The sequence below is a fragment of the Eumetopias jubatus genome, unplaced genomic scaffold, assembly GCF_037043125.1.
Source record: "Eumetopias jubatus isolate StellerSeaLion01/CBP00866 unplaced genomic scaffold, mEumJub1_p1.0 scaffold_2, whole genome shotgun sequence".
Lineage (NCBI taxonomy): Eukaryota > Metazoa > Chordata > Mammalia > Carnivora > Otariidae > Eumetopias > Eumetopias jubatus.
Window position 1 is genome coordinate 140,256,638 of NW_028274808.1, and position 576,716 is coordinate 140,833,353.

Genomic DNA, 576,716 nt, shown 5'->3' on the forward strand with positions numbered 1-576,716 from the left:
CAGTTTGGGAGCTGCCAAAATACTCTTTGTACAAAGTGGGTGTTACTAAAACCCACCAACAAATTTATCAACGCTCTTATTTCATGAAAGAAGCAGCTTTTGAACACCTACTAAAAGAAAAAAAAAATGTAGTCTCTGAGTAAAGGAAATCATTCCAAAGAAAGGACAGTGGGTAACTGCAAGCCAAAATCATCCTTATGCTTTCCATTTTGTCACCTATCAGTAAATACTTAAAGAACAACAACAGTTTGCAAACTGACACTTGATGAAAGACTTTCAACTTCCTAGCCTGATTCTTCTCCATTAAATGAAGTTTTTCTATTTACATCCTCGGATGTTCATTCAACAAACACTAACCAAACCTATTACTTGCTATTAAGCAAAGGAATTCAAGCTCAAATGAGGTTAAGTATATGAAAACACGATACACTGTATGTATATTGCAAAGCACCATTAAGTTATATAGTATTGTTATTACCAAAAAACACAAATATTGTAAATTAATTCCTAAAAGGGAAAAAGATTTCCCACCCACATGTTTTAATGTCTTAGTCATTTTCTATATTCATGCTGTCACAAAGGACATTTACAATTTTTAGAATGAACACTTGCCACACTTTTTCTTTAGAAAATAGTCATATTTGTGATATGGCTCATGACTCTGCCATTCTGTCTTATGAAAATTGAGAATATTACTTTTCCCTCAGATGATATCGCTCTCAAGGGAAAGTTACTAAGCTAGAAATTGCTGCTATAATTACCAGCATGCAGAATCTGAATTTTAAGGAAGACAATTTAATAGGATTTAAAATATAGGTTCAGACACAGAAAACTTTATTATTTTCGAAAGTGTTGTTGTGGAGTGCCTGGTGGCTCAATTAGTTAAGTGTCTGCCTTTGGCTCAGGTCATGATCCTGGAGTCCCAGCATGGAGTCCCGCATCAGGCTCCTTGCTCAGCAGGGAACCTGCTTCTCCCTCTGACCCTCACCCTGCTCGTGCTCTCTCTCTCTCAAATAAATAAATCTTTAAAAAAAAAAAAGTGTTGTTGTAAGATTTTCCAAGTGTTAAAATTCACTGTCAAGTATGATGATTGAGAAATAACAAGACACCAAATGTAGAAATTATATACAGTTTTATAATTTTCTTTGTTGCTTCTTAATCCACTGAAAATAATTTCAAAATATAACATTGTTAGGCATCTTCTTTGTTACCCTCTTCGGTTTCTACTTCTTTAGGCAACAATGGCTTGATCTTTAGTAACAAACCTTCACTTGTTGAAGTACGAAGGAAAGCTCGTACCACAAAAGGTCCTGGAAACAAAGACAAGAATCAACTTTTATTTTATTCCATAAACGTATGAGCAAATAGAAACAGATGACAAACCTTATAAAACTCATGTTATATTTTCCCCTTGAAAAGTACTGATATTACTGAACTAATATTTTGAATTATAAGGAATATCCTCTCATGTCTAGAGTAGAAGACAAACTAACTGTACTCTACCATATTAGAGATTTATCCTTGAAACTACATATTCTGTAATAATTCATTTCCTTCTTCCAGAAGATGACTACATAGAATTTATTTTACTGCAAAGCTGAAAGTGAAGGGAGCAGGTGATGGTATTTACATTTGATGGCAATATTCTAAATATTTATTTGAAACAGCACTGATGCTATTTCTGTGTTACCATTCAGTCAAAGTCCCTAAAAATTAAAAATCATAAGAACAATTGAGGGACATCATTTAAAATAGCAAAAAAAAAAGATGGATAGTTCAAGACGGCAGCATAAGAAGATCCTTAACTCACCTCCCACAGACACAGCAAATCTACAACTACATATGGAATAAAATCCTCAAAAAAGTCCTGAAGACTAGATAAGCAACACATCCATAAGAAAGGATAAAAGGGCTGCACTGAGACAGGCAGGAAAGTCAGACACAACACTCTCTGCAAAAACCCCATCCCAGGCAAAGTGACTGACAATCAGGAAGGATTTCAAAAATACAGAACTTTTCCCTAAGGACCAAGGGTTTTGTCTCCCACACCAGGCACCCCAACCACTGTGTCCTGTACCAGAGAGATGAGCTCCCAAAATATATGGCTTTGAAAATCAACAGAGTGCATCCAGGAGAACCACAGAACTGGAAAGAACAGAGAATTTCTTAAAGGGCTCACACACAAACTCACTCACTCCACAACCTGGTGCAAAAGAAGCAGTTTGAAAAGCCTCTAGACCGTATGTGAAGGAAACCCCCTTATTAATCTTAAAGAAACTGCTGGAAAGTAGGAACCTGCTGAGACTCTCTCTGGGGATGAAAGTGCAGGTGGATGCCATTTTTGCAATTTCATTCAACCTTGCTAATGCCAGTGCTGGCAACAGCCATGTTGGCAATCCCACTCTAACCTGCTAATGCCACTGGGCATGCTCTGCACCCCCATGCCACAGCCAAAGCACAGCTGGTGGGCAAGAGCCCCATGCACGACTACCTTGCTGTGCTGCAGCCAAACCACAACCAGCCAGGTGAGCAGCCCCACCCAAAAACGCAACCTGTTGCACAGCCAGCCAGGTGAGACCCCACCCCTGCTACCTCATTCCTACTGTGCCACAGACAGACAAGCACCCCACACCCATCCCACCAAACCCCCCACACAGCTGGCAGGTGTGTGAAGCCCACACAGGGGATTCCCCTTGAGCGTGCGGCTCCCTCCTACTTCTAAACCCCACAGAAAATCTTGTACACAGGGCCACTCTCTCAAGACTGGGAGAGGGAGCTATTTCAATACATAGAAACACACAGAATCAGGCCAAATTAGGAGATAGAGGAATATGTTCCAAATGAAAGAACACAGCAAAACCTGAGAAAAAGACCTTAATGAAATGGAGATACATAATCTACCTGATAAGTAGATCAAAGTACTAACTGTCATAAAGATGCTTACTCAGGAGAAGAATGAACGAACACAAGGAGAACTTCAACAAAAAGAGAGAAAAATATATGAACGTACCAAACAAAAAAAAAAAAAAAGAAGAAGAAAGTACCAAACAAAAATCACTGAAGAATAGAGCTGAAGAATAAAATTACTGAACTGACAACTACACGGGAGGGGGCAACAGCAGACTGGATGAAGAACAGATCAATAACCTCGAAGACACAGCAATGGACTCACCCAGACAGGGAAACAAAAAGAAAAATGAATTTTAAATAGTGAAAATAGTTTAAGGAACACATAGGACAACAACAAGCAGAATAACATTCTCATTATAGGGGTCCTGGAAGGAAAAGAAAGGGACAGAAAACTTATACAAAGAAATAATAACTGAAAACCCTAACTTGAGGAAGGAAATCGACATCCAGATCCAAGAAGGTCAGAAAGTTCCAAATAAGATGAAACCAAAGAGATTTACACCAAGACATGTTATAGTTAAAATGTCAAAAGTTAAAGAGAAAATCTTAGGGCGTCTGGGTGGCTCAGTCGTTAAGCATCTGCCTTTGGCTCAGGTCATGATCCCAGGGTCCTGGGATCAAGCCCCGCATTGGGGTCCCTGCTCAGTGGGAAGCCTGCTTCTCCCTCTCCCACTCCCCCTGTTTGTGTTCCCTCTATCACTGTGTCTCTTTCTGTAAAATAAATAAATAAAATCTTTAAAAAAAAAGAGAGAGAGAGAGAGAGAGAATCCTAAAAGCAGTAGGAAAAAAACAACTTAACACATACAAAGGAAACCCCATAAAGCTAATAGCAAATTTTTCAGAAGAAACTATGAAGGCCAAAAGTGACTGACGGGACATATTCAAGGTGTTTAAAGGAAAAAAACTTACAACCAAGAATACTCTACAAAGAAAGTTATCATTCAAAATAGAAGGAGAGATAGAGTTTTCCAGATAAGTAAAACCTAAGGGGGTTCATGATCACTAAACCAACCTTACAAGAAATGTCAAAGGAACTTCTTTAAGCTGAAAGGAAATAGTACTAATAATGACAGGAAAACATACTGAGGTAAAAATCTCACTGGAAAATATGTTGTAAAGGTAGTACATTTATTCACTTATAAAGCTAGCATGAAAGTCAAAAGACAAAAGTGGCAAAACTAAAACTATAATAATTAGTTAAGGGATACATAAAATGAAAAAAGTGTAAAATGTGACATAAAAACCACAAAATACAGAGGGTGCAATTAAAATGTAGAGTTCTGGAATAAATTTCAATTAAGTTGCTACCAATTGAAAACAGACTGCTATATACATAGAATGGTATATGTGAACCTCATGGTAACCACAAAGAGAAAAACTTATCACAAATATAAAAAGAAAATGAGAAAGGAACCTAAACATAACGCTAAAGGAAATTATCAAACCAGAAGAGAGAAAGAGAAGAAACGAAGAGGAACAGCAAGAACACTCAGAAAACAATTAACAAAATGGCAATAACTACACACCTATCAATAATTACTTTAAATGTAAATGGACTAAATCCTCAATCAAAAGACAGAGTGGCTGAATGGATTTAAAAACAAAAACAAGGGACGCCTGGGTGGCTCAGCTGGTTAAGCATTTGCCTTCAGCTCAGGTCATGATCTCAGGGTTCTGGAATCGAGTTCCGCATTAGACTCCTTGCTCAGCGGGGAGCCTGCTTCTCTCTGCCCGCCGCTCCCCCTGCTTGCACGCTCTCTCTCTCTCTCTCTCTCTCTCTGACAAATAAGTAAAATCTTTAAAACAAACAAACAAAAACAAGACTCATCTATACTCATCTTTACCCTGCCTACAAGAGACTCAGTTCAGAAGTAGGGACTGAGGGGTGACTGGGTGGCTCAGTCCGTTAAGCATCTGCCTTCGGCTCAGGTCATGATCCCGGGGTCCTGGGAGATACCAGAGACTATGGACTCTGAGAAACAAACTGAGGGTTCTAGAGGGGAGGGGGGGTGGGGGGATACGTTAGCCCGGTGAAGGGTATGAAGGAGGGCACGTATTGCATGGAGCACTGGGTGTTTTACACAAACAATGAATCATGGAACACTACATCAAAAACTAATGATGTAATGTACGGTGACTAACATAACATAATAAAAAATAAAAATAAAAAAACCAACTCTCAGTAAATTTAAGACTGAAATCATATCAAGAATCTTTTCTGACCACAATGGTATGAAACTAGAAATCAATTACAAGAAGAAGACTGGAAAAACCACAGTAACATGCTACAACAATGGGTCATCAAAGAAATAAAAGGAAAAACTTAAAAATACCTAGAGACATAAGAAAACAGAAATACAACATACAAAAATCTATGAGATGCATCAGAAGCAGTTGTAAGAGAGAATTTCATAGCAACACAGGTCTACCTCAAAAACACAAGAAAAATCTCAAACAATTTAACTTTAAAACCTAAAGGAACTACAAAACGAAGAACAAATGAAACAAAGTTAGCAGAAGGAAAGAAATAATAAAGATCTGAGTGGAAATAAATGGAAAAAAAGGAAAGAAATGAAATAGACCTAAAAGGGCAAGAGAAAAGATGGATGAAAATAAGAGCTGGTTCATTGAAAAGATAAACAAAATTGACTTACCATTAATTAGACTAAGAAAAAAAAGGGTGGCTCAAATAAATAAAATCAGAAATGAAAGAGAATTATAACTGATACCACAGAAATACAAAGAATCGCAAGAGACTACTATGAACAATTATATGCCAACAAACTGGACAAGCTAGCAAAAATCATCAAATACCTAGAAACAAACAAACTTCCAAGACTGAATCAGGAAGAACAAAAAATCTGAACAGACTGATAACAGCAAACAGACTGAATGAATCAATAATCAAAAACTTCCCAACAAACAAAAATCCAAGACCAGATGGCTTGACTGGTGAATTCTAACATTCAAGGAAGATTTAGTACCTAGCCTTCTTAAACTCTCCCAAAAAACTGAAGAGGACAGAATTCTTCCAAACTCATTTTATGAGGACAGTATCATTACCTTGATACCAAAATTAGACAACACCACCACAAAAAAAGAAGAAAATTACACGTCAATAACCCTGATGAACACATATGCAAAAATCCTCAACAAAATATTAGCAAACCAAATTCAAATATACATTAAAAGAATCATACACCATGACTAAGTGGGATTTATTCCAGGGATGAAAGGATGGTTCAACATGGGTACATCAATCAGTGTGATACAGATTAACAAAATGAAAAATAAAAATCATATGATCACCTCAATAGATGCAGAAAAAGCATCTGACAAAAGTCACATCCATTTACAACAAAGCAGTTAAAGAGAGAATATACACACCTTAACATAATAAAGGTCATATACAAACCCACAATTAATATCATACTAAATGATGAAAAGCTGGAAGCTTTTCCTCTAAGATCAGGAACAAGACAAGGATGCCCACTCTCCCCACTATTACTCAACACAGCATTGGAATACCTAGTCACAGAACTTAGACGAGAAAGAAAAAAAAAGCACCCTAATAGGAAAGGAAGATGTAAAATTGTCCCTGTTTGCAGAAGACATGATACTATATATAAAAGATAAAGACTACCCCAAAAAACTGTTAGAACCAATAAAAAAAATTCAGTAAAGTGGCAGGATACAAAATCAATATACAAAAATCAATTGTTCCTATACACTAACAACAAATTACCAGAAAGAGAAATTAAGAAAACAATCCCATTTACAATTGCATTGAAAAGAATAAAATACCTAGGAATAAATCTAATAAAGAAGGTGAAAGATTAGTATATTGGACACTGTAAGACAGTGATGAAAGAAACTGAAGATAATACAAAGAAATAGATATTCCATGCTCATGGATTAGAAGAATTAATATTAGGATGTACACATTACCCAAAGTGATCTATAAATTCAAAGCAATCCCTATCAAAATTCCAATAGTATTGCTCACAGAAATAGAACAAATAATTCCAAAATTTGTATGGAACCACAAAAGACCCTGAATAGCCAAAGCAATCTTGAGAAAGAACAAAGAAAGAGATATCAAGCTTCCTGATTTTAAACTATACTACAAAGCTACAGTAATTAAAACAGTATGGTATTGACGTAAAAAGACATATGGATTGATGGAAGAGAAGAGAGAGCCGAGAAATAAAACCATACATATATAGTCAATTAATCCACAACAAAGGAGGCAAGGATATACAATGGAGGAAGGACAGTCTCTTTAATAAATGGTGTTGGGAAAACTGAACAGTTACATGCAAAAGAGGGAAACTGAACCAATACCCCACACCACATACAAAAATTAACTCAAATAGATTAAAGACTTGAAAGTAAGACCTGAAACCATTTCTTCTAGGAAGCAGAAAACACATTTGGTAAGCTCCTCAACATTGGTCTTAGCAGGGTTTTTTTTTTTTTTTTTTGATGACTACAAAGGGCAACAATAACCAAATAAACGAATGGGCCTACATCAAACTAAAAAGCTCTGAACAGTAAACCAACAATAAAATCAAAAGGCAACCTGGTGAATAGAAGAAGGTATTTGCAAATCATATATCCAATAAGGGATTAATATCTAAAATTTGTAAAGAACTCACACAACTCAATAACCAAAAAAAAAAATCCAATTTAAAATTGGGCACAGAATCTAAATAGACATTTTCTCAAAGACGTACAAGTGGATAACAGGCACATGAAAAGAAGCTCAACATCATTAATCACAGGGAAATGCAAATCAAAACCACAATGAGTTATCACCTCACACTTGTCAGAGTGGCTATTATTAAAAATAATGGTTGGCAAGGATGTGGAGAAAAAAAGAACCCTCATGCACTGTTAGTGGGAATGTAAATTAGGGCAGACACTGGAAAAGAGAATGAGGATTCCTCAAAAAATCACCAAGAGAATGACAATATGACCCAACAATTCCACTTTTGGGTATATATCGGAAGAAAATGAACATGCTAGTTTGAAAAGATACATGCACCCCTGTGTTCCTTGCAGCATATTTACAATAGTCAAGATATGGAAACAACCTAAGTGTCCATCCATACATGAATGAATAAAGAAGATGTGGTGTATACACACGCACACATGCACACGCACACATGCACACACACACACACACACACACAATGGAATACTACTCAGGCATCTTAAAAAATGAAATCTTAGTATTTGTGACAGTAATGGACTTTGAGGATACTATACTAAGTGAAATGAGTAAGAGAGAGAAAGACAAATATCAGTGATTTCATTTTAAGTGAAATCTAAAATACAAAACAAACTAACAAAACCAAACCAAACCCAGTCTCATAGACACAGAGAACAGGGTGGTGGGTGCTAGGGGGAAGGAAGTTGGGGGAGGGGACAAAATGGGTGAAGGGAATCAAGAGGTACAAACATTCAGTTATGAAATAAATAAGCCAAGGGGATATAATGTACAGCACAGGGAATAAAGTCAGTGTTATTGTATTAACTTTGTATGGTGACAGATGGTAATTAGACTTATGGTGGTGATCAATTTGCAATGTATACAAATGTTGAATTATTACATTGTACACTTGAAACTAAAAGAATATTGTATGTTAACTACACTGCAATTTAAAAAATGGCAAAAAGAGGACACACTGCTTTTAGAGATTTGCTGTCCATCATTTCATTCCTGCCATAGTCTCAGAAGATCCTATACTGAAATCGAAGTGCTCCATGGAATATAAGAATGCATACACATACAATTACTAAGTACCATGACCATATCTATGGCACCAGAATTAACAAGTGAGCTATTTATTCACCATTGTGCTAACTGCCAAAGAAGGTAAAAAATAGCTTAGGATTATGTTTTAATTACACACTTGGTTATAAAACTAAACCAGACAGAGTCCTATCATGTTAAGTCTATAAATGAAGAGTCTACTGAGTATAATGAACCCTTTTTGGGCGGCAACCGGCCAGGAGTGAAATTCGTCTGAGGAGAGAACATGCTTGGTACATAATGCAACAGTAAGGGTCTGGCTATGTGTTCCCAGCCTATGAAACAGCTCCCACATCTCAATCAAGTTTCACTGCTCTCCATGAACCACCCTGTTTATAAGAAGCGACTCTAATGACATGATTAAAAACTTTGTTCTTTTTTAAAAATAAGTAAGATTAAAAAAGACAATTGCTAGTTGCAGTGATAAAGTGAATGGTCTAGCCAAAAAATAATTCATAAATGATTTTAGTGGTTTTTTTTTAAGTTTTTTATTTATTTATTTGACAGAGAGAGACAGCGAGAGAGGGAACACAAGCAGGGGGAGTGGGAGAGGGAGAAGCAGGCTTCCCGCGGAGCAGGGAGCCCAATGCGGGGCTCGATCCCAGAACCCTGGGATCATGACCTGAGCCGAAGGCAGACGCTGAACAACTGAGCCACCCAGGCGCCCCTGATTTTAGTTTCTATTTAACACCATTGCAAGTTTAAGGCAATCAGTTACAGCTTTCTTTCAAAGTTTATTACATTTAATGGTAGAAATAATGGAATTTACAAAGATTTCAGGATGTATTCCTTATTCATGTTAAAGAGGTCTCCTCTCCAAACAACTATAACTTGTTAATAAGGGGATCAGGAATCCTTTGGATAAATTTTATTTATTTAATCCCTGAAAATATTGCTGCTATTGGATACTGTACTTGCTATTAACTTGATTGTTTTAATATTTTACATTTTTAAAGAATCCCAGAGCTCTAGGGAAGTGTACCCCAGCAAATCACTTACCCAAACTGAGTGGTCTGTGCTTACAAACTTCACTGATGACTGCTTGCAGATTCGCAGCTATCTGGTTACTTAGCATATCCAGCTGAAATGAAAGGATATGTAACAATAATGTGAAAGTGAGAAGATAATACAACTTCTGGTAACTGTACAAGTATTTATTTTAGTGTTTTTCAAATATTCAACTAATGCAAACTATTAGGAGACGTTACTGTGAAAGACAAAAACTTCTGTAACTCTTCTTTCAGAATGCTACATTCACATGTCTTTACACGTCAAGACTTAATTACCTTATGGAACATGTCATAGCAAAGTATTTTGAAGTTGCTCTACTTGAGATTCCTTGATTTCCCAGTATTTTCCCCAGAGCACATTCTGAGGCAGAATACACCATCCCCTGATCCCTACACCCAAGGTTTTAGGGATATTTTCTTGAAGTTTTTTGCTGATTTACTTTTATTTTTTATTATTCTTTTTTTAAGATTTTATTTATTTGAGAGAGAGAGAGCACGAGCAAGGGGAGTTGGGTGAGAGGGACAAGCAGACTCCATGCTGAGAGCAGAGCCCGACGTGGTGCCCAGAGATCATGACCTGAGTTGAAGTTAGACACTTAACCAAATGAGCCACTCAGGCACCCCTGTTATTGATTTACTTTTACAGGAAACTAAGAAAATGCTTAGAAACTCATGCTTTCAGGAGTACAAAATAAGACTACTTAACCACACACATTCACATAACACATATCTGATATAGAGACATTTTCAGAATGCTATGGTAACACTCTATGCAATAACAAATATCCTGCTATTCAGTGAAAATTATAGTAAGTAAATATATAGTGAACAAGTCCTATTCAAAACCTAGCTCACAACTTTGGAAAGTCCTTATGTTTATCATTCAAATTCAATGCATGTTACTCTTCTAAAATATACCAGTTAAAATCAGTTATATTACATCCCAATGTTTAAAGGATTTTACACTTTGCCAAATGAATGAATTTTTAAAAAATTCATGTAAAACTCGTAATAGCGTAACTGGCAAAAAAAAAAAAATCACATGGTAATAGTTCAAGTTTAAGCAAGGTTTCTATTTTCCAGGGACGCTGAGACCCCTGTGAGAAATGTGCTGTGTAAGCATTAAGAGAATTCCCCATGAAAAAAAAATATTCTCATCACCACCAGACAACATTTGACACTCACTTGGACATGATGCAGTATCAAACCCTAAATGAGAAGGTTTGGACAGTATTGGAGGAATTTTCACTTAAGCTAATCCATAAGGGGGAGTTCTGAGAGGAAAAAAAAAAAATCAAGCAATGCTTAATTCACCTTCTTAAGTCCAGAGAACTTACAGCTTTAATCAAGTAGTTCACTGGCAGGAAAGGCACCTGCTATGTTAAAAAACAAAACAAAAAGTAAAACAAAAACTAATGCTATCAACATGTGTCTCCATTCATTCCTCTCTTAATTCTCCACATTAATCAAATCGTCCTTCTTTCCATTATCAACTGAAGTACCACCACAGCCCTAGGAAGTTCCTTCACCCTTTGTTAAAGACCTATAGCTACCTTAAATTTGGGAAAGTAATAGATACAAGAAAAAGCAAGATGTCCAACATATGCCTTCCCTATTTACAATTAAGTTATGCTCTACACTGTTATAATATACTGAACTAATATATCAAACAATACTTTTGTGGACTTATACTGCCTACAGTTAGCTAAAATAAGATGCTAAACACATGCACCATATACTTCCTCTGTGACTTTCATTATTAGGATGACTTCAAGGATTTCATTAAGTTCTAAAATATATAAAAATGTCTTCGAACACAGTTTACATTTTTGTCCAAATTTTAGCACCTCTAATCCTTAGTACTGTCCTCTGTTGAATTTTAAAATATTTATAACCATAGTACTTCATTTTACTTTTTAGATATTATATAAAATTATGAAAAATCTATATATTTTATGGTTTATCTAAACCATAAAATGTGATTACTTAATTGGCTACTGATGTTAATTATGGTCAAAAAAAGTATGCATGCATGAATTTTATGAAAATTTGCATAGGAAATGTATTTGGGCTGACAATAACCTAGAGATAACTCAGGAAAGCAACATTTGCAAGCTTCTGCACTTCATGGTGCTCTCATGCAATAACAATCTGTAATCTTACAAAGGTAAGGATGGACCATTTTGAGATGATCTATTATCTGTTAGATTCTCAATATCAAAGCATAAGACTTGGTACACCAAAGGAAAAAAAAAAAACTGGGATTGGTGGACCCTGAACTACGGTAAGCATCATATTTGCACATGTGCATACGTGTGCATTTGAGTATCTAATTACAGTACAAGTACATCTAATTGAGGACCTAGTTACAATACTATTTATGTTTAGCTAAAGTGACTGCCCACTACAGGACAAGATAGTTATTCCTCATTCTGTAGCAGATACGGTTTCAAGAAAAGACTACCTTACTGAATCCTACCTTCTGCTTAACATCTTTTATTATGTCAGAAATAATTCCCTAAAATGAATACCTACCATTTACGTCGATGTGGACGGAACTGGAAGGTATTATGCTAAATGAAATAAGTCAATCAGAGAAAGACAATTATCATATGGTTTCACTCAGATATGGAATATAAGAAATAGTGCAGAGGATCATAGGGGAAGGAGGGAAAACTGAATGAGAAGAAATCAGAGAGGGAGACAAATCATGAAGGACTCCTGACTCTCGGAAACAAATTGTGGGTTGTGAAAGGGGAGGTGGAAGGGGGGATGAGGCAACTGGGTGATGAGCACTAAGGAGGGCACGTGATGTGATGAGCACTGGGTGTTATACGCAACTGATGAATTACTGAACACTACTTGTGAAACTAATGATGTACTATATGTTGGCTAACTGAATTTAAATTAAAAAAAAAAAAAGAAAAAAGAAACAATTCCCTAAACAGACTAGATGGAAGACTTACCAAAGATGTTTGGGTGGAGGCTCAGTGAATACAGATGAACTCTGTCTCTCTTCACTTTAACTCTCAGATTTTCCTCTTTCCATGCAATTCCTAACCTTTGTCTTCAGTTTTTACAATTATGAGAAAACTAAAAGTTAGTGGTTCCTGACCATTTTTTCATCCCCTTGAAATGCTGATGTATGCAAAGAAAATTGTAGTCATGAGTGTCTAACACAAGTATTCTTTTTTTTCCCCAAGTTTTTATTTAAATTTCATTTAGTTAATATACAGTATAATACTAGTTTCAGGTGTAGAATTTAGTGATTCATCACTTATATACAATACCCACTGCTCATCTCAACAGGTGCCCTCCTTGATCCCCATCACCCATTTAACCCATCCCCCCACCCACCCCCTCTCCAGCAATCCTCAATTTGTTCTCTATAGTTAAGAGTCTGTAGGGGCATCTGGGTGGCAGTTTGCTAAGTATCCAACTCTTGGTTTCAGCTCAGGTGTGATCATGGGGTTGTGAGACTGAGCCCTGCATTGGACTCCAAGTTCAGCATGGAGTCTGCTTGAGATTTTTCTCTCTCTCTCTCTTTGCCCCTCCTGCTGTGCTCTCTCTCTCTAAAATAAATAAATCTTTTTTTTAAAGAGTCTGTTTTCTGGTTTGCCTCTTTTTTTACTCCTATGTTCATCTGTTTGTTTCTTAAATTCCACATGAGTGAAATCATGTTATTTGTCTTTCTCTGATTTATTTCACTTAACATAATACTATTCTCTAGCTCCATCTACATCACTGCAAATGGCAAGATTTCATTCTTTTTTATGGCTGAGTAATATTCCACTGTATATATTTACCATACCTTCTTTATCCATTCATCAGTCAATGGACATTTGGCCTCTTTCCATAATTTGGCTGTTGTTGATAATGCTCCTATAAACATTAGGATGCATATACCCTTTTGAATCAGTATCTCTGTACCCTTTGAGTAAATACCTAGTAGTGTAATGCTGGATGGTAGAGTAGTTTATTTTCAACTTTCTGAGGAACCACCATACTGTTTTCCAGAGTAGCTGCACCAGTTTGCATTTCCACCAACAGTGTAAGAGGGTTCCCCTTTCTCCACATCCTTGCAACATCTGTTGTTTCCTGCCATTAATTTTAGCCATTCTGATAGCTGTGAGGTGATATTGTGGTTTTGATTTGTATATCCCTAATGATGAGTGATGCTTAGCATCTTCTCATGTGTCTGTTAGCCATCTGTATGTTGTCTTTGGAGAAATGTCTATTCGTGTCTTCTGCCCATTTTTTAACTGGAGTATTTGTTTTTTGGGTGTTGCGTTTTATAAGTTCTTTATATATTTTGGATATTAACCCATTATCAGATATGTCACTTGCAAATATCTTCTCCCATTCTGAAGGTTGCCTTTTAGTTTTGTCTTTTCCTTCACTGCACAGAAGCTTTTTATCTTGAAAAAGGCCCAAGAGTTTATTTTTGCTTTTGTTTCCCTTGCCTCAGGAGATGTATTAGATCCCTGGCCATGACCTTTTCTTGTTCTTTCTTTTGAGATGAATTCCTCTGTCTTGGCATCTTGTCTAGGTTTCTGTCTTCTGGGTGTTAGGACAGCCTGTTAATGTTTCCTGAACCTGAGAGTAATACTGTCCAGGGCCTGGCACTTCGGGAAGTGTCTCTGGTGTGTGCTGCGTGCACCCTGCTGCTGTGTTTTGGCTGCTCTATCCCTCAGGTCAGGCCTCTGCAGAATTTCTCCTTGCCTGCAGTGGGGAGTGTTTGGACCTTGACCAGAGTGTGGTGAGTTTTAATGAGGTATGCTCTGGTCAACTTGCTAAAAGAGGCCTGATGCTATTTCCACTAGAACTGAAGCTTTGCAGAACTCTGGTCAGCAGACATGGTGTATGTGGGGGTTTGTGCTGGTCTTTTGGGGTAAGGGCCCGCTGCCCTGGTCCTTAGGCACACTTGCCCTAAAACAGTACCAGTGGAGCATGGAGATGGAGGCGGGGGCGGGGGGGGGGGGAACGACACTTGGTGTAGGCAGGTTATGCAGCCAGTGTTGGCACTGTGCTGTTTACTGAAGTTGGTTTATGCCAAGGGGCAGAGGAAGGAAATGGCACCAGCCTGCTCCTCTGTCCCTGGAGAGAGGAGTCTGTACTTGCTACTCTCAGGGAAGCATTTTCGGAGGAGCGAATAATTCCCCTCGTGTGTCACAGGCATTTTTCAGATTACTGATTTCACATTGCCTGTCTCTGGACTGCTGGCCTGCCTGGAGCAGCACAGCACATCTTGGGCTCTAATCTTACCAGGCCTGCTGACTTTTAAAATTCCAAACTTCAGAGACTGGTGTGACAGGGACCTGTGCTGGTCTTCTGGGAAAGGGTCTCACTGCGCTGGGACTGATGCAGGTTTGTCCAGAAGAGCAGTGGCACCAGACTGCAGGGGCATGGGATTTGGAGCAAGCAGGCTAAACAGGGGTGTCCCAGTTAGCCGCCCTCAGCAGGTGTCTCTACACCTCTGCTGAGGGGCAGGGGAGGGAAATGGCACCCACCAGTTCTTTTGTCCATAGAGAGGCCATGCCACCTCTCACGGATGTGCCTCAAAAAGTACAAAGTCCCTCCCCACACCGCTCAGGCGATTCTCAGATAGCCTAATTCTCAGATAGTCTGCACCAGAGCTGTTGGCGGGCCGCCACTCCAGAAGTAGGACAGTATCCTCAGGTCTCTATCACAGCCCAGCCGGGGAGCCTCTGAAACTCCGGTCTTTGAGCCCCGCCAGTTGCGAAAACTCACAAAATTCAGCCCCTCTCCTTTTCCCAGACAATGGCTTTGGGGAAGTGGTCTCCCTGTGCTTATCCCTGTGTGCTCCACTCTCTTGCCTTTCTCTGCCACCACGGCTCCGTTCCCTCCCCTGTACCTGCAATCCATGTCTCCCCCAAGGCACATCTCAGCACTTCCTACCTTCCTTGAAGGGGCCTCCTCTCTCCCTCTAGCTGTGCGGTCTGTTCTCTCAGTCCGCACACTGATTTCCTGAGTACTCAGAATGATTTGATAGTTATCTAGCTGTGTTCGAGGGACAAGGCAAGCCTAGGGTCCTCCTACTACACCACCATTTTAGCTCACCCCCTCTAAGGCAATGATTCTTAAACTTCCTTTCAGTTATCAAACCTCACTCCAGAAAACTGCACACAGGCACATAAAAAAATTAGCCTATGCTTTCAGGGTCTTCATGGATTCTCTGATTAAAAGAAAGGGGAAAAGAGAAGAAAGGCTTCTGAGGAAAGTGTGTCAGTTAAAAGGAATCTCTAGTCACACTTGGAGAACTGCTAGACAAAAGGTTAAGTCTTAAAATATTTTGGAGGACTAAGGACTACAGTGTAGAAAAAGGATCTGACTTAATTTTTCACCTTTTACAGGGGAATAAAACTAAGAAAGAAACAAACAACGACAACAAGCAATGTTCACATGATTTTTTAACAATCACATGATCCTCCCCAAAGTGGTCAGCTGCTGTCACTGAAATGTTCTGATAGCCCATAGATGAATGAGCATCTCTAACTGGAGACTGCTCCTTTGGCAAGCACTTGTTAGAACATCTGATCTCCAAAATCTCTTCAAATGCAATGTTCTAAGATTAAATAAAGGATGGCCTGGCATATAGTTTCTGCAGATGGGCCAATGGTCTTAATCACCATGACTCCTAACAGTCACAACCAAGAAAAGGGAAGATAATCTGCGTGCCTCCTATACAACATTAAGGAAAGTAATAATAAGAATAATTGATTGAATGAGCAGCTCTATTTATTGAGTAAATACTCTGTGCCAAGCTCTATTCTAAGCATTATGTAAATATTCTCGTTAATTTCTCCCAAGAATCCTTTGAGATAGGAACTACTGCAATTCTTTTTTTACCATTAGAAACTGAGACTTGGAAAACTTTGTAACTTATCCAAGGGCACACACCCCTGGTAAGGAGCAGCTCAGCAGCTGTGTGCATGAGCTCTAACTAAAGGCAGAGACTCTAAGCCTGGACAGTTTTAACCCTTATGGAAAATGAAGTATCAGTTGCCTGGAAAACACAAATGAGTTTGTTATAAACATAGGGTAGAAAAAGAGGAAACTAAGTGAAATGCTTAATGGAAAAGAAGATACATTTAGGTGGGAAAAATATGAATTTTTCTCTCTACCAAATGAATCCTTTACTACCTTCCAAGCTTTTAGGTGGTACCACATAATTCAGCAACCCTTTTTTGGCTCCCATTCTATCCATCATCATGCTGGGACCTAGGAACAAACGATGAATAAGATACAAACCTTGCCCTCAAGAAACTTACAAACTGGTAACTAAAATACAACATCACAGGTGCCACTCTAACTATATGAACAACGTAGCAGCAAGGCACAGAGGAAGAAGTGATTGACTTTGACAGAGAAGGCTACGCTAAGAAGGGGACATGTGAGTCTTAAAGATTAACTGAGTCTTAAAGGATGAAGAATTTTCGGGGACAATGAGGATCTTCCAGGCAGAAGGTGCAGCACGAGATAATGTGATAACAAGGTAGAACAGGTGACCATAACGTGGCTCGCTATATCTAGGCCCAGCATTGCAAACTCAAATGCCTACAGCGGCCAGAGCATGTGATGTGTAGGATTGAGGAGGACTAGGTTTGGGTGCAATATGGCTACAACACCTGTGTGACGCAGGCTGTGCAGAAGTGGACAGCACCACTCCATATGGGGGAGGCAGGAAGCTGCTCAGCACTAATAGACTGTTACACTGGGAGCTGTGGGGCCAGGGTTAACAGAATTCCTGACTTGTCAAGAACTAGAAATCTGAATTTCTTTGTGATATCATCTAGTTGTTTTTTTTTTTTAAGTTTTTATTTATTTATTCGACAGAGAGAGTGAGAGAGTACATGCAGGCAGAAGGAGTAGAGGGAGAGAGAGAAGCAGGCCTCCCGCCGAGCAGGGAGCCCAACGTGGGGCTCGATCCCAGGACCCTGAGACCATGACCCGAGCCGAAGGCAGACACCCAACCATCTGAGGCACCCAGGCGCCCCGATATCATCTAGTTTTTAAATGCTGATTCAAGAAAACAAAACAAAACCACTATAGGGACCCAATAAGTATGGGGACCAAATTCAGCCTGTAAGCTGCCAAGCTTCAGCCTGAATCACTGAAAATAGCAAGAAATACTGAATTTGAACTTGACATAGTGATTGGCGACTACAGAAAGATTTGAATGTAAAGCTAAAGATTTTATTTAGAACTGCAAGCAGTGAGAAACTAATGTTTCTCGGCAGACAAATGGTATATCTGATCTAGGTTTTAGGAAGAATTCCACAGGAAGGGGGTAAAACAGGAACTGGCAAACTTTCTCTATAAATGGTCAGACAGCAAGTATTTTGGGCTTTGCAGGCCAAACAGTCTGTGTTGCAACTACTCAACTCTGCCCTTTTAGCACAAAAGGACAATACATGAAAGAATGAATGCAACTGCGTTCCAATGAAACTTGCCTTACAAAAACAGGTAAAGAGCTAGAAATGGTTCCCAGGCCAGCTTGCTGGAAGACAGACTGAAGGATGTTTGAGGAAATGAATGGGCAAAAACAGCCATTAACTTTTGCCAGATCAAAAAAGATTGTTTTGTTAACAGAAAGCTTTGTTAGGTGCTGAGAGACTTTTGCTATGTATCTACCTACTATGCAGATGAAGCAAAAAAAAAAAAAAAAAAATGTTTTGTCAGGCTAAGTATTGCATTGCCATTTAAAATAACAGGAGGAAAAATGCTTAGCAACTGTTTTAACAGCTGTCCTAAGCTTAGATATGTGTTTGGAAGAAGATGTTGTATGGGACTTTTCTGGAAGCTTCTTCAGGACTGATGATTAAGTCCTAAATCTGAAAGCAAAAAAAGGCATGTAGTACCCTATACTCTAAAGAAAGATGCCAACAATTAAAGGAGCCAAAAAGGTCCTATTATAATCAACATCCACCTGAGTAGAAGCAGGCCAAGTGAGGAGGCAAGGCTTCAAGCAGCTACTCTGCAGAGATAGGGGGCACCTGTCAGGAGGGGAGACTAGCTGGCTGAACATGTGCTATGAAGGACATCAAGCCAATAAAGGGCTAGCCAGAGAAGTAGCAATAATCAATGTGGGGACAAGAAATATAGGTAAGCAGAGGCATGTGCCTCTTCTCCCTTATTTCCTCCATCAGGCCTCTACCCCAGAGGAGTCAAGCCTGGGAAGGCGACTGGGGCAAGGTATTTTAGAACTGAATCAAGTCACTTCATGTCTACAGTGGGAGGAGGTGTGAGTGAAAACTTAATAAAGCCCTCCTCACTTCAGATCACATGGGCCATAAAAGCCTGGTTCCAAACTGGGCAAGGGAAATCTTTGCCTAGGAGATTAGGGTCCTGAACTGGATCAGACTGCACTTTTAATTACTGGCAGTTACTGGAATTGTGAGATCTATCTCACATGCCAGAGAAGGGAACAGAGAAAGGAAAAAGTACACGTGGCACAGCTAGAATCAGAGAGCGGAGAAAACCATTCCATGTTTGGATCCCACTAAATTCAGACTTTTCAAAAAAGAGTTACACATTTATACACAGAACTGTATTTCTGTACATATAAAAGACATGCACTTATGTTCACAGCAATGATATATATGATGAGAGATACCAGAAACAGTCTAAATGCCCAAGAAAAGGAATAAGGTTGAATATATTATGAGATATCTACATGACATTACAATATAGCTATTAAAGTTATATCTTGCAAGAATTTTAGTAATTTGGAAAAGTATTCAAGAAACAGTATTTAAGGAAAAAGAGAATACAAAAGTTAACATATAGTATGATAGCAACGTTACCAAACACAATCTCTGAATGAATTTTATTTTCTTATGCTATTTAATATTTTTCAAATATTTTCTTATGTACTTGTTAATAAAAAAATTAGTTTCAGTTTAGCATTTAAAATTACAAAGCCAGGCCTTTATGATGCTACAAATTACAAGGCATACTTTACTTCTTCATGTTTTTTTGAAATGAGACTCATTCATAGTGATAGTGGAGGAAAGAGCGAAACCCCCACCCTCACCACCACCACAGCTGCAACAGGCTAATTATGTTGTTACAGCTTAGATAATTTTTAATTATATTTTCAATATTAAAAGGCAGTTACATTGGCCTTTTTTAGGTGTACAGTTCCATGAATTTTAACTCACACATACATTTGAGGAACCACCACAATATATGATAAACAACCAAAATAACTTCATTTGATCTCTCTTAGCCACTCCTAAGCCTTGCAACCTTTGGTGTCACTATAGTGTTGTCTTCCCAAAAATGTCATACAAATGGAGTAACAGTATGTAACCTTTTTTTCTTTCCTTTGTAATTTTTTTAAAAATGTGGTAGGTAAAATATACACAGCACAAAATTTACCATTTTAACTGTTTTGAAGTATGCGGTTCAGTGGCATTAAGTACATTCTCATTGTTGTGCTATTCTCAACACCATCCATCCATCTCCAGAACTTCTTCCATCTTCCTCGTCTAAAACCGTACCCGTTGAACGATAATTCTCCATTCTCCCCTTCCCCCAGGCCCTGGCAACCACCATTCTACTGTCTGTCTCTATGAAAACGACTGCTCTAGGTACCCCAAACAAGTGGAATCATAGAGTATTTATCCTTTGTCAACTGGTTTACTTCATTTAGCATGTCGTCATGGTTCATACATGTTATATATAGCATGTGTCAGAATCTCCTTCCTTTTTAAGACTGAATAATATTCCATTGTACAGACAGGCATACCTCGTTTTCTTGAGCTTCACTTTACCGTACTTCACAGATACTGTGTTTTTCACAAATTGAAGGTTTGTGGCAACCTTCTATTGAACAAGTCTACTGGCACCATTTTCCCAACAGCATTTGCTCAATTCATCTCTCTGTCATATTTTGGTAATTCTCACAATATTTCAAACTTTTTCACTATTTTTTTTGTTATTTCAAACTTTTTTACTATTATATTTGTTATAGAGTCAATCGATACAGCAAACTTCACTGCTGCCTGATTTTAAGAAATTTCCACAGCCACCTCACCTTTAGCAACCACTGCCCTGATCAGTCAGCAGCCGTCAACATCAAGGCAAGACCCTCTATCAGCAAAAAGATTACAACTCACTGAAAGCTCAGATGATGGCTAGGCTTTCTTAGCAATAAAGTAATTTTTAATTAAGGTATGTACATTGTTCTCTTAGACATAATACTATTTCACACTTTAAAGGACTACAGTATAGTATAAACATAACTCTCATATGCAGTAGGAAATCAAAAAATTCATTTGACTCACTTGACTGCAGTATTTACTTTATTGCAGTGGTCTAGAACTGAACCTGCAGTATCGCCAAAGTACGCCTGAATATATGTTTTGTTTATCCATTCATCTGTCATGGACAATTGGGGTACTTCCACTTTTTGGCTATTTGAATAATGCTGCTATGAACATGGCTGTACATACACCTGTTTGAGTTCCTGCTTTCAATTCTTTGGGGTATATTATCTATAACTAGAATCTATGGATCTATGATAATTCTCTATTTAATTTTTTGAGGAACTGTCATGTCATTTCCCACAGCAACTGCACCATTTTATATCCCCACCACCAATGCACAAGGGTCCCAATTTCTCTGTATCCTCGCCAACACTTATTTCTGTTTGTTTTTTTTTATAATAGCCATCCCAGTAAGTATGAAGCAGCATCTCATTTTGGTTTTAATTTGCATTTTCCTGTTGGCTAATGATGCTCAGCCTCTTTTCATGTCTTTATTGGCCATTTGTATATCTTATTTGAGAAATGTGTATTGAGACCCTTTGCTCATTTTTGAATTATTTATCATTTTATTATTGAGTTACAGGGGTCCCCCCACTAATGTTCCAAGACCCCCAGTGGATGCCTGAAACTACAGATAGTATCAAACCTCTATACTATGTTTTCTCCTATACATACATGTCTATGATAAAGTTTAACTTATAAATTAGGCACAGTAAAAAATGAAAAATAATAAAATAGAATAATTATAATAATATACTGCAATAAAAGTTACATGAATGTGGTCTCTCAAAATATCTTACTATACTATGCTCACCCTTCTTGTGATGATGTGATATGATAAAATGCCTAATGGTAGGGCACTTGGGTGGCTCAGTCAGCTAAGTGTCTGACTCTTGATTTTGGCTCAGGTCATGATCTCAGGGTTGTGAGATCAAACCCTGCGCCAAGCTCCACGCTCAGCGGAGAGTTTGCTTGAGAGTCTCTCTCTCTCCCTCTCCCTCTGCTTCTCCCCACGGCCTGCTGTCTCTCTCTGAAATAAATAAATCTTTTTTAAAAATGTCTACATGGTGAGATGAAGTGAGGTGAGTGACACGGACATTGTGACATAGTGTTAGACTGTTACTGACCTCCTGACAAGGCATCAGGAGGACCATCTACTTCCAGACCACAGTTGACTGTGGGGAACTGAAACTGTGGAAAGTGACACCACAGATAAGGGGGGACTACTGTATAAGAGTTCTTCATATATTCTAGATACAAGTCTCTTACCATATATATATGATTTGCAGATATTTTCTGCCATTCAGTTGGTTGCCTTTTTACTCTGCTGATAGTGATCTTAGATGCACAAAAGTTTTGAATTTTGATGAAGTCCCATTTATTTCTTCTGTTGCCTGTGCTTTTGGTGTCAGTGTGTAACCTTTTGAGACTACTTTCACTTGGGTTATAGAATGTAACCTTTTTGAGATTCACTTAAGTTGTTCTATCAACAGTTCATACCCTTTTTGTCACTGAGTAGTATTCCATTGTATGATATACCAGATGGGGTTTTTTAATCCATTCATATATAGAAGGACAACTGAGTTTTTTCCAGCTTTTGATGCTTTTCAATACAGTTCCTATAAACATGTGTTGAGATATTTGTGTGAATGTAAGTTCTGATTTCACTTTAAATGTTTCAACTCTAAGGGCAGCTGGGTGGCTCAGTCAGTTAAGCATCTGACTCTTTAGGGTCATGAGTCCAAGCCCCGCATTGGGCTTCCTCTCCTTCTGGGACATCAATAATAGGAAAGTTACATCTTTGTTATTGGCCCATAGGACCCTAAGGCTTTCTCTTTTTTTTCCAGTCTTTTGCCTTTGCTTTTCAGATTGGATAATTCCTATGATCTTTCTTTCTTTCCTCTGTCATCTCCATTAATTTCATCTCCAGTAGTTCATAAATAATTTTTATGAGGTCCCTTTCCCAGGTTCCCTCCTCTCCTTGATCTTCCCAGTGTTTCTGGTTCCCTAAGGCCCTCCTTTTGGAACCCTGGCCAGAAAGCTGGGGCTTTATTTACCCCATTTTGCCACTTACTCTCTGTAACTGTTCCTGCATTGGGGGCCAACTGACAGGACAGAGAAAAGAAGCAAAGACAGTATGCCCCCACTCTTGTGACCACAGATCCTCCAGTCAGAAATAAGGTTCCCCCTTCTCAAATTTTAGATAACCTGTACCCTTTCCTGCTCCAATTGTCCCCACTAGGATCCATGATCTCTACTTCTCAAACCTGAAGTAAAGGGCTTCTCCTGAAGCTCTCTCTGCCTGTGCCAATGTCCACGTCCCAGTTTCAGACTATGGTGAGACCAGCTCATGTGACAACACAAGGAGAAAAATGGCAAACTCACCACCAGTGGTGGTACTTCAAATTCTGGTCTTCTGTAATTTACCTGTTACTATTTACTTTTCAGAGTCTTCATTTTTTTTTTAAGATTTTATTTATTCATTTGAGAAAGAGAGAGCATGAGCAGGGGGAGAGGCAGAAGCAGGCTCCCTGCTAAGCCAGGAGCCCTATGGGGGACTCACTCCCAGGACCCCGGGACCATGACCCGAGCCGAAGGCAGACGTTTAACCATCTGAGCCACCCAGGCTCCCCTTTTCAGAGTCTTCAAATAGCTACTCCAGGCATTCTGTCCAGGTTTTATAATAGCTGCATTCAGTGCGAGAGACAGGTTGTCATGTGATTACACCATATCACCTGGAACCAGATCTTCAGTCTTATGTGTTATGTATTTATATTTCAGGATTGGCAAACTTTTTCTGCAAAGACCCAGATGATAAATATTATAGGCTTTTAAGGCCACATACGATTTTTGCTGCATATTCCTTTTTTTCACAACCCTTCAAAAGATCATTCTAAGCTCACAAGTGGTACAAAAACAGACTCGCAGAGACACTGTTTGCCAACTGCTGTATCAGAATACATTATTTGTCTCCAAATATATAAAAATTCATGCAAAAGACAAGTTGTGGTATGAGTTATGCTTTACATCACTTTAACAAGTTCCTAACTTTCAGGGCCCCTGGGTGGCTCAGTCAGTTAAGCATCTGCCTTCAGTTCAGGTCATGATCTCAGGGTCCTGGGGTCGAGCCCCATGTCGGGCTCCCTGCTCAGTGAGGAGTCTGCTTGTCCCTCTCTCTCTGCCCCAGACTGCCTCACTTGTGCTCTCTCTCTGTCTCAAATAAATTAAAATTAAAAAGAAAAATTCCTATGTTTACCAAAATCTAAATGGGGGGAAGGAGGGAAGGAGGGTGCTCTCAGGCAACAGCACCTTTCATCATTGCTTATGCTAAAGCTTTTTGGAAAATACTTAATTTTGTGTTTCTATTTAATATATTTAATTCATAATAGGGTCTTACTGGTGTTTTATGATTTACTATATATACTGTATTAGTGAATGTTATTTGTTTGAAAGTAACACTGATGACACTCAAAAGGAATCATCTTTCAGATCCATTCAATGTCCTCTCCCAGCATTTGGATAAAAACAGATTGCAGTAAAAGCTACCAAACTTATCACTGGTCTTCGAAGTAAAGTTAACAAAATAAAGCTGTGTGTGCAGTATACTGACAACTACTTATTAACACATGGATTAACAAAGGAAAGCAAGTCAGTGTACTCCCCTTTTACATGTTATGACACACTCATATTTTTCATCATGTTATTCTATTAATCAATCATCACTACATTACTGAGTTAATGCAATGAATTAAAAAGAAAAGTTAGCAGTTTTTTTCAAATGAGATGGGTTTTTTTATGCTATTATTTATATCCGATAGAAGAGGAAAGTCACACCTTCAATTCCCAAAAGTTCTGGGAAATTATCCTCTAATTTCATGACAATATAGGTAAGAAAATTGGAAATAATAATAAATGATTCTTGACCTAATACTCCTACTGGTAATAACACTGATGACTATCCACCCAAAGGATGTAACATAACATACTGCAAGGATTATTCAACCCAGTTAAATATACATCTCTCACAATAAAGCATCAAGCAGAATGCTGGCACATATTGGGTTCTGGATAAATATTTGTTTCTCTCTCCTCTTTCTTAGCACCATACTCTTGAAGATCTAAGATCTATCTCCAATCTACTTCCTTCTTTTTTAATGAGAACTAACAAGTACAGAATTTTACTTTTACATTCCACAGTTTATTTTCTTCTCTTTATAATTCCCTTACCTATGAGACAGCACACAGTTGTATACCAGAAATTATACAACAAATGAAAAGTTAATTATCAAGCTGAAGGAATGCAAGAAAAGGAGGAGGGGAAGTGGTAGTGAGCTATGAGCCAATGGGCTAACCACTTTTTATCCGACTATGGCTTCTATCTAACTGATTTAAGCAATAATCTTCACTTGCCACTTTCACAGTTTATGGGCCTCATTGCTATAAAATAAGCCTTCAATTTCCACGTACTATATTATCCACATCTTGTTTAACTGAACTTCAACACATTGACTTTTCCTGTTGTAACATGTTCACTAAAACTGGAGGCTCTGATTTCAACACAAGATTTTACTATGTTTATATTCCCTTACCCTGAACTTGTTTATTTTTGTTACAATATACTTCAGCTTTTATCAGCTGCCAAGTTAACAATATTTCTTGCCACAAAACAATTCACTATTACATAAGCAAAGCATAGTGATACAAGCCTATGAATGAACCATGTCTACAACTTTAAAAAGAAGAAAAAGCACATCAAAGACACTGCATTTATATTAAGTGTGTCAAAGATCCAAGTATTTTTGAAACCTGAACTAGAAACACTAGTTAAATCAGGTCTTGGCATGATTTGGTATAAATGTAAATCTGAGCTGTCTTGCCCTGTTTTTTTTCCTTTTAGAAAATGAGCATAGGTTTTATTTGCTATCTTTATCATTTAAAAGTCTTCAAAATCTGGTTATTTATATGACTGTAAAAGGGCTACACCTGTTTTTCTTTAATGCTATGGTAACTGTTCAGGTCAAAGCCAGTCTATTACATAATGCATACTGGGTGGCTCAGTTGGTTAAGCGACTGCCTTCAGCTCAGGTCATGATCCTGGAGTCCTGGGATTGAGTCTCGCATCGGGCTCCCAGCTCGGCGGGGAGCCTGCTTCTCCCTCTGACCCTCTCCCCTCTCATGCTGTTTCTCTCTCTCAAATAAAAAAATATAAAAAAAAAAAAACAATTAAAAAAAAGATATTCCTCAAAATTTCAATACTATTTAGTGAAGTTTTTACAAGTGTTCCTCATTCCAAATCATTCAAGATTTTATGTTCTAATTATCCAAAGGGTACAAATATAGTGATCTGAAGGGGTACATATTAATAAATTAAAAGAATAGAAATAGTTTCTAAACTGAAACAGAACAAATGACACACATATTTTTAAAGTATATAGTTGCTTTAGAACACTCTCTTTTATTTACTTGTTTTTATAATATACTAGTGGGATCTTGTTCTGTAATATAAGAAAATAAATAGGAAGAGTAAGACTCCATTCACTCACAGGAGGAATCAATGATTCCTAATAAATTTACTGATGCCACTAATTTGGAATTAATAATTCACAGACCATCAAATGTTTTTAAAAAGTTTATAACGTAACAAATGAATACTATGATTACAGGAAAACATTTAAACATCTTTAGAGAACAAACTTTCGTATTAAAAACATTTTTAAATAGGCGTTTGTGATTTGTTAATGATATAGCATTATTAACTCAGGCAGCATCTACCAGGCAACATTTTGTGATTAGATAACCTGTCTCATCAAAGTTAATTAACTTGAATGCCACTGAAAAACTATTCTGTGGTATTCACTTCCCACTAATTCATACTCATTTTCCCATAAATTTAATTATATTTTTGTCTTTCCATTATGTAGGTGGACAGCCAAAGAGGGAGGGATGAGTAGAAAAGAAGTAAAAAAAAGAAAAGCAAAAAGAAGGAGAGGGGGGAAGAAAATAGAAAAGAAAAACTTCAGAGAGCTATTAAAAGAAAAAAAAAGGAAAGAGAAGGAGGGGAAGGAAGAAAGAAGGGAAAGGGGAACCTGAAAACAAACCTTACTACAACTGCTGCTTATTATTATTATTATTATTATTATTATTATTATTATTATTGAACCAAGCCTCATCTAATCCCCTCCTGCCAGAGTTCTGAAAGCCAAGTCAGGGGAGGCGGAAGGGGACAGGGGATAGCAGAAGGATTTCTCAGCATCAGTATACATAGATTTACTTAATCTCCATTTCAATTTTCTCAACTCCCAACCTCCCCCAGTTTAGAAACTTGTTTTAATCTTTCCATCCATCTGCTAATGGGAAAGGGCAGTTACCCAGTGTTGTGAAGTATGTAAGAATCTTCAATAGTTTTAACTAATGCTCCCTATTTCAGAGGGTTTTTGTCCCATCCCCAGACATACCACTAACCAGTTCCAGAGGTACCTAGAGGGAGATCCCGAGCCTTTTGCAAGATCCTGAAATGTAGACTATACTAGTTCATTTGGCTTTCTCCATTGCTGACTTAGATTTGGCATTTTCTAATCAGTTATCACTGTGATGTTGAATACACTTGTCTTTACCTGGAAGCCTCACAATACATGTTATTTTCAAGTGTCACTGGTATACTTGAAAAAAGAATACCAATCTTACACCACAGGCCATAATGAAAGACTCCAGAAATTTTTTAAAAAGTAGAAAACTACAAACAATGCATTCTTCAACAATAAGGCAAACTAGAATATAACTAAAATGTAAACAAGTCAAAAAAGGTTCCTAATATCTTTTAAAAAGGTTCCAAATTTTAATACTCTGCCAAGTAAGATTAAAAAGTACCATGACACATTATTTAAAAAAATAATGACAAGAAAGCGAAATATCAAGACATATAATCAGAGGCAAAATCACAGATTTAAACTCTTTGGAATTTAAGAAACAAAGGGCAAGGGGGACAAAAGAGAGAGGGAGGCAAACCATAAGACACTCTTATAGTAGAGAACAAACTGAGGGCTGCTGAAGGTGGTGGGTGGGGGGATGGGCTAAACGAGTGATGGGTACTAAGGAGGGCACTTGTTGGGATGAGCACTGGGTGTTATATGTAAGTGATAAATAACTAAATTTTATTCCTGAAACCAATACAACTCTATATGTTAACTAACTAGAATTTAAATAAAAAGCTGAAACAAACAAACAAAAAGAAAACTTACAAATCTGATGTAAAACTTAGAAAATTAGAAAACCAACAACAGCAAAAATCTCAGGGTAACAGGATAAAGAAAAAGAGCAAATAAATAAATTATAAATAAATTATAAATAGAAAAAGGTACCAACAAACAAATTCTAAAGGCCATACTAAAAAATAAAACTACTTTGAAAAGCACGTATAGGAGAATGTTCTGTACTTAGGCTCCGTGTGAGAAAATATGTAAGGGTGAAATGTTATGAAGTCTGCAACTTAATTTTCTGTGTTTTAGAAAATAAAAAAGATATTTATTATTTTCTCTAAGCAAACTACTTTTACTAGATTTTCTAAGCAAATGTGGAAAATTAGTGAATCTACGTGATGAGAATATAGTATATAGGTGTTCACTGTACTAGTCTTTCAACTTTCCATCCTTAAAATTTTTCAAAAGAAAAAACTGAAGAAAAATATGCAGACATTGACATTTACAAATAGGAGCTTAACTAGAGGTAAAAAATTATAAAGCAATAAATTCCAAGAAAATGTGTGGTATTTAATTTCTTTACTTTCTTACCAGAAACAATGAATATTGTTTAATTGCCCTTCAGATTTTCTTTTCTAAAGTGCTATGAACCCTGGACCCCCATTGTTCTAAGATAAAATGAAGATAAAACATCAAGATTCCTGATTTTATGGTTTTTTAGAAAATATTATAATGGAAAGTCATTTAAAAAATCCTCACTTTATGTACGTGTATACTTGAAAAGAATTCCTTCGAAGTGAAAAATTAAAACAAAAAGTTGACTGGAAATGAAGCAGGTCTGCAGTAACCATTCTTTCAAAGACCAAACACTTTTTATAAAGTGTGGAAAATTCTGACAAGTTGCTGTGCTGACAGCAAAACACTTAATAAAGGAAACAAGACTACAAAAAAAAAAATCTGAAATTAAGTAGATTCATAGTACATTGCACCCTTTAAAAGGTCCAGTGTGCATTACAATGCAAATCTATGTCTTTATCCTCAAACTTTATCCAACTTTGTTAATCACAAAAGACTTTTCAATTTGAAAACCAAAGCCTAAAACCCATGGAAACTACAATGAGTACTTCTACATATGTGAGATTCTAATAAAAGCTGGATTCAGACGTAAAAGTTAGCTTAGTTGAGGGGGCCAGGTTAAAAAAAAAAAGTTAGCTTAGTTGCTAGTTGAAAACATATATACAGAAACATGGCGCTGATTTTATAGGCTCTTTTAGGAGTATATGTAACAGGCCATGAGAGTCATATAATTTATTATGGTATTAAATACTACGATAGGCTAAATACACCAAGTAAGCACACTGCAAATTTTCTTTTAAACTACAGTGCATGTCCTCTATTCCAGATAAATGCTTCCTACTACAAGTCTTAATGTGCCATATTTTACAGCTCTAGTAGTTTTTTCCTAATGAAAAGTTCTGTCCCTTAATCTCCACCATTCTCAGCAACTACAACATTACCACACCTGTTTTGGAAATATGTGAGGCAGTCAACATTAACAAAAGTGAAAGGAGACAAAGAGAGAACATTTTAGTATTTGACAAATATAAAAGTATTATGTGTGTCTCTGTAAAATGGGAAATCCCATATTAATTAAAATTAGAAAGAACTTTTACCTTATAATAAAGGAAAATAAGAAATAAAGGGAAATAAGAAAGCCAATCAACAATGCAGCTGTCCTGTAATTACACTTAGAAGTCCAAAAAAAAGTAGGCTGGAGGCCAAGTATCTTAAATCACACAAGAAATCTATCAAAGAGAAAAAACTACAAGGCATGTTCTGAAAGCCTCACGGCTAACATAAAATGTATTTGTGATATGTTATAAAATACTAATAGGCACCCTTTGAAAATTACTTCAAAGTCTTTATCCTGGCAGGTTTATGCTATAATATCTGGATACAGTTTAATTTTCTTGTGTAATGTCAAAATATATACCTGGCTAAGCATTTCTATAATTCTCTCATTCTGAGAAATTCTGGGAATTAAAATTTTCACTTTTAATATTACTCCATTAGGACTGTTTGAAAAGTTGGGTATAAATCAAATTTTTATAAAACAAGACATTGATTCACTATATATACATTTAAAATGTCTTTATTTCTAACTGATCTTCAATTGGCAGTAGCTTTTGTTATTCATGTATTTGTATATTCATTCATTCAACAATTACTTATTGAGCACCTACTATTTGTCAGGTACTATTCTAAGAATTGGGGATACAGCAATAAACAAAATGAACAAAAATTCCTTTTATTTTCTTATCCTTTTAGGTTTCTTGGCTCCTCCTCAGCTGTGCCAAAGCCTTAATTGTCTCTCAAATCCAGCCAATCTTCTTTTAAATAAAGTTTTTCTGGGCACATGGCCACTCAGCTAGCACAGATTTTCAGCTAAGTCATGTGCATAAGCTCTGAACCATGGTATGGGGGCAGAAATGATGAGGTCAATGGTTTACATGCTTGAAAGAAAGTTGCTTGCTCTCCACCTCCTTCTTGCCTCCTTCACACAGGCTACAAATCAGACATGGTTTCAGCAAGATTCAACCACACAGAATAAAAGACCCTAGGAGATGGGGAAAAAAAGGGTGGGGGGGAAGAACCTTGACCCCTGGATGACTCTGGAGCAGAACAGTCCCAAACTGCCCACCAACTCAAACTTGGGAGAAAAATAACTTTCTATTGTGGTTAAGTCACTGTTATTTGGTCCCTTTAAAACAGCTGACCAGGGGTGCCCGGGTGGCTCAGATAGTTAAGCGTCTGCCTTCAGCTCAGGTCATGATTTCAGGGTCCTGCGATCGAGCCCCGCATCAGGCTCCCTGAAGGGAGCCTGCTTCTCCTTCTCCCTCTCCCTCTACTGTTCCCCCTACTTGTGCTCTCTCGCTGTCAAATAAGTAAAATCTTTAAAAACAAAACAAAACAAAAACCAACTAAACCAATATAGATGTGTAGGAGTCCACTCATCATTTTGTGTATTATTTTAAAATATGAATAACGACCCTGAATTTACCTGGTATATATTTTCAGACTCCTCACAGAAGCCATCCTTGATCTACTCCATGCCATGATTACATCAATCCCTGCTTCTTTTGTGCAACTTCTTTATATTTTATATGTATCTCTAAGATTACACTTATCACACTTTACTATAGTTTATTTCCATATTTATCTATTAGATGTGTCTTTCTTAACAAAAATGTCTTCTTTTTTGTATCACACTATGGCAAAGAGTCGGTACTTAATATTTATTAAATAAAACACATTAGTTTTTGTTTTGTTTTTTTCTTTTTTGGTTAGGTTATAAATGAACTAGTAATTTTTCCTATTCAAAGAATAAAGTTTAAGAAAAATCAATAAATGAAGATATTTTTAATATAGGATGCAGTGAAAATCTCTAATACATTATGGGTCAGAAAAATCAGTCCCAAACACTGGGCAGAAAAGGCCTTATTTTTAGTAATTAGCATATGCCAGGCAATCTCAGTGTTTGTAAACACTTCAATTTTACAAGCACCTTCAATGACCATAGCTCTTGTCAATTTCATTTAGTAGGCACTAGTAAACAGAGCAAGTCATGGTAGAGGTGAGTCAGACAGGGTCCACAGTAAAGGGAGTCACAGGAGCCCACACAGAAAAAAAAAGAGAGTGGGGGAGAATCAGAACAGGCCTAGAAATGTGAGAAAAAAGGAGTAAGAATGGGGGGAACAGATGAGGAAACTCAGAATCTTAAGAAGAACAGAAGACTGTAACTAAAGAAGAAAACAATGGTAATGCTTACCTTGGAATTTTTAAGCTATTAAAAGTACACACACACACACACACACACACCAGTAATACATGACCTAACAAACTGATAAAATGATTACATTTGATAATATCTAATTCTGGTGAGTATGTGAGGCACCATAACATGCTACTGGATGAATTATAAGTTAATATGAGCATTTTAGAAAGCAATTTAGTGATACTTACAATAACATTTTCAATATGCATTCTATTTCTGGAAATTTGCCTTCTGGGTATACTTGGAAAAAACTGGCAATATGTATTTGTAAGAATGTCATTAAAATATTATTGTTAATAGAAAAAAACTGGACATGATCTAAATGTCCATCAACAGGAAATGATTATTGTACATGCACACAAGGGAATACAACTCTATGCAACCATTAAAAAGAACAGAGCAGATCTCTTTGCATCTTTGAAGACATCCATGCCATTTTAAGTGAAAAAGAAAGGTATGGAACAGTGTGTGTGGCATATCCTGTATGTGAGTGAATTTTTATAAGGGTGTTTGTTACGCCTTAACATTTCTAGGACAAAGAACTATTTTTTTTTAGTGTATTTATTTTAGGGTCGCCTGGGTGGCTCAGTCAGTTGGGCTTCCAGCTCTTGATTCCAGCTCAGGTCATGATCTCACTGAGATGGAGCCCCATGTTGGTCTCCACACTCAGTAGGGAGTCTACTAGAGATTATCTCTCCCTCTCCCTCTGCCCCTCCCCCTGCTCATGCTCTCTAAAATAATAAATTAACTTTAAAACATCCATTTTAAAATGTATTTATTTTTAGTTATCTCTACACCCAACATGGGGCTTGAACTTATGACCCTGGGATCAAGAATCAGGTGCTCTTCTGACTGAGCCAGCCAGGCACCCAAACAAAAAACTATTAATAAAAGTTCTAGGAGGAGGCGGAGCAAGATGGCGGAGGAGTAGGAGACCTAGATTTCGTCTGGTCTCAGGAATTCAGCTGAATAGGGATCAAACCATTCTGAACACCTACGAACTCAACAGGAGATCGAACAGGAGAGTAGCAACAACTCTCTGAACAGAGAAGCGACCACTTACTGGAAGGTAGGGCGTGCAGAGAAGTGAATCCGAGGCGATATTCGGGAGGATAGACGGCGGGGGAGGGGCCTCCGCCGGCCGCTTCTGGCAAGTGATAGAGCCGCGGAGCACAAAATTGGACCTTTTAGAAGTTGGCTCGGTGGAGGGACGTCGCTGCAGTGGCTAAGCGGGGGGTGGAATCCTCCCGGGACAGTGTGGTCTCAGGACCCTTGGGGTCACAGAGAGACCGGGGGTGCCTGAGTGCGCCAGAGCTCCCAGGTATCAGAGCAGGGAAGCCGGCTGCAGATACGGAGCAGAGTCGCGGGCTCTCAGCTCGGGGTTGCCATAAACTGTGATCCGCGGCCCAGTCGGGGCACGGCTCCCCCAGCAGGGACCCAACAAGCAGCAGATCCGGGGAGACTCCCCTTCCTTCCCGGGGAGGAGCGGTGCGGGAACGCACTGCAGGGATCTGCTGGGTTTGGAGACTCCGCGCGGGGTCGGGTGCCAGAGATAGCAACGCTCGATCACAGGCCGGGTGAGCACGGAGTGCGGCCGGAGACCGGGGACACGGAAGTGACTGCTTTTCTCTGGGGGCACACTGAGGAGCAGGGCCCCGAGTTCTCAGCTCCTCCGAGTGGAGATTGGGAGGCCACCATTTCTGCCCTGGTCCTCCAAAGCTGTACCGAGAGCTTGCAGGGAACAAAAGCTCCTGAGAGCAAACCGGAGCAGCTTCCTTAGCCCGGACCCACAAGGGCGGGGCAATTCCGCCTCCGGCAAAGACATTTGGAAACCACAGCAACAGGCCCCTCCCCCAGAAGATCAACACAAACAGCCAGCAAGCCAAGACCAAGTTGATCGATCAAGGAGAATAGGAGAACTCCAGCGCTAGGGGAATGCTGCACATAGATTCATGGCTTTTTTTTTTTTTTTTTACCATGATTCATTATTTCATCAAAGTTAATTTTTGTTGACTGTTTTTTTTTTATTTTTCTTTTTCCCTTTTTCAACGAACATCTTATAAATCCCTTTTTTAAAAAAAAAAAACATTTTTTATTTTTCATTTTTAGAGTCATATTTTATCCCTTCATAGTAGTTACCCTTATTTTTGGCATATATATATAAGTTGTTCTCTCTTTAAAATTTTGAGGTACAGTTTCTTCTAACAGATCAAAATATACTCTAAATCACTAGTGTATGGCTTTGTTCTAGTCTCCTGCCTGATCACATTCTCTCCCTTTTTCCTTTTTTTTTTTTCTTAAATCTTCTTTCTTTTTTCAAACAACTTATTTTACCAAGTCCTTTTATAAAATCTTTTATAATTTTCATCTTTACAGTCATCTTCCATCCCTTCATTGTATCAACCCTTATTTTGTACATATATGTCTTTCTTCCTTTAAAATTTTAGGAGGCACTTTTTTCTAACAGACCAAAATACGCCCAAAATCTAGTGTGTGGCACTGATCTATGCACTAGCCTGATCATATTTGATCATATTCTGCCTTTTTTGTATTGTTTTGTTTTTGTTTTTATCTTTTTTTTTTCTTTTTCTCTTTCTTTTTTCTTTCTTTCCCTTTCTTTTCCCCTGGTTTCAGGTCTGATTTGTATACACTATATTTGCTGGGGACGTTGTAAACCTGTTAGCATTTTGTTCTCTCATTCATCTATTCTCCTCTGGACAAAATGACAAGACGAAAGAAATCACCTCAGCAAAAAGAACAAGAGGTAGTACCGTCAGCCAGGGACCTACTCAATACGGACATTAGTACAATGTCGGACTTAGAGTTCAGAATCATGACTTTAAAGATACTAGCTGGGCTTGAAAAAAGCGTGGAAGTTATTAGAGAAACCCTTTCTGGAGAAATAAAAGAACTAAAATCTAACCAAATCGAAATCAAAAAGGCTATTGATGAGGTGCAATCAAAAATGGGGGCACTAAATGCTAGGATAAATGAGGCAGAAGAGAGAATCAGCGATATAGAAGACCAAATGATGGAAAATAAAGAGGCTGAGAAAAAGAGAGATAAACAACTACAGGATCACGAGGGCAGAATTCGAGAGATAAGTGATATGATAAGACGAAACAACATTAGAATAATTGGGATCCCAGAAGAAGAAGAGAGAGAGAGAGGGGCAGAAGGTATATTGAAGCAAATTATAGCAGAGAACTTCCCTAATGTGAGGAAGGAAACAGCCATCAAAATCCAGGAGGCACAGAGAACCCCTCTCAAAATCAATAATAATAGGTCAACACCCCAACATCTAATAGTAAAACTTACGAGTCTCAGAGACAAAGAGAAAATCCTGAAAGCAGCTCGGGAGAAGAGATATGTAACCTACAATGGTAGAAACATTAGATTGGCAACAGACCTATCCACAGAGACCTGGCAGGCCAGAAAGGACTGGCAAGATATCTTCAGAGCACTAAACGAGAAAAATATGCAGCCAAGAATACTATATCCAGCTAGGCTATCATTGAAAATAGAAGGAGAGATAAAAAGCTTCCAGAACAAACAAAAACTAAAGGAATTTGCAAACACGAAACCAGCCCTCCAAGAAATATTGAGAGGGGTCCTCTAAGCAAAGAGAGAACCTAAAAGCAGCAAAGAGCAGAAACGAACACAGACAACAGACAGTTAACAGTCACCTTACAGGTAATACAATGGCACTAAATTCATACCTTTCAATAGTTACCCTGAATGTAAATGGGCTAAATGCCCCAATCAAAAGACACAGGCTATCAGACTGGATTAAAAAACAAGACCCATCCATATGCTGTCTGCAAGAGACTCATTTTAGACCCAAAGACACCCCCAGATTGAAAGTGAGGGGGTGGAAAACCATTTACCATGCTAATGGACACCAAAAGAAAGCTGGGGTGGCAATCCTTATATCAGACAAACTAGATTTTAAAACAAAGACTGTAATAAGAGATGAGGAAGGACACTATATCCTACTTAAAGGATCTATCCAACAAGAAGATCTAACAATTGTAAATATCTATGCCCCGAACATGGGAGCAGCCAATTATATAAGGCAATTAATAACAAAAGCAAAGAAACACATTGACAACAATACAATAATAGTGGGGGACTTTAACACCCCTCTGACTGAAATGGACAGATCATCTAAGCAAAAGATCAACAAGGAAATAAAGACTTTAAATGACACACTGGACGAAATGGACTTCACAGACATATTCAGAACATTCCATCCCAAAGCAAAGGAATACACATTCTTCTCTAGTGCCCATGGAACATTCTCCAGAATTGATCACATCCTAGGTCACAAATCAGGTCTCAATCGGTACCAAAAGATTGGGATCATTCCCTGCATATTTTCAGACCACAAGGCTTTGAAACTAGAACTCAACCACAAGAGGAAAGTCGGAAAGAACTCAAATACATGGAGGCTAAAGAGCATCCTACTAAAGAATGAATGGGTCAACCAAGAAATTAAAGAAGAATTAAAAAAATTCATGGAAACCAATGAAAATGAAAACACAACTGTTCAAAATCTTTGGGATACAGCAAAGGCAGTCCTGAGAGGAAAGTATATAGCAATACAAGCCTTTCTCAAGAAACAAGAAAGGTCTCAAATACACAACCTAACCCTACACCTAAAGGAGCTGGAGAAAGAACAGCAAATAAAGCCTAAACCCAGCAGGAGAAGAGAAATCATAAAGATCAGAGCAGAAATCAATGAACTAGAAACCAAAAGAACAGTAGAACAGATCAACGAAACTAGGAGCTGGTTCTTTGAAAGAATTAACAAGATTGATAAACCCCTGGCCAGACTTATCAAAAAGAAAAGAGAAATGACCCAAATCAACAAAATCATGAATGAAAGAGGAGAGATCACCACCAACACCAAAGAAATACAAACAATTATAAGAACATATTATGAGCAACTCTATGCCAGCAAATTAGATAACCTGGAAGAAATGGGTGCATTCCTAGAGATGTATCAACTACCAAAATTGAACCAGGAAGAAATAGAAAACCTGAACAGACCTATAACCGCTAAGGAAATTGAAACAGTCATCAAAAATCTCCCAAGAAACAAAAGCCCAGGGCCAGATGGCTTCCCAGGGGAATTCTATCAGACATTTCAAGAAGAATTAATACCTATTCTCCTGAAACTGTTTCAAAAAATAGAAATGGAAGGGAAACTTCCAAACTCATTTTATGAGGCCAGCATTACCTTGATCCCAAAACCAGACAAAGACCCCATCAAAAAAGAGAATTACAGACCAATATCCTTGATGAACATGGATGCAAAAATTCTCACCAAAATACTAGCCAATAGGATCCAACAGTACATTAAAAGGATTATTCACCACGACCAAGTGGGATTTATCCCTGGGCTGCAAGGCTGGTTCAACATCCACAAATCAATCAACGTGATACAATACATTAACAAAAGAAAGAACAAGAATCATATGATCCTCTCAATAGATGCAGAAAAAGCATTTGACAAAGTACAGCATCCTTTCTTGATCAAAACTCTTCAGAGTATAGGGATAGAGGGTACATACCTCAATATCATAAAAGCCATCTATGAAACACCTACAGCGAATATCATTCTAAATGGGGAAAGGCTGAGAGCTTTTCCCCTAAGGTCAGGAACGCGGCAGGGATGTCCACTCTCACCACTGCTATTCAACATAGTATTAGAAGTCCTAGCCACAGCAATCAGACAACAAAAAGAAATCAAAGGCATCCAAATCGGCAAAGAGGAAGTCAAACTCTCACTCTTTGCAGATGATATGATACTGTATGTGGAAAACCCAAAAGACTCCACCCCAAAACTGCTAGAACTCATACAGGAATTCAGTAAAGTAGCAGGATATAAAATCAATGCACAGAAATCAGTGGCATTCCTATACACCAACAACAAGACAGAAGAGAGACAAATCAAGGAGTCGATCCCATTTACAATTGCACCCAAAACCATTAGATACCTAGGAATAAATCTAACCAAAGAGGCAAAGGATCTGTACTCAGAAAACTATAAAATACTCATGAAAGAAATTGAAGAAGACACAAAGAAATGGAAAAACGTTCCATGCTCATGGATTGGGAGAATCAACATTGTGAAGATGTCAATGCTACCTAGAGCAATCTACACATTCAATGCAATCCCCATCAAAATACCATCCACTTTTTTCAAAGAAATGGAACAAATAATCCTAAAATTTGTATGGAACCAGAAGAGACCCAGAATAGCCAGAGGAATACTGAAAAAGAAAAGCAAAGCTGGTGGCATCACAATTCCGGACTTCCAGCTCTATTACAAAGCTGTCATCATCAAGACAGTATGGTACTGGCACAAAAACAGACACATCGATCAATGGAACAGAATCAAGAGCCCAGAAATGGACCCTCAACTCTATGGTCAACTTATCTTTGACAAAGCAGGAAAGAATGTCCAATGGAAAAGAGACAGTCTCTTCAACAAATGGTGTTGGGAAAATTGGACAGCCACATGCAGAAGAATGAAACTGGACCATTTCCTTACACCACACACAAAAATAGACTCCAAATGGTTGAAAGACCTAAATGTGAGACAGGAGTCCATCAAAATCCTAAAGGAGAACACAGGTAGCAACCTTTTCAACCTTAGCTGCAGCAACTTCTTCCTAGAAACATCGCCAAAGGCACGGGAAGCCAGGGCAAAAATGAACTATTGGGATTTCATCAAGATAAAAAGCTTTTGCACAGCGAAAGAAACAGTCCACAAAACCAAAAGACAACCGACAGAATGGGAGAAAATATTTGCAAATGACATATCAGATAAAGGGCTAGTATCCAAAATCTATAAAGAACTTATCAAACTCAACACCCAAAGAACAAATAATCCAATCAAGAAATGGGCAGAAGACATGAACAGACATTTCTCCAAAGAAGACATCCAAATGGCCAACAGGCACATGAAAAAGTGCTCAACATCGCTCGGCATCAGGGAAATCCAAATCAAAACCTCAATGAGATACCACCTCACACCCGTCAGAATGGCTAAAATTAACAAGTCAGGGAACGACAGATGTTGGCGGGGATGTGGAGAAAGGAGAACCCTCCTACACTGTTGGTGGGAATGCAAGCTGGTGCAACCCCTCTGGAAAACAGTATGGAGGTTCCTGAAACAGTTGAAATTAGAGCTACCGTTCGATCCAGCAATTGCACTACTGGGTATTTACCACAAAGATACAAATGTAGGGACCCGAAGGGGTACGTGTACCCCAATGTTTATAGCAGCAATGTCCACCATATCCAAACTGTGGAAAGAGCCAAGATGTCCATCGACAGATGAATGGATAAAGAAGATGTGGTATATATACACAATGGAATATTATGCAGCCATCAAAAGGAATGAGATCTTGCCATTTGCAACGACGTGGATGGAACTGGAGGGTGTTATGCTGAGTGAAATAAGTCAATCAGAGAAAGACATGTATCACATGACCTCACTGATATGAGGAATTCTTAATCTCAGGAAAGAAACTGAGTGTTACTGGAGTGGTTGGGGGTGGGAGGGATGGGGTGGCTGGGTGATAGACATTGGGGAGGGTATGTGCTACGGTGAGCGCTGTGAATTGTGCAAGACTGTTGAATCACAGTTCTGTACTTCTGAAACAAATAACGCAACATATTTTAAGAAAAAAGAAAAAGAAGATAACAGGAGAGGAAGAAAAGGGGAGTATGTCAGAGGGGGAGACGAACCATGAGAGATGATGGACTCTGAAAAACAAACTGAGGGTTCTAGAGGGGAGGGGGGTAGGGGGATGGGTTAGCCTGGTGATGGGTATTGAGGAGGGCACGTTCTGCATGGAGCACTGGGTGTTATGAACAAACAATGAATCATGGAACACTGCACCAAAAACTAATGATGTAATATATGGTGATTAACATAACAATAAAAAAAAAGTTCTAGGAGAAAACATTGCAGGGAGAGGGACTTTAGTGTATCCTTTTTGTAAACTGCTTGAATTTAACCAAGTGCATATATTAATTTGAAAATTTAAAAGTGTCAACAGAGTTATGTGAACATTATATATTGTTTTCTATATTATAAACTCAGAAAAATCATTTTAAAATTATCAAATTACTATCTGAAATTGAACTGCTATTTAGAATATATATACTAGCCAGGCTAGCCAGGTACATAATTAATGTCTCAAAGTTTTTAGAGGATCTACCTTAGTTTCATCTCTTTTTCATGGAAAGAACCATAATTTTTAAAGTAAGTTAGGGTCCAGTTAAATGTGTTTTTCTCCCCTGTGAATTTTTATTTTTAGTTTAAAATCTTTCCCTTAAATTTGGTCACTTAGCAATTTACTTTTATCCCAACCAACATATCCTTCATGCTGAGAAAAAATAAATGGTGACTACTTGACAGTCAGCTGACTGAAAAATAAAATATAGCAATGATAATCTATTGTGTTTGCATGATGTTCAACATATCACTTAAAAGGCATTTTCATAAATAAAAACTTGAAAATAATAAAAAATAAAGAATATTTAGCCACAAATGAAAGAAATAAATATATAAAAACATATTTTCTCTCAAAAAAAAATAAATGGCATTTTCACTGATATGAGCATTTGATCTGAGAGCATGCAGTCATAGCCAATCTCATGAATATGTAAATTATAGACATAAATGGTAGGAAAGATCAGCAACAAAACTAATTTACCTGTAAGTAACACTGCTGCCAAATGTTAGATACTGGTTGGCTATAAGAGCATTTGTACAGGTTTGATATACAAGGGCATTAGTGGTTGAGTTCTAATACCCAAGATACTAATCTTCAAGTCAGATAACTAAGAAAGATCATTCAACTGATTGTACTCATCCCTTTGATACAGAAGGAAAGCCAGATTAAACTAATCAAGATCAATTTTATATTACATCGATACTAGAACTGGATCTTGAAGCCATGTGGCAGTACAGACCCTTTGAGAATCGTAACAAGGGATACCAAAACAATTTAACTGAAGTACGACAGTCTCTCTTCTACAGGCAGATAGAAACACAAAATTAATACATTTCACTCTTCCAAAAAAAAACTTTTTAGATCAGGGGTCAGCAAACCTTTCTCTAAAGAGCCAGAGAGTAAATATTTCGGTTTTTCAGGCTACATATAATCTCTGTAGCAAATTCTTTGTTTTGTTTTATTTTTTACAGCCCTTTAAAGTTGTAAAGAGTATTCTTAGCTCATGGGCTGTACAAAAACTGTCAGCAATTGGATTTGGCCCACGAACTATAGTTTTTTGACCCCTGATCTAGATACCTTCCTACCTTCTATGTACCAAACTAAGAACCCCTAATAGGTATGTAATACTGTCAGTGCTCCTTCATCTGCATACTCCTTCTAAATCCAGTCCTCATATCACACAGGTGGCAAAAACAAATGAACAAAAAACCCAACATCTTCAATATTTCCAACTGTATAGTAAGAATAATATCACTCAGGGCGCCTAAGTTGCTCAGTCAGTTGGGCAAACAACTCTTGGTTTTGGCTCAGGTCATGATCTCAGGGTCCTGGAATCAAGCCCCATGTGGGGCTCCACACTTAGTGGGGAGTCTGCTTGGGGATTCTCTTTCCCTCTGCAACCCCCTGCTTGTGTTCTCTCTCTCAAATAAATAAATCTTTAAAAAAAAGAAGAACATCACTCATAGAAATCTCAAACTTTTGAGAAAGATATATTACTTTGTTTTAAAATCTTTGTTATCTCTGATAATTATAAATAAAATTCATGTAATACATTAGATACAACTGTAAACACATTTTTATTCCTTTTTAAATAACTATATTGGGGTATACTTGACACACTGAACATTTTTAACTTGATTGAGGTATATTTTGCATATCATATTATTTACCATTTTCTAATTTATGTTTCTTGATTTTGTAGTAAGCTTACCAGATTGTGCAACCATCACCATAATTCAGTTTTAAAATATCTTCATCACCCCAGTATGATCTCTCATGCATTTACTGTTAGTGCCTACACTTCCTGCTCCAACCCCTGCCCAAGGCAGCCACTCACCTAGTTTTTGTCTTTATAGTTTTACCTTTTCATATAAATGATATCACATATATGTGGTTTCTATGTCTGATTTTTCACTAAGCATTATGATTTGTGAATCATCCACATCAGAGCAGGCATCCATAGTACTCATTGCTGAATGGTATTCCACAGGATATGTTGCACATTCCTAAAGTGTCAATTTATTAAGTTTTGACATATTCATATACTCGTGAAAACCTCATCAGTCAAAATAACAAACATGTCAATCACCCCCAAAATTCCATGTGCTCCTTTGTAATCCCTCCTTCCCACCCCTCCCTATCCACTTATGCCCAAAGCAATAACCAGTCTGCTTTCTTTCACTATACATTAATGATACTATATAAGTTTGTATTTGCCAGAATTTATATAAATAGAATCATACAGTATGTACTCCTCTGGCTTTCACTCAGTATAATCATTTTTAAATTCATCCATGTTAAAGCATGTATCAATTATTTTTTTATTACTAAAAAATATTCTATTACACAGATATAACAAAGATTGTTTATACATTCACCTGTCAATGGACATGTGGAATGTTTCCAGTTTTTAGCTATTACAAATAAATCTGTTATAAGCATTTGTTCATAAGTTTTTGTATGGACGTATGTCTTCATTTCTCCTAGATAAATATCTAAAAGTGGAATAATGGATCATCTAGCAGGTGGATGTTAAATTGCTTTTTTTTCTAAAGATGTATTTATTTATTTTAGAGACAGAGAATGAGCAAGCAAGTGGGAGGAGGGGCAGAGGGAGAAAGAGAATCCTGAAGCAGACTCCCCGCTGAGTGTGGAGCCCAATGTGGGGCTCAATCCCAGGACCCTGAGATTATGACCTGAACCAAAATCAAGAGTTGGCCACCCAACTGACTGAGCCACCCAGGCACTCCTGGATGTTAAATTTCTTAAACTGCCAAATTGTTTGCCAAAGAGGTTGTATCATTTTACACTGCCAGAGTAGTGTAAATGTTCCAGTCTCTCCACATCCTTACCAATACTTGCTATGGATCAGTCTTTTTTAATTTTAATCATTCCAATAGATGTGTAGTGATATCTCACTGTGATTTTAATTTGTATTTCTGTAACAACTAATAATGTTGAGCATCTTTCAAAGTATTTGTCCTCTGTTTGCCATGTGTTTGTCACACCTTGGTGAGGTATGTTCAAATCTTTTGCTGATTTTTAAAACTGGGTTTTTTTATTACTGAGCTTTAAGAGCTCTTTATATATTATGGATTTATCAGTTACATGACTTGTAAATATTTTATCCCAGTCTGTGACTTATCTTAACAATGTCTTTTAAAGAGTAAATGCTTTAAATTTTTATACAGTGCAATTTATCAATTTCTCTTGTGGATCATGCTATGCTTTTCATTTCATATCTAAAAAAAAAAAGAATCACTCCCTAACTCAACTTTTTCTTCCACAAATTTTATAATTTTAGGCTTTATGTTTAGGTCTTTGATACACTTTGAGCTAATTATATGTGGTATGAAGTTATGGGTCAAAGTTTATTTTACTATATATAGATATTCAATTGTTCTGGTACCATTTCTCGAAATGACTTAATGTTTATCCATTAAAAATGACTTTGCAACATGTTTTAAATCAGTTGTCCACATACATTTTGTTTTGATTTTTGGGACTCTATTCTACTCCATTATCATTTTGTCTTTTTTGATGTCAATACCACAGTGTCTTAAATACTGTAACTTTATAAATCTTGAAATCAGGTAGACCTCTAACTTTGCTATTTGTTGAAGTTGTTTTAGTTATTCTAGAACATTTGTATTTCCATATGAATTTCAGAATCAGCTTGCTAGTTTCTACAAAAAAAAAAGGCTAAATGGGATTTTGATCAAGAATGTACTAAATCTATACATTACTTTGGGGACAAGTGACATCTTAACAATACTGGATTTACTGACCTATAAATATGGTACACCTCATCAATTATTAGATCTTCTTTAATTTCCCTCAACTGTGTCTTGAAATTTTCAGTGTACGGATCTTTCACATCTTTTGTCAGATTTATCTCTAAGTATTTCTTATTTTTGATATTACTATAAATTATTATTTTTAAATTTTAACTTTTTAAAAAATTTAATTTCTAATTGTTGCTGTTATATAGAAGCAAAAATGATTTTTGTATATTTGTATCCTGCAACCTTAACTTACTTCTTTGTTTTAGTAGTTAGATTATATCGTCTGTGAATAATCACTATCTTACTTTTTTCTTTCTAATCAGGATGCCTTGTTTTTTTGCCTGATTTCACTGCCTAGAATCCCTAGATCAATGCTGAACAGAAGTGGTTAAAGTGGATATCCTTAACTTGCTCCTGGTCTTAGAAAGAAAGTATTCAGTCTTTACCTCTAAGTATGACGTTAACTGTTGGTTTTTCTTAGATGCCTTTTATCAGGTTAAGGACATTAACTTCTATTCCTACTTTGCTGAGACTTTTTAATCAGGAATGAATGTTGGATTCTGTCAATTGCTTTCTCTGTATCTACTGAGATAATCAGACAGCTTTTGATTTATAGTTTGTTAATATGGTGAAATTTAACAATTGATCATTGAATGTTAAACTAATTTAGTATTCCTAGGATAAACCCTACTTGGTGATGACATGTTATCCTTTTTTCATATATACTGCTGGATTCCATTGGCTAAAATTTAGTTTATAATTTTAACATCTATTTTTCGTAAATGATACTGGACTGTATCTTTCTTTGCCTGATTTTGGTATCAAGGTAATGCTGATTATCTTAGGTGAAAGAGTAAATCAGGTCCCTATTACTCCATGTTAGCCAGAAGTAGAAGTCGGCTTTATAGTCATTATTTCAACTACTCCTTCCTAGCCTAGAAAATATGCATCATTATTAACTTCATTTTGCATTTAGGGGAAATGGGGAATGGGGGAAAACTGAGGCTCAGAGAGCAAGGGAACACAATTCCAATCCGGAACTAGGGTATGAATCCAGAGAGTATAAATCTAAAATCCACTCTCTTAATCTGCTATACTATATAATACTATAATATTTAAGTAGTATTCAACAAGATTCTCTTAAACACAGAAATTAATTTATTTTTCATTAAGAAAAAACATTCTACCTCTAAATGATACAAGTAGTCTGACCTGGAGCTCATGTAATCACTTAAGAACTATGGTATTTGTTGAGAAGAATAAATGAGATGCCACAGTTTCTTATACAGAGTCAGGATCCATATAAACTATTAACTCCTGAATATACGGAAAATATTACTTAACCAAAAGAAAAGATCCAGCTGAAAAGAAATAGTCTTACAAAGATGTCCTGTAGTCCCCAAAAGTCCAACCAAAACAGTAACAATGGGGCACCTGGGTGGTTCAGTCAGTTGAGCATCCGACTTGGTTTTGGCTCAGGTCATGATCTCATGGGCTGTGGGATCAAGCCCTGTGTTGGGCTCCCCACTCAGTGGGGAATCTTCTTGAAGAGTCTCTCCCTCTGCCCCTCCCCCTCTCTCTAAAATAAAATAAAATGAATCTCTAAAAACAAAAAACACTAACAACTGCTGCTACCATTTCAAATTTTTATTTAATCTTCAAAACCACATTGTGAAATAAATATTACTACGTAAATGCGATAACTCAGGAATTGGAGACACAACATTAAGAAACTTGTTTAAAGTCTGCCATCCCATAAGCAGCAGAACAGGTATTCAAACCTAAGACTCTTATAGCTTTATAATATTTTCTTAAAATTTCCTTTTTTTTTTGTTTTTTTACATTTCATCCCTAACAAACAAGAAGCACTGTCAAGGGCCTTTTGGAAATAAGGAAAGTACAACATCAGATTTTAGCAGAACACAATGCCACACAATTGGTGCCAAGCTCTGATGTAATGACAGCAATGAGGGCTTTCCCAATCCCTGACTAGATTACATTGTTTTGCCCTCTTTCTAAAGCAAGTTTTCCTTCCATAAAACTAGCTAAGTACCTTTTCTCTACTTCTGATGATCTATAGTAGGCATAGCTCAATTAGCCTGGACTACTAGCTGGGGGCTGTAATGCAGAAATCCTCTAAGAGCAGGATGGGAAGAGGAATTACAGCTATTCAAGTAATTCCAGGCCTGAGGCAAGATGGTTTTGGGCAAAGAGCCTGGACTCCTGAAAAGACTGCCAACGTTCAAATACCTATTCTGCCTCATAGTTGCTGTGAGACTTTGGAAAGATTATTTAACCTCTTTGGCCTTCATCCATAAAATGGGGATGATAATTTGTCCTCTCATAGTGTTGAAGATTAAGAGAGAGAATATATGAAATGAAGAATGTTTAGAATAGTGCCTGGCACTTGCTAGGCACTGTTTAAATTTTATTATATATATCACTATTATTCCTATGGTTACTGAACAGTAAAAAGTATTTTAGAGATTCCTCAGCATAAAGAAGATATTAGCAAATAACTATATATCTAAAAACATAGTCCTATAAACCTGACATATCTATATCAGAGTCCAAAAAATAGCTTTGAGAGTTGATTTCCAGCATCTTCTATAAGGAGGCAGTTTTTAAAAACCCAAGCAGGGATAATCAAAACAATTCATAAAAACAAAGCAAATTACTCAATTCCAGTATAGTAGCATTAAATACCTACTATGCACTCAGCATTATGCAATGTTCCACAGGGGATGTACAAGATCTATCCCTACTCTCAATAAACTTAGAATATTAGAGAGCAAAAAATACATACATAGAACAATCAAATAAGACAAAATACAGTATCACTGAGTGGCACATGAAGGAATTCTCAAATACCATTAAAATTTATGAGTTCAATCTACAGAATAAAAAGAAATTATCTCTCTGTATATTTAGTGCTACTCCTGATGTTAGTTAGTGCCAAGAACAAGTTCAAAGGACTGGCATATTATAAATTGTCAGTCACTCAAGCAAAAAAAAAAAAAAAAAAAGATGGTTATTTAATAACAATTTCCATTGTAACTTACTGTTGCTATTTTGGTCTGGAGAAAGTTCTCCCTTTCTTCATCTACCTTAATTTCATGTCCAGTTTTAAATAATTCAAGCATTTTGGGGATGTCACGGCCAATGGAATCTGGTTAGAAAAATTAAAAATCCAGTTATCACTACAAATAAATAAGTAACAAAAATTACTGAATAAGAGAAACATTCATCCTGTATTAAGATATAGCAAACAAGTTGTAGCAGACAGACTTTCTAGAGTGGCCTCTGTGATGCTCATTTCCTGCTTTCATGCCCTTTTGTGACCCCCTCCTCTTGAATGTGGATGGGAGTTGCAAGTTACTTCTAACCAAGAGACAGGATGTTTACATGCACGTGATTACATTACATAAAACTGTAATGCCCATCTTGGAGGAGACTCTCTTCTTTACTGGTTTTGAAGAAGCAGCTGCAATGTTTTAAGTTGACATAGGAAAAGGGCCCCAAGATAAGAAACTGATGCCCTCAACCTAGCAGCCTATAAGGAACTGAATCCTGCCCCAAAGCCACATGAGTCCAGAAGTGGATCTTTCCCCAGTCAAGTCTCAGATGAAACCACAGCCCTGACTGATGCCTTGATTGAAGCTTTATGAGACAATGAAGCAGAGGACCCAGCTTAGGTGTACACACATTCCTAATATACAGAAACTATGAGATAGTAAATGTGTGTTGTTTTAAGCCACTAAATTTGTGGTAATATTGTTGCACACTAATAGAAAACCAGTAAGTAAGTTTATGCAAGGATGATGCTTATCACCCTTTAGAAACTTACGGACAAATTAAATCTATAATATTTTCTGTGATAAAAGCAAACAGTACAGTCTTGAAATCTTTTAGGAAGTTTTTACCTACTTTCATGTGAAACTCACCTGACCTGCCTTACCATAAAAAAGGGAAAGGAACTAGAAGTCACAAGATTTAGCAGTAGAAATAATAATCACAGTGACTGATAGTATAGAGGCAGTTCATTACTGCATAAATGGCTACAGAAGCTGGCATGAAAAAAGAGTTAAGAATTGAAACTCAATTTTTTGGTCCACAATAGCCAAACTGTGGAAAGAGCCAAGATGTCCATCGACAGATGAATGGATAAAGAAGATGTGGTATATATACACAATGGAATATTATGCAGCCATCAAAAGGAATGAGATCTTACCATTTGCAATGACATGGATGGAACTGGAGGGTGTTATGCTGAGTGAAATAAGTCAATCAGAGAAAGACATGTGTCATATGACCTCACTGATATGAGGAATTCTTAATCTCAGGAAACAAACTGAGGGTTGCTGGAGTGGTGGGGGGTGGGAGGGATGGAGTGGCTGGGTCATAGACATTGGGGAGGGTATGTGCTATGGTGAGCACTGTGGATTGTGCAAGACTGTTGAATCACAGATCTGTACCTCTGAAACAAATAATGCAATATATGTTAAGAAAAAAAAAAGAAGAAGAAGATAGCAGGAGGGGAAGAATGAAGGGGGGTAAATCGGAGGGGGAGACGAACCATGAGAGACGATGGACTCTGAAAAACAAACTGAGGGTTCTAGAGGGGAGGGGTGTGGGGGGATGGGTCAGCCTGGTGATGGGTATTAAAGAGGGCACGTTCTGCATAGAGCACTGGGTGTTATGCACAAACAATGAATCATGGAACACTACATCAAAAACTAATGATGTAATGCATGGTGATTAACATAACAATAAAAATTTAAAGAAAAAAAAGAAACTCAATTTTTTGGATTCTAATGTCACTTTGTCCTCCATTATGGTAGCAAAAGAAGTATAACTGAATATAGAAAGGAGAAAAATGAAGTCAAGGTAAAAATTAAGAATTTTCAACAGATCACACAGAAGACTTCAAAAATAAACTGTACCTTCCAAATTTTTAGTCATTAACATTTAACTCAAATTTAATACACAAAAATACAAGTTTTTAATATTTCATGACAACATACCTTAACTTGAAAATTTTTCAATTTTGTACATAGAAAATATTATTTGAAGAGTAAAATAGACAATAAAGAATGTGCTACTAAAGACACACCACTCTTAATATGTCTCCAATAATTCTTCCCATGATAAGTCAACATGAAGATCTCATTATATAGAGAGTACAGTATATCTTCAGCATATATTACTGTCAAGGATCATCTCGGGAGTTGTTCAGTATGGCTCAGGAGCACGTCACTGTAAATGAAAGCAATTATCCACAAGAAGCTTACAATCTAATTGTAATTGATGGGGAGAAAAGGGACTTGCAGATGGAACTACCACTAAAAAAATGCTACCTTTTTTTAGTATCAAATTCTGATGTAACTAGTATTAAACAGTATGAAAACAGTATAATAAAACAGTAAATGCTAAAAGTGATATACAAAAAAACGGGAACCTGGTTAAATCATTTATGTCTCTATTTAAGCTTGTTTCTCATGAATAGTGCCTTCTACATAGTGAGAGCTCAAGAATTATGTTAACCACAATGCCTTCCTTCCTGTCATGGTGAATCAAGAGTCTATGCTCTCAGCAAAGGCCAACCCTCTTCATTTGCGCACTGGATCCCACCCCTCCCTTCTCTCTACTACACCGTCGATTTTCTTAGACATGCTTTTCTAAATCATCATCATCAGCTTACAAACTTGCTATAAAATCTCCCATCTTATTTTAAAATAAGTCTACAACTTCATATTGTCTTCCAGTGACCAATACTTCCCTTAAGAGTTTAAGTTCTCAAAACAGCTGTCTATCCTTTCTCTACTTCTCCATTTTCTCTTAAATCTACTTGAAACAGATTATCATCCACTGAAAATAATATTGTCAAGGTCACCAATGACCTTCACAATGACAAATCTATTAATCATTTCTCAATGTTCCTCTGACTTGACCTATCAAGAGCAGTTCAGTGTATATCTCTCCTTTTCCCTAAAATATCCTGACTTGTCCTCTGAAACATTGCTCTCACTGGCTGTTCCACTCAATTTGTTGGCTGAGCCACCTCACCCTCAGCTCACCTAGGTGACTTACAAAGATTAAACTACCGCAGGGCTCAGTCTTTGACTTCTCTTTCTACTCAATCACACCTTAAGCAATCTCATCCAGATACATGGCTTTAAAAACAATTCATCCACCAAGAACTGCCAAATTTACATCTCTAGCCACAACCTCTCTCATGATCTCCAATCACCTACTTGATATCTCTGTCTAGATGCAGGTAGGTAATTAGCAGGAGTACCAAAGGACAAATGTTTGCTGAAAGAATGAATAAATGACTTCATAATTTTGCGTCTGATCTCATAGTGACATTGTAATAATGAGTGTGAAAGACTAGGGCTTAGGAAGAAAACAGAAATAGTTTTTCATTAAAACATACTGAAGAGAAGGTTCTGAAGGAGGATTGAAAAAAAATATATAGTGTGTATACAGTTAGAATAAGAAACAAGAAAAAAAGTGATAGATTGGGGGTAATGATGCACATTTGAGTTTTCAGGCCAATTCCATCCCAAAACAAATAAAATCTTTCTTTGACTTTACATATTCCTTTTCCTACCTCTTTGTCTTATAAGCAAAGTTTGTCGATGTTAATTTGCATTTACCTAATGACCAAGATGTTGAGCATCATTTCTAGTCCTTAATGGCCAATTGTATATCTTATTTTGTAAGCTGCCTGTTCAGTTCTTTTGCCCCTTTTTTAAATAGTCTTTTTACTGAGTTGTAAGAGTTCTTTGTAATTCTAGAAATAAGTCCTTTGTCAGATAAATATGTAGCAAATATTTTACCCCAAACTGTGGCTTGTCTTTTTCATTTTCTTAGTGGTGTCTTCCCATAAGCCAAGTTTTTAATATTGATACTCCATTTTAGCAAGTTCTTCTATGGCTCATGCTTTTTGTGTCCTAAGAAATCTGTGCTTAATCTAGAGCCATAAAGATTTTCTTCCAGAAAATTTTCTTCTAGAATTTAATGGCTTTAGCCCTTACAATTAGATCTGTGATCCACTTTTAATTAATTTTTGTATTTGATGGGAGGAAAGGGATATCCAGTTATTTTAGAAACATTCACTGAAAACTGTTCTTTCCCCCACATAATCTTGGTACCTTTGTCAAAAATCAATTGTCCCTTAGACTTGGGTCTATTTTTTACCTCTCAAGGTTTGATCTATACACATCCATCCTTATGCTGTACCACACTGTCTTGATTACTATAGACTAAAGTCTTAAATCAGCTAATGCAGGTCCTCCAATTCTGTTCTTCCTTTTTAAAAACATTTTTTATTCTAGGTCCTTTGTATTTCTACTTATATACTAGAATAAGCTTGTCAATTTCCAAAAAAAAAATTTTTTTTAAGCTTTCTGGGAGCTTGATTGGGACTGTACTAAATCTGTACAAAATGTAGGAAAAATCCCTCTTAACAATATTATCCTTCAAATCCACAGCAATGCCATGTACCTTTATTTACTTAGGTATTTCTGATACTTTTAGCAACAGTTAGCAGTTTTCTCTAAGTAGGTCCTGCATCTTTTGTTAAATTTATTCCTTATTTTGATTTATTTTTCCTTTATTTGACTTTTTATGCTCTTATTAATGGAACTGTTTTATAAATTTCATTTTGATTGGCTATTGCTGATATAGAAATACAGTTGATTTTGTGTATTGATCTTAAATACTTTAACCTCACTAAATTCACTTATTAGAATTCACTACCTAGGGCGCCTGGGTGGCTCAGATGGTTAAGCATCTACCTTCGGCTCAGGTCATGATCCCGGGGTCCTGGGATGGAGCCCCACATCGGGCTCCTGGCTCAGCAGGAAGCCTGCTTCTCCCTCTCCCTCTGCCTCTCTCCCTGCTCATGCTCTCTCTATCTCTGTGTCTCAAGTGAATAAATAAAAAATCTTTAAAAAAAAAGAATTCACTTAGAATCCTACTTCTGGGCATGAAGAGTTTTATTTCTTCCTTTCCCATATGTATGCCCTTTATTTCACTGACTTTTAATACAATGCTGAACATAAGTGGTGAGAACACAAATCTTCACCTTGTTCCTGACTTTAGGCAGAAAGCATTCAGTCTTTTTTTTTTTAAAGATTTTATTTATTTATTTGAGAGAGAGAGAATGAGAGATAGAGAGCACGAGAGGGAAGAGGGTCAGAGGCAGAAGCAGACTCCCTGCTGAGCAGGGAGCCCGATGTGGGACTCGATCCTGGGACTCCAAGATCATGACCTGAGCCGAAGGCAGTCGTTTAACCAACTGAGCCACCCAGGCGCCCAGAAAGCATTCAGTCTTAATGGTCTCATCATTAAGAATGATATGAGCTATTGATTTTTCATAGATGTGCTTTGTCAGGCTGAGGAAGTTCACTTCTATTTCTAGTATTCTGAGTTCTTAGCATGAATGGCTATTAGATTTTGTCAAATGTTTTCCCTGCATCTACTGAGATGATCTTAAGGTCTATTTCCTTTATTCTATTAACATGATATATTATACTGACGTTCAGATGTCAAACTAACTTTGTAATCCTAGAATAAATCTTCTTGGCTAATGTTTACTAACCTTTAATACATACATACATATATACATAAAAACATACTTCCAGATTCAATTTGCTAATATTTTGTCAATCATTTGTGCTTCTATGTTCATGTGTTTTGTTTGCTTGTGATATCCTTGTCTACCTCTGATACCAGGGTACTGCTGAGCTCATAAAATAAGTTGGTAAGTGTTCCTTCCCCATTATTTTCTAAAAGAGGTTTAATGGATTGGTATTATTTTTGCCTTAAATGTTGGATAGAATTCACCTGTAAGAAGTCATGTGGTCCTGAACTTTTCACTGTGGGAAGCTGTAAATTACTAATTCAATTTCTTCAGCTGATATAGATCCATGTAGATTTTCTATTATTTCTAGACACTTTGGTGACCTGTGTCTTACAAGAAATTTGCCCATTTCATTGGCATAAAGTTGTTCCTAACAGTCCTTGTCTCAAAAGTCTATTTTGTCTGGTATTAATATAGTCGATCCAGGTCACTAATGCTTACTATTTTCATGGTATATCTTTTTTTTTTTTTAAGATTTTATTTATTTATTTGATAGACAGAAAGAGTTCAAGTAGGGAGAGTGGCAGGCAGAGGGAGAAAGAGAAACAGGCTCCCTGAAGAGCAGGGAGGCCAATGTGGGGCTCCAACCCAGGACCCTGAGATCATGACCTGAGCTGAAGGCAAACGCTTAACTGACTGAGCCACCCAGGTGCCCTTCATGGTATATCTTTATCTATCATTTTGCTTTCAGTTTATTTGTGTGTTTGAATATAAAGTGTGTCTCCTGTAAACACCATATAATTGGATTGTTTTTTCTTTGTTTTATAATCTCTGCCTTTTGGGTGGAATGTTTATTCATTCCATTTCCAATTAACAAAACTAAAGATATGGCTAGATTTAGGTCTTTATTTTGATGTGTTTTCTGTTTGTCTCATCTCATATGTTCCTCTATTCTTCCTTTACTGCCTTCTTTTCTTTTAAACAAAAATATTTTAGTATATCTTTTTTATTTTTTATTCCTCTACTGAGTTTTAACCTGCATCTCTTTGTATATGTTTTTTACTTACTCTAGAGATTACAATGTGCATATTTGTTTATCACAACCTACTTTATCTTAATACTGACTTCCAGGAAAACAGAATAAATTTGTGCCAGCCTAACTCCATCTTCCCTCCATCACCTGATATTATGATCATGCCCAAACCTGTTTTACCTCCTCTATGTTTCATAGTTTATACTGGGTTACTCACAACAGAAATCAGGGAATCATTCTAGATTCCTCCCTCTCCCTTACCTCCCACATCTAATCAGTAACTCCTGTTCATTCTGCCTTCTCAATATCCCACAACAGCTTTCCTCCTCTCTGTCTTCATTGCCACTGCTCAAATTCTGTCCTTATTCATCTTTTAGACTACTGCATTCGCCTCCTACTGGTCTGTTTGAGTTTCATCATTTCCCTATTACCACGCTGTCACTTAAACAGCTCCCACATATAGTCATTCTAATATGCAAATCTTACATCATTATTCTGAGCAACATTTTTCAATGGCTCCTAACTGCATAAAGGATAAAATCTAATCTCCACAGTACGTCACGCAAAGCCCTTGGTGATCTGGCCCACTGCCTATTGCTGTCTAACCCCACTGACCACCACTATCTGATAAAATATTATGTGCCAAATGATAGAAAGGTATTTATAATTTCCTGAACACAGAACTGAGTTTCTCATACTTTTGTGCATTAGTATAGGCCATTTCCTCTACCTGGAATGTTCTCCCCATGCATGTCAGAAAAGAAAATACTTATTCATGCTTAACCTCTCAACTTAACTGCTATCTTCTTTATATAATCTGATTCTACAAAGTAGTCCCTCACTTCTCTCAGCACTTTGTATACTGTACACTCGTACACTTTCTGCATTTTAGTGCAGCAGTTTGTTCTTGTCTCTCTCGCCTCTCAATTTTTATCTCCTTAAAGATGGGAACTATCTTTTTATCTTTCAACCCTCAGTACTAAGTGTACTGCCTGGCACATAGTAGGTACTCAACTGTTATGTGCTTATTCAATAAATGAACTATGAAAGTAGAAATGATATACGAAGGCATGAAAAAGAATGAATACTCCTAAATTAATTGCAAAGAATAAGTAGCTACCTTAGGTATTTGTACCTAAATTGTAGGGAGTCAATAATAATTGCAGTTCATTTATATTATGTACTTATCACCCAGCCTGTGCTAAGCTCTTACATACACTATAACAAAAACACTATAGAGACATGTTATTATGAAACCCATTTTGTAGATGAATAAACAGAGGCACAAAAATGTTAAAAAACGGGTTCAAGGTCAATGTAAGTGATAAAACCAAGACCGAGAGGTTTATATTAACTACTATTCTATTCTGCTTTTCAATATAGCCCAATGTTAAATCTTCACTGCTATTTCTAAGCCTCTGCTAGCCCCTTACTGCTTTGTAATTGCTCTCTTCTTCACGTTCTCTTTTCTCTGTACCTTTATGTTCTTCTACTTCTCTCCTCGTTCTTCCTTTCCCTTTCTCTTCCTCTAATTCTATCAATTTCCATAATGAACATAATCAGTACTAAACTATATGATCAGGTATTTCACTCTAATACTCTCTTTTCTTCTTTACCCAAGAATATCATAGGGAAGAAGTAGAATAAAACAAGACAGCCAAAGTTTGTTTTCCAAACCAAGTAGGACCAGTTAGTAAGAAAGGAGGTAAAGATCATACAGTGTAAAATAAAGTCTCAAGAAACAAAAAAAAAAAACTTCTAAGAAGAGATCTTTGAATGTGGTAAAAGAAAGACTGATGATTATTACTGAGAGCAACATTTTAGTTGAATTACAAGAAAGGAGGATGTAAGAAAGAATAACACTTGGTAAGGAAATGGAGACACCCAACCAGTGAAGACTACTTGTTTAGAAAACTTTGTATAAAACAACAGAAAAGATAAGATCGTAGCTAGAAAGGATAGCTAAATCAAATAAAAGTTTTGGGGGTATGTGTTTTGTTTTTTGTTCTTTTGTTTGACTAGAGAATCTGAGCATGATTAAATATTAAATTAAACCAGTTTGCCTGCTGCAAAAAACAAAAACTGATAGTTCTGTGACAGTAAGGACCTCATCTGTCTTGTTCATACTCACCACACTCAAGACTTGAGACGTAGATACTCAATAACTGTACATACAATTATTCTAATCCAAAAAAATCTGTAAGTTGTAGATAATTCATTCCTCAGTTGATTAATTTATTTTTTTTTAAAGATTTTATTTATTTATTTAATTGACAGAGAGAGAGAGAGAGTGAGTGACAGCAAGAGAGGGAACACAAGCAGGGGGAGTGGGAGAGGGAGAAGCAGGCTCCCCGCCGAGCAGGGAGCCCGATGCGGGGCTCGATCCCAGGACCCTGGGACCATGACCTGAGCCGAAGGCAGCAACTTAACCAACTGAGCCACCCAGGCGCCCCCTCAGTTGATTAATTTAATGCTGTATCTACTATCAACTGAATGTTGCATTAAATGTGCATTCATTGTACAAATATTTGTTGAGTTCCACTATGTGCCACATATTACTCTAGACCATGGAAATAAAATAGTGAACAAAACCAAAAAATGCTCATACTCTAACAAGAGGAACCAAATACACATCCACAACAAAAAATATAAAATGAAAGATGAAAATCATCTGATTATCTTAGTATAGATACAGAAAAAACAATAACAAATTTCAACATCCACTTATGATAAAAACTCTCAACAACATCAATATAGAAGGAACATACCTCAACCTAATAAAGGTCAAATATGACAAATCTACAGTTAACACTATACTCAATGGTGACAAACAGAGTTTTTGCTCAAAAATCAGAAATAAGATAAGGATGACCACTCTTGCCACTTTCATTCAACACCTACTGGAAGTCCTAGCCACAGCAATCAGACAAGAAAAAAAATAAATAAATAAAAGGCACCCAAATTGGTAAGGAAGAAGAAAACTGTTACTATTTGCAGATGATATAATACTATACAGAAAACCCTAAAGACCACCAAAAACTATTAAAAGTAATAAATGAGGGTTGCCTGGATGGCTCAGTTGGTTAAGTATCTGACTTCAGCTATCATGACTTAGGGTCCTGGGATCAAGCCCCACACTGGGCTCTGCACTCTGTGGGAAGTCTGCTTTTCCCTCTCCCTTTGCCCCTCCCCCTGCTCATGCTAGCTCCCTCTCTCTCAAATAAATAAAATCTTTAAAAAAATAAGTGAATTCAGTAGGCTTACAGGATACAAACTTAATATAAATAAATCTGTTGCATTTCTATATACTAACAATGAAGTAGCAGAAAGAGAAATTAAGAAAATAATCCCATTTACAATTGCACCAAAAGAGAATAAAATACCTAGGAATAAATTTGACCAAAGAGGTGAAAGACTGAAAACTATAAAACACGGATGAAACTGAAGATGACACAAATGGAAAGATATTTCATGCTCATGTACTGAAGGAATTAATATTATGTTAAAATTAAGTATTATGTTAAAATGTCCATACTACCCAAAGCAATTTATAGATTAAATAGAATACCTACCAATACCAACAACATTTTTCACAGAAGTAGAACAAAGACTCCTAAAATTTGTATGGTACCACAAAAGACCATGAATACCCAAAGCAATCTTGAAAAAAAAAGAACACTGCTGGAGATATCACAATCCCAGATTTCAAGATATACTACAAAGCTGTAGTAATCAGAAAAGTATGGTACTGGCACAAAAACAGACACATGGATCAATGGAACAGGACAGACAGCTCAGAAATAAACCTACACTGGGGAGGAGCAAGATGGCAGAGGAGTAGGAGACCTAAATTTTGTCTGGTCCCAGGAATTCAGCTAGATAGGGATCAAACCATTCTGAACACCTACGAACTCAACAGGAGATTGGAGAAGAAAAGAATAGCAGCAACCCTCTGAACAGAAAAGCGACCACTTTCTGGAAGGTAGGACGTGCGGAGAAGTGAATCCAAGGCAATATTCGGGAAGATAGACAGCAGGGGAAATGGCTAAAATTAACAAGTCAGGAAATGACAGATGTTGGTGGGGGTATGGAGAAAGGGAACCCTCCTACACTGTTGGTGGGAATGCAAGCTGGTGCAGCCTCTCTGGAAAACAGTATGGAGGTTCCTCAAAAAGTTGAAAATAGAGCTACCATACAACCCAGCAATTGCACTGTTGGGTATTTATCCCAAAGATACAAATGTAGGAATCCAAAGGGGTATGAGCACCCCGATGTTTATAGCAGCAATGTCCACAATAGGCAAACTATGGAAAGAGCCAAGATGTCCATTGACAGATGAATGGATAAAGAGGTGGTGTACAGACAATGGAATATTATGCAGCCATCAAAAGGAATGAAATCTTGCCATTTGCAACAATGTGGATAGAACTGGAGGGTTATTATGCTGAGCGAAAGAAGTCAATCAGAGAAAGACATGTATCATATGATCTCACTGATAGAGGAATTCTTAATCTCAGGAAACAAACTGAGGGTTGCTGGAGTGGTGGGGGGTGGGAGGGATGGCATGGCTGGGTGATAGACATTGGGGAGGGTATGTGCTATGGTGAGCGCTGTGAATTGTGTAAGACTGATGAATCACAGACCTGTACCTCTGAAACAAATAATATATTATATGTTAAAAAAAAAAAAGAAGATAATAGGAAGGGAAAAATGAAGGGGGGGAAATCAGAGGGGGAGATGAACCATGAAAGACCATGGACTCTGAGAAACAAACTGAGGCTTCTAGAGGGGAGGGGGGTGGGGCAATGGGTTAGCCTGGTGATGGGTATTAAAGAGGGCACATACTGAATGGAGCACTGGGTGTTATATGCAAACAATGAATCATGGAACACTACATCAAAAACTAATGATGTAATGTATGGTGATTAACATAATAAAAAATACATATAAATAAAAGCATATCCTGAAAATGGAAAAATAAATAAATAAAAAGATTTTAAGGATCCCCCCCAAAAAAGGAAATAAACCTACACTTACATGGTCAATTAATCATCGAAAAAGGGGGCAAGAAATACAATGCAGAAAAGACAATCTCTTCAATAAATAGTCCTGGGAAAAGTGGACAGCTACATGCAAAGGAATAAAACTGGACCACTCTTACACTATACACAAAAATAAACTCAAAATGGGTTAAAGACCTAAATGTGGGACCTAAAACCATAAAACTCCAGAAGAAAACATAGGCAGTAATCTCTGTCATCAACCTTAGCAACATTTTTCTAGATAATGTCTCATCAGGCAAGGGAAACAAAAGCAAAAATAATCTAATGGGACTACACTAAAATAATAAAAAGCTTTTGCACAGTGAAGAAAATCATCAACAAAATGAAAAAGCAACCTACTGAGTGGGAGAAGATATGTACGAATGATATATCAGATAGTGGGTTAATAGCCAAAATATATAAAGAACTTACACAACTCAACACCAGATAAACAATCCAATTAAAAATGGGCAGAGGATCTGAATAGGCATTTTTATAAAAAACACATGCAGAGGGCCAAAAGACACATGAAAAGATGATCAACATCACTAATCATAGGGAAATGAAAATCAAAACCACAATGAGACATCACCTTACACCTGGCCAGAATGGCTAGTATCAAAAACACAGGAAATAACAAGCGCTGGTGAGGACATGGTGAAAAAGGAACCCTTGTACACTGTTGGTAGGAATGTGAATTGGTGCAGCCACTGTATAAAACAGTATGGAGTTTCCTCAAAAAATTAAAGATAGAAATACCATACAATCCAGTAATTCATTCCACTGCCAGGTATTTACCCAAAGAAAATGAAAACATTAATTCAAAAAAATTTATATATGCACTCCTATGTTTACTGCAGCATTATTTACAATAGCCAAGATACAGAAGTAACCCAAATGTCCATGAATAGATGAATGGATAAAAAAGGTGTGGTATATATATATATACAATGGAATGTTACTCTGCCATAAACAAGTATGAGACCTTGTCATCTGTGACAACATGGATGGACCCAGGGGGTATTATGCTAAGTGAAATAAGTCAGAGAAAGGAAAATACCATATGATTTTACTTGTATATGTAATCTAAAAAACAAAACAAACAAACAAAAAGGCAAAAAAGAGCTATAAATACCGAGAACAATATGGTGGTTGCCAGAGTAAGACGCTAAGAGTGTTAAGTCCTAAAAGATATAAAAAATCACAACAATGAAAAATACAGTGATAAGGGAGGGTGGGGAATAATAGTTTATATAGTAGAGTTATGGAAGGCCACTCTGTCTAGGTGATGCTTGAATGAGGAAGTGAACCAAGCTAATAAGCAATGAGCATTACAGACAGATGGGACAGTAAGTCCAAAGATCAGAGAAGGGAGAACACTTAGTGTGTGTGAAAAAGCACAAGGAGGCCACTATAGCTAGAGTAAAGGAAATGAAGGAAAGAATAATAGAACCAGCTGTAATATATCAATAATTCATCTCTAATAATTATAATTATTCATAATAATCATTGGAGTCTTTCACAAACACATCGTTTTTAAACTAATACATGAGGGGGGAAATTTGGAAAATTTCAAATTCATTACTGTGCAAAAATTCTCTATGTCTTAGTATTTTTCTTTATATAACCAAAGAGTTCTAATTATTTCAATAATGCAAGCAATACTCTTTAAGTACAGAATGTCAATCTATGAATTAAAAATATTTCACATTAGATTTCAGTAAGTTCACATCCACTAGTCTCAAATATGATTAACAACCCCAACTTCCATACAGAAAGTGGTGTCCTACTCAGTAAATATGGATACTCTTTGGGCAAGACTGCTACCACATCCTTTTGACAAGACTCCAACTGGAGCACTGATGTTCAATTCTATGCATTAAGAGGAATACACATTAGTGAGTCCAATTTCCTAATCATGTCCCTTTTCCACCTACCTGCCAATAACTTAGCATGGTTTAAAAGAATTCAACTTTCTCCATATATGCCATAATACCCATTCATGGGTTAACATGTATAATAAAAAACTAATTCCATTAGTCAAGATATTTTTCATACTCATATTTTTTGTTTACTAAGTGCTAAAAGATAGGTTAGCAATTTAAAAATCCAATTTATCAATAAAACATATCTATATTAAAGATGAAAGGATTTCAGAGGGCACTTACATTGGGAGAAAAAAGCTAGTTGATAAGCAAAATGAAGCCCAATTTCTTCCAAGAAATTTAAAAAGCAAGTTTTAAATGCCTTTTTTTAAAAAATAAAAAAAAATAATACTAGGAAAAGAAGCCAAATGTGCATTTGAAAAATAGAGAACTTGCCTAGAGTTACGTAAGCAATTAAAACAAAATGAATAAAAATGCAGCATTAAACATGCTGCAAAATGTGCACACTCAATCCAGCCAAGATAGTTACACCCACTCCCATTAGTAAAACAAAATGTAAGACAAAATGGGAAACTAATGAGCTCAGCTGCAGGGGCTTGTTTGTTTGTTTTTTAATTTCATCCATTTGCTCAAAACGTAGTTTCTATTTTACCCTAAAGTCTTTTGTTGGATATAAGGGGAATCAAATGTTCCTAAACAAAAATCGGAATAAGCTCTGAAAATGCATAATACAAGCCTCATTTGTTCTAATGCACATCTGGTGTATTCTGTTTTAACATTTTTGACAGGTTAATCGTTTGTCTTCAAGTTTAAAGAACACAAATGTTTTGCCAGTACTGTTAAACAGATCCTGGGGCGGGGGTGGGCAGGGGGTGAAAAGACAATGTTAGAGAAGGAGAAAGGTCTATTTTTTCATGCTTTGTTAAAGCAAATGGAAGCAGGGGGACTACATAACTAGGAAACTTGACCATGGTATACGGAACCTATGACTCATTATGAAAGTGCAAATAAAGTAAAGTCAATTAAAAAAATAAACATTTTAAAGGGACAGTTTTCTTATTTGAGATAAAGAAATAAATTATTTAAAAACCTTTCAGGCTAAAAAACAATAGTCTCGAGTTTTATGATGAAAACAGTAATAAAAAAACTCAAGGCTAAAGAATAAAGAAAATTGAGGCCAAAAAGATTATTTAGAGAATGGAAAAGTAGCAAAGGTGACAAAGTTAATTTCTATGAAAAATCATTTCACTGTGTAAAGCAAGGAGATGACGGGATACTGATATATTTGGTATTCCGTTTCACTTCTAATTGACTATATTTAGTATTGTTTGGTTTTAGAGAGCTTGATTTTAATTAGACACAAAAAAAATTATGAAAAATATTTTCATCAAATTCAACTGTAATTTTGGTTTAAATTTTAAAATAATGTTCAGTTTCAGGTTTTACTTAGGAAAGAATATAAGTCTGATTCCATGACAACAGATACTCCCATAATGGATATCCCTAACAAAAAGTACCAAACCTCAGTCAGATATCTAATAAGGATGTTATTCAGTGCAGTTTACCAAAAATAAACAAATAAAATTCTACAATAAAAGAATCAGAGAGGACATTTGAATTTGCTTAAAGTACAGAACATGATCTATAATTCAGGTTAAGTATTAGTGGCTATCATGTTTGATGAATTAGTTCAACTTGAATTCAAATTTGAACATGAATCTACTAAAACAATTTGAAATACTTGTTCTGTTTATACTACAAAATTTACCCCAAATTCAGCACACCCAAAACAAACTATGTCAGCAAATGAACTTATTTTTCCTCCCGAATCTATTACTTGTTTCCATTAATATCAACTTATTAGGAGATCCCTAGGCTTCAAAATCTCAGCATCATATGACTCCCCGCCTCTCACTCCCTCAACCTGTCCATTCCTAACTGTAGCACAAAGACCTCGTCTCTTTGACATTTATCGCCTCACTACAGTCTCATTATGAAGACTTTAGTTTAAATAATACCTTTATTAGTCTCTGGCAATTGCACTTAAACTGGTGTCCCAACTTCTAGTTTTGATTAATGCCAATACATCTTATAAATTCTCTCTAGATTAAAGCTCTAAGGAACTCCCCATTTTAAAAACTTCTAAGAGGGGCACCTGGGTGGCTAAGTCAGTTAAGCAGCTGCCTTTGGCTCAGGTCACGATCCCAGAGTCCTGGGATCGAGCCCCGTGTCAAGCTCCCTGCTCAGCACGGAGTCTGCTTCTCTCTCCCTCTGCTGTTCCCCCTGCTTGTGCTCTCTCTCTCAAATAAATAAGTAAAATCTTAAAAAATAAATAAATAAATAAAAACTTCTAAGAGATTCCTGTTAAAAACAGAATAAAAGTCCAAGCTTCTTAGGATCTTATTCAAGATCTTTCTCAATATGGTATCCATCTTCCAATATGATTCCCTTTATTTTCTTTCATTTCAATGTAGAGGTGCCATTCACTATAAGCCAAAGAGAATTAACTGATATAATTTGGCCTATAATAGGTACATGGCCTATAATATCTGACTTACTTCAATGTATATCATTAATAGATTCCTTCTATATAAAATAATACCCTCAATCCAGTCATCCAGTTATTCAAGGTACAGTTTTTATGTTTGTTTAAGTAGCCTCCATACCCAACGTGGGGCTTCAATTCACAACCCTGAGATCAAGAGTCACATGCTCTACCGACTGAGCCACCCAGGAGCCCCTTTCAAGTTACAGTTTATTTTCTTTTTTAAGATTTTATTTTTTATTTTTAAGTAATCTCTATACCCATCGTAGGACTCAAACTCACAACCCCCAGGTCAAGAGTCTCATGCTCTGCTGACTGAGCCAGCCAGGTGCCCCTCAAGTTACAGTTTAAATGTTATCTCCTTCAGCATGCCTTTTCTGATTTCCCCAACAATGTGTGAAATCCTCCTCTACTAAACACCTTTGGCATCCTGTGAATTTATCATATAATACTTAACACTATGGCTATTTATGTAGCAACATTACCTCCTACTAGACTTCCTAAGGGGGAAATATCCATAAGGGAAAAGTTCCTTAAAGGAAATATCTACAGAGCCATGTACACAATAAGCATTTATATATAAATACATATACACATACATATATATGTGTGTGTGTATATAAATGTTTATATATATAATATAGAAATATAGAAATTGAATGCTAAAAAAAAAAAAGTTGAATGCTGACATAAATAACCATACATATTATATTGATAAAGAAGTATAAAACAGTATGATAACATACCTAATGGGTAATATGTGCCATTAAATTTCAAACCTGAATATGGCCTAAATTTAAAGAACATAAAGTAACTAGGTTTTCAAACTATTAGACTACCAATATTAATGCCAAAGGGAAAAAAAAAATCAAATCCACATGTTCTTACACAACATGAAATTCAAATACCAGAACGTATTATTTACTCTTCATATATATTAGCAGTTTTGTTTTATAACTAAACATACATATTAGAAAGTTGACAGCATATAAAAATAGTAAAAAGAATAAATAATAAAAAGAATAAAAAGAATTCTCCCTTACTTCGAGTTAGTTTTGGAAATCTTTTTTTCAGCTTTTTCTTTAATTGATTAAGCTCGGGCATTATTTCTGGAACAGCTACATAAAAGTCTGATTGAATTTCATCATCCAAAATCTGAAAATCAGGGGAAAAAAGATAACCTTAGATTATATGAAAAGGTTTATCCTTCTGAAAATAAAGTATAATGTAGTAATTTCCCTTATAATTTAGAAAACAGACATTAAGCACAATTCTTTCCTTCAAAGATCCTACAAACACATTTACCAATTATGAAAACCATTAGAACCAAAACATTTTCTGATGTTCTCTTTTAAAAATAGCCACATCCTTTAAAACAAAACAAAACAAAACAAAAACCCATTTACTGGGTTTAATTCTTCTGTGGGGTTATGTTAGGCAAAGGTATAATCAACTAGAAGATAGCACTGATGTGTATACATGGCTCATATAATCCTACAAAGTTGAATTCATATGTCCATTAAAACTGAAGAAACAATGCTGAAAATTTTGCAATATAACATGTTAAATTAATAACACTCAAATAAACTAGCAACCAAATCACTAGCAACCACACTGCTTTCCTAAATTTAGAGCATCAAGAGAACTAATCTATAATTATTTTCACAAAGAACTGAAACTAAAATTCTATTTGCCTCCAATAACTAAAAATAAAAGAGGAATGGGATGGTCAAAGACAAATTCATTTATAATTTATCTATCCACACTCTAATTCCATTTTAATAGCAAAAAGAATAATATCCAATTTTTAAAAGACCGTTTTAATTAATTCAGGCAAGCATCCGAAATAATTATTAGACTACTACAATATACTCCATTTAAACATTTAGTTGATTACAAAATGATTACAAAAACATTTAGTTGATTACAAAAAAGCAAATTTTTACAATAATACTGCTAGGACAACAAATATTTTACCAATGATTCTTTTTGCATATAATATTACCACAATATGTCATTCAAAGACATGGTTTGGTGTTATACAGTGAACCCTAAAATCTTGTACCATGGCAAAATTAAGCAGTGATTCTGGAATTTAACTTTCCTGTTATTATTCTTATTTTTCCAAATTTTTTACTCCCTAAATAGCTTACTGTGGTCCCCTTAATAGTAACAACTTGCATTAGATGAGCACTTAGCACATGGACCAAGCATTCTGCTGAACATGTCAAATGATTTAGTTCATCCAGTCTTTATAATAACCCTATGAGGCCAGTACTAATATTGACCACACATCCCAGATCAGGAAACTGAGGGCTTAGAACAGATTAGTCAGTCTGTGCACTTATAAAGAGCAGATCCAGATTTCAAACACATGCAATGGCTCTTATTCATAGAAATATGAAAACAGAGGCAATTTTGAAATGTCAAAGAACTGCGTGTGAAATTTCTACTCTAAGACCTTTTAAGATGGATTTTATGACATGCTCCTTTAAATTTAAAATTGTTTAAAAGTTATGTTAAAGTTAACCTTAAGATCACCTCTTGGAATAATACAAAACTATATAAATGAAAACTATGCTTTAGAGACAAATAAAAATGAAGTTATGAAACAAAATGAATTTATTAAAGGCCTAACTTAAGAAATGACTATTAGTTCATTAAATTTACCTTACATCTACCTTCTATAAGTGCTAAGTAAAATAGTATTTAACCTAACTAAAAAGTACAGAAATGTGTAAAAAAAAAAAATTACAGTCATGATACTATCTACCAAAAGTGTCTTGAAATTATTTCATAATCTGAATAGCTTCTAAAAATAACATGGATGAGGGGCACTTGGGTGGCTCAGTCGATTGGGCAGCTGACTCTGGTTTTGGCTCAGGTCTTGAGCTCCAGCAACTCTGCTTAAGGATTCTTCCTCTCCCTCTGCCCCTCTCCCCATTTGTGTGCGTACTCTCTGTCTCTCTCTCAGGTAAAAATATAAATCTTTAAAAAATTTTTAAAAATCAAATAACATGGATAAGCTTTGAAAGATTCCATGGGGTAACTTGCAAGAATATGTTAGTGATGCCTTATACAACTGGCATTTTCCCTCTAGTAATCAATCACCACTGGCACCCTTAAAGAGAAATTCTGTACTGTAACATCTTATTTACCAAATAATTTCAAAATATACTTGGTTTCCTTATTTGGGTTACTTTTTCAAATATGTTTTATTTAACAAACTTAATTCTACAGAAGACTTTCTGCTCCTTTACCATTTCTTTCTTGAGAAGTAATTTCTTGCTTAACATTTAACTTCATTTAAACTCTATTGTTGTTTTGACAGTTCTACAAGACACTCTTACGCTTTCAGAAAAAAAAAACAAACAAACAGATGGAAGGCAGTACACTGATTTAATAAGAATAGTTAGTTCTCTGGCTCCAGAAACTAAGCTCTATTCTCTAATTCCAAAGAATCTGTGGTATTGCTTATTTTTTAAAAATTAAAAGAATTTTAATAATTTTATTAAATTAAAGCTTATGATACATCAGAAACAACTGGGTACCACCCTCTGACTTTAACCCAGAGTCTGCATGAAAGCATAATCTCTTTGTATTTTCCATTAGTGCTACTCCCAAAAATCATTCTGGAGACTCTCCTTAAAAATCCAGAATCCCCAGGGTGCCTGAGTGGCTCAGTTGGTTGAGCGGCTGCCTTCGGCTCGGGTCATGATCCTGGAGTGCTGGGATCGAGTCCCGCATCGGGCTCCCTGCTCAGCAGGGAGTCTGCTTCTCCCTCTGACCCTCCCCCTCTCATGCTCTCTCTATCTCATTCTCTCTCTTAAATAAATAAATAAAATCTTTTAAAAAAAAAATCCAGAATCCCCACCACATTTAGAGTACTATTGGGGTGGAAAAAACACACTACAAGCACTCTTGTACATCCCAAAGAAGGGCCCAGTTCAAACTTTCCCCAAATCAAAATCTGGATGTGGAGCAAAGAGAAATTTTCAAATCACTTTCTCCTGTTCTAAAAACAAAAAGGTATTCTATAACTTAAACAATTAAATTTAGAAGACTTTTGAAATTCATATTTTCAGAAATAACGCCCAAAATTCAACAGACATGCCTCTTCTCCCCTCTTAAAAAACAAAATAAAACAAAAAAACATTGTTCTGATTGCAAACAAGCTCCACAAATTCTTTGTTACTTTCTTAACACAGGCTACATAACCACTTGTTGCCTCATGCTGAGCCTATGCCACTCTGAAGTGGTTGGAGAGTAAAAGTTAAGAGTAATCAGGAGTATTGTATTACTACAGAGGTCAGATGTTATCCTTTGTGATCTATAAAGTTAATCACACTTTTCACTCCAAGAAGGCAAAACAAATATTTGATCTTCAAAACATGAACAGTGATATTCATGAATGCTACCTTTTAAATTCCATTTTAAATCTCGCATTCAAAACCACAGAGAGTCATATTGCCCTTTCCAGTCTACCCACAAAAACTCTTACAAACAGGGGCGCCTGGGTGGCTCAGTTGGTTAAGCGACTGCCTTTGGCTCGGGTCATGATCCTGGAGTCCCGGGATCGAGTCCCACATCGGGCTCCCTGCTCGGCAGGGAGTCTGCTTCTCCCTCTGACCCTCTTCCCTCTTGTGCTATCTCTCATTCTCTCTCTCTCAAATAAATAAATAAAATCTTTAAAAAAAAAACTCTTACAAACATATAGGAAGCAAGGGGTTAAAAAAATCATGATGTAAATCAAGCATAATTAATATCAGACTGTCTGGATAGTTTTTTCTTAGCTTGATTTTGAGACTCAAAAGAGCAGGAAAATTTTTCCCTGTTCTATAAAGCTGTACTAACCATTTGTCAAAAGATATAGGCATGGTGGTTATGTTTCACATGAAATAAATCAATGGATGGCAAAGATAAGAGAACAATTTCTATTACTAATGAATATGAAAACAACACTGTACCTTCTGAATTAGATTAATTCCTCCTGCAAATGCAGCTCCATTTTCTTCTGCTATTTTAATCTCTGATGCATTCTATAAAAATACAATAGTTTGAATATCAATCTTTAAACAAATTCAGTCTGATTTCAAGTATTTGGTAAGAAATAATATCACAGTTCAAAATAAAAATTATGGTTTTTACTTTTAACTGAAAATGCATCATTTCTCAATCAGATGCATCAGAGATACTGTATACTGAACAAGTTTACTTTGTAGTAGATTAAGGTGTTTCTTGAATAACACATGAGGAAATACACTGAAATGACATATTAGGAACCTAAGAAGTGGCTCAATCTAATTCTTCAATGCCTTCAATACATCATCTTCCAAAAGTAAAAGATTAAGATATATTTAGTTTTGCTAACTTAAATGGAGACACCAAACCAAAAAGGAAAAATTACTTAAGGAATGCTAGAATCAAAACTATATTGTACACCTGAAACTAATATAACACTGTATGTTAACTAACTAGAATTAAAAACTTAAAAAAAAAAATTTTAGCCAGTTGTCTAAAAATTCAAAAGAAAAATATACAGTAGGGGTGCCTGGGTGGCTCAGTCATTAAGTATCTGCCTTCGGCTCAGGTCATGGTCCCAGGGTCCTGGGATCAAGCCCCATATGAGGCTCCCTGCTCAGCAGGGAACCTGCTTCTCCCTCTCCCACTCCCCCTACTTGTGCTCTCTCTCTCTCTCTCTCTCTCGCTGTGTCTCTCTGTCAAATAAATAAATAAAATCTTTAAAAAGATATATATATATACATACAGTATTAGTTATTTTCTATGTTCCCTTTATGCCATTTGGTTTTACTGTGAAAATATATCACTCCCTTAAGTCACTCAAGTTTTGTAGCATTCCAACAGCTATATTCTCCACTTTTCTAGAAAAAAAAAAATCTCTTCCTTGAAAGTGAAGCAGATACAGAAAAATCAAAACACTCTACAAAACAAATTCATAAATACATTTCAAATGTTTATAATACAAAAAGACTGACAAAGAGCCATATGATTCTATTTGTTACAGCCTCGACTTTCCTGGTTTTCCAGACTACATATTTTTAAGTGTGGTTTCTGTGTCTTCACAGCACTAAGTGGGCCCATTGCTTTAAAACAATTTTACTGGGCACCTGGGTGGCAAAGTCAGTTAAGCATCTGTCTTCAACTCAGGTCATGATCTCAGGGTCCTGGGATCAAGCCCTACCCCACATCGGGCTCCCTCTCAGCAGGGAGCCTGCTTCTCCCTCTCCCTCTGCCTCCGCTCCCCCTGCTTGGGTGCTTGTGTGCTTGCATGTGCGCACATGCGCTCTTCCTCTCTCTCTCTCTCTGTCAAATAAATAAAAATCTTTAAAAAAAAATAATAATCTCATTGTTTTTGTTTGAAGAGAGTACTCTGAGTAGGAAGCAGGAGGTAGTAGGACAAATTCTGTTTCTCTTCAGTTTCTTGTGAGAAACATAATGTAGTAGATTAATAATGATGAAATTAATATTCTAGTTTAGCTCTTTCTCAAATGACATAACCTCAAATAAGTCATCTAACTGCCTCAAATGGGGAAAACAAGACTATGTGAATAGTCTACTCATTCAGTTAATCTAAGCACTGATTAATGTGATACGTGCAAAAAATTAAATGATATGAAAAGTTGACAAAGGTTACTCACCCCTGTAAATACAGCAACTTTATTGGTTTCTGAAACGAATGGGTATGGAAAACGAAGAACACTGGCAAATGGCTCCACTTTTTTCTAGATACACAACAATGGAAAAATAATAATGAAAAATTCATTCATCTTTTCTATATATCTCACATCTATAAAAAAACAAAACTGATGTTTTGTTTTCAATGTTTTAATTCTACCATATGTCCTCTAATTAATCTAGAACTATTCACTGATTACAATTTAAAGCATAAGAGACTATTTCTTTTCTAAGAAATCATAATGAAAATCTGCATCTCTCTCTCCACCTCCATACTGCCACAGCACTTGGCTTCTACCTCTACATCATTCATCACAATCTCTCATGTATTTAGTGATGTGTTTGCATATCCATATCTTCCGCAGCACCTAGTATAATGCTTTCTACATGATGGATATCAATAAATGTTTACTAACTTGGGGTGCCTGGGGGGCTCAGTCGTTAAGCGTCTGCCTTCGGCTCAGGTCATGATCCCAGGGTCCTGGGATCGAGCCCCGCATCAGGCTCCCCAATCAGCGGGAAGCCTGCTTCTCCCTCTCCCACTCCCCCTGCTTGTGTTCCCTCTCTCACTTTGTCTCTCTCTGTCAAATAAATAAATAAAATCTTTAAAAAATAATAATAATGTTTACTAACTTGAATTAAATTCAAAAGAACATGTAGTTTTTTAACACCACCAAGGAGGACATGAGCACAGCTATGCCTAACAGATGACAGAAAATTTCCAGCTAATCCGCTCTGTAGGTCACTATTAACACCAAATCTAAGCCAGAGTGCCAAGCCTGAAAGGCTCTTCTGAGTGGGTCTATTTTGAAACAACATGGACTGCCCACCAATTTCGAAGATTTTCGGGAAGTCAGTTGGAAAATCCAAAATATATAATGGCATGCATTAAGGCACCCAAATATGGATGGAGATGCTACAGGGCCTCAGAACTTTTTGGTTCAGTTTTCTAGCCAAGGACCTGTCTAGTCCTGTGGCTCATATCACTTAGACTTCACATGGAAAATCTAGGCCCATAGTTTTAGTACAGTTTTAAGCTCTAGAAGAAAGGGAAAAAAGGTTGTTCCCTAATTAAGACTGATTGAAAGGTTATATTTTTAGCAAAACTTTATTTTGAGTAGAGATAACCTCCTGAGGATTTCTTTTCAGACAAGAAAGAACAAACTCGGGGCGCCTTTAACTGGCTCAGTCGTTAAAGCGTCTGCCTTCAGCTCAGGTCAGGATCCCAGGGTCCTGGGATCGAGCCCCACATCCGGCTCCCTGCTGGGGGGGGGTAGGGATGCCTGCTTCTCCCTCTCCCACTCCCCCTGCTTGTGTTCCCTCTCTCACTATCTCTCTCTCTCTGTGTCAAATAAATAAATAAAATCTTTAAAAAATAATAATAATAAAGTACCAACATTGGTTAAAAAAAAAAGAAAAGAACAAACTCTTAAGCACACTTGACATCAGACATGCAACTCAATTTTACCGACTGGCATTCCTTTGCCATTAACATGTCACAACTAGTTTCAGTAAATATTTCAATGGCAAGTAATCACAATAGAAGCATCCCCTGGGGAAATACTGGCTTGTTGTATAAGCACTCTATCAAAAACAAAAAGTGTCTTAGGAAGACAATAGTACCCTTTCAATGTTAATAGTCTACAAGTGGCTTTCATTTATGAAATGAAGCTTGTGGTCCTACAACTCTTCATTATGAATCACAGTTGACCACTAAAGAGCTCGGGTGTTGGGGCACTACCCCCAGCACAGTGGAAAAGCTGCAGGTAACTTTTGACTCCCCCAAAACTTAACTACTAATAGCCTACTATTGACCAAAAGCTTTATCGATAACATAAACAGTCAACCAACACATATTTGGTATGTTGTCTGTATTAGATACTGTATTCTTATAACAAAGAAACTAGAGAAAAGAAAATATTAAGAAAATAAGAAAGAGAAAATACATTTATAGTAGTATACTGCCTTTATAAAAAAAAAACTCTGCATGTAAGTGGATCCTCACAGTTCAAAACTATGTTATTCAAGGGTCAACAAGGGTCAACAGTACATTAATGGCTGACTGAGAAAGTGAGAAAGTATCTTGGATACTATAACATTTTTAAAATAAAAGAACTAACAGTAAAATTGTGCTATAAAATAAAATTACAGCATGGCTGGTATAAACTGTTTCTAAGAAATAAGAACTACGAAATAAGATAGACCTTGATTCAAATCCTAACTTCACCTCTTATTCTGTGACCATGAACAAGTTACTTCAGTTTCTCTGTCTCAGCTTCCTCTTTTGAGGTTATTATAGGATTAAATGAGAAAATGCATGCAAAGCACTTAGCATTGTGGCTGGTACACAGAAAGTTTCCTGTAAATGTTGATTGTGATTATTAAACACTTAGCAAGTCCTTTACATGCACTGTCTCATTTAATCCTCTTAAAAACTGTGTAAACTAAGCATTTTATCTCCCTTTATAAAGAGGTGGGGAAAAAATAGATCTGAAAAGGTTAAACCAGAAACCCAAAGTCAAAAAGCAAGTAAGTGGTGACACCAGGATTCTGGCCTGTACTATAATGTGACTCCAGGGCCCATGCTCTTAAGCGCTACACTATATAACCTCCTCCTAAGTGTTCAACTATTGTTGTTGTGGAGGTTGTTAAATTGTATTCAAAAATTTGTACCTTCTAGTTTGACCAAAAAAAGACATCCTCAGAATAAAAATTAAAATACCATTTCCAAGAAAATTAGATTTCTTAAATGAGATTTAGAGTTGTAATGGACCTCAACTCTAATTCAGTATTTTTACTACTTTTAGAGTTTTATAAACAAAAGTCATCCAAGGAACTGCATAGAAACAAATAAAGCAGAAAAGTTTTGGTGGAAGCAAGAGTGAGGGGCTTGGCACCCCACTGATGCAAACTTAGTCTCAACGCAGGACTCCAAGGAACATACCTCTAATCCCAAACCCTCATTTACAGAAAAGGAATATGACACCCAAGCAGCTGAAGTCATTTTTCAAAGTTACAGTAATACCTCAATTAATTTTAACACTACTTTTGCTGAAATTTATACTAGTGATTTTCAGGTAACTAGGAGATGAATGTTCATTGACTCTGCAGAGTATGTTCAATGTATTTTTATATTTGGAAAATAAAAACAAAATTTTTCATCCCATAGTATAGAAAGAGCATAAGACTTCCCAAAAATTATTATAGGAAACAAGGAACTTTAAAAATTAAGAAACAGCAATTCATACAGCCCCTGTTCACAAATAAATTTATTTTAGTTGAGTCTACATACCTTTTTCCCCAATGCCATATCCAGTGTCAAATCAAGATAAACACCTTGCTTTGGATTAGTAAAGTCTAGAGTTTGAAATTTCTTAAGTAACTGAATAGCTTTCTCCACCTCATATATCCGTCTTGGGTATAAATGCTTTAAGTAGACATCATCCTCAGGTTCGCCTTCCCTAAAGGAGTATGACTTTATTTTTTCTATCTCATCTTTTTTCTCATCTGATGCTTTGTCTTTCACACCTTTTTTTGTTTTCTTTGCAGGCCTTAAAAAAAGACAAATTCAAGATCAGTTATCTCAGTACATATTCTAAGAAACTTTTTTTTTTAAACCAATGTAGGGGCACCTGGGTGGCTCAGTCAGTTAAGCATCTGCCTTCGGCTCAGGTCATGACCTCAGGATCCTGGGATCAGGCCCTACATCAGGCTCCCTGCTTAGCTGGGAGCCTGCTTCTCCCTCTCCTCCCTGCTCAAGCTCTCTCTGGCTATTTCTGTCGCTATTTCAGTCTGTCTCTCTCAAATAAATAAATAAAATCTTTAAAAAAATAAAAAATAAAAAGCCAATGTACATAAAACACAAAAAATAACAAAAGATAAAGTTCATTTTTATTTTTTAAGTTTATTTTAATTCAAAAGCATAGACTGCTTTACAATGTTTCTAGTTGAACAAATATTAAGTAAACTTTTGTACTGTTTGCAGCTAACCCAAAGTTGGATAAGGCATTGATGCTGCTCTCCAAAAATTTAGAGGAATAGAGGAGACAGACATGCAAACAGATTATTTCAATACAATGGGTAAGTACTTTGACACAGTGTTCTCGGAGCGGCAGGGAAGACATTTAATCCAGTCTAGGAAGCTAGGGAAGTGTTCTAGAGAAGATGACCCTAACATCAATTCTTGAAGAATAAGGAAGAGTTAGCCCAAGTATATACCCAAGAGAGATGAAAACATATGACTACATGAAAACAGGTACACAAATGTTCACTGAGCATTACTCCTAACAGTCAAAAAGTAAAAACCCAAATGTTCAATAACCCAGATGAATGGATACAAAATATGATATATCCACACAATAAAATATTAATCAGCAGTGAAAAGGAATGAAGTACTGATACAAGCTACAGTAAGTATAAACTTTAAAAACATTATGCAAATGAAAGAAGCCAGTCACAAAAGATGACATATTTTATGGTTCCATTTGTATGAAACATCAAGAATGGGCAAATCCATAGAAACTGAAAGTAGATTTAGTGATTGTCCAAGGCTGGGAGAGGAGGTTAGAAAAATGGGGCCTAAACTGCCAATAGGCATGAGGTTTTAGGGCAAGTTAACAAAAATGTTCTAAAAATAACACTGATGGTGGCAAAAGTGTGACTATACTAAAAACCACTGAACTGTACACTTTAAATGGGTAAATTGAATGGTATGTAAATTATATCTCAATAAAGCTATTACCTTAAAAAGTAGAGTTAGCCAGGCAAAGAAACAACATAATAAAAGTATTGAGTCATCAAACAGAATACAAGTACACAAGGAGAGCTATTATAAATTCTGATGAGAGCAGAGGGGGACAAAATTTTTCTCTAAGGGCCAGACAGCAAATATTTTATAGTCTCTTACCTCAGTATTTCAATTATGCCACTGTAATGTGAAAGCAGCCATAGACATTGAAAAATGAATGAGTGTACCCATGTTCCAATAAAACGTTATTTACAAACAAATGGCTTAAATTTCCTAATTTTCATGTGTCACAAAATACTGTTTCTTCTTTTTTTATCCAATCACTTAAAAATGTAAGAACTATGTTCATGAACCATACAAAAATAGATGGTAGAACAGATTTTTTGGCCCACTAGACATTGTTTGCTGTCTCCTGAACTACCGGGCAAAACAGAAGGCAAGAAACATCTGAAGATAGGGCTGGAGAATCTAGATCATAGAGGGCCTTCGCTAGAGGCAATGAGAAGCTACACAACAGGAGTGACAACTGTATTTCCAGTAGAATATTCCGGCTACAATATAAGAGACAGATTTGAAGGAAGTTGGATTGGAGACAATATAAAGACTACCCCTCCTTTTCTTCTCAAGGAGGTATGACAGCAGTGATGGTGATAGGCTGGAGAAGATGAGAGATTAGATATTTATAAAGTAAATACTGCAGAAAAATAAAGATGAAAAAAGAAGACTATTTTTATACAATACTTCTGTTTCTGGCTTGGGTGACCAGGCATAGCGTAGTATCATTAAGACCAGAAATAAAGGCAAAACAGGTTTCTTGTGAGATGAGTTCAGTTTGGGGCAATACAGAGTTTGAGTGTGGGGTTAGTTGCATCATCGACCCTAATTTTATCCCCTCTCTTCATTCAAGTCACTTTGCTGAGTGACTTTGCAGTTCCTCCCATTTAAAGGGGTAGAGCATATGTCCCAGCACTTGGATTGGTCATGTGACTAGTTTGGCCAATATAATAAAGCAAAAGTGATAGTTCTCTGCTCTAAGCCTAGGCCAATAAGAAGCTTCATATGTTTCCACTTGCATGCTTGTATTTCTGCCATTTCCATAAGAACATGCTTGTGCCACTCCAAAGGCAGGAGAATAAGAGACTGTGAAACAGAGTTGCCCCCACAAAGCCCCAGGCTAGATTGGACAATTCACAACTGATGTGCAGACTCACAGATGTGCAGCAAGCCCAGCCAAAGTCCCAAGAGACACCCATCCAAACCTAGCTTAGATCAGCTGACCCACAGATGTGTGGGCAATGATAAAGAATTCTTGAGTGGTTTGGTATATAACAAAAGCTAACAAGGTGTTTACAAAATATCTAGGAAAATATGTTCAACAGGTAAGTTAAGAGAACAGATAAGAGTTTGAACCTAAGAAGACAGAAAAAAAAAAAGAGCTAGAGATAATATATATTTTCTCAACACTATTTCAAATCACACCTATAATCTTTTGACCACAGAGTTTTAAATTAGTTAAGTAATATTTCTAGAAAAAGGTTTAAGTTCTGTTGTAAGCAGAATAATGGCTTTCCAACGATGTTATATCTACATGGCAAAAAAGGCTTTGCAGATGTGCTTGGGCTAAAGACTTTGAGATGGGGAGATTATCTGGATAATCCAGGGGCCAATCTAATCACACAAGTCCTTGAAAGCACAGAAACTTTCCTCTTTCCCCCCTACATTTGAAAGAGATGGGAAGAGACAGAAGAAATTCGAGCATGAAAGGGAATCTGCCATTCCGGCTTTGAAGATGGAGGAAAGGGGCCACAAGCCCAGGAATGTCGGTAGCCTCTCAAAAGTGGGAATGGAGAAGAAACAGATACTCCCCTAGAGCTTCTAGAGAGGAAGGAAGCCCTGCTGACACCCTGATTTTAGCCCAGTGAGATCCATGACAGACTTGACCTACAGAACTGCAAGATAACAAACTTCTGATGTTTTAAACCACAAAGTTTGTGGTAATTTGTTAACAGAAAACAAATACAGGTCCTATAAAATTTATGTGACAGAAACAGATGACAGTAAAATAAATTTTTAAAAAAGAAACTCAAAATCCAATCCAATGTATAATTCCATTCACACTCTTTAGCCCTCAATGAATCCTTATTACCACAACTAACAGCATCCTCCCAGCTAATAAGCAATTCACAGAATAGCAGATAATGACAATGCTCATTTTTAATGGGACACAGGTGTCCTTCTGGACTGATGACAACAAGTCTAAGCAGGTGTCCAAGTGTATGGATGCAACATGCCTCAATAGCTACTTTGGAAGTACTCCACAAAATTCCAAATCTTCCAAACTAGAGAAATCACATTTTAATTTTATATTTAGTAAAAGAATAGGGAGGCCAATAAAAGAAGGAGCCTAAAGAGAATGTTTTAGTAAAATACTCTCCATCTAAACAAAACAAATAAATGTCCTAGCTGTAACCTACAGACTTACTTTACATAAATGCTGATTTCACCACAAAATTTTTTATCATGGCCAAACCTGTCCATTTAAATTGCAATTAATATCAAATTCCCCAGGGACTGAAACATGATTTTTAAATTCATAAATATATTCAACACCCAATAGAAGTCTGATACATAGAGTGCATTGAGTATACAGCAATTTGTTTATTTATACTTTGGTCCTTGTTTCACAAAATATTTGAGGTGATTCAGTAAAAATATTTTTAAGTTACAAATGGAACACTGTTTTAAAGAAAAAAAAGCATAATATCATTATAACAGAGATCAAATAGGACTCTAAAAAAAACACTTTCTTCCAAAATTAAAAAAAAGCACAACTGAACAAAATCTGTCAATAATTAATTTAATAGACCCACTGTCAGTTTTCCATGACCCTCCAAAAAATGCCTATCTTTATTCATTAGAATCATATCCAGAAGACCTCTGTTGTTCATGCAATTCTGTAAGGCCCTATCAGGAGAGCTTAAATACTTTGATTCTTGGGGAATAAAAATAAATCATACTTAAAAAAGGTTTTTGCCAAGGTGAGGGAAAAATGCCTGGCAGTCTGAATCAAAGAAAATTTAGCTGCAGTTACCTGGGTACCTAAACCACATAGATTAAATGAGTAATAATAGATTATACTCAGTGACACCCGGGTGGCTCAGTTGTTAAGCATCTGCCTTCGACTAAGGTCAGGGTCCCAGGGTCCTGGGATCGAGCCCCGCATCGGGCTCCCTGCTCCGCGGGAAGCCTGCTTCTCCCTCTCCCCCTCCCCCTGCTTGTGTTCCCTCTCTCGCTGTGTCTCTGTCAAATAAATAAATGAAATCTTTAAAAAAAGAGAGAGATTATACTAAGGTAATAACTTTCCCCCTGCCTCATCTGTCCCTTAACTCCAAAAGCATGAAAGGAAAAATAACTCCATGGTCATACTCAAATAAAACAAACAAAAAAATTCAGTGCTATAATAAAGCTCACTTCAAGACCTTTAAAGATCTGTGACCCCAGAGATCCAAGTCCCTTCAAGGCTGAAAAACCCTTTACATTGAGGAATTAGGGGATGGAAGTTGGGGGGCATGGTGATACACAACTTCTGTCAAACTAAACAGAATTATTAATGGAATGCAAACATCTGGACATCTCATTTCTCAGTATAATCATGTAAATAAATTCACTAATATCTCTGACCCTGGCTTATTCATGAAACTAAATGCAGAAGTTCTGCTTATGGGGCGCCTGGGTGGCTCAGTTGGTTAAGCGACTGCCTTCGGCTCAGGTCATGATCCTGGAGTCCTGGGATCGAGTCCCGCATCGGGCTCCCTGCTCAGCGGGGGTGTCTGCTTCTCCCTCTGACCCTCCTCCCTCTCGTGCTCTCTATCTCTCATTCTCTCTCTCTCAAATAAATAAATAAAATCTTTAAAAAAAAAAAGAAGTTCTGCTTATGCTTATAATGTCAAAGTCAAAAGAATAAAACCCAGTCAATAATACAAATAAATGAAAATTAAAAAATAAAAACTGGAAAGAGTATTAACAACTAGAGAGTCGGATAAAATCACTTTTCTTGAATGCATCACAAAGCTGAGATCACAGGTCAACCAAGTAGCCTTAAATCCAAGAAGAATCAGCCCACATTCCCTTCTCCCACTCCACATGCATACTCAGGACACTCTCACCTATAGCAGAGTATAAGAGGAAGGGAAACAGGTAATAATGTTAGGGCTACTAGAAAGCCCCTGGGACATTCACACACAACGGGAATTCATACTCAATTTGTAGGCTATACTCAATTTGTAGGCTCTTTCCACAGACCTCCACCAGATGCTCCTGGGAAAGACTGGAGCAGGCCAGGAGCCCAGAAAGCCTCCCTAAAGAGTACAGGCACAGAGATTAGCCACTGCTGCTAGAAAGGCATGTAACCCTGAAACCATGTAGGGCACAGGTAATCACCCATGTGCATAGGGAAAAGAAAGAAGAAAAAACAGAAAAACTTCTACCCTTAGGGGTAGGTCAGGAAACAGTCCGGAGCACAGTATCCTCTACCAGTACAGTAAAGCTGGGGGTAAAGGCCTGGACACTCTGGCAAAGACCAGCAGTAGAGAAATACTATGGGGAGAAGGGATAGAAATACTGAGAAAACCCCATCCCGAAGGTCCAGCCACACTGGGCCCACTTAGGATAAAGTCTGATTTGGAAAACAGAGAATCCCTCCTGCACCCATCTCCAGACCAGCAAGCACTAATAAGCAACAGCAATCTACACTAGGGAAGGAGCAAGAGTATAAAGAGAGACCTCCCCCTCTGAGGCACAACTGCCTGCATTGGCAAGGCAGAAAACAGAGCATAAAATGGGAACACTGAGAAAAACCTTCCAAGCAACCCAGCCCCCATCCTACGCACAAGGTAAAGTACAGAAATTTGAAGCTGGTGGTAACCATAGCAACAACAAAAGCAAAACCTAGCTCGACTTCTGACTGGACTAATTCAACACTGTGACAACAGGCATGTGCATTCCCGGGCATAAATACTAGGTACTTTGGTTTCAACTGTTCTACACAAGATGTTTGGCAGTCAATAAAAAATTTTGAGATACATGAAGAAGAAAAAGAACCTATTATCAACAGAGAAACAGAACCAAAGTCGGAGATGAACAAAGTGGCCTTTTTTATCAGGGATCTGCCACCGGCAAACCATGAGTATATGCACAGACATGGACCAATGAAGGGATTCAAAATGACAAGAGAAAAAGAGAGAAGCAAGCACAAGCCTCTCCATCCTGTCTCAGATCCTGATAAATTTTTTTTTGCCGTACAAAAACGATTTTTTAGTGTATTATAAAGTCAGTACATTAAAAAATTAAAACCACAGGGGCACCTGGGTGGCACAGTGGGTTAAGCACCCAACTCTTGGTTTCAGCTCTGGCTGTGATCTCAGAATCATGAGAAAAGCACCACATCAGGCTCTGTGTTCATCAAGGAGTCTGCTTGGGATTCTCTCTCCCCTGTCCCTCTCTGTCCTCCCCGCTGCGTGCATGCATGCTTGGGCACTCTTGCTCTCAAATAAATAAATAAATAATCTTTAAAAAAATGACCACAACTTCTCATCAAGCTACTGAGTAACTCTCATTGTCAGACATGAAAAAAAATTAAAACTTGATACTATTTATGACCTATCAAATTGGCAAAGTTCAAAAATTTTAACTATACTATATATGGAAAAGTAGGCATTCTAATATAATATACTGGTAAGGCCATAAATTAGCAATATCTCCATGAAGGCAATTTAGTATTACCTATTATCTATCAAAATTATAAATGCACATATCTTTTGATTCAAAAATTTTATTTCTCAGAGTTTATACTACAAATACATTTATAATCTTTGACAAGATCTATGTACATGATTATTCATTTGTAATAGCAAAGGATTGAGAAGATAAATGTGTGCCATAGGGGGAAACAGGTAAGTGGTTAAATAAATTACTGTATATTCACACAATGAAATATTATATGCGTGTTCATTATGGCATTATTTACAATAGCCAAAACATGGAAACAACCTAAATGTCCATTGACAAATGAATGGATAAAGAAAATATGGTACATATACAAAATGAAATAGTATTCAGCCATAAAAAAAGAATGAAATCTTGCCATCTGAGACAACATGGATGGACTGTAAAGGTGTTATGCTAAGTGAAATAAGTCAGAGAATAACAAATGCCATATGATCTCACTTATACATGAAATATTAAAAAAAAAAAAAAAACCCTCACAGATGCAGGGAACAGATTGGTGGTTACCAGAGGCAGGTTACCAGAGGCAGGCAAGTGGTCAAAAGTACAAAATTCCAATTATAAAATAAATAATCATGGGGATGTAATGTACAGCATGGTGACTATTATTAATAATACTGTACTGTCTATCTGAAAGTTACTAAGAACGTGTAAGTCTTCAAAAATTCTCATCACAAGAAAAGAAATTGTAGCTTTGAATAGTGATAGATATTAACCAGACTGACCGTGGTGAGCATTTCCCAAAACATACAAATACTGAATCATTATGTTGTACAAATGACACTAATGTTATATTTCAGTTATATCTCAATAAAAGAAATAACTAGACAGCTCCATCTGAAACAATCTCCAAGATATATTGTTAAGTTAAAAGCAAGCAAGCAAGATGTAGAACAGGATATACAGTTAAATAAGAAACAACAATTCTGACACTAAATGTGTGGATTTCTTTCCCACACCAACCAATTATCTGTTACAAGCCAGGTATCCAACAATGGAAAACAGTTCTGATACTATCTACCTGGATAGGTCCCACAAGTTAAGGACTCAGTTCCATAAGACTGCCCCGACCTCAGATGCCAATCACAATTCAAGGCCTCTGGTATTTCTGGCCAACTGGCTATAAATCAAGGGATCCTGTGACCCCCTCCACAGATTTCATAATTTGCCAGAATAACTCACAGAACTCAGAGAAACACTAATTTAACATTTACCAGTTTATTATGTAATAGAAGATATGATAAAGGATACAGATGAATAGGTAGACAGGGCAAGGTCCACAAGAGTCTGGAGTACAAGAGTTTCTGTTCCCGTTGGGTCTGGGTGCACCACCCTTTGGGCAAATGTGTACGTTCACCAATCCAGAAACTTTTAGAACCTCATAATACAGGGATTTTTATGGAGGCGTGATCGATTATGAATTCAATCTCTAGCTTCTCTGGATGACAGGTGGGGCTGAAAGCTTCTAATCATGGCTTGGTCTTTCTGGTGACCAGCCTCCATCTAGGAGCCCACCAAGAGTTCCTTATTAGAACAAAAGATGAAAAAAAAATAGAACAAAAGATGCTCCTATCACCCAGAAAATTACAAGGGTTTTAGGAGCTTTGTATCAGGAACTGGGTCAAAGAACAAATATTAGAATAATAGATGCTCCTAGTGGAGGGAATTGCCTTACCAGATATCAACTTGTTATGAAGCTATGGTAATTAAGACACTTGGCTATTGGCATAAGTATAGAAAGACAAACTAATAAAGCAAAAAGGGCCCAGCAACAAACCCATACACATGTGGATATCGGAAATATGACAAATGTTATTACAAATCACTATGCGAATAGTTCAATTACGTGGTATTAAGGAAAGGGATTATCCATACGGAAAAGAGTATACTGAAATCCCTAGTTCACACCACACACACACTCAATCAAATCTAGGTGGACTAAGGATTTACATTTGAATGGCAAAACTAAAGACTTTTAGAATGCAGGAAAATATCTTTTTGACTGTTTGGGAGGGAATAATTTCACAAACAAAACCCAAAAGCACTAGCCAAAAGTGACTTATTAGTGTTAAGAACATTTGTTTATTAAAGAAAGTGAAAGACAAGCCAAAAACTGAAAGAACAGAATAGCAACCTATATAACAAAGGATTAATATCCAGGATTTAAATCACTCAGAAGGATTTAAAATCACTCAGAAGATTACAGGAGTTTTAGGAGCTCTGTATCAGGAACTGGAGTCAGAGACTAATATAAATATTTCTTATTATGTCACAAAGTCCTAGCTCCAACACTTACCACCCCTGTGAACCTAGGCAAGTTACATAATCTTTCAACACCATGCTTTTCAACTCAAAAAAGAACATGCTAATAACAGCTTCCACATAAAGTAGCTGCGGAACATAAATCAGCCATTGAATGTCAGTGTTCAATAAATGTTAAGTATTACTATAAGTCATATTTTCCTTTACAACTACAAAAGGTCAAAAAAGCAGAGATGATAAACTTTCACAACTGTATGTCCCTGTACATCTTTATGGGACAAAAGCATGTTTTTTAATTAAAATTTTAAATGAAAACAAACAAAATTAATAAAAAAAAATACTTACTTTGTAGCAGCAGCAAAATGTCTGCTGGGCACCTGAACATATACAGAACAAGGATAAAGAGGTGTCTGATAAGCCATCTTGGAAAGACTATGCTTTTGATGATGTATCAAGACTTGAAAGGAAAAAAACATGTAAAATATTAATATTAACCATTACATCCATAATTTTTACATTCTTAATCAATGTTTTTCAAAACAAAAATAGTCAATACTTTCGGAATCTCAACCATTCTTTAAAAAGTGTAATAGTAGGGGTGCCTGGGTGGCCCAGTCAGTTAAGTGTCCAACTCTTGTTTTCAGCTCAGGTTGTGATCTCAGGATCGCAGGATCAAGTTCAGTGTTGGGCTCCGTGCTCAGTGTGGAGTCTGCTTCGGACTCTCTCCCCCCTCCCTCTGCCCCTCCCACTTGTGCTCTTTCTCTCTCAAATAAATAAATAAATCTTAAAAACAAAAACACTAAGAGTAGAAACTGCAATTCCAGAAAGTAAAGCCAATCAAACATCTAACTGAACAATTCTGTCTTCATTTACTTTTTTGTTTTAGATTTTATTTTTAAGTAATCCCTGCACCCAACATGGGGCTCGAACTTACAACCGTGAGATCGAAAGTCACATGCTCTTACCAACTGAGCATGTCAGGCACCCCTGTCTTCACTTATTTTTAACTTAATCCAGTTCAGGCTCAACAGAGTATGTTAGCTCTACTATTATGTAATATGTATATGTACCCTGAATTTCTTTTTAATTTAAATTTTAGAGGTGCCTGGGTGGCTCAGTCATTAAACGTCTGCCTTCGGCTCAGGTCATGATCCCAGGGTCCTGGGATCAAGCCCCACATCAGGCTCCCGGCTCAGCAGGGAGCCTGCTTCTCCCTCTGACCTCTCCCCTCTCATGCTGTTTCTCTCTCTCTCTCACTCTCTAATAAATAAAATCTTAAAAAAAAAAAAAGGATTTACATTTGAATGGCAAAACTAAAGACTTTTAGAATGCAGGAAAATATCTTTTTGACTGTTTGGGAGGGAATAATTTCACAAACAAAACCCAAAAGCACTAGCCAAAAAGTGACTTATTAGTGTTAAGAACATTTGTTTATTAAAGAAAGTGAAAAGCAAGCCAAAAACTGGAAGAACAGAATAGCAACCTATATAACAAAGGATTAATATCCAGAATATGTAAGATCAACCCAATTAAAAAGTAAATGAAAGAGGGGCGCCTGGGTGGCTCAGTCGTTAAGCGTCTGTCTTTGGCTCAGGTCATGATCCCAGGGTTCTGGGATCAAGCCCTGCATCAGCCTGCTTATCCCTCTCCCACTCCCCCCTGCTTGTGTTCCCTCTCTTGCCGTGTCTCTGTCAAATAAATGAATAAAATCTTTAAAAAAAATAAAAAACAAAAATAAAAAATAAACGAAAGAGATGAACAAGTTTCTAATTTAAGAGGAAACATAAATGATACATGAATGTAGGGGAAAACGCACAATCTCATTAGTAATCAGGTAAATATTAATGTAAACCACAATAAAATATCATTCCACCTTGCTATTTAAAGAGTGGTCAGTTGGCCTGTAAATTAAAATTACATCAGCATGTAAATCAACCACATTACTAAGTATATTATTTACTGCAGCTGACAATATTTTTTTTCACAAGACTTCTTCAGTAAAGCAAGCAGCGCTTTCATTAAATTGTGGACAGGTAACAGTTTCTACATGTGATCATTTAAGCAGCAATGTTTTACATACATCAGATTGGCAACTTTTTTTAAAAAGTCTGAGATTGCTGAAAATGTTAAGTAAGGGTAAATTTTACACATAGTAGATAAGAATATGAATTGGAATACCACTTTGGAAAACAATATGGCATAATTCAATGAGGTGGGCATACACATATCAATGATGCAGTTATTCCACTTCTGGGAATATGCCCCAGAGGAACTCCTGCACATGTGTACTAAGAGACATGCACAAAAATAACAACATCATAACATCAGGAGACCTCTGGAGAAAATGGCAAAGTAAGAGGACCATAAGCTCACCTCATTCCAGGGACACAACTAGGTAACAGCCAATTCAGTATAAATAACCCAGAAAATGACCCAAAGGCTGGCAGAACAGACTCCACACAACTAAATGTAGAGAAGAGGCCACTTTGAAGAAGGTAGGAAGGACAGAGATGTGGCTGGGAGCTAAATGGACCTGCAGGACTGTCCACAGGAGGGAGGAACACCATGGGCACAGAGAGGAGAGAGAAACAGACCCTCACACCAGGGAGCCCACACAGGGAAGACCAATCCTCATAACATCTGGCTTTGAAAACCAGAGGAGCTGAATTTCAGGAGTTCTTAACAATCAGCAAGGCTTAACATCTGGAAGTTTAAAAATCAGCAAGCTTGTGGGAGAGACAAGAGGGAGAGACAGGAGGGAGCCAGGAGGGCAAGAGAAACTGAGTCCCCGCCCTTAAAGAGACAGCAAAACAAACAGCCCCCATGCAGATACAGCACAAAAGCAGCAATTTGAAAAATGCCTAGGGTGTACAAGAGGGAGATTTGTTTATACAAATCTCAGAGCATGTGCTGGAGAGGCAGGGATCTTTGGGAGACCTCTCCAGGAACAAAATTACTACCAGGTACCATTCTCATGACTCACCCCCAGCATAAACACACTACCTTTGGCAACCAGTGCAGCACCAACACTTGCTACTAACTTGCTAACAGTGCACTCTCCCTGACCCTACCGCCACCCCCACCCCTACCCCCCCCACCCCCGTTTTCCAGCTGACATGCCCCCTCCAGCCAGGCCTCTGATCCAAGTCTCCTCTCACAAGAGACCCACGTAAACCTTGCTAACACCATGCATCCCAACCCAGAGTACTTCTGCAGATCTGCCCCCTCCAACACAATCTGCCTCAGTCCCCCGGGCTGGAGGTCCAGTCCTGTCAGCTTGAACCTTGTTGGCACCAAGCAACCTGCCCCCACATTCACCTGCAGTTAGGTGCTACTGCATCCCTGGCAAATGCCTGGTCTGACTCAACTTAAGCCCAACGTGTCCCCAGACCAGTCCACTAATAACACAGGGACCAAACCCTGCCCACAACAGGCAAAGAGAGCCACTGCAGATGACTGGACTGAAGGCAAACATGGCTCAGCCACAACAGCAGGGCACATGCAACTCTCACAGGAGACACACCTGAAGTGCCAGATTCCAATGAACAGGGGACAATGCTCAGTTGGTTAAGCGGCTGCCTTCAGCTCAGGTCATGATCCTGGGGTCCTGGGATCAAGTTCCGCATTGGGCTCCCTGCCCAGCAGGGAGTCTGCTTCTCCCTCTGCCCCTCACCCTGCCTGTGCTCACTCTGTTTCTCTCTCTCTCTCTGACAAATAAATAAATAAAATCTTTAAAAATAATTAATTAATTAATTAAAAAGAAAGACACATGCAGATTGAAAGTGAAGGGATGGAAAAGCATTTATCATGCAAATGAAAGTGAAAAGAAAGCCATGGTAGCAATACTTATAATGGACAAAATTGACTTTAAAATAAAGACTGTAACAAGAAAAAAAGAAGGACACTATATAATCATAAAGGGAAAAACAAAACAAGAAGATAAAACAATTGTAAATATTTATGCACCCAACATGGGAGCACCTAATATATAAAGCAGCTAATAAACATAAAGGGAATAATCAACAGTAACACAGTAATAGTAGGAGACTTTAACACCCCACTTATATCAATGGATAGACCATCCAAACAGAAAATCAACAAAGAAACAGTAGCTTTGAATGACACACTGGACAAGATATATCTAACAGATATATTCAGAACAGAACAGAATAATATACATTCTTCCCAAGCGCACATGGAACATTCTACAGAACAGATCATATATTAAGTCACAAAACAAGTCTTAACAAATTCAAGAACATCGAAGTCATTCCATGCATCTTTTCTGACCACAGCACTATGAAACTAGAAATCAACCACAAGAAAAAATCTGGAAAAAACACAAATACATGAAGGTTAAATAACATGCTACTAAACAATGAATGGGTCGCCAAGAAATCAAACAGGAAATCAAAAAATACATGCAAATGAAAATGAAAACACAGTGGTCAAAATGGAGGCAGCAAAAGCTGTTCTAAGACTAAAGTTCATAGCAATACAGGTCTATCCCAAGAAGCAAGAAAAATCTCAAATAAACAACCTAACCACACACCTAAAGGAGCTAGAAAAAGAACAAACGAAACCCCAAACCAGTAGAAGGAAGGAAATAATAAAAACTAGAGCAGAAATAAATGAAACTAAAAACAAACAAACAAACAATAGAACAAAGAACTGGTTCTTTGAAAAGACCAATGAAATTGATAAACCTTAAGCCAGACTCATCAAAAGAGAGACAGAGAGAGAGAGACTCAAATAAACAAAATCAGAAATGAAGAGAAATAACAACTGACACCATAGAAATAGAAAGCATTATAAGAGAATATTATGAAAAACTATATGCCAACAAACTGGACAGGCTGGAAGAAATGGGTAAATTCCTAGAAACATATAATCTACCAAGACTGCAGAAAGAAACAGAAAATGAACAGATCAATTACCAGCAATGAAAGTGAATCAGTAATCAAAAGTCCAAACAACAAACAAAAGTCCAGTTCCAGATGGCTTCACAAATTCTACCAAACATTTAAAGAAGAATTACCTATTCTTCTCAAACTATTCCAAAAAATATAAAAGGAAGGAAAGCTTCCAAATTCATTTTATGAGGCCAGCATTACCCTGATGCTGAAACAAGAAAAAGACACTACAAAGAAAGAGAACTAAAGGTCAGTATCTCTAAACATAGACTCAAAAATCCTCCATAAAATATTAGTAAACTGAATTCAATAATACATTAAAAAACTCATTTACCACACTCAAGTGGGGTTTATTCCTGTGATGCAAGGGTGGTTCAATATTCTCAAATTAATCAATGTGATACATCACATCAATAAGAAAGAATAAAAAACAGAGTATCATTTCAATAAATGCAGAAAAAGGATTTGACAAAGTATAACATCCCTTCAAGATAAAAACCCTCAACAAAGTAGGCTTAGAAGAAACATACCTCAACATAATAAATGCCATATATGAAAAACCCAAAGCTAACATGATCCTCAATGAGGAAAAACAGAGCTTTTCCCCTAAGATCAGGAACAAGACAAGGATGTCCATTCTCATGACCTTTATTCAACATAGTAGTAGAAGTCCTGGCCATAGAAATCAGACAACAATAAGAAATAAAAGGATCCAAATCAGTAAGGAAGAAGTCATACTTTCATTATTTGCAGATAACATGGTACTATATAAAGAAAACAGGAGGGTGCCTGGGTGGCTCAGTTGGTTAAGCGACTGCCTTCGGCTCGGGTCATGATCCTGGAGTCCCGGGATCGAGTCCCACATCGGGCTCCCTGCTCGGCAGGGAGTCTGCTTCTCCCTCTGACCCTCTTCCCTCTCGTGCTCTCTATCTCTCATTCTCTCTCTCTAAAATAAATAAATAAAATCTTAAAAAAAATAAAATAAAATAAAGAAAACAGGAAAGGCTCCACTAAAAACCTACAATAACTGATAAATGAATTCAGTAAGGTTGCAGGACACAAAATCAATATACAGAAATCCACTGCATTTCTTTACATTAATAAGGACATAGCAGAAAAGAGAAATTAAGAAAGCAATCCCATTTACAACTGCACCAAAAATAACAAAATACAAAGGAATAAACTTAACCTAGGAGGTGAAAGACATGTACTCTGAAAACTATAAAACACTGAAGAAAGAAACTGAAGATGAGACCAAGAAAGAAAGATGTTCCATGCTTATGGGTTGGGAGAACAAATATTGTTAAAATGTCCATACTACCCAAAGCAATCTACAGATTCAATGAAATCCCTATCGAAATATCAACAGCATTTTTCACATCACTAGAACAAATAAGACTAAAATTTGTATGGAACCACAAAAGACCCTGAACAGCCAAAGCAATCTTGAAAAAGAAAAACAAAACTAGAGGTATCACAATCCCAGATTTCAAGATATACTACAAATCCGCAGTAATCAAAACAGTATGGTCCTAGCACAAAAAAACTGACACATAGATCAATGGAACAGAATAGAAAGCCCAGAAATAAACCCATAATTACATGGTCAGTTAGTCTTTGAAAAAGGAGGTAAGAATATGCAATGGGGGGCACCTGGGTGGCTCAGTCGGTTAAGCGTCTGCCTTCGGCTCAGGTCATGATCCCAGGGTCCTGGGATCGAGCCCCATATGGGGCTCCCAGCTTGGTGGGGAACCTGCTTCTCCCTCTCTCTCTGCCCCTCCCTCCTGCTTGTGCACTCTCTCTCTCTCTAGCTCTACACTCTCTCTCAAATAAAACCTTAAAAAAAAAGAATATGCAATGGAAAAAAGACAATCTCTTCAACAAATGGTGCTGGAAAACTGGACAGCTACATGCAAAAGAATGAAACTGGACCACTATCTTATACCATACACAAAAATAAATTCAAAATGGATTAAAAACCTAAACGCAAGGGGTGTCTGAGTGGCTCAGTTGGTTTAACGTTCAACTCTTGGTTTCAGCTCAGATCATGATCTCATGGTCGTGGGATCGAGCCCTGCATCAGGCTCCATGCTCAGAGCGGGGTCAGCTTGAGTTTCTTTCTTTCCTCTCCCTCTCTCACTGCCTCTTTCCCTGCTTACACTCTCTATCTAAAATAAATAAATAAATCTTAAAACAAAACAAAAAAAAACACTAAATGTGAGACTGGAAACCATAAAAATCTTAGCAGAGAGAATAGGCAGTAGATTCTCTGACATCAGCTGTAGCAGCATTTTTCTAGATATATCTCCTGAGGCAAGAGAAACAAAAGCAAAAACAAACTATTGAGACTATATCAAAATAAAAAGCTTCTGCACAGCAAAAGAAACAACAAAACTAAAAGATGACCTACTGAATGGGAGAAGATATTTTCAAATGACATAACCAATAAAGGGTTAGTATCCAAAATAAATAAAGAACTTAAACAACTCTACAACAATAATAATTCAATTAAAAATGGGTAGGGGCGCCTGGGTGGCTCAGTCGTTAAGCGTCTGCCTTCGGCTCAGGTCATGATCCCAGGGTCCTGGGATCGAGCCCCACATCGAGCCCCACATCGGGCTCCCTGCTCCACAGGAAGCCTGCTTCTCCCTCTCCCTCTCCCACCCGCCCTGCTTGTGTTCCCTCTCTCACTGTGTCTCTCTCTGTCAAATAAATAAATAAAATCTTTAAAAAAAAATGGGTAGAAGAACAGACATTTTTCCAAAAAAGACATAAAACAGACACATGAAAAGGTGCTCAACATCACTCATTATCAGGGAAATGCAAATCAAAACTTTAAGGAGATAGCACCTCACACCTATCAGAATAGCTAAAATCAACAACACAAGAAAGAAGTGTTGGCAACAATACAAAGACAAAGGAAACCTAGAGCACTACTGGTGAATGTAAACTGGTGTAGCCACTGTGAAGACCATGCAGAGGTTCTTCAAAAAATTAAAAATAGAAAAAAAATTAAAATTAGAATTACCATATGATCCACTAATTCCACTACTGGGTATTTACCCAAAGAATATGAAAACACTAATTCAAAAAGATATATGCACCCCTATGTTTACTGCTGCATTATTTACAAGAGCCAAATTTTGGAAATAGCCCAAGTATCCATCAATCAATCAATGGATAAAAAAGATGTGGGATCTCTGTGTGTGTGTGTGTGTGTGTGTGTGTGTGTGTGTGTGTGTGTGTATACATACAATGAAATCTTACTCAGCCATAAAAAAGAATGAAATCTTGACATTTGCAACAACATGGATACATCTAAAAATTATAACAGCAAGTGAAACAAGTCAGATAAAGACAAATACCATATGATTTCACCTGTATGTGGAACTTAAGAAACAAAACAAATGAACAAAGAAAAAAAGAGACAAACCAAAAAAAGAAAAAACAAAACAAAACAGACTCTTAACTATAGAGAACAAACAGATGGTTACCAGAGGGGAGGTGGGTGGGGGCATGGATGAAATAGGTGAAGGGGATTAAGAGTACACTTATCATGATGAGCACTGAGCAATATTTAGAATTGCTAGATCACTATATTGTACACCTGAAACATTAATATAACCCTGTATGTCAACTCTACTGGAATTAAAATAAATCATCATCATCATAACATCTCTGTAATGGCAAAACTGCAGAAAAGAACCCAAACATTTATCTACAGTAGAATGGATAAATTGTGGTATATTCCTATAATGGAAAGCTAGAGAAGTGTAAAAATGACTAAACTATATGTTATATGCATGAATTTCACAAACATAATTTTGAGCAAAAAAAGTAAGTAGCAGAAGAATTCATTTGGTATTATTTTAAGTTCAAAAACATGCATAACTAATCAATACTGTATGGATATATATATTATTTGTATGTATGTATGTGCATTAGAACTATACATAAAAACAAGGGAGGGATAAAATAGAAATTCAGGGAAACTTTACTACTGGGGAAGAAGCAGATGAAAGAAAAAGGCACTTGGGCATTTGAAGAATTGATAATGTTCTATTTCTTTAACATTAATAGTGAGTATTCAGAATTTTACATTTTTCTTTATATATGTTATATTCTTTTACATGCAGAAATACAAGGAAAATGTCCTTATTTAAGAATCACAAAAGAAAACACAAAAATAAAGTCTTCAGGACACCTGGGCGGCTCAGTCGGTTAAGTATCTGCCTTCGGCTCAGGTCCTGATCCCGGGGTCCTGGGATCGAGTCCCACATCGGGCTCCCCACTCAGCGGGAAGCCTGCTTCTCCCTCTCCCACTCCCCCTGCTTGTGTTCCTGCTCTCGCTCGCTCTCTCTCTGTCAAATAAATAAATAAATAAAATCTTTAAAAAAAAGAGGGGGGACACCCAGGTGGCTCAGTCGGTTAAGTATCTGCCTTCGGCTCAGGTCATGATCCCAGGGTCCTGGGATCTAGTCCCGCATCGGGCTCCTTGCTTACTGGGGAGCCTGCTTCTCCCTCTGCCTGCCGCTCCTCTGCTTGTGCACGTGCTTGCTCTTTCTCTCTGACAAATAAATAAATAAAATCTTCAAAAATAAGTCTTCCTCCCACTAGCCCCGCGCATTCCCCCACCCCATGTTAGCAATTTCTTGTGCATCCTTGCAGACATATTATTTCCCTCCTCAATAAAATGGTAGTACACTCTACTCACTATTCTATACACTTTGCTTTCTCACTTAAAGGTAGTTAAGAGTCTATTTTCACACACACATATACACCACACACACACACGCATATGTAGATATAAATACACACATTTATGTGAGGTGCGTATACATAATTTCATGTGGGCCTTTCATAAAAGTATATGTATATATTAAAGTGATAATGTCTGGGGTGCCTGGGTGGCTCAGTCAGTTAAGCACCTGCCTTCAGCTCAGGTCATGATCCCAGGGTCCTGGGATCGAGTCCCGCATCGGGCTCCCCGCTCAGTGGGGAGCCTGCTTCTCCCTCTCCCTCTGCAGCTCCCCCTGCTTGTGTTCTCGCTCACTCTCTCTATCAAATGAATAAATAAAATCTTTAAAAAAAAAGTGATAACTTCCTATCAGTTCATAAAGCCTTTATCTCCTTACAGCTGCAAAGTACTCCACTGTGTGGTTATATAATTTACTTAATCAATGACCAACCATTAGGTCATTTATAATATTTTGCTATTATAAACAGTGCTGTGTTAAATAACCTGGTGTAAACATCATTTTGTACACATACAAATATACTTACAGAAGAAATTTCAAGTAAATTTGCTGAGTGAAAGGATATGAACATTTGTAATTTTGATAAATACTGCTCTCCATAATGACAGTGCCATATACAGTTCTACCAGCAATGAAAAGGTTGCTTATTTCCACACATTTATCTTTTTTAAAGATTTATTTATTTATTTATTTATTTGAGAGAGACAGAGACAGAGACAGAGAGAGTACAAGCAGGGGGAGAGGCAGAGGGAGAGGGAGAAGCAGACTCCCCGCTGAGCTGGGAGCCTGACATGGGGCTAGATCCCAGGACCTGGAGATCATAACCCGAGCCGAAGGCAGACGCCCAACCATCTGAGCCACCTAGGCACCCCAATTTCCACACATTTATGCCAACATAGTATGTTACCAAACATTTTGGTCTTTGTCAATCTAGTAAATGAAAGATGGTATGGAGAATTGTCTTAATTTGCATTTTTCTTAAACATTTGAGTAAGTTTCCATATTTTTGGCCTTCTAAATTGTCTTTTCTATTGAATGGACTTCAGCTCAATTTTTTAAATTAGCACTCTACAACTAGATTTTCATATGACTTAAAATCTAATCTTAAAATCCATTCATTATATAAAACCACGCAACAACCAGTAATATCGGAATTATAATACTTACCTACACATCAAGTGAATTCATTTCATTAGTAAGTTTCCAAGTGCATAGCACTATGCATGCAGAATAGGTACAAATTCCTTACTGAGGTCTACAAGGTTTTCTGTGCGCTGGCTCCTGCCTATCACTCAATAGCACTCTCCTACTTGCTCACTATGATCCTACTTTCTAATCCTTGAATCCCTCAAGTTAATTGCTGCCTCTGTGCCATTGCATTTAATGTTACATTTGACTGGGATGTGCCATCTTCATATCTTCCCTTAGCTACTCCTTCTTATCATCAGTTCAAATACCATCAAAGCCACATGCCTAACAACTTAATTTCATCCCTAATCTTTCAAAAGAAAGTTGAAGTACAAGATAATCACTAAAACTGAATTCTATGAACATACAGGAATAACATTTGGGGCAGTGTAGGAAACCTGTTTAATGTTGGGAATTCTGGGGCTTTAATGGCTATGGAAGAAAAGGGAAATAGACAAGAGATCCAGTACCTGCCCTCATAAATCTCAAATTTAGTGGGCTATGCTGGTATGCAACAATTTAAGAGGAGATCCTCCACATCTTCAAAGAAGCCAGGTACCTTCAAAAAATCACACATGGTATATGAAGGAACAGCAATTATCCATTCAAGGCTGGGCAAACACTTCCAAACAATAAAAAATAATTCTAGGGCGCCTGGGTGGCTCAGTCGTTAAGCGTCTGCCTTCGGCTCTGGTCATGATCCCAGGGTCCTGGGATCGAGTCCCACATCGGGCTCCCTGCTTGGCGGGAAGCCTGCTTCTCCCTTTCCCACTGCCCCTGCTTGTGTTCCCTCTCTCGCTGTGTCTCTCTCTGTCAAATAAATAAATAAAATCTTTAAAAAAATAAATAAATAAATAAAATAAAAATAATTCTAATTGTACTAAACAAGAACCCAACAACCTTGGTAAGGTCCTCAAAATAATAATCTTCTCGAATACATCAATTGCAACCTACTATAAAACAATCAACCACTACTATTTAAAATCCCCAAGTCATGACAACCAGAAATTGAACTTTTCAACAGAAATCTATGAAACTGTGACAGACTAATAAAAACCAAATTACAAAAATACCACTATAGCGACCCTTGAACAACATGGGTTTGAACTGCATGGGTCCACTATACACAGATTTTTTTCAATAAATACAGTACTGTAAATGTATTTTCTCTGCCTCATGATTTTCTTAATAATACTTTTCTCTACCTTACTTTATTGTAAGAATACAGTATATAATACATATAACATACAAAATATGTGTTAATCAACTGTTATCAGTAAGGCTTCCAGTCAACATTAGGCTCTCAGTAGTTATGTTTTTGAAGCATCAAAAATTATGACAGGGTGGGGGACAGTGGGGAGGGAGGTTGTGTGACAGTTACCATGGTCTGTCGCTGTTCCCCTGGCTGGGGGCAGACTCAATAAAGAAAGAAACTCAAAAAAATATTATATGCAGATTTTCAACTGCATGGGGTGGGGGGGGCACCCCTAATCCCTACATTGTTCAAGGGTCAACTATATTTAAATAGCACTGTTAGACCATAATATCTGCATTTTCAATCCCTCTGGGGTCATTTTGTCTATCTGTATTATTACACTCCTTTAACATATTTCTTCTCCCTTTACTCTTAGCAGATAACCTCACTTGCTACTTCAGAGAAAACAGAATTATCTCAAGGACTTATGAACCTACCCGAATCTGTACTCGTTCTCAAAAGTCACTCCCACCTCCCCCACCCCTTGGCAATGAGATGGAAATTACTCCATCTCCTTTCCTAGCTTATTCTTATATCTGATACTGAAAGCTTAGAGTTCCATAATCTTCAATTTCCTTAGAAGATCTTATCCATCTAGTCTTTGCCTTCCCACTACACCCATCATAGTCCACACCACCATCATTTACCACATAGATTACTGCAACAAATTACAAACTATTCGATCTTCCACTCTTGGTCTTCTCCATTTCTTTTCTACCTACTAGTAAGAGGGATCATTTAAAAATGAAAATATTGGGGCGGCTGGGTGGCTCAGTCGTTAAGCATCTGCCTTCAGCTCAGGTCATGATCCCAGGGTCCTGGGGTCGAGCCCCGCATCGGGCTCCCTGCTCGGCGGGAAGCCTGCTTCTCCCTCTCCCATTCCCCCTACTTGTGTTCCTGCTCTTGCTGTCTTTCTGTCAAATAAATAAATAAATAATTTCTTTAAAAAAAAAAAGTGAAAATATCATCACATCCCTAAAATGCTTGGATGGCTTCACCTTGATCTTTGAATAAAGTAAATTCCTAACAAGGTCCTCCATGAGCTACTTCTAACCTACAGTGAGCTTCATCTAACACTACTCTCTCTCATGCTTGCCGTACTTCAAATACACTGGTCTCCTTTCAGTTTTGTTTTTTTTTTTTAAGATTTTATTTATTTCAGGCACCTGGGTGGCTCAGTTGGTTAAGCGACTGCCTTCGGCTCAGGTCATGATCCTGGAGTCCCGGGATCGAGTCCCACATCGGGCTCCCTGCTTAGCTGGGAGTCTGCTTCTCCCTCTGACCCTCCCCCCTCTTGTGCTCTCTCTCTCTCTCTCTCAAATAACAATAAAATAAAATGTTTAAAAAAAAGATTTTATTTATTTCAGAAAGAGAGAGAGAGGGAGCAAGCTGGGGGAGGGGCAGAGGGAGAAGCAGGCTCCCCTCTGAGCAAGGAGCCCCAAGCAGGGCTCGATCCCAGGACTTTGGGATCATGACCTGAGCCAAAGGCAGATGCTTAACTGACTAGGCCACCCAGGTGCTCCCTCCTTTCAGTTTCTTAAACACACTGTGTTTTTTAACCACTTTGGTATTTCAAATATAATCTTCCCTCCATCTATAACATTCTCCCCTACCTTCCACTCCCCCTTCCATAGCTAATTCCTAATTAGCCACCATTTTTCAGGGACTCTGTTAAAACTTCTTCAGAAAAGTTTTCCCTAAAGACTCAGAATAGACTAGGTCTCTCACAAACACTCTTATAGCACCTTGTACTTTTCCCTCACATCACTTAGAACAACTGTAATTAAAGAAAATAATTAACCAGTTCATGCCTGCTCCTCATAAATGATAAGCATCATGGGGAAGGAAATGTGTACAGTTTATTCACCATCGTTGAATGGAGGAAAGAAATCTGAACAAATGAAAGCAAAAACTGGATTCAAATGACTTTAAGTATTATGTTACAACACATGGAAGAGGGGTGGCATTATGTTGAAGATCCACTGATTTATTCATTATTCAACACAATATGCCAACAAAACATGTGCTAGCACCACTTTAAACATTTACGGAACAGGGACGCCTGGGTGGCTCAGTCAGTTAAGCGTCTGACTTCATTTGGCTCAGGTCATGATCCCAGGGTCCTGGGATTGAGTCCTGCATCGGACTCCTTGCTTGGCGGAGAGCCTGCTTCTTCCTCTACCTGCTCTGCTTGCCGCTCCCCCTGCTTGTGCTGTCTCTGACAAAAAAGTAAATAAAATCTTAAAAAAAATTAAAAAAAAAAAACATTTACGGAACAAAACAAATAAAAATTCCTGTCCTCATGGAGCTTACATCCTAGTGGGTGGAGACAACACTAATAACACAAAATGGTAGTGATGGGGGTACCCAGCGGGTAAAATGGAGTCAAAGAGAAAGTGGGTTGCAATTTTTTTTTTTAAGATTATTTATTTATTTATTTATTTATTTGAGAGAGCGAGAATGAGAGAGAGAGAGAGAGCACATGAGAGGGGGGAGGGTCAGAGGGAGAAGCAGACTCCCTGCTGAGCAGCAGGGAGCCCGATGCGGGACTCGATTCCGGGACTCCAGGATCATGACCTGAGCCGAAGGCAGTCGCTTAACCAACTGAGCCACCCAGGCGCCCGTGGGTTGCAATTTTAAGTAAGATGGTTAAAGTAGGCTTCATCAAAAAGGTGACACCTGAGCAAAGACTTGAAAGAAATGAGAAAACTAGTTACACAAATATCTAGAAAAAGTGTTCAAGACTCACCCCAACTGGGAGAAAAAGTCTTCCCAAGGCAGAAATGTTCTTGGTGTTGATTAGGGAACAAGGAAGCCAGTGTGGCTAGAGCACACAGAGTGAGGGGGAGGGTACCTGGAGAAGAGGTCAGAGAGGTAAATTGGATAAGGGGGGGGGTGGCAAGGCAGGCACAAGATGATGTGAAGACCCTAGGTCAGTGCTCTCCAATGGAAGTAGAATGTAAACTACATGTATAATTTTAAATTTTCTAATAGCCACATTAAAAAAGGTAAAAAAGAAACCAGTGAAATTAATTAATAAAGATTAACATATTTTAGGGGTGCCTGGGTGGCTCAGTCGTTAAGCATCTGCCTTCGGCTCAGGTCATGATCCCAGGGTCCTGGGATCGAGCCCTGCATCGGGTTCCCTGCTTGACAGGAAGCCTGCTTCTCCCTCTCTCACTCCCCTGCTTGTGTTCCTGCTCTCTCTGTCAAATAAATAAATAAATAAATAAGCTTAAAAAAAAAAAGAAAAGATTAACATATTTTATTATAGCTAATACCCCAAAATATTATCATTTCAACATGTTACCAATATAACAAATTCAGATATTTTACTTTTTTGGGTTCTAAGTCCTCAAAATCTAATGTGTATTTGATACACTTTATTCAGATTAACCACATCTGAAGTGCTCAATAGAGGATAACAATAAAGACAGCACAACCGTAGGCCATTCTAAGGACTAAGAAAAATGGGGAGGCCTTGCAGAGTTTCAAGCACAAGAATAACATGACTTAGTTCTCAAAGGACCAATTTCATACTTGTTGAAAATACAGTGAAATCCAGGTGAGGAATGGTAATGGCATACAAGGTAGTTGCTATAGTGTAGTGAGAAGTTAGATTTTGGATTTATTTCGAAGGTAAAACCAATCAGATTTGTCAACTATTTAATGTGAAGTGTGGGAAAAAGAGGGGGAGTTGAGGATATTCTGAGGTTTTGGCCCAGACAACTGAAAGGATGAAGTTACCCTGAAATGAGATGGGGAAGACTGCAGGCTATGAGTCTGATTTTAGACAAGTGTTAAATGCTAATGAGATGAACAAGTGGAGATCTAGAATTGGTAGACGAGTTTAAGAATCTAAAGTTCACAAGAGGTCCCAACTGCAGATATAAATTTGAGAGCCATTACGATATAGAAAATAGTCAAAGCCAGGAGACTTGGATGAAATCACAAGAGGAGTGAATTTATATACAAAAGACATGAAGATCAAAGATGGGATCCTGGCTCCTGAGACATTCCAAGGTAAGAGATTGGGGAGAGGAGGAGCCAGCAAAGTAATATGAGAAATGACAGGTGAGATAAAAAGAAAACCAAGAGTCAGGAATCCTAGAAGCCAAGAGAAAACGTGGCAAGGAGAGAACGATAATCTTCAGTTCTCTTTTTGATTTATTTGATTTGTCTAACATAATGTTATTTCTGTCATACATGAAGAAAATACCATAAGTCTCTTTTCAGTAAAGATACACTTTTTGGTTTGCTCACTTAGTAGTTATCAGGGTCTGCTGTGATCTCTTGCCACCACTTTAAACAACTATTCCAAACACAGAATCCTGTCTTAATACTAGGCGTTCCTGTAAGAAGCTCAGAGAGAAAACTAAGATGTAGTTTAAAAAAAAAAAAAAAAAATCACTGGCCTAGGAGTGAAGCTTCAGTTTTGCCTCTGCCACTTACTAGTTATCCGAGTGCTACCACATACTTTAACAGGACCATCTGATTCCTCCGTAAAATGGGAGTGATGCTGGCTACTGCCTCCACCTAAAGAGCTACCTTAATTAAATAACAATACGTATCAGTGCTTCAAAAACACCAAACAAAAATTAAAAAGCACTGTACAAAAAAAAAGCATTGTACCAAAAAAGGGCTGTCTCCTAGACAATAAATTGGAGTTTACTAACTGCTGAAAAGAGCTGCTAACAAGAAGTACTACACAATTAGTCTCCAAATGATAAATGTTGATGCGAATTAGACAACGTCTGGACGTTTAAGAATTAGAATTGCCTGCAACGATGTACTCCCAAAGCACCAAGCATTTTGTAAAGTGTTAAAGTTTACAGATGTAGATCACCTAAACATACCACCTTTGCCATACCAGAACTCACTTCGCTTATCAAACTCTCCCGCGCAGCCCTCGCCCCCAGTACTGGAGACAGAACCGCGCCTTCACGTCCGTCCCTACGGGTGGGTGGAGAACTGGCAGTGCACATCCCCCTCCCGCTCCACCCCTAGGAAGGACAGCTCCAGAAAGGAGTGAAACATCTGATAAGGTCGCTTTTAAGTAGTAATAACCTCTGGAGAACCTAGAGCCCTGAGAAGCTTTTCGAGCCCCCAGTGCAGACCCGTGCCTAGGAGAGTCCGGCTTACAACAGGAGACTCCATACCAGAGCTATTTTCCCCCCAAGCCCAGATAACTTCTTGGGTTACCTCTACCAAGGCACCTTACGGCGGCCGCCATGTTGACCATTCCGGATTGTGTTGACGAAATTGGTCCTACGCTTCAACTTAGAAGAAATTTCAAAAGGGTTCCTGGCCGTAATTGCAGAGGGGGAAGGATTAGAAAGAGCAAGAGAAAAAGGGGCGGAAACCAAAATAGGCTTTCAAGCCGCCAAGGAACCGCGAACGACGCCGGTGCCCCGTGGCGGTGTTACAGTCAGTCTTCCGTGCTAGGACCCTGTGTTTCGTGGTTCCGGTACGACAGCTTAAACCAACTTCAGAGAAATCTGCCCTCATGGAAAATATGGTCCTGTTGGCGTTACCCTATTTTATTTCTTCTTTCCTTTTTGAGTCTTCAATTGTACTCAGGACGATAACTTTAATATATTGAGAGAGTCCCCAGGAAAGCATGAAAAAATCTGAAGAATCTCACCAGCTTCCATCGCCCCATTTCCAGCCTTGTAAAAACTTTAAAATCACCAAACTTTCCACTACCACCCAAGGCGGGTGCCCCAACAAACTTTCTTTTTATCTCAACTCGAGATCAGCGTAGTTTTAAGTTCATCTTAACATTAATCAGTGTATTCTATATTTTCCCTCTGCTGGCAAGCTGAGCCATTAGGGTCAATTGAATAATACTTGAAAAAAATTTATATAACTCTTCTGGTTTTAAAATGGCAAGTCTTGAGACCTACGCACAGGTTATTAAGGCTGGAAGAAAAAATCAGTATCCTTTCCATTACGTCACAGCTGTAGTCAACGTAGTTTAATCTAAAAAAAATCTGATCATAGATTATATCGCTTTCCAGTTTAAATAAAAGCCCTCCAGTAACTACTTCTGCTTATCTTCACACACACACACACACACACACACACACACACACACACACACACACACACTCTCTCTCTCTCTCTCTCTCTCTCTCTCTCTCTCTAACTCCCTAAGCCTTCCAGTAACTACTTCTGGAGCTCCCTTCTGGCCTCTGCTTATCTTCCCAGCCTCAACACCCTGCCAACATTCCTCTATCCCTTCTCTCTCTCTCTCTCTCTCTCTCTCTCTCTCTCTCTCTCTCTCTCTCTCACACACACACACACACACACACACACACACACTGGAGCTCCCTTCTGGCCATTAGAAATGGCAAGCTAGCAGAATTAACTTCTTCCATGAAGCTGCCCATGAGAAGTTGGACTGGATCAAAGTAGGAATTTCCCAGATGATTTATTTATTATGTATATATTGTACTCAACTACAAGAAGAATAAGATTTCTAATTTATTCCCCTATCCTATTAACACCTAAGCAGTTACTTCAAAGGTTCCATACCCATTTATGACTGTTAGACACACACACACACACACACACACACACACACACACACACCAAATTCAAAGAACTTGAATCTACCTTTATTAACTTTCTTCCTCTTCTCCCTCCTTCTTTTCTTTTCTGCTCCCTTTTCACAAATCTGTGCCTATTTCCCGTGTGTCAAGCAGTGTGCTTGGCTATGCATAGATGCGGCGAACAAAACCAACATAGCCATTGCTCTCATGATGCTTAAAAACTAATTTCATTTGAAGGTAAATTCAAGAATTAGGGCAAGTTCACCAAATTCATTTCCAGACAAAAAGTTGATTAAAGGTGCTTTTCCTGAGCATCTACAACTCCCCTTTTCTGTACCCAGGGTCATTTGGCCCCCATCTGTGTACTTCTTTATGTCTCCTGTTATAACGAGATAATTTAAGCACCTGATATTGGGACTCAGAGTAATATGTAGTATGCTTGTAGTAGTAGCTTATTAAAGCAGCGTCCTTCTTAAAGAGGTGCGATTTCTCTGATTGCCCACTTTGACCACCAGAACTTGATGGCATTAGTCAGATGGGGTCCAGAGTCCAGTTATCTGTATATACCAATATGTAAAGAGGTTATTTAGTTTGATGCTTATTAAAAACTACAAAAATTCGGGGTGCCTGGGTGGCTCAGTCGTTAAGCATCTGCCTTCAGCTCAGGTCATGGTCCCAGGGTCCTGGGATCGAGTCCCGCATCGGGCTCCCTGCTCAGCGGAGGCCAGCTTCTCCCTCCCCCACTCCTCCTGCTTGTGTTCCCTCTCTTGCCATGTCTCTGTCAAATAAATAAATAAAATCTTAAAAAAAAATTCTCTCTCCCTTTAAAATAAATAAATAAATAAATACTACAAAAATTCATACTCTGAAATAGGAACTCCAAGCTTCTAAATATTTAATATGCAATGAAGTTCTCACTAAAGAGGGGCAGTGGAGCTTTTGGTTAAGCAATGGCACTCTGGAATCAAACTTCCTGGGTTTGCATCTCAGTATCATCACTTACCAGCTATATGATCTGGGGCAAGGTACTATACTTCTTTGAGCCTTGATTTCCTTATCTGGGATACAGGGCTCATGAGATAATTTATTGAGGTACTTACTACAGTACCTGGCACAGAGTAAGCACTCGTTAAATGTTACAAGTTGTCATTAGTGAGGAACCAGTGAGAGCTCTTAACCAGACAGGCAAAATGAATAAGCTGTCCTAGCACCTTTTTTCCATTATCTGCTTATTTCTTAATATAATATATGCTGATACATGTATGATACATGGGCTAGGATGTCACATTCTTTATATCAGAACTTTTATTAGTATTTGCAGAGAGTCTTTAGGCTGTCTTTATGCACTTCCTTAAAGTTCACTTTAAACGCAACTTTTCCCAGTAGATTTCTAGGACGGTTTATACTCTCCAGGAGTCTTGGCAACATGCCAGGTGCCTGCCTGTTTGGCTAACTTCCCTGGGAAAAGCTTCTAAATATCTGCCTAACCCCACAGTTCCCTTGATCTGTGCTCTCTGCTTTCTCCAACCATCTTTCAGCTGTTCTGGAAACTCCTTTGCAAGAAGAGTCACTTCCCATTTTGGGTTCAAGTTGAAAATGGATTCTCTTGTTGGACAAAAATAAGGAACTCAGTGACATTTCCTACTTCAATGGTATGCATCAGAATCGCCCAGAAGCCTTGTTAAAACAGATTGCTGGGCTCTATCCCCCAGAGTTTCTGATCCAGTAGGCCTGGGTGTGGCCCATGGATTTGTATTTATAATAGCTTCTCAGGTGATGCTGAGAAGAGGTATAGTTGTCCAGAGACCACACTTTAAAAACCACTCCCTATGTGATACCATGAAACATTGGCATCCATACCTATCATTAACTTGGAGTTGTTTTGTTTAACAATTTTATATTCAGTATAATATAGGCAATAAAAGCATTAATTCCCATATGTGGTATGTCTCTAGGACCAGAATCTTCCCACCCTTACCTCTCCTCTATACAGAAACTGCTATTCCATACCTAGGTTTCAGCTCCAAAACTGTCCAGCTACCAGCTGGGAAATTTTCTGGTCTCTGCCTGTTTGTCTATCCATATTTTAAGTATCACCAAGTCCGAGATTGCCTTCCCTCCTGGTGCTTATAGCAAACTCAGATTATTTCTTTTTATACAGAAACATCTATCTAGAATAATGATTTATTAGTCATAAGGTGGAAAATTTGGTGAGGAATTAAAATTCATTTTGTCTTGCTCCACACCCACCCCAATATGGAAGTTACTCTGTCCCACAACCTCTAGGCGACTATTCTATTTCATTTTTTTAAAGATTTTATTTATTTGACAGAGAGAGACACAGCGAGAGCAGGAACACAAGCAGGGGGAGTCGGAGAGGGAAAAGCAGGCTTCCCTCCGAGGAGGGATCCCGATGCAGGGCTTGATCCCAGGACCCTGGGATCATGACCTGAGCCAAAGGCAAACGCTTATCGACTGAGCCACCCAGGTGCCCTCTAGGAGACTATTTTAATTCCAGACTGAATTAGGAGATTTAGAACTGTCCAGTGGAATGCTGGTAAATGTTCAACAACTGGCTCTACATAAATTCAACCTATTCACAAAATTCTGACAATGTAGCACTTGGTTCTCACATGCTTATAGCACACTATAGGAAGTTCCCTAGTAAAAGCCTTTGGTAACTTAAAAGACCTAAACCAGATCAACTGATTCTAGAGCCACACTTCTCAAACCTCAATGTGAATACAAATCACTTGGGAATCTTATTAAAATGTAGATTCTAATTTAGTAGATCTGGGATGGAGCCTGAGTTTCTAATTTCTAACAAGCTCCTAAGCAATGTTGATGCTGCTAGTCCATGAAACACACTTTGAGTAACAAGTTCTTAGAACACATCTTAGAATAAAATTCATATTTCTATCATTAATCTCAAACCAGAATCTTTTGAATAGGGTCTCTCTTCTTAATACACAGAATAAGGGCGCCTGGGTGGCTCAGTCGTTAAGCGTCTGCCTTCCGCTCAGGTCATGATCCCAGGGTCCTGGGATCGATTCCCACATCGGGCTCCCTGCTCGGTGGGAAGCCTGCGTCTCCCACTCCCCCCTGCTTGCATTCTCTCTCTGTGTCGAAAAATAAAAAAAATAAAATAAAATAAAATAAAGATTAAAAAAAATACACAGAATAAACTGAAATGCATTCCCAAATTTCTGAGTATAAACTCCATGACCTCCATCTTTCAGTAGTGATACCAGAAATAACAGTAACTCCCTGCCCCACCCACATCTGTTTCTGGCGGAAACTTCCCCCTCCCACATAAATAAAATTTCCCAACCCCAGCTATCTGGACCAGCTGAAGCCATCTCACCCAAGGAAAGTCCATCCATACTGCAGCCAGTGATCTGGCTTGGAAAAAAAAAAGCTAGGCCAATCCTTTTTCTCATAAACTGGAATTGGGGAAAATGAAAGACCAAAACATTTAGATGGGAGAACCCAAGTTTTAAGGTCATGAGTAGATTCAAGTCCAGAGAAACTTTGAAAGACCAGCTGAAATTATTAGTGAGCAGAAATGGTGCATGAACAGAGTTACATGAAGCCAGTCAGTTTCAAGAATAGGCTAGACCGAGGATGCGTGCGGAGGAAAGCAGAGTTATCATGAAGAAGAGATCAGCCAGACTCTGAGAGGAAGATAGCAGATGCAGCCTCAGTTCCTGTTACAGTTTCCGTCGAGTCCGCTGTATCACTATGCCTCTCCCGGCGTTCTTGTGAGATCCCTATCTACCATATATGGATCCCCACAAGAACTCCTGTTTGCTTGAGCTAGTACCAGTGAACATCTGTATCTTCTAAACAAAGAACCAAAAAAAAAAAAAAAAAAAAAACCTAAACTAGAAAGCTAATTAAAATCATGGAACTCTAGTTATTCTGGTCATGACGCATGAATTGGCAGCTCTCTACCAGAATTAGTGGCAAAGCCTCAATCATGGAATCTCAGAGTTTGAATAGCTTCTGAGGTTTTCTATCTACTGGATGTATTAACCCTATCTATAACCCTGCTTACATTTATAGTGGCAAATTCTTGAATATTCTATAAGGTAGTTCACTCCATTTTTGGACAACTTTAATTGTTAAAGCTGCTCCCTATATTAAAGCTGAAATCATCTTCCCTCTAACTTGAACCCAATTGAACCCTTTGGGTCAATTATTCCATTTCCAATTCCATTTCCACGTGGCAAATCTACATTTCTGGTATTTGGTGACAGCTGTCATGCTTCTTAGGTCTTCTCCTCACTTAGCTGAGTATGTTCATGTTCTTACCCACCCACAGTTTCTCTCTTCCACGGCATGGTGATGAAAACTTCTTATTTTCCTAGGAGGCTTACCAAGGATATACTCTAGATTGCCTGTGTCTGTCTTAAAATGTAATCTCAAAATTGAACAAAACACTCCAGAGGAGAAAGGACCATCACTCCTGGAAAAATTAACACAACCTAAAATTGCAGCAATTTCTAATGGCTTCACTTAGTACATTGTAATTCCTTTGCTTCTCCTCAGTACTTCTTTATTTATGACTAAAAGCATATCACAAGTATCCCAGATTTGAGCTAAACCAAAAAATGAGTTTCTTTTTGATGAATTTCTTGCTTTAAGATTTCTATGTTTTAGAATACCTCTGTCCAATACAAATATAATGCAAGTCACATACGTACTTATAAGTTTTCTAGTAGCCACATTAAAAAATTAAAAAGACACAAAATTCATTTTAACAATTTAACTCAATATATTCATAATATCAATTCAATGTGTAATATAAAAATATTGAGACAGTTTACATTCTTTTTTTATACTGTCTTTGAAGTTCTATATGTATTTTACACGTAGAGCATATCACAACTAGGACTAAGTCCATTTCAGATGCTCAAGAGCCACATGTGGCTACCACATTAGCACAGTTTTGGAAGAATATTAATAGCTAACACTTATTGAACACGCACTGTGTGCCCGGCACTTTTCAGAAGGGCTTACATATTTTAAGTGTTTAAACCTTCATAACAACTCTATACGATAGGCACTATAATTATTCTCATTTTACAGAGGAAGGAACAGAGGCACTGGGAGATTAAGAAACTTGCCCAATTAATAAGTACTTGAGTTGAGATTTCAACCCAGGATGCCTGGCTCCAGAGACTACATTCATAACCACTATTATACATGTATCACACACATACTTCATGCTGGACACTGTGCTAAGCACCATACATATCGTTATCTTGCTTAATTCCTATTTTATAGAAAAGAAACTGAGGCTCCAAGAAGTTAGTGACTTGCCAAAGGCCACAAAGCTAGTCTTAGAGCCTAGTATCAGCTCAGTATATTTGACCACTGCACCTTCCTCCGGCTTCACTGCCCTGAAACTCTGGTGTTTAAACATACGTACACCCATGACTCAATATTTTTGATGCCGAAGTTTTAAATTAGAAAATGGCCAGATAATATCAGAGTGTGTGGGAGAAAGTAAATAATATGTAAGCACATGTGTATTATTTTTTGATCTTCAAAGCCAAGCGTGTAAGTCACAAGCACCAACAAAACACTAATTAGAGTTAGTTTTTACCTTCAATGTATGCAGTGGTAAAACTTGCTTGAAATATTTATCTAAATATGGAAATGCATTTTTACTTTTTTAATTTGTTTTTTTAAGAGCCTCTCTTACCCAACCTTTTTTAAAATTTTTTTTCAGGTTTATTTATTTATTTTTTCAGTAATCTCTACACCCAACATGGAGCTCGAACCCATGACCCTGAGATCAAGAGTTACATGCTCTACCAACTGAGCCAGCCAGGTGCCCCTGGAAAGGCATATTTTACACATTTTATAGCTCTGAGGAAAGTAACAGTACCAACAAAGCAATTCTCAGGAAAATGTTTTATTTTCATAGAAGAGTGTGCCCAACCCACAAGAGGAGGCTGTAAGTGACTGAAAGGATGTGACTCTTTTCCTCCCTTTTGTACTGTGCGGCTTTATTGTTTTATAGACTTAGAAGTGAACTTGACATTTTGTTGTTGCACTTTTTTCAGGTCCTCTCTCTCTTTTATATAAAGTCGAACTGAGGCTGTGTTCAAGCCCCAGTCTTAGGGGTTAACAAGCTCTTTCTCTATCTCACTCCAGACATCTCCTCTTTACTGCTTCAGGAAAGAAGCCCAAGGTTTTTAGGGAATCTTGGGAATTATTTCTTAGTCAATTTATCTGAAAAATAGTGAGTCTAAATACTCCAATATTCACCCATGTATAGTAGCATCTCATCTTTATCTAAATCATCTCATTCCGTCTAACAAATTTTCTGTTGTTTTAAGTGGGTTAGCATCTGTCTTCTTCCCTTAGTTATTAGTGGTAGAGGTAGAAGAGTAGTGGTGTTGGAGGAACGGTGGGAGAGCGACCGGGAGAAAAGAGACTCAGAGTGGAGGAACCTTTAATAATCCAGAAGCCGGAGGCTCAGGTCAGGCTTTCCTGGCATAGCCAATGCTAGCAAGTTATGTCCCTGCTCAGTGCCTTAGTCTTTCCATCTGAAAATAGGGATGACAGCCTTTTTGTGGCATGTGATTCTCCACTGCACTTCCTTAGTGTCAATGACATCTTATTAATTTATGCTCAACAACTATGAATAATTGTTAAGGGTTAATTTTTAATGGACACTATAAGATGCTTCTGGCTCCTCTAGGAGAGATGCAGAGCTCTAACCCAAACAAACAAAACAAGCACAGGTCAAAGAGATATACAGGAGCCCAAGGAAAGGGAGTAATGAGCATCCTTATCCATCAGGAAAAGTACATTGTACTTAGAAAAATTAATGAATTTCTCCAAAGGTCAAAGGAAAACAGTAATGGCTGGGATTAGAAATAAGGTTAGATGGATTTCTAAATCACATTTATTTTCAACTGTAATAATCTAGGTTCTAAAATAGTTGATGCCGGGCGCCTGGGTGGCTCAGTTGGTTAGGCAGCTGCCTTCGGCTCAGGTCATGATCCTGGAGTCCCGGGATCGAGTCCCACATTGGGCTCCCTTCTCGGCAGGGAGTCCGCTTCTCTCTCTGACCCTCCCCCCTCTCGTGTGCTCTCTCTCTCAAATAAATAAATAAAATCTTTAAAAAAAATAAAAAAAATAAAAATAAAATAGTTGATGCCACCAAAACTAATACAAAACCTGTAATTCTTCAAGAAGACACAAGAATGCATTGCTCTTCTGAACTCTCTCCAGAAGGAGGGCTACAGAAATTCAGGGAGAGTAAGATGCCCTGGTTCCCTATGTCTCACTATCGGAAGAGGCCTGGAGCCTTCCGTGGTTGACAGTGAGTGGGGATTTCTGCAGTGTTACCACAACTCACCACTCTTACAGCACACAGAATAGATTCAGGAAGTAGGGGCTGTGTCATAGGAGGGCTCCTCTTAACTCAGGCTGTGTGTGTCTCGAGATTCAGATGCCCTTTGGACAGACAGAAGAGCTGCAGGGTGTCTTTGCTTGGCTCTGAGGAGCTGTTCTTGTAAGGGAGGTGAGAGCATTTGAAGGACACAGCACCAGTGTGGCAGAGAAGGCAAGCCTGAGTGTGTGCCTCAGGGCCCTGCTTCTGCCCAGTGCCTTGCAAGCATGAGAGTTACCCTGCGCAGGGAGGCAAAAGAAGAATGTGTAAAAGAGACATTTCACTGAAACCACTTAGGGACCTGTGAGCACAGGACTTGTTGTTTATGGGAACCAGGTAACAAAGGGGACGTGAGAAGAATTCTCGAACGCCCCATGCTGCAGTCTGACACACTTGGCACAGCAATAGCTGTGATGGTTTTGGCACCTTTCTTACACACAGAAAGGAACCAAAAGCAGCAGAAGAGGACACAGAGGATTGACACAGTGCAGTAGCAAATGTGTTTGGAACCACTTAATGTTGCACTTCTTGCAACAACCAGTGCACCCATCCGGAGTTCAGGAGCGCTGCAGGGTGAAGTGTAGAGCCAATCATTATTAGCGGGGTCCTAAAGGCAGAGAAATACCCAGGCTCTAGCTCACCCTTGGCCTGGAAGACACCAGCTGCGTGTAGAGAGCCATCTCAGAATAAGACAAGCAAATATGATTATATTTTACAATAATGTTGCCCGCTTACGACGCTTGTTAGGTCTCATCCAATGTTTGATTTTCCTAGATTATCTCTGGCCAAGGTTAGCAGGTTTTTTTTCCTTTTTATAATATATCAAATTCCAGGTTACAAACTGAAATATGGCACATGTACCCTATATCTTAACCTACTGTTAGTTGAATTACAGTTTACCCTTGAACAACATGGGGGTTAGGGGTGCCAACCCCCTGTAGAGTCGAAAATCCATGAATAATTCTTCACTCCCCAAAAACTTAACTATTAATAGCCTACTGTTGACTAGAAGCCTTATGGATAACATAAGCAGTCGATTAGCACATATTTTGTAGTTATATGTATCATATACTGTATACTTACAATAATGTAAGCTAGAGAAAAGAAAATGTCACTAAGAAAATCATATGGAAGAGAAAATACATTTACAGTACTATATTGTATTTATAAAAAAAAAATTGCCTGTAAGTGAAACCAGGCAGTTGAAATCCTTGTTGAGGGTCCATTGTAATATGAAATCCTTGTCTAATTTGCTAAATCTTTATTATTTTTTTATTTTAATTCCAGTATAGTTAACACACAGTGTTACATTAGTTTCAGATGTGCAGCATAGGGATTCAACAATTCTGTACATTACTTAGTGCTCCTCATGAGAAGTGTACTCTTAATCCCCTTCACCTACTTCACCCAGCCCCCCACCCACTCTCTGGCAACCATCAGTTTATTCTCTACAGTTAAGAGTCTGTGGTTTTGGGGCATCTGGGTGACTCAGTCGGTTAAGCGTTTGCCTTCGGCTCAGGTCATGATCACAGGGGTCCTGGGATTGAGCCCCCGCCTGGGGAGTTTCTACTCAGTGGGAAGTCTGCTTCTCCCTCTCCCTGCTGCTCCCCGTGCTTGTACTCTCTCTCTCTGTCAAATAAATAAATAAAATGTTTAAAAAAAAAAGAGTCTGTGGGTTTTTCTTTTTGGTTTGTCTCTTTTTCTCTTTGTTTGTTTTGTTTCTTACTAATTTGCTAAACCTTACCAAGTTACCTATAACTATTTGCCTTATCCCTTATTCCACGAGAATTAAGTATCTTTCATCGTCTATAAGAAGGCATTATCACAATTCATTGCAAAATCTGAATAAATTGTATTCACTGGCTAACCCTCCTTTGTCATTTATGCTACCTCTTTCAAATAATTTACTAGATTAGAAAGAAACTACTTGGTTTTACGAAACTGTCCTTATCATGTGGGCACACATCCACCTGCTACAAAAATATTTCATTCGCTTCACTCATTTTTTCCTAACAGACTTTTTTTTCCTCCTTTCTATAATCTGGTAAATTACTGGTAATCTCTTATCTTAACAGAATATTATACTGATTATACTCCATTTGTCACCAGCCACATTTGTTCTGCATTTTTGTCCACCCTGCCAGGTGTACCCTTAGAGACTGACCCTATGGAGCGGCACCACCTGGGCTCCCTTGCCTCTGGCTGCTCACTGGGTTTGGCGGTAGGGAGCTCCAGGAGGAGACAGGGCACAGGACGAAGAGAACCCAAGGTATTGCCCCGCTCCCTCCGTTTGGCTGTGGTCCTGGAGATGGCTGTGTTTTGTCGATGGCCCTCGGTTCTTCCAGGCAGCTTTCCTTCCATAGCTCTAGCTCTCACCTCATTTCTTTTTTTTTCTTGTTTTTTTAGATTTTATTTATTTATTTGACAGAGAGACACAGCGAGAGAGGGAACACAAGCAGGGGGAGTGGGAGAGGGAGAAGCAGGCTTCCCGTATAGCAGGGAGCCCGATGCGAGGCTCGATGCCGGGCTCGATACGGGGCTCGATGCGGGGCTCGATGCGGGGCTCGATCCCAGGACCCTGGGATCATGACCGGAGCTGAAGCCAGACGCTTAACGACTGAGCCACACAGGCGCCCCTCTCACCTCGTTTCTAATCACACCGTGTTTCCCCTTGTTCCTTCAGGCCTGGCGTAGCAGTAGGTCCCTCCCTTTCTCATCTAGGTTTATTTCGACATCCCTTGTCAGTGCCCTTAACCCTGTCCACACCTATGTAAATAGTCCCCCTTTTAAACTCTCCTTGGTTAAACTCTGAATTTGCCATCTGTTTCCTGCCAGGCCCCTGACTAATACAGACACCTGGTCACTGTATTGTTAGATCAGACTTTTAACTGAACTGGTGGGATAAACAAAGAGAATTACTTGTGTTGGCGAAAGATTTTTAACGATATGCTAACAATTGCGATTTCCACAGTTCAAAGGAAACACAGGTAAGATCTCATAGCAGGTTGTCTTAAGGTTGATTTTTGTTCTTAACTCTGCCCTGAGGTTTATGTTTTATGGTAAGAACACCACCTTCATCTTATTTCCAAACTGCAATGCTACACCAGTCTGCTGAAACCCCTTCTATACATAAGAGATGGTTTTTCTCCCATGACTTACAACCCTTCCAACACAATACACATTCAATATTTGGAGTTCTTTGGTCAAGAATAATGCCCTGGAGACTCCAAGATAGTTCTTTATGTTATTTAGCACGCTCCAGGGCCCATAGAACAGTAGGAGGGCTTAGCCACTAGAGTATGATCCTCTTTAACTTTTCCCTTTAGTGTGAGTTGCCAAAATGTCACATTCTTCTTTCAACTGTCTAAGCAGAAAGCTATTAGATCATTCATACACTCACACACAGACATGCATACACATCTCCTAAGGAGAAAGATGAATCCTCAGAGACAATATGCTTTGTTAATACACTATTGGCCCACAAATATTTTTTTAATTATACTGACCATTAATTAAGCTAACATTTTACATTTCTGTCTTCTTTTTGAAAATAACTAGCAGACCAAGCCATACTGGGCCCGCATTTCTACATGGCCATGACCCACTGGAGCTGAGCACGGATTGCACTTTTTAGAGGGCACATCAAGCTCCATTTGCACCACAATCAGCATTGTTACCTCTCACAAAGTGGCCAAGACCCTGTAGACACTTGAGTCTGCACGCTCTAATCCCATTCCTTTTCAAATGTCCTGCTCTGACGTCTATCAGAATAAGAAATAGGCCTATTGCTGAAGAATAAACCTCTTAATGGTAGTTCCATTAGCAAAACACCAGGCCAAAGCTGCAAAATTACCACTTGTAAGGGTCTGACTAAATTCTTAGAGAAAGTCCTTTTGCCTTCCATATTTTAAGTGATTTACTTAAGGGTCTTTCCATCTGAACCTTGTTATACTTGATAATTATTTCTACAATTTGCACTTTTTGTTAAATGGGTGGATATTTTGTATCCTGATGCTTTTTCTATTTTATATACTTTTGGACACTACTCTTAGTCAAAGTGGTTTAGGTAAACTAGCTTTATTTTTAAGATTTTATTTATTTATTTGAGAGAGAGAGAGAGAGAGAGCATGGGTGTACATGCACGAGCGGGGGTGGGGGACGGGTAGAGAGAGAGAGAGAGAGAAGGAGACTCCCTGCTGAGCGCGGCGCCCAATGTGGGACTCCGTGTGGGGCTCATGGGGCTCAATGTGGGGCTCAGTCTCAGGACCCCAAGATCATGACCTGAACTAAAGTCAGGTTTTTTGTTTTTTTTAATGTCAGGTTTAACCATGAGAGCCACCCAGGTGCCCCAAGATAAACGCTTTTAGTGAATTAGTCTGAGCTCACTCAGTTACACTTTTTAAGTGGATGAATTATTAAATGTTTTTTCCCTTTGAATCCTGGGTGAGTTTTTTCCAGTTTGAATCAGTTTTATATGCTGCAGATATAGTATAGTACTGAGACAGGGAAACCAAGGGAACCCCTCAAAGGACTGCTTTTTGCCCCTTTTCCTGCTTCTATTCTTGTTAGGACCTACACCCTGCCCCACATATGCCTTATCATACAGATAATGTATGTTCTCCTTGTGATGGTCAAGGAGTTAGTGATTTCTTTTCCAGCACAACAGGTAACATCTAAGGAGTGACTGGGCAAGCTCTGCATGTACATTTTCCAAGACCACTGATTCACCAAGACCCCTGGCTCCAGGGCATGAGTGATTTATGGAGGACAACTGAGCATTCGGTTTTGTTTTAACCAGTTCCTGGATGTGTGAGAAGACCTATACACCAGAGCACAATCCACAATAAAAACCCCAGACCCCAAGCAAAGACAAGAGTCATTCTCCTTTCCTTTCCGAGTCTCCCAGACGCTTTGTCTGTATCTGCTCTCTCTATGTGTTCAATAAATTCTGCTCTCACTTCCTTCCAATTTGCGTTTGATTCCTATCCTGCCAAAAGCCAAAAACCCTCTTGGCTGGACCTGTGAGTCCCCTGCCCCATCTGGGTCCTTGGACCCAGCCAGCCTGCATCAGTGCTAGTTGAGGTATTTTTTAATCCCCAGGCCAGAATTATTCTTTGAAGTCTGTCCACTATAATCTCAACCCATTACTTAAACTTGACTTCTTGCATTACGTGTGGAAATATAATGGAACACTTTATTAGGTTCGTTGTTGCCATGAGCATGCTATGAAGGTGCACACATGAGTTGTGTCTTTCCAAAATGTCAGCTTTATTCACTCATAAAGCAAAGTTAAATCACATAAAGCAGACTCAGGATTCCAAACTCAACGACATTTCACCATGTGGTTCAACTTGGCTTCCAACACAGCACACAAAGCAGGATAGAAGACAAGCCACACAACAAACAAGATAACAGAAGGGTGTAGGAAGTTAACGAAATCAAACGTGAAGTCAGTTTATGAGCACGCAGTTGAGATAAGGCCTCAGTCCGGTCCTGGTCAGCTCTCAGCACTTATGACTTCCTATGTTCAAGCAGTGAAGGATCTCGGTTCTGTTCAGAGACCCATCGGGCAGAGCCTTCGGTGCCAGTTGCCTTTTTTAAGTGGTCAGACATGTAGGGGTCAGATCTGAAGAGTCTGACAGTTTGATGCCAAAATCTTCCCCTTTTTAAAGGGATATAATCAGTTTTGGGTCCCCGCAGACCTCCTCTGGTTCTGCTCGTTATCATTTCTGGAGTGTCAGCTGACGCTGGTCCCGGTGGTATCTCCTAGCGGCAGTACCTTAACTGTTTGCATCATTGCTTGACACAGGCCCCTGCTTGACATGAGAGACTCCGTTTTGCTCTCCATAGTTGTACTGAAGTTGTGATGCTCAAAATGTAATCTCCATTGTCAAGAAAACTTTATACTTATTTTTAAAGTCCTAATTTGCTCCAAAGAGCCCATTTAAACTTTGCCACGGTCTAGTCACTGCTGGCTACCGATAAAGAAAAGATGGTCTTGTTGCATTTGTACACCCTATTAACCAACTGCCACATAATCAGTTAACCAAATTAATTGAACCCGTCCAGTGCCTTTGTAAACAAATTGACTGATTTCCACTGCACCCTGAAAACCTGGCTAGTAATCTTGTAGCCAGGGCACAGGGGTGGAAGAGCACCTGGCTCCCGGGATCCCAAACAGACCGGGTTGGTCCATTCACCGCTGACAAAATCCAAAGGCAGAGAAATGAGTGATGGTTAAACAAGAAAGGAATTTAGTTCAGTGAGGCCAACACCAGGAAGACAGCGGACTTACCTAGCGTTTCAAAAACTGTCTCCAAAGTACTGAAAATACTTCCAGGTTTATATAAGGAATATGTGGGACAAAGGTGGGTGGGTACGTGCAGGAAGGCAATGAAGGTCAAATAGATCATTGCCTTGGAGTCAATCATGCATCTGGTCTTGCTGGCTCTGGGCAGTTTTTATTGCTTGAGGGGTAGTTTTAATTCCCATCAGGAGATGCTTTGCCCTCTTGCCGTCAGGCTTTTCTGCCCGAGCCAGGAGACCAGCTGGAAGGAAGAACCCAACCAGAGAGTCTGAGGTCAAAATAGAGTCAGTCAGCTAAGTTCTCTTCCAGTCTCTTCTGTAGTCTGCCCACTAATTATCCCACTAGTGCAGTTTTATACCTGAGTTCATTGTTTTCCCAAATCTGCTATATTTGTTGATGAAATGTGTGTACAAGAAATATTTTTTTAATATGAAAATGTATCTGAGTGCTTTGGAATTTTGATAAAGCTGCTAAAAGCCGTTAAAAACCATTGCTGCCAAATTTGAGGTAACAAGGCAAAGAAAAAAGACAAAAATCTAAGATTCTTCATTCAGATTGTGCCACAAGTTCTTGTTCCACTTTAATGCAAATACCTATAGCACACGTACTATGTGTGAGACAAATGTTATCCGTGATTAACATATATTAACTTATTCTCTTATGAGATAAGTACTATTATTACTCTCATTTTACAGATGAGGAAATTAAAGCCCAGACAGGCTAGGTAAGATGCTCTAGATAATTCCATGGTGGAACCCACTTTAAACCTAAGAATTTAGATGAAAACACTGGCTATCATAGGTGATACATTTTATGTGTGTTTTACAGGAAAAAAAAAAAGACAATTTAGAACAATCAGCAGATCCATATTCAAAGACAAGTTCAGCAAACAAATGAGTTGTATACATTTTAAATTTTAAAAAATCTTTATGATTAACTAACCAGCCATTCATTCCAAATAAACTAAATAAAAGGCTTTCTTCTCTTCAAAGAAGTGAAACACTGAGTCACATGTTAAAAAGTTATTAAAGAAAACAATTTAGGTTATGCAAAAAAAAAAATTAAGCACTTCCTGAAGTATTCTTTTGGAGAACTGTAAAATGGGGTGGAAGATGGGAAGCTTTTATAGGATAAGGAATAAAGAACAAGGAAATGAAAAACAGAAAATATCTGATTGGCTGGGGCCAAATAGTCAACCTTGTTTGGGGTGAGAAGGCCCAAGTTGGCTTGGCATTTGTGGATCTACTGACTGATATGCTATGTTCCTGGTCAAGCAGAGCATTTACAGGGACACAAAAGTGATCCCAGTTTCAGTTCGCTGACACAGCATCCCATGTAGAAGCAAGCTCCGTCTTGGGTCCAGAAATTTGTTTCGAAACATACTATAAAAATAGAGTGTTTTCTCCTGAGAGAAAGAATAGAATTTGACATTAAAAGAACAGAATAGTCTTTTCAACAAATGATGCTGGACAATTGAACATCCAAATGCAGAAGAAATGAACCTTAACACATAGCTTACACCTTACATGAATTACTCAAAATGGAACATAGACCTAAATGTGATCCACAAAACTATAAAACTTTTAGAAGCATAGGAGAAACGCTAGGTGACCTTGGTTTTGGCTGTAACTTATTAGATAAAACACCAAAGGCACAATCCATGAGAGACAAAATGACAAATTAGACTTTATTAAAATTTTAAGATTTTGCTCTGTGAAAGATATATTAATAGAATGAGAAGACAAGCCACAGACTGGGAGAAAGTATTTGCAGGCCACGTATCTGATAAAAGACATATCCAAAATATGTAAAGAACTTAAGTATTGTTAATAAAGCTAAAATGAATATTTTGTCCATAAATTTTTGCTAAGTGTTTGACCATTAAAAAAAAGAAGATAAGAGTTCTGGAAGGACAACTCCTGGGTCAGAGAATATGAACTATTTAAAGCATGCATCTTAACTTTTTTTTTTTAAAGATTTTATTTATTTATTTGACAGAGAGAGACACCGTGAGAGAGGGAACACAAGCAGGGGGAGTGGGAGAGGGAGAAGCAGGCTCCCAGCTGAGCAGGGAGCTCCATGTGGGACTCTTATCCCAGGACCTGGGATCATGACTTGAGCCGAAGGCAGACGCTTAACCAACTGAGCCACCCAGGTGCCCACATCTTAACTTTTAAAAAGTGGTAATATTTAATTTTTTTGTGACAAAATTATTCTATTAAATCCAAATGAGGCAGAGGCGTAAAATAAGAATGGAAGAGAACTTTAGCTGCCTCTATTTTGACCTCAGACTTTCTAGCTGGGTTCTTCTTTCCAGCTGGTCTCCTGGCTTAGGCAGAAAACCCTGACAGCAAAGCATCCCCTGATGGGAATTGAAACTACCCCCTCAAGCAATAAGGACTGCCCTAAGCCAGCAAGACCAGACCCATGATTGACTCCAAGGCAATGATCTATTTGACCTTCATTGCCTACCTGCACGTACCCACCCACCTTTGTCCCACATATTCCTTGTATATACCTGGAAGTATTTTCAGTACTTTGGAGACAGTTTTTGAGACACTAGGTTGGTCCACTGAACTAAATTCCTTTCTTGTTTCACCATCACTGTCTCTCTGCTTTTGGATTTTGTCAGCGGTGAGTGGACCAACCTGGTCTGTTTGGGATCCCGGGAGCCAGGTGCTCTTGCACCCCTGCACCCTAGATACAAGAACAAGAAACATAGAAAAGGAAATGAATATAGGTGAGTAAAACACACAGTTGAATAAAAGCAGAACTAGGATTTGAATACTAAAGAAATAACTAACTCATATAATGCTTACTATATGCTGGCACTGTTCTAAGCACTTCAGATATATAAACTCCTTTTATTCTACGACAACCCTATGACATGAGTACTATTATATATTATGCCCATTTTATAGATAAAGAGATTGAGGCATAGGGTGGTTTTTAAAAAAACTTGCTCGAAGTCACATGGCTAGTAAAGAAGTGCCATTTGAGCACAAGGCGTGGCTCCAGTCTATACTATCTGCTATTATACTGTATACCATCATTGAAGCCAACAACCATTCCTCAAATGTCTACTATATACAAGGCATTATATAAGACATAACAAGAAAAGTAAGAGTTTTACTCATGAGAAATTCATAATGTTGTGGGAGAAACCTGCAGCTAACTCACTTTGGGAACACATAAGCGAGAATAACTTAGCCCAGGTGGGGTAAATCTCAGGTTTCAAATGAAAGTTGAGAAATCATTAGTGGCTTAAAGAATGTGTAGGTGTGGAAACTGATAAGGATGTAAAAAACACTCAAAGGAGATTGAACTTTAGGTAAATTGTTCATTAAGAGCCCTGATCATTATTGACATTTGGAAAAATCGGCTTCAGGCTAATTTATTTTAGTTAACCCACTTTAGGCAACTACTTTTGTTTTTATTTGCTTGTTTAGAAAGATTGTTTTTTTATGAAGTCTTCCTGAGCACCTGCTATGAAAACGAGTGAGAATCTGGAGATACTTGAATTAATGCCATAGGGCCGTGGGTCAGAATCCAGAGAAGGGCTTGTTAAAACACAACAGGTCCCACCCCTAGACTTTCTAATTCACTAGGTCTAAAGTGCACGGGAGAACTTCCATTTCTAACAAGTTTCCAGGGTGATGAGGTGACTTTGAGATGGTCTGAAGGATACCACACCTAGGAAACCCGCTGCCCTGGGGGAATCACTAACTGGGAGGGACGTTGGTTTTTGAGAAGCTTCACAGCTGACTTTGTAATGGAAGGCTTTTCTAAGGAAAATCCAAGGCAGAGTGGATTCTGGAAGGGGTTTGGCATTGACAAAAGCAGGGACTGTCAGAAAGGGTTCTCAGAAAGCAAGTGGTGTAGGATGTTTGTAAGTTAGGAAAGGTGGGTGAGACCTGGTAGAAAAAGCAGCCTTGCCTGCTAGGCTAAGGAGCTTGACTTGTCACTGAGTCCTTGGGGATTGAAGGCTTTTAATAAAGACAAGGGAGAAACAGTAATAACTTCCATCACAAAGCTCCTTTGGCACTGATAAAAGGTAGGGATACCTGCCACATTCCTTAAAAAATGAGAAAAATAGAACTTAATAATGCAAAAGGACTAAAAGCAATTATTTCTAGATGATCTTTTCCCAAACAAAAGTCTGGAATTGGGCTGCATCTTCCAAACAGAGGGACTTCTGTTAGACATTTTACATTAGAAACTCAAGACAAACTTATTTAATGCTGTAACAACATTTAAAAGTATTTCAATTCTTTCTTCCTTTCTGGTTGTAGCTAACTACCTGGGAAGGGAATACAGTTGATTTTTCTAGGCAGATTTTGACATTTAAAATAATGCATAAGCCTGAGGGGTAGGAATTTTCATTACTTAGGTTTACTTTCAGGAAATCAAATTGCTGTTTGTATAATGTTATCCAGCAGGATTTGTTCCATATTAAGAATGAAAAGGACATTGTAAATGGATATTAATAATACCTCAGATATATTTAAATTTTAGTAGGGAATTAAAACCAGCACAATAATAATGTACATTTGCCAGTGATTATCCTGAGACATAATGCTGGTCAATACTTCAAAGAGGCAGGTAAAGCTAAGAACCAGAGATTGGAATTGAAAAAGGTAAAGCACCCAGAAATCACTCAGAGAATTCATGTTCGAAACACAACCATGCAACAAAAGGGATTTTGTGCCTATTAGTCAAAAGCTTTAGTTCAACACTGATGTCTCTCAACCACCTGTAGTTTTGCTTAGCCTCGGAAAGGTCTAGGCATTTACTGGCACATGGCAAGGTAGACTGTGTTCTAAGAGTCGCATGCCACAAAGAAAAACTTTTAATTTCCAGAACAGTTTCTAAATGTAACTGTGAAGGCCTCATTCACATGAACAATAGGCAGAAGGGAAAATTGCTATTCAGAACACAGAAGATGAAGAGAGGTGAATATCCAAAGCCAAAGAAAGTAAATAAAAATTCATATGAACATTAAATGAAATGAGGAAAAGAAATCCTCACTTCTGCATGCAGACAAGTTTCCCCCTAGGGCAACTCGGTTAATTCCAAAAAAGCTCTAGGAAAATACCCAATAAAATGTAGTGAGGAAAGGAAAAGAAGGAAAATAGATTTAGTAAAAGCTCACCTACTGCCAAAAATATAATTTTCCCTCTCTTCCTTCAAAGTATACCTATCAATACCAATACTTTTTTCAGTAAGAACAATTTCATCAATTTTAAAATGTGAAATTCAATAAAATACAGCAAAGAAACGTCAGTAATTCAGATCCATTTAAACTTTGTCCGTATTCTGTCTCTCTCCTCTGTTTCTCTCTTCCTAGGCAAAGTACTTCCAAAGTACTGGAAAATTTGACAGTCAAACCTCTGGAGAAGAAATGTGTTTGTGCATTTAAAGAGTGCAAAGCCAAAAAAAAAAAAAAAGAAAAGGTGCAAAGCCTAGCTAACAGTGATCATGATATTTTACTATAGGTAAGTTATAAACCAAGATGCTAAACCATACCTGTAGCAAGGAGACATTTCTTATCTGGCTTAGTCTTTCCTCTTTTCCAGCCAAGCATTAGCAAATGACCCACTACTGCCATGGGAGAAAGCTCTGCGGTTCTACCTCTTTGTTCCAGGGAGACAACGGGGCTCTGGGACAGTCAAGGGAGGGGCCAATGAACACCAAGTTGTCTTTGCAGCTCCTTACCTTTGGGATCTTAAGCAAAGCATTTATTCATTCACCCATTCATTCATTTAATCACTCCCTTTGAACTCAGATAATAGCACCAGAGGAGTAGCTGTGAGGAAGAGCTAATTAAATAATACACAAGTGCTTTGCGAACATAAAGTGCTTTATTTAATCATTTCTTTAGAAACCGAGATATGGGGCGCCTGGGTGGCTCAGTTGGTTGGGCGACTGCCTTCGGCTCCGGTCATGATTCTGGAGTTCCGGAATCGAGTCCCGCATCAGGCTCCCTGCTCGGCGGGGAGTCTGCCTCTCCCTCTGACCCTCTTCCCTCTCGTGCTCTCTATCTCTCTCTCAAATCAATAAATAAAATCTTCTAAAAAAAAAAAACCCCAGATATCATATACGACTTAATTTGATAAGTCAGATTTTTTTCACAATCAACTTATTTGTTAAATCAGATTTCCCTGAAAATAAGTAGGAAAATTAAAAAGATAACTTTTAGAGAATATTATAAAATCTTTAAGGTTACTAAGGAAAAACAACAACAACAACACTGTTTCAGAGCCAAGATTGGTATCCTTCTGTTTTAAAAGTTTTTCTAATTTCAAAACAGAATAGGATTAAGGTTTATTTAATATATTCCTTCAACAAACATTTATTGATCACTTGCTATGTACCAAGAATATATGTATCAAGTCTGTCCCTTGACAAAATAAACACACAATCTCTGGATACAATAAAATAATCAAATACTCGTGAAGAGAAGGAAGCAAATGAAAACAATTTTCTTCCAAATATCTCCAAACTTAAGCCATAGTGGTAAAATCCACTCCAGAATTTAGAGAATAATTCTTTTCAGCCTGAGAATGATACCCATTGCCTGAAATGTCTGGATGACAAGGCTATTTTCAGTTTAAGATTGTTAATATAGCACAATAAAATTTTTTTAATAACAAAAGTAATATAAATCCAACGAGTATAAAAAATATGGAAGTCTCTCCCCAGCAATCCCATTCCCCAGGAGTCACCACTGTTAACATGTTTATTCATTCAGACTTTGTTTTTCTGTATACTAAATTACAATAGATGACCCAAGAAAGTAGAAATTCCCAAAGTACTGGAAAATTTGACAGTCAAACCTCTTCTACAATTGATGAGAACCCAAGACAATCTTAAGTTACCCAAAGATTGACAACAGTGTATTTCCAGTGTTGTATGGTTCTCCTAGTTGATCAGTAGTCTGTTATGTTTCCTTGCCACACTGGTGTATGAGTAGCAAGGTACAGAGAATTTATATCTTCAGTCCCTTCCTAGTCCTTGGATGACCATAAAAGTAAGAGCTGAAAACTTCAAAATAATCACAGTATCAAAATTTGGGCATCACTGGGTGCCTGGGTGGCTCAGTTGGTTAAGCGACTGCCTTCGGCTCAGGTCATGATCCTGGAGTCCCGGGATCGAGTCCCACATCGGGCTCCCTGCTCGGCAGGGAGTCTGCTTCTCCCTCTGACCCTCTTCCCTCTCGTGCTCTCTATCTCTCATTCTCTCTCTCTCAAATAAATAAATAAAATCTTTAAAAAAAAATGGGGGCATCACCCTTCACAGGGCTTTAGCTGGTCCTTAATGATTCCTAGACTTGAATCACCTCATGTTGGATACTTCCAGCAGGGAGGACTATAACACGCCCCCTTTCCCAGCCAGTCCTCTCATTCTATTGATATCTGCAAGACCTTCATTAAGTCTGGCCAAACACACATGTGAAAACCAGGCTAATATTTACTCCTTCAATAAGTGTTTCTGAATACTTGCTTTATGTCAAAGAATATTTATGAAGGAATACCCTGAGGGGTGCCTGGGTGGCTCAGTCAGTTAGGCGCCTGACTCTTGGTTTTGGCTCAGGTCATGATCTCAGGGTGGTGGGATTGAGCCCCATGTCAGGCTCTGCCCTTGGTGCAGAGCCTGCTTGGGATTCTTTCCCTTTCTCTCCCTTTCTGCACACTCTCTCTCTTTCTCTCAAATAAATAAAATCTTGAAGAAGAAGAAGAAGAAGAAGAAGAAGAAGAAGAAGAAGAAGAAGAAGAAGAAGAAATACCTGAGAGGAACTTAAGGCCAAATTTCTCAGAAAACTGAGATCAGAGAGGTGAAGAGATTTTTCCAAAATTACACAGCTGGCTGTTAAGCACAGTCAACTCAGGACCTGGGTCTGTATCTAGGTTAGAGTGATACAGCAGGGAAAGAAGTTTCCAGGAGATGTAAGCTTCCCAAGAAAATAAAACAAAATTTGAAAAAAAAAAGGGTACTATTTTAAGATAAGTACACAAAATATAGCATGATTAGGTGCTTACCAATCCTTTATGACTTACATGAAATTGCTACTGAGAGCAGAAAAATAGAGCAATGTACAAGAAACATCAAAGGCAAGATTAACAATTTAGTCTCCTGAGTAAAACATTCTATGCGCCCCACGTAAACTGCTCATAAGATGTTTTAGATAAAAAGACTTTCCAACAGCCAGAACAAAACCCAGCACTAAATTCTAGGAGTACATGAAGAGACTGTTACATCTACTAAGTATCTTAAAACAGGTTCTATTCTCAATTACAAGGATTACATTGATGCTGACATATTTCTGTTCTAAAGCTCTTTGCTTTATGCTAAATCTTAGTCCACAAATGTATAATTTTAGGAATATGATAGAAAAATATGATAAAAATACAGCTGATAGAGATTTTAATCCATATCTTAAATGACCTTACTGAATTTTCTTACCTGATTTTGGTTGTCATACTACTTGAGTGACAAACATCCAACTTTGATTTGCAGTTTGCCTTTCAGTGTGGCAGGTAGTTAAGTGCATGAGACTTTTGAGACTTAGTTTTATATGATTTAGACATATGTAAGACTAATGAAGACTTTTGGAAGTAATATTATCAAGTCTTACATTTTTACTTCATTTTTAGTTTGTCATTTCCATCTAATCCTTCTATTTAAAAACTCTCTGATGATTTCTATTCATTTACCTTGACTTTAAGAAATTGTCTAGCTGCCCCATGCTGTTTTTCTGAGACAAATATCTAATGCTACAGAATTTCATTTGAACAAAAAGTCAGATCTTTTTTATATTCATTTAATAATATAATATCCCCTTAACTCTCCAATATTTTTGATATTTGGAGCTAATTCATTGACATAGACAATTGGGTCAGTGTTTTCACTTTATGCAGTCTTAAATAGGGCTCATTAGAAAGCGCTGTTTAGGTCCAATGCAATTATGCAATTATTTAGGTCCATGCAGTTCATCTCCTGGTTTTCTCCAGCTCCTATGCTTCAAATAGCACTATCTCCGTTAGTAGTTACTAAGGTCTACATTCAACATAGTGAAAAGTCTAGTCCTACCTGTTAAACATATAAATAAAATCTATACTAATTTTCTACACAAGGGTTTAGTGAAAAATATTTATACAATAGAGGTTGTGGTTCAGAAACTTCAAGAGAGAGTAAAACCACATTTAAATTTAAATATAAATGACCTGATGAAATAATGTATAGCATTATTATTAGAGGCAGAAGAATCAGGTCCTAAAGGTAAGAATGGCTGAATTTGAGATCTAGATTTGCCACATACACGAAGATGTCATCTGGCATCTCTGAATTTTCTTATTTGCTAAAAATGACAGTTATGATGATATAACTCTGATTTCTTCAAAACAATACTGTTGTAAAGATCAAATGAGCTGACTGTACCTTAAAAAGTTTTGTAAATTGTAAGGTGCTATGCAAAATCAGAAACACAGTAATAAAATATTTGTTAAAAAATGCAAAGTAATATCTCATTTTCCCTACCAAATTGGAGAAAACTGGAGAGGTTTAGAATGGCATTATACTTTCTTGTCTTACCTCTATTTATTGGACCTTTGCTGCACACCTCAGATTTCAGGTAACTATGCTTATTATCTTTTTTTATAATGAGACAGTATTGTGCCTATGTCCACCATTAAGAATTTCAACCAGCTTCTGTAATGTATTATGTGTTAAAGGGAAAAAACACATTAGGCACAGATTTTTCACTTTACTAACAAAACATTTACCTAATATCTTCTGGGGAAAATATAGAGAGGGCTATTCTATTAAAAGTTAAGAATAGCCAACGTAAAGTATAGAAACCTAACTTGAGAGATGATCAAAGAAAAGCCTTCAGGGAAGTCTTTTCCCCAGTCAAGAAGGATGTATTTAAAGCTTACTGAAAAGAGAGAGGAAAGAGCTATTAGAACAATAAGAATTGTTGATATGATAGAATCTAAGAATGGTGTCAAGGGAGTAAATCAGGCAAGGCAGATGAAGCACAAAAGCACAAGTGTTCTTACAGGAGAGAGAAATTGAAAAATGCTACAAAAAAGAAAGTTAATGAGCTAGGGAAATTCAGATATCCCTGAAGTTACACATAAAAGAAATAGTTATTTATGTTTGTGTCTATCTCAGCCACTAGATCTTTAGTTCCTTAAAGCAAGATGCCATGTCTTATTCATAGTTGTGTCTCCTGGAGCAACTAGCTAAGTTCCTTGTTCATAGGAGGTACTAAGTAGGTACTGAGTTGAACCTGAATAAAAGTTACCTGTATTGTATGTTAGATGCTGGTTAGGAAACACAGTAATAGTCACAAAGTAAGACAAAGCTCATTAAGTATATACTGGCTCAATTATTCATTCTACAAATTCTCAGTAAGCACCATGTGCTAGGAAGGCTCTGAGGATAAAGCAATGAGTCGTGTGTTAGGATTCTGTTTTTCTTTACAAAAATGTAACCCAGATCTTCCAAGTTTAACATTAGAAAAATTTCCAGATGATTAGGAGACAGTTGGACCATGTGGCCATGCCTTTTTCCTCTGGCCTTCCCTTGGCATGGGGATCTTTAAACTGATTGTCATTGAGATAATCATACTGGGGAGGGGGTGCAGATCCTGCTTTTGGCACTCTGGCCCAAGTGTGGGCAAATGACCCTCTCCGGTTTCCCATAATGCATTTAGTTTACTAAAGAGGGGTGCCTGGCTGGCTCTGGCGGTAAAGCATGTGACTCTTAATCTCAGGAGTGTAAATTTGAGCCCCACATTGGGGGGTAGAGATTATGTAAAAAAATAAAAAACTAAAAAAAAGTTTATTAAAGATTGGGGGAATAACAAAAGATAACCTGAACAATAGGGAAATAATAGTGTGAATTTGGATAATCTGGATTGAGGTTATACCATGCCTCCAAAGCTCATGTGCTACCCTAGAGGGGGGAAAAAAAGACAATTAAAAAACAAAACAGATCTTACCTGCATCCTTCCTTCTTGGCTCTCCTTTTGCTACCACATGGTGGATCATGGGAGCCATCTTTAATAGAAATCACTCAAAAATACCCTTCCAGGGGTGCCTGAGTGGCTCAGTCAGTTGAGTACCTGACTCTTTTGGCTCAGGTCATGATCTCAGGGTCCTGGACTCGAGCCCCAAGTCCGACTCTACGCTCAACGTGGAGTCCGCTTGTCCCTCTCTCTCCCCCTCTACATGCAAGGGCTCTCTCTCTCTCTCTCTCTCAATAAATAAATATTTTAAAAAATATACTTCCAAACATTCTGATTCTTTGACCTTTGGAGATCAAATCTTACTTCATATCAATTTTGGGCCCACCCACTCAGAAAAATATTCCTGTCTGAGGAGTAGCCCCTTTCCTTGGCAAGTATCAACGTAGTTGCTCAGACTGCATCACAACACAAGAAGCTGAATGAATATTCTCTCAAGAGATACATACAGGGCGCCTGGGTGGCTCAGTTGGTTAAGCGACTGCCTTCGGCTCAGGTCATGATCCTGGAGTCCCGGGATCGAGTCCCACATCGGGCTCCCTGCTCGGCAGGGAGTCTGCTTCTCCCTCTGACCCTCTTCCCTCTTGTGCTCTCTGGCTCTCATTCTCTCTCTCTCAAATAAATAAATAAAATCTTTAAAAAAAAAAAGAGAGATACATACATACAGTCAGTACAGGTGGGAAAGTTAGTTCTGCATCATGAGGATACTAAACTGTAGTTTCCTCTTTCATTTGTAATTAGGAAAATGGGCTCTGTGTTTATTAAAATAAGAATAATATAAAAACTAAGTTTGTTGATCGGTTCTGATATCCCACCAAGTTTCATATGCAGATCACACAGAAAGGAAAAAAGCCTCTACATACACAGGTTCAAAATTTGAACCTTCATTACTTTGGCACAAAGCACTCTGTGAAGGGGAAAAGGCTGTGAGGAAAAGACAGGAAGAAAAGCTATTCTTCAAATGTCTTCTATGCGCTAATATAGTTCTAGCAACACCCATAAATATCTCATTGTACCTTCCCAACAACCCTGTGAATTTGGCTCATTTTATAGGTGTGGAAAACAAAACACAAAGGATCTAAGTGAAGAAGTCTGTTCATGTTTAGCTTGCAATTATTGTGCTAAATCAGATTGAACTCAGCTTCCTGTAGTCACTCAACAGATATTTACTGTGAATTTACTATGTACAAGCATTACAATGTATCGTAGGGGAAACAAAATGACATACGTTCTCTGTCCTCAGATTACTTCCATTCTAGTAATGGAGGAAAAAATCACTCCACTAATGAGGAGGTTATTCATAACCACTGAAATAATGTTTTCAGATGACAATAGTGGGATTAAAGCAACCATCCAGCAGTTTAAAAAGTGAATGGCTAGGGAGGAAAAAGAGGCAATGAACATGTAATAGGATACTCCCTGGACATGTTGGTGCAGGTTAAAAATTCTCAAGCTCCTTTAAAAATTAAATTTGCTCAGTTATATTGAGTCATTCATTCAGAGACTGCCTGGGGGTAGGGACATTAATTAGAACCAATTGTAGCAGGTCCAAATCTAACACAGATCTTCTCTTTATTTTTATTTTTTTAAAGATTTTATTTATTTATTTGACAGAGAGAGACACAGCAAGAGAGGGAACACAAGCAGGGGGAGTGGGAGAGGGAGAAGCAGGCTTCCCACAGAGCAGGGACCCTGACGTGGGGCTCGATCCCAGGACCCTGGGATCATGACCTGAGCCAAAGGCAGATGCTTAATGACTGAGCCACCCAGGTGCCCCCAGATCTTCACTTTAAAAGGCCCGGGGAGGAGGGAGTGGCAAACAGGCTCATATTTCCAGAAAAGAACTGTTCTAGAAAGATCAAAAAAGAAAGGCAATTATGAAGGGAAGCGGCATCAGAAGGTGAGAAAAGCACTGAACAGAAAGAGAATGGCTGCTCTAAGAAGTAATAAAAACTATATCTGAGCCTGGGTGGCTCAGTCGGTTAAGCATCTGCCTTCGGCTCAGGTCATGATACCGGGGTTCTGGAATTGAGGCCCAAGTTGGGCTCCCTGCTTGGTGGGGAGCCTGCTTCTCCCTCTCCCTCTGCCTGCCACTCCCCCTGCTTGTGCTCTCTCTGTGTCAAAAAAAAAAAAAACAAAACAAAAAAAACAACACTATATCTGGCAATACGTTGTTGTAGCTAAGCTCATGGACCTAAACATTAAAAAGACCTGGATTTGGATCCTGGCTCCCTTGAAGAAGGTTATTCGACATCTTTGAGCCTCAGGTTTCTTATCTGTAGAAAGGGGGAAAATAACTTGGACTTCTTCATTAGAAGTTTTAAAAGATTGCTTAGCATTCCATTGAATTAATAGGACACTAGTGGATTACCAACTATTCACCAAATTCAAGGACACAGTCTCCTTAAATCACCAAATAATCATAATAGAAACCACTTACTGAGAGTTTACAACTTCTTCATTCTGCCTTCTAATGAAGTCATGTCTGAGCACTTCATTATATTATTTCATTTTATTATCCTATATTTTACGACTAATGCATTGTATTGCTTTTAAAAACTTGTTCAAAAAATAAAACTTATTTATGTTCATTGAATATCTTACTTATGCATTTCATCTCAGGATAATAAGGAAGGCATTATAAAATATTTGCTATTAGAATGGAGTATTGGGCCTAATGGAGTTGAAAGCCATGTTCTAGGATTATATTTAATGGCAAGAAAATATATTAATAACATAAGGTCACCACAAAAGACCCAGAACAGCTAAAGCAATCATGAAAAAGAAAAGCAAAGCTAGAGGCCTCATCTGGATTTCAAGTTATATTATAAAGCTGTAGTAATCAAAACAATATGGCACAAAAATAGACACATAGATCAATCGAACAGAGAGTCCCAAGATAAACCTATAATTATAAGGTCAATTAATCTTTGACAAAGCAGGAAAGAATACCTAGTGGGAAAAAGACAGTCTCTTCAACAAATGGTGTGGGGAAAACTGGACAGCAACATGCAAAAGAATGAAATTGAACCACTTTCTTACATCATACACAAAAATAAATTCAAAATGGATTAAAGACCTAAATGTGAGACCTGAATCCATAAAAATCCTAGAAGAGAGCAAGGCAGTAACTTCTCTGATGTCAGCTGTAGCAACTTTTTTCTAGATAGGTCCCTTGAGGCAAGGGAAATAAAAGCAAAAATAAACTATTGGGACTTCATAAAAATAAAAAGCCTCTGCACAGCAAAGGAAACAACAAAACTAAAAGGCAACCTACAGAATGGGAGAAGATATTTGCAAATGACATATCCGATAAAGGGTTAGTATACAAAATATATAAAGAATTTATACAACTCAACACCCAAAAAACAAATAATCCAATCAAAGAATGGGCAGAAGACAGGAACATTTTTCCAAAAAAGACATACAGATGGCCAACGAACATATGAAAAGATGCTTAACATCACTCATCGACGGGAAATGCAAATCAAAACTACAATGAGATATCACCTCACACATGTCAGAATGGCTAAAATCATCAACACAAGAAACAATAGGTATTGGCAAGGATGTGGAAAAAGAGGAACCCTCATGCACTCTTGTTGGGTATGCAAACTGGTGCAGACAGTGTGGAAAATAGTATGGAGTTTCCTCAAAAAGTTAAAAAATAGAACTACCCTGTGATCCAGCAATTGCACTACTGGATATTTACCCAGATAATTCAAAAACACTAATTTGAAGGAATTTATGCACCCCAGTTTATAGTTTATAGCAGCATTATTTATAATAGCCAAATTATGGAAGCAGCCCAAGTGTCCATTGACTAATGAATGGATAAGGAAGATGTGGCATATATATTATATATGTATGTATATTTATATACATATAAATATATATACACATAAATATATGAATACATATATAAATATAAATATATAATGGAATATTATTCAGCCATGTAAAAAATGAAATCTTCCCATTTACAATACATGGATGGGGCTAGAGAGTATCATGCTAAGAGAAAGAAGTCAGTCAGAAAAAGACAAATGCCGTATGATTTCACTGATACAGAATTTAAGAAACAAAACAAATGAGCAAATAGAAAAAAAAAAGAGAGAGAGAGACAAACCAAGAAACAGACTTTTAATTACCAGAGGGGAGTTGGGTGGGGGGGAATGGTTAAGTAGGTGATGGGGATTAAGGAGCACACTTGTGATGAGCACTAGGTGATGTATGGAATTGTTGAATCACTATATTGTACATCTGAAACTAATATAACACTATGTTAACTGGAATTAAAAAGACTCTTAAAGGGGCGCCTGGGTGGCTCAGTTGGTTAAGCGACTGCCTTCGGCTCAGGTGATCCTGGAGTCCCGGGATTGAGTCCCACATCAGGCTCCCTGCTGAGCAGGGAGTCTGCTTCTCCCTCTGACCCTCCCCCCCATGCTCTCTCTCTCTCTCTTTCATTCCCTCTCTCAAATAAATAAATAAAATTAAAAAAAATAAAAAGACTCTTAAAAAATAATACAGGATCAAGTGAAAAAAGAAAATTTCAAAGCATTACCTATGGCTTGATCCCATTTTTATAAACAAACAAAACCCTCAAGAACTCACACTCCTTTCCCTATGGTAACTTATGGAATCACAGTAACCCAACTGAAGAGGCCTCTTATGTGCTCTATAGTTTGGTAGCATTTTGATCAAATAATTTGTGTGCTTTATTTTAATTAGAGAATTATAGAAATGTATTATTTAGGTTCCCAGGAATCACATGGGAAACAAAATATGGGTTCTAATCTTGGCTTTATTATTTAAGCCAAGTCATTTAATTTTTATAAGTTAATTTTATAAGAAAAACCTAAGGCCTAGGGATACATTATCAATAACAAGAATTCCAGCTTTCTGGTCCTATAATTATAAGCATTTCCCCAAGTATGGTGCATGGAACAATGATACAATAGGACATTTATGGGTCTTAAGTAAATAGAGTTCTGTCATCAATATATTTGAGAAAGCACTGGTTTAAACGAAGTTAGACATGTTTCCTTAGGTAAGACTTTTCACTTTTTTAAAAATTTTATTTATTTATTTGATAGAGACACAGCGAGAGAGGGAATACAAGCAGGGGGAGTAGGAGAGGGAGAAGCAGGCTTCCTGCTGATCAGAGAGCCTGATGCGGGGCTCGATCCCAGGACCCTGGGATCAAGACCCGAGTGGAAGGCAGATGCTTAACGACTGAGCCACCCAGGTGCCCCACCTTTTCACTCTTTTTTTGTTCAGCTTAAGGGTATTGTGAGTTTTCAAGAGAAGCACGGTTGTAGCATTTCCTGTACATAATTTGCTACAGATTTTCCCCTTTCCCTAAACCCTGAGAATTTCATGGAAGTAGTGTTCTATATAGCAGGTGTTGGAATATACTAATTTAAGGCAATGTACATTTTAGAAAAGTTTTTATTTTCAAAGTACTGAGTCCCTATGGTTAATTTTCAGGCATTGTAATAAGCAATGAGGGAAATTGTTTTGTGTAGTGATTCTCTTAAATCACATCATATGTTGGAATCCTAACTTGCAAGTTTAGGCTGACAGAAAGAAGAAACTGAAAACATTAACAAAAGAACACAAATTAAAAAAAAACAACAACACAGGGGCGCCTGGGTGGCTCAGTCTGTTGAGTGTCCAACTCTTGATTTTGGTTTGGGTCGTGATCCCAGGGTCTTGGGATTGAGCTCCACGTTGGGTTCTGCACTTGTCCTCCTCCCTCTGCTCCTCCCCCTACTCATGCTCTCTCTCCCTCTCAAATAAATAAAATCTTAAAAAAAGAACACAAATTAAAATGTGTGATGAGCATGAATCATTTTAGAACAAGAGAGTGAAATAGAAGCTCTTTTCACACTAAAAGACTGTTATATTTCATAAAATCAGTCCAAAAAAACCAGGTTTGGCTGGTCTATTCCGTTTAAAATATTGTATCTGAAAATTTTTTATAGAAAAATAATACAATGTAGATATGGAGCACAATGTAGGTATGCACAGAATATAATATTATGGATGGAAAACAAATAGGAAAAAAATTAGATGATTTGAAATATTAGATACACTGTGCTTTCCTCGTTATTTGGGGGATTGGGCCACCAATATAGACTAACTAAATAAAAAAGTGGAGTTTAATTCTGGAAAGAACACAAATAACAAAATTATCTCTGTTGCAGAAAATAGCATAATCCCTTTAATGATTATATTAAAGGTCAACTGGTAGAAGTTTGCCAAAATTGTTTTGTGTGGGTGTATCAGCAGTTGGTATTAGTTAAAAAAAAAAAAACAACAACCCAAACCAAAAATCTATTGTTTAGCATTTTTTTAAAAAAGATTTTATTTATTTATTTGACAGAGAGACAGTGAGAGAGGGAACACAAGCAGAGGGAGTGGGAGAGGGAGAAGCAGGCTTCCCACTGAACAGAGAGCCCGATGCGGGGCTCCATTCCATGACCCTGGGATCATGACCTGAGTCGAAGGCAGATGCTTAACAACTGAGCCACCCAGGTGCCCCTGTTTAGCATTTAAAGAGTTATTCTAGATTACATAAATGTCAAATTTCAAAATGTAAATTATTTAATGTGTGGAATATCTGATGCAAAATTTTAACATCTAGTTTATTTGCTCTGCCATACAATGTACTTCTGGGCCACAGTTTCCCACAGGAGAAGGTATATCAAAACTAATTTTAATAATATACAAAGTAGAACTTAAATCATGAAGGTAAGTCTACCATCCAAATAAAAACAAAACAAGACAGTCAGATAGGGCGCCTGGGTGGCTCAGTTAGTTAAGCGACTGCCTTCTGCTCAGGTCATGATCCTGGAGTCCCGGGATCGAGTCCCACATCGGGCTCCCTGCTCAGCGGGGAGTCTGCTTCTCCCTCTGACCCTCTCCCCTCTCATGCTCTCTCTCTATCTCATTCTCTCTCTCAAATAAATAAATAAAATCTTTAAAAAAAAAGTCAGATAATGGATTCTAAAACCAAATTAATGATTTACTAACATAAAATTCTTAAGGATAAAAGCAATACTGAAGTCTACATTTTACCAAACAGTTATTAAGTCTCTACCTCACAAGTCATTAAGCTACATTTCTGGGTGGGTGAAGGGAATGTCATCACTCTAATCCAGGGTCCACATCAGTATTATTTATTGTGAGTCAAACAGATAGTATGTGTCTTCTGATGAGAGGCAATATGGTATTCAGAACGTACCTATTAAGTATTCTAGCCAGAAATACTTACTTTGAATCCATTAAAACCTTACGTATAACAGCCAATTTACAAAAAAACACAGGGGACAGTGGAATAAACCAAATGATAACACAAGGAAGAAATTAGACAAATCATAAAGTGTGACATTCTCCAGGATAATTGTCCCAGTTCCTTCAAGTCAAGGTCATAAAAAAGGGACAGTACTAGATAAAGAGAGACTTAGCCACATCAACTCGATGTAATGTGTGGTTCTGGATTGGAGACTAGTTTGGACACACCAGCTCTAAAGGACATTTTTGTGTCATTAGGGAATTTTTAGACTATATTCTATGTGTTAGATAAAAGAAATATTTACTGAAATAGGTGGACATCATTGGCTGATAAAAGCAGGCTACAAAACAGCATACACAGTATGAGTTGATTTAGTTTAAAAATATAGAAAGAGAACCAGGAAGACATACATCACTAAGGTGTTAAATGTAGTGGAAATGTAACATTTTTATTTTTGTTTGTCTATATTTTCTACAATGCAATTCATTAATAAAGGGCTATTAACACCAACAAAATATATGGCCCTCAAGGAAATGAGTTTCCCAATGACTTACCAGGCTGTATATTAGGAAGGGAATTTGACAAAAGCTAAGTTTTTCTGGGTCTCAATTCTACAAGTGAATGCTGGACTTCTAGTCTCATGCAAATGTTTCTGTCCCACCCCATTCCTATCCCCTATTCTTCTATCAGTCAAATACTTCTGAGAGTCTTTCACAATTTAAGAGTAAACTCTTCTTGTCTCCTAAAGACACAAAGAGAAAAGGATTAGGCTTCTTTCCCCAGTTTAGGAAATGGTGGAGGGAATCCTTTTTTTGTTGGGCCCGTTCCTCACTGGTGTCCTGAGAACACAGGAGTGGCAAACCAGATGGGCTAGAGCTTGACATTCACTAGAGCATGGTTTACTGGTGGTAGGGCTGCTGGGTCTGAAGTGCAACTCTGCACTTGCAGTTTTTTTTTTTTTTTTTTTTTTTTTTTAATATCAGAGGGAGGAGATCAGGTTTCTAGCTCTGATGTGCTAGCTGGACATCTGGGCAGAGCCTCCTCAGCAACACACACCCTGAGGACATGACCTGTTACCCTCTGTGTTTTACCTGTAGCTGCCTGTCCACCATTCTCTCTCTTGCTGTTCCAGCTTCTCATGTACAATGGGGTAAGTCAGCCAACCAGCCATCTTCCTTTCTGTGGGAAGGAACTTTGGTCTCAGACCAATAGTGTAGTTAGTGCAACAATCTCTTCAGCATAATAGGGGACATATTTTTAGAGGCTATACTAAATGTACTTTGTTGACAGGAAAAATCCCAGAAAAGTGTAACTGGTTTCTAAAAGAAATATAAAAATGCTTCATAGACATTTCATAGAAATTTTAGAGCACATGAAGTATCCATTCCTCACAACACTTTAGGAAAATTACGGTACTATGCATGCTTTCAGAATAACATGCCAGGTAGCATAATCTTGATAAAATGTACCTGTTTTTCTACTCTTTCTTTTTTTTAATTTAATTTAATTTTATTATTTTATGTTAATCACCATGCATTACATTATTAGTTTTTGATGTAGTGTTCCATGATTGTTTCTTAATGCACTCCTACTTCCCTATTGAATATTCTGATATTTTAATTAAAAAGCATATAATCAAAGCAAATAAATCCAGAGGTTGAACATCTACATTCTCTTAGAAATCTGGAATTTCATAGAAATTTCTTATCTGAAAAATCACCCCTTAAGCACAATATACTAAAAATCACCCCTATAGCAACTGACTATAACTTTATTAACAGATTCACATATCAGTGTGGGGCCTGGATTGACATTATATAATCTATGATTTCAATCTCTAGCTCATGCTTGGTACACAGAATTGAAGGTTGCCCTGAAAAACGAGAACAAGAAAAACAAAAAAGCAAATCCTCCTCAATGCAGTTAGCATGAGAACACAGTGACATTTGGTATTTTTGGTAAAGCAGTTATATGGGTCAACCCATGCATTAGCATATAATTTCTTCTATCCACCAAAAGAGTTGATCAGGTAAAAATTTAACTTAATTGATCAGATAATTATAAATTTTGCACTATCAAAGGAAACAAGTAAGGAAGAAAAAGGTGAGGTTAGGTGGGTAGGTTTGTTCTGGGGAACTGATTAGGGTGTGTTACCAGAAAACAAGGCATTATAGCTCATAAAGAAGAAATTCCTTGCAGGAAGAGAGCAAAAAGAGATATAACTTCCTTTAACCATTTATTTGTCTTTGTTTAATAACATAATTACAAGACATAATAATATATATCATTTTAAAATTATTTAGTATTTTTCATAATATTTACACTTGGTATCTTCACCATTAGGTTGTTCAGGGTATGTAATGTCTTGATTTTACTCCACCGTTTTTGATAGATAAAGAAGCTGGGAAATGACAATCCTGGCAAATTGCCAAAGGTAGAGAAAGTATTTAATGACAGAATTGGAAGTAGAACACATCACTCCTGCCTCCTACCTCGGTGTAAACAGATATGTGTATTTCCACAATTTTTCAGGCTCTGGTTACCTGGAGATTTCTGGTGAAGAAATTTCTTGAAGTAAACACATGCTTTAAGTATTTTCTACTTGTGATTATGTCTTTTAATTATGTCAATGTGTTTTTTTAAATGTGTTTTGTTTTTATGATTTTTACTTCTCATAAAATCTAATGGAAGAAAGTATATTAACTGCTCCTTGAAGGTATCTTTGAAAAATTCACAGTATGACTCAAAATGATATAAGTCAGCACAAGTCTGTATACTATATTTATTGATTTAGTCAAGAAACATTGTCTGACAACAGTTATTATTTCACTTGTTTTCATGCCAACCTTGCAAGTACATATTATACTTATGTTTCAGATGAAGTTAAGCAATTTGTCTGGTATGGTGAGAGGCAGAGCCAGAATCTGTATCCTGTCTTGACTCAAATCTGTTTTACTCCAAAAGCCATAGGATTTTTAGTATACCAAATAAAATGTCAGAGTCCCTTCTCTCAAAGTGCTGTGGGTATTCAGATGGGGAGGGAGATATTCTGGCTGTGGTGGGTACATCAAGTAAAGCTTTACAAAAGAAGGAGCATTGGAACTGATGTTTGAAAGATGTACTTTGCTTTGATTATGTGGAGATAGGCTGAGAAGTGGAAGCCAAGACCAATGCCAAACAAAGGTACAGAGTGGGAGTCAGGGCATATGCAGGGAACAAGTTTGGATGGAATTTAGGGTGCGTGAAGGAAAAATGTGCTGAGTTTGTAAAGGTGTCTGAATCCAGGTTCTAAAGATCCTTGAACAAAAGGCAGTGGGGAGCCTTTACTAATTACCATTGGCTTAGACATATAGGTATGAATACAAAACACACAGCCTTAAAACTTTAATGGTAACAGGGTGAGGAGTATCATCCTCTTCTTAAGGGGACATTTTTCTTTTTTAATTTATAAAGGGTAAGAGAATCCTACTCGACAAGTCAGAATTTATAGAGTGTTCAGTGTACCAAAAATAAACTCTACTGACCTTTTAGAAAGAGATTGATTATTGGTTTCAAAAAACAGACCATGAAAATTTTATTGAAAGTGTCTTGCTTTAATTTAGATAAACATAACTTTAAGTTTGCTTTGTTAGAGTTTAAACTTTTAGTTTTGAAACTCAGTACAATGCCTTAACTGTATTTCTTTGGACTCATCAACCATCCAATATTGAAATGATGGATTGTATGCATGCCACACCTATCCTGAAGCTTCCCAGTGTATTTATTTATGGTGGCAGTACGGTTAACTGAAACACTCTTTCCCAGCTTTCCTTTCAGCTAGTTGTGTCCTGTCATTAAGTCTGGGCCAATGAAATGCAAGGAAATAGGCCTTCCAGGAAAGTGCCCAGATATGGGGGTAATTTTCGCCCTTCTAGGAGAATGGGTGGGATAGCTGGAATCCCAATGGCTATACCTCAGATAACCTCTTTGGTACCTTTGAACAGAATAGAAACACCATTCCTTGCAGAGGAATTCGAAAAAAAGTTCCTCTTCTGGGCAGCTGCATTACCTTGTGGTATATAGATCCCACTCACTTCTTGGTCAGGTGCCTTTGCAGTAAATGAAGTGCACAGCCATAGGAGGTGGCTCTGACAGCTGTATTGGATGCGGAGGCAGGAAATGGAGCCATGTTTTAAGGATAGCAGGGAGGAGACAAATCCCTGCTGAACATGGATGTGCCATTTCAGCCCTGAATCGACTACTCCCATACTTCCTTTATGTGAGAGCCAAATAAAATTTATTTTAAGTTACTGTTATTTCTGATTTCTTGCATAGCAGCTAATTGTTATAAATTAAGACCAAATGGTTTGGTTTAAGAAGTGCTACCGGTAATTAATTAATTATACAGATGTTTCTTGAGCATTATGTATAACTCTGTGATGTGCTAGGAATAAAAACAGGGCTTAAACCTAGGCTGTGAAAGACAGATGCATACTTACATAGATAATTACAGTATACCATGACACGGTTGCTCAGTTCACATTTTGCACATAGACATCTGGTCAAAAAGTGAGTGCGGGCTGGGCTCTGATAGACTGCATTCATGCAGACAGGGAATCTTTTCTAGTTCATCTCCACAAATGAGATGTCTCTTTATAAAGACTATGATTCAAACAAGAATAATGCCTTAGTTCAGTGATTTCCAAATTTATTTAGCAGCAGTTAGCCGTCTTTGAAAGAACCCTCACGCAGAAACAATGTGTTAGTCCGTATGTTTTGGTTGTAGAGGTCTAGCTCAAATTAATTTAGATGTAGAAGAGAATTTACTAGTTAATTTAACCACATACATTGTAATTAAAGTGGGCACAGTGTGCTAAGGAAATACACAGTAGGGCTTTTAAAGATGGCTCCACAAAGGAAGTGATGCTTGAGCTAAAGCTTAAAACATGATTTCAAGAGGAGGACAAAAATGGGAAAGGGCATACCATGCTGAGTAAGTACCTTGTGCAAAAACATCTAAAAGAGCATGTCCTGCTTTGGAAATAAGTGGTTCATTAAAAGCAGGGGTGAGAGAGAGAGGCTGATAGTTAATGGCTTCAGGTGGTGGTGGTAAGGGAGAGGCAGATCATTAAGGGCCTACATATATGCTTGTGAAATTGGCTTTTCGTTTATAGATTATGGGAAGTCATTGAAAGATTTTAAAGAGCAGAGTAAAATGAATAGAATATGTATTAGAAGGATGTTGGGATTATAGTTAGTAGGGATGCCTTAATAGACAAAATGCTAAAACTCAGGCAAGAGGAGACAGGCTGACTTAAGACATTAGCAGTTCACTGGGATGGAGGGAATAGATTAATGAAAGTATTTAGTAGGTCAAATTGGTAGATTGTGGTGATGATGGGAGATAAAAGTTAAGGATGATTCCTAGGATTCTGCATTGGGGAACCATTCCTATTAGCATGGTGGTACCATTTTTTTCAAAAGACTATTTATCTACCTAGAGAAAGAGTGTGCGCAAACAGGGGGAGGGGTAGAGGGAGAGGGAATGGGAGAGAGAGAGAACCCCAAGCAGACTCTGCACTGAGAGCAGGAGCCCCAAGAGGCGCTTGATTCCATGAACCTGAGATCAGGACCTGAGCAGAAATCAAGAGTCGCTTAACCAACTGAGCCACCTAGGTGCCCCATGGTGGTACCATTTTTAATGAGAGAGGGTTCCACAAGGCCAGGAATAGATGTTGGGAGGAAAGACAATGAGCTCAGTTTTAAGCATACTGATCTTGAAATATGTACAGACTGTTCAGGTGGAGATACCCAGCAGGAAATTGACAATGTAGGTCTGAATGTGTGGCGAGAACTCTGGATTGAAAATGTAGATTGGAAATTATAAGCCTAAAGATGGTGTTAAAACCTGTAGCTCTGACCTGTCTTAGACTCAAAAGAGTGTGTTTGGGTCCAGTATGAACCACATCTGAGAGGCTTAAAGAGGAAAAGGCATCTGTTATGGCCTCCATGCAGCCAAATAGCTTCTCACTAAGCAGTCAGTAAGTGAAATTGCCACTGTTGTGATTTATTCTTTTAGATTAAGGTTGTTTCTCTAAGTAATTCCCTCTTAAAAATATCATTGGGAGGAATTAAACAGGTGACAGGATAGTGTAACAAAGAGAACTGAGATCAGTTCCTAACACTGACTTTGCCATTGACTGCCTGTGTGATGTTTAGCAACTCACTTTGCCATAGGTTCCTCATGTGGAATATGAATTAGGACAAGGTGACCTTCAACGTTTGGTAGACTACAATTCAACCAATAATAATGTCTTTTTTTTTTTAAAGATTTTATTTATTTATTTGAGAGAGAGAGAATGAGAGATAGAGAGCACGAGAGGGAAGAGGGTCAGAGGGAGAAGCAGACTCCCCGCCGAGCAGGGAGCCCGACGCGGGACTCGATCCCGGGACTCCAGGATCATGACCTGAGCCGAAGGCAGTCGCTTAACCAACTGAGCCACCCAGGCGCCCTCAACCAATAATAATGTCTTATTATAGTTTAGTTCAGTGACTTTCAAACTTATTTAGCAGCAGTTAGCCTTCTTTGAAAGAACTTTCAGGCAGAGACACAATGTATTAGTCAGGATGTTTTGGTTGTGAGGTCTGACTCAAGTTAGTCTAGAAGTAGAAGGGAATTGACTAATTTAACCGTACTATGTGAAAAGGTGCAGCTGGACCCCATGGGTGACTGGCAGCTCAGACTGGTGCACCACTAGGACTTGCTCTACTTTCATCTCTGTGTAATGGCTTCATTCCACAAAAGCAGTATGTAGCCACTTGCCATTATCAAGACTTCCTTCTTTCCTCAGATTACCACTGTAGTGGGATAGCCCTTCTTTCCTTATTTCCACCTGAACATCTCCTGGGAAAGAGCTCTGCTTGCTTTGGCTTGAGTCACATGCCCACTCTGCAGCCAAGAAGTTGGGGGACTGAGCTGCAGCTGCCACTAAAGTCACATAGTTTCTTCAAAAGAAAGGAATATTGTCTGTAGGAAAAGGAAAGTTACCAGGGAGACAAATAGAGGGTCAATATGTAAAACAGAAACTTTCTAGTTGAAGTCCCAGCTATCTGGTCCCCTCTGTACCCTAGGTGGTTTCTGGAGTATACCTTCGAAAACCCCATGAGGATCCTTGGAATATAGCATTAAAATAATCAATTGTATTGATTGGATAGCATGCCAGGTACCTGCAAGTCCTTGATAAACTGAAGTACTAGATATTGATGGTGGTAGTGCTTAATTAGAAAATTTCTGGAATAAGGTAAGTACTAGAAAGAGTGGTACTGATGTTGATGGGGATGGGGTGGAGATTCTGAATATTCAGGGATCAAGGAACTTGAGATGGGAAGTATAGAAAGAAAGAGAAGGCAAGAGGGCACCAAGATGAACTTTGCCTGCTTTGCCATTTTATCTAGGACTAACATATCATATGGCACACTATAATGGTGGAAAATGTTCATCTTTGGCCAAGGTGGTGGGATGGTCCTTGGTGTCATCCAAAGTCATTCTAGAGAAAGGAATAAAGGGGAGGTTGATGGACAGAGAGAGTTGGTGAACCTGGAGAGGGGCAGAGGCAGTGAGTAAAGACACCTTTCTTGGATGGAAATAGCCATGGTAGATGGTAGCTTAAAAAATATTAGAAATAAAGTAATGAGGATACAGGGAGACAGAAGAGGAATAAGATAAGATGGGAAGATGGAGAGGAATGTGGTTCAGTAAAGGGTAGAATATGTCACTGGAATATAGTTTGGATGCCCTGTCAGGAGGTCTGGGAAGTAAAAATTCAAGATCATCTTGATTAATACCTGTTTAAAAGTTGTACTAATGAGTATCAGGTAAAATTACATTTAATTTATTTTACCAATTACATCTTACTAAATAAATGTGATACTTTTCTTGAAAAATTATGTAGCTACTAAGTGTATTGAAATCAGTAAAGTCAAATTTAGTTCTTTATCAAATAGTAATGATGTTCTTAAATAAAAAACTTTAAACCTTTGCCTTTTGAGCAAACTGTTCAACAGAATTTCAGAAAACAAAAGAACATAGTTCTCAGGGATCTTATAGGTCCAGTTACCTATGCTACTGACAGAAAAAACATGGAGAGATCGGATATACTCAGATCAAATATTAATTGCTAATTTGGAAAAGACACAGGTGGTCACTAGAACATCAAGTACTTTTGTTCTTTAAATGATTTTATTTATTTATTTGTCAGAGAAAGAGCACAAGCAGGGAGAGTGGGAGGTAGAGGGAGAGGCAGGCTCCACACTGAGCAGGGAGGCGGATGTGGGACTCGATCCCAGGATGCTGGGACCATGACCTGAGCCGAAGGCAGATGCCCAACCAACTGAGCCACCCAGGCGTCCCTCAAGTACTTTTTTTTTAATTGGGAGGGAATGAACAATTCTGTAACAAATATGCAAATAAACATAAGTGTTGTTTCAGAACAAATTGTACCTACACAGTGCTGCTATTACCAACTTGGTCAAAAAGGCCTTACTTAAGCCAGAAGCTTTCAGTGGGATAAATCACTTTTTTAAAAAGAGAGACTTTTCTAATGTGTTCTTATTTTTAATCTTAATAAAAAATTGCAATGTCTGACAAACATGAAAAATTCCCATGAAATGAGACATCAAAACAGGTTACCATTCTGTTGCAAACTTTGATCTACTATAAAACTGCTTTTTAAAAATGGCTTAAGTGCTAATGTCTTGTTGTTATTGCAATGTATTTTTAATTGGAATCTTAAGAGTTTTTTAGTATCAATGATGATTTAATTTCTCAGCATCTATACAATGCCAACTATTTGAAAATTATTTCTCTGATCTCAATCTCATAGCAAATGAGAAAAACGATCTGTTTTTGGGATGATATAGTTATTTTTATTAATATAGAAAAGTTTTACTTTCCTTTTGTTTTCGGTGAGTCAATACATTTGCTATGGTATAGAGAGAACATTCCTGAGAGTAGAGGTTATTTAAACTTAATCTGCATTCGATTGGTTTTTTTAATTAAAAAAAACCCCACCTACTATTCTTAACTCCGAATGTCACAATTACAATTATTCAATGGATTGTGATCATTTACTATATGAAATTCAGAGACCAACAATGAACATTCCCCATATAAACCTGAGCTTCAAGACTAGCAAACCACACCATTTATTAATGCTTCCTTAACATCCGCAAAGTCTATCCCCTCTTTCCTCACCCCAGTCGCTACTTGCTAGTCAGCCTGTGAGAGCGACAGCAGAGATAGCATATGGTTCTAGTAAAAATGCCAGTGCCATCAGCCTTATCCTCCTGGGTATTGTTGTGACTATTAATTTTGTGTTACCTTTCATAATTTCATTTCTGGTTGTTCCGTGAGAATTTCCTGTTTAGAGTCTGTTTCCCCTACAACCATTGCGAGCTACATAAGAATAGGGACTATATATGCTTATCTTTGTGTTTCTGAGGCTAAATACAATGTCTGGAACATAATATCCCCTCCATTGATCTTTGTTTATTATATATAAACGGATAGCTAGGAATTTATATATCTATAGGTATTTGAAGAAGCTTAAATCTTTTGAGGATATGCCATCATCACATTTACATTTTTCAGATGTTTATTTTCCTCTTTTCTTCAGCAGTTGGTAGTATTTCTCCTTGGGGGAAGAGTGTGTGCCAAATAGAAATGCTGTGGCAAAAGGCCATTCAGGCAGGTTTACTATTCTGGGCTCCTGAAGTGCCTTGTTTCTTTATTACTTACAAAGTTAGAAATCACTATTCATATACGTCAGCCTAGAGTGAAGATAGTTGGGAATGAGTGAGGCTTCCTCCAGGATTAAGGCCATTTTGACAACTATTACAGAGGCTGGAATGGGGGTGCTAGAGAGGGAAATAGAAACTTAACACGGTTGGAAAACAAAGTAGCCCACAGTCTTCTATATCTTAAGGGGCTTCTTCACTCACTCACTCACTTTCTGGTGACAAAAATGAAAGTGGTGCAATTGTTCTTTTGCAATGGTGGACTCTTAATATCTCACCAGTTCTGGCTAAATGATGATTTGTATGTACCACACCCCCCCCACCCCCCCGGTAATGAAGGCCTTTGACATTCAATAATAAAGGCCTAATTAATTCCAACCAACACAACATGCTTAGTATGCTAAACAACACCCCTGTTGGGGGGAAAATACTCTACGCCGCTAATATACCCTTATGCTGCTTGTTTAAGTACGCAAGCCCGGAGCATGCATCGAGAAATTCAAGCAATAGGAGTATTCTGCCTCTAGAGTTGGTATAATTTTTGGACTACCGGTGGTAAAAAGCAGAAGCTGATCCACAAAAACATAATTAATCCCCAGAAACTTAAAATGTCAAGGCCACATTCACCAAGTAAACATTAATCTTTCTCGTTTACGTTTTGATGTTTTCATGGGGGGGGGCACTGCCAAACGAACGTAATTCTATCGCGAGAAGGGAGAATTAGCAAATAAAAAGGAAGGGGATTAACGCAGAGCGTCACAGGTTCTTTTATTTACCTTTCGCGACACAACTTACAGATGTTATATGTAAAAAAAAAAAGCCAAAAAAACCCATCGAAGATGTCAGGAAACCTTTCCTTCCGTCATTTCACCTCACCTGGCGTCTCATTAGCTACCCAGACCAGCGCTCAGCTTCGCAGTCAGGCAGCCTCTGGCGAGCATGCAGTAAACAGCGCCGAGTCCACGCACGAACACAGGGTGAGGAGGGTTCGCCAGTCTCTTCCCCACCATGGCTTTGTGGACGTGGATGTTTGATACCCTACCTGTCTTCCCAGTTCCGCTCGTCACTCAAGCCAAGAAAAGAGAGTAAAAAAGCGGTAAGGGTAAAGGAGAAAATGGGTAAGACTCCGGGCAGCCACGCGCGCACGCGCGCCAAGACCAAACGCGGTGACCAGGGGGCGGGGCCGAGTCACGGCGCTGGAGCTCCGCCTCCTTCCCCCACCCCCACCCCCACCCCCCCGCGCAGGGGAGTGACTGACTCTCGCCAGCCCCTCCACGTCAATCAACCTTCCTCCTTCTCGCACTCTCTGCACCTTGTTATTAATCTTAGTACCGATATCGCGCGGACGCCTCTCCCCCGGCCTTCGGGGGTGTGAACGTGTGTGAGCGAGAGCGAAGGCACCGAAAGCTGGCGTCTCTGTGCGGCAGCCTTGGGCCCGGCAGCAGCAGCAGGCGCAGCAGCAACCCCCGCAGCGGCGGCAGCCCCAGCGCCAGGAGGCCAAGGCCAAGGCCAGGTTCTGCGCCGCTCTCGGAGTAATAGCCGAGGCTTCGGAGGCTGCGGGGGCGCCGCTTCCTCCGGCAGGGGGCTTTCGCGTCGGCGGCCGCGGGGCCTCTCCTGAGCGCCCAGGGTCACCGTCCCTGAAACCCGGCGGCGCGGCCCTCGTCCCCCTCCCCGCCCCCAGTCCGTCTCCTCGCTCCCGTCAGCCGTCCTCTTCGCCGCCGCCTCTGCTGTTCCTCAGGCGGCCCGGCCCGGCCCGCCCGCCCCGCGTCCCCTCCGGCCGGTGCCTCTCCCCCCGGCGGGCTGCCTGCATGTCTTTGCTGCCCTCAGCCCCGCCGCCACCGCCGCCGCCGCCTCCCCCGCCGCCGCAGCACCAGCACCAGCAGCAGCCGCCCCGCCGCCGCCGCCGCCGCCGCCGCCCGGACCCCGGCGCGCTGAATGCAGGTGAGGAGGGGGCGCAGGCCCTCCGCGACCCCAGGCCCGGGCGCCTTGTGCGCCCGTCCGCCCGCGAGCGGGGTGCGGGCCCTGCCTGTCGCGGCGGCTTCCCTTCGGGGCGGGCGGGAGCGAGGCCCGCCCGTGGGTGTTTGTGTTTGCGTCTGCGGCTTCGGAGGGGAAGCATCTGTGGGGGCCTGGTGCGCGCGCGCGCGTGTTTGTGTGTGTGTGTGTGTGTGTGTGTTTCCCGTGCCGGGGGGAAATGGCTGCTGTTGCCCCTCCTGGGCCAGAGGAAGAGAATGAGGTAAAGTGTTTTTGTGCCTCCTAGTAGATCGAGAATGGTGGGAAGAGGAGCGTGTCTCCGGGGAAATGAGGTGGGAGAGGGACAAATGCGAGTGTGGGTGTGCGAGTTGGGACTCTGGCGGGCGGGGAGGCTGCCTGAGGACCCAGAGCGAGTGGGTGTGTGTCGGGTGTGGGGTTGACCCGCGTCGCTGTCGGAGGCGGCGAAGGTTCCGGGGTGTGTGTGTGTGTGTGTGTGTGTGTGTGTGTGTGTTGGGGGGGGGGCTCCGCGCCCAGGGCCCGGGACTCTGGGGGCGGATTTCGTGTGTCTGGGACCCCCCGAGTGGCGTGTCCCTCCCTTTTTGTGGCCGAGGCTCCGGTGCCTCGCAGGTGAGAGCTTCTCGGCTTCGGCCCGGCCGGGGAGGGTAGTGTGTGTGCGGCACGCGCACAGCAGCCAGGCCGGGAGAGCCGCGGGTCGGGGCCGCGCCGCTGTTCCCGGGGCCCGGCAGGAAGCGCGCCGGCCTGCAGCGCGGCCTAACCGCCTCGGCGCCCGCCCGCCAGCGCGCCAGCCTCCCGCCAGCCTCCCGGGACGCCTCCCGGGACGCCGGGCCCGCGGGGGCCCAGGGCGCTGCCTCAGGCCTGGGCAGGTGAGGGTCGGAGGCGGAACGCGCCGATTGCAGTCGCCTCGGCCGCCTCCGCGTCTGCTGAGGAGAGGCGAAGGCAGATTTTGGCGTTCGAACTGCAAGCTCTTCCCCTAGCCGGCGGTGGGACCCGAGGGAAAGTGAATCAAAGCAGTAAAATCTCGGGAATACGCGGTGTTGAGATCCCTTCCCTTCGTCTTTCTCTGAAGGCTGGGTGGAGAGACTAAGTACACGTTTTCAGTTTTCGTTGCAGATATTTTCTCTTGGATAATATGTATGCAATTTTTAAGAAAACATTTTTCTTGAGAGGCGGGGGAAGAAATGGAGCCTGGCTTCCCTGTCCTGTGGTGTTGGTGGGATTGGATCGATTTTGTGCATTTGAAATTGTTTTATCCTGCCTCCTAGGGGGAAAGGCGTGTACGCGCCGAGCTGAGGAGGTCGGTGAGGAAGAGGAAGTTACTGTAGCTGTCATCGTCCTTAACTCGGCCTCTTTAGCTGTTTAGATGGATTGTGTTCAGGAGTTTGGCTGAGCCGTTTGTACACGTTGGAAGCACAGTACTACATTTTACTACCGTATTGCCCCTACTTATCTTAATTGTCAATCAGGATAGTCACGTACAAACAAGTTTTCACTCAGAATCTCCAGAACCTAGATCGAGTAGCCTTTATTGTCTACCCAGTGTGTGCTCCTGGGAAGCTATTTTGAGGGTAGTCTAAGCAAAACGGAACTATAAAGATAAAGCTGCCAATAGGTGTACAGTGCATTGTAGACCCAAATAGAAATGATATTTGGGTAATTATTTGCTCTACTTTACTCCACCCTCTTTCCGTTTGCATTTAGTAAGCTCATCTAGCTAAAACCCTATGGATAAAGTCATGATACAGATGGGATCTTTGCAGACCATGCTCTGTATAAAGGCCAGATAGCTCTGTTTCTAAACTGGTCTCACAAAGAAATGTTCCAGGCTGTTCACTGGGAACAAGAGTGGAGGGAAGAATAGGAGTGGAGAGCTGTTTTCTATGACCACTGCTGGAAAAACAACGTATGTAGTTTAGTGGAAAAAAGGACTTGTTTTACAGACCTCAGAACTCTGGCTGTGCCATTTTTCTTAGCTGTTTGACCTTAGCAAGTTACCTAATGTCTATAAACCTCAATTTTCTCATTTGTAACAAGTAGATAATACATTTATAGTAAGATTGTCCTGGAGGTAGAATGAGAAAACATGTTTGGCACATAGTAGTTGCTTAGTTAAATATTCCTCCTCCTGCGGCCCTGATTGTGGGCACTGAAAAACATGTATAGAAGTACAAATACCCATTTGATAATTGAGAGCAATATTATGTAACTGTAGGTTAAAAATCAAGACAATAGAACATTTCAGAGTCCTTTGATAATACATAAGGTATATATAAACAATTTTAAGTTGTATTTTGTGTCTTTCCTAGAAATGAGACTGTCATTAAAGTGGCCTAGTATATTAGTTTATAGACTGTCTAGTCATACATTTTTACCCCCATATTTTTGAATAGGCATCTCTCAGTTTCCCTGTTCTTTATGAATTCTATGTAGCCCTGGAAAAAATTGTTCACACTGTTATGTAGCACATATATGTTCCAGTACAATCAAGCATTAAAATGGATCAAGAAACTATAGTTTACCCTTATAGATTCACAAAGAATAGTGCCCAGAAAATTGCTGTGTAACTCTTTTAGTTTATGTTGACTAATTTGGTAAACAAAAACCTCTTGGAATATTTTCCTGAATGGTTTAAGGAAAAATCCTCAGTCAGCTTTCAATAGTTTTCCATTTTTATTCTGTGTGGAGTAGTAAATGTGCTGTTCAATTTTAATTGTATTGTGGTGGGAAAAAAATACAGAATTTAAAGGCAATGGAGAGGTTAAAGAAGGATTTTTTTCTTTTTTCGTGAAGGCAGGGTGAAGAGAATGTGGGAGGAGTTTCATTGGGTTAAGTTTGTACTATCTGTTTACTAATGCCAGGTTTCCCAGTTAGGCCTTATTTTTATCAGCAATGTTAAACTTTAAAAAAAAAACCTGTAAAGCACTAAAATTTTAACACTTTTATGAAGCCCAGTAGGGAGAACTTTATTAGAATGCAAAATGTCATGGTTTTGTTAAAGTATGTGTCTTACGGGCATGTGTGCATTTACAATGAACAGAGTTATCTGCCATATGGTTATATTTAAAGGAAGAATTCTTACCTTAAGAATTATAGATGATAATAAAATAAAGAAATACACGGAAATTATGGATAATTTTTAATACTTTAAGAACAGTAAAATAGTGAATTTTGCCTTTAAGTATATATTAGATATTACAAATTAGACATGAATTACAATGTTTTAAAGCACTTCATAATTTTTTAATTTGGGAAAATTGAGGAAAACATTTCTTTGTAATTATGAAAATACACTGAACTAAAATAAAATATTAAGACATCTGGACAGTAAAATTTATTAACAGTGGAACTGCTCATTGCTATCATTGTTTAAAGTAATTATGTTACAACAAAATTAAGGTGGAAAATTGTTTAGATTTTAAAATTTAATGTTACTTAAAGAGCTTTTAAACAATCTTTCCAAAATAGCCCTTACAAATGTCTTTGGGGGGAATTGAAATACATAAGACTTTGTGCATGTATTACTTTGGATAATGCTAATTAGGGTAATAAATACACCAGAATTTCAGTGGCTTAACACATGTAAGTTTGTATTTTGCTCACATGTAACAGTTCTGTGCAGGTGCTGCTGGTTAGCAGGCTTGTGGCTTTCCTCCATGTGGTATCTGAGGGACCCACACTCCTTAACATCTATGGCTCTAGCATTCTTTAGGGCTTTGGAGCCTTGTGTGTTACTTACAGGCCATTTCTTAAGAACTCCCAGACTTAAAGTGACAAACATCTGTCCACATTGGACTGGTGAGAATTTGTCACAGAGCCTTATTTGAATGCAAGGGGGATGGGAATGTAGTCCCCAGATGGTGGACGGCTTGGGGCATTTCATGATGTTGTTTTAGATGGTAGCGTATATTTATGAAATTATGTCAAAAAGGTGAGTTATAATACTTGAAGGAGTTAAAGCCACAAGAGGAGGAAGAGCTCTCTCCTATGAGGAGTTTGAATGACAAGTGAAATCTAGCTATTTAAAGATACAAATTTTACAGAGAACATAACAATTGGATTTTATAACCTTTAGTAGGTCTCTCCTTTACTATCTAGTTATCAACCGTCATTGTGGTCTACTGGTTTCGGCTCTTTGAGTTTTTCTCTTTGTACTTTGAAATCAATTGACTTTGAATTTCAGTTTCTGTGTTACAGTTCCATGGGAAACACAGTTTTGAATTTTAACTCTCTCTTTAGGATAAAATGTTATTATTACTTAATACTTTAAGGAAATATTTAGGTGGACCTTACTATGTTTTCTTGTTTGCTGTTGCTGTTTTTGTAATTCTAAAGTCATTTTAATATATGTGAGACTTCGCTCAACAATAAAATCGTCAAATAAACAACAAAGGTTTAATTATTAACTTGTGCTCATGTTTCATGATGAAAATACTACAACTTTCTTTAACTGCAGTAACAGTGAGCCTCTAGTATATTAAATGAATTTTATCTCTGGGCAACTTTAATTTTAATTAAATCATAACATTCTTCCATTACGTAGGATTATTGTAATGTGAAACCTTAGCTCTATGTTCTCCACGTATTTTTATTCTGAACAGTTGGGTTAAAGATCTGAGGAATTTTATATATATCTGTATTCCTCCAAAAGAAGCTTTTTTTTTTTAAGATTTTTATTTATTTATTTGACAGAGACAGTGAGAGAGGGAACACAAGCAGAGGGAGTGGGAGAGGGAGAAGCAGGCCTCCCGCCAAGCATCGCCATGCGATGCGGGGCTTGATCCCAGGACCCTGGGACCATGACCTGAGCTGAAGGCAGACGCTTAAGGACTGAGCGACCCAGGCACCCCTAAAGGAAGTCTTTTGAGTAGTCTTGTTAACTACTCCATGGTATATATTTTTAATGCATTTTGAAAATTCCAGCCCTTATTTGAGGGCCCATTCTTACCCCATTATTATACTTGGTTCTAACGTACGAAAGAAGTAGAAGAAACCCTTGCAAAGCTTGTAGGTTATGCGGAAAGGAGATAAAACATATAATTCAGTTATTTCAAAACAATGAATGAACAAGCGCAAGTCACTACAGTATAAGCTGTTCGCAGACATTCTGAGGGAGTAACATGAAATGGGATGGTGGGTGGGTCAGGGACTACTTAAAAAATTGGGAGGGTTTTTTTGGTAACAGTTTTTTTGAGATAGAATTCACTTACCATAGAAGTAGCCCATTTAAAATATGTAACTCAGTGGTGTTTGGTATATTCACAGTTGTGCAGCCAGCATCATAATTTTAGAACATTTATATCACCCGAGATATAAATCCTATATCCTTTAAGAGTACCCGCCATACTCCCATACCCTTAACTTCTAGGAAATCACTGATCTGCTTTCTGACTATATTCGCCTATTCTGAACATTTCATACAAATGGAATCTTAATGTAATATGTGGTCATTCATTACAGGCTTGTTTCACTTACCCCATTTTCAGGGTTTCATCCATATTGATTTCATTCTTTTTATGGCTGCATAATATGCTATTGTATGCATATATACTACATTTTGTTTATCAGCTAACGGACATTTGGGTTATTTCTACTTTTTGGCTATTATAAATAATTCAGTTATGAACATTCATATACAAGTTTTTGCGTACATAGTTTCAGTTCTCTTGGGTATATGCCTAGGAGTAAAAGTGCTGGATTGTATGCCTCTGTGTTTATTTTCTCTTTCTTTATTTTTTAAAGATTTTATTTTTTAAGTAGACTCTACCCAGTGTGGGGCTCGAACTCAAAACCTTGAGATCGTGAGTCGCATGCTCTACTGACCAAGCCAGCCAGGTGTGCCCCATGGTGCCTCTGTATTTAAACTTTTGAGGAACTTCTGTTTTCCAAAGTACCCTCACCATTGCACATCCCTACCAGCAGTGTATGAGGGCTCCGGTTTCTCCACATCCTTGCCAACGTTTGTTACTATCTTTTTGATTATAGCTGATCATAGCTCTCCTACTGAGTGTTAGTTATTTCACTGCAGTTTTGATTTGCATTTCCTTAAAGATGCTGAGTGTCTTTTCATTTGTTTATTGGCCATTTGTATATATATTTTTTGAGAGGTATGTATTCAAATCCTTTGCCCATTTTTAAGTTGTTATTTATCTTTTGATAACTCAGTTGTAACAGTCTTTTGTATCTTATAGATACAAATATTTCCCCCAAACTTGGTGAGTTATCCTCTCACTGCCATGATGATGTCTTTTTAAAGAATGAAAGTTTTAAATTTTGATGAAAGTTTAATTTTTTTTAAAGATTTTATTTATTTATTTGACAGAGAGAGACACAGCGAGAGAGGGAACACAAGCAGGGGGGAGTGGGAGAGGGAGAAGCAAGCTTCCCAGGGAGCAAGGAGCCCAATGTGGGGCTTGGTGACCTGAGCCAAAGGCAGACCCGTAACGACTGAGCCACCCAGGTGCCCCGAAAGTTTAATTTTTTGTTGCTTGTGCTTTTGGTGTCATATCTAAGAAAATTGTTTACTAATCTAAGGTCATGGAGATTATGCTTCTGTTTTGTGCTAAGAGTTTTTTAGTTTAGCACTTATATTCTTTTTTTTATTTTATTTCATTTATTTATTCATGAGGGACAGAGAGAGAGAGAGGGAGAGAAGCAGAGGGAGAAGCAGGCTCCCAAGGAGCAGGGAGCCCAATGCGGGACTCGATCCCAGGACCCTGGGATCACGACCTGAGCCGAAGGCAGACGCTTAACCATCTGAGCCACCCAGGCGCCCTAGCACTTATATTTAGATTTATGATCCATCTGAGTTAATATCTGCATATGCCTCGATGTAGGGAGTCTAACATTATGTTTTTTGCATGTAGATACCTAGTTGTCCCAGTACCATTTGTGGAAAAGACTGTTCTTTGCCCATTTAATTGTTTTGTCATGCCTCTGGAAAATCAGTTAACTATAAACTTGAAGGTTTATTTCTGGAATTAGTTTAATTCCATTGATTTGTTTGATTTTCATTATACCAAGTACTGTCTTGACCACTATAGCTTTATTATTGAGAAGGGGAAGTCTTCCAAATTCGTTCTTTTTCAAGATTGTTTTAGCTATTTGGTGGATTTCCTGTTTCCATATGAATTTCAGGATCACCTTGTCAATTTCTACAATGAAGCCAGCTGGAATTTTTATAGGAATTGTGTTAAATCTGTAGATAATTTGGGGAGCATTGCCATCTTAACAATACTAAGTCTTTTCCATTTATTTAGATTTTCTTTGATTTTTTTCCCCCAACAGTATTTTTCAGTTTTCAGAGTCTAAGTTACTGCATTTATTCCTAAATATTTTATTCTTTTAGATGCTATTATAAATGGAATTATTTTCTTAATTTTTGGGGGTTCATTGCAAGTGTATAAAAATACAATTGATTTTTTCTCTTGATCTTGTGTCTTGCAACCTTGCTGAATTTGTTTATCAGGTCTAATACTATTTTAGTTCATTACATAGCATTTTCTGTATAACAAGGGTCATGTCATCAGTGAAGATAGTTTTTACTTCTTTTCCAATCTGGATGCGTTTTATTTCATTTTCTTGTCTAATTGTCTTGGCTGAAACCTCCAGTACATTGTTGAAAAGAAGTGTCAAGAACAGATAATCTTGTCTTGTTCCTGATCTTGGGGGAAAGCATTCATCTTCCACTATTAAGTATGTTGTTAGCTGTGGGGTTTTCATAGATGCTCTTTGTTAGGTTGAGGAAGTTCTATTTCTAGTTTGTTGAGTGTTTCTCTCATGAAGGGGTTCTGGGGTGTTAGGGTTGAGTTTTGAGGGTAGTATGAAATATGGATTACAAAAGTGAAGATACTGTGTCCAGTATTGAGAGGCAGGTAATAATGCTTAACTTGTTTGAGAGAGAGGAGCTAGCTTTCACCACCCTCTTTTCCCTCTCCCTTATTTCCTCCCCTCCGTACTCCTTTAATGTTCTCTAATTGCCTTCCCATTGATCCATATACACATTTGGAGGGGATTAATCCTTTACTGAAGATTTTCTGAATAATTCAGCTTTCTTGAGTAGTGGAGAATATTGTTTCTCTTCAAAAAACGTTTAATAAAAACAATGTGAGGATTTTTTTTTTTTCTGATTACATTGATAGCTAGTTTGGAGGGGGACACAGTTAAGCAGAATACTAAACCATAAATGAAGAGCTAACCATAGGATAAAAAAGATGGGAACACATTTTTGTGATTATCGAGGGTGTAGTTAATGAAGAATTCCATATTTATTTTGAACCTGGTTGTTAACTGACTTTTTCCCAAATTATTTCAGCATGAATGGTTTTGTTTTTGTAAGTTTTCTAAAAAACTTGTTAGCTTTCTTGGGAATTTTGTTCTGCAAAGTAAGGTTATGTTTCATTTGATGTGATTATTACCCTTTAATTTTTGGAACTTCAATTGTGTGTCCATGCAGCTACATTCTGATTAGATAAATATTTTAAAAAAGACTTATTTCTGTCCCATGTTATACATCACAGAAGTTAAATAACTTTGGATTAGCCAGAATCTTCCTGTTTACAAGTCAAAATTAGTAAGTGGTAATAGATTTTTTGTTCTGTATTCTCTTTTGTAGCAGGATACATTTCATTTTTTTTCAGATCACATTAAAATCTCTTTACAGAAAAATTTTTAATTTTTTTGAAGAAATAAGTAGTTCACTTTGCTTTGTGAGGGACTAATACTGAATAGATGCCAGGTATTTTGGGGCTTTCATATTGTTTATTAACAGTAGAAATTAGTGACACTAATTGGTGACACAAAGTAGAAGTTATAACACTTTATCTTCTTATATTCATCTGCAGAGAGAACCTCTCTGTAATCTTACAGTTTAGAATCTTTTTCTCTTCCCACGTTACTTAGATTCCCTAAATGAGTAACATAGATCAGAGTTATATAATACCAGTTACAAATACTACTAAGAGAATAGAACTAAATATAGGCTATACTAACTGTAATGTCTCTTTATACAAAGACTTTCTTGCTGTCTGATCATGTTTAAATTTAAAACCAAAAAACGGGCAAGAGTATGTTCTGCTATAGGTTCATGTCAGCGCAATCTTCTGTAATTTATGAAATAATACATTGTGAATATACAGAATATGATCTTGAAACAGTACAAGAATTTTAATCACTTTAAAGTATACCTCACTTAATAAATACTAAGTTTCAGCTGGCTACCAACTATTGTATTCAGGGTTCTGGGCAATAAAAAGTTTGGAAGGTAATCATTTTTACTAGGAAGTGGAACGGGTATTTATTGGACTGCTGAGAACTAAGGACTGTGAAAAGCCATCTCCTTCCCTTTAAATAGTAATCTGAACTAGTTTTCCTGAAAATCCTGTGGAGTATGATTCTCATTCTGTAGGTGGTTAATAATGTGAGCCCTTAGATTCTTCACTTCCTAGCTCTTGGGGAAACTCCCTACACCATATTTCAGTTTCCTCATCTGCAATAGGGAGATGATAATAGTTCTTATCTTGCAGGGTTGTTGTGAGGATTAAATCAGGTATATCTATAAAGTACTTAGAACAGTAGTATGTGGCACATCCATATAAAAAACAAAACTTGGAACTGATAGTACTGTTTCTTATTATTAGGATCCATACAAGTTAATAACAAGTCTTAAATATTGGTGAAATCAGTATTTAGAATAGGATCTGTTTGACTCCAGAATACTTAAACTACTTATACATATAAGGGATTTAAGCCCTGATAAATAGCAAGTGTAAGCAGAATATGCTGACAAAGACCATTAAGTGCTATAACATAGAGTACATACCAGTTTGTAATCTACAAGGATAAAGATCTCTCCTTTTTGGTTAGGAGAAGGAAGGAAAGGAAAAGGTAGTGGAACACTGCAGCGTCCATTATTGCTCCTTTAACTTCTGTTCCTTTGTATACGTTTTGTCACCAGAGAAATCCTTGCAAAAATTCATTTGACACTGCTTAAGTTCTCTTCTTAAAATCCTTCAATAATAGTAATAGTTACTATTTTTTGGTTGCATACTATGTGCTGAGGGCAGGAGTTGGTGTTTTATGTAAAGGGCCTTATATAGTAAATATTTTGGCTTTGTGTGGATCACATTAAGATCTCTGTCCTATATTCTTTGTTTTTTGTTGTAGTTTTTATTATTTTTTTAACAGTCCTTTAAAAATGTAAAACCATTAATTGCTGGCAAGCCAAGCTGTAATTTGCTGACCTCTCTTAGGAGATTTACATGAATTCTTGTTAGAATCCTGGCAAAATTGCTATTATTAATCCCTATTTTATAGTTGAGGATACTGAAGCTCAGAGAGGCAAATTTGATGAAACTCACATAACAAGGAAATGACAGCTCAAATTCAGATTTAGGTCATTGGAATTCCTAAACCTGTGTACTTTCCAGGATATCCTGCTGCTGCTTACTTTCTTTAGAAGGAAGTGGAGATTTCATAGGATTATGTGTAAGACCCATCATGATCTTGTCCTTGTGTACTTCTCCAGTATTATCATTTTATTACTCTACTCTCCTGAACATATTCCCTACACTTGTCATACTGAGTAACTTATAGCTTGGTTTATGGTTTGTATGTGCCTACAATACTTTACACTTGATGAGCTCATTGACTTTTTTTAATAATTCACCTTAGCTTGTTCCTACTCTGAGAAATCTTGCCTGATGATACTTCCAGTCTTTGTTTCATGTTTTTTCTCTCTGCTTCCCTAGCATCTTGTGCATTCTTTTTTCATAACATTTACCATATTGTCTTGTATTTACCTGGTTTCTATTTCTACTTTTCCATTAAACTGTGAGTTTTTAAGGGCAGAGATACCTTACTTTGTAGCCCAAGTTGTTTGTAGGGGTTAAACCCCTACTGTGTATCAGTGTACTGAGTGTTTAGTATATATTAGGGGCTTAGTTACTGTTTAATAAATGCATGAATAATCAAATGGCATTGCAAATGGTAGAAATGACATCAAAAAATATGTAGTAACAGAAAGGAAGTCCAGGTTCAAGTTTGAGAGGGAAATTTAGTTAATTTCTGGTTAGCTTCCAGAGGTTCAGTGACAACAAGGAGGCTGATAAGGCAAATTGGAATGTGATTATTAGGGAGGGGTTTGAATGCCTAGATAAAGAATTTTAGTGTTTTTTTTTTTAAAGATTTTTATTTATTTATTGAGAGAGATATGATAAAGAGAGAGCATGAGAAGGGGGAGAGTCAGAGGGAGAAGCAGACTCTCCGCTGAGCAGGGAGCCCGATGCGGGACTCGATCCCGGGACTCCAGGATCATGACCTGAGCCAAAGGCAGTCGTGTAAACAACTGAGCCACCCAGGCGCCCAAGAATTTTAGTTTTATCCTATGTTCAACTCTAGAGCAGCCAAGCAGTCTTTTACATCTATAAATTGAGGTTCTCTTATTAATGCCTGAATTTTGTTATAATGTTGTTTTACATGATACTTCATAGGACATAGCAATATATTACTTTTGATTAATAGTAACTGCAAATAGGGTTTTAGAATCTCACAGTTGCCAATATGACTTAAACACATTGGTAGCATTGAGTGCTTTTGAGCAGGTTGGAATAATTATTATTTTTAAAGATTTTATTCATTTGAGACGCAGAGAGAGAGAGAGAGAGAGCATGAGCAGGGGGAGAGGCAGAGGGAGAGGGAGAAGCAGACTCCCTGATGAGCCAGGAGCCCAGTGTGGGGCTCGATCCCAGGACCCTGGGACCATGACTCGAGCCGAAGGCAGACGCCTAACCATCTGAGCCACCCAGGTGCCCCTGGAATAATTATTAAGAAGATTATCTGGTTGAGGTATGTAGAATCAGTTGAAATCAGAATGGAAGGAGGGAGGCTCTTTTTTAAAGAGTTAAAATATGAAGTGATAAGGCAAGAAATCTGTGTCAGTTGGGATAGCTGGAGCTTTTAATAAAGTGACATTGGTGGGGCGCCTGGGTGGCTCAGTCGGTTAAGCGTCTGCCTTCGGCTCGGGTTGTCATCCCAGGGTCCTGGGATCGAGCCCCGCATCGGGCTCCCTGATCAGTGGGAAGCCTGCTTCTGCCTCTCCCTCTTGTCTGCTGCTCTGCCTGCTTGTGCTCTTTCTCTCTCTGTCAAATATATAAATAAATAAAATCTTAAAAAAAAATAAAAATAAAGTGACATTGGTGATTAAATATGAAGGAAGAAGTCAGAGATGACTGAGAAATCAGAAGGAGGGGGAGATAATTTGGGGAGGAAAATTATGAATTCTGTGTTAGACAAATTGATTAAAATTGGAATGATTTTGGTTTTTCCCTGGATTTAGGCCCTAATTGCTTTATGCCTGAATAATTAGAATATCCTCATGATTGGTGTTCCTTCCTGCCTCTAATGGATGACTGGTATATTTGGATATAGGTGGATGTTTGGTGCTATCGACCCTTTGGCAGACTGGAGAAGGCTGGAGCCTTTTTAGAATATGATTTTAAGTGAATGAAAGAAAATAAGGTTAAAAAGGAACCTGTTACATTAAAATACTGAAATGTATAGAAACAAATTTGTGATATATTAATAATGTGCCTCTTTATCAATACATTTAAATTACAAGATCTAGTAGTGAGTATAATAACTATCATAATTTTGAAGTTGTACATACAGATGATATTTTGAGATATCTGTAACAACTATAATGCGATATGAAAATATAACTTGTGTTAATGACCAAAATCACCGTTAATGTCTAAATAACACTGCTAATATCATGGTAGGTGTTTTAGTTCTTACTGAAAGAGGTACTAAATTTTCATTAGACATTAGTGAAGGTGGTGATGTAATTTTTTTTCCCATGCAAATTTATAGATTTCCTGAGGTTTATGGACCTCAGGTTAGTAATCTTTGCTTGTATTATCTCCTGGTTTCCATCTATTTTGTGTATTTTTGTCATAGTACTGTCTTTTTTTTTTTTTTTCACATGGCAATACTTTTTCATGTCTGCTTTTGGAAGTACATGTTCCTTATATAAAAAAATACTGAAGGGCATAATTTCCTGGTCATCCTATCTCATAGAGATCAAGACTGTAGTATTTTTTTTTTTTATCGTTCGCCAATTTATTTTTTTTAATAACATTTTTTTATTGTTATGTTAATCACCATATATTACATCATTAGTTTTTGGTGCAGTGTTCCATGATTCATTGTTTGTTCATAACACCCAGTGCTCCATGCAGAACGTGCCCTCCTCAATACCCATCACCAGGCTAACCCATCCCCCTGCCCCCCTCCCCTCTAGAACCCTCAGTTTGTTTTTCAGAGTCCATCATCTCTCATGGTTCGTCTCCCCCTCTGACATACTCCCCTTTTCTTCCTCTCCTGTTATCTTCTTCTTTTTCTTTTTTCTTAAAATATGTTGCGTTATTTGTTTCAGAAGTACAGAACTGTGATTCAACAAAGACTGTAGTATTGAACAATTATGTGTTTCTGGGCAATATGTGTGTATATAACCACATAAACATATATAAATAGAATGATTCTATATACTATTTTTTACATTTGTTTTCTGATTTAACAGCATATTGTCATTTTTTCCATCAGTAGATATGCCTCATGCTTTTAAAATATTGATAGCATTTTTTAAAAAGTGAGATCACCACAATAAAAAATCACTGTTTTAACGTATACACTTTAGTGGTTTTAGTATTTCACTGTGTTGTGAACCATCACTATTAATTCTAGAACATTTCCATCACCCTTAAAAGAAACCTTATCCTTTCTTCATCTGCTGGCGACCACAAGTCTACTTTTCCTCTTACGGATTTACCTGTTCAGGCATTAAATATATGTGGAATCATACAGTATGTGACTTCTTGTGTCTGGCTTCTTTCACTTAGTGCAGTGTTTTTAAGATTATTTCATGTTGTAGCATGTAATAGTACTTCATTACTTATGGCTGAGTAATGTGCCATCATATGGGTATATTATATTTTGTTCCTCTGTTCATCAGCTGATAGATGTTTGGGTAGTTTCAACTTTTTGGGTATTATAAATAATCCTGCTATGAACATTCATGTACACATTTTTGTGTGGACATATGTTTTCAGTTCTCTTGGATTATATACCTGAGAGTGTAATAACTGGATCATATGGCAGTTCTGTTTTAATTCTTTGAAAACTGACAGACTTTCTCACAGCAGAGGCAGCATTTTACATTTGCACACATTATTCTTTCTAATGCCTGAATTGTAATTCATTTTATTGATGTCCTATAATTCAGTCCCTTACCGATTGGCAATTTATTTCCTTACCTTGGACAGTTATCAACAGTAATGCAGGGAAAAGATTCATACGTACACTTCACACTTACTTTTTTTTTTTTTTAGATTTATTTATTTGAGAGAGCGAGAATGAGAGAGAGAGAGTACATGAGAGGGGGGAGGGTCAGAGGGAGAAGCAGGCTCCCTGCTGAGCAGGGAGCCTGATGTGGGACTCGATCCCAGGACTCCGGGATCATGACCTGAGCCGAAGGCAGTCGCTTAACCAACTGAGCCACCCAGGCGCCCCACACTTACTTATTTTTAAGAGACGGGGGCCTCAGAGGGAAAGGGAGAGAGAATCTTAAGCAGTCTCCACATGGAGCAGGGAGCCCGATGTGGGCTTGATCTCATGACCCTGAGATCATGACCTGAGCCCAAATCAAGAGTCAGATGCTCATCTGACTAAACCACTAGGCTCCCCCTTTCACACTTTTTTGAAGGATAAATTTCTAGAAGTGGACTTGCTGGATTAAAATGATTGCACATTTAAAATTTTTGATACATGTTGTTGGGTTACCCTTTAGAAATGTAGAAAATGCTGTTCACATCACCTGTGTAATGGGTGCCTATTCCCCCAAACTCTTATTCACATTATTAATCTTTGCCACTCTGATAATAAAGTCGTATGTTTTTTTATTAAAGATTTTATTTATTTATTCATGAGAGAGAGAGGCAGAGGCAGAGGGAGAAGCAGGCTCCCCGTGGAGCAGGAAGCCTGATGTGGGACTTGATCCCAGGACCCTGGGATCATGACCTGAGTTGAAGGCAGACACTTAACCGTCTGAGCCACCCAGGTGTCCCAAGCCATGTTTTTTTAAAATTTGCAATTATTTGATTAATAGTATTTCTTTTCACTATTTTTTGGCCACTCTTTTGTGATTTGCCTGATCATGACCTTTACTCTCAATTTTTCTATTGGGGTGTTTACTTTTTTTTCTTATTTGATTTATAAAAGCTGTTTATATATTAGAAACATTACCTCATTATCCATTATAAATATGACAGAGACCTTGCTCCCATTTCCTCTTGATCTTTTGATTATATGACTTTGCTCTTTGCTGAATAGACATTAAATTTTTTTGTATTGTTTAATCTTATGGTCTTTACCTTGTTTAGAAAAGTTTTGTGCGCTCCCAAGATTAAAAGATTATTATTCTGCATTTTCCTCTATAAATGTTTAGAATTAAATTTGTCATAGTTTAGTAGAAGAATCTTGGATTTTGTGGTTGGAGTCATGTGTATTCAAATTTCATTCTAGTCACTTATTAACAGTGAGATGTTGGATGTTTCACAACTTCTCTGTTCTTCGGCTTCTTCATTGGTAAAGTGGGAATTAATAACATGTAGTTTTAATTTTAGTGACATGAAATGTGATAATCTGTGCAAATCATTGAGCACAGTATCTGGACACAGACTGGACATTCAGTACATGTTTTCTTACCTCTCCCACTCAAACTCTTGTCTTCCTTCAACCTCTTTCTAATCTGATTCAGAAGATAAGGAGGGGAGGTTTTAAGAAGTAGAGGGTGGTCCTCAGTTTTTAAAATCAGAGAAATCATACAGGATGAGCTGACTAAAAAGGGGACTGAAAATTGATTTAGTAAACTTGAAGTCATTTAGGTTTTTTTTTTTGTCATTTATGTTTAGTAAGAACAGTTTTCATTGGAGTGATGAGAGAGAGCCATATTTTAATAGGATGAAGACTAAGTAAAGCCATATAGCATACATGAGGGATGATAAGTGCGTATGGGACATTATCCATCATTTTTTATATCTTTGAAAAATAGTTGTAATTCTTCCTTTTTCTCTTCCTTTTTCTTTCATTGTTAGGATGCTAGTAAGAGGACAGGGATTGCAATACTAATACATGGTATATGTGTATATAAGTTATAGACAAGTTTTGGTCATTTTTACTGTTAGTTAGAATTATAGTATTTATAGCACATTTCACAGTTAATCCATTAGATGGGTCAGGAACTACCTTTCCACTTGGATTTTCTTCTTAGTAGCCCTTTATGGAATTTGTACACATTCTTCATTAAATTACAATTATTTGTAAACAGTGTAATATATCCTTTGTATATTTTAGAAAGAGATGGAAAATACATAAATGTTTATAATACAGTAATCACTGTTTACATTTTCTTATCTTTCCTAGACTATAAGGTTTTTAGGACAGTGAACACAGTTCTAATAATTAAAAATAATGGGTTTTTGACAGATGTTTGTAATGCAATAATTTTGACAAATGTTTATAAAGCATTACACTTTCTTTTCCTCTTCTTATAAAATAACCTCAAAGTACGGTTTTAAAAATTGCTAATAAAAATGTTCATTTAGATTTTTCTCAAGTGGAGAAAAAATAGACATGGATTATATGTAACCGGGTTTTAGAAAATGATACCAAATTCTATTACTTGACTCTGGGTAACTGCCTGTTCCTAGTATGTTGCAAGTATACTGTCCTCATTTTGTCAGCTTCAAAACAAGAAGGAAATTCTGTATTGGTTAGCTTAGGAGGAAGGTAATGAGTTTAAGTAACAAAACAGGAAATTTGTTTCTCTGTGACCTTTGATGAGTTTGTCAAGTTGGCATTTTGACTTCAGGATTGAAATTCAGAAGAGTTTTATATTTAGTTTGTTTTTTGTTGCTTTTGCAGAGTTATCTACCTGCCAGGAAAAAAGTAGGAATCCAAGTTAAAGATTCTGCTACCTTTGTGGGAAATGATGAACAATAAATGCTCTTCCTTTTGCCGACAAAATCTGGATATCTGTGTTTTACAATGGCTGGTTTTTGCTTTCACATAGGGCCAAAGTATCCTTTTCCTGGAACCAAGCTTGACTGAAAGCCTTTGTAAGTTCTTATTCTTTATCCTTTTAATAAAGCAACTATTTTCGGAACTATTTTAAAGCTGACACCCCTTCCCTTCCAACCTTTTCCGCTTAATACAAAGCACCACTTTCTTGGCAGTCATTTGTATGTGTAGAGTGGTACTCTCCTAGGCATTTATTCATGCCAAAAAGTTAAGGATTAGCTCTGTTGTTTGATGCTATCTGTTTTGGATCAATGTGAGTCAGCGTTGGCCCTGCCTTTTAAATTCTTTCATAATTAAGATGCTGGCACCTTGGAACCCTTCCTGGATGGAGCTTTTCTTTGTGCCTTATCAAGTTTTAGAGTTTGGTTACTAAGGTTTTTCTGTTTTACTCTATTTTTTTCTCTTTTCTTTTCTTTTTATTTTATTTCAGTAGGCTCGACGCCCCACAAGGAGCCCAATGTGGGGCTTGAACTCAGGACCCTGAGATCAAGATCTGGGCTGAGATCAAGAGTCAGACGTTTAACCTACTGAGCCATCCAGGCACCCCTACTCTGCTATTTTTAATGGAATCTTGTACATTTAGATATGGCTTTTCCAAATTGTAAACCCTGCTTCTCAGAAATGTCAAACTAGTTTTAACACCTTTTAAGTGTATCTCTTCCTGAGTATATCTAATTCTGAAGCATTGTATTATTTGGTTTAGGTCGGAAGTATGGGAATAGTTATTTTGGTTACTTGTAGACTTTCATATCAGTCAAGATTTAATTAAATTATTTTCTAAAGAAATAGAAAAGCTAAAATAATTAGAAAAGCTATTCCTTATGCGGAGAGATTCATTAGATTTTTAGCTTTTGATACTATCAGATTCAGTTTTCTAATAACAGAAACCAGTTTCTTGAATTAGTGTTCATATTTTCTTGGTGCAGTATAATAGTCTTAGTTTATACACAGATGATATTTCAGTAGAGAGGGAAAGCCTAAAATTGGAAGGTAGAAGAAGGAAAAAGGTGAAGTATTTTATTTTGTATGAAGTATTAGAATGTTACTTCAGGGGGCACCTGGGTGGCTCACTCTTTAAGCGTCTACCTTCAGCTCGGGTCATGATCCCAGGGACCTGGGATCCAGCCCTGCATCGGGCTCCCTGCTCAGCAGGAGGCCTGCTTCTCCCTCTCCCAGTCCCCCTGCTTGTGTTCCCTCTCTCCCTGTGTCTCTCTGTGTCAAATAAATAAATAAAATCTTTAAAAAAAAATATTACTTCAGGATTTTTTCTTTTTCCACATTTAAACATGTTGGCTGAGTCCAGTTTTTCTAGTGGATATGTCAAAGTTGATAAGAACTATCAATTGTTGATATGCTTGCTTTTTAACAATATGGCTTATCTAGGTGATCTGTGATCTTTTTACAGCTACCCTTGCAAATTGTCTCGAGTCTGAACATATTTACTCTTAACATATTTACTCTTTGTTTATAGCAGCAAAGATGTTTTCATTTCTGGTAGGCTTGAAGACACAGACTATGCTGTGGATTCGTATTTACTCATCTTTCAGTTTGCACAGCCAATTGATTTAGGAGAATACTTTTCTTTGGGCAGTACTTCTTAATGATTAGAAGTTTTAGAATGCTTAAGTAAGCTTTCTGATATTGTAGACATCCTTGTGAATATAGTTCTCTTGCTTTTATTTTTTCCTTCTCCCACTTAACTTTAGTAGGTTTACTGTAGGGAAAAGAATTCAAATGAGAATTTGCCGCAGTCAGATTCAGTGACCTTTGATGATCAGTATGCTAAGGAGAATGCTGGAGAATAGACAAAATGACTTTCCATGTTTATCCTTGAACACATGCCAGATGTATTGGATAGATCTGTCTTGACTACATAATAGCATCTTGAGTATATAACAGGGTGGAAACTTTGTTCTTCATCTGTGTGGGTTTTTTCTTGCTTACCTGGATATCTTATAGCTGTCTTTCTAAGAGGGATGTGAGTATACTCTTTGAGTTAGGCTGACAGTGAATTTGGAGGTAAGATTATAAACAAAAAAAACCCAAACCATTTTTTCTTATTTATTTGGATTTGTTTTAGAGAGGAAGTAGGAAATGAAAGAAAGGAACTGCTAGTGTGAGAATTCATTAGAGAAATGGGGACATGGTTTCTCTTGTATTATCTCTGTTGAATAGTCAGCTGCACAGTAATAGGTATTAAATTTGTTTCTATGTCAGAAAAATGAACTGTTTCTGAGTCATTGTGTAATCCATTCATTGTGTAGTTACTTGGATTCAGGGTGTTAAGGGTATGATAGTAGTAGGCTGTAGGTATTCCTGGGTCTCTAGCCATATTATCATCTACCCGTCTATCTTTGGGGTTTCTGAGGAGGCTATTCATATGAAGAAAAAGAATTGAATTACCAACTTCTTAATATAGAAATTGTGCTGGACTATTTTAAAATGAATACTTGTTTGGACCTCCTATTACTTAACTCCCCTGCTTCTAGATCAAGTTTTTGAAAATCAGTTTGCCTAAAGAATCAGTTTTCTGAAATTAATAAAATTGTTTTCTTTTCTAAATTTTAATTCCAGTGTAGGTAACATATTGTGTTATAGTAGTTTCAGGTGTACAAGGTAGTGATTAAAAAATTGTATTCTTTCACTCAGCAAAATTATTTTGAAATTTGTCCATGTTCTCATGTGTATCAATAAGTAATTCCTTCTTGCTGAGTTATATTTCATTGTTGTATTTACTACATTTATTTATCTACCAGCATGTTGATAGACATTTGGGTTGCTTCCAGTTTTTGGCTATTACAGATAAAACTAAGAACATTAGAGATCAATTGAGTCTTTGGACATATGTTTTCATTTTTGTTGGGTAAATATTTAGTAGTGGGATGTCTGGGTCATATAGGTATATATTTAACTATTTAAGAAACTGTGAAACTGTTTTCCACAGTTGTACTATTTTTCATTATCTTCAGTGTACGAGAATTCCAGTTGCTCCACATTCTTACCTGGTCAGTCTTTTTAATATTAGCCATTCTAGTAGGTATGTGGTGGTATCTCATTGTGGTTTAATTTTCATTTCTCTAATGACTAATCACATTAAGCATCCTATGATGTGCTTATTTGTCATCCATATATCTTCTTTCTTGAACTATATGTTAAGATATTTTGTCCGTTGAAAAAGTTTTATTATTGAATTTTAAGAGTTCTTTGTTTATGCTGGATACACATTGTTTTTAATTAATTTTTTAAAAAGATTTTATTTACTTATTTTACAGAGAGAGCACAAGCAGGGGGAGTCACAGGGGGAGAGGGAGAAGCAGACTCCCCGCTGAGCAGGGAGCCCATCTGGGGCTTGATCCCAAGATCCTGGGATCATGACCTAAGCCAAAGGCAGACACTTAACTGACTGACCCACCCAGGTGCCTCTGGATACACATTCTTTTTATTGTATGATTTGCAAATGTTTTTTTTCCTAGTCTGTGGATTGTTTTTTTTTTTTTTTTGATGCCTTTCAAAGAAGAAAAGTTCTTGATTTTGATGAAAATTAACTTACCAATTTTTTGTTATATGGATCATGCTTTTCTGTTATTTAAGAAATCTTTGCTAGACTTAAGATCACTATTTTCTCCTGTTTTAGAATTTATATAGATGTTTTATAATTCTAGCGTTTATATTTACAGTTCCTCCAGCTTCTCTAAAATAGATAATGAAAACTCCTACAACCTAGAATAGTTGTGATTACTAGTGAATTAATAAGGCATATAAATTAATACATGTTATTTTTTTGAGTTAATTCTTGTATGTGGTGTGAGGTAAAGGTTGAGGCTTATTTGTTTGAATATGGCACTGTAATTGATCCAGTACTATTTATTAAAGATTATCCTTTCCCTTATTGAATTGCCTTGGCACCTTTGTTGAAAATTAATTGACCTTATATATGTGAATTTACTTCTAGACTCTCTATTCTGTTCTCTCGATCTATTTATCTTTTTGCTAATATCTCATTGCCATGATTACCATAGCTTTATAATAGCTTTTGAAGTCAGGTAGTGTAAGCTTTTAATTTTGCTTTTCCTTTTCAAAGCTAGGTCCTTTGTATTTCCATATACATTTTATTTTTATTTATTTTTAAGATTTTATCTCTATGCCCAATGTGGGGCTTGAATTCATGACCCTGAGGTCAAGAGTCATGTGCTCCACTGACTGAGCCAACCAGGGGCCGCTCCATTTACATTTTAGAATGAGCTTGTCAATTTCTATAAAAATTACATTGGAATTTGATTGAAATTATTACATTGAATCTGTAGATCTGTATGGGAAGAATTAACATCTTAACAGGGTTGAATCCTCTGTACTATGAAGATGATGCATGTCTCCATTTATTTAGCTCTTTAATTTTTGTCAGTATGTGTTACGGTTTTCAGTGTTAAGGTTTTGCACATCTTTTTTTTTTTAATTTGAATATAGTTGACACAATGTTATGTTAGTTTCAGGTCTATAACCTGGTGATTTAACAAGTTTTATGCATTATGCTATTTTTCCACATTTCTTTTTATATTAATCCCCAAGTATTGTATACTTTTTGATGCTACTGTAAATAGTATTTAAAAATTTGTTTCTGGGGCACCTGGGTGGCTCAGTTCGTTAATAAGCATCAGACTCTTGATCTCGGCTCAGGTCTTGATCTCAGGGTCATGAGTTCATTCCCTGTGTTGGGCTCCATGCTGGCTGTGAAGCCTACTTAAAAAAAAAATCAGTTTCTGATCGCTTGTTACTTGTATATAAAAATAAAATAGATTTTGGGGGGATATATTTATCTTGTATCCTGCAACCTTGCTAAATAACTTATTAGTTAGTTCTTGCATCTTTTTTCTAGTCTCTGTAGGCTTTTCTACATGTATATATACACAATCATGTTGTCTGAGATCAAAGATAAGTTAATTCCTCCTCCTGGGCTCAATGCCTGTTACATTTTTTTCTTGTCTAATTGTGTGGGCTAGAATATTCAGTACGAAGTTGAAAAGAAGTGAGAGCAGATATCCTTGCCTTGTTCCTGATTTTTGCAGGAAAGCATTTAGAGATTAACTATTAAGTATGATGAGACCTATAGTTTTTTTTAATAGATGCCATTTATCAGGCTGAGTACATTCCCTTTTATTATTTAAATGAGAGTTCTTTCTTAAATAGGAATGGTGGTTGGATTTTTCCAAATGCTTTTTAGTCTGAATATAAGTGGATTATATTGATTTTTTTTTTTAATGTTAGCCCCTGTATTCCTGAGACAGTCACCACTTGGCATGATGTATTATCGTTTTTATATATTTATAGATTTGATTTGCTAAAATTAAAAAAAGTTTCATGTGCTATCTGGTTTTGATATTACATAATGTTCACTTCAGCTTTATGGAAGAGCTTGTATAGAATCATATTGTTTCATTCTTAAAGGCTGTCCAGGGTTGAAAATCCTGGACTGTGTATGATCATCTATTTCTTTCTATTTGTAAAACTTTAATTCTGTTCTCCTACAATACGTTGTATGCATTCTCATAAAGAACAACTCCTATGTCTTATTACTTGATGAATGAACCTCCTTGGAAATGGAGTAGAAGTTGTTTTGCTAGGTACAACATGGAGCAAGTTGATGTTTGATTTGAATTTTTTGGTGAAGCAGAATTGATTCCAAGGAACTGAGCATCTATAGGAGAGGGAAATCAGGATGTTATATACTTAGTGGTATGCTAGAGTTGGCTTGGGCTGGTTTGAAAGAGCCAGTTGCTAATTTTTCCAGGAATTTTGGAAGTCAGTTATTGAATCCAACCTATTAAAATTTAATTACATAACATGAAATTAAACCATATTAGAAATAAGTCCTGAAAACTCATAATTTTCTTATTTTGCTATATCTCACTGTTATAATTTTGAGGTTACTTTTTTCTGAAATACAGTATAATGATATGTTACTGGGCATCCTGTTGACAGCTTGAAACCTGCCTTTCAAAATATGGGTAATTTTGTACCACAAAAGCACATGGGGGTATTTGCGCCATAGAAATAGGCATATGCTACAAATAGAGATTAATTTGTTGATTTAAGAAAGTGATGAGGAAATATTAATCCAGCTTATTTTTTTCATGTATCATTATGCAATCAGTTATGTTCTTGGGAATGAGGTAAATCTCTGCAAATTATAAAATATATTTACACTACACATTTTTTTAAAATTAAAATTCTGTTAGGTGACATACAGTGTAATATTAGTTTCAGGTGTGCAGTTTATTTTTTTTCTGTTATTTAAATTCCAGTTAGATAACATACAGTGTAATATTAGTTTCAGGTGTGCAGTTTATTTTTTTTCTGTTATTTAAATTCCAGTTAGATAACATACAGTGTAATATTAGTTTCAGGTGTAGATTCTAGTGATTCATCACTTACATATAACACCCAGTGCTCATCACAGATGCCCAGCTTAAACTTTATTATGCTCTGAGTCTGTTGTGAATAGCACAAAAAATTAAGGAAACATTCTTCCAGTATTAGACAACCATTATTGGCAAAGAAATTGCTCACGTTTAGCACCCATGACCTCTACTTACTACATGCCATTAGCCCCATTTCCCCAGGTGTGACAACCAAAAATGTCTCCAGACATTACCAAATATCCCTTAATGAGCAAAATCACAGCTGGTTGAGAACCATACTTTTCAGAGAGGATTTCAGTGTGTGGTGTAATATGAGACTGATTTCTTATTTTAGTATTTCTTGGAGTCATAACAGTTATATATTAATCAGTACTTATTTTTTAGCCATTAGTTTTATGCAGATCTTTCTTTTTTTCATTTTAGTATAGCTACTTGATTTGGTTGTGCTACAGGGATTGGTCAGTTGATTCCTCAAACTGATGGCTTAAAAAAAATCCTTTTTTGGCTGTACTGATGTGTGGATTTATGGAATTGGGCATCTAGAGTAATTTTCAATGGATAACATAACACCCAGGCCTAAACTTTTTTTGTATGTTGCTACACTTTGGTTTCAAAAAGGAGAGAAAGGGAATCATTTCTAATTTACTTCTAATGGTGTGCTCAGAGGTGGTTGGGGAAACAAATATTTTCTACCCCAAGAAAGAAAATTACTGCTTGGAGGTGGACTGTTGTCCTCAGGGGCATTTACAAGTGACTTTTAGGCTCCTCAAAAAAAAAAAAGGAATGGTAACCCAGGGTATTTTATTTGAATTAAATTATTGAATAATTAATAAATACATAATGAGGTGTTATTGGTAGTGGTATTAAAACATTCTTTTAAATATAACGTTTATGTTTCAGATGTGTGTATGTGTCTATATTCTGGGAAGAATATGGTTTTGAATCTCTAAATTAAAAACATCTAGCATTTCCTTTAGATGCAGTTTGCTTTATCAGAATATTTTTCACAATTTTTAAAAAATACCGTGTTACATATGTATATGAATGATTTGTAGAAGAAAATATACTACATTTATAGCTTAAATAATGCTCAAGGAAAATCAGGTTAATTTCCTTAATCAGAATATGGAAAAAGCTTTAGGAAAATATGGGTGTAACAGATGAATAAACCTTAGAGAAACTGTATGCCATAGTATTACTTCTATGGCTTTAGGCTTTTAACAACTAAACATTTCACAAAAATGCTTAAAAATATTGCCTTTGATCAAAGAAAATGTGGATGTTTAAATGGACAGTGATTGCTTTATATAACTCATTAATTTTGTGAATGTAAGTTCTTTTTAAATTACCTTTCTTATTTGGCAGGATTCCTTTTATTTATTTGTATTTTGTAGAGTACAAGACTGTTACTTATCTCGATATTTTTGCAGCTGTCTGTAGGTAATATATAACTTTCTCAGTATTGATAACATGCTAGGTTATTAGAGTTATGACAAAGATTATTTTTAAAAATGTGAAAGTTTCTCGTGTATCTTCAAATATATGTCAGTGCCTTTTTAGTTTTTAACTAAAAATAATAACAAAATACTACATACCTATTGGAATGGCCACAAGCCATTTGCAGCACCAAATGCTGGAGAAGATGTGGAGCAACAGGAACTCTTTCATTGCTGGTTGGAATGCAAAATGGTACAGCCACTTTAGAAGACTATTTGGCAGTTTCTTCTGGAACTAAACATAGTCTTACCATATGATCCAGCCAGCAGTCATGTTCATTGGTATTCATGCAAATGAACGGAAAACTTACATCCACACAAAAACTTGCACACAGATGTATATTAGCTTTATTCATAGTTGCCAAAACTTGGAAATAACCAAGATGTCCTTGGAAATAACCAAGTAGGTGAGTGGATAAATAAACTCTGGCACATCCAGATAATGGAATGTTACTCAGTGCTAAAAAATGAGCTTTCGGGGCGACTGGGTGGCTCAGTCATTGGGCGTCTGCCTTTGGCTCAGGTCATGATCCCAGGGTCCTGGGATCCAGCCCCTCATTGGACTCCCTGCTCAGTAGAAAGCCTGCTTCTCCCTCTCCCACTCCCCCTGCTTGTGTTCCCTCTCTCGCTATGTCTCTCTGTCAAATAAATAAATCAAATCTTTAAAAAAAAAAAATGAGCTGTCAAGCCATGGGAAGATCTAGAGGAACCTAGATCTACATTATTGCTAAGTGAAAGAAGCTAGTCTGATAAGGCTATAATATAATGTCTGATTCCAACTATATACCATGTCTGGAAAAGGCAAAACAATGGATGCAGTCAAAAGATCAGTAGTTGCCAGGGGTATAGAGCACAGAGGATTTTTAGGGCAGTGAAGTTATTCTGTGTGGTGCTATAAATGGTAGATGTCATTATAGATATGACGAAATCCATAGGATGTAAAAAAGCCAAGAGTGAACCCTTTTGTAAACTATGAACTTTGGATGATGATATGTCAGTAAGTTCATTGATTGTAGCAAGTGTACTGCTCTGGTGCTGAATGTTTATAGTGGGGGAGGTTGTACTGTGTGGGGGACAAGGAGAGTTTATGGGAACTCTCTAGTTTCTGCTCAATTTTGCTGTGACCCTAAAACTTCCCTAAAAAATGAAGTTTATTAATAAAAAGTCCTTTCCTCATAAGAACAATATATTGTCATTGTAGAAAAGTGAATATAGCTAAATAAGAAAAATTACCCACAATCCTGTCATTCTTTTCCTACCTTTTTTTCCATACATGTTGGTACACATTTTGTATATATATGTTGTTTTGTTACAAAGATGGAATTATGGTATATGTAATCAGTTTTTGTTTTGAGTTAGCAGTACATCTTGAATGCTTTCCCACATACTTAAATGTTCAACGATTTTTAATAATTAATTAGTGCTCATCCACAATTGGAGAATAGACTGTTCTGGTTTTTAGAGAGGTGCTTTTTACTAAATACAGATTACCAGTTTTCTGGTTAGGCTACAAAAATGTAAATATCCACACCATGCTGATTGCAACTTAATGTTTTTCTTTGGGATTATTTATTTCAGAACTGTAAATTAGCCCAAATGGTGGGTATTAGAACCAACTGATAGAATTCTGGGTAAACCAATTTTTGTAGTATTTTGTATTTTATGTAACTTTGAAAAACTCATTTACTTAAGTCCCATATGTTTAAAAAATAATAGAATTTTCAGGTAGTTGTTAAAGGAAACTTAGAATAATTATTACCAATACAAAATAGTTATTAGCAAATTACTGGTTTTATTGGAGGCTAGTTCTTTAAAGCAAGGAGAATAATAATTTGAAGTTAATTGTACTAACATTGTATAGAATATATAGCCTTTTAGTTACTCTTACACATATTTTTGTCACCATTTTGGAATGACTGGCATCACTTCCTAACCATCACTGGAGAGTTATTTTTCACTTACTCATTTCAGAACTGTCTCCTAAGAACATGGGGGTTTATTATTTGGTATATTTCTTGTACTCTAATTTCCCATCTTAAAAGAGAATCATGAGGAAACTAAATTTTAGGAAATTTTTTTCCCTTAAGGCAATTCATTTGTCTGCCTTAGTTTTATGGAGCTGAATTGCTATAGCTCTTTTTCTTGCTGTATTTGATGTATCCATGTTTAAAAATTACAGTGTCTTTTATTAAAAAGTATTAATTTAGACATTTTATGTTTTTAATGCAGCCATTCATACATACATTAAATTACTGTGTTTTTCATTAAATGTTAATTCTGAAATTTTTGAATAGGAATTTCAGATGGCCTAATAAACATTTCTAAAATTATAGCCAAGTATCGCTGAGTAGGAATTTTCAATTAACTCTCATAAAGCATAAATTTGGGAGTTTGTTGTTTCTTCTGAGGTATAAAATCATTCTTTTAGATGGAATAGTCTAAGTGTAGATTTCCTACCTTAACATTTATTTCATGTAGTTTTTCACATGTTTTCAAAGATAGATTTATTTTAGATCTAGACAATAGGCTAGTTGCTGACCCTAAAGAATCCTGAATTTAGAGATTATTTGTTTTAAGTCGATTCTCTCAATTTCAAAGAAGAGTATGAGTACACATTTTAGAATTGGATCTTATGCTAACTGGATCTGTTCACTAATAATTGTGCAGGCTAAAAAGCTTGGGTTAAATGTGATGACAGTCAATGCTGTGCGTATGTTTGCTTTTATGATGGGAAGTGACAATATTTTTATATATTTTATATATACTTATATTTCATATAAGTACAGGGCTTTTAAGGCATTTATAATTTCTTTAAGAATGTTACAGCTGACTCAGTAGAAGATATGGGCCCACTTGGAAGTGTGACTAGAAGAAATGCTATTGAGCGGAAGAAAGTAAGAGGGAATGAAAGAGGGAGGCAACCAGGATTAATAGTATCATGTTTATTATTAGACCCTCTTATGGCTGGCAGTTCTTTATATTAGGAAAACAATCTATAGGATGGAGTCAGGAAAGCAAAACAGACTTTTGAACTTCCCATGATTTTCCCTCTGCCCTCCTATACAACACAATTTCTCTATACTTGGTGTGATAATTTTCAGCAATCCTGAACTGCTTGTAATCCCCCTCTTCTGTGTGTTGGGTGCAGGGGAAGGAGAGAGGGAGGGATTTTACTTTTCAAATGACCCAGGTCACATAAATCCTGTTGGCATTTATTAGTCAATAACAAAGTTGACTTATCATGACTCTTTGACATTAAGTTACCAAGAGTCTGCAAAATGCTGTGGATTTAAGTTATGTGATTTTACGTGCTGGTCAGTTGATGCTCTTTTTAGGCTAACCTGGTTATAAATGCCTTGAGGAGAAGTTAGAGATAGGGAAATCCTACATCCTGTTAGTTTATTTTCCTTTTTTTACTCTCTTAGTGGTTTTTTGGATGGTAAAGCAATTTTTCCCCAAGTTCTGCCTTACCAAGAGACAAGAAGGCTTAAATTATTTTATATCCTGAGTGTATTTCTGATGGTACTATTACGAGTAATTATAATTAACCGGTATATCTAGTTCACATCACAGAAAAATTCCCTCATTCGTTTTTCAGTCGATCCCTCCTTCCAGCCCTAGCGTCTGCCAGTCACTTACCAGTTTTCTGTCCCAATAGTTTTGATTATTCTGGAATGACATATAAATGGATTGATACAGTATATAGTCCTTAAGGAATTGAGATACAATTGACATGTAACATTCTATTAGTTTTAGTTGTATGGCATAATGATTTTATATATATTGTGAAATGATTACCATAATAAGTCTAGTTAACATCTATTACCACACAGATTTTTCTTTTCTTTGATATTAACTTTAAAGATCTACTCTCTTTTTATTTTTAAATATGCTCCATGCCTGATGTGGGCTAGAACTCATGACCCCAGGATCAAGAGTCTTATGCTGTACTGACTGAGACACCCAGGTGCCCCTAAAGATCTCTTTATTCTCTTAGTAATTTTCACATATATAGTACAGTATTAACTATAGTTACCATGTTGAACATTATATCCCCAGGACATACTTTTTTTTTAAGATTTTATTTATTTATTTGACAGAGAGCGAGAGCAGAACACAAGCAGGGGGAGTGGGAAAGGGAGAAGCAGACTCCCCGCTGAGCAGGGAGCCCAGTGTGGGGCTTGATCCCAGGACCCTGGGATCATGACCTGAGCTGAAGGTAGATGCCTAATGACTGAGCCACGCAGGTGCTCCAGGACATACTTTTTAACTGGAAGGTGTACCTTTTGACCTCCTTTACTCGTTTTGCCCATCAGTCTATTCTGTGTCTATAATTCAGTTTTTGTTTTTTTTTTAGATTCCATGTATAAGATCATATAATATTTGTCTGATTTATTTCACTTAGCATAATACCTTTAAAGTACATCCATATTGTTGCAAATGAGAGGATTTTTTCCCTTTTTATGGCTGAATAAAAATCCACTGTGTTGGGGTGTGTGTGTGTGTGTGTGTGTGTGTGTGTGTGTGTGTGTGTGTGTGATACCACGTTTTCTTCATGCATGTATCTGTCAATAGATATAGTTAGCTTGCATGTCTTGGCTATTGTAAATAATGCTGCGGTGAATATGGGGGTACAGATATCTTTTTGAGATAGTGATCTTGCTCCTTTGGATATATACCCAGAAGTGGAATTGCTGGATCATGTGGTAGTTCTATTTTTAATTTTTTTTAAAGATTTATTTACTTATGTTAGGGAGAGACAGAGCAGGGGGTGGAGGGGCAGAAGGAGAGGGAGAAAGTCTCAGGACCCTGAGATTATGACCTGAGCTGAAACCAAGAGTCGGATGCTTTACCAACTGTACCACCCAGGCTCCCCCTATTTTTAATTTTTTGAAGAACCTCCATACTGTTTTTTCTAGTGGCTGCATCTGTTTACATTTCTACCAACAATATGCAGGGGTTCCCTTTCCTCTGCATCCTTGCCAACACTTGTTACCTCTTGTCTTTGTGATGATAGCCATTCTAATAGGTATTAGGTGTTATCTCATTGTGGCTTTGATGTTCATTTCCCTGATTAGTGATGTTGAGCCCCTTGTCATGTATCTGTTGGTGTTCCTTGGAAAAATGTCTATTCAGATTGTCTACCTGCTTTTTAATTGGATTGTTTGTTCCGTTGAGTTGTATGGGTTCTTTATATATTTTGGATATTAACCCCTTATCAGATACATGATTTGCAAATATTTTCTCACATTGGGTAGGCTGTCTTTTCATTTTGTTGATGGGTTTCCTTTACTGAGCTGAAGGTTTCTAGTTTGATGTACTCCCACGTGGTTGTTTTTTGTTGCCTTTGATTGTGGTATCAAATCCAAAAGTCCTTGCTAAGACCTGTGTCAAGGAGGCTCCAGGAATTTTATGGTTTCCAGTCTTATGTTCAAGTCCTTAATCCATTTTGAGTTGTTTTTGGATACAGTGTAAGATATAGAGATCCAGTTTCATTTTTTGCATGTGGTTGTTCAGTTTTCCCAACACAGTTTGTTGAAGAGGCTGTCCTTTTCCCATTGTATATTCTTAGCTCCTTTGTTTTAAATTAATTGATCTTACATGTGTCTTTATTTCTGGACTCTCTATTCCATTCCATTGATTTACATGTCTTTTTATGCCAGTACCATGCTGTGTTGATTATTATAGCTTTGTAATATAGTTTACAATCAAGGAGTAACTTGATTTTGTCAAAAGAAGTTTTAAATTTTCATGAAATTCAGTTTGTCAGTATTTTTCTTCAGTTTTGTCTCCAGCTTTGTTGTTCTTTCTCACAATTGCTTTAGCTATCAGTGTCTTCTGTGGTTCCATACAAATTTTAGAATTACTCGTTCTATTTCTCTGGAAAAGTGCCATTGGAATTTTGATAGGGATTACATTGAATCTGTAGATTACTTTGGGTATTATGGGCATTTTAACAGTATTCTTCCAATCCATGAGCATGGACTGTCTTTCCATTTCTTTGTGTCATCTTCAGTTTCTTTCATCAGTGTCTTACAGTGTTACAGTGTTCATTGTACTAATCTTTCATCTCCTTGGTTAAATTTATTCATAGGTATTTTGTTCTTTAATGCAATTGTAAATGGGATGTTTTCATAATTTCTCTTTGTGATAGTTTATGAATGTATAGAGATAGAGTTTTGTCTATTGTGTATATTGCAACTTCACTGAATTTATTAGTTTGACAGGTTTTTGGTGGAGTCTTCAGGGTTTTCTATGTATAATGTCATGTTGTCTGCAAACAGTTTTACTTTCTTTACAGTTTGGATGCCTTTTATTTTTCTTGCCTAATTGCTTTGGTTATGACTTCCAGTACTGTGTTCAATAAAGGTGGCAACAGTGAGCCTCCTTGTCTTATTCCTGATCATGAAGAAAAAGCTTTCAGTTTTCACCCTTGAGTATATTTGCTGTGGGCTTGTCATATGGCCTTTATTATGGTGAGGTACATTGTACATAGCCTTTTGGTAATGGTATTTTTAATTAAGCATAATGCATTTGACATTCATCCGTATTGTTTTTATCATTAGTTCTATCCTTTTTATTACTGAGTAATATTTCATTGTGTGTACCATAGTTAGTATCTAATTGTCAGTTGAAGGATATTTGAGTTGTTTCCAAGTGTGGCGGCTTATAAATAAAGTTGCTGCAAACGTTTATGTACAGGTTTTTGTGAATGTAAGTTTTTATTTTGCTTGGGTATATACCTAGGGATGGAATTGCTGGTTGTATAAGAGTATGTTTAACTTGGTGAGAAACAACCAAACTCCCTTCCAAAGTGGCGGTACTGTTTTGCTTTCCGCCAGCGAAATGTGAGGGTAGGTGTGTGTGTATGTATGCATGAATATTTATAAAAATATAAATGAATATGTGTTTACATATACATATAAACATACACACAAAAATGGGTGTGTGTGAGGCATCCTTGTTGGCCCTAGATATTGTAAGTTTTTAATTTACTCATTCCAATAGGTGTGTAGTGATACCTCATTGTCATTTTAAGTTGCATTTCCCAAATGCCTACAGTTGAGCATTTTTCCCATATGCTTATTTTTTATCTGTGTCTCTTCTTTGGTGAAGTACCTGTTGAAATCTTTGGCCATTTTTTTTTATTAGGTTGTTTTTCTTATGATTTTGTTTTGAGAGTTCTTTATATATTCTGGAGTGCTTTTCCAGATTTGTGTTTTGTAAATATTTATTCCCAGTCCTGGGCATGTCTTTTCATTCATCTTTCAAAGAGAAGAAGTTTTAAATTTTCATGAAATTCAGTTTATCAGTGTTTTTTTTCTACAGATCATACTTTCTTTGTTTTTATCGAAGAAATATTTGCCTAATCCAAGGTCATAAAGATTTTTCTTTTGTGTTTTCTTTTATAAGTTTTATGGTTTTTGGTTTTACATTTAAATTTAATGTCCTTGTAAGTTTGTTTATAGTACAAGTTATGGATTGGTGTTTATTTATTTTTGCGTGTGGATGTCAGGTTTTTCAACAAATGCTGCTAGAACAACTAATCTCTATGGAATTACCTTTGCAAAATCTATTGGTTGTAAGGTGTGGTTCTATTTCTAGTTTTTCAGTTCTGTTCCTTTGAACTACATGTGTCTACCCCTTCATCCATACAATACTGTCTGGATTACTAGATCTTTATAGTAAGTCTTAACATTAGATAGTGGGTACACCCAAGTTTATATTTCTTTTTCAAAAATGTTTTGGCTATTTTAGATTCCTCTGTATAAATTTTAGAATTAGCTTGTGGACTTTTAAAGGGGGAAATATTCTAAAGAAGAGGTGACCGATGACTTGAGCCATGAAGGATGGATAGGAATTGAAAGACATGAAAATGTATGTATCAGAGGAAATAGAAAACCAAAGCTACACCAAAAAAACTGGAAAGATAAGAAAGGTTGGTGGAAAGAAATCAGTCCTGAGAAAATTGATGTGAAAATTCTAATCTAGTCCAATTACCCTCCCCCCCCCCCCCGTTTTCTGTGGGATAATTAGATTATATTCAATATGTTTAGATAAGTGGGAGGAAGTAAGTAAATACAAGAGACATTAAAGCATAGTGACTGTTAGGTAGAGACTAAGTAATTTGGAATGATAGAGTTGTAAGCTTTGGTTATCCAAATTGGTTGCTGATGAAATAAAATGGTCTAATTATTTTGGAATTTTGAAGTGATTGATAGATTTATAATCCCAGGTCTCTCTTTTTCCTTTTAGCATGGGTATCTCACATATGAGAGAAAATTTCCAAATACGCAGAAAAGGAGTTATATTCTGATTCTTTGGGGTTTTGTTTTGTTTTTTTTTCCTCTTCTTGTAGTACTTTCTTTAGCTGACAAGTAGATGTGCCCTTAATCCTTAATAGAGTTAGAAGCTTCCTTTAGTTATCATTGTGGGTTCCCATAAGATTACTTTTGGATTACCTTTAGATAGAAGTATAGCAACTATTATGACATCTCATTTTCATCCACAGGCTTTATTGTCATGTATACCTATACATTTTGTTTGGGTCGGTAACTAGTTTGACTTGGGATTTGAAGTAGATCCCTAAGAATAAACCAACTAGAAAGAAGACCTATTGAGTTCAAGTATTTTTATTTTTTTTAAATTTATTAAAAAATTTTTTTTTTTTAGTAATCTCTACACCCAACACAGGGCTCAAACTCATGACCCCAAGATCAGGAGTTGCATGCTCTTCTGATTGAGCGAGGCAGGCATCCCGAGTTCAAGTATTTTTAAAGACCAAAAGAACCCTTGTTACTGCTTTTTTTTTTTTTTTAAGGTTTTATTTATTTGACAGAAAGCACAAGTAGGCAGAGAGGCAGGCTCCCTGCTGAGCAGGGAGCCCGATGGTGGGGCTTGATCCCAGGATCCTGGGATCATGACCTGAGCTGAAGGCAGATGCTTAACCGACTGAACCACCCAGGAGCCCCAACTACTGTTATCTAAATATTTGGTTTCTCAGTAAGGGTCATAGAAAAAATAATGTCTCTGGGTTAGGAAAGTGTTTGCTATCACCTTATATTAAGTGTACTGATAAGTTTTAACCTGGTTATCTTTGGTCCATTCCCCAGTATTAAAACTTGCCATTCTTGTCCTGGGAACTGTACTCTCTCCACCTGTCCTTGACCATTTTATAGATTACCTGTTATGGTTGGCCCTTGAATGACTTGGAGGTTAGGAATGCCAATCCCCCCTATATTTAAAAACTCATGTATAACTTTATAGTGCCCTAAAACTTAACCAGTAAAAGCCTACTGTTTGTTGACTGGAAGCCTTACTGATAACAGTCGATTAACACACTTTGTGCATGTTATATGTATTATATACTGTATTCTTAAAGTAAGCTAGAAAAGAAAATGGTATTTAGAAAGTCATAAGGAAGAGAAAATACATTTACAGTACTACAAAAAAGTCTGCTTATAAATAGACCTAAGCAGTTCAAACCCAACATTGTTCAAGGGTCAGCTTCATTACCCTCATCCTTTGTGATAAGGATGTTTTATTTTCCCTTTAGTTGTACTCTTTCAGCATAATGACAAGAGGGAGCAATGCAACTACCTGATAAGTGGGGACAAAGTAGTAATAAGAAATGCCAAATTCTTTATAGCATTGTTTGAGAGTAGAATATATATTCTATTACTTTATTTTTCAAGTAGTGCTATTAAAATGGTGTAAGCTACATGAGGGCAAAGATATTGTTTATCTGTAAAAGTTCTCTAGTAGTTCTAGTGCTTGGTATAATATGTGATGGTAGTAGACCTGCAATAAATATTTGTTGAATAAATGTTAAACTGGTCAGAAACTTGAAATTCCAAAGATCTGAGGTTATTTTTTTTCATAATGTTTTGTGACTTTACCATCATAAAACATGGATTTTGTTTTGCTTTGTTTAGAGTAGTGTTTAGTGTTTTGTTTAGAGTGGGAGATACTCATGAAAACTTTGGGGTTCTTTTTGAATGTTTGCATTCTTATCATCTATGGACTTTAGTTGAATATGTCATTGCAGACAAATGCCATCCAGAGAGGCCCTTGGTATAGAAGTAGAGTGGGGAATGCTAATGAAATCATTATTTATCTCAGGGTGTCCTCTAAGCTCTTGAGTGTCATCAGTCTTTATTTTTAACAGTATGATCCTACTATATATAGTGTGATTTGGCTAGGTACTGTTTTTTGGTATCAGGTGGTGAGCCCATTCAAGGAAAGTATAAATTTTATGTGACAGTTATAATGATTAAGAGTTGTGTATAGTTAAAAATAGATATTGATGAGGAAATAGAAACTTCAGAAATGCACCTCAAGGGGTTATTTTGCTTCACTATAAAAAAGGTGAACTTAGATTTATTTTATCAGAAAGGAAAATCATCTTAATGCTTAAGACCAGATGGGAAGGATGAATGTTAGGTGGTTATTCATTAAATAAAAAATAATGTGTTTCATAACCTTTGGGAATAAATGCCAGTCATAAGACATTTATTTGAGAATATGTAAAATATAATAAATCATTGACATCTTGCTCTAAAATGTAAGCAGAAATATCTAATGTGGGCTTAATTTTGTCTTCCTCCAGGGGCGCCTGGTTGACTCAGTCAGTTAAGTGTCTGCTTTCGGCTCAGGTCATGATCACAGGGTCCTGGGATTGAGTTCTGTGTTGGGTTCCCTGCTCAATGGGGAGTCTACTTCTCCCTCTACCCTTCCCCCCTGCTCATGATCTCTCTCTCTCAAATAAATAAACAAAATCTTTAAGAATTTTTTTTTGTCTTCCTCCAACTCTGGGAAATTTGCTAGCAGTATTTCTGCCTACTTAATATTTGTATAAGTATGTGTCTAATGATTTGTATTTTAGGGTTGAGTAGTTAGAAGTCTCTGATTCATTATGAAGCAGTCTGTGGTAGTTGTAGCATTCTTTCTTTCTTAGACTGAATTCTAAGTGAAATAATAGTAATTGTGGTGAACTATAGATGTGGATAAAATGACCTTAAATTTAGACAGCATGGTGAGAGGGAAGCTCTGGTTTAACACTATAAGAACATTTTATATGTACTGTATAGGCTGTTCTTTTATTATAAGTTGTTCTAGATAACCACTATTAACAGAAGTCCAGATTAGTTTTTTTGTTTTTGTTTTTGTTTTTTTGAGGGGGAGTAGTTGTGTTATTTTATTAGCCTCAGATATAAAATCTGAGATTTGGGATTCTTTAGCAATAGTATATTTGGGTATATTTCACATATATTTTATAATATGCTATTCGCTGAAACAACATGATATATAAGTATCTTGCATTTTATTTATGGTTTTAGAAAATCCAATTTAAACTTTTCTAGGGCAGAGTAGGTCTAGTGCTGTGTATAATATTGCTTGTAACTGGGGGCACCTGGGTGGCTCAGTTGGTTGGGTGGCCGACTTGATTTCTGCTTAGTTCATAATCCCAGGATCCTGGGATCAAGCCCCACATTGGGCTCTGCGCTCACAGGGGAGTCTGCTCGAGGATTCTCTCTCCTGCCCCTCACCCTGCTTGCTCTTGCAAGCTCTCTCTCTTTCTAAAGTAAATAAATCTTAAAAAAATATTGCTTGTAACTGAAAAAAATTGGAATACATTTCCCATACAGTTTGTATTTTATGAGTTTACATGAAATTTTTTCTGTGGAACAGAAGGCTGAGAAATGAACTAATGAAAAATTTCACTATGTGTAGTGATTAAATAGCTTTAAGTGGTGGAGATTAAAACTAGTTTACTTTTAGGATAGTTCATGTAGGAACTAAGAAGTACAACATAATCAGGTTCTTGGTCCTGGACTGATGGTAACTCTCAGAAATTTTGCACTAGAATCTGAGAGGGTCATGTAGATGATATGCTAATTTTCAGTGAATGAAAGTGGATGGCAGGTTTAAAGAAGCTTATGTAGTTAGCATTTGGGGAGCTAGGTGGAGTATTTTTTTATAGTGTTGAAATGGGGTTGAAGATTGGGAAGTTAAACAGGTTGTGATGCCAAAGGGGCTTTTATTGTACTCTGTTACATGATCAGGATCCCTAGTATAAATTAGGTTGATGTAACAAGAGGATCCTTTGGGAACTGATGTAAGATGTTGTAAAAATTAGAACTTACGGAAAAACCAGTTCAAAAACGTACCTGTTTCATCAATTTGAAAGAGAAGATAAAGAATTAGCTGTTAGGCTTTCCAAAAGAAAACATTTCTATTTTTAGGATAAAAAGTATTAATTACTCATTAGTTAAGCCTTAGAACGACCTATGAGACTACTAGAAACCACATTACCAGTGTCACATTTAGAGAGTTAAATTACATTTGAATTATTATTTTATATTTGACGGTATTTTGAAGTAGGTTTTTGTGGTATGTCTCAATGTGAAAAGTTGATGCTGAGGAACTGAGAGGGGAAACTAAAGCTGAATAGGAGGCTTCAGTATTACCAATTTCCCAAATTTGAATTCTCTAAGTCTTTAGTAGTATATTTGAAAACCTGATGTTTGAGAGAGTAATGATTACCAGAACTATAGACTCTACTAAATTGCTTGTTAGTTAACCCAAATGTCAGATGTTAAAGCTTTAAGCAGATAATCCAAATCTGTATTCGTTTTGCATTAAATGATTTGTATTTTCATTGACTTCCTAATCAAATTTGAAAGAGATCTCTGACCCCTAATATGACAGTATTAATATTACTTTGGTTTTACATATAAACACTGGTAAACATTTCATGGACTTGTTTTGCAGGAACAGATTTTGTAAATTTTAGTGGATTTAGGAAGGTGGAAATTTATGAAAAAAAAATTCCGTATAGTTGTTTTCAAAATAAGAATTAGAGGACCAAGAAGAGATAGTAATTATTGACCTGTCTAGATTATTAAAATATTTAGGGGATTTGAACATGTGTATTAATTACCATTTCCTAGGATTAATTTTTAGAAAAGCATTGACTGAAAATTGTGAGATGGAAAAGGTGGGAGGAAAGGAAGGTAGCATATTTTAGGATTATAAAGCATGTACTCATTCCACAAATGTAGTTTTTTAAAAAGGCTTTATTTATTTATTTGAGAGAGAGAATGAGAGATAGCACAGAGGGAAGAGGGTTAGAGGGAGAAGCAGACTCCCCGCTGAGCAGGGAGCCTGATGTGGGACTCGATCCCGGGACTCCAGGATCATGACCTGAGCCGAAGGCAGTCACCTAACCAACTATTTTAAGTGCCTACTATGTAGTAGGAACTATACAGCAATATAAAAAGGACATACCTCCACACAGAAATAACATATAGTCCCCTTAAAGAACATACCATCCAGCGGGAGCCGTGATTAAAAGCCACATTAAGTTGACCTCTAATCCTATGTTTTGTTTTGTTTTTTTTAAGATTTTATTTATTTGACAGAGAGAGACACAGCGAGAGAGGGAACACAAGCAGGGGGAATGGGAGAGGGAGAAGCAGCCTTCCCGCCGAGCAGGGAGCCCGATGCAGGGCTTGATCCCAGGACCCTGGGATCATGACCTGAGCTGAAGGCAAACGCTTAACAGCTGAGCCACCCAGGCACCCCACTAATCCTATGTTCTGTGGTTTAATGAAAATGATCTAAAATTAATGAAACAGTTTTTTATTTTTGCATATTTTGCAGTCTTAACTCTGCAATGTAGTGAATGGATTTGTAGCATGTCATTGGGTTTGGATCTGTTTAATTTGGCTTTGCTTAATTTTGTGTTTTTGTGGAATCTTATATTAGTATGCAGAAGTACTCAGAGATATACATGCCTTGTGCACAGTAGAAATTCTGAAAACCTTGTCATCTAAAAATTTTACTTTTAGAAGTGGGACGCCTGGGTGGCTCAGTTGGTTAACCATTTGCCGTTGGCTCAGGTCATGATCCCAGCGTCCTGGGATACGAGTCCCACATGGGGCTCCCTGCTCAGTGGGGAACTTGCTTCTCCCTCTGCCTGCCGCTCGCCCTACTTGTTCCCTCTCTCTCTGACAAATAAAATCTTAAAAAAAAATATTTTACATAGATTGAATGTGGTAAAAAGTAATTTTTTTTTCCTGTGGAAAATGATCCTATTCTTTGTGCTGTATGAAGATCTGGGATATGTATAGGAAATAAAATATAGGTTAGCATTAACCAAATTGTATGGTAAGATTAAAGCAGAGGACTTAACCTGGAAACTTGGAAGTAAATTACTGTTAAACCGGTTGAATAGATCTGGGAAACTTTCTCTTTTCCCCTTTTAGTAAACGGGAAAGTGACTATTTTACATTCAGAAATATGAGTAGATATGGTATGGGAAGTTTTGATTGTATTCTTATGAACTAGCTGTGTTTTTGAAACAGTTAGATTACCACTAACTTTTCTTTATTTACCACCTGAAAGTAAATTCCATTGAATTATAAATTCTAAACTCTACTTGGAAATACTCCCATATTAGGCACTTGGTTTTGGTGTGTGTGTGTTAAATATGAACAAAGAACCAACTATTAAAAAAAAAAACACAAAAAACAAGGCAACTTACAGATAGCATGCAGGATTTTAATTAGGCTCAGGGCTTTGTCATTTGCTTTTCTTGCTAGATCTGAACTAGATTTTATTTTCTGGAACTACCAAGCAGTAATTCTTGTGTTGTACCCCTCGAATGGTTACTTTAGGGCCATTTGTCATATGCTTCATACATTGCACACTTGAGGATTTTTATATCTAGTTGTCATCACTCATGATCATTTGGTGATTATTTTCGCAGTTACATAAAGAAGACTATATAATATTTCAATTAAGGTGGCCATGTAACTCCATCATTCAAATTTGGACACTTTTTTTTTTTTTTAACTATTTTTAAGTAGGCTCCATGCTCAGTGTGGAGCCCAACATGGGGCTGAACCTAGGACCCTGAAATTAAGACCTGAGCTGAGATCAAGAGTTCAATGCTTAACCAACTGAGCCACCCAGGTTCATCCCCCCCACCCCCCGCCAAGTTGGACACTTTCGAGAGTGAAATATTACTTAAGAACAACAGATTTAAACCAAGACTGGCTAATACTAAGAAAATATTATGTAGGATGTTTTTGACTGCAAGTAACAGAAAACACAACCTAAACAATAAGGGAAGTATATTGGCTTGTGTATCCAAAGAGCCCAGTGTTTGGGAGTCCTACAGGTATGATTTGGTGAGGGCTCTGTTTCTCTCTTTTCTAGACTCTGACTTCTATGGCTGTCTTCCCTTATAATTGTTGGACGGTTGCAAATAGTGGTGTGGACTATATTCTTCTTTTATGACTAGCAGGAGAGAGAAGCCTGCTCCTTCCATAAGCATAGAATGAATCTTAAGCCTCATGATTATTAGATACTTCTGAACTAATCTCTGTGACAAGAGGAATGTCATGTGCTGATTGTCTTAGATATAAGATATTTGAATATCACTGAGGTAAGGAGGTTGGATTACTCTGATATTCTTAGACTAGTCAGAATCCATTCAGAAAACTGGTGTAGGGTCAGTCTGTTTAGGAAAGCAAGGCAGCTAAAGGAATAAGAAGGGAATGGATGTTTGGGATAGAATGGATGTTCGGGAAGCAACCACAAAGTTCAATGTGAAATCCAATGTCATTGTTTGCATTTTTCCTTAGGCATCTGTTCCCGATTTCCTGCAAGAGCCTAACATACTATGTTTTCCTTCTAGTGAGAATTTGTAGTAAAAATTGACTTAGTAGCCTGGCAAGGGGAGAGAAAAAGAAAACTTATCATCCCATTTTTCTTTTTTTCTATAAGACTGTAGTAATTGATGATCATCTTTTTTGTTTGTTTAAACAGACTAATAGGGATGCCAAAGGAAAAATATGATCCTCCAGATCCTCGCAGAATTTATACCATCATGTCAGCAGAGGAGGTAGCCAATGGGAAAAAATCTCACTGGGCAGAATTAGAAATCTCGGGTGAGTGGAATCTGAAGCATTTAAACCAGGATATAATAGCAATAATGAACACAGATTGAATATTGTCATATTTACCTCTTTGCTGTACATTTTAAAATAGATGAACTAATTGAGAAAATAAAAGATGCAGAGGTACTAGTGTTTAATTTACCTGTGACTAAATATCTTTGTTTCTGTTCATTCTTTTGAGATAATACCTTGGGCCAGGGTTGGCATCTGTAATTGAGGACATTGGGAGTTCAGTTTCTGAGTAAACCAGGTTCTTTGATATGATAGATTTTTTTTGGCTATTGCAGAGTAATTATTTTTGCAAATTGAAATCTTTGCTATTCTTCTGTCATCCTAGTGTTGGCAGAGTAGGAAACCTAGAAGCTATTGGTTTATTCTAACAAATAACTAATAACTGTGTTACATGACCGTTCATGTTTAGGATTTGTTAAAATAGAATATGACTTCTAAAAACTTACAGCCCCAGTCTACTAGTGAGAAAAAAATCAGACAAACCCAAACTGAAGGACATTCTATAAAATACCTAACTAGTAATTCTCAAAATTGTCAAAGCCATGAGTAACAAGGAGAGACTGAGACTCTGTCACAGCTGGAGGGGACTAAGGAGATATGATGACTGAATGCAAAATGGTATCTTGTATTGACTCTTACAACAAAAAGGTGTAAAAACTGGTGAAATCCAAATGAAATCCGTAAATTAGTAATGTACCAATAAAAAGTAATGTACCAATATTAGTTTCCTAGCTTGGACAAATGTACCATGGTAATAGAAGAAGCTAACATTAGGGGAAACTGGATCAGGTGTATATAGGAACTCTATTATCTTGTTAATTTTTTGGTAAATCTAAAATTACTATAAAGTAAAAAATTACTATAAAAGTATTAAAAGAATATAATTACTCTCTTTCTTTTATGAATTGGTACAATACAGATAATATGTAGAATGGGTTTTTTTTTCCTGCAGTAGGCTTTCATTTGGAAGCATTAAACTCACATCATAGTGTCAATAGCAAGAATTACCTGTACCTTTAGCTAAAAGGTAACTGGGTGGATATAGGTGATGGTAATCAGTGGAATGAATATGAGTAAATCCTAATGGGCTAACCCAGGGTTTCTCAACTTGGCATTGCTGACACTTAGGGCCAGATAGTTCTTTGTGGTTGGGGGCGGTTGTGTGCACTGTAGGTTGCTTAGCAGCATTCCTGGTCTTTACCCACTAGATGCCAATCGTGCTACTTGCTCTCTTTTTAAAGAATGAACGGATGTTAATTTCATGGTAGACATGATATTGGAATTTTGACTATGAAGATAGTTATCGAGCAGTTTGGGTCCATAATATGATAGTTTCCCATATATATGTTTAAATATAAGTTAATATTAATGTATATTAATATATTAAGCATATATTAAGTTTAAATACATATGAATATTAACATGATGTATTACCATCTTGCAAAGAATTCCATTAAAACACACATGGGATAAAAGATTGCCGTAATACATAGCAGTGGAGATCTTAAGGACTAATTTACATAAATTATAATTTTTTAAATTAAGTATAGTTGACACATAGTGATACATTAGTTTCAGTTGTACAGCGTAGTGTTTAGCAGTATTCCTGGCCTCTACCCATTAGATGCCAGTAGCACTCTTCTGGTTTTGACCACCAAAATGTCTCCAGATTGCCAAAGTCCCTTAGGGAGTAAAATTGCCCCTGGTTGAGAACTGCTTGATTAAATCCTGGGTACAACTGAAATAGTTTTCTTTTACCAGAACCTCTCTTAACTTGAAAACTTTCTTTTCTATAAATATAAAATCCTAGTTTTTAAAATGATGGCACTTTAAGCCTGCTTATAGACAGCATGAAGGAACCTGTGACAGAAAGAACCCTGGACAGATGTAAGCTTGAGTTTACTGCTTGATAGCTGTGTGAAAAGTAACATTTACTGTTTGAGATTTTGTACCCTCTCTACCTTCCGCTGCTCTTTTAATCAAAATCTGTTTTGATAGTGATAAAAAATTAAATCCTATTTTACTTTTGTAAAGTTTATAAAATGATCTTCACATAAATTATTAAGATAATATCATATTTTAGAGCAGTTGTAGCTGGGTGATTTGCCCAGATTTATATACCTAGTAAGTGGTAAAAATCAGGACTCTGAAATAGGTTATCTGACGTTTTCTAATACATGTTCCACCATTGAGCTGTCCGATGCTGACTGATTGCTAAAGCTTAATGTGTGACCATTTTACTTGAGTGTATTGCATTTAATAGAAAATCTTAAACCAGAGTTGTTAATTGTACCATCAGAAAGGGGAAAGCTATCTCTTTTAGGGGTGAAATGGTTTTCTAGTGATCAATCCAACGTTGGTTCTAAATCTATTACTCTTATCTATTTAAAGTTTGTAGAATAATCCAGGCCCAAAATATGGATAAATCTTGCACTATTAATTTTTGTGGAGTATGTAAGAAATACTTTCGTTAGGACTGTGCCTTAAAATTCAAGACTCTTCTATCACAAAAGCTTAAGTCAGCCCCATGTTTTTCTTGAGGCCTTATCATCACCCTGACTCCAACGGTCTCCTCATTATGCCACATCTCATTTAATACATGGGAAATTCATGAGAAATAGTGGTTGTCAGGCAGAAGTGGCATGAAATTAAAGAAGGGCCAAGTATGTTTGGAAGCAATCAAATGGCATTAATACAAAATTAAATGTCAAAGATGGAGTATCTGTATATATTGCAGTCTCTTCTACCACTTTTTATTTCTTGAAGTTGAGTCCTTGTCTTTGGCCTTGAATTTAATGCTTCAGTGTTTTGCCTTTTAGGTAGAGTGCGGAGCTTAAGTACGTCACTTTGGTCATTGACACACTTGACAGCACTGCACCTAAATGACAATTACCTTAGTCGCATTCCACCTGATATTGCCAAGCTTCATAATCTGGTTTACCTGGATCTGTCATCCAATAAACTCAGAAGTTTACCAGCAGAACTAGGAAACATGGTGTCTCTCAGGTAAGAAAATATTATAGATATGACTCACTATATAAAATTTTAAATTTACCAAATAAGAAAATTATGGGATATTACTCCTCTTACAGGAGGATTTCCATATGTGTTTAAAGAACAAATGATACGAACTGTTTAAACAGGGCTTGAGTTGGCTTCCATTGAACATTTCCTTTAACTTGAAGGTTTCTAGCTAGAATGCGCTTCTATTTCTTTCGACAGACTTGAGGTGGGGTGGGGTTAAAATACTAAGTCTCACTTTAGGCTCAAGTGTGTGGTAATTGTAAATAATTGGGGAAATAATCTGTTCTTGTAAACTTTTAGGAACATGTCTTTGTTCTATAAGGAAAAGTATAGTTATATATCACAGATCTTTTAAGGAAACCTTTAAAACTTGATATTAAATGGATTTATTTCTAGCCTTTCAGGATTCTTTAAGAATTTCTTCATAGGAAAAAATTTTGTAGGTTTTTTATACTCATTATACAATGAGAACATTTGTATAAATGTTCTCAGTATCAACAGGGATTGCTTTTCTATGTTTGTATGCTGAGAAGTAATTTTTAAAAATTGCTGTCATATATTTAAAATTAAACATTTATATATTTTAGAATCTTGCTCCTCGCCATCTCCTTATTGTATGTTTTTGTTGGTTTTCTTTTTTTTTTTAAAGTACTTTTTAGCTATCTAATGAGGGGTTGTTTATTTTTTCTGGAGTCTGGCCAAAATTTCAAAATCATAAACATGGATCTTATCTATATTATCCTATTATCTGTATTATCTTACGCTTTATTTTCAGTTTTTATGTTCTATGTCAGTGATTGTTCATCATAGTATCTTAATGTGATTACAGTTGTAATCAGTTATAAAAATTGGTAAAGGTGATTGGCCATTTTTTCTATGAATTAGACTGGATTCAAGGATATTGGTTGGATACTAAGAATACCTGTCACTCTGATTTGTAACTCTTAGACATTTGGGTGAGAGAGAAAAGGGGATGGATTTAGCCCGAGAATGATATACAATTCTTACAACGTTAATAATCAGTGTTGGAGAATGAGTTAATTATAGAAACACTGTTAACAGTTGTGGCAATTACACATTTTGTGGTACTTTAATATTGCACAACATTTTTGGATTGAAAGTATAGAAATATGCCTTGAATGTAAATATCACTCATGGTATATTAGGGAAGGTTAAGAAAACAGTTGCAGATATTAATAAAGTTTGATATATTAAACTAAACTTTTTTTTTTTTTTAACAGGGAATTGCTTTTAAATAACAATCTGTTACGGGTTTTGCCTTATGAACTTGGTCGGCTCTTCCAGCTACAAACTCTAGGTTTGAAAGGTGAGTGATTTTTGAGATGACAGTATTAACACTCAGTATTGTGTTTGTGAGGCTTTTAAAGACAAATTTGGTTACAGTATAGATCAGGTGTAGCATAATTTTAAGAATGTAAATATGCTTTCTTTTGAAATAAAGTGGTTCTTCATTATCAGATTGAGTTTCAGAATTTTAGCATGCTGCCATCATTTTAACAAACTTGTTTGGGGAATTTTTTTTTATATGTTTAATTTTTTATAAAATTCTGACATTTCTTAGAGGAGGTATTTTAAATTTAACACTGTAGTTCCCCCACCCTTTTTAAAAGAATGACTTAATAGAGTAAACCCTAACCAGAATGACCCATATTAAGTTTTGGTAGAGTAGATAAAACAGCATTGACATGTTCTATAAGAGAAAAAAATTATAACAGTAAAAATGAACAATACCTAATAAGTCTGATTATTCTAAATTGTATAATCCAAAATATATGTTCCTTGATAATCTCATTTCAGTCAGTTTGGAATGAAAGTCATTCTTAATTCATATAAATACTGAAACTTGTAGTTTTTTCTTATAGCATTGCATAGGAAGAAGGGTTTATTTTGAATTCAGAGTACTAAATACAGATGTACTGTTTGGTTAAACGTTTTATTCTGTGCTCATAAGGAATGAACATTAATCACAGCCTTAGAAAGTAAATCCTTTTGTTATTTTCCTTCTTCAAAGACAATTTGAGTCTCTGTGAAAATGTTTGCATTTGCTTATGTCATATAGTGGAGTATTAAGAATGAAGCTTGAATATGAATGGAAAGAATCCTGACATTATTAGTTGAAATGACAGAAATGGTGTTAGACTTCTTTGTACAGTTAAACCTTTGTAAATTACATAATTATATGAATGGTCTGTCTTGTGTTTTTAGTTTCTCTGTAGGACTTTATTGATATATTTTTTTATTATATGAAGTGGACCAGGGGATACTTACCTAAAATATTTTCTTGAGGTTGAACCCAAGGCAACTCTTGGGACATTTCACCTTAATCTATATATGCTAAATCTTATTCTTAAAAAATAGTTGAAATAACCAGCTAGAGTTGGAGTGGGAACAGGTCTGTTCCTTTCTATTAAATAATATTATGGAATGGTTGTTGTTATTTATAATCTTAGATTCATGGAGTATGAAATCCACATAGGCTTTCATACTGATTGTAATAATTTTTTGTCTCTAAGAATAACATTGTTTCTTTTAACACCAGTTAGAACAGCTGTTTTCCTCCTGCTAATATTGATGGAGAGCACATCAGTGACAAATGGATAATTTACTGTTGAACTCTGTGATTTACCCTTTGTACCGTGTAATGTTCCCGAAAAAGCAAATATTATATATCCTCCTGTTTCATAACTCTATTCTGTGTTATCTCATATAAAGATACATTCCCATAAAATTTATACTAAGCATCAACTGAATGAATCATTCTGAATATCTATTATTTCCTCAGGCCTTCATTCTATTTTACTAGTGAAAGTCTTAATCTTCCAAACTACTGTTTTTGCTGGGTTTTGATCCTAGTGTCTTTTTGTCTGCCAATTCACATTTGTTAAAATCTCTTCTTAGACCTCTAGTCTTTCAGATTAGGCACCAGCTCTGCCTTGTGAACTCTAACTTAGCTTTGTTCATGCCTGTAAATAGTTTTCATTAAACTACAGTCCTTCTCTTTTCTTTGAGAATCAGTTTTTCTGCAAGGCTACTTCCATTCAGGTGATCCGGTATAGAAAAGCCAAGGACCTTTCAGAAATGAAGGAAACTCAGAGCCTTTTCTGCCATTTTTAAAAATTTGAGATGGTAAAAACAGGATTGGTTTAATGAAACAACTGAACAAGTAAAATGTCCCTAATGAATGGTAGCTTTATATTCTTAGGAAGGTAAAAATTGAAATAATTTTCTAATCTATTTTAGTAGTCACATAGTGGTACTTTGTGTCTAGAAAGGGGGAAGGAGTGGAGTGGAGCATTTAAAATGGCACTGTGATGTATTTAAAAGAAACAGAATGCACAACCTCTGACATGCCATTTTGTCTTGAAACTGAAAAAAGGAGCACCTTTTTCCTATTTCCTTGTCTTCCTCTGAAGCACAGATAGGGAACTACTGATAATAAGTTTGCTCATCCTGGCCCAACAAGCTAATTTCTAGAAATTCTGTTTTGACATTTGAGGACTGTGTGTGAAGGCTATGTATGGTATTTGAGGAGTTAGGATAAGAAGGCCAATTTAAAAACTACAGACATGACCAGTCAAGTAATTTGAAAGTGTTCTCTTAAGTCACTTAAAAGAAAAATCCAGAGTGTATTAATTTTATAGAAGAAGTAAGTAAAAGCAGTTATTCTATAGTTTTTTTTTTTAAATAATTTAGAACTCACTCATGTCTTAAGGTGTAAGACAATACTTTCTCTGACATATGGGCCAAAGAGTTGTCCTCACACATTAAACATTGAAGTCCCAGGTTGTAAACTATTTAGGACTTCAGCAGATGTGAAGATTTCTAGCTTGCTTCCAAGAATTACTTATCTCCCTTAAAATAAAATGGACCATGGCAGTAGAAGCTTCTTTCACTTGTGAAATTTATTCATGAAATATAATATAAAAGAATAACATGTTTTTGTATTCATGAAATTAAAAAGAGTACCTTTTTAAGAAATGCACTTTGAAAATCTGTCATTCATATAGGAGGCAAAGTACTCATTTCTGTGTTATATAATGAGTTTCTAGAAATTGGTAAGAAAATCTAGTAGAGAGTATATTAATAGTTCGTATAAGAGGATATACACAAGGCTTTAAAACATAGGAAGTTCATCAACTTATGCATAATAATAACAATGCAAATTGGAACTATACTCAACTTGTTAGATTGGAAGAATTCCAAAAATCTGATAAAGTAACTGTTGGTGAGATTATTGGGAAATAGGCACAATCACATCTCGTTGGTGTAGATCCCCTGTACCTTACAATTTTCCTGTGTGCCTTTTTGTGATTACATTTTCATCCCTTCTCCCAGAGATTATTACCATCCTGAATTTTGTGTTATTCCTTTACTTTTCTTTCAATCAAACGACAGGTATTGATGAGCACTTACTCTGTGCCAGATGCTTGGGTTATATATGTAACTATTACCAGTGTTTTAACCTTTATATAAATAAGTGAAATCCTACTGAATATATTTTCTGTGACTTGCTTTTTTTCAGCTTTATGTTTTTATAATTCAGCCATGTTCACGCATGCATGTAATTGTAATTTAATTGCTGTGTTGTACTGTGGTATATGAATATGTTACAATTATTCATTCTACAGTAGATATTTAGATTATTTGCCCTTTTTTTTTGCCTCCTATAAGCAATGCAGCCATGAACATTCTTGTACATATCTCCTGATAGAGTTCTAGGAGTGGAATAGTTGGGGTGTAGAGATCTGCTTGTACTTCCTTCGCTTTATTAGGTAATGCCATAATGTTTTACAAAGTAGTTGTACTAAAATACACTCCCCAAAGTAATATAGTTTCCATTTTTCTGTCTTCTTCCCAACACATAGTATTGTCAGCTTTTTAAAGTTTTGTCTGTTACTGATTGTGAAAGAGCTTCTAGTTCTCTTAATTTGTGTTTTCCTAATTGCTCGTAAGATTGAGCACCTTTTCATATATTTATTGGCCATGTTTCTTGTTTGAAGTTGCTATTGATGTCTTTTGCTCATTTTCACTTTTTTTTTTTAAAGATTTTATTTATTTATTTGACAGAGAGACACACAGTGAGAGAGGGAACACAAGCAGGGGAGTGGGAGAGAGAGAAGCAGGCCTCCCACTGAGCAGGGAGCCCGATGCGGGGCTGGATCCCAGGACCCTGGGATCATGACCTGAGCTGAAGGCAGACGCTTAATGACTGAGTCACCCAGGCGCCCCAAGTTTTGTGTGTTCTGTATTGTAAATGTCGTCTTCTACTCTGGCTTTTCTTTTTGTTTTCTTAGGTATCTTTTAATGAGTAGATTTGATATTTTTATTGTAGTTGAATTTAAAAATCTTTATGAAGTCATAACTTGTGAAAGAAATCCTACCTTGCCCCAGTCAGAAAAATGTTTTTCTGTATTATTTCCTAAAAGTTCTGTAAAGTTTTACTTTTCATGGTAAATTCTCTCATTCATCTGAAATTTTAAAAAATTTTTAATTGAGATATGGTTGACATATTAGTTTCAGGTGTACGACATAGTGGTTTGACAGTGTGTGTGTGTGTGTGTGTGTGTGTGTGAGTGTGAGAGAGACATTACAAAATACTCACCAGATTAAGTTGAGTTACCACCTGTTACCATACAACATTATTGCAATATTATTGACTATATTCCCTATGCTGTACTTAGTCCCATGGTTTATTCATTTTATGATTGGAAATTTGTATTTCTTAATCTCCTTCACCTATTGACTCATTTCCTCCCCCCCATCCCCCCACCCCTCTGCTGGCAACCACCAGTTCTCTGTAAGAGACTGTTTTGTTTTTTGTTTGGGTTGTGTGTGTGTGTTTAAAGATTCATTTATTTGTGGGGCGCCTGGATGGCTCAGTCGTTAAGCATCTGCCTTCAGCTCAGGTCATGATCCCAGGAGCCTGGGACCGAGCCCCGCATCGGACTCCCTGCTCTGTGGGAAGCCTGCTTCTCCCTCTCCCACTCCCCCTGCTTGTGTTTCCTCTCTCGCTGTCTCTCTTCTCTGTCAAATGAATAAATAAAATCTAAAAAAAAAAATTCATTTATTTGAGAGCGCACGCAATTGTGAGTGTGGGGAGGGGCAGAGGGAGAGAAGCAGACTCCCTGCTGAGCACGGAGCCGCGTGCGCGTCTCTCTCTCTCTCTCTCTCTCTCTCTCTCTCTCTCTCTAATGACCCCAAGATTATGACCTGAGCTGAGACCGAGAGTCAGCTGCTTAACTGACTGAGCCATCCAGGCACCCCTGTGTGTTTGTTTATTAAGTAAGCTCTAAGCCCATCATGGTTCTTGTACTCAAGACTCTTGGGATCAAGAGTCACATACTCTATGGACTAAGTCAGCCAGGTGCCCATCTAAGTGAAATCATATGGTATTTGTTTTTCTCTCTCTGATTTACTTAGTATAATTCCCTCTAGGCCCATCCATGTTTTTGTAAATGGCAAGATTTCATTCTTTTTTATGGCTGAGTGTTATTGCATATATACACACTGCATCTTTATCCATTCATCTATCATTGGTTACTTGGGTTGTTTCCATATCTTAACTGTTGTAAAGCTGCAATAAAGAGGGATGCGTATATCTTTTTTAAGGTCCTTTTTTTTTTTTTTAAGTATACTTGACACACAATGTTACATTAGTTTCAGGTATACAACATAGTGATTCAACAACTCTGTAAGTTATATTGTGCTCACCACAAGTGTAGCTACCATCTGTCACCATGTAACTATTTAAATAACACTGTATTTCCTATGATGTACTTTTTATTCTCCTAACTTAATTCATTCCATAACTGGGAGCCTTCACCCATTTTGTCCATTGGCAATTACCTGGCAACCATCACTTTGTTTTCTGTATTTATAGGTCTGTTTCTGTTTTTTTTGTTTATTCATTTGGTTTTTTTAGATTCTGCATATGAGTGAAATCATATGGTATTTATCTTTCTCTAACTTTACTTAGCATAGTACTTCCTAGGCCCATCCACGTTGTCAGAAATGGCAAGATCTCATTTTTTATGGCTTAGTAATACTACATTGTGTGTATGTATATGTATGTACGTATACGTGTATACACACACACACAACATCTTCTTTATCCATTCATCTATGGATGGACACTTGGGTTGCTTCCATATCTTGGCTATTGTAAGTAATGTTGCAGTAAGCATAGGACTGCATATATCTTTGTGAATTCGTGTTTTCATTTTCTTCTGGTAAATACAGAGAAGTGGAATTACTGGATTGTATTGGATTTCTGTTTTTAATTTTTTGAGGAACCTCCATACTGTTTTACATAGTAGATGTACCAGTTTGCATTCCCACCAACAGGGTTCCCTTTTCTCCACATCCTCACTAACACCGGTTATTGTTTTTCGAAATTAGCCATTCTTACTGGTGTGAGGTGATACCTCATTGTGGTTTTGATTTGCATCCCTTTGATGATTAGTGATGTTGAGCATCTTTTCATGTGTCGGCCCTCTGTGTGTCTTTTTTGGAAAAATGTCTATTCAGGTCCTCTGCCCATTTTTAATCAGATTTTCTTTGGTGTTGATGTATATGAGTTCTTTGTATATTTTGGATATTAGCCCTTTATGGATAACAGCATTTTCACATACCTTCTCTCATTCATTAAGTTGTTTCTTTGTTCTGTTGATGGTTTCCTTCACTGTGCAAAAGCTTTTTAGTTTGATGTAGTCCCAGTTATTTATTTGTTTACATTGCCTGAGGAGAGAGCTTCACAAAGATATTAAGACCCATGTACAAGACTTGACTGCCTATGTTTTCTTTTAGGAGTTTTATGGCTTCAGGTCTTAACATTGAGGTTATTAAACCATTTGAGTTCATTTTTGTATATGGTGTGAGAAAGTGGTCCAGTTTCATTCTATTGCATTTACCTATGCCTGAGGAGAGAGCTTCACAAAGATAGTAAGACCCATGTCCAAGATTTGACTGCCTGTGTTTTCTTTTAGGAGTTTTATGGCTTCAGGTTGAGGTTATTAAACCATTTTGAGTTCATTTTTGTATATGGTGTGAGAACATTACGTTTATCTGTTGCATTCCAATACCATTTTGGAACCGGTTTTTTAATATGGTATGACAGGTCTCAGGGAGTGATGTAGTCACTTCTTCTATGTATAATCAACTGTCTCACTATCATTTAGTGAATAGTTTTCCCTTTTCCCACTGATCATCAGCAGAGTCCCCTCTCTATCACCTGTGTCACGGTCTGTTTTTGGATCTCCATTTTATATATCCAGAAGTCAGTTTGTCTAAACTTGCACTAATTACTACGTTATCATAATCATTATTATGGCTTTATATTAAGACTTGATATCTGCTTTGGGAATTCCCCTTACATTTTTCTTTCATAGTGTCTTGGCAGTTTGGCTATCTTGGATTCCTCATGCATAAGAAGCAGCTTGTTATGTTTGATAAAAACGCTCTTGGGACTTCAGAATTGCATTGTTGAATGTGTAGATCAATTTAGGAAGAATTGACATCTTAATATATTGAGTCTTCCTATCTCTGAATTTTGGCATCTTCATTTATTTAGATCTTATTTAATGTCTTCAAATAAAATTTTATAACTTCACATCTTTGCTCAGGCACTTCTTTTGTTGGATTTGTTTCGTAGGTACCTTATACTTTTTTTTTCCTGTTACAATTATTTTTAAATTTGCTTTTTCTGCCTATTTGTTGTGGGGGTATAGAAATACAAGTAAGAAAAAAATTGATCTGTAGTAGGCTTTCTTGGTTAAATTCTTACCTTTCAGAAAATTTGTCTGCAAATTTTTTCAGGTTTTGTATGCGGATGATCATTTCATGTGCTGATGACAGTTTGGTTTCAAACGCTTACGTGTTTCTTATTTTAATGTCTGACCAGAATGTTTAGTACAGCATTGAGTAGAAGCATTAATACTGGGTGAGCATGCTTCTATTCCCAATTTTAAAAGAAATGCTTCTAATATTTTTCCATATTTGCTTTGTATTTTTGGTAAAACATTTTTTTTTAGTTTCTAGAAGTTTTCTTCTGTTTTGCTAATCCTTAGGTGAGTGCTGAATTTTATCAAATGCATCATCTATTGTGGGATAATTTTCTCATTTCATAGGTTGATTTAATAAATTATATCTATACATTTTTCCTACTTATTTGTTCATTTTTTAAAGTTTATTTAAGTAATCTCTACACCCAATGTGGGGCTTGAACTCATGACCCCGAGGTGAAGAGTCAGATTTTCTTCTGACTGAGCCAACCGGGTGCCCCCATTTTTTCCAGTTTAAACTCACTTGCATTACTGAGATAAATCCATCATTGTGCATTTTGATAATTGTCAAGGACTGTGAAGGCCCTGAGATTTTTTTATTTTTAAAAGATTTTATTTATTTATTTGACAGAGACAGTGAGAGAGGGAACACAGGCAGGGGGAGTGGGAGAGGGAGAAGCAGGCCTCCCGCTGAGCAGGGAACCTGATGCGGGGCTCGATCCCAGGACCCTGGCATCATGACCTGAGCCGAAGGCAGACGCCCAACAACTGAGCCACCCAGGCGCCCCAAGGCCCTGAGATGTTAGTCTACTAATAGGTTAATAAGTTAGCCAATTATTGTTTCATGGATAGTGGCAGAAGACAGTGAGACTCCTGGGTCGGAGACAACGTTATCACTTCAAACAACAAGATGGGCCCAGACATATGCTTTGTACACAGTGAGTTTGCATTGCAACTGAGTAGTTCATGTCCAACACTCCAGCACTCTTCAAGCAAGCACCAAATACTGTAGTGAGCAGCAAAAAACTAGTTCTGATTCCCCAGGGGGGCAAAGAGTTACATGGAAATACTGCTGTGGTTGCCTTAACCCGTTTGGTTGCCTGTGAATTGTGCAAGACTGTTGAATCACAGATCTGTACTTCTGAAACAAATAACGCAACACATTTTAAGAAAAAAGAAAAAGAAGAAGATAGCAGGAGAGGAAGAATGAAGGGGAGTAAGTCAGAGGGGGAGACGAACTAGGAGAGATGATGGACTCTGAAAAACAAACAGGTTTCTAGAGGGGAGGAGGGTAGGGGGATGGGTTAGCCTGGTGATGGGTATTAAAGAGGGCACATTCTGCATGGAAAAAAAAAATAAATAAAGTTAGATCCATTTTAAGCTAAAAAAAAAAAAAAAGAAACTGCTCAGTATCAGACTCATAGGCCTCAGAATCTGTCACACTCACCAGGAATGAAGAGGGAAGCACAGGTCACTGGTGGACTGCCTCTCCCAACAAAAAAAAATTTTAGGACTTTTAAACATATGCTCATGAACAAGACAGACCTAAATAAGATTCTTAATCAGTTCTCTTAAAGAGTTTGTATAAGATTGAACGAATATGTTCCTTGAAATTTTGGTAGAATAATTCTATAAAACTCTCATTGCCAGTTGTTTTTTTGTGGAAGATACTTAAGTACCACCCCAGTATATTTGTAGTTACAAGAAGCATTGAGGATTTCTAATTGTTAGTCAGTTCTGTTGGACTGTTATGTGTACTATTGGAATTTGTTAGCTTTAAATTAATTTTTCAAATTTATTTGCATGAAAGTGTTCATAATTGATATATTTTTAGACTCTGTTCTGTTTATAGCTGTATCATCCACTCTTCATTTCTGACATTGCTTATTTGTGCTATTTTTTTCTGGTGTAGCCTCCCCAGGGATTTTGTCAGTTATGTTTTCATTGAATCAGTGTTGCCTTTTATTTTTCAAAAACTGGTTCATTTCTGTATTTCTTTATTCTGTTTTGTCTAGATATATATTTTCCTTTTTTCTCTTCTTAAGTTGGATATATGGTTTAGTTTATACTTAGATTTTTTTATTTTATATAAGCATTTAAGTAAGGCTATAAATATGCCTCTTTGGCTCTTTTTGTTGTTGTTGCATCCCACAATTTTGATATGAAGTATTTTCATTTTTGTTTTGGCCTAAGAACTTTTAATATAGGTTATCATATCTTCTTTGACCCATTAATTATTTAACATTTCTATTCATACATGATTTTAAATATATCTCTTTTTTTATTGTTAGCATTAAAGTTAACTGCATTATAGGCAGTTAGGGTAACCTGTATGAACCCATTCTTTGACATTTGTTGATTCCTCCTTTATGACCTAGTATGTGATCAATTTTTGTAAATGTTTTACTGCATCAGAAAGAATATTGTTTTTCTAATTGTTGGGCATAGGTCTATATATTTGTCCATTAGGTCAAATTTGTTGCTCAGGTTTTTTATATCTTTGCAAATTTTTGACTCTTTGCTCTTTTAGTAATTAAGATGATTAATGCTAAAATTTCCACTAAAATTGTGGATTTGCTCATTTCCCCATGTAGTTCACTCAGCTTTTGCTTTATATATCTTTCGAGATTATTTTATTAGGTATCCCACCTACCCCTATGTATTGCTGTATATTTGCTCTATTGTATATATTGCTAAACCTTCTTGTGAATAGAATCTGATATTAGGTAGAGTGAGCCTCTTCCTCCCTTGTTAAATATTTTTTCTATGGTCTATGTTGTCTAATATTACAGCTGTGCAAGTTTTCTTTTGGTTAATGTTTGTCTAATATATCTTTTCTCATCTGTTTACTTTCAACCTTTCTGTGTACTTATGCTTAGGTGTATCTCTTACAAATAATATATAGCTGGACTTTGCCTTTTTTTTGTCTTAAAGATTTATTTGAGAGAGAGAGAGCACGTGTGCAAGCAGGGGGAGGGGCAGAGGGAGAGGGAGACAAGCAGACTCCCTGCTGAGGTGGGGGGACCCAGTGTGGGACTTGATCCCAGGACCCTGAGATCATGAACTGAGCTGAAATCAAGGGTCCAGTGTTTAACCGACTGAGCTCCCCAGGCACCCCTGGACTTTGTTTTGAATCCATTCTGATTTTATTTTGTTTTTAATGTGGGTTCAGATCAGTTGCCTCACATATATTGTAATTATGGATTTTTTTTTATTATACTGTCCTACCTTTTGATACCACTCTTTGTGGTTATGTAGCATGAGATCTCCAACTTTATGATTATTTTTCACGTTTGCTTTTATACCTTTAGATGCTATACATTTCCATACACATTTTCAAATCAGCTTATTATTTTTGCGATTGTGATGAACACCTAGGTCAGTCTGAGGAGATTCAGTTTCTTAATCTTGAGACTTAAGATTGTGTTTTCCAATCTATTAATACAGTATATCTCTTCATTTATGCAGGCCTTCTTTACTTTCTTTAATGCTTTATAGTTTTCAGCATGCAGATCTTATAAATATTTTGCTGTATTTATACTTGATATTTTTGATGCTGTTGTAAATGGTAGTGCTTTTTAAATTTCCAGTTATTCATTGATATTACAGAATTAAAATGCAATTAATTTTTAAATATATTGACCTGGTCTCTCTCAACATTTGTAAACTTTTACAAACTTTAATCTGTGAATAGAGACTGTTTCAGTTCTTCCTTTCTGATACATATTCTTTTAATTTGTTTCCTTACCACACTGGCGATAGTATGAGGAGAGTATTAAATACATGTGATGAGAGTGCACATCCTTGCCTTTTTCTCAATTTTAGGGAAAAGCAATTAGTCTTTCACCATTAATGATATCAGTGACAAGTTTGTTGGTAGATGCTTTTTCAGGTTAAATAAATTTCCTTCTATTTCATATTTGCTTGGAGGTTTTGTCATTGATGCAAGTCGAATTTGGTCAAATACTTTATGTGTGACTGTAGAGATGATCATGTAACTTTTCTTCTTTAGTCTGTTTATATGTTGGAATTACATTAATGATTTTCAGATGTTGAACCAGCCTCTATTCCCGTTTTAAAAATGACTTGGTCATTATGTATTCTCACTCTAATATATTGAGATATATTATCTAAATATATACACTAGTATATATCTAAATATATACTATTTTATTGAGGATTTATACATTAATGATCATAAGACATAATTGTGTAGTGTTTTTCTTACGATGTCTTTGATTTCAGAATACTGGTGACCTCATAAAATGAGTTCGAAAGTGTAACTAACACTTCTTTTTTTCTGGAATAGTTTGCATAATATTTGTATTACTGCTTTCTTAAATGATTGGTAGAATTTTCCAGTAAAGCCATATGGACCTGGAATTACCTTTGTTGAAAAGTTTTTAACTAATTCAATTTCTTTCATCGATAAAGGACATTGAGATTATCCCTTTCTTAGTATAGACACTCTAGCTCTTTTCTGTTTGCGTGGCATACATTTTTCTATTCTTTTACTTTCAGTCTTTTTGTGTCTTTGAATCTGTAGTGTATCTTTTGTGGACAGCATATGTTGAATTATGTTTTATTGTTCATTCTACTAATCTCTGCATTTTAGTCAGAGTTTAATCCACTTATACTTCATGTATTTGCTGGTAAGGTAGGATTTTTGTCACCATTTTGCTATTTTCTATCTTAGTGCCTTCTTGTTCCTCTGTTTCTCAATGTCTTTTTTTGTGTTAAATGAGTATTTTCCAGTGTACCAATTTCATTCCCTTTTTTCTTTTGCTTTATTATATTGAGCTATTTTCTTAGTGATTACCCTGGGGATTGAAATTAACATTTATAGTAGTCTTAATTTGGATTAATATCAATTTAAATAATATAAAAAAATCTTTGCACCTATAGCTCCATTCACTTCTCATTTATGCTGTTATTGTCATAAGTATTATCTTTGTACATTGTGTGGCCATCAGCACAGATTTATCATCATTGCTGTATGCAATTGTCTCTTAGATTGAAAAATGATAAAACCACTAATTATATTTATGCTGTCTTCATAGATACCTATGTAGTTACTTTTAGTGGTACTCTTTATTTTTATCATATGGATTCAAGTTACCATCCAGTGTCCTTTCATTTCATCCTATAGGAATCCCTTTAATATTTTCTGTAGTGCTGATCTAGTCACAAACTCATTCAGTTTTTGTTTATCTGGGAATGTCTTAATTTCTCCTCCATCTAAGAAGGATATTTTTGCTAGATATAGAATTCTTAGTTGACAGTTTTTTTCTTTTAGCACTTTGAATATGTCATTCTTCTACATTTTGGCCTCTGTAGGTTTTTGTTTTTTGTTGTTGTTTTTTTTTTAAGATTTTATTTTTAAGTAATCTCTACACCCAACACGGGGCTTGAACCTATGACCCTGAGATCAAGAGCTACATGTTCTACTGACTGAGCCATTGAAATCTGTTCAGTTTAGTGTTAGCTTCTGACTTGTGTGCAGCCTTAAGATGAGGAAGAGGTGAGAGCTTAGGCTGTTTTTAGGTCTTTCCTAAGCATATGCAAAGCCGCCCACATTTACGGTTTTCTAGATAACCTAGAATATATCAGAACTTTTCAAAGCCCTTAGTGACATCTTACTCCCAAGCCTTTCTTTTAAGCATTTACGTTAGTCTTTTGTTTGCTTTACCTGTTTCCATGACCTCAGACAGCCATAAGTTAAATCATTTACCGGTAGTGGTTTCCTCAAACATGTCGTTAGACTCTCTCCCCCTTTCAGGTGGAAGGCTTTTAGTACTTGGCAAGAGTCAAGGAACTGCCACCACAGAAGTCACATAAATGGCTACTCTTGAAAATGAAGTTTTGAAAGGCTCTAGCTCAATTTTGGTTGCTTCAGTGGTTGCCAGGCTGCCTTGGCAGTGAGGGACTAGAAGAAGGTAAAACTCCACAAATTACTGTCCTTACCCATATTCTGCCATTTTGCCCTTATGAAGGAGCACGTTTTTGGAGGTCCTTACTCTGCCATTTTTGGCTGAGTTTTCTATCCATTTCTTTTTCTTTTTTTTTTTTTTTTAAGATTTTATTTATTTATTTGACAGAGAGAGAGAGAGAGCACAAGCAGGCAGAGAGGCAGGCAGAGGGAGAGGGAGGAGCAGGCTCCCCGTGGAGCAGGGAGCCTGACGCGGGGCTGGACCCCAGGACCTGGGACCATGACCTGAGCCGAAGGCAGACGCTTCACGACTGAGCCACCCAGGCGCCCCTGTCCATTTCTTTTTGAGTGAGGTGTGATGTTTTCTGTCTTTCAAGGAATTTGGTCATTTTTTCTAAGTTATTGAACTTAAGAACAAAGTTTTCTTAGTATTCCCTGTTCTAGTGTCTCCAGATCTATTCCTTATTTAATTCCTGATATTTATTGAGTTGTATCTTTTTTTTTCTTGATCAAGTGTAGTTTATCAATTTTTTTTGTCTCTTTTTCACAAAGTACCATGTTTAGGTTCAGTAGCAGTCTCATGTTTTTGGTTGTAAATTTTATTGATTTCTGCTCTTTATTATTTCTTTCTGGTTTCTTTGGGATTCATGTGCTCTTTTTTTTAAGATTGTTAATAGGGGGGGGCGCCTGGGTGGCTCCGTTGGTTAAGCGACTGCCTTCGGCTCAGGTCATGATCCTGGAGTCCGGGGATCGAGTCCCGCATCGGGCTCCCTGCTCAGCGGGGAGTCTGCTTCTCCCTCTGACCCTCCTCCCCTCATGTGCTCTCTCTCTCATTCTCTCTCTCAAATAAATAAAACCTTAAAAAAAAAAGATTGTTAATATGGAAGTTAAGGCATTGATTTTAGATTTTTTTTTTTCCAGTATAAGGATTTAATGCTATAAACTTCCCTCTAGACACTGACTTTAGGTTCATCTTACAATTTTGATAATGTATTTTCATTTAAATTAAAATTTTTTGTGACTTGGTCTTTGACCCATAGATTACTTACAAGTATGATGTTTAATTTCAAAGTACTTGGAGATTTTCCAGTTCTCTGTTGTTGATTTCTAGTTTTTTTTTTATGGTCAGTATGCTCTGATCTCATTTCTTTTATTTTTTTTTTTTAAAGATTTTATTTATTTATTTGAGAGAGAGAGAATGAGAGATAGAGAGCACGAGAGGGAAGAGGGTCAGAGGGAGAAGCAGACTCCCCGCTGAGCAGGGAGCCCGATGTGGGACTCGATCCCGGGACTCCAGGATCATGACCTGAGCCGAAGGCAGCCGCTTAACCGACTGAGCCACCCAGGCGCCCTGATCTCATTTCTTTTAAACATGTTACAGTTTTTCTGGCCCAGAATATGGTCTGTCTTGGTGAAATGTTCCTGTACACTTGAAAAGATTGTATATTTTCCTCTTTTTGAGTACAGTATTACATAAATATCAGGTCAAGTTGGTTGGCATGTTTTTCTGATCTCCATCTTTACTGACTTTGTTTACTTTTTTTGTTGATAACTAGTGGAGGAGTGTTGAAGTCTCGAATACCATTTTGTACCCTTTGGAAATACTCCCACTGTATTCCAGCTTCCATTTTTGCTAATGAATTTGATTGCCATTACCATGTTTTTTGTTTTGGTTTTAAGTAATTGGTTATTTTCCTTAATAGGTTTTATAGTTTTCTACTTGGAATTGTAATTCTCTAGTTTGCAGTACAAAGTAAAATGAAGTCCTTTCATATACTTCTTTGTATACATTGTGCTGCTTGGGTCAGTTTATTCATTTTTAAAAAGTTTATCTTTTGAAAGTTTGCAATGTTTTTCTTTTTAAATAATGCATCTTCTCACTTCTTTCCAAACTCTTTCTGGCTAGGACTTAGGCTGTGTTTACTGTTTGCTGCTGTTGTATATCAGAGTCTTAAAATTTCCTTCAGTTTTCTTGTTTTTATCTCCTCTGTTGCCTTTGGGTTTTCCCAGAGACTCTGAGGCTTATAGTTCCATTTACCATAATCATCTTACTACACAGGAGCAATACTGAAGTGGTTGTACGATGTGGAAAGAGAGGAAGAATCCTGTAGTTTTATGATTAGGTCTCAGTCTTTTAATGGGCCTTTGAGTTAGATATGCTCCTTCCTACTCTCTCTGCCCCAAATCAGGCTAGAGGGGGCTGGAGTGTGGGGTAGTTACTTGAAGTTAAATGGTAAAGCATCATCTGATTATATTCTGGTAAAAAGTTTTCCTTGCATGCAGGACTTGTTAAGGAGAGCATTACCCCCTCCCCCACCCCCCCACTCTCCCTTTCCCACCAGAAGCACAAGGGGAATTTTTTTCCAGTCTTTATATTAAAAACCTGATGGGGCTCTTGTAGATAAAACTCAGGGAAGTGTTAGAGGCTCCTAAGATTTGGTCCCTTTGATTTTTTTTTTTTAAACTCTCTTCCTTTCTCCATAGGTAATATAAATATTTTAACTAAAGGAAGACCCTCCTTTTTTTTTTTTATGATAGCATTCATTCTTTCTCATATAGGACTGTTTGTCTTTCAGTTAGAGTATTGTCTTCAAAGATAAATGTAGAACTTAACAAAGGTTAATTCAGGGTGTTGAATTGTGATACTACTTCAGAATTGACTAAGAGTAACAAGTATGTTTATATATGTGATTTTGGCAAACAAATTGTAGATATATAGTATAAACAGTGAAATCCAGAAAGAACATTTTTGAAATCTTAGGACGATCTTAACAGAGTGTTTCTTTAGATTCACATAATTTCAAATTTATGTAACAGACTAAATACTTTAAAATTCACTTTACAAAATTAGTATTTTATTGTGTACATTTGTCTGGTCTTAAAATTGTAAGTCTTACAGATTTTATTTTTGTATTCTGCTTTAGGCAATCCTTTATCACAGGATATTCTCAATTTATACCAGGACCCAGATGGAACCCGAAAGCTACTGAACTTCATGCTTGACAATCTTGCAGGTAACTCTTAATGATTAGTCAGTGAACTCTACATGTATTACTACTAGCTAATATGTCACATGTTGCTTAAGAACATCTGACCATTTTTTTTTTTTTTTTAAATAACTTCTCATAGTTTTAGAGTTCTTCCTATTATGGGACATTCTTTTCATACACTGAGTGCTTTCTATTTACCAAGCAATATATTAGGAGCTTTAATTACATTATTTCATTTAATTTTTCTAAGAACCTAAGAGGTCCCAATTTTTACTGGTATTCTACAGATGCAAGTTCTGAGATTGGGAGAATAAATTAATTTTCCCAGGTTAACACAGCTGATTAATGCCAGAGCTGTTAACCCAAGATTCTCTTGCTCTTAATCACAAATACATAGTTATTAATTGTTTGAATTTGATGGAGATTACATGGATCCCATACACTGTACACATTTTTTGTGCATGAAATTACTAGTTTGATTGACTACACAGTTGTGGAAATTTTGCAAGCAGGATTTTGATCAAGAACACTAGAGATATCGGACTAAAATAGTTGTATTCCAAATGGAAATTTTTCTATGTAAGAAATCTTTTAAGTATTTGACTTAAAACTTTTTCTTTTTTTGCTTAAGCACTCAAAATATGTATGTATGTATCTACACTCAAAGTATGTAGATGCTTAAATTCAGATCTTTTTCTTGGAATAATGTCTTTCTAAAATACAGAATCCTGAAACAGAGTGAGAGAAATCTAGAATCTAGCATGAGGCCATCATCACAGTATGTTGTCTATACTCTTTTTTTTTTTTTTTTTAAAGGATGGAACTTAATCTTTATTTACAGGATATGTACTCTTTTTAATTCTCTCCATTATAGAAGACACCTACATACAAAATTTTTTTAAAATAGTAATATTTACAATAATGTAAAACCAAATTAATATCCTCTAAAATTTTTTGGCTATAAAGACTAAACTTTGATTGATGGGAGAGTGATAATAAACTTGAGAGGTTCTTTTAGTAATAAATTAAGAATATATGGCTAAAAGTTTAATTTAGCTCTGTGTGTGTGTGTGTGTATGTGTGTATATGTATACGTATATATATATGTATATATATACATATATAGTGTGTGTGTGTATAGTATGTGTACGCTATTTCCTTCCTGCTTTAAAAATACATATCTTCATTGTCTAAATAGATGTAGCCACTTGGTCATTCATATGGCATGTGTGTGGGGTGTATGTGTGTGTAATTTTTAAGGAGTTCTTCTATACTTTAGATAGAAGTCATTTGTTGTTGTATATTGCAGGTGTCTTGTCCCATGCTATTGTTTGCCTTTCCTCTTTCTTAATTTGTCTTTTGATGAACAGAAAACATTTTACATAATTGAATTTATCGATTTTTTCTAGTATGGTATTGCTTTTGTGTCCTGTTTAAGAATTTTTCCCTACCTCAAGCTCAAGGATATATTTTTCTGTATCTAAAAATTCCATTTTTTACTTGTAACATTTAAAGCTAGTATCTTCCTAGAACTGCAATTTGTGTAACACAGGAGTCAATTTTCATAACTTTTCCATGATATAGATTAAATTGACCTTGATCCATTTATTGAAAAGACTGTCCTTTCATTACTGTTTTTTAGTGTCATCTTTGTCATAAATTGTCATTGTAAGAATGGGTTTATTTCTGACATTTTGTATTCTCTGTTCATTTCTAGTAGTCTTTATGGCAATATAACAGTGTCTTTAATTATGGTATTTTTATAAATGTCTTAAGATTCAGTAGAGTAAGTCTCCCCTCTTGATTTGATTGTAAAGTCTAAGCTAGTTTTGCCCCATGCTTCCTTTACCTTGTATTTTCATTAAAATTGTTGGAATTGGCTTTTCTAATTTCTCCCCTCCTCAAAAGGTAGGGATTAAGGTTGAGAGTATATTGAATCTATAGATTGCTTTGGAAAGAACTGACATGTTTACAACACTGGATTTTCTAACCTAACAATGTTGGTTATTCGTTGATTTATTGTGCTTTCTCTAATTTCTCCCAGTATTGAGTTTTAGGTTTCTGTGTAGTGGTCTTTACATTTTTTATTACATTTATTCTAAAGTCTTTTCGGAAATGAACTTAATAAGATTATTATTGCTTATTTATGGAATATAATTGGGTTTTGTATATTTATTGGTATTCAGGTACCTTGCTGAACACTTGTAAATGCCTTTGGTAAATACATATTCAGCCACTTTGCTAAACTTTTTAATGCTACTGTATTTTTATTTCAATTTCTATAATTGTATCATCTGTGAATAATGACACTTTTATTACTCTCTAATTCTTTTATCTTTTATTTCTTTTTCTTGCCTTACTGCCCTTGCTAAGATCACCAGCAGATGCTAACTAAAAGTAGTGATAATTTGTCTAATTTCAAAATTTATTAGCTTTTCATAATTACAAATAAATGTGACATTCACCATAATTTTTACATATGTTAAGGAAGTTTATCAGATTAGTAAGTTTTCTTCTGTTCCTAGCTTGTTCTTCTATTCCTATTCTATTCTCCTATTCCTTCTATGTTTTTAATTTTTTAGTATGAACCAATGTTTAATTTTATCAAATGCTCTTTCTCTATTAAGATGAGCGTATATTTTCTGTCCTTTATTCTGCTAATTTGGTAAATGTATTTATTTTTCATGTTATACCACCTTTGTATTCTTAAAATAAATTCAAGTAGGTTGTAATATAGTAGTTTTATATATCCCTTTATTCAGTTTGCTAATATTTTACTTAGGATTTTTTGCATGTGAGTTTGAGATTGGCCAATAATTTTCCTTTCTTCAATATCCTTGTCAGGTTTTAATATAAAGATTATACTGGCATCATAAAATTTATTTTCTGTTATTTGGAAGAGTATATTTGAGATTGGTGTTTTTTTGTGTTTTTTTTTTTTTTTAAGATTTTATTCATTTATCTGACATAGAGCTCCCCCTCTGGTGTCCCCCCCCCCACTTCATTTTTCCCTTCCTTCTCCTAATGTCCTCCGTGCTATTCCTCATGTTCCACAAATAAGTGAAACCATATGACAATTGACTTTCTCTGCTTGACTTAGTTCACTTAGCATAATCTCCTCCAGTCCCATCCATGTTGATGTAAAAGTTGGGTATTCATCCTTTCTGATGGCTGAGTAATATTCCATTGTATATATGGACCACATCTTCTTTATCCATTCGTCTGTTGAAGGGCATTTCAGGGATATTCAAATCAAAACTACATTGAGATACCACCTTACACCAGTTCAAATGGCAAAAATTGACAGGGAAAGAAACAACAAATGTTGGAGAGGTTGTGGAGAAAGGGGAACCCTCTCACACTGTTGGTGGGAATGCAAATTGGTACAGCCACTTTGGAAAACAGTGTGGAGGTGCCTCAAAAAGTTAAAATAGAGCTACCCTATGACCCAGCGATTATACTACTGGGCATTTACCCCAAAGATACAGATGTAGTGAAAAGGGAAACCTCGAGTTCCGATTTGAAATTCTTTTTTTAGTGGTTGGTCTAGATATCACAATATACATCTTTAGCATAGTCTACTGATAATGGTTTTATCACTTCAAGTGCATTATTGCTGCCTAACTTCCATTTATGTGCCTTCATACTCCCCACTTTTTTTAAAATGTAATTGTCTCTAATATTTCCTCTACCTACACAGAGTACCACACAGATGTTATAATTTGTGCTTTAACTATCAGATAGGATTTAAGAAGCTCATGTGGAGAGGATAATCCATTGCATTTACCCCTAATTTTACTGCTTGTTCTTTACTTTTTGGTGTTCCTCCTTTCTGTTTAGAGAGCTTCCTTTAGCCATTTTTTAAGGGCAGGTCTGTTAACAACAAAGTTTCGTGGTTTTCCTTTTATAACATTTTTATTTCCCCCTGATTTCTTTTTTTTTAATTTTTTAAAAGACTTTATCAGAGAGAGAGAGAGAAAGCGAGCACAAGCAGGGGGAGGGGCAGAGGGAGAGGGAGAAGCAGACTCCCTGCTGAACAGGGACTGGATCCCTGGATTCAGAGATCATGACCTGAGCCAAAGGCAGACACTTAACCTACTGAGCCACCCAGGTGCCGCAATTTCCCCTTGATTTTGAAGGGAACTTTTGCAGGATACAGAATTTGTGGTTTGACAGTTCTTTTCTTTCAGCACTTGAAAATGTGCCACTTCCTCTGGCTGCCATGGTTTCAGAAAAGAAACCCATTGTTCCCTGATAGGTAATGTGTCTTTTCTCTTTGATGTTTTTCAGATTTTTTTTTTTTTTGTCTTTAGTTTTCAGCAGTTTATGATGTGTCTTGGTGTGGATTTCTTTGGGTTTATTCTACTTGAAGTTTGCTCACCTTCTTGCATTTGTAGATTTATGTCATTTACCAAATTGGAGACATTTTAGCCATTATCTCTTAGAATACTTTTTAAGCCCATGCTCTTTCTTCTCTTCCTTCTGGACTCTGATGATATGAGTCATAGAGTTTTTGTTAACAGTGCCACAGGTCTCTCAAGCTCTGTTCATTTTTCCCGCCCAGTTTATTTTCCTTTTAACTGTTCAAATGAAATACTCAGATTCACTCATTTTTTTGGGTTATCTTTATTTTTGTGCCCTTCTGGTGAGTTTTATTAGTTGATTATTGTATTTTTCAGTTGAGTAATTTCATTTTGGATCTTTTCAAAAAAGTAGAACTTACGCTTCTTTGGGCTTTTTATTTTTTCATTTGTTTCAGGAGAATTTATAATTCTAGAAGCAGCTGTATGATGGCTGCTCTAAAATCTCTGTCAATTTCAACATCTGAATCCTCTCTGTGTTGGTCTCTGTTGATAGTCTTTTCTCGTTTAATTTGTGATAGTTCCTGGTCTTTGGTATGACCAGAGATTTTCAGTTGTATCCTAGATATTTTGAATGTTATGTTTGGAAACTCTTGATCCTTTTAAAATTAAATCTCAATTTTAGCAGGCAGTTGCCCAGTTTAGGGTTAGCATGTGGGTTCTGTCAGCTCTTCCAGGCTCAGCTGACACCCTTACTGTGGGCAAACCAGGCCCAATGCTGCTGGTTACTGGAGTGTTGGGATGGATTGTCTCTCTGGGGCTCTGTTAGAGAGATTGCCATTAGCATGTTGGATTACCACTGCCACTAAGTGTGTTTCCCACCTAATACTTGCTGTACGTCTCCTTTTTGGCTTCACTGGCCAGAGAAATCAGGATTTTCTTGCTGCCCTACTCCCTGCCCCCAATCTATTCCTCATGGCTCCAGGGCTGATTGCAGTACTGTCTGGCACCTGGTGTGGCATGTATAGAAGATAAAAATGTTTTATCACATTTTAGGTATGATCCTGAGAGACATATTACTGTGTTAACTGCTGTCTCTTCTTTTCTATTCATGAGAACAGACTTCCATATTGATTCAAATTCTAGTACTGTATCTAGGACCATATACATATCTGTTAAACAGTCTTTATTTGATGGTTTGTCATATCACTGACATTGCAGTTTCATCTTAGAAAACATTAATTTTAAGTATATGTCACACATGAATATATTATTCTCCTTATAAAAATTCCTGTTAAGACTAAAATTTTCTTTGACCAATATCTTTAATTCCGTGTCCCCTCCATGGTAAGTAGACACACTTATAAGTTGGGTGTGTGTTCTTGTAGATATTTTGATAGACATTTACATATAAAAATTATACTGGTAGAAATGTTATGATACTACTATTCATGTGTGTTTTTAAAATGTTTTCTTATAAACATATTCTATTTTATCATTATGTATATATTTAAAGATTTATTTGAGAGAGAGTGCATGCATAAACAGGGAGAGGGGCAGAGAGAGAGAGAGAGAGAGAGAGAATCCTTAAGCAGACTCCCTGCTGAGCGGGGAGCCCAATGCAGGACTTAATCTGAGGACCCTGAGATCATGAGCTGAGCTGAAATCAAGAGTCATCCACTTAACTGTCTGAGCCACCCAGGCGCCTCATCATTATATATTTTCTAGTTGTTTTCACTCAGTATTTCTTGTATAGCTTTCCACTTTAGCACACATGTATCTATCCTTTTTTTCTTAAACTATAGCATAGACTTCTATAAAATGGATATTAGCCATTTACCCTTGTTTTTGCTGTTATAAACAATAGTGTAATATCTATTTGAATGCTTCTTTAAGCAGATAGGGCTGATCCCAGGAAGTAGAATTGCTGAGTCACAGGGACATGGATGTTTAAATTTTAAAAGATGATCCAGCTTGTCCTCCCAGATAGCTCCCAGTTTATATTCTTACCAACTATATATGCAAGTATTCATATCTTATCACCATTATCAGTTCTGGATATATTAAAATTTTGGGGACAACCTGGATAAAAACATGCTCTCTCATCTTTTTATTTTTCCTGGTTACTGGTGAGATACACTGTTTTTTCATAGGTTTTGGCTCTTCGGCTATTGTTGGTGAATACTATGCATTTTACTTATACTGATATATTGTGATGTATTAGTTAAAATATATTAGTAAAGTTTTGGGAAGCACCAGAATGTCAGCATCACCTTATTTGTTTTATTCTGAGGATTTTTTGATTTCTGAATTTTTAACCATTTGCTAAGGAACCCAACAGCTAGAAAGTTCATTTATACTTCATTGTATTTATATATTGGGCTTTCCATTTCTTAGATAGTTCTCATGATTGTGGCATGGCACTCCTGGCAGGCATGATTTTTTCCAGGATTCAATATGTTGATTCAGCTGGATGGTTTGTCATCTTATGATAACCTTCATTCCTTTCCTGGCAAGATATGGACTATGCAAAATAATGAAAAGTATGGATGTTAAAACATGCATCCTTTAGATAGGCTTTTGGAACACCAAAATGGTTAGTAAAGTGAAACTTTTAAAGATCTTAAATACTCTGGTCAAAATTTCTGTGGCTGGATGAAGATAAGAGTGTTTTGTTTTAAAGGAATACATTTCTCAGCCACTGCATTCCCTGGGAAAATCTGCAAACTTAGAATCCAATTGTCCTGTAATTGTCAGTGTTCTTAAAAGGAAAAAGTAAAAGTGAAGTTAAATCTTAGCTTAGTGAATTTTCTCTCATCTGATAGTTGGGTAGCTTTTAGTTCAATGGTATTGATAACCATATCTGAGTAATTAATGTTTAACCAGTGCCTTACTTTTTTCTGTATAATGTAGTTCTAATCTCTTGTTTTACATGGATGTTATAAAATAAAAAGTTTAAAATTAGGAAATGAAAGCCCCATTATAAAATTCATTCATTTCTATTATGCATTCACGTGTGTTTTTTTCTATTTTAAAGATATTTGAATATTTCACTTTATTAGTATTTTGGAACTTCACAAAGCTTTGATTTCCCAGTAGGGAAATTTACATTGTTAACCTTAAGTAAACTCTTATGTCTTAATTACAAATGTAGTGGTTTTTTTTTTTTTTTAAGATTTTTATTTATTTTAGAGTGTGTGTGAGCAGGGGGAGGGGAAGAGGGAAAGGGAGAAAATCCCAAGCAGACTCCCTGCTGAGAGGAGAGCCCCTGGCTGGGCTCATTCCAGGACCCTGAGATCATGACCTGAACGGAAATCAGGAGTCAGGTGCTTAACCGACTGAGCGACCCAGGCGCCCTGATCTTATTTAAGGTTTTAAATAGGTACTTCTCATAAATACTGTGTAAGTGGAAATGCCAATAATGAGTTTCCTAATGTTCTTTTCTTATGTTCATTATGTATTTTCTGCATAGGTCTGCTTAGATTTCCTTTGGCTTCTAAATCTTCTTTATATTTCAGTGTTAGATTTTTAAGTCAGTTGTGGGCCATTATAGCAGAAGAGAAAACAGAAGTTGATTTTACATTATAAAGTAAATGATACTGATTTTAGAAGCACATGAAATTAACTTACGTTTAAAAAAGATTTTTCCTCCCCCCAGTTCATCCAGAGCAGCTTCCTCCGAGGCCATGGATTACATTAAAAGAACGAGACCAAATTCTGCCATCAGGTAAATAGTTTTTCTTATTTTTCTTTGATTTTTTTCAGAAATACTTGAAATGCCATTTGGGCTTTGTGATACAATTATAACTAGCCTTCATTTTATGTCCACAAGGTAGATGAGCTTCAAAAAATACTGACGGGTAGATTTGAAAGTATAAAACCCACTTTAAGGCCATGTGTAGGATTCTCCTCTATCTTTCACAGTGATGTAGCTCTTGGTTTTACAGTTACTCCTTGTAATAAAGCCTTCCAAATAAGAAAATAAAGCCTTCCAAATGGCCTCTTCACACAGGGTATTGGTGACTTAAAAAGAAAAAATGAAAAAATAATGAATTTTTTCTGAAAATTTTAAACTACTTGGGTACTTTATCTTTCTTCAGTGGGTAGAGTGGTAACACTTGCGAAAGAGTAATTTAGACTGAGTCTGTATTTGCTATATTGGAAACAAAGTATGATACCGGGCCAGTGGTGTAGAAATGGTAGAGTGTGAGTGAGCAATTTAAGGATATAGTTTAGCATTTCTAGAACTGCGGTAATGTAGAAAATATAAACCTTTATCTCTTTGTGGAGACTAATAATGATTTGACATCATTTATAGTGCTTCTTACTGCTTATTAGACATTTTAGGATTGGGAATTCTACTTAAGTTGTGAATTAGTATTTCTCCAAATGCCTTCTTTTTAATCATAAGGGTAAGTTTTCATTATACCTAATTTCATTTTAAAGTTAACAAATAAAAATTTTATTGTTTTAATACCAAGGTTGGATCAGTCACTGAAGACTGACAACTTAGTAATTTTTTAAAGGGTAAATCACAGAACTTATGTACTTTTAAAGTCCTTCTGTTTGTGTGCTTTTTGAAGTAAGAGGATTCAGAAAAAATTATTTGCTTTGAAATTGGGAAATGTAGGAAGTGTAACATCTTCATGGTTCTTTTGCATTTTAATAACACTGAGAAATAACAGCATATACAGTACATTTCTGTGTCTTCCAGAGGCAGTAATTTTAAAACTACCACACTCTTAGAGTCAAGCCTAGAATTTCTAGGAGGCACTGTGTCAGTGCTCCATCATGAGCAACACTTACTATTAACAGGATGCACATTGATGGTCTGAGTAAAAGGAATATTTAAGGTTTTCTGCAAAGCCTTAACTTAGGTGGATTTATTTTGTTTAGCCTTCCCTAATGCATAATTAATTGGTTCCCTTTCTGATTTTAAAAACGCCATTTTCTGGTTCTTCAAAGTAATCCTCTCTTGAGCACTGGTAAACATAATCTTGAAGAAAAGCTTTCCTAATACTGCATATGTACATTTTCATTAAGAAAAAGAACAACAGAAACATTTCATCAGTTGTTGAATTCTCAAAGTAATGTGTTCTTGGGCTTTCCTTATTGAAAAATGAGTATGGATTTTCCTTGGGATGTGTTGTACTTTCCTAAGTAGAATCTGAGTGCTAAATAAAATGGCTTTTACTTCTGGTGAGTAGGGAGATGTGTATAATAACTTACGATTTATAGCTACAAAACTCTAAGAATCAGTACCAGATAGTGAAAAAGTGAAGAGTGTACAAAATGGCCTCCAGTTTGATCCCCAGGGGACCATTGAACTGAGTTTCTCTTAATACTTTCCCCATTATCTAAATCTTAACCAACTTCAATCGAGTATTATTACTTCATTATTTGGATTCCTCACCTTTTAAGTATGTGATTCACAACCATACCTGCCCATTATAATCATCTGGGATGCTTTTTAAAAATACTAATATCTAGACCCTAAATACACTAACTTATTTCGTCTTGAGCAGGGCCCTGGATATGAGCACGTTTAAAAAACACTCTACAGAGTGATTCTAATGGGCAGCCTGGATAGAGAATTACTGATAAAAATCAGGGCTTTTCAAACTAATGTCCATGTGAATCACCTGGGGATTTTGTCAGCCTTCAGGTTCTGACTTAGTAGGTCTTTGTGGTACCAGAGTCTGCATTTTTGAGTTCCTAGGTGATAACTGACGCTCTTGGTCTTCGAGCACATTTTTGGGTAGCAAGGCTATAAACTTTGTTCTCCTGTTAGTTTGTTCACAGTTCTTTTGTTGTTCAAGGGCATTTTAAAATGAGAATTCAGTTTCAGAAATGATTATATGATTTGGCAAAAAGGATTCTCTTAAAACTAAACTTTGTTAGTCCATATCCTTCTGGCTTACTGTAATAAGAGCAGTAAGAGACTCCCAAAAGTATTAAATAGTGGGTATTTTGTTAATAAAAATTGATGAAGTTAGAGTCTTTTAATGGACAAAACTAAAATTCACTTTTGTTCACTTATATAGAGCTTTGCTCAAAAAATTATGTGCAAAAAATTAGCATTCTGACTTATAATTTGAATTTTTATTAAAATAAATTTCCTAAAAATCTAAAATATGAACTCTAAGTCTAATTCTAGTGAAAGAACTTTGATGTGATGGACTCCAATGAGGTCTTAGTAGATATAGTTTAACAGAATTTTGCCGAAAAGGCATTTCACAATGATGATATTTGGGATAGGTTTGTGTGCCATCTGTGCTTGTGCAGGTATACACATGATACTTTACTTCTTTTTGAAAAACTTGCCTAATTTTCTCCCTTTGTCTTTTGTTTTTTTTTCTCTCCCACTTCTTAGCATCATTCACGGTTATGTGTTACAATGTGTTATGTGATAAATACGCCACCCGGCAGCTATACGGCTATTGCCCATCCTGGGCATTAAACTGGGAATACAGGAAAAAGGGAATTATGGAAGAAATTGTTAACTGTGATGCAGATATCATTAGTCTTCAGGTAACACTATAGAAATTAATTGTCTGAGGTCACCTGGCTGGCTCACTTGGTGGAGCAAGCAGCTCTTGATTCCGGGGTTGTGAGTTCTGAGTTCCATATTGGGTGTAGAGATTACTTAAAAATAAAATCTTAAAAAAAAAAAATTGTCTGAAACTTAAAGGTGAACTTAATAGATCTTACTTCCAGGAGAGAGAGAGTCTGTGTTCAAAACAGAACTCAAAAGGAATTGTTTTCTCTCCTCTTAAAAAGGGCAATTTTAATAAGCAGGTAAGACATTTCCACAGTGGAACTGTTTTGCTAAGTACAGCCATCCACCTATACTCATTTACTATTAAGTGAAAATAATCTCATCCATTATTCATGTTAAAAGTTTATCTTATGAACAGATCACTTGCATTGTTGAAAGGGAAAACTTTTAAGAATGTGAATTTAACTTATGATGGAATCTTTAAAAAATATTATTTGTCCACTGTTCCTTAATGATAAACATTGTAAACATTTAAAAATATTGTGCTATAAGTCATGCATTTTTGCATTATTTTAAAAACTGTCTCTGAAATTTAGACTTTCTGTTTTATAACTTTATTATAATAAATTTAACTGAAGAAACACCTTTTTGTTGAAATACGTATTTCAGCGCTTCAACACTCAACTAGCCAAGGTTTCTAGGTAGTATTTAATAACTTTTTCTTAGCAACTTTCAAAGCATATTACATGTTTATGAAGGTATTTTAAAATTTTAAGTATTAGAATTTTATAGCTGCTTTTTAGTATAGCCTGAGGAGGAGGGTATTACTTTTTAAATAATTTTTTGTACTAGAGTAGCTTGATAATTTATGTTGTCTATGGTTCATATGACTTCCTGGGAAATAATAAAAATCTTTAAAATTAAATTTTCTTCTAAACACTGAGAACTGACATAGAATTGGCGGAGAAGGAGGCAAACAAAGGTAGTTACTTAGTTGTCCTCTTTTTATTTAGTATTTGTAGTAATGATAGCCTCACATTCTTCTAAGTATAGTTTGAAGGATAAAAACATAATTTAAAAAGTATTTTTTGGGGCGCCTGGGTGGCTCAGTCATCAGGCATCTGCCTTTGGCTCAGGTCATGGTCCCGGGGTCCTGGGATCGAGCCCCACGTCAGGCTCCCTGCTTGGCAGGAAGCCTGTTTCTCCCCCCCCCACCCCCCCCGCTTGTGTTTCCTCTCTCACTGTGTCTCTGTCAAATAAATAAAATCTTTAAAAATAAAAAAATAAAAAGTATTTTTATTGTAAAGGTGATACCATAGTATAAAATGTTCATTCTAGAGAAATTGAGTATTTTGAAAAAAATACAAGGAATGATGGAGGAAAACACCTAATCTCATAATCCAAAAGTAGTTTTTGTGTTAAAATTTCTGAAATATTTGTTCTACACTTTTTAAAATTCACTTTCCTATTTATTTACAGACCTGTTTTCCAAAATAAAGTTGAGATCACACTGTTGTACTTAATGCACTTTCCATATTACTAAAATTCTTCAAAGCCAGTTCATTATCTGAATATATATTTATTGATTTAGCATTTTCTCTACTGTTGAACATTTAGGCTATTTATTTTTACTGTTATAAAATCATGTTATGAGCATCATCATAGATAAATCATTATCTTGACATTTGATTATTTCATTTGGAAAGATTGATTAAAAGTATTTTATGGGTCAAAGAATAAAATAGTCTAACTCAAAAATACTGGATTAACAGAGACCGTTGGATGATTGGTGTTCTGGTACCTAAAAATTCCTTAAAGTAGAACTTTTTGTTGATCTTAAACTTCTCAGTCTTGGGTATCATTCATTTCCATTGCAGTTGAGAAAGATAAATAATTTTAAAAATTACCCCTCTAAATAAAATTTACTACTCCTTCCTGCTTATTTATAATATGTCCAATTTTACCAGTTTTGAGGAACTGATGTATAGTAGGATGAACTCTAAATTGGAACTAAAGAGACTTGGGACCAACTAGCTGGTAAGCAAGAAAAAATCATGCAGCAGTTCATGTTCTTTCAGGTTTAAAAGCTGCCATTATCAAATGACTGCTGCTAGTGGTAAGGTAGGATAGATAATACTTGTTATGTGAATTATTTTAACTTAGTCACATTTTACACTGCTAAACATTTTTATATCTTAGTCAGAGTTTTCCTCTGTCATGTCGGTGACAACTTTTCTTTCACCTCAGGAAGTGGAAACAGAGCAATACTTCACTCTCTTTCTGCCAGCATTGAAGGAGCGTGGATATGATGGATTTTTTTCTCCAAAGTCACGTGCCAAAATCATGTCTGAGCAGGAGAGAAAGCATGTGGACGGTTGTGCAATATTCTTCAAAACAGAAAAGTGAGTTAAGGAAACAAAGCATAGTAGTGTATACTTCTTTAATATACAAATTAACAAAAGCTAGCTAGAAAGCAAGCTATGTAAAAATTAAAATTGCTGGTAATGTTATATTTCTTAGGCTGTGTTTTTAAGAATGTTTATTATACTTTATGCTTTATTGCCAAATTACACTAAAAATTTTGAGAGGTAAATATATTTTCATGAAGTAAAATACTTCTGGTGTAAAAAAAAAAGCATAGTGCCTTTTAAGATTTGAAATGAGTGATCTGGTTTCTTTCTGTGATTTTTGTTTTGGTAGTTGGCTTTTTCAGAATCATTAATGTTGTTAACCTTTTTCATCCTTTTCAATTAACATTTCATATATATAATCATTTATTCACTAAATGTTTACTGAGCAGTTGCTTTGTGACAGGTGCTATGCTGGTCAAGATAGACATAAAGATAGACAAGACATGGTTCCTAATCCCACTCAGAGCTCTGGTCTAGTAGGAAAAGGTAATTGTATAAGAAAATCAAAATAAAATAGAGATGAGGGAGAGTGGAAGAGGGACAATAGAGTTAAAGGATTGACTGAGATAGGACAGTGGAAAGCAGTCATTATCAAACACAGAGAAAACATTTGTGTTTTTTGGAGGCTGTTGATGTAGTTGATTAAAGTAAGTCAAAGGTGAGAATGTCACGAATCTGCTTATTAAAATACATAAATGATCTTGTAGAAGCCTTTGTTATCTTGTGTGCACTGGATTTAGGAAACTGCATTTCCTACTCGAGGGTAGAGTGCCACAGCACACTCAGAAATCTGTCTCCTTTTGAGTGCTGGCTGAGTAGCTAGATGATTACAGGCATATTTAATTGTTATCCTGAGGAAAAGAGGGAATCATATTTTTGACCCAGAAAGGCAAATACAGAGGAATCTCCAACAGAAGACTGAAATGTGTAAAATCTGGTAGAGGTTGAGTCCCATGGTTAATAATTTGGGTTTGATACATTAGATAAGGAATCATCTACTTAGAGGATAAGCATATACTATTTTCCAGTATTGCCCCCTTTTTATTACCAGTTATCACAAAGCCAGTTACATGTTTTTATTGATAAAGGCATATTACTAGCATGTTATGTTAAGTAAATGAATTAAGTGAATTTAAAAGATACCTGGCGTACTTTTTCTCATTTATTTGTACCCAATTTCCTGTCTTTTCGCTGAATTTTTATTTATTCCCTGAGATAGTCTCATTTTGGCTAATAATGGATAGGCCTGCAGTATTTGAGGTTAGAATATACTAAATTCTTCTATTTGGTTGGCGATTTTTTTTTTTTTTTTTTTTACGAATTTCAGACTAACAATAGATAATACTTTCATATACTGGTAGGCCTCTTATGGATTCTCTTGTTGAATTTTTAAAGCAACCTCAGAGCTAGGGGTAGAGCTATATTCTCATTTTTATACATGAGGAGACAAACGTACAGGGAGTAGTGTGGCTTCAGAGTCAGTGCTTTTAACCATGGTGCTAAACTGAATTTTAGGTTTCTTATTGAGCTTCTGGTATCACTTGTACCTCTTAAAAGGTTACCTTATTTGGAAAAATTGCCTTGAATTTGATGTTTGTTACCTATATTCATATACACATTTCCTTGAAACGTCATAATTGAAGAAAGAGTACTGGTAATATTGAGAGAAAACATCAAGTTCTTTTTCCGTTTGCCATTGTTTCTTCCCAAAGGAAGATAATATAATTTTTATCATCCCCATCACAGTTTGAGAGGAAAATCTAAAATGCCTTGATAATTTACTAGAGGTAGTTAAGATTTTGAACTAACAATTATAACTAATATCTAGGAAACTCTCAAACACTTCTAAAAATTGATGCTTGAATTAAGTGAATACAAAGGAAATAGTTAGGTGCATCATTTGGTTTTCTTCCATATGTCAACTCTTTTTGCCTGAATAGTAGCATGAATCCAGTAGTAGATGAATACTTTGAGTATATATATTCTTTTGTGAGCAGTATCAAATACTTGTTGATGTTGTATGAGCTAACTATCCAGTGCCAAACTATTTGAAATTTAACACAAAGTATACTACCATGCCTTTATTCTATTCTTTCCTCAGATTGGAGAGATAATACAGTGCAAAGAAAAGAATTGTGAAGCCAGGTGGTTCTCCTGCTTACATAGCTATATAATCTTGAATGAGTCACTTACCCTTTCTGGGCTTATTTCCTCATCTGTATTTATTTGTGCGTTACCATCTAAGATAATTTCTTTTTGTAGTTAATAAAGCTGACAAAGTCAAAGGGTAGCTGTAGGAAGAGTACTTCAAGTCTCATTCTCAAAGTCTCATTCTTCTAAAACCAGAGTATCTCATAATTCCTAATCTTCACTGATGACAGTTTTTCATGGAAAATGGTGGTACAGAGTAGGTAACCATAAATAGAAACTATAATAATTACTGTTTTTAGCAAAATGCTGTGATAAAAATTTCTTATCCATTGTGATGAAAGGATAGGATATTGCTTAGTAAAGACTAGGACATAGATTACCAATTTTCAGAGAACTGGAATACAGTAAAATAATCCCTTGCATCATACTCACTGTAGTTTAATCTTCGGGGCTTCAGAAGGTACTTCAAGATTTGGCAGGACCTTTTGGCCATCATTACGACACTTTTTGGGTAGTTAGATGCATGGAGTTACCAGAAAATAGAAATTTCGATTCATAAAATGCTAGAAGTCAGCTTTTGCTTTGTCCTTTATCTCAGTAACTATCACTATATTCAGTGCAGAGATTTTATAAGATACGTGTATGTATTTTTTTGTTGTGTGTGTATGGAAAGACTTACTATAGATAAGTTTTTTAGGTTCAGAAATTTAAATTTCCTTTTGCCATATTTTGTCCTGTAGACTTAGCAGTTAGTAGAAGTAGGCTTGGATCCAGATACACAATTTGAAGAAATTGAAAATGGAGAAAAATGGAGATGAAACAAGGCCTAGATACTAGACTTACTTGCTTCTCCTGAAGTTAAAGTTCTGATCTGATCATGACATCCGGTGAAAAAGGGAAAGATGAGACAGTGTTAGAACAGATGACCATTACACTGTGGAGAAGCAGTCTCTTCCAATAGAATTTAGAACTAGGTTGTCATGGTTCTCAGTCTTTGCTGTATTGTCTCTGCTTTCTAACCTGCTTCTAGTCTCAGATTTACCAGGTAAGGCCAAGTCTTCGCTTTTCCTTCCTATGTTATTACAGTAGTTTTGTGCTTGAGAGAGGGCATCCAGAGGTTATAGTATCATTCCAAAAGGACCTGATGTGGTAATTCCTTCTCACTGGTTTCTCAGATACTGATTTCCTGTGTCATCGGTGGTGGTTGCATTTAGAATTTGTCTGTGTGATTTTTAAAAAACAGATTGTGATTTTTGGTTTCTGTTGTTCACTTTCCCATAAATTTAATCTGGAACATAAAATTACTGCTTTGTGCCACAAATGGCACAATATAGATAGTAATAACTTTCACCTAATTTGAGAGGTTTCCTCTGGGGCTAAAATGATTAAGAATGTAAAAGTGGTTTCAGTGGTTCAAAGAGTTGTACAAAGATAGGCAGGACAGTGCATATCTACTTTTCTTCCTAATTTATCCCAGTGTCTAAGCTTACCTTTTTTAGCAAGTTCTTTTCTGGCACTCCCATGATTATTTAAAGGGACCCAAGAACACATAGCATCTTACCCTAAATATACAGTAAAAACTTCTGTTTGGTTTAGGTTTAAGAGTGCTGGAATATGACCCAGAAAGGGTCATAGTTTACTTTTGTGTGCTTATATTCTTTTCTTGACTATGTACCTTTTGTTCTTTTGGCTTGTAAATGAATTCAGGGAGGGAATATTACTCAAGTCTTATATATTGTTTCACTTGCTCATAGTTGGCATTCACTGTCCTCTCTGCCATTGATTTAATCACATCACAGCCCATAAAATTACTTTAGATCCAAGCTAGTAAGAAATTGAGTTATCTCATTGTTCTATTTGCAGGCTGTATTTGAAACATTCAACCTAATAATCTTCCTCAAATCATGTAAGAAGGGTGGGGTCTTTGTTTTTTGATTATAGCATATATGATCTCTCTATGCCCATTTGACTTTCTATAAAATAAGACTTTTCACAAAGATAAAAAGAATTCTTAGACTAAAATAAAAAAATAGCATGAGGATTAATACAGCATCTGTGTACTCGATATAGAATAGGAATAATAAAATGAAATAGAGACAAGTTATAAGATTTTACATATTAACCAAGGATTGATGGTTTGGATTAGTGAATGGAAAGTAACATAAACCAGTATGTTTTATTCAAAACTAACATCTAATAGAAAGAATGAGGAAGAGATCTCTGTATGTCAGAATGTCACCTATAGGTAAATCTGTGAGACAGAAAGTCAAAGCAGAGTGGAGTGTGTTTGGTTATGTGTAGGAGGGGAAATTAAGAAATAGTATTGATCAGGTAGTATGAAAAGAATATGGATAATTATTTCTTACTGTACTATAAATGTATTATAAATACCGTATAAAATAAACACAAAAACCAGACAAAGTGTGGGAGACTACAGCTATCTGCACTAATGCTGGAAATTTTCTTAAGGCAGAGCACCTGAAAAGTTCTTACCTATAAGAAGCCTATCTTGCTTTTGCTTAATTCTCACTGTAAAGAAGGAACTTTCTTTGGTTCCTTAGTTCTCAACTATCTCTTTGGTTCTTCAACTCTTGGTGAAGGGGCACCTGGGTGGTGCATTTGGATAAGCATACAGCTCTTGGTTTCAGCTCAGGTTGTGCTATCAGGGTTGTGAGACGAAGCCCTGCGTCAGACTCCACATTCAGCTCGAAGTCTGCTTAGGACACTCTCTCCCTGTGCCCCTGCCCACGCCCCACCCCCCCATATGTGCGCTCTCTAATAAATAAATCTGGAAAAAAAAAACCAAACTATTGGTGAAGCTGAAATGATAAAATTTGAGAGTGTGACCCTGTCCTCTTTAGTATTTGTAAGGGCCAAGGAAGGGAGTGTTAGTTATAAGGATGTATATACTCTGTTTAGGAAAACTGCATTCATTTTTCTGAACTGTTTGAAACCACAGATATTAAAAAGCTGATATTTGAAGTTGTAAAAGTCAAAAGTGAGGCAATACAATCATTAATTATACCAATTAGGAAGAAAGTTGAAGGGGTAGGTGGAAGAATTAATAAACTGAATAATTGTTCAGGATTCATTTATAAATGAAGAAAAGTCAGTAACTAGGCATGTGTTTTAAAAAGAAGTTGACTGAACCTGTGATCTTTGCCAAGAAGACTAAGAAGCAGAGGCTTGGTGAAAATGCTAAGAAGGGTATTTTAAATACCATGCACTTAAGGGATATACCCATTGTGGATTGTGTAATCACTAATTGAGGATCAAGGTATAAAACAGCTGTACAACTTCTGTTTTGCTTTCATGATGAGAATTTTGTTCAAAGTGGAAAGACTAATAAAGTAAGACCAGGTGAAGAGGAGACTGGTAAGGCAAGAGAGTCACTAAACTGCCTGAACTAGTTAGGTTTCCAAATCAAGATAATTATATCACATGGTACTAAAAGATCCTGTGAAAGTATGATTGCAGAACTGGCATGGGTAATCTGTTATGAATGTTGCAGTGTAGGAGAAGTTCTAGGATATTGAAGATGAACAAATCACCTCATTTTTCGAAAAGATAAGGTAGTTCGGTGTTCCTTTGTGGAAGGGAACAGGGAAGAAATAGAATTGGGCATAGAGAACAGAGTTGTTCTGTTCTGTCAGCCTGACAGCCTCAGCAGATCCTACCTGTAGCTTTGGAGCTGAAATGGCCTGTGAGAGTTAACCCAGGAGGAGGGACCAACATCCCTAAACTTTGATGTTTTGTTTTTGATCTATAACTGGATGTAGGCCACTCCTAGAAGTACTTGACCTTGGGTGATGTAGCTATCTGCAGCTGGAGCAATTCCTGAATGATTGATGAGGAATCTGGGTAGTGTGTTTCCATATTCACCCCTTGCAAGTTTTTTTGCAAATTTTAGGACTAATATGTATGAATTCAGTACCTATCACAAGTCTTGATACAAAGTAGATCCTCAGTAATGGGCAGCATGGTGTTTTTATTATTGGTTCTGTCCTGTTGAGAATTTTGATTATTTCAGAAAAGACCAATCTATACACATAAGATTTATGAAATTCAAAAGCTGGAAGGGATATTCAATCTTCTGGGAAAAAAGAATGAAATTTCAGTGTCCTTAATCAGGAAATTCTCTGACATCAGCAGTAGCAACTTTTCTCTAGATAGGTCTAGGTCTCCTGAGTCAAGATAAACAAAAATAAACTATTGGGACTACATCAAAATAAAATGCTTTTGCACAGCAAAGGAAATAATCAACAGAACTAAAAGGCAAACTACAGAATGAGGAAAGGTATTTGCAAATTACATATCCAATAAAGGGTTAGTACCCAAAATATATAAAGAACTTATACAACTCCACACCCAAAACACAAATAATCCAATTAAAAAATGGGTGGAAGACATGAACAGACATTTCTCAACGAAGACATACAGATGGCCAATAGGCACATGAAAAGTTGCTCATCATCACTTATCAGGGAAATGACAGTTAAAACTACAATGAGATATCACCTCACACCTGTCAGAATGGCTAAAATCAACAACACAAGAAACAACAGGTGTTGGCGAGGATGTGGAGAAAAAGGAACCTTTGTGCATTGTTGGTGGGAATGCAAACTGGTCCAGCCACTCTGGAAAATGGTATAGAGTTTCCTCAGAAAGTTAAAAATAGAACTATCCTACGATCCAGCAGTTGCACTAGTGGATGTTTACCTAAAGGATACAAAAACCCTAATTCAAAGGGATGCATGCACCCTATGTTTATAGAAGCATTATTTACAATAGTCAAGATAGGGAAGCAGCCCAAGTGTCCATTGATCGAAGGAATGGATAAAGGTGTGTGTGTGTGTGTGATGGAATATTATTTAACCATGAAAAAGAACGAAATCTTGTCATTTGCAACGACATGGATAGAGCTAGAGAGCATAATGCTAAGTGAAGTAAGTCCGAGAAAGACAAATACCATATGATTTCACTCATGTGGAATTTAAGAAACAAAACAAATAAGCAAAGGGGGGATAAAGAGAGACAAACCAAGAAACAGACTCTTAACTGTGGAGAAGAAACCGATGGTTACCAGAGGGGAGGTGAATTGGGGGATGGGTGAAATAGGGGAAGGGGATTATGAGTACGCTTAACCTTGATGAGCACTGAGTAACGTGTAGAATTGTTGAATCACTATATCCTACACCTGAAACTAATACAAAATTGTGTATTAACTAACTGTAATTAAAATAAAAATTAAAAAAGTGCCTGTAATATGTGAGTGGGTGAACTAATGAACAGAAACTCATGAAATGATACTCAACAGAAATAAAGTGTGCTGCACTTAGATTATTAAAGGAAGTGAAAGAGGGAGCGATAAAATCATTTGATAGTACAGAAAAATATTTGTATGTAGAAATGTTCATAATGGCATTAGTTATAATAGCTCAAATCAGAACTAATTTAAATGTCTACCACAGAATATTAAATAAATTATGGTGAATCTCTAGAATGGACTGTAATACAATCATAAATATTGATTTTGAATAATACTTAATTTTATAAGTGCTCATACCTTATAGAATGTTTATTAATAAACCAAAATATAAAATTATAGACTATTATAATTGTATAGAAATATTCGTATGCAAATTCATGGGGAAAAGTCTGGGGGAAATACATTGACTTAGTGGGGATATTTGGTTGCAGGTAACTTTAAATTTTCTTTATATTTTTACTTATTCCCAAATCTGAACAATATGTTTATTGTACGATCGTTTTTTTCCACTTGTTTGTTTTTAAGCATCTATGAAATGCAGGACTGGTTTAAGAGTGAAAAAGTCCAGGAAATTTTAGTTACATCTTGGTTCTTATTTGGCTTATAATTAATATGGCTTTCCCTAAAGTGCAGTTTCAGTCTTTATTAACAAAAATACAGTCTAAAATGAAGAAAGCACTAGTTCTTTTATGCCCAGTTCTAAGTACTGTAGCTTTGGGTAAACTTGAGTTGTTCAAATGAACAAACGTCTCACACCATATATCATATAAAGAAATGGCCATTTCTTTTCTTAGGAAAGATGTGTTGGGATTATTTAAAGGGAATTAAGGAGGGCACGTACTGCATGGAGCACTGGGTGTTACACAAAAACAGTGAATCATGGATCACTACATCAAAAACTAATGATGTACTGTATGATGACTAACATAACATAATAAAATAAAAAAATTAAAATAACAGTGTCAGGTAGAAGAGATACTAGGTTTTATTTATGAAGAAAGGTACAGGGAAACAAATTTGAGTTAAGGAAGACATTTCTAATTATTAGATGCCCCCCTCCCTCACAATGGCCTGACTTTGGTAGAAGTAAAAATATTACTTATTAAGCAGGATTTTTACACTTTCCTACAACATTCCTGTAAATAAGCCTTAAGAGTTCTGTAAATATTTAGAAGGTATTTTAAAAGGTAAATATAAATAATTAAACTGTAATTTTAAAATAACATATTCACTCAAATGTTTCAAATACCAAATTTTAACACTTTGGAAATTAATAACATGTTTTGGAGGTGCTGCTTAGTTGACTTGTTTTTGTGCAGACCTCTGAATCAAGTTTTTGCCTGCTTGCTTAGGTTTTCTGAGTTCAAGGTCAGTTATTTATCAATTGTATCTCTGTGTCTCTGTGAATCAGGATTTTTATTAATACTCTATAACCAAAACAAAAATACAGAAATAAACTGGATGCAGAGATGGATATTAGATTATAATCATCTGTACCCTCTGATTTAAAGTTTTTATATTCATCAAAACAGATTCATTGTTTTCAGTGATTGATTTATTCAAACATAATACTACTTAAATTTGTTTTATGTGCAGGAATCTTACCAGAAATTGTTGAAAAAGTTGTCTACTGCTTAGATGTTTGGAAAAGTCTGATATGGAGGATGGTCAAGTCTACCTATAGAACATATTTTGAATCTTCCTTCTTTATTTCTCTTGCCTTAGCCCAAGCCATCATCATCTGTCATTCATACAACCTCAAAAACTTTATTTGGTCTCACAGTTTCCACTTTAGCTCCTGTTACCCGTTCTCTCCACCAAGCAGCTGGAGTGATCTTAAAACATATAAAGTAATATGTTCTTACTTAGAACCTTCCGTTGTCCCTTTCGTCTCTAACATCATTTCATACCCTTCCATTCTTTTCTGTCCCATAAATGTGCAAAGGTCTTCGCTGCCTCAGGATCTTCTTCCTTTATCTGGAATGTTCTTAATCCCATTCTTCACCTTGGTAACTCCTCATCCTTTATGTTTCAGTTTAAATGTCACCACCTTAAAGTAGAGGGTGAAAACTATGCCCCTTTTTATCACTCTGGGTTAGAAATAAGCATTTGACCTGACCTTTTATACTTCTCAGTGCAAGAGAACTTTAGAATTGGGGCAGGGAGAGGAGTATGGTTTCATCTAGCAGTGTCCTGCAGCATAGTAAGATTTTCGTCCATATTTATAAAGATATGAGGGCATGCTTCTGTTTCAAAGTAGGAGGAAGATGGGATGGAAGCCTGTTAAAAGAACAAAGGTGTCTTCTCTCCACCTAATACTTAGTGAAAAGTAGTATATTTAGTTAGTTTTGACCATTTATAAGTATTTTATAAATCAGTAAAACTAGGCTGAAAGAGGTTAAATGGCTTGACCCAAAACAGTATGACTTTGTCATATGTATGTTATCAGTATGACTATGTCAGTGCTAGGCTGAATTCTGTTAAGTCCTATAAATCTACAATACTTAATTTGGAAGTAAAGTAAGAAAATACTATCCATGCAGAAACTGTAGTCACATGGAGAGCCATTTTTCACCTTACAGAAGTTGTTTCCCTGAAGCCTTACATACATGTAACGCCGCTTTTTAGTAAAGGCCAGGTGGAAAAATTGCCTTCTCCTTAGTTGAGATAAGGGTGTGACACATCTCTTGATGCGGTAAGAATAAAACTGCAAACAGGGTAGGTAGATTTTATTCTGTTCTTTGTCTGCTGACTCAGTTAAGGTTGTGTTCACCTTTAAATACCAGAAAGTTCTAACAGTAACTTAAAGAAATGGGAGAAGGACAGTGTTCTCACACAAGTCCAGATGTGGCAGTCCAGAACTGGTTCAGCCGCTTCCCCGACCCTAGTGGGTTGGTTTTGCCCTCCTGCTTCTTACCACAGGGATAAAGCCATAAAAGCGCAAAGGGATATATATGCAGCCTTTGCTAGGTGGCACTTCTAAGAAAGTTTTTAATCACACTTCTTATGTCTCACTGGCCAGAACTGATCGCATGTCCCCTTGTAGATGGAAAATGACTGGGGAGACAGTGAATAGTGTCTGTGTCTTGTGCTCCCTCATTTAATGTCTTTTAGCATGATAGTCCAAGTACCTAATACCATACTAATAATGCATTGTACCTTTTAGATTTACATTGGTGCAAAAGCATACAGTGGAATTCAACCAAGTGGCAATGGCTAATTCAGATGGATCCGAAGCTATGCTGAACAGAGTGATGACAAAAGATAATATTGGTGTCGCTGTGGTATTAGAGGTCCACAAAGAACTATTTGGAACAGGTGAGTGCAGTTTAAAATATTCTTACTAAAAATAAACACCATCTCATGCTTTCTCATCTCAAGCGTACAGACTCTTGCCTTATTTATTGCACAATTATTTTTTTTTGTCTTTGAGGAAAGTTAGGGGGATGGGCAGGAAAATAGCACTAACTATGTAAACCATCATATATATATTTAGGGATATTACTTACCAGGTAATCTGTGAAAAAGGAAAGCCTTTGATATGCCATTATTTCAGAAAGGTTATTTGAAGTAGGAAATGCTTTAGTTAGGCCGAATTTGGAAGTTAACGATGAGTTGGTTCTCTTTCTAGCCATATTTTTAGCTTCCTGAGTGTGAAATCTTTTGTCTTTAAGGTTAAGTACTTGGCAAGTTTCTCTACTTTTTTTGTTAGATCTCAGTCATTGTCAGGATAAGAGCGGGATCTTTTATCTACCTGGTACTTAGCTTTTGCATTTTAGATTATTTATAGCGTCCTTCAAAGTCAAACTCATTATGTACTTTGCATATCCAGACCTTTTTTTCCCCTTTGTCCTGCCTGCCTTTGAGCATTTCATTGTTTACTTAACTAGTATATTTTAGGCAAGAGCAAGGAGAAGATGCTAAGACTACATTAGGGCTTTATTTTTAAACTTTTTTTCTGTTCTTACTGTAGAAGAAAAGATGTTTGCCTTGAGTATTGATTTGAATTATTCAGACCATGCCTATCTGTCAATCCTCTCCTTTTCTGTTATTAATTTTATCTATCATCACATAATCTTTGATATGATATTTTAAATTTCTTCTTCTTTTTTGATCTTTCCATTTTTACCTACTTTTATGTCCTTTCCAGTCTTACTTTTTTCAAAAGTTAGGTACCTCTTTTTCTGGTAACATGAAAATTGAATTTCCTTTGGAATTTTTTTCTTCTTTTAATTTTCAGAAAAGCAATTAGAAATTATACAGCAGATACACATAGCACATTTTGAAATACGTCTCTTATTCCTACAAGAGGAATTTAATATTATAGAAGGTGCTGGTGGCCCTGTTGTTTTTAATAGTTCTTAATATTTAATATAGTGAACATTTAATGTACAGCCAGAAGTGACACCGTAAAATTTCTAGGAAAAGAGTGGAGCATAGAGAATTTTGTCTATAAGATTTTATCTTGTCAAATTACTTTAAAAATGACTTTCTATATTTATAAATCATATATCCAATAAGGGTTAATATCCAAAATATATAAACAACTCATAAAGCTCAATAGCAAGAAAAATGAACATTAAAATATGGGCAGAGTGTCTGAATAGACATTTTTCCGGAGAAGACAGAGATGGCCAACAAGCACATGAAAAGATGCTCAGCATCACTAATCATTGGGAAATGGAAATCAGAGCCACAATGAGATACCACCTCATACCTGTTAATATGGCTATTATCAAAAGGACAAGAAATAAGTCTTGGTGAGGCTGTGGAGAAAAGAGAACCCTTGCACACTGTAGGTGGGAATGCAAACTGGTGCAACCACTATGGAAAACAATATGGAGGTTCCACAAAAAATTAAAAACAGAAATACCATATGATCTAGCCATTCCACTTCTGGGTATTTATCCAAAGAAAATGAAAATACTAACTTGAAAAGAGATATACACCCCCATGTGTATTACATCATTATTTACAGTAGCCACCACATGGAAGCAGCCTAAATGTCCATCAGCAGATGAATGGTTAAAGAAAAAGTAGTATATATACACAAAGAAATACTATTTGGCTATAAAAAAGAGTATCTACTATTTGCAGTGACATGGATGGACCTTGAGGGCATTATGTTAGATGGAATTAGTCAGAGAAAGAGAAATATTGTATAACCTCACTTATTTGTGGAATCTAAAAAACAAATGAACAGAGACAACAAAACCAAAATCGTAGATACAGAGATTATAGAATTGCCAGAGGGGAGAGGGATTGGGGAGTGAGCAAAAAGAATGAAGTGGATCAAGAGGTACAAACTTCTACTTATAAATAAGTCATGGGGGTATAATGTACAGCATGAGGGCAGTAGTCATATTGTAAAATGTACTTGAAAGTTGCTGAGAGAGTAAATTCCAAGAGTTAACTTTATATGGTGACAGATGGTAACTAGACTTACTGTAGTGATCATTTTGCAATGTATATAAATATTGAATCATTATGTTGTACATCTGAAAGCAATAATGTTATGTCAATTATGCCTCAATAGAATTTTTTATTTTATTTTTTTAAGATTTATTGATTTGTCAGAGAGAAAGAGAGCACAAACAGGGGGAGTGGCAGGCAGGGGGAGAGGGAAAAGCAGGCTCCCTGCTGAGCAAGGAGCCTGATGCAGGACTCGATCCCAGGACCCTGGGATCATGACCTGAGCCAAAGGCAGATGCTTACCCAACTGAGCCACCCAGGCATCTCTCAGTAGAATTTTTTAAAAATGACTACTCCTGTCACATATAGCAGACACTTCAGTTACTTGTTTTTATATTCAACATTGAAGATAATTATATCTTAGTAAGGTGGAAGGAAACATTATCAAAATAGTAGACTTAAAAAATTGTCTTTTCTGCAGAGTTTATATTTTCAATAGAAAAATTTAAAACATTTCTATAGAGGTTTTTTTGGTAGTTTTAAGATTTTATTTAATTTCCATTTAACATACAATGTAATATTAGTTTCAGGTATAGAATTTAGTGATTCATCACTTACGTACAACATTCAAGTGCCCTCCGTAATCCCCATCACCAATTTAGCACATCTCCACCCCCCACTCCACCCCTAGCAACCCTCAGTGTGTTCTCTATAGTTCAGAGTCTGTTTTCTGGTTTGCCTCTCTTTCCCCCACCCCCCCCATATTCATCCATTTTTTTCCCTTAATTCCACATATGAGTGAAATCATATAGTATTTGTTTTTCTCTTATTTCACGTGGCATATACTCTCAGACTTCATCCATGTCATTGCAAATGGCAAGATTTCATTCTTTTTTGATGGCTGAATAATATTCCTGTGTGTGTGTGTGTGTGTGTGTGTGTGTGTGTGTGTGTGTGTGTGTACGTACACAGACCACATCTTCTTTATCCATTCATCAATAGGTGGACATTTGGGCTCTTCCTATAATTTGGCTATTGTAGATAATGCTGCTATAAACATTGGGGTGCATGTATCCTTTAGAAGCAGTATTTTTGTATCCTTTGAGTAAATACCTCATAGTGCAATTGCTGGATCATAGGGTAGTTCTATAGAAATTCTAGTAGAAAAATGAATTGTGCATGTTTACTAATATTGCAATAGTACAAAAGTGTATAAAATAAAAAGTTCCTTATTCATACTCCCTAGGAGTAGCTCTTGCTAATTTCTTTACTCATTACTAACAGAGACTGTATGTGTAGTTTTATTTAAAAGGCCTCATACCATGCACATTGAGCTTTATGTTTTAAATATTTTATGGATGTCTTTCTCTGTACCTGTTAACCAAATTTAATTTTCACAATTTCTAATGTATTATCTATCTTGTTTTCCATTTTGAAAGTTAATACTTTGTTAATACTTATTTTGACAAAATTTATAAAACAGAATTTTAGGGGGAAGAAAGAACCTTACACATTTTCTAGTTGAATATCTCACTTTCCAAATGAACCTGAGTACCAAGAAAGTTAAGTGACTGTCCCAACACCAAAATAAACAGTAAAAAAGCCAGGTCTAAAACCCATGTGTCCAGGTTTTGAGAGCACACTATTCCCTGTGTCACCTTTTAAAAATAATTTTATTTGGGTGTTTGGTATGAATTTGTTTTGGTAGGAAACTTCCTTCCTTACTTAATTTGTATAAGTTAATATAGTGTTACTGCCTTTTATTGATCCATCACTGATGTGCTCAGGAAATGCAAGGTGAATGAGCACTGGGCAGTGGGAAGAATTTAAATTAAGGTTTAGGTCACTCAAATAACTGAAAACCTGCCTCACTAAGTAATTGTGATCTTTATATGACAGAGATATTTAAAGTGCTTGTTGACACTAAGAACTCAGCAAATCAAGGTACTATAATCAAATGTTAATTACATCATGATATAATTCTTAACTTGGGCATATAGAGCAGAAGTCGACAAACTCTTTCTGTAAAGGGCCAGATAGTTAATATTTTAGTCTCTGTGGGCCACATTCAGTCTCTGTCACAGTCTTTCAAAGAAATTTTTGTAGACTCCTTTAAAAATGTAAAATGAGGCTTAGCTCATACAGGCTGTACAGAAACAGGTGGTGGGCCAGATTTAGCCTGTGGCTAAAAGTTTGTCTACCCTGATCTAGAGGAGTAATTCCCGTGTTGGGATTATCAGAATCTTAGCACTTTAGTGTCTAAGAACTATATTACGAGATAAAAGGGAAGATACAAATTAATGGAAAAAAAAATAAAGGGCTATGGGTTTTTGGGAGAAAACCTTAAGATAATTGCTTTTTTGATCCAAAAAGCATAATCTTACCCTCTTTTTATAATGTTTAAATTTAGGTATGAAGCCTATTCATGCTGCAGACAAACAGCTGCTTATAGTGGCAAATGCCCACATGCATTGGGACCCAGAGTATTCTGATGTGAAACTCATCCAGACCATGATGTTTGTCTCAGAGGTTAAAAACATTCTGGAGAAAGCCTCCAGTAGGCCTGGCAGCCCAACTGCAGATCCTAATTCCATCCCGCTGGTGCTATGTGCAGATCTTAACTCATTGCCAGATTCAGGTATTTATAACATCATTTCCTCATTGCTTTCAGTTTTTGCTTTAACTTCTAGTTGAGGGGCTAGCTAACTCCCAACTTTTGGGTGGAGAATTTCTCTGCTAAATTAAGGGAGTGTATTAGTATGAATCCAGGGATAATAGGACATGGGATAATTGAGAGTTTAGTAAAGAAGCTATTTCCAAAAATGTGTACAGGGTTAAGGGACACAAAATAATGGGTGATGCAGTACTCTACTACGAAGGGAATTAGGGACCCTTTACCACACCTATACCTAAAGGTTTGAAAATGGTGGGAACTGTTAGCAGAACTTGGAAAAAGTAGTTATAAGGAGAGGGTTATGTAGGGGGAGTGAAGGCTTGGAGTTAATTGATGCTATTAATCTCTGGCATCAACAAAGTGGGAGTCTCACTCTGCTCTCCTGCCGGTGCTGCCCATTGACCAAATCCAACTAGAAGAGAGAGTGGGAGGGAGGTTGCCGTTGATGCAAGTAAAAATCAGCCTTCTGAGGCACAGAGTGCAATGGAGAAGAGGCAGCCAGGAAATACTCAGCACGGGTAGTTTAATAAGGTTGGCAACTTTTCAGTGAATTCATTAAATGATCAATGAATACTGATAATTTGGTGCAGAAGACTGATCTGTATTCTCCTTGGATTTGACATTACTTCTTGAACTCCACTAAACTATTTTATGTCCTAACTTACATTATTTTAGATCTCTGTAAAAATTAATTCTGCATTTTAGACGTTAAAGTTCAAATGTAAAAACATATAAGTATTACTGTTTTGCTATTACTGAAGCATATTCTACTTTTTTTATATTTTCAATAAGCTATTTTAAATTGTTTAAAATAATCTCTCAACAATAAATGTGAAATAACCCAAATACTTGCAGTTGGAAACTCGTAAGTCACAAATCTAGAAAATATCTTTACTTTTTCTACTTAATAAATAAATGCTGAAATCATCCTTTTACAAATACTTGTCTTCAGCCCCCAGCCCAGTTGGCACCTTACCCATGTCTTCCTTTCTTGGTCCTTTTTTTTTGAGTTGAAATGCTCTCAAGTACAAGTTTCTCCCATTTCATTTTTTTTTAAGCCTGTGAGCTGTCATTTGACAGCACAGCCTGGTGAGCTGATTATGGAGCCAGACTGTCAGGGTTGGATCCTGGTTCTACCACTTACAAGTGCACTCTCCAAGTTCCTCATTTTTAAATAAGGGGATAATAATTTCATCCACCATATAAAGTTGTTTGTGAGGTTTAAGTGTATAAAGCACTTGAGACAGTGCCTAGTGTGTAGTAAATGCTAGATAAGTGGTAGTTGCTTTTCACCTGTTCACAGTACTGATAACTGTGCTCATCACTCAACTCATGATATGTTGCTGTCATTCCTGATCACAGATAGAGATGGTGAACAGTGTTCACTGATCATCATCAGAAGGGTTGTGATATATTTTCATGTTTGCCTGTTAAATGGAAGCAATGTATTTTTTGAATGCTTCTACTCTTTTTAGCTTTTTATACATATCTAATGTTTTTGACCAAGTAGCATATAATGTCCCTTATAGTATGAGCCTGAAAGAACCTCACTGTAGTTCAAAATAAAGAATATTTTCTACCTAACCTAGACATCAAAGTGTTGAAGATGCAAAATCTATTTTTGTTGTAAATGACTTTTTATTATGTATGCTATATTTTACATATTCCCAAAGTTGTTAATTGACTGCATAGAATAGTGAAATACTAATGAGACATAGTGGTTTAGGATAATATTCTAAAAGCTTTCAGGGTTAAGACCTTGGTGAATGCCACCGTGGGCTCAGGGAATCATCTTTAGCTTGAAGTATCATTAAGAAAACTGAAGATATTTCTGGATGATCCTGATACTTTGTTCCTAAATAGGCAAATACCCTTCAGTTTGATTTAACCATATGAAATTGTTGGTGTTTGGTGTTTTGTTTTGTTTTGTTTTTATTTTTTATTTTATTTTATTTTTTTTTAAGATTTTATTTATTTGAGAGAGAGTGAATGAGAGATAGAGAGCACGAGAGGGAAGAGGGTCAGAGGGAGAAGCAGACTCCCCGCTGAGCAGGGAGCCCGATGCGGGACTCGATCCCGGGACTCCAGGATCATGACCTGAGCCGAAGGCAGTCGCTTAACCAACTGAGCCACCCAGGCACCCTTGTTTTGTTTTTAAACAGTGACAACCACAAAAAGACAATTGCATATGGCTCAACCTAATTAAACCACTCCAAACCTGGTATATCCACCTGACAATGAAATTTTGGTCATAAAGTCTTATATAAGGTCTAAATGCTACATGGTAGTGTTTCTTCCTTCTTTATTCTACTAGGTGTCGTGGAATATTTGAGCAATGGAGGAGTAGCTGACAACCATAAAGACTTCAAGGAACTAAGGTACAATGAGTGTCTTATGAACTTCAGCTGCAATGGGAAGAATGGAAGCTCAGAAGGGAGAATCACACATGGCTTCCAACTGAAGAGCGCCTATGAAAATAACTTGATGCCTTACACCAATTACACCTTTGATTTCAAAGTGAGTGACAGCCTTGGGGCTGATAGAGAAATTACTTCAAATATAAACATAGGACAAGAAAGATATATTTTTATAATGCTTACTTGTATAATCTTCAAGCATTTTTAGATTCTCAAAATGTCTTGACTAAGTATGCTTCTAAATGTCAGGAGATTTGTTAGCTTTGCTTTTTGTTATTATTGATTAGAGAATTTTTTAAAACCCTCATATTTCCACATTTCAGGTAATACTGATAAATAGCAAAAACTTCCAAAATGCTTACTGTGTGCCAGGCACTGTTGAAAACACTTTATATTTATTAATGTAGTTAATCTTCACTTGTCCATACCATCTCTAACTTTCAGTAAGGATCTAAGTAATAAGTAACCTGATACGGGTATATGGGTAAGTTCACCTTGAATGAATTTACATAATATTGTCTCAGAATTTTCTTTGTACTATTGATGTCTTATTTATCTTTAAATTTTCTAAGTTTCTTTGGGAGATGGTTGTACTTAGGGTCTATTTTGTATATATATAAATATATATCCATGTAGTCAAATTAATATATTCCCAGGCAGTGGAACATTCCAGCTTAATAAAAGGAAAAAGATATTTTTTCAAAATAAAAAAATTTAGAGGACCCACTGTTTAAGATAAATTGTTCTTTAGAAAGATTGAATGTAGTGGTTTTCTGTAGGTAAGATTGCTTTCCCTTTGCCAATTATCTGATCAGTTAGCTCCTCCATTGTACTTCTGACTTTCTGGTATTTCAGGCATCTATACTAAAATCTTACACTATCTTGAAAAAATGCAGATTTTAGAAAGTGATATGATGTAAGAAGCCTAGAGGGAATATAATAAAAATACCAAAGGAAGTTTTCAAAACGGGCCCTTCACATCTCCAATAACCCTTTTATATTTTCAGTGCTTGTTAGCCCCTTTCTAAGGAACAAATAGGAGGAAGAAGGGAAATTTGTGTGATGTTATCAGTCAACTTTCGTGATCATGAAGTGGAGGAAAAAATTGCGTAGAATAAATTGAATCTAATTTTAGTATTTTTGCTGTTAGAGTAGATAATACTATCCCTAGTGATAGTTCGTTTTATTCAGATCACTCAAACACAGTAATGTGCTGGTAGATATTTAATAACCAGCTTCCTGAGAAAAAGCAACGCTAACTTGCGGTGTTTGCTGATTTCTGTGTGTAAGTATTCCCAATGTGGTAGATTTCAAGCTCCCAACATAGTACCATTGAATTCAGAGTAGAGATGAGGCACTTAAGAAAGCAGGTACCAGCCGACTGTAGCACAGCACTGCTGTCGTGCAGCCTTAGAGGAAAACCTTTAGACTTCATGATGCACCGTTTACTGTAGGTTAATTCCTATCCTTGTGACTGTAGTGGTATGTAATACATCTCTGCCAGCACAACCCAGAAAATCTAAATTAAAGTTCCCTAAAAAATAAGTTATTGTTGTTTTAGTATGGGTGTGGTTAAAAAGACCAAATCATTTCTACCTCAACTAGGCTTTGATAAATGTTATTTTTCCTTGTCCATCAGTGGAAATTGGAGAAACAAAATTGGGAATATTAATCTGAGCCATCTTTTTTAACAGTCTGAACGGTTTTAAAATCCTTTGTTGATATTGAATCAAAAATCTTACTGAACCATTTACATTGTCCAAAGAAGTACAGGTAAAGAACCAAAAGGGCATGACTCAGTGTGTGGTGATTGTGTATGTAGGATAGGGTGAGACAGAAGGACAGAGCTATAGATCCATGAGAGACAGGCGTATGGGGAGATAAATATACTGGCTGGCCCGGTCGATTGGGGGGTGGAAAGACAGGGCGCCCAGAGAATAAACTAGGGGCATATGTAACAACAGAGAATGAAGCCTTTAGTCCACATAACAGTGACTGTTTTCAGTTTTATGTAAAGCATTTTATGCCATCCCGTTATTGAAGTCAGTCAGTAAAAGAAGGATAGGTAATATCAAATATAAAAATGTCATGTAATTAGCATTACATACAGATCTAAATACAGTGTTCTGCCATTGCATCAGTAGAGTTTTAAGTTTTATTCACTTGGCTTAGCATTTGTTTACCTTCTTGGTCCTTGAATAATTTAGAAATGTAGAAAAGTGATATTTAGAATTCAGATTCCCTTAATCTAGAACTGATTTGGAAGATACCAAAGGGTGGGTAAGCAGGAGAATTACTTGTAGACCAGGTGTCTTCAGGATAGCTAACAGAATATGGGCTGTAGACTGTGTGACTTATAAATAACAGAAATTCATTGCTCACAGTTCTATAGGCTGGAAGTGTAAGGTCAGGGTACCAGCATGGTTGGGTTCAGATGAGGGCCCTCTTCCGGGTTGCAGACAGTCACATGGCAAAGAGTCAGAGCTCTCGGGGGTCTCTCTTTATAGAGCACTAATCCCATTCTTGAGAATGCTACCTTGATGACCTCATTACCTCCCCAAAGCCCCACCTCCTAATTCCATCATGTTAGGGGTTAAGATTTCAGCATGTGAACTTTGGGGGGACAGAAACCTTCAGACCGTAATACCGGATACCTTGAATTAACAGCTTAATTCAGACTTTTCACTGCAGCTGCTCCCCCCTGCCCCACCAGTCTAAGGGTGTGCCTGAGCCAGTTAGTGAAGAGAGGAAGGACTCCTCCTGTTTTGTCAAGAAGTAAATCTTTCTCTTTTACATTATGAAATTTATAGTATATAATTTTCTTAACATTCTTTTATAAGACAAAACTTAGCATAATGCCAGCTCATAAACTATTTTCATTATTTTTACTTTTTTTCAAATACAGTTCCTATAGAATTATTGTAGAATTTCCTAATTATATAAAGACTATTTTCCCACAGTGTAGCTTTTTAAAAAGTTTGAATCAAAACAAGGTTAGGAATCATTAGTCTAATAACCTACTTTGTGGATATGACAGTATATAAATGTAAATACATACGTACAGATATTTGGGTGAGTTCGTAGATATGTCCTTGCTGAGGGTTTTAATAAGAGCTTTTACTCTGGATGTTTCACACTAAGAAAATAGTTAACAAGTGATGCCTCCAATTAAATACATCTTACTTTCTAGAATGTTTAACATCTTCTTGGGGCCTGTGTTTGCAAAGGATTCTGTAAGTCTCACAGCTCATGTGCATAATGGCACTCTAATAAAGTGATACAGGAAGTTTATTCACCCTAAGTAACAGAGTATTTCACTTGTGTTTTGTTTACTTTATAGTTGAAGCAAAGGGTGGTCTCATAAAGGCAGATAAATCCACCCTGACCCTTGTTAACACTTTTCCTAAAATGTCACTGTAAAACTGGGCATTAGCAAAAATGAAAGGATAATACCTTGTACTAATATCATTTCTTAACTATTTGGACTTGGAATATTAATGGCAGAAAGTCCTTTCTTGGATTCAAGTAGGGTACCCTATTTGTGGCAAGGTTAAGGTTTCTAAATGTTGAATGAGGCCTTCTTCCTGATTAACATAACACAATAAAATAAAATTAAAAAAAAATCTTGTTATTTTGGTCTTGGTCATGTCAAAACCAACAAACTTGAGATAATTATTTCCAAATTTCATAATATACATTTTTTTCATTAAAAATTTTTCTTTTTTTTTAAGTAGCCCATTTCATTGTGATAATATTTAAAATATTACTGGAACTCATTATGTGTAGCATTTCTAAATAGATACTTCCAGATCTGGAAATGTTTCTCCACACTTGGGCTCAGGCTTTCTTGACATGGATAGGAAGAAATTTGACTTTCTCCCCTCCTCCCGTTTTTAAGTAGGCTCCATGCCCAGTGCTGAACCTAATGCAGGACTTGAACTCATGACCCCAAGATCAAGACCCTGAGATTAAGACCTGAGCTGAAATCAGGAGTTGGGTGTGTGTGTGTGTGTGTGTGTGTGTGTGTGTGTGTGTGTGTGTGTGTATCCCTGCTGAATATTTTTTTGCTAAGCAATCCAGAATTTACAGTGTACCAGAATTTGTGAAAATGAGAACACATTGTGAAAAAGAACACATTAGAAAAATTAACTGTGTGTAGTATTTTGTGTGTATGTAGCATATCTGAGAAAACTGAACTAGAATTGGCAAATCTGAAAACATGCTTTACCATGGCTTCATTCAGGTGTGTTTGGTTATCTTGATGTGCAAATAATTGAAAATAATGCCAGTTAACATTAAAAAGTTAATTTGAGCCATACCTTTTCATTACGCATTTATATAAAAACAGCTTGTTGTAACTGATACAGTGTAGTTCCCATAATGTTTATACTGATGTATTAGATTTCACTAACCTAAGCAAGCCATTTTTAAAAGATGCCTAGACATAATTTGGTGTGTTTAGCTTCTCACTTTGCTTACACTTAGGCACAAATGCGGGGCTTTATGACTCCAGTAGGGTCCTGTATTTCCCTATTGAGCCATCTTTATTTCATGTAATACCTACTGAAGACTTGAGTCCTATTTGACCTGTTGTCAAGACAACAGGTACCAAAAGTACAGGTTACTCAGGTATTTGGCTTTTACAAATAATGGGTTGTTCTTTATATATCTTGAGTTTTTCTTTCTTTCTAAGCATATATTTTTCTTTTTCCCCAACCCCTAATCTCTTTCCAGGGCGTGATTGACTACATTTTCTATTCCAAGACTCATATGAACGTGCTTGGTGTCCTGGGGCCTTTAGATCCTCAATGGCTGGTTGAGAACAACATCACTGGGTGTCCACACCCTCACATCCCTTCAGACCACTTCTCACTGTTAACACAACTTGAACTCCACCCTCCACTTCTGCCTCTTGTCAATGGTGTTCACTTGCCTAATCGGAGGTAGTGGAGTACTGCCCCGCAAAGACGGGGGGATCTGTTGCTATGGACCTGTACAGTTGTAAATCAAAGTATGTAGGAGTGAAGTATGGCCATCCTTAAGCTGCTTCTTCAGGTTCCTTTCATTATGTGTTTGCTCTAAGATTTTGTACATTTTTGTGCATATTGGTATCATTTGGCACTAGGGCTGGAACCAAAGTATTACTCTTTCCAAATTTTTAATTTAACATGTTTTTAAATTGGACCTCCTTCATATTATATTAGGAGTCAACATTCATAAGTAATAAATCACCAATTCAAGGCCCAACAAGAGTGTGTTTTTCCAAAACAAATAACTTTCTTTTGAATGGTTTCAAATGAGCCAACCATTTTTGTAAAAGACAATTTTTAAAAACTAAAAAGACAACACTTTAAACTGAATGATGGCATGCCTTACAGGAAAAATTTCTTGGATTTCTGTTTTCCATTATAACAAAACTGATTTTTGGCTCCCCTAGTCTTTTGCACATTAACAAAGCACTTAAATTTGCTAGATCTGTACATAAACTATGATACAGCCTTTAACCATAATATGAAAAATAGAGAAATTAAAGATGGTTGCACAATATGCTTTTGAAATCAAACATTTGACAGCACATGACAGTTTGTTGGGCAAGTGCTGGTTATTGTTTTTTTTTTTTTTTTTTTTTTGAGGAATCACTCTGTATCTAGTTCCTCTATTAGTTATAACCTCATTAGAAGTATTAATTTTAAGCCTTTCTCTCCAGTTTATTTATTGGGAAACAGTGGGTAATTTTTACTGCCACATATCTTGAAAATAGAATTTGTTATATTTAGGATGCCCACAAAATTAGTGTCCAGTATTTTTCATTATTCTCATCCACCTTTTTCTGCCTGGTTGTGCTAGAGAAACAGGTATTATATGATCTGTATAATTTTTGCTGTTCTAGTCAAATGTTTTAAAAACAAACAACTACTGAATGAAAAGGCCCTGATCAAAGTTTTAAAAGGGAAAAGCGATACAAATATCTCATTTGTTTCCTGAAGTAGGACAAGTGGCTATTGGTTTTGGCTTTTTGAAGTAACAATGGAAAGGATTTGGCGGGGGGAGAGAACAGGGAGTAGCTGAAAACCTCTGATCATTTTTCCTGACTCTAGTTGCCAAATGGCCATTATATGCTTTTAATCTTTGTTTCCGTTGTCTGTCAGGGTTGAATTAAGAAGCTACTGGTTTATTCCCAACTGTTGATGCTCTTTAGAAATGTTGGAATCCTTTTTTTGCCCAGGAGGGGCCAGTTGAAAATGTGTGACTCAAGAGGCAGTTAACGTAATACCGTTTTCTGGGGGAAAAATTGGTTGGCTACTTGATGTTAATTATGGCACAGTTAACAGGAAAAGGTTGTGTCTGTGTTTTTAAGTTTTTCTTTATTCTGCTTTTTTGCTGCTATAAGAGTTTTCTGAAATTTATATTTTAAACTTTTCATGCACTTTACTGTTTCTAGTCTCAAAATGTGATATTTTTAATAAACAAGAAATTTTCCATTATGTGAATGAAATTTTAAAAGAAAATAGCCTATATTTGTGTCTCACTAATATATAAAGTACAGGTCAAATTTAAATTATTTAATTAGTTTTAAATATATACAATTTGCCTCTTCTTTCAAACCTAACATCTTAGGCTGTTTTATTAGTCTTAAATGATGCATTTCCTTTGGTCATTTTATACTAATTTCTTCCATAGTAAATTAATCAGGCTATATAAGATAATATTTCCCCAGAAGGATAATTTTAGTGGGACGAGGGTGGTGGGATGATGTAATGTCATAATGGGATTGCATCAGAAGGGTTCTGTAAAGCCTAAAACTCCCTTTTAAAAGTGCCTAGTGATAGAGGCGTTGTTTGTCATCTATTATAATTGGAATGTCATTGTCGTTGAGTGAAGTTTGATGTAAATAAAATATTCTTTTAAAAATGGTAAAGTACCAGAATAAACAAACAAATAAACAACCCTTAAGGTGACAGATTTTCCTCAATGTGCAGGTATCCCTTCTTATATACCTCAAACATTCAACATCTAGCCATGCAAATTGATTACCTGAACCATAGTACTGGAAAGTAGAATAGCATGAAAAACTTAATTTTGTGGACATTACCTTTTTTTGTAATCAGCTACTGTATGTTTTATTTGAAATCTTTTGTTTTGGGTGGGTTTTCTGCTCTGGAGGTATATGCACTAACAACATTTTCCTCCTTTCATCTACGCATGTTAATTAGCAATGTGAGCAATATTTCCTACCATACTTCACTCCCAATATTTTTTGAGATGTTTGTATAAAATGGAATTTAAAGTTCACTTATGATTGTATATGAACCACAGAGGAGCCCATTTATTAATAAAAAACTTTTTTAATAGTTAAATGTAGAGGGGAAAAAATAAAAAAAATTGGGAAACATTGTAAACAGCTTAAGTTTATTTTGTGTATGATCGAGGCACTCTGTTGCAGGAAGGTGTGTAATTGGGTTCTCTCTGCTTCCAAATGCACTCTTTCAAACCATTCATTATCCTGTGTATTTTTAATGTGGTTTTAGTAAATGTTGGTAGTAGCTCTGTTGAAGTAGGTAATTGTGTTATGTTTTGGGTGGCACACACACTTGGGGCATGGTAACCCAAATTTCATGTGCACGGTTTCCCTTTAGCCCACTGCCCAAATTTCACACACCTTTCACCCTTTGTTCCCTTTGTAAAAGGAGTGGTATCTGTTTTGAGCTGCCAATTCAGATGATCAGAAATGCTGCTCTCCTCAGTATTGTCTTGTTAAAACGCATGCCATTTGGAACTTTGGCAGTGAGAAGCCAAAAGGAAGAGGTGAATGACATACGGTATATAGTCAGTGAAAGTAAATATTTATGCTTATATACTTTCTAGTTCTCAGAATAAGTTTAATAAGCTTTATGCCATAGGGCTGCTGCATATTTTATCTGAAGTTAAGAGAAAATTTGGGCATTTTTAGGTTGTGATAATGTGGTTTTTTTTTTTAACTGTTAAATATGATTTCTGGTACTTGTGTAAGAACTGGAGTGTTCTTTAAATTTATTAAAACAGTGTTGTTTGAGGAAGGGAAAACTGCACTGTTTGCTATTACAGCAGTCATACAAGTGCATGTCAAGTCACCCACTCTCTCAGGCATCAGTATCCGCCTCATAGCTTTACACATTTTGATGGGGAATATTGCAGCATCCTCAGGACTGACATCTGGGAAAGGCTCAAATCCACTTACTGCTCCTTGCTTGTTGACTTTGTTTTAAAATATTGTGCCTGGTGTCAACTTTTAAGCAACAGCACTGCCTAAAAGCAAGCAGAGAACAGAATCCCAGCACCATTCTATAGGCAACTTTTTAGAATTCAGATAATAGTAAATCTGTTCAAGATTTATGATGTTTTATGTAAAAAAAATTTTGTACAACGTAGCTGAATATTTTTGTTTCATTTCTTTGATGTAAGGCGTGTGAACGTTTGTTTGGATATCACATGTAAAAGTCAGGTAATGGCACAATGGGTTTTGAGACCAGCTTCCCTTCCCCCCCATTTGCCTTGTTCCAAGCTCTTTCTTTTCATATTACTTTTCTGATTTTCATAGGCAGATATTTAATTTTACTAATAAGCATCCTGTGTGAATGTATTAAAGAAGCCACTGTGTTTTAGTGTTGTAGTTTGCAGAAATATAAAGCTTCGTTTCTTATTTGTCCCTATTATTTGGTGTGTTATGGTTATGTATTGAATCACAGAGAAGGGAGAAAGCTGAAAGGATACCTAAGGCTCGTATCACTTGATTCTATGGTGGGTTGTATTAGAATTGAGGATGTGGCACATTAAAACTGGAACATGGGCAAACATAACTGTGTTCCATTTTAAAATTGTATCTCCTAAGTATCTGTTGTTAAGTGGGCGAAAAATTGTTTGTATTTGCATTTCCAAGAGTTTCTAAAAATCACAAATGCCATCTATACTTCCAAATCAAATAGCAAGAAGTAGAGAAAGCACAAGACAAAATAGGTTAAGTAATGTTCTTTGATGGAACGAGAGGCATATGGTTTTCATTCCTAATACAGAGCTAGGTTTTCTAGCAAATTGATTGTGTCCCAGTACTTACAGTACTTACTTGTTTTTAAGTCTTATATTCTGAGAGATTTTAATAGCTTTGTAAAATGCACTGACTGAGCAGTAGCTTTGGTCACAGAAAACATAATCAGTTTCTGATACATTTGGCAGGCCATAGAATAATGGTTATATAGCAAGCAGTGACTTTATGGCACGTTTTCAAAGTAGCACTCATATATACTTATATTTTGACAGAAATGTGAATTCTCACGTTTATAAGGTACTCTCCGACCTGCCCTGCCCTTTAAAAAAAAAAATCAACTTTCTAATGTGTAAATGTTTAATCTTTTCCTTCTGAATTATATCATGTTTGTAGAACTCTGAGAATTACAGGTAGACAAATTAGCTGGGAAAAGTAGAGTATTTTTCTAAGCCAGGAACTTCAACTAAAGTTTTCAATTTGTAGACAGATGAGAACTTTTATACTTAACGGTTGCTTTGAGTGATTTTAATTTTTTTAAGGCATCATGATCACCAAATTCAAATTGAAACTTAAGTAAATTAGTACATCTTTAACCTGGCTTATTTACCAAAGTTGTAATCTGTTTAAGAACAGGATGCCAAGAGCATCTTTCATTTTACAGAATGATTTGGAAATCTGTGTTGTGTAAGTGTCATCCTAAAGCTTAAGGGTAAGAAGAAAAAAGAAAGCTCTTATACATATACTGCAGGGTATTCTGAATAAGATCCACAAAAAAGAAAACAAAAAATAGTTCTTTTCCGGAAGGTGGTAAGGGAGAGCATGCATGTTTTCTTATTTTAACCAAATACCTTCTTTATGTAAGTTTCTCTGTTGAATTACTCAAGTCCTACGGCAAGAAGTTAGGGAGATATTAGGACAAACAAGCTTTGTTAACCTACTTAATAATTTCTTTTGGCATAAGTTTGTTTGGGTTATTCTTGGAACCAAAGGAAAACAAGCATGTTGGGGCTTTATTCAACATACATTATGACATTGAAGTAATGGAATGTTTTTAAGTAAAATAGATTTTACTTTCAAAGCATATGAAATAAGGATATTTCTGCCTATTAAATGTTCATTTTTTATGGCACTTAGTATAAACTCAGTAGCATTGTCCCAAAATTAGAAATTGTGTTATCAGAAACCATAAATCACATTTTGAAAAGGGTATGTAAATGCCAAATGATATGACTCTTTTGGGCATAGTAGCTTGGTACGTGCAGCTTTCAGAGACTTTAAGAAGGCATAGTTTGGCACCTATTAGTAGTACTTTTTGTTACAACAATCTCTCCAGATTTAGATAATTTTCCTACTTGTATATCTGTCACTTTTAAATCTAAAAGCATAAGAATCATGATAACCCTCTCAGAAGTGGTCCTTTCTTGCTCGTTTCAGTTTTGTGTTAATTTCTAGTTACATGACATAACTGTATTTTCTTTGACGCTATCAATGGTTATATGTACCACATTTGTTTAATTATCTTAACTCACACAATTGGCTCAGCGTTGATGTGTCAAACAATGGCTTTGCTTCTTAACAGGCTTAGTTTCCTACTACTTGTTTCAGTCTTGATACAATAAGTGATGCAGTAGTCTGGGTGTGTATGTATTGAGAAGCTGTACTGTTCTTTCTCTGCTTAACTTACTAAAAATATATTCCCTTACCTGTGAAATTCCTGAGCGGTGCTCTGCCAACTTTTTTTGGGGGGGTGGGGAGGAGTTTGGATGGCTGTATTACTGCACACTGGATCTGGAATTGTTCAGTGTTGTGAGTGGCAAATTTCTTAAACACCAGCAGCACTGAGAAGTGCACTATGGGCATTCGTACAGTTGTCCAAATGCAAGCATTTCTTTCATCTAGGAGAAGTTGAGAAATAGTGTTCATTGGAGTACTTGGAATATTTTGAGGAGGATGAGCATTTCAAACTTTGGCTTTTTTTTTTAACCTCTGGATGGGGTGGTATGGAGGGAGGTGTTTTTTGTTTTTTGTTTTTTTAAGAGAAAGAGTGTGTCTGTACCTTCTCTTTTAAAAAGGCCAGGGTGTTGGTCATATTCACTATGGTTCTATTGTGATTTCTTTCAACCATAAAACAAGTGCCAACTGAATGTCCATGAGATGATCTACTCTTCAACTCAATTTACCATTTGAATAGGGAAGGGTTCATTTATTTTCATTATTTGGCATTAAATTAATAATTCGTTGTTTTGCATACATTTGAGTTATTCTGTGGCCTATAAAGTGTTTTTGTAACTAATGGTTGGAAAGCAAAGCACTTCAGTTTAAAACTTAGCAAGATATTTTGGTAATTTTTCCCCTGAATACATGGGAATTTCTATTGATACTATTCCAGAACAAATTCTCCTGTTTCAGGTTGTATATTTACTTTGTGTTCATCCTAAGAAAAAGCCAAGCACTAAATCAATTTGTTAACTGTGTTCCAGTAATCAGTTTAAAATCTAATATTTTCTTTTTCTTTCTTTTTTTCATTCATTCTCTTTTTAATTAGAAGACGTGATGAAGTGCCATGTAATTGTAGCTTACTAGTGTTTGATGTTTAATAGACTGGTTCTGTGGTGGTTTAATCATTTAACTCTCTGTCATCCTTGGAGAAGGTGGTTCTGCCCTTAACTGAACACATTCTCTCTGACAAAATCACCAGCTGCTTTATTTTTCTATTTATTACATTTAAACAGTTGATGAGGTCTGAAACTTGACCAAACTGCTCAGCTGAGATGTTTTTCACAATAGACACTGTACAAAATGTGCGTGCAAAAGGACACAGTTGGGTGGTAGTATTTTTTCATTAATGTGAACATTGACTAAACAAAGCAGTCCTGCCTTTTAAATCTTGTGGCAGCTCAGAAGGGAGGTGCTTAAGAACCTTAACTACTATGTCAGATGACAAAATATTTTTTCCATTTTGGAGATTGGGTACTGCTCACACATGATGTATAGGGCTAAATATATGCTTGTTTCCTTGCACCTGTGTACTTCCTCTTCTCTCCCTCCCTTTCCTTCCCCTGTAGGCAATAAATGGCCATTTTGCAACTGCATACCTTTGTCTTGGTTTTTTACTCTTTATCTGTGCAGTGTGTGTCTGCTTTTAGGTTAGTACATCTCTTGGAAAGTGAAGTAAGAAGCCAAGGTTATTTAGGCAAAAAGTTAGAAATTCATGCTGGATTTTTCCCCCCTCGTGAAAACTATAGTACTGCTTAAATAGTACTTTGTTTAGAATAGATTTGGAAGTTAGCCATAGTTATGGCTTGCTTTGGCTGAAGAAATCTGAGTGGACGGACGTGTGTCACTTCAGGGCGAGGCTTTAAGGCCAGTGTGCAGTTTGCCGTATTCCCTTTTCTTGCCTTGGTGATAATGGAAGCATATATTGAGATTAGGCTTCCCATCCTAGATCTTTGACTTTGATGAACAGAGTTTCCCTGCTGACCTACACAAAATGAAGTGTGAGAAACAACAGCCAAATTTCTGTCTTCATAAAGTTTTGTTATTGCAGCATGATCTCTCCCATCCTGACTGACAACCCTCAGATCTGCTGAGTTACAACATAAAACGGTCTTAATAAGTGGACCTCCCAAGACCTAGAGTAAACTCATTCAACAAACATTTCACGTATCTAGTATGAACAAGATGCTTTGGTGATATAAATTTGGACAGGTTCCCCATCCTCCAAGAATTCACTTTCCAAACACTCTTCTATATGACACACAAAATATTGAAGGGTTTTAGTCATAGTAAAGGTATCTTAAATTTTTAGAATCTTGGGAGGGAAAGGCACACTGAAATAGCAATTTTGAAACTCTGTTTAGGGATATTCAGCTGAAAAATGATTTTAAGATATGGTGTGTTTGAGACCAGATAATTCTTGAAGAGCATGAAACAAAAAACAACAGCTGTCAAGTTTAATAAGTGCTTAGGGAAGGTAATGGAAGGCTTATTAAGAAGATACTCCTAAGATAGACACTAACCAAGTGTCCTTTCATTCCATCATGTGACCTTGATAAAATACCCTAGCTGGTAAAATGGATGTAAGAAACAATCTCGTGAAATGATAGAAAAAAGCAGACACCAGGATAAGCTTGCATGCAGGTAATTTATTTGGAGAAATCCCAAGAAGAGAGTAGGCATGTAACAATAGAGAAAGAGGGAAAGCCAAGTCAAGGGTGCAATATTAAGCCTATCACCTCTGGGCAGCTGGAACATAAACTTGCCACTGACCCTTTGAAGAGCTGAGTAGAATGCACTTCAAAATTGTCTTAATGAGGGATGGGAGAGGAATTTATGGGCTCCCATGAGAAAAGGGTGTTAATTATTTTTCCTGTCTGTGCATTTATTAAATTCACTAAGATTCCTGCAGGAATCCCATTTAATAGTGGGGAAATGCAGTGGGTGGTGGTACAGAAAGCAAAAGGCAAAGTGCTATTAAGTTACACTTGTGTGCAACTGGTTGCCAAGCTATGATGGCAGTAAGGAAGTGAGCCGAGAGGATGTGAGACATCCGAGGAGTCTGACATAATGATGTGCTGTAATCTCAACAAAATATAGAGGAGTAGGAGAACAAGGTAGAGCCCGTTGCTGCAGCTGATTTTGAGGCTATGATTAATATTTGTCACCTCTCTTTGTCATGCATTCCAGATTTTGCTCAGCTTTGCACCAGCACACCAGTGGATCTAGATTGCTTTCCTAAGGTTTGGCAACCAAGAGTTGTTGGGCATGGTTGGTTGAGTTTGCCCAGCCATCCCTGGATATGAAAGAACCAGAGCTGCCCCATGAATCCCTTGGGTTCCAGATATGCTTATTCTTGCTTCCCATTGTGTAACAGCAAGCCTACTTTCTCATGCCAGTATGATGAATCTTTGTACACCAGCATTGTGAGCCCCAAATGACCCCTTCCTGGGGGCATCCAAGCCTGGGAGATAGTGGGTATTAAGGTTCAGTCTAAGTCCACCTCAGCACCTCTGAAATGCCATCCCATCTTCAGAGTTTCCCACTCGTACATTAATTTCTATTTGAGTACACTTCCCAAGGTTACCCCACTAGATCAGCCATCAAGAGCAGTAGAGATGCTAGTTGAGAATGACAGGAAGCTTAGGGTGGGTGGATAGTGGAGGAGGGAGATGATGAGTATCAATTGTAGCTCCAGAACAACTGCAGCACAAAACTAGCTCATCTTACTAATCTTTCCCTTTTAAGTTTTGGGGGTGGGGCAGAGGATGGAGATATTTTCAAAATGTATTATACAAAACAAGTGACTGGCTCAAGGTGGTGGTGTGGTATACTACTCTGATTACCCTCTTCAGGACTGAAAAACTTACTCTTTCATCTGGGAGTGGGCTGTCCACTGAGAATGTTCCTGATAAGTAACCTAGACTGAGGAAGGACAGCTGCCTTGCCCAACACCATGCCCCATTCTGGGAGGGGATACCTATCTGTGGCCAATGGCTGGTGAATGTGGGGTTAATAAGTTTAGCCCCTCACATAGACCTGTGACAATTCTGAATGGACATGGCCAGCTCCAGAGCCCTCATGGCAATGGCTGAGGTCTTTGTTGTGACTGCATTGCTTCCTTCACTTCACAGGTTTGATCTTGGCACTGTCTAAAAAAAACTTCCTGAATGCCAGTCTCCATCTCAAAATCTCTTTCCTGGAATATCCACAGGGTGGGTAATTATACTAGTGCTCTCGGATTCTAAGAATCTTACTAAAGAAGACTATAGTACTTGACATATATGATAAGTTCCTAGTATGTATGTGTGTATATATGTGTGTATATTTCGTAAATGTATATCATACACAAAACTGTGCAAAACAGAAACAAATTGTAGACCTTATTTTAAAAGGTCTGTAGATCTGGGGCGCCTGGGTGACTCAGTCAGTTGAGTGCCTGACTCTTGGTTTTTGCTCGAGTCATGATCTCAGGGTCATGGGATTGAGCCCTGTGTATGGGCTCTGGCTCTGTGCTCAGTGGGAAGTCTACTTAAGATTCTTTTCCTCTATTCCTCCCCAGCTTGTGGGTACCCTCTCTTTTTTTCTCCTTAAGGTAAATAAAGCTTAAGAAAAATAAGGTGTGTGGGTCAAATGGTACAATTTATGGGGATTTATGGTCTCTTCCTATGGATTTGGTTCGGAAGTGTCTATAATAAAAGATTGCATTAGTTAGGATTCAGTTGAAAAAACAGAAGATAAGCTATTTCAATCAAGATGAGTAGAATATAGGGCATGAGTTAAATGGGGGAGGAAAAAATGAAGTCAAACAGTGGATTGTAAGGCAAACCAGAGATTAGCAACTTCCAATAGCCACTATAGCATTTTAAGCCACTGGAAATCAGGAGAAGATGGGGTTACCAGCTCTAAGAAAATGGGTTCACTTATCAGGAGCTAGAACCATGGCAGACACTGCCTGTGGAAGGTGGTGTCACAAAGGGAGGAGCTATCTTTTAGGGGCTGGGATCACAGAGAAGACTCAAGTCTGTTGGAAATGCTACCTGTAGCAGTAAGAGAAAGAGAAAGATGCTGGCTTTCTCTCTCTTCTTCCTTAGAGTTTTCTACCATGTCTCTCATTGGCTGAACCTAACCAGAAGTGATTGACAAAGAAGCCTGAAAAATATTCCCATGGTATATTCAGAATAGAGGAAAGATTGAGGAATGCATGTGGAAGCAAGCAAGCAAATCATTAGCACACACTTTTGTTTTTACCACTCTGCATCTGTTCTCATGCTTTAACCAATCTTTTTCTCTTGCACTTTGTTTGCATTATCTTTTTTTTTTTTTTGTGGTAAAAAACATAACATTTGCTGTCTTAACCATTTTTTAAGTGTCCAGTAGTGTTAAGTATATTCACATTGTTATGCAACAGATCTCTAGAACTTTTTCATCTTGCAGGCTGAAACTCTATACCCATTGCATAACAACTCATTAGTCACCCCCCTTCCCCCAACCCCCTCCCCAAGCCTCTGGCCACTTCCATTCTATTTTCTGTTCCTGTTTAGTTGACTACTTTAAATACTTCATATGAGTAGAATACAGTATTTTTCTTTCTGTGACTGGCTTTATTTCATGTAGAATAATGTCATCAAGTTTCATCCCTGTTGTAGCATGTGTCAGAATTTGTTTTTAAGACTGACTAATATTCCATTGTATATATGCTACTTTTTGCTTATCCATTTTTCTGTTGATGGACACTTGAGTTGCTCCTACATTTTAGCTATTATGAATAATGCTGCTATGAACATGTATATACAAATATTTCTGAGATCCTGCTTTCAATTCTTTGGAGTCTGTACCCAGAAGTGGAATTGCTGAAACATACAATAATTCTGTTTTTATATTTTGAGGAACCACCATACTATTGTCTACAGTGGCAGTGCCATTTTACATTCTTACCAGCAAACACAAGGGTTCCAGTATTTTCACATCCTCACCAACACTTGTTATTTCTGTTTTGTTTCATTTTGTTTGACAGGAGCCATCCTAATGGGTGTGAGGTGGCAATGTCTCATTGTAGTTTTGATTTGTGTTTACCTAATTATTAGTGATGTTGAGCATCTTCTCATGAGTTTATTGGCCATTTATATATCTTCTTTGCAGAAATGTTTACTTGAGTCTTTTGTGCATTTTAGATTGAGTTGCTTGTTTTTTTTTATTGTTGAATTTTAGGAGTTCTTTATATATCCTGGATATGAATTCCTTATCAGATATGTGATTTGCAAATATTTTTCTCCCATTCTGGGGATTGTGTTTTTATTCTGTTGATAGTGTCCTCTGATTCACAGAAGCTTTTCATTTTGATAAAGTCCAATTTATCTATTTTTGTTTTGGTTGCCTGTGCCTTTGGTGTCATATCTAAGAAATCATTGTCAAATCCAATGTCTTGAAGCTTTTGCCCTATATTTTCTTTTAGAAGTTTTCTAGGTTTTGGTCTAGCATTTAGGCCTTTGGTCCGTTTTGAGTTAATTTTTGTATTTGGTATTAAGTTAAGGTTTAACTTCATTCTTCTGCATTGGATATTCATATTTCCCAGCAGTATTTGTTGAAAAGACTGTCCTTTTCCCATTAAATGATCTCAGTACCCTTGCCAAGAATCATTTGACTCTGTACTTGAGACTTTATTTCTGGGCTGTCTCTCTGTTGTGTTCCATTGGTCTCTATGTCTGTCTTCATGCAAATACCACAGTGTTTTGATTACTGCAGCTTTGTAGTAAGTTATGAAATCAGGAAGAGTGAGCCTTCCAGCTTTGTTCTTTTTTTGTTTTTATGATTGTTTTGGCTATTTAGGATCCCTTGGGATTCCATGTAAATTTTAACATGGGCTTTTCTACTTAAAAAAAAAATGCCATTGAGATTTTGATAAGGATTACATTAAATCTGTAGATCACTTTGGGTATGGATATCCTAACAACATTAAGTCTTCCAATCCATGAACAACCACATTCTGTTGCTACTATATAACAGGATGCAACTATCCTTTATATGAATATGCTTTCACCAATGAATTTCTTAATACTGTGCTGAGAGAAATGTCTTCTGGACCCTTCACAGTGAGGGTATGGTTGGGAGTGGCTAAGCAGTTTGTACTTTATGAATCCACTCCAGATTCTTATCTCTAGGATTTTCCAGACTCCTTTACCTATGCTGTGCTACCCAGTATGGTAGACACTAGCCTCATGTGGTTATTGAGTGCTTGAAATCATAATTTTAAAAATATATATTTGATTAAAATATGAGACTAGAAAATTAGAAAGCATGTATGTGGTTCACATTATATTTCTGATAGCACTGTTCTTCAGTGTGCCAAGCAAGTTCTGCCATCTCTATACCTTTTTGGCCTAATTTTACTAACCTAAAAGGTGGCCAATTCCACCCCCACTCCTGGTGCTTCAGCCAACATGTTGAATCCTGAATCCCAGGCATGTATAGCCTTGTCAATAAATTCAGTGTGATCCAACCTTTATTTCATACTTCTGAGTGCTTTTAGAATATATTTTGCTATGGTCTGAATGACTGTGTCACTCCAAAATCTATATGTTTAAATTCTAACCCCCAAAGATGATGATATTAGGAAATGATGCCTTTGGGAGGTATTTAAGCCATGAAGGTGGATCCCTTGTGAATGGTACCAGTGCCCTATAAAAGAAGCTCTAGAGAGATCCTATGCCCCTTCCTCAATGTGGGGACCCAGTAAGAAGGTACCAGCTATAAATTAGAGGGCTCTCACCAGGAGGTAACCATGTTGATGCCTTGATCTTGGACTTCCAGTCTCCAGAACTGTGAGAAATAAATTTCTGTTGTTTATAAGCTACCAGTCTGCAGTATTTTGTTATAGCAGCCCAAATAGGCTAAGACATACTCTCATACATGTTCCCCAGATTTCTTTCAATACAGATTGACAGAATTCTGCAAGTCCTTTTGTGTGTTTGTGTCTCTTATCGGAGCAGGTCCTGCACTTTTCCCTCTGGGCTGTGTTGGGATAGAACTCTTGTTGTGAGACTAGAGACAATGATGGGTGGTTAGAATGGCTCCTGCAGAGAATCAGTATTCTTTTCTCAGCTGCCACAAGTGAAGTCATGTAAATGTTTTTATGCAAGTGAAGATTGGTTGCCTCAGGTGAGGTGTTAACTTGACCAATTGAGGAGAGGAGAATTGCTTCTGCTAGTTAGGAAGGTCGAGGGAGTTGGGGAGTTCAGAGTTCGCAGCCTCCACTCTGTCTGCCCGAATGTCACTATCCGAAGTCTCAGTGAAACACTCCTTTCCATCCAGGGCCCTTAACTTAACATACAATACTTGATAAGAAATTTAATGTTGCAACTTTGCAGCCTGTGTTATTAAGACTTGGGCCTGCTTCTCAGCCATGTCTGTCTTATGGCTATAGGGGCTACATAGCTTAAGATTTTGTGAACTTTTGTTAAAAGTTCAAGATCTTAGGCTTATTTTTGCGTACACTCTTCCTTGTTAATGACAATTCTTGTTAATCAAAATTATTAAGCTGGTCAAGTGCATCAATTACTTGAACAAAACCTCATCTTTACCCTGTACTGTGTCTCAAGAAACCAGTTTATAGTTTAAGTAATTATGATGCCACTGCATGCCACAAATTACTAGTGTAAGGAGGTCTTCACTGCATTCTGGTCAAATAGATGACAACTCAATCCTAGTTACATGTTGAGTATCAGTTTCCTCTGACCATTCTTGGTACCAAGAGCTGTATCAGTAAGGACCCATTCAGAAAAGCAGAAACCACTTTGGGTGTTACAAACAGAAGAAATTCAGTGCAAGGGATTGGTTACACAGGTCATGGAAGAACTGAGAAGCCAAATAAGATACCGAGGCAAATCCCAATCAAATTTCCAATGACATTTTTCGAAGTGCTGGAACGAACAATCCTAAAATTTGTATGGAATCAGAAAAGACCCTGAATCACCAAGGAAATGTAGAAAAAGAAAAACAAAGCTGGGGGCATCATGTTTCCCAATTTCAAGCTATATTACAAAGCAGTAATCACCAAGACAGCATGGTTCTGGCACAAAAAAAAGATACATAGATCAATGGAACAGAATAGAGAGCCCAGAAATGGACCCTCAAATCTATGTTCAATTAAGCTTTGACAAAGCAGGAAAGAATATCCAATGGAAAAAAGACAGTCTCTTCAATAAATGGTGCTGGGAAAATTAGACAGCTATATACAGAAGAATGAAACTCGACCATTCTCTAACACCACACACAAAGATAAACTCAAAATGGATGAAAGACCTCAATATGAGACAGGAATCCATCAAAATCCTAGAGGAGAACATAGGCAATAACCTCTTTGACATCAGCCACAGCAACTTCTTTCAAGATACATCTCCAAAAACTAGTGAAACAAAAGCAAAAATGAGCTTTTGTGACTTCATCAAGATGCAGCAAAGGAAACAGTCAACAAAACAAAGAGGCAACCCACAGAATGGGAGAAGATATTTGCAAATACTACTACAGATAAAGGGCTGGTATCCAAGATCTATAAAGAACTTCTCAAATTCAACATCCAAAAAACAAATAAGTCAAAAAATGGGCAGAAGACATGAACAGGCACTTCTCTGAAGAAGACATACAAATGACTAACAGACACATGAAAAAATGTTCATCATCATTAGCCATCAGGGAAATTCAAATCAAAACCACATTGAGATACCACTTTACACCAGTTGGAATGGCAAAAATGGACAGGGTAAGAAACAACAAATGTTGGAGAGGTTGTGGAGAAAGGGGAACCCTCTTACACTGTTGAGGGGAATGCAAGTTGGTACAGCCAGAAAACAGTGTGGAGGTGCCTCAAAAAATTAAAAATAGAGCTACCCTATGACCCAGCAATGGCACTACTGGGTATTTACCCCAAAGACACAGATGTAGTGAAAAGAAGGGCCATATGCACCCCAATGTTCATAGCAGCAATGTCTGCAATAGCCAAACTGTGGAAAGAGCCGAGATGCCCTTCAACAGATGAATGGATAAAGAAGATGTGGTCCATATATACAATGGAATATTAGCCATCAGAAAGGATGAATACCCAACTTTTACATCAACATGGATGGAACTGGAGGAGATTATGCTAAGTGAAATGAGTCAAACAGAGAAAGTCAATTATCATATGGTTTCACTTATTTGTGGAACATAAGGAACAGCATGGAGGACATTAGGAGAAGGAAGGGAAAAATGAAGGGGAGGAAATCAGAGGGAGAGATGAACCATGAGAGACTATGGACTCTGAGAAACAAACTGAGGGTTTTAGAGGGGAGGGGGGTGGGGGGATGGGTTAACCCAGTGATGGGTATTAAGGAGGGCATGTACTGCATGGAGCACTGGGTGTTATATGAAAACAATGAATCGTGGATCACCACATCAAAAACTAATGATGTATTGTATGGTGACTAACATAACATAATAAAATAAAAAAAGAGTGTTATTCTAAGCCAACAATACTCTTGCAAAACATTTTCTTATGCCTTTATTTATTTTTTTAAAAGATTTTATTTATTTATTTGAGAGAGAAAGAATGAGACAGAGAGAGAGAGAGCATGAGAGGGGGGAGGGCCAGAGGGAGAAGCAGACTCCCCACTGAGCAGGCGCCTGATGTGGGACTCAATCCCGGGACTCCAGGATCATGACCTGAGCTGAGGGCAGTCGCTTAACCAACTGAGCCACCCAGGTGCCCCTTTCTTATGCCTTTAATAGTTTGTGAACTGTATCTACCAAAAATCAGATAAATTTGGAAAGTTTGGAAAGTTTACATTCTATTTCAGACTTCCAAAAAAAAAAAAAGACTAAGTTTTGAATATGTGAATTCTTTACCCTGCAATCAGGAAGTTAGATTCAGGCATTGACCTAATAATCCATGGAACATCTTCCATTTTTTTCCCCTAGTGAAAGGAGGAAAGATTTGTTAGAGAGGCTGATAGCATGAGAATGTGCTGCTACTTTTATTTATTTTTTTCAACTAACATCTTTTTAAATTTTTTTAATTGAAATTCAATTAGCCAACATATAGTACATCATTAGTTTTTGATGTAGTGTTCAATGATTCATTAGTTTGTAGAACACTTCTTTTAACCCTCCAGATTAGGTTTCTTCTTAATACAACTGGTCAAGCAGTTGTTTCTGAAGAGTCGTGGGTACTATCCACATGACCAGGTTCTCCATTTGACATGATAATGACTTCCAATAGAACCTGGGGGATGTTTTTGGTAATCACCATAAACATCTGACTTTACAAACCTCTTACAAACCATGTGACATTGAATACAGGATTCAGTATGAAGAAGGCAAAAATGAATGTTTCTTCTACTCTCTTGATGCAGGCCAACAAATAGGCATACTTAAAAAAAAAGAATAGAGCCATTAGATGATGCATAGAGTAATTTAAGGAGGTGAGAGGATATAAAAAACTAGGTTCTTTTTGCAACTTACTATTTTTGGAGTGTGCAACAGTTTTTATCATCTTTTCACAGTGCACCCAATAAATGTTTATTAAATGAATTCATTAAAGAAGACTTAGAAATATGATGGCCCTTCAAATATTTGAAAATAATTATCATATGGGAGAGGAATTAATTATTGAGACCCTCTTTAATAGCCTCTCTTTGTTCTTTTTCTCCCCTTAAAGACAAACAGAACAATAATTTGGAGAGATTAGAAATGTTTAAATTTGACTATATATAGAGAGAGACTTCCTTGCTACGACTAATGGAAACACCATAGAGGAAATTCGATTTCTGTAGACGACCAGGCTAGATAACCACTAACTGGCTTCCCAACTCTGGTATTAAGAATTATAGGATCTTCAGTTTTCATTATTGGTTCAAATAGTTATGTTCATATTCATTAATAAAAAGTGTCTTTAAAATATACAAAAAATTAAAATATAAGTGGAGCTGAAGGAAATGTAATGGCCAATTTATTTGGCATATTGAAAAATAGTTCAACTGTTAACTGGACATAATTAAGCCTCTTTCATTCTGGAGAAAGTTCATTTGATTTCATTACCCTCTCATCTTGAAAGAGAAGATGGGAAATAAATTTGACATTGAAGGAAAGGGAAGACTCTACTCTTGTTCTTTATTTCCCTCATGGCTCACTCACCCTTTAAACCCTCTGGACCTGGAAAGAAGCATGTTAGTGGAGTAGTGAACCCAGAAGCCAAAAGTCTGTCAACTCTTAAACATCAAATCAATGACCTTGGTCCTCATTTCTTGTGCCTTTGTGTCACATTCAATCATGATAATTCTGAGAATTTTCCATTCTCTTTGCCTTTGTGAACCTTCAGAAGAGTTAAAAAAGGCTCAGGAAAAATCATTTCTTCCATATTTATCTTGTTCCTTTTCTTTCTATTACCCTTGAATTATTCCAAGCATCAGCCCGACTTACTTCCTTTCTTATTCATTATTCCAGCCATCATTTTCACTTAGATGACTCCCTAATATCTGTCTCCACCCCTATTCTCTTCCTTTATTTTTAGTCCTCTGTTTCTGACTGCCTCTTTGGAAATTCTTGGGCACATCTAATTTCACTACATTCGAAATTAAATAAATCTTCCCATCATTTGTCCTGCTCCTTCTCTTGGTTTTTTGGGCAGGGTGAATAAAAGATTCCAGTCAAGGTTAGTCTAAGGTTTGGGGAGCCATGGAAAGAAAGAGGTCAGTCAGATATATTGCAGATGTATGACCAGTAGGACTTGATAACTAATATCTTTCTCCAAGTAATATCCATTTTATTAAGTACAGACCCATTATTACTAATTTAAGTTGTACAGGACGTCATCAATAGACTATTTATTTTGCTGTCTTATACTTTTATTTATAAGGAACTTCTAAAAGTTCAATACTAAACTCCATTTGTCAACTCTATTTATTATGATTTAGGCTCATAATTGTCTCAAATTCGACTTCTTCCATTTTGTGGATATCTGGAAACTTGATCTCCACAGTTTGGGTGGTGGTGTATGTGTATATTTGCTATAGTCAATAAAAGACAATGAAAACTTTATCAAGTGTGGGCATTCATAAAAATGGAAAACTTGTCAAGGAATTAATTGAATCTATAACTCCGTGTACCTCTCCTCGGTGTACTTCTCCCTCAAATTTCAGGCTACAACGAATGGAGTTTGTTACTGGCCTATACTGACCTTTTGTTTTCCTCTAATGTTATCTGTGGGTATTCCTCTGACATGATTACATTCTGAATAGAAATGGAATAACTGGAAATGGTTCTTTGTCTGACAGGGTGGAATTGTGTTTTAAACATCTGCTTTCTAAATACATATTAAAGAACTCCGCCAAGTAGATGCCATTGTCTATCCATGGAATACTCAGCTGTCTGGAGGGACAAGTGTTATGTCATGTGGGCTCTCAGTGTTTCTTGCCCTATCCTGAGAACAAATGCAAGGGGGAGAAAAAAGATGCTTTCTGCATATATGCCAAAGGCCTGGGAGTGCCTTCCTTATATTACAGTTTTTAAAAGCAAGTATTGTGTTTACTTGCCTATTTGCCAGAATTAGGCAATTACTATATGAAATTCTAATCTTGCCTGTCTGAAACTGCAGTGGGGAGACTGTCGTCTTTTAAGAGAATAGTGTGCTCATGGGCAACCAGTTTTTCTCTAGTGACAGTGCCCTGTGTCTTCTCAGGGATTCAAGGAGGAGATTCTTGGTAGAAAGATGGAATAGAAGTATTTGCTGTGTTCTGCTTTTCTACTCCCCTGAACTGTGACTCAGAGAGGTGCCAAGAAGAGGGCCTGGGATGACTTTGAGAAGAAAGGAGAGAAATAAAGTAGTTTTTTTGTTTGTTTGTTTGTTTTATGGTAGCATTGTTAAAGAATTGGTAATAGAAGAACGTTCCAGGACCTGGTGGAAGCAATAAAAATGGTTTATCCCACCTGTCAGCTGTGGGTTTATGCTAGTTAACATGCTGTACCTACAGCAGAGCTATTGTATTTGCACTGATTTGTTATTACTATGAATATGTAAAAGTGGTTTTTAAATCAATAGTAGTTCTTTTAAAATATTTTTCAGAATGTATGTGCAGGAAAAAAATAATTGGATAAAAATACCTCAGAGTGGTTATATTTAATTCATTTTTATATTCTACTTCTTTTCCACCTCAGCATTATAACTTAAGCGTTTCTCCAGGTTAATAAATATACTTCAAAACCACAGAATATTCTAAAACCATTTAAAATGTTATAGTTGTGTTATAGGGCTGGATTTTTTATTGAATGACTATATAAGTTTCTTCTAGTATTTTGCTATTACGTATCACTGAAACTAACATAAAAGTGCTTTTCAATATCAAAACTTACTTTGCTGACGCTGACTGGAATTGCAGAGAAGCATTAAAATATTATGTGGCTCATACCTAGTCACATATGGAAGCTTGGGTTTCTAATCCACCCCCACTGTTAAAACCCAGGGAGCCAGGGGTTAAACTCCTAGCAGATGGTGCTGCTGCTCATGATGCTGCTGACTGAGCATCCCAGGAATTTAAAGACTTGCTTAAACAGGGTTAATACATGGCCTGTGGGAAGACAGCTGGTCTGTAGCAGAATTAGAGGTCAGGAGGTTAGCCACATTTCCCTGAAAACAGAGGACTCGCAAGAGCCAGAATCAGTGAAAGCCATTTAGGGAAAGGAAAAAGTAGAAAGGTTCTATTTAAGGGAGCAATTGAATGAGAGGGTAGATGGTGCTAGGGTAGAACAGAGTAAATACCGAACGTGGAAGAGGGGGATGGGAGAAGGAGGGAAGACAGAGACAAGGATGGCAGAACACTCCCTCCACAACCTCCAGTCGTGAGATGTGGAAAGAGACCGTACCTCCAGCCCAGCCCCAACATTCATTGACCTATGTTTTTGCCGGTATGTGGATGTTAGGAGAGTTTCGATCCTGTCGGGCTATTTGACATTTAATTTGGCTAGTTCACTCTGTAAGAGGACCCAGGGGGATGTTATCAAGTTGGAAGAAGATATTAATTTCTTGGAATTAAAATCTCATCAAGGACAGTGGCTGACATCTATTGTGGTCTGAATTCTGCAGACGCTTTGAGGATTTATTCTTTGTGGAGTGCTGTGATAGATACTATAGAGGTTTGAAGTGAAAAAAAGTAAGACATGGTCTCAGCTCTCAGATAGTTTATTATGTAATGAAAGGATGGTGGATGGCAGAATTAGGTTCGCCAATGACTGAAATACAAGGTGACTAAGAAATCTGGTACAGAGAAAGCGGTAGGAGGTTCAGAAGTAAGAGAGAAACAAGGATCAATGAGAAAGACAGTTTTTTTTTTTCTGAAAGATGTAGGAAAATGTTAACAAAGTTGTAGGAATGCATTACAAGTGAAAAAAATCACATAAGCAAAGGCACAAAGGGACTACTCCCCCTCCCAGCCCCCAAGTATGTACCGTTACATATACGTCATCTTAAAGTCCTCGGAGATCTCTTTATGTAATAAGTTAACCTATCCTCAGTTTTAATTTCTTTTATAAAATAGTGTTCTGTTAATATATTTTGAATATTTAAAGACTCAGTTTTTATGTGGCCTACAGAATGATACAAGGAAAGACCATGGGCTTTAATGCTAGACATATTGGGATCAAATTTCAATCTATTTCCTAGCTGTATGACCTTGAACAAATTACTCAATCTCTTCGAGCATTTTTTCTTATCTATAAAAATGGAGACTATAAGAATGACCTTCAAAGCTGTTGTATGAAATTAGATAGGAAAATGTGTTAATGCACTTGCTTGGTAAGGGCTAGGCACCTTTGTCCTGACCAATCTGGACAGCCACTTGCTGCCTCCTTAGTAACACCAGAGGGCGACATCATCCCATTCTTATATCAAAGGCTTCGGGAGTGAGAGCCTTCTTTGCAGATAGGATTTTTCTAAGTGCCTCAGGAAGGGAGGAAGCAGAAACTAGGTAGAACATGAATAGGGCGGTAAGAGATAAGCCACGGAAGGACTTTGGAGCAGCTGCTGTGCCCCACTGTGGGCAACAGCTGTATATAAAGACACCATCAGAAGGCACCATTCTAGCCCTCTATTTCTGCCAGGTGGGTTGGGAGAACTTCTGGTGCTGAGAGCAACAGAACTTTAGATTAGACATCTAAATAACCTATTTGATTACTACTAGAAAACCACTGGGGGGTGCCTGGGTGGCTCAGTCATTAAGCGTCTGCCTTCGGCTCAGGTCATGATCCCAGGGTCCTGGGATCGAGCTCCACATAGGGCTCCCTGCTTGGCAGGAAGCTGGCTTCTCCCTCTCCCACTCCCCCCTGCTTGTGTTCCCTCTCTCGCTGTGTGTCTCTCTGTCAAATAAATAAATAAAATCTTAAAAAAAAAAAAACCTCACCACTGCACTTGTATATCTCTGAAAAGGCTGCTGGAATTTGTTTGCTACAGAGTCAGAACTATGGTGACCACATATTCTGGTTTGCTAGTACAGACCTGGTTTATGCCTGGCATAATTATTAACAGTGCCCCTTTTACACTTGAAGTGTCCCACTTTGAAGGATAAGTTACATGTCCATCCTACTCAGAACATTAGGAGGAATACTCATTAATAGTATGATCTGACTGTAAGAGTCTTTGGGCCAGGTTAAAACCATGCATGGACTTTGGACTCGGAAAGTGACAGATGTATCTGAGTTAAAATCCCTGATTTGTCTGTTGGCAAGTTAGTTTCCTGAGGGGTAGATTAGAGATAATAACAAGACATGAATGCATTGTACCATTTAGTCCTAAATAAAGTGCTTACCAGCATCTCTGGAGTGGAGCAATACATGGTAGCTGTCCTTGTTATTATTATTATTATCTTTATTTATTTTTATTATGTTCTATTAGCCAATGTATCATTAGTTTTTGATGTAGTATTCAGTGATTGTTATTTTTAAGATTCACAAGACTCCAACTATCTCCTTAACTGTTTTGGTGGAAGAGGAGGTGAAGAGATTGAGGACCAAAATGAAATGACTTGCTCAAGGTCATAAGACAGTTATTTTTTTTTAATTTTTTTAAATTTAAATTCAATTAATTAACATATAATATATTACTAGTTGTACAGGTAGACTTCAGTGATTCATCAGTCTTATATAACACCCAGTGCTCATTACATCACATGCCGTCCTTAATGTCCATCTCCCAGTTACCCCATCCTCCCCTGCCTCCCCTCCAGCAACCCTCAGTTTGTTTCCTATGATTAAGAATCTCTTACAGTTTGTCTCCCTCTTTGATTTTGTCTTGTTTTATTTTTTCCTCTCTTCCCCTGTGATCCTCTCTTTTGTTTCTTAAATTATACATATGAGTGAGATTGTATGATAATTGTCATTCTCTGATTGACTTATTTCATAATAGTCTCTAGTTCCATCCACGTTGTTGCAAATGGCAAGATTTCATTTTTTTGATGGCTAAGTAGTATTCCATGGTGTATATATATACCACATCTTCTTTATCCATTCATCTGTTGATGGACATCTGGGCTCTTTCCATAGTTTGGCTATTGTGGACATTGCTGCTATAAATATTGGGGTGCAGGTGCCCCTTTGGATCACTACGTTTGTATCTTTGGGGTAAATACCTAGTAGTACAGTTGCTGGGTTGTAGGGTAGCTCTATTTTTAACTTTTTGAGGAACCTCCATACTGTTTTCCAGAGTGGCTGCACCAGCTTGCATTCCCACCAACTATGTAGAAGGGTTCCCCTTTCTCCGCATCCTCACCAACATCTGTCGTTTCCTGACTTGTTAATTTTAGCCATTCTGACTGGTGTGAGGTGGTATCTCATTGTGGTTTTGATTTGGATTTCCCTGAGGATGAGTGATGTTGAGCACTTTTTCATGTGTCTATTGGCCATTTGGATGTCTTCTTTGCAGAAATGTCTGTTCATGTCTTCTGTCCATTTCTTGATTGGATTATTTGTTCTTTGGGTTTTGAGTTTGATAAGTTCTTCATAGATTTTGGATGCTAGCCCTTTATCTATATAATGTCATTTGCAAATATCTTCTCCCATTCTGTTGGTTGTCTTTTGGTTTTGTTGACTGTTTCCTTTGCTGTGCAAAAGCTTTTTATCTCGATGAAGTTCCAATAGTTCATTTTTGTCCTTGCTGCCCTTGCCTTTGACAATGTGTCCAGGAAGAAGTTGCTGTGGCCGAGGTCGAAGAGGTTGCTGCCTGTGTTCTCCTCAAGGATTTTGATGTACTTCTGTCTCACATTTAGGCCTTTCATCCCTTTTGAGTCTGTCTTTATGTGTGGTGTAAGAAAATGGTCAAGTTTCATTCTTCGGCATGTAGCTGTCCAATTTTCCCAACACCATTTGTTGAAAAGACTGTCTTTTTTCCATTGGATTTCTTTCCTGCTTTGTCAAAGATTAATTGAACATAGAGTCGAGGGTCCATTTCTGGGCTCTCTATTCTGTTCCATTGATCTATGTGTCTGTTTTTGGGCCAGTACCATACTGTCTTGATGATTACAGCTTTGTCATAGAGCTTGAAGTCCAGAATTGTGATATCACCAGCTTTGGTTTTCTTTTTCAACATTCCTTTGGCTATTTGGGGTCTTTTCTGGTTCCATACAAATTTTAGGATTATTTGTTCCATTTCTTTGAAAAAAGTTGATGGTATTTTGATAGGGATTGCATTGAAAGTATAGATTGCTCTAAGTAGCATAGACATTTTAACAATATTTGTTTTTCCAATCCAAAAGTATGGAAAGTTTTTCCATTTCTTTGTGTTTTCCTCAATTTCTTTGATGAGTGTGATATAGTTTTCTGAATACAGATCCTTTACCTCTTCAGTTAGGTTTATTCCTAGGTATCTTATTGTTTTTGGTGCAATTGTAAATGGGATCAAATCCTTAATTTCTCTTTCTTCTGTCTCATTGTTAATGTATAGAAATACAACTGATTTCTGTGCATTGATTTTGTGTCCTGCCATGTTGCTGAATTCCTGTATAAGTTCTAGCAGTTTTGAGGTGGAGTCTTTTGGGTTTTCCACATAAAGTATCATGTCATCTGCAAAGAGTGAGAATTTGACTTCTTTGCTAATTCAGATGCCTTTTATTTCTTTTTGTTGTCTGATTGCTGAGGCTGGAACTTCTAGTACCATGTTGAATAATAGAGGTGACAGTGGGTATCCCTGCCATGTTCCTCACCTTAAGGGAAAAGCTCTTTTTTTCCCCATTGAGAATGATATTCACCGTGGGCTTTTCATAGATGGCTTTTATGATACTGAGGTATGTTCCCTCTTCCCCTATACTGTGAAGAGTTTTAATCAAGAAAGAATGCTGTACTTTGTCAAATGCTTTTTCTGCATCAATTGAGAAGATCATAGGGTTCTTGTCTTGTCTTTTAATTAATGTAGTGTATCACATTGATTGATTTGAGAATGTTGGACCACACTTGCAGCCCAGGAATAAATCCCACTTGGTTGTGGTGAATAATCCATTTAATGTACTGTTGGATACTATTGGCCAGGATCTTGGTGACTATTTTGGCATCCATGTTTGTCAGGGTTATTGGTCTGTAATTCTCCTCTTTGGTGGGTCTTTTTCTGGTTTGGGGATCAAGGTAATGCTGGCCTCAGAGAAAGAGTTTGGAAGTTTTCCTTCCATTTCTATTTTTTGAAATAGCCTCAGAAGAATAGGTGTTAAATCTTCTTAAATGTTTGGTAGAATTGCCCTGGGAAGCCATCTGGCCCTGGACTCTTTTGTGTTGGGAGACTTTTGATTACTGCTTCAATGTTCCTGCTGGTTCTGTTCAGGTTCAGTTTTGGTAATTTTAGTTTTTAGGAATGCATCCATTTCTTCCAGATTGCATAGTTTGTTGGCATATATTTGCACATAATATGTTCTTATAATTGTTTGTATTTCTTCAGTGTTGGTTGTGATCTCCCCTCTTTCATTCATTTTATTAATTTGGGTCCTTTCTCTTTTTCATAAGTCTGGCCAGGGGTTTATCAGTCTTATTAATTCTTTCAAAGAACCAGCTCCTAGATTCGTTGATCTGTTCTACTGTTCTTTTGATTTCTATTTCATTGATTTCTGTTCTGATCTTTATTAATTCTCTTCTTCTGCTGGGTTTAGGCTTTATTTGCTGTTCGTTCTCCAGCTCCTTTAGGTGTAAGGTTAGCTTGTGTATATGAGACCCTTCTTGTTTCTTGAGAAAGGCTTGTATTGCTATATACTTTCCTCTTAAGACCACCTTTGCTGCATCCCAAAGGTTTTGAACAGTTGTGTTTTCATTTTCATTTGTTTCCACGAGTTTTTAAAATTCTTTGATTTCCTGGTTGACCCATTCATTCTTTAGTAAGATGCTCTTTAGCCTCCATGTATTTGAGTTCTTTCCCAATTTCCTCTTGTAATTGAGTTCAAGTTTCAAAGCATTGTGGTCTGAAAATGTTCAGAGAATGATCTCAATCTTTTGGTACCAGTTGAGACCTGATTTGTGACCCAGTATGTGATCTATTCTGGAAAAGTTCCATGTGCACTCAAGAAGAATGTGTATTTGTTGCTTTAGGATGGAATGCTCTGTACTTATCTGTGAAGTCCATCTGTCCAGTATGTCATTCAAAGCCCTTGTTTCCTTGTTGATCTTCTGCTTAGGTAATCTGTCCAGTGCAGTGAGTGGGGTGTTGAAGTCCCCTACTCTTATTGTATTATTATCAATATGTTTCTTTAATTTTGATATTGATTGGTTTATATAATTGGCTGCTCCCAAGTTAGGATCATGAATGTTTACAATTTTTAGATCATCTTGTTGGATAGACCCTTTAAGTATGATATAGTGTTTCTCTTCATCCCTTACTACAGTCTTTGGTTTAAAATCTAATTGGTGTCATATGAGGATTGCTACCCCAGCTATCTTTTGAGGTCCATTAGCATGATAAATGGTTCTCCACCCCCTCACTTTCAATCTGGAGGTGTCTTTAGATCTAAAATGAGTCTCTTGTAGACAGCATATGGATGGTTCTTGCTTTTTTATGCAATCTGATACCCTTTGTCTTTTTATTGGAGCATTTAGCACATTTATATTCAGGTTAACTATTGAAAGCTAAGAATTTAGTGCTATTGTATTACCTGTAAAGTCCCTGTTTCTGTATATTGTTTCTGTTCCTTTCTGGTCGATGTTACTTTTGGGCTGTCTCTTCACTTACAGGATTCCGTTTACTATTTCTTGCAGGGCTGGTTTAGTGGCCACAAATTCTTTTAGTTTTTGTTTGTCCTGAAAGTTTTTTTTTTTTTTTATTTCTCCTTCTATTTTAATGACAGGCTTGCTGGATAAAGTATTCTTGGCTGCATGTTTTTTCTCATTTAGTACCCCAAATATATCATGTCAGTCCTTTCTGGCCTGTCAGGTCTCTGTGGATAGGTCTGCTGCCAGTCTAATGCTCCTAGCCCTGTAGGTTAAAAACCTCTTGTCTCCAGCTGCTTTCAGGATTTTCTCTTTGTCTCTGAGATTTGCAAGTTTCACTACTATATGTCAAGGTGTTTACCTATTTTTATTGATTTTGAGGGGGTTCTCTGTGCCTCCTGGACTTCAGTGCCTGTTTCCTTCCCCAGATCAGGGAAGTTCTCCACTATAATTTTGCTCCAATATAACTTCTGCCCCCCCTTCCTCTTCTTTTGGTAATCCCAATTGTGCTAATATTGTTTCACTTTATGGTATCAGTTATCTCTTGAATTCTCCCCTCGTGATCCAGTAGTTGTTTTTCCTCTCTTTTTCTCAGCTTTTTTATTCTCATCATTCTGTCTTCTGTATCACTAATTCTTTCTTCTGCCTCATTTATCCTAGCAGCTAGAGCCTCCATTTTTTATTACATCTCATTAAAAGCCTTTTTATTTTGACTTGATTAGATTTTAGTTCTTTTATTTCTCCAGAAAGGGATTTTCTAGTGTCTTCTATGCTTTTTTCAATCCCAGCTAATATCTTTATAATCGTTATTCTGAACCGTAGTTCTGATGTCTTATATTCCATACTTATTAGGTCCCCGGCAGTCAGTACTGCCTCTTGTTCTCTTTTTTGAGGTGAGTTTTTCTGTCTTGTCATTTTGTTCAGAGAAGAATAGATGAAAAAGAGAACAAAATACAAAGATGGCAAAAACAACACCAGAGAAATATACACTAAGCAAATCAGAAGAGATCTGAAACTGGAAAAAAAAAAAAGAAAAAGAAAAAAAAGGGAATATAATCAGGTGAATAGAATAGAGCATTACAATGGATCCTGTGTGTATTTTGTTCTGTTTGTTAGAAAACTAGATCCAAAATTATAAGGAAAGAAAAACTTACATATGTACAAAAATAAAACTAAATACAGTGAAGGGATAGGATGTAACTGTAAAAGTGAAAATTAAAAGACAAAGAACAATCAAAAACAAAAAAAAAGAAGGAATATAAACAGGTGAACAGAGCAGAGCAGTATTTTCATCTGTTTGTTAGAAGAAACTACATCCCAAAATTGTAAAGAAAGGAAAACACACACACACACAAACATAAAATTAAATACAATGAAAGGATAGAATGTAACAGTAAAAATGAAAATTGAAAAAGACTTAAAAAAGAGTTGATAAAATAAGAAATTGGTTGAAAAAGGAAAGAGAAAAAAATTAAAATTGAAAGACTAAAGAATCATGGGAGAAAGACCATGAATTCTATACTATTTTCCCCTAGCACTGGAGTTTTGCAGTTCTGTGTAATCAGTAAACTTGGTCTTAGCCGGATATTCTTACTGATCTGCTGGGGGAGGGGCCTGTTGCAGTGATTCTCAGGTGTCTTTGCCCAGGGGGAATTACACTGCCCTTGCCAGGGGGCCAAGCTAAGTAATCTGCTCCTGATAGCTCTGTGTGGCTTTTTTCCACATCGCTGTAGAGAATGAAAATGAAAATGGCAGCATCTCAATCTCCAGTCCTGGAGGTGAGAGCTTGGGGCCCACTCCTCAGTGCACCCTCAGAGAAAAGCAGTCAGTCACTCCTGTCTCCAACTGCACTCCGTGTTCACCCAGCCTGTGACTCATCGTATGTATCTAAGGCACGTGACCCCATTTCCAGTATCCAAACCCTGTAGACTCCTGTGGCATGCACCCATGCTGCTCCTCCTGGGGGATGGTAGGGCATCTCACCACTGTTCTGCCGCTTGCTGGGCCCTTTCTTGGAGAGTGTTTACTTCACCCTGTGGTGGTTTGTGGTTTAGGGCAACACCAAAGAGAAAGCCCACTCCTGGCCTCACTGATTGCAGTCAGCTTCCCCGCCTAGGAACCCTGCTGCACTCAGGCACCTCCTGAGACCACACTGTCCCACCTAGGATTCTGCCCCTCTTCACCACCTGAGTGCCTTTTAGGCAGGGATGTCCCCCACTGGAGCAGACTTCTAAAAGTTCCAGGTTTGCTCTCTGTTACTGTATCATTTTCTGGTAGCTGGCTTACGGAGGCTCTTTATCTTCCCATATATCACCTTGGATTCACTTCTCCCCACCTCCTACCTTGCAGAAAGTGGTCACTTTTCTATTTGTAGAGTGCAGCTATTTTCTTAGATTTCTGGTTGAGTTCACATGTGTTCAGAGAGATTCGATAGCTATCTATCTGAATTCCTGGGACTAGACAAAACTGAGGTCTCCTTCTCCTCCACCATCTTGGACTGCTCTCCATAAGACAGTTACTGAGTTGCTCAAGATCAGAGTCAAAATGAGCACCAATATCTCAGAACTCTTTGGTGCACCAATGTGGTTGCTGTTTCTATGGAGATCATTCAAGGTTAAAAGAAGTGACCCAGGGGCGCCTGGGTGGCTCATTTGGTTAAGCATTTGGTTAAGCCAAATGAGCATTTGGCTCATTTGGTTAAGCCTTTGGCTCAGGTCATGATCCCAGGGTCCTGAGTTAGAGCCCTTCACCAGGCTCTCTGCTCAGCAGGGAGCCTGCTTCTCCCTCTCCCTACTTGTGATCCCCCTCTCTCTCTCCCTCTGTGTCAAATAAATAAAACCTTAAAAAAAAAAGAGAGAAGTGACCCAGTTTCTGTTCTAAAACATTTAGCAAATACTGGACATAATCTTATTCTGCTGCTTAGTGGACAATAGACATTTGGCTACTGCATTTTTCTTTGTATTTCATTGCAAAAGTTTCAAACATATGAGTAAGTAGAGAATCTTGTTCTTTTTTAAAGTTTTAATTTAAATTCCAGTTAGTTAACATACAGTGTAATATTATTTTCAGGTGTACAATATAGTGATTCAACACTTCTGTACATCACCCGGTGCTCATCACAAGTGCACTCCTTAATCCCATTACCTATATCACCTTTCCCCCTGCCCACCTCCCCTCTGGTAACCATCAGTTTGTTTTCTATAGTTAAGAGTCTGTTTTTTGGTTGCCTCTCTCTCTTTCTTTTCCCTTTGAAGAGTAGAGAATCTTGTGATGAACACCAGTATATCCACCTCTATCAAATCCTATCATTATATTATATTTGCTCAAGTCCTTTTTTCAAAGAAATTAAATGTCATAAATATAATTAAGCCCTATTGTGTACTCCCCTTTATACAAGCCTCTTCCCTTACATATTATATAGTATTATTTAATAGGCTTTAAACAAATGATCATACATATCCCTTTGCAATTTTTTTGTTTGTTTTGCTTAATATATTTTTGGAATTTACCCATGCTGAAAAACTGTAGAGCATGCCATTACATGACTGTCCCACAATTCAGTATCTACTTTCCTCTTAACAGACATTTTGGTTGGTTCCAGTTTTCACATGTGTGAGAGTCTCTTTAGGGGTTATAGCCAGAAGTGGACTTGGAGGGGCTTAGGATATGAGTATCTTCAACTTTACTCAATGTAACCAAAATATTACCAAAAATTTTCCAAAGTGGCTGTTTCATTTTTTTATTGTATTTGACATTTTTTCCCAGATGAAAATATATTTATTTTTAAAAAGTCATAGTTATTCCAGTAACAAAGGAACAGAAAACTCATGCTAGTTGTGAAGTGTATGTGCACTTTTAAGAAATAGAAAAATTAATATTTATTGGATGCCTACTATGTGCCAGGCCTATGCCAAGTGAATTGCATTTGTTTCTTTAATTGCTTTTCAATTAATCCCCTCACCTATTATTCACCAAATCCTCTTCTATCTCAAAAACATCTCCTAAATTAATGCCTTCCACAATTTCTTTAAGAAGTTTTTGCAAAAATACACATGACACCAGCTGAGCTACACCAATTGGTCTCCTTGCTTCTAGTCTTTGCCATTGTCAGTACATCCTTTGCACAACCGGGATTTTATCACTCACCTCTGTGGAAACTTTTTAGAGATTTTCCATTGACTAGAGGGTAAACTTCCACCTGTTCAGATGGGGTCAGAGTTTGAAAGTCTTTCTATAACACTAGACCTTTCCAAGCTCACCTACTTCAGCCTTCATTCTCCTGCCACAACAGATGAACTAGACCCCCAAATAAGTCATGTACTTTTCAAACTGGGAAGAGCATAAGTAAAGCCATGTTTGAATGTTCTCTACACCACCCTCACCTCAGGCAGATTTATCATAACTCACAGCTTTGAGTGATTCGTTCTCTGGAGTAGGTTGGAGAGGAGTGTTGGAGATGGCTTGCTTCAAAAAGGAATGATCAGTTGAATGATTCACTATGTGTCATGGGTAGGGAAACCACATAACATGATTTAAGGAAGATACTTTTTAAAAAAAATTTAAAAACCATAAAATTTCCTTTCTTAATAGTGTTAACTAACTCTATATACATTGTTGTGCAATAGATCTCTTAGAATTTTTCATCTTGCAAAACTGAAATTCTGTACCCATTGAACAGAAACTTTTTTTCCCTCCCCAGCCCCAGGCAACCACCATTCTTTTTTCTCTTTCTAAAAGTTTGATTACTTAGATACCTAATAGGGAATCATGCAAGTGTGTGTGTGTGTGTGTGTGTGTGTGTGTGTGTGTGTGTGTGTGTGTCTGGCTTATTTCACTTCGCATAAAACCTTCAGGGGCTATCCATGTTGTTGCAAATGGCAGGATTTTCATCTTTTCCAAACCTGAGTAATATTCCATTGTATGTGTATACCACATTTTTTTTATTCATCCATTCTTCAATGGACATTTAGGTTGCTTCTATCTCCCGGCTTCATGAATAATGCTGCAGTGAACATGTGTGTGTAAATATCTCTTTGAAATTTTGTTTTCAGTTCCTTGGCTATATATACTCAGAAGTTGGATTGCTGGATCATATGGTAATTTTATTTTTAATTTTTTGAGTAACCTTTACACTGTTTTCCATAATGGCTGTATCAATTTACATTACCACCAATGATGCGCAAGAGTTTCAATTTCTCCACATTCTTTTCAACACTTGTTATTTTCTGTGTTTTTGATAGTGGCCATCCAAACAAGTATGAGGTAATATCTCATTGTGGCTTTGATTTGCATTTCACTCATAATCACTGATGTTAGGCATCTTTTCATATGCTTGTAAGCTATTTATATATCTTCTTTGGAGAAATGTTTATTCAAGTTCTTTACCCATCTTTAAATCAGGTTATTTGTTGTTGATGAATTGTAGGAGTTCTTTATATATTCTGGATATTAACCCCTTGCTGAATAATACAGTTTGCAAATATTTTCTCACATACCATAGGTAGCCTTTTCACTCTGTTGATTATTTCCTTTGCTGTACACAAGTTTTAAAATTGATGTAGTGCCATTTGTCTATTTTTGCTTTTGTTGTCTGTTCCTTTAGTTTCATATCCCAGAAATCATTACCAAATCCAAAGTCATGAAGCTTCTCCCCTAACTTTTCTTCTAGGAATTTTATAGTTTCAGGTCTTATGTTAAGGTCTTTAATTCAATTTGAATTAATTTTTCTATATGGTGTAAGGTATATGGTAAGGATCCAACTTAATTTTTTGTATATGGATATCCAGCTTTCCCAACACCATTTGTTGAAGAGACTTTTTTTCTCCTGCATTGTATAGTCTTGGCACTCTTGCAGAAGACTGTTTGACCATATATGTAAGGGTTTATTTTGGGGCTCTATATTCTGTTCCATTGGCCTATATCTATCTTTATGCCAGTACCATAGTGTTTTGATTACTGCAGCTTGTGGTAAGTTTTGAAGTAAGGAAGTGTAAAGCCTTTAGCTTTGTTTTTCTTTCTCAAGATTGTTTTGGTTATTAGGGGTCATTTGAAATTCCATATGAATTTTAAGATTTTTTTTCTATTTCTGCAAAAAATGCTATTAGGATTTTGATGGGAATTGCATTGAATTTGTAGATTGCTTTAGGTAGTAGGGATATTTTGACAACTTTAAGTCTTCCAATCCATGAACATTTGATGTCTTTCTATCTTTAACTTCTTTCAGCAATGCTTTATTTTTTACTTTGGGGGGAACGCATTTTTTTATTTTTGAACTATAATTGACATACAACATTATATTAGTTTCAGGTATACAATGTATTGATTCAATAGTTCTATACATTACTCAGTGCTCTCATGGTAGCTATAGTCACCATTTGTCCCCATACAATGTTGTTATAATCTTACTGACTATATTCCATATAGTACACTTTTTAAAAAATTTTATTTTATTATGTTATATTAATTACCATACATTACATCATTAGTTTTTGATCCTATAGTGTACTTTAATCTATGTGACTTATTTATTTTATAATTGGAAGTTTGCATCTCTTAATCCTTTTTGCCTATCCCCCACTCCCCTCCCCTCTGGCAACCACCAGTTTATTTTCTGTATTTAAGAGTCTGTTTGTTATTTTGTTTGTTTGTTTTTTAGATTTCACATATAAGTGAAATCATGTGATATTTGACTTTCTCTGTCTGACTTATTTCAGATATAAGTCAAATATATATATATACACAAATATATATAAATAAGTATAAGACTTATTTCTTATACTTTCTAGGTCCATCCATGTTGTCAAAAATGACAAGATTCTACTCTTTTTTTATGGCTAAGTAATATTCCATTGTGTATATAGACACCACATTTTCTTCTTTCATTTGTCACTGAACACTTGGGTTGATTCTATATCTTGGCTATTGTAAATATTGCTGTAATAACCATAAGGGTACATATATCTTTTCCAGATAGTGTTTTTGTTTTCTTTGGGTAAATGCCCAGTAGTGGAATTACTGGATCATTTGGTTTTTCTATTTTTATTTTGGGGTAGGGGGAATCTCCTTACTGTTTTCTACATAGGTTGCACCGATTTACATTTCTACCCAGTTTTTGGATTCACAGGGTTCCCTTTTCTCCATATCCTCACCAACATTTGTTATTTCTTGTCTTTTGGATACTAGCCATTCTGACTAGTATGAGGTGATATCTCATTGTGTTTTGATTTGCATTTCCCTCATGAGTAGTGATGTTGAACATCTTTTCATGTGTCTGTTGGCCATATGGATATCTTCTTTGGAAAAATGTCTATTCAGGTCCTCTGCCCATTTTTTAATTGGATTGTTTGCTTCTCTGGTGTTGAATTCCATAAGTTCTTTTTATATTTAGGGTATTAACCCCTTGTTGGATATATCATTTGCAAATATCTTCTCCCGTTCAGTTGGCTGCCTTTTTGCTTTGATTGTTTCCTTTGCTGTGCAAAAGTTTTTTATTTTGATGTAGTCACAATAATTTATGTTTGTTTTTGTTTCCCTTGCATGAGGAGATATATCCATAAATATGTTGCTAAGACCTGTGTCCAAGAGATGACTGCATGTTTATTTTCAGGAGTTTTATGGCTTTAGGTCTCACGTTTTGCTTTTTATATTTTTTATTTTATTATTTTATTATGTTATGTTAATCACCATACATTACATCAGTAGTTTTTGATGTAGTGTTCCATGATTCATTGTTTGCATATAACACCCATTGCTCCATTCAGTATGTGCCCTCTTTAATACCCATCACCACCCTCTTCTCTAGAACCCTTAGTTTGTTTCTCAGAGTCCATAGTCTCTCATGGTTCGTCTCCCCTCCAATTTCCCCCCTTCATTTTTCCCTTCCTGCTATCATTTTCTTCTTCTTCTTCTTCTTCTTCTTCTTCTTCTTCTTCTTCTTCTTCTTCTTCTTTTTTAACATAAAATGTATTATTTGTTTCAGAGGTACGGGTCTGTGATTCAACAGTCTTAAATAATTCACAGAAATCACCATAGCATATACCCTCCCCAATGTCTATCACCCAGCCACCCCATCCCTCCAACCCCCCACCACTCCAGCAACCCTCAGTTTGTTTCCTGAGATTAAGAATTCCTCATACCAGTGAGGTCATATGATACAGGTCTTTCTCTGATTGACTTACTTCGCTCAGCATTATACCCTCCAGTTCTATTCATGTCGTTGCAAATGGCAAGATTTCATCCCTTTTGATGGCTGCATAATATTCCATTCTATATATATACCACATCTTCTTTATCCATTTATCTGTCGATGGACATCTTGGCTCTTTCCATAGTTTGGCTATTGTGGACATTGCTGCTATAAACATCAGGGTGCACATACCGCTTCGGATCCCTAAATTTGTATCTTTGGGGTAAATACCCAGTAGTGCAATTGCTGGATCGTATGGTAGCTCTATTTTCAACTTTTTGAGGAACTTCCATACTGTTTTCCAGAGAGGCTACACCAGCTTGCATTCCCACCAACAGTGTAGGAGGGTTCCCCTTTCTCCGCATCCCCGCCAAATTCTGTCATTTCCTGACTTGTTAATTTTAACCATTCTGACTAGTGTGAGGTGGTTTCTCATTGAGGTTTTGATTTGGATTTCCCTGTTGCTGAGTGATGTTGAGCACTTTCTCATGTGTCTGTTGGCCACTTGGATGTCTTCTTTGCAGAAATGTCTGTTCATGTCTTCTGCCCACTTCTTGATTGGATCATTTGTTCTTTGGGTGTTGAGTTTGATAAGTTCTTTATAGATTTTGGATACTAGCCCTTTATCTAACATGTCATTTGCAAATATCTTCTCCCATTCTGTCGGTTGTCTTTTGGTTTTGTTGTCTGTTTCTTTTGTTGTGCAAAAGCTTTTTATCTTGATGAAATCCCAATAGTTCATTTTTGCCCTGGCTTCCCTTGCCTTTGGCGATGTTTCTAGGAAGAAGTTGCTGCAGCTGAGGTCGAAGAGGTTGCTGCCTGTGTTCTCCTCTAGGATTTTGATGGACTCCTGTCTCACATTTAGGTCTTTCAACCATTTTGAGTATTTTTGTGTGTGGTGTACGAAATGGTCTAGTTTCATTCTTCTGCATGTGGCTGTCCAGTTTTCCCAACACCATTTGTTGAAGAGACTGTCTTTTTTCCACTGGACATTCTTTCCTGCTTTGTCGAAGATTAGTTGACCACAGAGTTGAGGGTCCATTTCTGGGCTCTCTATTCTGTTCCATTGATCTATGTGTCTGTTTTTGTGCCAGTACCATACTGTCTTGATGATGACAGCTTTGTAATAGAGTTTGAAGTCTGGAACTGTGATGCCACCAGCTTTGCTTTTCTTTTTCAACATTCCACCGGCTATTCGGGTTCTCTTCTGGTTCCATACAAATTTTAGGATTATTTGTTCCGTTTCTTTGAAAAAAGTGGATGGTATTTTGATAGGGATTGTATTAAATGTGTAGATTGCTCTAGGTAGCATTGACATCTTCACCATATTTGTTCTTCCAATCCATGAGCATGGAACGTGTTTCCATTTCTTTGTGTCTTCCTCAATTTCTTTCATGAGTATTTTATAGTTTTCTGAGTACTGATCCTTTGCCTCTTTGTTTAGATTTATTCCTAGGTATCTTACGGTTTTGGGTGCAATTGTAAATGGGATTGACTCCTTTAATTTCTCTTCTGTCTTGTTGTTGGTGTATAGGAATTCATTCATTTTTGTGCGTTGATTTTATATCCTGCCACTTTACTGAATTCCTGTATGAGTTCTAGCAGTTTTGGTGTGGAGTCTTTTGGGTTTTCCACATAAAGTATCATATCATCTGCAAAGAGTGAGAGTTTTACTACTTCTTTGCTGATTCAGATGCCTTTTATTTCTTTTTGTTGTCTGATTGCTGTGGCTAGGACTTCTAGTACTATGTTGAATAGCAGTGGTGATAGTGGACATCCCTGCCATGTTCCTGACCTTAGGGGAAAGCTCTCAGTTTTTCCCCATTGAGAATGATATTCGCTGTGGGTTTTTCATAGATGCCTTTTATGATATTGAGGTATGTGCCCTCTATCCCTGTGCTCTGAAGAGTTTTGATCAAGAAAGGATGTTGTACTTTGTCAAATGCCTTTTCTGCATCTGTTGAGAGGATCATAGGGTTCTTGTTATTTCTTTTATTAATGTATTGTATCACATTGCTTGATTTGCAGATGTTGAACTAGACTTGCAGCCCAGGGATAAATTCCACTTGGTTGTGGTGAATAATCCTTTTAAGGTACTGTTGGATCCTATTGGCTAGTATTTTGGTGAGAATTTTTGCATCCATGTTCATCAAGGATATTGGTCTGTAATTCTCCTTTTTGATGGGGTCTTTGTCTGGTTTGGGGATCAAGGTAATGCTGGCCTCATAAAACGAGTTTGGAAGTTTTCCTTCCATTTCTATTTTTTGGAACAGTTTCAGAAGAATAGGTATTAATTCTTCTTAAATGCTTGGTAGAATTCCCCTGGGAAGCCATTTAGCCCTGGGCTTTTGTTTTTTTGGGAGATTTTTGATGACTGCTTCAATTTCCTTAGTGGTTATAGGTCTGTTCAGGTTTTCTATTTCTTCCTGGTTCAGTTTTGGTAGTTGATACATCTCTAGGAATGCATCCATTTCTTCCACATTATCTAATTTGCTGGCATAGAGTTGCTCATAATATGTTCTTAGAATTGTTTGTTATTTCTTTGGTGTTGGTTGTGATCTCTCCTCTTTCATTCATTTTATTAATTTGGGTCCTTTCTCTTTTTGATAAGTCTGGCCAGGGGTTTATCAGTCTTATTAATTCTTTCAAGGAACCAGCTCCTAGATTTGTTGATCTGTTGTACTGTTCTTTTGGTTTCTATTTCATTGATTTCTGCTCTGATCTTTATTATTTCTCTTCTCCTGCTGGGTTTAGGATTTATTTGCTGTTCTTTCTCCAGCTCCTTTAGGTGTAGGGTTAGGTTGTGTATTTGAGAACTTTCTTGTTTCTTGAGAAATGCTTGTATTGCTATATACTTTCCTCTTAGGACTGCCTTTGCTGCATCCCAAAGATTTTGAACAGTTGTATTTTCATTTTCATTTGTTTCCAAGAATTTTTTTTAATTCTTTAATTTCCTGGTTGACTCATTCATTCTTTAGGAGGATGCTCTTTAGCCTCCATGTATTTGAGTTCTTTCCGACTTTCCTCTTGTGATTGAGTTCTACTTTCAAAGCATTGTGGTCCGAAAATATGCAGGGAATGATCCCAGTCTTTTGGTACTGGTTGAGACCTGATTTGTGACCTAGGATGTGATCTCTTCTGGAGAATGTTCCATGGGCACTAGCGAAGAATGTGTATTTTGTTGCTTTGGGATGGAATGTTCTGAATATATCTGTGAAGTCCACTCGGTCCAGTGTGTCATTTAAAGTCTTTATTTCCTTATTGATCTTTTGCTTTGATGATCTGTCCATTTCAGTGAGGGGGTGTTAAAGTCCCTCACGGTTATTGTATTGTTGTGAATGTGTTTCTTTGCTTTTGTTATTAATTGGGTTATATAATTGCCTGCTCCCATGTTAGGGGCATAGATATTTACAATTTTTAGATCTTCTTGTTGGATAGACTGTTTAAGTATGATATAGTGTCCTTCCTCATCTCTTATTATAGTCTTTGGTTTAAAATCTAATTTGTCTGATATAAGGATTGGCACCCCAGCTTTCTTTTGGTGTCCATTAGCATTGTAAATGGTTTTCCACCCCCTCACTTTCAATCTGGAGGTGTCTTTGGGTCTAAAATGAATCTCTTGCAGACAGCATATCGATGGGCCTTGTTTTTTTATCCAATCTGATAGCCTGTGTTTTTTGTTTGGGGCATTTAGCCCATTTACATTCAGGGTAACTATTGAAAGATATGAATTTAGTGCCATTGTATTTCCTGTAAGGTGACTGTTACTGTATATTGTCTGTGTTCCTTTCTGGTCTGTGTTACTTTTAAGCTCTGTCTTTGCTTGGAGGACCCCTTTCAATATTTCTTGTATGGCTGGCTGGTTTGGTGTTTGCAAATTCTTTTAGTTTTTGTTGCCCTGGAAGCTTTTTATCTCTCTTTCTATTTTCAATGACCGCCTAGCTGGATATAGTATTCTTGGCTGCATATTTTTCTCATTTAGTGCTCTGAATATATCATGACAGTCCTTTCTGGCCTGCCAGGTCTCTGTGTATAGGTCTGTTGCCAATCTAATGTTTCTACCATTGTAGCTTACAGATCTCTTATCCTGAGCTGCTTTCAGGATTTTCTCTTTGTCTCTGAGACTCCTAAGTTTTACTATTAGATGTCAGGATGTTGAGCTATTTTTATTTATTTTGAGGGGGGTTCTCTGGGCCTTCTGGATTTTGATGCCTGTTTCCTTCCCCAAATTAGGGAGGTTCTCTGCTATAATTTGCTCCAATATACCTTCTGCCCCCCTCTCTCTTTCTTCTTCTTCTGGGATCCCAATTATTCTAATATTGTTTCATCTTATGGTATCACTTATCTCTCGAATTCTGCCCTCGTTATCCAGTAATTGTTTATCTCTCTTTTTCTCGGCTTCTTTCTTTTCCATCATTTGGTCTTCTATGTCACTAATTGTCTCTTCTGCCTCATTTGTCCTAGCAGTTAGAGCCTCTATTTTTTATTGCACCTCATTAATAGCCTTTTCGATTTCAACTTTGTTAGATTTTAGTTCTTCTATTTCTCCAGAAGGGGTTTCTCTAATATCTTCCATGCTTTTTTCAAGCCCAGCTAGTACCTTTAAAATCGTCATTCTGAACTCTAGTTCCGACATCTTACTAACGTCCATATTGATTAGGTCCCTGGCAGTCGGTACTGCCTCTTGTTCTTTTTTTTTTGAGGTGATTTTTTCTGTCTCATCATTTTGTCCAGAGGAGAATAGATGAATGAGAGAACAAAATGCTAACAGGGTAACAACGACACCGGAAAAATATATACTAAACAAATCAGAAGAGACCTGAAACCAGGGGGAAAGAAAGGGAAAGAAAGAAAAAAGAAAAAGATAAAAAACGAACAAAGAAACAAACAAAAACAGAATATGATCAAATATGATCAGACTGGTGCATAGATCAGTGCCACACATTAGATTTTGGGCATATTTTGGTCTGTTAGAAGAAAGTGCTTCCCAAAATTTTAAAGAAAGAAAAGCCTATATATGTACAAAAATAAGGGTAAATACGATGAAGGGATGGAATATGACTGTAATGATGAAAATTATAAAAGATTTTATAAAAGGAACTGATAAGATATGAAGTTGGTTGAAAAAATAAAGAAGAGGATTTAAAAAAAGGGGGGGGAGAATGTGATCAGGCAGGAGACTAGAACAATGCCATACACTAGAGATTTAGGGTATATTTTGGTCTGTTAGAAGAAACTGTATCCCAAAATTTTAAAGAGAGACAACTTATATATATATACCAAAAATAAGGTTAACTACTATGAAGGGATAGAATATGACTCTTAAAATGAAAAATAAAAAAGATTTTTCAAAAAACGGATTTATAAGATGGTTGAAAAAGGGAAAAAGAAAAATTAAAAAAGAAGAAAATTAAAAAAATTAACTTTGAAAGACTAAAGAATCTTGGGAAAATAGCCATAATTCTATGTGCTATATTCCCCTAGTGCTGGAGTTCTGCTGTTCTCATTGATCAGTAAACTTGGTCTTGGCTGGCTGTTCTTGCTGATCTTCTGGGGGAGGGGACCTTGGGAGGATTCCCAAATGTCTTTGCCAAAGGTGGAATTTCCCTGCCCTTGCCTCTCCGGGCTAACTAATCTGCTGGGGTTTGCTCTCAGGAGCTTTTGTTCCCTGCAAGCTTTCCGTACAGCTTTGGAGGATGAGAGTGAAAATGGTGGCCTACCAATCTGCACCCCAGAGGAGCCGAGAACTCGTGGCCCCACTCCTCAATGCGCCCCCAGGAAAGCAGTCAATCACTCCCGTCTCCCCGGGCTCTGGCCGCACTGCGTGCTCACCCGGCCTGTGACTGAGCATTTCTATCTCTGGCACATGACCCCGTGTGAAGTCTCCAAACCCAGCAGATCCCTGCGGTGCACTCCCATGCCGCTCCTCCCGGGGGAGGAAGGGGAGTCTCCTCAGATCTGCTGCTTGTTGTGTCCCTGCTGGAGGAGCAGTGGCCCAGCTGTTCCTCGGATCATGGTTTATGGCAACCCTGAGCTGACAGTCCACTTCTCAGCTCCGTCTCTGCAGCCAGCTTCCCCGCTCTGATACCTGGGAGCTCTGCTGCATCAGGCTCCCCTGGTCTTTCGGTGACACTGAGGGTCCTGAGACCACACTGTCCCAGCGAGGGTTCCACCCCCCTGCTTAGCCACTGGAGCGACGTCCCTCAGCAGAGCCAACTTCTAAAAGTTCTGATTTTGTGCTCCATTGCTCTATCACTTGCTGATAGGAGGCTGATGGAGGCCCCCTCCCCTGCTGTCTATCTTCCCGAATATCGCCTCAGATTCACTTCTCCGCACGTCCTACCTTCCAGTAAATGGTCGCTTTTCTGTTCAGAGAATTGCTGCTATTCTTTTCTTCGATCTCTTGTTGAGTTCGTAGGTGTTCAGAATGGTTTGATCCCTATCCAGCTGAATTCCTGGGACCAGACAAAATTTAGGCATCCTACTCCTCTGCCATCTTGCTCCTCCCACTCACGTTTTGGTTTTTAATCTATTTTGAGTTTATTTTTGTGTGCAGTGTGAGAAAGTGGTCCACTTTCACTCTTTTGCATGTAGCTGCCCAGTTTTCCCAGCACCATTTGTTAAAAGTGACTGTCTTTTTCTTATTGTATGTTCTTGCCTCTTTTGTCATAGAACGTACCAGTGGGCTTATTTCTGGGCTGTCTATTCTGTTCCATTGATCTATATGTCTATTTTTTTAAAGGATTTATTTGTTTATTTTAGAGAGAGCGAGAGAGAGGGTGGGAGGGGCAGAGGGAGAGAAAGTCTTAAGCAAACTCTGTGCTGAGCATGGAGCCTGATGTGGGGCTTGATCTCATGACCCTGAGATCATGAGCTGAACCAAAAGCAAAAGTCAGATACTTAACCAACTGTGCCACCCAGGTGCTTTGATCTATATTTATTTTTGTGCCAGTACCATACTGTTTTGATTACTACAGGTATGTAGTATAGTTTGAAATCTGAGATTGTGCTATCTCCAGGTTTCTTCTTTCTCAAGATTGCTTTGGCTATTTAGGGTCTTTTGTGGTTGCATACAAATTTTAGGACTGTTTTTTCTGTTTCTGTGAAAAATGCTACTGGTATTTTGATAGGAATTGCCTTGAATCTACAGATTGCTTTGGCTAGTATAGGCATTTTAACAGTATTAATTCTTCCAATCCATGAGCATCATATATCTTTTTATTTGTGTTGTCTTCAGGTTCTTTCACCAGTGTCTTACAGTTTTCAGAGTACAGGTCTTTCACCTCCTTATTTAATTATATTCCTAGGTATATTATTCTTTTTGGTACAATTGTAACTGAGATTGTTTTCTTAATTTCTCTTTCTACTACTTTGTTATTAGTGTTTAGAAATGCAGCAGCTTTCTGTATGTTGATTTTGTATCCTGCAATTTTACTGAATTTATTTATCAGTTAGAATAATTTTTTTGGTGGAATCTTTAGGATTTTCTATCTAAAGTATCATGTCATCTGCAAATAGTGACAGTTTTTACTTCTTCCTTACAAATTTGGATGCCTTTTATTTCTTTTTCTTATCTGATTGCTGCAGCTAGGACTTCTAATAATATGTTGAATAAAAGTGGTGAGAGTGGACGTCCTTGGGAAAAGCTTTCAGTTTTTCACTATTGAGTACTTTCAACAATATTTTGTAGTTTCTTATACACATCTTTCACTTCTTGGTTAATTTAATTCCTAAGTATTTTAATTTTTCATGTTATTGTATGTTTTCTTAATTTTCTTTTCATATTACTTTTTATTAGTATATATAAATGCAATTGATATTTTGTGTTCATTTTGTATCCCACAACTTTCCTGAACTCATTTATTAGCTTATCTAACAGTGTTTCTGTGGAATCTTTAGGGTTTTCTATATATAAGGTTATATCATCTGCAAATAGAGATAATTTTACTTTTTCCTTTCCAATTTGAATGCCTTTTTTCTTGTCTATTTACTCTGAGTAGGACTCCCAGTACCATGTTGAATAGGAATGGTGAGAATATGCATCTTTCTCTTGTTCCAGATGTTAAAAGAGAAGCTTTCAGTCTTTCACCATTGAGTATGATGATTACTGTAGGTTTTTCACATATAGCTTTTATTATGTTGCTGTGGTTTCCTTCTATTTTTAGTTTGTTGAGTGTTTTTTTAAATAATGAAAGCATGTTGAATTTTGTTTTGTTTTGTTTTTAAAGAATGTTCAACATGCTTGTTAAATGTTTTTTTTCCTCCATCAATTGAGATGATTATGTGTTTTTTGTTTCCCTCATTCTATTAATGTGGTGTGTTACATTGATTAATTTTTTTGAAGATTTATTTATTTATTTGAGAGAGAAAGAGAGAGGGAGAGAGAGAGCCCATGCACAAATAGGGAGGAAGGGCAGAGGGAGAGAGAGAATCTCAAGCAGACTCCTCAGTGAGCGTGGAGCCTGACTTAGGGCTCAGTCTTCCAAACCTGAGATCATGACCTGAGCTGAAATCAAGAGTCAGACACTTAACTGACTGAGCCACCCAGGCACCCCACATTGATTAATTTTTGTATGTTGAAGCATCCCTTCATTCCAGGAATAAATGTCACTTGGTCATGGTGTATAATCCCTTCAAAATGCTGTTGGATTTAGTTTTCTAGTATTTTGTTGAGTATTTTTGCATCAATATTTGTTGGGGATATCAGTCTGTACTTTTTTTTTAAATAATATCTTCGTCTGGCCCTGGTATCTAGACAATGTTGGCCTAAAAAATGTGTTTAGAAATGCTTCCTCCTTTTGAATTTTTTGAAGAGTTTGAGGACTGGCTTATTTCTTCTTTAAATGTCTGGCAGAAATCTCCAGTGAAGCCTTTAGGTCCAGGGCTTGTCTTTTTTGGGAAGTTTTTGTTTACAGATTCAATTTCCTTACTAGTTATAGGTCTGTTCAGATTTTTTTTTAAATTTTTACTTCTTCATAATTCAGTCCTGGTATGTTTCTAAGAATTTATGAGTTTCCACATTATCCAATTTGTTGGCATTTAATTGTTCATAAATCTAATACTTTTTAATTTTTGTGGCATCAGTTGTCTTCTCTCTCATTTATGATTTTTGTTATTTGAATCTTCTCTTTTTTTTTCTTAGTCTAGCTAAGAGTTTGCTCTTAGCAATTTTTAAAAAAGATTTATTTATTTATTTGAGAGAGAGAGAGAGCGAGCATGGTCGGGGGAGGGGCAGAGAGAGAGGGACAGTGAAACTCAAGCAGTCTCCATGTTGAGTGCAGAGCCTGACACAGGGCTCGATCCCACAACCCATTAGATCGTGAACTGAGCCAAAACCAACAGTCGGATGCCTAACTGACTGAACCACCCAGGTGCCCCTTGCTATTGATCTCTAATTTTATTCTATTGTGACTGAAAAAGATACCTAATATTTCAGTCTTCTTAAATTTGTTAAGACTTGTTTTGTGGCTTAACATGTGCTCCACCTTAGAGAATGTTCCATGTGTACTCAAGAAGAATGTGTATTCTCCCATTTGATGGAGTGTTCTGTTATGTCTAATTGGTCTATATTATTGTTAAAGTCCTCTGTTTTCTCTTACTTATTTTCTGTCTAGTTGGTCATCCATTATTAAAAGATATGGAAGTCTCTCTATTTCTTCCTTCAATTCTTTCAGTGTTTGCTTCATATGTTTGAGTGCTCTGATTTTAGATGCTCATATATTCAAAATTATTATATCTTCCCAACGAATTGGCCCTTTTTTCATTACATACTGTCCTCCTTTGTTTCATGGCAGTTTTTGACTTAAAGTCTATTCTGTCTGACAAACTATGCCCACCCCTTCTCTCCTTAAGTTACCATTTGCATCCATCCTTTCACTTTCAGCCTATATGTGTCCTTACATCTGAAGTGAAACTTCTGTAGACAGCTTATAGTTGAGTTTTTAAAAATCTATTTAGCCACTCTATGTCTTTTTGGGAAGTTTAATCCCTTTATATTTGAAGTAATTACTGATAAAGAAAGGCTTACTATTGCCATTTTGTTAATTTTTCTTTATGTCTTGTAGCTATTTTATTCCTCTTTTGCCGTTTTCTTTTGTGTTTTGTTGATTTTTTGTAGTGCATACTATTATTCCTTTCTCATTCTCTAGGTATTTTCTTTGCAGTTACCATGGGATTATCTAAAACATAGTTGTAACAATCTATTTTATTTTTTTAAATTTTATTTTACTATGTTATGTTAATCACCATACATTACATCATTAGTTTTTGATGTAGTGTTCCATGATTCATTGTTTGCATATAACACCCAGTGTTCCATTCAATACATGCCCTCCTTAATACCCATCACTGGGCTAACCCCCCCCAAAACCCTCAGTTTGTTTCTCAGAGTCCATAGTCTCTCATGGTTCATCTCCCCCTCCGATTCTCCCCCCTTCATTTTTCCCTTCCTACTATCTTGTTTCAGAGGTACAGGTCTGTGATTCATCAGTCTTACACAATTCACAGCACTCACCATAGCACATACCCTCCCCAAGGTCCATCACCCAGCCACCCCATCCCTCCCACCCCCCACCACTCCAGCAACCCTCAGTTTGTTTCCTGAGATTAAGAATTCCTCATATCAGTGAGATCATATGATACTTGTCTTTCTCTGATTGACTTATTTCACTTAGCATAATACCCTCTAGTTCCATCCATGTCGTTGCAAATGGCAAGATTTCAATTTTTTTTGATGGCTGCATAATATTCCATGGTATATATATATATATATATATATATATATATATATATATATATATATATATACCACTTCTTTATCCATTCATCTGTTGTTGGACATCTTGGCTCTTTCCATAGTTTGGCTATTGTGGACATTGCTGCTATAAACATTGTGGTGCATGTGCCCCATTGGATCCCTAAATTTGTATCTTTGGGGTAAATACCCAGTAGTGCAATTGCTGGGTTGTAGGGTAGCTCTATTTTCAACTTTTTGAGGAACCTCCATATTGTTTTCCAGAGTGGCTGCACCAGTTTGTATTCCCACCAACAGACCACCACTACACTTTTATAGGATTCTATGTTGGTCTATATGTTTAGCTCTCATAGAGAGCTATATATTTTTTGTGCATGTTTATCTTGCTGTCCAGTATCCTCTCATTTCAACTTGAAGGACTCATTTCAGCACTTTTTTGTAAGGCAAGGCTAGTGGTGATGAACTTCCTCAGCTTTTTTTTAATCCAAGGATGTTAATTTCTCCTTCATTTTTGGAAAACAGTTTTGCTGAATATAGGATTCTTATTTGGAAGATTTCTTTTCCCCAGCACTTTGAATGTATTACCACACTCTCTTTTGTCTTGCAAGGTTTCTGCTGAGAAACCTGCTGATAATCTTAAGGGAGCTCCCTTGCACACGAAAAGTCACTTTTCTCTTGCTGTTTTCAAGATCTTCTCTTTGTCTTTGACTTTTGACAGTTTGTTTATAATGTGTCTTGGTGAGGGACTTTTTGTATTCATACTAGTTGGTATCTCTTGAGCTTCTTGCATTTGGATGTCCATTTTCTTACTCAGATTTAAGACGTTCTGGCTGTTATTTCTTTAAGTAACCTCTCTCTCCCTCTATCTCTGTCTCTGTCTGTCTCTGTCTGTCTGTCTGTCTCTCTCTTTTTTTTTGGTCCTCTCTCTTCCTTCTGGGATTCCTACAAGACTCCACAAATGCTCCCATGAGTGGTCTTCTCTGTGGCATCTCATAAATCCCTTAGGTCTTCTTCATTTTTCTTTCTTTTTTTAAAGTTTATTTTTAAGTAATCTCTACACCCAATGTGTGGCTTGAATTCACAACCCTGAAATCAATCATACTCCACTGACTGAGCAAGCCAGGCGCCTCTCTACTTTTCTTCATCCTTTTCTTTGTGCTTCTCTGACTCAACAATTAAAAATGATGTGTTTGAGTTTATTGATTCTTTTGTTTGATCAAGTCTGTGTTTGAAACCATCTAGTGAATTTTCCAGTTTAGTTGGATTCTTCAACTCCAGATTTTCTGTTTGATTCTTTTTTATAGTTTCTGTCTCTTTGTTGATATTCCCATTTTTTTTGTTTGTTTGCTTTTTAATTTAAATTCAATTAGCCAAGGTATAGAAGTACATCACTGGTTTTTGATATAATGTTCAATGATTCATCAGTTCACTATAACACCCAGTGCTCATCGCATCACATACCCTCCAATGCCCATCACTCAGTTACCCCATTCCCCACCCACCTTCCTTTCCACCACCCTCAGTTTGTTTCCCAGAGTCAAGTCTCTTATGGATTGTCTCCCTCTCTGATTTCTTCCCATTCAGTTTTCCCTCCCTTCCCCTGTGGTCCTCTGTGCTATTCCTTATGTTCCACATATGAGTGAAACCATATAATAATTGTCTTTCTCTGCTTGACTTATTTCACTTAGCATAATCCCCTCCAGTACCATCCATGCCAGTGTAAATGGTAGATAGTCATCCTTTCTGATGGCTGAGTAATATTCCATTCTATATATGAATATTTTATTTATCCATTCATCCGTTGAAGGATATCTTGGCTCCTTCCATAGGTGACCTATTGTGGACATTACTGCTATGAACATTGGGGTGCATCTGCTCCTTCTTTTCACTACATCTGTATCTTTGGGGTAAATACCCAGTAGTACAATTGTGGGATCATAGGGTAGCTCTATTTTTAACTTTTTGAGGAACCTCCATACTGTTTTCCAAGAATGGTTGTACCAGCTTGCATTCCCACTAACAGGGTGAGAGGATTTCCCTTTCTCCACATCCTCGCCAACATTTTTAGTTTTCTGTTTTGTTAATTTTAGCCATTCTGACTGGTGTAAGGTGGTATCTCATTGTGGTTTTGATTTGTATTTACCTGATGGCAAGTGATGTGGAGTATTTTTTCAGGTGTCTGTTGGCGTTTTGTATGTCTTCTTTGGAGAAGTGTCTGTTCATGTCTTCTGCCCATTTCTTGACTGGATTATTTGTTTTTTGGGTGTTGAGTATGAGAAGTTCTTTATAGATCTTGGATACCAGCCCTTTATCTGTAATGTTATTTGCAAATATCTTCTCCCATTCTCTAGGTTGCCTTTTAGTTTTGTTGACTGTTTCCTTTGCTGTGCAGAAGCTTTTGATCTTGATGAAGTCCCAAAGGTTCATTTTTGCTTTTGTTTCCCTTGCCTTTAGAGACATGTCTTGCAAAAAAACTGCTTTGTCCAATATCGAAGAGGTTGCTGCCTGTGTTCTCCTCTAGGATTTTGATGGATTCCTGTCTCACATTTAGCTCTTTCATCCATTTTGAGTTTATCTTTGTGTATGGTGTAAGAGAATGGTCCAATTTCATTCTTCTGCATGTGGCTGTCCAATTTTCCCAGCACCACTTATTGAAGAGACTGTCTTTTTTCCACTGGATATTCTTTCCTGCTTTGTCAAAGAGTAGTTGACCATAGAGTTGAGGGTCCATTTCTGGGCTCTCTATTCTGTTCCATTGATCTATGTGTCTGTTTTTGCGCCAGTACCATGTTGTCATGATGATCAAAGCTTTATGATATAACCTGAAGTCAGGCATTATAATGCTCCCAGCTCTGGTTTTCTTTTTCAACATTCCCCTGGCGATTTGGGGTCTTCTCTGGTTCCATACAACTTTTAGGATTGTTTGTTCCAGCTCTGTGAAAAATGTTGATGATATTTTGATAAGGATTGCATTGAATGTGTAGGATGCTCTGGGCAGCATAGACATTTTAACAATGTTTATTCTTACAATCCATGAGCAAGGCATATTTTTCCATTTCTTTGTGTGTTCCTCAATTTCTTTCATAATTGTTCTGTAGTTTTTGGAGTATAGATCATTTACCTCTTTGGTTAGTTTTACTCCTAGGTACTTTATGGTTTTTGGTGCAATTATAAATGGGATCAATTCCTTAATTTCTCTTTCTTCTGTCTCATTGTTATTGTATAGAAATGCAACTGATTTCTGTGTATTGATTTTATATCCTGCCACGTTGCTGAATTCCTGTGTGAGTTCTAGCAATTTTTGGGTGGAGTCTTCTGGGTTTTCCACATAAAGTATCATGTCATCTGCAAAGAGTGAGAGTTTGACTTCTTTGCCAATTTGAATGTCTTTTATTTCTTTTTGTTGTCTGATTGCTGAGGCTAGGACTTCTAGTACTATGGTGAACGATAGTGGTGAGAGTGGGCATCCCTGTTGTGTTCCTGACCTAGCTCTCAGTTTTTCCCCATTAAGAATGATATTCACTGTGGGCTTTTCATAGATGGCTTTTATGATACTGAGGTATGTTCCCTCTATCCCTACATTGTGAAGAGTTTTAATCAAGAAAGGATGCTGTATTTTGTCGAATATTTTCTCTGCATCAGTTGAGAGGATCATACGGTTATTGTCTTGTCTTTTATTAATGTGCTCTATTACATTGGTTGGTTTGCGAATATTGAAACACCCTTGCATTACAGGAATAAATCCCATCTGGTCGTGGTGAATAATCCTTCTAATGTGCTGTTGGATCCTGTCGGCTAAGATTTTGATGAGTATTTTGGCATCCATGTTTGTCAGGGATATTGGTGTGTAATTCTCCTTTTTGGTGGGGTCTTTGTCTGGTTTTGGGATCAAGGTAATTTGGCCTCATAGAACGAGTTTGGAAGTGTTCCTTCCATTTCTATTTTTTGAAACAGTTTCAGTAGAATAGGTATTATTTCCTATATAAATGGTAGAATCCCCATGGGAAGCCATCTGGCCCTGGACTCTTGTTTTTTGGGGAGGTTTTTGATTACTGCTTCAATTTCCTTGCTAGTTACTGGTCTGTTCAGATTGCCTATTTCTTCCTGTTTCAGTTGGTAGTTTATAAGTTTCTAGGAATGCATCCATTTCTTCCAGATTGCCTAATTTGTTGGCATATAGTTGCTGATAAAAATTTCTAACAATTGTTTCTATTTTATTGGCATTAGTCGTAATCTCTCCCCTTTCATTCATGATTTTATTAATTTGGCTCTTTTCTTTTGGATAAGTCTGGCCAGAGGTTTATCATTCTTATTAATTCATTCAAAGAACCAGCTTCTAGTTTCGTTGATCTGTTCTGTTTTTCTGGTTTCTATTTCATTGATTTCTGCTCTAATCTTTATTAATTCTCTTCTCCTGCTTGGTTTAGGCTTTTTTTGCTGTTTTTTCTCCAGCTCCTTTAGGTGTAAGGTTAGCTTGTGCATTTTAGATTTTTCTAATTTTTTGAGAGAGACTTGGATGGCTTTTACTTCCCTCTTAAGACTGCCTTTGCAGTAGCCCATAGCCCAATGTGTTTTCATTCTCATTAGTTTCAATGAATTCTTTAAGTTCTTCTTTAATTTCTTGGTTGACCTATTCATTCTTTAGCAGGATGCTCTTTGACCTCCAGGTGTTTGAGTTTCTTCTAAATTTCTTCTTGTGATTTGTGGTCTGAAAATATGCAGGGAATAATCTCAGTCTTTTGGTATCAGTTGAGATCTGATTTGTGACCCAGTATGTGAACTGTTCTGGAGAAAGTTCCATGTGCACTTGAGAAGAATGTGTATTCTGTTGTTTTAGGATGGGATGTTTTGTATGTATCTGTGAAGTCCATCTGGTCTAATGTGTCATTCAAAGTTCTTGTTTCTTTGTTGATCTTCTGCTTAGATGATCTGTCCATTGCTATGAGTGGAGTGTTGAAGTATTCTACTATCAATGTATTATTATTGATATGTTTCTTTACTTTGGTTATTAATTGGTTTTTATAATTGGCAGCTCCCATGTTGGGGGCATGCATATTTATAATTGTTGATCTTCTTGTTAGATAGACCCTTTAAGTATAATATAGTATCTTTCTACATCTCTTACTACTGTCTTGTTTGAAGTCTGATTTATTTGATATGAGACTTGCTACCCCAGCTTTCTTTTGAGGTCCATTAGCATGGTAAGTGATTCTCCATCCCTTCACTTTCAATATGGAGGTGTCTTTAGGTTCAAAATGAGTCTCTTGTGGATAGCGTATGGATGGGTCCTGCTTTTTTACCCAATCTGATATTCTGTGTCTTTTAATTGGAGCATTCAGCCAATTTACATTTAGAGTAATTATTGAAAGAGACATATTTAGTGCCCTTGTATTGCCTGTAAAGTCCCTGTTTCTGTAAGATTGTCCCTGTTACTTTCTGGTCTATGTTATTCTTGGGGTCTCTCTTCGCTTACAGTATCCCCCTTAATATTGCAGGGCTGGCTTTGTGGTCACATATTCTTTCAGTTTCTGTCTGTCCTGGAAACTATACTCCTTCCATTCTGAATGATAGCCTTGCTGGATAAAGTATTCTTGGCTGAATTTTCTTCTCATTTAGTTCCCTGAATATATCTTGCCAGCCCTTTCTGGCCTGTTCTGGCCAGTTTCTGTTCTGTTGTAATTCTGATGTTTGTCCCTTCGTAGGTAAGAAATCTGTTCCCCCTAGCTGCTCTCAGGATAGCTTCCTCAGCTGTAAGATTTGCAAGCTTCACTATTATATGTTGGCGTGCTGATCTATTTTTATTGATTTTCGGAGGAGTCCTCTCTGCCCCTTCATGTGAATACTTGTTTCCTTCCCCAGATTATGGAAGTTCTCAGCCATGATTTGCTCAAATATACCTTTTAGCCCTCCCCCCCCCCCTTGGAGCCTAATGATCCTGATATTGGTTCTTTTCAATGTATCATTAAATTCTCTAAGTGTCTCTTCATGTGCTATGAGTTGTTTTTCTCCCTTTTCTTCAATTTCCTTCCTTTCCATCAGCCTGTCTTCTAGATCACGGTGATTATTCTCTCTTCTGCCTCACTTACCCTAGCCATTAGAGCATCCAATTTAGACTGCATCTCATTCATAGCATTTTTATGTTTGGCCTGATTAGATCTCATTTCTGCCCTTAGAAATTCCATATTGTCACATATGCTCTTTTCAAGCCTCGTTATTAGCTTTATAATTGCTATCCTGAATTCTATCTCTGATATCTTGCTTATATCAATATCCATTAGTTCTGTGGCAGAGGACATTGTCTCTGGTTCTTTGTTGAGAGTTCCTTCTCCTAGTCATTCTGTCAAGAGATGGTTGAGTGAATGCTGAGTCCAACATATTAACAACCCAAGCAAAATGCACCCTAGAAAAAATCCGAGGTCGTCAGAAGCTACCACAGATATGGAAACAAAGCCAAGATGATCCAAAACAATATAAAAAAAGGGGGGGGGGAACTATAATCTCTCAGGGTGGACAAAGCAGGGTGATCTACCTGTTTGTGATTGATTTTTGGTCTCTGTGTTAGAAGACACTATATTCCAAAATTGCAAAGAAATCAGAACTTCACATATATATATATATATATATATATATATATATATATATATATATAATAGAGTGAAAAACAGACTAGTGTGGAGCATAAATCTATAAAACATAGATATGAAAAAAAGTTAAAAAACAACTTAAAAACATAATTTGGGAAATTAGAATCTATTCGAAATGGGAACAGGGTAAAAAAAAAGAAAAAGAAAAAGAAAAGAAACAAAAAAGAAATGTAAAATTTTAGCCTGAAGTATAAACAAGTCATGAGGGAACACCTGGAGCTCCCTATATTATTTTCCCCTGGCACTGGAGTTTTACAGTCCTTTGAGAAATAAGCTTATCATTCACCTGTTCTTCCAGTCTGTCTTCTGGGGGAGGGGCCTGCTCCTCGGCTTCTTAGGTGTCTTTGCCTGGGTGGAGTTGCCCCACCCCTTGTCAGAGGTATGGGTTTAATGTGAGCTGGTCGTCTGTGTGGCTTTTGTCCCTTTCTCTTCTCTTTCTACTTCTCTTTGGAGGGTCAGAGCAAATATGGCCATGTGGGAATTTCTGGACTAGAGATGTAAGGTTGGGGTTCCTTTTCTTCAATAAATTCTCCAGATCAAACCGTCTCCACTTCTGTGTGTACCAAACTCCACAGAGTCATGCTATTCGCACCTGCTGCAACTCTCCTGGGGGAGTTCCAGAAACCTGAGGGCATCTCTGTGCTTTGAGCCTTTGCAATTGCTAGTGGCCATGGGATTGCACATGCACCCTCTTCCACAGCTCCCAGGTCATGTCTCTGTGCCCCCCCGGTGTCCTTTCAGAGGCCACACTGCCCTGAGAGCTGTTGCTCAGTGGTGGGTACAAGCCACTTCATATATCCCCTGGGATGCACCGTCTAGTCCTTTTCAGGGTGGTCAGGCAGAGAGTGGTCTCCCTACCAGCCCAGCTCAAGATTTATGGTGACTGGAGCTGAGTCCCTTCAGGGTTCGCTGACCATAACCAGTCTCCCTGCTCCACTGCTTGCACACTCTATCAGTTCAGACTCCCCTGTTCTTTCTGAGTCTCCTGGGATCCTGAGACCACAATGATCCACCTAGAATTCTGCCCTATTGATCCCATGCCCTTTTCAGAAAGGATGTGTCTCACTGGAGCAGATTTCTAAAGGTCCTGATTTTGTGCTCCAGTGTTATATCACTTTCTGGTGGCCAGCTTATGAAGGCCCCTCCCTCCTCCATTTATCTTCTGATATTTCCCCCAAAGATTCAAGGTTCTCTATACCTCCTACCTTGCAAAAAGTAGTCATTTTTCTGCTTGTAGAGGTCCAGATAAATTTTCTTACATCTCAGGTTTAATTCATGTGTGTTCAGAATGGTTTGATAGATATCCAGTTACATTTGAGGGACCAGATGAAATGAGGTCCCCTACTCTGACACCATCTTGCCCCTCCCTCTTGATATTCTCATTTTTGTTCATGTATCATTTCCTGATTTTTTTTTTCTTGGTAGTTGTCTATCTGTGTTCTCTTAGAGCTCATTGACCATTTAAAAGAAGGTTATTTTAAATTCTTTTTCAGGTAATTCATAGATTTCTGTTTCTTTAGAGTCAGTTTCTAGAGATTTTTGTTTCTTTGATTGTGCCATATTTCCCTGTTGCTTCATATGCTATGTTATATTTTGCTGAAATTTGGGCATTTGAAAGAATAGGCACCTCTCCCATTCTTCACAGACTGGCTTTGTATGGGGGAAGACCTTTACCAATCAGCCTGGCTAGAGATTCTGGAGGCCTTTAAAGTGTTTTCTGGAGATGTGTCTTCTGGGCTTGTACATAGGATTTCCCAGCTAGAGAGGTTTGCCTATTTGTTTTTCTGAAGTCCATGACCTCTTGTTTCCTCTGATGTCTATCTGAATTGCAAGTTCTCAGGTGCTGCAAGAAGCTACTGAGTTCTCCTTTGTTTTCAGTGTACCTCAGACATCCAAAGTATGTCAGCTCCCTGTCAGTGTTCCAAATTGGGTTAGACAGAAACCAGTCCTTGGTAGCACTTGAAAAGGTGGATAGCATGGAGGACATTAGGAGAAGGAAGGGAAAAATGAAGGGGGGGGGGAATCAGAGGGAGAGATGAACCATGAGAGACTATAGACTCTGAGAAACAAACGGGTTTTTAGAGGGGAGAGGGGAGGGGCGATTGGTTAGCCCAGTGATGGGTATTAAGGAGGGCACGTACTGCATGGAGCACTGGGTGTTATACAAAAACAATGGATCGTGGATCACCACATAAAAACTAATGATGTATTGTATGGTGACTAACATAACACGATAAAATTTAAAAAAAAGAAAAGAAAAGAAAAGCTGGAATGTTACTCATCCTTTCCTTCCTGAAAGAGAAGCCATGAGTTGAATATTTTATCCTGATCAAGCTGAGCTGTGCCCGCTTGGTGAAAGGGTATCTTGGATAAAAGGCAATGGCTTTTCTTATTCATTTCAACAACACTATTCTTGTCTCTGCACTAGCCTGGAGTACTGTAATTTCTTAACTATTTTCTGGAGTTCCCAAAAAGACTCTTTGTACCATTTACCTCTGTTAAGTTGGTGTCTCTGTGGGGGAATGAGGTCTGGGGCTTCTGTCATCTTGTTGATGCCACTCCTAACTGGAACACTTTCGAGAGTGAACTTAATTTATATATAATATATAACTCAACTGGGACACTTTTGAGAGGGAGTGGTTAAAATCTTTAAAATTATATAATTTTTGGAATTTATTAACTATGTAAGATATTGGCTTTGTTACACTGGTAGGCCTATAAAACAGTTCTATTTAAAAATATTTGCAAAAAAATATTTGCAATAGAAGTATATACTTATGTATGTTAAGCCAAAATATCATAACTACAAAAGCCAAGTAAGTTTATCTTGAATGTTGAAATTTTAAACTGAATTACAATGGCATTCACAATAATGAGAGCTGTTTCACTTTCATCATAATGAACTTCTAAACTTGATTCCCTGCAATAGAAGAAAGCAATGAATTTTTATTGGACTCATCCTAAATGACTTTCTCTCTGAAGTGTCTAAAGGCTTTGAAGTAAAACTGACATAATTTAACACTTTGAGAAGTTCTTCTGCTATTGGAGCCAACATATTGGTAGTTCTCAGTTTACTTTTGTACATGTAAAAAACACTTAGAATTGAAAATGAGCAAAATAATTTATAAGTTTGCTCCAAATGAAGTCATGCTTTATCTGGAAATATATAAGTACTAACTCCTGAAGCTACATGTGTTAAATCTGCTTCTTTGGGCACAGTTTTTACATAACAACTGCTAACTTTTTATAGAAGGAGTTACATTGTCCTTTTTTAAAAAGTAATCATTCTGCTGAAGTGTAATTTATGTAATCCACAGGAAAATGCACAGATTGTAAAGTGTAGAGCTCAATAAACACTTTGACTCAAGAAATAGAACATTAATACCACCCCATTCTCCCACAATTATACATCCTTCTTCCCCAAGGGTAATCATTATCCTGATACCTAGCACTGTCATTTATGTTACTTACTTTTAAACCTCACATAAATGGCTTTTTTTTTTGCCTTTGACTCCTTTGCCTCAATATTATATTTGTGAAATTCATCCATGTTTCATATAGCAAGAGTTTCTCTCTTTTCTTTGCTGCAAAATATTCTTGTGTGTGAATGCCACAATTTATTTAGCTGTTTTACTAAATTTCTATTTCTTTTCACTTTTGACTATTATGAATACTGTTGTACCTTTTGAGGTGCTTATGTACTCATTTTTGTTGACTGTATGACTAGTAGTAGAGTTGCTATGTCATAGGGTAACTGTGTGTTCAGCTTTAATAGATACTGCAAAACAGATGTTCTGCATCTGGATTGCTTGCACTCTATTTCCTGTATACATTTCACATATATTTCACCTGTAATTTCCCATATTTCCTGCTGGAGGCCCAGGAGCTTCAGACAACTCAGGGCCTGGGGTATAGGCCTCTGCATAATTAGTTGATACACTGAGTTGCCATCGAAGACAGCAGCATGGAATACTTCCCTCTTCCTATTTCTTTGTAGGGAAGGGGTAAACTTGGTTAGCCCCTCCCCACCCCCAAAGCCTAGAAGGTGAGGAGTGGTGGGCAAGAGAATTGCTAGTAAGTAAGTGGGTATCTGGAGATTGACACTTTCTTTCCAAGTTGCTCTTTGTCACCGTCTTGTTGACCTGCTCTTACCTGAGAAGGGGAAAGATCAGGAAGGAGGTCTGAGAAGACATGTGTGTGATAATGCAGGCAAGGAAGGAAATTTGTGTTTCCAAATATGTACAGAAAATGGATCTGGCCCATTTCCATATACTGCAGAATTGGGACCATGGAGTGTAGTTGAAATTTGGGGTTGTGGGCTTGCTGTTCCAGTGGGTGACAAAGGGGCATGCACATCAGAAGAACATGGTATGAGGCCTCCAGCTGGAAAATATGGCTGAATCTCCCAAGGGACTACCAAACCTAGACAAATTACTTGGGATAAACTTCTCACCAGTAAACCTGTTGGGCACTGGTTCCCCACACCATGTCTGTGGACAGTAAGCTTGATCAGTGGCGATGATCAAAAGAAAGGATACATCAGCATTGCCTGGGATGTTCCATAACCAGATGTCTTTTCTTCTGACCCCTCTGGGGTTAGACTCAAAAGAAGGGAAATTGCAGGGAAGGAGGATGTGCTGTGAAAGGGAATTCCCACATATGCCACCTATATACCTGCCTAAAGTTGTAAGTCTAGTTGCAAGGTAGTTAAGGGAGTGTCTATCAAATAAGTGATTGATATTTAAAAATCAACAGAACTTCATAAACAAAACCATTCTGTTATGTAACTGGAAGGGACAGCAAATTATGGAGTAGGGCAGAGATGATAGTAGGGGTCCTGCTCTCCATTAAAAGGAGGATTAGCAGAGCAGAATTAAAAATATTTATTAGAAAAATAAAATAGTTCTATGTTTACACTCAAGTTGTTGAGGCTGCTGAATCAAATCAATTATAAAACCTGACATAAATTACTTGGCTAATGTCACCTGCATGAAGAAGACAAGGTCTGCATCTGTTTTTGGCCCCCACTATACCCCTATGCTTAGCATAAGGCCTGGGACATGGCAGATGATGGTTCAATATTTGGTGAATGGGTAACATGATGATTTGTTTTCCTCATTACCACTATTTATGTTCTAACTAAAAACTTGCACAAACTCCTAACGATAATTAAATGCTTTCTGAAGGCAATCATTTGTGAAAGTATAATACCATAACATTCAATTTGCAATGTCTTTTGAAAAATCTAGCATTGTGTCTAAAGTTAAAGGAGTAAAGTAAAAGTTACAGAGATTCTGCTTTTCAATTGGAAACTAGTATTAGTCAATCTATAACTTTAACTTATTACCTAAATTGAGAAAAAACTGAACAGAAAAATGGGATTAGCAAATAAAACAAATACTTTATTTTATATGTCTACAAGCTTCTTTCCAAATTGGTTTACTTTGCAACTGGGAGCAGATTGGGTTATTAAAAGTTGCCTATTGCTACTCTGTTTGAACTTTATGGTATTTTTATTACATTGAGAAAGATTTTTTTCAAGAAAATCCAATTACTAATGTCATAAATAATTGTGGGTTCCAGCCAATACCAGAATGGGCAGTATAATTGGCTAGGCTAAAACTTTTATCTGTTCAAGGTTAGTGTGATCCAGGAATCCACCTACTTTTTGGGGGGTGGAATATTTTTGGGGCATTGAATTACTTATTTATAAGGTAATTATTTTAATTAAATGGCATGGACTCCAGGATGTTTTTACAGCAAGGTTCATAACAAGTCATTTATATTCATTTTTTTAAATAATCTATTAGGGGCCTATACTAGAACAAACAAGCAACATTTCTCTTTTTTATGTTTAATAACCTTTTATTTTAGAACAATATGGGTGCAAAGAATTCCCATATACTTTGCACCCAGGTTCCCTATGGTTAACAATGTTTGTTTATTTATTTATTTATTTATTTATTTATTTATTTATTTATTTACTTTTAACATATAATGTATTATTTGTTTCAGGGGTACAGGTCTGTGATTCATCAGTCTTACACAATTCACAGCACTCACCATAGCACATGCCCTCCCCCCATGGTTAACATCTTGCATTAGTATGATACATTTACAATAATTAATGAACCAGTATTGATGTTATTATTAGCTTAAATCCATAATTTATTCAGATTTCTTTAGCTAATTACCTAATGCTCTTTTTCCTTTCCAGGTTCCCATTCAGGACACCACATTTTATTTATTTATTATTTATTTATTTATTTATTTATTTATTTATTTATTTATTATTTGCTTTATTTATTTGAGAGAAAGAGTGTGTGCACAAGGAGGGGAAGCAGCAGAGGGAGTGGGAGAAGCAGGCTCCCCAATGAGCAGGGAGCTCCACTCCCTGATCCCAGGGGCTCAATCTCAGGACCCTGGGATCATGACCTGAGCAGAAGGCAGACACTTCAACTGACTGAGCCACCCAGATGCCCCACCACATTACATTTAATTGTCGTATCTGCTTAGGCTCCCCTTGGGTGTGACAGTTTCTCCAACTTTCCTTGGTTTTGAGGACTTTGACAATTTTGAGGAATATTCGTCAGGTATTTTTTGTAGAATATCCCTTGTTTGGGATTTTTTTATTTTATTTTTAGAGAGAAAAATCTGGGGGGAGGGGCAAAGGGAGAGAGAGAATCTTAAACGGGCTCCATGCCCAGTGCAGAGCCTGATGCAGGGCTTGATCTCACGACCCTGTTATCATGATCCGAGCTGAAATCAAAAATTAGACATTTAACTGACTGAGATTCCCAGGCACCCCTCATTTGGGACTTTTCTGATTTCTTATTTTATTTTATTTTATTATGTTATGTTAGTCACCATACAGTACATCATTAGTTTTTGATGTAGTAAAATCATGACTAGACTTGAGTTAGGTGTTTGGAGGAGGAAGGCCACAGAAATAAAGGGCCATTCTCATCACATCATATCAAAGGTACATACTATCAACATGTTTTATTGCTGTTGATGTTGATTGGACCACTTGCTTGATAATAGTATTTATCAATTTTCTTTACTGTAAAGTTACTTTCTCCCATTTCCATACCATACTCTTTGGAAGGAATTCAGATTTACCTACATTTGAGGGCAGCTCAGATTTCTTTAAAATTCCAGTTTTATATTAATTTTATTCTGGCATTACCTTCTGGATCATGTCATACATGGGTATGCACTCATGTACAAACGTTCACACACAAAATCTCTCTTCTTTCTTATCTCTACACAAAGAGATCCATAAAGGTCTACATAGAAAGATTCAAAAGTCAAAATCCTGGCTACCAATAAAATCTTCTCTCAGGACACCTGGGTGGCTCAGTCCTTAAGTGTCTGCCTTCGGCTCAGGTCATGATCCCAGGGTCCTGGGATCGAGTTCCGCATTGGGCTCCTTGCTCAGTGAGGAGCCTGCTTCTCCCTCTCCCACTGCTGCTCCCCCAGCTTGTGCTCTCTCTCTCTCTCTCTCTGACAAATAAATAAATAAAAATCTTTTAAAAAAAAATCTTTGCTCTGTGCCAGAAGCTTATCAAAGACTATACACTGAAACCAGAGATTTGAAAGGGAAGGTTTTTTTTTTAAGTTTTTATTTAAATTCTAGTTTGTTAACATACAGTGTAATATTAGTTTCAGGTATACAAAATAGTACACTTCCATACATCACTTGGTGCTCATCACAAGTGCGCTTCTTAATCCTGAAAGGGAAGTTTCTAAAAATTATTCAGGTACATTCAAAAATGAAACTCAAAGATGAAACTCAGACATAAAACCAGCCACTACCTCTTGTTTTGATAGACTGAAGATAAAATGAAAATAAAATATGGATCCAGCACTCTTTTTTATTAAGGAGTAATGGACTTGCAAAAGTCCAGCTTGGGCCTCTGAAATGGTTAGTGTTTCTTTTTTTTCTTAGAAACCCAGATATTTGATGGGCTAGCTTCTATTTTCTTTGGAGTTAAGGTAGTTCGGGTTCAGTACCCAATGAGTCTTGGGGAAGAGAAACATAATTTCCTTCTCAAAGGAGGACACACATTCATCATTTCTTCTTTTTGTTTTTCCTGTTAGCAATTATGCAGAATAAAAAAATAGTATTAAAAATAAGAAATAGCAGCAAAAATGCCCTCAAACACAAATAGTTGTTGGTTGGTGTTCACTGAAATGAAGGCAGATAAGTCCTTTCATAGACACATTTCCAAAATTCCAATTGGTGGACTGTCTCAGTCTGTTTTTAGGAACCCTGTCTGGATTAAATTCTGGATCAAGTTCTTTATTACTTAGGTAGACATAATAAGCAACTGTACTAATGCAAATTTACTGAGGGTCTCTTCCATTTTGAGGGGTAGGGCCTCTTCTATTCCTGGCTTCTAATCACCTGGGTAAGGAAAGAAATTCCCTTTGGACTTTTCAGCCCTTAGCTTTGGATATCTGAGCTGACTCTGAGTCATTTTCTTCATTCCTCCCGGAAGCCTCATAGAACTGGCTACTAACCATCCTCCCTTATTTTCTGATATTTTGTTGATAAAAAAATGAACAAGTAGAGAGGAAGTGTTTGATGATAATTAAGAAAAGGAATACTATGTGGCATTCTATAGGATAAATGCATTCAGAATTTGTAAATTCTGTAGGAGATGGCCCTGAAGGGAAAAAAAAAAGGTTCTTTATTCTTCTGATACAGGAAGAGATGAGAAGAGTATAGCATCATACTGTCTAATAGAAATAATATCAAATATTATTATTTCAACAGGTAATCAGTATAAAACTATCAATGAAATATTTCACATGTTTTTCTTACTAAGTCTTTGAAATTCAGTGTGCATTTTATACTCATAGCACATCTTAATTCAGATGCTACATTTTCAATGGTTAAAGTGAAATAGTCCTGGTAACACTAAACTGTGTGTTTAGCGGAAAATATTTTACACTGCTTCAGTTTTTACATTTAAATGAATTAAGCTTCAATAAAATTTAGAAATTTAGTTCCTCAGTTATGCTACACATTTTTCAAGTACTCAATAGCCATATGTAGCTAGTGGCCACCATATTGGACAGTTTAGGTATAGATTGAGATACAAAGCACTTTTAATTTGGATAATGAGAGTTCATAAAGGTGGTCCCTACCATCTCTGCAAGACAGAAATTAAGAGTTAGAGAAAAGCCTGCTGGTGTGTGGCAAGGCCCTGATGCAGCCAGAGATTTAACTGTGTGGTAGAACAATTTACCACTGTGGTTGTGAGATTGCCCTGGCACCACTGGGCAGTACAGGACCAGGTAAGTCCCACAAGGCTGGATATCCTGAGACTTGGGAATTCTTAAGGAAGTTGTGGTATGAGATCAGGGGGGGAAGTGAATGTAGGATGAAGGCATAGCAAAATTGAGATTGTGGACCAGGTTGTAAGGAAATGACTGAAATGAGGCAATCAGGTAAACAGAGAGGTGTGAAGGGACAGGAAGGGTAATGAGGGCAAAGTTGTGGCTCAATATTGGGACAGGATAGTAGGGTTGGGGAGAGAGTTTTCATCATGTGATACTACAACAGGATGTTAAAATGGGCTCTTCCAGTTGAACAAAGGTGTCAAGTATCCTCCTTCACTATCTAAATTCCTCCACTTGACTGTAGAACAGGATAAGTCTACTAAGGCCCATGGACCAACTCTGGCCACCACCCATTTTTGTAATTAAAGTTTTATTGGAACACAACCATGCTCATTCATTTCTTTTTATCTGTAACACACTGCTTTTTCAGAGTCACTTTGAGAGCTTAACATATGCTTCCTGAAACTTGGCTGACACAGAGACTAGTTCCTGAAAAAAATGTCTCATAGGGAAAGCCTAATTAGAGGGTGATGGGTTAGAGCAAGGGGAAAGGACCACAGTGGCAGTGATATGGACCTGATATAGTGACCTCCTTCTCCTCTTCCCCAGCCTTATTTTACCATCAAATTTACCCTCTTAAAGTATACAACTCAGTGGATTTTAGATTAGTCACAGAGTTGTGCAGCTATCACCATTGTCTAATTGTGGAACATATTCATCTCCCAAAAAGAGACCCTGTATCCATTAGGAGTCACTCCCTATTCCATTCCTCCCACCCATCTGCTGTAGTTAACCACTAATATACTTTCTGTATCTATAGATTGCCCACTTGGGACATTTCATGTAAATGGAATTATACAAAATATTGCCCCCCTTTTTTTGATCTGGTTTCTTTCACTTAGCATAATGTTTTTAAGGGTTATCTGTGTTATAGCATGAATCAGTGCTTCATTACTTTTTATGGCTGAGTAATATTCCATTGTGTGGGTATACTCTATGTGTCTATCCATTCAACAGTTGAGGGATATTTGTTTTTGATATTACAAATAATGTTATTATGAATATTTGTGTTTTAAGTTTTTGTTTGAATGTCTGTTTTCAGTTCTCTTGAGTATTTATCTGAGAATGGAATTGCTGAGTCATATGTAACTTTACATTTATCCTTTTGAGGAATTTCCAGACTGTTGGCAAAGCTGCTGAAACATTGTACGGTTCCACCAACAATGAGAATGCAGAGTATGAGAGTTTAGATTTCTCCACATCTTTGCCAACACTTCTTGTTGTCCTTTTTTTTTAATTATAGCCAGCCTAGTAGGTATAAAGTGGCATCTGATTGTAGTTTTGATTTTCATTACACTAATAATATTGATGTCGAGCATCTTTTCATGTGTTTATCAGCCATTTGTATATTTTCTTTGAAGAAATGTATTTAAATCCTTTTCTCAGTTTTAAAAATTGGATAATTTGTCTTTCTATTGTTGAGTTATGGATAGCTGTTTTTGAGTTGTCTTAAAGGATTTATGCCATACAGACTTGTTGGGAAGAGTGAGAAGGTCAGACCCTCAGAGACCACCAGAAGTCAGAGCCTGAGAGCTATGTTGTGTGTGACCATAAGGAGGAGACATCCCTTTTGGTAAAGGAATGTAGATGAGTGTCCTAAAAATTAATAAAAGCACTAAAGAGAAAAAGAGCCAGAATTTGGGCATGAAACACAGAGATTTCAGGGGCATCAGTGTAATGAGACTTCTCCTTTTCCTTAAATCTTTCCCTTCCATCTCCCTCACCTTCCCTAGAGGTCAAAATGAGTGGCTAATTAACCAGCAACAGGGAGGAGATAGAGGGAAATAGCTCAAAGAATAGAGGGGAAAAAACACTTGAATGGACTAAAAGAGTTTTGATTTAGATTTAATTGAACTTCTTTACTAAATCAAAGATGAAGCTATTTCTTAACACCCAAAAGTAACCAGAAAAAATATGGGATCTGCCTGAAATTTCATTCAGGAATGGCAAAAACTGAACAAGCTCAGTGGACTCAAAGACAGTTGTATGAAAATAAACACTAAGCTAGTTTATAATGTCACCCCTACTGAGTCCAGATTGTTTGATAAGCCAGTTACAAGATCTTAGACCTGGTCAGCAGTCAGTATAAACCTCTAAGGAATGACTGTGTGCATGGGTGGTTGGGATGCACCTAGGTGGAGTGAATTAGAAAGAAAGAAAGGAGGAAAAGTCTGAGGAGCTGGGAGGCCAGGATGTTGGCTGGATGATCAACTTTGATATTGTAATCCATATACAGGATGGTAAGGGAGTGTGGTAGGAATGAAAACTGAGTTTGAGTTCAAGGAAGCTGTGGGATGGCCCTAGAGGCTATGGATGACAGCCATAGGAATGTTGGGAGAATCCTGTATGGACAGAGTAAATGTGATTATTGATAAATGTTTTGGAGCTATAGTCTGGAAGCTTCAGTGAAGAGTATGCCAATCATATCTTGGCTTGCCTTTGGGTTAGACTGGAAGAAAGGAAGGCCACTAATTGAGATACTTGAGAAAAAACAGAAAGTATGTGGACAGTTAATAAATTTTTTTAAAAAGATTTTATTTATTTATGACAGAGATACAGCAAGAGAGGGAACACAAGCAAGGGGAGTGGGAGAGGGAGAAGCAGGCCTCCCATGGCACAGGGAGCCCAATGCGAGGCTCGATCCCAGGACTTTGGGATCATGACTTGAGACGAAGGCAGATGCTTAATGACTGAGCCACCCAGGTGCCCCAGTTAATAGAGTTTGTAAAAGAACAATGAAAGAAGCCAACAAAGGTTGTTAATGGGAAGAAGCAAGATTAGGGGTAGGGATAAGGCTGAGAGGATTGTAAGGGCAGGGTCTGAAGAGGTCTAGGCAGAGAGGCCAATGATTTTATAGATGAAGGGGTTGGAGGAAGTAGCAGGCAGACAAGGGAAGTGGGAACGATGAAACTGTTGACAGAAATACTTGGTCCTAAATTTTCCATTATAAATTTGATTGGTGTCATCAATCTGGTCATATGAATAATGACCCCAATTAAGTTGCACCCCCAAATGCCAAAGCTAAGAAGAACTTGGGGTTTCTCTGACTAGTGATTTTTTTATTGTGAAATTCTTCAATTTGAAAAAGGGAATTTCCAGTGGAAATAATAGACTGTAAATTGTTTACTTGGCAAAATACCATTAGACTAAGCTAAGGACCTTCTTACACAAGGGTATGATAACAGAAGTTTACCTGCCAAGTGCTTTCAGAATAAGATGGTAGGGAAAATTTTCCTGACTTACAAAGCAAAGAAAAAGTTCTGAAAGACATTGTATTTTATGATTAAGGAAAACACAGCCATGAAAAGTGGGAATGAAAATGTTGGCCAATTAATGAAAAAACTGGGCGGGAATCAAACAAAAGACTAGTTGGAATAGTTTTAAGTTGGCCAAAGATTTATCCTTGATATTGGAACAAATAAAAAAAAACCTTTTCAGGATTGCCTTGTTTAGATTTATTGCCTCTATCTTCCTTGCAGGATGTACTTAGTACTAAAAGGGACAAAGAGGAAAAAGGAGCAGAGAGTGATAATTAAAGTACAAAAATACTTAGATGATATGTTATCAAATACTTAGGAAGTTTATAAAAATTTGCTTCTGCTGCATTTTTAAGTTTTATTTTCTTCAACCAAGGTGTGCCTACCGAATCTTGATCTTTCATCTAACACTGCAGCAGGTGCTATGCATGATTTAGTGAAGGTGGAGGCATGACTTGACTTTATGGAGCTTACACACTCTTAGGAAAATGAGACCAACCACCTGTGGTGCCACAAAGAGAGAACAATACAGGAGACTTTGAAATAAATTATTTAGCTGAATGTGATCATGCATATTGACATAAATGAAAAATAACAATTTCACAGTTAAAGCAATTGCTAGATGGTAATAAGATGAAAAATGTATCTTGCAAGATGCTATTTCATAACAATTGCAAACAAATTTCTCTTTACCATATCTGCTAATGCCACATTCTAACTCAAACAAAGGTAGGCAAGCCATCAGAATTATTTCCTAGAGTTTGCTCCATGGAACAGTAATATCCTGAAAAGTCTTGAGAAAAATGATTCTGTGGTCAAATTTGAGAAATGTGACATACCATGTCTCCTTCTTGGGCAATTATAGTAACGTTTGAATGTTAAAGGTGCTGAGAAATCCAACAGCAAAGAACTCATGTTAAAACTGTACAATTCTGGCACAAAAACAGGCACATGGATCAGTGGAACGGAATAGGGATCCCACAAATGGACCCTCAACTCTATGATCAACTAATGTTCAACAAAGCAGGAAAGAATATCCAATGGAAAAAAGGACAGTCTCTTCAATAAATGGTGTTGGGAAAATTGGACAGCCACATGTAGAAGAATGAAACTCGACCATTTTCTTACACCATATGCAAAAATAAACTCAAAATGGATGAACGACCTAAATGTGGGACGGGAACCCATCAAAATCCTTGAGGAGAACACAGGCAGCAACGTCTTCAACCTTGGCCACAGCAATTTCTTGCTATATACATCTCCAAAGGCAAGGGAAACACAAGCAAAAAATGAACTATCGGGACTTCATCAAGATAAAAAGCTTCTGCACAGCAAAAGAAAGTCAACAAAACCAAAAGGCAACCTACTGAATGGGAGAAGATATTTGCAAATGTCTTATTAGATAAAGGGCCAGTATCCAAGATCTATAAAGAGTTTATCAAACCCAACACCCAAACAACAAATAATCCAATCAAGAAATGGGCATAAGACATGAACAGACACTTCTCCAAAGAAGACATACAAATGGCCAACAGACACATGAAAAAATGCTCAACATCACTCATCATCAGGGAAATATAAATCAAGACTACAATGAGATACCACCTCACAGCAGTCAGAATGGCTAAAATTAATAACACAGGAAACAACAAAGTTGGTGAGGATGCAGAGAAAGGGCAACCTTTTATATTGTTGGTGGGAATGCAAGCTGGTACAGCCACCCTGGGAAACAGTATGGAGGTTCCTCAAGAAGGTAAAAATAGAGCTACTGTACAACCTAGCTATAGCACTACTAGGTATTTATCCAAAAGATACAAATATAATGATTCAAAGAGACACATGAACCCCAGTGTTTATAGCAGGAATGTCCACAACAGCCAAACTGTGGAAAGAACTGAGATGTCCATTGACAGATGAATGGATAAAGAAGATGTGGGGTGTGTGTGTGTGTGTGTGTGTGTGTGTGTGTGTGTGTGTGTGTTTATGATGGAATATTACTCAACCATCAAAAATAATGAAGTCTTGCCATTTGCAACGATGTGGTTGGAAGTGGAGGGTATCATGCTAAGGGAAATAAGTCAATCAGAAAAAGACAAATAACATATGATTTCACTCATATGTGGAATTTAAGAAACAAAACAGATGAACATAGGGGAAGGGAGGAAAAATAAAATAAGAAGAAAACAGAGAAGGAGGCAAACCATAAGAGACTCTTAACTATAGGGAACAAACAGGGTTGCTGGAGGGGAGGTAGGTGGGGGGGATGACGTACTTGGGTGCTGGGCATTAAGGAGGGCACTCGAAGTAATGAGCACTGGGTGTTGTATGCAACTGATGAACCACTAAAGTCTACCTCTGAAACTAATAATACAGTATATGTTAATTAAATTGAATTTTAAAAAAATGAAAAAATAACCTGTACAATCCTATACATCCCAAATCCTATACATCCCAAATTTAAATTGAATTTAAAAAAAATGAAAAAATAACCTGTACAATCCTATACATCCCAAAACTTGCTGAACCCACTTTGGCAAATACCGTGTTAAAGGATACACATGAGATACTCAAGATTTGATGACTTGGAAAAGCAAACAAAGTAAAACTAATTTGCACCTAGACAGGGGTTTATTTATCAACATTCTGAATAAAATCCAAGGCCCTAGTCACCTAGCTTCTGCACAGAATCATAGGAAGTGAAAACACAAATATGACTCCAGGTGCCTTGAGGAATAGTACAGACCTTTACTGTTGGGGTTTTATATAGCATACCATGTAGAAATCTTCCCAATTATTTTCTCTAAATATCTACATTTCCTAAATGTCTACATTCATCCAGTCATCAAAATATCTCCCCTGCTCTATTTTTATACATGTTTCTTCCACTATCTTGCTGCTCACTTTTCTTTGCTTCTTTTTTTCATCTCCACTCTTTTTTGACCCATCTTCCAGCTGGTAGTAATTGTTAAGACTTGAGCCCATCTGCTAGCTCTACTATTCCATTCTGGGACAGCTGTGGAACCCAGAAGCTCCAGTCCCCTTGTTTCTCTTGCTCTTGGAGGGGAGGATATAAGGGGAGCCCCCTGACAGTCCTCTTCTCACTTTTACTCTTAAAGCTTTTCTTACAAGGTTTTACAGTAGAGCAGTTTTAGTGATGAGTTCCCTGTTATCTATCAGAGACAACACTTCTAATTGCAATGAATGTCTCTGAAGGTATTTTAATTTTTTAAAGTAGTGCTAACAGTTCCTTGTTATACCTGATTAAAGCCAATAGATATTCCCAAGGAATATTGACAAATTTTTGCAGATTCAAATCTATAAAATAGCTTCTATTCTGCACTAAAGGATTTCCCCTTTCTACTTCAAAAGGATGATAAATTAACCAGAACAGTTCATCCTCATTCAGAGCTACAGAAGTTGAAATCAATGAAGCTGAAAAATTAAGATAAAACTATAAAGGTAGTTCAGTCCTGGTGTGGGAGATAATGGTACCCCAGAATGGAAGAGGAGTGCTATTGATCAATACTTCTTTAGCAGATAGTCAACATATATCTGAACAAACCTGAATATGGGTTTAGACTCAACTGGCACCACCACCCCATTCTCCATCTCCACCCCACTCTATAAATACACAAATTCTGATATGTTAACAGTTTTCTGGAAAAACATTTAAAGATTTTATTTATTTATTTGACACAGAGAGAAAGAGAGAGTGATAGAGGGAACACAAGCAAGGGGAGTGGGAGAGGGAGAAGCAGGCTTCCTGCTGAGCAGGGAGCCCGATGCAGGATCCCAGGACCCTGGGATCATGACCTGAGCCTAAGGCAGACGCTTAACAACTGAGCCACCCAGGCGCCCTTGGAAAAACATTTTAAGGAGACTTCTGAATCACAATTTCATCAATTCTGTCAATTTTTCTGGAAAATCCTGTCTTTTATTCCCATCTGCCTTTCTAATCTTATTTTTATTTTCTGCTTTTTTTCCAATTGATATTATCATAATAATTCTTATGTTGTTACATAGTTCTTGTTACTTTCTCTCCAATGACTGTATAATACTCATCAAATAGTTGTAGTATAATATACTTACCATTCCCCTATTATTGGGCATTTGTATTGCTCTATTGGGTTGTGTGTTAGGATAAGTTAGGTTATGCTATGGCAACAAATAGGTGCAAAATATAAGACAAAGATTTGTTCTTGCTAATGCAAAGTCATCTGTAGATCTAAATGGCTCTTCAGGACACCTGTCCTCCATGCAAGGGCTCAGTTATCTAGGCTGCTTTGATCCTGTGGTTTTCTTCTCTTGAGTCTCAATTATAGAGGAAGAGGAAGAAGGCTAGAGAGTTTGTGTGGGCTTTCACTGCCGTAGCCCAGAAGTAACACATACTTACTTTCTTCACAGCCCATTGGTCAGAACTAGTTACTTGTCCCTCTCTGACTGCAAGAGTACTGAGAACACAGGGAACCAATAGAATAAGGAGCATGGGCTGAGCTGATGGACTAGGGGTGTTGAGCATGGAGGGAGCTAATAGACTTTGGGTAAGCATTACTGTCTGTGCCTCAGGTTGTTTATAAGACCCTTATTATTATTATTATTTTTAAATAATCTCTATGCCCAACATGGGGCTCAAATTCATGACTGAGAGATCAAGTCACATGCTTTATCAACTGAGCCAACCAGGCAAGACCCCTTTTTTAGACTTTTATATTTGCATTTATTTTTTCCCAACTTTATTGAGGTATAATTGACATATAACATTGTGTAAATTTAAGGTGTACAGTGTGTTGATTTGATCCATTTATATATTCCAAAATGATTACCACCACAGTTTTAGCTAACACCTCCATCCTGTCACATAATTACAATTTCTTTTTTGTGATGAGAACATTTAAGATCTACTCTCTTAGCAGCTTTCAAGTATATAGCATGGTATTAGCTATAACCACCATGCTATACATTAGATCACCAGAACTTGTTAATTCTATAGGTGGAAGTTTATACACATTGACCTCCATTTCCCCATATACTCCCACTCCCCCAAGCCCCCAACCATCATTCCACTCTGTTTTTATGGGTTCAGCTTTTTTACATTTCATATATAAGCAATATCATACAGTATTTATTTGTCTTTCTCTAACTTTTTTCACTTAGCTTAATGTCCTCCAGATTCATCCATGTTGTCACAATTAGCAGGATTCCCTTCTCTTTTTTGTGACTAAATAATATTCATATTTATGTGTGTATGTATGTGTATAATATAAAATAACATATCAAGTTTTCTTTATTAATTTGTTGACATACACTTGGGCTGTTTCCATATCTTGGCTATTGTGAATAATGCTGCAATGAACATGGGGGTGCAGATATAAATCTGAGAGCCTTTTCATTTTCTTCAGATATATACCCATAAGTGAGAATGCTGGACCATAACAGTAATTTTATTTTTAATTTTTTTAGGAAACTTCATACTGGTTTTCATAGTGGCTACACCAATTTACATTCCCACCAACAGTGCACCAGGGATCCCTTTTCTCCGTACTCTTGTCTTTTTGATGATAGCCATTCTAACAGGTGTGAGTTGTGATATCTCATTGTGGTTTTGATGTGCATTTCCCTGATGACTAGCGATATTGACGTCCTTTTCATGTAGCTCTTGGCCATTTGTATGTGTTCTTTGGAAAAATGACCACATTCACTTATTTGTTTTTTTGCTATTGAGTTATATGAGCTCTTTATATATTTTGGATATTAACCCCTTATCAGATATATGATATGCAAATATTTTCTCCCATTCCACAGATTGCCTTTTTAATCTTTTGCTTGCAGAAGCTTTTTATTTTTATTTATTTTTTTAAATTTTATTATGTTATGTTAGTCACCATACAATATATCATTAGTTTTTGATGTAGTGATCCATGATCCATTGTTTTCGTATAACACCCAGTGCTCCATGCAATATGTGCCCTCCTTAATAACCATCACTGGGCTAAACCATCCCCCCCCCCCAAAACCATGTTTGTTTCTCAGAGTCCATAGTCTCTCATGCTTCATCTTGCCGAAGCTTTTTAATTTGATGTAGTCCCACTTGTTTATTTTTGCTTTCATTGCTTGTGCTTTTGGTATATATGACCACTTTTTAAAAGATTCGCTTATTTATTAGAGAGAGAGAAAGAGAGAAAGAGAGAGAGGGCACAAACAAGAGGGGCAGAGGGAGAGGGAGAGGGAATCCCAGCAGACTCTGCACTGAGCGCAGAGCCCAACGCACTCGATCTCATGACCTTGAGATCACAACCTGAGTTGAAACTAAGAGTCAGATGCTCAACTTACTTGAGCCACCCAGGTGCCCCGTATATGATCATTTTTTAAGTTGAAATTCAATTAGCCAAAATATAGTAGATCATGAGTTTCAGATCTAATGTTCAACAATCCATCAGTTGCATATAACACCCAGTCCTCAACACATCTTGTGTCCTCCTTAAAGCCCATCACCCATTACCCCATCCGCCCCCACCTAGCTCCCCTCCAGAAATCCTCAGTTTGTTTCCTATAGTTAAGATGGTTTTTCTCCCTCTCTGATGACCTCCCATTCAGTTTTCTCTCCCTTCCCCTATGATTCCCTGCACTGTTTCTTAAATTCCACATGTGAGTGAAACCATATGATAACTGTCTTTCTCTGATTGACTTATTTCACTCAGCATAATACCCTCCCATAATATCCATAATACCCTCAATCCACGACATAAATGGTAATTATTCATCCTTTCTGATGGCTGAGTAATATTCCATTTTATATATATATATATATATATATACATATATATATATATATATATATATATATATATATATATATATACACACCACATCTTCTTTATGCATTCATCTGTCAATGGACATCTCAGCTCTTTCCACAGTTTGGCTGTTGTGGACATTCCTGCTATAAACACTGGGGTTCATGTGTCTCTTTGAATCATTATATTTGTATCTTTTGGATAAATACCTAGTAGTGCTATAGCTAGGTTGTACAGTAGCTCTATTTTTACCTTCTTGAGGAACCTCCATACTGTTTCCCAGGGTGGCTGTACCAGCTTGCATTCCCACCAACAATATAAAAGAGTTGCCCTTTCTCTGCATCCTCACCAACTTTGTTGTTTCCTGTGTTATTAATTTTAGCCATTCTGACTGCTGTGAGGTGGTATCTCATTGTAGTCTTGATTTATATTTCCCTGATGATGAGTGATGTTGAGCATTTTTTCATGTGTCTGTTGGCCATTTGTATGTCTTCTTTGGAGAAGTGTCTGTTCATGTCTTATGCCCATTTCTTGATTGGATTATTTGTTGTTTGGGTGTTGGGTTTGATAAACTCTTTATAGATCCTGGATACTGGCCCTTTATCTAATAAGACATTTGCAAATATCTTCTCCCATTCAGTAGGTTGCCTTTTGGTTTTGTTGACTTTCTTTTGCTGTGCAGAAGCTTTTTATCTTGATGAAGTCCCGATAGTTCATTTTTTGCTTGTGTTTCCCTTGCCTTTGGAGATGTATATAGCAAGAAATTGCTGTGGCCAAGGTTGAAGACGTTGCTGCCTGTGTTCTCCTCAAGGATTTTGATGGGTTCCCGTCCCACATTTAGGTCGTTCATCCATTTTGAGTTTATTTTTGCATATGGTGTAAGAAAATGGTCGAGTTTCATTCTTCTACATGTGGCTGTCCAATTTTCCCAACACCATTTATTGAAGAGACTGTCCTTTTTTCCATTGGATATTCTTTCCTGCTTTGTTGAACATTAGTTGATCATAGAGTTGAGGGTCCATTTGTGGGATCCCTATTCCGTTCCACTGATCCATGTGCCTGTTTTGCCAGTACCATATTGTCTTGATGATTATAGCTTTGTAATATAACTTCAAGTCTGGCATTGTGATGCCACCAGGTTTGATTTTCTTTTTCAACATTCCTCTGGCTATTTGGGGTCTTTTCTCGTTCCATACAAATTTTAGGATTATTTGTTCTAGCTCTGTGACGAATGTCAATGGTATTTTGATAGGGATTGCATTGAATGTGTAGATTGCTCTGAGTAGCATAGACATTTTAACACTATTTTTTCTTCCATTCCATGAATGTGGAATGTTTTTCCATTTCTTTGCATCTTCCTCAATTTCTTTCTTAAGTGTTCTGTAGTTTTTAGAATATAGATCCTTTACCTCTTTGGTTAGATTTATTCCTAGGCATCCTATGGTTTTTTTTGCAATTGTAAATGGATAGGTTCCTTAACTTCTGTTTCTTCTGCCTCAGTGTTAGTGTATAGAAATGCCACTGATTTCTGTGCATTGATTTTATATTCTGCCACGTTGCTGAATTTCTGTGTGAGTTCCAGCAATTCTGGGATGGAGTCTTTTGGGTTTTCCACATAAAGTATCATGTCATCTTTAAAGAGTGAGAGTTTAACTTCTTTGCCAATTTGAATGCCTTTTATTTATTTTTATTGTCTGATTGCTGAGGCTAGAACTTCTAGTACTACATCGAACAACAGTAGTGAGAGTGGGCATCCCTCTCATGTTCCTGACCTTAGGGGAAAAGCTCTCAGTTTTTCCCCATTGAGAATGATATTCACTATGGGCTTTTCATAGATGGCTTTTATGATACTGAGGTATGTTCCCTCTTCCCCTACACTGTGAAGAGTTTTAATCAAGAAAGGATGCTGTACTTTGTCAAATGCTTTTTCTGCCTCAGTTGAGAGGATTATATGGTTCTTGTTCTTTCTTTTATGAATGTAGTGTACACAATGATTGATTGATGAATATTGAACCATCCTTGCAGGCCTGTAATAAATCCCACTTGGTCGTGGTGAATAATTCTTTTAATGTACTGTTGAATCCTATTGGCTAGTATCTTTCCAATAGGCGTCCATTTCTGGCATCCATGTTCATCAGGGTTATTGGTCTATAATTCTCCTTTTTGGTGGGGTCTTTGTCTGGGTTGGGGATCAAGGTAATGCTGGCCTCATAGAGAGTTTGGAAGTTTTCCTTCCATTTCTATTTTTTGAAATAGCTTCAGAAGAATAGGTATTAATTCTTTTTTTAAAGATTTTATTTATTTATCTGACAGAGAGAGACACAGCAAGAGAGGGAACACAAGCAGGGGGAGTGAAAAAGGGAGAAGCAGGCTTCCCGCCAAGCAGGGAGCCCAATGTGGGGCTCGATCCCAGGACCCTGGGACCATGACCTGAGCCAAAGGCAGACACTTAACAACTGAGCCACCCAGGCACCCCGGTATTAATTCTTCTTAAATGTTTGGTAGAAATGTCCTGGGAAGTCATCTGGCCCTGGACTCTTGTGTGTTGGGAGATTTTTGATTACTGCTTCAATTTCCTTGCTGGTTCTGGGTCTGTTCAGGCTTTCTGTTTCTTCTGTTTTAGTTTTGGTAGTTTGTAAGTTTCTAGGAATGCATCCATTTCTTCCAGATTGCACAATTTGTTGGCATATAGTTTCACATAATATGTTTTTATAATTGTATTTCTTCAATGTTGGTTGTGATCTCTCCTTTTTCATTCATTTTATTAACTTGTACCCTTTCTCTTTTCCTTTTGATAAGGCTGGCCAGGGGCTTATCAATCCATTAATTCTTTCAAAGAACCAGCTCCTAGTTTCATTGATCTGTTCTACTGTTCTTTTGGTTTCTATTTCATTGATTTCTGCTCTAATCTTCATTAATTCTCTTCTCCTGCTGGGTTTAGGCTTTATTTGCTATTTTTTCTCCAGCTCCTTTAGGTGTAAGTTTAGCTTGTGTATTTGAGACTTTTCTAATTTTTTGAGGAAGGCTTGTATTGCTATGTACTTCCATCTTAGGACCACCTTTGCTGTATCCCAAAGGTTTTGAACAGCTGTGTTTTCATTTTCATTTGTTTCCATGAACTTGTTTAATTTTTCTTTAATTTCTTGGTTGACCTGTTCGTTCTTTAGCAGAATGCTCTTTAACCTCCAAGTGTTTGAATTCTTTCCAAATTTCCTCTTGTGATTGAGTTCAAGTTTCAAAGCATAGTGGTCTGAAAATATGCAGGGAATGATCCCAATCTTTTGGTACCAGTTGACTCTGGATTTGTGACCCAGGATACGATCTATTCTGGAGAGTGTTCCATGTGCACTTATGAATGTGTATTTGTTGCTTTAGGATGGAATGCTCCATACATATCTGTGAAGTCCAACTGGTCCAGTGTGTCATTCAAAGCCCCTGTTTCCTTGTTGATCTTCTTCTTTTTATTTTTTATTTTTTTATTGTGTTCAATTAGCCAACATATTGTACATCATTAGTCTTTGATGTAGTGTTCAATGATTCATTAGTTGCATATAAGACCCAGTGCTCATTACAACATGTGCCTTCCTTAATACCCATCACCTGGTTACTCCATCCCCCCACTCCCCTCCTTTTTGTAACCCTCTGTTTCCCAGTGTCCAGAGTCTTTCATGGTTTGTCTCCCTCTCTGATTTCTTCCCATTCAGTTTTCCCCCGCTTCCCCTATGTTTCTCTGTGCTATTCCTTATATTCCACATATGAGTGGAACCATATGATAATTGTCTTTTTCTGCTTGACCTATTTATGGTCAGCTAATCTTTGACAAAGCAAGAAAGAATATCCAATGGAAAAAAGACAGTCTCTTCAATAAATGGTGCTGGGAAAATTGGACAGCAACATGCAGAAGAATGAAACTGGACCATTCTCTTACACCTTGTTGATCTTCTGCTTAGGTGATCTGTCCATTGCAGTGAGTGGGGTGTTGAAGTCCCCTACTCTTATTGTATTATTATCAATGTGTTTCTTTAATTTTGATATTAATTGGTTTATATAACTGGCTGCTCCCAAGTTAGGAGCATAAATGTTTACAATTTTTAGATCATCTTGTTGGATAGACCCTTTAAGTATGATACAGTGTTTCTCTTCATCCCGTACTACAGTCTTTGGTTTAAAATCTAATTGGTGTCATATGAGGATTGCTACCCCAGCTATCTTTTGAGGTCCATTAGCATGATAAATGGTTCTCTACCCCCTCACTTTCAATCTGGAGGTGTCTTTAGATCTAAAATGAGTCTCTTGTAGACAACATATGGATGGTTCTTGCTTTTTTATGCAATCTGATACCCTGTGTCTTTTTATTGGAGCATTTAGCACATTTACATTCAAGGTAACTATTGAAAGATAAGAATTTGGTGCCATTGTTTTACCTGTAAAGTCCCTGTTTCTGTAGATTGTCTCTGTTCCTTTCTGGTCTATGTTACTTTTGGGCTGTCTCTTCACTTACAGGATCCCATTTAATATTTCTTGCAGGGCTGGTTTAGTGGCCACAAATTCTTTTAATTTTTGTTTGTCCTGGAAGCTTTTTTTAATCTCTCCTTCTATTTTAATGACAGGCTTGCTGGATAAAGTATTCTTGGCTGCATGTTTTTTCTCATTTAGTACCCCAAATATATCATGTCAGCCCTTTCTGGCCTGCCAGGTCTCTGTGGATAGGTCTGTTGCCAGTCTAATACTCCTAGCCCTGTAGGTTAAAAACCTCTTGTCTCCAGCTGCTTTCACAATTTTCTCTTTATCTCTGAAATTTGCAAGCTTCACTATTATATGTTGGGGCATTTATCTATTTTTGTTGATTTTGAGGTGGGTTCTCTCTGCCTCTTGGACATGAATGCCTCTTTCCTTCCACAGATTAGAGACGTTCTCAGCTATGATTTGCTCAAATATACCTTCTATCCTTCTCTCTCTCTTTCTTTTTCCTCTAGGACCTCAATAATTCTACTATTGTTTCACTTTATGGTGTGGCTGATTTCTCAAGGCCTTCCCTCATGGTCGATTATTTGTTTTTCTCTCTTTTCCTCAGCTTCCTTCCTTTCCATCATCTTGTCTTCTATGTCACTGACTCTCTTCTGCCTCATTTTCCCTAGCTGTTAGAGCATCTATTTTAGACTGCATCTCAGTTAAAGCATTTTTAACTTCAGCTTGATTAGATTTTATTTCTGCACTAAGAGATTCTCTAGTGTTTTTTATGCTTTTTTCAGATCCAGCTGGTAACTTTCTAATCATTATCCTGAATTCCAGCTCTGACATTTTACTTGTATCCATATTGATTAGATCTATGGGAGAGAGTATTACCTCTGGTTCTTTCTTTTCTTGTGAGTTCCTCCTTCTAGTCATTTTGCCCAGAGAAGAATGGATGAACAAGAGAACAAAATCAAAAATATCAACCATGACCCAAATGCAATACACATTAGACATATCTGAAGAGGTCAGAAACCAAAAAAGAAAGGAAAAAGAAAAAAAAGGGGGACGGGGAAGAGAATATAATCTCTCAGGTGGACAAAACCAGGTGATCCCCTTGGTCCTGGGTGTATTTTGGTCTGTTTGATAGAAGACACTAAATCCAAAAACTGTAAAGGAAGCAAAACTGATATATATACTAAAATAAAATTGAATGCAGTGAATGGAAGCCAAAAATGAAGAATATATCTATAAAATGTAAATGTAAAAATGAAAATTAAAAAAGGACTTAAAAAGAAAGAGTTGACAAAATAAGAAACTAGTTGAAAAGGAAAAAGAGAAAAAAGAGAGAAGGAAAATTTTAAACTGAAAGAAAAGAATCATGAGAAAAATTCTATATACTATTTTCCCCTATCACTGGAGTTTTGCAGTTCTGTGTGCTTGGTAAACTTGGTATTCACCTTCTGTTCCAGCTGGTCTTCTGGGGAAGGGGCTGCTGCATTGATTTTTAGGTGTCTTTCCTGAGCAGAGTTGCACGGCTACTTGGCAGTGGACTGGGCTCAATGTAAGCTGCTTCTGGTTGCTCTATGTGGCTTTTATTCCCTGAAGGTTTTTCTGAATTGCTTTGGAGGATGAAAATAAAAATGGCTGCACCCTGATCTCTAGCCCTGGAGCTGAAAGATCACAGCCCCCTCTCTTCAGTAAACCCTCAGGGAAAAGCCGTTTTCACTTTTGTCTGTACCAAACTCTGCAGACTCCTGCTATGTGTGCCCACACAGATCCTCCCAGGGGAAGGTGGAGGGTCGCTGTGTTTCTACTCTTTGCTGAGCCCTTGCATGGAGAGTGGTCACCTAATTAGGCTGTGGGTCACAGTTTATGGCAAACTGAGCTGACCATAGCTAGCTTCCCTGACCCAATGCTTGGGAACTCTGCCAGCTCAGGCGCCCCCCCACCTTTTTCTATGATCCTCGGGATCCTGAGACCACACTGTCCCACCTAGGATTCTGCCCTGCTTCACCACCTGAGCACCTTGCAGACAGGGATGTCTTTCACTGGAGCAGATTTCTAAGGGTTCTGATTTTGCCCTCTGGGGCTCTATCACTTTCTGGTAGCCAGCTTATGGAGGATCCCTGTACCCACCATTTATCTTCCAATATATGCCCTCAGATTCACTTCTCTGCACCTCCAACCTTCCAGAAAGTGGTCGCTTTTCTACTTGTAGAATTCCAGTAATTCTTTTCTTACATCTCAGGTTGAATTCATAGGTGTTCAGAATGATTGGATAGTTTTCTAGCTAAATTCAAGGGACCGGATGAAATGAGGTTCCCTACACTTCTGCCATCTTGCCTCTCTCCTCTATATGACCATTTTTGACAACAGTTTTAAGCAGCAGTTGAAATTCAAAGATTATTTAGTCTTAGAGACCAAGGAGAAATTAAAAAAAAAAAAACAGCAATAACAAAACAAAGTCAAGTGGAATATGGAGATATACATGTCATGAAGTACTATAGAATACTTAACTGGGGTTTTAATCCCTCTAAGATTTTGTGAAACCTGTTTTAGGGAAAATTGAGGTTGGGAATGATATCAGATGCCTTTTTTCTTTAGATTCAGTTCTTATTGGGGTCATTTCCTTGTGTGTATTAAATAAATAGCCTCTCTCCACACAGGGCTGTTTGCTGTCACACTTTTTCTAAAGCTTTTTTTAACAGGCTATGGAAGGATACAAGTGATGCCAAAGTCAGGAAAATGACCTTTCTTCTAATTGACATTACATTGTGGAAAAGATTTATTGAAATACTTAAAAGATTAATTGAAAATTAAAGAAAAACAAATGTGAGAGATTTTGTCCAAGAAGAAAAGCTTATGAGTTGTTTTGTTTTGTTTAAGGTTGAATGGTTGCACATTTTTTCTAAAGTGTCAGGGTGCTGTATACCATTCAGGAGAGTACTAAGTACTTCTTCTATTAACTCTGCTCTTCCTCTCAACAGAACCCTAACTTTTAGTTGGTCACTTAACCACCTTGCTAAAATACTCATTGGTAGTTAGATGTGGTGAAATGAGTAAAATCTCACCTATGATATATAAATGGAATTTCTGGTAAGTCACCTGAAAGGTGCTCAAATGGTTTTTTTCCTTGCTCTATCTTGTTATTGGGAACATGAGCATATTGGTTAGATATCCATCCACACATTGGATTATGAGAATGAGGGTAACAGCTTAGGGATGGCAAAGAAGTTAGAAGGAGCCTGAGTCTTTGATGACTATTCAGGTACCGGATAAGCTTGGGACTGTCTATTCTGCTCTACTTTTATGTGAAAGAGAAAGAACTGTCTAGCTCTTTTGAATCACTGTTTTTCTAATCTCTATTACACACAGGCAAACCTAATCATAACTGATACAAATATTAAGATTGTTTATTATGTTTAATACAAAAATATAGAATTTCCTTGCAGCAGTTTTTGTGTGTTCATTTCAGGAAAGTGCATGGCAGAAAGATATCTTCAGCTTCTAAAAAGTAAGTTAATGAAATCCATATTAAAAAAAATGAATCTAGACTTCAATCAAGAGTCAGTCTTTTAACCGACTGAGCCACCCAGTTGCCCCTGGAAATGGAGCTTTTAAAAGCAGTACTTACTGTTAAATGAGGTCACAAGGGTGGGGTCCTAATCCAATAGGACAAATGTCCTTACAAGAAGAGGAAGAGATAGCAGGGATACTTAAGCACAGAGAAAGGCTATATGAGGTCAAAGTCAGAAGGTGGCCATCTACAAGCCAAGGAGAGGCCTCAGGTCTAAGAAGTGTGGGGGGAAAAAAAAACTGTTTCTGTTGTTTAAGTTTATTCAGTCTGTGGTGTTTTGTTTATGCAGCCTTAGGCAACCAATGTAGATGGCATATAGTTTGGTCTTGTTTTTAATCTAATCTGTCAATTGCTGACTTTTATTTGGAGTGTTGAGACTGTTTATATTTAATGTAATTATTGGTTTGGTTTGAGTTATGTCTAATCTTGCTATCTATTTTTCATTTGTTTCTTCTGATTTTTAAAGTTAAATATAGTTCCTTTTATTGTTTAGTATTCTAGTATATTCAGCATACAATAAAAAATTACTATACATGAAAATAAACAGGAAAATGTGATCCATAGTAGAGAAAAAATATCTGTCATGATCAAAAATAAAAGTCATGTGTTACTTTTATTTATTTATTTATTTATTTTAAAGGCTTTATTTATTTGACAGAGAGAGACGGAACACAAGCAGGGGGGAGTGGGAGAAGGAGAAGCAGGCTCCCCACGCAGGGCTCGATCCTGGCACTCCGGGATCATGACCTGAGCCAAAGGCAGACGCTTAACGACTGAGCCACCCAGGTGCCCCCATGTGTTACTTTTAAATGATAACTTTTTTCATAGAAATAAAACTGTAGAGATCTCCTATGAGCACTCAAGATTTTTTTTTAATTTTTTATTGTTATGTTAATCACCTTATATTACATCATTAGTTTTTGATGCAGTGTTCCATGATTCATTGTTTGTTCATAACACCCAGTGCTCCATGCAGAACGTGCCCTCCTCAATACCCATCACCAGGCTAACCCATCCCCCTACCCCCCTCCCCTCTAGAACCCTCAGTTTGTTTTTCAGAGTCCATCATCTCTCATGGTTCGTCTCCCCCTCTGACATACTCCCCTTTTCTTCCTCTCCTGTTATCTTCTTCTTTTTCTTTTTTCTTAAAATATGTTGTGTTATTTGTTTCAGAAGTACAGATCTGTGATTCAACAGTCTTGCACAATTCACAGCGCTCACCGTAGCACATACCCTCCCCAATGTCTATCACCCAGCCCCCCATCCCTCCCACCCCCAACCACTCCAGTAACACTCAGTTTGTTTCCTGAGATTAAGAATTCCTCATATCAGTGAGGTCATGGAGCACTCAAGATTTTTTGACTAGGACCACATAGCAAATCTGAGCTGGATCTCAGATGCAACTCGGAAATCTGTTCTGTTTTTCTAATTGTATTACAGTCTATGATCATGGAGTAATACAACATCAGACTCAATTATATGTGTAAACCCAGTTTCCGAATTGAATAAAAATTCAACAAAGACTATCACTTGGAACATCAGTCTTTAAATTACTATAAATCCCAGTTTTTTAGTATCTGTTTCTTTTAGTCAATTTTCAGATTTTTCTTTGAAAAATCTCTTAAGTACTTCAACTTAAAACTTTTGGAACAGACTTCTGATCTTATCAAGCCATATTCCTTTCTAATATTTTGTAGTGAAACAATTTTAATCTATTGCTAATTGCAAGGAAATATATACAGAACAAAATTTACCATTTTAACCATTTTAAGTGTACAGCTGAGTGGCATTAGGTACATTCAAATTATGGTTTCTACACCCAATTAAATACTATTCAACAGTAAAAAAGAAATAAACATATGTGTCAAAAAATGGATGAATCTTAAAAAGATTGTGTGGTACTGTTAAATTTCTGTTAAAATTCTGTCTTTCTCTTAAACCTTTAATATTACCATGTAATAATAAAAAAAAGGACATCGGTGCTATAAAAATCCATTTTATCAAAGAGAAATACCACAAAGAATCCTATATGTGGACAGTAGTTCCAGAATTGTTGCTATGTTCCCCTAATTTTATAACGGTTCCTTTATTTAAACAGGAATTTCAAAGGGCATGGGAGAGAAGAGGGTCCGTGTTCCATATTGCCTGACACTATCATGTTCTAGCAATGTGCTTTAAACATTATTTTTCCTTCGGAATTTCTAATTCCACATAGCAACACATTGTAACTTTAAAGGATTTAATCCAAATGTGTCAAGTATGTTCAGAATGGCTCTGTGGCCTTCTGATCTCAAAAAAATAAATTAAATACCATAGTCAGTGAAGCAGTGTGATATGAATATTGAATTAAAGCTCAAGAAGTAGAGACATTAATTGTCATATTTTTCAAGAATGATTAATGATATGGGAAAATATTTATATTATGATAAAAGCAGCATAGAGTCTAGTGTCTTAGAGCAAGTCACTCAAAGCTCTCCAATCCTAATTTTTCCCATGAAAAGAATGTTTAGGAAAACTTAAAGTTAATACAGAGATATTTATCATCCTGTCTCTTTTACAACCATGAAAAGTTCAGAAGAAAGAAAATTTGCTCTGAAGTTTTTTATTTAGTGGACACTCCACAATGTCTAGATTCAACTACAAATCTATTCTTCCCTGAAGTCCTATTTTTTATAAGATGGTATAGATTATGGTAGTTAAGGGGCTCTAGAGCCATACAGCCTCGGTTTAAATTTTGGCTTGTGGTGCCTAGGTAGTTCAGTCAGTTAAATGACTGACTCTTGCTTTCAGCTCAGGTCATGATCTCAGGGTCCTGGGATGGAGCCCCATGATGGGCTCCTCACTCAGCGTCCGCTTGAGGAATCTCTCTCTCTCTGTCTCTCTCTCTCTCTCTCCCCCTTTGCCCTTCCTCCTGCTCCCTCCCTCTCTGTCTCTCAAATAAATCTTAAAAAAATAAATATTGGCTTAACTGCTTACTTATTGCAAATCCTTGGTAAATTGTTTAAACTCTTACATTTAAATTACTTAAGCTTAAATTCTGAGATTACTTAAATGTAAAATAGGGCTGATAATAGTACTTTCTTCAAAAGACTTGTGAGAATCATATGAATGTCTGCAAAACACTTAGAATAGTAGAGTGGCACATAAAAGCTTTGAATAAATATTAACTTTAAAAAATAATAACTGCCAATCATGCATCTTTAGGAAATTCTAGTTCAGCAGCTTCTAAAATGGGTCCCAGTGACCCCTGCCATTTTTTACTCATACTCATGAGTAATCCCCTTCCCTTTAGTGTGGGCTGGAGAGGCTTGCTAATAATTAACAGAATATGGGATAAATGATGGGATGTCACTTCTGAGACGGGGTTATAAAAGATGGTGACTTCTGTCTTGCTTGTACTCTCTCTCTCTCTGGCTCTTTTCACTTGCTCACTTTGATAAAGAAAACTGCCATACTATGAGCTGCCAACAGCCGGTGAAGAACTGAGGCCTTTAGTCCAACAGCCTGCCAAGAACCAAATCTTGCCAACAACCATGGAAGTGAGCTGGGAAGAGGGCTCTTCTCTATTCAAGTCTTGAGATGATTGCAGCCCCTCTGACAGCATAATTGGAACCTTGTGACAGACACTGAGCCAGAGGACTCAGCTAAGCTGCACCTAGATTCCCGACCCACAGAAACTGTGACACAATGTTTGCTATTTTAATCCACTAAGCTTGGGATAATTTGTTATGAAGTAATACATGACTAATACTAATACATATTTTGGTAGTAGAGGTGATGTGCCTTAGTAACAAATACTTAAAAATTTCAGAGCTGCTTTGGGACCAGGCAGTGGGAGGAGGCTGGAAAGATTTTTGAGGAGTACAATAAAGGAAACCTAAGTTGCCTTGAAAAAAACTGGCAGTAGAAATCTGGACCTTGGGGATGCTGCCTGGGAGGGATCAAAGGGAAGTGAGAAACATGCTATTTGGAAACTGGAAGAATTCTTATTATGTATTGGCAGAAAAACTGTCATCTGCACTTATATGGAAAGCAGAAAAAGTACCTATGAACTTGATAACATAGATGAGATTTCCAAGAAGAGTGTTGAAGATGCTAGTTTCTTCTTGCTGCTTATGCAAGGAAGGGAAATGCAAGAGGGCGGAATGGTTAATCAAAAAAGAGACAGAAATGGATGGTTTTGAAAATTCTCCTCCTCCCCAAAGAATAAAAAATGGTAAAATTAAGAAATGGCTTCTGTGTACCGTCCGAAAAATGATCTAGAGATGAAGCCAAGGAAGTAATTGTAACATATTCAGACTTCAGAAGGATTGAAGGACCAGGTCATTATTCAGTTCACAAAAGGCCACATAAAGAGAAAAAGCATGCATCTCACAGGCCTTCTCTAACAGCAGGCCCCAGAGAAGCTTACACTATGGTCTCAGCCTTCTCAGCAGGAGCGCAGTGTAGAGAAGAGCTTATCTAGAAGATTATGGGTGTGGCATTTGTTTAACAGTGTGAACACCAATGCATTTCATGGAAGTCCTAGAAAGTTTCAGAGAAAACTGTATCCACAGATACACTGCTGGCTTGGATTGAAAGGGACAGGGAAGGACACAATGAAAAGAGGCAATTAGCCCTCCAAAATTCTACTGGTGGGAAGCAGGCTGAGAAAAGTATTCAGTTACAAACAAATGCTACTTTCCATGAAAAAGGAAGGATGACTCAAAGGGGGAACAGTAGCCCAGAGAGTAGAGCTGAGAGCCATAGAGAATTATTCTTGGGCCTTGAAAACTAATGGAGGAAACTCCAATGCTTTCCTTGTTGAATTTCAGAATTCTTGGGCAGTGACTCCTTTGTGTATCTCATTTTCCCCCTTTCTGGAGAAGGAGTATCTACAGTGATTACCCTATGCCTGTACCATCATTGTATTTTGGGTGTATATGAAACAGATAATTATAGCTTTAGTTTTACAGATCTACAGATTGAGAGGAACTGTACTCAAAAGAATATATTTAGGACATAAATCCAAGAGCCTCATCCATACCTGGATCTTATTTAGATGAGAAGATCGTGGATTTTGACACCAATACACACTGCCCAGCCAGCTGTTCTCTTTTATATTCTCATTTACTTAAGCACTTATTGAATGCTTACTGTTTACAAGTCTCTGAGTTACATTCAGAGTAACTTATTGTACAGAGTATTTAATGTACATTAAATACATTAAAATGTATTTAATTTAATACATTAAAAATTAAATAAGACATGGTTCCTTACTTTAAGTCTGGTGGGAAAGACAGAGAGGTAGTATTTCACTATCATAGTGAAATAAGTACTACATAGTGATATGCCCAGTATGCAATGGGAGCAGAACAATAGCATCTAAATAAGGGAAGCCAAAGGAGTCCTGATGAGGGGATAGCTGAGCCAAGTCCTGAAGGACAAGGAGAAGTTATTGGGGTTGAACAGTATGAAATTTCCATTCTTATAGTTCAGAAATGATTGATTATTGGTAATTTAATATGGTCCAACCTTATAGGTAGGTGAGGAGTATTCTAAACAGAGGACTTCCAGTTGAATATGATAAATTGAGCATAAATAGGTTTATCAACACTTGGAATTTTTTCCTAGGATGAATTAGTTGTTCCTGCTTTTGTCTGTTATTTTATAACTTATAGCTCGGGAGCTTGAGATGTTTCCTGTGTAGACCCTGGAGCAAACATTGAGTGAAATAGCCCAGAGCCCTATATGGGTGCAAGTCAGAGTGAGTTTTGTCCATCTCTCTTAACACCACTTTGATGTTGATAGGAGACAGCTGGGTGCTCTCTATATGAACAGGTGGCACATTTGTCCTGGAAGAGAGAACAGTTCCAAGGAAAAGCAACTACTATGGGGAAACTGATGGGTATGCCATTTCAAAAAATCCAACACATTATCACATTCCATGATCATTAGCCAGCTTCCAATAATTCCATCCTTAGTGTGATTGTGAGGAAGCCGAAGGTGGATGAAATGTTGATCACTGAATCTCACCAGTTTTGTTTTTCTTAAGAATATGAATCACAAATGACTTTGCACTAATGGTACTTTTAGAGTGTTTTTATATAATTTTCATTGAATATTTTGACTCTTTACCCTGTTAGCAGCTTGGTTTGACTTAAGAAAACTGTAATGAACACACTGGGTTTTGTTTGTTTGTTTGTTCGTTTGTTTTTGTGTGTTGCTTGGGAGTAGTTAAAGGAAAATGGGTAATTTTTTAAAAAGATTTTATTTATTTATTTGACAGAGAGAGACACAGTGAGAGAGGGAACACAAGCAGGGGGAGTGGGAGAGGGAGAAGCAGGCTTCCCGCTGAGCAGGGAGCCCAATGCTGGGCTCAACCCCAGGACCCTGGGATCATGACCTGAGCTGAAGGCAGACGCTTAACGACTGAGCCACTCGGGCACCCCAGAAAACGGGTAATTTCATTAAAAAAAATCAGGATGAGTTTTTGCTTCCTCTTGCAGGGAGCAAGAGGACATATATACAACAAAAGGGAGCCATTATAACTAAAAGGTTTGGAACCACTGACCAAGGGGAAGAAAAACTGTAACTACCTTGGTTTTCTGGGGACGAGGGATTCTCAGCACCCTGGGGAATGAACTTATAGGTTTCAAGGCTGAAGAGGTCCCTCTTTTTCTCACATTTTTTAAAATCTTAACTTTATTTGCCCAGTGTGTTCAATTCTAATACTGTGGTAGAAATGCCTGAAGAACTGTCAACACTTGATTTAGATCAAGCATCCTGGCTGATTCCCAGCCTGAACATGGAGGGTCCTGTGTGGCATAGGCCTCAGGTCACATGGGAAGTCACAGAAAAAAGCAGCCTGGCTGAAGGAGGGGAGAGGAGCTGCCCAGGCCTGTTCTGGGTCCAAACCTGGTCTTACTCTATTGTGGTGGGGCCCACCCTCTAACAGAGACTGAAAGTCTGCAAATCCCACTGAAATGACATTAAAGAAATTTTTAAAAGGCAAAAACCCAAGAGCAAAGATACTGAGAGAAAAAGGAAGTTATATAACAAATGGACAAGTGGTAATTAACTTAGTGGACCAGAGTAAGTGGGATCCTCTTTGAAAGTAAAGGAAACTCTGAAGAGGAATAATTCATTCCATAAAACTACATAATAGACGTGTAAAAGGATTCACATCAATGATGATATAGCTGAACCCTGAGCCAAATAGGAGATATTTAAACCTCTCAGAGATTAAAAAGAAAAGGAGCAGAGATTATATACAAGTGATCAGTAGTTAGAATCATATCAAATTTGTTCATACCAATGCTGGAGGCTGGAAGTTGAAAGAACAATGTCTTTAAACTTCTGAGAAGAGTACTTCCAACCTATAATTTGACACAATGTCTCAAAAAGTTTCCCTTCCCTTTTAGAAAGCTATTGTAGGATATGCTCCAACAAAAGGAGGGAGTAGCCAGTGGATCCAACATGGGAAAGGATAAAGGAAGATTTTAGGATGACAACTGCACCAAACAACCTAGATTGGAACAGGAATGAAAAGATCAGGACAGATGTATGAAAGAAAAAGATGAAACTGACTGGTTATCAGACAAGTTTGAAGTTATTGGAGAGCAATCCTTTTTTAGGGAGTTTGGGGATTAATAAATGATAAGTACAGAGAAAACAAAGAAAATAAATTGAAAACAAGACAATTGTTAAATTGGGGGAAAACAAAACCAGATAGAAACTGTAATCAAAGTATCTACATGGACCTTATGTGACTAAAACTTAAAAGTCAGAATGATATTAACACTAAGTGTTGAGCTAACCACACATCATAACTAGAAGAATCAAGATACTGGAAATCATGTGTGTGTGTTAGATAGCTAAATCCTTGGAAGTCAGTATACTTGGAAGTCAATAAATAATGATATCAAAACCTGACAAAATTAAGACTAATATAAGCATGTTATTTGGAAATATGGAGCCAAATAAGAGAAGACATAATAAAAGAATAGATTTTGGTTGTTTCTGGGTATTGAGTCAGGGGTAAGAAACTTACCTAAGTCTTGTAGAACTATTTCACTCTTCTAAACCAAATACGTTTTTTTTTTTTTAATTTTGAAAATAAAACAAGGATAATTCTAATCAGAAGGAACAGGTTTGCATAAAATGTTCTAACTCCTCCAGGGAGCTGTATCATGGCTGTAAGGGAGGTTGGATGAGGGAGAGTTAGAGGAGATGACAAAGTCAGGGGACCCAGCTTGTAGGGCCATATGCTGAGCTAAGCACTTTGGCTTTAATCTTGAAAGATATAAAGGAGATACCAAAAGATCTTAAACTTGGGAATGGCATGGTCATGGTTATTTTAGAAAGTTCAGTCATGAAAGGTCAATGAAAGAAAAGTGATTCTATTGCCCCCATGCTCCTGATGGACAATGTACAGTGCTTGAGAGAGGTGATTCCTTAAGTTGTGGATATCAGTGTCCTCAGGAAGTTGATTGTTCAGAGGTTAGCTGGGTGGCCTAGTGCTATGAAAAGCACCAACACTAAGTTCTTTCCTGTGGGAAGTTTGCAAAAACTTCTAAAAACTTGTAAAGTCATGTGAGGAGTTTCTGCTCACTGGCTGCAAAGCCCTGAAACAGGTAGGATGTCACAATGGGAGCCAGAGGGAAGGGATTCATCAGGAACAACAGTACTCTCAAGACAATAGCTCCAAATATTAATATGGGAAAATTGGCAAGAGTGATGTACAACTGATATTTTCATAATGACAGTTAAAATATTTGTCTTCTATAATTCTGAACATATAGAAGTGAAAAGCAATGTGAGTGGCAGATGGCTAGTATGGGGATAGCACACAGTTTGTCTTTATATATATAAATATATACACATATATTTCCTCAAGAACATGTTTAAATTGTGTTAGGAATCCATAAACCTAGAAAGAAATTAGAAAATATAAGCTAATAAACAAATAAATATGTACTTAGTAATTGTAATAGGTGCCATGAAGGAAATGAACAGGGGCAAGGCCCATTTTGTGGCTCTACAATGCACTTTTTAATTTAATTTAGTTTAATTCAATTTTTTATCTTATTTTATTTTTTTAAGTAATCTCTACATCCAATGAGGCTTGAACTCACAACCCCAAGATCAAGAGTTGCATGCTCCAACAACTGAGCCAGGCAGGTGCCCCTACAATGTACTTGTTGCCTAGGAGACCTGCCATTCTATTCCTAGCATTTCTACTCTCTGGGCTCCATCTCCACACAACACATTTTCATATGTCCCCATGCCTTTGTTCAAGCTCTTTCCTCCACCTGAAAAGTCATTTTCTCTCATATTCACAAGTATAAACTCTGCTTACTCTTCAAAACCCAGCATACTTTCCCTTGTCCAGCCAGTAAGAGTCAAGCCCTCCTCTTTCAATCCTGCTGTCACAGCTCTTGTTGTATTTTGCTGGGCAATATAGTTACCTCCCAGTGAGATGATCAGCAGCTTAAGAGTAGGGACTATGTTTTACTCATTTCTGTTTTCCCTTACTGTTCAGTAAGTAGGAGCTCAGTAGTGCTTGGCTGAGATCTCCAAGGCCATCTGAACTTCATTTATATGATTTGCTCTATTTCTCAATTCTCCATGGAAGCTGCCCTTGGCTGCCTCAAATGGATGAGTCAGATTTGCTGCTGCTGCTTCAAAGGGAAAAGAGGGCAGAAAAGGTAGGCAGGTGCCTTCAAACTCTTGAGCATAATGCCTTTAGAATCTTGGAAGAAACAGATGTGCTGAAGTGTGGAAGAAGAAGTAGGGAAGGAGTAGCTAAGGCTGCTTAGGCTGGCCTATGCAAAACCAGTCATTTCACTGTTTTTTTAAAACCACACGTCCCCATTATATCAAATTGACTGATTTTCAGTCCTGGCCCCTGTGGTTCCTGGAAACACCTGGAAAAGCCACGAATCATCACTGTACCCCTGTAGTATTAGAAATACTCTATTTCCCAACAATATCATCATCTGAAATTCAGGAAAAGGTTCTGAAGCTGTCATTGTACTGAGGAAAGTAGGAATGAGAGAGAAATTCTGGACCAGTCTTAATTACATTAAAGTAGAATTCACTTAGTGGTGTAATTTTTAGAGGCTTCTGCCCAAAGTCTCTCTATATCCCTGATCCACACCTAAAATTTTAGATTTTTATGTGATAATAAAATGTTAATAATAATATTCTATATCTGGAAGATACAGCTTTATACTTTATATCATTCTGTTAATTTGAACATGCTTTGAAGTGAAGTGGTACATATTTCATAGAATCTTTAATTGAGAATACTTTATTTGGTTCAGAAGACGTTTCTTGATAAGCCACTTGGGATAGAAACAAAGATTTGGAGAAGTCTCAAGTGTAGACAGAGCTTCCCAGTGCAGAGCAAGGGGAGAATTTTTTCTGATTGTACTATGACTTAAAGGTAACATTAAAGTGAGTCAGAAGCAGAGAGAAGATGGAGCCAGGATCAGATACATTGCCTGAGGTTTGGCTTCTATGCAAATGTACTTGTTCATTGAATCTTTAGAAATTTACACTTAAGAGTTTTTGGCACAGACAAAATTAAACATGTGTTTCCTGCTCTGAAGTTTAAGTGAATCAAGGCTCAGAAGCAATGCAGTTTTTAGAATTTCATGTGCTATAATCAAATGATTAGATGTGTTTTGAGGATTTATCTACTTCCTCAAATGTTTGTGTGTGAAGGTAGCTGAACCAGGTGTGAAAATTGTAAGACTATTTTTTTTCTAGGTCAGTGAAACTTTAAAGGCAACATCAACAGATTTTATCACCAAAATGGAACTCCATATCAACGAGGACACAGAGAAAATAGTGAAAAGGGTAAAACAGTTGGAAATGAGAATTGTGAAACAGCCTGCATGGCTCATCAAGTTGAAGTCTAGGATGATAGTGTCAATGTGGTGTAGCAGAATATTGGAAATATATGTTACCTTAGTGAGCTAGGATTAATTTTCATCATGCACATCTGGCCTATGACATACATTAACAACAAGCTGCCTGTGATGTAAATCAGATCCCAGTGCTCACAATGCCTATCCACAGTGGGGGGGAATAGCAGACACGTGTTGTTTGCACAGCACCTTTCTTTCTGGGGAGCCACCTTGATCACATGCCTTTATTGCCTCTTCAGTCCTCTTGACCTCAGCTGTCTCTGGTTCTGGTTCTCTGTGGGTTCCAACTGACTTCACATGGGAGCAATCTGACAGTGTCTCATTTTTCTGCTTACACCATGCACCTCTTGCCTTCCATCCCTGAGTTCCATGGCACAAATAAAAACTCCTTTTCGTAAGTAAGCTAAAAAAGTTTTATCACTTATAACTAAGAGTACTGGCTAACACAAGGGAGAAGGTGTAGAGTGTTAGCTCCTTTAAAAATGTCATCTTAATCCTCATCCAAATCTGAGAAGTCGATATTATTCATTCCATTTTCTAGATGGAGAAACTAAAAATCAGCAAAGGTAAGTAGCTGGGTGAAGGTCACCTGGCTCTTAAATAATAGAACTAGAATTTGAACTAGGTCCATCTAACTCTTATTATTTCCACATAGCTTTTTACCTCTCAAATATTGATAAGATAAATGACTGAAATTGAATGCATTGGGTATTTTTAAAAATTAGGATAAAGTCATTATCTAACTTAATAAAATTCAACTTTACAAAGAGCAAAGAGCAGACCTATAGAAACACAAAAAGCACAAAAAATAATTGTGTAATGGGAGCAAGAATGGAGAAGTGAAAGTGTAGTGAGATTCAGGAAATGTGAATTTTAACTCTGGTCCTGCCACTGATCGGCTGTGTAGTCTCAGGTCAGTCCCTTAAAGTCATAGAATTCAGGACAGAAAGAAACCTCAGATTACCTTTTGTTCTGTATGCTAGCTTACCCTTAGGAAACTGTACCCCAAGTGTTTACATTGAAGTTTGGTCAGCATTGTGGCAAAGAGTGGTGGTATCTCTTGGAAATATTAGTGCCCAAGGTGATTAATCTTAGAAGACAGTTTGTGCTCTCATACCTCTCTGCAACCATATTTCAATCTTTCCCCCCATTAACCTCCTTCTACTCTCAGGTTACTCAATTGTGCAGTTCTGTACCTAGGGGAAAATTTTTCTTGAGTCCATCTGACAAGTACTAATTCAGACTTCCTTTTCATGCTTTTATTCCCCCAAATCAGCTATGTTGCATAAGACCCTTTTAGATACATTAACAAGAAATAGAATAGCAAACACCTATACAGTTTCACTGTGTGCTACACACTGTTTGTGATTACATATAGTATAACATTTAATAATAACATATTAATAATTATAATAATTATTATAAAAATATATATTAATGCTTTTGGTCCTCATAACAACCTTATGAGGATAGTGCTATTATTGAACCATTTTATGGGTTAGGAAACAGATATGGAGAGGTTACTTGCTTAAGATGGTAAGCTGGCAAGTAGTCAGAGGGCTGGAGTCTTCCTTTTGGCTGTGTGCCAAGGATATTCTGTGGGGCTTAGCTCTTTTAGGCCTTAGTTCTAATCTGTGAAACGGGATGCAAACAAAATTTTGTGATTTCTCTGCCTTGAAATAATGGCGCATTCACTGTGGTGCCTGAAGTATATAATCATTCTGTATTGTCTCCAGTATTTATTTTTTGAATTAAGCTTTCTTGGAACTTCTCTCTCACTATTTTGTAATCTGTAGGCAACCAGTAGGCAAAGTGGGAATGATGGAGACACTTCAAGGACTAGATCCTCAAACTTAATTAAGTAATTAATTAGAGTTGTGTGTCCTCCTCTTCGTTTTCTATTCCAACATTAGGCTCAGATGACAGAAAGAACATTGAATGAGGAAGACACCATAAACCATTTTTGGCCCTGTCTTTACTCTTAAATCTACAAGGATATGACCTTGGCAAGGCTATTACCCGGCTTGGATTTTACTCTTTCTTCATCTGGAGAGAGGGATAATTTGGTTAGATGACTTCTGCTACTTGTTCTGACTCTGAGAGTTTGTGATTCCATCACCTTTTCCTTGCCACATTTAAGATTCAACATACTTCAGTTTCTAAAGAGAAAGGTTAATAAGGGGAAGAGAACATTTCTCAGGATAGGGTGAGCCCAAGACAAAAAAGTAATAACTTGGTTTTTTTTAATTTTATTTTATTATGTTAGTCACCATACAATACATCATTAGTTTTTGATGTAGTGATACATGATTCATTGTTTTTGTACAATACCCAATGCTCCATGCAGTATGTGCCCTCTTTAATACCCATCACCGGGCTAACCCATCCCCCCACCCCCCCCTCTAGAACCCTCAGGTTGTTTCTCAGAGTCCATAGTCTCTCATGGTTCATCTCTCCCTCCAATTTCCCCCCCTTCATTTTTCCCTTCCTTCTCCTAATGTCCTCCATGCTATTCTTTATGTTCTGCAAATAAGTGAAACCATATGATAATTGACTTTCACTGCTTGTCTTATTTCACTTAGCATAATCTCCTCCAGTCCCATCCATGTTGATGTAAAAGTTGGGTATTCATCCTTTCTGATGGCTGCGTAATATTCCATTGTATATATGGACCACATCTTCTTTATCCATTCATCTGTTGAAGGGCATCTCGGCTCTTTCCACAGTTTGGCAATTGCGGACATTGCTGTGACAGCATGGTACTGGCACAAAAACAGACATATAGACCAATGGAACAGAATAGAGAGCCCAGATATGGACCTCAACTCTATGGTCAAATAATCTTCAAAAAAGCAGGAAAAAATATGCAATGGAAAAAAGACAGTCTCTTCAATAAATGGTGTTGGGAAAATTGGACAGCCACATGCAGAAGAATGAAACTTGACCATTCTCTAACACCATACACAAAGATAAACTCAACATGGATGAAAGACCTAAATGTGAGACAGGAATTCATCAAAATCCTAGAGGAGAACATAGGCAGTAACCTCTCTGACATCAGCCACAGCAACTTCTTTCAAGATACATCTCCAAAGCCTAGTGAAACAAAAGCAAAAATGAACTTTTGGGACTTCATCAAGATAAAAAACTTCTGCACAGCAAAGGAAACAGTCAACAGAACAAAGAGGCAACCCACAGAATGGGAGAAGATACTTGCAAATGACACTACAGATAAAGGGCTGGTATCCAAGATCTATAAAGAACTTCTCAAACTCAACACCCCAAAAACAAATAATCAAGTCAAAAAATGGGCAGAAGATATGAACAGACACTTCTCCGAAGAAGACATACAAATGGCTAACAGACACATGAAACAATGTTCATCATCATTAGCCATCAGGGAAATTCAAATCAAAACCACATTGAGATAACACCTTACACCGGTTAGAATGGCAAAAAGTAATAGCTTGTTTGAAGTCACACATCCCTGAGCACACTGTGGTATGTTGATTTTCATTTTTCTTCCCCATACAAGGAAGGGCTCCAATGAAAAAAATCCTTATCTTGAACAAACAATGCGAGCTGCTCATATAGCTCATGTTGAAACTTAAAGGAGAAAGTTCTGATTAGAGAGCTATTTTTGCCATTGTCTCAATAATCCAGAACAATAGTATATTGTCATGCAAGTTCCTTCATGGCAAAGAGAGGACTTTGGGGTTTCTTTTGTTCTTCATAGGGAAGCTGGAATCAGTACTTACTGGCAAACAAGAGTGAAATGTTAATGATTATTGCTGAACATGGACCAAATATCCAGTGGTCAAATCTTAAGATTCACAGAGTAGCTTATTTTGTTTTGTTTCTCAAACAATAAGCATACAAATTAGAAATATGTTTTTCCAGACAAGTCTCATCTAAGACCATTTTGTTCTTGTTTTTAATAACCAGTTCTCAGGGAGGAGACCCTACTTTTCACCAACGGCATAAACACAAAGGCTGTAGAGTATAATTGTCCTGAATGTTAATTTAAAAATCTCGTAGTCCTTCAAGTGATAATGTTAACTACCCACATGAAAAATTGGTTATGCCACCTTCAAAGTGAGAAAGGATGCAATGAGGAGGGGATAGGGACTGGGTCATTTGAGGTAGGGATGATGCCAGTCAAACTGCCATCTGAGGATAAAGGCAAATGAAGCCTTGGAGCACTACTAATCAGAGAATTCTATTAAAAGTCTTTGGAAGCCTTTCTAATGGTTTGGGGCAACCTGAGGGTAGGCCTTATGATTCACAAACTGAAGAGACCTTATAAATCATTTATTTGAATTCTGTCATTTTACAGAAGAAATCAAGGCAGAAGAGACTCAGGAGACTTGACTATAAAGCCCTACAGGAAGCAACCTGCAGAGCTACAGCCCTATCATGTCTCTTTGCCTCCTGCACCAAGGGTTGATTCAAATCTCTATTTTTCCCAAGCTCCTGAGCATACCAATGACCCTTTACTCTCAACAAATGAATGGGCTTCCATCTCACAGAAAAAATAGAAACTGTAAGACAAAAACTTTCTCAACTTCTTGCTACCAGCTCTGAATTGACAGTCACTTTTTGCTCCTTTCCTCCTGCAAGAGACAAGAGGGGCCCCCTACTGTTGGCGGCTAATATCTTTGCCTGTGCTGTGTTACCATATTCTCCTCAGAATTGCCGTGACCTATCAATTGCCATCTAGGGATCTTGGTCAGTTGATTATACCCTCGTTCTGCTGTATCTTCAATCTCTCTCTCTCTCTCTCTCTGTCTTTCATTCTTTCTCTCTGTTGCCTTTTCCAATTCAAAGAGACTTCAATTTCATCAGTTATGTTTTATTCTTCTTAGTACAAAGAAAAAAATAAGATTTGAAGTAAATATATTCAGATTTGTTGATTCTGGTGGTGAGTACATGGGAATTTATTATTTTAATCTCTACCTTTTATATCAAATTTTTTTTCTTCAAAAAAGCAAAAAGACTGTGAGCAATATTATGGGTTCAGTAAAGATCAGAGACTATAACTGCAAAATAATATCTGTCCACAGGGAATATACACAGCTACTGCTTCCTCTAATTTTCACACTGAAGGAAATTTTGGGTCCTGCTGACTGAAGTTTAAAAAAATAAGAGGAAAAAGAAAGAGAAAAGTGGATTGGAGAGAGTGTTCTGTTTACATTTGAGTAGGGGATTTCCAAAACTCCACTTTGGCAGCTGTGGGATGATTTAATTATAGGTGGTCCAAAAATCTAGCTGGAAGTGATTATTTGGAATTTTAAAAACCTTTTCAGCAATGTTACTAAAAACATTCTCAACCACTGTAAAAAACATAAAGAATGTCAAAATTTATCCCCTTATTGGATTCTCAAATACCAGTTGGCAACTAGTATGCAAGACAGAATCAACGAGAAGATGGATCAATTTTTTTATTTTCTGCTATTATATTATTTCTAATTTCATAAGGAAAATTGCAACTATTCTAGAAAAAATACGTTACTTTCCCATTCCCAGATCCACAAAACCAGGTCCTGTTTTTACCCATTCTTTCCTCCTTTCTTTCTGTTGAATGGAGTAACTGCCCTTCATCCCCATTCAAGGCCAATACCTCCCCATGTGCCTAGGTCCTCCACTCCCCACTCCTTTCTGGACCCGTATTCCATATCTTGTCTCTTTTCTCTGTCTTCAACATTGCCTCTCCATTAGGTCATCCTCATAGCATTTAAACATATTTCCATTTTTCTCTCTTTAAGAAAAGAAGCTTCTCCATTGATTTCATATTCTTCTCTAGCATACCTCCAGTCTCTTCTCTTACTTTCACAACCAAACTTCTTGAAAGGGAATTTCTTTTTTTTTAAAGATTTTATTTATTTATATGACAGAGAGATAGAAAGAGAGCACAAGTAGGCAGAGTGGCAGGCAGAGGGAGAGGAAGAAGCAGGCTCCCCACTGAGCCGGGAGCACGATGTGGGGCTCCATCCCAGGACCCTGGGTTCATGACTTGAGCCGAAGGCAGACGCTTAACCAACTGAGCCACCAAGGCGCCCCTGAAAGGGAATTTCTTAAGGAAAAAGCCCCAATGAGTGTCTACTCTTGCTGTCCACATTTCTTCAACCCCTCTCATTCCTCAACCCAGTCCATCCGGCCCTGACACCAGACCATGCCCCTGTCATGTTACCATTGATCTCAGTGTCAGGACATTTAGAGGTGAGAAGAAAGCAACTTTCTTCTTTGTTATCATTTGTCTCTAAGGACTTGGACAAAATATTGGTCAAATACCGTAGTTTTTCTGGTTATTCTCAGGGATTAATAAAGAATTTAATTTTTTAGGAGATTAAAATGTTTATATTAGATGGGACTGGAATTTCTTTTTCCCTAATCCAAATGAAAGCTTCTCCCTAGTTTAGGCCTGTTGTAAGTGGAAAATCTGTAGTGAGGAAGGGGCATGGCAGCTTTTGTAGTGTCTATCTTCTGGAACTTGTCCTCTACTCACAATGCCTTCTCTGCCTCCTCTAGGGTTGGTGCACAAAAATTTTTTTCCTGACTGGTGTAGTTGTAATCTGGCATTGATGGTTATAGAAGGTACCTGCATCTTGCACATTTGAGAGGACAGAGTCTAATCCTCAGGTTTTATACACATATACACATATACACAACATACATACACACAACATGTATAAACACAGCACAGACATATACACACCTATGTGAGTCCCTGAAGATTACATACATAAAAAGGTTATATGTATAAAGAGGTTTCATATATATATATATAGATAGATAGATAGATAGATAGATAGATAGATAGAAGAGGGAGAGAGAGAGAGAGAGCTTTATTTCAACAAAAGTAATTTTATAAAAACAATGTGATTAAAACATGGTCAGGGGTCAGAGGACCTGAATAGACATTTTTCCAAAGATGACATACAGACGGCCAACAGACACATGAAAGGATGCTCAACATCACTCACCATTAGGGAAATGCAGATCTAAACTACAAAGAAATATCACCTCACCCCTGTCAGAATTGTTAAAATAAAAAAAACACAAGAAACAAGTGTTGGTGAGCATGTGGAGAAAAAGGAATCCCCTTGCATTATTGCAAATTGGTGCAGCCACTGTGGAAAACAGTATGGAGATTCTACAAAAAATTAAAAATAGAAATACCACATAATCCAATAATTTCACTATTGGGTATTTACCCAGGGAAAACAAAAACACTAACTTAAAAAGATACATGCACTCTTATGTTTACTGCAGCATTATTTACAATAGCCAGGACATGGAAGCAAACTGGGTTCCTATCAATAGATGAATGGATAAAGAAAATGCATGTGTGTGCACACACATACATAGACACACAGACACTAGAAATATTACCCTGCCATGAAAAAGGATGACATCATGCCATTTGAGACAACATGGATGGACCTAGAGGGTATTATGCTAAGTGAAATAAGTCAGACTGAGAAAGACACATACCATAGGATTTCACTCATAAATGGAATGTAAAAAAATGAATAAACAAAAAGCAGAATCAGAAATATAAATACAGAGAACAAATTGACGGTTGCCAGAGGAGAGGGTGGTAGGAAGTTGGGCAAAATAGGTGAAGGAGAGAGGGAAATACAGGCTTCCAGTTATGGAATGAATAAGCCATGGGAATAAAAAGCAGAGCGTAAGGAATACAGTCACTGATATTGTAATAGCGATGTAATGAGACAGATGGTAGCTATACTTGTGAACATAGCATAATGTATAAACTTGTCAGATCACTAATGTAACATTGTGTGTTAACTACACTCAAATTTTTTTTAAAAAGTGATTTTATAGGTCTTATCTCTGTCACTTAGGGCCATCTATATATGGGGCTCACGATATCTGTCTTGCCTACTTCACAGGACTGCTTTAAAAGTTCCTTGAGTTAACTCATTTAAATATAAATTAATAAGCTAAAAAGGCTTTATGAGTCTTTGCTTAGTTGTACTGTATTATTATTATTATCATCATCATCAAAATATACTTTCCAAGGATAAAGGATCTGCTACCATATTACTTTGTGTCTCTGGGTGCAGGGAGGGATCAAAGTTTAAATGAGGATGGTGGTGAAACTAATATAATGACTTTGTCTTTTCTATTGAAACTGAGGTATATCACTGCCTTGGGAGAAAGCAGGGAGGTAATCATTTTTGCTTTGTGTAATTTTCTTCAGCCTCTAAAATCATAATCCCTGAATAAGGCCAGCCCTGCCCACTTACCACCATCATTCCAAGAGAGCTCTGGGATTCAGCTAGCTCTACCCATCTCTGGTCCCCACTTTCTCTTCAGGCTCAGCAGGTTGCAGGTTGAACTTGCCACAGATAGGCTATGGATAAGTAAGGTATTCTATTTCATTTCTAGGACCTGTGTTGGGAACAATAATGAAGCAGGTCCCTTGGGCCTATCATATATCACATAGTATGAGCTTTCAAGTTGTTCTTACTGGGTGACCATGAGCAAGCCATGTAGCCATGTGACAGCGATCATTCATTTTTTTCCATTCCAGATCCATTCTCCATCTTTCTCTGCCCTGCTTACTCCTACCAAATACAGCAACTGGGCTACCTTTCCCTTTGGTATCTCAATGGTTTAGCCAATGGGAGAAATTGGCAGGAGATCTGAGGGCAGGGAGTTGGTCCCCCCTCCTTTGCTGCAGGGCCATGACTTTGGCAGTGGACCTCTCCCACAACTCCAGCTTTTACTGGTTCCCTGTTGTTCTTTTAGCTCCACTCACAATTATATAAAGGAGGCCAAAGGGATTCTTCATTAAACACTTTATTTAAATGCTTGAAGGAGATCATTTTCTTTTTCCTGCCAGAACTTAGATTGTTATAAACCCTTATAACCTCACTTTTCTCATCTCTTGTAATATGGGTATAATAAAAGAACCCATTTCATTGCGCACGAGTGAAGGTTAGTTGAAATAATACTTATAAAGTACTTAATACATAGTAAGCACTTAACACTGTACTTAATACTCAGTAAGTATACACTTAATACAAGGTACTTTACTGAGTACTAATACAAATGTATTAATATTACAAAGTATTAATACTGAGTATTAATGTAAACTCAATAAGTATTAGCTATTGTTATTATCATTATTACTGGTTGCCAACTACAAATAAATTGAGATGGTTTTGACTGAGAATTAACTTGAAATAGTGATTAGCAGATTACAAAGCCAATTCCCAGCCCCTGTATTTCTTAACATAAATAATCTTTACTTGCCTTGTCCTTGGCAGCCTTTCATGAACTGACTCTGTTTCTTTTGGTATGTGTGTGACTTTCTCAAGGTTTCCTTCAGTTCAGACTTTTTTTCAATCCATAAAGCCTAAGGCCATTCTACAATTTCTCTAAAAAAATCTGATGATGACAGATTCAGGGATTTGGGGTATAGTCGACAACTGCAAGGATTTGAAGTTTCAGCAAGATGAATGAAAGAAAATCCCCACAACTGATCCTGAAACTCTCCCCCAGTAGCCTTGAGTAAGTTATTTTATTCTTTCCAACACTGCATTTCAGGGAGTGAGTAAAATGAATGGGGAATGATTGGGAAGATGGATTGTACTCAGAAGAGGAAAAATTAGTGGGATTAAGTACTAAGTGTTTTTTTACTCTTCCACTCAGGGTATAACGCATTTTTAAAAATTGTTAAAAAAACAAAAACAGCTCTGGAGAAATGGAGCATGCTCTTAAATACCAAACCGTCATAAGTAGAGTAGAGTGGCCTTGATTGAAAAGGCATTTTAAAGACATTATTAATAAGCAGACTCCAAGTGATCCAAGTGATTTCAGTCAGTCACCACTGTGGCTGTCACTTGTTTCTACTTAGACATATTGTAGTTTGAAACTAAATTTAAATACTATCCATATTAGAGCCTTTTAGGAGCCTTCTCTGATGATTTCACTGAAATCAGATTCATAACCTAATTTGGATCCTAAAAATATAATCCTTCATGACAACTGAAGGATTGTCATGTCCTTCATGACAACAGCAATCCTTCATGACAATATAATCCTTCATTAATGCCTTCATGACAACTTTTGGATTTATGTAATGTTATGGACTTTTCAGGTAAGTTTAGATTCATTCATTCACCCCAAAAATACTCTTTGAGGAAAGGGCAATGGACATTCATTGGCATCCCTACCTGCTGAGAGTTGTGCCAGTTTCATAGTCCTTGTCTGCTCTTGACAACCCCATGAAATAAGTACTATTATCTCCATTTTATAAGTGATGAAATGCTGATGTAGAGAGTTTCAGTAACAAAGCTAAAGTCCTAGAGCTGTTGAGTGGCAGAACTGATATCTGAGGCCCAGTTTTTCTGGCATATCAATCATGGTACCTGACATGGGGAGGCAAGGTGGCCCCCAAACCTATGACATTCTGCCACATCAAAGATGAGCAAGACAATTCCTTTCCTCAAGAGCTTTGTCTCCTCTTCAACTCAGGAACCAGTGAAATGCTTGTAGGTTTTTAAAATATGGTCAGGTTGGGTCTTTCCCCCACAGCAACCCTATCACACCCACCCATACTCCCTCTCCCTGTACTGTCTTATACACCCCATACAAAAATATATGCTAAAAAAGAATTATTAGATGTTTTCCCTCATCATGGCCTCAAACTAAGTTGCTTTATTCCAACAGTCTTCTTGGATCCATTTCTATTATCATTCACAAACATAATTTAGCCTTTCTCCCATCAATAGAAATAAACTATATGGCTCCATATGACCTCTGTTACCAACGATGCCAGTGTTCCTCTTGTAACCTCTACACTGATGGCAGTACCCTTTTAGGCTAATGGCTTCCTGAGATATTCTACCTGTTGGTGTTCTGTAGCTGCAGGAGCTTCCTCAGCCTATACACAGAGCAGGAAGAAAGCGCCAAAGGGTTAAAACCCCCAGAATGACCCTAATGAGGGTAGGAATTAGTGGATAAGTACTCTGACTCCCTCATTTCTCAATGGAAAAATTCCAAGACATGTCCAACATAGCCTCTGAGAAGGACCCTAGGGAGACAGAGTCCTAGTTATTCATAGTAGTAATGTGCTTGTCAATGCAACTTCTTTCCCTGTTTGGGGTTGGGATTCCCAGGAAACTGACTCTGAGAAGATTAGTGTCAAGGAGATTAACTAGAAAGTGCTTTCGGGATTAATCAGTAAGAAGGGAAGGGAATGAAGTAGGGAAGGTTGGACTAAGGGAGAGGTTGAACAGTAATGTAATTATATAAAAAGCATCAACTGACCCCACAGGGAGATCTGAAGCTGGGATGGCTCTTAATAGTTATCTGAACTGGGACAAGAGGCCAGGCCATAATATCCCTGAATTGACAAGTTATTATCCAATTCAATCTGTCCCTGGGAAAGGGAATAATTTTATGAGATAGCTCTTACCTGAAGGCAATATTTGGAGAGAGCTAAGGCAAGGCTGGTGAGAAGTTGCAGTGTTCAGCAGCACTCCTAGCAGTTCTTTCAGCCATGGAGAGGGATCTGAGCAGTGTGCATCACAGCATTCACTACACTTACCCTGGGGACGACAGTCCCCTTACAGGCTAATGGCTTGCTTCACCCCTTGCTCCACTCAGATGCACTTCATCTAAGTCATAGAGCAGCTCTTCTAGGATTCTGATAGGGCTCTTTTCCTGGGGTAAACTTATAAGAAGAAAGTTGGAGGGATGAACCACAGCCTCTATAGGGCTGACATCAAGGCTATGAATGATACCCATTGTGTCCCTCCTTTACATTCCATTGTGGTTTATCTCATTTTTTTTTATTTGAGAGTGAGAGAGAGAACATGAGTTGGGAGAGGAGCAGAGAAGTGGGGGGAGAGGGAGAAGCAGACTCCCTGCTAAGCAGGGAGCCTGATGTGGGGCTTGATCCCGGGACTCCTGAATCATGACCTGAGCTGAAGGCAGACACTTAATGATGGAGTCACCCAGGTGCCCTGGTTTATCCCATTCTTTTTTTTTTTTTAATTATGTTATGTTAGTCACCATACAGTACATCATTAGTTTTTGATGTAGTGTTCCATAGGTTTATCTCATTCTTGAGGGCTTTTAACCTGGTTGCCATTCCCTTCTCAAGCTGTGGCTATTGAAGTTGTTCATTTATAGGCAAAATTGGGCAAGGGAATACCTAGAGATGCCTAAGTGAATTGCTTTGGTGTCAAACATATTCATAATATACCTCTTTGTGTGTATAAGGGAGCCTCACTTATCTGATTCCCCTCACCCCCACCTCCCTAAGATAGTGACTCTTCTTGATTGTCCTTTGAAATTAGTAGTCCAAAGTTGCCAGAGGTTGCTATAGCTTAAATCTAATGCCATTCCTGCTTTATCCCCAAGCAGAAACATTTTTCTTTTGGGGAACCTGTATACCTAAACACAAGGCATAGAAATGCAAGAATGGGAAAATCCCACAGAGGGCCACTGGGAATAATAATAAATAGCACCTCACCTATTCCTACCCTTTGGTTTCTAGAACCATATATTCTTCATGTTGTAGACACAGCACCATATAGTGATCATTAATTTAGACTGTGTACTGAATCCTTGAGTGTGCCTCATTCTGTCTGTTGTCTCTGAGCGACACCTCGGTTGTGCCCTTAAAGGCCTTCTATCACTGTATTAGACTAGCATCATCTAGGTGGCATGATTTAGGATGGTACCAGTAGATCCAGAGGTCATGCATTAGATGCCACATTGGCTTTTCTGTAAAGGGGGTTCTTTGTTCTGAAGTGTAATGTGGATCAAACACTCTGTAATTCCTTGTTACTGGTGCTGGCTAAGGCCCCATGAGCAGAAAAGGAAAAGCCTCACCAAAAGTATGTGTTGATTCCAGTCAAAATGAATTTCTGCCCCTTCTTGGATAGAACAAGTCAAATGTAGTTACTTTGGCACCATGTGGCTCCTCAAGGGATGGTGTTGAATCAGGAGTTCAGGATTGGTTTTTGATGCTGTTGGGATGGTCATTTGGTAGCAGCAATATCTAGATCAGCATTGTTGAACGGGAGGCCACGCCATTGATCCCATGGAGATTATGCTAGTTTCTTTATGTACTCACTGTGCCAGCACTCAGGTAGCCAGTGACAGAAGATGGATGATGTCATCTGACTAAATAATTCTATGTACTTGATTGTTTAGTGCCTCTTCTGTAGTGGATATGCTTTGATGGATGTTAACATGCAGTGCAGAGGTCTTCACTCTGTGCCCATTCCCATAGATCCACATGCTCTGAGCCCAGACCTTCATGTTTCCTTTTTTCTACTTTTCTCCTTCCAGGCCTCTCACCAGCTGATAAACCTGTCATCATGAGTCCATGTCATAGTTCAGGCTGCTATAACAAAATACCTTAGATTGGGTGGCTTAAACAACAAATATTTATTTCTCACAGTTCTGGAGCTTGGGAAGTTCAAGATCAAGGTTCCAGCACATTTGGTGTATGGTGAAGTCCCTCTGCCTGGTTTGCAGATGTCTGTCTTCTTGTAACATGGTCTTTCTTGATGCATGCATGTGGAGAGAAAGATCTTGTGTCTCTTCCTCTTTTTATAAGGGCATTCATTTCCATCAAGAGGGCCCCACCCTCATGATATTGTGTGCCAGTCTGAGCCTATTGATAACCAATGTTGTGGTTGTTCCAGCCCTTGTAGTTCTTATTAGGATTGCAAGACACCCTTCAGCAATAACCTTTAAGAAGTTGAAAAAAAATAAAGGTTTATCACAGGACCTGGAAGCTACACAGCACACCTGGGGCTACACCATGAAGTTGCAGGTAGAGAGAAGACAGTGAGTATGCATGAGTGAGTGCTGCAAGGAACTGGGGTTCTTCTTTTATTTGAGTTGAGGGTGGGGGACCTAGGGTTTCTTGGGCTCACTCTTAATTGGTGAATTTTAAACATAGAGTAGGAATTTAAAGCCTGGGAAGACAAAAAACAAGAGCCTCAAATAGTCAGTTCTTGGAATCAACCAGGATTTCTAACACAAAGGAGGCTCAGTTAGGGGAGCCAACTTGGTCTTTATCTAGTCATGTGGCAGCGTGTTTATTGGAGATAACCACGCTTGTAGAGGATTCCTCTCTGAAATGGATGCCTGGCAATTGAAACTTAAGTCAGGTGCTTGCATCACAAGACCACTGGATCCCTAAACATTTCATTGGTAAGGTTGACTCCTAAGCCTCCATGTTTTGTCTTACCCTCTCTGGAGCACATATGTCTTAGTAAGGTTTTTTAACATACTTGCCACTTGTTGCTCATCTAGTCTGATCAGCATGATGTCATTAATATAGTGGGCCAGGGTGATATTCTAGGGGAATGTTAGATTATATTATGATAGAGGATGGGAAAGTACACCTAGTCCTGAGGCTAAACTATAAATATAGCATTTATAGTATATCATAGTCTGTTCCAAGTGAACAAAAACTGTTTCTGAATCTCCTTCCTGATGGGAATGGAAAAGAAACTATTCACCAGATTAATGACTGTATACCATGTGGTTGAGGACTTGTTAATCTGCTGTCAGAGATACTGCACCTGGCCCAGTGTACAATTAGTGTAAATATTTGAGTAAGTTTGGAGAATGCTATTTTCAGGATCCAACTGGGTTTTGTATAGGCCACATTGGTGAATGAAATGGAGATATGATAGAGACTATCCCTTCTGCATCCTTTAGGTCTTTAAGAGTGGTACTAATCTTTGCCATTTTCCCCATGATGCTGTGCTTTTTGAGTTACTGTATTGCTGGATTGTATCAGGTGGGGGTGGTGGGGGGAGTTCCCATTTGATCTTTCATGCTGTAATAGCTCCTATACCACAGGCCAAGGAACCAATGTGGGGATTTTGCCAACTTCCAAGTATGACTACTTCAATGATGCATTTAGTGATTGGGAAAATAACTACTGGGTAGGTGTGTAAACTCGGTGAACTCACTGTGAACTGGATCTAGGCCATGATGGTGTTTCACATGCCATGGGTATCAGTGCCACCTTACTCCTGGTGTCTAAAAGATCTCCAAATATGTGGGTATTGTTCTTCCTCCTGTATACAGTTTTCTTAGTAAATGGTCTGTTTGGAGTCAACTTGGGAGAATCATTTCCATATGCATATTTTACAATGTTGCCAGAGTCTTTTCTCCTGGGGAACTGGCCTTCTTCCGTCAACAATTTATGGGACCAAAAAAATGGGCTCAGTTCTAAAAACTGGGCAAGAGATCATAACTCTTTAGTAAACTGAGTGTCTTTCAGCCTTCCCACCAGACAATGAAATAGTGTTTCCACTCCAGCATGCCCGATTTCTGAAACATTTAATCTCTCTTGCACTGTCTGCCACAGCAAATTCAGCAGTTCTACTTCATTTAGGCGCTCGAGAAAGTGAAAGCCCAGACTAAGAACTATCTAGGAATGTGTCTACCTTGGGGTTAAATCTTTTACCCCAAGGAAGCATTCCCATATGGGTAAACTCTGCCTTATCACACTTTATGTCCTACCAGCCCCTTGACTTGGCACTCTTAAAATTTACTTTCACATGTGTTCTTGCAAGTCTTACTGGCACATGTTAACTAGGTGCTTCAGGTCCTCTGGGGTGTAGTCCCTTTTTTTCCCTTCAGTAGGCCTCACATTTGTCTTGTGATCTACTCTACTTACTGATCTGGTAGAAGGAGAAGTGGTGAGGCAGAGACCAAAAAAAAGCACACATTATCTTGCAAGGCCAGGGGGAATGTACTGATTCTAACAGTGCTGTTCATTTCTGTGGGTTCGAGACCCCAGTGGATTCTGAGGATTTAATGTTTCAAGTGCATCAACCCCAAAGTTCCCATCTCAGTTTTAGGGTCCCATGATTGCAGGTCCCATATCGCTAGGTTGAGAGTTCAACTTTCTCTGAGTTCTGCTATTATGATTAAGTCCTGGACTAGGTCCTCAGATTTCCCTGCTCTTTGCCAGCAAGGGAGGATAAACTCTACATGTGCTCCAAAGAGGCCTTCTGGCTTTCTTATGTCTTTAATTTAATTTCTTATGTCTTTAATTGTAATCATTTTGTCCTTCTGTTACCTTTTCCCAAATCATTTAATGCTTTCGGCAATAGCCATCCAATTCCATTTGTCTTGTAACGATTAATCCCCCATATTTCTTTTTTTTTAAAATATTTTATTTATTTATTTGACAGAGAGAGACACAGTGAGAGAGGGAACACAAGCAGGGGGAGTGGGAGAGGGAGAAGCAGACTCCCCGCTGAGCAGGGAGCCCGATGTGGGGCTCGATCCCAGGACCCTGGGATCATGACCTGAGCCAAAGGCAGACGCCTAACGACTGAGCCACCCAGGTGCGCCACCCCCACTTTCTTAAACACCTGATACATTACATCTCCTAGTGCATTCGCTTTAACCAGTTTGCCATCTATTCCTGTTGGTGACTGGTAAAAATATTCACAGTTCCACTGCTACTTTGTTCAGGGGCTGGTGAATTCCCTGTGTGACCAGTAATGTGGTCCTCATTGCCAGCTGGCTGGCACAAGATTCAGCTCTAGAATCCCCTTTTAACCTCTGTTTCTAACAACTTCTGGTACCTACCTTTGCAGGCCAGGCTCCCTGGTTAAGTATACTGGTAAGGAGATTAGCAAGTGGAACATTTACTTGGGAGTGTTTGGGGATCAACACCTGCAGGGGAAGAGAAGTGAGCAGGACGAGCAGAAGGAGAAGTTGAACAGGAGGTATTTGCAGCAAAGGTGTCAGTGACCCCACAGATAGCTGTGAAGCCAGGATGACCATTCAGATTTGTTGGGAGTTAGGAAGGCGGGGATGGCACATAGACTCCCTTGTGCCAACCAGTCCCTGATACCAGCTGCTCCCAGGAAGGGAGCATGACTGCAAATAAAGTCAATCCCCAGAGACTGCCCACTGCATGCCCAGCAGCTGAGGGAATCAATGCTTTAGTTCTGAGGTGGATCTGGTGGCCCAGCACAGCCTCCATAGTATGTCACTTTCTCAGTCCTCACCACACTGCCTGGGTTACTGCTAGCATAAAGTACTTTCACCCACATCTTTGGATCAGGCTCAGTTTCTGGTGAACACCCAAACTAAAATGGCCTCTCATGAGGCTAAGTAATTTTAAGACAGATACGGTAATAGTAAATATAAAAATTACTAATTATCATAGTAATAACTAACATTTGGAATATATTTTACAGGTAATGATTCACAACCCACTTCTTTCTTCTCTAAAGTGAGGGTGTTTGACTAGATGATTATTAAGATACATTCCAACTCAAATATTCTACCATCTCCTTTTCTGCTCAAGCTGATATCACAACATAAACTCCTGCTTCTCCTTGCTGCTGGGGCTCTTTGCCAAATGGCAGAAAGATGGGTTAGAAAATGTCTGAAGGGGCGCCTGGGTAGCTCAGTTGGTTAAGCATCTGCCCTTGGCTCAGGTCATGATCCCAGGGTCCTGGGATGGAGACCTGCATTGGGCTCCTTGCTGATCAGGGAGCCTGCTTCTCCCTCTGCCTGCAGCTCCCCCTGCTTGTGCTGTCTCTCACTGTCAAATAAATAAATAAAATCTTTTAAAAAAATGTCTATGAAGACTGGCTTTGAGGTCTCATTTGTTTATGAGGACATTCATTCTGTTAAAGCAGAGATATGGCAAAGAGCTGGTCCCCCACACAAAGTTCAAGGGGTTGAAAACAGTAGTAGAAAGTCTTCTGTGTTCTACTGAGGTCTAGTGGTTCTTGGGGGAGTGGGGAGAGGTGCCTTACAGGTGCGATGTTGGTGACAAATATGCTCCCACAAATTTCCAATGATTAGTGGTATTTTGTGGCTTGGGGCTAGAGATGAGAAACATCTCCCAATGTGTAGCAGGCACTCACACCAGGAATAAAAATGCTAACAGTGCTACTGTTGAGAAACCATGGGAGGATAATCTGTGTGAGTCTTCACTTTCTACCTCCTATAAAGGAAAAACATTGTAGATACATATAATCAGCTGTTAGGGAGGTTGTGGTGGTGGGGAGAAGGAAGTAGCAATAGCGATGGTCCACCCTATGGATTTCTATATATGTAGACTCATGCCTGGTTTATTCACATTCAGTTCAACATATAGTTAGAGGACACTGTGAAGACTTGGCTCTAGAAATCTCTCCACAAACTTTCCCCACTCCATAACGTTGTGCACAGTACAAGTCAGAATGCCGCAAGCTGGATTTCTTCCAAAATGTCTTCAGGCAAAGGAAGAGATGATCTGTAAAGTAGAAGAGCCCTTCATTCAGTTCTTACTGCTTATTTGAGTTTAAAATAATAAAGCATATTAATTGGAAGAATAGTAAACATTGATGGCATGGATGGGGATATTAGCAAAGTGAATATAGAGAAACCTCTTTATTATGACAGAGGCTTGGTGAACTTCCTTCTTATAGGGTAACTTAGTTTGTATTTACAGATTTTATCAATCCATAACAGCTATGTTTAAAGAATATCACCCAACTAATAACAAATCCAAGCCAGAGAAAGAAGTTAGAGAAAAAGAAAGAAATTCTAGTTATATAGAAAAAAGGACAAATTTTTAGTAAAGACTGGGTCCTAGTTTGAAGAAAATGAAGCTGCTAAGACATGTTCTCTGTTTTTGAAATATATTTGGAATGCAGCATTTCAGCAGGACCCTAAGAGATACTGTGTGGCTTTTCTCTACACTAATCATAAAAAGTTATGCTGGAATAAAAGTATTTAAATTGCTGTATGTTCTAGAACTTGGTTTAACTTTGCACTCAAGTATTTAATTAAGAGGTGAGACACAGATTAAGGTATTTTAGATGAAATCCTATACCATGTTAGCAGTTCCATGATAAAAGGGGAAAATTACTGACTTTTACCATAGTCAGTAATGTCTGAGGGGAATTTAAATACAGAAAGGACTATCAGTGGTTGCTTAGGTTTAAAATTAATGTTGTTTTCAAGTTTATATTTTTATCAAGTTTGCCTATAAATCTTATTCTAGTATTTATATCAATATTAATAATCACTTTTAATTGTTGTTTAATTAATGCTTAACTCCAGTCTAACAAACAAAACTTATGTTAAACAGCCAGGCTTATTTACAAACTTGGTTGAATACATTCCTTTAAAAATTTTATAATAAACATCATAATGTAATATATTCCATTTTTTTCTAGGTATTGAAAGTGCTTGGCAAGGCAAAATTACAACCTTAAGTCTTCCTAAAACACACACACAGACACAAGTCTTCCTGACTATTTAAGAAAATCTTGTTAATCAAATACATAAAATTATAAATTTTTGCATATTGAATTTTCTTACAGACTCTAATATACTTAAAATTGATATTAAATAAAATTTTCAGCATAAAGTCACAGACTTAAATTAGTTAAACACTTCAAATTGAAGTCATATTTCCTGAAAGGCTAGATTCTTTTACTTTATAAATACATGAGTTTGATTTATTCTGTCATCTCTAAAAATGTAATTCTAGACCTTCCTGGCTTGTAAAATCACTTCCCCAAATAAGGAGAGCTCATTCACATAGTCAAATGCAGTGGTAGAAATAAAATGGATGGATCCCAGAGATGTTATGGAGGTGAGGACAGTAGGCTCTTGATGAATGGTTTAAAGAGGAAGGTTAGGGAGAGAGAGGGATCAAACCTGACACTTAAGTTTAATTTTAGTGGCTAGTACTGCCAAAATTTACTGAGATAGGAAGGATCAGAGGAGGAAAGGAAGTGGGAGGGGTAGCAGTATGAATTTTAGGACTGACAGATGTCTTGGCAGTTGTCCAGGTCACTCTTCTAATTTACAGGTAAGGAAACAGGTTCAGAAATCAAGACATTTCTTTTTCTTTTTAAAAAATTTTAATTCCAGTATAGTTAACACACAGTGTTATATTAGTTTCAGGCGTACAATATAGTGATTCAGCAATTTTATACATTATCCAGTGCTCATCCTGTAAGTGTACTCCTAACCCCCTCCACCTATTTCACCCACTCCCCCACCCACCTCCCCTCTGTAACCATCAGTAACCATCAGTTTGTCCTCTATAGTTAAGAGTCTGTTTTTTGGTTTCTCTCTCTTTTTTTCCCCTTCATTTGTTTGTTTTGTTTCTTAAATTCCACATATGAGTGAAATATGGTATTTGCCTTTCTCTGACTGATTTATTTCACTTAGCTTTATACTCTCTAGCTTTATCCTTGTTGTTGCAAATGGCAAGATTTCATTCTTTTTTATGGCTGAGTAATATTCCTCTGTGTGTGTGTGTGTGTGTGTGTGTGTGTGTGTGTGTGTGTGTGTGTGTGTGTGTGTACCACATCTTTATCCATTCATCTATTAAAGAACACTTAGGTTGCTTCCATAATTTGGCTATTATGACTAATGCTCCTATAAACATAGGGGTGCATATATCTCTTTGAATTAGTGTTTTTGTGTTCTTTGGGTAAATACTCAGTTGTGGAATTAGTGGATCAAATGGTATTTCTATTTTAAATTTTTGAAGGCCCTCCATACTATTTTCTACAATGGCTGCACCAGTTTGCATTCCTACCAACAGTGCACAAAGGTTCCTTTTTCTTCACTTCCACGCCAACGCTTGTTTCTAGTGTTTTTGGTTTTAGCCATTCTGACAGGTGTGAGGTGATATCTCTTGTGTTGTTTTTTTTTTTTTTCATTTTGACTTTGATTTGCATTTCGCTGATGATTAGTGATGTTGAGCATCTTTTTCATATGTCTGTTGGCCATCTGTAGGTCTTCTTTGGAAAAACGTCTATTTAGGTCCTCTGCCCATTTTTTAAATTGTGTTATTTTTGTGTGTGTGTGTATCAAGTTGTATAAGTTCTTCATGTATTTTGGATAATAAGCCATTATCAGACATGTCATTTGCAAATATCTTCTCCCATTCTGCAGGTTGTCTTTTAGTTTTGTTGATGGTTTCATTGGCATGCAGAGGATTTTTATTTTGATATAGTTCCAGTAGTTTATTTTTGCTTTGTTTCCCTTTCCTCAGGAGATATATCTAGAAAGATGTTGCTATGGCCAATGTCAGAGAAATTACTGCCTGTGCTCTCTTCTAGGATTTTTATGCTTTTGGGTCTCACATGTAGGCCCTTAATCCATTTTGGTTTTATTTTTGTGTATGGGGTAAGAAAGTGGTCCAGTTTCATTCTTTGGCATGTAGCTGTCCTGTTTTCCCAAGACCATTTGTTGAAGAGATTTTCTCCCATTGCATATTCTTGCTTCCATTGTTGAATATTATTAATAATTACAGGTTTATTTCTGGGTTTTCTACTCTGTTCCATTGATCTATGTGTCTCTTTTTATGCCAGTACTGTACTTCTGTGATTACCTCAGCTTTGTAGTATATCTTGAAGTCTGGAATTATATCTCCAGTTTTGTTCTTTTTCAAAATTACTTTGGCTATTCGAGGTCTTTTGTGGTTCCATACAAATTTTAAGATTATTTGTTCTAGTGCTGTGAAAAATGCTATTGGTATTTTGATAAGGATTGCATTAAATCTGTAGATTGCTTTGGGTAGAATGGACATTTTAACAATACTTATTCTCCCAATATGAGCATGGAATATTTTTCTATTTGTTTGTGTCAGCTTCAGTTTCTTTTACTAATGTCTTACAGTTTTCAGAGTACAGGTCTTTCACCTCCTTGGTTAAGTTTATTTCTAAGTATTTTATTATTTTTGGTTTAATTGTAAATGAGATTCTTTTTTTTAAATTATATTATGTTGTGTTAATCACCATACATTACATCATTAGTTTTTGATGTAGTGTTCCATTATTCATTGTTTGCGTATAATACCCAGTGCTTCGTTCAATATGTGCCCTCTTTAATACCCATCACCAGGCTAACCCATCCCCCCAGCCCCTCCCCTCTAGAACCCTCAGTTTGTTTCTCAGAATCCATAGTCTCTCAGGGTTCGTCTCCCCCTCTGATTTTGCCCCCTTCATTTCTCCCTTCCTGCTATCTTCTTATTTTTTTTTAACAAATAGTATGTTATTTGTTTCAGAGGTACAGGTCTGTGATTCATCAGTCTTACACAATTCACAGTGCTCACCATTGAACATACCCTCCCCAATGTTTATCACCCAGCTACCCCGTACCCCCAGCCCCCACCACTCCAGCAACCCTCAGTTTGTTTACTGAGATTAAGAATTCCTCATATCGGTGAGATCATATGATACATGTCTTTCTCTGATTGACTTCTTTCGCTCAGCATAATACCCTCCAGTTCCATCCACATCATTGCAAATGGCAAAGATTTCGGGTTTTTTTGATGGCTGCATAATCTTCCATACACACACACACACACACACACACACACACACACACACACACACACACCACATCTTCTTTATCCATTTATCTGTCGATGGACATCTTGGCTCTTTCCATAGTTTGGCTATTGTGGACATTGCTGCTATAGACATCAGGGTGCACATACCCTTTCGGATCCCTACATTTGTATCTTTGGGGTAAATACCCAGTAGTGCAATTGCTGGATCATATGGTAGTTCTATTTTCAACTTTTTGAGGAACCTCCATACTGTTTTCCAGAGAGGCTGCACCAGCTTGCATTCCCACCAACAGTGTAGGAGGGTTCCCCTTTCTCTGCATCCCCGCCAACATCTGTCATTTCCTGACTTGTTAATTTTAGCCATTCTGACTGGTGTGAGGTAGTATCTCATTGAGGTTTAGATTTGGATTTCCCTGATGCCAATGCCGAGTGATGTTGAGCACTTTTTCATGTGTCTGTTGGCCATTTGGATGTCTTCTTTGGAAAAATGTCTGTTCATGTCTTCTTCCCATTACTTGATTGGATCATTTGTTCTTTGGGTGTTGAGTTTGATAAGTTCTTTATAGATTTTGGATACTAGCCCTTTATCTGACATGTCATTTGCAAATATCTTCTCCCATTCTGTCGGTTGTCTTTTGGTTTTGTTGACTGTTTCCTTTGCTGTGCAAAAGCTTTTTATCTTGATGAAATCCCAATAGTTCATTTTTGCCCTGGCTTCCCTTGCCTTTGGCGATGTTTCTAGGAAGAAGTTGGTGTGGCTGAGATCGAAGAGATTGCTGCCTGTGTTCTCCTTTAGGATTTTGATGGACTCCTGTCTCACATTTAGGTCTTTCAACAATTTGGAGTCTATTTTTGTGTGTGGTGTAAGGAAATGGTCCAGTTTCATTCTTCTGCATGTGGCTGTCCAGTTTCCCCAACACCAGCTGTTGAAGAGATTGTCTTTTTTCCATTGGACATTCTTTCCTGCTTTGTCGAAGATTAGTTGACCATAAAGTTGAGGGTCCATTTCTGGGCTCTCGATTCTGTTCCATTGATCTATGTGTCTGTTTTTGTGCCAGTACCATACTGTCTTGATGATTACAGCTTTGTAATAGAGCTTGAGGTCTGGAATTGTGATGCCACCAGGTTTGCTATTCTTTTTCAACATTCCTCTGGCTATTTGGGGTCTTTTCTGGTTCCATACAAATTTTAGGATTATTTGTTCCATTTCTTTGAAAAAAGTGGAAGGTATTTTGATAGGGATTGCATTAAATGTGTAGATTGTTCTAGGTAGCATTGACATCTTCACCATATTTGTTCTTCCAATCCATGAGCATGGAACATTTTTCCAATTCTTTGTGTCTTCCTCAATTTCTTTCATGAGTATTTTATAGTTTTCTGAGTACAGATTCTTTGCCTCTTTGGTTAGATTTATTCCTAGGTATCTTACGGTTTTGGGTGCAATTGTAAATGGGATTGACTCCTTAATTTCTCTTTCTTCTGTCTTGTTGTTGGTGTATAGGAATGTCACTGATTTCTGTGCATTGATTTTATATCCTGTCACTTTACTGAATTCCTGTATGAGTTCTGGCAGTTTTGGGGTGGAGTCTTTTGGGTTTTCCACATAAAGTATCATATCATCTGCAAGGAGTGAGAGTTTGACTTCTTCTTTGCTGATTCAGATGCCTTTTATTTCTTTTTGTTGTCTGATTGCTGTGGCTAGGACTTCTAATACTATGTTGAATAGCAGTGGTGATAGTGGACATCCTTCCTGCGTTCCTGACCTTTGGGGGAAAGCTCTCAGTTTTTCCCCATTGAGAATGATATTCGCTGTAGGTTTTTCATAGATGGCTTTTATGATATTGAGGTATGTGCCCTCTATCCCTATACTCTGAAGAGTTTTGATCAAGAAAGGATGCTATACTTTGTCAAATGCTTTTTTTAAAAAATTCTTCTTTAATTTCGTGGTTGACCCATTCATTCATAGTAGGATGCTCTTTAGACTCCATTTATTTGAGTTCTTTCTGACTTTCCTCTTGTGATTGAATTCTGGTTTCAAAGCATTGTGGTCTGAAAATATACAGGGAATGGTCCCAATCTTTTGGTACCAGCTGAGACCTGATTTGTGACCTAGAATGTGATCTATTCTGGAGAATGTTCCATGGGCACTAGAGAAGAATGTGTATTCTGTTGCTTTGGGATGGAATGTTCTGAATATATCTGTGAAGTCCATTTGGTCCAGTGTGTCATTTAAAGTCTTTATTTCCTTGTTGATCTTTTGCTTAGATGATCTGTCCATTTCAGTCAGGGGGGTGTTAAAGTCCCCCACTATTATTGTACTGTTGTTGATGTGTTTCTTGCTTTTGTTATTAATTGGCTTATATAATTGTCTGCTCCCATCATAGGGGCATAGATATTTACAATTGTTAGATCTTCTTGATGGATAGACCCCTTAAGTATGATATAGTGTCCTTCCTCATCTGTTATTATAGTCTTTGGTTTAAAATCTAATTTGTCTGATATAAGGATTGGCACCCCAGCTTTCTTTTGGTGTGCATTAGCATAGGAATTTGTTTTCTACCCCCTCACTTTCAATATGGGGGTGTCTTTGGGTCTAAAATGAGTCTCTTGTAAACAGCATATCGATGGGTCTTGTTTTTTTATCCAATCTAATACCCTGTGTCTTTTGATTGAGGCATTTAGTCCATTTACATTCAGGGTAACTATTGAAAGATATGAATTTAGTGCCATTGTATTGCCTGTAAGGTGACTGTTACTGTGTATTGTCCGTGTTCCTTTCTGGTCTATGTTACTTTTAGGCTCTCTCTTTGCTTAGAGGACCCCTTTCAATATTTCTTTTTTATTTTTAGAATAACAAAAAATATTTTACTAAAACATAAGATTTACAGAAGTGTCCAGACAAGCCATACAAAATGGTCACAAGCTTTTTCTTGAAGGAAGGATTCTACACTTGACAGCAAGTCACAATGTTATTAGTGAGGGCTGTGATGTTTGTTTAATGTTCCCATTTTGGTTCAAACAATCAAGCTTGTCCATCTACAGCGTCTAAATAAAGTTAGACTTGGCTAGAGAGCATATTCTAAAGAACTGGTTAGCTGCTTTTAACCAATGCAATTAGATCACCATAAAAAGGGGGAAAGGAGCCCATAAAATTAAAATAAAACTACCTCTCCCCCTCAAAAAAAGTAATAAAGCAAAACACCCACACCCCTGCAGCTAACCCTGACAACTACCTTCATTCACAGTGCTTTATACTCAAACCATGATGGGGAAATGAATAAAAGCAGAGAAAGGCCACTGCTTTTAAACGTTTCACAACAATCCAGATGGTACTTCTAGCCTCTGCTCATGCTTTACAACAGTGAATCAGGACAAGACATAGGTTTGCTAATGTGCATTTAATCACCAAAGGACTGAAGATGTCTGGGCTTTTATTCTGTAATGTTTCTAAGACTGTGTACATTAAATGCAAACAAAAAAGGAAGAAGTCTTGGCGGAACAGGAGAACAGGAGAACTTGATGATCAGATCGATTTTAAATATTATTCATGGCATATAGCCTAGTCCATGCTCTAGCTGTTTCTATGGCTTGGGCTTCGTTGGTCTTCCACTGCTCCACTACATCATTTGCTAATGGATCATCTGGATTGGGAGCACTTAACAAAGTCTGGATCGATAGCAGAACTGTGCGGATCCACAGTGCTAGGGACCATTTATCTTTCAAAATATCTGAACATATTCTTCCCAACTTGTCTACATTAGGATGATAAATTTTGGTCATGAAACGTACTTTAGGGGCTGCCATCGGGTATTCTTCTGGTAGGAATAGTTCAAGCTTAAAAGTCCCTCCCTCAAAGGGGGAATCCTGGGGGCCAGCAGTGACCACATGAAAATAACGGGCGTTGCTCTCATCTGGTTCTGCTTTAATGCCAGGAACTGGTTCTGCCAGCAAACGCTGGGTTTCCTTGATAATCCTGTGGGGCAGCCCGGCCATCTTGTCAGATCCCGAGTTCGGCCTCTGGTCCCGACCCTTTCAATATTTCTTGTAGGGCTGGTTTGGTGTTTTCAAATTCCTTTACTTTTTGTTTGCCCTGGAAGCTTTTTATCTCTCCTATTTTCAATGACAGCCTAGCTGGATATAGTATTCTTGGCTGCATATTTTTCTCATTTAGTGTTCATGCCAGTACTCTCTGGCCTGCCAGGTCTCTGTGGATAGGTCTGTTGCCAATCTAATGTTTCTACCATTGTAGGTTACAGAACTCTTATACCGAGCTGCTTTCAGGATTTTCTCTTTGTCTCAGAGACTCGGAAGTTTTACTGTTAGATACCGGGGTGTTGAGCTATTTTTATTGATTTTGAGGAGAGGTTCTCTGTGCCTTCTGGATTTTGATGCCTCTTGCCTTCCCCAAATTAGGGAAGTTCTCTGCTATAATTTGCTCCAATATACCTTCTGCCCGTCTCTCTTTCTTCTTTTTCTGGGATCCCAATTATTCTAATGTTGTTTCATCTTATGGTATCACTTATGTCTCGAATTCTGCCCTCGTGATCCAGTAGTTGTTTATCTTTGAGGTGATTTTTTCCGTCTTGTCATTTTGTCCAGAGGAGAATAGATGAATGAGAGAACAAAATGCTAACAGGGTAACAACAACCCCAGAAAAATATACACTAAACAAATCAGAAGAGACCTGAAACTGGGGGAAAAGAAAGGGAAAGAAAGAAAAAAGAAAGAAAAAAAGATAAAGATTAAAAAAAAACCAAACCAGAATGTGATCAAATATGATCAGACTGGTGCATAGAAGAGTGCCACACAGTGGATTTTGGGTATATTTTGGTCTATTAGAAGAAAGTGCCTCCCAAAATTTTAAAGAAAGAAAAACTTATATATGTATAAAATATTAGTAAATACGATGAAGGAATGGAATATGACTGTAATGAGGAAAATTATTAAGGATTTTATAAAAGGAACTGATAAGATAAGAAGTTGGTTGAAAAAAGAAAGAAGAGGATTAAAAAAAAAAGAAAAAATGGAGAGAATGTGATCAGGCAGGAGACTAGAACAAAGCTGTACATCAGAGATTTAGGGTATATTTTGGTCTGTTAGAAGAAACTGTATCCCAAAATTTTATTTTATTATTTTTTAAACTTTTTATTTATTTATTCATGAGAGAGAGAGAGAGAGAGAGGCAGAGGGAGAAGCAGGCTCCCAAGGAGCAGGGAGCCTGATGTGGGACTCGATCCCAGGACCCTGGGATCATGACCTGAGCCGAAGGCAGATGCTTAACCATCTGAGCCACCCAGGCGCCCAGGTATCCCAAAATTTTAAAGAGAGAACAACTTATATATATATATCAAAAATAAGGTTAACTAACATGAAGCGATAGAATATGACTCTAAAAATGAAAAATAAAAAAGATTTTTATAAAAAATGGATTGATAAGATGTCAGTTGAAAAAGGGAAAAAAAATTTTTTAAAAAAGAAAAGAAAAGACAGTTAAAAGAAGAAAAAAAAAGAACTTTGAAAGGCTAAAGAATCATGGGGAAATAGCCATAAATTCTATGTGCTGTATTCCTCTAACGCTGGAGTTCTGCTGTTCTCATTGATCGGTAAACTTGGTCTTGGCTGGCTGTTCTTGCTGATCTTCTGGGGGAGGGGCCTGTTGCCATGGTTCCCAAATGTCTTTGCCGGTGGCAGAATTGTCCCACCCTTGCCCAGTCCGGGCTAACTAATCTGCTCGGGTTTGCTCTCCGGAGCTTTTGTTCCTGCAAGCTTTCCATATGGCTTTGGAGGACGAGAGTGAAAATGGCGGCCTTCCAATCTCCGCCCCGGAGGAGCGGAGAACTCAGGGACCCACTCCTCAGTGAGCCCCAGAGAAAAGCAGTCAGTCACTCCCATCTCCCCGGGCTCCGGCTGCACTCCGTGCTCACCCGGCCTGTGACTGAGCATTTCTATCTCTGACACCTGACCCCGTGTGGAGTCTCAAACCCAGCAGATCCCTGCAGCGTGCTCCCACGCCACTCCTCCCAGGGGAGGAAGGGGAGTCTTCCTGGATCTGCCACTTGTTGGGTCCCTGCTGGAAGAGCAGTGGCCCAACCGTGCCGTGGATCACAGTTTATGGCAACCCTGAGCTGAGAGCCCCTCCTTGGCTCTGTCTCTGCAGCCGACTTCCCCACTCCAATACCTGGGAGCTCTGCCACACTCAGGCACCCCCAGTCTTTCTGTGACCCCGAGGGTCCTGAGACCACACTGTCCCAGCGAGGGTTCCAGCCCCCGCTTAGCCACTGGAGCGACGTCCCTCAGCAGAGCTGACTTCTAAACATTCCGATTTTGTGCTCCACGGCTCTATCACTTGCAGGTAGTGGCTGACGGAGGCCCCTTCCCCCACTGTCTATCTTCCCAGAATATCCCCTCGGATTCACTTCTCCACACGTCCTACGTTCCAGAAAGTGGTCACTTTTCTGTTCAGAGAGTTGCTGTTATTCTTTTCTTTGATCTCCTGTTGAGTTTGTAGGTGTTCAGAATGGTTTGATCCCTATCTAGCTGAATTCCTGAAGACTTTATGAACTAAATGAAATTTAGTTCTCCTACTCCTCTGCCATATTGCTCCTCCTCCGAGATTTTTTCTTAATTTCTCTGTTACTTCATGATTAGTGTATAGAAACATAGTGGATTTCTGTTTATTGATTATGTATCCTGTGACCTTGCTAAATTCAGTTATCAGTTTTAGTAGTTTTTTGGTGGAGTCTTTGGGTTTTTGATATATAGTATCTTGTCATCTGCAAATATGAGTTTTACTTCTTCCTGATTTGGATGCCTTTTATTTCTTTTAGTTGTCTGATTGCTGTGGCTAGAACTTCCAGTGCTATGTTGAATAAAGGTGATGAGAGTGGACATCCAGTACTATGTTGAATAAAGTTGGTGAGAGTGGACATCCTTGTCTTGTTAGGGGAAAAGCTTTGTTTTCACCACTGAGTATGATATTAGCTGTGGGTTTGTCATATATAGGCTTTATTATGTTTAGGTATGTACCTTCTAAACCTACTTTGTTGAGGGTTTTTATCATGAGTGGATGTTGTACTTTGTCAAATGCTTTTCCTGCAGCTATTAAAATGATCATATGGTTTTTATCCTTTCTCTTACTAATGTGATGTATCACATTGGTTGATTTGTTAATACTGAACCACCCATGCATCCTGGGGATAAATCCCACTCTATTGCGGTGAATGAGTTTTTAAATGTATTATTGTATTTAGTTTGCTGAATTTGGTTGAGGATTTTTGCATCTATGTTCATTTGAGATATTGGCCTGTAATCTTTTTTTTTTTTTTTTTTTGAGAGTCTTTGTCTGGTTTTGGTATCAGGATAATGCTGTCCTGAGAGAAAGAATTTGGAAGCTTTTCTTCCTCTTCTATTTTTGTGATAGTTTGAGAAGAATAGGTATTAACTCTTTTTTAAGTGTTTGGTTGTATGCACCTGTGAAGCCATCTGGTACTGGACTTTTGTTTGTTGGGAGTTTTCTGATTACTGATTCAATTTATTACTGGTAATTGGTCTGTTCAAATTTCCTATTTCTTTCTGATTCCGTTTTCAGAGGTTATATGTTTCTGGGAATTTGTCCATTTCTTCTAGGTTGTCTAACTTGTTGCATATAGTTTTTCATAATATTCTCTTATAATCCTTTTCATTTCTGTGGTGTCAATTGTGATTTCTCCTCTTGCATTTCTAATTTTATTTATTTGAGTCCTCTCTCTCTCTTTGATCAGTCTGGCTAAAGTTTTATCAATTTTGTTGATCTTTCAAAGAACCACCTCCTGGTTTCATTGATCTGTTCTATTGTTTTTTAGATTCTATTTTATTTATTTATGCTCTAATCCTTCCTTCTACTGGTTTTGGATTTTTTTTGTTCTTTTTCTAGCTTCTTTAGGTGTAGGGTAGGTTGTTTATTTAAGATTTTTTGTTTGTTTGTTTCTTGAGGTAGGCCTGTACTGCTAGAAACTTTCATCTTAGAACAGCTTTTCTCCCAAAGATTTTGGACCATTGTGTTTTCATTTTCATTTGGGGTCCTGTATTCTTTGATTTTCACTTTTATTTTTTGGTTGACCCATTCACTGTTTAGTAGCACATTATTTTAGCCCCCACATATTTCTGTTCTGCCCAGATTTTTTTTAAAAGATTTTATTTATTGGACAGAGAGAGAGAGCATGGGGGGTGGGGAAGGGGAGAGGGAGAAACAGGCTCCCCACTGAGCAGGGAGCCCCTGTCCAGATCTTTTTCTTATGGTTGATTTCTAGTTTCATAGTTTTATGGTCAGAAAAGGTACATAATAAAATAAAATTTAAAAAAATAAATTTAGAGATCTAAAAAAGAGAAAAAGTACATGGTATGACTTCAATCTTTTTTAAATTGTTGAGACTTGTTTTGTGTCCTAACGTGATATATTCTGGTGAATGTTCCATGTGCACTTGAAAAGAGTGTGTATTCTGCTGTTTAGGATGGAAATGTTCTGAATATATCTGATGGATCCATCTGGTCCAATGTGTCATTCATAGCCACTGTTTTGTTGTTGATTTTCTGTTTGGATGATATAGCCAAGTGGGGTGTTATAGTCCCCTACTATTATTATATTACTATTATTTCATCCCTCTATATTTGTTAATAGGTGCTTTATGTATATGGGTGCTTCCATGTTGGATGCATAATTACTTACAATTGTTATTTCTTCTTGTTGGATTATTCCCTTTACGATTATGTAGTGTCCTTCTTTGTCTCTTTTACAGTCTGTTTTAAATTCTATTTTATCTGATATAAATATTGCTATCCCAGCTTTCTTTTCACTTCCATTTACATGATAAATGTTTTTCCACCTCTTCACTTTTATTCTGTGTGTGTCTTTAGGTCTGAAATGAGTTACAAGTAGGGAGTTTATAGATGGGTCTTGCTTTTTTTTTGGTCTTGCTTTTTTATCCATTCCATCACCCTATGTCTTTTGACTGGAGTGTATGGTCCATTTACATTCAAAGTAATTATTGATAAATATGTGCTTATTGCCATTTTATTACTTGTTTTATGGTTGTTTTTGTAGTTCTTCTCTGTTCCTTTCTTTTATTGTTCTCTTCCCTCATGGTTTGTTGGCTTTCTTAATGATATACTTAGATTCCTTTCTTTTTATTATTATTATTGTTATTATTATTATTATTATTATTATTTTACTTAAATTCAAGTTAGTTAACATACAGTACAGTACTAGTTCTAGGAGCAGAATCCAGTGATTCATCCTCCACATACAACACCCAGTGCTCATCCTAAGTACCCTCCTTAATGCCCATCTCCTATTTTGCCCTTTCCCCTTACCCACCTGCTCTCCAGCAACACTCAGTTTGTTCTCTATATTTAAGAGTCTCTTATGGTTTGCGTCCCTCTCTCTTTTTATTTTTCCTTCCCTTACCCTATTTTCATCTGTTTTGTTTCTTAAATTCCACATATGAGTGAAATCATTTGATATTTATCTTTCTCTGACTGACTTCACTCAGTGTAATACACTTCAGTTCAATCTATATTGTTGCAAATGGCAAGATTTCATTCTTTTTGATTTCTGAATAATATTTCATTGTATATATATATATATATATACCACATTTTCTTTATCCATTCATCAGTCAATGGACATTTGGGCTCTTTCCATAATTTGGCTATTGTTGATAGTGCTGCTATAAACATTGGGGTGCATGTGCCCCTTTGAATCAGCATTTTTGGATCCTTTGGATAAATACTTAGTAGAGCAATTGCTGGGTCATAGGGTAGTTCTTTTTTTAAAATTTGTTAAAGATTTATTGATTTATTTGAGAGACATTTGAGGGGAGGTGGAGGGGCAGAGAGATATAGAAGGAGAAAATCTCAAGCACACTCCCTGCTGAGCATGGAGCCTGATGTGGGGCTCAATCTCATGACCCTGAGATCATGACCTGAGCCAAAATCAAGAGTCTGATGCTTAACCGATGAAGCTACTCAGCTGCCCCAGGGTTATAGGGTAGTTCTATTTTTAACTTTTTGAGGAACCTCCATACTATTTTTCAGAGTGGTTGCACTAGTTTGCATTCCCACCAACAGTGCAAAAGGTTTCCCCTTTCTCCACATCCTCACCAACACCTGTTGTTTCCTGAATTGTTAATTTTAGCCACCCTGACAGGTGTGAGTTGGTATCACATTGTGGTTTTGATTTGTATTTCCCTGATGAGGAGTGATGTTGAATATCTTTACATGTGCCTGTTAGCCATCAGGATGTCTTCTTTGGAAAAGTGTCTATTCATGTCTTCTGCCCATTTCTTAACTGGTTTGTTTTTTGGGTATTGAGTGGGATAAGTTCTTTATAGATTTTGGTTACTAACCCTTTATTAGATATGTCATTTGCAAATATCTTCTCTCATTCCAAAGGTTGCCTTTTAGTTTTATTGATTATTTGTTTTGCTGTGCAGAAGTTTTTTATCTTGATGAGATCCCAGTAGCTCATTTTTGCCTTTGTTTCCCTTGCCTTTGGCGATGTGTCTAAGAAGAAGTTGGGCCAAGGTCAAAGAGGTTGCTGCCTGTATTCTCCTCAAGGATTTTGATGGATTCTTGTCTCATATTTAGGTCTTTCATCCATTTTGAGTTTATTTTTGTGTATGGTTTAAGAGAATGGTCCAGTTTCATTCTTCTGCATGTGGCTGTCCAATTTTCCCAACACCATTTGTGGAAGAGACTGTCTTTTTTCCATTGGATATTCTTTCTTGCTTTGTTGAAGATTAGTTGACCATACATTGTGGGGCCATTTCTGGGTTCTCTATTCTGTTCCATTGATCTATGGGTCTGTTTTTGTGTCAGTACCATATTGTCTTGATGATTACAGCTTTGTGATACAGCTTGAAGTCTGGAATTGTGGTACCTCCTGCTTTGCTTTTCTTTTTCAGAATTGCTTTGGTTATTTGGGATCTTTTCTGCTTCCATACACATTTTAGGATGTTTTTTCCTAGCTCTGTCAAAATGCTGGTGGTATTTTGATAACCATTGCATTGAATGTGTAGATCACTTTGGGTAGCATAGACATTTTAACAATATTTGTTCTTCCAATCCATGAGCATAGAATGTTTTTCCATTTCTTTGTGTCTTCCTCAATGTCTTTCATAAGTGTTCTATTTTTTTCAGTGTACAGATCCTTTACCTCTTTGGTGAGGTTTAGTCCTAGGTATCTTATGATTTTTGGTGCAATTGTAAATGAGATCAATTTCTTGATTTCTCTTTCTGCTGCTTTATTATTGGTGTATAGAAATGCAACAGATTTCTGTATGTTGATTTTATATCCTACAACTTTGCTGAATTCATGCATCAGTTCTAGCAATTTTTTGGTGGAGTCTTTTGGGTTTTCTACATAGAGTATCATGTTGTCTGCAAATAATGACAGTTTGACTTCTTCCTTGCTGACTTGGATGCCTTTTATATCCGTTTGTTGTCTGATTGCTGAGGCTAGGATTTCCAGTGCTATGTAGAACAACAGTGGTGAGAACGGACATCCCTGTCATGTTCCAGACCTTAGGGGAAAAGCCCTTAATTTTTCCCCATTGAGGATATTAGCTGTTAGTCTTTGTATATGGCCTTTACGATATTGAGGTATGTTCCTTCTTTCCCTATTTTCTTGAGGGTTTTTTATCAAGAAAGGATGTTGTACTTTGTCAAATGCATCTATTGAGAGGATCACATGGCTCTTGTCCTTTTATTAATGTGGTGTTATCACATTGATTGATTTGTGGATATTAAACCACCCCTTCAGCCCAGGAATAAATCCCACTTGGTTGTGGTGAATAATCCTTTTAATGTACTGTTGTATTTGATGAACTAGTATCTTGTTGAGAATTTTGCATCCATGTTTATCAGAGATATTGGTCTGTAATTCTCCTTTTTAGTGGGGTCTTTGTTTGGTTATGGAATCAAGATAATGCTGGCTTCGTAGAATGAGTTTGGAAGTTTTCCTTCCATTTCTATTTTGTGGAACAGCTTCAGAAGAATAGGTATTAATTCTTTAAATGTTTGGTAGAATTCCCCTGGGGAAGCCATCTGGCCCTGGACTCTTGTGTGTTGGGAGATTTTTTATTACTGATTTAATTTCTTTGCTGGTTATGGGTCTGTTCAGGTTTTCTGTCTTCTTGTTTCAATTTTGGTAGTTTTTATGTTTCTGAGAATTTTTTTTTTGAGATTGCATAATTTGTTGACATGTAAATGCTCATAATATTCTCTTATAATTGTTTGTATTTTTGTGCTGTTGGTTGTGATATCTCCTCTTTCATTTGTGATTTTATCTGTTTGGGTGCTTTCTCTTTTCTTTTTGATAAGTCTGGCTAGGGAGTTATCAATTTTGTTAATTCTTTCAAAAAGCAGCTCCTTGTTTCACTGATCTGTTCTAATCCTTTTTAAAAATTTCTATATCATTCATTTCTGCTCTAATCTTATTTCCCTTCTTTTGCTGGGTTTAGGCTTTATTTGCTGTTCTTTCTCCAGTTCCTTTAGGTGTAAGGTTATGTTATATATTTGAGACTTTTCTTGCTTCTTGAGGAAGGATGTATTTCTATGAACTTCCCTCTTATGACTAACTTGGTACATCCCAAAGGTTTTGGACTGTTGTGTTTGTTTTCATTTGCTTCCATGGTTTTTTTTTTTTTAATTTCTTCTTTAATTTCCTGGTTGACCCCTTCATTCTTTAGTAGGATGTTCTTTAACTTCCATGTATTTGTGGTCTTTCCAAATTTTTTCTGTGGTTGACTTCAAGATTCATAGTATTGTGGTCTGAAAATATGCCTGGTATGATCTCGATCTTTTTGTACTTGTTGGGGGCTGATTTGTGACCTAGTATGTGATCTGTTCTGCAGAATATTCTATGTGTACTTGAAAAAGAATGTGTATTCTGTTGTTTTAGGATGAAATGTTCTGAATATGTCTATTAAGTCCATCTGGTCCAGTGTGTCATTCAAAGCCATTGTTTCCTTGTTGATCTTCTGCTTAGATGATCTCTCCATGGGTGTGAGTGGGGTGTTAAAGTCCTCTACTACTATTATATTATTATCAATGAGTTTCTTTATGTTTGTTATTAATTGGTTTATATATTTGGCTGCTCTCAAGTTGGGGGCATAAATATTTTCAGTTGTTAGATCTTCTTATTGGTTAGACCCCTTTATTATGATATAGTGTCCTTCTTCATCTCTTATTACAGTCTTCGGTTTAAAATCTAGATTGTCTGATATAAGTATGGCTCCTCCAGATTTCTTTTGATGTCCATTAGTATGATGGATGGTTCTCCAGTCCCTCACTTTCAATCTGGAGGTGTCTTTGGATCTAACATGAGTCTCTTTTAAGCAGTATATGGTTGGATCTTTTTTTTTTTTTGATCCATTCTGATACCCTATGTCTTTTGATTGGAGCATTGAGTCCATTTACATTCAGAGTAATTACTGATAGGTATGAATTTAGTGCCATTGTATTTCCTGTAAAGTCGCTGTTCCTGTAGATCATCTCTGTTCCTTTCTGGTCTTTGTGCTTTTGGTATCTCTTCCCCCCCCCCGCCCCCCCCTCCCCCGCAAAGGGTACCTTTTAGTATTTCTTGCAGAACTGGGTTAGTGTTCACAAATTCCTTTAGTTTTTGCTTGTCTTGGAAACTCTTTATCTCTCCTTTTCTGAATGACAGCCTTGCTGGATAAAGTATTCTTGGCTGCAAAATTTTCCATTTAGCATGTTGAATATATCATACCACATTTTTCTAGCCTGCCAAATTTCTGTGGACCCGTCTGCTGCTAACCTTATGTGTCTACCCTTGTAGGTTAAGGACCTTTTGTTCTTAGCTGCTTTCAGAATTCTCTACCTTTGTATTTTGCGATTTTGACTATGATATGTCTTTGTGTTGACCTGTTTTTGTTGATTTTGAGGGGAGTTCTCTGTGCCTTTTGGGCTTGAATGCCTGTTTCCTTCCCCAGATTAGGAGGTAGTCAGTCCCACTCTTCTTATCCCGGGACTCCAGGATAAGATATTGCACTTTGTGGAATCACTGAGTTCCCAAAGTCTATATTCGTGATCTAATAGTTTTCTTTCCCTCTTCTTTTCAGCTTCATTATTTCCATAATTTTTCTTCTGTATCACCTATTCAGTCCTTTGCTTCTTCCATCCTTGCTGGGATTACATCCAGTTGGTTTTGCACCTCAGTTATAGCATTTTTTATTTCAGCCTCACTAGTTTTTAGGTCTTTTATCTCTGTAGCCAGGGTTTTTCTGGTGTCTTCTATTCTTATTTCAAGACCAACTAGTATTCCTGTGACTTTTGTTCTAAATTCTTGTTCAGATATATTGCTTATATCTGCTTTGAGCAAATCCCTGGCTGTGATTTCTTCTTGATCTTTCTTTTGGGGAGAATTTCTCATCTTGTCATAATGTCTAGGTTTCTGTCTTTTGTGTATTATGGAAGTTTATTATGTTTCCTGCTCCTGAGAGTAATGGCTATATTAAGAAGAGGTCCTATACTGTCCAGGGCCTGGCTCTTCAAGAAGTGTTTCTGGTATATGCTGTGTGCACCCTGCTGTTGGGTTTTGGCCGCTCTTTCCTACAGGTCAGTTCTCTACAGAATTCCTCCTTGCTTGCAGTGGGGAGTGTTTGAATGTTTAACTAGGTGTGCTTTGATTTGTTTGTTAAGATAAGCCTGATTTTAAACAAAGGCCTTATCCAAGAAAAGAGAAAAGGAAAAGCAACAGAGAAGCAAATAAACGAAATGCTATAAGCCTGATTCCAAGGAATAAGAAAGATAGAAGTAAAAAGAAAAGAAAAGAAAAAAAAGAAGGCTGATACAAAAAACAAGGAAAGGAAACAAACAAACCAACAAATGAACAAGAAACTATAAGGCTGATAGCAAAGAAAAAATAAAAAAAAATAAGAAGAAATGATAAAAGAAAAGAAAAAAAAAGCTTCATCCTATTTCCACTAGAACTGAAGCTGATGCTTTGGAGCACTCTAGGATCAGCAGACCTAGTACATGAAGGTGGTTGTGGGGGGAATCTGTGTTGGTCTTCTGAGGGAGAGGCCCGCTGTACTGGCTCATAGTCAGACCAGCCCTTGCAAAGATGCCACTGCCGGGCTCAGGGGGCAGGTTTGGTGTAAGGAACCACCAAGTTGCTTTGGAGGCACTGTTTCTCTTCAGGGTCTGACCATGCTAGTGGAGGAGTGGGGGCGGGGAGCATGGAAGATGACCTCATCATCACCGTACCCTCTCCTCCCTGGGGAGGGAGGGTGACTCATGGCTGCCACTGTTCAGGAGGTCCTCACAGAAAAGCAAAGAATCTCCTCTCCTGTGTCCCAGGCTTTCATCAGATCACTGCCCTCACCCTGTCTGTGCCGGCCATTGGCACACCCGGCACTACAGTTCTCCTGTGTTTTATTTCTGGCTGGTGCCTGGGATTCAAAACTCCAAATCTTGAAGGACCTGGGAAGGCACAGACCTGCTCCCCTCCCCCAGATGAGAGACTTGAGGTGTGCCTAGCACCATTTTGTCCCAGAAAAGCAGTCACACGGTGAGCACTTGGTGGCTGGAGTCTATTGTGATGCACGGAGACAAGCTGCAACTAGGATATCTGCCCTCTGCACACGCCTCTGTCCTCTGCCGCTGAATAGCCATCCAATGGCTCCCAGTAAGCCCTTTGTCCTTGGAGAGGCAAAATGCCATCTTCCAAATGTACTCCAGGAAGGGAGCAATCTTTCCCAGTGCAACCCAGGGGATCCCCTTACCATATAGCGTGTTGTGAGAACCCTACATGCCGCTCTTTCTCCTGCCCTCTCCCTCTCTCTCTGACTTCATTCCATGAAAAGGGCTCCTTCCCCTTCCCAGCACCACAGCTTTTCTCTCCCCTGATTCCTGGCTCTGAACTTGCATCTGCCATGTTCTCTCCCGCCAATTATGTAGATTGTTTTCTTAATCCTCAGATTGATTTCCTAGTTGTTCAAAATGATCTGATGTTGATCTAGCCATGTTTGAGGGATGAGGCAAGCTCAGGTTTCCTCTACTACTCTGCCATCTTAACTGCTCCCTTTCCTTTTATTTTTTTGTTTATCTATTACTGGTTATTTTAAAAAATATTTTATTTATTTACTTGCGAGAGAGAGAGAAAGAGGACACAAGTGGGGGGAGGGGAAGAGGGAGAAGGAGATGTAGACTCCCCACTGAGCAGAGAGCCTGACTCAGGCTCAATCCCAGGACTCTGAGATGATGACCTGAGTCAAAGGCACACGCTTAACCAATTGCGCCACCCAGGTGCCCCTGTGGTTACCATTAGGTTTATATATAACATCTACACAGATAGCAGTCTAAATTAAGTTCATGGTCATTTAAGTGCAACCCATTCTGAAAACACAAAATTTTTACTTCTCTCCTTCCCCCCTCCACCTGTTTTAGGTATATGGTGTCATACTTTACATCCTTTTATTGTGTGAATTCCTTGACTGTGTTTTATACATATACTTAATGTTACTGTTTTTGTGCTTCCTACTTTCCTTACTCCTGCTTATGGTCTTTCCTTTCCACTCACAGAGTTCCCTTTAACATTTTTTGTAGGGGTGCTTTACTGGTGATGAATTCCTTTAACATTTGTTCGTCTGAAAATTCTTTATCTCTTATTTCATTTGTTTTGTTTCTTAAATTCCATATATTAGTGAAATCATATGGTGTTTTTCTGTCTCTGACTGGCTTATTTTGCTTAACATAATACTCTAGGTCCATCCACATCATTGCAAATGGCAAGATTTCATTCCTTTTTATGGCTGAGTTTTATATATATATATATATACCATAGTATCTTCTTACTAGATATGTCTCCTGAGGCAAGGGAAATAAAAGCAAAAATAATCTCTTGCTCCTTTTAAAGTTCTCTCATTATCACTCCTTTTTGCCATTTTAATTACGTATGTCCTGGTTTGGACCTTCTTGAGTTGATTTTGTTGGGGCCTCTCCATGCCTCCTGGATCTAGATTTGTTTCCTTCCCTATATTTGGGGAGTTTTCAGCTATTATTTCTTCAAATAAATTTTCTACCCTCTCTTCTGGGATCCCTATAGTCCAATGTTATTATGCTTGATGGTGTCACTGAGTTCCCTTAATCTATTGTCACTTTTTATTATTGGTTTTTCTCTCTCCTCTCCATCTCTATTGCTTTCCATTACTCTGTCCTCCAAGTCACTTATCAATTCTTCTGCTTCCTCTAGTCTACTATTTATTCCATCTAGTGTATTTTTAATTTGTTACTGAGTTTTTTTTATCTCTGATTGGATCTTTTTTATGTTTTCTATCTCTTTGTAAAGGATCTCACTGTGATGCTCCACTCTTTTCTCATGTCCACTGTGAGTCTTTATGCCCATTACTTTAAATTCTCTATCAGACATATTACTTATATATGTTTCATTTAGGTCTCTTGCTGTGATTTTTGTCCTGTTCTTTCATTTGGGGCAATTCCTCTGTCTTATTTTGTCTAACTTTTGTGTCTGTTTCTCTGTGTTAGGAAAGCCTGCTACATCTCCTCATCTTGAGAGCAGTGGTCTTATGAAGAAGAGGTCCTATAGTGCCCTGCAGTGCAATTTCCCCTGTTCACCAGAACCTGCCACTTCAGGGGTGTCTCCTATGCGTGTTGCATGTGCCCCACTATTGTGGTTAAGCCACTTTTGCCTTTAGTCCAGTCAATGGCTCTCTTTGCCTCTTGTGGGTAGGGTTTGGGCCCTGTGCTTTAATTGTCCTGTCTGGGGCCACCTTGGGTTTGGGTTGGGCCAGACCAGATGTTTGCCAGAGCTTCAGGGTACTCTCCCTGTGTTGTCCTTGAGAGGCTTTTGTTGGTGGGTGGGGCTTGTAGTCAGAGCAGATGTCTGCCCATAGCCCATTGCTGGGGCCAAAACTGGACTGGTGTCCATGGTTATTTCCACCTTTTCTTGGGGCAGGAGTCACTTTGGAGTGGTGCTGGTCCCTGTTGGGGCTGCTTACATACTGCCAGGCTTGTGGCACCACTTTGGATGGACTCCTGCCAAGGGTGTGTTGAAGGGTGGAGACAAGGCATGTGGTGCCAGTGAGTTCTGCTTATGTCCACTTTGGGCAGGGACCTGCAGCTGCCTGGGAAAACTCTTGCTGAGGATGGCTGCATCGGAGGAGGCAGATCCATAGAAACACATGGGGATGGGAGCATTGTTAGCAAACTAGGTAGAAAGTGTTTGTGATCATTCCCACGTATGTCTGTGTATCTAGGCTGGGGACTGGGGGAGGGAAATGGTTCCCACAAGCTCCTTTGCTCTTGGAGAAGTCTTCCAGAGATCAGTGTCCCTCTAGCACACTCTGAGATTAGTATGTGAATCTCCTTCCCATATATCCCAGGCATTTTTCAAACTGCTGCGTCTATGCTGTATCTCTGCAGGGCTGTTTGTTGTGCTATCTCTTTAAAGGCAGGGACTCAGCTTCCTTTCACCCTCCTGCTTCTCTCAGAACCAAGCCTGCTTTTTTTTTTTTTTATTTTAAGTTCCAGGTGCTAAGCCCCACTGACTGTAAGAACTCACAAAGCCAGGCCCCTCTAGTTTTCAAAGCCAAATATTATAGGGATTCATCTTCCCAGTGCAGGTCCCCCATGACTGGAGTGCCTGGTGTGGGGTATGTTCCTCTCCCTTCTCCACAGCCAGAGCATCCCTCCCTCCCATGGACAGTCCCATGGGTCCATTTCGTTCCTGATCAAATCTCTACCCTCTTTACTCTCCTTGATATGGCCTCTTCTCTACATTTAGCTCTGGAGAGTATGTCCTGCTAGTCTTCAGGTTGTTTTCTGGGTTATTTACACTGACAAGTGTGTTATCTAGCTGTATCTGTGGAATGAGGTGAGCCAGGATCCTCCTATTCTGCCATCTTCCTTGGAAGTCTTAAGTGAATTCATTTTCAATAATAAACCTTTTCCAAAAAAAGAAAACTTTTTCAATGTACAGCTAGAGAGTGACACACATGTTTCTCATTTTAGTATTTCTGTCTCAAAAATGGACAGGATGAAGTGCAATCCTGGAGAATATGTTCCTTGTCTTGTAAGTACTGGATTATGGACAAATAAAGCAGATAGTAGAGAAGTTGCTTCCAAGATTTCACTCACATTTTGAGATGATACAAAATAAGGACTTAAAAAAACTATAAGTATGTACAGTGTATGTACAAGCAAGTTGTCATTTTGCCTTTGGTAAGATGCCACACTCTGCCACCAACTCCACAGGTTGGATATGAAAGTGAATGCTAGGTGTCAACATCAATGGCTTGTTCCAAGGTTGCAGAACACAAAGAAGCATTTGTGTTGTTAGTATATGTTGACTTTAACATTGCCAAAAACCAACCTCAGATTTTGGCCAATGTTTTCCCAAAGTTACATAAATTTTTCACTTTGAATTGGCTGGATGATCTTATTAGTCATAGACTAACACCGAGATTCCCTTTCTGTTCTGAGGAACTCAAGAATGCAGAGCTGGAGCACATGGACAATTGAGGGGGCCAAAAAAGAGAAGACTTCCTCAATTTTAATCTTCCTTGGAATTTTAGCTTTTGCCAGGGAAAAAGAAAAGCCTTCCTGGTTCTTCTCATTGTGACAAGAGACCTAGAGGGAACTTCAAGGTCTCTTCCAGTCAGTAGAGTTTGGAACTGGCCAGCATTTCCAGAAATCACGGCATTCATAGAATGTGGAACCACCCTACCTGCCTTTTACACAGCAGCACCACAACTGGAGGTGGACATGACCACTTTCTTCACCCAGCCACCAGGTGAGCTCTTTCAGGAGTGGCCTGTTGAGGTCAGACATTCAAGAGTCTCTCTAAGAAGTGCTTAGGAAAAAAAGCTCACTTTCATTAATCATCTAAGGGTAGTTGGATAATAAAAGGGAGCATGAATAAGGAAGGTTTAAAAACTTTTACTTTTAACAAGTTTGAAAAAAAAAAACCCTCCAAAGACTAGAATCCAGATTAGAGTGATTGTGGCATAGTGAGTCCTGTTAAACAAATCCCTGTCTATGCCCTCATTGCAATTGAGATTTTCAGATTCTCATTGACTTTAGTGAAAAGTATATCTGCATATGAGGTTATCCTACATAAGAGAATGTGGGAAGATGCTTTAATTCTTAAAAATGATGTGCTTACATTTCCAAAATGGAATTCGAAGTTGCTCCTAGGCAGAGAGTCTACACATTACAATTAACAATAAAGCACACTACAACTTTTAAAACTAGATGTTAGGCAAAATTTTTAAAAATGTTTTCTGGCTTTGTGGACATCATGATAATATACCAGGGACACTGACCATGCTAAAAATGGAATATCTATGGCCATCCATAGATATTGGATATCTAATAAATGGAATATCTCCTTTATTGAAAGCAAGAATCAGTGTGCTTTTTTTTTTTCTCTTATCTTCATTTTTTTACTTTCAGGAGGTTGGAGGCAGAACGGGCAGAACATGTAAGTAAAGCAAATAGAAAGACCTAAAGCATGATTTAGGTAAGGAAATTGAGTGACCTAACCTGCTGTTTGTTACAAAGTATGTTAGAAATGTTTTTTTCTTCCAAGTTTTTATTTAAATTCCAGTTAATTAACATATAGGGTAATATTGCTTTCAGGTGTATGATTTAGTGATTTATTACTTATATACAATACCCAATGTTCATCACAGCATATGCCCTCCTTAATACCTCATCACACATTTAACCCATCCCCACCCCAACCCAGCTCCCTTCCCGCAACCCTCAGTGTGTTCTCTATAGTTAAGAGTCTTTTTCTTGGTTTGCCTCTCTTTTTCTCCCCCTATGTTCATCTGTTAGGTTTCTTAAATTCCACATATGAGTGAAATCATATGGTGTTTGTCTTTCTCTGATTGACTTATTTTGCTTAGCATAATACTCTCTAGCTCCATCTGCATCACTGCAAATGGCAAGATTTGGAGGTAATATGGTGAGTCCTATGCTGGTGTTGGGCCCTAACTTCCTGGATCAGTTCTAGAGTACACTAAATTCCCATGTTTGGGGAGTTTGATGTTGCCACATTGCACCATCCGCCACTGGATGCCAGTAGAGGCTTAAACTCAAAAGGTTGAACATAATTGTTTGTAGGAGACAGTGGAATAACATTCTAAATGGAAGAATAATCCCAACTTCCTGGAATTTACAAATCCCAGAAATGATCCCAAGTTACAGGTAGCAGATCTGAAAATGTTTTTATTCTTAGTTCCCTAAAGGGTAGATATTATTTTCTTTTTCTTTTTTTTTTTAAAGATTTTATTTATTTATTTGAGAGAGCGAGAATGAGAGAGAGAGAGAGCACATGAGAGGGGGGAGGGTCAGAGGGAGAAGCAGACTCCCCGCTGAGCAGGGAGCCCGATGTGGGACTCGATCCCGGGACTCCAGGATCATGACCTGAGCCGAAGGCAGTCGCTTAACCAACTGAGCCACCCAGGCGCCCCATGTAGATATTATTTTCATCTGAAAATTTAGACTAGTGTGACTCAGAAATTAATTATATTTCAGTTAATCACTAGTAGGACAAATTTTGATCCAAGATCTTCTGACGTTACCTCTTTTCATCCTTATCCTGGTTGCAGACCTAGCTTGGGGGAATTATGGTTCAGCCCTCAGATTTGATTACATATTGTCTTTCTGCAGTGAGTAGGCAGGGAGAAATGCAAAAGAAAGAGCTTCTCAGCATTAGTTGCATATAAATCATCTGGGAGTCTTGTTAAAATGCAGGTTCTGATTCAGATTCTGCACTTCTAACATGCCCTCAAATGATGCTGGTTGGAGGACTATATCTGTGATCCCTGGGAGATACCTGTCTGTGATTCCTGGGAGATACTCTTAGGGGTCTCACTCTGAATGGAGAAGGAAGTAGGGAATTTGTGCCCAGAATTAATGTCACCTCTCTCATGCCCTGTCTTCAATGGGATCATGGTATTTTGGGGGCTAACCATCAGGGGATGCTGAAGAAGTTCCTTAAAAGCACCACAGAGCCCTGTGAGGTTACCCGAATGCTCTCAGAGGGTCCTAGGCTGGCTTCTGGATTGGTGGGGAGGGCACTGTTCAGGAGTGGACAAGAAACAGAAGGGCCTCCAGACCAGAGGCTGTTTCAGAGTCAGAGCTAGAGGTCCTGCTGAGACCCTTGCCCAGAGATCAACAGAAAGGATCAGGCCAAGCAGGCAGTGATGGAGAGGTGGCCCTCTTCACACCCACCTTTGAGGGAGAATGATATTAGTCCCATTATCTACTCAAGAGTGGGTGCTAAATCAGGGAATTTTTTCTGGGTCTTCTAGCCCCCTAAATGTTGAAATATAAGATATTTGTTTATTTATTTATTTGATTTTCATATTTCAAAGAAAGAGGCTATCATTCAGACAAAAAAAAAAAAACATGCTTGCAAGTCACATTGGTTATCTACCATAGGAATGAGCAATTCTTTTCAATACTGGAATATATGATGAAAACATATCTGTGTAGGCTTCATTAACTTTTATTATAATGAGTTGTAGTTGAGACAGTCCCCCACTGCACATGTAAAATAATAAATGAGATTATGGTATTTGGAGCCCACCTGCTAGGATTCAAATACCAGAACTGATATTTAGTAGCTGTGTGACTCTGCACAAATTTTTTAATCTCTCTGAACTTTAATTTCCTCATCTGACCCCTGCTGGATGTGCTTGGTCAATTAGGTATGGGATATGAAAAGGAGATTGGAGGATGAGAGGAAACAGAGGTAGAAGAATTTATTTCTTCCACTCCTTGTTTATACTCAGTTCTTGTGACTGATCCCTCCATGCCTATGGTTTTTGTCAGGCAATCTAGTTTCCAAACTGCAGCTCTCCAGAAAAACTTTCCATAGTACCATTTCCTTCCCTTCCTCCTTCTTCTCCTTCCCACCTCTTGGCTTAGAGTGGAGTTAAAGACAGGATGGTTACTGGTCCTTTGATGCCCCAACATTCTTTATTGGTTCCCTTAAACCTGTCTACACCTCTGAAATAGTTCATTGCATTCTCTTCAGGTTCCAGCTGAGCATGCTGTTTCCTAATGGGATCCTAAATGATACAGCAAGTAAGAATTTAATAAAAGTTAGTCATTTTAAATTTATAGTGAGAATGTATTCATTATTAATTTTGCTTTTTCCAGTAGTATTCTAGAAAAATACTAGTACTCTAATATCATGACATAGTTTTATTATTTGAAATTTACTAATTTAATAGGAATTTAACTAGAAGATCTTAATATTACACAATTATATTAAATTTCAGTGACAATTACCAATTGATTTAAATCTGCCAGCATGTTCAGATGTACAGTGGTAGTTACAAATGTAGTTATATCCTACTTTCTTCTAGTCATATATTCTAGGTAATATGGTAAAAAAATTATTTCCTAAATATTCCAAACAAATTATGTGCTATACAAGATGCTCTTCATTTTGCACAAAAGTTCTTTATTCACTATCTGGGATGCTGTGTGAGAGACAAATAAATAAAAATTGGACTCAATTTCTCCAAGAAATTTTTAATCCAGTTAGAGAAATAGGATGAACATATGAAAAGTTATTTTTGTAGTATTATAATTAATAATAAATGAGACAATTACAAGGCATTCATTCATTCATTCAACAAATATTTCTTGAACTCCTACTATGTTCCAAGCCATAACTGATGCTAAGGATACAAGGATGAGCAAAACCAAACATAGTTCTTGATCTCATGGAGTTTATAGCCTAATGAGGAGACATATATATTTATTACATGGTCACACTAACAATGTATTATTAGTGACTGAGGTAAATGTTCTTAAGGAAAAGAGATATGGTTTGAGAGCATATGACAAAAGATCTGAAATAGGCTGGAGGGACATGGAATGCTTTCCTGAGGAAATGACCCTTGAACTTAGAAATGAAACAGGAGTGACATCATCTGATGTGCATGTTGTAAGGTTCACCTTAGCACATTATAGAGAGGCATTAGCGGGGGTGGAGGATATAAACAATTTTAAGCTATTTAATTGGTTCAGGTGAGAATTGATGGCATTTTGGCATAGGGTATTGATAAAAACGGAGGGTGTGGACAGATTAGGGGAATATTTATTGAAATAGGTCAACTGGGTTTTGTTATGGATTGGATATGGAGCTAGTAATGATTGAAAATGAATTTTTAAATGAGTCCTAGTTTTCCATCTTGCACATTTGGACAATTGTGGAGCTCTCACTGAGGTAGGTAGTGCTGGAATTGGACCATAAATTTTGGTCCTTGACATTGAGTTTTTGTGGTTCTTTTGTAAGATCCAAAGTGGAGATATAGCAGAGTCATTTGGGTAGAATGGAATGAAATTCAGAGGAGAACCAGGGATGAAAAACTGGGAGTCATTAATGTTTACATGGTAATGAAAACTTGGTCTTAGATAGCTCTTGGAAAGAAAGTATATGAAGATAAAAGAGGAACAAAGTCACCTTCTCTATTATTGAGTGGCTAGAGAGAGAAGGCTGAGCCTGAAAATAAGACTGAGAAGGAGTGGCCAGAAAGGTAGGAGGAAATTCAGAAGTGTGTTATTCTGAGTGACAAGGGGAGAGACCGTAACTGCACTAGTCCTCCTTTCCTGAAAAATTGAGTTCCATCAGATGAGTATGAAACGTTGATCATTGTACTTGCCAACTGTGGCAGATTTAATATTGTTCCCAATTCTTTTTTAAAAAAAGATTTTATTTATTTATTTGACACAGAGAGAGAGACAGCGAGAGAGGGAATACAAGTAGGGGGAGTGGGAGAGGGAGAAGCAGGCTTCCCGCTGAGCAGGGAGCCCGATGTGGGGCTTGATCCCAGGACCCTGGGATCATGGCCTGAGCCGAAGGCAGAAGCTTAACGACTGAGCCACCCAGGCACCCTGTTCCCAATTCTTTACCTCTCCTTGTACTCATCTTCTTTGCCATATGGTTTTGCAGTTCCACTAAAGGTGAAATAAACTTTCTGCCCCACTGATATTGGGCAAGGATATATGACTTGCCTTGGCCAATAAAATGTGAGTGTAAGAAACTGGTTGATAATTCTGAGCCTCATCCATGGAAGCATAGCATATTTTTGCTCACCTCCTTTCTGCATCTGCCATCACCATGAGAATAATATGCCCTGAGTATCATCTGATCCCCCCAAAATAAGAGACATATGGAATAGACCTGAACTAAATAGCCTGAATCAATCCCAAACTCACTCTTGTCAGCTGAACCGCTACTCAACTAAAGATACGTGAACAAGAAATAAACGCTTTTGTTGTAAGCCACGGAGCTACATAGCAGTTTGGTGGAAATATCTGAAGGATATGGCTACAATGGTCATTGATGACCTTACTGACAGTTGTCTTAGGGGTAGTGAGGGAGTGAAAACCTGATCTGGAGGGTGCTACAGAGAGAGAGACCTGGGGAAATGGAGATGTTGAATATAGACAACTCAAGAGGTTTGGCTGTGATGGAGGTAAAGAAAGGGGTGGGACAATAGTCAGAAGACGACCAGGAAGAATTTTTTTTTGTTTTTGTTTTTGAGATGGGAGAGACTAAAATATGTTTAAATAGTATGGGGATGCAACTAATTAGGAGGAAGTGGCTGATTATAGAGGACAAAAGGATATTTGTTGGCTCCTGAGATGGTAAGAGGGACTGAGATTTAAAACACAGTAGAGGGATTGGCCATGGAGGAATGAGGAGAAGAGGTGCCTACTCTGATGTAGCAAAAGGGAATTGATAAAGGAGGAGATTTGGGTAGACTTGTAGATCTAGCGGGGGGACTTAGAATGTGTCCCATCTTACTACTTTTCTGTGAAGGAGTCGGAGAAATACTGTCCAATTGGAGTTAGGCTAGAAGTCACATCTGACCCCTTCCCAAATGATATAGATGATAAATAAGGAACTGTTTGTTTTGCTCCTTCATATGATTGTCCTTCATTGGTTATAGCTCATGGTTTGGTTTGGGGGGACTATAGGATCTGAATGTGTACAACTACAAAACATTGCTGAAAATATTAGAGAGATTTTATATAAATGGAAAGATGTACTATGTTCATGACTAGAAGACTCAATATCATTAAAATGCAAATTCTCTCCAAATTGATCTATAAGATTCCATAGAATCCCAGTCAAAATCAGTTTAGGGGGTAGAAATTGACAAGGTGATTCTAAAATTCATATGGAAAAACAAAGGACATGGGTCCAAAATAATTTTGAACAAGAACAAAGTAGGAAGCATCCTGCTACTGAATTTTAAGACTTACTATTAACCTCCACTAATCAAGACCACATGGTACTGGAAGGAAGGTAGACATATAGATCATGAAACAGGAATCCAGAAGTAGAACCCTATATACCTAATCAATTTCTTTTTTGATAATTTTGCCAATGTAATTCAATGGGGAAAGACTTTCATGTAAGGTAGGTTTCTAATCTAAATGTATGGATCTGAAATAAGCACATTAAAAATTGCTCATCATTAGCCATTTTAACTAATTCATACATAGGAAGATCACAAGAGATTAAACATTTACTAAAATACTTAAAGTTTAAAAGACTAATAATACCAAGTGCTGGCAAAGATGTGAACTGAAATTCTCATATATTGCTGGTGGGAATGCAAAATAGTAGAATTACTTTGGAAAACAGTCTAGCAGCTTCTTATAAAGTTAAATATGCATCTACCATATGACCCAGCAATCTCACTTCTAGGTATTTACTCAAGAGAAACAAAATCATATGTTCCCACGAAGACTTGGGTGTGAATGTTGAAAACAGTTAGATTCATAATAGTCAAAAACTGGAAACAACTCAAGTGTCCATCAGCTAGTAAATGAATCAACCGTGGTATATCCATACAATGGAATAGGAGTCAGCAACAACAAAAAATAAACCATTGATGCATTCAATAACACCATGAATTATGTTATCAAAATCTTGTGTGGGTAGGGGGGAGGAGCAAGATGGCAGAGGAGTAGGAGAATTAAATTTCGTCTGGTCCAGGAATTCAGCTAGATAGGTATCAAACCATTCAGAACACCTACAAACTCAACAGGAGATTGAAGAAAGGAATAGCAGCAATTCTATGAACAGAAAAGCAACCACTTTCTGGAAGGTAGGACATGTGGAGAAGTGAATCCGAGGCGATATACAGGAAGATAGACAGCGGGGGAGGGAGCCAGCTACCAGCAGGTGATAGAGCAGCAGAGCACAAAATCGGAACTTTTAGAAGTCTGCTCCACTGAGGGACGTCACTCCAGTGGCTAAGCGGGGGGTGGAACCCTCGCTGGGACAGTGTGGTCTCAGGACCCTCAGGGTCACAGAAAGACCGGGGGTGCCTGAATATGGCAGAGCTCCCAGGTATTGGAGAAGGGAAGCTGGCTGCAAAAACAGAGCCGAAGAGTGGGCTCTCAGCTCGGGGTTGCCATAAATTGTAATCTGTGGCACAGTCAGGCCACTGCTCTTCCAGTAGGGACCCAACAAGGGGCAGATCCGGGGAGACTCCCTTTCCTCCCCTGGGAGGGGAGGAAGCACCACAGGAATCTGCTGGGTTTGGAGACTCCAAACGGGGTCGTGTGCCAGAGATAGAGACTCTCAATCACAGGCCAGGTGAGCACAGAGTGTGGCCGGAGACCGGGGCGACAGGAGTGACTGACTGCTTTTTTCTGGAGGCTCACTGAGGAGTGGGGCCCCAAGTTCTCAGCTCCTCTAGGGCAGAGATTGGGAGGCTGCTATTTTCATTCTCATCCTCCAAAGCTGTACGGAAAGCTTTCAGGGAACAAAAGCTCCCAAGAGCAAACCCGAGCAGATTACTTAGCCTGGCCCCTGGCAAAGGTGGTGCAATTCTACCTCAGGCAAAGATATTTGAGACTCACTGCAACAGGCCCCTCCCCCAGAAGATCCACAAGAACATCCAGCCAAGACCAAGTTTACCGATCAATGAGAACGGCAAAACCCCAGAGCTAGGGGAATACAGCACATAGAATTCATGGCTTTTTTACCCCATAATTCTTTAGTCTTTCAAAGTTAATTTTTAAAATTTTCTTTATTTTTTCTTCTTCTATTTTTTTAGTTGAATTTTTCTTCTTTTTTCAACCAACATCTTAACAATTCCTTTTTAAAAATCTTTTTTAATTTTCATTTTTACAGTCATATTCTATCCCTTCATTGTATTTAACCTTATTTTTTGTGTGATATATGTATATATATATACACAAGTTTTTCTTTCTTTAAAATTTTGGGATACAGTTTCTTCTAACAGACCAAAATATACCCTAAATCTAGTGTATGACTTTGTCCTAGTCCCCCACCTGACATATTCTCTCTCTCTTTTTTTTAATTGTTTTTCACTTTTTTCAACCAACCTCTTATCGTTATCAATTCCTTTTTTAAAATCCTTTTTAATTTTCATTACAGTCATATTCCATCCCTTCAGCGTATTTACCCTTATTTTTGTATATATATAAGTTTTTCTTTTTTAAAATTTTGGAAGGCAATTTCTTCTAACAGACCAAAATACACCCAAAATCTAGTGTGTGGCTCTGTCCTATTCACCAGCCTGATCATATTCTTTTTTTCTTTTGCCCTGGTTTTGGGTCTCTTCTGATTTGTTTATATTTTTCTGGGGTCTTTGTTACCCTTTTAGCATTTTGTTCTCTCATTCATCTATTCTCCTCTGGACAAAATGACAAGACAGAAAAACTCACCTCAAAAAAAAAAAAAAAGGCAGTACTGACTGCCAGGGACCTAATCAATATGGACATTAGTAAGATGTCAGAACTAGAGTTCAGAATGATGATTATAGACATACTAGCTGGGCTTGAAAGAAGCATAGAAGATACTAGAGAATCACTTTCTGGAGAAATAAAAGAACTAAATCTAACCAAGTCAAAATCAAAAAGGCTATTAATGAGGTGCAATAAAAAATGGAGGCCCTAACTGCTAGGATAAATGAGGCAGAAGAGAGAATTAGTGATATAGAAGACCAAATGAAGGAGAATAAAGAAGCTGAGAAAAAGAGAAACAACTACTGGATCATGAGGGGAGAATTCGAGGGATAAGTGATACCATAAGACAAAACAATATTAGAATAATTGGGATCCCAGAAGAAGAAGAAAGAGAGAGGGGGGCAGAAGGTACATTGGAGCAAATTATAGCAGAGAATGTCCCTAATTTGGGGAAGGAAACAGGCATCAAAATCCAGAAGGCACTGAGAACTTCCCTCAAAATCAATAAAAATAGGTCAACAACCTGACATCTAATAGTAAAACTCACAAGTCTCAGAAGCAAAGAGAATATCCTGAACAGCTCAGGAGAAGAGGTCTGTAGCCTACAATGGTAGAAACATTAGATTGGCAGCAAACCTATCCACAGAGATCTGGAAGGCCACAAGGGACTGGCATGATATATTTAGAGCACTAAATGAGAAAAATATGCAGCCAAGAATACTATATCCAGCTAGGCTGTCACTGAAAATAGGAGGGATAAAAAGCTTCCAGGACAAACAAAAACTAATAGAATTTGCAAACACCATACCAGCTGTACAAGAAATATTGAAAGGGGTCCTCTAAGCAAAGAGAGAGCCTAAAAGTAACATAGACCAGAAGGGAACACAGACAATACACAGTAACATCACCTTACAGGCAATACAATGGTGCTAAATTTATATTTTTCAATAGTTACCCCGAATGTAAATGGGCTAAATGCCACAATCAAAAGACACAAGGTATCAGATTGGGTAAAAAAACAAGGCCCATCGATATGCTGTCTGCAAGAGACTCATTTTAGACCCAAAGACACCCCTAGATTGAAAGTGAGGGGGTAGAAAACCATTTCCCATGCTAATGGGCACCAAAAGAAAGTTGGGGTGCCAATCCTTATATCAGACAAATTAGATTTTAAACCAAAGAGTATAATAAGATGTGAGGAAGGACACTACATTATACTTAAGGACTGTATCCAACAAGAATATCTAACAATTGTAAACGTTTATGATCCTAACTTGGGAGCAGCCGATTATATAAGCCAATTAATAACAAAATCAAAGAAACATATTGACAATAATACAATAATAGTTGTAGAACTTTAACACCCCCTCACTGAAATGGACAGATCATCTAAGCAAAAGATCAACAAGGAAATAAAGGCTTTAATGACACACTGGACCAGATGGACTTCACAGATATATTCAGAACATTTCCATCCCAAAGCAACAGATTACACATTCTTCTCTAGTGCACATGGGACATTCTCCAGAATAGATCACATCCTGGGTCACAAATCAGGTCTCAACCAGTACCAAAAGATTGGCATCATTCCCTGCATATTTTCGGACCACAATGCTTTGAAACTAGAACTCAATCACAAGAGGAAATTTGGAAAGAACTCAAATACATGGAGGCTAAAGAGCATCCTACTAAAGAATGAATGGGGCAAACAGGAAATTAAGGAAGAATTTTAAAAATTCATGGAAACCAATGAAAATGAAAACACAACTGTTCAAAATCTTTGGGATGCAGGAAAGTCATCCTAAGAGGAACGTATATAGCACTACAAGCCTTTTCAAGAAACAAGAAAGTTCTCAAATACACAACCTAACCCTACACCTAACGGAGCTGGAGAAAGAAGAGCAAATAAAGCCTAAACCCAGCAGGAGAAGAGAAATAATAAAGATCAGAGCAGAAATCAATGAAATAGAAACCAAAAGAACAGTAGAACAGATCAACGAAACTAGGAGCTGGTTCTTTGAAAGAGTTAATAAGATTGATAAACCCCTGGCTAGACTTACCAAAAGAAAAGAGAAATGACCCAAATAAATAAAATCATGAATGAAAGAGGAGAGATCACAACCAACACCAAAGAAATAAAAACAATTCTAAGAACGTATTATGAGCAACTATATGCTAGCAAATTAGATAATCTGGAAGAAATGGATGCATTCCTAGAGACGTATAAACGACCAAAACTGAACCAGGAAGAAATAGAAAACCTGAACAGACCTATAACCACTAAGGAAATTGAAGCAGTCATCAAAAATCTCCCAAGAAACAAGAGCCCAGGGCCAGATGGCATCCCAGGGGGAATTCTACCAAACATTTAAAGAAGAATTAATACCTATTCTCCTGAAACTGTTCCAAAAAATAGAAATGGAAGGAAAACTTCCAAACTCGTTTTATGAGGCCACCATTACCTTGATCCCAAAACCAGACAAAGACCCCATCAAAAAGGAGAATTACAGACCAATATCCCTGATGAACATGGATGCAAGAATTCTCACCAAGATACTAGCCAATAGTACATTAGAAGGATTTTTCACCATGACCAAGTGGGATTTATTCCTGGGCTGAAAGGCTGGTTCAATGTCTGCAAATCAATCAATGTGATACATTAATAAAAGAAAGAACAAGAACCATATGATCCTCTCAATTGATGCAGAAAAAGCATTTGACAAAGTATAGCATCCTTTCTTGATTAAAACTCTTCGTAGTGTAAGGATAGGGGGTACATATCTCAATATCGTAAAAGCCATTTATGAAAAACCCACAGCGAATTTCATTCTCAATGGGGAAAAACTGAGAGCTTTTCCCCTAAGGTCAGGAACATGGCCAGGATGTCTACTATCACCACTGCTATTCAACACAGTACTAGAATTCCTAGCCTCAGCCATCAGACAACAAAAGGAAATAAAAGGCAGCCAAATCGGCAAAGAAGAAATCAAACTCTCACTCTCTGCAGATGATATGATACTGCATGTGGAAAACCCAAAAGACTCCACCCCAAAACTGCTAGAACTCATACAGGAATTCAGTAAAGTGGCAGGATATAAAATCAATGCACAGAAATCAGTGCATTCCTATACACCAATAACAAGACAGAAGAGAAATTAATGAGTTGATCCCATTTACAACTGCACCCAAAACCATAAGATGCCTAGGAATAAATCTAACCAAAGAGGCAAAGAATCTGTACTCAGAAAACTATAAAATACTCATGAACGAAATCCAGGAAGACACAAAGAAATGGAAAAACATTACATGCTCATGGATTGGAAGAACAAATTTCGTGAAAATGTCTATGCTACCTAGAGCACTCTACACACTTAGTGCATTCCCTATCAAAATACCATCGAAGAAAGAGGAGCAAGATGGCGGAGGAGTAGGAGACCTGGATTTCGTCTGGTCTCAGGAATTCAGCTGAATAGGGATCAAACCATTCTGAACACCTACAAACTCAATAGGAGATCGAAGATAAGAAGAGTAACAACACTCTGAACAGAAAAGCGACCACTTTCTGGAAGGTAGGACGTGCGGAGAAGTGAATCCGAGGCGATATTCGGGAGGATAGACGGCGGGGGAGGGGGCCTCCGTTGGCTGCTTCTGGCAAGTGCTAGAACCGTGGAGCACAAAATCGGAACTTTTAGAAGTCGGCTCCGCGGAGGGATGTCGCTCCAGTGGCTAAGGGGGGGTGGAACCCTTGCGGGACAGTGGGGTCTCAGGACCCTCGGGGTCACAGAAAGACCGGGGGTGCCTGAGTGCAGCAGAGCTCCCAGGTATTGGAGCGGGGAAGCCGGCTGCAGAGACGGAGCCGAGGCGCGGGCTCTCAGCTCAGGGTTGCCATAAACTGTGATCCGCGGCCCAGTCGGGCCACTGCTCCTCCAGCAGGGACCCAACAAGTGGCAGATCCGGGGAGACTCCCCTTCCTCCCTGGGGGAGGAGCGGTGGGGGAGCGCACCACAAGGATCTGCTGGGTTTGGAGACTCCACACGGGGTCAGGTGCCAGACATAGAAACGCTCGGTCACAGGCTGGGTGAGCATGGAGTGCGGCCAGAGACCGGGGAGATGGGAGTGACTGCTTTTCTCTGGGGGCGCACTGAGGAGCAGGGCCCCGAGTTCTCAGCTCCTCCAGGGCGGAGATTGGGAGGCCGTCATTTTCACTCTCATCCTCCAAAGCTGTACCGAGAGCTTGCAGGGAACAAAAGCTCCTGAGAGCAAATCCGAGCAGCTTGCTTAGCCTGGACTGACAAGGGCGGGGCAATTCCGCCTCCGGCAAAGACATTTGGGAACCACGGCAACAGGCCCCTTCCCCAGAAGATCAGCACGAACAGCCAGCAAGCCAAGACCAAGTTTACCGATCAAGGACAACGGGAGAACTCCAGCGCTAGGGGAATACTGCACATAGAATTCATGGCTTTTTTTACCATAACTCATTAGTTTTTCAGAGTTAATTTTTTTAACTGTTTTTTTTTGAATTTTTCTTTTTCCCTTTTTCAAACAACATCTTACCAATCCCTTTTTAAAAAAAACATTTTTTATTTTTCATTTTTAGAGTCATATTTTTATCCCTTCATAGTAGTTACCCTTATTTTTGGCATATATATATAAGTTGTTCTCTCTTTAAAATTTTGAGATACAATTTCTTCTAACAGATCAAAATATACCCTAAATCACTAGTGTATGGCTTTGTTCTAGTCTCCTGCCTGATCACATTCTCTCCCTTTTTTCTTTTTTTTTTCTTTTTTTTTAAATCTTCTTTCTTTTTTAAACAACTTCTTATCTTATCAATTCCTTTTATAAAATCTTTTATAATTTTCATCTTTACAATCATCTTCCATCCCTTCATTGTATCAACCCTTATTTTGTACATATATAAGTCTTTCTTCCTTTAAAATTTTAGCAGGCACTTTCTTCTAACAGACCAAAATATGCCCAAAAGCTAGTGTGTGGCACTGATCTATGCACAAGCCTGATCATATTTGATCATATTCTGTTTGTTTTTGTTTTGTTATGTTTTTGTTTGTTTTTATCTTTTTCTTTTTCCTTTTTTTTTTCTCTTCTTTCTTTCCCTTTCTTGTCCCCTGGTTTCAGGTCTTCTCTGATTCATATAGAGTATATTTGCTGGAGACGTTGTTAACCTGTTAGCATTTTGTTCTCTCATTCATCTATTCTCCTCTGGACAAAATGACAAGACGAAAAAAATCACCTCAGCCAAAAGAACAAGAGGTAGTACCGTCTGCCAGGGACCTACTCAATACGGACATTAGTACGATGTCGGACCTAGAGTTCAGAATCATGACTTTAAAGATACTAGCTGGGCTTGAAAAAAGTGTGGAAGTTATTAGAGAAACCCTTTCTGGAGAAATAAAAGAACTAAAATCTAACCAAGTCGAAATCAAAAAGGCTATTAATGGGGTGCAATCAAAAATGGGGGTACTAACTGCTAGGATAAATGAGGCAGAAGAGAGAATCAGTGATATAGAAGACCAAATAATGGAAAATAGGCTGAGAAAAAGAGAGAGAAACAACTACACGATCACGAGGGCAGAATTCGAGAGATAAGCGATATGATAAGACGAAACAACATTAGAATAATTGGGATCCCAGAAGAAGAAGAAAGAGAGAGAGGAGCCGAAGGTGTATTGGAGCAAATAATAGCAGAGAACTTCCCTAATGTGGGGAAGGAAACAGCCATCAAAATCCAGGAGGCACAGAGAACCCCTCTCAAAATCAATAAAAATAGGTCAACACCTCGACATCTAATAGTAAAACTTACGAGTCTCAGGGACAAAGAGAAAATCCTGAAAGCAGCTCGGGAGAAGAGATATGTAACCTAAAATGGTAGAAACATTAGATTGGCAACAGACCTATCCACAGAGACCTGGCAGGCCAGAAAGGACTGGCATGATATCATCAGAGCACTAAGCGAGAAAAATATGCAGCCAAGAATACTATATCCAGGTAGGCTCTCATTGAAAATAGAAGGAGAGATAAAAAGCTTCCAGGACAAACAAAAACTAAAGGAATTTGCAAACACAAAACCAGCCCTACAAGAAATATTGAAAGGGGTCCTCTAAGCAAAAAGAGAGTCTAAAAGCAGCATAGATCAGAAAGGAACACAGACAATATACAGTAACAGTCACCTTACAGGCAATACAATGGCACTAAATTCATATCTTTCAATAGTTACCCTGAATGTAAATGGGCTAAATGCCCCAATCAAAAGACACAGGCTATCAGATTGGATTAAAAAACAAGACCCATCAATATGCTGTCTGCAAGAGACTCATTTTAGACCCAAAGACACCCCCAGATTGAAAGTGAGGGGGTGGAAAAACATTTACCATGCTAATGGACACCAAAAGAAAGCTGGGGTGCCAATCCTTATATCAAATTAGATTTTAAAACAAAGACTGTAATAAGAGATGAAGAAGGACACTATATCCAATTAAAGGGTCTATCCACCAAGAAGATCTAACAATTGTAAATATCTATGCCCCTAACATGGGAGCAGCCAATTATATAAGGCAATTAATAACAAAAGCAAAGAAACACGTTGACAACAATACAATAATAGTGGGGGACTTTAACACCCCCTGACTGAAATAGACAGATCATCTAAGCAAAAGATCAACAAGGAAATAAGGACTTTAAATGAAACACTGGACCAAATGGACTTTACAGACATATTCAGAACATCCCATCCCAAAGCAAAGGAATACACATTCTTTAGTGCCCATGGAACATTCTCCAGAAGTGATCACCTCCTAGGTCACAAATCAGGTCTCAACCGGTACCAAAAGATTGGGATTATTCCCTGCATATTTTCAGACCACAATACTTTGAAACTAGAACTCAATCACAAGAGGAAAGTTGGAAGAACTCAAATACATGGAGGCTAAAGAGCATCCTACTAAAGAATGAATGGGTCAACCAGGAAATTAAAGAAGAATTAAAAAAATTCATGGAAACCAATGAAAATGAAAATACAACTGTTCAAAATCTTTGGGATACAGCAAAGTAGTCCTGAGAGGAAAGTATATAGCAATACAAGCCTTTCTCAAGAAACAAGAAAGGTCTCAAATACATAACCTAACCGTACACCTAAAGGAGCTAGAGAAAAAACAGCAAATAAAGCCTAAACCCAGCAGGAGAAGAGAAATAATAAAGATCAGAGCAGAAATCAATGAACTAGAAACCAAAAGAACAGTAGAACAGATCAACGAAACTAGGAGCTTGTTCTTTGAAAGAATTAACAAGATTGATAAACCCCTGGCCAGACTTATCAAAAAGAAAAAAAGAAAGGACCCAAATCAACAAAATCATGAAGGAAAGAGGAGAGATCACAACCAACACCAAAGAAATACAAACAATTCTAAGAACATATTATGAGCAACTCTATGCCAGCAAATTAGATAACCTGGAAGAAATGGGTGCATTCCTAGAGATGTATCAACTACCACAATTGAACCAGGAAGAAATAGAAAACCTGAACAGACCTATAACCACTAAGGAAATTGAAGCAGCCATCAAAAATCTCCCAAAAAACAGAAGCCCAGGGCCAGATGGCTTCCCAGGGGGATTCTATCAGACATTTAAAGAAGAATTAATACCTATTCTCCTGAAACTGTTCCAAAAAATAGAAATGGAAGGAAAACTTGCAAATTCATTTTATGAGGCCACCATTACCTTGATCCCAAAACCAGACAAAGACCCCATCAAAAAGGAGAATTACAGACCAATATCCTTGATGAACATGGGTGCAAATATTCTCACCAAAACACTAGCCAATAGGATCCAACAGTACATTAAAAGGATTATTCACCATGACCAAGTGGGATTTATCCCTGGGGTGCAAGGTTGGTTCAACATCTGCAAATCAATCAATGTGATACAGTACATTAACAAAAGAAAGAACAAGAATCATACGATCCTCTCAATAGATGCAGAAAAAGCATTTGACAAAGTACAACATCCTTTCTTGATCAAAACTCTTCAGAGTATAGGGATAGAGGGCACATACCTCAATATCATAAAAGCCATCTATGAAAAACTCACAGCGAATTTCATTCTCAATGGGGAAAAGCTGAGAGCTTTTCCCCTAAGGTCAGGAACGCGGCAGGGATGTCCACTCTCACCACTGCTATTCAACATAGTATTAGAAGTCCTAGCCACAGCAATCAGACAACAAAAAGAAATCAAAGGCATCCAAATCGGCAAAGAGGAAGTCAAACTCTCACTCTTTGCAGATGATATGATACTGTATGTGGAAAACCCAAAAGACTCCACCCCAAAACTGCTAGAACTCATACAGGAATTCAGTCAAGTAGCAGGCTATAAAATCAATGCACAGAAATCAGTGGCATTCCTATACACCAACAACAAGACAGAAGAGAGACAGATCAACGAGTCGATCCCATTCACAATTGCACCCAAAACCATAAGATACCTAGGAATAAATTTAACCAAAGAGGCAAAGGATCTGTACTCAGAAAACTATAAAATACTCAGGAAAGAAATTGAAGAAGACACAAAGAAATGGAAAAACGTTCCATGCTCATGGATTGGGAGAACCAACATTGTGAAGATGTCAATGCTACCTAGAGCAATCTACACATTAATGCAATCCCCATCAAAATACCATCCACTTTTCTCAAAGAAATGGAAAAAATAATCCTAAAATTTGTATGGAACCAGAAGAGACACCGAATAGCCAGAGGAATATTTAAAAAGAAAAGCAAAGCTGGCGGCATCACAATTCCGGACTTCCAGATCTATTACAAAGCTGTCATCATCAAGACAGTATGGTACTGGCACAAAAACAGACACATAGATCAATGGAACAGAATGGAGAGCCCAGAAATGGACCCTCAACTCTGTGGTCAACTAATCTTCGACAAAGCAGGAAAGAATGTCCAATGGAAAAAAGACAGTCTCTTCAAGAGCTGGTGTTGGGGAAATTGGACAGCCACATGCAGAAGAATGAAACTGGACCATTTCCTTACACCATACACAAAAATAGACTCCAAATGGTTGAAAGTCCTAAACGTGAGACAGGAGTCCATCAAAATCCTCAAGGAGAACACAGGCAGCAACCTCTTCAACCTCAGCCGCAGCAACTTCTTCCTAGAAACATCGCCAAAGGCAAGGGAAGCCAGGGAAAAATGAACTATTGGGATTTCATCAAGATAAAAAGCTCTTGCACAGCAAAGAAACAGTCCACAAAACCAAAAGACAACTGACAGAATGGGAGAAAATATTTGCAAATGACATATCAGATAAAGGGCTAGTATCCAAAATCTATAAAGAACTTATCAAACTCAACACCCAAAGAACAAATAATCCAATCAAGAAAGGGGCAGAAGACATGAACAGACATTTTTCCAAAGAAGATATCCAAATGGCCAACAGACACATGAAAAAGTGCTCAACATCGCTCGGCATCAGGGAAATCCAAATCAAAACCTCAATGAGATACCACCTCACACCAGTCAGAATGGCTAAAATTAACAAGTCAGGAAACGACAAATGTTGGCGGGGATGCGGAGAAAGGGGACTGCTCCTACACTGTTGTGGGAATGCAAGCTGGTGCAGCCACTCTGGAAAACAGTATGGAGGTTCCTCAAACAGTTGAAAATAGAGCTTCCGTACGATCCAGCAATTGCACAATACTTTGTGGGTATTTACCACAAAGATACCAATGTAGGGTTCCTAAGGGGTACGTGTACCCCAATGTTTATAGCAGCAATGTCCACAATAGCCAAACTTTGGAAAGAGTCAAGATGTCCATTGACAGATGAATGGATAAAGAAGATGTCGTATATATACACAATGGAATATTATGCAGCCATCAAAAGGAATGAGATCTTGCCATTTGCAATGACGTGGATGGAACTGGAGGGTGTTATGCTGAGTGAAATAAGTCAATCAGAGAAAGACATGTATCATATGACCTCACTGATATGAGGAATTCTTAATCTCAGGAAACAAACCAAGGGTTGCTAGAGTGGTGGGTGGTGGGAGGGATTGGGTGGCTGGGTGGTAGACATTGGGGAGGGTATGTGCTATGGTGAGCACTGTGAATTGCACAAGACTGATGAATCACAGATCTGTACTTCTGAAACAAATAATGCAATATATGTTAAGAAAAAAAAAGAAGAAGAAGATAGCAGGAGGGGAAGAATGAAGGGGAGTAAGTCGGAGGGGGAGAGGAACCCTTAGAGACGATGGACTCTGAAAAACAACCTGAGGGTTCTAGAGGGGAGGGGGGTGGGGGGATGGGTTAGCCTGGTGATGGGTATTATAGAGGGCACATTCTGCGTGGAGCACTGGGTGTTATGCACAAACAATGAATCATGGAACACTGCATCAAAAACTAATGATGTAATGTATGGTGATTAACATAACAATAAAAAATTATAAAAAAATACCATCAACTTTTTTCAAAGAAATGGAACAATTAATTCTGAAATTTGTATGGAACCAGAACAGACCCCGAATAGCGAGAGGAATGTTGAAAAAGAATAGCAAAGCTGGTGGCATCACAATTCCGGACTTCAAGCTCTATTACAAATCTGCATCATCAAGACAGTATGGTACTGGCACAAAAACAGACACATAGATCAATGGAACAGAATAGAGAGCCCAGAAATGGACTCTCAACTCTACGGTCAACTAATCTTCAACAACGCAGGAAAGAATGTCCAATGGAAAAAAGACAGTCTCTTCAACAAATGGTGTTGGGGAAATTGGACAGCCACATGCAGAAGAATGAAACTGGACCATTTCCTTACACCACACACAAAAATAGACTCAAAATGGATGAAAGACCTAAGTGTGAGATAGGAATCCATCAAAATCCTTGAGAACACAGGCAGCAACCTCTTCGACCTCAGCCGCAGCAACTTCTTGCTAGACACATCGCCAGAGGCAAGGGAAGCAAGGGCAAAAATGAACTATTGGGATTTCATCAAGGTAAAAAGCTTTTGCACAGCAAAGGAAACAGTCAACAAAACCAAAAGACATCTCACAGAATGGGAGAAGATATTTGCAAATGACATTACAGATAAAGGGCTAGTATCCAAAATCTATAAAGAACTTACCAAACTCAACACCCAAAGAACGAATAATCCAATAAATAAATGGGCAGAAGACATGAACAGAGATTTTTCCAAAGAAGACATCCAAATGGTCAACAGACACATGAAAAATTGTTCACCATTACTGGGCCTCAAGTAAATCCAAATCAAAACCTCAATGAGATACCACCTCACACCCGTCAGAATGACTAAAATTAACAAGTCAGGAAACAATAGATGTTGGCAAGGATGCAGAGAAAGGGGAACCCTCCCATACTGTTGGTGGGAATGCAAGCTGGTGCAGCCTCTCTGGAAAACAGTATGGAGGTTCCTCAAAATTTGAAAATAGAGCTACCCTACAACCCAGCAATTGCACTACTGGGTATTTACCCCAAAGATACATTGTAAGGATCTGAGGGGGTATGTGCACCCCGATGTTTATAGCAGTAATGCCCACAATAGCCAAACTATGGATAGAGCCTCGATGTCCATCAACAGATTGATGGATAAAGAGGTGGTATATATATACAATGGAATTATGCAGCCGTCAAAAAAATGAAATCTTGCCATTTGCAACGATGTGGATGGAACTGGAGGGTGTTATGCTAAGCTGAATAAGTCAATCAGAGAAAGAGAAGTATGATATGATCTCACTGATATGAGGGATTTGAGAAACAAGGTAGAGGATCATAGGGGAACGGAAGGAAAAATGAAACAAGAGGAAACCAGGGAGGGAGACAAACCATAAGAGGCTCTTAATCTCAGGAAACAAACTGAGGGTTGCTGGAGTGGAGGGGGGTGGGAGGGATGGGGTGGCTGGGTGATGGACATTGGTGAGGGTATGTGCTATGGTGAGCACTGTGAATTGTGTAAGACTGGTGAATCACAGACCTGTACCCCTGAAACAAATAATACATTATATGTTAATTAAAATAATAAAAAAATCTTATGCAAAGTGAACGTAGCCAGTCAAAAAGGATGCATACTCTATAAGTCCACTTATACGACCTTCTGGAAAAGGCAAAATTATAAGAACAGAACAGGGTCTGGGACTGTAATGAACTAAGTGTTTGTGTCTCCCCAAAATTCATATGTTGAAACTCTACCCTCCAGTGTATTAAGAGGTGGGGCCTCTGGGGGTTAATTAGCATCAGGCGGAGTCATGGTGGAGACGTCATGACTAGGATTACCTTTGAGAAAAAATCTTTTCCTCCCTGGGCCTCTACTGTCAGATAGTTGTGAACGGAGCAACTGAGACTCAACTCACTTTGTTAGAGGGTCCCTGAATTCTGCTACTAAGAGCTCCCTGTGTAGCTTGGCCCTCTAGATCCTGCATTCCATTTCCCAGAGTTGAACATCCTGCTTTGGTCAGCATTACCTTGTTTTTTTCTCTTCAGTTCTATTTTACTTTGGATTTTAATTAATATGTATGTGTATGTTTGTAAGTATGTGGCCATGAATTACCTAAAGTCTATCTTACTGTTTCAGTATTCTCCCTTCCTGAACCCAAACCTGCTCAGATCAGCTAATGATCACTTTTCCTCAGACACTCCATTAACTGACTCAACAAGTCATCCTGCATTTAACTGTGGGTTAAGATCCCTGTCCCAAATCAGGCTGAATACCTCTAAATCTACTGTGACTTTGAGAAGCAGGTACTTGTATGGCAAGAAAAACACGTTTGGGAACCCTCCCTGGCCCTGTTGTTTTGCTCTTCATCCCACATTTGCCCACTGTCTTCATGTTGCCCTTTCAACCAAGAGTGGCTTGAACCTTCTCAGGCTTTGACTGGCCCTGAAAAGGATGGTGGACAAAAGGGCTGAGGTAAGAAATACATTTAGGGATAAGCAAACTTTAGGTGTCATGATTAAGACCATTTGCTTAGGAGTCAGGAGGCCCTGGGTTTGAATTCTGATTTTGTCTCTTACTAGTTATGTGATTTGGGGCAAGTAAATGTCTTATTGCCTCAGCTTCTGCTCTATAAAATGCAGCTGGTGATGTCTACTCCATATAGGTCAGCATAGTGTGGTGATTAGAAGTGTGAACTCTGCCTGGGTTTGAATTTTGGTTTGTTGTTTCGTAGCTGTATGGCCTTGAGCAAGTTACTTAACCCCTGTGTAACCAACAAATTCTACCTCTGTAAAATGAGGGCTCTTAGTGGCTATCAAGATAACAGTACCTGCCTCATATGAAATGGTAATATTTCTTATTTGAGGATCCTGAATATTCATCTAGCTGCATTCTCAAAGAAGACCAAAATAAAACGAGAGTGATATGATTCCTGACCTCTAAAAGTAGAAATCTGAAAAATGCTAGAATACAGGATTTTGCTGGCATTTTATAATCCCTTGTGTGTGTGTGATAAAGAAATAACACTGAATTGTAGACAACAGAAAATGTAGGATGCGTAGGTTCTCTTTACTTCCATCCAAGAAATCTATTTAGTAAAAATAAATAAAAAAAATAAAAAGAGAAAAATGAAAGCAGGAGCCAGAAATAGCTTCAAACCTGGGCATGCTGGAATGGGCACCCCCAAGCGGCAAGGGGAGTGAGGGGTACTAGGACAGAGAAGCTCAGCCCACTGGGAGAGCCAGGCTGCATCCAGGGAGGGAGGGAATGGGAGTTTAAGGATCTTCTTCTGTTTGTCAAACCCAGCGCAAAACTTTGTCAAAGGAAATATTGGAGATTTTAAGAATTAATATAATGAGACAGTGAAAATAGGTTTTGGCAAAAGTTTGGAGATTTCTGGAGGAAATAATGATGAGTATATCAAGGAAAAGAGTGTCTCACAGGCAAGCATTTTCTCACTGTGTTACTATCAGGAACAACTTCACTCACCCATTGCCACATAATTTAGATCTTCTGTAATAGGCAAGCATCATGCAAATAAAAGTTAATATGATGAAATCCTACTTTTCATTGTGATGAGTCAGAGAATGTCTAAATTCGACCAAATGCTCTGTTAAGAATGAGTTGCTCATAATTAAGTAAAATGTTTACTCAAGTTTATTGAATAACATTAGATTAATAAGAAGCATTAAAGAATCAGGTACCAGAGACCAATTAAAAAAAAAAAAAGTCTGTGCAAAAGATGTGAGTAAAAAAAGTTCATCAGAGCAAATGTATGAAAGAGTATATCTGAACATCGGCTTTTAAATGCTTTTCCTGAATATTCTATGAGTTTAAGTCTGGGGATCGTTGAATGTTACTAGTTTTTGCATATGACAGTAAAACTCTTAAAAGTAGGACCCCGATTTCTCTTAATACTGAGCTTTTAAATGGAAGGTATCAACTATGAGAGCCCTCTGTCTCATAAAGTTCCATGGGTTTCCCAGGCAGGTTTCAGTCTCTTATGGAAGCCTGCTTTTCTTACAGTGTAAAATGATGGACATGAATTCCATCATTTCCTTCTTAACTCAAGCCACATGTTCAGGTTTGAGGTTTAAATTCTTATTCCCTTATTTTCTAGGAAAATTTAGCACTAAGCAATAGATATTCTATTAAAAGAAACCTATGTGATTTATTACTAAGTAACTACCCTCAAAGAAACTTTCCTCTGTGATGAATGAGAATGCAAAGCCCAAGTATACAGGGTACCATGTTTTTCAAAAAGCCCAACTTGGCCCCATAAGCTGCTGAGGGTTATTTTACATCTATTTTCATGCTTGCTCATATGGAGAAGTTCTTTTTCTCGGAAAGGTTCATCCAAATACAAAACTAAAACCCAGAGCAGGTTCAGGGGGGAATGCAGGTGTCCTTAGTGGGGATATTGGCATCACTTGATCTTTCTCTTATGCACTGGAGCTGGTCGAGTTGAAGTAGCATTTTTTCTATAATAAAAACAAAAACAAGGGAGTCGTGTTCAGAGACTTACTAGAAACTGGCTTTCCGTTGAAGATGTCAAACAAGGAATATTGTACATACTGGCTTCCAATTTAGTTTATTGAGCTACTGAAATCAGTCACCCTCACTCATTTGAAAAGTAATAATAGCGAAGAATAGGTATTTGTCTTAGGAATGTTTCAGAAATTTAAAAAGGTCTCCATTTTGATTCCCCAATAAAGGGAAACCCTTCAGTACAAATTGGAACCTGGAAACCCTTGGTATGCCTGACTTACCTCTGCAATATTTTTATTAATCTTTGTGTCCATTTCAAGTTAGGGTTCAAGCATAGGACTGACTTATTCTTTTTCCAAATTCTGGGGGAAAGGAAACAAAAATAAAAATAAAGCAGTGTTACATTTTAGTCAATCCTGCACTTAAGAAGAGTTGAGTATAAAAATATTCCTGGATGAAGTGAAATTGGGGGTGGGGAGTGTAGGATCTGAAGTAGGTGATTTGTAGTGTGAGGTCTGAGGAATGAGGAAAACATTTGCAGAATGGTCATGTGCGAGCCAGTGGAGCTGAAGATGAAGTTTATAGAATCTCAAGTGTCAGGGGTTAATGCTTTGCTGACAGTCTTTACATGAGTTGGAGGTAGACCAAATAGCTGACTACAAGATTGGCTCACTTCGAAATCTGTATCACAATATCTTTAAAATGTATTTGTCCATTGAGCTTGGGAGAACAAAATAAACTCTAGAGAACACTCTCTTGAGAAAATTTTATTTGAAAAAAAATTCAATGAAATTTAATGTGGGAGAGTGACATCTGCATTTTGTTGAACCTCTATTGAGGTTTTCACTGCTTTAAGAGATTCAACAACAAAAGCAGCAATAATAATTACTAGCTAATATTGATCAAGCACTTACAATGTGTCAATCACTATGCTCAGCAGGTAGCATGAATTATCTCAATCTCACACAAATCCTATGCTAGAGAACTATTATTTCCTTACATTCAGATGAGGAACTTGAGGCTTAGAGAGTTTAAATAACTTGTCTAGGACTGCACAACAAATGCAATGATAGAGCAGCATCCAAATGAAGGTTATCTGCCTCTAGATAGCCACTACTCTACATGGGCAGGATCTGAATGGTTATCAAGTGCCAGACACAGTGTCAGATGTTTTACGTGCAATGGAAGACATGAGGTTCCCTGGGACACTCAACTCTCTCTTGGGGTGGACTTTGAACAAAACAATTTCTTCACATTTACCTTAGTTATGAAATAACAGATAGCAAGGATCCATCCATTCAGCTTTGAAACTACCCTTGTAAATGAATCTTAAAGAGGTCTGAGGTCATAGCACTGTTGGGTTCTTGGGCAGAACCTTCCAATTTGGTTTCTGAGTTCATGATGGAAAATAGATTTCTGACCATTTGGACTCATAGTATTTTTATCCCGATTGCTATGAATTTCTCATAATTTCCAGCTTTTGTTTCTATATCTGATTAAAATTCAGAAACAGAAATTTGGGGAGAAGATATAAAATCCAATTCTTGTCACTTCAAAATGATTGAAGTTAACAAAGAGAAAATCAGGGTGCATTACTTCCTCAGGTTGAGAGGTGAGAGATGACGCACAGTAGAGGGAATGTAATTTAAAAAGAGAGACAGAGAAAGTCTCAGTTTTTCACACAGCCAGAGGAACTGCTCCCAAATAGGTCATGGTTCGACTTGACATCTCTGAGTTTTTTTTTTTAATTTAAATTAAATTGGCCAACATATAGTACATCATTAGTTTCAGATGTAGTGTTAAACAGTTCATCAGTTGTGTATACCACCGAGTGCTCACTGACATCTCTGAGTTTGAGGACAATAATCGTGGTTTAGGTAGAACCTTCATTGGTGAAGACATTAGGGAAAGTACAATGCCTTTTTAATGAAAAATTTTCATACATATTTTTAATATCCCATATTTCTTTTTTGCAAGTTGAATCCAACTAGTGTGAGAGAGACCCAAAGCACATGGCAAAATGGGACAAACAAAAAGTAGCTGCTTACAAACATATCAAAAGCCTAAAGAAGTCCAAGGGAAGGGCTGCTAACGAAAATGATGTCAGGGATGCCCTGAGAAAGATACTATACCTGATACTTCAAGGTATTGTGGGTGCTTGGTTCATAAAAATAGATCAAAGAAGGAGAAATCAAAGTTCCAAGTAGTGATACACAAAAGATCTATAGGCTCTATTTAAAATATTAAGTGTAACAATGCAACATTGGTTGTACCTCTATTCTATGCCAGGTAAGGGATAAAGCATTGGGAGAAGAGAAACAAATAAATTTGATCCTTGTTTAGAGAGAACTTATTTTCTGGTGGGAGTGAAAGAGAGAAAGAGAGAAAGAGAAAGCACCACAAACCTGATTGTTTCAACACAGCGATGCTATAATAAGCACAGCTAACATTCACTGAACATTTATTACATTTATTACTGTGCCAGGTACTATATAAAGAGCTTTATATGCAATGTGAAAATTCTCATTTGATGTGCCATGGAAAATGCTATGACAGAAGTATGAACAGATTGCTCTGAAAGCACTGAAAAGGAAGGGTCACAGAAACACTTCAGTAAAAGAAAATACCCGTTGAATTTCTTGTAGCCACTATTGTCCCCTTAGCCTAACTCTTCAAAGTTGATCTTAAAGCTAAAGGACAGTTCCATAAAACAGATGTTCGGACCAAGGACTGTTGTGAATACTTATTTTCTTGCTCTTTCACTTCTGGGGAGCAAAGTGTCTGCTTCTGCTGACAATTTGAATTTGGTGGAGGAGAGAAGAGGCTTGGTGGGGGAACACCTGGGTGGAGTCCTGGTTCTGTCCCTTTCTAGTGGTATGCCTCAGGGCAGTTAGTTAACCTCCCTAAGCCTCAGTTTCTGCATCTGTAGAGGAGTTATAACAGTAGACATAACTTAATAGGGCTGTTAAAGATGAGTGAATGTGCATAAAGCACTTAGCTCAGGGCAGAGGCAAAATAGGTACTTAACAAATATTACTGAGTCTCATTATTAGCTTGAGAATTGTTAACAACTCTCAAAGGAAATCACTGAGATTCTTGAATAAGAATACTATGTTGTATACCTGAAAAGAATGCAACATTGTATGTCAACAATACTAAAAAAATACTATATGGCAACATTTGATCTGATTTTCATGGGGAGAAAAGAATCACATAAATTTTTCTTCTGCAACTTACATGACTTCTTTGTTTGGGCACCCATTCCCAGGAGGGAAGATCTGAAGCTTGTCAATGTGTTGGATCGGGATAATGACTGAGGTCTCTTGGATGCATTTACACTTTAAGTTTGTATTGTAGGCCTCCAGAACACCTGTAAACACAATCAGTTATTTTAATCGCCTGGCATATAATGCATAACTTGAATTTAATTACTAATCTTTCATACAGTGCATTTGAAGATTTAAAAATTTCAAGTCGGCACTTTTACCCAGATGCTTTTAGTTTGTGTATTTCTGCTTGTCTTGGCTTATTTTCAAACATTTTCTACCGAAACCTTAAAAATAAAATCAGCTTTCTAAAAACACACCTATTCAAATTTGTGATAGTGTTACATTGGTGCTCAGGTGATTGTCTATATAATAAAATTTGAGAACCTCCACTCTGGGGACTTAAAACTCAGTTATAATTAATACAGTGTAAAGTCAACTGATCTTCCCTCCAAACACATAAAAACCAAAGATATGAATTCCTTACAGTGTCCCCAGAGCAATAATAAGCTGTAACAGGATTGTTCTTATCATGCTCAAACCACCCTCTCCCCTTTGTCTCTCCAAGGAAATACCACGGAAGATATTTTTTGTTTTTATGTAATATGTTGGTCCTCCCTATCCGTTGCAAATCGTTACCAACCAAAGGCCAATAATAAAAATTCAAGATTATTTTTATTCAACAACACTGGTGATTAGCACTAAATACTTTTATAAGTAATCTATCTCATGTATTTTAATAAATTCTACCCTCTTTAAACCCAATGCCTACCACCATGCTTGACATGTATTTGAAATAAAAGGGACCTGGCTCTCAAGGCATTTACAATTTGGTGAAGGAAACCAATGGACAAAGACTAAAATGTCACAGAATGTTGTATTTCACACCCAAGATCCAAACTGCATGATGAGAACAGAGGACCTTGCCAGGGCAATGGGAAAGCTTTATGGAGGAAGAGAGAGATGAAGTTCTTGAAGAATAAAAATAGCATGTGAAGCAAAATAATTGAAAAACATTCCATGCACTTTAAGAACAAAAATTCGTCTTTACACCTGAGCAGAGTATATCATTCTGCACATGCTTTAGATTTCTTCAGCTGTATAAAAACTTACAAATTCTTATATAGCTGTATAAATATCTTACAACTAGATATTTATCTATTTACACAAACATAGTCACCCCATTTGGACACGGAAGTCTGCTTCTTTGTAGAAAGCATGTACTTAAGTACCCGTGTTGTGCTTACAATGGTTCATGTCAGAGCTAGCCATATAGAATTACACAAAACATTCCCTTCAGGAGACCAACCTGTTGAGGTCAATTATCTTTAAACCCTATAAAGAGTTTAGTCAGGAGGGGTATCATTGATAGGCAGAGCAAAGAAGATATACATGGGAAGAATTAGTTATAGCAGAGCTGAATCCAAAAAAGACCAGGAATAGACAAACCAAGTATAAGTCACACGGATGCTGGACTTCAGTATCTCCATCTATGGATAAGAATCTTAACAACATCCACGCTTCTAGCCTCTAAATCTCTAAGCACATTACTTTTAGAAATCTAGAAGCAATTGAGTAGTCTCCCCCCCACCAGTCATATTGCTCCCCATTTTCTAATTAAAAAGAAAGAAAGAAATGGCTGAAGACTATTTCTGCACAAAGCACAATGATAAGATACGTGAAAGTCCTCACCATGGACTGGAGGGAGGCTGCAGACCAGCAACATGAGCAGCAGAGATCCCAGGGTGAACCTCATTCTGCCTCAAGGTGGAGTTCAGACTTCAGCTCTGGGTCTAAACTCTGGTTTCTGAGCACAGAGACTCATATTTATTTAGGCCAGTGAGGGCCCTCCCACTGTCTTTGTCTCCAATAGGTTAGCTGTGTCATCATTTTTAAAAGTCCCCAAATACTGCTGAGCTTGCTTTTTTTTGAACTCCCCTTGCAAATTTTATGAATTGGCTCCAGAGCACTATAAGTATAATGAAATAGTTCTTGAAAATGTAGACTCTAAATGGTAGGGATGCTGCAGAAATTTGGGGGTGGAGAGAGAGGGAAAAGACATCAGACTGGCGGTTCCACAGCACTCTCTTTAGGATCACTCTCTGGGATCGTGGCTTTGATTGCTTCTCTCTCAGTGAAGGGTCAGCAGGCTTTCTCAATGACATTTGAATACGTGATCTAGGAAACGAGGGACTCTGTCGAGCACATCCTTGTGCCCCTGGCCCCTGTAAGAAAGTCTAGCCTTTGGCAGGTGCTCCGTAAATATTTGCAGATCTAACGAATGTCTCCTTATGTACAGATTCCCATGCTGACTATGTTACTGTTTTTCTACCAGACTTTCCCACCTTTTATTTCGTTATCTGAGATCTATAATTACGTATGTAATTTGACCACTGTGGAAATCCTGGAAGGGGCAAGTGTGTGTCTCTTCATTGGTGTGCCTGTGTCTTGATGAAGGAAGGGAGGCAACAGCTTTGAGGAAGAGAATCTTTCTGTCTCTGGGATGCAGGTTCTCAAGCTTGAAAACCAGGTGTCAGTGGAGGGTGTCATGAAAATTTCATCAAATACTAAAGTCAACGTTATATTTTGTTTAACAAAGCATATGGGCAGTTTGGCTTTGATCCTGCAAAATAGCCCGAGAGGACAATGGGACCATAGCCTTAACTCCCTTGCTAGGAGCTCTTTGATTAAAAAAAAAAGAAGAAGATGAAGAAAAGTATGTGGACAGTGGGTGGTTTGGCCTGGAGTACCACTGGGCTGTCCTGGGAGTATACGGGTGTGGATATATGAAAGCAGACCCACTGAACCACTGAAAAATCAGAGGTTTGGGCTTCCTGGTGTGGCTTCCTAAACAATTTGATTTTTGCTACTCACTTAGCATTGTGGATGTTTAGCATCTCGATGCTCCACAGTGTATGTGATGGGGGCTGTGGTGATGTCACACAGCTTTACCACAAGCCGTTCTCCTCTTGGCCTGAATGACTGCAGTGACGGAAAACTCATCAGTGTTGAGGCAGCCGATCCCAATGTTTGCACAGGTCTAGTTGTTAGAAAGTTGTCCTGTGTGCATATGTGAAAGCTGCTTCCTTAATAGTTCAGTCAGTTTCTCCCAATTTAACCCCTTATCACCATATGAAAACAATTGTAAATGCTCTTTCATATGATAGCACCCCAAATATTTGAAGACACAGTGTGTGCCACTTGGGTCCCTCAGGAAGCAGATGCTGAGATGGATTTTAGAGTAAAAGAAATTTCTTTTGTTGTCGCTGTTTTAAGAATGAATCCTGTCATAGATAAAGGGCGGAGGAACACAGGTGGGCAGGGAGAACCTCAGACTGCAGTACTGATCCCGCAAAGTCTGTGACAACTTAATGGGGATATCCTGAGGAAAGACTATTAGAGGAGCCCCACAATGGGCGGAAATATCCAGGTCCTACCACCCCTGCCATGCTGAGTCATTGGGGCTTCTCAGAAATAGCATGGTTTCTGGTAGAATGTGCAAGCAGATCCTGGGGATGTTAACAGCTGGAGGCTGTCAGCCAACTGTACTTCTCATGGCTGGCCAGCAAATTATTTCTTTAAGGGAGATCTGAGCAGTGAAAGTCTGTGGCTGTCACACAGGGTTATTAACTAGAGGTTAAGAGCACAAACTATGGAGTCACCCGGTCAGTGACTTTGGACAGGTCACTTAATTTATCTATGACTTATATTTACCAGTTTTCACATGGGGATAATACTAATTTTAAAGGATTGTTTGGAGAATGAAATCATACAGTACATGTAGAGTTCTTGGTAGAGTGCCTGACACATATAATATATTCAGTAGATAGCATGTCTGCTTGTCCATTCATCCATCTGTCCATTGGTCTGTCCATCCATCCATTATCAGCCATGTCTTAACTAATTTCCACTCTAAAACCCTCATGTACACACTTCAAAGGTAAATATCTCTAGGTCCTTTAACTTACAACACAGTTTGAAGTTCTCTCAACTTCTTTCCATCACTTATCTGTTGGGTCTTTTTCATTGTTTCTCCTAAATCATGACTGCTCTTCTTTTTGCCCTCCCATACTTTTGCTGACACACACACACACACACCTGTGTACACACACATCTAAATACCATAGTACCCCAAGTATGGCTTTGCCAATGCAAACGAGAGGAAGCCCATTACCTCCTTGGTCCTAGGCACTCTTCTCCTATCAACGCATTCCTACACTGAATGACATTATTCTGGTCACTTATACTGAGTAGGTAGGCAATGAAATTTGTTTCTTTTGAAAATGGCCAATTTATTACTCTGTCTCATTTGTTTCACTCTTGTGCAATTTGATCTTGCGAACCAAGTGTAGCAGTTTTACATTTGCCTCTGTTATATGTGCTCTATATCTCCTTGTTAGAGCAAAAATGAGTGATGCTGACAATAAGCGAAAGAACATAGAGACAAAGGTACCTGAAAGAGACAAAGGTACCTGAATAAATCTAGGAAATTCCCCAATTGGCTCTTGTTCAAATAGAACCACTGGGTCAAGGAGCTATTTCCAGAGCAATTCTAAAGTTTGATTTTGGTCCTTTTAATGCCCAGAGTTCTAGATTTAATTTATACTGACTAAAGGAGTCTTATACCTGCCTGCCCCAAGATGGGATTGGAGGTTGGGCAGCTCTCTGGTAACCAGATGATTCTAGAAGTTTCAGATATGACTCTCCATGATCTCATTTATAGTAGGGGTAAAAATTGCAGAGTTTGAATCCAAGAAAAAAAAAATTGAACCAATGGACTTAGGGCCTAAAGGAATTTTATTTTTAAAATAGCTCTTATACATACCTTTGTTTATAAACATAAAAACACATGGGGCATCTGGGTGGCTTAGTCGGTTTAGCAGTTAAGCGTCATCTGCCTTTGGCTCAGGTTATGATCCCAGGGTCCTAGGATGAGCCCCTAGGATGAGCAGGGAGACTGCTTCCCCCTCTTCCCCTCCCCCCTCTCCCTCTGCCCTTCCTGCCCCCTTCTGTCCCCCTCTCCCTTTGCGCCTCTCCCTCCCTCTGCTCATGCTCCCCCTGATTATGCTCTCTCTCTCTTAAATAAATAAAATCTTTAAAAAAAAAACATAAAAAACACATAACTTGGTTTATAACCTGATTTTTATGATCAGATACATAAAAACAGGAAAAATGAGAAAATAATGGGGAGGGTTTTTTTTCCCCCTTGACTTTGAAAATAAACTAGATTTTTCTCCCCACACCCAAGAAAAACTGAGTAGTCTTGAGCACATTAGTACTCACGGTCCATGGACTAGCACCAACAGCTTCACCTGAGAGGTTGTTAAAAATGCAGGATCGCAGGTCATTTTAACAAGATTCCTAGGTGATTTAAATGCACCTGAAAGTCTGAGAAGCACTGGTAGCCGAGCTGAGCCACATGCATATTCAAATTGTCTTCAGAGAAATGTTTGACCAAGTCATCTCCTGAGGGTATGATGTACCCTGGTCCTGAAACCAGACCATCTGGGTTTATATCCCCATCCAACACTTGTCCTGTTATGGTCCTCAAGGCTCAGTTCCTCCTGTATTAATAGTATTAATTACTGTAATACCTTCTTAGAGAGTTCTACCTGGAACACGGTGCCAGGAAAGTGCTTTGCTCAGTGTTTGGGCAAATGACAAACCCTCAATAAATGTTAGATTTTTTTTGTTTACCTTTGTGGAAACACAAAATATATTAGTTTTTCATTTTTTCTATTTTATTTAATTTTTATTTTATTTTATTTTATTGTGATAAGAATACAACATGAGATCGACCCTCTTAAAAAATTTTTAAGTGTACCATACGGTACTGTTGACTATAAGTACAATGTTGTACAGCGGGTCTCTGGATCTTAGTCATCTTTTTCAAGAAGCAACTTTGGCTTAGTTTGTAAGTCAAGCTCCAGACATGAATTAAAATGTCATTTAGGTTTGCATTGGACATTTATGATTCCTTGAGTTTAAAGGTCCTCTGGTCAAAAAGCTGTTCCTCTTTTGAGACTGATCACCCACACTTTATTTTTACCCACTTTCAACAAAAATGTTGATCTATTTTCCCTAAGGAGAGACCCATGGAGGTTTGTATTTAGTTACAAATGTACTGAAGTCCTACAAAGAGGGTGTCTTACCTTTTGCCATCAACTGAATCTCAACTGAATTGCTTGCAAAAGTCTGTTGTTCGCCAGATAATGGTTTTGAGACCCATATCTGCAGGAAAGGTATTTTTCCAAGGTAATTAAATTTACATTTCAAGTTTTATTTGAGTTCAACTCAAAAACAGTGAATCCTGGACGAAGCTAAAATGTGCCTAAAACTCCTGTCCCACCTATTAGTACGGTGATTTGCCAGAAGACGGCTAGGTGGCAGCATTACTTACAAAAACAGCTTGCGGGAAGAGAAAGGCCTATTCTCAGGTAAAGACTACAGTGCTGATAAGAGGGCAGCGTTGCATTATTATTTCAACGTTCAAGTCATTTATTTGATTTGGTTTATTGCTTTTTTAGGATATATATGAGTTTTGAGATTTTTTGATTAGGCCGAAATGTTAATCAAAGAGGGGAGAAAAACCCCTAAAAATCTGAAGTCATCTAACAAATTCTGGGCCAAATCCAATTTCCTGGCCCCAAGGTTGCAAAACCAGATGCATCAGTTCTCTGGCAGGCAATGACATTAGGGCTCGGCAGAGCTGGGTGTGAACCTTCTACCATCGGAAAGTTTTCAGAGAACAGTGAGGCTACCACATACCAATGTCAAAGTGTAGTCAGATTTTCCAGCCTTTTAAAGCACAGCACAGTGAACATCAACAAAATAGTCACCTTGTTTCTTTCATTTGGATTCCATAATATACATATTATTTCATCATCTGCTTTTTTCACTGAGCATATTTTTATTTTATAGCCATGCACGGAGTCCTGCATATTATAAATAAAAGTCAATGGTTGAATTTTCCAGCAAGAGCACCCCTATTTACTTTTGAAAGTTTTTGGCATATCACTCTGTTCTTTTAAAAACCGCTGATCCTCAGACCTCAGGTGCCCCCAGGCAATCCTCTGGGCCTCACGTTTCTTTGCCAGTGTCTTCCCTTTGTCTAACCAGACTTTAAGCTCCTCTTCTCACTGGAAAGCATGTCTTTTCCCTGCTTCAAATTTAGATGTAAGTCCACTTACATTGGTATCTATCCAACAGCCTACTGGTCAGTTCTTCATAGAGGCCTCTTAGGTCTCTCCAACCCATCATATTCAAAACTGAACTTAGTTTCTCCAAAATCTGCTCTACTTCCAGTATTCCCAGTCTTAGTAAATGGTATTGTCATCTACTCAGTTGCTCAGAAGCCAGGAAGTCATCCTTCCTTCCTTTCCCTTAATCTTGTTCTCCAAGAGCTGCCACTTGTATCTATTAAAGTGTCTTGGCTTTGTCCACTTTTCTCCACTCTCATTGCTATCTCCTATTCCAAGCCACCATCGTCTGTTGTTGGACCAATGGGTCCAACAGGAGCCTGCTGACTGCTCTCTTCCCATCCCTACTCCAATCTGTTTTCACACTACAGCCAGTCAGTCATCTTTTCAAAACACACACCTGATCATCTCATTGCTCTGCTCCGGAACGTTCTCATTGTCCTTATGTGGCTAAGTCCTTACATGGATCCTGGTCTTCTCTCCAATTTCGTCTTTCCTCACTCCCTTGCTCTCCACTCAACTTTTCAGGTTGATTTGAGGACCCTGTGCAATCACTCTGCCTTCTACTAGGGGTCTGAATTTCACAGGTTGAGTATCTTCAGCAAAGACTCCAATTTTGTATTCTAAATTAATATTCCCTTCCTTATTGGCAGTACCTGAATATTTTAAATGTTTTCCTCTAGTTCTACTACTATGGCTTTATTTCTCTTTATTCTCAATAAATAGAAATAGATGGGCTAGTAATGGGATGTGTATATTTTTGAAGCTTAGATTGGGCATTACCCTACCTCCTCCTGAGTAGAACATGTTTATTATGGACTCTCAACTTGTTGGTATATAATGAGGAAAATTTTCCCAATAAACTTGACTCTACTCTATTGATGCTCACTTTCCTGCTGTTTAGGACATCTTTCACTTAGCATAATACCTTCTAGGTCCAACCATGTTGTTGCAAATGGCAAAATCTCATTCTTTTTTTTATGGCTATGTAATATTACACTGTGTGTGTGTGTATGTGTGTGTGTGTGTGTGTGTGTGTGTGTGTGTGTGTGTGTATCATCCTTATCCATCCATAGATGGACTCTTGGATTGCTTCTATATATTGGCTATTGGCTATTGTAAATAATTCTGCAATAAACATAGGGGTACGTATAGCTTTTGGGATTTGTAGTTTCATTTTCTTTGGGTAAATACCCAGTAGTTGAATTACTGGATCATATATTATTTCCATTTTTAATTTTTTGAGGAATCTGCATACTGTTTCCCACAGTGGCCACACCAGTTTGCACTCCCACCAATAGAGCTTCAGCTTTCCCTTTTCTCTACATCTTTTCAACACTTACTATTTCTTGTCTTTTAGATACTAGCCATTCTGACAGGTGTGAGGTGATATCTCACTGTAGTTTTGATTTGCATTTCCCTAATGATTAATGATATTGAGCATCTTTTCAAGTGTTTGTGGCCCATCTTTATGGAAAAATGTCTATTCAGGTCCTCTGCCCATTTTTAATTAGATTATTTGTTCTTTGGTGTTGAGTTTTATAAGTTCTTTACATATTTTGGATATTAATCCTTTATCAAATATATCATTAGGAATATCTTCTCCCATTGAGTGGGTTGCCCTTTCATTTTGCTGACGGTTTTCTTCACTGTGCAAAAGCTTTTTATTTTGGTGTAATCCCAATAGTTTATTTTTGCTTTTGCTTCCCTTGCCTCAGGAGACATTTCTAGAAAAATGCTGCTAAGGCTGATGTCAAAGAGATTATTGCCTAGGTTTCTTTTAGGAGTTTTATGGTTTTAGGTCTCACACTTAGGTCTTTAATCCATTTTGAGTTTGTTTTTGTGTATGGTGTACGAAAATGTTTCCGTTTATTCTTCATTCTTTTGCATGTAGCTGTCGAGTTTTCCCAAGACTATTTACTGAACAGACTGTCCTTTCCTCATTGTATATTCTTGCTTCCTTTGTTGTAGATTAGTTGACCATATAAGCCTGGTTTATTTCTGGGCTCTCTACCCAACAGAATATTTCTGTTCCATTGACCTATGTGTATATTTTTGTGCCAGTACCATAGCTTGGTAGTATCTTTTGAAAGCTGGGATTGTGATACTTCCAGGTTTGTTCTTTTTTTCTCAAGATTGCTTTGGCTAGTCAGGGTCTTTTGTGGTTCCATACAAATTTTAGGATTATTTGTTCTAGTTCTGTGAAGGCAACATTTTTTTTTTTTTTTTAGTATGACAAAGTCCATAAAGAGGTAGCATGGGATAGTCAATTCTCCATCCCCACCCAAGCTAAAAGACTATTTGGGGACCATTAATAGATGGTTGGAATGCCAAATTGAGCACACTCTGTGTGATAACATCTCTGGACAGAAGCATGCTTGTTTGGAGTCCAGAAGACATTGTCTTAGGAAGTGGGACAGAGAACTGGGTAGAGGTCATTTCTCCTAACTGCACTGCAGATAGCGGTAAAGCTCTGAGACTATGAAGGTTCAGGGTGACAGAGCAGATCCTCAGAAGGCCTTTTCAGGGCAGCTGTAATGGGTCCTGGCAAGGAAGCTAGAGCAAAAATCACTGATAGTCTTGTTACACATCTCCCAGAAACCAGTAGGGTGCTTCTTGGGGGTAGGGGTAGTGGGTGGAAGATAAGCAGGTCAAAGTTTTAGGAGTGTAATATCAATACATACATGACTACATTTATAGTCAAAGGCTGTGGCTTTCACATTTTGTGCTGCATTCCTCTCTGAGTCATGAACAAAGAAAAGCTTATTAAATCTTCTATGGTTCAGTTTTATTTAGGATTCATGTGTGAACTAAATCACTATCATTGCTCTGTTCTTTCCTTCAATTGAACAAAAAATTGAGTGTCTACTATATGTCAGGCATTATGCAATGTACTTAAAAAAAAAAAAAGGTATGGCCCATGCCCTGTGAAAGTCAGCCAAAAATTTAGCACCTTTACTGCATGCCCTTGGGTTTCTAAGTACAACACAGGCTGGCCCAGAGTTTAAAAGCACAACCAGCGTTACTTTTTTTTTTTTAAGGATTTTATTTATTTGTTTGAGAGGGAGAGAAAGTGCACAAGTGGGGGGTGGGGGAGGAGGCAGAGGGAGAGGGAGAAGCAGACTCCCCGCTGAGCGGGGAGGTGACGCTGGGCTTGGGCTCGATCCCAGGACCCTGAGATCATGACCTGAGCTGAAGGCAGACGCTTAACGACTGAGCCATCCAGGCGCCCCCAAACTAGCATTACTTTTACTAAGGGTGATTGAAATGTTCTAGTACAACAATTCTTTGTCTTAATTATGAAGTGGAAGGGATCTTAGTAGAAAATTCAAAAGCAGCATGCCCAGACTAAATTAGGTGAACAGAAATTTGAGAGTCATGTCCATAAACCTATCTGCCTCAGTGATTATACAAAAAGGCTTTGTTTCATTGGTTAAAAAAAATGTGCTGGTAAATGTTTTAAAACCAGCTTTCTGGAAATAGTAATTTCTGACTTGTGGCATTTGCTACCCACATAAGGTCAGAGAATGTGGAGTTGGGGATTGATGAGCAATGGGAGCACACCGGCATCAGCACGCCACAGGACCTGCCCAGCTCCCTGTCAACAGAGCCAGAGCACTGTCCCTGGGATCCATGACATGAAGGGTTTATTTTGTGCCTTGACACTCATCTGAGCAGAAGCCTGGGTGAGCTGTGCTGCTTTCTGTAGGTGGATGTCCAGAGGGAAGTTTTTGAGCTATGCTGCTGCCCATTGCTCTAATGTCAAAATGGATGACTTTGATCATCAGTGTAAGTATCAGTGGAATCCTTGACCGGGCCCCTGTCTCAACATTTTGCCTGTTATTCCTGTTTGTGGAGGAGACAAACTGGCTTTAAGGATCTTGTCCTCCACAGAAGTAGTGCTACCAGGGCCTTTGCCCTGGGCATAAGGCATTGGAAGTAGCTCTGCATATCCGGGTTTCTAGGCAGAAGGAGAAGCTGGGCCTCTGTGGACCTGAAGCCAGTTGTCTTAGAGCTCACCCCGCTTTCCTTCTTTGGCTCACGCTAGTAGGCTCCCAAGATACTCACATTGAGCCCTTTGGACTCAAAATCCAGGACTCTTACCATTAAGCTGAGCCCCAAGCACATGGCACTGTGGTGAGTGTTGCCAGTAGGCGGATGTCACTTCTGAAGGAAAAGCAGCCGTGCCTGCTACAACATGGCTTCCCGTGTGAATTCCACATCACACAGGAGTGATGCTGCCCTTTTGCTAGTACTCAGAGAGCGGCACTACCCTCTTTCTCCCTTCAGCCAGCCCAATCTCTGGGTTCAGTCCCTGGTAACTGTGAGATAAACCTCTGTCCTCCTACCTGCAAGTAGCCCTCTGTCTGCTCCCATGTCTGGGGCAGCACTGGTCCTCCCCTCCCCTCTCCTCTACTAGTTGAAATCAGAGTTTTTGCCCAGCTGACAATACCACTGTGGCATGCGTTCCTTTGTACAAGAACAACGTTTGCCTTCAAACACTCCAATGTTTTCACTGGAGTCGGGAGACCTAGATTTGGAAGCTCATTGTTTTCTGGAGCTGACTACTTAAACTCTGAGCTCCAAATTTTCTCAGCTGCAGAAAGGGAATAAAATCTGTCTACATGAGGGTGACATAAGAAATTAATGTATGTGAAAGTGCTTTATAAAATATAAAATGATTTCGAAATTGAAGGTATTTTACTATCTCTTCATCACTCCATTTACGTATTTCCATTGATTTTAGTTCCTCAGATCGGCTTCCTCAAAGCCTCATGAACTTGAAAGCCTAGGTCTCAAGGGAATGTCCACTCAGTCCTCATGGCAACACCAGTGACAGATCTCCAACTCTGGTATGACTCCCAACACGGGGCACTTATGGGAGATGATGTGAGGCAATGGTTATTGCTCTTTCTTACTGTAAGTTGGAGGTAATTCTCTCTACCCCTTCAAGCCTAATTGGCTCTTAAAATGCTTAATATGTACTTAGACAGTTTTGTTTTATTAGCAAGTGATACATAACAGCACACAATCAGGGAAATGGTGCAATCTTTCAGTTTCTACTAGTCCCTGAGACCACCCAAACCCAAGGAAATAATGAAAGAATAGTGCCCTCAGAGAGGAGTCTAGAGAGAAGAAAGATCTGAGTTAAAATTACAACTTTGCCCACTTGTTTGTAAGTTATTAACCTCTCTGGATTACTTAAAGTGGAGCCAATCATACCATAATGTACATTTAGCTGTGCAGCATTCAAAATTTCTTGTTCTGGAGAAATATCTTATTGTGTGTCTTGGGAGACAGTAAGTGTCAAGCACTTAGCTGGCATGGACAGGGTGGTAAATGACATGGATAGAAAGCCAGTGCAGGGCTTTATGAAGTGTGGCCTGGGTTCTCTAGGTTTCAGGACCATTTGGGGAACCTATACACCTGTGGATTCCAGAGTCCAACTTACTGGATCCAAACTTATGGGGGTCAGACTAGAAAAGCTGCATGATTGATAAGCTCCCCAGGTTCTGGGGATCTATAATGCACAACATACTGATTATAGTTAACAGTATTGTATTATATACTTGAAAGCTGCTGAGACTAGATCTTAAATGTTTGCACCACCAAAAAAAAAAAAAAAAGAGAAATGATTATTATGTGATGTGTTGGAAGTATTATCTAATGCTATGGTGGTAATCATTTTGCAATATATAAATGGATCAAATCAACACACTGTACACTTTATTTTATTTTTTTAAGGATTTTATTTATTCATTTGAGAGAGAGCATGAGCAAGAGGAAAGGCAGAGGGAGAGAGAGAAGCAGACTCCCTGCTGAGCAAGGAACCCCATGCTGGGCTTGATCCCAGGACCCTGAGATCATGACCTGAGCTGAAGGCAGACACTTAACTGACTGAGTCACCCAGGTGCCCCACATTGTACACTTTAAGCTTATACAATGTTATATGTCAATTATATCTCAACTGAAAAAAAAAAATAGCTCCCCAGAGGATTCTGATTCTTGGTAAAGTTTGAGAACCATTCTAATATGGTGATACCAGCCATAAATAGTGTATATACATAGTAAATAGTATGACACAGGTAGGATTTCTTATAGATAAACTTTACATGGCATGGAAAGTTTTTAACAAGCTCTTTCGGGATGCCTGGGTGGCTCAGTTGGTTAAGTGTCTGCCTTCAGCTCAGGTCATGATCCCAACGTCCTGGGATCGGGTCCTGCATCAGGCTCCTTGCTCAGCGGGGAGTCTGCTTCTCTCTGCCTGCAGCTCCCCCTGATTGTGTGCTTTCTCTGATAAATAAATAAATAAATAAATAAATAAATAAATAAATAAATATAAATAAAATCTTTAAAAAACAAACAAAACACAACAAGCTCTTTATAGTCACAAAACAAGAGCACCAGCCCTATACTGGTGTTTGGAGAACAGAACTGCACTCATTCTAAGCCCCCTGAATTTAGAATGCTCTTAATCCTGTCCCACAGAATTAGTGTGGGGCATCTTTGTAGGAGAAGGGATAATTCATGGGCTACTGCCATGCCAACAGATCTTATCTTAGCTGTTTGGTTTTAAACCCTGGAGCAGAAAAAGAAGGAATTACAATGTGACTTGTATCCAAGGACAGTGCATTCTTCAGGCCTTTTGGAGGTAAGCTTCTGATCAACATTTTGATACTGTGTTTAGCTTTATTAAATTATTAGGCCAAGTGCATTTCTATTTGAAACCATTTATTTATTTATTTTTGAAAAAGGAATAATACTTGTATTGGCTGAAGTTAGTGAAGAGTTCAAACTTCCCGTAAATTGCCTCTGTGATTCCCCCACAGCCATCAGCTTCTTTGAAGTGGGATGGCGACTTGAATAAGCACTTTTGACCTTGGCCCACACATTGCTCTGCTGGAAGGGAAAGACTCTGCTTTACCTTTGACTGTTCCTGTCTCTTATAGAAACTGGTTTCTAAAGACTAAGAAGAGACTTTCTCAAAAAGGACATTTCAGACATGTGTGGTAAGTGGATAGAAATTTATATATAAATTTGAAGGTTATTCTCTTCTGAATTAAAAATATATCTTACCATCTCTTGGAGCCATTCAATGCAAAGGTCTCTGACTTGGAAGTTCCCTGCAAACCCCAAGGGGCTGTGATCACACTTTCATTAAAACCATCTTCTATGTACTTCAGTCATGGAGCAAACTAACACGGGCCATGAACTTTTGGTGTACGGGAGACATGAGTGTGAGGAATGTCTGTGCAGGTGTTGAGGGGGATGGAAGAGTGAAGCAGAGCCATATCACCCTTCTGATGCAGGCACACGCAATGTGTTGTGCGTTGTCTATTGAATTGAATGAACCCCCTCCAAACTTCCTATGTCGAATTGATGGAAAAGGAACATTAGAGAACCTGAGCTTTTCAACAGTTTTCAGTTGAAAACACGAACATCTTTCAAAGTCTTTCTGTGACTCCAGTAAAGCAAACCATCTTCCTCAAATTTCTGCCAAATGTCACCTCCATGCCAAGTGCTTGATGTTCGGCCCTGGGGTCAGGAAGTAGAACTTTGATATAACTTTCAACAATTTCCTCTACCCCTCCTACCATAAAAGCAAGGCCCCTGCAAGCACTTCTGTAAGTTACAAAGTGTATATGGTCCCTAATAATCTGTAGCCTTTCCAGCCGCGGGACCCTGAAATAGAAACTTAGACAGACTGAAAATAGAAGTGGCTCAGAGGAAATTGCTTCAGCCATGGGGGATAAGTTTCATTTCTGGTAGTTGTAAAAGGGAACCTTCTAACCTCATCTCCTTGGGTTTGATTTACCTACATTACTTCATTCAGTGGTTTTAAGGGTAGTGAGCAGTGATTTCTATGGGAGTGTTCATTTTGGTTCTCGTTTCTCTATGTTTGAGACAGGTGGGTTGGGGGTGAGCAGAGCCTAAGAAGTTAACCCCGGAAAAGACCTGGAGAAAGAGAATCCATGAGGGCAGATGAAGAGAATGGAAGTGAGAGTCTGATCCCCTCTTGGGCTAGAGTGAACTCATAATTTAAAGGACAGAACATCCAGGTAGGTAGTTTTGGGGAGAAACTCTACTGGTGATGTATACACGTGCCAAGGACAAATAAGAAGAGATTACAGGTTTTAAATAATTCTCCTGGTGTGCTCTCTCAGGGGACATCAGCATTGTCAGTAATGAATACAGCTGAACATCTATCAGGCTGAACTAAGCTGACTGGAGTATGAAGATGCTGATGATACTTAGCTGCTGGAACACTGATTCTCAGAGGTGGGCAGCAGGTTTGACACCAGAATCCCTGAGGGTTGGGACCAATCTTCCTCACCCACCCCAATTGTAGTGATCCAGTTTTCCGAATTGTTGTTTGTCTTATACCCTCTGGGGGGTGGGGGCAGGTTTAAGAAAAAGTAGAATAAAGTATGTACTCAAATTCACAGTAACATATGATTGTTCACTGGGACTTTTTGTATGAAGACTACAGTGGTGGAAATAGGGGGGAGCAGCCCTCTTGGAAAGTTAATGTGGGAGTAGCAACATTTAACCAAAGAGACTTTTTCTCTTTCCTGAATCTACTGAGGGTAAAAAGAGGAAATAAAGATCATACAAAGGAAGCAAGACAGAAATCTCCTTGGCTACTGTGCTAGTACCCTGCATTGTTCCAAAGGCTTTTAAGGAATGGTGATGAGACTGAGGAGGTGGGCACAGCATTCCTTGAAAGCAGCAGGAAAGGATGTAGAGGTAAAGAATGCTGTCAAGAGTTCATGCCAGTCCTGAGGACTGGCTCCTCTATCCAGTGCCCTCTGCAGTCAGGAGCAGAAGTTGTCCTTGGCTTAAGCCTGTCTGCCTTGCTGCCATCCCTTACATGACCCTATCCCCCTGAGCCAAATATACTGGAAGGTTTCATGCTCACTGTCCTGGCAATCAATCAGTGGCTGAGGAGTATCAGAGACCTGAAAAGACAGACCTGGACTTGAATCTTGGTTCTGCCTCTTACTAGATTCATAGCCTTGGGTGTATTACTTGCTTTCCTGGAGCGTTAGTTTTCTAATCTTTAAGGTGATGGTCATGGAGAATTAAATGAGCTGAAGGAGGTAAAGTATTTGACACTGCCTGGCACAGATATCAGCCTTTGTGAATATTCCAATGAAGCAGATTCCTCGTCTCCCTCCTTTGAGCCACTGTTCTATCAAGCACCCACCTGCCTTATTGCATTCAACCCTAAGGAATGCAACCATTTGTTTTTATACATTATTTTTATACATTATCCTTAGCTAACTGTGAGTTCCTGCAGGATGAGGTCAAACCTTACAGTTTTGTATTCCTCACACTGTAACTAGAACATGTTCAATGAAAGTTCATGGGATCCCCTGGTTCCTCTGCTGACTGAATGCATAAGTGAATGAATGGGGCCGCGGATGGGGGTAGGGGGAAATGAAACTAGAGGTTTTTGTTAATAGAGGGAAATGTTCCAACATACCATCCTTTTCTTGTTTTGATGGGTTCAGCAACTATGACAGTAGATTTACCGGATTTTATTCTGAGCGCTGTTGATTAGTTTGCAAATAAAGGAAGTCTAGGCTGTATTTACTTTTAAAGAGCCAGGCAGGGAAGCCTCCTCAGACTTTCAATACTAGGCTGCCGAGTTAGGAGTGACTCAGAAGAAGAAACCTCAAGCTGCCAGGACACAGTGTGGTTTCCCATTATCTGTCACCTGCTGGAGAGGGCAGAGTCCTCCCCCTCTCACATTTCAGCCCCGCTTGCTGCTGCAGGGTCTGCAGTTTGTATGTGGGAGCTGTGGTGTCTGACCATCCTTCATTTTCACACAATCTTCAATTGGTGTCTACATCCTTTTTTCCCCCAGGACTTTTACCTCTTCTGTAAAATTATCCCTCAAAGTGTCCCTGACCAGCAGTAAGATCACATGAAGCTGATGTCTCAGTCCTCTACTTACAGTTGGAAAAAATAAATTATTTCCCTGAAACCAGAAAAATATGGCTGCTAAGCAATGAGTGAAAAAGCTATTCTTGCCCTGAATATGCACCTCTGGTAAGCCACTTTGCGTAGGTAATTGCCTGTATTTCTTGCCCAGGGCACTTGGTGTTACCTGGACACAGTGGAATTTTAGATCACTTATACATATTACCTGTTAACTTCACTTAATTCAGCTGCCATGGCATGAGATACACAGTCAAGGCCATATATAAAACTGGACCATGATATTCCATATTATTGCATGGCCAGAGATATTGCACACCTTATCAAAGATGAAGAAAGAGAAGGATCCTGCCAATATCTTGGTTTAAAGAATAGCTCTCTCTTACCAAATTTAATAATCTTGTTCCTTTAAAAAATTTAAAAATATGATTTCAGTGTGTCCCTTTGGAGGAGGAAGAGCAAAGTCTAACCCAGGATGGCCATTGGTGTAGGCCCAGGCCTCATGTCAGGAAATGTATCAAATTTAGACTTTACCCTTGACTTCAAATGAGGTTTTATATTCTACAACAGAGACCCAGGACAGGAGTGAAAGACTTTTTTTTTTTTTTCATTCAACTACACAGTTGACTCATTATAATACTAAATGGCCTGAATTAATTTTATGTTACTTTGTAATAGCACAATTGTTCTAAGTTTATGTATTTTACACGTGTTAATTTATTAAATGTAAATACTTAAAATATACTCTATTTTTATGACCTTGTTTTGACAGGTCCTTGTTAAATAGATTGGGGCTCAAACTCTGGAAAGTGCCGGGTGTAAATGGGATCTAAGGCCTCAGAAAAACCAACAGGTGTAGATTTTATCTCTCATGATAAAACTTGCTGCGTGCCCTATGGAGGTGGAAAGGTTCTCAGTCAACTGTAGGTTTATTAGAGCTTCTCAAATGTTTCGTGACATTCAAAGTATACATGGCCAGTTATTTTACCCCAAAAGTGTAGTTCTAAAAAAATATTCTTCAAGTGAGTGTGGTTACCTAATAATTAGTAATCATTAGTCATGGACGAGGTTTAAAATGCCATAGATTTGGTATGTAAATGAATGGAGTATGTATGTATGTATGTAATGAATGGAGAGGAGGTGGAGTGTCAAAGGCTCTGCTCACCAGACTGCGTAATTACCATTTTTGAGTGTGTTATGGGAAAAGCTCATATGATGTGGCTGAGGCAGTTTAGGAATCAGTACTGTAGCTTCCTGGACAGTAAACGGCGGCCAGTGGCATCAGCACCAAATTACTCTGCAGACCTTGAGATTTATCACAAGTTAAGTAAACATGTTTTGAAACTTAATTTGTCCTTAAATTAAATGTTCCTGATCTGCATTATCTGAGTCCCCCTGCCCCTGAGCATCCACACTTGGAGAGAAATTTTATCCCATTATTTTATTTATTTAATTTATTTTTTATTGTTGAAGTATAGTTTGATGTACAATGCTATATTAGTTTCAGGTGTACAACATAGTAATTTGACAATTCCCTGTATTACTCAGTGCTCACCATGATAATTATAGTTTCCATCTGTCACTATACAATGTTATTATAATATTATTGACTAGATTCCCTGTACTGTACTTTTCATCTCCATGATTTATTTATTTTATAGCTGAAAGTTTGTACCTTTTAGTCCCCTTCACCAATTTTTCCCAACCCCCCCACCCCTCTCCCCTCAGGCAGCCACCAGTTTATTCTCTGTATTTAAGACCTTGTTTTGGGGGCATCTGGGTGTCTCAGTTGGTTAAGCATCCGACCCTTGATTTTGGCTCAGGTCAGGATCTCAGGGTCATGAGATTGAGCCCCGTGTCAGGCTCAGAGCTGGGTGTGGACCCTCCTCAAGATTCTCTCTCTCCCTCTCCCTCTGTCTCCCTCCCCACCCATACACTCTCTTTCTCTCTCTCTCTCTCTCTCTCTCAAAAAAAAAAAAAAGAGTCTGGTTTCTTTGTTCATTTGTTTTGTTTTTTTAGGATGCTACATATAAGCAAGAGATATTTTAAATAACCAAAATACTAAGATTGAGACTTTTATTAAATAAAGAAACCACCAGCTTTGGTAAAGTCTCTGCTTTCAGTGGCCTGCCAGGGGTTCTGAGATACAACGATGCTGCAAGATGGTGGCCCAATAGGTGTGATTCAGAGCACTCCTTTAGAAAAGCTTGCAAGAAGTCTTGGGCATACTGCAACATAGTGTGCTCAGCCAGCTAGCTGTGTGTCTTCATTTTGAAGTCTTTGGAGAAGGGAGAATCTTTAGAGCATATAATAGGTTCTGGAAAGGTAGAAGTTATAGCTGTCATTAAAGCAGCTTTAGGATTGAGGATAATTGAGTTTTAAATGCTCAGATTACAATGTCTACTGTATCTCCTTACTTTTGCCATTAAGCAAAACCTAGAGTAAAGCAAGCAGATCAGAGTATCCTACTTGTCTTCTACCACTTGCCTAAGGGGTAAAAGTCCATCTCTTTTCAGGTAATTATCTTCTTGCCACAACTTTCTCAGATAGTCAATGAGCTGGATATTCTGGGCTGATAATAATGCTCCTTCTCTCTCAGCTGATTCCTTGGCATTCCAGTGCCCCAGAAAGTCCAATTACACCATGGCTTCTCTTCAGTGAATTTTTCCACACTGTAAAAAAGGTATCTTCTAAAGATAATTCAGGTTTTTAGAAGATTTTGGAAAGATCTGACTTTTTTTTTCTGTCAAATTCTGAGACTATTTTGATTTCAGGTAGCAACTAAAGAAAGAATATTTTCTCCATTCTCTACATACTGGAACAATGTCAGCATAAAATGACAAAAGGCCTGGAATGGCCTTCTTTCTTGTTCTGAACCCACATTGGTTTCATCCACTGTCTAATGAAGCCAGGGCATGTTGGTGGAATGGCAAGTAGACCGAGGTGATCTGAACAGAATTGGGTGGTGAGAAGAGCTGGATAGGTAAGTATTAACCAGTGGTTGGGATACAAATCCTGGGTATCCCTCTATTTTGGTCGCACTACAGTTTTTGAGGAATAATATTTAAAGGCTATTGTAGGCCTTGGAACAATGACATTTGTCTGTGTGTTGGCCCTAAGCTCAAATGTAGTGTCCTAAATCAGTGACATGGGATGGACCTCCATCATGAAGCCCCCTTGCCCCTCCATTTTAGGACCTCAACTAGAATAATTTCAGTGGCATCCTTGGCCCATTTTCCCGGGGTCCTACCTTGGCTGCCGCTTACTTAATTTTAAAGGAGGAAAGGGGGAATGAAGGGAGAGGGTGTACCATGTAGTTCTTCGAGTGGGCTCATTGAAATCTAAGACAACAGCAACAAAAGACAACACTAACGAACAAGACAGAGCAGATAAACAATAACAGCAAACACCAAATAAACTCACGTAGTCTTTAAAGAGTACATTTCAGATAGATGGTTATCCTCAATGCCTTCATTACTTCCACCAGTACTTTCCCATATGGCCAAAAAGGGCCTTGATGGGGAAGAGCATCTAATGCTTTCTCTGCCAGTCAGTGCAATATCATAATTTATATGCTGTTTAATCTGGTGAAGTAACAACAAAGTCTTATAGATTTTTATATCCTTACTGCAAGTGCATCTGGGACCCAGGGAAAGGACAACTCAGTACCACACAAGAAGTGATGTACAAAAAGGTCCTAATTGAAATGCAAAAGGAAGTGACAGGGAAGGAGTTTTTTTCTGAAAAAGTTGAGGGGTGAATGCAGGAAAATTATTTCCCCATCCTTTACTCTCCTATCTTTTCTTCACTATCTGAAGCAATGGCTTCAGCAGCAGTCACACTTGAATAATATTTGTCAAACCATAAGGCTGGCAGGAACAAGGGAGCAAGGAGAAAAATGTGTCAGCAGATAAAGCATGGAAAAGTATCTCTGAGGGATTTTGCTTTTGCATTGAGTTCTTTTCAGTTCCCAAAGGGCTTGAGGTTTGGGCCTAAACCTAGCCAGGTGGCCCAGATGGACAACGAGTGAACCACAAGAGAAACTTTTGTTCTTCTAGCTCAAGGCTTCGGGTAGCTTTTCTAACAGGCTCCTCAATCTGTCTATAGTCTTTCATGGTCTTCTGACCTGAGGAAGGGGTGAAGGGGGAGCCTGTCACAGTCAGATTACTCTGTTTAACTGAAAGAAAGTGTTTTAAGCCTTTGTTCCTTACATAAAAAACTCCAACCCTGACAACACCCTGAGCAACAGTATCCTCAGCCATGACTTAGATATGAATACTTTCTTCTTGAGTTTGGAGGGAATGGGGACAAAGCCTTGAGATTTTCTGATGGTTGGATGGTATCCCAAAAGTCCACATGCCTTCTGTTTATTTAAATCTCTGTGGATTCTGACAACCATGAATCCTCACCTGCTGTACATTAATAGCCTACTAACTGTAACCTCTCTCTTCTCTGGCTCTTGTACTAATTCTCTACAAAATGCAGCAGAACCATTTTTTAAAAAAATTGATGTGATGATGTCATCTCTCTTGCTTATAACTTTCAGTGCCTTACTATTGCTTTTAGGATAAAAAACAGAGGTCTTACCATGACTTAGAAGATCCTGTCTAATCTCTTGAGCCTCACCTTGTATTCTCTTTGTCCTTCCTGCACACTGGTTGTTGTTTTTCTGCCTGGAATGCCTCCTCTCTCCCTTTCTTTCTCCCCACCCTGCTCATTTGCTATAAGGGGAGAAGCAAAGGATAAGTACAAGTTAACTGGACAAACATAAGCTGCCCATGAACATCTTCCCTGATCCCATCACCCATCTCATCTAGGTCACCTTCCTTTGTCAGTGTGTGGTCTCTTCCTTTTGAAGTTCTGCCCACTTGAAAATTATACATTCATGTGATACTCCACCAGACTATAAACTCTATGAGGACAGGGTCTTATTTGTCCCAGGGCCCATGTTGTACATTGATTTGTTATGATTTCAAATCCACTTGTTGGTGACTTAAGTGAAGTTGTTTTGATCTAAAGGTGAATGTGTTTACATTGAAGATGCTGTGTCAGGGTGGTGTTGTCATCTGTTGTTGATAAGCACTCAGTAGCTCAACTGTTGTCAGGTGCCTCTGGGGACTTATCAGTAAGAACATGTGGAAGAGTGACCATGATGTAATAGTCATTTAAACTTTAAATACCAAGAATTTGTGGGGACTTACCAAGAGTGTCCGGTCTGGGCAAGGCTACCCTTTGCTGATCTAAGTAGCTCTCTAGAGCCCTTGAGGCAGTAGCTCCTGCTGTGGCAAAGAGACTCTGCCATCAGTGGTGGAAACCATGCAGCAGCGTGGTGAAGGAGATCATCTTGGCTGCCAGCACCAGAGCCTTCATTCCCTTAGCCAGGTGCTCTAGCAGTAAGGGACTTTTGCTTTGTGCTGGCTGCGGGACATAATCTCTTGGTTGGCTAAGCTGACTCTTCCAAGAACCTTGTAGAAAGGTACACCTCACCTAAATTAGGACTTTGTTTCTTTCATCTCCCCCTTATTTGGAACAATAGTGTAATCAATCTATCATTGGTTTGGAGTATGTTATTTCTTTATTGGCTTCTTAAGAAACATTATCCTGTATGCTCTTTGCTTCTGAAATATTATTATTATAAATTATAATTCCTGCAGTGAACCTGTGTTAAGTAAAACATTAGCAAAGACATTCTGAGTATCTAAGCATAATTTGCTCTGGACATAACAGCCTGGCTTAGTTAATTATATGTTGAATGAGTGGGGCAGCCCAGTGTATACAGGGAGAGGAGTAGTCCTTGAGAAGATCCATGAAATGTCAGAAGAGCTCTGTCTGGGGAAAACAAAAGAAAACCCATTTTCTTGTAGTTTTAAAATTGCTATGTTAGGGGAGTAGATGATTTTTTTCCTTTTCTATTTTTCTATATTTTCTGGGCAGAAAGATGGCAAAGCATTGAAGAAAGTGAGAATTAATAAAAGGGCATTTGATTTGATGATTTACTGCTCTTTTCTAATGACCTTTAATGAAAGAGTTTCGGTAGAGTAATGAAAATCAAAATTGTTAGCAAAGGAGTAGGAGGTAAAGAAATGGCAGCGAATATAAGTTACACCTGACAAGTTTGTAGGTAAAAATAAAGGGGAAAGATAAAACAGCTGACTTGAGAAAGTAGCAGGATCAACAGAAGATTGTTTAGCTAATAGATTTTTTATGCTAGTAGATACCAGGAAAAGTCTGTAGGCTGAAGGGGAAGAAGGTGGTAGAAAGAGATTATAGAAATTTGTGAGGTTTTTATCCTGAGAGAAAAGGTACATGACACCTAATACATACTCAACAAATAATGTAATAAACAAGTCAGCAGGATGAAGTGAGAATTCAGGTCTCATCTCAGGGGTCCTACATAACTGCGAGACAGGCACTTGTCCCCATGCGGGAATATGGAGCCACTCATACTGGAGATTCAAGAAACTGGATTTTTATGTGAGATCCCTTTATTTTTAAATTTTGGTGACTGACTTAAGCAGAAGTAAGTAAAAACACCAATATTCAATCAAGTGGCAGCCACTTGAAAACCTGTATTTTAGTACCTATTTCTATAGACCATAGTTGCTGGTATGGCATTTAACAGTTTTACTGAGATAAAATTCACAAATATAGTTCACCCATTTAAAGTGCATGATTCACTAATGACCTTTAATAGAAGAGTTTCAGTAGAGTAATGAAAACGTTAGTAAATTTTAGTAAAGTTTTAGTTTTTAGTAAATTCAAAGACATGTGCAACCATTACCACAGATAATTCTAACACATTTTCATCATCAAAAAGAGATCTGGACCCTTTAGTTATCAATTCTCTGTCTGCCCACTTCCTCACCCCTAGGCAATCACTGATCTACTTTCTGTCTCTATAGACATTTCTGTCTCTATAGGATATTTCATTTAAGTGGAATTGTATATTATGTGGTCTTTTGGGACTGGCTTCTTTCACTAGGAGGTGGTGTTTTTTAAGAGAAGAAGTGGGAATATGAAGAATTTGGAGGACCTTTAATCTCAGTGAAAGGAAAAGCCAGGTTGTCCTAACACCAAGGTGAGTAGGGAAGAGAAGAGTATGTCAGGGTTTGAAAACTAACCCTTGGAAATGAAGAAAAGGCAGTCAGAAAAAGTCCTGAAGGTATTCTGCTGCTACATGTATGGACACCTCAAAGATCAGTCTCTGTGAAAGCTTTGATTTTGATGGTCTGCACCAGGATTGAGAGGTCACTGGTGTGCATAAGCTTGGCTGTATCAGTAGTTTTCACAGCCAAGGTCTGACCAGATTGTGTCTCTGTCTGCCTGTTTCTAAAAGATACATCACCCTGGGTTGCATGCTGTTCTTCAGGGTGTGATCCTTGAGTAAGTCCTTGGTTCTAGTTACTAGCATTGCTCAGAATAAGCAAGGGGGGGGGGTGGGGAAAGGGAGAGAGAGAGAGAGAGAGAGAGAGAATATAATCGAAGGATCCTGGGCGCCTAGCCCCAAGACTTTTAGGGTTATCTGCTTATAATAATAAAGACAATTATCCAAAGAAGACAATAATCCTCTGCAAAGAAGCAGCGTTTTCAGGCAGCTGAGCATACCATTCCTGAGGGAGCTAGCAGGTCTAATTTTAAGGGCTTAGCACTCATGGGGAAAAAAAAATTCTTCATCAACAGCCTACCAGGGGACATGACTGGAATTTTCAGTAAAACCACAAGAACAGAGAAGCCTGTTTAAAATAGGGGTATGAGTTGGACACAGAGCTAATAAAGATTGCAAGACTCCTGGGGCCTTCCAACAGCACAGCACACCATGACTTTCCAGTGAGAGTATAATTAGGTCTGCTGATGGTCACTTCACCAGTGTTGGGTCTGTGCTTGGCCCCAGGGATGACGTTGGATGGGCAAAGGACCCACATCTTTGATGGGGTAACACCAGCAGTACCAGCCTCATCACAGAAGCGGCCCTGCTCTAGCTTTCCAAAGTTACACCTAGACAGAGACTCATGAAGAGCCTTCTGAACAAAAAGTATTTTGCGTGGGCAAAACTGTATCAGTTAGGATTCAATGGGTATCTACAAGCCCAAATAAGAGTGCCGATGTGCATCTCCTGCTAGGTGTGGGTTTGGCAGAAGGCGGTCCCATGCAGTGCCGTAGCTCTTGCTCAGGGTCTAGCCACCCAGCGTGCTCACCTCCCTGCCCCACTGTCTCCAGAGTATGGCCCCTGCAGTGCTGCCGCCCTGGCCTCACATTCTTGGTGGAGGCAACAGATGGAAGAAAAGATGATGAGATAAATTCAAAAAGCTGCTTCCCACTGCCCTTTAAGGAACGCCCAGAGACAGCCATCTAACACTTCTGCTGATATTCTATGGGTCAGATGTAGTCATCTGGCCATATGCAATGGCAAGAGGAGTTAGGCACTGCACATTTATTCTCTAAGATTACACACCAGGTAACCTCAGGAGTGTGATTATGCTGCTGGGAGAGAAGAGGGTGCTAATCCCTCGTTCCCGTCGCACACACTGCTAGTTGCTTCTCTACATCCAGATTGAAAATGTAAAGAAGGTGTATTGGATTTTCTGGCATTTACTAGTGACCAGGAACTCGAAGAAACAGAATATTTTTTTTTAATTTATTTATTTTAGAGAGAGCAAGCACAAGCGGGAGGGGCAGAGGGAGGAGAGAGAATCTAAGGCAGAGTTGGCATTGACCGTGGAGGCCGGCCCAGGGCTGGGGGCTCGATCCCACGACCCTGAGATCAGGACCTGGGGCAAAACCAAGAGTGGGGCACTTAACCCACTCCACCACCCAGGTGCCCCAAGAAACAGAATATTAAACAACATTTGTTGTCTAGGGAGAAGGGGAAGGAGGCAAGGACAGATCACATAATAGATATAGGGGCATTGAGCCTTGTTTCCTGAGTTTGCATTTGAGAATAACAAAGCCCAGGAAGGCTGAGTTACTTTTCACAGGTCTTGCAGCCTGCCAGTCACTAGCATCCAGGACTGCTTCCCAACCAGCCTCTTCTTGTGCCTCCTGGGTACCCAGGGCCCTGTGGATGTGGAAGACTTCTCTACTCTGTAGGGGAGCATGAGCATCCAAGAGATTGCTCACACTGTAGGTGGCAGATTCAAATAGGATGGCTGGGAGAAAAAAAAAAAAAAAAGAAATTCCTGTTTATTACTACTGTGTCCCTTGCCAGTGCTGGTCATTTAAATCCCCCAAGTCTATAAATCCTGACACTCTTCTACCTCTGGCCAACATTGCCAGTGGGTTATTTTGTTTCTGCTTCAATCTCTTCAGTGATGGGGGCCTACTTTGAGGCAGCCCATCCTAACTGTATGCTGCTTTAGCTGTTACATAGCTCCTGATATTGAGGAGAAAATAGCTTCCCTCCATCTTGTGAGAAGCTCTGAATGGATTATAAACCAGGCCAAGAAATATTTGTGGGAAGAGTGGTTACTATTCTTAATATCAAAATTTGGGACATATCCTGGAATCCTGAAATTTTCTTTAATATGATAATTTACAACCTAACTCAAGAGGTACAACTTGTCAAACATCTAAAACCCTTCTTAGAGTTGTGTTTTTGAGTTCACAGATGCCTGGTTGATAAATTTTACTCGTTGCTATTTAAGAGGCTGCTTTGGGATAAAAGGAGACAAGGAAACACTCTCTAAAATTAGGAGAGGGAAGGACAGGATGTTCTGAAATATTTTGGTAGTTTATGTGCTTGTAGGAAAAACAGAAGTTATAAATTGAAAAAAACCCTTCACAGATCTCGATTTTCACATTTTACATTCTAAAAACTTATTTTTAGAATTTAAAACAAGGTATATGGTAAATTTCACAGTACTTATATTTTATCACAATAATAATTTTCTTAAAAAGGGGGAAAGAAAGGTATGGTCCAGGGAATAAAAACATAGCAAGGGGCGCCTGGGTGGCTCAGTCGTTAAGCGTCTGCTTTTGCTCAGGTCATGATCCCACGGTCCTGGGATCGAGCCCTGCATCGGGCTCTCTGCTCAGCGGGAAGCCTGCTTCTCCCTCTCCCACTCCCCCTGCTTGTGTTCCCTCTCTCGCCGTGTCTCTCTCTGTGAAATAAATAAACAAAATCTTAAAAAAAAACCAAAACCCATAGCAATAGTTTTAGAACTGACACGTCTTAAATTACACTTGGTCTCTTCTCTAATCCCTATTATTTGAAGGAACAGTGCCAAATAGGGAGTCAAAGTTTTGTGCAATGGTTTGCTTTTGTAACAGGTATATCTTTTTTATTGAAGTATAATTACTATACAATGTTACATTGGTTTCAGGTATACAACACAATGATTCAACAATTGTATACATTACTCAGTGCTCACTATAAGTGTAGTCACCATCTGTCACTAAATTACACTATTATTGACTATATTCATAGTCATATTCATGTATTTTTCATCTCTGTGACTTGTTTATTTAATAATTGGAAGTTTATACCTCTGAATCCCTTTCACCTATTTTGCCCATCCCCCCGCCTTGAGGCAACCATCAGTTTGTTCTCTGATAGGTGTAATTTTTTTTTAAAGATGTTATTTATTCATTTGAGAGAGAGAGCGAAGAGAGCACAAGCAAGGGGAGAGGGAGGGAGAGAGGGAGAAGCAGACCCCCTGCTGTGTGGGGAGCCTGACTCAGGGCTCGATCCCAGGACCCTGAGATCATGACCTGAGCCAAAGGCAGACACTTAACCACCTGAGCCACCCAGGTGCCCCTGATAGGTGTACTTTTTAAGCCCCTGAATGGACTGGTAAACAAGAGGTAGGGACATCATTTCTAGCTCTGGATGTTTTAGAAAATTTTAAATAAATTTAAATTATTAAATATATAGTAAATACTTGGATTATTCCAGAGGACTATACACATAGGACTCTCCACAAACACTGCTTGCTGATACATTCTTATTAGAATTATATCAGTAAGGAAGGTGTGCTGTCATCCTCAAATAAGAGCTGAATCATACAGAAGTCCATCTGGATCATAAACAAAGGTCTATGGAATTTGACACATAGGCCCAGATGTTGAAGATTGTATGGGATATAAGAGTCCTCCAGGTAAATATTTAAAAATCAAGTTCCTACCCTCAAAGAAGGCTTTTACAAATGATATTCCTTTCATTGGACACCTGGAATTAACTGTTCCTTTCTCTGCTTTCCTACAGGAGCTAACAATTACTTGACTATTACACACATATATACTTAAGGACCTGGTGCAAACAATTAAACTTTAAAAAAAATATTTTATTTATTTATTTATTTGAGAGAGAGGGAGAGATGGCTTGAGTGAGGTGGGGGAAGGGCAGAGGGAGAAGCAGACTCCTCAGCGAGCAGAGAGCCTGACTTGAGCTTGATCCCAGGACCCTGAGATCATGACCTGAGCCGAAGGCAGATGCTTAACTGACTAAGGCACCCAGGTGCCCCTAAGAAAAACTTTAAGTCAGGAACAAACTCACAGTGAGCCTTTGGCACAGAGAAGATTCAAATATGTTCTGTCTAGGGTTCCACAAACACCAAATACCAGTATCATCTTTTCTCTGCTGACCCAGGTCAAACATGAGTTGTGTTTGGGGAAGGGGAGGGGAGGGACATGTGATCAACCTACAGCTAATTCATTTTTCTCCCAGTTGTTTTGAAGTGACAGTCAGAGCAATGGTTTTCAAACTTTTATTTTTAGCTGCACAAACTCATTTTCTTTTGCAGATTCTTACTCATCATTCCTGTATTTAGACTAAACCGGGTGAAAGTACAGCTGACCAAGTTTTAATCAGCAAGAGCCTGAGCCCCTCCCACTGAGACCTCTCTCTCCCCAGAAGACATCTGAGTCTGTCAGCTAACCCTCAAACTCAGTGGAACAGTTTGAAGACCACTGACAACCTGACTCGGCCTGGTGAAAATCCATGGAAAATGTGCTTGTAAAGCAAAATGGACCCAGGAAAACCCCACTTGGGCTCCGCAAGGTCTGCGTTTATTTTCTGCTGCCCCCACCCCATCCCTCACCCCTGGGGGAATGGGGAACTTCGCTGCACTAAGGATTGCACCACTGGGGACTTGGCCTTTCCCCTTTCACTTCTCCACTGGGGGCCCTTCTGCACAATATCTGCTTCATCCACCTCTGTGAGTACAAAGCCATTTCACTGGGGAGGGGGGCTCTCTGTTGTAATTAAGAGTTTGAGCTCTAGAGTCTGCCTGCCAGGGCTCAAAGCGAGGCTCCAGGACTTGCTAGATGCAAGAGCCTAGGCAGTCACTTACTCCCATTTTGTCCCAAATTTCCTCACTGGTGATATAGGGACAGTAATAGCACCTGCCTTACAGAGTTGCTGTAAGGATTAAACAAGATAATGACCGTAAGTTCTTTAGAACAGTGACAGATACAGTAAATGTTTGGCAAATACAAGATGTCATTAGGAACACAGTCTGTTTGCTTGCCTGACGCAGAACAGTAGCTCAAATAGCTTGCTCCTTTTGCACTTAATTTTCTGGGTCATCTAAATTTTCCTTGCTGGTTCCAAATCAAACATGTGTCCTCTGCAATCACACCTATGATGTGTAAGTTTGAGAAGTACCATGTCATCTCCAGGTGTCACTGCTTTCCTTCTGTTCTCTGAGTAGCAAAACCATAATGACTACTCCCAGAAGTTTCTAGAAACTCCAACTTTGTCGGTTTTAGTTTTCCCAAAGATACTTTGTCTTTCAACTCCTATAGTTCTTTTAGTTTGACTTTTCCTTCTTGTATCTTGAAAAATCTATATTTCAAACAATTTTTAATTAGTACAAACAGGACTGGCTACATAATTTTCAGGACCCATTGCAAAATGAAAATGTAGTTGCCTTGTTCACAATTATTAAGAATTTCAAGGCAGTAACAGCAAAGCATTAAACCAAGTGCAGGGCCATGAAACTGGCCCTGAGTACAAACATATTTAAAGCCTTTGCTTTATTTATGCCACAATCAGGATGGGATATTCAATTTACACAGTGAGATTTTTGTCACCAGCTAGACCTCAAGACCTAACTTTTACTGTCTACCTGCTTGTACTCACTAGCCTTTGTCTTATATTTTTCCTTAATCTCTTCTTTCTGGCTTACCTCTTAACTCTGGCGAATGAAACCTGAAACCACCCCTCAGGGGATGGCAACTGCCCAGACAAGACCGCCCAGACCCTTTGAGCTAAGCCCTCACCTCCTCTCAAAGGCCTGCGCATTGCGCAGATGAACTGTGGAGTGACCCCACCCCTCATGACTGGCAGTTGCCTTTACCTCATCATAATACTAAAATTTCCACCCAAGAAGGAGACTCAGCTTCATTTATACGACATGTAATGTATGTATAGGCATGTTTCCTTAAGGCGCATGATCAATCTTATGTCTGCTTCCACATAGGATGACAAGGCTTCCCTATCTAAAATATTCATCCTATAGATCTTGGATACCAGCTCTTTATCTGTTATGTCATTTGCAAATATCTTCTCCCATTCCATAGGTTGCCTTTTAGTTTTGTTGACTGTTTCCTTTGCTGTGCAGAAGCTTTTTATCTTGATGAAGTCCCAATAGTTCATTTTTGCCTTTGTTTTTCTTGCCTTTAGAGCTGTGTCTTGCAGGAAGTTGCTGCGGCCTAAGTTGAAGTGGTTGCTGCCTATGTTCTCCTCTAGGATTTTGATGGATTCCTATCTCACATTTATGTCTTTCATCTATTTTGAGTTTATATTTGTGTAAGGTGTAAGGATATGGTCCAGTTTCATTCTTTTGCATGTGGCTGTCCAATTTTCCCAGCACCATTTATTGAAGAGACTGTCTTTTTTCCATTGGATATTCTTCCCTGATTTACCAAAGATTAGTTGACCATAGAGTTGAGGGTCGATTTCTGGGCTCTCTATTCTTTTCCATTGATCTATGTGTCTGTTTTTGTGCCAGTACCATACTGTCTTGATGATCACAGCTTTGTAATAGAGCTTGAAGTCCGGAATTGTGATGCCACCGGGTTTGGTTTTCTTTTTCAACATTCCTCTGGCTATTTGGGGTCTTTCCTGGTTCCATGCAAATTTTAGGATATTTGTTCTGGCTCTTTGAAAAATGTTGATGGTATTTTGATAAGGATTGCATTGAATGTGTAGATTGCTCTGGGAAGCATAGGCATTTTAAGAAATAGTGCAGAGGATCAGAGGGGAAGGGAGGGAAAACTGAATGGGAAGAAATCAGAAAGGGAGCCAAACCAGAAGAGACTCTTGACTCTGGGGGGAGAAAGCGGAGTGTTGTGGAAAGGGAGGTGGGTGGGGGGATGGGGTAACTTGGTGATGGGCATTAAGGATGTGATGTGATGAGCACTGGGTGTTATACACAACTACTGAATCATTGAACACTATACCAAAAACTAAACCATATGTTGGCTAATTGAATTTAAACTAAAAAAATAAAATATCCATCCTAATCCTAAACAAAAGTCACCCATTCACCCTCTCTCAGGAGTCATGGCTTTGTAAACAATTCCTGTGATCTTATTTGCTGCAAATGAAGTTTTCTTTGTGTGACAACTTGGTGTAGTTTCTGTGACTCACCAAGGAGTGAACTCACATTGGTTCAGTTACAATTTCTCATACTTTTATGTATGAAGGCTTTAGGGACAGAAAGTATGTATGTTCCAAAGACATTTGCTTAACCTTCCCACAGATAATAGTTGTAAACAAAAGACAAGGGATTCTGTCTAAAGATCCATGTAACAGATTCCTTTAGAGGGAAATCACATTTCTGTCCACTGGGGAAGGAGTTGACTCAATTTTTTTTCTTGCATTCCCCAATGACATTTTTATTTTAATAAAGATCACAGAGTCTCATCTTTCAGCTGTCATCAGTTTTATAAAAAAATTCACTATTGCTCATGGTGTTATATTCACTATATAAAAGGAGGTTATTCACTTTTCAGTGCTTCTTTTGTTGTGTGAGGAATCTTTCTGAAGAACCGAGCTGACTTTTCTATCTTAATGCTGATACGCTCCAGAAGTGGAGCCTGAAATAAGGATTTAATGATTAGTAGTTTGTTGGGAAGTGCAGGGAAGTAGGAAAGGTGGCCCCAAATGATGAATTATTAAGCCAGCTATCACAATGGTCAATTGGAAATTAATCCTGCAAAGAAACTCTGAGATACTAAAACACACACCACAGAATTAGCTCACCTGGGGGCTCAAGGAGGTGGGGACCATAGACACCAATGCCCGTCAATCACTGGGATTGAGAACTGCTGAGAGGGGGCAGGGCTAAATCCAGCCAGTGCACTCTGGGATGGTATGGTCTCAGGGATGGGAAGATGCGGATGTTGTCTGCTATATCTGCAATAGAACATTGGAAAGAGAGTCTTCAAAGCAAACAGCTCTGGGTTCTGAGATCAGCGCAACTTATTAGAATGATTTGGGGTAAGTTAACATAGAAATAGCACCATTTACTTACCTTCAGTGTTCTTGGGATTATTAGAATTGTATGAAGCAACAGACATAGCCATTTACATAAATAGTGCCATTAAATTGTTTTTTTAAACCAGTATTTCTCAAAACTAAATATTCATAGCAATCACTTGAAAATCTTGTTAGAGGGCAGATTCTGAGTTTACATACCTGGATGGGGAATGAGGTTCCCCATTTCTATTAAGCTCCCAGGTGATACTGATGCTGCTGGTCCATGGACCATTCTTTACACAGTGAGATTTTAAACCATTCCAAAGTTTCTCTTTAACCACTATATACAGTAAGTCATAAAACATTTTCCCTGTATCTGCTGAGTTTAATCATAGTAAAAAAAAAATTTGAACATATCCACAAGAGCCTTATATGGAAAATAACCAGCTGTGTTAATCACTGTTAATAAACTTAACTGCCTGGGGTTCCCAGAGCAGAGTTACACAAGAGACAAAGTGCAGAGTGAAAAATATATAGAATAGATAAGGATTTCTGCATTATGGGAAACCTAAGAAAACACAAAAGTTGCATCATTATTAGAGAATGAGGAAAAAGAAGACACCCTGAAACATATTTCTAAGCAATTCATGACACATGGCACTAATATAAAATTAATGTGATGTGCTTTGAGATGTCTCCTATGTGCAATACATTATGAAGGGTAGAAATGTAAAAGCATGTTTGTCCTGTTTACAGTTTGTCAAGGGGAACAGATAGGTACATAAATGAAGATACTAAACAGTAAAAATGTGAATAATTCTCCTTAGTGGGAGAGCTTTGTTAGGCACAGGGAGGTTATTTTGGTCTGGAATACCTGAGGAAAATACTATTGGAAGGGGGGATCTCAGCTGAGATTTCAGAAGACAGGTAAGTCTTCCTTTATTGTGGGAATGTATAGGGAAATAGTCATAACTTTAGAGAAATGATTTTATAAAATGTGCCTCAAAAAGGGCACTGTTGGGATGCTTGGGTGGCTCAGTTGCTTAAGCATCTGCCTTCGGCTCAGGTCATGATCCCAGGGTCCTGGGATCCAGCCCCACATCAGGCTCCCTGCTCAGCGGGGAGCCTGCTTCTCCCTCTGCCTACTCTGTCTGCCACTCTGCCTGATTGTGCTCTCTTTTTCTTTCTCTCTTTCTCGCTGACAAATAAATAAAAATCTTAAAAAGGGGGGGCACTGTTTAGGAGTATGTAATGTCAGTAACAGGGCTTGGCTAAGAACAGTGGCACACAATGCACTTTTTGACCCTTAGCTGAGGGAGATGGAGGTAAAAAAGCAGGTGGCCAATAGTATTATAATCATTAAAATTATGAAACCCAGATCTGGGTTCACAAACAGATTTCAACAAGAGCTAGCTATGGGATTCAGAAACATCATTCACCTTAAATCTCTAGTTTCTTATGCATAAACTGTTGATTTCAAGATTTCTAAAAAGGATTGAAGTGATGATTAGAAAATTCATGAAGGGAGGGGTACCTGGGTGGCTCAGTTAAGTACCCAACTCTTGATTTCAGCTCAGATCATGATCTCACCACGGAGTCCCGTGTTGAGCTCCGTGCTCAGTGGGGGGTCTGCTTAAGATTCTCACCCTCCCTCTGCCCCTCCCCACCTTCCCCCCACCCCCGTTCTCTCACTTGCTCTCTCTCTGTCTAAAATAAATGAATAAATCTTTTTAAAAAATAAAATTCCTGAAAGGAAATCCATTGTATATTTCTTAGTACAGGGCCTGGTACATAGTAAATATTTGATAGATAGTAAGCACTAACATATTCAAAACAGAATGAGAAAGGCCTGCAAAGAGAGAGAGAGAATGAAAGAAACAACTTACTGTGGTCACAGCAATGCTTCTGACTAGGAAATTCTAGGAGGTGAAGCGGACCACAAAGATGAGCTCCAAGATATCCAGAAGAGTGTGTGTGTGTGTGTGTGTGTGTGTGTGTGTGTGTGTGTGTATAGAAGTTTCTATATCTAGAAGTATATATATCTAGAGATATATCTGGAAGCATGTATGTCTATATATGTACATATAGTTTCAGCTTATGCTGTCAATGACCACACATACACAGAGCAAATTTTAGTGTTTATATAAAAGAGAAGGGTGGATGGTTTCTATGATGTGCTGCCCAAATTCCCCCTCAGGAATAAAGAAGCTATTGCCCCACTACTGGGAGTGCCTCTAGCTAAAGAGAGCCACCTTGCCGAAAGTCATGCCCCTTCTTTGGGTGGTCCATATCCAGTGACTGTTGGCACAGAGATGTAAAGGCTCATCCTTCTCACTCAGTTGTGAACAGCTCTGAAAGGTTTTTCATCTTCAGAAATCTCCCTGGGGTCGGGGCGCCTGGGTGGCTCAGTCGTTAAGCGTCTGCCTTTGGCTCAGGTCATGGTCCCGGAGCCCTGGGTTCGAGCCCCACATCGGGCTGCCTGCCAGGCGGGAAGCCTGCTTCTCCCTCTCCCACTCCCCATGCTTGTGTTCCGTCTCTCTGTGTGTCTCTCTCTGTCAAATACATAAATGGAATCTTAAAAAAAAAAAGAAAAAGAAATCTCCATGGGGTCAACTGAAACCTCACCCAGACTGCATCATATCTCAGTTTCTTCCTCTGCCCAAATCCTATATCCTCCTCCCCTCTTCACACGTTAAACCTCCTGCATGATAATTTCCTTCTTAGAGTCGGCTACCTGGAGAATCCAGCCTGTAGCAGGTGGTGCTGCTGGTTGTAAGTGGAAGACATATAGCCACTGGCACAAAGTGGTAGTGCAGGTGTTAAAATGATCACAGGTGATGAAGTTGGATGCTATGCTGGTAAAAGAAAATACATTAGCTGGTATTGGTTTCTACTATTGGAAAAATAGGGAAATACTAAATATAAAGATAGTGGAATTGAGTGCCTTTTTAAAACTTAGTTGAAGCTTTGGAAAAAAGATAAGCCAGAGGTGAAAAGAAGAGGTTCTCCTTAATTGCATGTGAAGAAGCTCTCATTTCCCTCAGCATGAAGAGCTGAAAATATTGAGGACCAGGAACGAATGTAAGAGTAGCTGAACTTCAAAAGAGTTTAAACTCTCAACTCTCATAGCAAATCTGCCATACCAAGGTTGTAACATGTGGGATGGGGACACCTGGGTAGAATGTTGATTGCTCCTCTTCCTCTGTAAAACCTTGAATCCCCAGATTTCCCTCCTACAGAAATAGTTTGCTCCTCCCTGTTAAGGATTAGCACTCTTCTCTTACTTGAAGACCAAGCAGAAGCCTTTTTCTTGCAAGACAACATGTGCCTGCCTCAGGATCTGGCCCCACCATCCACTTGTCACTGTGCCTATAAGTTGCAGCACAAATAATGAGAGGTATGCTGGGCATGATAAAGAAGAAAAGGGATTGTATCCCAAAGGAGATGCAGGACCTGGACATCTTTCACAAACACTAACTGGAAGATTATAGGTGGTTTCTGAGGATGCTGGATCAAGGGGTCAGAAATTACTGTTTGAACAGAGAGCTTATCAATTTGAGAGACTCTTCTAGGATATATGATTTAAAATTTTGGCAAGGACACCAAGAGACGGTGTAAATACACTCCTACTGTGGCTCTTAAGTGCATGAATAAAGCAACAGCTTATAGTAAGTGGGAATGGAAATACCAGAGTTGCGGGGCCCCTGGGTGGCTCAGTTGTTAAGCGTCTTCCTTCTGCTCAGGTCATGATCCCAGGGCCCTGGGATTGAGCCCTACATCAGGCTCCCTGCTCAGCAGGAAGCCTGCTTCTCCCTCTCCCACTCCCCCTGCTTGTGTTCCCTCTCTCGCTGTCTCTCTCTCGCTCTCTGTCAAATAAATAAATAAAATTTAAAAAAAAAGTAATACCAGAGTTGCCATAGCAGATGGTAGAAGAAGAAAATAAAACACTCAGAGAAGTATACATTCTAAAGTGGGAGCACCTGGTATATATATAAGACTGATGAATCACTGAACTCTACCTCCGAAACTAATAATATACTATATGTTCATTAATTGAATCTAAATTAAAAAAATAAAGTGGGTGAACTATGAAGGCTGGAAAATCCACCAGACATCTGTATTTGAGTGTACACCATTTACCGAAGCATGTAGAAGGGCCACCAGCATCAGTAAGTTTAGTGTTGGCACTTCTTAGCAGGTCAGGGCTGACAGTAAGAAATGCCATCACAGAACTCGGCTTATTGATAATAGAACTCCACTAACCCCCTACATGCACATAATAGAGGACAGGTGGCAGTACTTAATCATCCAAAGCCAGGTAGATAAAATTATCATGATGTATAGCAAGGCCAAAGGGTAATGATAAATCTGACTTGCAGATAAGTGTGGAGCTGATTAATAGAAAACAGTGTGCCTCCAGAAAAAAAAAAAATAGAAGGGTAACCAACAGGCTGCTACTCAATCTATGTAATCAAAAGAAGTCAGGGATGGATGATGCAAGATTGACAGTAGTTGCTCTAACATATAGTCACGATCCATTCTCCAGTTTCCATATTTGAACCATTGTTTAGGCCTGGAACCCAAAGATTAAAGAAAAGATCAGGTACCGAGGACTCTGCAATAGTATGGCAAATGTATACTAATGATTTCTCCTCGTCTTCCTCCAGGGTCATTTACATAAATGTACACTATGGAAAGAGGCCTATTGGACAGGATCTGAATTAACACTGATGCCCAGAGATCTGAAGCCAACACTGTGGCTCTATTAGAATGGAAGTATAAGGGGACCAGGTAATAAATGGATTCAGTGGATAAATCAACATTTTAAACTAAAGATTTGTGTCTTCCTTATACTTCGGAAATTATGTTGTTTTCTTTCTTCCATTTCCCATTTTCTTGGATGGTGGACCTAATCTGGATTCATCTTTGAATTTTTCTCATATTCTATGTCTTTAAAATATAAAAGATTTCTTCAACTTTGCATTTGAATATTTTTGAAGCTTATTTTTGCCTTGACCTTTAAAATCAACTTTATTGAAGCTTAATATACATAGAAAAAATACATCTATCTTAAATATATAAAAAATAATTGTATAGTTTTATGGGTTTTGACACACATATACATCTTTATAACTACCACTCAGTCAAGGCATGGAACATTTCTATCATGCCTCTTTGTCATTAATGCCCTTCTCCTTTACACCAGATACAAATAACTACTGATCTCTTCTGTCACTACAGATTAGTTTTCCTCTTCTAAAATGTGACTTAAAGGAATCATACAGTACATATTTTGGGGTATCAGTACATGTTTTTAAGATCCACAGTGCGTTTATCAATAGTCTGTTGATTTTTATTATCAAGTAGTTCTTCTAGAGTATGGCAACACCATGATATGTTTAACCATTCATTTGTTAATTTATGTTTTTCTAGTTTTAGGCTATTATGAACAAAGTTGCTATGAATATTCATGTACAGGTGGCTTTGTGTGAACATATGTTTTCATTGTGTATGTGTGTGTATAATGTATTCATTGTATAAACAGAACTGATGGGTCATATGACAGATATAAGTTTATTTTTATTGAAGTATAGTTGATATAACATTATATTAGTTTCAGGTGTATAACATAGTAATGTGACATTTATATACATTATGAAATGATTACCACGGTAAGTCTAGTTACCACCTGTCACCATACAAAGTGATTATGATATTATTGACTATATCCCCTGTGCTGTGTACTTTGTACCCCCCTGACTTACTGGATACCTGGGAATTTGTACCTCTTCATCCCTCTACCTATTTTCCCCATACCTACACTTTTCCTCTCTACCTATCACAGTTAGTTCTTTCTGAGTCTGTTTCTGCTTGTTTTGTTAAGTAGATTCCACATACACACGAAATCATGCAGTATTTGTTTTTCTCTGTCTGACTTAATTTACTTAGCATAATACCCTCTAAGCCCATCCATGTTTCACAAATGGCAAAATGTCATTATTTTTTAATGGCTGAGTAATAGTCTATTGTGTATATATACACCATACCTTTATCCACTCATCTATTGATGGACGCTTATGTTGCTTCCATATCTTGGCTATTGTAAATAAGGCTGCAGTGAACATGGGGGTATATTTATCTTTTCAAATTAGTGTTTTTGTTTTCTTCAGAAAAATACCCAGAAGTGGTATTACACTGGATTGTATAGTAGTTATTTAATTTTTGAGGAACCTCCTTAGTGTTTTCCATAGTGGCTGCACCAGTTTACATTCCCACCAACAGTGCACAGGGTTCCCTTTTCACCACATCTTTCCAGCACTTGTTATTTCTTGTCTTTTTGATACTAGCCCTTCTTATAGGTGTGTGGTGATAGCTCATTGTGGTTTTGATTTGTATTTCCTTGACAATTAGTGATGCTGAACATCGCTTCATGTGTCTGTTGGTCATCTGTATGTCTTCTTTGGAAAAATGTCAATTCAGGTATTCTGCCCATTTTTAATCAGATTATTTGTTTTTTGGGTGTTGAGTTGTATAAGTTCTTTATATATTTTGGATAGTAATCCATTATTGGATATATCATTAACAAATATCTTCTCCCATTCAGTAGGTTGCCTTTTCATTTTGTTGAGGTTTCCTTTACTGTGCAAATGCTTTTTATTTTGGTATAATACCAATAGTTTATTTTTGCTTTTGTTTCCCTTGCCACAGGAGACATATGTAGAAAAATGCTGCAAAGGCTGATGTCAAAGAGTTTACTGCCTAAGTTTTCTTTTAGGAGTTTTATGGTTTCAGGTCTCACATTTAGGTCTTTAATCCGTTTTGAGTTTATTTTTGTATATGGTGTGAGAAAGTGGTCCAGTTTCATTCTTTTGCATGTAGCTGTCCAGTTTCCCAGAACCATTTATTAAAGAGACTATCTTTTCCTCACTGTATGTTCTTGCTTCCTTTGTCATAGATTAATTGACCATTCAAGCATGGATTTATTTTTGGGCTGTCTATTTTGTTCCACTGATCTATGTGGCTATTTTGTGCCAGTACCATACTGTTTTGTTTACTACAGCTTTGTAGTATAGTTTGAATGCTGGGATTGTGATACCTTGCATTTATTCTTCCTTCTCAAGATTTCTTTGTTGATTCAGTGTCTTCTATGGTTCCATACAAATTATTTGGTAGTGCTATGAAAAATACTATTGCTATTTCAATAGAAATTGAATTAAATGTGTAGATTGCTTTGGGTAGTATGGACATTTAACAATACTAATTCTTTTAATCCATGAGCATGAAATATCTTTCCATTTCTTTGTCACCTTCAATTTCTTTCATCCATGTCATAGTTTTCAGAGTACAGGTCTTTCACCTCTTTGGTTAATTCCTAGGTATTTTGTTCTTTATGGTACAATTGTAAATAGAATTGTTTTCCTAAAAATTTCTCTTTCTGCTAATTCGCTGTTAGTGTATAGAAAAGCAACTGATTTCTGTATATTAGTTTTGTATTCTGCAATCAGTTCTAATAGTTTTTTGGTGGCATCTATAGGTTTTTTGTTTTTGTTTTTGTTTACCTATAGTAAAATGTTATTTGTAAATAGTGACAGTTTTAGTTATTCTTTACCAATTTGGATGCCTTCTATTTCTTTTATCATCTAATGGCTTAAGCTAGTACTTCTAGCACTATGCTGAATAAAAGTGGTGAGAGTGGACATCCTTGTCTTACTCCTAATCTTAGTGGAAAAGCTTCCAGTTTTTCACCATTGAGTATGATGTTAGCTGAGGGTTTGTCATATATGACCTTTATTTTGTTGAGGTGTGTTCCATCTAAGCCTACTTTACTGAGAGTTTATATTGTGAATGGATGTTGTATTTTTTTTTATCAAGTGCTTTCTGCATTTATTGAGATGATCATTGGTTTTTATCCTTTCTCTTACTAATGTGAAATATCATAGTAACTGATTTGTGAATATCAACCATACTTGCATCCCTGGAATAAATCCTACTTGATTGTAGTGGATGATTTTTAAAATGTATTATTGAAATCCATTTGTTAATATGTTGTTGAGGAATTTTGCATCTATGTTAATCAGAGATGTTGGCCTGTCGTTTTCTGGTTTGTAGTGTCTTTATCAGGTTTTGGTGTCAGGGTGACACTGGCATCATAAAATGAATTTGGAAGTTTTCCTTCCTCTTCTATTTTTTGGAATAGTTTGAGAAGAATAGGTATTAACTCTTTTCATTTTTTTATTATGTTATGTTAGTCACCATACAGTACATTATTAGTTTTTGATGTAGTGTTCCATGATTCATTGTTTGGTTAACTGTTTGGTAGAATTTTCCTGTGAAGCCATCTGGTCCTGGACTTTTGGTTGTTGTATTTTTTTTTTTTACTGATTCAGCTTTGTTACTAGTAATCACTGTTCGAATTTTCTGTTTCTTCCTGATTAGATTTTGGACGATTATACATTCCTAGGGATTTATCCATTTCTTCTAGGTTGTCTAATTTGTTGGTATATAATTGTCCATAGTAGTCTTTTATACTCCTTTGTATTTCTGTGGTGTTAGTTGTATTTATTTTATTTATTTATTTATTTTTTATTATGTTATGTTAAACACCATACATTAATCATTAATTTTTGATGTAGTGTTCCATGATTCATTGTTTGTGTATAATACCCAGTGCTCCATGCAGTACCTGCTCTCTTTAATATCCATTACCAGGCTAACCCATCCCCCCACCCCCCTCCCCTCTAGAACCCTCAGCTTGTTTCTCAGAGTCCATTGTCTCTCATGGTTCGTCTCCCCCTCCAGTTCCCCGCCTCCTCATCCTTCCCTTCCTGCTATCTTGTATTTCTGTGGTGTTAGTTTTAATGGATCCTCTTTCATTTCATATATTTGTGTCTTCTTTTTTCCTTGATGAATCTGGCTAAAGGTTACCAATTTGGATGATCTTTTCAAAGAACGAACTCTTGGGTTTTTTTAATTTAAATTCAATTAATTAACATATAGTGTATTATTAGTTTCAGAGGTAGAATTCAGTGATTCATCAGTCTTATATAATACCCAGTACTCATTACATCACATGCCTTCCTTAATGTCCATCACCCAGTTACCACATCCTCCCTTCCCCTCCCCCGCAGCAATCCTCAGTTAGTTTCCTATGATTAAGAGTCTCCTGAGTGTGAATGGGTCAACCAGGAAATTAAGGAAGAATTAAAAAATTGTGGAAGCCAATGAAAATGAAAACGCAACTGTTCAAAATCTTTGGGATGCAGCAAAGGCAGTCCTAAGAGGAAAGTATATAACAACACAAGCCTTTCTCAAGAAACAAGAAAGGTCTCAAATACACAACTTAACGCTACACCTAAAGGAGCTAGAGAAAAAACAGTAAATAAAGCCTAAACACAGTAGGAGAAGAGAAATAATAAAGATCAGAGCAGAAATCAATGAACTAGAAACCAAAAGAACAGTAGAACAGATCAACGAAACTAGGAGCTGGTTCTTTGAAAGAATTAACAAGATTGATAACCCCCTGGCCAGACTTATCAAAAAGAAAAGAGAAATGACCCAAATCAACAAAATCATGAAGGAAAGAGGAGAGATCACAACCAACACCAAAGACATACAAACAATTCTAAGAACATATTATGAGCAACTCTATGCCAGCAAATTAGATAACCTGGAAGAAATGGATGCATTCCTAGAGATGTATCAACTACCAAAACTGAACCAGGAAGAAATAGAAAACCTGAACAGACCTATAACCACTAAGGAAATTGAAGCAGTCATCAAAAATCTCCCAACAAACAGAAGCCCAGGGCCAGATGGCCTCCCAGTGGAATTTTACCAAACATTTAAAGACGAATTAATACCTATTCATCTGAAACTGTTCCAAAAAATAGAATTGGAAGGAAAACTTCCAAACTCGTTTTACGAGGCCACCATTACCTTGATCCCCAAACCAGACAAAGACCCCATCAAAAAGGAGAATTACACACCAATATCCCTGATGAACATGGATGCAAAAATTCTCACCAAAATACGAGCCAATAGGATCCAACAGTACCTTAAAAGGATTATTCACCACCACCAAGTGGGATTTATCCCTGGGCTGCAAGGTTGATTCAACATCCGCAAATCAATCAACGTGATACAATACATTAAAAAAAGAAAGAACAAGAATCATATGATCCTCTCAATAGATGCAGAAAAAGCACTTGACAATGTACAGCATCCTTTCTTGATCAAAACTCATCAAAGTATAGGGATAGAGGGTACATACCTCAATATCATAAAAGCCATCTATGAAAAACCTACAGCGAATATCATTCTCAATGAGGAAAAACTGAGAGCTTTCCCCCTAAGGTCAGGAATGTGGCAGGGATGTCCACTATCCTCACTGCTATCCAACATAGTATTAGAAGTCCTAGCCACAGCATCAGACAACAAGAAGAAATCAAAGGCATCCAAATCGGCAAAGAGGAAGTCAAACTCTCACTCTTTGGAGATGACGTGATACTTTATGTGGAAAACCCAAAAGACTCCACCCCAAAACTGCTAGAACTCATACAGGAATTCAGCAAAGTGGCAGGATATAAAATCAATGCACAGAAATCAGTGGCACTCCTATACACCAACAAGACAGAAGAAAGAGAAATTAAGGAATTGATCCCATTACAATTGCACCCAAAACCATAAGATACCTAGGAATAAATCTAACCAAAGAGGCAAAGGATCTGTACTCAGAAAACTATAAAATACTCATGAAAGAAATTGAGGAAGACACAAAGAAATGGAAAAGCTTTCCATGTTCATGGATCGGAAGAACAAACATGGTGAAGATGTCAATGCTACCTAGAGCAATCTACACATTCAATGCAAGCCCCATCAAAATACCATACACTTTTTTCAAAGAAATGGAACAAATAATCCTAAAATTTGTATGGAACCAGAAAAGACCCCGAATAGCCAAAGGAATGTTGAAAAAGAAAAGCAAACCTGGTGGCATCACAATTCCGGACTTTCAGCTCTATTACAAAGCTGTCATCATCAAGACAGTATGGTACTGGCACAAAAACAGACACATAGATCAAGGGAACAGAATGGAGAGCCCAGAAATGCATCCTCAACTCTGTGGTCAACTAATCTTCGACAAAGCAGGAAAGAATGTCCAATGGAAAAAAGACAGTTTCTTCAACAAATGCTGTTAGGAAAATTGGACAGCCACATGAAGAAGAATGAAACTGGACCATTTCCTTACACCACACACAGAAATAGACTCCAAATGGTTGAAAGACCTAAATGTGAGACAGGAGTCCATCAAAATCCTAAAGGAGAACACTGGCAGCAACCTCTTCGCCCTCAGCCACAGCAACTTCTTCCTAGAAACATCGCCTAAGGCAAGGGAAACAAGGGCAAAATGAACTATTGGGATTTCACCAAGATAAAAAGCTCTTGCACAGCCAAGAAACAGTCGATAAAACCAAAGGACAACCGACAGAATGGGAGAAGATACTTGCAAATGACATATCAGATAAAGGGCTAGTATCCAAAATCTGTAAAGAACTTATCAAACTCAACACCCAAAGAACAAATAATCCAATCAAGAAATGGGCAGAAGACATGAACAGACATTTTTCCAAAGAAGACATCCAAATGGCCAAAAGACACATGAAAAAGTGCTCAACATCGCTCAGTATCAGGGAAATCCAAATCAAAACCTCAATGAGATACCACCTCACACCAGTCAGAATGGCTAAAATTAACAAGTCAGGAAACAACAGATGTTGGCAGGGATGCGGAGAAAGGGGAACCCTCCTACACTGTTGGTGGGAAGGCAAGCTGGTGCAACCACTCTGGAAAACAGTATGAAGGTTCCTCAAACAGTTGAAAATAGAGCTACCATACGATCCAGCAATTGCACTACTGGGTATTTACCACAAAGATACAAATGTAGTGATCCGAAGGGGTACGTGCACCCCGATATTTATAGCAGCAATGTCCACAATAGCCAAACTGTGGAAAGAGCCAAGATGTCCATCGACAGATGAATGGATAAAGAAGAAGTGGTATATATACACAGTGGAATATTATGCAGCCATCAAAAGGAATGAGATCTTGACATTTGCAACAACGTGGATGGAACTGGAGGGTGTTATGCTGAGTGAAATAAGTCAATTAGAGAAAGACATGTATCATATGACCTCACTGTTATGAAGAATTCTTTTTTTTAAAAGATTTTATTTATTCATGAGAGACAGAGAGAGAGAGAGAGGCAGAGGGAGAAACAGGCTCCCAAGGAGCAGGGGGCCCAATGTGGGACCCGATCCCAGGACTCTGGGATCATGACCTGAGCTGAAGGCAGACGCTTAACCATCTGAGCCACCCAGGCACCCCGATATGAGGTATTCTTAACCTCAGGAAACAAACTGAGGGTTGCTGGAGTGGGGGTGGGGTGGGAGGGATGGGGTGGCTGGGTGATAGACATTGGGGAGGGTGTGTGCTATGGTGAGCGCTGTGAATTGTGCAAGACTGTTGAATCACAGATCTGAACCTCTGAAACAAATAATGCAATATATGTTAAGAAAAAGAAAGAAGAAGATAGCAGGAGGGGAAGAATGAAGGGGGAAATCGGAGGTGGGGACGAACCATGAAAGATGATGGACTCTGAAAAACAAACTGAGGGTTCTAGAGGGGAGGGCGGTGGGGGGATGGGTTAGCCTGGTGATGGGTATTAAAGAGGGCACATTCTGCGTGGAGCACTGGGTGTTATGCACAAACAATGCATCATGGAACACTACTTCAAAAACAAATGATACAATGTATGGTGATTAACATAACAATAAATAATTTAAAGAAAAAACTAATGATATACTATATGGTGGCTAACTGAACATAATAAAAAATAAGTTAATTATGTTTAAAAAACGTGAAAGTCTCCTGAGGGTTGCTGGAGTGGAGGGGGGTGGGAGGGATAGGGTGGCTGGGTGATGGACATTGGGTAGGGTATGTATTGTGGTGAGTGCTGTTTATTGTGTAAGAGTGATGAATCACAGACCTGTACCCCTGAAACAAATAATACATTCTATGTTATAAAAGAGTCTCTTATGGTTTGTCTCCCTCTCTGATTTTGTCTTGTTTTATTTTTCCCTCCCTTCCCCTATACTCCTCTGTTTTGTTTCTTAAATTCCACATATGAGTGAAATCATATGATAATTGTCTTTCTCTGATTATGTAATGCCCTTCTTTTTCTCTTGTTACAGTCTTTGGTTTAAAGTCTATTTAATGTCTTGTCAGTATTGCTACCCTATCATTCTTTTTGTTTCCATTTGCGTGGAGTATCTTTCTCCATCCCTTCACTTTCAGTCTATATGTGTTTTTAGATCTAAAATGAGTCTCTTGTAGACAGCATATAGATGAGTCTTATTTTTTATCCATTTAGTCACCATATGTCTTTTTATTGGAGCATTTAGTCCATTTACATTTAAAGTAATTATTGATAGACATGTACTTATTGCAATTTTGACTGCTTTCTGGTTGTTTTTATAGTTCTCTGTTTCTTTCTTCTTCTCTTGCTCTCTTTCTTGTAATTTGATGACTTCCTTTAGTGTTATATTTGGATTCCTTTCTACTTTATTTTTTGTCTATCTATTTTAGGTTTTTGGTATGTGGTTACCATGTGGTTCATATATAACATGTATAGCAGTCTATTGAAGTTGATGGTTGCTTAAATTTAAACACATTCTAAAAGCTCTGTAGCTCCCCTTTTTATATTTTTGATGTCATATTTTACATCTTTTTATTTTTATGTCCCTTAACTTGATTGTTGATATAGTTGATTTGACTGTTTTTGTCTTTTAACCTTTATACTAACTTTATAAGTGTTTGATTCACTACCTTTACTATGTTTGCTTGTACTAGCAAAATATTTTTTTTCATAATTTTCTCACTTCTAGTTATGGCCCTTTCTTTTCCACTTAAGTCCCATGAACATTTCTTTTAAGACCAGTTTAGAGGTAATGAACTCCTTTAACATTTTTTTCATCTGGGAAACTATCTCTCCTTTAATTCTGAATGGTAAACTTGCAGTGTAGAGAATTCTTAGTTGTAGGTTTTTTCCTTTCAGTACTTTGAAAGTACAAGTTGTTTTTCTCTGGTTGCTTTTATGATTCTTTTTATCTTTAATTTCTGATAATTTATTATAATCCATCTTTGGACCTCTTTGTGTTCATCTTGTTTGGAGTTCTCTGTGCCTCCTAGACCTGGATTTCTATTTCCTTTCCCAGGTTAAGGAAGTTTTCAGGTATTATTTCTTCAAATAAGTTTTTTTTTTTTGCCACTTTCTCTCTGTTCTCCTTTCTAATGTGAATGTTTGTATGCTTGATGTTCCCAAAGTTTCCTTGAATTGTCTTCATTTTCTAAAATTCCTTTTCTTTTAGCTATTCAGTTTGGGTGGTTTTCATTTACCCTGCCTTCCAGATGGCTGACTGTTCCTTTGCACCATTTAATCTGCTGTTGATTTCCCCCTATTGTATTTTTCATTTCAGTTATTGTATTCTTTGGTTCTGATTTGTTCTTTTTTATACTTTCCATCTCTTTGTTGAAGTTCTCACTGTGTTCATCATTCTTCTCCCAAGATTGGTGAGCATTTTTATGGCCATTATTCTGAACATTTTATCTGGTAAATTGCTTATCTCCATGTTATTTAGTTCTTTTTCTGAGTTTTGTCTTGTTCTTTCATTTGGAACTTAGTTTTCTGTCTCCTCACTTTTGCCCGACTCTCTGTGTTGGTTTCTATGTATTGGGTAGGTCAGCTACATCTCCTGATCTTATATAATAAGTGTCATATGCAACTGAGGAATGCCATAGCCCTGATCACCTAAATCAGGTGGTCCAGATGTATCACCTGAATGGGATGCTTGTGCCCTCCTATTGTGGTTGGGCCACTTGTGGTTGGGGCTGGCCCCCAGGCTGGCTAGCTGCAATACCTATCCATGTTTGCTGTGGCACACTGGTGAGTGGGGCTCATCCACAACCATCAGGGGTGGGATACTCTTTTGGGGGGATACCAGTGCCAGCCAAGACCACCCACAATGCGTGGCAGGGTGGGAGACACTCTGGGCAGTGGGGGGGGAGGGTGTGCAGTCCTGGCCAGAATCATCTGCCAGGTGTAGCCAAGCAGGAGCTATTTTGGAGGGGTGCAGGATGGGGCCAAATCACAGGGGAGCATAGTAGTTGGGTAGATGGAGAGTGTCAGAAATGGCATCTGCCAGCACTGGATCAGGTAGGTAAAAGAAGAAGAAAAATGGTACCTTCCAGTACCTCCATTCCCAGAGATAGTTTCTACAGATCTTGACCCCTTCGGCTTATACCCTAAAATTTAGTCAATAACTCTGTGTATGGCACAGGTGATTTTCAAACTATGCTTCTTTGCTGAGACTTGGAGTGAATGAGTTTGTTCATGGGCCCTTTAAGAACAGAGTCTCTGTTTCCTATAGCCCTCTGGCCCTCCCAGAATTAAGCCCAGCTGATTTTCAAAGGCAGATGTTATGGGGCTTGTATTCTCAGTGAAGAACCCCGGGGCTGAAGTGCCTCATATGGTGGGGCTTGAACTCCTTGCTTCTCAGAGAGGACCTCCACATTTGTGATATCCCTTCCTCTTATGGGTTGCCACACCAGAAATATGGGCCCTCTCTAGACTACATCTTTGTCTCCTACCCATTCTGATGTGCCTTTGTTTTTATATCTTTAGTTGCAGGCCTGTCCTAGTCATCAGGACATTTAAAGAAAGAGTTGTTCATGGGGCGCCTGGGTGGCTCAGTCATTAAGCATCTTCCTTTGGCTCAGGTCATGATCCCAGGGCCCTGGGATCGAGCCCTACATCGGGCTCCCTGCTCAACAGGAAGCCGGCTTATCCCTCTCCCGCTCCCCCTGCTTGTGTTCCCTCTCTCACTGTGTCTCTGTCAAATAAATAAATAATATGTTTAAAAAAAAAGAGTCGTTCTGTATGTTGTAGTGTTGGTGTGTCCATAGGAGAGGCTGAACTCAGGATCTTCCCACTTTGCCATCTTGATCCTCATCCTCTCTTCAAGTTTAACCTTATTAGAAACTACCATACTGTTTTTCAAAGTGGTTGTACTATTTTATATTTGCCCCAGCAATATACGAGAGTTCAGTTGTTCTATATTCTCAACATTGGGTATTCTCAGTTTTTGTTTTTAACCATTCTCTTGGTATATAATAATGTGTTAGTGCGGTTTATTTGTTATATTTAGTATGTTATATGTAGTGTGTTATATTTCCCTGATGACTAAAAATGATGAGCATCTTTTAATATATGTACTAGCCATTATTAAAACTTTTTTATTTTTAGGATCAAATTATTTGCCTCCCCCTGCTTGTGTTCCCTCTCTCACTGTGTCTCTCTCTGTCAAATAAATAAATAAAAATCTTAAAAAAAAAATCCTGATATCAGTGAGGTCATATGATCCGTGTCTTTCTCTGATTGACTTATTTCACTTAACATAATACTCTCTATTTCCACCCACATTGTTGCAAATGGCAAGATTTCGTGGTTTTTTTTTTTTTTTTGATGGCTCCATAATATTCCATTGTATATATATACCACTTCTTCTTTATCCATTCATCTGTTGATGGACATCTTGGCTATTGTGGACATTGCTGCTATAAACATCGGGGTGCACATACCCCTTCGGGTCGCTACATTTGTATCTTTGGGGTAAATACCCAGTAGTGCAATTGCTGGGTCACATGGTAGCTCTATTTTCAACTTTTTGAAGAACCTCCACAATGTTTTCCAGAGTGGCTGCACCAGCTTGCATTCCCACCAACAGAGTAGGAGGGTTTCCCTTTCTCTGCATCCCCGCCAACATCTGTTGTTTCCTGACTTGTTAATTTTAGCCATTCTGACTGGTGTGAGGTGGTATCTCATTGAGGTTTTGATTTGGATTTCCCTGATGCTGAACAATGTTGAGCACTTTTTCATGTGTCTTTTGGCCATTTGGATGTCTTCTTTGGAAAAATGTCTGTTCATGTCTTCTGCCCATTTCTTGACTGGATCATTTATTCTTTGGGTGTTGAGTTTAATAAGTTCTTTATAGATTTTGGATACTAGCCCTTTATCTGATATGTCACTTGCAAATCTCTTCCCCCATTCTGTTGGTTGCCTTTGGTTTTGTTGACTGTTTCTTTTGCTGTGCAAAAGCTTCTTATTTTTTTAAATAATTTTTTTATTGTTATGTTAATCACCATACATTACATCGTTAGTTTTTGATGTAGTGTTCCATGATTCATTGTTTGTGCATAACACCCAGTGCTCCACGCAGAATGTGCAAAAGCTTCTTATTTTGATGGAGACCCAGTAGTTCATTTTTGCCCTTGCTTCCCTTGCCTTTGGCAATGTTTCTAGGAAGAAGTTGCTGTGGCTGAGGTCAAAGAGGTTACTGCCTGTGTTCTCCTTTAGGATTTTGATGGACTCCTGTCTCACATTTAAGTCTTTCAACCATTTTGAGTCTATTTTTGTGTGTGGTGTAAGGAAATGGTCCGGTTTCTTTCTGCATGTGGCTGTCCAATTTTCCCAACACCATTTGTTGAAGAGACTGTCTGTTTTCCATTGGACATTCTTTCCTGCTTTGTCGAAGATTAGTTGACCATAAAGTTGAGGGTCCATTTCTGGGCTCTCTATTCTGTTCCATTGATCTATGTGTCTGTTTTTGTGCCAGTACCATACTGTCTTGATGATGACAGCTTTGTAATAGAGCTTGAAGTCTGGAATTGTGATGCCACCAGCTTTGCTTTTCTTTTTCAACATTCCTCTGGCAATCAGGGGTCTTTTCTGGTTGCATACAAAGTTTAGGATTATTTGTTCCATTTCTTTGAAAAAAGTTGATGGTATTTTGATAGGGATTGCATTAAATGTGTAGATTGCTCTAGGTAGCAGTGACATCTTCACAATATTTGTTCTTCCAATCCATGAGCATGGAAAGTTTTTCCATTTCTTTGTGTCTTCCTCAATTTCTTTCATGAGTATTTTATAATTTTCTGAGTACAGATTCTTTGCCTCTTTCATTAGATTTATTCCTAGGTATTATATGGTTTTGGGTGCAATTGTAAATGGGATCAACTCCTTAATTTCTCTTTCTTCTGTCTTGTTGTTGGTGTATAGGAATGCCACTGATTTCTGTGCATTGATTTTATATCCTGCCGCTTTACTGAATTCCTGTATGAGTTCTAGCAGTTTTGGGGTGGAGTCTTTTGGGTTTTCCACATAGAGTATCATGTCATCTGCAAAGAGTGAGAGTTTGACTTCTTTGTCAGTTTGAATATCTTTTATATTTTGTTGTCTGGTTACTGAGACTAGGATTTCTAGTACTATGTTGAACAACAGTGGTGAGAATGGCATCCCTGCTGTGTTCCTGACCGTAGGGGAAAAGCTCTCAGTTTTTCCCCATTGAGAATGATATTTGCTATGGGCTTTTTGTAGATGGCTTTTATGATTTTTGAAGTATATTACCTCTATCCCTACACTGTGGAGAGTTTTAATCAAGAAAGGTTGCTATATTTTGTCAAATGCTTTTTCTGTGTCAATTGAGAGGATTATATGGTTCTTGTCCTTTCTTTTATTAATGTTATGTATCACATTGATTGTTTTGCAAATGATGAACCACCCTTGTAGGCCAGGAATAAATACCACTTGGTCATGGTGAAAATCTTTTTAATGTACTGTTGGATCCAATGGCTAGAATCTTGGTGAGTATTTTGACATCCATGTTCATCAGAGATATTAGTCTGTAATTCTCCTTTTTGGTGAGGTCTTTGTCTGTTTGGGGGATGAAGTTAATCCTAGCCTTATAGAATGAGTTTGGAAGTTTTCCTTCCATTTCTATCTTTTGAAACAGCTTCAGAAGAATAGGTATTAATTCTTCTTTAATTTTTGGTAAAATTCCCCTGGGAAGCCATCTGGCCCTGAACTCTTGTTTTTTGGGGGAGATTTTTGATTACTGCTTCAATTTTCTTGCTGGTTATGGGTCTGCTCAGATTTTCTGCTTCTTCCTGTTTCACTTTTGGTGGTTTATAAATTTCCAGGAATGCATCCATTTCTTCTAGATTGCCTAATTTGTTGGCATATCATTGCTCATAATATGTTCTTAAAGAAATTGTTTGTATTTCCTTGGTGTTAGTCGTGATCTCTCCTCTTTCATTTCATGATTTTGTTAATTTGGGTCCGTTATCTTTTCTTTTTGGTAAGACTGGCCCGGGGTTTATCGATCTTATTAATTCTTTCAAAGAACCAGCTTCTAGTTTCATTGATCTGTTCTACTGTTCTTCTGGTTTCTATTTCATTGATTTCTGCTCTGATTTTTATTATTTCTCTTCTCTTGCTTGGTTTAGACTTTATTTGCTGTTCTTTCTCCAGTTCCTTTAGGTGTAATGTCAGCTTGTGTATTTGAGATTTTTCTAATTTTTTGAGAGAGTATTGTATTGCAATGGACTTCCCTCTTAGGACTGCTTTTGCTGTATCCCAAAGGTTTTGAATAGTTGTGTTTTCATTTTCAGTTGTTTCTAAGAATTTTTAAAATTCTTCTTTAATTTTCTGGTTGACCCATTCATTCTTTAATAGGATGCTCTTTAACCTCCAAGTGTTTGAGTTCCTTCCAAATTTCCTCTTGTAATTGAGTTCAGGTTACAAAGCATTGTGGTCTGAAAATATGCAGGGAATGATCCCAATCTTTTGGTACTGGTTGAGACCTGATTTGTGACCCAGTATATGATCTATTCTGGAGAAAGTTCCATGTGTCCTCAAGAAGAATGTGTGTTCTGTTGCTTAAGGATGGAATGTTGTATATATATCTGTGAAGTCCATCTAGTCCAGTGTGTCATTCACAGCCCTTGTTTCCTTGTTGATCTTCTGCTTAGATGATCTGTCCATTGCTGTGAGTGGGGTGTTGAAGTCCCCTATTATTATTGTATTATCTATTTGTTTGTTTAAAATGGTTATTAATTGATATAATTGGCTGCTCCCATGTTAGGGGCATAAATATTTATAATTGTTAGAACTTCTTGTTGGGTAGACCCTTTAAGTATGATATAGTGTCCCTTTTCATCTCTTACTACAGTCTTTGGTTTAAAATCTTATTTGTCTGATATGAGGGTTGCTACCCCAGATTTCTTTTGCGATCCATTAGCATGATAATTGGTTTTCCACCCCCTCACTTTCAATCTGGAGGTGTCTCTAAGTCTAAAGTGAGTTTCTTGTAGACAGCATATCAATGGGTCTTGCTTTTTTATCCAATCTGATACCCTGTGTCTTTTGATTGGAGCATTTAGCCCATTTACATTTGGAGTAACTATTGAAAGATATGTATTTAGTGCCATTGTATTACCTGTAAAGTCCCTGTTCCTGTAGATTTCTCTATTTCTTTCTGGTTTATGTTACTTTTGGGCTGTCTCTTCGCTTACAGGATCCCTTTTTATATTTCTTTCAGGGGTAGCTTGGTGGTCACATATTCTTTCACTTTCTGTCTGTCCTGGAAACTCTTTATCTCTCCTTCCATTCTGAATGACAGCCTTGCTGGATAAAGTATTCTTGGTTGCATGTTTTTCTTATTTAGTACCCTGAACTTATCATGCCAGTCCTTTTGGCCTGCTAGGTCTCTGTGTATAGGTCTGATGCCAGTCATATGTTCCTGCCCCTGTAGGTTAGAAACCTCTTGTCTCAAGCTGCTTTTAGGATTTTCTCTTTATCTCTGAAATTTGAAAGGTTCACTATTATATGTCAGGGTGTTGATCAATTTTTATTGATTTTGGGAGGGGTCCTCTCTATCTCTTGGACATAAATTTCTGTTTCCTTCCCCAGATTAGGGAAGTTCTCACCTAGGATTTGCTAAAATATGCCTTCTGGCCCTCCTTCTCTTTCTTCTCCCTCAGGAACCCCAATAATTCTGATATTGTTTCCTTTTATGGCATTGCTATTTGGTCAAAGCTGCCCCTTATGGTCCATTAGTTGTTTTTCTCTTTTCCTCAGCTGCCTTCCTTTCCATCAACTTGTCTTCTATGTCACTCTCTCTTCTGCCTCGTTTACCCTACCTGTTAGAGCATCCAATTTAGACTGCATCAGGGCATTTTTAATTTTGGCCCGATTAGACCTCATTTCTGCACTAAGAGATTCTCTAGTGTCTTTTATGCTTTTTTCCCCCCAGTCCCAGCTAGTAACTTTATAATTGTTATCGTGAATTCCATCTCTGACATTTTACTTATATCCTTATCATTTAGATCTGTGGCAGAGAGTATTGCCTCTGGTTCCTTCTTTGGTTGTAATTTCCTCTCCCAGAGAATAGATGATCAAGTGAGCACTATCAAAAATATCAACCACAATCCAAGCGAAATACACACTAGATGAATCCAAGGAGGTCAGAAACCAGAAAAGAAAAGAAAAAGAAAAAGAAAAGGAAAGAAAAAAGGGGGGGGGGGGACGAGAGCATATAATCTCACAGGGTGGACAAAACAGGGTAATCCACTTGGTCCTGAGTGTATTTTGGTCTCTGTGTTAGAAGACATTAAATCCCAAAATTCTAAAGAAAGCAAAACTTATATCTATACAAAAATAAAATTGAATAGAGTGAAACAAAGCCAAAAATGAATAATATATTTATAAAATGTAAATGTGAAAAATGAAAGTTAAAAAAAGACTTAAGAACAAAGTGTTGATAAAAGAAGAAACTAGTAGGGCACTTGTGTGGCTCAGTCAGTTAAACATCTGCCTTTGGCTCATGTCATGATCTCAGGGTCCTGGAATTGAGCCCTGCATCAGGCTCTCTGCTTGGAGGGGAGTCTGCTTCTCCCTCTCCCTCTCCCTCTGTTCTCTCTCTCTCTCTCAAATAAGTAAAATCTAAAAAAAAATAATAATAAGAAGAAGAAACTAGTTGAAAAGGGAAAAAAGAAAAAAAAAAGAAATGGAAAATTTTAAACTGAAAGATTAACAAATCATGAGAAAGAACCCTCAAATTCTATATACTATAGTCCCCTAGCGCTGGAGTTTTACAGTCCTGTGTGGTCTATAAACTTGCTGTTCACCTATTCTTTCAGTTGATCTTCTTAGGGAGGGCCCTGCTGTGCTGATTTTCAGATGTCTTTGCCTGGACAGAGTTGCACCGCCTCTTGCCAGGGAGCTGGGCTCAGTGTAAGCTGTTTTTGGTTGCTCTGTGTGGTTTTTGTTCCCTGAACGCTTTCTGCACCTCTTTAGAAGATCAAAATAAAAATGGCAGCACCCCATCTCCAGCCCCAGAGCCAAAATATCACAGTCCCCTCTCTTCAGTATATCCTCAGGAATAAACAATTTTCACTTTTGTGTGTGCCAAACTTTGCAGACTCCTGTGGTGTGTGCTCACACTGATCCTCTCTGGGGAAGGCGGAGGGTCGTGTGCTTCTGCACGCTGTAGGGCCTCAGCATGGAGAGCAGTCACCCCATCATGTGCACACCCTCTCCCCCCCTCCCAGGGGAAGGCAGAGGGTCACTGCTTTCCTGTCTTTTGCAGGGTTCCCATGCTGAGAGTGGTCACCATGGGGCCACAGCCTGCAATTTATGGTGAACCAAGCAGAGAGATCCCTTCTGGGCTCACTGACCATAACCAGTTTCCCTGCTCCAATGCTTGGGAACTCTACTGGCTCAGGCACCCCCATTCTTTCTGTGAATCTGGGGATCCTAAGACCATACTGTCTCACCTGGAATTCTGCCCTGTGTCACCACCCGAGCGCCTTTTAGGCAGGGATGTCTCTCACCGGAGCAGATTTCTTTCTTTCTTTCTTTCTTTTTAAGATTTTGTATTTATTTATTTGACAGAGACACAGTGAGAGAGGGAACACAAGCAGGGGGAATGGGATAGGGAGAAAGCTGGCTTTCTGCGGAGCAGAAGCCTGATGTGGGGCTCAATCCCAGGACCCTGGGACTACGACCCCAGCTGAAGGCAGACACCCAACGACTGAGCCACCCAGGCGCCCTAGGGAGCAGATTTATAAGGATTCCAATTTTGCCCTCTGGGGCTATATCACTTTCCAGTAGCCAGCTTACTGAGGCTCCCTCCCCTGCCCTGCCATTTATCTTCTGATTTATCCCCTCAGAATCCCTTCTCTGAATGTCCTACATTGCAAAAAGTGGTCTCTTTTCCACTTGTAGAGTTCCAGATATTCTTTTCTTACATCTCAGGTTGAATTCATAGGTGTTCAGAATGATTTGATAGTTACCTAGCTAAATTCAAGGGACCAGATGAAACGAGGTCCCTTACTCTTCTGCCATCTTGCCTCCTCCTATTTGTGGATTTTTCAACATCCCTTTGTTATTGATTTCTAATTCATTCTGTTGTCATCAGAGAACACCCTCTATGATTTCAGTGCTTTAAATTTCTTTAGGCTCTTTATGGTACAGCATATGGTCTTTATGAGTCCTCCATGTACATCTGAAAATAATATGTATTCTATTGGGTAGAATGTTCTATAAATGTTCTAAGAATGTTTAGATCAAGTTGGTTGATACTACTGTTTCATTCCTCTATATTCTTTCTATCCTACCAGTTACTGAGAGAAGAGAATTGAAAACTTCCAGATATTATTGTGAGTTTATTTCTGGTTTTAGTTCTGTCAGTTTTTGCTTCATGTATTTTTGAAGTTCTGCAATTAGGTGCATACACATTTATGATTATGCATTCTTGATCAAATGTTTCAGTTATCATTATAACATGTTTCTCTTTATCTCTAGTATTATTTCTTGTCCAAAAGTCAAAAGTGTCCAAAGGGTCTTGTACAAAGCATCACTCTAGTTTTATTAAGATAAATATTTGCAAGATATAAATTTTTTATCCTTTAATTTTAACTTACCTGGGTGTTTAAAATTTATTTATGGTGTGTTTTTTGCAAATAACATAGTTTGGTTTTGCTGCACCCTCATTTATTTTACTGAGTATTTTATATCTTGTTCTATTAAGTATGATAGCATCTGCCACATCAGTGGCACAAGTGAGGGAGATAGCAATTGCTCTATAACACTAAATACAAAAAATATTTGTTTACTTTTCTACAAAGAGTTTTACCAAGTTAATTTCTTGTCTTATCATGGTTAAGAATGCCAATATCTCTGTTTTTACTACCCTTCTGACCCAGTAATCAAGGAAAACAATGGAGACTGTTAGTTCTTTTGTTTGTTTTGTTTTTGTTTGTTTCAAGTTTTTGTTTAAACTCCAGTTAACATAAAGTGTAATATTAGTTTCAAGAGTAGGATTTAGTGATTCATCACTTACATATAACACACAGTGCTTATCACAAGTGCCCTCCTTAATACCCATCACCCATTTGACCCAAGACTGTTGGTTCTTAGTTATTTTGGATGCCATTGCCATGATTCAATGGAAGGCTGCTAGCTTTGGTGAGAATTGGTTATCCTCTCCCCCATTGCTGAGCTCAGACTGGGGCCCCCCACAGGAGCTTAGAAGGTTGAGAGGATTAGTGCTTTCCTTGGGTATCCAAGCAACCATCTCTATCGGTGATTCAACTATCTCCAGTGAGCTTCACCAGAGTGAACCAGATCATTTCCTTCTACTTTTATAGCACAGAGCCTGCTTCATCTTTTCTCTTCAAAGCCAGCCTAATTGGGGCACCTGGGTGGCTCAGTCATTAAGCGTCTGCTTTCGGCTCAGGTCATGATCCCAGCGTCCTGGGATCGAGCCCCATATCGGGCTCCCTGCTCTGCGGGAAGCCTGCTTCTCCCTCTCTCACTCCCCTTGCTTGTGTTCCCTCTCTTGCTGTGTTTCTCTCTGTCAAATAAATAAATAAAATCATTAAAACAAAACAAAACAAAACAAAGCCAGCCTAATCAATTTTGGTTTCTACAGTACAGGGGTGAAATTTGGGGATGGGTGTGAAGAAAAGGAGATGTTTTCTGATTTCTTTCTTCCAGGAAGAGTCCATACTGCACAAAAAAAGAAAAAATAAACTGCACATGACACCAAATAAATCTCTCAACAATTCACTGTTACACCCTTAAGTTAAATAATTCATTAGTCATTCTTTGCTAGCTTAAAAGAAATGTTTAATAAGACTGAGCAGGAACAGAACTGTTTTTATGAAAGCTTCCAGAGCAGCCTGAGTCACCCATGAACTGAGCTGCAAGTGTCCTACCCAAGAACTGTTACTGACCAGGGGTGTGTAGAGTAGTGCTGAGATCTAAAGGAATTCTCCCCTTTCCACTCAGAAAATGGCTGCATGAGTTAGATGGAGTAATTCTTCTACTCTTTCTGTTTTCCCCTTTAGTGGCTGAACTGTGTGTTCATTGTTACTCAGTTTCATTGAGCCCCTGTGTTTAAGATCTAAACATAAAAGAATAGATAAAGAAAAAAAAAAAAAGAACATCCCAGTGTTTACAGAAGATGGAGAGAAACAACTGCAAAACAAAAGTCTTAACTTACTTTCTCCAGGCAGAGATAAAATGAATGAGGGAGGATGATCATTTATGCTTATCACTTCTCATCCAAGCAATGTTGAACTTCTATATGCAAAGGACTATACTGCAAACCTGTATATGTAAGGTTCTTAGAACAGTGTCTATCCCAATAAATACCAGCTGATATCATTACCATTATTATTGACACTAGTCTTATTTTATTCTCCTATAACCTTTTTGAGAGAAATTATAGCTGAGGTAAAATTCTGATTTGCACTAACTCCTTGTTTTTCCTATTAGGCTATAAATCCTGTAGACTAGGGATTATCTTGGGAAGGAAAGCGATTTAAAACAAAAACAAAAACAAAAAAGAACAGCTTTCCCTTTCCAGATGCAAATTTATTCTTTTTGAAATCTATTCTCTCTTTCTGGAACAAAAAATAGACCACCAAACATTATTAGAACTGTGCTCATTCCTTAAGAATGAATATGTTATAAGAGATTGAGCACTCTCTTTTAACAATGGACTGTTTTGATATCACATTCCTGGAAAAAAAAAAACATTTAAAAGAGATGAGTCAAAAACTGTTTCATAGTTGAAACTGAAAAATACCCATCATTCTCTTTAAACAAACTTTGCTGCCAAAAACTACTTGCTGGAAGTGGAGAAATAATTTGCATAGCTAGCATCCTCTATAGGACTGTTATATAATATAAAATCAGGAAATAAAATATCTAAATATAGCTTAAGACTTTTTTGTCTCTACTTAAAGGGCTAGTTTTTCCTAAGATACCTGGTAGTCAGTGCAGGTTGATACCCTCCTAAGACCCCTTTCAACCTATGACACCTATGACTCTAGATAGCTTTCTATCCACTGTGGTCACTCTAACCATTTTTATCCTGGTAAAGTCATCTTTTTAATGAAACCTAAGGATCAGAGACAATGGCAGCAACTATTGCTGCTCAGCAGAAGAAAATAAAGATAAAAGGAAAGAAATGTTGCTGCTTTTCCATCTTCTCTTTCCCCCTCACAGTTTACACCCTATAATTTTCTCCTCCTGTTATAATAATGGTAACACTTACAGAGTATTTACTCTCACCCAGCACCACACTAAGTGCTTTATATTGATTATCTCATTTACTTTTAATAACAAGCTTATAAAGTATGCAATATTTTTATCCACATTTACAGATGATGAAACTGAAGTACAAAAATCCTCAGGGAGTTACCCAAATTTGTACACCTAGTTAATGGCAGAGCCAGTGACTTGAGCCCAGGCAGACTTGCTCTTGAGTCTATGCTCCTTTTCTTCCTAGCCTTATTGAGATATAATTGACATATAACACCGGGTGAATTTAAGGTATATACTATGATGATTTGATATATACTGCACAGTGATTACCAGCAGAGTGTTAGCTATCACCTCCCTCATATCACATAATTACCACTTCTTTTAGGTGGAGGTAAGACATTTAAGATTACTCTCAGCAACTTTCAAGTGTGTAATACAGTGTTGTTAACTATAATCACCATGCTGTACATTAGATCCCTAGAACTTACTCATTTTATAACTGGAAGTTTGCATTCTTTGACCAGCATCTCTCCATTTTTACCACCCCCAAGTCTATTCTACTCTCTGTTTCTATGATTTCAGCTTTTTTCGGATTCTACATATGAGTGATATCATACAGTATTTTTCTGACTTACTTCACCTAGCATAATGCTCTCAAGGTTCATCCAAATTGTCACAAGTGACTTCTTCCTCATGACTGAATAATATCCAATGGGATATTATTATGGTGTGTATATACACATACATACCACATCTTCTTTATCCATTCCTCCATTGACTGGCACTTAGGTTGTTTCCATATCTTGGTTGTTGTGAATAATGTGCTGCAATGAATGTGGGAATACAGATATCTCTTCAAGATCCTGTTAGCGTTTCCTCTGGATATATACCCATAAGTAGGGTTGGTGGATCTTATGGTAGTTCCACTTTTAATTCTTTTGAGAAAAATTCATATTGTTTTCCATAATGGCTGTACCAGTTTACATTCCCACCAGCAGTGCACAAGGATTCCCTTTTCTTCTCATCCTCACCAACACTTGTTTATCTCTTGACTTTTTGATGACAGCCATCTAACAAGTGTGAGGTATATCTTGTGATTTTTATTTGCATTTCCCTGATGATTGGTGGTGTTAAGTAGCTTTTCATGTACCATTGTCCATATGTATATCTATTAGATCCTTTGCTCATTTAAAAATTAGATTATTTGGTTTTTTGACCATTGAGCTGTATGAGTTCTTTATAAAATTTTGGATATTAATCCCTTATCAGATATATAATTTGTAAATATATTTCTCCCATTCCATAGGTTGCCTTTTCATTTTGTTGATTGTTTTCTTTTGATATAGTTCCACTTATTTATTTTCTTTTTTCTTTTTTTAACTTAAATTGAATTAGCCAACATATACTACATCATTAGTTTCAACTATAGAGTTCAGTTATTCATCAGTTGCATATAACACCCAGTGCTCATCACATCACATGCCCTCCTTAATGCCCATCACTCAGTTATCCCATCCCCCCCACCTCCCCTCCAGCAACCCTCAGTTTGTTTCCTATAGTTAAGAGTCTCTCATGGTTTTTCTCCCTCTCTGATGACTTTCTATTCAGTTTTCCCTCCCTTCCCTTATGATCCCCTGCACTGTTTCTTTTCTTTTCTTTTTCTTTCAAATCTCACTTTTATGCTTAACACATAACCACAGTTAAGGTTACCAAATCATGCCTCTCAAGTAGAAAATATTATACATTAAAAGAATCCCCCCTGTTACCCCTTTATTTGCTGGAATTATCTTTTCAATTAATTTCAGACCTTTCCCAAGCTACTTAGGGGACCTGAGAAAGAATAATTTTTAATACTGTTACATTTTTTTATTATTAACATATAATGTATTATTTGTTTCAGGGGTACAGGTCTGTGATTCATCAGTCTTACACAATACACAGCACTCACCACAACACATACCCTTCCCAATGTCCATCACCCAGCTACACCCTCCCCCAACCCCCTCCTCTCCAGCAACCCTCAGTTTGTTTCCCAAGATTAAGAGTCTCTTATGGTTTGTCTCCTTCTCTGGTTTTGTCTTGTTTCATTTTCTTGTGTCTCAAATTCCACATATTGGTGAGATCATATGATAATTGTCTTTTTCTGATTTATTTTACTTAGCATAATGCCCTCTAGTTCCATCCATGTTGTTGCAAATGGCAAGATTTCATTTTTTTGATGACTGTGTAATATTCCATTGTGTGTGTGTGTGTGTGTGTGTGTACCACATCTTCTTTATCTATTCATCTGTCAGTGAACATCTGGGCTCTTTCCACAGTTTGGCTATTGTGGACATTGCTGCTATAAAAATTGGGGTACAGGTGTCCCTTTGGATCACTACATTTGTATCTTTGGGGTAAATACCCATAGTGCAATTGCTAGGTCGCAGGGTAGCTCTATTTTCAACTTTTTGAGGAATCTCCATACTATTTTCCAGAGTGGCTGCACCAGCTTGCCTTCCCACCAACAGTGTACGAGGATTCCCCTTTCTCTGCATCCTCACCAACATCTGTCCTTTCCTGACTTGCTAATTTTAGCCATTCTGACTGGTGTGAGGTGGTAGCTCATTGAAGTTTTGATTTGTATTTCCTTGATGCCAAGTGATGTTGAATACTTTTTCATGTGTCTATTGGCCATTTGGATGTCTTCTTTGCAGAAATGTCTGTTCATGTCTTCTGCCCATTTCTTGATTGGATTATTTTTTCTTTGGGTGTTGAATTTGATAAGTTCTTTATAGATTTTGGATACTAGCCCTTTATCTGTAATGTCATTTGCAAATATCTTCTCCTATTCTGTTGGTTGTCTTTTGGTTTTGTTGACTGTTTCCTTTGCTGCACAAAAACTTTTTATCTTGATGAAGTCCTAATTGTTCATCTTTGCCTTTGTTTCCCTTGCTTTTGATGATGTTTCTAGGAAGAAGTTACTGTGGCCAAAGTCAAAGACGTTGCTGCCTGTGTTCTCCTCAAAGATTTTGATGGATTCCTGTCTCACATTTAGGTCTTTCATTCATTTTGAATCTATTTTTGTGTATAGTCTAAAGATATGGTCCAGTTTCATTCTTCTGCATGTGGCTGTCCAATTTTCCCAACACCATTTGTTGAAGAACATTCCATCCCAAAGCAGCAGAGTACACATTCTTCTCTAGTGCACATGGAACATTCTCCAGAGTAGATCACATCCTGGGTCACAAATCAGGTCTCAACCAGTACCAAAAGATTGGGATCATTCCCTGCATATATTCAGGCCACAGTGCTTTGAAACTGGAATTCAATCACAAGAGGAAAGTTGGAAAGAACTCAAATACATGGAGGCTAAAGAACATCCTACTAAAGAATGAGTGGGTCAACCAGGAAATTAAAGAAGAATTTAAAAAATTCATGGAAACAAATGAAAATGAAAACACAAGTGTTCAAAATCTCTGCACTGTTTCTTAGATTCCACATATGAGTGAAACCATATGATAATTGTCTTTCTCTGTTTGACTTATTTCACTCAGTATAATACCCTCCAGTTCCATCCATGTTGACATAAATGGTAAGATTTCATCCTTTTTGATGGCTGAGTAATATTCCATTATATATGTGGATAAAAAGATGTGATATATATATTTCTTTCATTCACAGATATCCATTCATCTGTAAATTGACATTTGGTTTCCTTCCACAGTTTGGCTGTTGTGGACATTACTGCTATAAATATTGGGGTGCAGGTGCCCCTTTGGATCACTACATTTGTATCCTTGGGGTAAATCTCAAGAAGTTAAAAATAGAGCTACCCTACAACCGAGCAATTGCACTACTAGTTCTACTTATTAATATTTGCTTTTGTTGCTTATGCTTTTGAACATATCCAAAAAAATTGCCAAAACCAAAGTTAGAGAGCTTTTTCTCTGTGTTTTCTTCTAGTAGCTTTGTGGTTTCAGATCTTATGTTTACATCTTTAATCAATGTTGAGTTAATTTTTGTGAGTGGGTTAAGACAGGGGTCCAATTTCTTACCTCTGCATGTTTATCCAGTTTCCCAACACCATCTGTTGAAGAGATTATATTTCCCCATTGAATATTCTTGGCTCCCCTGTCAAATGTTAGTTGATTGTTTTTGTGAGAGTTTATCTCTGCTTCTTGATTCTGTTTCAATGGCCTATGTGTCTATTTTTATTCCAGTGCTATACTATTTTGATTATCAAAGCTTTGTATTATAGGTTGAATATAGTATGATGCATCCAGCTTTATGTTCTTTCTCAGAATTGCTTTGGCTATTAATGGTCTTTTGTGGTTTCATATGAATTTTAGGATTTTTTTTAAATGAAAAATGCCATTGGAATTTTGATAGGGATTATACTGAATCTGTGGATGGTTTTGGGTAGTATGGAACCAGAGTCTATGCTTTTAGTGATTAAGCTCTAGTACATCATGATAAGTGCCAGAGCTGAAAGGGAGTTTAGAAACTACTTCAAATCCCTTATTTTATGGATTCAATAAAAGGATGGTAAAATTATTGCTGTTTGCTATTTGTACTATGCTGCACCAAATTTAAGCATCCCAACTTTCATCCTGTTTACTTTATATCATCACTGAAATAAGGCAGAATATAAATGAGATTCTCAATTCTACCGGATATCTGCCAGTTTCTCCAGATTTACACTCCATCCTGCTTCCTTCCCTGGGTTGCATCAGTGGGCTCCCTGGCTCTCTGTATTCCAGTTGGGTTGGATCAGTGGGACCACCAACAGAAGGTTGAGGGAGAAGGTGAGCTAGGGTATTTATTCTAACAAGCTGTAGAGTTATTTATTGTTGTTTAACAAACTACCCCAAATTTAGTGGTATAAAATAACCACTTTATTAGGCTCACAAATTTTGTGGGTCAAGAATTCAAACAAAGCATGGTTGGATGGCTTGTCTTTGCTTTCCTATGTTTAGTGTCTTATCTTGGACCCAAAGACTAAAGGTGGCATCACAGCCTGGACTTTATTACCTAAAGACTTCTTCATTCACATGTCTAGTAACTGATATTGGTTATTGGCTGGGACCTCAACTGAATGTTTGGCCAAAATATCTCCACATAACCTCCTATACTTGGGTGAGTTTGGGCTTCTTCTTAGTATAACAGTTGGGTTCCAATAGTGATTGTCCACCAAAAAGCAGATGGAAGTGCATGGCTTTTTTATGTTTTGGCATTGGGAGTTGTATAGTGCCACTTCCCTCATACTCTGTTGGTCAAGACAGCCACAAAGCTCTGCCCAGATAAAGGGGAAGTAATATAGATGCCAACACTTAATGGGAGAAATGTCAAGGTCACACTGAAAGAAAAGCATGTGGATGGGAGAGATCTTGCAGTCATCTTTGGAAAATACAATGGGTCACAAGATTTGAGGCTTAAGGACCAAGTTTATAGACGTATGACTCAATTGGAAAGGCATGTCTAAAACAGAAAGTGATACATTGTAGAATTTATGAAAATGTGGAAAAAAAGGAGTATGTCATAAAACCGATATTCCGAGTACACCCAGGGCTTAAAGAAATAAATAATTAGATCCAGAACAGGGTTCCTAAAATACCCTCAGTTCCTCTTGTGTAAATGTATGTTCTTTTTTTAAATTTTTTTCTTAATAACATATAATGTGTTATTTGTTTCAGGGGTACAAGTCTGTGATTCATCACTCTTACACAAATCACAGCACTCACCATAGCATATACCCTCCCCGATGTTCATCACCCAGCCACCCCATCCTTCCCACGCCCTCCGTTTCAGCAACCCTCAGTTTGTTTCCTGGGATTAAGAGTCTCTTATGGTTTGTCTCCCTCTCTGGTTTTGTCTTGTTTCATTTTTCCCTCCCTTCCCATATGATCCTCTGTCTTGTTTCTCAAATTCCTCATATCAGTGAGGTCATATGATACTTGTCTTTCTCTGATTGACTTATTTCGCTTAGCATAATACCCTCTAGTTCCATCCACGTCATTGCAAATGGCAAGATCTCATTTTTTTGATGGCTGTGTAATATTCCATTGTATATATATATATATATATATATATATATATATATATATATATATACACACACACCACATCTTCTTTATCCATTCATCTGTTGATGGACATCTTGGCTCTTTCCATAGTTTGGTTATTGTGGACATTGCTGCTATAAACATTGGGGTACATGTGCCCCTTCGGATCACTACATTTGTAACTTTGTTGTAAATACCCAGTGGTTCAATTGCTGGGTCATAGGGCAGCTCTATTTTTCAACTTTTTGAGGAACCTCCATACTGTTTTCCAGAGGGCCTGCACCAGCTTGCCTTCCCACCAACAGTGTACGAGGGTTCCCCTTTCTCCACATCCTCGCCAATATCTGTCGTTTCCTGATTTGTTAATTTTAGCCATTCTGACTGGTGTGAGGTGGTATCTGGTTTTGATTTGGATTTCCCTGATGCCAAGTGATGTTGAATACTTTTTCATGTGTCTTTTGGCCATTTGGATGTCTTCTCTGCAGGAATGTCTGTTCATGTCTTTTGCCCATTACTTGATTAGATCATTTGTTCTTTGGGTGTTGAGTTTGATAAGTTCTTTATAGATTTTGGATACTAGCCCTTTATCTGATATGTCATTTGCAAATATCTTCTCCTATTCTGTTGGTTGTCTTTTGGTTTTGTTGACTGTTTCCTTTGCTGTGCAAAAGCTTTTTATCTTGACGAAGTCCCAATAGTTCATTTTTGCCCTTGCTTCCCTTGTCTTTGGTGATGTGTCTAGGAAGAATTTGCTGTGCCTGAGGTTGAAGAGGTTGCTGCCTGTGTTCTCTTCAAGGATTTTGATGGATTCCTGTCTCACATATAGGCCTTTCATCCATTTGAGACTATTTTTATGTGTGGTGTAAGGAAATGGTCAGTTTCATTCTTCTTCATGTAACTGTCCAATTTTCCAAACACCATTTGTTGAAGAGACTGTTTTTTTTCCACTGGACATTCTTTCCTGCTGTGTTGAACATTAGTTGACCATAGAGTTGAGAGTCCATTTCTGGGGACTCTAGTATGTTCTATTGATCTGTGAGTGTTTTTTCTGCCAGTACCATACTGTCTGGATGATTACAGCTTTGTAATAGAGCTTGAAATCGGAATTGTGATGCCACCAACTTTGCTTTTCTTTTTCAACAATCCTTTGGCTATTCGGGGTCTTTTCTGGTTGCATACAAATTTTAGGATTATTTGTTCCATTTCTTTGAAAAAAGTTGATGGTATTTTGATACGGATTGCATTAAATGTGTAGATTGCTCTAGGTAGCATTGACATCTTCACCATATTTGTTCTTCTAATCCATGAGCATGGAATATTTTTCCATCTCTTTGTATCTTCCTCAATTCCTTTCATGAGTATTTTATAGTTTTCTGAGTACAGATTCTTTGCCTCTTTGGTTGGATTTATTCCTAGTATCTTATGGTTTTGGGTGTAATTATAAATGGGATCGACTCCTTAATTTCTCTTTCTTCTGTCTTGTTGTTGGTGTATAGGAATGCCACTGATTTCTGTGCATTGATTTTTATATCCTGCCACTTTACTGAATTCCTGTATGAGTTCTAGCAGTTTTGGGGTGGAGTCTTTTGGGTTTTCCACATAAAGTATCATATCATCTGCAAAGAGTGAGAGTTTGACTTCCTCTTTGCTGATTTGGATGCCTTTGATTTCTTTTTGTTGTCTGATTGCTGTGGCTGGGACTTCTAATACTATGTTGAATAGCAGTGGGGATAGTGGACATCCCTGCCACATTCCTGACCTTAGGGGGAAAGCTCTCAGTTTTTCCTCATTGAGAATGATATTCGCTGTAGGTTTTTCATAGATGGCTTTTATGATATTGAGGTATGTGCCCTCTATCCCTATACTCTGATGAGTTTTGATCAAGAAAGGATGCTGTACTTTGTCAAATGCTTTTTCCACATCTATTGAGAGGATCATATGGTTCTTGTTCTTTCTTTTATTAATGTATTGTATCACATTGATTGATTTGTGGATGTTGAACCAACTTTGCAGTCCAGGGATAAATCCCACTTGGTCGTGGTGAATAATCCTTTTAAGGTACTGTTGGATCCTATTGGCTGGTATTTTGGTGAGAATTTTTGCATCCGTGTTCATCAAGGATATTGGTCTGTAATTCTCCTTTTTGATGGGGTCTTTGGTTTGGGGATCAAGGAAATGGTGGCCTCATAAAACGAGTTTGGAAGTTTTCCTTCCATTTCTATTTTGGAACAGTTTCAGAAGAATAGGTATTAATTCTTCTTTAAATGTTTGGTAGAATTCCCCTGGGAAGCCATCTGGCCCAGGGCTTTTGTTTGTTGGTAGATTTTTGATGACTGCTTCAATTTCCTTAGTGGTTATAGGTCTGTTCAGGGCTTCTATTTCTTCTTAAGTTCAGTTTTGGTAGTAGATATATCTCTAGGAATGCATCTATTTCTTCCAGATTATCTAATTTGCTGGCATATAGTTGCTGCTCATAATATGTCCTTAGAATTGTTTGTATTCTATTCTGGATATTCTGATCTATCCTGGAAAATGTTCCATGGGCACTAGAGAAGAATATGTATTCCATTGCTTTGGTTTGGAATGTTCTGAATATATCTGTGAGTCCATTTGGTCCAGTGTGTCATTAAAGTCTTTATTTCCTTGTTGATCTTTTGCTTAGATGATCTGTCCATTTCAGTGAGGGGAGTGTTACAGTCCCCCATTATTATTGTACTGTTGTCGATGTGTTTCTTTGCTTTTGTTATTAATTGGCTTATATGATTGGCTGCTCCCATGTTAGGGGCATAGATATTTACAATTGTTAGATCTTCTTGTTGGATAGACCCTTTGAGTATGATATAGTGTTCTTCCTCAACTCTTATTATAGTCTTTGGTTTAAAATCTAATTTGTCTGGTATAAGGACTGGCACCCCAGCTTTCTTTTGGTGTCCATTAGCATGCTAAATTGTTTTCCACCCCCTCACTTTCAATCTGGGGGTGCCTTTGGGTCTAAAACGAGTCTCTTGCAGACAGCATATCAATGGGTCTTGTTTTTTTTTTTTTATCTAATCTGATAGGCTGTGTCTTTTGATTGGGGCATTTAACATTCAGGGTAACTACTGAAAGATATGACTTTAGTGCCATTTTATTGCCTGTAAGGTGACTGTTACTGTATATTGTCTGTGTTCCTTTCTGGTCTATGTTACTTTTACGCTGTCTCTTTGCTTAGAGGACCCCTTTCAATATTTCAGTAGGGCTGGCTTGGTGTTTGCAAATTCCTTTAGTTTTTGTTTGTCCTGGAAGCTTTTTATCTTTCCTTCTAATTTCAATGACAGCCTAGCTGGTTATAGTATTCTTGACTGCATATTTTTCTTGTTTAGTGCTCTGAATATATCATGCCAGTCCTTTCTGGCCTGCCAGGTCTCTGTGTATAGGTCTGTTGCCAAATGTTTCTACCATTGTATGTTACAGACCTCTTGTTCCGAGCTGCTTTCAGGATTTTTTTGTTTGTCTCTGAGACTCGTAAGGTTTACCATGAGATGTTGGGGTGTTGAGCTATTTTTATTGATTTTGAGGGGGATTCTCTGTGCCTCCTGGATTTCGATGCCTGTTGCCTTCCCCAAATTAGGGACGTTCTCTGCTATAATTTGTTCCAATATACCTTCTACCGCTCTCTCTCTTCTTCTGGAATCCCAATTATTCTAGTATTGTTTGTCTTATGGTATCACCTATCTCTCAAGTTCTGCCCTCATGATCCAATAGTTTTTTCTCTCTTTTTCTCAGCTTCTTTATTTTCCCTCATTGGTCTTCTGTATCACTAATTGTCTCTTCTGTCTCATTTATCCTAGCAGTTAGAGCCTCCATTTTTTATTGCACGTCATTAATAGCCTTTTTGATTTCACCTTGGTTAGATTTTAGTTCTTTTATTTTTCCAGAAAGGGTTTCTCTATTATCTTCCATGCTTTTTTCAAGCCAGCTAGTATCTTTAAAATCGTCATTCTGAACTCTAGTTTTGACATCTTATTAATGTCCATATTGATTACATCCCTGGCAGTCGGTACTGCCTCTTGTTCTTTTTTTTATGGTGATTTTTTTCATCTCACCTTTTTGTCCAGAGGATAATAGATGAACAAGAGAATAAAATGTTAACAGGGTAACAATGACTCCAGAAAAATATGCACTAAATAAATCCGAAGAGACCTGAAACTGGGGGAAAAGAAAGGGAAAGAAAGAAAATAGAAAAGAAAAAGAAAAAGATAAAAACAAACAAACGAGCAAAAACAGAATATGATCAGATATGATCAGGTTGGTGCATAGATCTGTGCCACACACTAGATTTTGGGTGTATTTTGCCTCCCAAAAGTTTAAAGAAAAACTTATATAAGTACAAAAATAAGGGTAAATACGATGAAGGGATGGAATATGACTGTAAAGATGAAAATTATAAAAGATTTTATAAAAGGAATTGATAAGAAGTTGGTTGAAAAAATAAAGAAGAGATTTAAAAAGAAAAAAGGTGGGGTGGTGGGAATGTGATCAGGCAGGAGACTGGAACAAAGCCATACACTAGAGATTTAGGGTATATTTTGATCTGTTAGAAGAAACTGTATCCCAAAATTTTAAAGAGAGAAATATATATATATACACACACCAAAAATAAGGTTAACTACTATGAAGGGATAGAATATGACTCTAAAAATGAAAAATAAAAAAGATTTTTTTAAAAGGGCTTGATAAGATATTGGTTGAAAAAGAGAAAAAGAAAAATAAAAAAAGAAAGTTAAAAAAATTAACTTTGAAAAACTAAAGAATTATGGGGTAAAAAAGCCATGAATTCTATAGGCAGTATTCCCCTAGTGCTGTAGTTCTGCTGTTCTCATTGATTGGTAAACTTGGTCTTGGCTGGCTGTTCCTGCTGATCTTCTGGGGGAGGGGCCTGTTGCCGTGGTTCCCAAATGTCTTTGCTGGAGGCGGAATTGCCCAGCCCTTGCCAGTCCGGGCTGAGTAAACTGCTCAGGTTTGCTCTCGGGAACTTTTGTTCCCTGCAAGCTTTCCATACAGATTTGGAGGACAAGAGTGAAAATGGTATCCTCCCAATCTCTGCCCTGGAGAAGCCGAGAGCTTGGGGCCCCACTCCTCAGTGATCCCCCAGAGAAAAGCAGTCAATCACTCCCCATCTCTGGCCACACTCCGTGCTCACCCGGCCTCTGACCAAGCGTTTCTGTCTCTGGCTCTCGACCCCATGTGGACTCTCCAAACCCAGCAGATCCCTGTGGTGCTCTCCCGCACTGCTTCTCTCGGGGGAGGAAGGGGAGTCTCCCCAGATCTGCCGCTTGTTGGGTCCCTGCTGGAAAAGCAGTGGCCCAACTGCACTGCGGATCACGGTTTTTGGCAACCCCAAGCTGAGAGTCCACTCCTTGGCTCCATCTCTGTAGCCGGTTTCCCCACTCTGATACCTGGGAGCTCTGCCACACTCAGGCACCCCCGGTCTTTCTGTGACCCCGAGGGTCCTGAGACCACACTGTCCCAGTGAGAGTTCCACCCCCAGATTAGGCACTGGAGCGGCATCCCTCAGCGGAGCAGACTTCTAAAATTCCGATTTTGTGCTCTGCTGCTCTATCACTTGCCGGTAGCGGCTGACAGAGGCCCCCTTCCGCGCGGTCTCTCTTCCCAAATATCACCTTGGATTCACTTCTCTGCACGTCCTACCTTTCAGAAAGTGGTTGCTTTTCTGTTCAGAGAGTTGCTGCTATTCTTTTCTTCGATCTCCTGTTGAGTTCGTAGGTGTTCAGAATGGTTTGATCCCTATCCAGCTGAATTCCTGGGACCAGATGAAAAGGAGTCCTTGGATTCCTGCACCATCTGCTCCTGACCCCCTAAATGTATGTTCTTGACCACAGTGTGTGTGTCCTCTCAAAGAACCTCTTTCCTCCCTGCTCCTCACTCTCTCTCTGAAAGAGGACATCATTAGACAATATGTGTGGGGAGATCTTTTTAGGCAGGGATGAAAATGCTCAGTGTTTCCCCTTTTAAAACTCCATCAATCTTATCGTAGTATACAAAACAGTTTTTAGGAAGGTAGAAAAGCAGGATCTGTTTCTTCTGGAGTGATGCTAGAAGGGCAGTTTGTGCTGTTTCCATAAACATTTTCACAGGGTCATTGATAAATATTATAACGCTGAAAACAAGGTTCTACAAATGTGTATAGCTCACTGTAGTTATGGAATTACAGAAGTAAAAAGTGACCTTAGAACCTATTCATGCCCCAACCCCATTATTTTGCAGGCATGGAAACTTTTGCAGGAAACAAGAATTGACACATTTGTCTACACACTTGGAACTTTGTCATTTATGAAAAATTTGGAATAGGTCCCAACTCAAAGTCTCCATTATTCTCAGAGATATATATTTTAAATTAATTTTTAAAAATTTTGAGATAGTTATAGATTCACATGCAACTGTAAGGGTAATAGAGACATGTTTTCAGTTTCTCTCAATGATAACATCTTGTAAAACTATAGTGCAATATTATAACCAGGATATTGACATAGATACAGTCAAGATACAGAACATTTTCTTCACCACAAGGATCCCATGTATTGCCCTTTTATAGCCACACACACTTTCTTCTATGCCACTCCTTCCTTACCCCCTGGTAACCACTAATTTGTTTTCCCTTTCTATAATTTATTCATTTAAGGAATGTTACATAAATGGAATCATATAGCATGTAAGCTTTGGGATTGGCTTTTTTCACACAGCATAATTCTCTGGAGACTCATCCAGGTTGTTGAGTGTACCAATAATTTGTCCTTATCATTGGGTAGTACTCCATGGTATGGATGTACCGCTATTTAACTATTCGCCTATTGTAGAACAACTGGGTTGTTTCTAGTTTTGTGCTATTATAAATAAAGCTTTTATAAACATCATATTCAGGTTTTTGTATGTAAACAGTCGTCTGGGATAAATACCTAGGAGTGTAACTGCTGAGTTGTATGGTAGTTGCATATTTCATTAAAAAAAAAAAAACCTGCCAAATTGTTTTCCATATTGGCTGTATCTTTTTATATGCCTACCAACAATGTATGAGTCATCCAGTCTTTCCATATCTCCACTGCATTTGAAGTCATTGCTATTTTTATTTTAGCTGAACTAATAGGTATGTAGTGCTATGTCTTTGTGATTTTAATTTGCATTTTCCTATCAACTAATGATGTTGGACATCTTTTCATATGCTTACCATCTGTATATTTACTTCAGTGAAATGTGTTATGGGTGTATTTTTAAGAGTTTAACATGAGTGAAGTCTATCCACCCTCCCTTTCACCCTTAGGGGACTTGTTTGCCAAAGTCCCAGTCCCTAATGTTCACAAAAGGAAACCAACTTGCTCACCATACTGCAGCCCCACTGTCCTTCTATCAGCTTTTCAAGCATGCCAAACTTTTCTTATTTGACCAGCAAACACAATAGCTCTGTGACCAATCTGGTTTGTTCTCCATGTGGCTGGCCCTTCTCAACTTTGAATCTTCGCTTAAAGGTAACTTCTTCAGGGGAATATCCACTGAATTTCTTAGTTGGTTCTCTCTGTCAGTCTCTCTTGTAGCTTTGGTTTCCTTCCTTTTATGTTTATCCCAGTCTGCAATTTTACTTATCTGTTTGCTTGTCACTGTCTTCACTTACATGTTGTGTAAACTCCGTTGGGCCAGGGATCTTGTATCTTTTCTCACTTGAAGTCCTGGCTCCTGGGCTAAATGCCAAGTATGTAATAAATCCTGATTTGGTGAATGAATGGGAACATTTCCATGACATTTTATCCAGGTTTCAAGTTACCACAGACTTCCCCCCCCTTGAATGTATTTTCTATCATTTCCTTTTTAAATTTATCTATTATCATCATCATCACCATCTTTAGGATTAAGCTAAGACATGCATCATAATTTACCATGTGAAGCACTCAATAGTATGAAGCTCCATTTTAGACTGAGTTGGCATTCAGCCACTGAGCATATTAAGTGTATATTTAACATAGAAAAAATTTTGTTTAGTGTATTTATGTTATCTGATGCACAATCCAATTCATAAAGTAAAAATATGTATGTATGATTATGGCATATGGGAACATACACTGAAGTAGTGTTATGGGCTGAATTGTGTCCCCAACTCCCAATTTATATGTTGAAGTCCTAACCCCAAGGACCTCAGAATGTGACTGTATTTGGAGATAAGTTCTTTAGAGAGGTGTTTAAAGTTAAATAAGGTCATTAGGGTGGGCCCTAATCTAATATGACTGCTGTCCTTATAAGAAGAGAAAATTGGGACACAGATACAGAGGGAAGGCCATGCAAAGACCCAGGCATAAGATGACTATTTACAAACCAAAGAGATAGGCTCAGATGAAACCCCAGCCCTGCCAACATCTTGATCTTGGACTTCTTGCTTCCAGAACTGTGAGAAAATAAATTTCTGTTATTTGAGCTCTAACAAATTAATATATGTAGTAACAGCAGCAGTATGTAATGGTAGAATTATAGGAAATTACTGTTTGATTCTCTGCATTTTCTAATTTCTATAAAATGATCTACAAATTTTGTCACTAAAATTACTTTAACGCTACCCTGCCCTGAGTTGATAGTTGGAGCTTGTTTGAGATAAAACTAATGACAAAATAATAAATGAAGAAAGAACAAGTTGTCTAACTATTCCCCTTCTTTACATTGAAGAATCTAAGACTAAAAATAAAATTCACAGATGAAGTTGATTGAACTTTTACAGTCTTGGTCAAAGAAAAGTGTACTGAATGGTTGGTCCCCTGAACAAATTGTGATCACCCAGGCAAGAAGGCCAGCATCTCTTACCTGGAAGTGGATCTTCAATGCACTCCATGGCACAGTGCTCCAGGGACTATACATGTGGCTTCTAAGCCCGTAATTTGAGTCTCAGAGAACAAATAAGCCACAAAAATTCCTTAGTGGTTACTTGGAAACAAATTCCAAACCAGGGTTGCCCCATGCCAAGAGGAATGATAGACAACAACTCTGGATATTAACCAGGTAGTAGAGTTTGTGGGCTGACACAACCTCTCACATCATTAACAGGATCAATTTGTTCATACATCTTTCACTCCCTTGAATAAGTGTAATAAACCAAGAGTAGCCAGAGATGATTAGATGAAATCCTTTGGACCTGAGGACCTTAATAGACTGGGCCAATCCTCACAAAGGAGACAACTGGGACCTCAAAATGCTTGGGGTAGTGCATTTGCACATATGTGCATACAAAATATAGCATTCTACCTCAGTCTGAAGTTAGAGATAAAGAATCCTCAGAGATGTACCAAGACTAAAATTTCTCATGCTATGAACAGCACTTTGGATTCCCTTGACAGGCCTTGTCTAATATCTCAGAGGGAAATACATTTAGGGGATGTTCCAAAATTAATTGCTTGTCTTACAATGTTGGGCTAGAAGTTAAAATCCTATCAGCACTACATCTGGAAAATATAAAGGGATTGATTAACAGTTAGAGAAAGTGGCACTATACATATAAAGTAACTCAATATCACCAGTGAATATTGTTTAGTAATTACTCTTTTGATAAATTATTTCCTCTCTTCAGCATGCAGAGATACAGGTACTTGTTTTATGGTGCTTTGGAATTGATAAAGTAGGGAACCGATTTATTTAAGGTCCAGATGTAAAGGATTAAATATGTACTAAAGTATAATATATTTCTACTCTATATATTTTAACTCTCAGACCTTAACCAAATGCCTGTGCTCTAAAAACTTTTTAAGAAACAAAATTGGATAGGACGGTCCTTGTCCTTAAAGAGAGCTCAGTCTGAGGGAAGAATCAATCACATGAGACACTGAGTTGAACAAGGGTCTCAAGGCTGTGATCAGAGAATATTTTTCTGCTCTCCCCCTACCTGTTCTGTCTTGCTCTGTAGAACAAGTTCTTCCTTGACCCTTGTAAGAAATCTGGGACATCTCTCATGACTTCTCTGGTAAATCCCAAGTAATAAAGTCCTCTGGTCACTTCTAGAGAAATAAAGTATTTCAAAGTATTCAGTATTTATACCCTGTCAAAACTCAAATTTCCTTTAAAGTTAAAGATTCCCCTTCCTCTAGCATGAGCTTGCTCCAGAGTCATGGGCAACTTCTCCATCTCCTTTTCCAGGTTGCTGGCTCTACTCTTCCACTCACTCAACTGCCTCAGGGTCCTGTAAGGCTAGAGCGAAAGGTGAAGATGGGGACTGGGATGTGCTTAGAGGCAGGAATGGACTCAGCTGGCACTCAGGTAATCTCACTTAGGTTTCCTCAGGCCTGGGCAGATGTTTGGTTGACAGTGTCTTCTGTGGGTTGTTTGGAGACCACCCCCTGGGAATTGCAAAGGAACCTCCTCTGACATAGGTGATGCGTTTTCTTCTGGGTAGCTGCTTGTATCTCCTCACTCAAACCCCAGAAATTGGATGTTCCATCTCTCAGTTGGTGTAACCACCCTTCAAGGGCAGTCCTTTTGGGCAGAATTTGCAATAGCTCTAAGCTGGCTTTCTTGATCATGGACCACAAGGAACACTGAGCTGTGAAGGGAAGTGCAGCTGGCTCCCAATGCTTGATTGAGCTCTCTTTGCTCTCTTGCCTCTGGCTAATTAACCACAGCTTCTTGCCCTTAGATCCTTCAGGAGTGTTTCATGCTGTCCCCCAAACTACAAGGGATATAGATCAAATGCTGAGTTCATCAAAGCCTGATCACTAAGCTTGAGAAAAGGGAAGAAAGCTTTCATGCCATTTTCATGGGTAGGGCAGCACACTAATAACCATCTCCAAAGAAATCTGTTTTTTTAGGTTCCAATTTTCTTTTTTTACTCAATTCTTAATTCTCACTTATATGGCCTGGATGTTGCCAGGGGGTAAACTTGTCTATAACCAACTCCTTTGCAAATTCTGCATAGGCAGACAGCACCTCATTTTGGATCTCAGTGTTGGTTGCTTTTTTAGCTCTCAGCAAAAAATAAGACACAGTCCCATTTTGTAATATTAGCAAATATATCATTAACATAAGTGAATGCTATGATAGAAACATACAAAAGCTTTGTAGCAAATAATACTAGTCCATAGAAAGAAAGAGGGAGTGTTAGTAAGTTCCAAGAGATAAGATTCCAACAGAGAGGAAAGAGGACATTCTAGTTTTTCAACTGCAGGGCCCATTTGTGTGTGTGTGTGTGTGTTTTTAAAGATTTTATTTATTTATTTGAGAGAGAGAATGAGATAGAGAGAGAGCATGAAAGCGGAGAGGGTCAGAGGGAGAAGCAGACTCCCCACTGAGCAGGGAGCCCGATGTGGGACTCCATCCCAGGACTCCAGGATCATGACCTGAGCCGAAGGCAGTCGCTTAACCAACTGAGCCACCCAGGCGCCCTGCAGGGTCCATTTGGATCACTTGGTGGATATTTGCTACAATAGCTGGTATTACTCTAATACTCTGCATTTTTATGAAACAAAACAAGGCCATTAAATACTATAAAGTATTCCTGCTAGGAAAAGTTGACCCTGAATCTAGGGTCGCTAGTGGAAGTTTTTATTTATAGGGAGTATAGCAATAAGGAACAAGTTAAGTGATACCAATACAAGGAAGCAAATAGGTGATATGGAATGGGGAACATTTGGTGGGACTGACTTATTTTCTGCAACAAGACAATGATGAGGAAAATGTGGTAGGGGAGATAACTGTACATGCAAGAGACACAACAATCAAATGTAATATGTGGACCCTGTAGGTAATGCCAAATAATTATTAACTAGGTATAATCTGGTAGTGTGGTTAAGTAAGAACATCTTCTTCTTCTTCTTTTTTTTTTAAAGAACTATACACTAAAGTATGCAGGGGTGACATGACACAAAGCCTCATATTTTCTTTGAAATACTTTACCAAAGAAAAAGACAAAAGGGATGGTTAAGCTAATATAGAAAATCTTGATTGTTGAATCTGGGTGATGGGTAAATGTGATTCATTATTCTTTCTAATTTAATGTTTACAATGTGTTTTTTTAATTTATTTTTTAAATTCTAGTATAACATACAGTGTTATATTAATTTCAGATGTACAATATCATGATTCAACAATTTTATATATTACTCAGTGTTCATCATGATAAGTATATTCTTCAACCCCACTAACTATTTCACCCATCCCCTCCTCCCCACTTTCCCTCTGGTAACCCCCAGCTCTCTATATTCGAGTCTGTTTTTCTGTGTCTCTTTTATTCCTTGTTTGCTTTGTTTCTTAAATTCCACTTATGAGTGAAATCATATGGTATTTGTCTTTCTCAGACTGACTTATTTTACTTGGCATTATACCCTGTGGATCCATCCATGTTGTTACAGATGGCAAGATTTCATTCTTTTTTATGCCTGAGTACTATTCCATTGCATGTATGTGTGTGTGTGTGTGTGTGTGTGTGTGTGTGTGTGTGTGTATAATCACTTCTTTATCCATTCATCTATCAATGGATTCTTTGGTTTCTTCTATATTTTGGCTATTATAAATGCTACAACCAAACATAGGGGTGCATAGATCTTTTTGAATTAGTGTTTTCATATTCTTTGGGTAAATATCTAGTAGTGGGATTACTGGAACACATGGTAATTCTATTTTTAATTTTCTGAGGAAACTCCATACTGTTTTTCACAGTGGCTTCACCAGTTTGCATTCCCACCAACAGTGCATGAGGGTTCCTTTTTCTTCACATCCTCACCAACACTTGTTTCTTATGTTTTTGATTTTAGCCATCCTAACAGGTGTGAGGTGATATTTCACTGTGGTTTTGATTTACATTTCCCTGATGATGAGTGATGCTGAACATCTTTTCATATGTTTGTTCGCCATCCGTATGTCTTCTTTGGAGAAATGTCTGTTCATGTCTTCTGCCAATTTTAAAATTAGATTTTTGGGGGGTGGTTTGTGTGTGTTGAGTTGTATAAGTTCTTTATATATTTAGGGTATTAACCCTATCCTTGTTGGATATATCATTTGCAAATATCTTCTCCCATTCAGTAGGTTGTCTTTTAGTTTTGTTGATGGTTTCCTTTGAACTGAATTTATTGATCACTTCTAGTAAATTTTTTGGTGGCATCTTTAGGGTTTTCAATATATAGTATCATGTTATCTGCAAATAGTGAAAGCTTTACTTCTTCCTTACCAATTTGGATGCTTTTATTTCTTTTTGTTTTCTGGCTGCCGTGGCTAAAACTTCCAGTACTATCTTGAATAAAAGTGGTGAGAGTGGAATCCTTGTCTTGTTCCTGACCTTAGATGAAAAGCTCTGTTTTTCTCCATTGAGTATGGGACATTAGCTGTGGGTTTGTCATATATAGCCTTTATTATGCTGAAGTATGGTCCCTCTAAACCTACTTTGTTGAGGGTTTTTATCATGAATGGATTTTATACTTTGTCAAATGCCTTTTCTGCATCTATTGACATGATTATGTGTTTTTTATCCTTTCCCTTGTTAATGTGATGTATCATGTTGATTGATTTATGAATACAGAACCACCCTTGCATCCTAGGAATAAATCTCACTTGATGTGGTGAATGATTTTTTTTTAATATATTTTTTTGATTTGGTTTGCTAACATTTTGTTGAGGAGTTTTGCATCTATGTTCATCAGAGATACTGGCCTGTACTTCTCTCTTTTTTTGTGTGTGGTATCTTTTTCTGGTTTTAGGATCAAGATAATGCTGGCCTCATAGAATGGATTTGCAAGCTTTCCTTCCCTTTCTATTTTTTGGAATAGTTTGAGAAGAATAGGTATTAACTCTTCTTCAAATGTTTGGTAGAATTTTCCTGTGAAGCCATCCGGTCCTGGACTTTTGTTTGTTGTGAGCTTTTTGATGATTAATTCAATTTCTTTTTTTTTTTTTTTTTTTGCTGGTAACCAGTCTGTTCAAAATTTCCAACTCAGTTTTTGTAGAGTATATGTTTCTATGATTTTATCCATTTCTTCTAGGTTGTCCAATTTATTGGTATATACTTTTTCATAATCTTTTATAATCATTTTTATTTTTGTGATTTTGGTTTTTATATCTCCTCTTGCATTTCTGATTTTGTGGGTTTTTTTTTTTTAGTCCTATTTTTTTTTTTAGATGAGTCTGGCTAAAATTTTATCAGTTTTATTGATCTTCCAAAGTACCACTTCCTGGTTTCATTGATCTATTTTTTTTAGCTTCTATTTCATTTATTTCTACTCTTATATTTATTATTTCTTTCCTTCTACTGGTTTTGGGTTTTGTTTATTCTTTTTCTAGCTCCTTTACATGTAAGGTTAGGTTTTTTATTTGAGAGTTTTCTTGCTTCTTGAGGTAAGCTTATATTGCTATAAACTTCACTCCTAGACCAGCTTTTTCTGCCTCCCAAAGATTCTGGACCATTGTGTTTTCATTTTCATTTGGCTCCCTGTATTCTTTGATTTCCTCTTTTATTTCTTGGTTGAACTATTCATTGTATAGTAGCATGTTATTTAACCCCCATGTATTTGTAAAGTTTCCAGATTTTTTTCTTGAAGTTGATTTGTAGTTTCATGGTATTGTGGTCAGAAAAGATGCATGGTATGGCTTCAATCTTTTTGATTGAAGAAATAATAGCTGAAAACTTCCCTAATCTGGGGATTAGTTCCTTTATGTTTGTTAATAGGTGTGTTACGTACTTGGGTGCTCCCATGGTGGGTGCATAAATGTTTACAATTGTTATATCTTCTTGTTAGACTGTTTCCCTTATGATTGTATAGTGTCCTTCTTTGTCTCTTGTTTCAGTTTTTATTTTAAAGTCTATTTTATGTGATAGATTTATTGCTACTTGAGCTTTCTTTTCACTTCCATTTGCATGATATTTTTCCATCCCTTCACTTTCAATTTGCATGTGTCTTTAAGTCTGAAATGAATTACTTGTAGTCAGCCTATAGACAGGTCTTGCTTTTTTATCCATTTTGTCACTATATGTTTTTTTGATTGGGGCATACAGTCAGTCCATTTATATTCAAAGTAATTACTGATATGCATGTAGTTATTGTCATTTTGTTACTTATTTAATAGTTGTTTTTGTAATTCTTCTCTGTTTCTTTCTTCTCTTGCTCTCTTTTCTCACAGTTTGCTGGCTTTCTTAATGATATACTTGGATTCCTTTCTCTCTTTTTTTCATATCTATTACTGGTTTCTGATTTGTGGTTACCATTAAGTTTTTTTATATATAACATCTTATGTATATAGCAATCTATATTAAGTTCTGGTGGCTTAAATTTGCATCCATTCTGAAGGCGCTAAATTTTTACTTCTCTCCCCCTCCTGCCCATTTTAGGTATATGGTGTCATATTTTACGTCCTTTTATTTGGTGAATCCCTTGACTGATTTTTATAGATATACTTAATTTTAGTGCTTTTATGCTTCCTACTTTTCTCACTCTTACTTATGGTCATTCCTTTCTACTCAAAGAATTCACTTTAACATTTCTTGTAAAGCTGGTTTAATGGTAATGAATTCCTTTAACTTTTTTTTTTTTTTTTTTTTTTGGTCTGGGGAAACTCTTTATCTCTCCTTCTATTCTGAATGATAGTCTTGCTGGATAGAGTATTCTTGGTTGCAGCCTTTTTCCTTGCAGTACTTTGAATATATCATGCCGGTCCCTTTTGGCTTGTCAAGTTACTGCTGAAAAATCAGCTTGTGGGGTTTCTCTTGTATGTAACTCTTTCCTCTTGCTTTTTATAAAATTCTCTATCACCACTTTTTGTCATTTTAATTATTATGTGTCTTGGTGTGGACCTCCTTGAGTTGATTTTGTGGGGAACTCTGTGCCTCTTGGATCTAGATATCTGTTCCTTCCCCAGATTAGGGAAGTTTTCAGTTATTATTTCTTCAAATACATTTTCTGCCCTCTCTTCTCTCACTTCTTCTGGGATTCCTATAATGTAGTGTTACAATGCTTGATAGTGTCACTGAGATCCTTTAATCTATTCTCATTTTTTATTTTATTTATCCTGTTCAGCTTTATTGTTTTCCATTACTCTGTCCTCCAGTCACTGATCTATTCTTGTGCTTTCTCCTGTCTATTTATTCCCTCTAGTGTATTTTTCATTTCAGTAATTGAGTTCTTCATCTCTGATTCACTCTTTTTTATATTTTCTATTTGTTGAAGGCCTCACTGAGATCCTCCACTCTTTTCTCAAGTCCAGTGAGTATCTTTATGCCCATTAGTTTAAATTCTCTATCAGACATATTGCTTATCTCTATTTCTTTATCATCTTGCAGTGATTTTTGTTTTGTTATTTCATTTGGGATATATTCCTCTGTCTCCTCATTTTGTCTAATTCTGTGTCTGTTTCTATGTCTTAGGAAAGTCAGCTACATCTCCTGCTCTGGAAAGTAGTGGTCCTAAGAAGAAGAGGTCATACAGTGCCTTACAGGGCACTGTCCCCTGTTCATCAGAACCTGGTGCTCCAGGGGTATCTCCTATGTGTGTTGAGTGTGCCTTATTATGGCTGAGCCACATTTGCCTTCAGTCCAGTTGTCTGCAGTGGTTCTCTTTGCCTATTGTTGGCAGGAATTTGTCCTTGTGTTATTTTTAATGGGCCCATCTGGAGCCACCTTGGGCTTGAGTTGGGTCACATGAGGTGTTTGCCAGAGCTATGGTCACACCAAAGTGCAGGTTGTTCTCCCTGTGTTGTCCCTGACAGGCTTTTGTTGGTGGGCGGAGCCGACAGTCAGACTAGATGCCTGTTCCCAGTGCTGGGGCCTCAGTGGAAGTGGTTTGTGTGGTTATCTTTCTCTCTCTCCAGGGAAGGAGTCACTTTGGAGTAGTGCTGGCCACTGTCAGGACTTCTTGCACATGCCATGCTTGTGGCACAGCTTTGGATGGTCTCTTCATGAGGGTGGGTTGGATTGGGTGGGTTGGGTCCACAGGAGAGCATCGGCATGGGTGTACTGTTATCAAGCAGTGGAGAGCATTTGTGCTTGTTCCCATAGGTATCCATATATCGAGGCTGAAGGGTGGGAGAGGGAAATGGTGCCTGCCAGCTCTTTTGTTCCTGGAGAAGTCTCCTAAAGATCCCTGCCACTCCTGCACACATTCTGAGATTAGGAAATAAATCTCTTTCCTGTTTGCTCCAGGCATTTTTCAAACTGCTGCTTCTGTGCTCTATCTCCACAAGGATGTTTGTTAGGCAGTCTCCAGAAGGGGGGGGGATGCAGTTTCTTATTGCCCCCCAGCTCTCTTAGCACCAATTCACTGATTTTTAAAGTTCTAGGTGTTAAGCTCCACTGACTGTAAAAACTCATGATGTTAAGCTCCTCTGGTTTTCAAAGCCAAATGTTATGGGGATTTGTCTCTCAGTGCAGGTCCCCTGTGCCTGAGGTGCCTAGTAAGCAATCTGTGCCACTTTCTTCTCCATGTCTGTGGTGTCCCTCCCACCTGTAGACAGTCTCATTGATCAGTTTGGTTATCCACTGCATCTCTGTCCATCCTACCACATTTGATGTGGCCTTTTCTTTATGATTAGTGGTGGAGAGTCTGTTATGTCAATATTCAGGTTGTTTTCTGGGTTATTTACACTGATGTGGCTGTACCTAGGTATATCCATGAAATGAGCTAAGCTTAGAATCTGCCTACTCTGCCATCTTCCCCAGAAGTCTTCTAAAATGTTTTATAACTTTTTTCAAAGTTTATTTCCGATTGTTCTCCACTCAGGTGGATGTTTTCTTCCTCATGATGCTTCAGGGACCATAACTCTAAATTTTGTGGTTCTATGCCATCAGGCTTCTGAGTTCTCTGGGTGAGGGTTGACAGGAAAAAGAGAATAGTGAAATTCACACATACTTCCACTGATATCCCAATAGCAAAAACTTGTCATATGGCTTCACCAGGATATAAAATAGTCCCCAAATGCACAGCTACTTCTGACCACTACTCTATACTGTGAAAATGGAACAAAGCTCAGTGGATGGCTCATTATCTCTGCTGTCTGCTATTCCTGGGCTCTAATAACAGAGCTTCTGATTTAGCATGGGCAGCAAGTCCCAACAATCTGCTTGGAGTCCCACAAGGGCTTCTGATACAAGACACACAGATATCTTCCACTTACCCTCCCATGCCATGCCATACCCTGCCCTGCCCTTCCCCACCCTGTGCCATACAAGGTTGACCAACATAAACTTCATCAAGGGGCTCCCTTGCCCTGTGGCTTCTGGTGGGGTTCAGCCAAGGTGAGCACTCATGGAGACTGAAAAGAAGGAGGGGAGGAGACTGAAGAGAAGGAATTTTGTTTTCAACTCCCTCTGTGGAATTGCCATCCTGTGGTTTGGCTTCCCTCCTCCAAGAGTCATAGCTCATTCAGTTAGCTGTCTCCATAGCCCTTTCTGTCTTTAGGTTCTGATAAGAGTTCCTTCCCCCTATCCCTACAGCCTTGGGACAGTACCAATGCCCCACCAGAATAGTACCTTATAAATGTGGCTTCTCTACACCTGCCCACGCTCTAGGAAATAGTAATTTTACTCGGTTCTCTTCAAATTCCCGTTTCTGCTGGGACCATGGCTGATACACAGGGGCTCATGGACAACATTGAGAAACACCAGGTTAAGACAGGATATCCCACAGCTCCTGGGGAACCTGAATGAAACATTTGAACTACAAGAGGTTTAACGCAGCTGAAACAAAAGTGAGGAGTGAGAGTTGAGAATGATGAAGTGGGTAGGATCCATACCATGAAGGGCATTTCTCCCATGCTAGAATGTCTGACCACAGCAGTGAGGTTAATTAGGAGGCTTTGCAGTAGATGAGGTAAGAAATGAGTTTCAACTCAAGGACTTAAAGAGTAACACCAGAGAAGATAATCAAGGTCCAATTGTTAGAACCTATCTACATTGTTACTAAAGCTGCACTTGTGGACCAATTAATCCATAAGCACAGAAAAAAATGCCTCTGGAGAGAAAAACAGAAGCGGTAAGTAAAGAATCTTGTTTTAGGAAAAATACAAGAAGAAATGTACTACCAGGACCATAATGTCCCTTTTGCCATGTATCTAACCTCTACATTAATTTGTTTATCACCAAAAAGTTTTGCTCAAACTTTGGAGGTTCTTTTCCTCCCACATAGGAGGAAGGTTGCCCATTGTAGGGTCATTTGTTATAGCAAAGAAAATGGATTTTTTTGTATAGTCAGCTTTGTTAGGCCACATTTGCTATGTGAAATGAAAAATATCCAAAACTAAAAAGACTAAATAAAAATTATAATGAGAAGTAGTATTTGCTAAGCAGTATTAATGATTTAATATTGCAGATGCCCAATGCTATAGAGACCTCTTATAAAGTATTCCTAAAGATACCTAATAAATATGCAAAACTGGAAAAGATTCAAGGCAGAAATTTTATTTCTTCCCTTTCTCTCACTCTCTGCCTAGGAACTGATATTAATACCTCAAGGTAAAAGAACTTTGTACTGTTACACATTTGCGTATTATTTTTAACCAGTTTCTTTAGGTTATTTTTTGCTTTTTCCTACTTTCTTTCTGCCTGGAGTATCTTACAATTTTTAAACAGAATTCAAGGAACAGATACATGAATTTTAGGTAAGATTTTACCATCAATTTTGGCCCTAATCATAGAGCATTAGGGACTATTCTGACTTCTTTCATTAAAATACTGTGGATTGTTTTGTGGTAGGGGAAGCAAAAGCCTATTTGTCATCTTCCCTTTGTGTTGTGGTTATCATGAGTTCAATAACATTTTCTAAGTTTCTATGACTCTAAACACTAAAGAAGTTCTTGTCTCCTTTCCCTTTCTAAGTTATTTTAGCACTGAACTGGGGAGAGAGGTCATGTTACCAATGTCATCTTTCACTGGAATAATGCTTAGTAGATTACAAAATATGCTACATTTCTCATGTGAAGGTATCTTCCAAATATTTAAATTGCCATGGTGTGTAGCCAAATGGAAGTATGCTTTTAAAATTCAGGCCATGTTCCAAGTTGAAACTTAACTTAGGATTGGAATAAAAATTCAGAACATGTACCAGGTTGGCCCACTGCTACTGGACATGTCGGTATCTGCACTGCTTACAGCCCACAGTAAATAGGCAGCTGTAGGTGATCGTGCTTGGTATCACATGATCAGCTGACTAGAAAAGATGGATGCCCAATGGAAGGGCCACTAATTCAAAACCTGGATATTGATACAGCTCATCTTTACATGCCAGGTCATGTTATAGTCAAGTTCTCTCTCAGGAATTTGAGCTAGGAATTACTACCAAGAGAAGGGAATAAATAGAAGTGGCAGCAGCTGAAAGACCATGAGGTAGAATTTACTGTTATCTATATTATAAACCTATCACCTGACATAATTATAGCAGCCAGAAAAGTCAAAGGAAAATACCATTCTTAAAGCAAAAAGACTTTGCATTATATGTTGAAAAGAAAAAAAGAAGATAGTAGGAAGGGAAAAATGAAGGGGAGGAATCGGAGGGGGAGACGAACCATGAAAGACTATGGACCCTGAGAAACAAACTGAGGGTTCTAGAGGGGAGGGGGTGGGGGGATGGGTTAGCCTGGTGATGGGTATTAAAGAGGGCATGTACTGCGTGGAGCACTGGGTGTTATATGCAAACAATGAATCATGGAACACTACGTCAAAAACTAATGATGTAAGGTATGGTGATTAACCTAACATAATAAAATTAAAAAAAAGAAGAAGATGATTTCTTCAAACTACTCCAGTCTTGCCCACTTGCCACAAAAATCACAAATTGAAATTAGTTTGAGTTAATTACATCATGTCACCTTGTCTAACCAACTGCCAGCCAAAAATGCCCTGCAATTTAAGGACTCCTTATCTTGTATATTCATCCTACATTTGGAGTACAGATTTGAGCACTGGGTGTTATATGAAAACAATGGATCATGGATCACTACATCAAAAACTAATGATGTATTGTATGGTGACTAACATAACATAATTTTTTAAAAAAGAATATATTAAAAAGTAAATATGTCAATGCAGCTTTATGTGGCTGAAACTTAATCATAATCCTGCTCACATACTTACCTATTTCAAGAGAATTGGTTTCCATTTTGATAGTGATGACAGAACAATGAGTAGGTTTAATCATTACATTGTCAGAACAGTCACCTGAATGGTTGAATAATAATTTGAGGCATCTTTGGAAAAGCAGGTACTACAGGAAACAAGGAGGGATGTGGCTTCAATAATAATGTTCCTTTATCATTAATACATAGAAATGCCTTTCTTAACACATACTAAGCAGGTGTCATTATTTTCACCCATTCAAATTTTAAAATAATTGAAAGTGACTAAAATTAATGCGCATTTAGGTGAGTTGATGAAATAAACTTTGAAAATTTCAAATAAAAAAAGGAAATATGTATATAAAACCACATTTAAACATTTAAATGGAAAATAAATGAGAAAATATATAATTATTAAACATGGCTTCTGGTCAACTCAGGAGAATCACTGTTATCCAAGCATTCCCATCATTCCAGATAAAAGCAAAGAAATATTTTAGATTACTTAGGAAAAAATTACAAATGCTAATAAATTCATATATTCTTTTGCTCAAAGCCTATATCATTGACCACTGTGCAGTTGGAGTCCTGGGATGTAGACTCCAAGATGGAGTTTAGCATCTAGGATGTTAAAAGCACCCTTGTTGATCCAGAAGTATGGAAGGGAATGGTGGGTTGGAGGCAAGTTTGAGAGGAGGGTGAGGTCTGGCTGTGATATAGGCTCAGCAACAGCTTCAGCTGGGCACACAGGGAAGCTCTGGAGCTAAAATGTTCTGAGTTGGGCCCAGGTGATTAGGCCTGTATCCCTCACAGATCAGTCATTGGACATGAGCCATGCTGGGAAAGGATGTAACATTATGTTAGATGACTCTCTGCAGCTGAGATAATCACTAAACTTCCCAGTAGCTAACAACTGCCTCATAAGGTGACCAACTATCCCTGAGTTCCTAGGATTGTCCTGATTTTAGCATTGAAAAATCCCAGAAAAACCACAATGGTTGGTCACATTACTGTCTGCCAACAACACTTCATCCCCTGAGACAACAAATTTTTCATTGATCAGATGTGTGTCCATCACAACACCTTCACCAATTCCCTAGGATTCTAGGGACCTCAAGTTGGAATCCAGTATCGGTCAAAGTTCTTAAAAGATGTTAAAGGTAACTGCTGTGTTTGGAGGATTGCACAAACTGGGCTTGCTTAGAACCAAGGAATGACCATAATATCTTCTCTCCTATCTCCCAGAGAATTGTGGTCACACAAATTAAGATCATTTTGGAAAGGACTCACTGAACCAAGGAGATAACACAATGCCAAAGTCTGGTATTCTATCAAGTTATTATGCATGTACCTTTCCCAATGATGAGGTCTCTTTTACAGTACAAGTCTTGTTTTCTGCAGGGTACAGCATATGCCTCTAAAACCAAGCAGCCTGACAAATAGCAAATATGCCTGGAAACAATTATTCTATGTCAAAAATCTAGAATAAACAGGCGGTTTCAATGTCAAGAGAGGACAAACTTTATAGTTAAAACTTGCCAGATACCACAGGATGGTGATATTTCAGTAACTAATGATGTTTCTCACCAAATTTAAGTTTATGTTATTAATGTTGAGGTTGTAATAGTAACCAGATATACAGGTTGACAAAAGAATATGAAACAAAAACTAAAGGAACCATTTGATTGATTCATTGATACAGCAAGATAACAGCCTTGGTCATGGAGGTGGGAAATGCAGAACAGAGTTTGACTCCCCTTCGTATTCAAGCATCCTGGTCTGACCCTTCCACTTTAGCCTGCATCCAGCTCTTCATACCTCAACCCCCAAAACCTGTTTTATTCAATGTATCCTTCTGGCTGACTGTCTACAGGAGCTAGATCTGAGAAACTCAAGGAAGCAATGTTCATTTACTAGTAATAGCTAAGTGGCAAATGTGGCAGAGTTTAAAATAAAAGTAATGCACCTCCAAGTAAACTAGCAAACCCAATTGCTCAAAGTAACGGATTCACAACTCTATGGGCAACTAATCTTTGACAGAGCAAGAAAGAATGTCTAATGGAAAAAAAGTCTCTTCAACAAATGGTGTTGGACAGAAACATGAAGAAGAATGAAACTGGACCACTTTCTTACAGGATACACAAAAATAAATTCAAAATGGATGAAAGACCTTAATGTGAGTCAGGAAACCATCAAAATCCTAGAGGAGAACACAGGCAGCAACCTCTTCAACCTCAGCCACAGCAGCTTCTTGCAGGACATGTCTCTAAAGGCAAGGGAAACAAAAGCAAAAATGAACTATTGGGACTTCATCAAAATAAAAACTTCTTCACAGCAAAGGAAACAGTCAACAACACTAAAAGGCAGCCTACAAAATGGGAGAAGAAATTCAAAAACAACATATCTGATAAAGGGTTAGTATCCAAAATCAACAAAGAACTTATCAAACTCAATACCCAAAAAATAAACCAGTTAAGTAATGGGCAGAAGACATGAATAGACACTTTTCCAAAAAAGACATCCAGATGGCCAACAGACACATGAAAAGATGCTCAACATCACTCATCATCAGGGAAATATAAATCAAAACCATGATGAGATACCATCTCACACCTCTCAGGATGGCTAAAATTAACAATACAAGAATCAACAGGTGTTGGTGAGGATGAGGAGAAAGGGGACTTCTCTTGCACTTCTTGTGGGAATGCAAACTGGGGCAGCCACCCTGGAGAACAGTATGAGGTTCCTCAAATGTTAAAAATGGAACTACCCTGTGATCCAGAAATTGCACTATCTAGGTATTTACTCAAAGGATACAAAAATATGGATTTAAAGGGGTACACACACCCCGATGTTTATAGCAAAATTATCAACAATAACCAAACTGTGGAGAGAGTCCAAATGTTCATCGACTGATAAATGGATAAACAAGGTGCAACATATATATACAATGTAGTATTACTCAGCCATCAGAAAGGATAAATACTTACCATTAACATTGATGTGGATGGAACTGGAGGGTATTATGCTGAGTGAAATAAGTCAGAGAAAGACAAATACCATATGATCTCACTTATATGTGGAATTTAAGAAAGAAAACTGATGAACGTATGGGAAGGGGGAAAAGATAAAAAGGAGAATGGGGAAACAAGCCATAAGAGACTCTTAACAATAGAGATCAAAGTGAGGGTTGATGGAGGAAGGTGGATGGGGGATGGGCTAGATGGGTGATGGGTATTGAGGAAGGCACTGTTATGATGAGCAATAGGTATTGTATGTAAGTGATGAATCACTGAATTCTACTCCAGAAACCAATATTACACTGTATGTCAACTACCTAAATTTTAAATTTAAAAAAGTATGTTGTTTAATTTGTCCAATTTTGTGAATTTTCCAGTTTTCTTTGTTATTGATTTCTAACTGTATCCCGTTGTTCTCAAAGAAGATGTTTTGTATAATATTTATCTCCTAAAATCTATTGATATTTAATTTTTGGCCTAACACATGGTCTATCCTGGAAAGTGTCCCATGTACATTTAAGAATGTGTATGCTATTTTAGATCTAGTTGGTTTATTGTATTAAGTCCTCTATTTCTTTATCTTCTGTTTGGTTGTTCTACCCATCTTGTGAAAGGGATATTGAAGTCTCCAACTGTTTTTGTAGAACTGTCTATTTCTCCAATTCTGTTAGGTTTTGCTTCATATATTTTGGTGGTCCATCACTAGGTGCATAATATTTATAATTGTTATATCTTCTTGCTGTATTGAAGCTTTTATGTAATGTTCTTCTTTTGTCATTTAAAGTCTATGTTGTCTGATATTAGGATAGCCACTCCTGATCTGTTTTGGTGACTATTTGCATGCAATATCTTTTTCCATCCTTTCACTTTTTAAAAAAAATATTATTTATTTTAAAGAGAGAGCAAGCACATGAGTGGGGGGAGAGGCAGCTAAGTGGCAAATGTGGCAGAGTGAGAGGGAGAGAGAGAATGAATCCTCAAGCAGACTCCCTGCTGAACACGAAGCTTGAGGCAGGGCTGATCCCAGGACCCTGAGATCATGACTTGAGCTGAAATCAAGAGCTGGCTGCTTTCCTGACTAACCCACCCAGGCATCTGGTATCCTTTCACTTTGAAGCTGTTTGTGTCTTTAGATTTCAAGTGAGCCTCTAGTTGACAGCATATAGTTGAATCATGTGTTTTTTTATCCATTCTGCCAGTTCCCATCTTCTGATTGGAGAGTTTAATCCATTTACATTTAAAGTAATTACTTAGAAGGTAGAACTTTATCTGTACCTCTGTGATCAGAAGCAGCAATCAGAAGTCAGAGCATTGATCCCCAATATTTGGAAGACAAGATCCCCTTTGCTTACCCTGGCTCCTGCAAGCTGGGCGCAAGCTGCTCCAGGAACACACAGTTGCCTGCCATGGGGCTAGGGGTGGGGGATGGGCAGCTGCTACTGTGCTAAGAGCTGAAATTTAACAAAATTAACCACAGTTTACCTTCCAAGACTTCCCCTGGAAGTTGCAAGCCTTCAACAGACTCCAAAGTTCCAAAAAGAGTTACATCAGACAGATTCTCCCAGTGCAATTGTTGTCTAGGTAGGGAGACAGATTCCTGATGCTTCCTACTCTACTATATTCTCAGAATCCTTTCTCCTGGGTAAAGCTATTTTTAACTAAAATATTTCCCTTTCTATTCAGACAGAAATAATTCTTCACTTGACACTTAGAGAAAATAATGTAAAACTTGTTAGACATGGAACAGAATCTAAGCAAGTTGAGCAGCCTAATGTATACACACAAAGTAAACATAGCTCACTGTAATCCTATCAAGTCACAATCCATTGATTGTTACCAATGAGACTGATGTTAAATTACAAAGCACAGAATGAAGGGGGGGAAATCGGAGGGGGGACGAACCATGAGACACTATGGACTCTGAGAAACAAACTGAGGGTTCTAGAGGGGAGGGGGCTGGGGGATGGGTTAGCCTGGTGATGGGTATTAAAGAGGGCACGTTCTGCGTGAAGCACTGGATGTTATACACAAACAATGAATCATGGAACACTACATCAAAAACTAATGATGTAATGGATGGTGATTAACATAACATAATAATAATAAAAATAAAGGTTAAAGAGTCAAAACTAAAAAAAAAAAAAGCACAAAGAAAGCTCAGTGCACCTCTGATTTAAAGCAGCAGGGACATCCCAACAACTCACTTGGCTGGAATCAATTACTGAGATTGTCATTCCAAGAAAAGACAATGGAGAAGATAAAAGTGGGAATAGTCCAACCATGCAATTATTTGCATTCTGCCATTTAAATTTTGTTGTCTAATAGTTATTTGATAATGAAAGCTGAACAACTTATAGAAACAAATGTTTAGGCAATATAAGTTGTTTATACCTCTGTAATTAGCAAATAAGAATATTTGTGTGATAGGCACTGGGGATACAGAAAAAAATAAGACAGTTTCTGAACTCAAGGAACTAATAGGGGAGGTAAACACATGAGTAGAACCCAAGAGAAGGAGCCTGTAGAAGTGAGGATGTGGTAATAGGGATGAACTTATCAGGAAAGTCTTGTTTTCTAAAAACAGTAACACTTGATTAGAGTAAAAAAAAGAATGGAAATTAAGGAACTGGAAAAAGGGTAGTTTTTTAGGCAGAGGAAATTCACATTTGGGAAAAGAGCAGGCCCTTTGGTATGGCAGGAGCAAATAATACAAATGGAGGTGTGACAAAAAGTGATGTCAAAATCACTGAACTCAGACCCCAAAGGCCTTTTAGGGCATGTTATGGAGCATGGGCATGATCCCAGACATGGGTGAGATAGGCTGTGGCTTATGTGCCACTCAAGGCAGTCTAGGTATTATTTGCCCTTTCTCTTCTATTCAAGAATGTTTTTGAAACAAGGGAGGGTGTGATCCTATTCAAAATTGTTGTTAGATTTATTAACCAAGCAAGAGTAAATGGCTGGAGATTTTAATTATTTATCTTATTAATAAGATAGTTGCTCACAACATAGGCTATGAGTGTGCATTTGAGGTGAGACTTTTGCAGTTGGTGAAAAGGCATTAAAGGGATTTCATGGGAGAAAGAAGTGATAAGGTCAGAGTAGTTCTGTATTATCCTCTATGTTAATTCTTATAAATCATGTTTCCCAGGATGATTCTGAGCAAAGTGGTAGTAAAACTGGTCAGGGGTCTCTTCTCCCAACACCAAACAGTAATGACTCTGAGCAATCTTACCCTACTTCCCACTACACCAGGGCTGACTTTCCTTGCTCTCAATTTTCTTCTTCCCTGTCTCACCCAGGAGCACTTAGATTTTTCATCTACTTGCCCTTTGACAAGAAAATGAAAGTTTCCATTCTTAATAAATCCACTAGGCAATCATAGTAACCCACTCTGCAGAAGACCTCCACTTTGTAAAGGACAACCCCTTAACTCAAATGAGACATCTCTGATATTAGGTTATCAGTCACCAAGGCGGCCTAGTCAGGGAATATTATGTTGTAGAAGTGGGGTTGGCATAGCTGGGGGCAGGGTGTCTTTCCTTGGGACCTCAAAAATCACCAGAGCCAATCATCACTAGTGTGAGCCCCTAGCCTTGGAGGTTTTGAGTGTTTATATACTCAGACAGTTTCTCTTCCTCCTGCAGACTCAGAGCCTGTTGACCATCTCTGTGTATGAGTAGTAGGCTTTGGGCCAGTAAAATGCTAAAGAGTGCTTTTTAGGCATTCACATGTGCCAGATGATGTGCTTTTATGCATGGTGAACAACTGATCTGATAAAATGTCCTCTGGAAGCATCCAGACAGGGCCATGATTGCATCAAGCGGTGGGTGGACAGGAAATGTGGAGGCAGTGGCTGTATAGGATGAGATAAATGACACACACTAAAAGCTCTGATAAAAATATCCTCATGGGAAAGGGCATTTGACCATATATTTCTCTTCTTTGCTATTCAAGAATGTGGGATGGCAGATGGTAGGATTAAACTATATTTAGAATCCAGATCTTTAGAGATGTGATATGCACTAAAGTGAAATGGAATGGTAGATGATTGACATTCTTGAAAAACTCCTTACTTGCATGTCACTGAATTTTAAAGAATAAACTTTTTACAAAATTTTTATCTATTTAAGGTAAGGATAACACACGGCTACCTGGAATCCCAAATCCATAAAAAGCTCACTGCTTTATGTGCCATATTTTGGACTCTAGATGGAGAAAGCCTTGAAATTCTGATGTATTATGACATTTGGGGATTTTTGAACGCCGTTTCTAAGTTACACAATGTAACACTATTAAGAATCATTCATCAAAGTAAAGGTACCCTAGGGACCACCAACCAGCAGTGAACTCTCTCTTGAGACCATTAGTTATGATTGCTAGTATTTGCTCCATTTTAAATTTTTTAACCCCACAGTGTTCCAGATAGTACCAGTTATCACAGGACTCAAAAAATAAGAAAATAAAGGAAACTGATTGCAAGCTTTTCTCTTGTTTGGCAACAAATAAGCTTCAGACAATTTATAAGCAAGGTTGTCTTTTAATGCACTAAGTAGGGTAGCTTTTGAAGGGGGGTACAAAGATGCTTATATTGGTTAGCTTACTGGTTCATCCTGGTCTGCCTGTCCTTCTGTAGTTCTAGTAACTAATCTAATGAAATCTCTTTTTTTGGTACCAGACTCAGTTTATGCATCTTTCCAGATCTGCTCAGCTCCACTCCAACCTTTTTCAATGGCCACTGCCACAATAGCCTCAACTGCAAAAACCATCATTTGTCTCATTCTCTCCCAGAACATATGCTTCTATGGTGTTATCATAGCCATAGCTATGGCAGCTCCACCGCAAATTTGGTTTAAGCGGGTCCATGGAAATTCTGGGTTACCCCGCAAGTTCCTGAAGTTGCCAAATAACATAGTCCATATGGGGGTGAACTATTGTTCCATAGGAAAATTTTTACCAAAAAAAAAGAAGAAAGAAAACCAAGAAACAGACTCTTAACTATAGAGAACAAACTGATCATTACCAGAGGGGATGTGAGTGGGGGGATGGATGAATAGGTGATGAGCATTAAGGAGTGCACTTTTGATGAACACCACATGTAAGTGTTGAGTCACTAAATTCTACACCTGAAATTAATATTACATTGTATGTTAATGAAGTGAAATTTAAATAAAAACTTAATAAAAAAAGAGACAGAAGATGGAAGGGAGCTAACAAATTCAACATCCTTCCTCCTGATCCACTACCAGAGGTTTCCAAGACCCAGTGGCACCCTTCATATGAACTTTTCAGAGATGTCCCTTGTGTCCAAGCAACCCCTTGTGTGTTTTTATGAAATTATAGTTTACTTTGTAATATATCACCTGTGCTTCTTTCCCTATTTCCCTTTCTCTCTTCCCGCCCTGGGATTACAAACTCTAACCCCAAATTTGTATGTAAGCTTTGCCTCGGACTCTGTTTTCTAGGGCTAAGGTATTTATACTTTCTGTGTTCACCTTAAGTTTGAACTAAATATAATTTATTAATTAATTTATTTTGGTTATCAACTTTTTATCACTGGATTTATTCAAGATAGGAATGGAGAGGACACCCAGTGCATGGTATTAGGGAAGGGATAGTTCAAATCCTTTGGGTATTTAGATCTTAGTTAAAGCCATACACCTCCAAAGGCACTGCTTTTCAAATCCTAAATGTGATGTGGTAGCTTGAGGGAAAACAAGCCCAGTGTTCTCTTTCAGGATGCAATAGGGTCCTTCCCTTTGAGATAGAGTCACTATTGGTTTCTTCCTACATATTAAGAACAGAAGTCTCAATCAGGGAAGCCCTGTGGGAGGCTGATAAATTTGAATGGAAGAAATTATAAATTTGTCTGCCCTTCTTTCACAAATGCATGCACCTAATCAAGAGGTACAGTTTCAATTTCAGTACAGGAAATATCAATAGATACAGCCCACATAAACATAAGTTATTTGGAATTCTCAATAATTTAAAAGAATGTAAGGGAATCCTGAAACCACCAAGGTAATAGATATCTCCAGAGCCCAGCACAATCTGGAACAAAGAAAAGTCCAGTAGCGGAGACTTCTAGTGCTTGTGTTATAGCTACTTACTGCATCCTAGTTAACCACGGTTTTATGATGCTTTGCAATTTGCAAATAACTGATAAAGAGGCAGATATATTGAGTTACCATGCATAACTATGCTTGTATGTAATTATTTTTCTTATAAAATTAAGGAATTACTTTGGGAGCTTAGGACTTTAACATTTGTATTTCTAACCTTCTCTACTCTAAGACTTCAGTGTTCTTGATGCTATTTTTTTCATAAATGTGCCACACTTGAGCTCCATGACACACTGAACTGAAAGAGCATATATGTACTATATCTATACTGAAAAATTTGGTGTTTGGAGAGCAATGAAGAGAACTATTACTCAGACTGGCATTTGAGACTCTAGTTCCACTTATGGATATAATTTTAAACACTTCCCCACACAAATATTTTCCCCCTATAATTAGGTTAAAAGAATGATACTTCAATATTTGATATGAATAATACCTAATTTTTATTTTTTCCTTTAAAAATTTTTTATCTACCATGAATGAAGTCAAATAGCACTAAAAGTTTACAGCAATAAAGTATACCACATGCTGGGGCATCTGGGTGGCTCATCTGTTGAAGGGCATCTCCGCTCCTTCCACAGTTTGGCTATTGTGGACATTGCTGCTATGAACTTTAGGGTGCAGGTGCCCCTTCTCTTCACTCCATCTATATCTTTAGGGTAAATACCTAGTAGTGCAATTGCTGAATCATAGGGTAGGAACCTCCATACTGTTCTCCAGAGTGGCTCTACCAGTTTGCATTCCCACCAACAGTGTTAGAGGGTTCCCCTTTCTCCACATCCTTGCCAACATTTGTTGTTCCCTGTCTTGTTAATTTTAGCCATTCTGACTGATGTAAGGTGGTATCTCATTGTGGTTTTGATTTGTATTTCCCTGATGTTGAGTGATGTGGAGCATTTTTTCATGTGTCTGTTGGCCATTTGGATGTCTTCTCTGGAGAAGTGTCTGTTCATGTCTTCTGCCCATTACTTAACTGGATTATTTGTTCTTTGGGTGTTGAGTTTGATAATTTCTTTATGGATCTTGGATACTAACCCTTTATCTGATATGTCATTTGCAAATATCTTCTCCCATTCTGTAGGTTGCCTTTTGGTTTTGTTCACTGTTTCCTTTGCTGTGCAGAAGCTTTTTATCTTGATGAAGTCCCAATAGTTCATTTTTGCTTTTGTTTCCCTTGCCTTCAGAGATGTGTCTTGAAAGAAGCTGCTGTGGCCGAGGTTGAAGAGGTTGCTGTCTGTGTTCTCCTCTAGGATTTTGATGGATTCCTGTCTCACATTTAGCTCTTTCATCCATTTTGAGTTTATCTTTGTGTATCATGTAAGAAAATGGTCCAGTTTCATTCTTCTGAATGTGGCTGTCCAATTTTCCCAGCACCATTTATTGAAGAGACTGTCTTTTTTCTGTTGGATATTCTTTCCTGCTTTGTCAAAGATTAATTGAACATAGAGTTGAGGGTCCATTTCTGGGCTATTCTGTTCTATTGATCTATGTGTCTATTTTTGTGATAGTACCATACTATCTTGATGATCACAGCTTTGCAATATAGTTTGAAGTCAGGCAACATGATGTCCCCAGCTTTGTTTTCACTTAATTCAAACTTTTGTTTTACAAATACTCATGTTTGTTAATACACAACATTGTAATGAGTTTATGATATGGGCTGATTATCAACTGGAAAACTGTATCTCACCTGGAAAACCAGTTTCATTTAGTGAAATTGGTCACTGGGTTGGTCTGTCTGTCTCTATCTCTCTCTTACACACACACACACACACACACACACACACACTCAATCACTCATACACATGCCTTCCTTGAAGACGTCTAATCTAGAATGCTGATTCTTCCTACTTCAACACAATTTTATACCTTCCCCAACCCAAAATAAGTCATAAATCAATGAATGCTTATATACACACAGGCACCCAAGTTGAGTTTTCATTTACTGCCACCTTTCTTCAGTTTCATTAAGTATCTTTCATATTCTCGGTGCCACAATAAGCTTTATGGATACAACAGACAAAACAGACACACACTCTGCCATGTTAGAACATCTAGCAAATATAATGTACCTTCAGTTTGCATGACTACCCCCTCACTAATGTAAACTTCTCAAGGGCGAGGACTCATACTTTTCTTTTATTTCTCCATAAGCTTCTTGGTGTCCCAGTAGTGTGTCAAGTTGCTTTCAACTACATGTATCAGAGATACTGATTTAAAAGTGATGAATATTGGCTATTGTGGACATTGTTGCTATGATTTTTGGGGTGCAGGTGCCCCTTCTTTTCACTACATCTATATCTTTAGGGTAAATACCTAGTAGTGCAATTGCTGGATTATAGGGTAGTTCTATTTTTAACCTTCTTGAGGAACCTCCATACTGTTTTCCAGAGTGGCTCTACCAGTTTGCATTCCCACCAACAGTGTAAGAGTGTTCCCCTTACTTTTCTAGTGTACTTTTCTCAAGTAACAAGAAATCCAGAAGTAGCTGGTGGCCATGCTGGTTTAGAAGCTCAAGAATGTCATTGAGAACTAGAGTTGTCTGTCTTTTCTACCATCCTCAAATGGCCCTCAGAGTTATTAGTCAGAGCTATGAGGTGGCCTCAGTTATCTTCACATCATGAAGTCCAAAAGCAGAAAAGGAGATTCAAATTCCCTCTACTGGCCTCTTTGCTTTTATCAGTTAAGAAATCATTTCCCAAAGTTTTCCTTACGTCTCCTTGGTCAGAACAGGGTCACTTAGCCACCAATAGCTAGTTGTCAAGGAGGTTGGATAACTGAGTATCTGATATATTCAGACCCAATTGAGAGAAGAAACAATAAGGAAGGTGAGTGCCCACTGGGAAGGCAACCAACAGTATCTGCCACAACAGGTTGTTAAATAAAGGCCTTGGGAATAGATGGTCAAAATCAGACTAGAACAAAGGGTGGGACAGTGACATGGATGATGAATATGCTTAAGATGATAGGAGTCAAGTCAAAGAATATGACCATATCCTTGTTCTCAAATCCTCAATGAATCTGTGTACGTTTGAAAATTTGGGGGAGGCTTCATAAGATGATAGCAATAATGACAGGCATAACAAGTACCTGAGGAAGTCTACAGGAATGGCTGAAGATCCTGTCTGTGGACAGAGTAAAACGAGGACATTGACACCGAGTTCCATGACAAATTTGAAGATCTTCTGGGAGAACAGGCAGGTTCTTCTCAAGTGGGTGACCAAGAAATGGGTATCTCCAGATTTTAATTAGAGGAAGAAACTAGAGAGGTGTATTTTGCTGTGAAGTATATAGGAAAGTTTATAGGAAAAATGGAAGTTACAGTTGGCACTGGTGGGTGGTTGAAAGAACAACGTCAAAAATAAGATGTGGCTTGGAGGGTGGGGGAGAGAAGTAGGCAGGAAGGAAACTGGGATAAACACATGGGCAAAAATCAATTTCCTGTAAGGTTCCTACTCCATATCCTGGCAGAAATTCAAGAGAATTAGAAATCAAGATAAAGAGGAAGCTTATGGTTAAATGTAACCAGTTCTTTAAGTTATGACTCTCTAGTGTAAGTAAACCAACCTTATTTTTTTAAAAGGTGGGATATTGAACAGACTCTAAGGTTAAGAAGTCAGCTGGGCCTCAGAAAGTGACAAGAATCTAAGTCTGGTAAACTGCCAGAACTGTCCCATCTCTGTTTCTATGTATTCAGATAATTTCTGTCTGCTCTCCTAGGCTATTGATGGAATACAGCCACCCCACACTTCTTAAGCTTACAAGTTAAATTTCCATCCATCTATTAATATGCTGACTTAATTCCATGTCCTTGGAGAGTATCTGATTGATCCTTTTTGGATTAGATGGAGTTTACCCAGCCTCAACTAATACTGGTGAGACACAGTTATGTAACATAAGTATGGCTTCCAGGAGCTCACCCTTAAACTGGAAAGAAGAGACAGTTTCAAGAGAAAAGGGGATTATTATATGTTGTGCAGACATCCCAGGTATCTATTATAGTGCTGAAGCCAGAGATATTTGGTATGATGTGAACTGGTATGGTTCTGGTCTCCAGGTACAGCTCTAGTCTATCCTATCCTCACATTGGATTTCACATTTAGTTCAGTTTATACAAGTGTGTGACCTAGAAGAGAAATAGAACATGGAGAGGCAAGTCCAACTCCCAAGAGTTTGTCATCTATGTTACGTAGTAGAGATGTTTTGGTAAAAGAGGTTGGAAGGAGGGGAAGAACTACACAGACATAAAGAGCAGAGATGATACTGTTTCTTTCACCAACAAAGATCTATAACTGGGCAGTCCTGCTTTGACAGGAAAAGAATATGTGGATCTTACCCCAAGGATCACAAACTATGATAAAGGCAGAAAATGGTGTTGTTTTTTATTTTAATTTATTTTATTGTGTTATGTTAGTCACCATACAATACATCATTAGTTTTTGATGTAGTGTTCCATGGTTCATTGTTTTCATATAACACCCAGTGCTCCATGCAGTATGTGCCCTCCTTAATACCCATCAGCAGGCTAACCCATCCCCCCACCACCCTCCCCTCTAAAACCCTCGAATTGTTTCTTGGAGTCCATAGTCTCTCATGATTTGTCTCTCCCCTGATTCCCGCCCCCCTTCATTTTTCCCTTCCTTCTCCTAATGCCCTCCATGCTATTCCTCATGTTCCACAAATAAGTGAAACCATATGATAATTGACATTCTCTGCTTGGCTTATTTCACTTCGCATAATCTCCTCCAGTCCCATCCATGTTGATGTAAAAGTTGGGTATTCATCCATTCTGATGGCTGAGTAGTATCCCATTGCATATGTGGACCACATCTTTATCCATTCATCTGTTGAAGGGCATCTCAGCTCTTTCCACAATTTGGCTATTGTGGACATTGCTGCTATGAACATTGGGGTGCATATGGCCCTTCTTTTCACTACATCTGTGTCTTTGGGGTAAATACCCAGTAGTGCCATTGCTGGCTCATAGGATAGCTCTATTTTTAATTTTTTGAGGAAACTCCACACTGTTTTCCAAAGTGGCTGTACCAGCTTGCATTCCCACCAACAGTGTAAGAGGGTTCCCCTTTCTCCACAACCTCTCCAACATTTGTTATTTCTTGCCTTGTCAAGTTTTGCCATTCTAACTGGTGTAAGGTGGTATCTCAGTGTGGTTTTGATTTGAATTTCCCTGATGACTAACGATAATGAACATTTTTTCATGTGTCTGTTAGCCATAAAAGTGTCTGTTCATGTCTTCTGCCCATTTTTTGACTTGATTATTTGTTTTTTGGTTGTTGAGTTTGAGAAATTTTTTATAGATCTTGGAAATCAGACCTTTGTCTGTAGTGTCATTTGCAAATATCTTCTCCCATTCTGTGCGCTGCCTTTTTGTTTTTTGACTGTTTCCTTTGCTGTGCAGAAGCTTTTTATCTTGATGAAGATCTTTGGAGATCTTTGGAGATGTATCTTGAAAGAAGTTGCTTGGCCGATATCGAAGAGGTTACTGCCTATATTCTCCTCTAGGATTTTGATGGATTCCTGTCTCACATTGAGGTCTTTCATCCATTTTGAGTTTATCTTTGTGTGTGGTGTTAGAGAATGGTCAAGTTTCATTCTTCTGTATATAGCTGTCCAATTTTCCCAGCACCATTTATTGAAGAGACATAGTACTGGAAGTCCTAGCAATAGCAATCAGAAAACAAAAAGAAATAAAAGGTATTCAGGGCGCCTGGGTGGCTCAGTTGGTTAAGCGACTGCCTTCGGCTCAGGTCATGATCCTGGAGTCCTGGGATCGAGTCCCACATCGGGCTCCCTGCTCAGCAGGGAGTCTGCTTCTCCCTCTGACCCTCTTCCCTCTCATACTCTCTCTTATTCTCTCTCTCAAATAAATAAATAAAATCTTAAAAAAAAAGAAATAAAAGGTATTCAAATTGGCAAAGAAGTCAAACTCTCTCTCTTTGCAGATAACATGATACTTTATGTGGAAAAATCCAAAAGACTCCACCCCCAAATTACTAGAACTCATACAGCAATTCAGTAATGTGGCAGGATACAAAATCAATGCACAGAAAATGGGGTTTTGGAAGTGGCCAAGAGCTGACCCCATAATTTTGAAGGTATCTTTTAGTAAATGCCACAGGAAAAAATATTTTATTTATTTTTTTAATGTTTATTTTTTAAAATTTTTTAAAATTTAAATTCAGTAAGTAGGGCACATGATGTGATAAGCACTGGATGTTATACACAATTGATAAATTATTGATCACTACATCCAAAACTAATGATGTTTGCTAATTGAATTTAAATATTAAATAAATAAATAAATAATAAATAAATTCAATTAGCCAACATATAATACATCATTAGTTTCAGTGGTAGAGTTCAATAATTCATCAGCTGCATAAAAACTAACTTTAAATTAAAAAAAAGGTAAACACCTTGGAAGAGATCCTCTAGATCTGGTAAGATAGCATAAAACACTGGAAAGAACCCCGAATTTGAAATGAATATGCCAGACTTGGAATTCTAGTGGCACAACTTGTGTTCCTGCGAGCAAGCACTTATTTTTAATAAAGAAGCTAATGGCAGATTAATATCTTTTTGACTTATAACTTCATGTGGTTGTGACAATCAATTTAATTAGCAAATAGCAGGTGGGAATCAGGTGAACTCAATGCAAATGTTAGTACTGACCCAGAAATTGGAGGAGAAATATTCATATAATGGATGAAGGGGAAGACTCTCCCTTTATCTAATAGTCCCTCCTATAGCAACTGAATGCCTTGGGGGCTGGGGAAATGGAACTGGATGGTGAGTACTAAAGGTGCAGGGCCAGTCTTATTCAGGATAGATAATAGCTCTGAAATTTTCCTCTATATGAAGTATATTCCTTAGTCATCAAGCAGACCTCTTTGCAGTATCTTTGGAAGCACAAAACCAGGTAAAAACACTTGCAAACTTAGTGGTAGATATAGGGCCAATTTGGTCAAAAGTCTATGGACCTCACAGAGCAGCATGTTGGTTTGGGTATAGAGAATTCTGTCCCAAAGCCTGGACTTTGGGGGTGGAGGAAAGGAGTAGGAAAGCCCTTACTCAGTGTCCCTGAACCCACTGTGCTCAGAAACCTGTGTTGGGAGGGTGATGTTCTAGAAATAAGTGCTTGGGGACTTTTTGTTTGGGTGTACATCTGTTTGATCTAGAGGTCAGCAGGGCCACAACAGGAACGTCCAAACACCAACAGGCTTGCAGTCTGCAAGAAAGAATCTTGCAGGAAATCTACTTGCTAGTTTCAGCTCTGCCAGGAGTTGGTTGGATTTCATTGGGTAAGCCCCTTGAGTCCTCTCAGGATCAAGCCAAGAAAGCCCATCTTTCTTAAGTTTATATTTTATATTTATAGTCAAGAATATGGGATCCTTGGGGCAGACAGAACTTGAACTGTTGAACTGTCCAGGCCAACAGAACATTCTGCAATTCTCTGACTAGTCTACTGGCCAGAAATATGGTCCTCTCTGAGAGTATTCAGTTCAAACAGTGCTATAGGGCCATATAGCAAAACTTCTCAGGATGCTCTTACCCCACATTCTGCCATCTTAGCTCCCTTCCAAGACCCCAAGCAGTGGGGACATGAATGATAGATACGGTACACACCAAGATGGTTGGTGAATGATCTAATCACTGGACAGGGATGGGCCCATAAATACAATCATGCCTTGTTTATTTTAAAAGAGGAAAGAGGCAGGAAGGATTAAAGCAGGAAAATTGGGGAAGAAGGAATATTATGTTTAGAATAAAGGTTTTAAAATCCACTGTGAGCCAAAAGGGGAATCCCACTCTTTTTGCATGAAACTACTTCCTCTTTTACATATTTGAGAGGACGGTATAATTAGCTAAGGACACTGAGCAACCTCAGGGAAGGCATTTGGAAGTCCCCTCTGGCCCCCATTTCAAAAGGAGGCTCTTAATTTGGCACGAAGTTCTTACCACAAATGTGCTGAATCAGGCCCTGATGCCTTCTGTCTGCCAGCAGGAATGGGACTCTTAGAGGTACCCATTAGCAGGAAGCCTAATTCACTTTCTGGTAAGAAAAATAAAGGGAATGACCCTAAATTTTGGATTATACAAGCATGCTCAAATGATGGTCTGTCAAATTTGAACTTCTGTTTCAATCATTGCCACCTATTTGCCAATCAAGGGGGTATATCCTCATAAACAAAAATGTGTTAAGCATAAAAAAGGAGTTGTAGTGAGAGTCAGACAAAACGCTCCTTTTTTTTTCAATTTTTTATTGTGTTATTGTTATTTTTTTATTTTATATTATTATGTTATATTAATCACCATACATTACATCATTAGTTTTTTTTTAAAGATTTTATTTATTTGAGAGAGAGAATGAGATAAACCAGGAGAGGGGGGAGGGTCAGAGGGAGAAGCAGACTCCCTGCTGAGCAGGGAGCCCGATGGAGTCCCAGGATCGAGTCGCTGAGGCAGTCGCTTAACCAACTGAGCTGAAGGCAGTCGCTTAACCAACTGAGCCACCCAGGAGCCCTACATCATTGGTTTTTGATGTAGTGTTCCATGATTCATTGTTTGTGCATAACACCAAGTGCTTCATGCAGAACGTTCCCTCCTTAATATCCACCACCAGGCTAACCCATCCCCCCAGCCCCCCTCCCCTCTAGAACCCTCAGTTTGTTTTTCAGAGTCCATACTCTCTCATGGTTCATCTCCCCCTCTGATTTCCCCCCTTCATTCTTCCCCTCCTGCTATCTTCTTCTTTTTTTTTTTTAACATATAATGTATTATTTGTTTCAGAGGTACAGTCTGTGATTCAACAGTCTTACCCAATTCACAGCGCTCACCATAGCACATACCCTCCCCAATGTCTATCACCTAGGCACCCCATCCCTCCCACCCCCCACCACTCCAGCAACCCTCAGTTTGTTTCCGAGATTAAGAATTCCTCATATCAGTGAGGTCATAGGATACATGTCTTTCTCTGATTGACTTATTTCACTCAGTATAATACCCTCCAATTCCATCCACATTGTTGCAAATGGCAAGATCTCATTCCTTTTGATGGCTGCATAATATTCCATTGTGTGTGTGTGTGTGTGTGTGTGTGTGTGTGTGTGTATGTATATATATATATATATATATATATATATATATATATATATATATATATACCACTTCTTCTTTATCCATTCATCTGCTGATGGTCATCTTGGCTCTTTCTACAGTTGGGTTATTGTGGACATTGCTGCTGGAAACATCTGAGTGCACGTACCCCTTTGGATCCCTACATTTGTATCTTTGGGGTAAATACCCAGTAGTGCAATTGTTGAAACATATGATAACTCTATTTTCAATTTTTTGAGAAACCTCCATACTGTTTTCCAGAGTGGCTGCACCAGCTTGCATTCCCACCAAAAGTATAGGAGGGTTCCCAATTACCCACATCCCCACCAACATCTGCCATTTCCTGACTTGTTAATTTTATCCATTCTGAATGGTGAGAGGTGATACCTCATTGAGGTTTTGATTTGGATTTCCCTAATGCCGAGATATGCTGAGCACTTTTTCATGTGTCTCTTGGCCATTTGGATGTCTTCTTTGGAAAAATGTCTGTTCATGTCTTCTGTCCATTTCTTGATTGGATCGTTTATTCTTCGTGTGTTGATTTTAATAATTTCTTTATAGATTTTGGATACTAGCCCTTTATCTGATACGACATTTGCAAATATCTTCTCCCATTCTTTTGGTTGTCTTTTGGTTTTGTTGACTGTTTCTTTTGCTGTGCAAAAGCTTTTTATCTTGATGAAGTCCCAGTAGTTCATTTTTGCCCTTGCTTCCCTTGCCTTTGGTGATGTGTCTAGGAAGAAGTTGCTGCAGCTGAGGTCGAAGAGGTTGCTGCCTGTGTTCTCCTTTAAGATTTTGATGGACTCCTATCTCACATTTAGATCTTTCAACCATTTGGAGTCTATTTTTGTGTGTGGTGTAAGGAAATGGTCCAGTTTCATTCTTCTGCATGTGGCTGTCCAATTTCCCCAACACCAATTATGAAGAGACTGTCTTTTTTCCATTAGACATTCTTTCCTGCTTTGTTGAAGATTAGTTGACCATAAAGTTGAGGGTTCATTTCTGGGCTCTCTAGTCTGTTCCATTGATGTATGTGTCTGTTTTTGTGCCAGTACCATACTGTCTTGATGATGACAGCTTTGTAATAGAGCTTGAAGTCCGGAATTGTGATGCCACCAGCTTTGCTTTTGTTTTTCAACATTCCTCTGGCAATTAGGGGTCTTTTCTGGTTCCATACAAATTTTAGGATTATTTGTTCCATTTCTTTGAAAAAAAGTGGAAGGTATTTTGATAGGGATTGCATTGAATGTGTAGATTGCTCTAGGTAGCATTGACATCTTCACCATATTTGTTCTTCCAATCCATGAGCATGGAACGTTTTTCCATTTCTTTGTGTCTTCCTCAATTTCTTTCATAAGTATTTTATAGTTTTCTGAGTACAGATCCTTTGCCTCTTTGGTTAGATTTATTCCTAGGTATCTTATGGTTTTGGGTGCAATTGTAAATGGGATCGACTCTTAATTTCTCTTTCTTCTGTCTTGTTGTTGGTGTATAGAAATGCCACTGACTTCTGTGCATTGATTTTATATCCTGACACTTTACTGAACTCCTGTATGAGTTCTAGCAGTTTTGGGGTGGAGTCTTTTGGGTTTTCCACATACAGTATCATATCATCTGCAAAGAGTGAGAGTTTGACTTCTTCTTTGCCGATTCGGATGCCTTTGATTTCTTTTTGTTGTCTGATTGCTGTGGCTAGGACTTCTAATACTATGTTGAATAGCAGTGGTGAGAGTGGACATCCCTGCCGCGTTCCTGACCTTAGGGGGAAAGCTCTCAGTTTTTCCTCATTGAAAATGATATTCGCTGTAGGTTTTTCATAGATGGCTTTTATGATATTGAGGTATGTGCCCTCTATCCCTAGACTCTGAAGAGTTTTGATCAAGAAAGGATGCTGTACTTGGTCAAATGCTTTTTCTGCATCTATTGAGAGTATCATATGGTTCTTGTTATTTCTTTTATTAATGTATTACATCACTTTGATTGATTTGTGGATGTTGAACCAACCTTGCAGCCCAGGGATAAATCCCACTTGGTAGTAGTGAATAATCCTTTTAATGTACTTTTGGATCCTATTGGCTAGTATTTTGGTGAGAATTTTTACATACATGTTCATCAGGGATATTGGTCTGTAATTCTCCTTTTTGATGGGGTCTTTGGTTTTGGGATCAAGGTAATGCTGGCCTCATAAAATGAGTTTGGAAGTTTTCCTTGCATTTCTATTTTTTGGAACAGTTTCAGAAGAGTAGGTATTAATTCTTTAAATGTTTGGTAGAATTCCCCTGGGAAGCCATCCGGCCCTGAGTTCTTGTTTGTTGGGACATTTCTGATTACTGCTTCAATTTCCTCAGGGGTTATAGGTCTGTTCAGGTTTTCTATTTCTTCCTGGTTCAGTTTCGGTAGTTCATACATCTCTAGGAATGCATCCATTTCTTCCAGGTTACCTAATTTGCTGGCATAGAGTTGCTCATAATATGTTCTTAGAATTGTTTGTATGTCTTTGGTATTGGTTGTGATCTCTCCTCTTTCCTTCATGATTTTGTTGATTTGGGTCATTTCTCTTTTCTTTTTGATAAGTCTGGCTAGGGGGTTATCAATCTTGTTAATTCTTTCAAAGAACCAGCTCCTAGTTTCGTTGATCTGTTCTACTGTTCTATTTGGTTTCTATTTCTGCTCTGATCTTTATTATTTCTCTTCTCCTGCTGGGTTTAGGTTTTATTTGCTCTTCTTTCTCCAACTCCTTTAGGTGTAGGGTTAGGTTGTGTATTTGAGACCTTTCTTGTTTTTTGAGAAAGGCTTGTATTGCTAAATACTTTCCTCTTAGGACTGCCTTTGCTGCATCCCAAAGATTTTGAACAGTTGTGTTTTCATTTTCATTGGTTTCCAGGAATTTTTTTAATTCTTCTTTAATTTCCTAGTTGACCCATTCCTTCTTTAGTAGGATGCCCTTTAGACTCCATGTACTTGAGTTCTTTCCAACTTTCCTCTTGTGATTGAGTTCTAGTTTCAAAGCATTGTGGTCTGAAAATATGCAGGGAATGTTCCCAATCTTTTGGTACCGGTTGAGACCTGATTTGTGACCTCGGATGTGATCTATTCTGGAGAATGTTCCATGAGCATTAGAGAAGAATGTGTATTCTGTTGCTTTGGGATGGAATGTTCTGAATATATCTGTGAAGTCCATTTGGTCCAGTGTGTCATTTAAAGTCTTTATTTCCTTGTTGATGTTTTGCTTAGATGATCTGTCCATTTCAGTGAGGGGGATGTTAAAGTCCCCCACTATTATTGTAGTGTTGTCAATGTGTTTCTTTGCTTTTGTTATTAATTGGCTTATATAATTGGCTGCTCCCATGTTAGGGGCATATATTTATAATTGTTAGATCTTCTTGTTGGATAGACCCTTTAAGTAGGATATAGTGTCCTTCCTCATCTCTTATTACAGTCTTTATTTTAAAATCTAGTTTGTCTGATATAAGGATTGCCGCCCCAGCTTTCTTTTGGTGTCCATTAGCATGATAAATGGTTTTCCACCCCTCAGTTTCAATCCAGGGGTGTCTTTGGGTCTAAAATGAGTCTCTTGCAGACAGCATATCGATGGGTTTTGTTTTTTTATCCAATCTAATACCCTGTGTCTTTTGATTGGGGCATTTAGCCCATTTACATTCAGGGTAACTATTGAAAGATGAATTTAGTGCCATTGTATTGCCTGTAAGGTGACTGTTACTGTATATTGTCTGTGTTCCTTTCTGGTCTATGTTACTTTTAGGCTGTCTCTTTGCTTAGAGGACCCCTTTCAATATTTCTTGTATGGCTACTTTCGTGTTTGCAAATTCCTTTAGCTTTTGTTTGTCCTGGAAGCTTTTTATCTCTCCTTTTATTTTCAATGACAGCCTAGCTGGATATAGTATTCTTGACTGCATATTTTTCTCACTTAGCGCTCTGAAAATATCATGCCAGTCCTTTCTGGCCTGCCAGGTCTCTGTGGCTAAGTCTGTTGCCAGTCTAATGTTTCTACCATTGTAGGTTACAGACCTCTTGTCCCGAGCTAATTTCAGGATTTTTTGTTTGTCTCTGAGACTCGTAAGTTTTACTATTAGATGTCAGGATGTTGACCTATTTTTATTGATTTTGAGGGGGGTTCTCTGTGCCTCCTGGATTTTGATGCCTGTTTCCTCCCCCAAATTAGGGGAGGTTCTCTGCTATAATTTGCTCCAATATACCTTCTGCTCCTGTCTCTTTCTTCTTCTTCTGGGATCCCAATTATTCTAAGATTGTTTTGTCTTATGGTATCACTTATCTCTCACATTCTGCCCTCGTGATCCAGTAGTTGTTTATCTCTCTTTTTCTCACCTTATTTATTTTCCATCATTTGGTCTTCTATATCACTAATTCTCTCTTCTGCCTCATTTATCCTCACAATTAGAGCCTCCATTTTTGATTGCACCTCATTAATAGCCTTTTTGATTTTGGCTTGGTTAGAGTTTAGTTATTTTGTTTTCCAGAAAGGGATTCTCTAGTATTGTCCATGCTTTTTTCAAGCGCAGCTTGTATCTTTATAATTGTCATTCTGAACTCCAATTCTGACATTTTACTAATGTGCATATTGATTTGGTCCCTAGCAGTTGGTACTGCCTCTTGTTCTTTTTTTTGAGGTTGAGTTTTTCCATCTTGTCATTTTGTCCACAGGAGAATAGATGAATGAGAGAACAAAATGCTAACAGGGTAACAATGTCCCCAGAAAATATACAGTAAACAAATCAGAAAAGACCTGAAACTGGGGCAAAAGAAAGGGACAGAAAGAAAAAAGAAAAGAAAAAGAAAAGGATAAAAACAAACAAACAAAAACAAAACAAAAAAACAGAATATGATCAAATATGATCAGGCTGGTGTATAGATCAGTGCCACACACTAGATTTTGGGCATATTTTGGTCTGTTAGAAGAAAGTGCCTCCCAAAATTTTAGAAAGAAAAACTTATATATGTACATAAATAAGGGTTAATACGATGAAGGGATGGGATATGACTGTAAAGATGAAAATTATAAAAGATTTTATAAAAGGAATTGATAAGATAAGATGTTGGTTGAAAAAGAAAGAAGAGGATCTAAAACAATTAAAAAGGGAGAGAAGTGATCAGGCAGGAGACTAGAACAAAGCCATACACTAGAGATTTAGGGCATATTTTGATCTGTTGGAAGAAACTGTATCCCGAAATTTTAAAGAGAGAACAACTTATGTGTATATATATATATATATATATATATATATATATATATATATATACCAAAAATAAGGTTAACTACTATGAAGGGATAGAATAAGACTCTAAAAATGAAAAATAAAAAAGATTTTTTTAAAAAGGGATTGATAAGATGTTGGTTGAAAAAGGGAAAAAGAAAAATTAAAAGAAAAGACAGTTAAAAAAAATGAACTTTGAAAGACTAAAGAATCATGGGGAAAAAGCCATGAATTCTATGTGCAGTATTCCCCTAGCGCTGGAGTTCTGCCGTTCTCATTGATTGGTAAACTTGGTCTTGTCTGGCTGTTCTTGCTGATCTTCTGGGGAGGGGCCTGTTGCCATGGTTCCCAAATGTCTTTGCTGGAGGTGGAATTGCCCTGCCCTTGCCAGGGCTGGGCTAAGTAATCTGCTCAGGTTTGCTCTTGGGAGCTCTTGTTCCCTGCAAGCTTTCCATACAGCTTCGGAGGACAAGAGCGAATATGGTGGCCTCCCAATCTCTGCCCCGGGGGAGCCGAGAACTTGGGGCTCCACTCCTCAGTGAGCCCCCAGAGAAAAGCAGTCAATCACTCCCGTCTCCCTGGTCTCTGGCCACACTCTGTGCTCACCCGGTCTGTGACCCAGGGTTTCTGTCTCTGGCACCCAACCCCGTGTGGAGTATCCAAACCCAGCAGATCCCTGTGGTGCACTCCCATGCAGCTCCTCCCAGGGGAGGAAGGGGAGTTTCCCTGGATTTGCCTCTTCTTGGGTCCCTGCTGGAAGTACAGTGGCCCAACTGTGCCGCAGATCATGGTTTATGGCAACCCTGAGCTGAGAGCCCACTCCTCAGCTCCATCTCTGCAGCCGGCTTCCCCGCTCCAATACCTGGGAGCTCTGCCACACTCAGGCACCCCTGGTCTTTCTGTGACCCCAAGGGTCCTGAGACCACACTGTCCTAGTGAGGGTTCCACCCCCCGCTTAGCCCCTGGAGCGACGTCCCTCAGCAGAGCAGACTTCTAAAATTTCAAATGTTGTGTCTGCGGCTCTATCACTTGCCAGAAGCGGCCAATGGAGCCCCCCTCCCCCACCGTCTATCCTCCCGAATATCACCTCGGATTCAGTTTTTCGTACCTCCTACCTTCCAGAAAATGGTTGCTTTTCTGTTCAGAGAGTTGCTGCTATGCTTTTCTTTGATCTCCTGTTGAGTTCCTAGGTGTTCAGAATGGTTTGATCCCTATCCAGCTGAATTCCTGGGACCAGACAAAATCCAGGTCTCCTACTCCTCTGCCATCTTGCTCCTCCTGCCCCAGACCAAACAATCCTAAAAGAAATCTTATTTAAATCATTATCTGAACATTCAGAATTACATTAACATAACATAACCTTAGTTTCTACCCCATATCATCACTCTGACTATTGTCTGTCTGCCCAAAGACTTATGGAGTACAGCAAAGAAATAAATGTGCTTCCAATCTAGTGGGAAATTAGAATAAGTGTCACAGATCGGGAAAGTCTGTGAGGAAACACTGATTGGTAGTACCAAGGCAACCTGGCAACAACCTTGGTGGTTTTATGCAAATATAGTGGTAGGCATGTGGACCCATGGAAACATGAAAGTGTTCTGTGAGCAAGTGTATATCCCTGACATAAGGGCAGAAACCCCTGTCCTACCTGGAAGAAAAAGATAGTATCATTTGGGATAACAAAGTTAACAACTAAATTAACCAAGGTATAAGTGGTCCCAGAATATTAAATTATGAAAATGGTAGCAAGAGATCATAATTTCCCACCGGGGCAACGATACACTTTTGCTCATGTTATGCACTCTTGATTGCTTTGAATTATCTATATTAAGGAGTATACTTGTGTGCTGCTCTAGGAATGATATTTTATGTGAGCCCCCTCCCCATATGACTGTGGGTCAGGCTTCCCTGGTGGTCATCCAAACTTTTTGCCCACTATGGTCATAATGCCCACCTTGTTCTTGTTCAGAGGTCTAAATGTGGCCAGTTGGCCTCTGCTCTTCTGGGATTCTTTCATCCCCATTGCTTCCAGGGAGCCCGGTTCCATAATAGCTTCCCTTACTGCCAGTTCCAGCTCAAAGAGTATAGCTTTTCATCAATGCTAGTGCCCTCTCACCAGCGCATTCATTAACACCTTGTTAAACAGTATCCTATAGGCTCTGCTGATGACCATGATTAGCTCTCATAGAGCAGATTGTGCTCAAGTCTTGTGTAGGAGATCCATTTAAGCATGATCCCTTCCTCAATAGTCTAAGTAGTTCTGACATCTCTACTTCATTCAGTTTGGTCCATCATTATTACTAAGCTTCCAAAAGCCCACCTCAGCACTCTCACTCGGGATCCTTTCCAAGGATTTAGGTCCTGTCTCAAGGGGGAGTGCCCTCATTATGACAAACTCCCTATTATCTGTATTCATATTTCTCCCCTAGCAGGCCCAGTACCCTCAAGATCCATTCCAAGGTATGATTTTCTGGTTCTAGACTGCATGTTAGACAGGCCTTGCAACTCCTTTGACATCTCTCATTTACCTTAACAGAACCAGTGCTTACTCAGGAGGGTTCTGCTAAGTTTTGACCGTAATTATATGTCTCACGTACAGGAAATTAAGTGGGGTACAGATGCTGACGAGGGCATGTATCTTATTAGGCATGTGTCTCATTTAAGGTTTCTGCATAATCTTCAAGGAAGAGAGGGAGCTCTTCCTTCTAAGAAGGGGTGCGAAGTACTTCTGCAAACCCAGAGGGCTCAGGGTATCAGGAGATTCAAGTTTCTCAAGTCCATCTCCCCAGATATCACTATTCCAAATCTCAAGGTCTTACTCCTTTCCTATTAGGGCCAGAACTTTGGTGTAGGATTTTTTACCAGCCTGGAAATTCAGCCTTCTCTGAAGTTTTGCCTCTGTTAAAATTAACTCCTTTACCTGATCTTTAGATGTAGGTTCAAGACTAGAGTGAGGCAAATGAAGCATCTAAGGTACAACATTTAAGGAAGTGCTTATTCTCAGGGTCATGCAAGCACTGACCTTGTATTAGCAGAACCACAAGTTAACGTGCCTCCTAAAATTTGTGCCCTAGGTGCTTCATTTGCTTCACTGTAGACCTGACCCTGTTCAGCCTTTCAGCTGCATATGTGTCTTTTATTTTTGTTTTTTAAAATTCAAGTATAATTGACATACAATATTATATTAGTTTCAGGTGCCCAACATAGTGATTCAACATTTATATACATTACAAAATTCTTACCATGATAAGTGTAGCTGCCCATTTGTCACCACACAAAATTATAACATTATTGACTATATTCCCTATGTAGTGTATTACATCCCTGTGATTTTTTTATTTTGTAATTGGAAATTTGTACCTCTTAATTCCCTTCACCTATTTGGTCCCTCTTCCTCACCCTTCTGGAAAACACCAGGTTTTTCTCTGTATTTATGAGTCTGTTCTGTTTTGTTTTATTTGTTTTTTAGATATCACACATTAGTGGAATCATACAGTGATTATCTTACTCTGACTTATTTCACTCAGCATAGTATCTTCTATGTCTATACATGTTGTTGCAAATGGCAAGATGTCATTCTTTTTTATGGCTGAATAATATTCTATTGTGTATATATATTTGTGATATATATCTATCTCACATCTTCTTTATTCATTTATAAATCAGTGGACATTTAAGTTGCTTCCATATTGTCACTATTGTAAATAATGCTTCAATAAACATAAGGGTGCATATATTTTTTCAAATTAGTGTTTTTATTTTCTTTGGGTAAATACCCTGAAGTGGAATTGCTGGATTGTATGGTAGTTCTGTTAATTTTTTTAGGAACTTCCATATTGTTTTCCACAATGGCTGCACCAATTAAAATTCCCACCCACCAATAGTGCACAAATTTCCCTTTTCACCACATCTTTGGTAACACTTATTTCTCTTTTTTCTTTTCAGTACTAGCCATTTTGACATATGTGAAACGATATCTCACTGGGGTTTTGATTTGCATTTACCTGATGATTAGTCATGTTGAGCATCTTTTCATGTGTTTGATGGCCCTCTACATGTCGTCTTTGGAAAAATGTCTGTTCAGATTCTCTGTTCAGTTAGTCAGGTTGTTGGGATTTTTTTGGTGTTATGTTGTATGAGTTCTTTATATATTTTGGATGTTAATTCCTTAACAGATATATCATTTGCAAATATCTTCTCCTATTTAGTAGATTTCATTTCATTTTGTTGATGCTTTCCTTCAATGTGCAAAAGCTATTTAGATGTAGTCCTAATTGTTTATTTTTGCTTTTGTTGCTCGTGCCTGAAGATCCAAAAAAAAATATTGCTAAGACCAATGTCGAAGAGCTTACTGCCTATGTTTTCTTTTAGGAATTTTATGGTTTCAGGTCTCACATTGAGGTATTTAATTCATTTTGAGTTTATTGTGTATGGTATAAGAAAGCAGTCTAGTTTCATTCTATTTCAGGCAGCTATCCAATTTTCCCAGCACCATTTGTTGAAGAGACCATCTTTTCCCCATTGTATATTCTTGCCTCCTTTGTCATAGATTAATTGACAATATAAGTGTGGCTTTAATTCTGGGCTCTCTCTTCTGTTTCATTGATCTATGTGTCTATTTTTGTGCCAATACCATACTGTTTTGTTTACTAGAGCTTTGTAGTATAGTTTGAGACCTGGAATTATGATACCTCCAGCTTTGTTTTTCTTTCTCAAGCTTGCCTTGGCTATTCAAGATCTTTTGTGGTTCCATACAAATTTTAGGATTATTTGTTCTAATTCTGTGAAAATTGCAATTGGCATTTTGGTAAAGATTGGATTGAATCTGTAAACTGCTTTGAGTAGTATGGTCATTTTAACAATATTAATTCTTCCAATCCATGAGCATGGTATGTCATTCCATTTATTTGTGTCATCTTCAATTTCTTTGACTAATGTCTTATAGTTTTCAGAGTACTGGTCTTTCACCTCTTTGGTTAAATTTATTCTTAGGTATTTTCTTCTTTTTGAGGCAGTTGTAAACGGGATTGTTTTCTTAGTTCCTCTTTGTGTTAGTTTGTTATTAGTCTATAGAAATGCAACAGATTTCTGTATATTTTGTATCCTGCAACTTTACTGAATTAATTTATTGGTTCTAATAGTTTTTTTTGGTGGAATCTTTAGGGTTTTCTATATATAGTATCATGTAATCTGCAAATAGTGACAGTTTTACTATTTCCTTACAAATTTGGATGCGTTTTACTTCTCTTTCTTTTCTGATTGATGTAGCTAGAAATTCCAGTACTATGTTGAATAAAAGTGGTGAGAATGGGCATCCTTTCTTGTTCCTGATCTTAGAGGAAAAGCTTTTAGTTTTTCACCAATGAGTATAAGGTTAACTGTGGGTTTGTCATATATGGCTTTTATTATGTTATGTTCCATCTATACCCACTATTCTGAGAGTTTCTATTATGAATGAATGTTGTATTGTCTCAAATGCCTTATCTGCATCTATTAAGATGATTATATGATGATTATTCTTTTTGTTAATGTAGTATAATCACATTGATTGATTTGTAAATACTGAACTATTATTGAATCCCTGGAATAAATCCCATTTGATCATGGTAAAAGATCCCTTTTATGTATTGTTGAATTCAGTTTGCTAATATTTTGTTGAGGATTTTTGTATCTCTGTTCATCAGGGATATTGGCCTGTATTTTTTTTTTTTTTTGGTAGTGTCTTTATCTGGCTTTGATATCAGGGTCAGAGACCTTGTAGAATGAATTTGGAAGCATTCCTTGCTCTTCAGTTAATGGATATAGTTGAGGATAGGTATTAACTCTTAAATGTTCTGTAGGATTCATCTGTGAAGACATCCAGTCCTGGAATTTGGTTTGCTGGGAGTTTTTTAAATTATTGATTCAATTTCATTACTACTAATCAGTCTGTTCAGATTTTCTCTTTCTTCCTGATTTAGTCTTGGAAGGTTGTATATTCCTAGGAATTTATAATTTTTTTCTAGGTCATCCAATTTATGGGTATATAATTCTTTTGTAGTAATCTCTTATAATCTTTGTATTTCTGTGGTGTTGGTTGTAACTTCCCTTCTTTCATTTCTGATTTTATTTTTGTAAGTCCTCATTCTCTTTTCACTCAATGAGTCTGGCTAAAGTTTTTCAATTTACTTATCTTTTCAAAGAAGTAGCTCTTAGTGTCATTGATCTTTTTTTTAAGTTTCTTTTATTTATTTCCACTCTGATATTTATTATCTTCTTACATCTACTAACTTTGGGCCTTGTTTGTTCTTTTTCTAGTTCCTTTAAGTGTAAGTTTAGATTGTTTGAGATTTTTGAGATTTTATTTCTTGAGGTAGGCCTGTATTATTGTAAACTTTCCTCTTAGGACTGCTTTTGCTGAATCCCCCAAATTTTGGATCATTGTGTTTCCATTTTCATTTGTCTCAAGGTATTTTTTTATTTCATCTTTGATTTCTTGGTTGACTCATTGGTTGTTTAATAGCATGTTGTTTAGCTTCCATGTGTTTGTGTTTTTTCCACTTTTCTTCTTATAATTGATTTCTAGTTTTATACTGTTGTTGTCAAAATGGTTGCTTGATAGGATTTCAGTCTTCTTAAGTTTATTAAGACATGTGATATAAGCTGGAGAATGTTCAATGTGCACTTGAAAAGCATATATATTCTTATTTTTGGATGTAATGTTCTGTGCATATCTGTTAAGACCATGCAGTCTAATGTGTTGTTCAAAGCCATTATTTCTTTATTGGACTTCTTTAAAAAAATTTTTTTATTAAATTCAATTTAGTAAATGTATTGTGTATTATTAGTTTTAGGGGTAGAATTTAGTGATTCATCAGTTGCATATAACACCCAGTGTTCATTACATAAAGTGCCCTCTTTATTTTTTATTTTTTTAAAGATTTCATTTATTTATTTGAGAGAGAGAATGAGATAGAGAGAGTGAGCATGAGAGGGGGGAGGGTCAGAGGGAGAAGCAGACTCCCCACTGAGCAAGGAGCCCAATGCGGGACTCAATCCTGGGACTCCAGGATCATGACCTTAGCCGAAGGCAGTTGCTTAACCAACTGAGCCACCCAGGTTCCCCGAAGTGCCCTCTTTAATGACCATCACCCAATTATACCATCCCCCAACCAACCTCCCCTCCAGCAACCCCCGTTTCTGTCTGAATGATCTATTCATTGATGTAAATATGGTGTTAAACTTCCCTACTATTATAGTATTAGTGTCAATTTCTCCCTTTATATCTATTAATATATGCTTTATATATTTAGGTGCTCCTATGTTGGGTACATAGATATTTTCAATTGTTATATCCTTTTGTTGGATTGACCCCTTTATCACTATGTATGCCCTTCTTTGTCTCTAATTACAGTCTTAAAAGTCTATTTTCTCTGATATAAGTATTGTTACTCCAGCTTTATGTTTGCTTCCATTTGCATAGGATATCTTTTACCATCCTTTCACTTTCAGTCTGTTTGTATCTTTATGTCTGAAGTGACTGTCATGTAGGCAACATATAGATGCATCTTATTTTTTTATACATTCAGTCACCTTATGTATTTTGACTGGAATATTTAGTCTGTTTACATTTAGAGTAATTATTGACAGGTATATACTTATTGTCACTTTGCTAATTGTCTTCTGGCTGTTTTTGTAGTTCTTCTCTGTACCTTTCTTCTTTTGCTCTCTTCCCTTGCGATTTGATGATTTTCTTTAGTGTTATGTTTGGATTCCTTTATCATTTTTTGTGTGTGTATCTATTACAGGTTTTTGGTTTGTGGTTACCGTAAGGTTTATATATAACCCCCTAGGTATATAGCAGTCTATTTTAAATTGAGGGTTGCTTAAGTCAAACACATTCTAAAAGGACTACATTTTACTCCTCTCAAACCACATTTTATGTATTTAACGTCACACTTTACTAGAGGGTATTATGCTATGATCTCACTGATATGTGGAATTTAAGAAACAAGGCAGAGGGCCATAGGGGAAGAGATGAAAAAATGAAAGAAGACGAAACCAGAGAGGGAGACAAACCATAAGAGACTCTTAATCTTAGGAAACAAACTGAGTGCTGCTGGAGGGGAGGGAGTGGGGGGATGCGGTGGGTGGGTGGTGGACATTGGAGAGGGTCTGTGTTGTAATGAGCACTGAGTGTTATAAAAGACTGATGAATCACAGACCTGTACCCCTGAAACAAATAATACATTATATGTTAAAAAAAAAAAGGAAAAAGAAATGGAGACCCTTGTTTGAATCCTAGCTCTTCCATGCAGTCACTGTGGGGTACAGCAAAAATTTAACCTCTTATGATAGGTTGTTTCATCTGTAAAATGGGTATATAATAGCTATTTCACTAAGATATTATGAGTATTAAATAAGTAACCACGTAGGGAAAAAATACTGTAATTGCAATCACATTAGTTAAATAATGTAATTGTTTAAAAAAAAGTCCCTTTAACATTTCTTGTAATGACAGTTTAGTGGTGATGAACTCCTTTAATTTTTGTTTGTCTGGGAAACTCATCTCTTCTTCAATTCTGAATAACCTTTCTGGGTACAGTAGTCTTAGCTGTAGTTTTTTTTTTTTTTTCTTTTGGTCTCACAGGTTGCTGAAAAATTAGCTGATAATCTTATAGGTGTACCCTTGTATGTAACTAGTGTCTTTTCTCTTGCTGCTTTTAAGATTCTCTAATTTTTGACATTTTAATTATAATGTGTCTTTGTATAGACCTCTTGGGTTCATCTTCTTTGAGGCTCTCTTACTTCCTGGACTGGGATGTCTATTTGCTTCCCCAAGTTTGGGAATTTCCCAGCTATTATTTCTTCCAATAAGTTTTCTGCCTCTTTCTCTCTTCTCATTCAGGGACCCCTATAATGCAAATGTTAGTATCATTGATGTTATCCTTAACCTATCCTTATTAAGTTCCTTTTCTTTTTGCTGGTCAGTGGGTGATTTCCACTACCCTGTCTTCTAGATTGCAGATCCATCTTTGTACATCCTCTAATCTGTTGATCCCTCCAGTGTATTTTTCACTGTAGTCATTGTGTTCTTCAGCTCTTTTGGGTTTTTTTTATATTTTCTCTTTGTTGAAGTTCTCACTTTGTTCATTTACTCCTTCCCAAATTCGATGAGCATCTCTATGATCATTACTTTGAACTCTTTATCAGGTAGATTACTTATCTCTGTTTAATTTCATTCTTTTTTTGAGGGTTTTTTTTTCTTATTCTTTTGTTTGGCATATACCTCTGTCTCCTTATGTTGTCTCTCTATGTTTGTTTGTAAGTATTAGGTAGGTCAGCTCCATCTCTTGTTCTTAGAGGTTATGATCTTACGTAGAAGGCATCTTGTGGGCCCAGAAATGCAATCCCCCTGGTCACCAGAACCAGGTGTTCCAGGGGTGTCCCTTGTGTGGGCTGTTTGTGCCCTCCTATTGTGATTGGGCTTCAGTTGCTGTGGGCATGATGATGGGTGGGCCTGGCTTCCTGCAATGCCCAGCTGCATCTACTGCAGGCATACTGGTGGGTGAGGATAAGCCCTAGAATGACAAGCTGAGAGGCCCAGATGCAACTGTTGCTGGTGTAGTGGTCAGTGGGGTTAGCCCCAGTTGTGGCTGGCTGTGGAATCCCACTATAGTTGCTGTGGGTGTGCTGGTAGGCTGGGCTAGTCTTCTCTTTCCAGGGCAGGAGTCACTTGAGGGGCACCAGTCCCAGCTGAGGCTTCCTACTAGACATGGCATGTAGTAGTCACTTTGGAAGGGTGCCTGTAGGAGTCAACAGATTGGGTGGGACAGGTCCACAGGGGAATACTGGGGCAGGGCAAGCAGTGTTAGCAAGGTAGATAGTGTCGGAACTGAATGAACTTAGCTGAAGGAAGGCAAAAAAAATGGTGTCTACTTGTGCTTCCACTCTCAGAGAAAGCCCCTTCAGATTCCTGCCCCTCTGGCACACACCCTAAAATTAGTCAATAAATCTCCTTCATTTATGGCCCAGGTGCTTTTTAAGTTGCTGCATCTGCTGAGTTTCAGAGAGTGTGAGACTATGTGTGGGCCCTTTAAGAGTGAAGTCTTAATTTCCTCTAGTCCTCAGGCTCTCCTGGAGTTAAGCTCTACTAATTTTGAAAGCCAGACATTATGGAGGCTTGTCTTCCTGTTGCAGATCCTCAGAGCAGGGAGTGTGTGATAAAGGGTTTTCAGGGAAGACCTCTGCACATGTGATATCCCTCCTGCTTGTGGGTTGTCACACTGAAGGTTTGGTTCCTGATAAGAGGACATCTCTGCCTTTTCTACCCTTCTAAATGTGTCTTTTTCTTGAAATCTTTAGCTATGAAAGTCTGCTAGCCTTCAGGCCATTATTAGGGACAGTTGCTCCACATGTAGTTGTAGTCTTGGTATATTCATGGGAGGAGTTGAGCTCAGGATTTTCCTACTCCACCACCTTTCCCTCCACTATACCAGATATGGGTCTTTTAAAATACTGTCAAGGAAGACATCTGACCCTTGAACATTGATTTAAATCACTGGTTAACATGCCTAAGTCTTTCACTTTCTCTCTTTAATAAGTCAGTGGCACTTAGCAATTATTGGCAATTAACAACTGCTTGCACCTCAAAGCAAGGGGGCTGGCCCCTTATGCCTTGAGCCAGTCCTTGCCCAAGGTCTGGCCTGAGTGAGCAGGCGAGAGGGAGGAGGTATAGTGCAGTCTCCCACAGGTTTCTGTTTGCCCAGAGCTAATTCTCTGGAGAAGGAGCAGCTGTGAGCTATTATTGGCTAACACTCAGAACATCTGTGGAATGCGTGTCCCAGCTTGTAGAAGGGATCTGAGTGGAGCACCAAGAGCGTTAAGAATATAACTTAGAAATTCCTTAAAGAAATGATCTGTTTGACCAAAATGGGAAATTTATATGATACCTGGACTGCCAGAAGGACTCCTAGAAAGAGTGAGTCAGGGGACTTATTTTAGGCTAAGCTCTGCTATTAACTAACTGGAAGACTACTTTGGCCACTTTGTGCCTCAGTTTCTAAATCTATAAAATTAAAAGGAAAGTACAGACTCAGATAGTTTTGCCTATGATTTTTAACTTCATTCCTTATGTTAAATGGGATGGGTTGCCACAATATCACAATTACTAAGACTCTTATCTATGGTGAGTTGGGCTGGGATACAGGTAGAAGGGTATGCACCAGCTGATGTAATTTATAGAGATATAAGGGCAATTACAAGTTTAGGAATCATGGGGCTGTGCCACTGATGCTCTTAAGGAAGAAAATGATGAGTTTAGGTCAGCTAACTACCAACTCAGTCACAATATAAAAGCTAGAGAGCCTCCCAATAGCACTTAAAGAGCACTTAATTTCCTGCAGCTTAAGGACAGACTGTGTTGAAAATTAGCCTCAGTATTTGATTGTATAATAGCAGGATTATAAATAAGGATGAACTCACAGTCCTGGTAAATCTCCTTTCCTAAAGTCTGGCCCTATAATAAAGAAGTGAATAAAGCCCTGTTATAGAAATACCTGGAGAAATTCACTTAAGAAGTCTAAATGCCCACATTCCCTTAAACACTCTGGAGATGACAGAAATATCCCATGGCCCCTTGCTAGATTGTAGTAGCCCACTATTACCTGGAAACATGCAAAAGTCCCACCTGAGGCCAGTGCCTTGCAAAATGATGTTTGCCCTTCTAAATATATGATCTCATCTTTCCTTATGACTTCTAAACCAATGGTGATCAAGAGCCATCATGGCCCAATTAAGGAAGTACCACCAATGCTTTAAAAGGAAAAAAAAGTATTCACCAAAACAGTTTCGGATCTGGTTAATATGTACCAGCAGGAATGGAGAGGATATAGCTGGGAGTGAATCTGGGGGATGCTGTAATGGGACCCTCCAGGGGAAAAGGAGGAGGAATGACATATGAGTGGATAAGAGAAAGCTTGTTGATAGAAATGTATGGAGGACACACCCCAGTTACTCAGGACTTGTTTCACATATCCTTGCCTAAACTTTAAATTTGAATTCACTGCTTGGATGACTCACAGAAGCCTGAAAATAGTGATGGCCAAAGTAATTGATGTAGAGATGCCAGACTCCTTCAGGAAGGAGTCAAAAGTCTTAGAGAGATGGACATACTAGTAAGAAACTATCACAGAAGATCAGAAAACCCATCAGATTGATGACCATGTTCTATAAGGGGGCCAGAGGACTCTTAGAACAATAAGGCATCTCTTAGTGAGGGGTCCTCTGGTATCATAGAGACACAAATGATGGTAGACAGCCTCTGTAGGTTAGAGTTGGTGGTAGGGGAAGTTACTCTAGAATTGGGCTCCATGAGGTCAATAGAGATAAATGGCTTCTGGAAGTACCAGAGGCCAAATAATGTTAGTCATGAGATGCAAGGTGGAAATAACTACTGTAAAGAACAGAATGATTCAAAAATGACAACTTGAATCTCTCATCTGGAAGGACAAGTGGCAATAATGTTCTTTGGGAAAAATAGAAAGCCAACATGAATATTACTTGACTTATATATAAACACCACCCCCCTCAAGAAAATACCAAGAGCAGGCAAACAGAAGTCTGATGTTAGTTGTTGCAGTGAAAAATCACAATTCCTTATCAATTTTCCAGACCCCAGTCAGTTCTTAGACTCAGGCTCAATCAGTTGAAGAGAAGGCCAAATATCCTTGAGCAAAGAACTTGAGACACCATAGCATGACATACCACTTCACACCTGTCAAGATGGCTAAAATTAACAACACAAGAAAAAATAGGTGTTGGTGAGGATAAGGAGAAAGGGAAACCCTCTTACACTGTTGGTGGGAATGCAAACTGGTGCAGCCACTTTGGAAAGCAGTATGGAGTTTCCTCAAAAAGTTAAAAATAAAACTACCCTATGATCTGGCAATTGCACTAGTAGGTATTTACCCAAAGGTTACAAAAATACAGATTTAAAGGGGTACATGCACCCTGATGTTTATAGCAGCATTATCAACAATAACCAAACTATGGAGAAAGCCCAAATGTCCGTTGACTGATGAATGGATAATGAAGATGTAATATATATATATATATATATATATATCATATTACTCAGCCACCAAAAAGAATGAAATCTTGTCATTTGCAATAATGTGGATGGAGCTAGGATATATTATGCTAAGTGAAATAAGTCAGTCAGAGTAAGACAAATACCATATGATCTCACTTATATGTGGAATTCAAGAAACAAAACAGAAGAACATATGGGAAGGAGGAAAAAAAGAAAAAAAAAAGGAGAGAGAGGGAAACAAACCAAAAGAGATTTTTAATGAAAGAGAACAAACTGAAGGTTGATGGAGAGAGGTGGGTGGGAGATGAGATGGATAGGTAGTGGGTATTAAGGTGGACACTTGTGATGAGCACTTAGTGTTGTATGTAAGTGCCAAATCACTGAATTATACTCCTGAGACCAATATTGCACTGTATGTTAACTAGAATTTAAATAAAAGTTTAAAAAAAGAAATACCATAACAAGTAGATTCAGTAATAATTCTTCCAATAAGTCCCCAAACTTTCCTATGGCTATTAAAGTAACTGTACATTAGTCAAAGAATACCCAGATATTGTGAGGGTCAATGAATATGGGGTTTGAATACAGTGACATCAGGGGTCTCAAAATGTCACACCTGTCTCATGGTTGGTCCAGTGGGTCCATGAAACTACCTTGTGGTCAATTCCCTGGTCCCTAAATGTGTAATTGAGATCTGTCTATCTATCTATCTACCTATCTATCATCTATCATATCTCTATATATTTAACAGTTGGCAGAATCTTTATATTAGTCTATAAACTAAAACCTAGAAATCCCTGTCTCAGGGTTTGCTTTCAGGAGAACCCCATTTAAGACTAAGTTAATTTTGGCTGGAATTTAGTAAAGGAGGGGAAATGAGAGGAAGTGGAGAAGTAGGTAGGAATTGGATCATGTGGGGTTTTGTAATACCTAAAACGCTTGCATTTAATTCTAAGGTACTGGGAAGGGATCGCATGAATAAATCTAATTTTTTAAAAAGATGCTGGCGGCAGGAGAAGAGAAATAATAAAGATCAGAGCAGAAATCAATGAAATAGAAACCAAAAGAACAGTAGAACAGATCAACGAAACTAGGAGCTGGTTCTTTGAAAGAATTAACAAGATTGATAAACCCCTGGCCAGACTGATCAAAAAGAAAAGAAATGACCCAAATCAACAAAATCATGAATGAAAGAGGAGAGATCACAACCAATACCAAAGACATACAAACAATTCTAAGAACATATTATGAGCAACTCTATGCCAGCAAATTAGATAACCTGGAAGAAATGGATGCATTCCTAGAGATGTATCAACTACCAAAATTAAACCAGGAAGAAATAGAAAACCTGAACGGACCTATAACCACTAAGGAAAATGAAGCAGTCATCAAAAATCTCCCAAGAAACAAAAGCCCAGGGCCAGATGGCTTCCCAGGGGAATTCTATCAGACATTTAAAGAAGAATTAATACCTATTCTCCTGAAACTGTTCCAAAAAATAGAAATGGAAGGAAAACTTCCAAACTCATTTTATGAGGCCACCATTACCTTGATCCCAAAACCAGACAAAGACCCCATCAAAAAGGAGAATTACAGACCAATATCCCTGATGAACATGTATGTAAAAATTCTCACCAAAATACTAGCCAATAGGATCCAACAGTACATTAAAAGGATTATTCACCACGACCAAGTGGGATTTATCCCTGGGCTGCAAGGTTGGTTCAACATCCGCAAATCAATCAACGTGATACAATACATTAACAAAAGAAAGAACAAGAATCATATGATCCTCTCAATAGATGCAGAAAAAGCATTTGACCAAGTACAGCATCCTTTCTTGATCAAAACTCTTCAGAGTCTAGGGATAGAGGGTACATACCTCAATATCATAAAAGCCATCTATGAGAAACCTACAGCGAATATCATTCTCAATGGGGAAAAGCTGAGAGCTTTTCCCCTAAGGTCAGGAACGCGGCAGGGATGTCCACTCTCACCACTGCTATTCAACATAGTATTAGAAGTCCTAGCCACAGCAATCAGACAACAAAAAGAAATCAAAGGCATCCAAATCGGCAAAGAGGAAGTCAAACTCTCACTCTTTGCAGATGATATGATACTGTATGTGGAAAACCCAAAAGACTCCACCCCAAAACTGCTAGAACTCATACAGGAATTCAGTCAAGTATCAGGCTATAAAATCAATGCAAAGAAATCAGTGGCATTCCTATACACCAACAAGACAGAAGAGAGACAAATCAAGGAGTCGATCCCATTCACAATTGCACCCAAAACCATAAGATACCTAGGAATAAATTTAACCAAAGAGGCAAAGGATCTGTACTCAGAAAACTATAAAATACTCAGGAAAGAAATTGAAGAAGACACAAAGAAATGGAAAAACTTTCCATGCTCATGGATTGGGAGAACCAACATTGTGAAGATGTCAATGCTACCTAGAGCAATCTACACATTAATGCAATCCCCATCAAAATACCATCCACTTTTTTCAAAGAAATGGAAAAAATAATCCTAAAATTTGTATGGAACCAGAAGAGACCCCGAATAGCCAGAGGAATATTGAAAAAGAAAAGCAAAGCTGGTGGACTTCCAGCTCTATTACAAAGCTGTCATCATCAAGACAGTATGGTACTGGCACAAAAACAGACACATGGATCAATGGAACAGAATAGAGAGCCCAGAAATGGACCCTCAACTCTATGGTCAACTAATCTTTGACAAAGCAGGAAAGAATGTCCAATGGAAAAAAGACAGTCTCTTCAAGAGCTGGTGTTGGGGAAACTGGACAGCCACATGCAGAAGAATGAAGCTGGACCATTTCCTTTCACCACACACAAAAATAGACTCCAAATGGTTGAAAGACCTAAGCGTGAGACAGGAGTCCATCAAAATCCTAAAGGAGAACACAGGTAGCAACCTCTTCAACCTCAGCTGCAGCAACTTCTTCCTAGAAACATCGCCAAAGGCAAGGGAAGCAGGGCAAAAATGAACTACTGGGATTTCATCGAGATAAAAAGCTTTTGCACAGCCAAAGAAACACTCCATAAAACCAAAAGACAACCAACAGAATGGGAGAAAATATTTGCAAATGACATATCAGATAAAGGGTTAGTATCCAAAATCTATAAAGAACTTATCAAACTCAACACCCAAAGAACAAATAATCCAATCAAGAAATGGGCAGAAGACATGAACAGACATTTTTCCAAAGAAGACATCCAAATGGCCAACAGACACATGAAAAAGTGCTCAACATTGCTCGGCATTGGGGAAATCTAAATCAAAACCTCAATGAGATACCACCTCACACCAGTCAGAATGGCTAAAATTAACAAGTCAGGAAACGACAGATGTTGGCGGGGATGTGGAGAAAGGGGAACCCTCCTACACTGTTGGTGGGAATGCAAGCTGGTGCAGCCACTCTGGAAAACAGTATGGAGGTTCCTCAAAAAGTTGAAAATAGAGCTACCATACGATCCAGCAATTGCACTACTGGGTATTTACCCCAAAGATACAAATGTAGGGATCCGAAGGGGTACGTGCACCCCAATGTTTATAACAGCAATGTCCACAATAGCCAAACTGTAGAAAGAGCCAAGATGTCCATTGGGAGACGAATGGATAAAGAAGATGTGGTATATATACACAATGGAATATTATGCAGCCATCAAAAGGAATGAGATCTTGCCATTTGCAACGACGTGGATGGAACTGGAGGGTGTTATGCCGAGTGAAATAAGTCAATCAGAGAAAGACATGTATCCTATGACCTCACTGATATGAGGAATTCTTAATCTCAGGAAACAAACTGAGTGTTGCTGGAGTGGTGGGGGGTGGGAGGGATGGGGTGGCTGGGTGATAGACATTGGGGAGGGTATGTGCTATGGTGAGCGCTGTGAATTGTGCAAGACTGTTGAATCAGAGATCTGTACTTCTGAAACAAATGATGCAAAATATTTTAAGAAAAAAGAAAAAGAAGAAGATAGCAGGAGTGGAAGAATGAAGGGGAGTAAGTCAGAGGGGGAGACGAACCATGAGAGACGATGGACTCTGAAAAACAAACTGAGGGTTCTAGAGGGGAGGGGGGTGGGGGATGGGTTAGCCTGGTGATGGGTATTAAAGAGGGCACATTCTGCGTGGAGCACTGGGTGTTATGCACAAACAATGAATCATGGAACACTACATCAAGAACTAATGATGTAATGTACGGTGATTAACATAACAATAAAAAAATCTGCTCTGAAATGCAGTCTCCACAATTCTTCTGCTGACATAACCGGCCTTTTTTCTCTGTCTTCTCTGGGATTGGTTCTCCCCTGAGACCTACACTTCTTGGTCCAACTCTTGTTCTTCACTGGTATGTCTTTGCTCTGCTTTAGACTTTCAGCACCTCCTCTCCTTCCTGGAGTTCTCTTTCTGCTAATCAGCCTCTGATTAGGTCAGTTAGCTTAGCCATTCTCTTCCCAAGAACTATTTTTACCCCAAGTTGTAGAACTCAGATGTCCTTCTAAGATGGCTTGAATCAATCACTGCTGACAATTTCTTCCCAGAAAGCCCTCTCAGAAGCTATATAGTTTTTTTAAAATTTTATTTTATTATGTTATGTTAGTCACCATACAACACATCGTTAGTAAGCTATATAGTTGTAGCTCCATCTAGCTAAGATGGCTGAGGGTTTATTGGGCTCTGCTGTGTGATTAGACGCTGCCATCTCCTGGTCAAAGCAATGAACTTGGTCCCAGCTGTTCACCCTTGGGCTTAATTGTGTACAATACCCATCTACGTTGTGACCTGCCCCCTGTCACATACACACACACACACACACACACACACACACACACACATCTTATACAGTACAGAACTTAGATAATTACCTGCTAGCACCACCCTGTAGACTCATCTAAAGACCACATCTCCCTCAGAGTCCAACTGCATCTTCTCCACAGAGGGAAATCAACTCTAGATCCCGGACTTCATTATTTTGTCTTCAACCTTGCTGGCCAAATGAGTCATCTAAAAGAGATCTTTAAAAGTACTGTCTTGATTTTGGATGCATACTTGTCTTCACATGGACTTCTAAACAGTTACCTAGTAACCAAGTTAGATTGGGTTTCTATACAGTAGCTTTTGGAGTTAGATTTCTGATGGATTACTCCATATAAATATAAAAGTCTCCTGTTGAGTTACTAATCTGTTTGGTAGATGAACTCTAGAAGACATAAAGAGCCTACTTTCCCCAAAGAGAAACTGGCCAAATGATGTATTCAACATTTCTGTCTATCATATCTATCCAGCTGACCCTGTAGATAGTATCCTCTTCCATTCCTCATTCTCAGACCCCATTGGCACAAAGGATCCTCTTGGGTGGAGCTGGCTTTTGACTGCAAAATTTGTCAGGACCTATGGAATCACCAGCTTGACTTTAGGAATTCCTTCATGATCACAAAAAGCAACAGTCTCTGCTCTTCTGGCCAGAATTACCCAGATACCAGAGCATAAGTATAGGCTCTGAAACCATGCAGACCTTCAAGGGTTGAAAGAAACTGTCAGAGATAGGTTTCTAGAAGTGGGTAAAAAGAGCCTGAAGCCTAATGCCTAAATGTGTTGAAACTTGGCTTTAGCTTATAATTGAGTTTTCAGTAGACTTGGGACATTAAAAACATCTAGCTTTGCCTATGTGGACCTCCAAGGTTAGCCCCAAACAAAAGAGAGGTGGAAATTCATCTGGATCAGAGACCTTGGTTAAGCCTCTTTATTACCATAATGTTGGATATTAACTTTAGTCTGTGCTTATTTGTTTTTTTTAGAGTATTGGATTAGGTTTGAACAAGCAAAACCGTTTTCTAAACCCTTAATAGAAATTAATTACAAATCTGCTACCTCTTTCCAAAAGACTAATTGAGAGAAGTGGTGTTTGAGAAGAACTGATTTGGGGTCATGAAGCACATCCAATTCTTGTTATTCCACATTCCATCCTCAGACTGAACAGGACCTTCACGTACTTGGATAATATTTTCTTGGCCTCACACACAATCACGTTTACTGTGCTATGTTTTGGTGTTATGTCTTGAGCTTTCATCAAGGGATGCTATAAAAAAAAACAGGCTAATGAAATCCACTATTCTCTTTGTTCTAGGAACATGGGAGACATTGCCCACTACATCCTTCAGCTCTTGCTCTAGAAAGCCCCTCATGAAAATCTTCTGACAAAGTTGGCTGCTAGGAAAGGTTTTACATCCCTTGAGCAACAGCATAATTTTTTCTCAGTTGATAAGAGTGTAGTAACTGTCTCTTCTGGTATTCTGCCTATCAGGAACTTAGAGCCATATTCAAAGGTCAGAGATGCAGTCTCCAGTGGGAGGACATACCTCATCTAGCGCTGATGAAATTGTTTCCTAGATGGGGGCGGAGACCCCAGACCCAGGAGGCTAAAACAACCTACCCTGGCTGCCCAGAATGAAATCTCAGTCCATGGAGTTTCTGAACTAAGTGCCTAGCATTGATTATATATTTTAGATGAAGCTTTCTCTGCCAGCCTCTGAACTTACTAAACTTGGAGCTTCTACATGGTAATCCATTGAGTCCCTAGCTTGTAGCTATTGTCACACTTCCTTTAAAAGCCAAGTTAAACTCCACAGGTTGTTTTGTTTTGTCAAATAGGGGAGAAAAGGGTGCACTGACTTCTAGCTATTTGTAAAGGTACAATTTCACATGTACCTTGGAATGACTGTTTCATATTTTCCTACTCCAACCTTCTCACTTGGCCATTGTAAGCTGCTGCTTTCTGTTATTGATCCTGATGAACTCATCACTTGTCACTCTGCTGAACACAGTTCTTTCTAGTGGTGACCCTCATATGGATGTCCCCCTCTCAAATGTTGCCCCCTTGAGTTTGGAGGCTTATCCTAGAAGTTGCTGTCCTGAATCCCAGCTTCTCAGAAAGGGGTGGTTTTACAATGCCATTGTTGCACAAAGAAGAGATTGGGTGTTCCCTTTTACTCCTGTCTGTCTCCACATGGAGCTCATCAGCAAAACTATGTCAAACCTCCTCACTCTCCCTAGTCCAAAAACACCTGTTATTTCTTACCCTAGAGTTAATATGGAAATGTCTTTCCCCAATTCCCAGGACTCATGGTGTGATCTCATAAGATTACTATAGTGTGGTCTTATGGGATTAGTGGTGTTTTGGTATATTTCCCCAAACCTGGGTCATTCTACATTGGCTACGGTCAGGTTGTCATCTGATAAAGGGTCAGGGTTTTAACAGAACAGAACCCATATGTAAATATGTTCTTATGTAAATCTAAGTTAATTCTCCCTATAGTTGGTATACCATAGTATCCAAATACTATGTGATTTTAAAGTGATGATTATACCAACTGTGATTTATAACTTTGATTTCACTCATAATTTTTAAATGTGTACATTGACATAGTAAATAAATTCTAACACAAGAACAAACAGTATCAGTCTCCTTTATAATCTTGACCGCCATGACCCACCTCCACCAGAGGGTATCATTCCACATGTCTATACAATTTGATTAATGACTTTTTATTAAAATCCTATAAATTTATGATGAGATTTATGGATTTTTTGCAGTAAGGCCTAACTTTAATAACTTGGAATGACATATTTCCTTAGCAGGAGTAACTAACATAATTATTGGCAACCAGCCTATAAAATCATACAAATATTATTTATGAACTGGTCAGTTGTATTAGCACCGTCATTTAGATATCCTTTGTGTTTTATAGCAATCTTACTGATGTCAGGCTTTGGCATACATTTCCCAGAAAATTAAAATCTTTAACTTACTCTTAGGGCTTAGTAATCAAATAAGCAATAATTATAAAATACATTTGATTCATAGAGTTCATTCAGAAGAATGCTGCTCAATTTATCTGGAATCACTCTATTGTCTCAAGTTATGTAACATAAAACAGTAACTTGGAATATAATTTTTATCAGCACTTTGTTATTGCCCGATTAAATCCTAAACAACCCACTAGATTTAAAGAGATGCCAGATGATGGTTAAAAGCAATCCCCCACCATCTAATGAATTGACAACCAAGTTAATTTGCTCTCACATGGGCATGGAATTGCAATTTCCCAAAGCCAAATCAACAGTGGAGCTATCATCTTGTTTCTACTATCTGGGGCAAATAACCTTTGATCTTCCTCACACTGGGCACTCTGGCAGGACAAGCAGGGAAACAAAGTAGCTCAAGGACTCTGATGATTTTGCCAAACTTTTCTCCAAATTGCACCCATTCTAAAAAGCTTCCATGCAACCTTACTTTTTTCCACCAGAGGTTAGACATGCATTACAGTCTGACAGCCTCACCTCAACTCCCTTTCCATTTCATAAGCATTTTCTCTAATACATTTCTGCATATTTAATCCTGTCTGTCTTGGCATCTGTTTCTCATGTGATACCATGAGTCATCTGAGGAAAAATATGATAATGCAGGGATTTGGAATGGGCCTCATCCACTGCCCAATGAGCAGAGATCCCATACTTGGTAAATTGAGCATGAATAGAATCTGTCACAAGATGCTCGTTCAATTGATAAAGATTTTACCAAAGGAAGCCTGAAAAATGCCATGTTTTTTAAATTTTATTTTATTATGTTATGTTAGTCACCATACAATACATCATTAGTTTTTGATGTAGTGATCCACGATTCATTGTTTTTTTATAACACCCAGTGCTCCATGCAGTACATGCCCTCCTTAATACCCATCACAAGGCTAACCCATCCCCCCACTCCCCTCCCCTCTAAAACCCTCAGATTGTTTCTCAGAGTCCATAGTCTCTCGTGGTTCATGTCTCCCTCCAATGAGACTGTGGACTGTGAATAAGCAGTTTCTGAGTAAATGTGATTCATAGAGCCTCTGAGGTCATTTACAAAGAGGCCTGGAGCTTCTGCAGTGGAAAGGCAGGTACAGCCAAAGAATAATCTACAAACCTAAGTTGTTACAACCATAGAACTCCAAAGACATTTGAATGCTCAAAGTATTTTGTTAAGCAAAGATCAAGGACCCTAGTGGGGGAAAAACTGGAACTTTAAAATATGAGATCTAGATATATGAACAGAAGATGTGGAGACACTTCAGCTCCTCTCTCTCTCTCTCTCTCTCTCTTTCATCTGTCTATCTATAAGGGAAGCACATGTTCTTATCTGTTCTGCTCTGCCATGACATAAACTTTTCAGGGGCTGGACCTTGCTGGGGAAACCTGCCAGTGTCCAACTCTACCTGTGCTGAGTATACTTAATTTCGAGTGCATTATTTACAAGTCTTTTTTTTTCATTTTTTCATTTTTATTTTATTTTATTATGTTAGTCACCATACATTACATCATTAGTTTTTGATGTAGTGATCCATGATTCATTGTTTTCCTGTAACACCCAGTGCTCCATGCAGTACGTGCCCTCCTTAATACCCATCACCAGCCTAACCCATTCCTCCATGCCCCTCCCCTCTAAAACCCTCAGTTTGTTTCTCGGAGTCCATAGACTCTCATGGTTCATCTCCCCCTCCGATTTCCCCCCTTTCATTTTTCCCTTCCTTCTCCTAATGTCCTCCGTGCTATTCCTCATGTTCCACAAATAAGTGAAACCATACGATAATTGACTTTCTCTGCCTGACTTATTTCACTTAGCATAATCCCCTCCAGTCCCATCCATGTTGATGTAAAAGTTGGGTATTCATCCTTTCTGATGGCTGAGTAATATTCCATTGTATATATGGACCACATCTTCTTTATCCATTCATCTGTTGAAGGGCATCTCAGCTCTTTCCACAGTTTGGCTATTGCGGACATTGCTGCTATGAATATTGGGGTGCATGTGCCCCTTCTTTTCACTACATCTGTATCTTTGGGGCAAATACCCAGTAGTGCCATTGCTGGGTCATAGGGTAGCTCTATTTTTAATTTTTTGAAGCACTTCCACACTGTTTTCCAAAGTGGCTGTACCAGCTTGCATTCCCACCAACAGTGTAAGAGGGTTCCCCTTTCTCCACAACCTCTCCAACATTTGTTATTTCTTGCTTTGTCAAATTTTGCCATTCTAACTGGTGTAAGGTGGTATCTCAATGTGGTTTTGATTTGAATTTCCCTGATGGCTAATGATGATGAACATTTTTTCATGTGTCTGTTAGCCATTTGTATGTCTTCTTTGGAGAAGTGTCTGTTCATGTCTTCTGCCCATTTTTTGACGATATTTGTTTTCTGGGTGTTGAGTTTGAGAAGGTCTTTATAGATCTTGGATACCAGCCCTTTATCTGTAGTGTCTTTTGCAAATATCTTCTCTCATTCTGTGGTTTGCCTCTTTGTTTTGTTGACTGTTTCCTTTGCTGTGCAGAAGGTTTTTATCTTGATGAAGGCCCAAAAGTTCATTTTTGCTTTTGTTTCACTAGTCTTTGGAGATGTATCTTGAAAGAAGTTGCTTGGCTGATGTCCAAGAGGTTACTGCCTATGTTCTCCTCTAGGATTTTGATGGATTCCTGTCTCAGATTGAGGTCTTTCATCCATTTTGAGTTTATCTTTGTGTATGGTGTAAGAAAATGGTTGAGTTTCATTCTTCTCTATATAGCTGTCTAATTTTCCCAGCACCATTTATTGAAGAGACTGTCTTTTTCCCATTGCATGTTTTTTCCTGCTTTGTTGAAGATTATTTAACCGTAGAGTTGAGGGTCCATATCTGGGCTTTCTACTCTGTTCCATTGGTCTATATATCTGTTTTTGTGCCAGTACCATGCTGTCTTGGTGATCGTTGCTTGGTAATATAGCTTGAAATCAGGCAACGTGATGCTCCCAGCTTTGTTTTTCTTTTTCAACATTTCCTTGGAATTTTGGGGTCTTTTCTGGTTCCATACAAATTTTAGGATTGTTTGTTCCAGCACTTTGAAAAATGTCATTGGAATTTTGTTCGGGATGGCATTGAAGGTATAGATGGCTCTGGGTAGCATAGACATTTTAACAATGTTTATTCTTCCAATCCATGAGCATGGAATGTTTTTCCATCTTTTTGTGTCTTCTTCAATTTCTTTCGTGAGTGTTCTGCAGTTCCTAGAATATAGATCCTTTACCTCTTTGGTTAGGTTTATTCTGAGGTATCTTATGGTTTTTGGGCTACTATTTACAAGACTTTTTGACTAGAATTCTGAATTCCATTTCTCCCAACAGCTTAATCAGCTAAAAAAAAAGAAGAAGAAGAAGTCTTTTGATCTCCACATTACCAACTTCTACCTGTATGTCCCAATCTCTTCTGAATTCCAGTGAAGAAGAACAGTTACTATTCATAGGGTCTTCCTTCAAACTCTATTATGGTCATCAGTATTAGTCAAGTTAAACACTTTTTTACTATAGCAACATTTTGGAGTTTGGGACACGAAAATGAAAAGGAAGTGGCATGTTGTCAGTCCAATAATAACAGTGTGTATCCATTCAGAGTTCAAGGACAGGCAATAGACCCTACTGGTCCTTAAAGCAGAAAGGGGCTTAAAATGGTGTCACATGGTTTATAGAACTGATGAAGAAACAGACTCTAGAGTAAGCCTCCATGTGTGAACCCCCAAGCCACAATAGAATTGAGTTGCTAAGGAACCTGCTTATAATCAGAAAGCCGTGAATCAGATGTTGCCTACTAATTTGTGAAGTGGTCACTACAGCTGCTGGCTATAAGACCAAGCTGTTTCTGTCATAATAAATATCAGTAAAATTGTTTTAGTGTATTTTGACAATACATTGGGGTACATAACCTCTGTGACAAAGCTAACTGACAAAAGGAGCAAAGGTAAAATGTAGAAATACATTTCTGAAGGGCTAATTTTCCCCTTATGCTGAGCTTCTACATTATATTCTTTAATCTCTGAAGAACTTTCTATTACCCACTACTACATTTACATTTTGCGGTCAGAGGAAAGCTCATTACAAGATGAAAATTTACTTTTCTTTTTCTTTTTTTTGTTATGTTAGTCAACATACAATACATCAGTTTTTGATGTAGTGTTCCATGATTCATTGTTTGCATATAACACCCAGTGCTCCATGAAATACATGCCCTCCTTAATACCCATAATTGGGCTTACCCACCCCTCCACCCCCCTCCCCTCTAAAACCCTCAGTTTGTTTCTCAGAGTCCATAGTCTCTCATGGTTCATCTCCCCCTCCGATTTCCCCCCTTCATTTTCCCCTTCCTTCTCCTAATGTCCTCCATGCTATTCCTCATGTTCCACAAATAAGTGAAACCATATGATAATTGACTTTCTCTGCTTGACTTATTTCACTTAGCATAACCTCCTCCAGTCCCATCCATGTTGATGTAAAAGTTGGGTATTCATCCTTTCTGATGGCTGAGTAATATTCCATTGTAGATATGGACCACATCTTCTTTATCCATTCATCTGTTGAAGGGCATCTCAGCTCCTTCCACAGTTTGGCTATTGTGGCCATTGCTGCTATGAACATTGGGGTGCATATGGCCCTTCTTTTCACTACATCTGTGTCTTTGGGGTAAATACCCAGTAGTGCCATTGCTGGGTCATAGGGTAGCTCTATTTTTAATTTTTTGAGGAAACTCCACACTGTTTTCCAAAGTGGCTGTACGAACTTGCATTCCCACCAACAGTGTAAGAGGGTTCCCCTTTCTCCACAACCTCTCCAACATTTGTTATTTCTTGCTTTGTCAAATTTTGCCATTCTAACTGGTGTAAGGTGGTATCTCAATGTGGTTTGGATTTGAATTTTCCTGATGGCTAGTGATGTTGAACATTTTTTCATGTGTCTGTTAGCCATTTGTATGTCTTCTTTGGAGAAGTGTCTGTTCATGTCTTCTGCCCATTTTTCTGACTTGATTATTTGTTTCTTGGGTGTTGAGTTTGAGAAGTTCTTTATAGATCTTGGATGCCAGCCCTTTATCTGTAGTGTCATTTGCAAATATCTTCTCCCATTCTGTCAGTTGTCTCTTTGTTTTGTTGACTGTTTCCTTTGCTGTGCAGAAGCTTTTTACCTTGATGAAGTTCCAAAAGCTCATTTTTGCTTTTGTTTCCATTGCCTTTGGAGACGTGTTTTGAAAGAAATTGTTGTGGCCAATGTCGAAAAGGCTACTGCCTATGTCCTCCTCTAGGTTTTTGATGGATTCCTGTCTCAGATTGAGGTCTTTCATCCATTTAGAGTTTATCTTTGTGTATGGTGTAAGAGAATGGTCAAGTTTCATTCTTCTGTATATAGCTGTCCAATTTTCCCAGCACCCTTTATTGAAGAGACATAGTACTGGAAGTCCTAGGAAGAGCAATCAGACAACAAAAAGAAATAAAAGGTATTCACATTGGCAAAGAAGAAGTCAAACTCTGTCTCTTCACAGATGACATGATACTTTATGTGTAAAACCCAAAGGACTCCACCCCCAAATTACTAGAACTCATCCAGCAATTCAGTAATGTGGCAGGATACAAAATCAATGCACAGAAATCAGTTGCTTTCTTATACACTAATAATGTAACTGTAGGAAGAGAAATTAGAGAATCCATTCCATTTACAAGAGCACCCAAAACCTTAAGATACCTTGGAACAAACCTAACCAAAGAGGTAAAGGATCTATACTTTAGGAACTACAGAACACTTATGAAGGAAATTGAAGAAGACACAAAAAGATGGAAAAACATTCCATGCTCATGAATCGGAAGAATAAACATTGTTAAAATGTCTATGCTGCCCAGAGCAATCTACACTTTCAACGCCATCCCAATCAAAATATCAATGGCATTTTTCAAAGTGCTGGAACAAGCAATCCTAAAATTTGTATGGAACCAGAAAAGACCCCAAAATTCCAAGGAAATGTTGAAAAAGAAAAACAAAGCTGGGGGCATCATGTTGCCTGATTTCAAGCTATATTACAAAGCTGTGATCACCAAGACAGTGTGGTACTGGCACAAAAACAGACACATAGATCAATGGAACAGAATAGAGAGCCCAGATATGGACCCCCAGTTCTATGGTCAACTAATCTTCAACAGAGCAGGAAAAAATATCCAACAGAAAAAAAAAGACAAGATGAAAAATTTCAATGAGTTTTGACATTTGGAATTTGGTAATTACAAAACTGAGTGCCATTTTCAGGGCAGTTAATGAGTAAATGTATTAGTTCGTGATTTATATTTTTCTTTTTTAATTGAAGCATAGTTGTCATACAATGTTACATAGTTTTAGAAGTACAACACAGTGATTCAACATTTCTATACATTGCAAAGTAATCACAATGATAAAGCTGGCTATGGTCTGCCACCATATAAAATTGTTACATATTATTAACTATATACCCTATGCTTTACATTGTATCCCTGTGTCTTATTTATTGTATGGCTGAAAGTATGTACCTTTTGAATCCTTTCCCAATTTTGTTCACTCCCCACTCCCCTCTAGCAACCACCAGATTGTTCTCTATATTTATATGTCTGTTTCTGTTTTGTTTTGTTTTTGTAGATTCCACATATAAATGAAATCATATAGTATTTGTCTCTAATTTATTTTACTTAGCATAATACCCCCTAAGTCCATCTACATTGTCACAAATAACAAGTTTTCATTCTTTTTTATCACTAAATAATATTCCATTGTGTATGTGTATGCACATGCATATGCCATCTTTTTTCCATTTATCAAGAAACACTTACATTGCTTCCATATTTTGGCTGTTGTATAGTACTGCATTGAACATAAAGGATATATCTTTTTTAATTAGTGTTTTCATTTTCTTCAATTAAATACCCAGAAGTAGAATTGGTAGATTGTATAGCAGTTCTTTTTTTAATTTTTTGAGGCACCCACAAGCTATATTCCATAGTGGCTACACCATTCTGCATTTTCATCAACAGTGCAAGAGTTTCCCTTTTTTGACATCTTCACCAAGATTTGTTATTTCTTGCTTTTTTGATAAGAGCCATTCTAACAGATGTGAGGTGACCTCTCATTATGGTTTTGATTTGCATTTCCTTGAAGATTAGTGACATTAAAGCATCTTCTCATGGTCTTTTGGCCATTTGAATGTCTTCTTTGGAATGATGTCTGTTTAGGTGTTCTACCCATTTCTTTAAATTGGATTGTTTGGTTTTTTATACTGAGTTGTGTGATGTTTTTATGTATTTTGGATATTAACCCCATGTAAATTATATTATTTGCAAATATATTCTCCCATTTAGTAGGTTCCATATCCATTTTGTTGGTGGTTTCCTTTGCTGTGCAAAAGCTTTCTAGTTTGATGTAGTCTGATTTGTTTATTTTTGCTTTTGTTGCCTTTGCCTGAAGAGACAGATTCAAAAAATATTGTTCAGACCAATGTCCATGAGCTTACTGCCTATGTTTTCTTCTAGGGGTTTTATGGTTTCTTGTCTCACATTGAAGTCTTTAATCTATTTCAAATGTATTTTTGTACATGGTATAAGAAAATTGTCCAATCTCATTCTGTTGCATGCAGCTATCCAGTTTTCCCAGCACTATTTATTGAAGAGACGATCTTTTCCCCATTGTATGTTCTTGCCTCCTTTGTTAAAGATTAACTGGCCATGTAAATATGGGTTTAATGTTGGGCTCTCTATTCTCTTCCATTAATCTGTGTGTCAATTTTCATGCCAGTTCCTACTGTTTCAATTACTATAACTTTTGTATATCTTTAAGTCTGGAGCTGTGATTCAGGTTTGTTCTTTTTCAAGATTTCTTTGGCTATTTGGAGTCTTGTGTGATTCCATATAAATTTCAGGATTATTTGTTTTAGTTATGTGACAAATGATACTGGTATTTTTGATAGGGATTGCATTGAATCTGTAGATTGCTCTGGGTAATATGGACCTTTTAACAATATTCTTCCAATCCATGGGCATGGAATATTTTTCCATTTGTATGTCTTCAGTTTCTTTCATAAGTGTCTTATAGTTTTAATGTATAGGTCTTTTACTCAACCAATAAACTTGGTTAAGTTTATTCCTAGATACTTTACTCTTTTCGATACAATTGTAAAGAGATTGCATAATTTTTCTTTATGCTACTGCATTATTGCTACTGCATTATTAGCGTATAGAAATGCAACAGATTCTGTACATTAATTTTGTATTCTACAACTTTATTGCATTCATTTATTCTAAGTTTTGGGGTGAAGTCTTTAGGGGTTTCTATGTATTGTATCATGTCATCTGCAAAGAGTGACAGTTTTACTTCTTCCTCACAAATTTGGATGCCTTTTATTTCTTGTCTGATTGCTGTGCTTAGGACTTCCAGCACTATGTTGAATAACAGTGGAAATAATTGGCATCTTTGTCTTATTCCTGATATTAAAGAAAAAGCTTTCAAATTTTCATTAATATGATGTTAGCTATGGATTTGTCATATATGGTCTTTTATGTTGAGGTATGTTTCATCTATATCTACTTTGTTGAGAATTTTTATCATGAATGAATGTTGTATTGTGTCAAATACTTTTTCTCCATCTGTTGAGATGATCGTATGATTTTTATTCTTTTTGTTAATGTGGTACATCACATTGATTATTTGTGGATTTTGAAATTAACCCCACTTGATCATGGTGTATGGTCCTTTTAATGTATTTTCGAATTCAGTTTGCTGTATTTTGTAGAGGATTTTTGCAACAGTATTAATCAAGGATATTGGCCTGTATTTTGTGTGTGTGTGTGTGTGTGTGTGCAAGCATGTGGTCTTCTGGTCTGGTTTTGGTATCAGGGCAATGCTGGCCTTCTAGAATCTTGTAAGTGTCCTTTCTATCCCAGTTTTTTGAAATAATTAGAGAAAGCTTTAACTATTCTTTAAATATTTGATAGAATTTATCTGTGAAGCTGTCTGGTCCTGGATTTTTATTTGCTGGGAGTTATTTGATTTCTGATTCAATTTCATTACCAGTGATTGGTCTATTGGGGATTTTCTATTTCTTCTTGATTCAGTCTGGGAAGACTGCATGTTTGTAGTAATTTGTCCATTTCTTCTAGGTTTTCCCATTTGTTGGCATATTATCTAATTATTTGTAGTAGTCCCTTATAATCCATTGTATTTCTATGGTATCTGCTATAATTTCTCCTCTTTCATTTCTGATTTTATTTATTTGGGCTCTCTTTTTCTTGATTAGTCTAGCTAAAAGTTTATCAAGTTTGTTTGTATTTTCAAACAACCAGCACTTCATTTCATTGATTTTTTCTGTTGTTTTTCTTTTTTAGTTTCGATTTCATTTATTTTCACTCCAGTCTTTATTATTTTCTTCCTTGTACTAACTTTGGGCTTTTTTTGTTGTTCTTTTTCTAGTTCATTTAGGTGTAAGTTTAGATGGTTTGATACTTTTCTTGTTTCTTAAGGTGGTCCTATATCACTTGAACTTCCCTTTTAGAACTGTTTTTGCTGCATCCCATAGATTTTAGAATGTTGTTTCCATTTCCAATTGTCTCATTGTACTTTCTGATTTCCTCTTTGATTTCTTCATTGACCTGTTGGTTGTTGAGTAACATGTTGTTACCTTCCATGTGTTTGTGTATTTTCCACTTTTCTTCTGGCTGTTGATTTCTAACATCATACTGTTGTGGTCAGAAAAATGCTTGGTATGATGTCAGTCTTAAATTTATCAAGACTTGTTTTGTAACCTAACACATCATCTATCCTGGAAAATATTCCATGTGCCCTTGAAAAGAATGTGTATTCTGTTGTTTTGGGATGATATGTTCTGTATACATCTGTTAGGTCCATCTGATCTAATGTGTCATTCAAAGTCATTATTTTCCTTGTTGATTTTTCTATCTGGATTATCTATCCATTTATGTAAATAGGATGTTAAAGTCCCCCCACTATTATTGTATTACTGTCAGTTTCTCTCTATTGCAGGCATGCTGGTGTGTGGGGTTGACCTCTGGCATGACTGACTGCAAAGTATGGCTATGAGTGTTAAACACATTATATGGTGTGGGGCTGCCCCCCTCTCCAGGTGGGAACATTTATAAGCGGCTCTGGCACTGGCTAAGTCAAGTGCACCATCCAGGTGTGGTGGGGTGGTGAACCACTTTAGAGAGGCTCTAAGGCAGGGTGGGTGGGTTGGGAGGGGTAGGTTTCAGTGGAATGTCGGGGTAAGGCCAGCAGTACCAGCACAATAAAGGGAGAGTATCAGAAATGGCACTTGCCAGTGCTAGGTCACCCAGGTAGAAGAGAAGTTCTTAAAAATGCTGCCCAACTGTGCTTTTGTCCCCATAGAATGTTCCAGTAGAAACCTGCCCATCTGGCACATGCCCTAATATTAGTCAATATATCTCCTTCATGTATAACTCAGGCACTTTACAAACTGCTGTCCCTGCACTGGGACTTGGAGCAAGTGAGAAAGTGCACATACCCTTTAAGAGCAGAGTATTGGTTTTCTACTGACCTTCAATTCCCCTGGACATAAGTCCCATTGGTTTTAAAAGCCAGCATGGGTGCTGATCTTTCTGGTGCATGTCCCCCAGGCTGTGGAGCCTGATGTGGGGCTTGAACACCTTGTTCCTCAGGAAAGGTGTCTATGGTTGTGATATCCCTCTCACTTGTGTGTCCCTGGGTTGGGCATATGGGTCCTGACTAAACTGCCTCTTCACCCCTTTACCTGTCTTGATGTGGCTTTTTCTTCTTATCCTTGATTGTGTACTGCTAGTCTTCAGTTCATTCTCAATACTCATTCAGTCTTAACAATATAGAGATGTTATTCTATATTTACATCTTGGTGTATCTGTGGGGAAAAAAATGAGCTCAGGATCTTTCTACTCTACTATCTTGGTCCCACCTTCCCTCTGTTTGTCTTTGTGTTTTTTCCAAACTTTGTTTCCTAGGAGCTGATTGTTTTTCCAGCATTCATAAAAAAAAACAAAACAAATCTCCTATAGAGTAATAAGAAAAAGACCAATGACCCAGTGAAAAAATTGGCAAAGTATGTAAAATGAGAGTAATCTAGTAGAAAAACTGGGCAAATTATATGAACTATGAACAGACAATTCACAAAAAATAATGGCTCTTAACCATGTGAGAAGATGAGCACCCTCATTTATAAGATAAGTGCAAGTTAAAACTACACTGAGCTCTTCCCCTTTCTTTCCCTAGAGATGGCAAAAAGAGGATGAAGAGGTGGTAGAAACATGAAGGTGGGGCTGGATACCTGGCATGAAGCCAAGAATGTACCCAGCATGGTCGGGAGATTGGTTGCATTCAGAGACTGAGCAATAATGACAACCAGAGAAGGGATTTACAAATATGGAAGGGGTGAAGGCTAGAAAGAACCCTGAAATGTTGGAGTTTTAGATAACTGTGAACTTACGGTTTTATAGTATAAAGAAATAGATACAGGAATATGTGTGTGTGCATGCATGCATACATATATTTTCTAGTTTTGTTTCTTTCAAGAACCTAGAAGATATTCCAGTAAAGATGAGCATTCTAAATGCCCAGATGTTGGTTTCTCAAAAGGTAAAAACTTCCAGTTATAAGATAAATAAGTCCTATGGATGTAATGTACACATGGTTACTATAGTTAACCATGCTCTTTGTATATTGGAAAGTTGCTAAGAGAGTAAATCTTAAAAGTTCTCATCACAAGAAAAGTAAATTTATAACTATGTGAGGTGATGAATGCTAATTAGTCCTAGCATGGTGATTATTTTACAGTATATATATATATATATATATATATATATATATATATATATATATCAAATAATTATACTGTATACCTAAAACTAACTCAATGTTAAATGTATAGCTCAACTTAAAAAAATTAAATAAATACCATCCTTCCCTAAAAAGAATGACCAGGAACCTATGGCTTTTAGGCCAAATTGGGCCCACTGTCTCATTTTATAAATAAAGTTTTATTGGAACACAGCCATGCCCATTCATTTACATATTATCTATGGCTGCTTTTGCACTATAACAGCAGAGTTAAGTAGTTGTGACAGAGCTCAATGCTCACAAAGCCTGAAATATTTACTATTCAGCCCTTTCCAGAAAAATGTTGAACTCTGACTTAAAGAAACCAGGGCCCCTGGGAGAAATGGAGGATTCCAGGGCTAGGTCAGGGAACGTGCAAAATGAGCCTGAGATATCTTGTGCCAGAAAGTAAGGAGATGCTCAAAGGACTTGAGATCAGCTTTCAGGGGCTCCCACTGGCCAGATCTGGGATAATTTGAGCATCAAAATACAGGACAGTAATGGATTATAATGGAATAAAATTGTATAAGTACATACTGATATAAACATATGAGAAAAATACTTTTCCTTACAGTTGAATGCCAACAAATGTAGAAGAAATGGGGGAAAACCCCCATCTTTTGGCAACAATTATAATGCTGATTGGTTCTAGTCAGAGTCATCAAGGGATGCAAAGGCTGGTTAGTGGAAATTTGAGATTAGGCCAATATCCCATTTCTCATCAGAGATCTTCTCACAAAATACTTCTCAATTACAAAGGTGGAAATGGCAGGCTTCTCCACCTGTAAATCCACCAGACACCAACTTGAGCAGGTGATCAAGGTTCACATCAACAGTGGTGGGGTGAGTCACTGTTAGGTGCCCCCTGGTGTGATATACTGAGAAGAGCACAGCATCATCTATAAACAGTAATGTTCCATCAGTGTTGACATCCTGATTAGGATGGTTGGATTGTGGCTTTTTAGGTTAACAGAGGGTCTTTGTGTTTCAGAAATACACACTGGAGTAATTAGGACTAAAGGAGCATCATGTTCGCAACTTGCTGTCAAATGGTTCAGAAAACAAATAATGACAATGGCTATTTATACAGAGAGAGGATTACAGAGCAAACAGGCTAAATTCTTAACAATTGGAGAATTTTGGTGAAAGGGACATGGTCGTACTTTACTATCCTTGCAACTTTATTAAAAAATTTCAAACTTAAAGTAAAACTTTAAAGATCCACCAAGATACCTTTTAAAAATTCATGTTTATAATATTGATGATTGGCATTTTGACAAGAATTGGAAAAACAAATAATCACATAGATTTCATGATGGGAGGGCGTATATAAAGTTTCTTATGAATGACGGTTTATCACTACTAAATTTTAAAATGTATATACCCTTTGACCCAGTAATTTCACTTTCAGGAATTGATGCTACAGATATATATGCCTATGAATATGGGATAATCTTCAAGTTACATGAAATATAAATAATTTAGTACAGAATTTTGAAATATGTAAACATTTGTGTAAAAAAGGAAACATGCATATGTTTACCTATAATTACTGATAATGTCTAAGAAAAAAGAAACTGGATGGCTAGGTGGAAGGGTAGACAAGAGATTTTGTTCCTCATTCTAAAAGTAAAAAGAGTGGTGATAAAGGAAGGGTGAATTCCATCTATTTTTGGAATCAGTCTTAGATTCTGCTTCTTCATGGGAGAAACCATAATTTCCCCATTGCTTAAATCTGGACTTTGGCCAATAAAATGTGGTAGAACTGAAAGTGTGCCAGTTCCAAGTATGGGTATTAGATACCTGTAATTGCCATGAGAATATGTCCAGGAAATCTGGTCGGAAGATGAAATACATAGAAGTGAGCCAGTAATCCCAGCTGAGACCATCCTAGACTGGCTAACAGTCAGCTGACCACCAGAGTGAGCCCAGCCAAGACCAGATGAACTGCCCAGCTAAAATCAGCAGAATCATCCAGTGAACCCATAGTCCTGTCAGCCACTAAGTTTGGGATGATTTTTAACACAGCATTAGTGTGGCAATTGATAATATATACTCAGCACGAATTCCTTCTTATTGGGTCCTGTGTGATTGCCCACTGCTATAAACCTATATGTCCAAAGGTATATTCAACTTTCCCTTGTCCTCTTGGCAGCTGGACATGGGCTTATCACCAGGACTCAATTAATCAAATTCTTGCATATGAGATTTTGAATGCTGTGCATCCACTAATGATAGTATCAGAATTCTCCAGTATCCTAGTTTCTTGGTGTTGCTTGCTCCAGATCAATTGATGGAGGCATTGCCAGCTGTGTGAGGTCCTAGCACGGAAGCCTGTATCTTCAGTTGCTTCTTGCATTGAATTTTTAGCTCTGCCTCTATTTTTTGAAACTGATTTTCCTTCTCCTGATAATTCCATAAGTTGCCCAATATCTCCTCATTAAGTTTATTTTCTGTTTACAGAGGATGGTAGGCCATTTTGTTTTTACGTTGAAAGCCATTCATTTAGACAATTTTGAAATTGATTAGCCTGGGATCTTCTGGTGTGGACAGTCCAAACTATAACATTGGTGAAATTACAAGGAAAGAAAGTAGGGGAGAATTTTAAGATTGGGGATAGTATTAATGTGCCTCTACAGTATTTGCCTTTGAAACATAAGCAAAAAGAGATCAATATATCTCTATTATGATGATATAGTACAATCAAAATAGAGTTAATTTATTGTGTGCCTTAGCAATGGAAATGAATTGTACCAAGATTCAAGCCCTAACAACTTTTTACATTAGAAATGACCAGGTTTCAAGCTTTTGAACTCTATTCTTAATTCACTACTTCCTTAGGTGTGTAGTTTATGTTTTGACTGCTCTCACCAGTGTCTTGAAATTTAGAATCACAAATATTAGCAGTGTGCTTAAATGCCTTCTATAGTCCCTGAAAAAGTATCTTGGATATGGGTCTCAAATAACTCAGGAAATTTTGAATCAGACAAGAAATTGGATAACTACCAATTTTCCCATCTCTTGGCTGCCAGTTGTCTCCCAATTAGTTTGAGGTTCAACAGAACTAGGACCCTGGATAAGTTTCAGCTGGAATCTGTTCAATCTTTAAATCTCTCAAGTATATCATGTCTCATTCCATAGTTTAGACTCTCATCTCTCATCTAGACAATCACAACAACTTTAAACAAGATTGGAGGCAGAAAGATCAAGTTTTTAACAGGGGATAGGCCCTCTGTGATTTGTTTTCTGCTTCCTTCCCACTGCAGCTCCTGCCAATCCAAAGATAGAAAGCACCTGATTATACCCATTTTTTTCAGAACACCAAGTACTTGCACATACTGTTCCCTATAATTAGAATGTGCTTCCCACTTAATAAATATTTACTCATCCTTCAAATCTCAACTCAAGCATCACCCACTATGTAAATCTTCAAGTTGCCCATTCACCTGCTCTTACAGCCCTACTATATGGTTAACCCTATCTCTATTATAGAGCATTGATTTCCCTTTGTCTCTCCCACTGTTGAGAATTCTCTTATATCCTCATGTCATAGACTATTATACTAGAGTACTCAAATCATATCTACAGACAACCTTGGAGGAACAGCAAAACAAAAAACCAAAAAAATCTGAAGTAACAGACTCAAATCTTTATTCTGAAAAAAAAAAAAAAAAAACCTGTAAATGTTCATCCTGCCAGTGAAAATGTCCCTGACATTTAAGAACCATACTTAGAAAAAGAGTGACAAAATGAAAATGCATGACAATTACTGACTAGGCTTTCAAGCATTATTCTCAAGAAATCTATCAATCACATTAATTAAAGGAAATGTCCTTTCTTCCTTCTTAACTAAGCTGAAAGACCAATAGGGTATCATGGAAATTTTACAATCACTGGCGTCAGTCATGGTTTGAATCTGGCCTTAGATAAATTTCTTGCCCTCTGGATCTCAGTTCCTAGAATTAAAAGGATTGCATTGCACTGCTAGGAATCTTTCTTTAGAAATACTTACACAGTTTTGTAACTTTTCCAATGAACATACTTTATAAGAGCTAAAAACTGGGCACAACCAAAATTTTTGTTACATGGGAAAGGTTTTTTTAATATTTTTAATTTATTTATTTGACAGAGAGATAGAGAGCACAAGTAGGCAGAGTGGCAGGCAGAGGGAAAGGGAGAAGCAGGCTCTCTGCTAAGCAGGGAGCCTGATGAGGGGCTCAATCCCAGAACCCTGGGATCATGACCTAAGCTGAAGGCAGCTGCTTAACCGAGAGCCACCCAGGCGCCCCTACGTGGGAAAGGTTTTTAAAAAACCATGTGATAGTTGAATTATTCGCAAAGAGAAAAAAAGTAAGGTAAGGATGTAGTTAATTTCTGAGGGAACATTCTTTAACTGAGACTCAAATGGGGAGGAGGAGCAAGATGGCGGAGGAGTAGGAGACCTGGATTTCGTCTGGTCTCAGGAATTCAGCTGAATAGGGATCAAACCATTCTGAACACCTACAAACTCAACAGGAGATCGAAGAAAAGAATAGCAACAACTCTGAACAGAAAAGCGACCACTTTCTGGAAGGTAGGACGTGTGGAGAAGTGAATCCGAGGCGATATTCGGGAGGATAGATGGCGGGGGAGGGGGCCTCCGTTGGCCGCTTCTGGCAAGTGATAGAGCCGCGGAGCACAAAATCGGAACTTTTAGAAGTCGGCTCCGCTGAGGGATGTCACTCCAGTGGCTAAGCTGGGGGTGGAACCCTCGCGGGACAGTGTGGTCTCAGGACCCTCGGGGTCACAGAAAGACTGGGGGTGCCTAACTGTGGCAGAGCTCCCAGGTATCAGAGCAGGGAAGCTGGCTGCAGAGACTGAGCTGAGGCGCGGGCTCTCAGCTCGGGGTTGCCATAGACTGTGATCCGCGACCCAGTCGGGCCGCTGCTCCTCCAGCAGGGACCCAACAAGCGGCAGATCCGGGGAGACTCCCCTTCCTCCCCTGGGAGGAGGGGCGTGGGAGCGCCCCGCAGGGATGTGCTGGGTTTGGAGACTCCACATGGGGTCGGGTGCCAGAGATAGAAATGCTCAGTCAGAGGCCGGGTGAGCACGGAGTGCGGCCAGAGACTGGGGAGATGGGAGTGACTGACTGCTTTTCTCTGGGGGTGCACTGAGGAGCGGAGACCCAAGTTCTCCGCTCCTCCAGGGCAGAGATGGGAAGGCTGCCATTTTCACTCTCGTCCTCCAAAGCTGTACGGAAAGCTTGCAGGGAACAAAAGCTCCTGAGAGCAAACCCGAGCAGATTACTTAGCCCAGACCGACAAGGGCGGGGCAATTACACCTCCGGCAAAGACATTTGGAAACCATGGCAACAGGCCCCTCCCCCAGATCAGCATGAACAGCCCGCCAAGATCAAGTTTACCGATCAATGAAAACAGGAGAACTCCAGCGCTAGGGGAATACTGCACATAGAATTCATGGCTTTTTTTTCCCATGATTCATTAGTCTTTCGAAGTTAATTTTTTTAACTGTTTTTTTTTTTAATTTTTTTCCACTTTTCAACCAACATCTTATCAATTCCTTTTTTAAAAAAACATTTTTATTTTTCATTTTTAGAGTCATATTCTATCCCTTCATAGTAGTTACCCTTATTTTTGGCATATATATATAAGTTGTTCTCTCGTTAAAATTTTGAGATACAGTTTCTTCTAACATATCAAAATATGCCCTAAATCTCTAGTGTATGGCTTTGTTCTAGTCTCCTGCCTGATCACATTCTCTCCCCTTTTCTCTTTCTTTCTTTCTTTCTTTCTTTTTTTTAATAATCCTCTTCTTTCTTTTTTAAGCACCTTATCAATTCCTTTTTAAAATTTTTTTATAATTTTCACCTTTACATTCATATTCCATCCCTTCATTGCATCAACCCTTATTTTGTACATATATGTCTTTCTTTCTTTAAAATTTTAGGAGGCACTTTCTTCTAACAGACCAAAATACACCCAAAATCTAGAGTGTGGCACTGATCTATGCACTAGCCTTATCATATTTGATCATATTCTGTTTTTTTGTTTGTTTTGTTTTGTTCTGTTTTTGTTTATCTTTTTCTTTTTCTTTTCTCTTTCTTTTTTCTTTCTTTCCCTTTCTTTTCCCTGGTTTCAGGTCTTTTCTGATTTGTTTAGAGTATATTTTCTGGGGACGTTGCTAACCTGTTAGCATTTTGTTCTCTCATTCATCTATTCTCCTCTGGACAAAATCACAAGATAAAAAAAATCACCTCAACACAAAGAACAATAGGTAGTACCATCTGCCAGGGACCTACTCAATATGGACATTAGTATGATGTCGGATCTAGAGTTCAGAATCATGATTTTAAGATACTAGCTGGGCTTGAAAAAAAGCATGGAAGTTATTGGAGAAACCCTTCCTGGAAAAATGAAAGAACTAAAATCTAACCAAATCGAGATTAAAAAAAGGCTATTAATGAAGTGCAATAAAAAATGGGGGCACTAACTGCTAGGATAAATGAGGCAGAAGAGAGAATTAGCGATATAGAAGACCAAATGATGGAAAATAAAGAAGCTGAGAAAAAGAGAAACAACTACTGGATCATGAGGGCAGAGTTCGAGAGATAAGCGATATGATAAGATGAAACAACATTAGAATAATTGGGATCCCAGAAGAAGAAGAAAGAGAGAAGGGGGCAGAAAGTATTTTGGAGCAAATTATAGCAGAGAACTTCCCTAATGTGGGGAAGGAAACAGGCATCAAAATCCAGGAGGCACAGAGAACCCCTCTCAAGATCAATTAAAATAGGTCAACACCCCGACATCTAATAGTAAAACTTACGAGTCTCAGAGACAAAGAGAAAATCTTGAAAGCAGCTCGGGAGAAGAGATATGTAACCTATAATGGTAGAAACATTAGATTGGCAACAGACCTAACCACAGAGACCTGGCAAGCCAGAAAGACCTGGCATGATATATTCAGAGCACTAAACGAGAAAAATATGCAGCCAAGAATACTATATACAGCTAGAGTGTCATTGAAAATAGAAGGAGAGATAAAAAGCTGCCAGGGCACACAAAAACTAAAGGAATTTGCAAACATGAAACCAGCCCTCCAAGAAATATTGAAAGGGGTCCTCTAAGCAAAAAGAGAGCCTAAAAGCGGCATAGATCAGAAAGGAACACAGACAATATACAGTAACAGTCACCTTACAGGCAACACAATGGCACTAAATTCATATCTTTCAATAGTTACCCTGAATGTAAATGGGCTAAATGCCCCAATCAAAAGACACAGGCTATCAGATTGGATTAAAAAACAAGACCCATCAATATGCTGTATAAAGAGACCATTTTGGACCCCAAACACCCCCAGATTGAAAGTGAGGGGGTGGAAAACCATTTACCATGCTAATGGACACCAAAAGAAAGCTGGGGTGCCAGTCCTTATATCAGATAAATTAGATTTTAAAACAAAGACTGTAATAAGAGATGAGGAAGGACACTATATCCTACATAAAGGGTCTATCCAACAAGAAGATCTAACAATTGTAAATATCTATGCCCCTAACATGGGAGCAGCCAATTATAGCAATTAATAACAAAAGCGAAGAAACACATTGACAACAATACAATAATAGTGGGGGACTTTAACACCCCCTTCACTGAAATGGACAGATCATCTAAGCAAAAGATCAATAAGGAAATAAAGACTTTAATGACACACTGGACCAAATGGACTTCACAGATATATTCAGAACATTCCATCCCAAAGCAACAGAATACACATTCTTCTCCAGTGCCCATGGAACATTCTCCAGAATAGATCACATCCTAGGTGACAAATCACGTCTCAACCGGTACCAAAAGATTGGGATTATTCCCTGCATATTTTCAGACCACAATGCTTTGAAACTAGAACTCAATCACAAGGGAAAGTCGGAAAGAACTCAAGTACATGGAGGCTAAAGAGCATCCTACTAAAGAATGAATGGGTCAACCAGGAAATTAAAGAAGAATTAAAAAAATTGTGGAAGCCAATGAAAATGAAAACGCAACTGTTCAAAATCTTTGGGATGCAGCAAAGGCAGTCCTGAGAGGAAAGTATATAGCAATACAAGCCTTTCTCAAGAAACAAGAATGGTCTCAAATACACAACCTAACCCTACACCTAAAGGAGCTAGAGAAAAAACAGCAAATAAAGCCTAAACCCTGCAGGAGAAGAGAAATAATAAAGATCAGAGCAGAAATCAATGACATAGAAACCAAAAGAACAGTAGAACAGACCAACGAAACTAGGAGCTGGTTCTTTGAAAGAATTAACAAGTTTGATAAACCCCTGGCCAGACTTATCAAAAAGAAAAGAGAAATGACCCAAATCAACAAAATCATGAATGAAAGAGGAGCGATTACAACCAACACCAAAGACATACAAACAATTCTAAGAACATATTATGAGCAACTCTATGCCAGCAAATTAGATAACCTGGAAGAAATGGATGCATTCCTAGAGATGTATGAACTACCAAAACTGAATCAGGAAGAAATAGAAAACCTGACAGACCTATAACCAAGGAAATTGCAGTAGTCATCAAAAATCTCCCAAGAAACAAAAGCCCAGGGCGAGATGGCTTCGCAGGGGAATTCTACCAAACATTTAAAGAAGAATTAATACCTATTCTCCTGAAACTGTTCCAAACAATAGAAATGGAAGGAAAACTTCCAAACTCATTTTATGAGGCCAGCATTACCTTGATCCCAAAACCAGACAAAGACGCCATCAAAAAGGAGAATTACAGACCAATATCCTTGATGAACATGGAGCAAAAATTCTCACCAAAATACTAGCCAATAGGATCCAACAGTACATTAAAAGGATTATTCACCATGACCAAGTGAGATTTATCCCTGGGCTGCAAGGTTGGTTCAACATCTGAAAATCAATCAACGTGATACAATACATTAACAAAAGAAAGAACAAGAATCACATGATCCTCTCAATAGATGCAGAAAAAGCATTTGACCAAGTACAGCATCCTTTCTTGATCAAAACTCTTCAGAGTATAGGGATAGAGGGTACATACCTCAATATCATAAAAGCCATCTATGAGAAACCTACAGCGAATATCATTCTCAATGGGGAAAAGCTGAGAGCTTTCCCCCTAAGGTCAGGAACGCGGCAGGGATGTCCACTATCTCCACTGCTATTTAATATAGTATTAGAAGTCCTAGCCACAGCAATCAGACAACAAAAAGAAATCAAAGGCATCGAAATCGGCAAAGAGGAAGTCAAACTCTCACTCTTTGCAGATGATATGATACTTTATGTGGAAAACCCAAAAGACTCCACCCCAAACTGCTAGAACTCATACAGGAATTCAGTAAAGTGGCAGGCTATAAAATCAATGCACAGAGATCAGTGGCATTTCTATACACCAACAACAAGACAGAAAAAAGAGAAATCAAGGAGTCGATCCCATTTACAATTGCACCCCAAACCATAAGATACCTAGCAATAAATCTAACCAAAGAGGCAAAGAATCTGTATTCAGAAAACTATAAAATAATCATGAAAGAAATTGAGGAAGACACAAAGAAGTGGAAAAACATTCCATGCTCATGGATTGGAAGAACAAACATGGTGAAGATGTCAATGCTACCTAGAGCAATCTACACATTCAATGCAATCTCCATCAAAATACCATCCCCTTTTCTCAAAGAAATGGAACAAATAATCCTAAAATTTGTATGGAACCGGAAGAGACCCCGAATAGCCAGAGGAATGTTGAAAAAGAAAAGCAAAGCTGGCGGCATCACAATTCTGGACTTCCAGCTCTATTATAAAGCTGTCATCATGAAGACAGTATGGTACTGGCACAAAAACAGACACAGATCAATGGAACAGAATAGAGAGCCCAGAAATGGACCCTCAACTCTATGGTCAACTCATCTTTGACAAAGCAGGAAAGAATGTCCAATGGGAAAAAGACAGTCTCTTCAACAAATGGTGTTGGGGAAATTTGACAGCCACATACAGAAGAATGAACTGGACCATTTCCTTACACCACACACAAAAATAGACTCCAAATGGTTGAAAGACCTAAATGTGAGACAGGAGTCCATCAAAATCCTAAAGGAGAACACAGGCAGCAACCTCTTCGACCTCAGCTGCACCATTTCTTCCTAGAAACATCGCCAAAGGCAAGGGAAGCAAGGGCAAAAATGAACTATTGGGATTTCATCAAGATAAAAAGCTTTTGCACAGGGCGCCTGGGTGGCTCGGTTGGTTAAGCGACTGCCTTCGGCTCAGGTCATGATCCTGGAGTCCCGGGATCGAGTCCCGCATCGGACTCCCTGCTCGGCAGGGAGTCTGCTTCTCCCTCTGACCCTCTTCCCTCTCATGCTCTTTCTCTCTCATTCTCTCTCTCTCTCAAATAAATAAATAAAATCTTAAAAAAAAAAAAAGCTTTTGCACAGCAAAAGAAACAGTCTACAAAACCAAAAGACAACCGACAGAATGGGAGGAAATATTTGCAAATGACATATCAGATAAAGGGCTAGTATCCAAAATCTATAAAGAACTTATCAAACTCAACACCCAAAGAACAAATAATCCAAGCAAAAAATGGGCAGAAGACATGAACAGACATTTTTCCACTTGATCTTAGCCAAAAGGCCAAGAAGCAATTGAACAGACATTTTTCCAAAGAAGACATCCAAATGGCCAACAGCACATGAAAAAATGCTCAACATCGCTTGGCATCAGGGAAATCCAAATCAAAACCTCAATGAGTTACCACCTCACACCAGTCAGAATGGCTAAAATTAACAAGTCAGGAAACGACAGATGTTGGCGGGGATGCTGAGAAAGGGGAACACTCCTACTCTGTTAGTGGGAATGCAAGCTGGTGCAACCACCCTGAAAACAGTATGGAGGTTTCTCAAAAAGTTGAAAATAGAGCTACCATACGATCCAGCAATTGCACTACTGGGTATTTACCCCAAAGATACAAATGTAGGGATCCGAAGGGGTACGTGCTCCCCAATGTTTATAACAGCAATGTCCACAATAGCCAAACTGTGGAAAGAGCCAAGATGTCCATTGACAGACGAATGGATAAAGAAGATGTAGTATATATACACAATGGAATATCATGCAGCCATCAAAAGGAATGAGATCTTGCCATTTGCAACGACGTGGATGGAACTGGAGGGTGTTATGCCGAGTGAAATAAGTCAATCAGAGAAAGATATGTATCCTATGACCTCACTGATATGAGGAATTCTTAATCTCAGGAAAGAAACTGAGTGTTGCTGGAGTGGTGGGGGGGTGGGAGGGATGGGGTGCCTGGGTGATAGGCATTGGGGAGGGTATGTGCTATGGTGAGCGCTGTGAATTGTGTAAGACTGTTGAATCACACATCTGTACCTCTGAAACAAATAATGCAATATATGTTAAGAAAAAAAAAGAAGAAGAAGAAGATATCAGGAGGGGAAGAATGAAGGGGAGTAAGTCAGAGGGGGAGACGAACCATGAGAGACGATGGACTTTAAAAAATAAACTGAGAGTTATAGAGGGGAAGAGGGTGGGGGGATTAGTTAGCCTGGTGTTGGGTATCAAAGAGGTCATGTTCTGCGTGGAGCACTGGGTGTTATGCACAAACAATGAATCATGGAACACTACATCAAAAACAAATGATGTAATATATGGGGATTAACATAACAATAAAAATAAAAAACTAATGATGTAATGTATGGTGATTAACATAACAATAAAAAGAAAAAGAAGAAAAGAAAAAAAGACTCAAATGGACTTAGGAATCAGATGTGAAACACTAGCTGGCTTGTAAGAATGATGGTTTTGGTTATAAGAAATAACATAACAAAATAAAAAATAAAAATTAGAAATAAAGGTACTTTACCAGGAAAAAATAAAATAAAATAAAATAAAAATAAAAAAACATGTGGTATCTGTACCACCCACTTTTATACAACATTTAAAAATACTGAACCCTAACTATATGTACTAATTTGGAAACCTATCCATGTCCAGTTTGGTGGGGAAAAATGTTGAACAAATGCACTTATGATACTATTGAGCATTTAAAAAAATCTATATATAAATATGTACATATTTGTGCATAAAAATGGTTTGAGGCGATATCACCAAAACTGGAGTATGTAATGTATGAAACAGGGTAGAGGGGAAATATTAAAAAGAAAAAGAATTTCATTAGTAGTTCTATTTTGATTTAAGTATTATTTTAAGGACACTGTCACAGCCCATTTTGGCTGCTGTAATAAAATACTACAAACTGGGTAGCTTATAAACAGCAGAAATTTATTTCTTACAGTTTTGGAGGCTGGGAAGTCCAAGTTCAGGTGTCAGCATGGTCACACAGAAACTGCTGACCAAGAATACTTTACCCATCAAAAACATACAATATTTGGGGGGCGGGGCAGTAAAAGAGTAGAATTTTTGTGTGTGACTGGAGCTAAGTTGTTATCAGCATAAAATAGACTATTATAAGATGCTATAAGATGTTTCAAGTAAGCCAGAAGGTAACCACAAAACAAGATGGTAATAGAAGTCCTTACTTACCAAGAATTACGTTAAATGTAATGGATTAAATTCTCTATTCAAAAGGCACAGAGTGACTGTGTGGATTAAAATAATAATAATAAGACCCAACTATATGCTACCAACAAGAGACTCATTTTAGCTCCAAGGACACATGTAGGCTCAAAGTGAAGGAATAGAAAAACACATTACATGCAAGTGAAAACCAAAAGAGCAGTGGTAGCTATATTTATATTAGATAAAATAGACTTTAAATCAAAACTGTAATATGACAAAGAATGTCATTATATAAACAATAAAGGGGTTAACTCATCAAAAGGATATATCATAGATATTTATGAACCCAACATCAGAGCACCTAAATATATTAAGCAAATGCTAAAAGATAAAGGGAGGAACAAGAAACACTAAAATAATAGTAGGGAACTTTAATACCCCATGTTCAACAATGCACAGATCATCCAAACAGAAAATCAATAAGGAAACATTAGACCTGAAGTATACTTTAGATCAAATATACCTAACAGACATTTACAAAATATTCTATCCAACAGCACCAGAACATACATTCTTCTCAAGTACACAGGAAACATTCTCCAGGATGGATCATATGATAGGTCACAAAACAAATCCCAGCAAATCTTAAAAGGGTGAAATCATACCAAGTATCCTTTCTGACCACAATGATATAAAACTGAAAATCAACAACAGGAGGAAATTGGAAAGTTCAAATATGTGGAAATTAAATAACACACTCCTAAACAACCAATGGGTAAAAAAGAAATCAAATGGAAAATCAAGAAAATCTTGAAACAAATGGAAATGTAAATACAACATACCAAAACACAGTATGCAGCAAAAGTAGTTCCAGGAGGGAAATTTATAGGTATAAATGCCTAAATTAAGAAAAAAGAAAGATCTCAAATAACTTTACACTTCAAGGAACTAGAAAAACAGCAAACTAAGCCCAAAGTGAGTAGAAGGAGGGAAAACAAGATCAGGACCCAAATAAATGAAATAGAGATCAAAAAAAAAAAATAGAAATGATCACAAAACCAAGAGGTGACTTTTTTACAAAAATAAGACTGAAAATTATTTACCTACACTAAATTTTTTAAAAGATAATTCAAATAAACAAGATTAGAAATGAAAAAGACATTACAACTGATACTCCAGGAATACATAGCATTATGAAAAACTATTATGAAGAATTATAGGCCAACAAACTAGATGACCTAGAAAAACTGGATAAACTCTTAGAAATATACAAATCAAAACTAAGTCAGGAAGAAATAGAAAATATGAATGGAACCATAACAAGGAGATTGAACCAGTAATCCAGAACCTCCCAACACAGGAAAGCCCAGGAACAGATGGCCTCACAGGTAAATTCTACCAACACCTAAGGAAGAATTAATGCCAATTCTCAAACTCTTCCAAAAATTAAAGAGGAGGGAACACTTCCAAACCACTTACAAATGGCAGGAAATCCTGCCATTCATGACTACGTGGATGAAACTTGAGGACATTATGCTAAGTGAGATAAGTCAAAAAAGTCAAATACTATGGTATAAATTATATGTGGAATCTATAAAAGCTGAATTTATAACAACAGAGTAGAATGGTGGTTTCCAGGGGTGGAGGAATTGAGGAGCTGTTTAAGGGTACAAACTTGAAACTAGTAGATAAATAAGTTCTAGAAATCTAATAAATAGCATCGTGATTATAGTAAAAAATACTATATAATGAACTTCAAAGTCCCTAAGAGACTAGATCTTAATTGTTCTCATAACAAAAAATAAATTATATTTATGTGACCTGACAGGTGTTTGCTAATGTGGTAATCATACTGCAATATATAAATGTATCGAATCAGCATTGTATACATAAAACTTATACAATGTTGTGTGTTAATTGCTCATTTTTTGAGATATAATTGTGAGAGCAAGAGAGCTCTTTGGTAGCTTTTATAAAGAGGACCAAATCTACAATAAGGCTGAGAGACTAGAAACAGCAAAACAACAAATGAAGGTAGGAGAAGCAGAACTCTAGTGACATTTTTAAGTATCTGTCAATATTTTTTATTACGTTTTTAATTTTAGCTCCAATATTCTTAGTATACAGTGTTATATTAGTTTCAGGTGTACAATACAGTGATTCAACAATTCTATACATTACTCAGTGCTCATCATAAGTGTACTCTTTAATCCCTATCACCTATTTCACCCATCCCTGCACCCACCTCCCCTCTGGTAACCACCAGGTTGTTCTCTATAGTTAAGAATCTGTTTCTTGGTTCATCTCTCTCTCTCTATCTTTTCTCCTTTACTCATTTATTTTGTTTCTTAAGTTCCACATATGAAAGAAATCATATATTTTTCTTTCTCTGATTGCCTTACTTCACTTAGCATCATACTCTCTAGTTCCATCCATGTTGTTGCAAATGGTAAGATTTCATTTTTTATGGCTGAATAATATTCTATTGTATATACACACCACGTCTTCTTTTTTTTTATTTTATTATGTTATGTTAGTCACCATACAATACATCATTAGTTTTTCATGTAGTGATCCACGATCCATTGTTTTCATATAACACCCAGTGCTCCATGCAGTACATGCCCTCCTTAATACCCATCACCAGGCTAACCCATCCCCCAACCTTCCTTCCCTCTAAAACACTATTTGTTTCTCAGAGTCCATGTCTTCTTTATCCATTCAGCTGTTATGAACACTTGGACTGCTTCCACAATTTGGCTATTGTAAATAGTGGTGCAATAAACATAGGGGTGCATGTATCCCTTTGAATTGGTTGTGGGTTTTTTTTTTTTATTCTTTGGGTAAATATCCAGTAGTGTGATTGCTGGATCATAGGGTAGTTCTATTGTTAATTTTTGAGGAATCTCCATACTGTTTACCACAGTGGCTGACCAGTTTACACTCCCACCAACAATGTAAGATAGTTCTCCCTTCTCCACATCCTCACCAATACCTGTTGTTTCTTGTGTTGTCGATTTTAGCCATCCTGACAGATGTGAGGGGCTATCTCATTGTAGTGGGCTTTTTTTCTTTGTTGTGTTTTGTTTGGTTTGGTTTTTAAGAGTGTGCATGCAGGGAGAGGGGCAAAGGAGAGGGAATGAGAGAATCTTAAGCAGGCTCCATGCTCGGTGCAGAGCCCAATGCGGGGCTCAATCTCATGACGCTGAGATAATGACCTGAGCTGAAATTGAGTCAAATGCTTAACCAATTGAGCCACCCAGGCTCCCCTCTCACTGTAGTTTTGATTTGCATTTCCCTGATGATGAGGGATGTTCAATATCTTTTCATGTGTCTTCTTTGAGAAATGTCTGTTCATACCTTCTATCATTTAAATTCATTCTTCTTTGGGTTTTTTAGATGTATTTCCTAATTTCTTTATATGTTTTCTATATATTATCATGTCATCTGCAAATAGTAAAAGTTTTACTTCTTCCATACTTATTTGGATCCCTTTTATTTCTTCTTCTTGTCTGATTGCTGTGGCTTGGATTTCCACAACATTCACTATGTTGAATAAAAGTGGTGAGAATGGACATGCTTGTCTTTTTCCTGACTTTAGGGGAAAATCTCTCCATTTTTCCACATTATGGATGATGTTAACCATGGAATTTTCATAGTTGGCCTTTATTATGCTATGTTCCTTCTAAACCTACTTTGTTGAGGGTTTTTATCATGAATAGAAGTTGTACTTTGTCAAACGCTTTTTTGGTATCTTGAAATTATCATATGATTCTTATTGTTTCTCTTATTGATGTGATGGATCATGTTGATTGATTTGCTAATATTGAACCACCCTTGCAACCCAGGAATAAAACCCACTTGATTGTGGGAATGGTTTTTTTAAATGTATTATTGGGGGTGCCTGGGTGTCTCATCAGTTAAATGTCTGACTTTGACTCAGGTCATGATCTCAGGGTCCTGGGATCAAGCCCCTTTTCAGTCTCCCTGCTCAGCAGGGAATCTGCTTGTCCCTTTCCCTCTCCCTTTGCCCTTCACCCTGCTTGTGCTCTCTCTCTCTCAAATAAATTAATTAATCTTAAAAAAAACCTAGAATCTTAGAAATAAAATAAAATGTATTATTTGATTTGGTTTGCTAGTATTTTGTTGACGACTTTGGCATCTATATTCATCAGAGATATTGACCTGTAGTTCTCTTTTTTAGTGGAGTCTTTATCTGGTTTTGGCATCGGGGTAATGCTGGCTTCGCAGAATGAATTTGGAAGTTTTTCTTCCTTTTCTGTTTTTTTGGAATAGTTTGAGAAGAATAGATATTAACTCTTCTTTAAATGTATGATAGAATTCACCTATGAAGCCATCTGGTCCTGGACTTTTGTTTGTTGGTAGTTTTTAAATTACTGGTTCAATCTTTTTACTGGTTATTGGTCTGTTCAGATTTTCTATTTCTTCCTATTTCAGTTTTGGTAGGTTGTATGTTTCTAAAAGTTTATCCATTTCTTCTAGGTTGTCCAATTTGTGGGCATATAGTTTTTCATAATATTCTTTTGTAATTGTATTTTTGTGGTATTGGTTGTTATTTCTCCCCTCTCATTTGTGATTTTATTTATTTGAGTCCTTTCTCCTTTTTTCTTGATAAGTCTGGCTAGAGATTTAATTGTACTGATTTTTTTCAAAGAACCAGCTCCTGGTCTTATTGATCTATCCTATTTTCTTTTAAGTTTTATATCATTTATTTCTGCTCTAATCTTTATTATTTTCTTCCTTCTGCTGGTTTGTGGTTTTGTTGTTCTTTTTCTAGCTCTTCCATGTGTTAAGGTAAGATTGTTTATTTGAGATTTTTCTTGCTTCTTGAAGTAGCCTTGAAGTAGCTATAAACTTCCCTCTTGGAACCACTTTTGCTGCATCTCAAAGGTTTTTGGACCATTGTGTCTTCATTTTCATTTTTTCCATGTTTTTAAAACTTTCTTCTTTTATTTAATCTTAGCCGTTTTAAGCATTATCTGTCTTGCTGTGAACCTCCTTGGGTTTAGATGAACTCTCTGTGCTTCCTGAGGCTGGATGTCTGCTTCGTTTTTTAAGTTAGGTAAGTTTTCACTATTATTTCTACAAATAAATTTTCTGCTCATTTATCTTTCTCACCTCCTCCTGGGACCCCTATAATGTAAGTGTTTTTTCCCTTGATGTTGACCAAGAAATTCGTTACCTTCTCATTTAAAAAAAATTTTTTTTTCTATTTGTTGTTTAGCTTGAGTTCTTCCTTTCCTTTACCTTTTCAGGTCACTGATCCATTCTTCTGCATCTACTAATCTGTTGATTCCCTCTAGTGTATTTTTCATTTCAGGTATTGTATTTTTAACTCTGATGGGTTTTAAGTTTTTATTCAAATTCCAGTTAGTTGACATTCAGTGTCATATTAGTTTCAGGTGTACAATATAGTGATTCAACACTTCCATACAACACACTGTGCTCATCATGAGTGTACTCTTAATCCTCATCACCTATTTTATTCATCCCCCCCACCAGCTTCCATCCTGGTAACCATCTGTTTGTTCTCTATAGTTAAGAGTCTGTTTCTTGGTTTGCCTCTCTTTCGTTTTATTCCCCTTTGCTCATTTGTTTCTTAAATTCTACGTATGAGTGAAATCATATGGCATTTGTCTTTCTCTGCAGTCAGACAAATAAAAATTATTTCACTTAGCATAATACTATGTAATACTATGTTGTTGCAAATGGCAAGATTTTATTCTCTTTTACGGGTGAGTAATATTCCCATATATATTCATATATATATATTCCAATATATATTCATATTCAAATTTTATATATTTTATATATATGTATATGTACACACACACACACACACATATATATATATAATCTCACATCTTTTTTTATCCATTCATCAGCCAATGGACACTTTGGCTGTTTCCATAATTTGGCTATTTTAAATCTGCTATGAACATTGGGGTGCATGTATTCCTTTGAATTAATATTTTTGTATTCTTTGGGTAAATACCTAGCAGTGGGGTTTTTTTTTTTTCCCTATCACTTTGTTGAGTTCTCACTGAGTTCTTCCACTCTTCTCTCTTCTCTGGTTAGTATATATATGATCATTACTTTAAACCCTTTAGTAGGTATATTGCTTATTTCCTTTTCATTTAATTCTTTTTCTGAGGTTTTGTCTTGTTCTTTCATTTGGAGCATATTCTTCTCTCTCCTCATTTTGCTTGACTTTTGTGTTTGTTTCTATGAATTCTGTGGAACAGCTACTTCTCCTAAACTTGAAGGAATTATCTTGTCTATGGTCATCTCATAGATCTGTGTAGATTGTGTGTGCCTGGAGACTCTGGCTGACTTTCTAAATCTGTGGCTGGTGTGGTCTAGGCATCCCAGGGAACTCCATGAGGTGTCAGTCCTTTTGGGATGACCAGAGCTGAGGTGGACATAGACTGGAAGTATATGGGGTTCTCTGCATGGAGGCACCCTACCAGAACAGCTGAAACTGAAGTGGGTGCAAGCCAGAGTGTCCCTGGTCTCTCCATGCAGAAGGCGCCCTGCTGGGGTGGCTGAAGCCAAGGGAGGGAGTAGACTGGGGGTCCCAGAATACTCCACACAAGGGACTCCCTGACAAGGAAGCTGGAGCTGAAGTAGGGTGTGGGCCAGGGGGTTTTGGGGTGCTCCATATAGGTGGTACCATGGCAGGACAGCTGTAGCTGAAGTGGGTACAAGCCAGGGTGTCACAGGGCTCTCTGTGCAGAAGGCACTCTGCCAAGACAGATAAAGCTGAGGCACATACAAGCTGGGATGTTGCAAGGTGCTCCACAAAGGGAGTGCCCTGGAGAGGCAGCTAGAACTGAGGCAGGCATGAGGTAGGCATTCCTGGGGTGTTCTGAGCAGGGGGCACTTTGGTGAGGTACCTGGAGCTGAAGCAGATGGGAGCCAAGAGGATTTAGAGCACTGCATGTCTGGGGTGCCCTAGCAAGCCACCTCTGGAGCCTAGACTATTCCTGGGTGCTTTACACCTCTATCACATTGATGTAATGGCTGGGGCTGTGGTAAGTGCTGACCAGGGGTTTCTGGGTACCATGCTTAGGTCACCCTGGTAGGGTGGTTAGGGCTGGTATGGAATAGGGACCGGGGGATAACTGAGGTGGCAGGCCAGCTGTGGCACCCAAACTCTGCTCCCATCCAGGCTATCAAGGTGGAAGAAGAGTGTAAACCATGGTGCTCACCAGAGTTCTAGCAACTCTCCCACCATTTGGTGGAGTTCTAGGGCTGGATCTTTTATATACTATTTGCTCTCTTAAACTACAGCTTTTGTTCTGTGTTCCAGGGCAGACAACTCTGCTCATGATCCCTCAATACTACCCCTTTCCACTGCAAATCACATCATCAAGAGTAGGGGTTCCTTTTGTTACTGTGTCTCTGTCTCTCTTGCCATTCCCTATGTATTATCTCCATTTTTTTTGTTGTTGTTGTTGTGGAAGAGGTTTGGCCAGCCCTCAGTTCTTCCTCTGGAGGAATTGCGCTGTAAATAGATGGAGAGTGTGTTTGTGAAGAAGGTGAGTTCAGGGTCTTCCAATGTCTCCATCTTGGACTGGAAATCTCCCCCTTTTAATGTATTGTTGAATTTGGTTTGCTAATATTTGTGGAGAATTTTTACATTATCTTCATCAAGATTATTGACCTGTAATTTTTTTTGTTTGGTATTGTCTGGTTTTGGTATCATTGTAATACTGGCCTCAACATATGCTTGGAAGCTGTCCCTTTTCTACAACTTTTTGGAACAGTTTGAGATGTACAGGTATTAACTTTTCTTTGAATGTTTGGTAGTTCACCAGTAAAGCTCTCTGGTCCTGGACTTTTGTTTGTTAAAAGGTTTTTTATTACTGTTTTAATTTCCTTACTAATAATTGGCCTTTTCAGATTTCCTGTGTCTTCTTGATTCAGTCTTGGAAGATTGTATGTTTTCTAGGTATTTATCTATTTCTTCTATGGTGTCCCATAATTTTTTTAATAGTCTAACTTGTTCTTCTATAACTTTTTCTAAGAGTCTCTTTAAAATTTAAATTCAATGAACATATAGTATATTATTAATTTCAGAGGTAGGGTTCAGTGATTCATCAGTCTTATATAATACCCAGTGCTTATTACATCGTGTGCTCTCCTTAATGTCCATCACCCAGAAGAGTGTTACCCCATTCCTCCAGCAACCCTCAGATCGTTGCCTATGCTTAAGAGTCTCTTCTGATTTGTCTCCCTCTCTGATTTCACCTTGTTTTATTTTTCCCTCCCTTCCACTATTCTCCTCTGTTTTGTTTCTTAAATTCCACATATCAGTGAGATAATATGACAATTGTTTTTCTCTGACTGACTTATTTTGCTCAGCATAATACCCTCTAGTTCCATCCACATCATTGCAAACTTTTTCTAATAGTCTTACGATCATTTCTGTGGTATCAGTTGTCTCCTCTTCCATTTCTGATTATATTTATTGGAGACTTCCTGTTTTTTTCTTAGTGAGCCTAACTAAAGATTTGTCAATTTTGTTTATCTAAGAACCAGCTCTTTTTTTTTTTAAGGGATTTCAGATTGAAGTTTATTTTACTACAGAACCTTCAGGAAAGAGTCCACATATGAACGCACATATGAATGCCATGAAATGAAGATCACAAAGAATTCTGACTTAATCATCCATTGAAAAGTTATTTCAGAAGGATAGTTTTAATTAATGTTAAAGAACCACAGACCAAGAGGGCACGTTCTGCATGGAGCACTGGGCGCTATACGCAAACAATGAATCATGGAACACCACACCAAAAACCAATGATGTATGGTGTTCAACATACCATAAAAAAAAAGAACCACAGACCAGCCACTAACACTTTTTTTATATAAGAACATTTGCACTAGAGAGAAAATGCGACAGTTAATTTTATATGTCACCTTACTGGGTTATGGGTGTCCAGACTTTTGGTCAAACATTATTCTGGGTGTGTCCGTGAGGGTGTTTCTGGATGAGATGAACACTTGAATCTACAGACTAAGTAGAGATTGCCCTCTCTAGAGTGGGTGGGACCCATTCAATCCACTGAAGATCTGAATTGAACAAAAAGGCTGAGTAAGCTGGAACTCCTCCTCCCTGACCTGAGCTGGAACATTGGTCTTTTTTTTTTATTTTTTTATTGTTATGTTAATCACCATATATTACATCATTTGTTTGTGATGCAGTGTTCCACGACCCACCGCTTGCTCACAACACCCAGTGATCCATGCAGAACGTGCCCCCCTTAATACCCATCACCAGGCTAACCCATCCCCCTACCCTCCTCCCCTCTAGAACCCTCAGTTTGTTTTTCAGAGTCCATCATCTCTCATGGTTCATCTCCCCCTCTGACTTACTCCCCTTCATTCTTCCTCTCCTGCTATCTTCTTCTTTTTCTTTTTTCTTAAAATATGTTGCGTTATTTGTTCCAGAAGTACAGATCTGTGATTCAACAGTCTTGCACAATTCACAGCGCTCACCATAGCACATACCCTCCCCAATGTCTATCACCCAGCCACCCCATCCCTCCCACTCCCAACCACTCCAGTAACACTCAGTTTGTTCCTGAGATTAAGAATTCCTCATATCAGTGAGGTCATATGATACATGTCTTTCTCTGATTGACTTATTTCACTCGGCATAACACCCTCCAGTTCCATCCACGTCGTTGCAAATCGCAAGATCTCATTCCTTTTGATGGCTGCATAATATTCCATTGTGTATATATACCACATCTTCTTTATCCATTCATCTGTCGATGGACATCTTGGCTCTTTCCACAGTTTGGCTATTGTGGACATTGCTGCTATAAACATTGGGGTGCACGTACCCCTTCGGGTCCCTACATTTGTATCTTTGGGGTAAATACCCAGTAGTGCAATTGCTGGATCGAATGGTAGCTCTAATATCAACTGTTTGAGGAACCTCCATACTGTTTTCCAGAGTGGTTGCACCAGCTTGCATTCCCAGCAACAGTGTAGGAGGGTTCCCCTTTCTCCACATCCCCGCCAACATCTGTCGTTCCCTGACTTGTTAATTTTAGCCATTCTTACTGGTGTGAGGTGGTATCTCATTGAGGTTTTGATTTGGATTTCCCTGATGCCGAGCGATGTTGAGCACTTTTTCATGTGCCTGTTGGCAATTTGGATGTCTTCTTTGGAAAAATGTCTGTCGTGTCTTCTGCCCATTTCTTGATTCGATTATTTGTTCTTTGGGTGTTGAGTTTGATAAGTTCTTTATAGATTTTGGATACTAGCCCTTTATTTGATATGTCATTTGCAAATATTTTCTCCCATTCTGTCGGTTGTCTTTTGGTTTTGTGGACTGTTTCTTTTGCTGTGCAAAAGCTTTTTATCTTGATGAAATCCCAATAGTTCATTTTTGCCTTGGCTTCCCGTGCGTTTGGCGATGTTTCTAGGAAGAAGTTGCTGTGGCTGAGGTCGAAGAGAATGCTACCTGTGTTCTCCTTTAGGATTTTGATGGACTCCTGTCTCACGTTTAGGTCTTTCAACCATTTGGAGTCTATTTTTGTGTGTGGTGTAAGGAAATGGTCCAATTTCATTCTTCTGCATGTGGCTGTCCAATTGTCCCAACACCATTTGTTGAAGAGACTGTCTTTTTTTCATTGGACATTCTTTCCTGCTTTGTCAAAGATAAGTTGACCATAGAGTTGAGGGTCCATTTCTGGGCTCTCTATTCTGTTCCATTGATCCATGTGTCTGTTTTTGTGCCAGTACCATACTGTCTTGATGATGACAGCTTTGTAATAGATCTGGAAGTCCGGAATTGTGATGCTGCAAGCTTTGCTTTTCTTTTTCAATATTCCTCTGGCTATTCGGGGTCTCTTCTGGTTCCATACAAATTTCAGGATTATTTGTTCCATTTCTTTGAAAAAAGTGGATGGTATTTTGATGGGGATTGCATTGAATGTGTAGATTGCTCTAGGTAGCATTGACATCTTCACAATGTTGGTTCTCCCAATCCATGAGCATGGAACGTTTTTCCATTTCTTTGTGTCTTCAATTTCTTTCCTGAGTATTTTATAGTTTTCTGAGTACAGATCCTTTGCCTCTTTGGTTAAATTTATTCCTAGGTATCTTATGGTTTTGGGTACAATTGTGAATGGGATCGACTCCTTGATTTGTCTCTCTTCTGTCTTGTTGTTGGTGTATAGGAATGCCACTGATTTCTGTGCATTGATTTTATAACCTGATACTTGACTGAATTCCTGTATGAGTTCTAGCAGTTTTGGGGTGGAGTCTTTTGGGTTTTCCACATACAGTATCATATCATCTGCAAAGAGTGAGAGTTTGACTTCCTCTTTGCCGATTTGGATGCTTTTGATTTCTTTTTGTTGTCTGATTGCTGTGGCTAGGACTTCTAATACTATGTTGAATAGCAGTGGTGAGAGTGGACATCCCTGCCGCGTTCCTGACCTTAGGGGAAGAGCTCTCAGCTTTTCCCCATTGAGAATGAAATTCGCTGTAGGTTTTTCGAAGATGGCTTTTATGATATTGAGGTATGTACCCTCTATCCCTATACTCTGAAGAGTTTTGATCAAGAAAGGATGCTGTACTTGGTCAAATGCTTTTTCTGCATCTATTGAGAGGATCATATGATTCTTGTTCTTTCTTTTGTTAATGTATTGTATCACGTTGATTGATTTGCGGATGTTGAACCAGCCTTGCAGCCCAGTGATAAATCCCACTTGGTCGTGGTGAATAATCCTTTTAATGTACTGTTGGATCCTATTGGCTAGTATTTTGGTGAGAATTTTTGCATCCATGTTCATCAAGGATATTGGTCTGTAATTCTCCTTTTTGATGGGGTCTTTGTCTGGTTTTGGGATCAAGGTAATGGTGGCCTCATAAAATGAGTTTGGAAGTTTTCCTTCCATTTCTATTTTTTGGAACAGTTTCAGGAGAATAGGTATTAATTCTTCTTTAAATGTCTGATAGAATTCCCCTGGGAAGCCATCTGGCCCTGGGCTTTTGTTTCTTGGGAGATTTTTGATGACTGCTTCAATTTCCTTAGTGGTTATAGGTCTGTTCAGGTTTTCTATTTCTTCCTGGTTCAATTTTGGTAGTTGATACATCTCTAGGAATGCACCCATTTCTTCCAGGTTATCTAATTTGCTGGCATAGAGTTGCTCATAATATGTTCTTATAATTGTTTGTATGTCTTTGGTGTTGGTTGTGATCTCTCCTCTTTCCTTCATGATTTTGTTGATTTGGGTCATTTCTCTTTTCTTTTTGATCAGTCTGGCCAGGGGTTTATCAAACTTGTTAATTCTTTCAAAGAACCTGCTCCTAGTTTCGTTGGTCTGTTCTACTGTTCTTTTGGTTTCTAGTTCATTGATTTCTGCTCTGATCTTTATTATTTCTCTTCTCCTGCAGGGTTTAGGCTTTATTTGCTGTTCTTTCTCAGCTCCTTTAGGTGTAGGGTTAGGTTGTGTATTTGAGACCTTTCTTGTTTCTTGAGAAAGGCTTGTATTGCTATATACTTTCCTCTCAGGACTGCCTTTGCTGTATCCCAAAGATTTTGGACAGTTGTGTTTTCATTTTCATTGGTTTCCATGAATTTTTTTAATTCTTCTTTAATTTCCTGGTTGACCCATTCATTCTTTAGTAGGATGCTCTTTAGCCTCCATGTATTTGAGTTCTTTCCGATTTTCCTCTTGTGATTGAGTTCTAGTTTCAAAGCATTGTGGTCTGAAAATATGCAGGGAATCATCCCAATCTTTTGGTACCGGTTGAGACCTGATTTGTGACCTAGGATGTGATCAATTCTGGAGAATGTTCCATGGGCACTCGAGAAGAATGTGTATTCCGTTGCTTTGGGATGGAATGTTCTGAATATGTCTGTGAAGTCCATTTGGTCCAGTGTGTCATTTAAAGTCTTTATTTCCTTGTTGATCTTTTGCTTAGATGATCTGTCCATTTCAGTCAGGGGGGTGTTAAAGTCCCCCACTATTATTGTATTGTTGTCAATGTGTTTCTTTGCTTTTGTTATTAATTGCCTTATAAAAGTGGCTGCTCCCATGTTCGGGGCATAGATATTTACAATTTTTAGATCTTCTTGTTGGATAGACCCTTTAAGTAGGATATAGTGTCCTTCCTCATCTCTTATTACAGTCTTTGTTTTAAAATCTAGTTTGTCTGATATAAGGATTGGCACCCCAGGTTTCTTTTGGTGTCCATTAGCATGATAAATGATTTTCCACCCCCTCACTTTCAATCTGGGGGTGTCTTTGGGTCTAAAATGAGTCTCTTGCAGACAGCATATTGATGGGTCTTGTTTTTTAATCCAATCTGATAGCCTGTGTCTTTTGATTGGGGCATTTAGCCCATTTACATTCAGGGTAACTATTGAAAGGTATGAATTTAGTGCCATTGTATTGCCTCTAAGGTGACTGTTACTGTATGTTATCTGTGTTCCTTTCTGATCTTTGCTGCTTTGAGGCTCTCTTTTCTTAGAGGACCCCTTTCAATATTTCTTGGAGGGCTGGTTTCGTGTTTGCAAATTCCTTTAGTTTTTGTTTGTTCTGGAAGCTTTTTATCTCTCCTTCTATTTTCAATGACAGCCTAGTATTCTTGGCTGCATATTTTTCTCGTTTAGTGCTCTGAAGATATCTTGCCAGTCCTTTCTGGCCTGCCAGGTCTCTGTGGATAGGTCTGTTGCCAATCTAATATTTTTACCATTGTAGGTTACATATCTCTTGTCCCGAGCTGCTTTCAGGATTTTCTCTTTGTCTCTGAGACTCGTAAGTTTTACTATTAGATGTCTGGGTGTTGACCTATTATTATTGATTTTGAGAGGGGTTCTCTGTGCCTCCTGGATTTTGATGCCTGTTTCCTTCCTCACATTAGGGAAGTTCTCTGCTATTATTTGCTCCAATATACCTTCTGCCCCTCTCTCTCTTTCTTCTTCTTCTGGGATCCCAATTATTCTAATGTTGTTTCGTCTTATCGTATCGCTTATCTCTCGAATTCTGCCCTCGTGATCCTGTAGTTGTTTCTCTCTCTTTTTCTCAGCCTCTTTATTTTCCATCATTTGGTCTTCTATATCACTGATTCTCTCTTCTGCCTCATTTATCCTAGCAGTTAGTGCCCCCATTTTTTATTGCACCTCATCAATAGCCTTTTTGATTTCAACTTGGTTAGATTTTAGTTCTTTTATTTCTCCAGAAAGGGTTTCTCTAATAACTTCCACGCTTTTTTCAAGCCCAGCTAGTATCTTTAAAGTCATGATTCTGAACTCTAGGTCCGACATCGTACTAATGTCCGTATTGAGTAGGTCCCTGGCTGACGGTACTACCTCTTGTTCTTTTTGCTGAGGTGATTTTCTCGTCTTGTCATTTTGTCCAGAGGAGAATAGATGAATGAGAGAACAAAATGCTAACAGGTTTACAACGTCCCCAGCAAATATACTCTATACAAATCAGAAAAGACCTGAAGCCAGGGGAAAAGAATGGGAAAGAAAGAAAGAAGAAAGAGAAAGAACAAAAAAAGAAAAAAATAAAAACAAAAACAGAACAATACAAAAAAGCAGAATATGATCATATATGATCAGGCTAGTGCATAGATCAGTGCCACACACTAGATTTTGGGTGTATTTTGGTCTGTTAGAAAAAAGTGCCTCATAAAATTTTAAAGGAAGAAAGACATATATGTACAAAATAAGGGTTGATACAATGAAGGGATGGAAGATGACTGTAAAGATGAAAATTATAAAAGATTTTATAAAAGGACTTGATAAGATAAGAAGTTGTTTGAAAAAAGAAAGAAGATTTAAGAAAAAAAAAGAAGAAAAAAGGGAGAGAATGTGATCAGGCAGGAGACTAGAACAGAGCCATACACTAGTGATTTAGGGTATATTTTGATCTGTTAGAAGAAACTGTATCTCAAAATTTTAAAGAGAGAACAACTTATATATATATGCCAAAAATAAGGGTAACTACTATGAAGGGATAAAATATGACTCTAAAAATGAAAAATAAAAAATGTTTTTTTAAAAAAAAGAGATTGATAAGACGTTGGTTGAAAAAGGGAAAAGAAAAATAAAAAAAAACAGTTAACAAAAATTAACTTTGATGAACTAATGAATCATGGTAAAAAAAAGCCATGAATTCTATGTGCAATATTCCCCTAGCGCTGGATTTCTCCCATTCTCCTTGATTGGTAAACTTGGTCTTGGCTTGCTGGCTGTTCGTGCTGATCTTCTGAGGGAGGGGCCTGTTGCTGTGGTTTCCAAATGTCTTTGCCGGAGGCTGAATTGCCCCGCCCTTGTCAGTCTGGGCTAAGCAAGCCGCTCGGGTTTGATCTCAGGAGCTTTTGTTCCCTGCAAGCTCTCGGTACAGGCTTGGAGGACCAGGACAAAAATGGTGGCCTCCCAATCTCCACCGGGAGGAGCTGAGAACTCGGTGCCCCACTCCTCAGTGCGCCCACAGAGAAAATCAGTCACTCCCGTGTCCCCGGTCTCCGGCCGCACTCCGTGCTCACCCGGCCTGTGACCGAGCATTTCTATCTCTGGCACCCGACCCTGTGTGGAGTCCAAACACAGCAGATCCCTGCGGTGCGCTCCCGCGCCTCTCCTCCCGGGGGAGGAAGGGGAGTCTCCCCGGCTCTGCCGCTTGTTGGGTCCCTGCTGGAGGAGCAGTGGCCCGACTGGGCCGCGGATCACAGTTTATGGCAACCCCGAGCTGAGAGCCCGCGCCTCGGCTCCGTCTCTGCAGCCGGCTTCCCTGCTCCGATACCTGGGAGCTCTGGCGCACTCAGGCACCCCTGGTCCTTCTGCGACCCCAATGGTCCCGACACCACACTGCTCCAGGAGGATTCCACCCCCTGCTTAGCCACTGCAGCAACGTCCCTCAGCGGAGCCGACTTCTAAAAGGTCCGATTTTGTGCTCCGTGGCTCTAGCACTTGCCATAAGCGGCTGGCGGAGGCCCCTCCCCCACCGTCTATCCTCCCGAATATCGCCTTGGATTCACTTCTCCGCACGTCCTACCTTCTAGTAAGTGGTCGCTTCTCTGTTCAGAGAGTTGTTGCTACTCTCCTCTTCAATCTCCTGTTGAGTTCGTAGGTGTTCAGAATGGTTTGATCCCTATTCAGCTGAATTCCTGAGACCAGATGAAATCTAGGTCTCCTACTCCTCTGCCATCTTCTGGAACATTGGTCTTTGCTGGCCTTCACACTTGGATGGAAACATCAGCTCTCCTTGGGTCTCAAACCTAAGTTACAAAGGCCCGCCTGTCCTCTCCGTGGACCACAGACTCCCTTATGCTTTTCAGTCATATTTTATAGTCGCTCTTGGAAGTCTATATCGGTTTCCTTGGCTTGCCACGCCCAGCAGCATGCAGCACCACACAGGGTTGGGGGACCAGCAGACCAGCAGCGGTTCCCCTAACCGGAATCCAAGCCTGAACCAGCTCTTAATTTCATTGATCTTTTCTATTGTCTTTTTAGTCTCTTTTCACTAATTTCTGCTCTGATCTTTATTTTCTTCCACAAATTTTGCACTTTCTTTTTCTAGTTCCTTTGTTCTAAAGTTAAGTTGTTTTAGATTTTTCTTTTTTTTTTTCAGTAGGCCTGCATAACTATGAACTTCCCTCCTATAACCACTTTTTGCTTCATACCATAGATTTTGTTATGTTGTATTTCTGTTTTCATTTGTCCCCAAGTTTTTTGGAATTTTTTTTTTACTTCTTTGATGACCCACTGGTTATTCAGTAGCATGTTGCTTAATCTCCATATTTTTGTGCCTTTCCCCCCCCTTTTTAAATTAATTTCTAGTTTCATAACTTTTTTGTCAAAAAAAATACCTAACATGATTTCAACTTTCTTAAAATTATTCAGATTTGTTTTGTAGGCCAACATGTGATCTATCCTAGAGAATCTTCCATGTGCAGTTGAGATAAATGTGTATCATGCTGCTTTGGGATGGAATGTTCTATATATATGTTAAGTCCATCTGGTGTAATATGTCATTTAGGGCCAATGTTTTCTTACTGATTTTTTTGTCTAAATGATCAGTTTGTTGATGTGAGTGGGATGTTAAAGTTTCCTACTATTATTGTATTGTTTTCAATTTCTTCGTTCAGGTCTGTTAATATTTGCTTTATGTACTTGGTTCTCCACCAAATACATATATGTGTGTGTGTATATATACATACACACACACACACACACATATACATACATATATATACATATATATTACATATATACACATACATATATATTATGTATATATATAATATATATTAAAAGGAAATGGCGCTAATTAAAAATAAAACATATATATATTTATATATATATAAATGTTATACCTTCTTGCTGAACTGACCCCTTTATCATTATGTAAAGCCATTCTTTGTCTTTCATTAAAATCTTTGTTTTACATAGCAGCAATGTCCGCAATAGCCAAACTGTGGAAAGAGATGAATTGCCCTTCAACAGATGAATGGATAGAGAAGATGTGGTCCATATATACAATGGAATATTACTCAGCCATCAGAAAGGATGAATACCCAACTTTTACATCAACATGGATGGGACTGGGGGAGATTATGCTAAGTGAAATAAGTCAAGCAGAGAAAGTCAGTTATCATATGGTTTCACTTATTTGTGGAACATAAGAGATAGCATGGAGGACATTAGGAGAAGGAAGGGAAAAATGAAGGGGGGGACGTTGGAGGGGGAGATGAACCCTGAGAGACTATGGACTCTGAGAAACAAACAGGGTTTTAGAGGGGAAGGGGGTGGGGGGATGGGTTAGCCCGGTGATGGGTATTAAGGAGGGCATATACTGCATGGAGCACTGGGTGTTATATAAAAACAATGAATCGTAGAACATTACATCAAAAACAAATGATATACTGCATGGTGACTAACATAACATAAAATTAAATTAAATTTTTAAAAAATCTTTATTTTAAAGGCTATTTTTTCTGATATGAATATAGCTACACCAGCTTTCTTTTCATTTCTATTTGAAAGTAAAGGAATGGAAAAACATATTCCATGCAGTCTGTGTGTGTCCTTACCTCTGAAGTGAGTCTTTTGTAAAAAGCATATGATGGGTCTTGTTTTTTCATTTATTCAGTCACACATTTCTTTTGATAGGCAAATTTATCCCTCTACATTTAAAGTAACTACGGAGAAGTATATACTTATTGCCATTTTGTTAATTGTTTTCTGGCTGTTATTGTAGTTCCTCTGTTTCTTTCTTCTCTTTTTCACTTCCCTTATGGTTTGATGGATTTTTTTAGTGTTATGTTTAGATTCCTTTCTCATTTCCTTTTATATACGTTTCTCATTTCCTGTACTATATGTTTTTTCCTTGTGGTTACTGTGAAGTTTACATAAAATATGTAAATTGCAGTCTGCTTTAAGTTGATAACAACTGAATTTTAAACACATTGCAAAGCTCTTTTTACTCCCACATTTTATATCTTTGATGACTCTTTTTATTTTTTGATTCCCTTAATTATTG

The 576,716-nt window shown here is 37.9% G+C and overlaps 3 protein-coding genes and 1 pseudogene across 6 annotated transcripts; 1 reads left to right on the plus strand and 3 right to left on the minus strand.

Moving 5' to 3' along the window:
- Positions 1 to 1,153: 1,153 nt before the first annotated feature.
- MRPL1 (mitochondrial ribosomal protein L1) lies at positions 1,154 to 144,373 on the minus strand. Of its 3 annotated transcripts, XM_028100751.2 has the most exons (10): positions 100,004 to 100,223; positions 97,551 to 97,655; positions 83,034 to 83,145; positions 73,188 to 73,446; positions 69,859 to 69,942; positions 68,167 to 68,238; positions 64,243 to 64,354; positions 47,166 to 47,272; positions 9,728 to 9,809; positions 1,154 to 1,310 (listed from the first exon to the last, which is right to left on the minus strand). In XM_028100751.2, exons 1-10 carry the CDS (start codon positions 100,041 to 100,043, stop codon positions 1,192 to 1,194), a joined length of 1,092 nt encoding a protein of 363 aa, XP_027956552.1. In that variant the 5' UTR covers positions 100,044 to 100,223; the 3' UTR covers positions 1,154 to 1,191. The 3 variants fall into 3 exon arrangements, with proteins under 3 accessions (XP_027956552.1, XP_027956554.1, XP_027956553.1); XM_028100753.2 differs by lacking the exons at positions 97,551 to 97,655; positions 100,004 to 100,223 and adding an exon at positions 144,053 to 144,373; XM_028100752.2 differs by lacking the exon at positions 97,551 to 97,655.
- Positions 144,374 to 144,805: 432 nt separating this feature from the next.
- Positions 144,806 to 250,179, plus strand: CNOT6L (CCR4-NOT transcription complex subunit 6 like). 2 transcript variants are annotated; one of them, XM_028100535.2, is made up of 12 exons: positions 144,806 to 145,117; positions 186,045 to 186,166; positions 189,007 to 189,193; positions 190,453 to 190,538; positions 206,866 to 206,955; positions 214,891 to 214,959; positions 217,606 to 217,763; positions 219,979 to 220,133; positions 230,729 to 230,880; positions 235,385 to 235,612; positions 237,963 to 238,165; positions 242,800 to 250,179. In XM_028100535.2, the coding sequence occupies exons 2-12, from the start codon at positions 186,055 to 186,057 to the stop codon at positions 243,010 to 243,012; spliced, it is 1,653 nt and encodes a 550-aa protein (XP_027956336.1). In that variant the 5' UTR covers positions 144,806 to 145,117; positions 186,045 to 186,054; the 3' UTR covers positions 243,013 to 250,179. The 2 variants fall into 2 exon arrangements, with proteins under 2 accessions (XP_027956336.1, XP_027956334.1); XM_028100533.2 differs by lacking the exon at positions 144,806 to 145,117 and adding an exon at positions 145,307 to 145,409.
- Positions 250,180 to 359,447: 109,268 nt separating this feature from the next.
- LOC114206778 (ubiquitin-conjugating enzyme E2 N pseudogene) lies at positions 359,448 to 360,109 on the minus strand (annotated as a pseudogene).
- Positions 360,110 to 399,793: 39,684 nt separating this feature from the next.
- CXCL13 (C-X-C motif chemokine ligand 13) lies at positions 399,794 to 404,877 on the minus strand. Its single transcript, XM_028100768.1, has 4 exons — positions 404,814 to 404,877; positions 403,093 to 403,225; positions 400,137 to 400,217; positions 399,794 to 399,848 (listed from the first exon to the last, which is right to left on the minus strand). Exons 1-4 carry the CDS (start codon positions 404,875 to 404,877, stop codon positions 399,794 to 399,796), a joined length of 333 nt encoding a protein of 110 aa, XP_027956569.1.
- Positions 404,878 to 576,716: the final 171,839 nt, after the last annotated feature.

Coding starts and splice junctions, on each gene's coding strand:
- CXCL13 (XM_028100768.1), bottom strand. CDS start 404,877: ATGAGGTTCACCCTGGGATCTCTGCTGCTCATGTTGCTGGTCTGCAGC. Junction 403,226..404,813: donor CAGCCTCCCTCCAGTCCATG/GTGAGGACTTTC, acceptor TTGTGTTTACAG/GTGTTCTGGAGGCCTACAAT. Junction 399,849..400,136: donor TTAATAAAAATATTGCAGAG/GTAAGTCAGGCA, acceptor TTTTTATTATAG/AAAAAATGCTACTTCAACTC.
- MRPL1 (XM_028100751.2), bottom strand. CDS start 100,043: ATGGTCAACATGGCGGCCGCCGTAAGGTGCCTTGGTAGAG. Junction 97,656..100,003: donor CGTAAGGTGCCTTGGTAGAG/GTAACCCAAGAA, acceptor CCTCTTCTCCAG/GTACCCTCCCCCTCACTCTG. Junction 47,273..64,242: donor ATTTCCAAAACTAACTCGAA/GTAAGGGAGAAT, acceptor TTTTCTAACCAG/ATTCCATTGGCCGTGACATC.
- CNOT6L (XM_028100533.2), top strand. Junction 186,167..189,006: donor GGCAGAATTAGAAATCTCGG/GTGAGTGGAATC, acceptor TTTGCCTTTTAG/GTAGAGTGCGGAGCTTAAGT. Junction 217,764..219,978: donor CAGATATCATTAGTCTTCAG/GTAACACTATAG, acceptor CTTTCACCTCAG/GAAGTGGAAACAGAGCAATA.